Here is a 550,189-nt window from a genome sequence, read left to right as displayed (position 1 = left end):
CAGGCAGATAGTTTGGGCCCAGGAGTTCAAGACTAGCCTGAGCAACAGTGAGACCTCGTCTGTACCAAAAAAAAAAAAAAAAATACAGAAATTAGTTGGGTGTGGTGGTGTGCACCTGTAGTCTCAACTACTAGGGAAGTTGAGGTGGGAGGATGACTTGAGCTTGGGAAGCAGAGGTTGCAGTGAGCTGAGATCATGCCACTGCCCCCCAGCCTGGGTGACAGAGGGTGATCCTTTCTCAAAAAAAGAAAAAGTGAATTATGGGGATACATAATAATCTATTCATTCTACAATGGATTAGGTGGCTTCTGTCTGGTACACTCACAGTACTGCTATGTACCTTGCATTCTGGTGAACATAGGTAGGCATTTCTGTTGGATATATACCTAGAAGTGTCATTGCTGGGTCCCAGGGTGTATACATGTGTGCAAATGTTCATCTTTTTTTTGAGATGGGCCAGGCTGGTTTTCAATTCCTGACCTCAAGTGATCTGCCTGCTTCAGCGTCCCAAAGTGCTGGGATTACAGGCATGAGCCACCGTGCCTGGCCTCATGTTCATCTTTAATAGACACTGCCAATCAGTTTTCCTGACTAATTTCTCCATTTATACACCCTCCAGCAGTCTCTGAGAATTTCAGTTGCTCGCCAACACTTGGTATTGTTAGCCCTTTCAATTTTAGCAGTTCTGGTGGGAGTGCAGCAGTATTTTATTATGGTTTTAATCTACCCTTCCCCATGCCTAATGAAATTGAACACCTTTCCAAATATTGAGCCACATGAATATGCTATTTTGTGAAATGTCAATTCACATCATGTGTCCATTTCTCTATTGGATTTTCTGCCTTTTTCTGAAAAACAGGTTAGTAGGAGTTTTTATATATTCTCCTGAGGCCTTTGTTAGAAAAAAATATTCTCCTCCTACTCTCTGGCTTGTCTTTTCTTTCTCCTAATGGTGTTTTTTGATGAACATACATTCCTATTTTAATATAGTCCAATTTATCAACATTTTTCTTTATAGTTAAGGCTTGCTTGTTTCTTGTTTAAGAAGTATATTTTGGCCAGGCACAATGGCTCATGCCTGTAATCACAGCACTGTGGGAGGCTGAGGCAGGAGGATCACAACAGCCCAGGAGTTTGAGACCAACCTGGGCAACATAGCGAGACCCTATCTCTATTAAAACAGACAAGTAATAAAACAAATGTTTTCTCACCCTAAAGGTTCTGAAGATATTCTACAATATTTTCTTCTAGAGGTTTTATTATTTAAGTTTAATCGTTTAGCCCTACAACACATGTGGAATCAATTCTTGTGTACTGTGTGAGGAAGGGGTCATGTGGCTATCAGCTGGCTCAGCCCTATTTATTCAAAAAAATAATTTTTTGCTTCTTGCTGCACTGCAATGGTGCTTTTGTCATAAACCAACTTTACGTTTCTGTATTTTGACTTCCCTCTCAGGCAGAATCTCTTTCCTCATAATGGCAAACAGGGCCCACAGCAGCTCGAAGCTTCCATCCTATCATTTTAACAGCCTGTCAGAAAAGGGCTACTGCCTTCCTGAATGATAATACCAAGGTCTCAAGGTTAGCTCTCATCGGCCCAACTTGGTTTCATGTCCATCTCTGTAGCGCCCATGTGTTTTAGTCCACGTTGTCTTGCTATAAAGGAAAACTTGAGGCTGGCTAACTTTTTTTTTTTTTTGAGACAGAGTCTTGCTCTGTTGCCCAGGCTGGAGTGCAGTGGTACAATCTAAGCTCACTACAACCCCCACCTCCCAGGTTCAAGTGATTCTTCTGCCTCAGCCTCTGGTGTAGCTGGTATTACAGGTGCCCGCCACCACACCTGGCTAATTTTTTGTATTTTTAGTAGAGACAGGGTTTCACCATGTTGGCCAGGCTGGTGTCGAATTTCTGACCTCAAGTGACCCACAAGGCTGGGTAATTTATAATGAGAAAAGGTGTATTTGGCTTATGATTCTGCTGACCGGAAGATTGGGCATTTAGGGAAAGTCTCAGACTGCTTCCACTCTTGGTGGGAGGAGAAGGGAAGCAAGGGTCACATGGCAATGGAGGAGGTAAGAGAGACAAGTGTCAGCCTTTTTTTTTTTTTTTTTTTTTTTTTTGAGACACAGTCTCATTCTGTCGCCAGGCAGGAATGCAATGGTATGATCTTTGCTCGCTGCAACTTCCGCCTCCCAGGTTCAAGAGAATCTCCTGTCTCAGCCTCCCAAGTAGGTGGGACTACAGGTGCACCCCGCCAGGCCCAGCTACATTTGTATTTTTAGTAGAGACGGGGGTTTCACCATGTTGGCCAGGATGGTCTCCTGACCTCACGATTGGCCCGCCTCGGCCTCCCAAAGCGCCGGGGCTGCAGACATGAGCCACCATGCCTGGCCACGTCGGCCTCTTTTTAACAACCAGCTCTCATGGGAATTAATGGAGGGAGAATTCACTCACCCATACTCCTAGGGAGGGGATTCATCTATTTGTGAGGGGTCCATGCCTGTGACGCAAACACCTCTCATTAGACACCCATCTCCAATACTGGAGAGCAAATTTCAACAGTAAAATTTGGATGGCAGCCTGGCCAACATGGGGAAACCCCGTCTCTACTAAAAATACAAAAATGAGCCAGCGTGGCACATGCCTGTAATCCCAGCTACTCAGGAGGCTGAGGCAGGAGAATTGCCTGAACCCAGGAGGTGGAGGTCACACTGAGCTAAGATGTGCGACTTTGCACTCAAGTCTGTTTGACAAAGCAAGACTCTGTCTCAAAAAAAAAAAAAGGATGGGACAAACATCCCAACTATGGCACATGGCACCAGGAGAGGAAGCCCTCAGACTGGCCAGGTCTGACTCCTGTTCTCACACTTATACCCCTGGCAGGGTCCACTCAATGAAAATATATTTTGCATAGGGAGGAGTAATGGAAAATCAGACATTTAAGAGAATAAAAAGATAAGCAACAGACTGTGAGAAAATATTTTCAAAACATCTATCAGATAAAAAGCTGGTATCCAGGCCAGTCATGGTGGTTCATGCCTGTAATTCCAGCACTTTGGGAGGCCAAGGTTGGCAGATCACCTGAGGTCAGGAGTTCAAGACCAGCCTGGCCAACATGGCAAAACTCTGTCTCTACTAAAAATACAAACATTAGCTGGACGTGGTGGTGGGCGCCTGTAATCCCAGCTACTCGGGAGGCTGAGGCAGAATTGCTTGAATCTGGGAGGCAGAGGTTGCAGTGAGCCAAGATCAAGCCACTGCACTCCAGCCTGGGCAACAGAGTGAGATTCTGTCCCCCACCCCCCCCCCAAATACCCTCAAATTAAAAACTATTAGAAAGCTGAAAATCCAAATCACTAATAACACCAAATGCTGGTGAGGAGAAGGAACATCAGGAACTCTTACTCCTTGCTGGCAGTCATGGAGATTGGTACAGGTACATTAGAAGACAGTTTGGCAGCTTCTTACGAAACTAAACACTCCCACCATATATCACAGCACCATGTTCCTTGGTATTTACTCAGATGAGATGAAAACTTACATCCACACAAAAACCTGAAGACAAACATTCATACCGGCTCTGTACATAATTGCCAGAATTTAGAAGCAATCAAGATGTCCTTCAGGAGATGAGCAAACTGCGATCGAGCCATACAATGGAATATTTTTCAGCTATAAAAAGAGATAGGCTCTCAAGCCATGAAAAGATGTAGAGGAAGCGAAAATGCATATTGCTAAGTTGAAGAAGCCAATATAAAATGCCTACATAAGGTATGATTCCAACCATATGACATTGTGGAAAAGGAAAAACTATAGAGACAGTTAAAAAAATCAGTGGGTTTTTAGGGGTTTGGGAGAGGGAAGACTGAATCAGCAGAGTTCACCGCACTCTGCATAATACTATAAACGTAGTTATATGTCATTATACAAATTTGTCTAAACCCACAGACTATACAACACTAAGAGATGTAAACTAGGAACTTTCCTCTATTTGCTGTAAATTAAAACTGCTCTTAAAACAAAGGCCTATTTTAAAAAACAAACAAACAAAACCACTGTAGAATGTACAGAGTCTCACACAAAGAGTGGATCTTAATGTAAACTACGGGTTTCAGCTGATAATCATGTATCAGTATTGGCTTATTAACTGTAAAACTGTGGCACAGTGACAGAATGTTAACAGGGGAGATGGGGGGCGACGGAGGGGGATATAGAAACTTTCCATACTTTTCATTTGACTTTTTTCTGTAAACCTAAGACTACTCCAGAAAAAAAATATATTAATGAAGAAGAATATCAGAGATCACAGATGTCATTCAGGCAGAAACAATAGTTTTACATGATACAGATCCAAGCTGCCCTAGGTGTTCACTCTAATAGCAGTTTGCACGTTGGAGCATAATTATGGAGTATACAAGAGATAAAGGCGCCAGCTGCAGCGGCTCACACCTGTAATCCCAGGGCCTTGGGAGGCTGAGGCGGGCAGATCACCTGAGGTCAGGAGTTTGAGACAAGCCTGGTCAACATGGTGGAACCCCGTCTCTACTAAAAGAAACTAGCCGGGCATGGTGGTGCGTGCTTGTAATCCCAGCTTCTCAGGTGGCTGAGACAGGAGTCTTGTTTGAACCAAGTGGGTGGAGGTGACAGTGAGCTGAGATCACAGCAATGAACTCCAGCCTGGGCAACAGAGCAAGACTCCATCTCAAAAAAAGAAAAAAAAAAAAGATACAACATACTGAAGTAATTTAAACACAGTATTGGTAACACGGAACATTTTTGTTTTTGTTTTTCTTTTTTAACGAATGAGAGGTTCTTACGTTGCCCAGGTTGGTTGGCCTCGAAGGCATAGCCTCGCCTCCTCAAGCGCCAGGACAACTGGCATAAGCCACCGCAGCCCCGGGATACGGTCTATCCTTGCATCCTTTTATTCTAACATAGACAGATGTATCGAATAACCAGAGGCTTACTCCTGACGTCACCAGTCCTCAAGGCCACAAAGGGCGCTGCGTTCCATGACGCCCCATGGCGGGAGCAAATTAATCTCTATCTAAGAGGGAGCAGCCAGTGGGGTCAGCTGACTCCAGCAGGGCTCCCATGTCATGTTCAACACCCCCCACTCCCAGATGGCGACTCAAATCACTTTCCATCTCGACATCCGCAGTGCTTGTGAAAGAAATCCGGCTGAGAGAAATGCGAACGGTAAGGAAGATCCAAATTCCGTGGCATCCAACTGTATACAATCCTTGACCCGCCAGGCATCGAGAGTAGTGGGTTCAACAAAGTGGCGCAGGTATCCAGTAAGGTAGGGCAGGGTTGCCGTGAGGACACATGGGGAGTCTCTGCAGAATTCCCAGGACCCCGGAGCTCTAGCGCTGAGCGAACCGTGGCGCTGGGCAAGCGGTGGCCATCTACTCCAGCGAGCTCACACTGGTCGAAGGCAGCCAGTGGGGCTTCGTGAGGTCACTAGTTGGCGAGCAGGACGCCGGAGCGTGTGACCTCGCGCGTGTGTTCGCGTGGGCCCCCGCGAGCCCGCAGGCGGGACCAAGCACCTGTTCCACAGTGGTGATTCGTGCGCATGCGCCGATGCTTCCGAAATCGGTGTCTTTTGAAAGGGAGAGATGAAAACGGGAAAGGGCCTAAGGCGAGGCGCCGCGAGAGGCCAGAGGCTCTAAAAAAAGGGTCAGATTGACCGACGGACCTCGAGGTGTCCGCTCTGTCCCAGGACGTAAATAAAAGAAAATGCGACCCCCTAGGAAACATCCAGAGACTGAGAGAAGGAAACTGAGCTATGATGATGACTACCCACCAACCTTCCGAGGGGAAGAGCCCCCAACACTCTCAGACCCAGAGGGGCAGGAGACCGTTTGCAGATGGAAAGGAAGACGCTGGGAAAAAGCCGGGGGTGACAGGAAGAGAAGGAGACAAACCCTGAGGAAAAAGCCTGAGGCGATAAAGATGAGGCCTCTGACCAGGAGCCACAATAGGGGCTGTGACAGAGACGCAGGTGACAGGAAAAGAGCCCACGGTCACAGGCACAGCGCTAAACGGCGCGGGCAGAGGCAGGAGGTGGGTGCAGAGACGCGACAGGGAAAAGACAGCCGCAAGGACAATGCAGATGTGGGATCAACAGCAAAGGATAGTCTGACAAAGAGAAGAAAGGACCAGCGAGAGAAGACAGTGAATCACATAGGAGCGAACCGCAGAGGGGACGGAGACAAAGAACCCAGGGACCAGGATGCAGACCAAAGGGTATAGGCGAGGTAGAGGGAGGGCCGGGCTCAGTGGATCATGCCTGTAATCCCAACACTTTGGGAGGCCAAGGCGTGAGAATCACCTGAGCCAGGGAGGTCAAGGATGCAGTGAGCTACGATGATGTGACTACCCACCAACCTGTGAAACTAAGAAAGTCCTGACCCCAGAAAAATTTGTTTAATTAGCCACAAATGGTGGTGGCGGCACATGTCGGTTTTCTTATCTACCCAGGAAGCTGAGATGGGAGGATTGCTAGAGCCTGATATTTAAAGGCTGCAGTGAGTGGCGTTCATGCTACTGGACTCCAGTCTCATCCGGGCAACAGAGTGAGACTGCATCTAAGAAAAAAAAAAAAAGAAAGAAAAAAAACAAAACCGAAGAGAGAAGTGGAACAGAAGTCGAGAGGACAGAGACAGTTAGAAGGTAGAAGGCAGAGAAAGAGACCATGACAGAAATAAAGGAGACAGAAGCCGAGAAAGGGACAGAGATACAAGATTCAGAGTGAAAGGAGACAGAGCCAGAGAGAACGGCAGCAGAATACACAGACTCTGAGCGGAGGGCAGTCGGGGTGATGCTACCAGGATGAGTGGAAGAGAGCCCATTCGATGACACAGACAGAGGTGAAGTCATGGAGGCAGAGAATGTAGTCTCAGGCGGAAGGGATGGTAATATAAAAAGGGGGTGATGGAGAAAGGAAGGCATTAATGCAAGATGAGGGGTACGTGGAAGGTGCCTTGCCAGCCGTTTGGCAGTGAGAGATTAGGGGTGTGGGCAGACTTGGAAACAGAATTGTATCTTACAGGGGAGGAGAGTGATGGGGAGTACGTGACCGAGACCCACCAGAGAAAGATAAGGACACAGAAACAGGGACTGAGTCACAGAAAGGGCAAAGAGAAAGGAAATGAGAGGGTCAGAGCTGTCTGAGAATTCGTAAGGGGTGAGGACGACAGGCAAAAGCAAAGATAGGAAATCGAGTAAAGACCCAGAGAGAGTGAGAGGGACCCACAAACCCGTGGGTACCTGAGACCTGCCACTCATCCCAGTACCTAAACCTAAAATGAAATGAAACCTAGAATGTTTGAGGCTGTTTTTCTTAATTTCAGTTTGGTTAAGTTATGACCTTGACTTGCAATTGTGATTTGAAAGATCTCAACACCGATGCTACATTTGTGACCAAGTTTCTGAACCCTCCAGTCCTCTTTCACTGGCCCACGGTAGTCGCGGCACAAAGCAGTATGCAAAATCACTCTTTTTTCATTCATTTACTAAACAACTACTAAGTATTCACTCTATAGCAGGCATCATTCTGGGTACCGGGGAGGCCACAGCAGAAAACAAAATCCATACAACCCACGCAGATTTCAACCTAGTCAGTGGACAACTAAATATATAATGTCAAGTAGTGTGAAGTGCTAAGAAGAGAAAGGAAGCAACGCTGAGAAAAAAGAGGAGTTGAGGTTGCTGATAATGGCAGACTTGGTAATTCGGACGAACGTTTCCAGTAAAAAGAACTAAGATGGCAAGACTTTGGTTTTCTTTATTCGTCCTGCAAGTATTGGCCTGGCACAGTAGCCTGCGACTGTGGTCCCGGCTACCTAGAAGTCTAGGTTGTTAAGGCAACAATGTTTCCTTAACATTTAAGGAGTATTAAGGAAAAAAAAAATTTTTTTTTTTTTTGCCAATCAGTTTGAGCTTATGAGGTTGCTCAGGTTAGCCTTTAACTGATGACCTCGCCTTCGCGAGCGCCATGAGCTCCGGCGGGAGCCACTTTGGACCCCGGTCTGGGGCCCATCCTTTTGTCCCTCTGACTGCATAGTAACTGATGTAGCCAATCACGAGAGGCTTAGTGCTGACGTCACCAGTCTTCAAGTCCAGGTAGGGTCCCGCGTTCTTTGGCGCCCCCTGGCGGGAGAAGGGGGACTTGCATCTGACAGGGAGCAGCCAGTGGGGTCAGCTGACTCCAGCAGGGTGCCGGTCGGTGCCAGGCCCGACACCCCTCACTCCCCCACGGCGACTCAAGTCACTTTCCGTCTCCACGCCCCAAGTGCTTGGGGAACAAATCAAGGTGAGAGACAGAAATGCAAAAGGTAAGGAAGATCCAAAGTCCCTGGCATCCAATTCTATACAATCCTTGACCCGCCAGGCATCCAGAGTAGTGGGTCCAATGAAGTGGTGCAGGTATCCAATGAGGTAGGGCAGGCTTGCCGTGAGGACACGAGTCTCTGCAGGGCTCCCAGGATGCGGAAGCTCTAGCGCTGAGCTCACCGTGGTGCTTGGCGAGGCGTGGCCATCTACTCCAGCGAGCCCGCGCTGGGCGAAGGCTGCCAGTGAGGCTTTCCGAGGTCACTAGTTGCCGAGCACGACGTTGGAGTGCGTGAGCTTTCCCTGGAGTTTGCGTGAGCCATCGCGAGCCTGCAGGGTGGATGCGCGCACCTGTTTCAGTATTGTGACTGGTGGGCATGCGCTGATGCTTAGGGCAGCAGTGTCTTATGAAAGGGAGAGATTAAGTATGGGAAATCGCCTGAGGCCAGGCCAGGGGAGTTGACACTAGAGGCCAGAGGCTCTAAGAAGAGCGTCAGCCTGACCGATGGACCTCGAGGTGTCCGTTTCGCCCCAGGACATACCTTGAAGAGGATGCAACCGCCTAGGAAACATCCAGAGACTGAGATGAGAAAACAGTTCCGAATGGCAGAGCCCTTCAGATGCTCAGACCCAGAGGGGCAGGGGACGGGTCGCAGATTAAAGGAAAGATGCTGGGAAGGAGCCCGGGTTGACAGGAAGAGAAGGAGACGGACCCCTGAGTAAGGACCCTGAGGCGATAGCGATGGGGTCTCTGACCAGGAGGGACAACAGGGGCTGTGACAGAGACGGAGGGGACAGGAAAAGAGCCCACAGTCACAGGCAGATTGCTGTAAGGCACAGGGGCTGAGGCGGAAGATATTGGCCGAGACAGGACAGGTTGAAGACAGCAGCGAGGACATTGCAGAAATGGGATCAATGGCGATGAAGAGGATAGAGTCTGATGCAAAGGGGAGAGGATCAGCGAGAGAAGACAGTGAATCAGATGAGAGTGAACTGCACAGGGGACGGAGACAAAGACCCCAGGGGCCAGGATGGAGACCAAGGGGTATAAGCAAGATGGAGGGAGGGCCAGGCTCAGTGGCTCATGCCTGTAATCTTAACACTTTGGGTGGCCAAGGCGGGAGGATCACTTGAGGCCAGAAGTTCGAGATCAGCCTTGCCAAACATGATGTAACCTCGTTTCTACTAAATATAAAAAAATTAGCTAGGTGTGGTCACACATTCGTGTAATCCTAGCTACTGGGGAGGCTGAGGCAGGAGAGTCGCTTTAACCTTAGAGGCTGAGGTTGCAGTGAGCCGCCAAAGTTGTGCCACTCCAGTTTGGGTGACAAGAGTGAGACTTCATCTAAGAAAAAAGAGACAGAGGGAGGGACAGAGGAAAGAAGGGAGCAAGGTAGGAAGGCAGGGAGGAAGGGAGGAAGGAGGGAAGGGAATATGGCACCGTTTGAACCCTGGAAGTGGAGGTTGCAGTGAGTTGAGATCATGCCATCTAGCCTGGGAGACAGAGTGAGACTTCATCAAAAGAAAGAGAGATAGAGAGAAAAGGAAAGAAAGAAAGAGAGAAAGAAGGGAGGGAGAGAAAGAGAGGGAGGGAGGAAGGAAGGAAAGGGAGAGAAAGAAAACGAAACCACTTTCTTTCCTCATCCATAAGGAGCAACTCCTCATGTGTTCAAATTTTATTAGGAGATTGCCACAATTCAGTCAATTCAGAAGTAGGATCTTCACGCTCTACTTCAAATTCGAGGTCCCTTGCTTTTTCCACCACATCTGATATGACTTCTTCCACTAAGGTCTTGAATTTCTCTCAAAGTCATCGTGAGTGCTGGAATCAACTTTTTCCAAACTCCTGTTAATGTTGATTTTGGACCTCCTCCCATGAATCACAGATGTTCTTAATGGCATCTAAGAATGGTGAATCCTTTCCAGAAGGTTGTCAATGTACTTTGCCCAGATCCATCAGGGAAATCACTATGGCAGCTGTGCCCTTAGTAAATGTATTTCTGAAATAACAAGACCTGAAAATTAAAATTACTTCTTGATCCATGGGCTGCAAAATGGATGTTGTGTTAGCGGGCATGAAAATGATGCTAATCTTGTTCCTCTCCATCAGAGCACTTGGGTGACCTGGTATATTGTTAATGAGCAGTAGTATTTTCAAAGAAATATACTTTTTTCTGAGCAGTAGATCTCAACAATGGGCTTAAAATATTCAGTAAACTGGGAAGTAAACAGATGTGCTGTTATTCAGGCTTTGTTTTTCTATTTCTTGAACACAGGCCTAGTAGATTTTGCATAATTCTTAAGGGCCCTAGAATTTTCAGAATGGCAAATGAGCACTGGCTTCAATTAAAGTCACCAGTTGCATGAACCCCTAACAAAAGAGTCAGCCTATCCTTTGAAACTTTGAAGCCAAATATGGAATTTTCCTCTCTAGCTATGAAAGCCCTAGATGGCATGTTCTTTTCATAGAAGGCTGTTTTATCACATTGAAAATCTGCTGTTTAGTATAGCTGCTTTTCATCGATTATCTCACGCCTTCTGGATAACTTGCTGCAGCTTCTTCATCGGCATTTGCTGCTTCACCTTGCACTTCTTCACCCCACCCCCACCCCGCCCCCCAGATGGAGTCTCACTCTATCACCCAGGGTAGAGTACAGTGGCAAGATCTTGGCTCACTGCAGTCTCCACCACCCAGGTTCAAGCAATTATCCTGCCACAGCCTGTCGAGTAGCTGTATTTTTAGTAGAGGTGGGGTTTCTCCATGTTGGCGAGGCTGGTCTTGAACTCCTGACCTTGTGATCCGCCCACCTTGGCCTCCCAAAGTGCTGGGATTACAGATGTGAGCTACTGTGCCTGGCCTCACCTTGCACTTCTGTGTTATAGAGATAGCTTCTTTCCTTAAACCTCATGAACCAATCTTTGCTGGCTTCCAACGTTTCTTCTGCGGCTTCCTTACCTCTCAGCCTTCATGTAATTGAAGAGCATTAAGGCCTTACTCTGAATTAGGCTTTGACTTAGGTGAAAACTGACTAGTTTGATCTTCCATTCAGACCCTGAAAGCGTTCTTCAAATCAGCAATAAGGCTGTCTTGCTTTCTTACTGTTCATGCATTCACTGAAGTAGCGCTTTTCATTTCCTTCAAGAACTTTTCCTTTGCATTTACAGCTTGGCTAATCGGTGCAAGAGGCCTTTCCTTTGGCCTAGCAGAGCTTCTAACGTGCCTTCCTCACTGAACTGAATCACATTTAGTTTTTTATTTAAAGTGAAAGGCATGTGACTCTTCCTTTCACTTAAATGCTTAGAGGCCACTGTAGAGTTGTCAGCTGGCCATTTTTTTTTTCAAGATTCTGTCACCCAGGCTGGAGTGCAGTAGTGCAATCTCGGCTCACTGCAACCTCTGCCTCCCAGGTTCAAGCAATCCTCCTGCCTCAGTCTCCTGAGTAACTGGGATTACAGGTACGTACCACCACATCCAGATATTTTTGTATTCTTCATAGAGACGGGGTTTCACCATGTTGGTCAGGATCGTCTCAATCTCCTGACCTCATGATCTGCTTGCCTTGGCCTCCCAACATGCTGGGATTACAGGCATGAACCACCGTGCCTGGACGAAAATGGCCTAATTTTAATACTGTTGTATCTCAGGGAATGAGGAGGCCCCAGGAGAGGGAGAAAGACAGGGGAAAGGCCTGTTGGTAGAAAAGTCACAACACACACAACATTTATAGATTAAGTTTGCCATCCCATATGAATGTGGTTCATGGCATCCCTAAACAGTTACAATAGCCACATCAGAGATGACTGATCACACATCACCGTAACAGACAGAATGATAATAAAAAGCCCAAAGTATTGGAGAATTACCAAAATGTAAACAGAGACATTAAGGGAGCACATGCTGTTGCTAGAATGGTGCTGATAGACCGGCTCAGCGTGGGATTACCACAGCAGACCTTCAATTTGCTCACAAAAAAACCTGCAAAGTGCAATAAAGTAAGGAGCAATAAAATGAGGTACACACGCAGTGACACATTTCAGATGTTTGAAATAATACAGAATACATATGGTCATTAGCATAGGAAGATTGTTGTAAGTTAATAAAGAGATAACTTTAGGCTGGCTGTGGTGGCTCGCACCTGTAATCCCAGCACTTTGGGAGGCCAAGGCAGGTGGATCACTTGAGGTCAAGAGTTTGAGAACAGCCTGGCCAACGTGATGAAACCTGTCTCTACTAAAAATACAAAAAATTAGCCAGGCATAGTGGTGGGCGCCTGTAATCCCAGTTACCCTGGAGGCTGAGGCAAGAGAATTGCTTAAGCCCGGGAGGCGGAGGTTGCAGTGAGCTGAGATCACCATTCCACTCCAGCCTGGATGACAGAGTGAGACTCTGTCTCAATTTTTAAAAATTAAAATAAAAAATAATAACAACTTTTAAAATTCTCAAGTCCTGGGTGTGGTCATGCCTGTAATGCCAGCCTTTGGAAGGCTGAGGTGGGAGGATCACTTTAACTTGGGAACTTGAGATCAACATGGGGAAACCCTGTCTCTACAAAAAGTTCAAAATTAGCCAGGCATGGTGGCACACACCTGTAGTCCCACCTACTCAGAAGGTTGAGGTGGGAGGATCACTTGAGCCCAGGGAGGCAGAGGTTGCATTGAGCAGAGATTGTGCCACTGCACTCCAACCTGGGTGATAGAGTGAGATCTCATCTAAAAAAAAAAAAATCTCATAATTCCTGGGTCAATGAAGAAATCCTAATGGAAACTGTAAAACAGTTTTAACTGTATGGTTAAAAAAAAATACTATATATTTTTAAATGTGAATGCATGAAGCAGAACTTCAAGGAAAATTCATGGCACTAAATACATCTATTTAGTTATTAAAAGAATCAAATACATCCAAAAAAGGAAATGGAAAAGATAATAACAAAAAAAATCACATAGAAAGCAAACATAGAGTTGGTATAATCAACTACACCAAAGTTGGTTACTTGAAAAGCCTAGTAAGATAGTCAGACCTCCAGTGATGTTGATTAAAAAGAGAAAGAAAAAGCACAAATATCCAGTATCCGGAATTTTTTAAGGGGGAAGGGGGACATTACTACATGGGCTCCAGAGAGTGGAGTAAACTTTTATGTTAAGAACAACTTGCCAGGTGCTGCGGCTCAAGCCTGTAATCCCAGCACTTTGGGAGGCCGAGGCGGGTGGATCCCGAGGACAAGAGATCGAGACCATCCCGGTCAACATGGTGAAACCCCATCTCTACTAAAAATACAAAAAATTAGCTGGGCATGGTGGTGCGTGCCTGTAATCCTAGCTATTCAGGAGGCTGAGGCAGGAGAATTGCCTGAACCCAGGAGGCGGAGGTTGCGGTGAGCCGAGATCACGCCATTGCACTCCAGCCTGGGTAACAAGAGCGAAACTCCATCTCAAAAAAAAAAAAAAAAACAAAACAAAACTTTACAATAACAAATTTAAAAATACAGCTGAAATGGACAAATTCCTAGAAAGCTGTAACTTACCAAAAATGACTCAAGATAAAATGTAGCATCCAGTTAGTCCAAAACCATGAAACAAATCAAATGAATAATTTTTAAAAGATTAACTACAAAGAAAATTCTGGTCCAGACAGCATCACTGGCACTAAATGTTGCTAAACATTTAAAAAGTAGAGATTTTTCTGAAGATGGCCGACCACTAACAGCTCAGGATTGTAGCTCCCAGTGAAAGCTCAGAGAAGGAGACAAAGCCACACTTTTAGACGAATTTTCGTCACTCACGGATCAGCCGATTCCCAGTGGAGGAGCCCCACAGGTCGCCAGCATGACTCTTGTGGCCGCCGCAGCGGTTTTGCCGGCGTCTCGGCGCAGCAGCTCTTCATGCAGAGCCAACGGGACCGCTTCCCCTACTGACCGGAGTTTGGAGCTCCGGGAAGTCAGAGCCGCTTGTTGCAGACTCAAGAGGGAAGCCAGACCAGAGATTCCCGGGCAGAAGAGCACCATCAGTCTTATCGCTGCTATTTAGGCCGCCACAGTGGGTTGCTCGGATCCCAGCACTGGGAATCAATAAGTCGGACGTCGACTCAGAAACCTAATTAGAAAGGCGGTTCATCTACAATGAAGGGAAAAAACAGCCTAAGAAGGCCGAGTATACTCAAAATCAGAACCCATCAGCAACGGAACAAGCCCTGATGGAAAAGGATTCATCAGCAACCGAACAAGCCCAGATGGAAAAGGACTCATCAGTAACGGAACAAGCCCTGATGGAAAAGGACTGTGTTCCATTATCTGAAGTAGGCTTTAAAAGGTGGATGATAAGAAACTTCTGGGAGTTAAAGGAACTTGTTCTAACCCAATGTAAAGAAACTAAGAACTTGGAAAAAAGGTTAGATGAAATGTTGAAAAGAATAGACAATATAGAGAGGAATACAAATGAACTTATGGAGTTGAAAAATACAACACGAGAACTTAGTGAAATATGTACAAGCTTAAACAGCCGAATGGATCAAGCAGAAGAAAGGGTATCAGAGGTCGAAGACCAACTTAATGAAACAAAACGACAAGACAAGAATAGAGAAAAAAGGATAAAAAGGAATGAGCAAAGTCTCCAAGCAATATGGGACTATGTGAAAAGACCTAATATACGCTTGATTGGTGTACCTGAATGTGACGGAGAGAATGAATTCAAGCTGGAAAATACTCTCCAGGACATTATCCAGGAAAATTGTCCTAATTTAGCAAAGCAGGACACTATTCAACCCCAGGCAATACAGAGAACACCACAAAGATATTCCTCAAGAAGACCAACCCCAAGGCACATAATCGTTAGATTCACCAGGATCGAAACGAAGGAGAAAATAGTAAGGGCAGCCAGAGGGAAAGATCAGGTTACCCATAAAGGGAAGCCTATCAGGCTTACAGCAGATCTCTCAGCAGAAACCCTACAAGCTAGAAGAGAGTGGGGGCCAATATTCAACATACTTCATCAACAGAACTTTCAACCCAGAATTTCGTATCCTGCCAATTTAAGCTTTACATTTGAAGGAAAAATAAAATCTTTTAGGAAAAAGCAAGTACTCAGAGATTTTATTACCACCAGGCCTGCTTTACAAGAACTTCTAAAAGAAGCATTATACACAGAAAGGAACAACCAGTATGACCCTTTCTAAAAATACACCAAAAAGTATAGAGCATTAACATAAAGAAGAATTTTTATCAACGAAAGGACAAAATAGCCAGTTAATATCAAATGGCAGCAACCCTAAATTTAAATCGACCAAATCTCCCAATCAAAAGATACAGACAAAATCTAACGGTATATCCAAAGATATACATAGACTCAAAATAAAGGGTTGGAAAAAAAAAACGTACCAACCAAATGGAGAGCAAAAATAAATAAATAAAAAGCAGGAGTTGCAATTTTCACATTTGACAAAATAGATTTCAAAGCTACAAGGATACAAGGGTAAAAGGATTAATGTAATAATAAGAGATCTTAACACCCAGATACATAAGACCCATAGTGAGATTTAGATTCAACGAGACAGAAAATTGATAACGATATCCGGGACTGGAACTAAGATCCAGAACAAATAAACTCAATAGAGCTCTCCATTTTAAACACACAAAATATACATTATCCACAAAATCTAACCATATATCTAAAGATATACAAAGACTCAAAACAAGGGGATGGAAAAAAACTCACCAACCAAATGGAGAGCAAAAATAAATAAATAAAAAGCAGGAGTTGCAATTCTCACACTTAATAAAATAGATTTCAAAACTACAAGGATGCAAGGGTAAAAGGATTAATGCAACAATAAGAGATCTTAACACCCAGATACATAAGACACATAATGAGATTTAGATTCAATGAGACAACAAATTGATAATGATATCCAGGACTTGAACTCAGAGCCAGAACAAATAAACACAATAGAGGTCTCCATTTTAAACACATAAAATATGCATTAACCACTTTAAACACTCAAAATATTGATCGGCCATTATTGAAACCCATTTTAGGAATGAAGTAATGTTCCTTTTTCCCTCTTTTTCTTTTTTTCCCCTTCTTTTTCTCTTTTTCCCTCAAAAAATAAAATAAAATAAAAAGTAAATAATTCCAGGCCAGGTAGAGTGGTTCACACCTGTAATCCCAGCACTCTGGGAGGTAGGAAGATCACTTGAGGTCAGGAGTTCAAGACCAGCCTGGCCAACATGGCAAAACCCTGTCTTTACTCAAAATACAAAAATTAGCCAGGTCTGGTACTCTTGCCTGTGATCCTAGCTACACTGGATAAGGCACAAGAATTGCTTGATTCAGGGAGGCAGAGGTTGCAGTGGGCTGAGATCGCACTACTGCATTCCAGCCTGGGCGACAGAGTGAGACTCTGTTTTGAAGAAAGGAGGGAGGGAGGAAGGAAGGAAGGAAGGAAGGAAGGAAGGAAGGAAGGAAGGAAGGAAGGAAGGAAGGAGGGAGGGAGGGAGGGAGGGAGGGAGGGAGGGAGGGAGGGAGGGAGGGAGGGAGGGAAGGAAGGAAGGAAGCTAATTTTTTTTTTGTAGAGATGAGGTCTCATTAAAGGAAGGAAGGAAGGAAAGAAGGAAGGAAGCTAGCTAGCTAATTTCTTTGTTTTGTAGAGATGAGGTCTCGTTATGTTGCCCAGGCTGGTATTGAACTTCTGGACTCAAGCAATCCCCCTGCCTCGGCCTCCCAAAGTGCTGGGATTACAGGTGTGAGCCACTGCCTAGCTGATGGTCTGCTGTGAATATGGACCCTTCACACCTCCACTGCCACATGCTACAGTGAACTAAAGAGACCACCACCAGGGACAGGTAGGGGGTGACCACCTTGAGACCTCTGGTTAGAAATAACATGGGTGGGGCCAGGTGCCGTGGCTCATGCCTGTAATCCCAGCACTTTGGGAGGCTGAGGTGGGTGGATCATGAGGCCAGGAATCGAGACCATCCTGGCCAACATTATGAAACCCTGTCTCTACTAAAATACAAAAAAAATTAGCCGGGCATGGTGGTGTGTGCCTGTAATCTCATCTACTCAGGAGACTGAGCCAGGGGATTCACTTGAACTCAGGAGGCAGAGGCTGCAGTGAGCTGAGATCTCAAGCCACTGCACTCCAGCCTAGCAACAGAGCGAGACTCCATCTCAAAAACAAAAAAAGCTGGCCAGGTAGAGAACTCATCTGCATAATTAAAGATTAGGGTGGGGCAGCCAGCTCCTTCACAGCTATGCAAATGACACACGGGGTCCCACCAATCTGTCATCCCCTATGTAAATAAGACACCGCCTCCTCAAGCTCACCTATAAAACCCCCAGTCATTTCATGATGGAACCAAAGACCCACTTGGGAACTCCCCCTCTCTCTCTGCAGAAGAGAGAGCTTTTCTCTTCCTTTCATCTATTAAACCTCCACTCTTAACCTCAAAGAAAATTTAAAAAAAAGAAAAGAAAAAAAGAAAAAGAAAGACCTTACTAAAAAGGCCAGAATTCAAAACCTCCTTCAGATCTTTGCCGTGTATCTTGGGGACCCACTGTCGCTCTAATCTTGAGTTCTCCCAAGTGTGGAAAGAGGGAAAAGAGAGAAATATAATCCAGGAAGGAGATCCAAAAGAGGCTGAAATCTTCCCCATCTTGTAGCCCCTGCTCGGTAGATTCCAAAAGTAGAGCTGCGAGATGCTCTCTGAGAGGCCAAGTGAAGTGATCACAGAGTCTTTCTACGCTTCCCACAGAGAGCCCCCACCTTTAATTCCTTGATCCAGTGTTTTATGACCTATATCAAAACTCCTCTTCAGGATCGGAGGGAGGGGCTGAGCATCCCAGACTCCCTGAAGATACTCTCTCTCTTCTGTCCTTTTGGATGCCTTGTTGGCAATACAGCTTGGAACACAGCAGGACTTCGTAACCTGGGGCCTGACTTCAGGGGTCAAAAGATTCCCCGAAATTGTATATAAAGGTTCGTCTGCATGTGTTTTTCTCAAGGGAAAAAGAAATGTATGGCTGTCATCAGATTCTCAAAGGATTATTCCACTTGCAAAGGACAGACCCCAATTCAAATTGGCTGAATTTTAAAAATGGAATACATGGCCAGCCATGGTGGCTCACACCTGTAATCCCAGCACTTCAGGAGGCTGAAGTGAGCAGATCACTGGAGGTCGGGAGTTCGAGACCAGCCTGGCCAACATGGTGAAAACCCATCTTTCCTGAAAATACAAAAAATTAACCAGGAGTGGTGATGTGTGTGTGTAATCCCAGCTACTCTGGAGGCTGAGGCAGGAGAATGGCTTGAACCTCGGAGGCAGAGGTTGCAGTAAACTGAGATCATGCCACTGCACTCCAACCTGGGCGACAGCGTGAGACTGTCTCAAAAAAAAATTGTGCGGGATTCATAGAATGTATTGCTTCATGTAACTGAAAAGCAATGGCTAGCCTGGAGCCTCAGGCAGGACTAGATCCAGGCACTCAGATGATGTTGTGGGGAATGTGCCTCTTTGCATCTCTGAGTCCTCGTTTCCTCTGATTGGCTTCATCTTCACATAGGCTGTCCCCTCGTGCTGAAAATACAGCCATCAGCATCATTAGGCTCACATCCAACCGCCTTAGCAACTCCGGCTTAATTCTGTGCTTGGGCCCAGTGTTGCTCACATGACCGCCCCTGAACCAATCAGTATGGCTGGAGATTGTAAATTCTTTCATTAACCAAGCCTGGGTCCTCTGTCTGATTCTCAGGGGAGAGGACCTGGTGTATCCAAAGAGAGATATACAGGAAGGTCACATGGGCTATTTGGAGAGAAAGGTGATTCTGTAACCAAAACTAGAGATGCTTTGTAGGAATCGAAAGCTGCATTGGGCCGGGCGCGGTGGCTCACCCCTGTGATCCTAGCACTTTGGGAGGCTGAGGGGGGCGGATCACTTGAGCCCAGGAGTTGGAGACCAGCTTGGGCAACATGGCGAAACCTCATCTCTACAAAAAATACAAAAATTAGCTGGGCATGGTAGTGTGTGTCTGTGGTCCCAGTTACTTGGGAGGCTGAGGTGGGAGGATTGCTTGAGCCAGGGAGGCAGAGGCTGCAGTAAGCTGAGATGGCACCACTGCACTCCAGCTTGGGTGACAGAATTGAGACCCTGTCTCTCTCTCTCTCTCTCTCTCTCTCTCTCTCTCTCTCTCACACACACACACACACACACACACACACACACACACAAGTTGCGGTGTTTTTTGTTACTTCCATAGCAAATTACCACAAACAGTGACTTAAAACAATGCAGGTTTTTGTTTTTTTGAGATGGAGTTTCACTCTTGTTACCCAGGCTGGAGTGCAATGGCACAATCTCGGCTCACCGCAACCTCCGCCTCCTGGGTTCAGGCAATTCTCCTGCCTCAGCCTCCTAAGTAGCTGGAATTACAGGCCCCCACCACCATGCCCAGATAATTTTTTGTATTTTTAGTAGAGATAGGGTTTCACCACGTTGGCCAGGCTGGTCTCGAACTCCTGATCTCACCTCCACCTCCCAAAGTGCTGGGATTATAGGCATGTGCCACCATGCCTAGCCATCTGGTGCAAATGTATTTTCTTACAGTTCTGTCGTTCAGAAGTCCAACATGGGCCTCACTGGGCTAAAATCAAGATGGCAGCAGGGCCGCATTTCTTTCTGGAGGCTCCAGGGGCAAATCTGTTTCACTGTCCTTTCCGGCTTCTAAAGGCTATCTTGGCTGATGGCACCTTCCATTTTCAAAGTCAGCAGCGTAGCATTTTTCTAACCCTGCTTCCATTGTCCCACGCGTTTTTCTGATTCTTTCCTTCTGGCCTCCCTCCTCCACTTGGAAGGACTCTGACTGCAATGGGCATGCCTGCGTGCTGCAGCAGACTTTCCCTATCTTAACGTCAGCTAATTAAGATTAGCAATCTTAATCCTGCCAGCTGCCCTACTTCATCTCTGCCGTGTAATCAAACATAGTCACAGGTTCTGGGGATGACAACATCTTTGGGTAGCCATTATTCTGCCTACCCTAGGGAATATAAGTGCCAAAAAAGCACCTACCAAATAGTCACCACAGCGTGACTCATGGCTCAGGAGCCAGGTTAGGGTTAACAGAAACTGGAAGTGGAAGGGAAGGGAATTCATATTTAATTGAACACACACTAGTTGTCAGACACTGCTTTTGGAACTTTTTTTTTTTTTTTTTGAGACAGAGTCTCACTCTGTGGCCCAGACTGGAGTGCAGTGGTGTGATCTTGGCTCGCTGCAACCTCCCCCTCCTGGGTTCAGGTGATTCTCCTGCGTCAGCCTCTTGAGTAGCTGGGATTACAGGTGCCCACCACACCCAGTGACTTTTTGTATTTTTAGTAGAGAGCAGGTTTCACCACGTTGCCCAGGCTGATCTTGAACTCCTGGCCTCAGGTGATCCACTTGACTCGGCCTCCCAAAGTGTCGGCATTGCAGACGTGAGCCACCATACCAGGCCTACAAACATTATCCTTTATTTGGATGACAACCCTATTAAATATAAATGAGTAACCCCATTTTACATATGAGGAAAGAGAAGTTCCAGGTGGAAGAATGACTTGTCTAGTGACACACAGTTAGATGGTGGCAGTGGCAGGATTTGAATTTGGTCCTGTCTGCCACAAAGGACATTTAAAATAGGGCCTTATGTTTATATTCATAGTATGCATGGATGTATATATTCATATATATTTCTTCCTTTTAGAAAATTATTTTTAAGCTGGGTGCGGTAGCTCACACCCGTAATCCCAGCACACTGGAGACTGAGGTGGGAGGATCACTTGAGCCCAGAAGTCCGAGACTGACCTGGGCAACACAGCAAGACCCCATCTCTAAAACAAACAAACAAAAAAGCAAAAATCAACTTGGCATGGTGGTGCGCATCTGTAGTCCCAGCTTCTGGGGAGACTGAGGTAGGAGAATCACTTGAGCCCAGGAGTCTCAGGCTACAGTGAGCTGTGATCACATCACAGCACTCCAGCCTGGGTGGCAGAGCAAGACCCCCCTCTCAAAAAAAAAAAGAAAAAGGAAAACTTCTTATTATTGAGATGGAGTTTCCCTCTTGTTCCCAGGCTGGAGTGCAATGGCACTATCTCTGTTCACTGCAACCTCCGCCTCCCAGGTTCAAGCGATTCTCCTGCCTCAGCCTTCCAAGTAGCTAGGATTACAGACATGCACCACCACACCTGGATAATTTTGTATTTTTAGTAGAGACAGGGTTTCTCCATGTTGGTCAGGCTGGTCTCGAACTCCTTACCTCAGGTGATCGCTTGACTCAGCCTCCCAAAGTGCTGGGATTACAGGCGTGAGCCACCGCTCCCAGCCAGGAAAATTATTTTTAAATTGCACAAATAATATACGGATAGACTTTTCTTACTTGTTAAAAAAAAAAGCGTTACAGACAAAGCTAAGATTCCCTTTGGTCACCCATCTCTCATCTAGATCTCTTCCCTGGAAACAGCTGTTATTATCAGTTCACGTTGATCCTTCCAGATCTTTGTCTAAAAGTGAGTGTGTGCATGTGTGTGCATCTGTGTGTGTGTACCTGTGTGTGCATGCATGTGTGCATATGTGTGTGCATGCATGTGTGTGAATGTGTGTGGACATGTGTGCATATGTGTGCATGAATGTGTCCATGTGTGCATGTGGGTGTGTGTGTGTGCATGTGTGTGTACATGTGGGCTCGCATGTGTGTATGTGTGTGTGCACATGTGTGTGCGTGTGTGTGCACATGTGGTACTATAGTATATGCATAGTATTGTATAGTAAATGAGTAGTATTGTTTTGAGCAAGCATATGAGAGTCTTTTAACATAAATGGGATCCTACTGTACATATTGTTCTGCAGCTTGCTTTTTTAACTCAACAATATGTCTTGGAAATGTATCCAGATTTATTTAAAGAGCTTGTCCTCTTCCCTCTAAAAGCTGCAGTAGTATTCCACAGAACTCGGGGTTTCTTTGTCCATTCTCCTTATGCCGGACATTTCGGTTATTCTTGGTTTCTTTGCTCTTTTGAACATTGTTGCTATGAACATCTTTACAGGAGTTTCCTTGGAGACATGTCTAATAAGGAGAGTTAGAATTATCAGATTATGTGACTATATTCATTTTAATTTTAATAAACAATTTCTGGAACTGTCAAGTATTTCTACATAACAAAGACCAAAAACTCAGCAACCTCTCACGTGTTCTTGATCTAGTCAGACTATGTTTTTCTTTGAGATGGAGTCTCACTCTGTTGCCCAGGCTGGAGTGCAATGGCATGACCTCAGCTTACTGCAACCTCCACCTCCGAGTTCAAGCAATTCTCCTGCCTCAGCCTCCCAAGTAGCTGGGACTACAGGTGTGCACCACCACACCTGGCTAATTTCTGTATTTTTAGTAGAGGCAGGGTTTCACTCTATCTTAGCCAGGCTGGTCTTGAACTCCTGACCTCAAGTGATCCGCCTGCCTCAGCCTCCCAAAGGGTTGGGATTACAGATGTGAACCACTGCACCTGGCCTAGCCTGACTTTTCTAGGGCTGCTCTGCTTGAAGCTGCAGGTTTGGCTGGCTCAGGTCTGCTCCAAGCATCTCATTCTGGAGCCCAGGCTGAGGGAAGGTCAGCTGCCAGGGAGAGCATCGCATGGTGATGGTCGGGGCACAAGCGGACTAGAGGCAGATGCAAGGCTTCTGAAAGCCTAGACTCAGACGCTGGTGCCTCCACCCACATGCCATTGGCTAAAGCAAGTCACGTGAGCCTGTGCAGAGTTAAAAGGCAAGGAGGCACCCTGCACACATGATGAGGTCATGGCAAGGGTGTGGAAGCATTGGTAGACATACTGATTTCCACCTTTTTTTTTTTTTTTTTTTTGAGACAGGGTCTCGCTCTGTCACCCAGGGAGTGCAATAGCATAATCATGGCTCACTGCAGCGTCCGCCTCTCAGGTTCAAGCAATTCTCCTGCCTCAGCCTCCCAAGTAGCTGGGAATACAGGCATGCACCACCATGCCCAGCTAATTTAGTATTTTTAGTAGAGATGGGATTTCACCATGTTGGTCGGGCTGGTCTCCAACTCCTGACCTTGGGTGATCCCAACACTTTGGGAGGCTGAGGCAGCCTCAGATTCCAGGTGTGAGCCACTGCGCCCAGCCTGATTTTCACTTCTGCTGGTAGTGGGACAGAGAACCGGCTTCCCTACGTTCTCATCAATGCTTTTTTTTTTTGAAGCAGAGCCTCTCTCTGTTGCCCAGGATGGAATGCAACGATGCAATCTCAGCTCACCACAACCTCTTCCTCCCGGATTCAAGCAATTCTACACCTCAGCCTCCCAAGTAGCTGGGATTACAAGCACCTGCCACTCCTGACCTCAAGTGATCTGCCTGCCTCGGCCTCCCGCAGTGCTGGGATTACAGGCATGAGCAACTGCACCTGGCTGGTTCATCTTTTTAATTTTAGCGATTCTCATTCATGTAAACGGCATTTTATTATGCCACTTCATTTGCATTCTGTGATGACTAAAGATGTTGACTATTTTTTCGTGTTTATGGTGTGTAGTAGCTCATTCTCACGCTGCTGTAAAGAAGTACTTGAGACTGGGTGATCTACACAGAAAAGGGGTTTATCCACTCTCCGGTCCATGCCTCCAAGATGACAAAGAGAAGAAGGAACAACCGCCATGCCAAAAAGGGCCGCGGCCACGTGCAGCCTATTTGCTGCACGAACTGTGACCAATGCATGCCCAAGGACAAGGCCCTTAAGAAATTCGTCATTGGAAACAGTGGAGGCTGCAGCAGTCAGGGACATTTCTGAAGCAAGCATCTTAGATGCCTATGTGCTTCCCAAGCTGTATGTGAAGCCACATCACTGTGTGAGTTGTACAATTCACAGCAAAGTAGTCATGAATCGATCTCATGAAGCCCTCAAGGACTGAACACCCCCACCCCGATTTCAGGTGCTGCCCCACGCCCCCCACCAAAGCCCATGTGAGGAGCTGAGTCCTTAAAGACTGAAGACGAACTATTCTCTGGAGAAAAACAAAATGGAAATTGTACTTCAAAAAAAAAAAAAAAAGAGGCCAGGCAAGGCGGCTCACGCCTGTAATCCCAGCGCTTCAGGAGGCTGAGGCATACAGATCACAAGGTCAGGAGATCAAGACCATCCTGGCTAACATGGTGAAACCGTGTCTCTACTAAAAATACAAAAATTAGCCGGGTGTGGTGGTGCATGCCAGTAATCCCAGCTACTTGGAAGGCTGAGGCAGGAGAATTGCTTGAACCTGAGAGGCGGAGGTAGCAGTGAGCCAAGATTGCACCATTGCACTCCAGCCTGGGCAACAGAGCAAGACTCCATCTCACAAAAAAAAAAGAAAGAAAGAAAAAGGGTTTAATTTGCTCATGATTCCACAAGCTGTCCAGGTAGCATGGCTGGGGAGGCCTCAGGAAACTGTCAATCACGGTGGAACGCAGAGGAGAAGCAGGCACGTCTTACATGGCTGGAGCAGGGGGAAGAGAAGGAAGGGGAGGCACTACACGCCTTTCAACAACCAGATCTGGCGAGAACTCTCATCACAAGAACTGCAAGGGGGAAGCCCAGCCCCCTGATCCAATCACCCCCCACCACGCCTCTTCTCCAACATTGGGGATCACAGCTCCACATGAGATTTGGGTGGGGACACACATCCAAACCATATCATTGCCTAATTTTACATTTTCCTTTGTAAAGCATTTGTTCTAGTATTTTGCACTTATTTTTTGTTTGTTCAACTTTTATTATTGACCTTTAGAAGTTCTTTATTTCTTTATCACATATATAGTATACAATATATAGTAAAAAGCATATGTGTTACATATTACTATATATAGTAGTACATCATTATATATCATATATTGTATATAGTAGTATGCTATATTATATAGTAATACTATATACTACTATATATAGTATAGTATACTATGTATGTGCTATATATAGTAAATATCTCCAGTATATATATATATATACACACTATATATAGTAAATATTATCTCCAGTATATATATATAGACACACACCATATATATAGTAAATATTATTTCCAGTATATATATATAGACATAGTAAATATTATCTCCAGTATATATATAGAGAGAGACACACACACTATATATATATAGTAAATTTTATCTCCACGTCTCTGGGTTGCCTTTTCATTTACCTAATGATGTTTTCTGATAAGCAGAAGTTTTAAATTTGATTCAGTGTAATTTGTCACATTTTGATGATTATTACTTTCTGTGTCCCGTCTAAGGGATCTTGGCCTCTTTCAAGGTTGCAAAACTCTCCTCCTGTATTTTCTTCCTAATGCTTTATAGTTTTAGCTTCGGTATTTAGATTCATAATCTGTTTTGAATTTGTGAATGGTATGAGGTAGTGATTGACATTAGTGATTTTCGGCCAGGTGCAGTGGCTCACACCTATAATCTCAGTACTTTGGGAGGCCGAGGCAGGTGGATCACCTGAGGTCAGGAATTCAAGACCAGCCTGGCCAACATGGGGAAACCCTGTCTCTACTAAAAATACAAAAATTAGCTGGGCATGGTGGCGCGCACCTGTACTCCCAGCTACTCCAGAGGCCGAGGTAGGAGAACCTTGAGCCCAGGAGGCAGACGAAGTGAGCCAAGACCATGCCACTGCACTCCAGCCTGGTGACAGAGTGAGACTGTCTCAAAAGAAAAAAAAAAAGTCTTGCACATCTTTTGCTGAAGTTATTCCTGTGCATTTTATGTGTTTTATGCTGTATTGAGCAGAATCTTAAAATTTCACTTTGCACCAGTAAATAAAAATATAATTTAAATTTTTCTGTATTGACCTTTTATTTGTCAAAATAGCTAAATCACATATTTGTTGTAGACGTTGTTTATTTCTAAGGGCTTTTTTTTTTTTTTTTTTACCAATATGGTGTTGTCTTGAAAAAAGATAGTTTTAAAGATTTTTTCTGCCTCAACTGAGATAATCCTATGACTTTTTTCCTTTATTGTGTTATGTGCTAAAGTATATTCACTGCTTTTTGAATGTTAAACAAATCTTGCTTTCCTGGTCTAAGTCTCATTTGCTTATGATGTATTAACCTTTTCATATATTACTATTTTGATTTTCCAGTATTTTATCAAGGGCTTTTCCATCTGTGTTCATAAGGGATATTGGTCTGTAATTTTCTTTTCTTATAATGTCAGGTTTTGATAGCAGGGTTATGCTGCCTTGTGAAATGACTTTGGAAGTGTTTCTTCCACTTCTGTTTTCTCAGAGAGTTGGTGTAAGGTCTAGAATTTCTCTCTGATTTTTTTTTTTAGACAGATTTCGCGCTCTTTCACCCAGGTTGGAGTGCAGTGGTGTGATCTCGGCTCACTGCGACCTCTGCCTCCCAGGTCCAGCACTTCTCCTGCCTCAGCCTCCCGAGTAGCTGGGACCACAGGCATGTGTCACCACACCCAGCTAATTTTTGTATTTTTTTGTAGACAGGGTTTCACCATGTTAGCCAGGCTAGTCTCAAACTCCAGACTTCAAGAGATGTGCCTGCCTCGGCCTCCCAACGTCCTGGGATTAGAGGCATGAGCCACCCTACCCAGCCGTACCTCTGATTCTTTTTATTTTTATTTTCATTTATTTTTCCTTTTTTTGAGACAGGGTCTTGGCTCTATCAACCAGGCTAGAGAGCACTGGCGCGATCTCGGCTCACTGCGACCTCTGCCTCCCAGGTTCAAGCAATTCTCCTGCCTCAGCCTCCCGAGTAGCTGGGTCTACAGGCATGCGCCACCACAACTAATTTTTGTATTTTTAGTTGAGACAGGGGTTTGCCTGTTGGCCAGGCTGGTCTTGAACTCCGAGCACAATGGCTCATGCCTGTAATCCCAGCACTTTGGAAGGCCGAGGTGGGTGGATGACTTGACCTCTGATTCTTTGCACAGTTTCTGCATCTCTGCTGAGATTTTCCTTCTCTCCCTCACTGTGCATCTTTTCCTGTAAGATGCTGAACACGTTTGTAATAGCTGTTTTAAAATTCAGTTTCAACATCTGTGTTACCTTGAGGTCTGTTTCTGTTGGCTGCTTGTTCTTTGGCTTTAGTTTAGGACACATTTTTCTGTTCCTTTGCCCGTTTTGTGTTTTTTAGCTGAATGTTGATCATTATGGATGGTGCCTAGTGTGGCCCTTAGATGATGCTGTCTTCCTTTGAAAAGTGTTGAGTTTTTGTTCTGAAAGGCAGTTACTGGAAGATCCCATGAGGCTTGGGTTTTGGGGCTTTGTTTTTTGCTTGTTTTTCTTTCTTTTCTTTTCTTTGCGGCATGATCTCTGCTAAAAATACAGGCCTGGCGCGGTGGCTCACACCTGTAATCCCAGCACTTTGGGAGGCCGAGGAGGGCGGATTATGAGGTCAGGAGTTCGAGACCAGCCTGACCAACATGGTGAAACCCCATCTCTTCTAAAAATACAAAAATTAGCCAAGCGAAGTGGCACAGGCCTGTAATCCCAGCTACTCGGGAGGCTGAGGCAGGAGAATCGCTTGAACCCAGGAGGCAGAGGTTGCATTTGAGCCAAGATCGCGCCACTGCACTCCAGCCTGAGCAACAGCGAGACTCAGTCTCCAAAAAAAGAAGAAATGCACTGCTTTAGCCCCGTATCTCTGTGCTGTGGTAGAGACAGGGCTCCCAGTGAGGAGCCTGGGCTCACCCTCGGCATCACCCCCTCCCAAAGATGGCAGTCCCCTTTCTACTGTTCACCGCCTGAAAACGGTGGCCCTCCTATATTTTGTCCAGTTTCATAGCTGTTTTTCGCAGGAGGGCACGTCTGGTGCCAGTGACTCATCCCAGCCGTACGCAGGAGCTCCCGATGTGTTACATTTGTAATGGGAAAAAAAATCCTCATGATTCAATTTTGTCCCAAACATTATGGCAGAGTAGAAAGAACACGTGCTCCGGAGTGCAGTAGAGCAGGTCTGGGCTGGGCGCAGCAGCTCGCGCCTGTAATCCCAGCATTTGAGAGGCCAGGATGGGTGGATCATGAGGTCAGGCATACAAGTGCAGCCTGGCCAAGATGGTGAAAAACCCTGTCTTTACTAAAAATACAAAAAGTTAGCCAGATGTGGTGGTGGGCACCTGTAATCCCAGCTACTTGGGAGGTTGAGGCAGAGAATTGCTTGAACCCAGGAGGCGGAGGTTAATCACCCATGTAATCCCAGCACTTTGGGAGGCCGAGGTAGGCAAATCACGAGGTCAAGAGATTGAGACCATCCTGGCCAACATGGTGAAACCCCGTCCCTACTAAAAATACAAAAATTAGCTGGGCATGGTGGCGCGTGCCTGTAGTCCCAGCTACTCGGGAGGCTGAGGCAGGAGAATTGCTTGAACCCAGGGAGGCGGAGGTTGCAGTGAGCTGAGATTACACCACTGCCCTCCAGCCTAGCAACAGAGTGAGACTCTGTCTCAAAAAAAAAAAAAAAAAACAGAGCAGGTCTGGATTTCACACTCATGCTGCGGTGGGCTTGTCTAAGCACCTCAGCTCTTTGCACCTGAGTCTTCTCAGTAAAATGGAGAGGATGATATTCACAGCGCCTTCCTTGCTGGATTGTTGGTGGGGTCAGAGGTGACCCAGGCACTTATCGCATGCACAGTAGACCCACAAGAACAATTAAAGTTTCGTTATGAGGAGGGATGATTCCGTTTCAAGAAAGGTATTTGAAGTGCACGGCTCGTACGTTATATTTCACAAATTCTGTGAAAATACTCAGTTCGCCTGGCATTTTCCAGACACTGGGAGTGTAGTCATCACTGAAAATAGACCAGGTCTTTGTTCTCATGGAGTTTGCCTTCAAGTGAGGGAAGACAGTGAGTAGTAAGGAAACGAGCGAATAAGAACATTTCAGACTGAGCGCTGTGGCTCATGCCTGTAATCCCAGCACTCTGGGAGGCGGAGGAGGGCAGAGCACTTGACCACAGGCACTCACCAGCACAACCAGCTGTTAAGTGGAGGTCAGGAGTTCTTGACCAGCCTGGCTAACATGGTGAAACTCTGTCTCTACTAAAAATACAAAAATTAGGCCAGGCACTATGGCTCACGCCTGTAATTCCAGCACTTTGGGAGGCTGAGGCCAGCGGATCACTTGAGGTCGGGAGTTCGAGAGCAGCGTGGCCAACATGGTAAAACCCGGTCTCCACTAAAAATACAAAAATTAGGTGTGGTGGTGCATGCCTATCGTCCCAGCTACTCAGGAGGCTGAGGCAGGAGAATTGCTTGAACCCAGGAGGTGGAGGTTGCAGCAAGCCGAGATCTTGCCACTGCCTGGGTGACTCCATCTCAGAAAAAAATTAGCCTGGCATGGTGGCACACGCCTGTGATCTCAGCTATTCAGGAGGCTGAGGCACAAGAATTGCTTGACCCTGGGAGGCAGAGGTTGCAGTGAGCCAGGATCACACCACAAAACTCCAGCCCGGGCTACAGAGGGAGACTCTGTCTCCATTAAAGAAAAAAATGGAAAATTTCATTTATCAATGACAGCTGTGAAGAAAATAGAACACAGTCATGTGGCAAAGAGTGACCAGGGACGGGTAGGAGGATGTCTCTAAACCAGTGGGACAAGGAAGGCCCCTCTGAGACGGTGATATTTGAACGGAGACCTGAAAATCAGAAGCCAGCATGTGATGGTCTGGGAAAAGAGCAATCTGGTGGGGAGGAGCAGGTGCCACGGCCCTGCAGCAGGAATGAGCGTGCTGTCCTGGAGAAGCTGGAGCCGGGAGAGGTGGGAGGTGAGGATGGGGCAGGTGCCACGGCCCTGCAGTGGGAATGAGCGTGCTGTCCTGGAGAAGCTGGAGCCGGGAGAGGCGGGAGGTGAGGATGGGGCAGCATCAGGGCCTAGACCTCTCGGGGCCTTGGCAGCAACAACCAAAAAAAAAGCAGTAAGACCAGGGAGGAGGCCTTCAGTGGCCACGGGAGAGAGGATGGTGGCTTTGGCTAACGTGGTGCCAGAAGGGATAGAAAAAGGGGATGCTTGGAAATGTATTTTAAAGGTAGAGGCACTGGATGATGGATGGGACAGAAGGAGTGAGGAAGAGGTGCCGTCAAGAAGGATTTCTACGTCTATAAGTCAACAACCGAGTGGAAGATGGTTCGGTTTACTGAGATAAGAAAGATTGGAAGCAAAGCAAGTGTGTGGGGGCAGGGGCCGGGATGCAGGAGCCCGACTTTGGCTGTTAGATTTGAGAAGAGACGTCAAGGAGCTGTTTGTCCACCTGCTGGAGCTCGGGGCAGAGCACGGCATTGAACCCCATACTGGGAGTCATCAGCTGCCTGAGTTTTTTGTTTTGTTTTTTGAGACAGGGTCTCACTCTGTCACCCAGGCTGGAGTGCAGTGGCTCGATCTTGGCTCATTGCAACCAACACCTCCCAGGTTCAAGTGATCCTCCCGCCTCAGCTGCCCGAGGAGCTGGGATTACAGGCACCTGCCAGCACACCTGGGTAATTTTTGTATTTATAGTAGAGATGTGGTTTCACCATGTTGGCCAGGCTGGTCTCGAACACCCTACTGCATGATCTGCCCACCTCGGCTTCCCAAAGTGCTGGGATTACAGGCACGAGCCACCGCGTCTGGCCCAGCTGTCTGGGCTTAAAGCCACCGAACTGGGTCGCTTAGGGGGAGAGAACAGAGTACAATGAAGGCTGGGACCCAGTGGCTTTCCTTCCACATCTAGGGGCCAAGCCAAGGATGGGAACTGGCAGATGAGTCCCAGAGGGCAGAGCCAGGTGAGAGAGGAGGACAGTAAGGAGGGTTTGAAGCCACAGGAAGATATTGGTTTCCAGGAGGTCCTGTGGCCAGAGCTGCCAAGTAGAGGAGTGGGATGAGAGGAGAGAAGGGCCATTGCATGTGTGGCGTGGAGGCCATCAGTGGCCTTGCACAAGGACAGCTTGGTCGGGGGTGGGAGGAAGAAGCGCAGCTGGTGTTTGGAGAGGAACTAGGACAGGAAGGAGAGGAAGCCTTTGTGAAGTGCTGCTGAGAAGAGCAAGAGAAAGGGGTGGTCACTGCAGGGAAATGTGTCGGAGGAGAGCATGACGGAGTGGTTCCTCTTCAAGATGGGAGATACTGGGGAAATCTTTTTTTCTTTTTTTTTTTTTGAGACAGAGTTTCACTCCTGTTGCCCAGGCTGGAGTGCAATGGTGCGATCTTGGCTCACTGCAACCTCTGCCTCCAGGGTTCAGGCAATTCTCCTGCCTCAGCTTCCCAAGTAGCTGGGATTACAGGCGTGTGCCACCACTCCCAGCTAATTTTATATTTTTAGTAGAGACGGGGTTTCTCCACGTTGGTCAAGCTGGTCTCCAACTCCCGACCTCAGATGATCTACCCACCTCAGCTTCCCAAAGTGCTGGGATTACATGGGTGAGCCACTGTGCCTGGCCCTATAATGGGGAAATCTTAAATGCTGGTGAAGACAGGGAGAAGCACTTAAGCAGGAGAGGAGGGGTTAATTGCAAGCAAAAACCTGCCCTAAATGTGACTTCTCTCAATGAATCGCCCTCAAATTTTTCACGAAAAATAGCATATATCTTGCAAGTTGAAAAAAACATTGTGCATCCGTATGCCACCATTTTGATTCAATCATTGTTAATATTTGAGATGCTGAATGATTTGAGAGGAGGTTGCAGACGCAGATGCTTCCGTATGAATCTCCTAAGAGAAGAATATTCTAGGCCAGGCGTGGGGGCTCATGCCCGTGATCCCAGCACTTTGGGAGGCTGAAGCAGGCAGATTGCTTGAGGCCAGGAGTTTGAGACCTGCCCAGGCAATGTAGAGAAAAATGGGGAAACTCTACAAAAATTACAAAAATCAGCCCAGGGTGGTGCTGTGCACCTGCAGTCCCGGCTTCTCTGAAAAGAGAAGATGAAAAGAGAAGATGGCTTGAACCTGGGAGGCAGAGGTTGCACCCAGCCAATATTGTGCCACTGCACTCAAACCTGGGCAACAAAGTGAGACCTTGTCTCAAAAACAAAGAACAGGCCAGGCGCAGTGGCTCACGCCTGTAATCCCAACACTTTGAGAGGCCGAGGCAGGTGGATCACCTGAGGTCAGGAGTTCAAGACCAGCCTGACCAATATGGTGAAACCCCGCCTCTATTAAAAATACAAAAATTACCTGGACATGGTGGCAGGTGCCTGTGACCCCAGCTACTTGGGAGGCTGAGACAGGAGAACTGCTTGAAACCGGGAGGCAGAGGTTGCAGTGATTCAAGGTCAGAGTGAGATTCCCTCTCCGGAAATAAGAAAAGAATAAGAGCATTCTCCTACATAACTACAATATTACATCATATCACACCCAAGAAAATTAACCTTAATTCCCTAGTGCTTTTAAGATCGAGTCCAAATTCACATTATCCCACTTGTTCATAGATTGTCCTTTAGGACTTTTAAAAAATACTATGGGCTAGGCACAGTGGCTCAATCCTGTAATCCCAGCGCTTTGAGAGGCCAAGGAGAAGGATCACTTGAGGTCAGGAGATGAAGACCAGCCTGGGCAACACAGCAAGACTCCATCTCTTAAAAAAAAAAAAAAAAGTTTAAGAATGAGCCAGGTGCAGTGGCTGACTCTTGTAATCACACTTTGGGGGGTTGAGACCAGCAGATCATTTGAGGTCAGGCATTTAGGATCAGCCTGAGCAATATGGTGAAACCTCATCTCTACTAAAAATACAAAAGGAAAAAAATTAGCCAGACATGGTGGTGTGCACCTGTAGTCCCGGCTACTGGGGAGACAGAGGGAGGAGAACAGCTTGAGCCTGGAAGGCGGAGTTTGCAGTGAACTGAGATCGTGCCAGTGCACTCCAGCCTGGGCAATAGAGCAAGACCCCATCTCAAAAAAAAAAAAAAAAAAGAATTAACCAGATGTGGTGGCACCTGCCTGTAGTCCCCGGTACTCAGGAGGCTGTGGCAGGAGGATCAGTTGAGCCCAGGAGTTAGAGGCTGCAGTGAGCTATGACTGTGCCACTGCACTCCAGCCTAAGCAAAAAAGTAAGACCCTCATCTCCAAAAAAAGGAAAGAAATATTGCAAATCAGAATCCAAGCAAGGCTCGTGCATTGCATGTGGTGGTTTTGGCTCCTTAATCTCTCAATCTAGAGCAACCAACCACTCCAGCCACTTTCTATCCCCATCATGGGGACTTTTAGCAAGGCCTAGGCTGTTTGTCACCTAGGATGTCCCACATTCTGGATTCGCCTCATTTTTCCTTCACAGTGTCTTCCAGTTTGTCTCTCTCTCCTAGTTGCTGTAGATGGAAATGAGGGCTGATGCAGAGGCTCCCCCGCATTCTCAGTTCACAGCACTTCAGCACCTCAGTCATTTTTTCTTGGTGTCCCTAGGCCAAAAAGAAACACTTGGTGGTTCCATTATTAAGTAGCTATGTTCATACAACTTAAGAGGTATTTTGTGGGGCCAGGCATGGTCGCTCACACCTGTAATCCCAGCACTTTGGGAGGCCAAGACAAGCGGATAACCTGAGGTCAAGAGTTTGAAACCGGCCTGACCAACATGGAGAACCCCTGTCTCTACTAAAAATATGAAATTAGCCAGGCGTGGTGGCGCGTGCCTGTAATTACAGCTACTCGGAAGCCGAGGCAGGAGAATTGCTTGAACCCTGGAGGCGGAGGTTGCTGTGAGCCGAGATCTCGCCATTCTACTCCAGCATGGGTAACAAGAGCAAAACTCCATCTCAAAAAAAAAAAAAAAAAAAGGCACATTATGTTCTAGCAACTTGGCACCAGTTGAAAAGTAATGCACACAAATTGAAAGAAAGAAAAATATTTTATTTTATCCTTTTTTAAAAAATTGATACAGAGTCTCACTCTGTTGCCCAGGCTGGAGTGCAGTGGCACGATCTCAGCTCACTGTAACCTCTGCCTCTGGGGTTCAGTGATCCTCCTGCCTCAGCCACCAGAGTAGCTGAGACTGCAGGTGTGCACCACCACGCCCGGCTGATTTTTGTATTTTCAGTAGAGACGGAGTTTCGCCAACAGGTGTTGCCACGTTGGCCAGGCTGGTCTCAAATTTCTAGGCCTCAAATGATCTGCCCGCCTTGGCCTCCCAAAGTGCTGGAATTATAGGCATGAACCACCATGCCTGGCCCTTATTTCACTCTTAAATGGCACTGATTACTTACTAACGGGATATATGCACCTGTTGGACGCTACACAACCTCTCAAACCTTAGAACCGGACTGGACACCACTACCCTTATTTCCCATTCCACAAACAGGTAAGTGCTGGCTTTTGATCGGCAAACTGCCAAAAACTCAGCTTCACAGAGATAATATCATCCCCCAGCTGTAGTATAACCTAATGTTGAACCTGTGGACTGTCCCAAGCCGTGAAGCCCTGGTGGTGTCTGAGACATACCAACCATCACTGTGTTTCACTTGAAAAGTTAACCAGTTGTGTGCTGGAGCCATCATGTGCTGCTTTCCAAACAGAAGCAAAAACAGTACATCGCTTCTCTACTGGATGCTGAGAACCGGCTGTTAAATGTTTACCAGCAAATGCAGTGAGAAGTCCTCCAAGTGTTTTAAGTGCAACGACAACAAGAAGCAGTAAGGCCAGGGAGGAGGCCTTCAGCTGGCCACGGGAGAGAGGATGGTGGCTTCGGCTAACATGGTGCCAGAAAGGATGGAAAGAGGGGATGCTTGGAAATGTATTTGAAAGGTAGAGGCATTGGATGATGGATGGGACAGAGAGAGTGAGGAAGGAGTGCCGTCAAGAACAATTTCTGTGTCTTTAAGTTAACAGCTGAGTGGAGGATGGTACAGTTTACTGAGGTAAGGAAGACTGGAAGCAAAGCAAGGGTGTGTGCAGGGGCCAAGCAGCTGGGATTACAGGCTCCCATCACCACACCCGGCTAGTTTTTGTGTTTTTAGTAGAGACGGGGTTTCACTGTGTTGGCCAGGCTGCTCTTGAACTCCTGGCCTCAAGTGATCCATCCGCCTTGGCCTCCCAAAGTGCTGGCATTGCAGGCATAATACCAGGGAACCTGCTGTGGCCTGCTATGAATTTGCTGTAGTCCCCCCAGGGTGTCTTAGCTTCTAGTTTGGGAACCACGAGTCTTGCAGCTTTATTAGATTTAATTTAAATGCTCTTGGCAAGAAAACGTCATAAGTGATGCTCTGTTTTTGGTTTTTTTTTTTCCAAGACGGAGTCTTGCTCTGTCACCCAGGCTGGAGTGCAGTGGCACGATCTTGGTTCACTGCAACCTCTGCCTCCCAGGTTCAAGAGATTCTCCTGCCTCAGACTCCCAAGTAGCTGGGATTACAGGCATTCCCCACCACACACTGAGCTAATTTTTGTATTTTTGGTAGAGACGGGGTTTTGCCATGTTGGTCAGGCTGGTCTTGAACTCCTGGCCTCAGGTGATCTGCCTGCTTTGGCTTCGGATTACAGGCATGAGCCATCGCACCAGTTAAATTTACATTTTAATTGCCCTACCCCAAACCTGGAAGCAGCCATCTTCCCAATGAGTCTGCTTCCTTTTAGTGAAGAATGGCATCTAGAAACTGAGACTGGGTTGGGTGCACATGTTCATTTCAGCCAGACTTTGAACTGCATCTGAAGCAGGTGTTTGAGACGGTCCTATCTGGTGAAGAACTCGAGTGTTCTGTGTTACTGACTGTTGCAGGTATCTACTGCTGTGTAACAAATCACCCCCAATACTTAGTGGCTGAAAACAACCAAATCCTGTTATTACCTCTTAAGTTTCTGTGAGTTAAGAATTGGGGAGGGGCTCAGGGTGGCAGTTCTGGCTCTGGGTCTCTGCAGTAGGTGCAGTGAGGCAGTGGTAAGGATTATCACAAAGCAAGACTGGGGCCGGGCACAGGGGCTCACACCTGTCATCCCAGCACTTTGGGAGGCCGAGGCGGGTGGATCACAAGGTCAAGAGATCAAGACCATCCTGGTCAACATGGTGAAACCCTGTCTCTACTAAAAATACAAAAATTAGCTGGGCATGGTGGCGCATGCCTGTAATCCCAGCTACTCGGGAGGCTGAGGCAGGAGAATTGCCTGAACCCAGGAGGCAGAGGTTGCGGTGAGCCGAGATCGTGCCATTGCACTCCAGCCTGGGTAACAAGAGCAAAACTCCATCTCAAAAAAAAAAAAAAAAAAAAAGGAAACATGGCACCACATACTACTCTGGTCAGTACCTAAGGAAGCTTTTGTTTTATTGAGACAGAGTCTCGCTCTGTCACCCAGGCTGGAGTGCAATGGCATGATCTCAGCTCACTGCAACCACTACCTGCCAAGTAGCTGGAACTACAGGCACACGCTACCACACCCAACTAATTTTTGTATTTTTGGAAGAGATGGGGTTTCACCATGTTGGCCAGGCTAGTCCGGAGCTCCTGACCTCAGGTGATCCGCCCGCCTCGGCCCCCCAAAGTGCTGGGATTCCAGGCATAAACCACTATACCCGGCCAGGAAGCTTTCAACCATAGAAGAGCATGAAAGGGGAGGGGAAGCAGGCATGTCACACGGTGAGAGAAGGGAGATGCCAGGCTCTTTTCAACAACTGGATCTCAGTAAACTGATGGAGCAAGAACTCATTGGTTGCTGCAGGGATGGCACCAAGACATTCATAAGGGGTCTGCCTCTGTAACCCAAACACCTCCCCCCAGGCCCCACCTCCCACATTGGGGATCATGTTTCAAAATGAGATTTGGAAGGGACAAGTATCTAAACTTGGCCAGGTGTGGTGGCTCATGCCTGCAATGCCAGCACTTTGAGAGGCCAAGGCAGGAGAACAGCTTGAGCCCAGGAATTTCTTTTTTTTTTTTTGAGACGGAGTTTCGCTCTCGTTACCCAGGCTGGAGTACAATGGCGCGATCTCGGCTCACTGCAACCTCCGCCTCCTGGGTTCAAGCAATTCTCCTGCCTCAGCCTCCTGAGTAGCTGGGACTACAGGCACGCGCCACTATGCCCAGCTAATTTTTGTATTTTTAGTAGAGACAGGGTTTCACCATGTTGACCGGGATGGTCTCGATCTCTTGACTTTGTGATCCACCCGCCTCAGCCTCCCAAAGTGCTGGGATTACAGGCGTGAGCCACCGCACCTGGCCGAGCCCAGGAATTTGAGACCAGCCTAGGCAACATAGTGGGACCCCATCTCTACAAAACCTTACAAATTAGCCATGCATGGTGGCACATGCCTATAGTGCCAGCTACTTGGGAGGCGTAGGTGGGAGGATCACTTGAATTCCTTGTGACAAGGCTGCGGTAAGGCGCAACGGCACCACTGCACTGCAGCCCGGGTGACAGAGCGAGACCCTGTCTCAAAAAATAAATAAATAAATACCTAATTAGATCAGGTTAGTCTGAGCCTCCTCACAGCATAGCTACCTCAGGGCAGTCGTTTGGCTCATGAAGCTGCCAAAGGCTGGAGTTAATATTTTAGCAAATAAAGCAGAAGCTACATCTCTTCGGCGGCCACAGGCCATTGGTTGAAAAAGTCACAAAAGCCCTCCCAGTTTCAGGGGCTTTTATTTATCAGAGGTGCACGTCACTGCCAATCAGCACTTCTGATGGGGCGAGACATGGCGAAGTGTCAGTCTCGCCGTCCGTCATAAGAAGGGCCTGAGGGACGGGGCGATGATCACAGCCATCTTCAGGAAATGTAGTCTGTCACCCTGATTCAGGACAAATACAGACGTTCTGGAAAGCGGACAAGCAGGCAATGGGGACGGTACCCTGCTGTGAGGATGGAGCATCCAGCTCTGTGCTTCTGTTTCAGTGGCCACCCAGCTCTCCCAACAGTGAGGTTTAGGGTTTGGATTAGAGGCATACATAGTGTCTTCATTCACTGGGGCTGCTACAGAAAAATATCTTAGATTGGGTAATTTTTTTCTTTTCTTTTCTTTTTTTTTTTTTTTTTTTTTGAGACAGAGTCTCACTCTGTCACCAGGCTGGAGTACAGTGGTGCAATCTTGGCTCAGGGCAACCTCCGCCTTCCCGGTTCAAGAGATTCTCCTGCCTCAGCCTCCCAAGCAGCTGGTTTCACAAGCACCTGCCACCACATCCAGCTAATTATTGTATTTTTAGTAGAGACGGGGTTTTACCATGTTAGCCAGGATGCTCTCCATCTCTTGACCATGTGATCTACCAGCCTCGGCCTCCCAAAGTGCTGGGATTACAGGTGTGAGCCACCTGTAATCTTTTTTTTGTTTTTTTAGAGGGAATTGTGCTCTGTAGCCCAGGCTGGAGTGCAGTGGCACACTCTTGGCTCACTTCGACCTCCAGACCTCTTGGGCTCAAGCAATTCTCCTCCCTCGGCCTCCTGAGTAGCTAGGATTGCAGGTGCCCATCACCACACCCAGCCAATTTTTGTAGTTTTAGTAGAGACATGTGGGGTTTCACCATGTTAGCCAGGCTGCTCTTGAACTCCTGACCTCAAGTGATCTGCCCACCTTGACCTCCCAAACTGCTGAGATTAAAGGTGTGAACGACCTTGCCCACCTTAGATTGCGTAATTTATAAACAACGGGAATTTTCTCTTCTGATTCTGAAGGCTGGAAGTCCAAGATCAAGGCGCCAGTAGATTCAGTGTCTGGGGAAGCCTGTTCTTCGTAGATGGCCTTCTTGCCATTTCTCAACATAGCAAAAGGGACTCACTCAGACCTCCGGGGTTTTTTGTTTGTTTTTTGAGACAGGGTCTCATTCTATCCCCCAGGCTGGAATGCAGTGGCAAGATGCAGCTCACCGCAACCTTCAACTCCAGGTTGGAGCAATCCTCCCGTCTCAGCCTCCTGAGTAGCTGGGACTACAGGCACATGCCACTACAGAGGCTAATTTTTTGTATTTTTAATGGGCTTTGTATTTTGTATGGGTTTTGCCATGTTACCCACACTGCTCTGAAACGCTTGGGCTCAAATGATCCTCCTACCTCAGCCTCCCAAATTGCTGGGATTACAGGTCTGAGCCGCTGTGTCTGGCCCAACCGCTGTTATATAGTCACTAATGCGGCTGAGCGTGGTGGCTCATGGTTGTAATCACAGCACTTTGGGAGGCTGATTCGGGTGGACTGCCTGAGCAGTCGGGAGTTTGAGACACCCTAGGCCACATGGTGAAACCCCATCTCTACCCCATCTCAACTAAAATACCAAAAAATAGCCAGGCTTGGTGGCAGGAGCCTGTAGTCCCGGCTACTTGGGAGGCGGAGGCATGGGAACTGCTTGGGTCTGGGAGGCAGAGGTCACAATGAGCCTCACGAAGGCTCCACCTGTTCATACTGTCACACTGCCAATTAAGTTTCAACACAGACATTTCGGGGGGACGTTCTCAGATCATAGCACTTAGTGACGGTCAGAATTGAGGTAAGAGGCCAGGTGCAGCAGCTCACGCCTGTAAACCCAGCACTTTGGGAGGCCGAGGCGGGGGGGGGGGGGGGAATCACCTGAGATTAGGAGTTCAAGACCAGCCTGGCCAACATGGTGAAAACCCGTCTCTACTAAAAATACAAAATTTAGCCAGGCATGGTGGCGGGCACCTGTAATCCCAGCTACTTGGAGACTGAGGCACAAGAATAGCTTGAACCCAGGATGGGGGGCGTGCGGTGACCCGAGATCATACCACTGCACTCTAGCCTGGGCAACAAAGTGAGACCCTGTCTCAAAAAACAAAAACTTGGGCGTAAGGCACAGGGCCTAGCAGCTTAGCACCCATGCTGGTGTGAGCCACCTTCCTGCAGCTTCCCACTGTGGGTGGCGGTTTTGCATATTCCGCCCAGGTGAAAGGCGCGTGGTGTTGACCCGTGCAATTGTGTGGAGCTGAATACAGGAACACCAGAGTGGCTGTGACTCCTTTTGCCACTGACCCCCAGAGTCCCACTTTGAGAGACTTTTCTCAGCAAACCAAACTACATTAAGCGAGGAGTTCATTCATTTGCCCATATTTTATTGATCAAAGGTATACCACACTGCCAGTCAGAACTTCTGATTGGGGTGAGACAGGCAATGAACACACTAAGTGGATAATTTTTTTTTTTTACAGCCCGAAGCAAAGAAATTTGAAATTTAACCTCTGAAATCCCATCCTGAAGGAAATGTACAACTTCTACTTGGTGTTTTTTTTTTTAATGGTGAAAATATCTCTGAGCATTCGTCGCTGTGGAGGGTCACTGCCCCCGTCTCTTACCTAATATTATTTCTGGGGCATCAGAGGCCCCAGTCCATGTTGGAAACGTGAATGAAAAATGAGGATTAGGATTCAGGCCGCTCAGGACTGTCACCTGAGTGAAATTAGAGTTAAGCCTTAGGGCACGGTTTTGCAGACCGCGGGGAGCTTTAAGGTTTGATTTTGTGTTTGGGCCAGACCTGGGACTCCATCCTCATCTTTTTCCACTCTGCTTCTCTTCTTCCTCCACGACACACCTGTCTCGCTCCCATCTCTCACACGGGCCTGGCTTGCTGCCATCAGGTGCCTCTGCCCCAGGTGCTTGCTCCTGCACACACAATCAGCTGTCTACTTTTGGCCTCTGCCCAAAAGACACCTCCTCCAGGAGGCCTCCCCTGATCACCTCAAGTCTGCCCTCCTGACCTCCCACCAAATTCTTTCCTCCCTAATTGTTCTCTTATTTTCTTCATTGCTCACACTGCTCTGAGTTACCCTCTCTGCTGGAGGGTCAGCTCTGCGGGACAGAAGGTGCTGTCTCCTTCTGTTCTCTGGCTGGCCCTCTGGGCCCTCAACAGTGCCCAGTGCTGAACAGGCCCTTAAGGAGCTCTGGGTGCTGCTGGCAAATCATTTCTCCTTCAGTAAAACAGGGGCAGTTGCACCCTCTCGGCAGGGCCGAGATCCAGGCTGCATGGACCTAGAGGGTTCACTGGTTGTTAAAATATTGGGATACTACCCTGCTTCTCTAAGGGCCACACTGACATGCCTTGGCCTCTCACCTGCGACCCGTGTGTGTGTGTGTGTGTGTGTGTGTGTGTGTGTGACTGAGTTTCACTCTGTCACCCAGGCTGGAGCACAATGCTGTGAACTCAGCTCACTACAGCCTCCACCTCCCAGGTTCAAGCGATTCTCATACCTCAGCCTCCCAAGTAGCTGTAATTACAGGTGCCCACCACCATGCCCTGCTAATTATTTTTTTTTCTTTCTTTTTTTTTTTTTTTTTGAGACGAAGTCTCACTCTGCCGCCAGGTTGGAGTGCAATGTGTGATCTCGGCTCACTGCAACCTCGGCCTCCCGGGTTCAGGCAATTCTCCTGCCTCAGCCTCCCAAGTAGCTGGGATTACAGGCACGTGCCACCACACTCGGCTAATTTTTGTATTTTTAGTAGAGATGGGGTTTCATCATGTTGGCCAGGATGGTCTTAATCTCTTAACCTCGTGATCTGCCCACCTCAGACTCTCAAAGTGCTGGGATTACAGGCGTGAGTCACTGCACCTGGCCTAATTTTGTATTTTCAGTAGAGACAGGGTTTCACCATGTTGGCCAGGCTGGTCTCAAACTCCCAAAGTCAAGTGATCCGCCCACCTCAGCCTCCCAAAGTGCTGGGAATTACAAGCATGAGCTACCTTGCCCCACCAAGACCCTCTTGTAAGAAAGGGTTAACTCAGGGCTCAGCAGGGGCCTGCTCTCACCTTTGCCCACCAGGGCCCCCATCCCTAGGAGCTGGTACGATGCCATGCTTGTCAGCTGCTGGATGCGGCATCTGGCCCGTGGCAGACCAGCAGGAACCGCAGCTGCCATCATGTGACTCTGCTGGGGTCGCCACTGGTCCTGGCCTACTCTGTGCTGGACGCGGATGCACACACGTGTTCACTGGTCCAGTCTCGCAAACCCGAAGGGCCACAGCACCACCTGCCACTTTGTGGCCATCGTCTGGCCTCTTCTCAGTTTCCCCACTCGGCAGCTTTCAGGGCTCAGCGCCCACCAGCGCCCACCCGAAGCCGCCTCTTCCCAACCCTTGCTTCTCTCTGGATCTCTGGCTCATTATAGATGTGTCTGGCCCACTTTCCTTCCAGCTTCCAACCCCGACCCTCCCCAGACTCTGCCTACAGGAGCAGGGCCCCCCATTTCCTCCCTGGGGCTCTCCAAGGAGAATGGGGAAGAGGGAGAGTCTGCCTGGGAGTCCCTGGTGCTGAAGGAAGGAACCTTCATCTTCCTTCTCTCTCCTGAGTCCTCAGTTATTAGTCAGTGTTTTGGGGGATAACAAGGAAGGGGTGAAACTTCTGTGCTAATTTTAACATCTGGAAGGCGCTTTAGTGCCCTGGACAGGGGCTGCCGCCTCTCCTTCTTGGTTCTCTGCCCCTAATTCCCGATGTCTCCCTTTCTCGGGGCCCAAAGTTTTGGGGTAGTGGAGGGGGGAAGCGGGAGAGATACAGTGACCTCCCAGAGGCCTCTGCATCCGCCTTCCCCCTCCCTGCACCCAAGATGTAGCTCAGCTTCACAGCTCTAAATTCATCCCCAGCACCTGCTGCCAGCACCTGGGGGAGGTGAGAGGAGAGTGGGCAGAGAGTTTCAGGCTGTGCTCTCTGCCCTTCCCAGGTGCCTCCACCTGCCAGGACTGGACCAGGTCCTGCAAGTTAGGACCCAACCTATTCTCCATCTCTCTGAGGGTGACGCCAGCCCAGGACTCTGCATTCAAACCCCATCCTGGCTCCTCTGAGAGCCTCAATGGTCTCTTCTGGAAAATAGGTTTGAGAGTCTTTCTCTTCATGAGGTGGGGAGGCTGATGAAGTGGGCACACAGGGGGGTCCAAGACAGGCCCTCTGTCTCCTCCCGCGCCCCATCTGCTCCCTGGGCTCTTGCCACCCAGCCTTGGGCCCTCACAGCTCCAGCTCCCCAGCCTCCCTTCCCCCCGACCCCCCGAGCTATGGGTCCTTCCATCTTCTGTCCTCTCATCTCTGTCCAACTTAGTTCCTCCCTGCTCTTCCTGACAGCACCCACCGCACCCCCCATTCTTCTCCCCACAGCCCTCCCAGGCCCTCTGTTTCCTGCAGCCCTCAAAGCTGGGCCTTCCCTCCTTTCCCCTCACTTCCTGGCCCCTGGGCCTCTCCTGCCCATTTCTCTACCCATTTCTCCCTCCTTTCCTCTTCCTCTGCCCTCTCCCCCACCCCAACCCCGCTCCCCCAGCCCTCCCCTCCCCTCCATCCAGGACCTTATTGCAGGAGTCACCCCACCACCCCTCCCCACCCACACTCTCTCCCCTTTCCCTCCTCTCTCCCCTGCTCCCTCCCCTTTTTCTCCCCCTCTTCTTTCCTCCACCCTCTTCCCTCTTCCTTCCTTCTTCCCTTCCCCTTCCCTCCCTCTCCCATCCTCTCTGGTTCTTCCCCCCTCTTTCCTTCCTCCTTCTCCTCGCGTCCTCCCTCCCCTCCCTCTCTCCCCCCTCCGCTCCTCCCGGGCCTCCCTCCTGCTCCCTCCCTCCGCCCGCCCGCTCCCACCATCATCAGTATTCCGCTCCCGTCTCCGCCGCTCTCGGCTGCTCTCGGTCGCTGCCGCACCGTCCGAGGCGGGGGCCGGGGCCGGGGCCGGGGCCTGGGGGGGGGTGGGGTGGGGGGAGAGCGGCGCCGGCGGGCCCGAGGAGGGAGGAAGGAAGGAAGGCTGGAAGGAAGGAAGCCAGGAAAGAAAGAAGGAAAGAAAGGAAGGCAAGAAGGAAGGCGGGCGGCGGGCGAGGGCGCCCGGCCGGACGGCGGGCGGGCGCGAGGCGAGGAGGCAGAGCGGCCCCCCCAGCCCCGCCGCCGCCGCTGCGGAAGCCCCCTCCCCACCCAGGAGCCGGGGAGGGGGGAGAGCGCGAGAGAGGCTCCCGGCCCGGCCGCAGCCCCGCCCCCCGCGCCTCCCCGCAGCGGGCCTTGCACCCCAAATTCCTGAGCCTCATTGGGGGGGTCCTCCCCCCACGGGCCGGGCATGCTGCCCCCTGGAAGGAGTCCCTCTCCTCGCTGTGAGTAGCCTCTGAGGGGCAAGGGTCAGGGGCGGGGGCCGGAGGCGGAACCGCGGGGGGTAGGTGGGGGGCATTCGCTAATTGGGGGACAGTGGTCTTAGGCCTCCTCCGGGATGGGGTGGGGGATGGCAGAGGACAAGGGGCGGGGCCTGACGGAGGCAGAAGCCGGTGGGGGAGGCGGCTAGGTGGGGGTTCTCCGGGGCGGGCGAGTTCTGTGCTGGGGGGGGTCGCCGCTGCCTGGGGACAGGTTGTGGCGGGTGCGTCCGGCGGTCGCTGCGTATCCAGCTGTGGGGTTGAGGAAGTAGACTTAGGGTGGGGGGCTCGCCGGGCGTAGGTCCGGGCCCCCCTTTCTGGGGCGGGAGTCCAGGTTCTTCCTCTCCCCATGGCCCCTCCCACCCTCCACACCGCTGCTGCTTGGGGTGGGGGGGGCACGCCAGTGATGGGGAGGGGGGAGAGGCGGGCACGGGGTTTCCTTGGTGACCGCGCCTGGCAAGAGCGGTTGCCGTGGCAACCGGGGAGAACCGGGGAGTTTGGGAAGTGAAAATGGGAAAGACGGAGGGGGTGATTGGGGAGTGAGACAACCCCCTCCCCAGTCTTAAGCCCTCCTGTCTCTGGGGTCACCCCGCCTCTCCTGGTGGGAGACTCACCCCTGCCCCTCCCTCTCCCCAAGACCCCGTTCCTTGACCCCACTCGGCCTTGGGGCCTTGTATCCTTGGGCACGTGTCTCTCCAGGACCACGGCCTCTCCCACCTCCCTCTGCCCTCCCCTCCTGGAAGCCTCCCCTCCTGCGGACCCCGGACCCCCATTTGCTGCCTCCTCCCCAGGCTTCCGACCCTCACACCTGCTCTTCTAGGATCTCCTAAGGCACAACACCTGCCCCTTAGGATCCTCTCACCCCCATCCCAGGCCCTCCCCCAGATATCCCTCACCAGACCCTCTGTCCAGGAGACCCGCCCCCCTTCAGCTGCCCTCTCCTCCCGCTCTCCCCTCCCCCTCCCTCCCCGCTTCTCTTCCGGCCTTACACCCCAGCGTCTCCGCTTTCTCCCCAGCACCCCAGCTGCCTTCTCAGCCCAGCACTCTCTGAAACCTCCTCCTATGACCTTTCTTCACCCAGAGACCCCCCATCCTGTCTCCTCACCCCATAGTACCCCCAATCTCAGACCCCCACAATCCTAGATCTCTGGTTTTGGGAACCTCTCCTTCCAACTCACCATCAATCCCGGGACCCGGCTCTCAAGGTTCCCCCCCATCTCCATGCCCTGCCTCCCTGGGGTCCCATCGGGCCAGGGGCCCAGCCCGTCTCTCCCCAGGGCTCGAGTCCGCAGAGCCCAGGATGGCCTCTTGCCCACGCCCCACCCCCTCCCCTCCTCTCTGCACCCATATCTTCTTCCCCAGACCCCCTCACCTCTGCTCTCCTCCTAGGCGCCCTCCCCTCTTCCCTGCCCCCTCGCTGCAGCCGCTGGCGACTTTCTCTCGGGGTGGGGAATTCCCCTGGGGAGAGCCCAGCTGGGAAGGGGAGGGGGAAGGGAGCCTCGGGGCTGCCCCTCGGCCCCCTCCCCACCCCCCTCTCCAGCTGGGAGCTGCAGTGGCGCCTCCGCAGCGCCCCATTGCTATGCACCTCACATCCCAAGTCCCGGCCGCGCAGCCGCCAGACAGGAACTCGGGCTCCAGGCAGCTGGGAGTAGCCGGAGCCGGCTTCCCTCCTGGTCCAGGAGCCTAAAAAGTCCCGCCCCACCAACCCCGGACCGTGGCCAGGACGGCCCCTCCCTCTTCCTGTAGCATCTGCAGCCTCTGCCTTCTAACCTGCCTTTCTGCAGCCTCCACTTCCCCTTCCCACCTTCCTCCTCCATCTCCTCTTCCTCCTCTTCCTCCTCCTCCTCCCCCTCCCCCTCCCCTCCTTCCTGGGGCTCCTCTCCTCCTGGCCACCCAGTGGTCCAAACGCACTCAGAGAAAAGAGGGACAGAGACTGAAGCAGCGGAAAGGCGGGAGAGAGACCCAAGGAAGGGAAGAGTGGGAGCCAGGGAGGGAGGCCCAGAGAGAGAGAGGGGACCCAGCCTCTGAAACAGACAGACAGACAATTTGGGCATCAGCATCCAGAGTGGAGTTACTCACTTAATTTCCCAAAGAAAGAAAGAGTCGGGGAACCAGGGACACACGCCACTCCCAACCAGAGAGCAGACACATGGGTGAGGCAGAGACGCAGGGAGCCACAAACTCAGGGAGTGGGACAGACCCACAGGGCACCTGCCTGGGCCAACAGGGAGCTGGGGGACACAGGCCACCAGAGCCCTGGGGGATTAGAGGCCGCTTCTGACTTGTCAGAGAGACCCCAAGTCATCGACAGAGCGTGGGAGCGTGTGAGGAAGACACAGGGACATGGAGGTAGAGATGCCCTAGCTTGTACACTGGCACACACAGTCATTCACTGGCAGCCAGAGACCCCATTTGCAACCGCATTGTCCCAGCTGCCGACATAGACCCCACGCTCAGCAGGAGGTCAGGAGAAAGAGGGAGCAGTCCTCAGACCTGTAGTCCTGTGTCACACACAGTCCTTCATACAGGGACCGGGAGGGAGAGACAAAGGCGGGAGGCCCTTGCCTCGTGGTCCTGTGGCCTCGTGGCTTCACGTGTGCAGAGAGACGCACATCGAAAGGCAGGGAGGTGTGGGAAGGCTGCCAGGGCATCGAGCACACACCGTTCTCCAGGTGCCGCTAAGACAGTCCCGGAGCTGCACACATGCCAGACCCAGTGCCAGCCCGGGGGGGTGCGAGCGCATGTGCATTGCAGGGAGGGCCAGCCCTGTTGGGCTCCAGCAGTCACCCTTAATCCATTCAGGGACAGTCCAGAGAGTGCTTCCCATGCCACTAGGCTCCTTAGAGACCTCCTCGCCGTCCGAGAGGTCAGCAGAATTAAGACATCAGACATCACAGGGCGCTGACATCTCTCTCACAAGCAGAACCTGTGCACACAGGCACCCTCGCACACCATCGGGGCCCATGCTGAGGTGCTGGGGGTTGGGGGTCGGGGGTGGCCACTGAATCCTCAGTCCCTTCCGGAACCCTGGCCCTGCTTTCTTGCCAGGGTCCCCACCCCCTTGATCACCTGTCTTACCTGCTAGGACACCTGCTGTGTAGCTCACACTGGCTCCATCCTGTCTCCCTGTTTCATTCCTCCCTATCCCGTGCTTTCTGGCTGGGTGTCTGTCATGGGGTGTCACCTGGACCTCCTGTCTCTGTCAAGCTGTCTCACCTCTCCATCTCCCATAGTCTTTCCCGAGACTGACCCTTTGCCCCCCGCTAAGCCTGGCCCAACCGTGGAGTCCCTGGACTCATCCATCAGTCTTTCCCTCTCCCACCCCATCTGCTGTGAAACCTGCCTCTATTTCTGTCTCTGCTCAATACCCGCTCTCAGTGCCTCTCTTTGTCCCTCTGTGTCACTCGCCCTCACCTCTGCCGCTATTCCTGCCATCCTGTCTGCCCCCTGCTTCCCCGAAGCTCCCTCTCCCCACACCCATGAGGACTCACTTAGGCTGGGATCCTCCCAGCGCCCGAGAGCATTATTTTCCTGGTGCTTTCAACATGTTTAATTTGTTGCCAACATTTTTTAAATTAGAGATTTCTCATAAAAATCTAGACTGCCAGCTTTTGGAATCTTCTTCCCCCCGGGTAACCGTGGGCTGTGCTCGGGTGCCCAGGGCCACCGCGCCCCACTCTCGCCTCTAACCAGTGTCCTGATTGGTCTTCCCTGCTGGGCAGGGAAGTTTGCAACCCCTGCTGTTTGCTCCTCCTCCTCTCTGCTCTGTCTCTTTGTGCACTGTCACCCTGTCCACTCTCCATCCCTTGGTTTCCCTGGCCAGGTCCTCTCTGTGGCTCCTCCATCATCCCCCATCAGTTAGTCCTAACTCCAAGCCTCACTTTGACTGGGCCCTGTTTCCGCTTAAATGGCCTCTTTCCCGTGCTAAGAGCAGGAGAGTCCTATCCTTATCTGGGAGAAGTGGTTCTTCAGGCTGCCAGGGCACTGAGCACACACCCGTTCTCCAGGGCCAGGGTCTGCTGTGAAACTGCCACTCCTCCCAATGCTGGAGAGTCAGCGTTGTGTGAAGCCACCATGTCGCAGCCTGCGCTTCTCAGCTGGCTGATGGCTAGGGCGGACCACAGACCCTACGCTCTTGTCCCCAGCATGTGGCATCACGGCCCGTAGACAGGGGGTGGGCTTCCTCCCTGAGCTCCAGGCTGCACATGTGGTCCCAGAGCAGGCGGAGATGGAGGGCTGCCTGCCATAGAGGACCTGGCCTGTGGACCCTGTTTCCAGAGGAGGAAGGCCTCACCTCCAGATAGGGGTGCAGAGGACAGGGCTCCCCTTTGAGCCTGCAGCGCTCAGGCCCAGCAGCAGCCCCTCCACCACCCTTGCTGGGTGTAGGGACACATCTTGCTGTCCTCTCTTGTGAGGTATGGGAAACCTCGATAACTCTGAGTTTCGGGACCCACTCCCCACTGGAGAGAACGCCCCCTTCCTTCTAGTCCCAGTTACTGAAACTGGGCTGGCTCTGCTAGACAGGGGGTGGCAGGAGAGTAAGAAGAGAGGCAGGATGCCCCTTGTTGCTTGGAAACCCATGCGCAACTGTTGTCACGGCAGGCAGAGGTAAGGTGCTGCCTCTGAGGCCCACAAGATGGGCTGGAGGGGGCTGGCCGCTGGGGAGCAGACAGGAGCCCACAGGGGACTGCTGGTTCCCCAGTAGGGCTTCTGAGAGTGAGGATGGGGCGGGTGTCTGGTAGTATCTGGGATCCTAGTGGGAGGTTGAAAAGTGAGTATAAGAACTAGACAGACACAGGCTGGGCGCCGTGGCTCACACCTGTAATCCCAGCACTTTGGGAGGCTGAGGAGGGTGGATCACCTGAGGTCAGGAGTTCAAGACCAGCCTGGCCAACATGGTGAAACCCCGTGTCTACTAAAAATACAAAATTAGCCAGGCGTGGTGATGTGAGCCTATAATCCCTGCTACTTGGGAGGCTGAAGCAGGAGAATCACTTGAACCCGGGAAGTGGAGGTTGCAATGAGCTGAGATCATGCCATTGCACTCCAGCCTAGGTGACAAGAGCGAAACTCCGTCAAAAAAAAAAAAAAAAAAAAAGAAAGCTAGATGGAGAGGAGGAAGGGAGTGAGGCAGGGCAGTGAGCGGGAGCGGTCAGCAGCCACTCCCAGGCTCACCATGCCCCCAGAAGCAGCACCGGCTGGGGACTTAGCTTAGACCCCAGGGCTCTTGTTCAAACACAGTGACAAAGATCAGAAGGCCACAGCTCCACTGGAGAGGCCATCCTCAGGTGGTAAACGCAGAGGAGACTGGCCTTCCCCTTGCCTGGAACCGTCTCATCCAGAGCCTGAGATGATCATGGTTGCAGCTGACGGTGATTGAGAGCTCGCCACGCGCCAGGCTCAATGCTCAGCCTCTTATGTGGGTTTTTCCCATGTATTCCTGTGGCGACCCTGCAGGGAGGCACGGTCATCATCCCCAGTTCGACAGATGGGGAAACTGAGGCCCAGAGGGGTGGGGTCGTTGCCCAGAATTATACACCTAGAAGTGGCGGAGCAGGGACTGCAGACCTGTATGTGGGCTGTCCTGCAGGTTGCCTCTGCTTTACAGAGGGGGAAATTGAGGCCCAGAGAGGAGAATACAGTGGTCCATTGGGCCATCCAAGTGGAAATTAGACATTTTTTTTTGAGGCAGGGTCTCGCTCTGTCGCCCAGGCTGGAGAGCAGTAGTGCGATTCTTGGCTCACTGCAACCTCCGTCTCCCAGGTTCAAGCAGTTCTCCTGCCTCAGCCTCCCAAGTAACTGTGACTACAGGCACACATCGCTATACCCGGGTAATTATTTTATTTTATTTTATGATAGAGACAGGGTTTCACTGTATTGACCAGGCTGGTTGTAAACTCCTGACCTCAAGTGATGCACCTGCCTCAGCCTCCCAAAGTGCTGGGATTACAGGTGTGAGCCACCGCACCTGGCCATAAGATTAATAATCACAATAATTAGGTTGTTCATAACAATAGACCCGTAAAAGGTTAGACTTTTGTAGTTGGAGGAGGACAGGGTCTTGCTCTATTACCCATGCTGAAGTGCAATGGCACAATCACAGCTCACCACAGCCTTGACCTCCTGGGTTCAAGTGATCCTCCCACCTCAGCCTCCTGAGTAGCTGGGATTACAGGTGTGCACCACCACACCCAGCTAATTGGTGTATATTTTGTAGAGAGGGGGTTTTTCACTATGTTGCCCAGGCTGGGGAACTCCTGAGCTCATTCGATCTTCTTGCCTTGGCTTCCCGAAGTGCTGGGATTACAGGCATGTGCCACCACGGCCATCAAGATGAGACTTTAAAGGCACTGGAGCTCCTGTAACTCAGGGGCTGTCAGGTTCTCGGTCTGGTTTATGCCTCTAAACCACCAGGAAGGAAAAGGACTCTCCACGTGGATTCTCACAGTAGAGAATCGGTCCTCACCAACGCGGGGGTTGTAGGACCTTGTTTCGGGAAGGGCAAGGACCCCAGATAGGGTTCCATGGGCCCCCGCTCCTTGACAAATGAATGGTTTCGATCCAGCCAGAAATGCTGGATTTACAATAGCAGAGGGGGACGGCCTGAGTCACAGAATGGGGAAATGGTTTGTTCTTCTGACCCGTAAGAATAAATGACTTTTTCTTTTTTAAAAGATGGAGTCTCTCTCTATCGCTCAGGCTGGAGTGCAGTGGCATGATCTTGGCTTACTGCAACCTCCACCTCCCAGGTTCAAGCGATTCGCCTGTCTGAACCTCCCGAGTAGCTGGGATTACAGGCATGCACCACCTCGCCAGCTAATTTTTCATATTTGTAGTAGAGATGGGGTTTCACCATGTGGCCTCCCAAAGTGCTGGGATTAGAGGTATGAGCCACTGTGCTGTCATTTAAGAGTCAAGCACTGCACATGGTCACCATGAGCCCCAACAAACTATTCTTAGGTGTCATTATCTACACAGACTGCAAGGCAGAGCCTGGGGTAGGGGACACAGGGAGAAACTGGCCAGCCAGAGTTTAAACCCAGTTTTCCTCCACACCGACATTCTTTCCACCTCTCCATCCTTCCTTCTCACAGGACGGTGTGATGAGGAGGAGGATCTTCTGGACCCTGGAACAAGTTCATTGAGCATTTTCTTCTTATGCTGCAGGCATTTCCCTAAACTCATCACAGAGAACAGACATTCCTCACCTACAGATGAGCCGATCAAGGCCCTGAGGGGTGATGTTCCCTCTGCAAGGCTACATGGCCAGTAACTGTTGCAGCTGAGGTCCAAACCCAGGTCTAATTGATTCCAAGGCCCACCTTTGAGCTACACCCCTATACAGAGCTCGGGGAGGGAGGAGAGGGCTTCATTCTCCATCATGAAGTGGAATATAGGAGTGAGATGGGCACTTAGAGACCCCTTAGCCCCTTGCTCCGAGACCAGCATCCCCTGGGAAGCAATTACAGCCTCACCCTAGATACACCGATGCAGAATCTGTGTGTTTTGGGTTATCATTATTATTTATTTAATTTATTTATTTTTGAGATGGAGTCTCTCTCTGTTGCCCAGGCTGGAATTCAGTGGCGTGATCGCGGCTCACTGCAACCTCTGCCTGCTGGGTTCAAGTGATTCTCTTGCCTCAGCTTCCCAAGTAGCTGGGGTTACAGGTGCATGCCATCATGCTCAGCTAGTTTTTTGTATTTTTAGGATAGACAGAGTTTCACTGTGTTAGCCAGGATGGTCTCAATCTCCTGACCTCATGATCCACCTGCCTCAGCCTCCCATAGTGCTGGGATTACAGGCGTGAGCCACCTCGCCCAGCCTATTATTATTTTTATTTTTTGAGACAGAGTCTCACTCTGTCACCAAGGCTGGAGTGCAACGATGCGATCTCAGCTCACTGCAGCCTCCACCTCCCAGGTTCAAGCGATTCTCCTGCCTCAGCCTCCCAAGTAGCTAGGACCACAGACACATGCCTCCAGGCCCAGCTGATGTTTGCATTTTTAGTAGAGACAGGCGTTCACCATGCTGGTCAGGCTGGTCTCAAACTCCTGACCTCAAGTGATCTGATCGCCTCAGCCTCCCAGAGTGCTGGGACTACAGGCGTGAGCCACTGCGACCGGCCACAATCTGCCTCTTAACAAGATTCCCAGGCAGCTGGACACACATTCGTGTCTGAGAAGCGTTGCTCCAGTTCACATAGTTTTCAGCTTTTTATGACTTTTAGTAGCAGCCTTGTGTTGTAAACGAAGTAGGTGTGCACAACGCTGTGAGAGAAAACAGATCGCAACAGCGTCCTTCCCAGGAGAGCCCCTGTGGGTGGAGCCGACTGGGGCCACGCCCCTCCCACCTGCAGGCTCACTCTCACACCCCACTGCCCGAGCCTTGACAACGAATACTGTTGTAAAAACCACCAGTGCCACGTCAGATCCCAGTTCTCTTCCGGGCAAATTCAGTTCAGGGGCGTTAAGCTGCCCCATCCCAGCACAGAATCACATTCCAGGAGTCTGGAAGTTCAGTTTCTTTTTCTTTTTTCTCTCTCTTTTTTTTTTTTTTTGAGACAAGAGTCTTGCTCTGTTGCCCGGGCTGGAGTGCAATGGCACGGTTTTGGCTCACTGCAACCTCCACCGCCCAGGTTCAAGTGATTCTCCTTTCTCAGCCTCCTGAGTAGCTGGGATTACAGATGCCTGCCACCACGCATGGCTAATTTTGTATTTTTAGTAGAGATAGGGTTTCACCATCTTGGTCAGGCTGGTCTCGAACTTCTGACCTCAGACGATCTGCCCACCTCAGCCTTCCAAAGTGCTGGGATTACAGGCGTGAGACACCGTGCCTGGCCCTCTTTTTTTCCTTTCATTTTTGGAAGTTCAGTTGGTATCAGAAAGCCTGCCCAAATCTGGCTCTCCATAGGTATGGCAGTGACCTCACCGTGCCTCAGCATGCCCTTCCATAAAATGGGCTGCAGCAGCTCTCACCGTGGGCCCCTGGCAGGGACTCAATGAGCTCTTGCAGGCAGCTCCCACAGCGCAGGCCTGGCACAGGCAACCGAGGCAGAGCTGGCCAGGCACTTGGGCCTCACACTCTCAGTAATGCTCTGTTTCTCTGGCTGTGACCTCCCTGGCTTCTACATGTGTCCTGTAAGAGCCCTTGAGGTTGCTGGGCAAGAAGCAGACAGAGCAGCACTTCGGGACTCAGGCAGAAGCAGCTCCAAGCAGGATCAGGGGTTAGATCCACGCTGTCCCATACAGTAGCCACTGCAGCCACCACCACGCATGAGCACCGATGGTCACGTCAAGCCAAATGGAGAATTCAGCCCCTGTTCATGCTTGGCTCATGTCACATGCTCCATAGCCTCATGTGGCCGGTGGCTGCCAATGTTGGACAGCATAGATAGAACATTCACATCATTGCAGAGAGTTCTGTTGGATGGTGATGCACTGAAATGTGGAAATACAGCTGGGTGCTGTGGCTCACGCTTAGAATCCAGCACGTTGGGAGGCTGAGACAGGAGGATTATTTGAGCCTGGGCAACATGGCAAAAGCCCATCTCCACAAAAATACAAAAAGATTGGCCGGGCGTGGTGGCTCACGCCTGTAATCCCAGCACTTTGGGAGGCTGAGGAGGGCAGATCACAAGGTCAAGAGATTGAGACCATCCTGGCCAACATGGTGAAACCCTGTCTCTACTAAAAATATAAAAATGAGCTGGCTGTGGTGGTGCGTGCCTGTGGTCCCAGCTACTCAGGCTGAGACCGGAGAATCACTTGAACCTCGGGAAGCGGAGGCTGCAGTGAGCCGAGATTGCACCACGGCATTCCAGTCTGGTGACAGAGCGAGACTCCATCTCAAAAGAAAAAAGAAAGAAATTAGCCAGGTGTAGTGGTGCACGCCTGTAGTTGGCTACTCAGGAGGCTGAGGTGGGAGGATCACGTGGACCTGGAAGGTTGAGGCTGTAGTGAGCTGAGATCACGCCACTGCACTCCAGTAGAAATTTATGTATGTGTGTGTGCACATATCTATGTATACAGTTGCCCCTTGGCCAACTTGGGGTCAGGAGCACCGGCCCCCTGTGCAGTTGAAAATCTGCATATAAATTTTGACTCCTCAAAAACGTAACTACTAATAGTGTGCTGTTGACTGGACACCCTACGTAAACAGTCAGTTAACACATTTTGTATGTTAAATGTATTCTAGCCTGAATTCTTACAATAAAGTGAGCTAGAGAAAAGAAAATGCTATTAAGAAAATGCTGAGGAAGAGAAAGTACATTTACTATCCACTAAGTGGAGTAGATCATCGTAAAGGGCTCCCCCGATCGTCTTCACATTGAATGGGCTGTGAGGAGGAGTGCGGGGGGAGTGGGGCGTTGTCTTGCTGTCTCAGGAGTAGCAGAGGTGGGAGAAAGTCCACGTATAAGTGGACCACATGGTTCAAACCCCTGTCATTCAAGGGTCAACTGTAGTCCTCCATTGGCTGGGAAATAAATAGCCCACCTCAACCCTTCCTGGGTCCCCCCACCCCCAGTCCTCCCAGCCCTCTGTCTTCTGGAACCTGCTGTTAATTCCCATTTCTCCGACAAGGAAACTTCTGGGACCAGGAAACAAGTGACCGCAGGGTATTGCTCCTAGCAGAAAATTGGCAGCACCAGGGGGTCGGAGCCCCGGTTTCTCCTTTTCCCAGTGGCCAGCCAGGCTCCGAGTCCCACATCTCACTTGTTGGTCACTGGCTGTGTGCCAGGCCCTACTTGGTCCCCCTTGCCACAGCCCTGTGCAGCGTCATCAGAGAGGGAGCAGCTCACTCACCCAAGGTCGCACAGCCGGGAACTGGACGGGAGCCAGGTGGGCCCTGCTCCCCTGGGCACTGTGGGTGTGACCAGAGTGGAGACTGGGGCTGGGGGCATATGGCAGGGACCGTTGCATTCTCTTCTCCCCCTAACAGCTTCCGTCCTCTTCTGGTTTTTGGAATTTGACCCCAGATCCCTAAGAAGGGCCTGGCTCCTCCCTCTCCCTCACCTCCTACACCGCCCCCAGGTTCTGCCACTTTTACAAATTTGCTTTATCTGTTCACTCATTCCTTCCTCTTCATCTCTGTGGCTCCAGCCATGGCCTCATCCTCTACCCTCGGATCCCTGGCCCGGCTCCTCCCTGGCCTCCAGCCGCCTCCCTCCAGTCCACTCAGAGGGGCCCTTCACCCCCCAGAGCTGAGCCTGCCCCTCGGTTGTCACAGCCCGGTGTGGGAGGAAGGAGGCCCCCGGGCCCATCGCCATGGCCTCTGTCACAGCTTGACATCGCCTCCTCCGGGCTTCCCTCCTGGACATTCTGGGGCCCACCCTCTCACTTAGGCGGCTCACCCCCACCCCCACACCTGCCTCCCTAGAGACAACCTCTTTGCATCGGGTGCCAGCAGAGGACCTGCCGGTAGGGGGAGCTGGCTCGCTCGTTCCTGCTGCAAATACTGAGGCTTGGAGGGGCCGGCACGGTGGCAGGCCCTGGGGATGCAGCCGTGAACACCCCGGCGAAGCCCTCAGCAGCTCCCCTCCTAGCAGGAAGCCAGGCAATGAATGCAGGAACAAAGCACCCAGCATCAGGTGCTGGGTGGCTGTGGCGAGCTGTGAAGAAGTGCAAGGGATAGGGATGGCAGGGGGAGCTCAAAGATGTCCTGGAGGTGTCTTGGGAACGCTGCGCCTCCCAGACCCCAGGAAGAGCACCCCTGGCAGACTGCACAGCAGGGACAAAGTCCCCTCGAGGGTCAGGGGCTTGGTGTGGGTGGGAGGAGCCTGGGTGGGAGGTGCCTGGTGGGTGGGTGGAGCCTGGGGGAGGCCGGAGTGGCTGCAAGGGAAAGAACAGTCCCTCCTCTCCCCCTCCAAATAAGTCACCACTTCTCCTCCTCCCGTGGCACCTCACTCCCACCCCAACTCCACCCCCACTTCACTGGCCGATCCCAAGCCCCCAGCCCTGCTTCCTCAGGGACCTGGACTGCCCTTTCCCTAAGGTTCTCCTATCTGAAAACTTAAGGGCCTGACAATTCTTGGGGCTGTGGGGCTGCTTTCATTTTCAAAGCATTCAGGACATGGATTGGCTCAGAGAAACACATGCCGGAAGTCTCATCCATCCTTGACGCCCGAGCTGCCTGTCGCCTCCCCCTGAACCCAGGTCTCTCATATAGAACCAGGAACTTCTTTCAGAGACAGAAGTGCCCATCCCTCCCCGGGTTCAATGCCTCTCCACCCCCTGGGCTCCAGGTTCCACTTCCGCCCCAGCCCCTCACAGTCGGGAAGTTCTTCTCTAGCTCTAACCTCCATGCTGTTTGCTGCAATGGTAGTATTTGCTATCTTCCCTCTGGCCTTCTGAATTTACCCCCCAAAAAACTGAATGTGCCTGACAGGAACGTTCCCTGCCTCCCATTTCTCCTCACCCCGCCTCCCCTGGGTCCCCGAGTTTCCGATCTGCCATCTGCCTGAATCCTCCCAGGCACACTGCCCGAGATCTCGAAGAGCTGGGACTGGGGAGGATGGCGAGGCGATGCCGGTGAGGACTCAGCCTCATACCTCGAGTGCTCAAGCCCTCCCAGCCTCTGCTTCCCCAGGATCTCAGCTCCATCTCGGGGCCTCCTGTCCTGCCCCTCTCATGCCCCCTTGTATGCTTGTGACTCTGCCAGTCTCTGCTCCTCTTCTCCTCTTTGGGGGCCTCCTGTGTCTGCATCTCTGGTTTGTTCCTTGTACCAGGTTAGGGAGAACAGGTGTACCTTTGTGATGGGTCCCGGCTCCCCGGGGCACCTGGGGTGGAAGACGCAGCCATGGTGACCTGGCCAAGTTCTGGGCTTGGGGTTCCAATCTGGCCGTGCTGCTTGAGGGCCATGTAACCTTCAGCAAGTGCTGCCCGCCTCCGAATCTCCTTCTGCATCTGTAAAATGGGCACAAGAACCATCCGTCCCTCCCAGGGCCATGGGGAGAAGCCAGCAGCTTGAGGAGTGGAGAACATGGCACCCACGTGTAATCAGTATTTCCCATCACTACTAGGGGTGCATGGGGGCAGGGGACAGGCCATGGAGTTCCCACTAACAGGGCGTGAAGCCATGGTGGGGTGTCAGGCGTGCCATGTCCTGTGCAGTGCGGGTGACTGCAGGGGTGGAGGAACGATGGCTGTTCAGCTGCTGTGGCCTTGCCTGTGCCCACCCCGCACACAGGCAACCTCTGTGGGAATTGTGGCTGTCATCAGGCCAATCTTGGGGGTCTTTGGGGCCCCTGGATTCTGGTGAGGCTGACCTGGGAGGAGCCACTTCCTAGCTGTGTGCTTCGCCTTCATCAACTAACAGTACCTCTGCGCGCCTCAGCTTTCCTAGAGGTGAAATGGGTGGAATAGCGCTCTTCTCTCAGAGGGTTGATGGGCAAACTGTGGGCTTAATGCAAGTAAAGCTCCCAGGACAGTACCAGTCTGTGCCAGGTGTGCGCTGGACATTACCACCTTTGGTGGTGTCATTATTCGCTGAGTTCACACGAGTCAGATGCATGCGGCATGCCTGGCTGTGGGAATGAGGTTAGCCGGCATTCCTGTTATCCAGGTCAGAGAGCTCTATCTGGGGACGGCTGGGGCCAGGTGCCCCTCGGTGTGTGGCTGTATCCAGGAGCGTAGTTCACACAAGTGGGTATCTAAGGCTTGGGCAAAGTGGTAGCTTTCCTCTGGGTGCACAGAGCTGTGCTGGGGACCTCCTGTTTGGAACCTGAGGTGTAGTATCTAGGACTTAGCCATCCAGGTGCTGCTGGGGCATGGAGGGTGACCTGGGACACTGGTGTCCAGCTGACGACAGCTGCATCACGGCATGTAGATGTGCTTCCTCGGCCAGGTGTGGTGGCTCCCGTCTGTCATCCCAGCACTTTGGGAGGCCGAGGCAGTCGGATCACTGGAGGTCAGGAGTTCGAGACCAGCCTGGACAACACGGTGAAACCCCGTCTCTACCAAACATACAAAAACTAGCCAGGCCCGATGGTGCACACCCATAATCCCAGCACTTTAGGAGGCCGAGGCAGGCAGATCACTGAAGGTTAGGAGTTCAAGACCAGACTGGCCCACATGGTGAAACCCCGTCTCTACTAAAAAATATAAAAATTGGCCGGGCATGGTGGTGGGCACCTGTAGACCCAGCTACTCAAGAGGCTGAGGCAGGGGAATTGCTTGAACCCAGGAGGCAGAGGTTGCAGTGAGCTGAGATTGTGCCACTGCACTCCAGCCTGGGCAACAGAGTGAGACTCTGTCTCAAAAAAAAAAAAAAGCTATGCCGCCTCCGCCAGCAGCCCTCCTAGGTTGGAAGGGGAGCTGGGGACCAAGGGTGTCCAGGGCTGGGAGCCTGAATGTGCAGCTATTGCAGTGTGGCCTGGGCTGAGTGGGGGTGTTGTGTGAGCGTGGGAGGAAATAGACCCCCAGCGATGATAACACACCCATCCATCCTGCACCCAGTGTTCTGTGAGCAACTGCCATGTGCCCGGCACTGTTGTGGGTCCTGGGAATCCATAACAAAGTGACTGGCCTTAGGAAACTCACATCCAAGCACATGGGCATATAAAAGCTCACACACTGATAAATGTCACGGAGAAACATAAGACAGAGAAGGTTCTGGAGGGGGGATGGGGGTGCTGTCTGATGCGGGGTGGTCAGGACAACCTCACTGAGAAGATAACATTGGAGCACAGACCTGATAGAGAACAGGGTGAGAGCCTGTGGATGACCAGCGAAGAGGCTTCAGGCAGAGGGAAGAGCAGGTGCAAAGGCCCTGGGGCCGGGGTGTGCACGGCCTGTTCTGGAAACAGACTAGCAGGGGAGGAGGCAGGCAATGAGGTCAGAGATGATGCTGGGCTGGGGAGTGGGGGCCTGATAACTGAGTTGAAGTCCTCACCTCTGCTCTGAGTGGGATAGGAGCCATGGGGGACTGTGGAGCAGAGGCAGGGCAGGGTCGGTGGGATGTTGACAGGGTCCCTCTTGCTGCCTGCTACCCGTGGGGAATGGACAGGGAGTGGGGGTGAGGGTAGAAGTGGGGAGATGGGGGAGGATCCGGGAGAGGGGGATGGGAGCCAGGCCAGGGAATTACCCTGGGGGTGGAGAGAAAGATCCTCTGATTCCAGGGTCTGATTCCGCATATGTTGTGAAGACAGAACGCTTTACAAGGATTTGGCGATTTAATCCCCCCAGCGGCCCTAGGAGGCAGAGACTCTCAGTATCCCTGTTTCACAGCGGAGGGAACTGCAGCCACTGGCCTGAGGGTACCCGGGAAGTGGCAGCAGAGTCAGGACTCCAACCCAGGCCTCACGGCGCTCAGCAGTGTGCACCACTCTCGGGATGTGCCTTTTGTGGCCCCTGGGGGTCCTGGGCCAGTGTCTGGCACATAGCAGAGACTGGGTAGACATTTGTTGGCTGGACGGACGGATGGACAGATGGATGGGTGGATGGATGGATGGTGGACAGATGGATGGGTGGATGGATGGACACATCGAATGAATGAAGGTGGCTGCCCTGACGATTTTGTAGAAGTGTGTCGGGGGTGAGGATCTGGCTAAGGTCCAAAGAAGAGGGGTGCCTCTGGGGGTGGGAGTCTTTGTGGTATGAAGAGGGTCTGGCCCTGAGCTGCGGGACAGGCTGACGGTGCTGGTATATCAGGTGTGGGGGTTGGAGTAAAGGCTTTGAGGCGTGGTGGGGGTTCGAGGGAGTTCCTGGGGTATGGGGCATCTGCATGAAAATCCTGGGCAAGATTGTGTGCCTAGGCCCGATGGGGGTGCGATGCACGAGGGGTTGTTTTGGCTGTTGGTGGGGGCAGGGGGTCAGTGGTGGCTGGGCCTGGTCATGCATCCGAGGAGGCAGTCTGTGTGCCACGAGGCTCCAGCTTGGCACGGCCCAACCACCCCCCTTCCTTGGGCAGCCCAGCCGGCAACCTTCCTCCCCCGCTTCCCCCGACCTTCCTCGGCTGCCTTCTCGGCTGCCCAGAACCAATGGGTTAATTAGATAACGGAGCCTTTGATTAGCGGGGGAGGGGGAGGCCTCCCCCCTGACAGTGCAGGGAAGGGAGGCCAAGGAGGAGGGAGGAGAGGTGCCCTCCCCGTTCAGAAGGAGAGAAAGAAGGAGGGAGGGCTGGGGAGGGAGGGAGCTGAGGCACAGCTTGGCTCTGCACTGCCGTGTGACTAGAAATTGTAATCGCGGAGAAAGAGAGAGACAGACAGAGCGGGGAGAAAGGGACCAAGACAGACGGATGGACAGACACCCTGACTGAGACAGGCTCGGGGCCGATGAGAGGGCGACAAGGAGAGAGCAAGAGGGAGGAATAGATGGAGGAGAAGGAGAGAAGGGGCCTGGGGGTCCCGAGGGAGGCGAGATTGTGAGGGGGGAGGCTCCTGAGGGGGTTGAGGCCAAAGGAGGTGGACAGGGACCAGAAGTGGAAGGGGAGGACTGAGAGGGGCAGGGAGAGAGAAGAGGGGGCTGGGGGGGCTGGGGTCGGTGGGTGGAGAGAAAGGAGGCTGCCGGTGGGGGGAGAGTCGAGGTAGAGGTGGGAGAGGGGGTGGAAGGAGATCGGAGGAGGCGAGCGGGGAGGGGAGGAGAGGACTGCTGCAGTGGCCAAAGGACAGCCTCCCCCCAGGGGTGGGAAGGGCGGCAGGCCAGTGGGGGGGCGCAGGGAGACCCAAGAAGCCCCTGCGCCCCCCCAACACCATCTCAACGGGAAGCCCTGGAGAACTGGGGAGGCAGAGACCCCGGCTGGCTGGAGGCATGTGGAGGGGGGGGCCTGGGCGCAGGGAGAGGCCCAACGGAAGCCAAGCCACCAGGGTGAGTGTCTCCCACCATGGGGTGGGGGGGAGACAAGGACGGGCGATGGCGGAGGGCGAGGGGGGAAAGAGGAGGGAAGCTGAGTCGCTGCAGAAGCCGAGATGGGGGTGGGGGGATGCGGGCTGGCAGCGGGAGAACTGGGGACAGATGCGGAGGTAGACTCAGCGGAGGCAGGCCTGGAGGCCAGGGTGGGTGCCGTGGGTTCCCACGGGCCTGGTGGGGGCCCTAGCCTCAAATCCTGGCCCCACACCTTGGGCCAGTCCCTTGGCTAAGAGCGTGTGGACTGGGTGGTCATAGGGTCTTAAGAGGTGGGGGCCTCAGACCCAGGATAAAGACTGGCCTCAACCTCCCATTCAGGAGAACGAAGACCCTCACCACACTCACAGTCAGACACAGATCACAGATCATGTCCCCAGCCCTCCAATAGAAAAACTAGCGGCGGGGGGGAGGCAGGGAGGCACGGGGGAAAGACACAGAATCAACCTTCCTCTCTTCCCTCTTCTTTCTCTCCCTGACCCCTCTTCCCCCTCTCTCTGCCTCTGTCTCTGTGTCTCTCTGTCTCTGTGTCTCTCTCTCTCTGTGTCTTTCTGTCTCTCTGTCTCTGCCTCTGTCTCTGTGTGTCTCTGTCTGTCTCTGTGTCTCTGTCTAGCCTTTGCTCTCACACACGCACTCAGATACACAGACGTATGCACACACATTTTTATCTGGGTTAAAATGGTCTTGGAAACTGCAGAAGGAGGGAGTGACTGTGTGTGTGCACACAGCCATGTGCCTGGGGGTTGGCCTGTGGGGGTGGGGGCTGAGAGGCCACCGTGAGAGGGCGTGCCCTGTCCATGCCGAGTGTGTGAGCCAGTTGGTGTGCCTGTTTGTGTGACCTGCTCCCCCCCAGGCCTCTGGGGGACAGTTTGGGGTTTGCCTATGCTGGGGCAGAGCCCACTGGCGTGGGTGTATTTGTGTGTACTCAGAGATGCTGCATGCAAGGGAGGGTTGGGAGCTGGAGGGTAGACCCAGGGCCAGAGTATCCCCTCTGCACCCTCCCGGCCGGCCTGCTCTGTGTCCTTGCATAGGCCATCTTCCCTCGCAGTGCCTCAGTGTCCCCATCTGCAAATTGGGTATCCTAACAGCTCCCTCCCACAGTCATTGTGAGGCTTCGGTGAGACAATCATAGAGTTTGCTGCATTGTGGGGCTCACCCGGTATTCTGGCGCGAGTATTATTACTGGTATTGCTGCTGCTGTGACTGGCTCATCTCCTTTCCTTCTCTGGTTCTATGGAAATGGGGGGGCAGGAAAGATTGGGGAGGTGCAGCGTGACTTCCCAGAGGACCCGACTCCCCACAGTCCACTCCACCCCCAGAACCCGCTTAGATTCCTAGACCCACTTCCCTTCCCCATCCCCTCCCCGAGAGCCAATCTCCATCCTGCGGCACCAGCTGGCACGAGTCCCACTGGGGCTGCCTCTGCCTGGAGCACCCACAGTCTCCGGGCAAAAGAGGGAGTGCAGCTGGTGGCCTCTCAGTTTGTGCCACCCCCTAGGTCCCCAGCCACCCTCACCCACAAGCTCCAGTCTCCTCCCTCCTCAGCCTGCTGCCTCCCAGCCCGCCCTCACCTGCCTGTACCTGTCACCTCCATGGCTGCCTCGGCTGCCACCTCAGCTCTCTGTCCCTCAGGTTCTCCCTGAGTCTGACTCAAGTCTCTGAAGCTGCTGTGAGGCCCCCACAGGACCTGGACGGGGTGGGCAGTGACAGGAGGGTGTGCAGCGGAGGGTCTGTCAGGCTAGCTGAGGGCGCAGCCGGTGGGGGAACATGGCTCTCCATTGACATTCCTGGGAGGGGGAGAAGGAGAAGGTGGGGGAGTGAAAGGGAGAGGAGGCTGGGACCCACCTCCCAGGATGTCATGCAGGTGGCGAGGGGACCAGGTGGGTGTTGGGATGGGAGCAAGGTCCTCTCGGCCTGGCTCGCTCTCCCCATTTCTGCCCCCTTGCCTTGTCTGTCTCTCTCTTACTCGACTGATGTATCTGCCCTTTTGAAATCATGCAAAGAGCCAGGTTTTGAATCTGGACGACTTCTGCACTTCCTGGCCAAGTGACCTTGGGCAGGCACTTACTCTCCCCCAGCCTCAGTTTCCCCTGCTGCAAAATGGGTGTAGAGTCTTGTCAGCATGGAGTAATGAGCCAGTGCAGGGCAGGACGGGCAGCGCTTCCCTGAGCCTGCCCCAGCCTGTTGGGTGGGTCCCTCCACGGCTGTCTGCCTCCCTACCCCTTCGGTCCTGGGCAATGGGGCAGGGAGGTGGCGCTGGGGCTGCCCGTGTGTTGGCCAGCACCCAGGCCGCATGGGCTCCTGTCCCTCACCGAGTCTCTCCCCTCTCTCCCCTGCCCACAGCCCCCCAGTGTCCACGCGGAGCATGAACATTGAGGATGGCGCGTGCCCGCGGCTCCCCGTGCCCCCCGCTGCCGCCTGGTAGGATGTCCTGGCCCCACAGGGCACTGCTCTTCCTCTGGCTCTTCTCCCCACCCCTGGGGGCCGGTGGAGGTGGAGTGGCCGTGACGTCTGCCGCCGCAGGGGGCTCCCCACCAGCCACCTCCTGCCCTGAGGCCTGCTCCTGCAGCAACCAGGCCAGTCGGGTTATCTGCACACGGAGAGAGCTGGCTGAGGTCCCGGCCAGCATCCCAGTCAACACGCGGTACCTGAACCTGCAGGAGAACGGCATCCAGGTACTCAGGGCCAGCGGGTGGAGGGGGACCAAGTGGGGGGGGCAGACTGGGGATGTGCGCAGATGTAGCCCATCATGTCCCTTCTGGGCCTGCCACACCGGCTCATCCCCTTCTCCGACACCTGTGGATGTGGTCTGCAGGTCAGCATCTTCTCCATCCCGAGGGCCGGGGGAGGCTGTCTGGGCTTTGTGGGCACGGTCCTCCCTGTCTCCCAGCCACTGTGTTGGGGCCCAAGTGCAGGCCACCTGCCCAGGCCCCCAGCACGGAACAGGCAGGTCGGCCTAGGCAAAACCCTGGAGTCACTGATCTGTGGAGAACAACCCTTCCACGGGCACCTCTGTGCCCTCTGCACCACCACACCCTCGCGCGGCCTTGGGAAGGTGAAGGCATGATTCTGAGCCTCAGTTTCTTCATCTGAAACACAGGGGCGATGCAAGCCCCTGCATTGAGGCGTTGCTGTGAGGGCTGATGGGTCTTGTACTTGTCAGGGCTTTAGCCTGGGTGCCGGCACCCGGCGAGCAGTCAGAGGACAGGAGGCGTTTCCGTGGTCGTTGAGCAGGCAGTGCGGGTTTGCATCCCCGCTGGTGTCATGGAGCTGGTGTGAGAATTGGAGAGCAGAGAGGCTGAGAACGCTCTGGTGCCTGGCGTCATGGCAGCCTGTGGCTGGTGCTCAGGATGCAGCAGCTGCCATGTGATTAATGATGACTGTGGTTATGATAGGCTGTAAGCGAGGGCTGGGGGACACAGCTGTGCTATTAGGAAGCGGGGCTTCCCAACCTCTGCCCTATGGACACTTGGGGCCGGATCATCCTTTGCGGGGCAGGGTGGGGGACTCTGTCCTGTGCGCTGTAGGATGTTTCGCAGCATTTCTGGCCACTAGATGCCAGTAGCACCCCACGCCCAGTTCCAAAAATGTCTCCAGGCATTGCCAGTGATTCCCAGGGGGGATCATCACCCCAGGTTGATTTGGTCCAACCCTTGCCTCCAAGCAAGCCTCCTGCTGCCCCAGCTCTAAAGCTGGGAGAGAAGAGGATGCCCGTGCCAGAGGTCCCAGCCCCGCCAGATCTAATCCTCCAGATCCAACTGCTCCTCTAAGAAGGCCGGCTGTGACGACACGGTGGCTCACACCTGTAATCCCAGCACTTTGGGAGGCCGAGGTGGGCAGATCACCTGAGGTCGGGAGTTTGAGACCAGCCTGACCAACATGGAGAAACCTCATCTCTACTAAAAAACAAAAATTAGCCAGGTATGGTGGCACATGTCTGTAATCCCAGCTACTTGGGAGGCTGAGGCAGGAGAATTGCTTTAACCCAGGAAGCAGAGGTTGCAGTGAGCCAAGATTGCACCATTGCACTCTAGCCTGGGCGAAACTCTGTCTCAGAAAAAAAAGAAGGGCGGCTGCTCTTCTTCCTGGTCTGTCCCTAGAAAGGGGTGAGAGGACTTGGCCACTCCCAAATGACCATCCTGAGAGCCAGATTCCTGGGTGGCTGTGGGGCAAGGGCCAGTGAAGGGGTCCAGAAACACCAGAGGCCTGGTCGCATCACTGCCCCCTGCTCCTGCAGGGCCTTTTCCTTCGTCCAGGCCCACCTCTCACAGGCTCCCATTTCTGCTAGTGTGCTTGGAGTCTGCCTTGCATCTCCCCAGCTGCAGCCCCCACTGATCCGTACACGTCCCCCTTAAGCAGGTGACGTTCTGCACTGGGCAGCTGCCATGCACCTACCCACTTCCCTGTGCTCCATCCTTCACCCACTTACATATGTGATGTTCAACAGACACCAGCAGCACTGGCTCTGTGCCAAGCCCTGTCCTGGGTGGTGTCCCAGCCAGGCAAAGCCCAGCCCTGGCCCCGGGCAGCTCACATCCTCGTGGGCAAGAAACGAGGAGAAGGAGCAAATGGATGGGATGTCACGCCAGGGAAATGTGTCTTAGAGACATGGCCAGGGAGAGGCTGCAGTGAGCAGCAACCATTTACATAGACACAGGAATGTCAGGGAGGTGCCCACACCGCTCGCCAGCAGCCCCAGGCCGGGGCAACGTCCCCGTCATAAAACCTGGACCCGTTTCTCTCCGGGGAGCTCAGTACCACACAAACGTGTGCTGAACGCCACCAGCAGATGTGCATTCATTTATGATAAGTCATGCACAGGCCGGCTCCCTGTGTATATCATGCACATGGTAAAGCACACACCAGGGTGGGTGCCATCAAAGGGTCAAAAGCATCTTCCATTTCTCATCGCCCCCACCGGGGGTTCTTGCACCCTCTCCAGAGAGGAGGGTGGAGGGTGTGTTCGTTCAGTCCAGGAGAGTGGATGCTTGTGAGTGTTCGCTTAGTAGCCTTGACCTCCCTCAGCGGACACATCCCACACAGCAAGAGGTGTGGACCACATCGAGGGGAATCCCAGGCTCTTCATGATTTTGTTTATTTATTTATTTTTGAGGCAGAGTCTCACTGTGTCTCCCAAGCTGGAGTGCAGTGGCACGATCATGGCCCATTGCAACCTCCGCCTCCCAGGCTCAAGCCATTCTCCCGCCTCAGCCTCCCAAGTAGCTGGGATTACAGGCATCCACCACCAGGCCCAGCCAATTTTTATATTTTTAGTAGAGATGGAGTTTCACCATGTTGGCCAGGCTGGTCTTGAACTCCTGACCTCATGTGATCCACCCACCTCAGCCTCCCAAAGTTCTGGGATCACAGGCGTTAGACACCACGCCCGGCCCAGAGGCTCTTTAAAAAGTAATCACTTTTAGCCTGGCACAGTGACTCATGCCTGTAATCCCATGATTTGGGAGACTGAGGCAGGTAAATTGCTTGAGCCCAGGAGTTTGAGACCAGCCTGAGTCACTCGGCGAATCCGCATCTCCACTAAAAATACAACAATTAGCCAGGTGTGGTGGCATGCACCTGTGGTCCCAGCTTCTCAGAGGGCTGAGGTGCGAGAAGCGCTTGAGTCTGGGAGGCAGAGGTTGCAGTGAGCTGAGATTTTGCCACTGCACTCTATCCTGGGCAACAGAGTGACCTTGTCTCAGAAAAACAAAAAGAAAGTAATAACTTTTTAGTTATCCAAATTAAAAAATGAAAAAATCACCCTCGTCCATCACCAGATGTAAATAACTACTATTCACATTTTGTTTTAACACCTTCCTGGCTCTTTCCTGTGTCTGTGTAAATGGTTTCATTCTTAGAGACAGGGTCTCACTCTGTCACTCAGGCTGAAGTGCAGTGGGGCGATCATGGCTCACTGCAGCCTCAACCTCCCGGGCTCAAGTGATCCTCCTGCCTCAGCCTCCAGAGTAGCTGGGACTACCGGGGGACTCCACCACACCCAGCCAATTTTTTTTTTTTTTGTTATGAAGACAGAGTCTCACTATGTTTCCCAGGCTGGTCTTGAAATCCTGGACCCAAAGCAATTTGCCCATTTTGGCCTCCCAAAGTGCTGGGATTACAGGTATAACCAACCGCACACAGCCATAAGTGTATTTTTAATTACTTCTTACAGAATAAATACAAATTAATTGAGAGAAACTAGAAAATACACCTAAGTAAAAAACAGGAGGACAGAACCCAGCTATGACCCACAGCCACACGTGGCTCCCCTTTGCTTCAGTGTCTCTGCATTCAGACACCCTCCCCACCACATTGCACAATTGCTGCTGATTTGTAAATGGATTTTTTGCTTTTTTAAATTTTTTTTAGACAGGGTTTTGTTGTTGTTGCCCAAGCTGGAGTGCAGTGGTGCAATCTTGGCTCAATGCAACCTCCACCTCCCGGGTTTAAGCGATTCTCCTGCCTCAGCCGCCCAAGTAGCTGGGATTACAGGCGCGTGCCACCACACCTGACTAATTTTTTATATTTTTAGCAGAAACGGGGTTTCACCATGTTAGCCAGGCTAGTCTGGAACTCCTGACCTCAGGTGATCTGCCCACCTTGGCCTCCCAAAGTGCTGCTGGGATTACTGGTGTGAGCCACCATGCCTGGCTTCTTTTCTTTTTGACCAAATCTTGCTCTGTCCCCCTGGCTGGAGTACAGTGGTGCGATCTTGGCTCACTGCAACCTCTGCCTCCCGGGTTCAAGCGATTTTCCTGCTTCAGCCTTCTGAGTACCTGGGATTATAGGTGCCCACCAGCACGCCCAACTAATTTTTGTATTTTTTAGTAGAGACAGGATTTCACCATATTGGCCTGGCTGGTCTTGAACTCCTGGCCTCAAGGGATCCGCCCACCTCAGCCTCCCAAAGTGCTGGGATTACAGGCGTGAGCGACAGCACGTGGCCTCCTTATTCCCAGTTTCTGAGTTGATATGAACAACGCTGGGGGACATCCGTTGGCTCATCCTTTCTAATGTTCTGGACTCAGCCCTTGGGATAAATTCCTAGAAGCAGAGTTTCCAGGTCTGAGGGAGAGAAGCAAGGCTCTGAGTTCTGCATGGCTCCCTTATGTGCGTGAAGTTCTCCCTTACACACACACACACACACACACACACACACGTCAGGGCCTGGTACTGAAGGATGATGAAGAAGCATGGCCTGAGTTCTGCGTGGCTTCCTCGTGTGCGTGAACTCCGCCCTTACCCCCTCCCCCACACACACACGTCAGGGGCTGGCACTAAAGCACCGATAGCGACAGGCTGCATTCTGGAGATTCGAGAGCCTCCCGTGTGGCCCACCACCTTGGTTGTCATCTGCCCCCCCGCTGCACTGTCACCTGCATGAAGCAGGGACTTCGCACTGTTCCCTCCCAGACCCCCAGCACCTAGGACCAGCCGAGCCTGGTGCGCAGGAGGTGCCCAGCAGCTGCTGCCTGTGAATGGGAGGCCAGCTCCCGAGCTCCTGCTCTCGTCCCTGGCAGAGGCCCTGTCAGTGGGAGCTGATGCCAATCCCTGCTGTAATCTCTGCGGAGTGGCTCAGAGACTTCTGTCACCTGTTCTCACATGCCCCCGGCCTGGGCACAGCGCAGGCAGCAAGAACCTCACAGGGACTTTGAGGGACTCTTAAAAGTGCACGGGGTGATGGTGCTGGCCTCTCTCCGGGAGGCTAGAACGTTGCCGTCCATCTTTGGCGAGAGGGTTAAAATGTCCTTCTGCCACATGATGGGGACAGGAGGTGGTCCCCATAGGAAGACAGAGGATGTTTGTTTTTTGAAAAAGTCATGGCCGGGCGTGGGGGCTACACCTGTAATCCCAGTACTGTGGGAGGCTGAGGTGAGTGATCACCTGAGGTCAGGAGTTTGAGACCAGCCTGACCAACATGGTGAAACCCCGTCACTAAAAATACAAAAATTAGCTGGGCGTAGTGGCACATGCCTGTAGTCCCAGCTACTTGGGAGGCTGAGGCAGGAGAATGGCTTAAACTTGGGAGGCGGAGGCTGCGGTGAGCTAAGATTACACCAATGCACCCCAGCCTGAGTGACACAGCGAGATTCCATCTCAAAAAAAAAAAAATCAGCAATCTTCCAAAGCCCTCCCCCCACCCTACCACTGTTCTCTGAGATTGGTGGGGCCTGTAAGCCCAGAGCCTCTGGAGATGTCTTCTAAGGCAGAGGCCTGGAGACTGCCTCTCCCCAGCTCACATGCCCTGGCCCCCTGGGAGAAGACCAGGTGCAGGCCTGCTCCTCAGCCTCCTCAGGGCCCGGGGGGACAGCTGCACCACCTCGGCTGGGCCCGGCCTGTCCACTCCCGGCTCCTCCTCAGTCAGGCATGTGGTCCTCACCGGACTGGCTCCTTCTTCCTTCCCTCCCTTTTATCCAGTTCCCCCGCCTTCCCTTCTCCCCATAGCCCATCCTCGTAATGTGTTTACTGTGGATTTGTGTGTGTGTGTATGCTTGCAAAATGTGTATTGTTGCTTTGTGTGCATGTACAAAATTAATTTCTGCAGATGAAGCTGCGTTAGAGATCGCTGTCTTTGTCTCACTGTTTTCACTCGGCCTGTTTCCAAGAGTGGTTCACGTTGCTGCGTGTGTGTGTGTGTGCGCGCGTGTGCATGTGTGTGTGTCTACTCCGTGGCTGTAACCGCTGAAGGACTGATGGGCACCCGCCCCACTCCACCTGCCAAGTCCCCCACTGCCAACTGATGAGATTGGACGTCCCAGAGGGGTCTAGCTGCCCCAATGCAAATCCTCCCTGGGGACTCCTCTGGGGCTGCATGCTCATTTCTGTGGAATATATACCCAGAGGGAATTGCCAGGCCATAGGATACGCATGTACTTAATTTAGCAAAGCACCACTGAATCCACCCAAGGCCTTTAGCGGACGGCCCCGGGTCTCTCCTGGGGCCCGCCATGAGGTTGTATGGCAAGGAAGTGTGGTTCCAGCTTACAGAGCAAACCAGTCCATCCTAAGAAAACCTTTAGAGGGGCTCCAAGAGCTGTGCTTAAGGATGGCCCGACAGCCAACATTTACAAGTAGCCACAACTCCTGCTGACAAGGGGCTGCTTAGGTCAGGGGCCCCCAACCTTGTTGCCACCAGGGACCGGTTTCATGGAAGACAATTTTTCCACGGACTGGGGTGCCAGGGGGATTCAGCTGTGTTTCACTTACGGTGTGTTTCATTTCTATCACTATCATTATATCACCATATATAATAAAATAATTACGCTACTCACCATAACGTAGAATCAGTGGGAGCTCTGAGCTTGTTTTCCTGCAACTAGATGGTCCCACCTGGGGGTAAGGGGAGATCATTGGGATTAGATTCTCATAGGGAGCACGCAACCTAAACCCCCCACCTGCACAGTTCACGATAGGGTGCATGCTCCTATGAGAATCTAATGCTGCCTGGGCGTGGTGGCTTACGCCTGTAACCCCAGCATTTTGGGAGGCTGAGGTGGGTGGATCACCTGAGGTCAGGAGTTCAAGACCAGCCTGGCCAACATGGCAAAACCCCGTCTCTACTAAAAATACAAAGATCAGCCAGACATGGTGGCAGATGCCTGTAATCCCAGCTACTCAGGAGGCCGAGGCAGGAGAATCGCTTGAACCCAGGAGGCAGAGGTTGCAGTGAGCCAAGATCGCACCACTGTGCTCCAGCCTGGGCGACAGAGCAAGACTCTTGTCTCAAAATAATTTTTTTTGTAATTTAAATAAAAGAGAATCTAATGCCGCCACTGATCTGACAAGAGAAAGAGCTCAGGCAGGAACGCTTACCCGCTGCTCACCTCCTTCTGTGCTGCCCGTTCCCAGCAGGCCACCCACCAGTGCCACTCTGTGGCCCAGGGATTGGGGACCCCTGGGTTAAATGAATCACTGTGCCCCTTATTATGTAGCTACTTAAAACAGAGTTTCAAAGAATAGTGGGCGACAGGGAGAAACGCTCAAATCATAATACTGAGCTTTCCGATCCACTTTTAAAACTCAAGTCATAGATTTTAAAAGACCAAGAAACACACAGGAATGTCAACAGGGTCTTTCTCTTTGCATCAGTTTTACGGGGCATATTTAATTTCCTCTTTATGTTTTCTTTATTCTCTAGAGTTTCTTCAGTGACATTTTGTAACTTTTATAATCAGAACAAATTAAACTTTAAAAATACTAAGTATTGGCCAGGCACAGTGGCTTATGCCTGTCATCCCAGCACTTTGGGAGGCCGAGGCAGGCGGATCACAAGGTCAGGAGTGTGAGAGCAGCCTGGCCAACACCATGAAACTTCATCTCTACTAAAAATACAAAAATTAGCTGGGCGTGGTGGCAGGCGCCTGTAATCCCAGCCAGTCAGGAGGCTGGAGAATCATTTGAACCCGGGAGGCGGAGGTTGCAGTGAGATGAGATCCTACCATTGCACTCCAGCCTGGGCTATAGGGTGAGACTCCATCTCAAAAAAAAAAGAGAGAAAACCCCTAAAAATACTAAGTATAAAATGCTAGGCAAGCTGGAAAGAAAAAAAAACATCTATACTGGAATTTGCTCACCTTTTCCTAAATGAGGAAAAAGAAACTAAAATTTCAAAGCATTTACCTGGAGTGGGGAAGGGACAGTTCGTCCAACAGCGTCCCATTTATTCCCATGAGAGCGGGATGACTCCTCCCATCTTATGGATGTGGAAATGGAGGCACAGGTGGCTCTGAGTGACTTGTCCAAGGTCGCCCAGCAAGCTGTGGCCCCCATAAGCTTGCTCTGTACCTTAGAAGGTAGATGTCTGCCCCAGCCTTTGAGTCAGCATAGAGAAGCCAGGCCCAGCCAGCCACAGTGGGGCAGCTACAGGATGGTAGTTCTGTTGCAAAAACAACACACACAAACCCTGCAACAGTGGCTCATGCCTGGAATCCCAGCACTTTGGGAGGCCAAGGCGGGCAGATCCCTTGAGCTCAGGAGTTTGAAACCAGCCTGGGCAACACAGCGAGACCCCATTTCTACTAAAAATACAAAAACTAGCCAGGTGTGGTGGTGCCCACCTGTAGTCCCAGATGCCGGAGAGGCTGAGGTGGGAAGGTGGCTTGAGTCCAGGAGGCAGAGGCTGCAGTGGAAGGCGACTGTGCCACTGTACTCCAGCCTAGGGGACAGAGCGAGACCCTGTCTCAACAAAACCCAAATCGAACAAACCAAAACCCTGCTATCATGCATTACCAAGGTGAATACCAGGAATGGCTTTTAAATTACTCACTAGCTTGCATTTTCCAGACGGCTGATTCCTCCAGGGGTATGAAACATTGAGCTTTGGATTGGACAGACTCTACCCAGTTAGAGCCCTCTAAGGAAGAAAATGGTGGGAGCGCCGGGCGCGGTCGCTCGCGCCTGTAATCCCAGCATTTTGGGAGGCCTAGGCGGGTGGATCAGGGTGAAACCCTATCCAACCCAAAATACAAAAATTAGCTGGGAGTGGTGGTGGGCGCCTGCAGTACCAGCTACTCAGGAGGCTCAGACAGGAGAATCACTTGAACCCGGGAGGCAGAGGTTGCAGTGAGCGGAGATTGTGTCACTGCACTCCAGCCTGTGCAACACAGAGATTTCATCAAAAGAGAGAAAGAGGGAAAGAGAAAGGGAAGAAGGGAGGGAGGGAAAGGAGGGAGGGAAGGGAGGGAGGGAGGGAAGGGAAAGAGGGAGGGAGGGAAGGAAGGTTGGAAGGTTGGAAGGAAGGAAGGAAAATGGTGAGAGGAAGGATCTGGGGCAGATCTAGAAGCTGACCTCTCTTGAGGTCAACTAGGACAGCCCCCGTCATGGGCCTGGGACCAGCAGCCAGGAAGTCCTCTGGGTAGGAGGGAGCAGTGCGCCCTCTGCTGTCCGTTCCCAGGCTGCTGCTCCTTCGTGTCTGTGGCCTCTCCGGCTGTCATTCCAGCTGCATTGTCGTCCTCATTCCCTCAGCAGCGCCATCTTGAGGCCCAGGCAATCCTTGTCATTGCTCGGAGTCTCAGTTTCTACCCTTTTCCGATAGGATTTTCCATTTGTTGTCAGTTTCTTCTTAACTTTTTCTCGTGATGATGCACCGCACACTTACAGAAAAGAACAGTTGGCGGGCTCAGTGGTTCACGCCTGTAATCCCGGCACTTTGGGAGGCCAGGGCAGGGGGAACACCGGAGGTCAGGAGTTCGAGACCAGCCTGGACAACCTGATGAAACCCCATCTTTACTAAAAAATACAAAAAAAATTAGCCCGGCATGGTGGCGAGCACCTGTAATCCCAGCTACTCGGGAGGCTGAGGCAGGAGAATCGCTTGTACCCAGGAGGCACAGGTTGCAGTGAGCCAAGATCCTGCCACTGCACTGTAGCCTGGGCAACCGCGAGACTCCATCTCAGGAAAAAAAAAAAAAAAAAGTCTAGGCCCGGTGGCTCATGCCTACATTCCCAGCACTTTGGGAGGCTGAGGCGGGCAGATCACCTGAGGTCAGGAGTTCGAGACCAGCCTGGACAACCTGATGAAACCCCTTCTCTACTAAAAATACAAAAAAATTAGCCGGGCATAGTGGCACACACCTGTAATCCCAGCTACTCAGGAAGCTAGGCGGGATAATTGCTTGTACCTGGGACGTGGAGGTTGCAGTGAGCCGAGATCACACCACTGCACTGCAGCCCGGGTGACAGAGCATGACTCCAACTCAAAAACAAAAAAAGAAAAAGAACACCGTCTATAAGAGCCCAGCGCAAAAGACTGTCAGAGAGAACAACCATGTCAGTACCACCCGGGGCAGGAGGTGGAAGCTAGGGAGCCTTCCTCTTCTCCCTTCTCCCAGAGGCACCTGCTCCGACTCCTGACTGCAAGGGGCGGTTTCCTGCTGGTGCAGTCAGAGCCACGTGCTGCCTCTCGTTGTGTGGCTTCTTTCACTCTGCAGTGTTGCTGAGAGTCACGTCCATGCTCCGAGCAGCCTCGGCTTCTCTCCTTTTCTGTCATTGTATAATATTCTGTCAGATGAAGCTACCACAGTTTTTTTTACCCATTTCCTACTGGTGGGCATTTGGATTCTTTCCAGTTTGGGGCTCTTACCCTGCTTGATTTTAGATTCAAAATCTTTTTGTGCTGGAGAAGACAGGCCGAGCATCTCTCCACTTAGCCGGTGGATGAAAGTCCCGAGGTGGAAGAGGCAGAGCGGCTCCATGGTGCTGTGGTCTGAAGCTTGAGTTGGCACCTGGTGGTGGCCTCAGATGCAGGCACTTTTTTTTTTTTTTTTTTTTTTGAGACAGAATCTTGCTCTCTCGCCAGGCTCCAGTCTGGAGTGCAGTGGGTCAATCACAGCTCACTGCAACCTCCGCCTCCTGGGTTCAAGCAATTCTCCTGCCTCAGCCTCCCGAGTAGCTGGGACTACAGGCACGCGCCACCATGCCCAGCTAATTTTGTATTTTAGCAGAGATGGGATCTCACCATGTTGGCCAGGATGGTCTTGATCTCATGATCTTGTGATCTACCTGCCTCGGCCTCCCAAAGTGCTGGGATTACAGGCTTGAGCCACCGCGCCCAGCCTCTTTCTTTTTTTTCTTTGAGATTTGGCTCAAGAAGGGACAGGACCACACACACCATGTGCCACTGCCTAGAGCTCATCCTCTTTTTTTTTCTTTTGAGACTGAGTCTGGCTCTGTCACCCAGGCTGGAGGGCAAAGGCATGATCCCAGCTCACTGCAACCTCCACTTCTCGGATTCAAGCAATTCTCCTCCCTCAGCCTCCTGAGTAGCTGGGACTACAGGCACCTGCCACCACACCCGGCTAATTTTTGGTATTTTTAGTAGAAACGGGATTTCACTGTGTTAGCCAGGATGGTCCCAATCTCCTGACCTCATGATCTGCCCCCTTTGGCCTCCCAAAGTGCTGGGATTACAGGCGTGAGCCACCATGCACAGCCTAATTTTTAATTTCTTAGAAGTGGGATCTTGCTTTGTTGTCCAGGCTGGGTTGCAATGGTACAGTCATGGCTCACTGCAGCCACATCTTCTAGGCTCAAGCAATTCTTCTGCCTCAGCCTCCCAAGTAGCTGGCACTACAGGCATGTGCCACCACACCTGGCTAATCTTTACATTTTTGGTAGAAACAGGGTCATGCTATGTTACTCAGGCTGGTCTTGAACTGAGCTCAAGCTGTTCTCCCACCTCAGTGCCCCAAAGTACTGACATTACAGGCATGAGCCACCGCACCCGGCCCCCAATTTGTTGATGTCATTGTGCTTGTCTGTCTTGATTGCTGCCGGCCCCAGCACACCACACAACATGTAGGTGCCCAAAATGCAACCATTAAATTGATGAGCGCATAGAATTGCTTGGCGTCCTGCAAAGCCACGTGGCCCCTGAGCCTCGGGACAGGCCCGGAACAAGGTGGGTGGGAGTAGCAGTCCCACGTCTCTGTCGAGCAGCCTGAGAGGCCCAGAGAGACACAAGAGCCAGTTCTCCCCTCCAGGAATGACTCGAAGGCCTTTGAGTCACCTCTCTGAGCCTGCCTCCTCTTCCAGAAAATAGACCAATCGTTTGTATAGCTCGGGGAAGGTGGGCGGGAGAACGTCAGCCAGGCCCCGGCACTGCTCCAAGCCCTTTACGTGGTCCGAAAACTTCAGCCTCACAACAGCCCCCTGAGGAGGTCCCATTCCTCTCATGTCACAGATGAGGAAACTGAGGCAGAGGAGAGTAAGACACATGCACACGGTCCCAGTCCCATGGTTAGTAACGAAGCTGGGACTCAGCCCAGGCAGGCTGGCTCCTAAATTTACTTTTTCTTTTCTGTTTTTCTTCTTTTTGGAGATGTAGTCTTGCTCTGTCACCCAGGCTGGAGTGCAGTGGTGCAATCTCGGCTCACTGCAACGTCTGCCTCCCAGGTTCAAGCGATTCTCCTGCCTCAGCCTCCTGAGTAGCTGAGACTACAGGCACATGCCACCATGCCCGGCTAATTTTTTGTATTTTTAGTAGACACAGGGTTTCACCATGTTGGCCAGGATGGTCTTGATCTCTTGACCTCATGATCCGCCTGCCTCGGCTTCCCAAAGTGCTGGGATTACAGGCTGAGCCACTGCACCCAGCAAGAACTTGGTTTTTTCAATGCAATTCCTAACGCTTCCTAATTTGTATCGCTGGCGCTGCACCCTGGTGACTCAGCTTCAGAACTGCCACTGAGTCCCAGTCTGCACCCCACAGCCCAGCCCAGCTCATCCGGAAACCCCAGTTTTTTCCTATCCTCCCAGCTGTAGCCTGTAACCCCCACAACCCCGCCACCACATCCAGCTGAAGTCACCATGCCATCTCCTCCTAGGGGAAACCTTTCTGCAAGCTACCCTTGCAAGCTACCCTGTCCCCATCTCAGATCAGGATGAGTATGCCCGGCGCTCCCAGCTACACAAAGCTCAGGGCCACCCTCCACCCAGCCCCTTCCTTCACACCCTTCCAGAAACTTGCCCTACCTTTAAATAGTCACAGACACTGGGCGCGGTGGGTCACGCCTGTAATCTCAGCACTCTTGGAGGCCGAGACAGGCAGATCACCTGAGGTCGGGAGTTTGAGACCAGCCTGACCAACATGGAGAAATCCCATCTCTACTAAAAATACAAAATTAGCCAGGCATGGTGGGGCATACCTGTAATCCCAGCTACTCGGGAGGCTGAGGCAGGAGAATCGCCTGAACCCGGGAGGCAGAGGTTTTGCTGAGCATAAGGCAGGAGGGGTGGGAGTGAGGGGAGGCCAGGGAATGCTGCCCAGGAAGCAGTGCTGGACCGTGGCCTGAGCCTTGGCTTAACCCCACTCTCCCACCCAACCCACAGGTGCCTTAGGCAAAGTCGTCCTGCCTCGCTTGGCCTCACACGTCCCTTTGATATAGCACTCATCACCGTGTTGTTAACACCCAGGTTCAAATGCTTCTCTGGACTCCTGGTGATTGGGGGGGCAGGTGGTGGGGTACACATCCAGCCAGGTCTTGCACCCATGCCAGGGCCTGGTCCCACACGGGCTCAGGAGGCCACTCCTAGGAGGATGAATGGGAGGAGGGAGACAGGGAACCCTAGGCCTGAGCGGGGTCAGGATGAGAGTCAGGAGCCCACAATAGCCCTCGAAATGCTGCCAGCCACACCGTCAGGGCACTCCCTAAAGTCCCTTGTCTCAGGGACAAGGAAGAAATAGGAGAAGTCATCATAAAGACTGTGGATGTGACAAGCATTCATTTTTAAAATCTGAGTGTAAAAAAATTAACATACACACAACAGTAAGCTTGCTAAACTTTTGTTATTGCTCATTAGATTCAAAACATAAAAACAGGCTGGGTGCGGTGGCTCACGCCTGTAATCCCAGCACTTTGGGAAGCTGAGGCAGACAGATAACCTGAGGTCAGGAGTTTGAGACCAGGCTGGCCAACTGGGCGAAACTCTGTCTCTACTAAACTACAAAAATTATCCGGGTGTGGTGGTTCACACCTGTAATCCCAGCTACTTGGGAGGCTGAGGTGGAAGAATCACTTGAACCCAGGAGGCGGAGGCTGCAGTGAGTTGAGATCACGCCAGCCTGCGCAATAGAGCGAGATCCAGTCTTTCAATAAATAAATAAATCAGCCAGGCAAGGTGGCTCACTCCTGGAATCCCAGCATTTTGGGAGGCTAGGGCAGTTGGATCACCTGAGGTTGGGTGTGCGAGACCCGCCTAACCAACATGGAGAAACCCTGCCCCTACTAAAAATAGAAAATTAGCCAGGTGTGGTGGCACCTGCCTGTAATCCCAGCTCCTCAGGAGGCTGAGGTGGAAGAATCACTTGAACCCAGGAGGTGGAGGTTGCAGTGAGCTGAGATCGTGCCACTGCATTCCAGCCTGGGCAATAACAGTGAAACTCCATCTCAAAAAAGAAAGAGAGAGAAAGAAAAAAATAAATCAAAACAATTGCTAGTGTTAGGATGAACGGTTGATCATTTCCTTACCACAGTTACATTTTTAATAAGGAATTTCTTGACAATTTATTTTCTTAAAAACCCCAGCAGATCTCAGAGGGGTCGTTTACAGCTTTGGCAATATTTACCTACCACAGCTGAAGTGAGAAGTCCCCTCCACAGGTGAGGTTGCAGGATAAAAGAAAAGTCCCCGTTGGGGTGAGGAGGCAGCCACTGATGGGGCCACGTCCCTTTGCCTGATTCACGTCTGCATCCTTGAGACCTGGCTCAGAGCCCGGCCTGGGTGAAGGCGGGCTCAGCAGACGGGGGCTGAAGAGCGAGGGAACTTGGAAGTGTGGGCAGCTAGGTGCTGTCAGAGGTGGCCCCAGGCTCAGGTCCTCTACTGTATTACAAAATATCAGCATCTTCATCAGACCAAAGATGTCAGGGTGAGGGACAGGGGATTTACCTGCTCTGAGAACCAGTCCCCACCTTGCCCATCCCACTCTGCGTCGGTGGCTCTAAGGGTGATGCCATCCCAACTTCAGAGATAATCTAGTCTAGGATGTTTCAAACCGGGCCTTGGAGGGGCCCCAGGCCTGCCTCCTGCTACAGCCAGGGCAGCCTTCATGACCTGTTTCTACCATTGCTGGTTAAATTATTATTTCCATAATTTTTTTTTTTTTTTTTTTGAGATGAAGTCTCACTCTGTCTCTCAGGCTGGAGTGCAGTGACGCGTTCTTGGCTCGCTGCAACCTCCGCCTCCCAGGTTCAAGCGATTCTCCTGCCTCAGCCTCCCGAGTAGCTGGGATTACAGACACGTGCCACCACACCCAGCTAATTTTTGTATTTTTAGTAGAGATGAGGTTTCACCACGTTGGACAGGCCGGTGTCAAACTCCTGACCTCAGGCGATCCGTCCGCCCAGCTTCCCTGTGAGACTGAGGACAAGTGACTTTACTCCTCTGAACCTTCATTTTCTCAGCTATAAACCAACAGACATGAGGGGAGCAGGGGTATGTGCTTGATAACCCCCACGTGGCAGAATTTCCACAAAGATTAATTGAGATCATACCTCAGAGCATTGAGCACAGTTCTGGCAATAATCAGCACTTAACAAATTATGGTTACCCCCTTTTTACCTTATTGGGAAGCTGACCAGGATGTCCCTTTATGTTTGAGTCAGAGATGGGACGAGCTTTCTATTATTTGGGAGCAGAAAAGAAGAATGAACTGGCTTTGGTATTTGAGCATGCATGTTAAACTTTAAGGGTGACCACTAAATGAAGAGAAAATATGTAAATTCTAAAACAGTAGAGAGGAGAAACGGAATCGGAAGAAATTCAGTCAATACAAAGAAGACAGGAAAGGGAAAGAATAGGCTACAAAAATCAGGACAATTAAAAAGCATGAAATAACATTATAGGAAGAATTCCAAATATATTAGTAATTACAGTAAATGTAAATGAACTAAACTTGCAGTTAAAAGACAGAGATTTCAGGGCAGGCACGGTGGCTCACGCCTGTAATCCCAGCATTTTGGGAGGCCAAGCCGAGTTGATCACGAGGTCAAGAGATCAAGACCATCCTGGCCAACGTGGTGAAAGCCAGTCTCTACTAACAATAGAAAAATTAGCTGGGCCTGGTGGCATGCACCTGTAGTCTCAGCTACTCAGGAGGCTGGGGCAGGAGAATCATTTGAACCTAGGAGGCAGAGGTTGCAGTGAGCCAAGATTGCACCACTGCACTCCAGCCTGGTGACAGTGAGACTCTGTCTCACACACACACACAAAAAGACAGAGTTGTTTTGTCTGCTACAAAAGGGAATGTAGCTTTAGCGATCTCAGACATGTAGACATTAAGGTAAAAAGCAGAATAGGTTGGAATCAGAACATCAGTGCTTTTCAGCTCCCAAGTTCTGTCATACTGGTGTCAACATGATTTTGACACGTTGGCATTATCACCCAGGCCAAAAAGTACGCAGGTCAACAGGGACCAGCACAACCAGGTCTTCTCCAGTAAGAGTCTGATGCACTCTAGTCTGTGTACTCAGCAGACCTTGCCCAAGTCTGTCACGAACCAGACCTTGCACAGGGCGCTGGGAATGCAGAAACCGTCCCAACTGTCTCTACTCATACTGACCCAAGAAGACAGACGTGTGAAACCGACGGTCACTGTGATAGAGCTCTAATAAGACAGTGTGTGTGACTGGTGACGGGGCAGGGGCCAAAGAGGGCTTTTCCAAGGAAGGCAATTGGAATTTGCCAGAGAACAAAGAAGGGGCAGAGCTGTGCAAAGGCAGAGAGACTGGACAGACCGTGGCAAGCAGAGGGAACCCCATGCATCCCTCTACTCCCTACTGTGGCTGGAATCAAGGAGAGGGCAGCAGGGCAGCTTCTGAAGAGCCTCTGACACTTTGTAGAGGGTGACAGCCATGGGCGGGCTGGGCGCAGGGATGTGGCAAGGTCTAAAGTGCATTTGAGGTCATTCTGACAGCCAGTGCAGAGGAAAGATGCTGAGGGAGAAACTGGAAGCCCAGAGGTAGGACCAAGGGTTTCTGTTTTGTTGATTTTTAGGACAGAGTCTTGCTTTGTCATCCAGGCTGGAGTGCAGTGGCGCAATTGTGGCTCACCGCAACCTCCGCCTCCTGGGTTCAAGTGATTCTCCTGTCTCAGCCTCCCAAGTAGCTGGGACTATAGAAGTGTGCCACCACACCAAGCTAAATTTTGGTGTTTTTTGTTTGTTTTTTGGGTTTTTTTTGAGACGGAGTTTTGCTCTTGTTGCCCAGGCTGGAGTGCAATGGTGCAATCTCGGCTCACCGCAACCTCTGCCTCCTGGGTTCAAGCAATTCTCCTGCCTCATCCTGCTGAGTAGCTGGGATTACAGGCATGCACCACCACACCCATCTAAGTTTGTATTTTTAGTAGAGATGGGGTTTCTCCATGTTGGTCAGGCTGGTCTCAAATTCCTAACCTCAGGTGATCTGCCCACCTCAGCCTCCCAAAGTGCTGGGATTACAGGCGTGAGCCACTGCACTCAGCCAGGACCAATGTTAATGATCATTATCAGCTGAATTAACAACGAAAAAATATATATTTCATGCTTGCCATGTCCCACACATTTGTTATCTCATCCCAAGCACTCACTGTCTTGTCCAAGCATCACGATAACTCCATGGGACCTGTGAGGAAAATGGGCTCAGAGAGGTTAGGACACTTGCCCAAGGCCACACCACTGGTCAGCAGCAAAGCCAGGATTCAAACCAAGCCTCAACCATCCCCCACGAGGCTGCTCAGCAAGCATTCTGCAGAGAAGAGGAGAAAGAATAGATGAATTCTGTTCAAAATAAAGAGACTCCCTATTTAAAGCAGGCCTATGCCACATGTTTCAACAAAAGCAGGCTTCCCTTCACAGCAACGCCCCCATCCCACTTCGTTCTCAAGAGCATTATTAAAGTGATTGGCGGGGGGACCCCACCCCCTCCCTCTGGGAGTGCCCCTTCATCTCCCTTTACACCCCCTTCCCTCTGCAGCTGGGTCACTGTGTGCTGAGCACCCAGCGGCCTCAGGCTGTCATCTCCATCCTCTGTCCAGAGTCATCAGGGAGACTTGGAAAAGAGACGCTGTGGCCGGAGCCCTAGCTGCCCGCCTCCTGGGGCCGGCGACCCTGCTGAGTCACTTGACTTCACTGAGACCTGGTCTCCTGTCTCTGAAATGGTGTGTGAAGCTCACCTCCGGAGCTGCCGGGGGAGTCAACAGGCGCCTGCTGTGCTGCAGAGGAGCAGGGAGTCGCAGGGAGGAGGCGGGCGTGGAGGGTGCCGAGACCTGAGTTCAAACCCTGGCTCTGCCACTTCCTTGTGTGGCCTTGCTCAGCCATCTTCCTTCTCAGAAAAGTGAGCCTTTCATGCCTGTAATCAGCACTGTGGGAGGCTGAGGCTGGTGGATCACCCGAGGTCAGGAGTTGGAGACCAGCCTGGCCAACATGGAGAAACCCCATCTCTACTAAAAATACAAAATTAGCCAGGCGTGGTGGTGCACGCCTGTAATCCCAGCTACTCAGGAGGCTGAGGCAGGAGAATTGCTTGAACCTGGAAGGCGGAGGTTGTGGTGAGCCGAGATGGCACCACTGCACTCCAGCTTGGGTAACAAGAGCGAAACTCTGTCTCAAAAAAAAAAAAACAAAAAAGTGAGCCTAACAACCCCTGCCCTGCAGGGGATCATCACCTGTGCCCTGCGCTTGCCTCCAGGTGCCAGTCCCCAATCCCTGAGCTGAGTGAATCTCACCTCAGCCTTCAGAGCAAGGCTGACCTTGTGATGTCCTTTCACAGACGACGGCCCCTCTCCACGTGTGCGTCTGCAGGCCTGCTTTATCGCCGTTCAATCAGTAAGCAGTGGAGGAATGAATGGAGGCCTTTGGGCTGGGTTCAAGAGGGCGAGCAGGAGCTTTCCAGGTGGAAGAAAGGGAAGGGCATCCTGAGCATAGGGAACAGCATGTGCAAAAGTGGAGTGCCTGGCAAGAGGGTCCTAGGACTGACTGTGGCTCTGAGTGAGGGCTGTGAGTGAAGGATCATGCAGTGGTGGGGAGAGGAGGGCAGAAGCCAGGCGGGACTTCCAATGCAGGCACTGGGGAGACCTGGAGGCATCTAGAGGAGGGCAGGTCCAAATGATAGCATTTTGGATATGCTGAGTTAAATAAACGTAGTAAAGTTGATTTCACCTGCTTGGGTTTTTTGTTTGTTTGTTTTTTGATACGGAGTCTCATTCTGTCACCCAGGCTGGAGTGCAGTGCCGAGATCTCTGCTCACTGAAACCTCCACCTCCTGGGTTCAAGCAATTTTCCTGCCTCAGCCTCTCAATTAGCTGGGATTACAGGCACTCTCCACCACACCCAGCTAAATTTTTGTATTTTTGGTAGAGACAGGGTTTCACCATATTGGCCAGGCTGGTCTTGAACTCCTGACCTCATGATCCACCTGCCTCGGCCTCCCAAAGTGTTGGGATTACAGGCGTGAGCCATTGCATCTGGCTGAGGTTTTTTTATGTGGCTTCTAGGAAATTTAAAATTACACATGTGGGCAGGGTGTGGTGGCTCACACCTGTAATCCCTGGGTAACATAGGAAGACCCTGTCTCTACAAAAGATTAAACTAAAAAAATTAGCCAGGGGTGCTGGCATGGGCCTGTAGTCCCAGCTACTCAGGAGGCTGAGGCAGGCGGATCACTTGAGCCCAGAAGGTCGAGGTTGCAGTGAGCCGAGATTGCGCCACTGCAGTCCAGCCTGGGGGACACAGCAAGACTCCATCTTAAAGCAACACAAACAAACAACGACAAATCACACCTGTGGTTCACGTTCTATCTATTGGACAGCGCCAACATAAATTATTATCATTTTATGACGACGCCTAAGCCACCGCGCCTGGCCTCTTGCTCTTTTTTCTCTTGGCGCATATACTCTGAAACCTGACTCTTCAGCTTCTCTGCGATGACACAAAATGCTGCCTGGGGTTCTCGGTTTCCACCCTTCATACTGCAACACGGCATCCCCAGCATCTGTCCCCTTCACCCTGGCACACATCACTATCTGGGCTTCACAAATGTGATCTGATGGCTGTGTGGCCTTCTGGGCCTCAGTGCACCCGGCGTGGTGATCGGGAGTGAGGACTCCGTGAGATCCTTCCTCCCATGCCCTGGGCCAGCACTGCCCCTCCTGTGGACCCTAGCCCCAGCCCTGATGGGTGGCAGCTGGCATCAGATGTCAAGAGCCAGGACTCTGGCACGGGAGGGCCTGGATCCAATCCCAACTCTACTGTCCACGTCTGTGTGACCTTGGGCAAGTCACTGTCCCTCCCTGGGCCTAATTCATAATCGTTCATGTGAAACCCTTGAGGCCTGATGTGTTTTGGCATTCTGATATTAGGAACGTAATAACAGCGTAGGTTTTATAACATTTTAGTGGTCTTGAAACATGGGAATTTCTAGAATGAAATGTTTGGATAGTCACGGGTGGGATCAATAAAAGCTTTAAATAGTTTCACGTTGGGAGCGGTGGCTCACGCCAGAAATCCCAGCACCGTGGAAGGCCAAGGTGGGTAGATCACCTTGGTCAGGAGTTCGAGACCAGCCTGGCCAACATGACGAAACTCCGTCTCTACTGAAAATACAAAAAATTAGCCAGGCGTGGTGATGCGTGCCTATAATCCCAGCTACTCAGGAGGTTGAGGCAGAAAAGTCGCTTGAACCTGGGAGGCAGAGGCTGCAGTGAGCCAAGATCACGCCTCTGCACTCCAGCCTGGGCAACAGAGTGAGACTCCGCCTCAAAATAAAGAAATAGCTTCACTTGAGTTCTGATTGGGTTTCGCCGCCAAGTGGGATTTGGTATCAAAATTTGGAAAAATCTGGTTGTTGGCGCCTTATGAATTTTGGAATTGCAGGTATTAAATAAGGATGGGTAGTAGGCCTATGTCACAGGGCAGTTTGGAGGATTCACTGAGTTATTGCCCACGAAGCCCTCAGAACACTGTCTGGCACCAGAGATGTGTTCAGTGTGCATTCGTTGCTAGTATTCGTATTTTTATTTTTTTAATCTATTTATTTATTTTGGGGATGGGGTCCCCCTCTGTCATACAGGCTGGAGTGCAGTGGCTCGATCACAGTTCACTGCGGCCTTGACCTCCTGGGCTCAAGCGATCTTTCACCTCAGCCCCCTGAGCAGCTGGGAACACAGGTGCACACCAGCACACGGAGCTAATTTTTGTATTTGTTTGTAGAGATGGGGGTCTTGCATTGTTGACCTTCAACTCCTGGGCTCAAGCGATCCTCCCACCTCAGGCTTCCAAAGTGCTGGGATTACAGGTGTGAGCCACTGTGCCCAGCCTTTTTTTTTTTTCATTTTTAAAACTATAGTGGCTGGTGAGGTGGCTCATACCTGTAATATCCCAGCATTTTGGGAGGCCAAGGCAGGTGGATCACAAGGTCAGGGGTTCAAGACCAGCCTGGTCAACATGGTGAAACCCTGTCTCTACTAAATACAAAATACAAAATTAGCCAGGCATGGTGGCACGTACCTGTAATCCCAGCTTCTTGGGAGACTGAGGCAGGAGAATCGCTGGAACCCGGGACGCAGAGGTTGCAATGAGCTGAGATCATGCCACTGCACTCCAGCCTGGGATAGTTACAGAGCAGGACTCTGTCTCTAAAATAAAATAAAACAATGTATCACTGGCTTGGAATGAAATATTCCCATTCTAAATGTAGTCTGGGGAGCCCTGACAGTCACTTTCTGTCATGTAACTACCACCCCAATGTGGCACGTCAGTCACCCCAGAAAGCTCTCTCACGCCCTTCCCCATCTGCCCCAGACGCACCACCCACCCACACACTCAGAGATGTCCACTTAGAACACCAGAGTACGGTGTGGACGGATCCACGGCACCTGCTCCTTGGTGTTCGGCTTCTTTGCTCAGATTAACCCCCAAGAGATTCATCCAGGGGGTCATCAGTAGCCAGGTCCCTTTAGTGGCTGAGGCGCAGCGTCCATTGCGCGGCCACCTCTGGCAGTGTTTGCCCATTCACCTGCTCATGAGCATTTGGGCCGTCTCCAGCTTAGGCAGTCCCAAGGGAGAACTGCTGTGGAACACCCACGTGGAAGCTGTTGCATGGACATCTGCCTTCATTCTCTTGAGGAAATATCCAGGAATGGAAGAGCCGGGTCAGACAGCAACTCCAGTTTTAACTTTTTCTTTCAAGATTTTTTCCCCCTCAATCCCAAAATTATTGTTTTTATATTTCTTTTTAAATTATTTTTTGTAGAGACAAGGTCTCACAATGTCGCCCAGACTGGCCTCAAGCTCCTGGGCTCAAGTGATCCTCTCACCTCGCTCTCTCAAAGTACTGGGATTACAGACATGAGCCACCGTGCCTGGCCCCTAAAATTCTTTTCTTTTCTTTTCTTTTTTTTCTTTTGAGACAGAGTCTCATTCTGTCACCCAGACTGGAGTGCAGTGTCACAATGTTAGCTCACTGCAACGTCCGCCTCCTGGGTTCAAGTGATTCTCCTGCCTCAGCCTCCTGAGTAGCTGAGACTACAGGCACACACCACCACGCCTGGCTAATTTTTGTATTTTTAGTACAGACAGGGTTTCACCATGTTGGCCAGGATGGTCTCCGACTCCTGACCTCATGATCCGCCCGCCTCGGCCTCCCAAAGTGCTGGCCTTACAGGTGTAAACCACCACGCTTGGCCACCCCAAAATTGTTGAATCTAGTTTTCATTTATTTATTTATTTATTTGAGATCGGGGTCTTGCTCTGTCGCCCAGGCTGGAGTGCAGTGCCGCAGTCTCGGCTCACTGCAACCTCCACCTCTTCAGTTCAAGCAATTCTCCTGCCTCAGCCTCCCAAGCGGCTGGGACTACAGGCATCCGCCACCACACCAGGCTAATTTTTGTATTTTTAGTACGAACAGGGTTTCATCATGTTGGCCAGGATGGTCTCAAACTCCTGACCTCATGATCTATCCGCCTTGGCCTCCCAAAGTGCTGGGATTACAGGCGTGAGACACCGCACCTGGCCTTGAATTCAGTTTTTGCTTTATAAGAGACTATCTCTTTCCCTTGTTTTTTCTTTTTTTAAGACAGAGTTTTACTTCATTGACCACCCAGGCTGGAGTGCAGTGGCATGATCCGGGCTCACTGCAGCCTTCACTTTCCAGGCTCCCGCAGTCCTCCCACCTCAGCCTCCCTAGTAGCTGGGACAGCAGGCACGTGTCACTGCACCTGGCTAATTTGTGCATGTGTGTGTGTGTGTGTAGATAAGGTCTATGCTATGTTACCCAGGCTGATCTTGATTTCCTGGGCTCCGGTGATCTACTCACCTCAGCCTTGCAAAGTGGGAGGGGACTACAGGCATGAGCCACCCCCGTACCCAGTCCCCCAAAATTCTTGAATCCAGTTTTTTTGTTTGTTTTTACACAGTCTTGCTCTGTTGCCCAGGCTGGAGTGAAGTGACACTATCTCGGTTAACTACAGCCTCCAGTATTACAGGCATGCGCCACCACACCTGGCTCATTTTTATGTTTTTAGTAGAGACAGGGTTTCACCATATTGGTCAGCCTGGTATTGAACTCCTGACCTCAGGTGATCCACCTGCCTCGGCCTCCCAAAGTGCTGGGATCACAGGCGTGAGCCACCACGCCCAGCCTTGACTCCAGCTTTCGCTTTATAAGAAACTCATCAAACCATGTTGCAATGTGGTCACACCGTCTCCTGCTCCCACCAACACAGCACAGGAGATCCAGCCACCTGACCCCACCTGTGCCTGGGACCTTGGTGATCCCCCTACGGCCACCGTCAGTGTCTCCGTGACTGATCTGTGTCTCCCTCTCCCCAGGTGATCCGGACGGACACGTTCAAGCACCTGCGGCACCTGGAGATTCTGCAGCTGAGCAAGAACCTGGTGCGCAAGATCGAGGTGGGCGCCTTCAACGGGCTGCCCAGCCTCAACACGCTGGAGCTGTTTGACAACCGGCTGACCACGGTGCCCACGCAGGCCTTTGAGTACCTGTCCAAGCTGCGGGAGCTCTGGCTACGCAACAACCCCATCGAGAGCATCCCCTCTTACGCCTTCAACCGCGTGCCCTCACTGCGGCGCCTGGACCTGGGCGAGCTCAAGCGTCTGGAGTACATCTCTGAGGCGGCCTTCGAGGGGCTGGTCAACCTGCGCTACCTCAACCTGGGCATGTGCAACCTCAAGGACATTCCCAACCTGACGGCCCTGGTGCGCCTGGAGGAGCTGGAGCTGTCGGGCAACCGGCTGGACCTGATCCGCCCAGGCTCCTTCCAGGGTCTCACCAGTCTGCGAAAGCTGTGGCTTATGCACGCCCAGGTGGCCACCATAGAGCGCAACGCCTTCGACGACCTCAAGTCGCTGGAGGAGCTCAACCTGTCCCACAACAACCTAATGTCGCTGCCCCACGACCTCTTCACGCCCCTGCACCGCCTCGAGCGCGTGCACCTCAACCACAACCCCTGGCACTGCAACTGCGACGTGCTCTGGCTGAGCTGGTGGCTCAAGGAGACGGTGCCCAGCAATACCACGTGCTGTGCACGCTGCCACGCACCCGCTGGCCTCAAGGGCCGCTACATCGGGGAGCTGGACCAGTCGCACTTCACCTGCTACGCGCCTGTCATCGTGGAGCCACCCACGGACCTCAACGTCACCGAGGGCATGGCCGCCGAGCTCAAATGCCGCACGGGCACCTCCATGACCTCGGTCAACTGGCTGACGCCCAATGGCACCCTCATGACCCACGGCTCCTACCGCGTGCGCATCTCCGTCCTGCATGACGGCACTCTCAATTTTACCAACGTCACCGTGCAGGACACGGGCCAGTACACGTGCATGGTGACGAACTCAGCCGGCAACACCACCGCCTCGGCCACGCTCAACGTCTCGGCCGTGGACCCCATGGCGGCCGGGGGCACCGGCGGGGGCGGCCCTGGGGGTGGTGGTGGTGTTGGAGGGGGCAGTGGCGGCTACACCTACTTCACCACGGTGACCGTGGAGACCCTGGAGACGCAGCCCGGAGAGGAGGCCCTGCAGCCGCGGGGAACCGAGAAGGAACCGCCGGGGCCCACGACAGACGGTGTCTGGGGTGGGGGCCGGCCCGGGGACGTGGCGGGCCCGGCCTCGTCGTCCACCACGGCACCGGCCCCGCGCTCCTCGCGGCCCACGGAGAAGGCGTTCACGGTGCCCATCACAGATGTGACGGAGAACGCCCTCAAGGACCTGGACGACGTCATGAAGACCACCAAGATCATCATCGGCTGCTTCGTGGCCATCACATTCATGGCCGCGGTGATGCTCGTGGCCTTCTACAAGCTGCGCAAGCAGCACCAGCTCCACAAGCACCACGGGCCCACGCGCACCGTGGAGATCATCAACGTGGAGGACGAGCTGCCCGCCGCCTCGGCTGTGTCCGTGGCCGCTGCGGCCGCCGTGGCTGGTGGGGGTGGCGTGGGCGGGGACAGCCACCTGGCCCTGCCCGCCCTGGAGCGAGACCACCTCAACCACCACCACTATGTGGCTGCCGCCTTCAAGGCGCACTACAGCAGCAACCCCAGCGGCGGGGGCTGCGGGGGGAAGGGCCCGCCCGGCCTCAACTCCATCCACGAACCTCTGCTCTTCAAGAGCGGCTCCAAGGAGAACGTGCAAGAGACGCAGATCTGAGGCTGCGGGGCCGTGGGCGAGGGGCGCGGAGCCCCCCCACCCTGGTCCCAGCCCCACCGGGACCCCTCCTTCCCACAGCCCAGCCCACCTTCTGGGACCACGCAGGGAATTGGGAGAGGTGGCTTCCTGCCCCATCTGGGGCGCAGACCCCCAGTGAGGACAGGGTGGGGCTCCAGAAGCGGAGTCTCCAGGGGTCCTCACCTCACCCCCACTGATCCCTGGTGACGGGAGGGGACATGGGATCCAGAAGTGGCCCGAGTTCTCCTCACTTCGTCCTCGCTCTCCCGACTGTTCCCAGCCCGCCGCCTTCCAGGGGAGAGAGGAGATTTTTCCAGGGGTGCCCTTTCCCCTCAGCCCCAGACACCCTCCTTTTAAGGTTCAGTTTTTGCAGTTTGACGCCCGTCCCTCCCTCCCACTCCTCCGCCCTTCGAAACTGAAGAGACGGACGGACGTGTCGCCAGAGCTCCTGCACCCTGGCCCGTCCCTCCTGGCCGGCAGTCCCTGTCGTCGGCGGGGTGGGGGTGGCAGCCTCCACCCGCCCCAGCCCCACCTGCCCCACAGACATTTTTGATACTGAAGGGAGGTTTGCGTCAACGACTACCTGCTCTGTAATTACTTTAAAAAAAAAAAAAAAAACATGGAAAAAGTAAAAAAATATTTTTTTTGGTCATGAAAGCACCGAGGAGAGAAAGCAAAGTGAATGTGGGTGGGGGCGGGGGAGCGGCTGGAGATGCACCCGAGGACCCGCTAGAGGGTGGATGCGGGGCACCTCCTGGTGGTCTTAGGCCCCTAAGGCTTCACCCTGGAGACCCCAGGGACGGCCTGATTCCTTCCCCTCACCCCTAGCACTGCCACACCACAGCCAAATCTAAGGCAGGGGCTTAGAACAAAGGAAATCTGCCATCCCACAGTCCTGGAGGCTGGAAGGGATCCAGGGGCCAGGAGGGCCACGCTCTCTCTGAAACCTTCGGGCCTCTGGTTGGGGTGGGGGAGAGCTGCTGGTGGCCCCAGGCTGTCCCGGCTGGTGGCTGAATCACATCACCCCAGTTTTCCAGGCCTGTCCTTGTAGCCTTCCAGCTCTTCCCTCTCTGTATGCGACTGTGTCCAACTCCCCCTGGTTTTTTTTTTGTTTTTTTGTTGTTTTGTTTTTTTTTGAGACAGTCTTGCTCTGTGGCGCAGGCTAGTGCAGCAATACGATCTCGGCTCACTACAACTTCTGCCTCCCAGGTTCAAGTGAATCTTCTGCCTCAGCCTCCCAAGTAGCTGGGATTACAGGTGCCCACCACCATGCCTGGCTAATTTTTGTATTTTTAGTAGAGACAGGGTTTCGCCATGTTGGCCAGGCTGGTCTCAAACTCCTGACCTCAAGTGATCCACTTGCCTTGGCCTCCCGAAGTGCTGGCATTACAGGCCACCACTGCCTCCCTAACTTCCCCTTTTAGTAAAGGACAGAGATCAGACTGGACCAGGCGCCCACACCTTCAGTATAACCTCCGCTCCATCCTTAGCAAAAACTCAAATTGCCAAATAAGGTCCTGTTCTGAGGTCAGGATTTCTGCACTTGCCTTTCGGGGTGACAGTTCAGCTCATGACAGGGCCTAATCCAGAGCATGTGTCTCCATTGCGGACCCCCTCAGGGCTCTGGAGGAGGGGGTGGTGAAGGGGAGGGAGGCTGGGGCTGTGGCCTCTGGGGCACAGGGGCTGTATTTATGGCTTGTTTAGTGGGAGGATGGAGGGACGGATCAGGTGGGCCTGGGGAGGCAGGGGCATCACAGTGCCGCCCAGAAAGTAAGGGACAGAGCCCTCAGAGGGCAGGGAGCAAACGGTGGGTGGAGTGGGGGGCTGCCGGCACAGTGGGCAGCTGTTGGGTGGGTGGGGGGACAGGTTGATAATGTCCCTGTGGGGGGGTCGAAGTGCCTGAGTTGCAGCCTCAGGAGGCTGGGGATGGCCAGAGCTGCCATCTCACACCACTGAGGGAGGCAGCGGGAGTGCCAGACCCACACTGTGCCTTTCCACGCTGAGGGGGTCTTGGGGACACACAGCCCTGTGCTCAGCCCCTTTCTCCCCTCACGGGGGCCCAACCTGTACCCTGTACATGGCAGCTGTGGGCACTGCGGGACACTCAGGCCCCAGGAGGAGTTGGAAGGTGGGGATGGTGGAGACTTCCACTCATGAGGCCCCCAGCCCCTGCCCCCTTCCTGGCTTTCTACACCTAGCCATCTTATCTCCCCACACCCGGGGCTCCTGGCTCTGAAAGCCAATTCCTCCCTTATCAGCGGCGGCAGCCTCTGGGCGCCGCGTCGGGGGCCTGGGTCCTCTCTGTCTGCGCCTGTCTCCTCTCTCCGCTTGTCAGCTTGGGGCTCTCGCCACCCAGTGCCCACCCCCCACCCCATGATCCCTTTCACGCTCTCTTTCTCTCCAGCCTCCTTCCAGCGCCAGTCCTGGTTGCTATGGAAACACTGCAGCGGGTACCAGGTGGTGGCTGGGGGCAGGGAGCCTGCACTGCCGCAGCCTGCGCCATTTCCGATGCCAGGCACCCTCGAGGCACAGTGGCAGGGGCTCACGGTGGGGGCGCTTGGCTTCTCCAGGCCTCACAGGCTTCTCCTGGGCTGATGGGAGCTGGGGAGAGAGAGGGATGGACGTGGGAGTGAGAATGTCACATGGAAGGCAGCTGGTGGCACGATGGGGGACAGAGTGAAAGGTGGCAAGTCAAGGTGAACTGAAGGGTGATCAGAACCGAGGGAGGCTGCGGACGGGGGTGGAGGCTTTGGGAAGGGGACCCGTGCTGCAGGGCTAAGGAGGCTGGGCCTGCTGAGGCAAGGGCACCTCGAGGAGAAGCCGCAACCGGGGCTTCCGCTGCCTGCGAGAGGGCTGGGGGTGCGGCAAGGCTGAAGCTTCCCTCAGACCTTGGCCACTTGAGGACAAAAAGGGGAGCTGAGCACAAGGGGACAGACAGAGCCCAGATCCCTGTCACCATCTCTTCTCCCCACCCAAAGCAAGATGCAGTTTCCATGACAACCTGGCCAGCCAGAGATGGGGGCAGGGGACTGCAGAGGAAATTTTCCACATCAGCAGAGAGCAAGGAGGGTGTGCTTCGGAGAAGGGGCACGCAGGACTCCCAGAACCCCTAGTCACCATGCTCACCGCGCCAGGCCCGGGAAAGTGGTCAGAGCGCAGAGAAGGATTCCTGCCTCCACTCCAGCAGACCCACACCCCCACCCTGGGTCTGCAGGGAAGGGAGAGGGCTGAGCCCAGAGGCTCAAGGGTCAGATGTCCAAAGAGCAGCAGCTGCCCAGCCTCGTGCGGGGGCGGTGAGCAGTCCAGGGAGCCCAGCCTCGTGCGGGGGGCGGTGAGCAGTCCAGGGAGCTCAGGCCACAGACCACCACACTCAGGGCCATGGCCGACAGGGGCCCATGGAGGGTGGGCGTGGTGGGCTACGGCCGCCTCGGTGAGTCCCTGACCATCTTGGGCCTCCTTCCTAAAGCTCCCAAGGCTCTCTGCCCTCCATAAACACAACTTCTCTATGTCTCTGTCTGCCCCTGGCTGTGTCTCTGGGTCTATCCACCACACCCCACCTTGGGTCTCTGTCTTTTTCTCCATCTGTCCCCTTCTCTCTGGCCCTCTGTCTACCCCACTGGGTCTCTGCCCCTGCCTCTGTCTCTATCTCCCCGATCTCTGGGTCTCTGTCCCCACCTACTCTCTCTCTCCAGGTATCTGGTCCCCACTTCCCCTCCCCACCCCCCCGCCTCTCTCTCTCTCTCTGGGTCTCTTTCCTCCCTTCCTCTCCCTCTGGGTCTCTGTCCACTTCTCATTGGGTCTGTCTCCCTCTCTCTCTCTAGGTCTCTGTCCCCTCCTCTCTGGGTCTCTGTCCCCCTCTCTCTGAGTCTCTGTTACCCCCCCGCTGCCGGGTCTCTGTCCCCTTCTCTTTGAGTCTCTGTCCCCGCCTCCTTTCTCTCTGGGCCTCTGTGACCCTCTCTCTGGGGCTCTGTCCCCTTCTCTCTGAGTCTCTAGTCCTCTCCTTTCCCTCTCCCCAGGACAGTCCCTCGTCTCCCAACTGTTGGCTCAGGGACCAGAACTTGGCTTAGAACTTGTTTTCGTCTGGAATCGTGACCCAGGACAAATGGCAGGGAGTGTGCCCCCTTCCCTGCAGCTCCAGAACCTTGCTGCCCTTGGGGAAAGGTCAGTGACCTTGCCATGGGAGAGTGGAGCTCCCTGAAGCTCCTGTCCAGTCCCCCTCAGCCGCTGTGTGATTGATCTCAGGGACTCCCTGAACCTCTGGACCTTGGTCCATGCAAATGTGAAACGGATGAGCCCATTCATCGCATTTTGCCTCCCAGGCCAGGGAGAAGAGGGCAACCCTCAGTAGACTAAGAGAGAATCTTGGGGAGAAGAGGCCTAATACCTCTCCAAGACCCTCTGCCCTCTTTCCCCTCTCTCAGGCACCCTGATCTGGTTGTGGAAGTGGCCCATCCCAAAATAATCCATGAATCTGGGGCACAAATCCTGCGCCATGCCAATCTCCTGGTAAGCCCCGCCCCAACCATTCACGCAGAGCCCTTCCCCTTGTGTCTTAGTCTTACCCTACCCTAAAGTAGAGATCCTTCTCTGACCTCAACCCTCCCTCCTTCGTGCACCCCAGGTGGGGTCCCCCTCAGCCCTAGGTGACCAGACCACAGAGCGGCAGCTCTTGGAGGCCTCGAACCACTGGAACCATGCCGTGTTTGTGGCCCGAGGGGCTCTGTGGGGCACTGAGGACATCAGGAGATTGGATGCAGCTGGGGGCCTCCAGGTTCGGGTCTGCTGGGCTCCCGAGGAACCGGAGGGGGCCTGCCAAGACCCTACACCCCCTGACCCGGGCTCTTGCTTCCAGAGCCTGCGTGTCACCATGGCCACACACCCCGATGGCTTCCGGCTGGAGGGACCCCTGGCTGCAGCCCACAGCACCGGGCATCGCACTGTGCTCTATGAAGGCCCTGTCCGTGGGCTCTGCCCCTTTGCCCCCCGAAACTCCAACACCATGGCGGCCGCTGCCCTGGCTGCCCCCAGCCTGGGCTTCGATGGGGTGATTGGGGTGCTTGTGGCTGATCTCAGGTGAGCAGAGCTGAGCAGGGGGTTGGGCCAAGTCCAGGGTAACCAGACTGACCGCCCTGCTTGCCCCAGCCTCACGGACATGCACGTGGTGGACGTGGAGCTGAGCGGACCCCCGGGCCCCACGGGCCGAAGCTTTGCTGTGCACACCCGCAGAGAGAACCCTGCAGAGCGAGGCGCGGTCACCGGCTCTGCCACCGTCACGGCCTTCTGGTGGAGCCTCCTGGGTGCGGCCAGGCTCCGCTCCCCCAGCCCTGGGCTCCTGTGTCTGCAGAGGGTGGGGTCCCAGGCCCTGGCTAGTTCTGCAGTTCTGGTTCTGTCCTTGTTGACCTTTACTTCCGACCTTTATTTCCTTAACCCTCTCTCTCCACGACTTTGAATCCTGGCACTGTAGATGTCTCCATCTCTGTCCGTGTCTCCTCTCTTGAGTCTCTGTGCCCGCCTCTGTCTGGTACTGTGTGTGTGTATGTGTGTGTGTGTGTGTGTGTGTGTCTCTGTCCACCCCCAGGGCTCTGTCTTGCTTTCTTGGGGGTCTTCCTCCACCGCCGCCCTGGCCTGTCCCTTTCTCTCACCACTGCCTCTCATCTCTCCTCTCTCAGTAGCTCATTCCCCTCTCTCCCCGCAGCCTGCTGCCAGCTCCCCTCCAGGCCGGGGATCCATCTCTGCTGAGAAGCCTCTCCCTCCCGAGACGAGATCATCTGACTGGCCTCCCTCTCCTGCCCTGCTCCACTTCCCCAGGATCTCCCTTCTAACTCAGTAAAGATCACAGATGCCCGCAGCTCCGCCGCCTGGCGTCTCTGGTCCTGTTTCCCTTGTGTGACGTCACGCTGCGTCTACGCACCGCGCAGGACGCCATCACAAGGGGCGAGCACCCGCGACAGCGCGGAGCCAGGAAGCTATCGCGAGAGCCTACCCACTATATTTCCCAGAATCTCTGCGCGGCAGTGGGCGCGGCCGTACGCGAGGGAATGGCCTCTGAGGCGCACTTCCGGGACTTGCCGCGGGGCCCGACCAAAGTTGTAGTGCGGCGTTTTCTGGGCCCGACAGCGGACCTCAGGGCTACGCGCCCTGGGCGTTCCTTGTGGAGCAAGCGTCCCGCGGGGACCCACGGGAGTAGCAGTCCGGCGTGCGGGGACCGCCGGGAGCTGTAGTCCGTCCCTCCTGCCCAGTCAGCGCAGCGCTGCCCGCCCCGCACTGGGAGCCCAGATCCGCCGCCCAGGAGGGGGATGCGGAAGCCCCTGGCTCGGTGGAGTGGAGAGGCTGGCGGGGTGAGGGGCGTTGCCAGGCAAAGGGCGAGCGCCGTGGTTGGGCTGCGGGTCGGTGAAGGGCTCCATTCCTTGGTGTCCGGGGACGGGGCCTGGTTGCCGGGAGATGGGAAGAGGTACTCCTGTTGCTTAGTGACTGGGGAGAGGGCCCCCCCCCCGTTGCCAAGTGACAAGAGCAGAGAGCCTGGCTGCTTCCTGACCAGGGAAGGGAGTCTTCTGTTGCTAGGAGACCAGAGGGGACCCTATCACCTAGAGACAGAGGAGGAGGACCCTCTATTGCTAGGTGCTCGGAGGACAGACTGTTACCTAGTGCGGTGGGACGGGGGCTGTGTTGCTAGGTAACCACAGAGCGCCCCGGTTACCTAGGGACAGGGGAGGAGGGTTCCTCTGTTGCTAGGTGAGCATGTTAGGGACCCTGTTACTTAGAGACGTGGTGGGGGTGGTTCTCTGTTGCTAAGGGAGCTGAAGAGACAGCCTTTTTCGTAGGAATAGGAATAGGGGATGGAGGAACGTGTACTGCCAGGAGACTGCCAGGGAGCAGGATCAGGGGCCCGGGGTCCTCCCGGACTGTCCCGAGCCCCAGCTCAATCAATGGCGATGCCCCAAAGGCCTGCTGGGAGGTTGAACCTCTAGATACCAGGCCCCTGAGGACCTTCTCCCCCTCCCAACCCCCAGCAGGAGCCAAGGACGGCATGTCCCAGGCCCCGGGAGCACAGCCGAGTCCGCCCTCTGTGTACCACGAACGGCAGCGCCTGGAGCTGTGTGCCGTCCACGCCCTCAACAACGTTCTGCAGCAGCAGCTCTTTAGCCAGGAGGCTGCCGATGAGATCTGCAAGAGGTGACCGTCACCCACCCCAGCCCCTGGAGCAGCAGGCAGGCGCGCTGAGCCTGGGGGCCTTTCTTCTGCCCCCACCCTGCTCACTTGCCTAAGCTAGACACTGGGGAGATGTTGCCTCCTGTGCCTGTCTGTCCCTGTGGCTTCAGCCCCAGCCAGGCCTCAATCCGGTGGTTCTTTCGTTTTTTTAGAGACAGTCTTGCTGTGCTGCTCGGCTGGCCTCGAGCTCCCAAGCTTAAGTGATCCTCCCACCTCAGCCTCCCCAGGAGCTGTGATTACAGGCTCACCCAGCTTCAGGGTCTCTTATCTGGGCCCTGTCACAGCTCTCCAGTCCATCCTAAACATGCCCCGCCCTGCTCAGGGCCCTCCTCGTAGCAGAGGCTGAGCCTGCCTCTGCAGCTTCAGCCATCAGACCCCCTCAAACCAGACTTCACTCCACTCCCCTGGAGGCCCCACTGTGTGGCCTCTGGGCCTCCAAGTACTTCTTTCTGCCTGGCGTGGCTGCCTTCCCTGCCAGCCTGGAATGTTCCTCTTCACTATTCACCATGTCAAACATCACTCCTTAGCCAGGCATGGTGGCTCACTCCTGGAATCCCAGCACTTTGGGAGGCCAAGGTGGGTGGATCACTTAAGGTCAGGAGTTTGAGACCGCCCTGGCCAACAGGGTGAAACCCTATCTCTACTAAAAAAATTTAAAAAACATTAGCTGGGCATGGTGGTACACACCTGTAGTCCCAGCTACTCTGGAGAATTGCTTGAACCTGGGAGACAGAGGTTTCAGTGAGCCAGGCAACAGAGCAAGACCCTGTCTCAAACAAACATATGCCTTTATCATCTCACTCCCTCCTCTCTGTCCCCATGTCCTTGGCCCTAGCTCAGGCCTGACCCTCTCCTGCCCAGCCTGCCTGTGACCGCCAGTCTGTCCCCTCCCTCAGTCCCCACATGACACTAGAGGGTCTTTCTACACCCAGAGATAGCCCTGCCTCCTCTGCGCCTTGCTCGAAGCCTCCTTCGGCTCCCGGATAGCCTGAGTCTCAGACTGATTATTATGGGGTATATTCATCTCTGTCATTCAGAACAAGGACCCATCAGCTCTTTCATGCCAAAGCCATGCTGGAGACCCTGAGATGACTGATACACGAGTGCTGGCCTGAGGGAGGCGAGGGAAACACACACACAGGAGCTTTTTCGTCCCGTGCCCTGCTCTCCCAGGGCCCAGATAGGGAACAGATGTGCAGCGGTTCAGAGGCAGGGCCCAAAGATGCAAGTGTTGGCTGGCAGAAGAGCCTTCTTGGGCGGGGCGTGCCCTACAGGGGATGTGGGTGGGGACAGGGCCAGGAAGAAGGGGGCTAAGGCTCTGAGGTAAGGCCACCAGGTCCAGACCACGCAGGACCTCGTGGGAGTCTGTCCTGGGGGAAGTGAGGCAGCAGAGTGGGCTGTGACCAGGGGAAGGGCAGGGCTGCCCCGTGGGAGGAGCAGGCAGTGTTCAGTCAGGGTGATCCGGGCAGCTGTCATCATTGAGGTGCTCAGTTCACTGGGGCAGCCCAGAGAGGGCCTTGACTCAGCCTGGAGGTCAGGAGGCTCCTCTCAGAGGATGTGACATCTGAGGTGGGTCTTGACAGACAGAGGAAGGGACTGGCCAAGGGATGGGGACTTTGTCCAGGGGCGCTGGGGAGCCATGGGAGGCCTGTGAGCAGGGGAGGCTCAGGGCCTCAGGGAAATGGACTAGAGTGAGAGACTGGGGGACAAAGACTTTCTGGGGCCTTGTGGACAGGGCAGAGTCAGGGCTGGAGACACAGGACTTGAGGGTGGATGAGTTGTGGGGTCTGAAGCGGGGAGAGTCAAAGACTGAGGCAGCTTGAGGCATTTTGTGGGGTGGCCTTTCCAGGGGTTCCCCAACTCAGCTCTGGACACCCCCACTACCAGGTTGGCCCCAGACTCCCGACTGAACCCTCATCGCAGCCTCCTGGGCACTGGCAACTATGACGTCAACGTGATCATGGCTGCTCTGCAGGGGCTGGGCCTGGCTGCCGTGTGGTGGGACAGGCGGAGGTAGGCCCCAGAGCAGCACACCACGTGCCGGGCACCAAGGGTGCCCTGTAGTGTAAGCCTGTCGGGTGGAGAGGCAAGGAGGGAAATGCGGCTGGGGGAGGGGGCATGGATGTGGGAAGACTGGTGCTGGCTGGTTGGTGGGGGAGATCAGGTGGTCAATGGGCTGAGATGCTGGGTGAATGCTGTGTGGGTGGTTGGATGTGTTGGATGAGGGGGTATGAAGGGATGGGTGTTCGTGGCCAGTGGCTGGTGGATCGGGGTAGACCGATGGCAGAGGGTGAGGAGTAGGGGCCATGGTGGGCTTCTGTTGGGAGGTGGCTGGCTACATGGGTGGGGAGCAGTAGATGGCTAGCTGGATGGTGATGATGGTGGGTGGCTGGCGGGGAGGTGGGGTGGGTGTGTGTGAGGGATGGAAAGTGGATGCATAGATGGGGGTGAGTGTGTGAATTGTCGTTGGGAAGTTGGCTGGTGGCTGGGATCGGTGGAGTGGGCGGATCGTGGGTGGATCCTGGGTGGCTGTGTGAGGAGTGAAGTTGGTGGGTGGGTGGCTGGACAGATGGGGTGATGGTGGTTGGTGAAGGGAAGATGTGAGTTGGGTGGGCGGTGGGTGGATGGGAGGTCTGGTTGGGAGTCTGCATGGGTGGGAGGTTTGTTTGAGTGGGCGGTGAACAGATGAGTGTCAGGAATCAGGGTGACTGATTAAGGAACACCCCTGGCTGGGCTCAGGAGGCCCCCCCACCGCCACCAGCCTGGGCCCCACATGCTCCCCAACATTTCACCAGCAGGTGGGCAGAGCAGGCCCTGATGGCGGTGTCCCCCCCTGCCCACACAGGCCCCTGTCCCAGCTGGCCCTGCCCCAGGTGCTGGGGCTGATCCTGAACCTGCCCTCGCCCGTGTCACTGGGGCTGCTGTCGCTGCCACTGCGGCGGCGGCACTGGGTGGCCCTGCGCCAGGTGGACGGCGTCTACTACAACCTGGACTCCAAGCTTCGGGCGCCCGAGGCCCTAGGGGACGAGGATGGAGTCAGGTGAGCCCCTCACAGGCGATTCCAAGACCATGGGCTCCATCCCGAAACCCCACTCCCTGGAGGGAATGCTGTGGCTGGCCAAGCCTCAGTCTCCCCATTTCTCCCACCCAGGGCCTTCCTGGCGGCTGCGCTGGCCCAGGGCCTGTGTGAGGTGCTGCTGGTGGTGACCAAGGAGGTGGAGGAGAAGGGCTGCTGGCTGCGGACAGACTGACCACAGCTGACCGTCGTGCCCATTGGCACGGTTCCTGCGCTTCTTCCTCCTGTGTACACTGCGTGCCTGGGAAAGGCCTGCATCCATGGACCCGGGGTAGGCCCATACCCTCCCACATCCCTGCTCCCCACTGCCACTGCTGCCTCAATAAATCTGCTGATTTGCCGCTGGCCTGGCCTATGTCTGACTGCCCTGCCCTTCTGGAGCCCTTCCACTCAGTGACTCCCACTTATCTGAGAGGCCACCCTGGTGGGTGGGGTGAGAGCCCAGGACTCCTCCTGGTTCTCTGCCACCTCATGCCAGTTTCTCACTACTGGGCCTCAGTTTCCTTATCAGGGACACAGCAGAAAACAACACAAGTCCGTGCCCCCTGGGGCTGACACCCCTCCCCTTTGGGAGAGAGGCCAGCAGCAAACAGATGAGTTCCATCTCCTGGTTCCACAGGGGTGACTGCTAAGGAGAAAGGGCTTACTTCTTTATTTGATGGATGGATGGATTGATTGAGGCAGGGTCTCACTCTGTCACCCAGGCTGGAGTGCAGTGGGTCAGTTACAGCTCACTGCAGCCTTGAACTCCTGGGCTCAAGTGATCCTCTCCCCTCAACCTCCAAAGTAGTTGGGACCACCACACCTGGCTGCTTTCTTCACGTTTTTTTGTAGATATGGGATCTCACTCTGTTGTCCAGGCTGGTCTTGAACTCCTAACCTCAAACAGTCCGCCTGTCTCACCTTCCCAAAGTGCTGGGATTATAGGTGTGAGCCACCATGCCCAAGTTGACTTCTGGACTCTCGATTCTATTCCACTGATTGGTAGATGGGAGAACAGTGGCCCCAAAGCTGTGCACACCCTGGCCAGATGTGGTGGCTGTGCCTGTAAGTGAAGTGCTTTGGGAGGCTGAGGCCCATAAGTATGAGACCAGCCTGGGCAACACAGCAAGACCCTGTCTCTACAAAAAAATTAAAAATAAGTGGGATGTGAGGCCGGTGGCTTACATCTGTAACCCCAGCACTCTGGGAGGCTAAGGCAGGTGGATCACCTGAGGTCAAGAGTTCAAGACCAGCCTGGCCAACATGGTAAAACTCCATCTCTACTAAAAATACAAAAATTAGCCCGGTGTGGTGGTGAGCATCTGTAATCCCACCTACTTGGGAGGCTGAGGCAGGAGAATCACTAGAACCCAGGAAGCGGAGGCTGCAGTGAGCCAAGATCAAGCCACTGCACTCCAGCCTGGGTGACAGCGAGATTCTGTCTCCAAATAATAATAATAAATATAATTTTTGAATGCCCTGTCCTAGTCCCCAGAGCCTGTGAACATGCTGTGTTACACAGTCAAGGGGAAGTGAGGGTGCAGGTGGGATTGAGGCTGCCAGCCAGCTGACTTTGAGACCGGGAGAGTGTCCTGGATCCCCCGTGGGCCCCGTGTCATCACAAGGGTCCCCACAGCAGAGGAGGGACACCTGTGCAGACGGGCAGAGTCCGTCCACCATCCCAGCTTCCACCCAGTGGGAAGACCCAAGAGGACACCAAGCATTCCTATCCCAGCTGTGGGGCTTGTACGGGGTCCCCACGGGGCACTCCAGGGACCAGAGGACAGAGAAGGAACTCCGGGACAAGCAGGTTGCATAAAATGGGCGAGAGACAAGACCAGCCATGGAAGACTGCAGAGGGCTTTGCAGAGGCTGGCAGCGCAGGGGAGGGCGCTCCAGAATGGGAAGTCACCCTGTGAGACCTGGAATGCTGTGGCTGTTTATCACCGGGAGTTATTTGGGGAGGTGACAAAGGAGGAGGGTGGGTCCTGGCCGGGAATCCAACCAGGCAAGACCTCTGAGGGCAGGCTGGAGCTGCGAGTAGGGAGGGGCAGGGCAGCTCTGGATGCAGAGACCCCTCTGGGGCTGCAGGGACAGAATGGAGGGGGGACTAGAGGCCAGGAGGCCCACAGGGAGGCTAGGAGGGGTCTAAATGGTGAGGTAGGGCTGGAGCCAAGCCCCTGAGGGCGATGGAGAGGAGGGTCTGAGCCTGGGGGGCCCTGGGAGGTGAGGAGGCAGGAGTGAGTGGAAGGTGGCCAGGGGCCTGGCTAAACCCGGTGACACCCACTAGGCACCCGCAGAAGTGGGGGACTCAGGTGCAGGGAGGCAGGGGTTCCCCCACTTGGGGTGTCTCCCCTCTAGGAGCAAGCCCGTGTGCCCCGGCGGGCAGTTCAGACTGCCTGCGACACCCCAGCAAGGTGGAGCTGACAGCCCGTAGGACGCACTCACAAAAGCCCTGGCCACGCAGGGAGCAGGGTGTGGCACACTGGTCTGCAAGTTCTCCCAAGGTCAGAGGGCAGGCCATAAGGTGAAAAGCCTGCAGTGGAGGGGAGGCTGCCGGGGGTTGTGGACACCCCAACTCCAGGGTGGCTGTAGGTTTGTCATATACAGCTTTTATCATTTTATGACACGTTCTGTCAATACCTAGTTGATTGAGAGTTTTTAGCATGAAGCGCTGTTGAATTTTATCGAAGGCCTTCTCTGCCTCTCTTGAGATAATGGTGCTTTTTGTCTTTGGTTCGTTTACGTGACGGGTTACGTTTATGGATTTGCGTCTGCTGAACCAGCCTTGCATCCCCGGGATGAAGCCTGTTTGGTCGTGATGAATACGCTTCTTGATGTGCTGCTGCAATCCGTTTGCATTTTATTGAAGATTTCTGCGTCGATGTTCATCATGGACATTGGCCTGAAGTTTTCTTTGTTAGTTGTGTCTCTGCCTGGTTTTGGTATCAGGATGACGTTGGTCTCATGACTTAGGGAGGATTCCCTCGTTTTGTATTGTTTGATACAGTTTCAGAAGGAATGGAACCAGCTCCTCTTTGTACGTCTGGTACAATTCGGCTGTGAACCCGTCTGACCTGGGCTTTCTTTGGTTGGTGGGCTACTGATTGCTGCCTCTACGTCAGCCCTTGTTATTGGTGTATTCAGGGTTTCGGCTTCCTCCTGGTTTAGTCTTGGTAGAGTACAGGTGTCTAGGAATGTATCCATTTCTTCCTGGTTTACTGGTTTATGTGAGTAGAGCTGTTCCCAGGAGTCTCCGATGGTGTTTGTGTTTCTGTGGGGTCAGTGGTGATCCCCGATGGTGTGTGTTTCTGTGGGGTCAGTGGTGATCCCTGATGGTGTGTGTTTCTGTGGGGTCAGTGGTGATCCCCGATGGTGTGTGTGTTTCTGTGGGGTCAGTGGTGATCCCCGATGGTGTGTGTTTCTGTGGGGTCAGTGGTGATCCCCGATGGTGTGTGTTTCTGTGGGGTCAGTGGTGATCCCTGATGGTGTGTGTTTCTGTGGGGTCAGTGGTGATCCCCGATGGTGTGTGTGTTTCTGTGGGGTCAGTGGTGATCCCCGATGGTGTGTGTTTCTGTGGGGTCGGTGGTGATCCCCGATGGTGTGTGTTTCTGTGGGGTCGGTGGTGATCCCCGATGGTGTGTGTTTCTGTGGGGTCAGTGGTGATCCCCGATGGTGTGTGTTTCTGTGGGGTCGGTGGTGATCCCCGATGGTGTGTGTTTCTGTGGGGTCGGTGGTGATCCCCGATGGTGTGTGTGTTTCTGTGGGGTCGGTGGTGATCCCCGATGGTGTGTGTGTTTCTGTGGGGTCGGTGGTGATCCCCGATGGTGTGTGTTTCTGTGGGGTCGGTGGTGATCCCCGATGGTGTGTGTTTCTGTGGGGTCGGTGGTGATCCCCGATGGTGTGTGTGTTTCTGTGGGGTCGGTGGTGATCCCCGATGGTGTGTGTTTCTGTGGGGTCGGTGGTGATCCCCGATGGTGTGTGTTTCTGTGGGGTCGGTGGTGATCCCCGATGGTGTGTGTTTCTGTGGGGTCGGTGGTGATCCCCGATGGTGTGTGTGTTTCTGTGGGGTCGGTGGTGATCCCCGATGGTGTGTGTTTCTGTGGGGTCGGTGGTGATCCCCGATGGTGTGTGTTTCTGTGGGGTCGGTGGTGATCCCCGATGGTGTGTGTTTCTGTGGGGTCGGTGGTGATCCCCGATGGTGTGTGTTTCTGTGGGGTCGGTGGTGATCCCCGATGGTGTGTGTTTCTGTGGGGTCGGTGGTGATCCCCGATGGTGTGTGTTTCTGTGGGGTCGGTGGTGATCCCCGATGGTGTGTGTTTCTGTGGGGTCGGTGGTGATCCCTGATGGTGTGTGTTTCTGTGGGGTCAGTGGTGATCCCTGATGGTGTGTGTTTCTGTGGGGTCAGTGGTGACGTCCCCGATGGTGTGTGTTTCTGTGGGGTCAGTGGTGACGTCCCCTTCATCGTTTTTTACTGCATCTGTTTGATTCTTCTCCCTTCTCATTTTTATTAATCTGGCTAGCGGTCTGTCTCTCTCAAGGTCTCTCTCAGTCTCTCCTCAGCTCACAGTCTCTCCCCACTATCTCTCTGTGTCTCTCCCCTTCTCCCTGGCCCCTCCCTGCCACCCCATGCCTGTCGCCTGTCCCATCACAGGTCCCAGACAGCCTGGCAGGGGCCTGAGTGTTGCTATTCTTGGCCTGAGTGGCAAGCAGGGCTGTGGCCCCCAGGTGCGTGCTGGGTTATGGCCAAATAAGGTCCGGAGTGAGGAGCCCAGGGAGGGGGAGTGGGGGGGGAGAGGGGCCGCTAACCTCCTCCTGCTCCCACTCCCTCCTGCCCTAACCCCCACATTCTGGCAGGTGAGAGGGGGCAGGACAACCAGGTCATTACACCAACTAAGCACTTACTATCTGCCCCTCAGTGCAGAGCCCCATGCCCCCTCCACTGGGACCCCTCTTCTCATAGGAGCGCCTCGGGACTCAGAGGACCCCAGGGTGCCCAGCCAGGCCCATCCCACAGCTGAGGGGTCTGTGTGCCCCATGTAGATGCCAGTGGCCTCTCAGCCACCCCAGGCTGCAGGAGGGGAGAGGGAGGGGCTGTGGTCATGAGGCAGGTGCTGGGCAGGTGCGGGGGAGGGGACAGCTGTTCCGCACCCCCTGGTGGTGACAGCTGCTGCCCGATTTAGCTCACAGAGCTGGGTCTGGCCAGATATGGTGGTGGTGGGGCGGGGGGGGGGGGGGGGGGGGGGGGGGCGGTCTCACCCCCAGGGCACCTCTTAAATAGCATGGTCGGGCCCAGGGTTCAGCCGCCACCGACGCCAGGTGAGAGGGGCTGCTCCTTCCTCGACCTCCCCACCGCAAGGCTCTGCGCGTCTTCTCCCTCTCTGTCTCCCTCTGTCTCCCCTCTATCTGTCTCTCTCTCCCCGCCTTTCTCTCTGTCTCTCTCTCCCTTTTCCTCTGTCCCTCTCCTCAGCTCTCTCCTCTCTCCTCCTCGACTCCCTTCCTCTTACTGTCTCTGTCTCTCCTTCTCCCTATCGCTCTCTCCATCTCTCTCCTCCACCTTCTCCATCTCTCCGTGTCTCTCATCTGTCTCATCTCTCTCTTCCTTGCACCCCTTCTCTGTGTCTCTGTCTCCTTACGCCAACTTTCAGTCTCCCTCAGCAATCCCTTTCTCTTTCTTACTCTCCCTTTTCTCCCCATCTCTCTCTGTCTTTCCCTGGCTTGGTATCACTGTGTCTCTGTCTTCTCTCTATCTCTATCTCTGTCTCTCCCCCACTTCTCTCTGTCTGTGCCTCTCCCTCACTTCTCTCTCTGTCTCTCCCCCACTTCTCTCTGCCTCTGTCTCTACCCCACTTCTCTCTGTCTCTGTCTCCCTTTTCTCTCTCCCATTTCTGTCTGTCTTTCCCCACTTCTTTCTGCCTGTCTCTCCCCCACTTCTCTCTGCCTCTGTCTCTCCCCCACTTCTCTCTGTCTCTGCCTCTCCCCCACTTCTCTCTATCTGTGTCTCTCCCCCACTTCTATCTCTGCCTCTCCCCCACTTCTCTCTATCTCTGTCTGTCTCCCACTTTTCTGTCTCTCCCATTTCTGTCTGTCTTCCCCCATTTCTGTCTCTGTCTTCCCCCACTTCTCTCTGCCTCTGTCTCTCCCCCACTTCTCTCTGCCTCTGTCTCTCCCCCACTTCTCTCTGCCTCTGTCTCTCCCCCACTTCTCTCTGCCTCTGTCTCTCCCCCACTTCTCTCTGCCTCTGTCTCTCCCCCACTTCTCTCTGCCTCTGCCTCTCCCCCACTTCTCTCTGTCTCTGCCTCTCCCACACTTCTCTCTGCCTCTGTCTCTCCCCCACTTCTCTCTGCCTCTGCCTCTCCCCCACTTCTCTCTGCCTCTGCCTCTCCCCCACTTCTCTCTGCCTCTGTCTCTCCCCCACTTCTCTCTGCCTCTGTCTCTCCCCCACTTCTCTCTGCCTCTGTCTCTCCCCCACTTCTCTCTGCCTCTCCCCCACTTCTCTCTATCTCTCCTCCACTTCTCTCTCTCTCCCCCACTTCTCTGTCTCTCCCCCACTTCTACCTCTCCCCCACTTCTCTCTGTCTCTCCCCCACTTCTCTGTCTCTCCCCCACTTCTGTCTCTCCCCCACTTCTATCTGTACCTCTCCCCCACTTCTCTGTCTCTCCCCCACTTCTCTCTGTCTCTGTCTCTCCCCCACTTCTATATCTGCCTCTCCCCCACTTCTATCTGTCTCTCCCCCACTTCTCTCTCTCTCCCCCACTTCTCTCTATCTCTGCCTCTCCCCCACTTCTCCCTATCTCTGCCTCTCTCCCACTTCTCTGTCTCTCCCCCACTTCTGTCTCTGCCTCTCCCCCACTTCTCTCTGTGTCTCTCCCCCACTTCTCTCTGTGTCTCTCCCCCACTTCTCTCTATCTCTGTCTCTCCCCCACTCCTCTCTGTGTCTCTCCCCCACTTCTCTCTGCCTCTCTTCCACTTCTATCTGTGTCTCTCCCCCTCTTCTCTCTGTCTCTGTCTCTCCCCCACTTCTATCTCTGTCTCTGTCTCTCCCCCACTTCTATCTCTACCTCTCCCCCACTTCTCTGTGTCTCTCCCCCACTTCTCTCTGTCTCTCCCCCACTTCTCTCTGTCTCTGTCCCCCACTTCTATCTCTGTCTCTACCCCACTTCTCTGTCTCTCCCCCATTTCTCTGTCTCTCCCCCCATTTCTCTGTCTCTGCCTCTCCCCCATTTCTCTGTCTCTGCCTCTCCCCCATTTCTCTGTCTCTGCCTCTCCCCATTTCTCTGTCTCTGCCTCTCCCCCATTTCTCTGTCTCTGTCTCTCCCCCCATTTCTCTGTCTGTGCCTCTCCCCCCATTTCTCTGTCTCTGCCTCTCCCCCCATTTCTCTGTCTCTGCCTCTCCCCCATTTCTCTGTCTCTGTCTCTCCCCCATTTCTCTGTCTCTGCCTCTCCCCCCATTTCTGTCTCTGCCTCTCCCCCCATTTCTCTGTCTCTGCCTCTCCCCCCATTTCTCTGTCTCTTCCTCTCCCATTTCTGTCTCTGCCTCTCCCCCCATTTCTCTGTCTCTGCCTCTCCCCCCATTTCTGTCTCTCCCCCCATTTCTCTGTCTCTGTCTCTCCCCCCATTTCTCTGTCTCTGCCTCTCCCCCCATTTCTCTGTCTCTGTCTCTCCCCCATTTCTCTCTCTGTCTCTCCCCCCATTTCTGTCTCTGTCTCTCCCCCATTTCTCTGTCTCTGCCTCTCCCCCACTTCTGTCTCTGCCTCTCCCCCCATTTCTGTCTCTGTCTCTCCCCCCATTTCTCTGTCTCTGCCTCTCCCCCACTTCTCTGTCTCTGCCTCTCCCCCCATTTCTGTCTGTCCCCCACTTCTCTCTGCCTGTCTCCCCCATTTCTCTGTCTCTGTCTCTCCCCCCATTTCTGTCTCTGCCTCTCCCCCACTTCTCTGTCTCTGCCTCTCCCCCCATTTCTGTCTCTGTCTCTCCCCCACTTCTCTCTGCCTCTGTCCCCCATTTCTCTGTCTCTGTCTCTCCCCCTATTTCTCTGCCTCTGTCTCTCCCCCACTTCTCTCTGCCTCTGTCTGTCTCTCCTGTCTCTCTCTGAGTCCTCCTCTCTCCCCAGCTCTCCAGATGAAGTCCTCCTGGGCCTCTGCGGTCCCTGCTGAATAAAGCTGTTTCTGTCCTCACCTCTCTCCCTTCTGCGCCTCCTTCTTTCCTTCCTCACTCCTCTGCCTCTCAGCTCGGCCCCCAGCCCTGATCCTGGGTCTAGGGGGTGGGAATCCCAGAGCTGGGTGTGGGGGCTTCTCCCTCCCAGAGACAGAGATGGATGCAGAGAGAACCAGAGACAGGCACGGAGAGAGACAGAACAAGAAACCGAGCGAGACAGAGATGAAATGGGGCCGTAAGCTCCAAGAGGAGATATGGCAGGTCAGAGATACAGCTCGTGAGAGACAGGGAGACAGAGACTCAGAGACCCAGAGACAAGAGAGACCAGGCAGCGCCCTTGCCCCAGTACACACAAACACAGGGGACAAGGGCTGGGCAGCCTCCCCTCCCGCTTCAGGCCAGGCCAGGCAGTGCCAGGCCCAGGACAATGGCCCCTTGTCAGGGCTCCGGAGGAGCTGGCCAGCTGGGAAGGCCTGTGGGCTGGGCCATGGAGGAGGGGCGGCCACAGATGCCGAGTTGGTGGGCTGCACCTCCGGGGGGCCTGGCCCAGAGCCTCCACCCTCAGACTCCCTTCCTCCCCTGGCCTCCCTTCCTGGGGTCCTCACCTGCTCCCAGCCTGCTTTCTCTGCTCTGCCTGGGGAAGGGAACAGGCATTTATGGAGCGCCTGCTGTATGCATCCACAGTGCCTCCCTGCCTCTCCTCACACTTCCGCCTCCCACCTCCCTGTCCCGTCCTGGGTACCTGCTGCTTGTTCCTCCTGTGAAATGGGCAATTATTAAGCACCTGAAGCTTGGCAGACAATTCCCGTAACCCATCTGCACCTTCCATCCTTCTGGCTTTCCTGTCCCTTCCACCCAGTTCCTTTCTCTTTCTGATTTGCTTGGTCTCTCCTGGGAAGGCAACGGGCATCTATTGAGCATCTACTGTGTGCCAAGAAGTTTAGGAACACTGGCTCCTCTCTTCCTACATCCTTTTCTCCCCACCCCCCCCCTTTCTTTCCTCTCTCTTTTTTTTTCTTCTTCTTTTTTGTTTTTGAGACAAGGTCTCACTCTGTCTCCCAGGCTGGATCGCAGTCACACAATCAAGGCTCACTGCAGCCTCAACCTCCTGCGCTCAAGCGATCTCTACCCCGGCCTCCCAAGTGGCTGGAACTCCAGGCACCACCATGTCTGGCTAATTTTTGTATTATTATTATTCTTGTTTGAGGCGGAGTTTTGCTCTTGTCACCCAGGCTGGAGGGCAATGATGCGATCTCAGCTCACTTCAGCATCCACCTCCTGGATTCAAGTAATTCTCCTGCCTCAGCTTCCTGAGTAGCTGGGACTACAGGCACACGCCACTACCCCCGGCTAATTTTTTGTATTTTTAACAGAGATGGGGTTTCACCATGTTGGTCAGGCTGGTCTTGAACTCCTGACCTCAGGTGATTAACCCACCTCAGCCTCCCAAACTGCTGGGATTACCGGCGTGAGCCACCGCGCCCGGCCTAATTTTTGTATTTTATATACAGACAAATATGTTGGCCAGGCCGGTCTCGAACTCCTGGGCTCAAGCCATCCTCCCACCTCTGCCCTTCAAAGCACTGGGATTACCGTCATGAGCCGCCTCACCCGGGCCTTTTCTTCCCTCTTGGTTTCTTCTCCTTTCTGACTTTCTGCTCTCTCCTGGCAGAGGGGTGGACACATGTGGGCACTTCCTGTGTGCCAGGCACTTTACGTACCTCTCTCCTCACCCTCTTCCTACCCAGTTCCTCTTCTGTCCTCTCCTTGTGTTTCTGTGCTCTCTGCCCTCTTCCAGGGCAAGGACTACATTCATTGAGCACTTCTGGTATGCACACAGTTGTGTCCTTTCTCTACTCTCCTCTTGCCCTTCAGTCTCCACCGACTCCCCCAGTCTCTGCTGCTTTCTGTACTCTGCCAGGGAAGAAAATGGGCATTTATTGATCACCTATTGTGTGCCAGACCGTTTCGTACTCTCCCCTAACCCTTCCACTTCTCCTTCCCTTATCCCTAACTTCTTTCTGTTCCATCAACTCTTTCTCGGGGATGAAAATAAGCAATTATGGGTCACCTGCTGTATGCCAGGCAATTAACATCCCACTTCATCCCTTCTTGCCTCTTTCTTGCCACCCCTCTTGCTCTACTCGCTTCTTCCTTTGCTCTGCTCTCTGGGGAAGAGTACAGGTGTTGACTGAGCACCTCCTGTGTCCCCTGTGGCTCACCCACACCGCTCCTTCTCACACATCCTCTCCTCCGCCTCTCCTCCCTCTGTCCCTCCACCCCCATGGAGGCCTCCTGGGCCAACACTTTTCCTCTTGTTCCTGTCTGTGCCTTCATTTCCATCTTGTTCTCCTGCCCCTTCAGGGAAGACAATGTGCATTTATTGAGTGCCTCCTGTGTGCCCACCACTCACCAGAGCACTTGTTCTCATTTCCTCTTCTCTCTACCTCCTCTCCTCCAGCATCTTCCCTTCCTCTCTGCCCTGCCAGCTCTTTCCTGGGGGAGGAAATAAGCATGACTGAGTGCCTGCTGTATGCTGCCCCTTCATCTACACCGTCTGCCTGCCTCACAGGCTCTGTTCTCCCTTCTCTCCTTCTCTCTGCTTGCTCCCTTCCTCCTGGCTGCTTGCTCTGTGTTTACTGCCAGGAAGGAGAATGGGCATTTATTAGGCACCTACTGTATATTAATCACTTTACGTATATTGTCTCCTTCCCACGCGACAGTCTCTTCTGTTCTCTCTGCTGGAGTTTCTTCCCCCCCTCCCCCCTTCTCCCCTCCTCCTCTCCCTCCTCCCCCTCCTCCTCCTCTCCCTCTTCTCCCTTCTCCTCCTCTCCTCACTCCTTCTTTACTTTCTCCTGTCTCTTGGGGAAAAGAAACAACACTTCACAAACACCTACTGTCTGCGTCACACTTTCCACCCATGTCCCTCTCTCTATTTTTTTAGTCAGAGTCTCGCTCTGTTGCCCAGGCTGAAGTGCAGTGGCACGATCTCGTCTCACTTCAACCTCCGCCTCCCAAGTTGAAGCGGAGATTATGGGCACCCGCCACCACGGGTGCCTCAGCCTCCCAAGTAGCTAGGATTACAGGCGTGCACCACCATGTTCCGGTAATACTTTTGAAACGGGGTTTCACTGTGTTACCCAGGCTGGTCTGGAACTCCTGACCTCAGGTAATTCACCCGCCTCGGCCTCCCAGAGTGCTGGGATTACAGGCGTGAGCCACCGAGCCTGGCTCCATGCCCCTCTCTTTAGGCTGCCTATCCTCCTGCTTTTCCCCTGCGGGAGTTTCTCCTCCTCTTTCATGTGGTCCTGGAGGGAATGTGCATTTATTGAGCACCGACTGTGTGCCAGGCTTTTTATATGCACAGCCTCCCCTTCTCTCCCTCTCTTCCCCCTTTCCCTTCCTCTCTCTGCCTTCGTGCTCTCTGTGCCTTCCCCTCGGAAAGGGAAAGGACACCAATTGAGCACCAACTGTGTACCTGGCGACTCTCTCTAGACCCTTCTTTCCTCTGCCCTCTTTTTTTTCCTTCTCAGCAGTAGAAGCTCCAGACCGTTCAGGTGGCAGGGGCTTAGGTTTCCCCAGGGGTTTCAGCCGCCACAGCCTAGAAGGGGCGGCTACACCGCCCGGCAGCACATAGGAAACAGGGAGGGAGGATTTGGGCTACAGCCTGATTTCTCCCTTGGAAAACTAGGTGGATGACAATGGCCACTCCCTCCCAGGACAGGGCGGGGTGGGGAGGCTGAAGGAGGCCTTGAGGGAATCTAGGAAGGAATGCCCTAGAATCTGACCTGAGAGGTGGCCCGTACACACGGAGGGGACGCTTCTGCTACACCTGTCACCACACTGGATTCAAGCCCGACCCTCCTTCCGCTGCCTCCCTCCCCCACCTCCGCAGCCTCCCTGCCTTGCAGGTGCTTGGAGGGTGGTCCCTGGACTCCTCACCACCTGGGGGGGGAGCAGATGAGGAAACTGAGGTCCAGGTGGGGAAGAAGATTTGCCCCTCCTCCATCTCTCCTTCTGCCTCTCCTCTGTGACCCCTTCCTCTGTCTCTCTTGCCCTCGCCTCTCTCCCATTCTCTGAATGTCTCCCCCCACTGCTACCCCCCACTCTGTTCCGGTCTACATGCCCCCAACTCCCCAACTTTTTTTTTTTTTTTTTTTTTGAGACGGGCTCACTCTGTCACCCAGGCTGGAATGCAATGGAGCAATCTCAGCTCATTGCAACCTCCACCTCCCAGGTGCAAGTGATTCTCCTGCCTTGGCCTCCCAAAGTGCTGGGATTACAGGCGCCCGCCACCATGCCTGGCTAATTTTTGTATTTTTAGTAGGAACAGGGTCTCGTTATGTTGGCCAGGCTGGTCTTGAACTCCTGACCTCAAATGATCCACCCACCTCAGCTTCCAATGCCGGGATTACAGGCATCAGCCACCGCACCCAGCCCCAGCTTATCTTTGACACACACTAAGTTCCCTCCCACTACAGGCCAGCAGGGTCCTTCACTCCCACCTTCTTCATCACCTCTTCTTTCTTTTCACATACCTTCATGCAGCTGCCCCTCCTCCTTCCTTCTCCTCCCTTCTCCTCCTTCCTCCTCCTCCCTCCTCCCCTCCTCCTCCCTCCTCCCTCCTTTCTCCTTCCTCCTCCCTCCTCCTCCTTCCTTCTCCTTCCTCTTCCTCCTCCTCCCTTCTCTCTCCCCTTCCTCTTCCTCCTCCTTTCCTCTTCCTCTTTTTCCTCCTCCTTCCTGTCCTCCTCTTCACTCCTCCTCCTTCCTCCTCCTCTCTCCTTCCTCCTCTTCCCTCCTCCTCCCTTCTCCTTCCTCCTCTTGCCTCCCCTCCTTCCTCCTCCTTTTCCTCCCCCTTCTTCCCTCCCCTTCCTCCTCTTCCCTCCCTCCTCTTCCCTCCTCCTCCTTCCTCCTCCTCCTCCCCTCTCTCCATAGTACGCACACACACACACACACACACACACACACGCTGTCCCTGTCCCTTCTTTCACTGGGCCCTCTGCGTTTTCTCCTCTCTAGGTCTCACACACTCCTGCTCCTCCCTTGGGTGATGTTCTAGTACTCTACCTGCTTCCACCCAGCCCCACTTTTTCCTGATTGCCCAACTTGTGACTCTCAGCCTTTCTGGAATCTTCTCCCTTGTCCTCCAGACTGCCAACCCCCAGGGTCCTCTGCCTTCTCCCCTCTCCCTGTGCTGGATCCTCCCCCTCGTCTTCACCCTTTCATTTCCTCATTGTCTATACTTGACCCCCAGAGGATGAGCTGATGGGGCCCCAGTCTGACTGCGCCCACCTGTCCGTCCACAGCACTGGACTGTGTCAGAAGGGGACAAGCAGGCCAGGGACAAGGGGCGGCACTGCGGGGACAAGAGGCAGCACTGCGGGGCCAAGAGGCAGCACTGCGGGGACAAGGGGCGTCACTGTGGGGACAAGGGGCGGCACTGTGGGGACAAAGGGCAGCACTGCGGGGACAAGGGGCGGCACTGCAGGTGGGGCCTGTGCCCTTGGTCTTCCTGCCTCCCTCTGCTTCCTTCCAGTTTCTGCCCCTTGGATTTGCCTCTCTCCTTTCCTCCGACCTCCCCCTCCCCTTCCTCTGGGCACCTTCAGTGAGCCCCACCCGTGGCTTCTGTATGGTGCCTCAGTCCAGCTCGCTGTCTCTCATTTCCTCATCTCTCTCTTTTCTCTCTCTCTCTCTCTCTCTGGCTGTCTCTCACTGTATCTTTCTCCTTCACTGTCTTTTGGTGTCTGTCTCACTCTTTCTCTCTCACTGTCTTTCTCTTCCTCTCATCTCTCTCTCGCTGTCTCTGTCTTCCTCTCATCTCTCTCTCGCTGTCTCTCTCTTCCTCTCATCTCTCTCTCGCTGTCTCTCTCCTCCTCTCATCTCTCTCGCTGTCTCTCTCCTCCTCTCATCTCTCTCTCGCTGTCTCTCTCCTCCTCTCATCTCTCGCTGTCTCTCTCCTCCTCTCATCTCTCGCTGTCTCTCTCCTCCTCTCATCTCTCTCGCTGTCTCTCTCCTCCTCTCATCTCTCTCTCGCTGTCTCTCTCCTCCTCTCATCTCTCGCTGTCTCTCTCCTCCTCTCATCTCTCTCGCTGTCTGTCTTCCTCTCATCTCTCTCTCGCTGTCTCTCTCCTCCTCTCATCTCTCTCTCGCTGTCTCTCTCCTCCTCTCATCTCTCTCTCGCTGTCTCTGTCCTCCTCTCATCTCTCTCGCTGTCTCTCTCTTCCTCTCATCTCTCTCACTGTCTCTGTCTTCCTCTCATCTCTCTCTCGCTGTCTCTTCCTCTCATTTCTCTCTCGCTGTCTCTGTCTTCCTCTCATCTCTCTCTCGCTGTCTCTGTCTTCCTCTCATCTCTCTCTCGCTGTCTCTGTCTTCCTCTCATCTCTCTCTCGCTGTCTCTCTCCTCCTCTCATCTCTCTCTCGCTGCCTCTCTCCTCCTCTCATCTCTCTCTCGCTGTCTCTCTCCTCCTCTCATCTCTCTCTCGCTGTCTCTGTCCTCCTCTCATCTCTCTCTCGCTGTCTCTCTCTTCCTCTCATCTCTCTCGCTGTCTCTCTCTTCCTCTCATCTCTCTCTCGCTGTCTCTCTCTTCCTCTCATCTCTCTCGCTGTCTCTGTCTTCCTCTCATCTCTCTCTCGCTGTCTCTGTCTTCCTCTCATCTCTCTCGCTGTCTCTGTCTTCCTCTCATCTCTCTCTCGCTGTCTCTCTCTTCCTCTCATCTCTCTCTCGCTGTCTCTCTCTTCCTCTCATCTCTCTCTCGCTGTCTCTCTCTTCCTCTCATCTCTCTCTCGCTGTCTCTCGCTTCCTCTCATCTCTCTCTCGCTGTCTCTCTCTTCCTCTCATCTCTCTCTCGCTGTCTCTCTCTTCCTCTCATCTCTCTCTCGCTGTCTCTGTCTTCCTCTCGTCTCTCTCTCGCTGTCTCTCTCTTCCTCTCATCTCTCTCTCGCTGTCTCTCTCTTCCTCTCATCTCTCTCTTGCTGTCTCTCTTACCATCTTTCTCGATGTCACTGTCTCTCTCTCGCTTTTTCTCTCCCTCTCTGCCTCTGATACACAGTTTCTCCTATTCTCGCCTCTGTGGGGCTCTCCTGTTTCCTTTCCATCCCCACCTTCACTGGCCTTCCTGGCCTTCTCTCCATCACCCCGCAAGCTCTCTCCTATCGCCTCCAGACCCCCAAGTCCTTCCCAGCTCTGCCTCTCCACGCCTGCTCCCTCCTTTCCAGACAGTTTCTCTGCCTGTTGTCGCCCTTCTCTCTCCTCTCTGCTCCCACCAGCTCCTGGGTTCTGACAGCCCTACCCGCACCCCACCCCACCCCACCCCACCACTCCTGCTGTCCCCTCACCTCCTGGTCCCGGTCCCTGTCCCCCTCCTGCGTCCTGTCCTCTTATTGACTCCAACAGCTGCAGCTGCAGAGGCGGGACAGGGAGGGCTCCTCCTCTGCTGGGATATTTTTACCCTGCCTTGGACCATCAGAACAATTGGTCCTGCAATGTTTCACCCTTTGGGAAACTCATTTCACGTCCTGCCAGGTCCCGGGACCATCCGCTCGCGTGTCTCCACAGCTGCACATTCCCGTCCGTCTGCAGCTAACTGTCTGGGCCACGGGGTGTTAACCATGACTTGGAAGGATATGCCGTCACACGGGAGTCACAAAGTGGACAGCAGGAAACCCAGCCTGCCCTCTTCTGCCTTCCTCATCTCTCTGTCTACTCTGTTCTTGTTAATATCAGTGCTTCCATGAGTCTGGTCTTTGCCTTGTTTTACTAACACAGTGAGCACAGGCGCTCATAGTCTGCGTCTGATTTTCCAGCAGCGGAGGCCTCTGCAGTCCGCCCCGCCGTCCCGCTGGCTCTTGCTCACTGTCTCTCCCTTCCCTGCTAGCCTGGTCGCTTGCGCCCTGCTCTGCGTGTTGGATCTGAAAAGGAAGTAAGGGACCAGGTGGAGGGCATGTTTCTCTGATCCCACCCACCCCAGGTAGCCCAGGTGAGGGACCTGGGTCCCTCTGTCACCCAGGCTGTCCACACAGAAGTCCAGATGGCCCAGACCAAGAGATCCCTGGAACCAAGGACATGAAACTCCCGCTTCACCAATATGGGCTCCAGCGTCCCTGCGCGCTGACCCACGTCTTCCTTACGGCCTTGTTTGCAGTTTGATGCTATGAAGATTGCTAAGAACATTTTATCCAGGTTCCTACTTGTTTTCGGCTATGGGGCTGGGGCAGGAGTGACAACCTGTCTCGGTGTTAGTGGATGAGAAGTCGGGTGTGGCTTTGCTTTTTGCGCCTTTTATCTTGCCATTGGCTCTCCCGCCCCATCACACACACCCCTACTCTGACACTTCTGCCTCTCGGGCAAACTTCTCTCCAGTTCCCTTCCACTCCCCCTTCACTTCTCTCTGCTCCTCTTCCCCCAGGTCAGAGCTCAGCAATTCCTCGCTCTTTATGTTCTCCTGACCTCTCGGGCAGCTGCCTCTGTCCTGTTCTGTCTCCTGCTCTCCCTCCCCCCAGCTCCTTCCCTTCCTCCTCTGTCGCCCCTTCCACAGCTGCTCTTTCCTCCCCCTCCCCATCCTCTCTCCCCCTGGGTCACAGAGACGGCCTGGGGTGGCTGCGCCCCATTGAGGCAGGGAGTGTCTCTGACGCTGGTGGACATTTCTGCTGCGTGGCCCAGTTCCCAGCCTGGACTTGCTGGGTCTGGCTGCCTGGCCCTCTCCCTGCCTCGCACCACCTCCTCACCTGCTTCACGTTCCTGCTTCCTGCCCCGGTCTCTAGGCTGACGCTGTTCTAGGGGTGCCACCCTCAGCTGGAGGGGCACTGTCCTCTGTCCCCAACCATTTCCAACCACCCATCTCCCTTCTCTCTCTTGCTCTCCCACACTCACACACCTCTTCTGTCCTCTCTGTTTCTTTCTTGCTCACTCACCCAGGCTGGAGTGCAGTGGTACAGCCTCAACGTCCCAGGCTCCAGTGGTCCTCCCACCTCAGCCTCCCAAGTGTTGGGACCACAGGTGTGAGCCACTGCACACCTATTCTCTGCCCTTTTTAGTATTTTTTCCTTTGTCCCTTCAGTCTCCCTTCCCTCCCAGTGTCTGTCTCTCTCACCCTCTCTCCTCTCCAGCCCTCTCCTACCCTCCTGTCCTCCCCTCTCCCCGCTGTCCCCCTCCATCAGCTCTGCTGTCTCTGCCCCCCTCCAACAGCTCCGCTGTCTCTGCCCTGCTTCCATCAGCTCCGCTGTCTCTGCCCGCCCCTCCATCAGCTCCGCTGTCTCTGCCTCCCTCCATCAGCTCCGCTGTCTCTGCCCTGCTTCCATCAGCTCCGCTGTCTCTGCCCGCCCCTCCATCAGCTCCGCTGTCTCTGCCTCCCTCCATCAGCTCCGCTGTCTCTGCCCTGCTTCCATCAGCTCCGCTGTCTCTGCCCGCCCCTCCATCAGCTGCGCTGTCTCTGCCCCCCACTCCATAGCTCCACTGGCTGCCCCCCCATCAGCTCCACTATCTCTAACCCCCCCATCAGCTCCGCTGTCTCTGCCCCCGCTCCATCAGCTCCACTGTCTCTAACCCCCACTCCATCAGCTCTGCTGTCTCTGCCCCCACCTCCATCAGCTCCACTGTCTCTAACCCCCCCTCTATCAGCTTCACTGTCTCTGCCTCTCCCGTTTGTTTCCTCTCTTCCTGTTCTTTTTTCTCACTGTCCTCTCTGCTGCCACCCTCCTCTTTCTCACTTCTCTCCCTGTCCAGTTCTCTTCTCTCCTGTGCCCCTTCTAGCACATTCTCTGGCTTTTCTTCTCCTCTCCCTCTGTCCTCCTCCCTCCTCCTCTCCATCCTTTCTCTCCTCCCTGCCACTCTCCTCTCTGTGCCCTTTTCTATTCTGTCTCACAGTCCCCTAGCTTTCTTTTCCTTCCTGTTCCTGGCTCTCTCCTTTTTCTCTCCTCTTGCTGGAGCTTCCCGCTCTTCCCTCCCTCCCTCCCTCCCTCCCTCTCCCTGGGCAGTCGGCCCCTCTCCCTCATGTCCATCTCCCTGGGCTGCTCCCTCCTTCACCCATTTCTCTGCCTCCCTCTTCTCAGAGCTCACCAGCCGTGGCTCCTACCCTCTCCCTGTCTCCTTCCTGTCCCTTTTTTCACTCCATCTTTCTTTCCCCTTCTGCCTTTTCTTCTCTTTCCACTTCTGGCCCCCACTCTTGTCTCCTTTCTCCGTCTTCCTCTTTCCTCTCCCCCTCTGGCTGTCCCTTCTTTCCTTTTTTTTTCTTTTTAAAGAGACGGGTCTCATTATGTTGCCCAGGCTGGAGTGCAGTGGTTATTCACAGGCTCAATCCCACTGCTCATCAGCACGGGAGTTTTGACCTGCTCTGTTTCCAACCTGGGCTGGTTCACCCTCCTTAGGCAACCTGGTGGTCCCCTACTCCTGGGAGGTCACCATATTTTTTTAAAAAAATTTATTAAATTTATTGTACTTTAGGTGCATACTATACCTGGCATTTCTCCCCATGTTATCCCTCCTCTCCTTCCCCACCTCCCAATGTCTCACCTAGCCCCCTGCAACTGCCCACAGTGTGTGATGCTCCTGTCCCTGAGTCCATGTGTTCTCATTGTTCAACACCCACTAGGAGTGAGAACATTCGGTGTTTGGCTTTCTGTTCTTGTGTCAGTTTGCTGAGAATGATGGTTTCCAGATTCATCCAAGTCCCTACAAAGGACATGAACTCATCGTTTTTTATGGCTGCATAGTATTCTGTAGTGTGTATGTACCACATTTTCTTTGTCCAGTCTATCATTGATGGGCATTTGGGTTGGCTCCAGGTCTTTGCTATTGTACACAGGGCTGCAATGAACATATGTGTGCATGTGTCTTTATAATAGAATGATTTATAGTTTTGGGGTATATACCCAGTAATGGGATTGCTGGGTCAAATGGAATTTCTATTTCTAGATCCTTGAGAAGTCGCCACACTGTTGACAAACATTGTCTTCCACAATGTCTGAACTAACTTACGCTCACTCCTACCAACTGTGTAACAGTGTTCCTATTTCTCCACATCCTCTCCAGCATCTGTTTCCAGATTTTTTTTTTTTTTTTTTTTGAGACGGAGTTTCGCTCTTGTTACCCAGGCTGGAGTGCAATGGCACAATCTCCGCTCATCGCAATCTCTGCCTCCTGGGCTCAGGCAATTCTCCTGCTTCAGCCTCCTGAGTAGCTGAGATTACAGGCACACGCCACCATGCCCAGCTAATTTTTTGTATTTTTAGTAGAGACGGGGTTTCACCATGTTGACCACGATGGTCTTGATCTCTTGACCTCGTGATCCACCCGCCTCAGCCTCCCAGAGTGCTGGGATAACAGGCATGAGCCACCGTGTTTCCAGATTTTTTTAATGCCATTCTAACTGGCGTGAGATATCTCAATGTGGTTTTGATTTGCATTTCTCTAATGACCAGTGAAGATGAGCATTTTTTCATGATTTTTGGCCTCATATATGTCTTCTTCTGAAAAGTGTCTGTTCGCCGGGCGCGGTGACTCACTCCTGTAATGCCAGCACTTTGGGAGGCCGAGGCGGGTGGATCACGAGGTCAAGAGATTGAGACCATCCTGGTCAACATAGTGAAACCCCGTCTCTACTAAAAATACAAAAAAATTAGCTGGGCATGGTGGCATGTGCCTGTAGTCCCAGCTACTCAGGAGGCTGAGGCAGGAGAATTGCCTGAACCCAGGAGGCAGAGGTTGCGGTGAGCCAAGATCACGCCATTGCACTCCAGCCTGGGTAACGAGAGAAACTCCATCTCAAAAAGAAAAGAAAAGTGTCTGTTCATATCCTTCGCCCACTTTTGAATGGGGTTGTTTTCTTCTTGTAAATCTGTTTCAATTCCTTGTAGATTCTGGTTATTAGCCCTTTGTCAGATGGGTAGATTGCAAAAATTTTTTCCTGTTCTGCTGGTTGCCAATTCGCTCTAATGATGGTTTCTTTTGCTGTACAGAAGCTCTGGAGTTTAATTGATCCCATTTGTCTATCTTGGCTTTTATTGCCATTGCTTTTGGTGTTTTAGTCATGAAATCCTTGCCTATGCCTATGTCCTCGATGGTTTTGCCTACGTTTTCTTCTACTGTTTTTATGGGGTTAGGTTTTATTTAAATCTTTGATCCATCTGGAGTTAATTTTAGTGTCAGGTGACAGGTAGGGGTCCAGTTTCTGCTTTTTGCACATTGCTAGCCAGTTTTCTCAACACTATTTATTAAACATGAGTCCTTTCCCCATTGCTTGTTTTGCCAGGTTTGTCAAAGATCAGATGGTTGTAGATGTGTGGTGTTTCTTCTGGGGTCTCTGTTCTGTTCCATTGGTCTGTGTCTCTGTTTTGGTACCATGCTGTTTTGATTACTGTAGCCTTGTAGTATAGTTTGAAGTCTGGCAGTGTGATACCTCCAGCTTTGTTCTTTTTGCTTAGGATTGTCTTGGCTATGCGGAGTCTTTTGTGATTCCACATGAAGTTTTAAGTGTTTTTTTCCAGTTCTGTGAAGAAGGCAATTGGTAGCTTGATGGGGATAGCATTGAATCTATAATTACTTTGGGCAGTATGGCCATTTTCATGATATTGATTCTTCCTAACCATGAGCATGGAATGTTTCTCCATCTGTTCATGTCCTCTCTTATTTTGTTGAGCAGTGGTCTGTAGTTCTCCTTGAAGAGGTCCTTCACATCCTTTGTTAGTTGTATTCCTAGGTATTTTATTCTCTTTGTAGCAATTGTGAATGGGAGTTTGCTCTTGATATGGCTGTTTGTCTGTTATTGGTATATAGGAATGCTTGTGATTTCTGCACATTTATTTTATATCCTGAGTCTTTGCTGAAGTTGCTTATCAGCTTGAGATTTTGGGCTGAGATGACGGGGTCTTCTAGATATACAATCATGTCACCTGCAAATAGAGACTGTTTGACTTCCTCCTTTTCTAATTGAATACCCTTTATTTCTTTTTCTTGCCTGATTGCTCTAGCTATAACTTCCAGTACTATGTTGAATAGGAGTGGTGAGAGGGCATCCTTGTCTATTGCCCGATTTCAATGGGAATTCTTCCAGCTTTTGCCCATTCAGTATATTGGCTGTAGGTTTGTCATATATAGCTTTTATCATTTTATGATACGTTCCGTCAATACCTAGTTTACTGAGAGTTTTTAGCATGAAGCACTGTTGAATTTTATCGAAGGCCTTCTCTGCATCTATTGAGATAATCGTGCTTTTTGTCTTTGGTTCCGTTTATGTTATGGATTACATTTATGGATTTGCGTATGTTGAACCAGCTTTGCATCCCCAGGATGAAGCCTATTTGGTCATGATGAATAGGTCGCTTCTTGATGTGCTACTGCAATCTGTTTGTCAGTAGTTTATTGAAGATTTTTGCGTCAATGTCCATCATGGACATTGGCCTGAAGTTTTCTTTTTTAGTTGTGTCTCTGCCTGGTTTTGGTATCAGGATGATGTTGGTCTCATAAAATGACTTAGGGAGGATTCCCTCATTTTGTATTGTTTGATACAGTTTCAGAAGGTATGGAACCAGCTCTTCTTTGTACGTCTGGTAGAATTTGGCTGTGAACCTGTCTGGACCTGGGCTTTCTTTGGTTGGTAGGCTATCGATTGCTGCCTCTACGTCAGCCCTTGTTATTGGTCTATTCAGGATTTCAGCTTCCTCCTGGTTTAGTCTTGGTAGAGTACAGGTGTCTAGGAATTTATCCATTTCTTCTTGGTTTACTGGTTTATGTGAGTAGAGCTGTTTGTAATAATCCCTGATGGTAGTTTGTATTTCTGTGGGATCAGTGGTGATATCCCCTTTATCATTTTTTATTGCATCTATTTGATTCTTCTCCCTTTTCTTTTTTATTAATCTGGCTAGCAGTGATCTTTGAAGGGTTTTTTGTCTCTATCTTCAGTTCTGCTCTGATCTTAGTTATTTCTTGTCTTCTGCTAGCTTTTGAGTTTTTTTATCTTGCTCCCCAAGCTCTTTCAATTTTGATGATAGGGTACTGATTTTAGAACTTTCCTCTCTTCTCTGGTGAGCATTTATTGCTATAATTTCCCTCTCAGCACTGCTTTAAAGGTGTCCCAGAGATTCTGGTAAGTTGTGTCTTCATTCTGGTTGGTTTCGAATAACATCTTTATTTCTGCCTTCAGTTCATTGTTTATCCAGTCAACATTCAGAAGCAAGTTGTTCAGTTTCCAAGTGGCTGTGCGGGTTTGAGTGTGTTTCTTCATCCTGAGTTCTAGTCTGATTGTGCTGTGGTCTGAAAGATTGTTATTCCTGTTCTTTTGCATTTGCCGAGGAGTGATTTGCTTCCAATGATGTGATCAATTTTATAGTAAGTGCAATGTGGTGCTGAGGAAAATGTATATTCTGTGGATTTGGGGTGGAGCATTCTGTATATGTCTATTAGGTCCACTTGGTCCAGCTCTGTATTCAAGTCCTGGATGTCCTTGTTAATTTTCTGGCTCGTTGATCTAATATTGACAGTGGAGTATTGAATTCTCCCACTATTATTGTGTGGGAGTCTAAATCTCACTTTTGGTCATTAAAAGCTTGCTTTACGTATCTGCATGCTCCTGTGCTGGGGGTGTATATATTTAGGATAGTTAGCTCTTCCTGTTGGATTGATCCTTTTACCATTATGTAGTGTCCTTCTCTATTGATCTTTGTTGAAGTCCATTTTATCAGAGACTAGGATTGCAACCCCTGCTGTTTTTTGTTCTCCATTTGCTTGGTAAATCTTCTTCCATCCCTTTGAGTCTATGTGTGTCTTTGTATGTGAGATGGGTTTCCTGAATACAGCACACCAATGGGTTGTGACTTTTTATCCAGTTTGCCAGTCTGTGTCTTTTGATTGGGGTGTTTAGGCCATTTACATTCAATGTTAATATTGTTATGTGTGAATCTGATCCTGCCATTTTGTTACTGGCTGGTTTTCTTTCCCATTAGTTGACTCATTTTCTTCATTGCATTTTTGGTCTTTGCCAATTGGTTTGCTTTTGGAGTGACTGGTACTTGTTCCTTTCCATGCTTAGTGTTTCTTTCAGGAGCTCTTGTAGGGCAGGTCTGGTGGTGACAAAATCTCTCAATAATTGCTTGTCCTTAAAGGATTTTATTTCTCCTTCACTTACAAAGCTTAGTTTGGCTGGATATGAGATTATGGGTTTAAAGTTCCTTTTTAAGGATGTTGGATATTGGCCCCCACTCTCTTCTGGCTCGTAGGGTTTCTGCCAAGAAATCTGCTGTGAGTCTGACTGGCTTCCCTCTGTAGGGGACCTGACCTTTCTCTCTGGCTTCCCTTAGCATTTTTTCCTTCATTTCAACCTGGTGAATTTGATGATTATGTGACTTGGTGTTGCTCTTCTTGAGGAATATCTTGGTGGAGATCTCTGTATTTCTTGAATTTAAATGTTGGGCTGCCTTGCTATGCTTGGGAAGTTCTCCTGGATACTATCCTGAGCATGTTTTCCAGCTTGGATTCATTCTCCCCATCAAATTCAGGTACACCAATCAAGCGTAGATTAGGTCTTTTCACGTAATTCCATATTTCCTGGAAGCTTTATTTCTTTTCACTCTTTTGTCTCGTCTTGCCTTCTCTTTTTATTTCATTGAGTTGATCTTCAATCTCTGATATCCTTTCTTCTGCTTGATCGATTCAGCTATTAAAACTGGTGTTTGCGCCGGGCGCAGTGGCTCACGTCTGTAATCCCAGCACTTTGGGAGGCCGAGGCAGGCAGATCACGAGGTCAAGAGATGAGACCATCCCGGTCAACATGGTGAAACCCCGTCTCTACTAAAAATACAAAAAATTAGCTGGGCATGGTGGCACGTGCCTGTAATCCCAGCTACTCAGGAGGCTGAGGCAGGAGAATTGCCTGAACCCAGGAGGCAAAGGTTGCAGTGAGCCGAGATCACACCATTGCACTCCAGCCTGGGTAACAAGAGCGAAACTCTGTCTAAAAAAAATAAAATAAAACTTGTGTTTGCTTCAGGTAGTTCTCGTGCTGTTTTTTCAACTCCATCAAGTTGTTTATGTTCTTCTCTAGGCTGGTGGTTCTAGTTAGCATTCTGTCTAACCTTTTTTCAAGGTTTTCGGTTTCTTTGAGTTGGAACATGTTCCTTTAGCTCTGAAAAGTTACTATCCACCTTCTGAATCCTGTTTCTGTCAATTCTTCACACTCCTTTTTGGTCAAGTTGTGATCCTGTGTTGTTGAGTTGTGATCCCTGGAAGGAGAAGAGGTATTCTGCTCTTTGATGGTTTCACCTTTTTTGCACTGGTTTTTTCTCATCTTTGTGGATTTACCTGGCTGTGGTGTCAGAGAGCAGCTTGATGATGTCGCTTGTTTGCCTGTGGAGGCACTACTGGGTTTCTAGGGACTCCATCAGGTTACTAGGGAAGGTTCCTGTGTCTTGTTTATACTGGGAGATCAGGCCCACCTCTTCTGCTGACCTGTACGCACTGCTAGGTTGTCAAGAACACTGTCCCTTTGCTACATAGGCTTCCTGTGTATTTTGTTAAAACGTAACCCAGTCCCTTCCTCCACTGGGCTGGATCATTCAGGGTTCATCTCAGACTGTGGCACTGGCTGCACAACTGACTAGAGTTAGGGCTTCAGGCCTCTGGGGTTTGTTGGTGAGGGTAGGGACCCCCCCTAGCCACACCCAGCTGTCTCCCCCTTTCAGCTTCCTCTCTCTCCGGTCATGGGGTAGGGGCCTACCCAGTTACTCCCACTTGCAGCTCCCTCCCTCTCTGGCCAGTGGGGGGGGGCAGCGGCGATAGCTCAATATGCAGGCTCTTACTCAACTCCGTGCGTGTAATTCCCAGCGCTTAACTAGCAAAGATCCCCTGTTCCATGTATTGCTGAGGCTTTAGGGGAAGTGCTGTATCTGGACCGGAGGGCCAGAGGGGGAGCCTCCAACTCACTGGTCAGATGTACTTTCTGGGTGAAGCAGCACCCCTCCCCGCCCCGGTCTGCCCTAAGTGGGCTTTGCTCACCATTGGACCAGACCCATTGAAATGCACCTGGTACCTCAGTTGGAGCTAGGAGATCTCTGGATTTCTGCATCTCTTGCTGGTTGTTGTGTCTAATCGGCCATCTTGGATCTTCCTGAGGTCACCATATTGATGCCAAACTTAGTGCGGACACCCGACTGGCATAGCGCACTACAGCTCAGAACTCCTGGGCTCAAGCGATCCTCCCACCTCAGCCTCCTGAGTAGCTGGGACTCAGGCTCATGCCACCAACTCCTCCTGCTTTTTTCCTGAACTTTCGCCTCCCTCCTTTCCTCCCTGTTTCTCCAGTTTCATCTCCACCTCTTTCTCTCCTCTCCTCTGACTCTGTCTTTTCCTCTTCTCTGGACCTGTCTCCTCTCCTTGCTCCTGTCTCCTCCAGAGCTACCACTCCCACTGGCCTCCCTCCTCGGCGCCTCCTCTCCATCTCCAGGTGGCCCCTGCATCCCTGCCCGGTGGGCCTTTGCCTCCCTCTCCCATTCCTGCCTTGGCTGCTCCTAGGTTTCCAGGTACTGACCAGGAGGCAGGAGTCCACACTGAGGCCCAAACAGGCTAGCCCTGAGCAGGCCCCAAGCCTGAGGCCCAGGAGTGGACACACACCTTTGTGACTCCCATTCTATTTCTCTTTTCCATCTGTCTGGAACTCTGGACACTGCCTGGAGGAATCAGGCCTGCTCTAGGCCCAGGAAGGTGGAAACAAAGAAAATGCTCGGAGACAGGAAGCAACTTGCCTAAAGATACACAGCATGTAAGGAGCAGGGCAGGACTGGGTGGGGCCCCTGGGGTTGCCCAGGAATGGGCTCCTGAACCTGCTGATTCCTGGCCTCTTGTCTGAGCTCAGTGAGCAGGGGATGACACCTTTTTCTGCTCCATTCCACTCCCTCCCCAACTCTTCCTCTGGAAGCACCTCAGCCCTAGCGGGGGTACCTCACCTGAATTCCATTTCACAGATAAGAAAACGGTGCCCAGTGTTTCTGAAGAGCAGCAACTGCCAGGACAGGGACTTGGAAGGAACCTGACAATACCTGAGGGACCAACAGCGCCCCCTGAAGGACATGGAGAGAAGCCACAGGAGCCAACCTGAGGCATTCTGAGTGCGTGGAATCCTCTCTCATCACCTACTACTGGCAAAGAATGGAACTGCAACCCAGCTGTATGAGACACTGAGAATAATCCCAACCAAAAGGAACAGTGACCAGAATGCCTGGGGAAGGAACAGGGAATACTGGGTGCAAGGAGGGGGGAGGGAGAATTTGTAACATTTTGTAAAAATGAACATTTTTTACTCCTAATCAATACATAAACATCATGCTCAGCAAACTGGTATGAAACTCCTGAACTTCTTGCACATTTTCAGGTCATTCTGTGGGTGGGTGGATTGGCTCCCATGGAAATGCAAGTAGGGGTGTCTATGGCAAACAAAGGAAAATGGACATTTGTTCACACAAACCTGTCTGGGGAGACTGCATTACAGGAAATGGACCAAACTGAGTTTGTTTCCTTTGTAACAACACTGCTGTGCCTTGCTGACTGGAAGGCGAGTACAAGCAGAGGAGGATGGACTGACAGCTGAAAGGGCGCCAGTAATTAGCCCCGATCCTTACCAGGTAGTCTCTCTGATGGGTTAAAGAAACCTATAGAGGCCAGGCGTGGTCATTCACACCTGTAATCCCAGCATTTTAGGGGGCCAAGGCAGGTGTATCACTTGAGGTCAGGAATTCAAGACCAGCCTGGTCAACATGGTGAGTAGCAATCTCTACTAAAAATACAAAAGTTAGGGAACCAAAAGAGAGCCCACATAGCCAAATCAATTCTAAGCAAAAAGAACAAAGCTGGAGGCATCACACTACCTGACTTCAAAATGTTACTGGTACCAAAGCAGATATAGACCAATGGAACAGAACAGAGGCCTCGGAGGAAACACCACACGGCTACAACCATCTGATCTCTCACAAACCTGACAAAAACAAGCAATGAGGAAAGGATTCCCTGTTTAATAAATGGTGCTGGGAAAACTGGCTAGCCATGTGCAGAAAGCAGAAACTGGACCCCTTCCTGACATTTTACACTAAAATTAACTCTAGATGGATTAAAAACTTAAACATAAGACCTAACACCATAAAAACCCTATAAGAAAACCTAGCCATTCAGGACATAGGCATAGGCAAGGACTTCATGACCAAAACACCAAAAGCATTGGCAACGAAAGCCAAAACAGACAAATGGGACCTAATCAAACTCCACAGTTTCTGCACAGCAAAAGAAACAGTCATTAGAGTGAATCAGCAACCAACAGAATGGACAAAAATATTTGCAATCTATCCATCTGACAAAGAGCTGATATCCAGAATCTACAAAGAACTAAAACAGATTTACAAGAAAAAACAAAAAGGCCATTCAAAAGTGGGTGAAGGATATGGACAGACACTTTACAAAAGAAGACATACATGAAACCAACAAACATGAAAAAATGCTCATCACTGGTTATTAGAGAAATGCAAATCAAAACTACATTGAGATACCATCTCACGCCAGTTAGAATGTTGATCATTAAAAAATATGAGCCAGGCACGGTGGCTCACACCTGTAATCCCAGCACTTTGGGAGGCCGAGGCAGGTGGATCATGAGGTCCAGAGATCGAGACCATCCTGGTCAACATGGTGAAACCCCGTCTCTACTAAAAATACAAAAATTAGCTGGGCATGGTGGCACGTGCCTGTAATCCCAGCTACTCAGGAGACTGAGGCAGGAGAATTGCCTGAACCCAGGAGGCGGAGGTTGCAGTGAGCTGAGATCGTGCCATTGCACTCCAGCCTGGGTAACAAGAGCAAAACTCCATCTCAAAAAAAAAAAAAAAAAAAAAATCTGGAGACAACAGATGCTGGAGAGGATGTGGAGAAATAGGAACACTTTTACACTGTTGCTGGGAATGTAAATTAGTTCATCCATTGTGGAAGACAGTGTGGCAATTCCTCAAGGACCTAGAAATAGAAATTCCATTTGACCCAGCAATCCCATTACTGGGTATATATCCAAAGGATTATATATCATTCTATTATAAAGACACATGCACACATATGTTCACTGTGGCACTCTTTACAATAGCAAAGACCTGGAACCAACACAAATGCCCATCGATGATAGACTGGACAGGGAAAATGTGGCACATATACACCATGGAATACTATGCAGCCATAAAAAAACGATGAGTTCATGTTCTTTGTAGGGACATGGATGAACCTGGAAACCATCATTCTCAGCAAACTGACACAAGAACAGAAATCAACCACCACGTGTTCTCACTCATAGGCAGGTGTTGAACAATGAGAACACATGGACACAGGGAGGGGAGCATCACACACTGGGGTCTGTCAGGGGAATAGGGGAGGGACAGCGGGGGGTGGCGAGTTGGGGAGAGACAGCATGGGGAGTAATGCTAGATATAGGTGAAGGGGAGGAAGGCAGCGAATCACACTGCCATGTGTGTATCTATGCAACAATCTTGCATGTTCTTATGTACCCCAGAACCTAAAATGCAATAAATATATATATATATTTAAAAGATTTTTTTTTAAATACAAAAATTAGGAGTGGTGGCATACACGTGTAGTCCCAGCTACTCGGGAGGCTGAGGCAGAAGAATTGCTTGAACCTGGGAGGCAGAGGTTGCAGTGAGCCAAGATCGAGCCACTGCACTTCAGCCTGGGTGACAAGTTAAACTCCATCCCACCCCCCACTTCCCCCAAATAAGGAGCCCATAGTTTCCAGTAGACAATTTGGCGGTAGTAAAGAATTTTACAAAATACCAACGGTAGTCTTGTATGTTTTAGGATTGCTTGCCATGCAGTCTAAATGCATTTAGGAGCATTCAAATCCCCCAGAGGGAGACTCTCTCCAAAACAAAAGATACAGTGGGCTCCACGGTGACAAACTATGCTCACCCCGGACTCTGGCACCCACTTCCCTTCCCTGGAGGTGGCCTTAGTTTTCTGTCCCCTGATATTCTGCAGCTATTATCCACATAAAGCAGCAGGTGCACATGTAAATAGTTTCGCAAGTGCTGCTCTTTTCCCACCTTCTATTGACATAGCTGGGCGGTTTCCATGTCTGGTATAAGGTGCACCTCATTCCATGGCACGGACGCCTTGGAGTGTGTCGCTACCGATAAATAAATAAAGAAAAGCCTGTAAAAAGATAATCCCTCCGCCGAGCACGGTGGTTCACACCTGTAATTCCAACACTTCGGGAGGCCAAGGTAAGAGGACACTTGAGTCCAGGGGCTTGAGCCTGCAGTGAACTATGTGCCACTGCACTCCAGCCTGGGTGGCAGAACGAGACCCTTCTCAGGGAGGGGCAAGTACTACACATTACTTACGATCTGATTGGGCTAGCACAGACACCTCAGGAGGGAAAATAAAACATGAAATAGGAGTGATGAGAGAAGAGTAGCCGAGAGAGCTCAGCGGGTGTCAGACCGAAGAGGGGATGAGAGAAGCCAGCATGGTGGCTCATACCTGTAATCCCAGCATGTTGGGAAGTAGAGGAAGGTGAATCACTGTGTACAGTTCAAAACCAGCCTGGGCAACATGGTGAAACCCCATCTCTACAAAAAATACAAAAACTAGCTGGGCGTGGTGCACGCCTGTCACCCCAGCTACTTCAGAGGCTGAGGGAGGAGCCCTGAGCCTGGGAGGTGGAGGTTTCAGTGAGCCAAGGTCTTGCCACTTGCTCTCCAGCTTGGGCGACAGAGCAAAACCCTGTCTCAAAAACAGAAAGAAGTGACGGGAGGGAATGCAACTTCCGCCCATGCGCCACGCCCGGGTCCTGACAGTCAACCCCAGTGAACGCACTCCCGTTAACAAGCGCATTTCCGATCTGCCACCGGGATCCATTTTAGTCATACATCCCGAGATCGTTCTCCCCACACCCAGCAGACTGGACCAGGGCATTCACCGGGGCGCCATTTATAACCACACAATACAGGAGGCGAGCTTGAGGGTCCAACATTCGAGGGCCAGTTTAATAGACCGTCACAAGACACAGCTGAGCTTCACACAGCCTCAGTGAGGTCGGGGACAGCCATTCCTTGGGTTTCTGAATAACATATCAAGTGAGCAGTCAATTGCAGTCAAGCCTGTACTCAGGACCGTCTTGTTGCTTCTGGCTCTGGAAGCTGTGACTCTTCAGAACATTCACACATTTCAGCGCATCGTGGATGTTTTTAAATAGACTTCGGGTGTGCACAGCAAAGGTCGGGGCAGGACGCTGGGCGGTGGGGAGGAGGGTGGAGGGGTTCTATTTACAGTGTCTCGCCTTTGACTCCACTAACTGTTGGTTTTGTTTTCTTTTTTACCTTAAACCTTTCCCTTCAAGTCTGGAGGCCTGTCACTCTACAGGCAAGGACTCCTTGTCTGCACTAGGCAGATGTCAAACCTGGACACCAGGGACGGTGCTAGGAGTGGGGCACAGGAGTCTCTGGCCATCCAGCCTTGGCTCTTGCACACCTCTGCCCCTAAGGAGGGGAGCCAGGGTGCCCCCAAGGGGGCACAGAAGGGAGGCTGTGTCCCAGTCCAGTATCAGAACGAGGGGGTTGCTGCAGGAGCCTGGATGGGACCACCTAGCCCAGCCAGGGGCAGGAGGGTGAGACCACCAGGAACAAAGGCACAGAGGCTGGAGAGAAGGCGGCATGTTCCCAGACTGCACGGCTCGGGGTAGAGGGAGAGGGGTCAGAGCTGGAACAGTGGCCAGGATCTCGGGCTCTATTCCATGGGCACTGAAGCCCCTGGGGCTGCAAGGGGTGACGGGGGAGGCAGGCGCAGGAGACGCAGGCGCAGGAGACACTGGCACCTGTGCCAAAGCCCCAATCCAGCCACTCCTCTGCCAGCAGGAAGGCAGAGGACAAGTGGCTGGCCCAAGTTCCTTGTGGGACAGGGGAAAACGAGGGGCCAGCAAACCCTTCTTGAGATGGCTGAGGACATGGAGGACTCCAGCAGAAAGGGAGGCCCCTGGGTGTGCAGGACGGGAAGCTGACCAGCCTGGGCCCTCACCGGCCACTGCCCCCACCCCCGCCCCCACCCCCACCCCCACCCTGGCCCCCAGTGTCCGGTGCTCCTGACATCATGAGGAACAGGACGACGGGAATGATGTACATCCACTGCGGCCAGACGGAAGGACAGACAGACACAGAGAGAGAGAGAGGGGGAAGGAGGTGAGTGTGGGCAGCACCCACTCAGGGGATGGGGGAAGGTGGGGCCCGGTGTGAGGAGAGGCCAAGTGAGGGGGGGCGCCCAGATCCCCTACATCACTACAGGTTGGGGAGGGCCGGTGGGGTGCAGGGAAGGGCAGGGGCAGGGGTCTCGGTCCTCACTCAGGCCTCCTGCGGTGGTGGTGCGGGCCCTGGCGCAGCAGGACGCAGGGCTGTAAGCAACACGGCCCCCCCCAGGATGAGGTGCCACTGGGGAGGGAGGAAGCGCAGGTCAGGGATAGCGGGCAGCTGTGGGGACCTAGGGCCAGCGAGGAGCAGGAGGGTGCTCAAGTGGGAAGCAGGGCAGGGCCCAGCAGGCAAGGGCTAAGCCTCCAGGCCTCAGTTTCCCTGCAGCTCAGGGGCTGGACTATCTGGGAGGAGTGGGTGAGGCCCTCGGGCAGGGCGCTCAGCATGGCAGGGCTCAGCCATGCCAGCCTCAGCATCCTCCTCGCCTCCCTTGGGCCGCGCCGGCCTCCTTGCTGGCCCTATCCTGCATGGGGTCCTATGCCCCAACCTAATCCCAGTCTCCACACTCAGGGAACAGAGACCTGGGCGGAAGCCACCTATTCCATGAGCAGGGAAGCCTCCCATCCCCAGCATCCCCGCCCTGTGCCTCAGCCTCCAAGCTCCCCAGACTCAGACCTGCTGCTGGCAGCACAGGCCCCTCCCTCCTTGGCTCCAGGCAGCCTCCTGGGCACCCTGCTGCCCCCATGCCCCTCCCCGGGCCACATCCCTCCTAGACCCACTCCTCTCTCCTTCCTGTACAACCCCCGGGGAACCAATCGCCCTCCTTTCCAAGCCTCCCTGGTTCCTCTGAAATCTCCACTGGACCCTTCTTTTCCAGCCTCACAGCTCCAGCCTGGCTCAGGCCGAGACCTCCCCCAGGACCCTGTGCCCTAGAGCTGGCTGACCTCCCCTGACCACACCTCCTCGCCCTCCTCCTGCAAACAAGCCTTGACAGCTCCCAGCCCAGGTACCAGGAGGACACACAGGAGGCCCAGAGCACGAGGGGTTCCCACACAGGAGGTCGGGAGGATGTGGGGCCCACACGCAGGAGGCCCAGAGGATGAGGAGCAGGCCTGAACACCATGGGCAGGAGCAGGGAGGGCCTGGCCAGACACCGGCACTGTCAGGAAGGGAATGCGAAGGCAGGAGAGCCCCACTCACATATTTGGCGAAGAAGGACTTCTGCTCCTGGGGGTTCTTGGCCTTCTGGGCCTGCTCCATCTCTAGTCGCTCAATGAAGGCTGCCGTCTCAGGGCTGGCGGGAGGGGAGAGAAGGGTGAGGCCCAGAAAGGGCCGGGGCAGGCGGCAAGGGCGTCGAAAAGGCAGCAGACGCGAGCTCACCCTGGGGCTGTGGCAGGCGGCTGCAGCTGCACTGATGTGTTGAACAGCTCCAGGTCCACATCTTCCACCTCGTGGCCCCGGCAGCCCCCAGGGTATGTCACCACCGACACGCCCACCACATTGCCAGCCACGTCCACGTGCAGGGTCAGCAGGTCCGAGAGGTGCGACTCCACCAGGGAGCACTGCAGGGGGAGTGGGGTCAGGAGAGGTGCGGAGCCTGCCGCCTGGGCTCCACTCTAACCCCCGCCGGCCACAGGCCACGGCTCCGTCACCCTCAGGCACAAGCCCAAGCCCAACCACCCCCACCCCAGAGTCCTCACAATGCTGTCCCCATGAAAGCACTCGCCACCTGGACCAACCCCTCCAGACCAGGAGGCCCTGGAGCGCAAGGCCAGGTCTGAGTCTCCCAGGCCTCTGAAGGATCTAGAAACACTGGGGTTCAAATGGTGGAAGCAGGACCAGGGTAGGGGGTAGGGAGGAAGAGGAAGAAGGGGCTTATCCTCAACACCAACTCACCGCAGGGACAAAGGAGGAGACGTAGCCACCAGCTTCCACGCCATCCAGGGCCCCAGGTCGCCTCGGGACCCGGACCCGGTACAGGCCATTCAGGGCTGCCACATCCTGGGAACCGGAAAAGAGGGTGCTGGTCAGAGGGATGGTGCCAGCCCTGGACAGACTGTGATGCCCACCAGGACTCCACAAAGGTCCCTCTCCTGCCCCACCCACCTCACAGCCCACACTCCCCAGACTGGCCGACCTGAGTCTGCCTGGGACTCTTCCTGCTGGGGTGGTCTAGCTGGTGGGTGAAGCCAGCAACAGCTGGGGCTGCCCCACCTAGGGGAGAAGCCATCACAAAAAGAAACAGAGCCCAGCCCAACGATGGAGTGGGTCCTGAGGACACCATCCCTGTGCCTGTATCCAGCTGCACCTGGCGTCCACCCGACGCATGGATGCACCAGTTACACACACAATAAATTCTCCTTGGAGGCAGCTGTGACAGAGAATCACGTGGGCACCATGCACGAAGGCAGCTCACGCACACCTCACCACGTGGCCTCCAGAATCAAGCCTGTGCTCCCCAGCCTTCCCCAGCCTGGCCTGTGGGTGGAAGTGGGCTGTGCCAGCTTTTGCAAGCTTCCTCTCAACACTGCTGCTCCTTCTGTCCCTGTTTCTCCCCCTCTATCCTGCTGCCTGGAGCCCTGGTGCCTCTGTGCACGACCCCTAGGAGGACTGAGCCGGGCCTTAGAGGCTGCCACAGCGCAGGGCGGCAGGAGCGGGCTCCTGTCCAACCATGACTATTCTGAGGATCTCTTTTTCCTCACAAACAAATCTCCTCTAAGTGGACATGAAACAGCTCAGCTGAATCTGGAAGAGGAGAGGGGCTGATTGTGTGAAACCTGTGGGGGAAGAGGGTATGCAGGGAGAGGGAGCAGTGTGGGTGGGGACCTCCAGGCAGGACATCATGCCTGGTGGAGCTAGGACAAAGTGTGGCACCATTCCACCAGGAGTGGTCAACCGAGGACAGAGAGCAAGGGTGGCAGGAGGTACTGGAGGCCCACCTGGGCCTGGAGGGAAGGCTGCCGGGCACCAGCATGGGGCAGCTGAAGAGACAGCTGGATACCCTCTATCCCCATCCACACCCAGCCCTGAGTGTCCCGCCTCACCCGGAGTCGACCCCGCTCCTCCTCACTGAGCTGCCGCTGTGACAGGGACAAGGTACCATCCTGCTGGTTCCAGAGCAGAGAGCCTCGCTTCCGGAAGTTGGCACTGTCGTCTGTGAAGAGCTCAGGCTCAGAGACGCGCCCTCCCCACCCCACATCCTTCAACCCAGGCAGGACCAGGAGGCCCAGCTTCAAATTTTGGCCTGACCTCCACCCAAGTGACCAGGTTCCCTCCCCATCTTGGCCCCTATTTTCCTATCTGCAAAGTGGGGACACCCCCACCATGTCCCACCTCACAAGGCAACCCACAGCATACGCATGAACACCACAGCTCCCAAATCCTGCCTCTGCCTCGCCAGGTGACCCGGGGACAGCCACATAACCTCTCTGAGCCTCAGCTTCCCCAGCTGCAAAATATGGAAGCTGGGGAGTCCAGGAGTTCCCAAATGCCTGGCTGTGTCAGAATCAGGGAGCTATTCACTGAGCAGATGCCAGGGTCCAGGAGGGGCACCAGCTTCAGGGTTTGTGCCCTTGGGTTCGGGGCTTCAGACTCCATGGGCAGCACTGGGGATCGGCTCTGGGAACATGGATGCCTGCGTCATGGCGGTTTCAGTTTGCCTTTGAAGCTGGCCTCAGCTCTGCCACTTACTCACAAGGAGACGGTGTGTGGCGCCTTACTCTGAGCCTGTTTCCTCTTCTGGAAAATGAGACTGACACGATGACCTACCACCCCACGCAGCTGCTGTGAATGAGCTGATACTTGCAAAGTGTGGAAGCAGGCACTTGGCACTGATGAGGCTCTGAAATTACTGCTCTGCTGACCTTTTAAAAACTGAGATTTGGGCCGGGCGCGACAGCTCAAGCCTCTAATCCCAGCACTTTGGGAGGCTGAGGCAGGTGGATCACGAGGTCAAGATCGAGACCATCTTGGTCAACATGGTGAAACCCCGTCTCTACTAAAAATATTTTAAAAATTAGCTGGGCATGGTCGCACATGCCTGTAATCCCAGCTACTCGGGAGGCTGAGGCAGGAGAATTGCCTGAACCCAGGAGGCGGAGGTTGCGGTGAGCCGAGATCGCGCCATTGCACTCCACCCTGGGTAATGAGTGAAACTCTGTCTCAAAAAAAAAAAACAACCACCTGAGATTTGTCTTACAGGCAAGGGAGTATTTAAAGACAGTGTTTCTCTTCTTTCATGTCCTGCTTTTCCCAGCCTGGGGCGAAGCTGTTAGTAAATGGAAGTTAGTGAATGTAATGGACGGGAGGTGCCCGGGCGCCAACTCTTGACTTCTCAGGGCACCAACGTTAAATGTCTAGGAGAGGATGTGGCCTGACTCACCAATCTCAAATGAGTGCTCCAGCAGCAGCCCCACCGTACCGCAGGCCTCGCCCTCTCGGCCTTCCACCCCAGCCTGCAGAAGACACAGAAGGCCCCAGGTGAGAACCACCCAAGCCGTCAGCATGGCAGTCACCCACAGAGCCAAGGACAGATTGACTGGTGGGCTGAGGGTGGAGCCTTATCATTGCTGCTTGCCTCTATTTCACTTGGAACCACCCACTTCATGAATATTCATAATCTTGACACACACACACACACACACACACACACACCCCACCCCCAGAAAACCTGACCCTATAAACATGCCCAACCTCATTGCCAAAGCAACTATCCCAAGGTCACTTCCAAGGACTGCACCACAAATAATCATGAGCTCAAGGCCACCCTCTCCCAAGGCTTCCTTTTCATGCTAAGACCTCATTATCACCTGACAACCCCAATAGCCAAGATCCAGCCTGAGTTCAGTCCCTACTAAGCACATTCAAGATTCATGCTTTCTTTTCTCCAATCTCCAAACTTGCATATTCACGCATATTCAGGAGGCAAAACTCCTCTCCAATTCCTCAAGAGTGCCCTTCCCATGCCTTAATTTCTTTTTCCAAGACAGCGTCTCGCTGGCACCCAGGTGGTGATCTCAGCTCACTGCAACCTCTGCCTTTAGGGTTCAAGCCAATCTCCTGCCTCAGCCTCCCGAGTAGCCGGGATTACAGACACCTGCCACCACACCCAGCTAACTTTTGTATTTTTAGTAGTTACGGTGTTTCACCATGTTGAGCAGGCTGGTCTCGAACTCCTGACCTCGAGCGATCCTCCCGCCTTGGCCTCCCTAAGCGCTGGGATAACAGATGAGCCACAGGCCCTGGGTTCCCCACGCCTCTTTCATTTTAACCGCCCCGACTTCTGACTGGCCAAGATTCCAGCACACCCGCCCCGCCCCCTCATACATATTCCAGAGCTAGAGCCTTGCGACAGGTGCTCCAGTTCTCCGTCCCAGTCGCTGCAACCTGGTGCACTGCCGAGGACCCTCCTGGGCGTGCGTGACTGAACCTGTTTCCAGGGCTCTCCCACCTCTTCCCTATTGGCCCTGCGCAGCCTCCTTCCCGCTGTAACCCACCTACAGACCCCAAGACCCGAGACGTCCGTAGGCCGCGCCGGCTATGCAGAGCTAACGAGCACTCACCCCCCGCGCACCGGCCCCGACCCGGCAGCCGCTGCCCCGGGCTCGACTGGGCGCTGCTACCGCCATCAGCAAGAGCAGGAGCAGCCGGGTCGCCCCAGCACTGGCCGCCGCCATTTCGGCTCCTTCCCCCGCGCCAAGGGACGGATGCTAGCCAAGAGCCGCGGAGCACGCCGGGAGAAACAGGCCCCATCCTGACGTCCGTGCGCTTGCGCTAGGCTCCAGCGCCTGCGCACTGGCGCCCGTCCGCACCTGGGGCCCGACGTCACCAGGATGAGACCGCCTCTTTATCCCGAGGTCCAGGAGCCGCCCCTCCAGTGACGTCATCACAACCTCGGGCTCCCGCTTCTATGTGACGTCATCAAACCCACTCCACTTTGTGACGTCACAGTACCTGTAGCCCCACACCCTCGCTTTGTCCCTCGGCTCCTCCCTCCGCTCCAGTCAAGGTGCGGGGACATTGCGATGAAGAGGGAGCGAGGGCCTAAGCCCGCTTTTGGTGGAGCTGGGGAGGCGGAACTAGGTGGGATGGCAGGTGAGAGTGGGAGCCAGACCTGGAGAGGTTGGACCTGGTGAGGGAACCAAGTAAGGGATGGGGCTGGCAATTTGGGGAGTGTAAATTAGTTCAACCATTGTGGAAGGCAGTGTGGCGATTCCTCGTGGATGTAGAAATAGAAATACCGTTTGACCCAGCAATCCCATTACTGGGTATATAGCAAAGGATTATAAATCATTCTTTTATAAAGACACACGTTTATTGTGGCACTGTTCACAATAGCAAAGACTTGGAATCAACCCAAATGCCCATCCATGATAGACTGCATAAAGAAAATTTGGCACATATACACCATGGAATACTATGCAGCCATAAAAAAGGGTGAGTTCATGTCCTTTGCCGGGACATGGATGAAGCTGGAAACCATTATTCTCAGCAAACTGACACAAGAACAGAAAACCAAACACCACATGTTCTCACTCATAAGTGGATGGTGAACAATGAGAACACATGGACACTGGGAGGGGAACATTACACACTGGGGCCTGTTGGGGGTTGGGGGGCTAGGGGAGGGATAGCATTAGGAGAAATAATGTAGATGACGGAGTGATGGATGCAGCAAACTACCATGGCACGTATGTAACTATGTAACAAACCTGCATGTTCTGCACATGTACCCTAGGAATTAAAGTATAATAAAAATTGGTGGGCATCCGATACCCTGTCTTCTGTGCGGGGCTGTGCTGGACCATCCCCAGCTGGGGAGCCAGGCCCAGCTTTCTGGGTTCGACCCCCGGACATCACCCCCCTAGAATGCCTCCTGGTTCCAGCCTCTCCCACAGGCCTCCCCAGAGGGCTCCAGCGCCACCTCCTGAGCGGTGAGTTCGACCAGTTGCGGGACTTTCCCATCTTTGAGAGCAACTTTGTGCAGGTGGGGAGCCCCAGAACCCCCTCAGCCCAAGCTTTGGCCTGCCCCTCGACCTCCTCCTCACTTGGAAAGCCCCTGCCCCCACATAACGTCCATCTCGTGGGATTCCTGACTTCCAACTCCGTGTGACTTCTGGTGCCCCATACCTCTAGCTCTTTAGATTCTCTGTGAACCCTAGCCTCTAACTCCCTTGCTCCAGCCTGATTTTCAACTCACCTGGTTCATGACCTTTTCCCCTGTCAGGATCCCTAACCTCTGATCCCTCCCCAGTTCCGCCCCCACATCCATCCTGCCCCTAACCTCTCACCTCTGGCCCCAGGTGACTCGGTTGGGAGAAGTTGCCAACAAGGTCACCATGGGGGTGGCAGCCTCCAGTCCAGCCCTGGAGCTCCCGGACCTCTTGCTGCTGGCCGGTCCTGCCAAGGAGAACGGACACCTGCAACTCTTCGGGTGACTGCCCCCACCGCAGCTGAGACCCCCTCCTCCCTCAGCTCCTGGCACCTCCCCTCCGGGCACCACCCGGGGGCCAGGACCCCCGGGGTGCTACCAGCCCTCCCAGAGCTGCCATTTACCTGGGAGAACAGGGACAGAGGAATCCTCCAGGGGCCAGAAATCAGGGACTAGACAGACCTGAAGAGGACAGTCCTCAGCCACGCCCCAGCAGGGCTCAGGAGAATGACCATGTCCGCAGCGCCTGCTCATGCCAGATGCCCCTGGGCCATGCATGTGATCTCACCTCTGACCTCATATCCTCACATGGTGGGGTCCCTTAGTCCCATCCTTCAAAGAGCTAAACTGAGGCTGAGAGAGCTGGGAGCCAGTTGCCCAGGGTCCCACTGTGGCTCCGGAGTGGGCAGGGATTGGAACGCCAAGTTTGTCATGATCTCACTGTTCTTGAACCCACCTGTGCCTCACTCCACACTGCCCATGCCTGTAATCCCAGCACTTTGGGAGACCGAAGCGGGCAGGTGTTCGAGACCAGCCTGGCCAACATGGCGAAACCCTGTCTCTACCAGAAATACAAAGATTAGCCTGGCATGGTGGTGGGCGCCTGTAATCCCAGCTACTTGGGAGGCTGAGGCAGGAGAATCGCTTGAACTTGGGTGATGGAGGTTGCAGTGAGCCAAGATCACGCTACTGCACTCCAGCCTGGGTGACAGAGTGAGTGAGATTTTGTTTCAAAAAAGAAAAGAGAGAAGGGAGAGACAGGAGAAAAGAACAACAGTAATGCAAACACGAGAAAACAAGCACAAAACAGACAGCACCAGCTGCTCCTTTCTCTCACCAGAGGCTCCTGCCCAACTCCAGCTGTGAACACCGAAACGTTACGTGTTTATAATATATTCACAGAAACATTCTGCCAGTGGCTTTCACTTTATTATTTTTTTGAGACAGTCTCACTCTGTCGCCAAGGCTAGTGTGCAGTGGCGCGATCTTGGTTCACTGCAACTTCCACCTTCCAGGTTCAAGCGATCCTCCTGCCTCAGCCTCCCGAGTAGCTGGGATTACAGGTGCCCTCCACCACACCCAGCCAATTTTCTATTTTTAGTAGAGACAAGGTTTCACCATGTTGGCCAGGCTGGTCTTGAACTCCTGACCTCATGATCTGCCCACCTGAGCCTCCCAAACTGTTGGAATTACAGGTGTGAGACACCGTGCCCAGCCTGCGCAATTGGACTCCCTTTGATGACTGCATAAGCTCCCCTGTTGTAGACACCAAGTTGTGTCCAGCCTCCTGGTGTTAAGGTGATAGGCAACATCCTTAAACAAATGCCTGCCCTTAGACGACTTGGGTTCAAATCCTGGCTTCAGTTCATCACTGGCTTTGGCCAAGCTTCCCCTCCCTGCCTGTGCCTCAGATTTCTCATTTGGTTGATGAGGATAAGAGGTTTGTCGGGGGGAGGGGGGAAACTGAGTAAATATAATAGTACCTGGGTCAGAGTAAGTTCCCTATAATGTCAGCTGTTACTCTTCTATTTGGGGAACAATAATCAAGCCGCCCACTGAGGGACGCTGAGGTTTTGTCCAGAATCTCGGTTACAGGCAGTGTGGCAGGGGACATCCATGCATATGTGTCTGTGCGCAGGTGTGAGAGTGTCTGTGTGATCCATTCCTGGCAGCGATATTGCTGGGCCAGAGAGGCCACCTGGCTATCCAGTGTTGTGGCTGAGAACACTGGACCTGGACTCCAATACCAGCTGTGTGACCTGAGCCAAGATCCCCACTCTTTCCTGACTGCTTCCTGCTCTGCCCTGTTGGACCTTGAAACAGGCCAGGGGCCTGAGCAATCGATTTACCCAGATGCTCAACAAGCACCCACTGAGCACCTGGCATGTGTTAGCCATGGGCACCAGGGAAACACCACTGGACAAAACAAGCCAAATCCCTGCCCTCCGGGAGCTCGCACTCTACCAGGCAGGCAGAGGGAACAGGTGGCCATTTGTCAGATGGGCAAGGCCTGTGGGGCTACATCAGACAGGGAAGGACTATGAGTGAGTCTCACAGGGTGGATGCGGTTGAAATAGGCCAGGGGTGACCAGGTACAGTGGCTTGTGCCTGTAATCCCAGCTCTTTGGGAGGCCAAGGTGGGCAGATCACTTGAGGTCAGAAGTTCCAGACCAGCCTGGCCAACATTGTGAAACCCCATCTCTAGTAAAAATGCAAAAATTAGCCCGGCATGGTGGCGGGTGCCTGTGATCCCAGCTATTCAGGAGGCTGAGACAAGAGAATCACTTGAACCCGGGAGGCTGAGGTGGCAGTGAGCTGAAATTAAACCACTGTACTCCAGCCTGGGCAATAGAGCAAAACTCTTATCTCAAAAAGTAAAATAAAGAAATAGGCCAAGGGAGAACTCCCTGAGAACATGCCTCCTGAGAAAAACAGAGGGGGTGAGTCGTGGCTGGAGGAAAAGCTTTTCAGGTGGAGGGAACCATACGTGCAAAGGTCCTGGGGTTGGACTTAGCCTGGGTGTTCATGAAACAGCAGGGAGGCCAGTGTGGCTGGAGGTGCAGGAGGTGAGGGCAGAGAAGGAACCAGAGGCTCTGCAGGCCTATGGACCACGGTGAGGACTTTGTTTACACTCCCGTCTTGCTGAGCCACCGGAGGGCTCTGAGCAGAGGGACCCGAGCTGCCCAAGGTGTTGGCCTGCGCCCTCTGGTGGACTCGTGGGGAACTGACTGGAGGGGCTGAGGGCTGAGGCAGGTGGCAGGCAAAGTGAGGTGACTCATGCCTCTAACCCCATCACTTTGAGAGACCGAGACAAGAGGATCACTTGAGCCCAGGAGTTGGAGACCAGCCTGGCCAACATGGTGAAACCCCGTCTCTACTATATAAAAATGAAAAAATCAGCCAGGCGCGGTGGCACACCTATAGTCCCAGCTGCTCTGGAGGCTGAGGCAAGAGGATTGCTTGAACCCAGGAGGTTGAGCCAGGAGAGTCTCGCTCTGTCGCCCAGGCTGGAGTGCAGTGGTGCAATCTCGGCTCACTGCAACCTCTACATCCCAGGTTCAAGCAATTTTCCTGCCTCAGCCTCCGGAGTAGCTGGGATTGTAGGCGCCCGCTATCATGCCTGGCTCGTTTTTTGCACATTTAGTAGAGACAGTCTGCCATGTTGGCCAGGCTGGTCTCGAACTCCCGACCTCTCGGTCTCCTAAAGTGCTGGGAGTACAGGTGTGAGCCACCGCACCCAGCCCCACGTGGCAATTTCAAGTAGGCAGTTGCATATTGGAGTCTGGAGTTCAGGGGAAAGGACTAGTGGGAGACAAAAAGGAGACGTGTGGCTGGAAGAAAGATGGAAATGGACTCACATTCAAGAGGCGATGGAAGTGGAAAAGGATTTCTAGGCCAGAGGGAGGGGTGGCGAGGTGGGGACCCCTGACCCTGACAGTGCGGGATGACCTGACGGGGTCAGAACCTGAGGCGGCCCCTTCCTCCCACCCAGGCTGTTCCCTTTGCAGTTCGTCCAGCTCTTTGTCCACGACGAAAGCCGCTGGCAGCTCAAGGTCAAGCTGAGCAACCACCGAACCTTCTACTTACAGCTGCAAGCCCCGCCCAAGACCCGAGAGCGGGAGTTCGGCCAGTGGGTGCGGCTGCTCTACCGCTTGCACTTCCAGTCAGCTCCTGCCGTGCCCTTCACACAGGAGTACCAGGTGCTGAAGGATGGAGATGGGAAGGGCGATGATGATGAAGAGGAGGCCCAGCTGGAGTGGGAGGAGGTGAGGGGAGAGGGGAAGCTCTGTGGGGCTGAAGAGGGGAGGCATCTGAGGACTCCCGGATCTAAGAGAGGAGGGACTGGGGGTCTGGACTCCTGGGTCTGAGGGAGGAGGGGCTGGGGGTCTGGACTCCTGGGTCTGAGGGAGGAGGGGCTGGGGGTCTGGACTCCTGGGTCTGAGGGAGGAGGGACTGTGGCCTGGACTCCTGGGTCTGAGGGAGGAGGGGCTGGGGGTCTGGACTCCTGGGTCTGAGGGAGGAGGGGCTGGGGGTGTGGACTCCTGGGTCTGAGGGAGGAGGGACTGGGGCCTGGACTCCTGGGTCTGAGGGAGGAGGAGCTGTGGCCTGGACTCCTGGGTCTGAGGGAGGAGGGCTGGGGGTGTGGACTCCTGGGTCTGAGGGAGGAGGGGCTGGGGCCCTGGACTCCTGGGTCTGAGGGAGGAGGGGCTGGGGCCCTGGACTCCTGGGTCTGGAGGCAGAGGTGACCCAGGGTTATGGGGTCTGTGGGTAGAAGCCAGCAGGCTCTATAGGGCCTTGGCGGTCCTAATCAAGGGGGCTGTCGTGTCCTACTTGGGAACACACACAGCCACCCACACCTCTGCCTGTGACATACCGCAGTAGGGCCTGGAGAGGGACACCCTGAGTTCTGAAGGAGTGAGGTCAGCCAGACCCAATGTCCAGTTCTCTGTAGGGCCTTGGAGGTCAAGGTAGGGCAGGGGGTGATGCCAGTTTTAGAAGCTGGGGCGCTGGAATCTGTGTCCCTCTTGAGACGTCTGGCTCTCCCTGCCATTCCAGTCAGTGCAGAGTCCCTCCCCACCCCCCACTCCCTAACTGCAGGCCAAGGCCTCTGAAATGAACTCTCTCCCCCCAGCTTCAAGCCTCAGAAGCCAGACTTGAGCCCCAGACCTCTGAACTTTGGGGCCTCTGAGTCTTCTAACATCCTTCGAGGTCACCAAAGGGCCAGAGATCAAAGGACCTTGCCTCAGGACGAGGCAGATGAGATATTAAAGTTAATAAAGATCAGCTCCTTAAGAGCCAACAAGCACAAGAAATGACACCGTCGCCAGGTCAGCTCGGCGGCCTCCCTCTTTGGTTCACCACCTCTGGCTCTTTGGGCCACCGCTGAGGCCTAGAGGCCACCACGCCACCACAGCTGCCTCCATAGAGCAGCCTTCTGGGTGTGGCCTGGGTGCGTCTTTGACTCTCTGCCACCGTCATTGCCACCCAGCCTGTGCCCTCCCTCCTTCCCAGCAGCATCTGTGGGGCCGGCCTCCACGTGGGCTTGGGTTCACCTTTTTTTTTTTTTGAGACAGAGTCTCGCTCTGTCCCCAGGTTGGAGTGCAGTGACGCCACCTTGGCTCACTGCAACCTCTGCTTCCCGGGTTCCAGTGATTCTCCTGCCTCAGCCCCTTGAGTAGCTGGGACTATAGGTGCCTGCCGCCGTGCTGGGCTCATTTTTTTTATTTTTTAGTAGAGACAGGGTTTCACCATATTCGTCAGGTTGGTGGTGATCTCCTGACCTCATGATCTGCCCGCCTCGGCCTCCCAAAGTGCTAGGATTACAGGCTTGAGCCACCGCACCCAGCTTGGGTTCACCTTTCACGTTCTGTGGTTGCTGTGACAGTGGCTGCCTCACTAAAGAAGCTCTTCCAAGAGGCCACCTCACCGTGGCCCATGTCACGTCGGCTGCTCCCATTGCCAAATCCAGGGTGACCAACCCCCCGCAGGAGGAAGACGGAGCTACAGAGTCAAGGACAGACACTCCTGGGTCAACAACACTGTTTTCTTAGCGAAAACTCCACAAAGAACATAGTCCCAGGAGGCTGGGGATTGGGGTCAGGACTCCGCCACAGACTGTCTTGGCAGGTAGGGGACGGGGACAGGTCTCACTGCGGCACTGCGGGAAAACAAGAAATCGGGTGAGGCAGGGCCAGGCGCACCTCCTTCTGAAGCCCCAGGCCCACCCAAGTCCCCTTCGGCTGCTGCGTCCACGTGACCCGCAGGGGAGTGGAATGACGGTCACCATCCTGCCCCATCCCCGGTCACCGTGGCTGGACCACCCGTCGTCACAGTGCCCCTGATTACTGCTATTCTGGACCCCAGATGGGGACGTTCGGAGCCGCTGGCTGCACACTGGAATCCCAAGGCCAGGATTTTTCTGAGCTTATTCAACCATTGATCAGGGAGACAGCAGAATATCAGACATTGGGTTGGTTTGGAAAGGCAATGATCTGGGTGTTTTTGAGACAGAGTCTCACTCTGTTGTACCAGGTCGGAGTGCAGTGGCAAGATCTCAGCTCACTGCAGCCTCAACCTCCCTGGTTCAAGTGATCCTCCTGCCTCAGCCCCCTCCCGACCAGGTAGCTGGGATGACAGGCACACGCCACCATGCCCAGATCATTTTTTTTGGTATTTTCAGTAGAGACAGGGTCTCGCCATGTTGCCCAGGCTGGTCTCAAACTCCTGGGCTCAAGCAAACCTCCTGCCTTGGCCTCCCACTGTGCTGGGATTACAGGTATGAGCCACCGTGCTTGGCTAGAAGCTGTCCTCTCTGAGCCTTTGTTAAGGGTCCCCAGCTGCTCTGTCTGCTGGGCCATCCTCAGAGCCAGGGAAGTCTGAGTGGTCAGAGGTCAGCATCCGGGGGGGACTCTAGAAGTCCACATTGATGTCATCTTGCTCTAAGGGACAGCTAGTGGCCTCCTTGCTGAGACTGGACTGGCAGGTGTCTGATGGGCCAGAGTGCAGGGTGAAGGAGCGGGGGAAGCATGTTCCGGGAAGAGGGAAGAGCATATGCGAAGTCCCTGTGGCAGGAAAGCCTAGCCAGTGTAACTGCCAACAGCCTGGTGTGGCTGGGACGTCATGGGGGAAGAACTGGGGTGGGTGAGCGCCGGGGCAGATCCAGCACCAAGAGCACCAGGCGGAGGGGTGCTGGGGCCATGGGGAGCCCCCAGTGGGCTGGGAGCAGGGCTGGGGCAGAGCAGGTCTGGATAAAGAAGGACTCCTGGGGCCAGTCTAGGGTCAGGGTGGCCAGCAGGAGGGAGAGACTGGAGACAGGGAAGCGGCTGGAAATGGAATCCAGGAGGAAGAGAATGTGGCTTGAGCTGGGGCCGGAGCTGTCGGACTGAGACCAGGGGACAGGGCAGGGAGAGGCAGGGGCTAGGGGGTCGGAGCTTGGGGACGGGCTGTGGAGGGGAGGCGCCTCTGGGAGCTCCCACGGCCCCTAGTCATCCGTGTTATCCATGTTTGCTCTAACTCCGTCAACCCATCTGCCTACGGGGACCCAGGCAAACTGGAGGCCTTGGGGACGTTTGCTAAGCCCTTCTCGCTCAGCCTCCCTCTCCTTTTTTAATTTTTATTTATTTATTTATTTATTTATTTTGAGACGGAGTCTCGCTTTGTCGCCCAGGCTAGAGTGCAGTGGTGCGATCTTGGCTCACTGCAACCTCCACAAGCAATTCTCTACCTCAGTCTCCTGAGCAGCTGGGATTACAGGTGCGTGCTACCATGCCTGGCTAATTTGTTTTGTATTTTTAGTAGAAACGGGGTTTCACCATCTTGGCCAGGCTAGTCTTGAACTCCTGACCTTGTGATCCACCCACCTTGGCCTCCCAAGGTGCCGGGATTACAGGCGTGAGCCACCGCGCCCGGCCCAGCCTCCCTCTCCTTTGTCCTCCAACTCCTTGGAAAAATCTGACTCCTCCTGCCCAAGCTGGGTCGGGGCTGCCCTGTCCCAACTTCTACGACGCCCCGCACTGCCTTCAGGACAGCAGCTTCCCAATCCTCCCCTAGAGGGCGGGTCTCACTCATATCCAGAGCTCAGCAGTTCTTAGCCTGGGGCCTTGGGCCAGGATGGCACGGGGCCCGAGCAAGGGTCAGCCAGAGTTGGGGACGGCCACGCCCTCACCTCGGACCTCCAGCTTGCACTCAGCCAGTGCCTCGCCCAGCTCGTTGACGGCCCGGCAGCTGTAAGTCCCAGCGTCGAAGGGTGAGGGTCGGCGGATGTTCAGCGTCAGGACCCCCTGGTAGTTGGTCATCAGGAACTTGGGATCTTCGCGGATTTCCATCTTATTCTTCATCCAGACCACTTTCGGCTGTTGAGAGTCAAGGGAGAGGAGGCCAACTTAGCGACGGCCCCTGGGCAATGCCACAGTGGGGCTTGGGAAGCAGATCTGGGCTCTGGGCTCTGCCACCCTCTTGCCGGAGTCCTTGGACTAGTGACTTCTCCCTGACCCTCAGTTTCCTCTTCTGTAAAAGCAGGTTGATAATCCCTACTTCACAGGGTAACGGTGGGGTCTTCCCATTGCTCTCAGGACAAAGAGCTCACTGCTTGCAGCGGCCCCCCAGGGCCCCACAGTCTTTGACCCCCATTACTCCTCTGCTCCAGCCAAACAGGCAGCCTCTGTCCTTCAAACGGACTACACAGACGCAGATCTCAGGGCCCTGACGCTGGCCGTTCCCTCTTCCATACTGCTTTTCCTTCCCTCCTTTTTTTTTTTTTTTTTTTAACCAATCCTTTAGGTCTCAGTTGACATGTCCCCTTGTGGTCCCTAGACTGGAACAAGAATACCTGTGTTTATATTCTGCCTCCCTTTATACATTTTTTTTTAGGTGGAGTCTTGCTCTGTAGCCCAGGCTGGAGTGCAGTGGTGCGATCTCGGCTCACTGCAACCTCCACCTCCCGGGTCCCAGTTCAAGCAATTCTCCTGCCTCAGCCTCCTGAGTAGCTGGGATTACAGGCACGCACCACCATGTCCAGCTAATTTTTGCATTTTTAGTAGAGATGTTGTTTCACCATATTTGCCAGGATGGTCTCGAACTCCTGACCTTGTGATCCACCCGCCTTGGCCTCCCAAAGTGCTGGGATTACAGGCGTGAGCCACCGCACCCCACCAATTACGTTTTTTTTGTTGTTTTTTTGGTTTGTTTCACATAGAGATGGGTTTTGCCATATTGCCCAGGCTGGCAAACTCCTGGCCTGAAGCCAACCTCTTGCCATGGCTTCCCAAAGTGCTGGGATTCCAGGAGTGAGCCACTGTGTCCCACCAGCCCCTGCTCTTTTGGGGGGTGGGGATGGAGTCTCACTTTGTCATCCAGGCTGGAGTGCAGTGGCATGATCTCGGCTCACTGCAACCTCCATCTCCTGGGTTCAAGCAATTCTCCTGCCTCAGCCTCCTGAGTAGCTGGGATTACAAGCACACCATCATGCCTGACTAATTTTTGTATTTTTAGTAGAGACAAGGTTTCATCATGTTGACCAGCCTGGTCTCGAACTCCTGACCTCAGGTGATATGCCTGCCTCAGCCTCCCAAAGTGCTGGGATTACAGGCATGAGCCACCGTGCCTGGCCCAACCCTTTATAATTTTATTTTATGTGTGACTCTGGGTGAATGTCAGTCTCCCCCAACATACAGGAAGTTTCTTGTTCAAATCACTCAGGTCATTGAGAGCCTCTGAAAATGTTTGTTGAAAGAATAAATGGAGTGCATAAATGAATGAGTGCTGTACAAGCCAATGGAGTGAATGAATGAACTGAGGAAATGGACGGATTGGTAGGTGGATAAATGAGCGGAATGAATGACATGAATGAATGGACTCCGTGAATGAAGTACAGAGATGGAGATGGTGAACTAACAAATCCGTGGTAGGCCTTAAGGAGGCTGAAGCGAAGAATCTACAGCCCAGACCAGAAGCCGGCAAACTGTTCCTATAACGGGCCAGATGGTAAATATTTGGGGCTTTTTGAGCCCTGCCGTCTCTGGACCCGGAACACAAGCCATGTACATTTATTTATGTTTTGTCTGCAGCACTGTAAACAAAACATAAACAAAGGTGCATGGCCCATGTTCCAATAAAACTTTATTGAGAGAAACCAGTGATGGGTGGATCTGACCCATGGGCAATGGTTCGCCAACCCCTGGTCTAAATGAGCTCAAGGTTGCAAGTATCCATATTCCCAAACAGCAGTCGGGAAACAGCTGTATAGGAAGACCCTGGGGAGGCGTGGCGGTTGAGGCTGCCCCTGCCCCCGAGGTTTCTTTTTCCACGGGACTGGCATTTATCCTTGGACAGAGAAAGAGAGACTAATAGTCCTCTCCTCAAGCTGCCAAGACAAGCTGTTACCTGGCAGTTGGGAAAGGGTGCAGGGGAGCAAGGAAAAAGGCAGGAGGAGGCCAGGAGCAGTGCCTCACGCCTGTAATTCCAGCACTTTGGGAGGCTGAGGCAGTGAGGTCAGTGAAACCCTGTATCTACTAAAAATACAAAAATTAGCCAGGCTTGGTGGCACATGCCTGTAATCCTAGCTACCTAGGAGGCTGAGGCAGGAGAATCGCTTAAAACCCAGGAGATGGAGGTTGCAGTGAGCCAAGATGGTGCCAGTGCACTCCAGCCTGGGCGAGAGAGTGAGATTCTGTCTCAGAAAAAAAAAAGAAGACGAAGGAAGAAGGAAAAAGGCATGAAGCCAAAAGCAAGGTGTCACTGATTGTCTGAGACTTGGGCTCTGGTCAGAGGAGTTAACAGGAAGTGGGTGAACAGTGCCCAAGTCCAGTGTGGGCGCAGTGGCTCATGCCTGTGATCCCAGCACTTTGGGAGGTCAAGGTGGGAGAATCACTTGAGCCTGGGAGTCCAAGACCAGTCTGGACAACATAGCAAGACCCCATCTCTATAAATAATAAAATTAGCTGGGCATGGTGGTGCATGCTTGTGGTCCCAGCTACTTGGGAGGATGAGGTGGGAGGATCGCTTGAGCCCAGGAGGTCAAAGTCGCAGCAACCTGTGATCACGCCGCTGCACTCTAGCCTGGGTGACAGAGCAAGACCCTGTCTCAAAAAAAAAAGAATCAATTAAAAATATTTGGTTTTTTTTTTTACACCGGGCGCAGTGGCTCACGCCTGTAATCCCAACTCTTTGGGAGGCCGAGGCTGGCAGATCACGGGGTCAGGAGATCGAGACCATCCTGGCTAACACGGTGAAACCCGGTCTCTACCAAATATACAAAAAATTAGCCGGGCGTGGGGCTCACGCCTGTAGTCCCAGCTGCTCGGAAGGCAGAGGCAGGAGAATTGCTTGAACCCAGGAGGCAGATGTTGCAGTGAGCCAAGATTGTGCCATTGCACTCCAGCCTGGGCAACAGAGCAAGACTCTGTCTCAGAAAAAAAAAAAAAAAAAAAAAGTTTTTTTTTTAAGTGACTCAATCCCTTGAGACCGAGAACTTGGGGAAGAAGAATGTTATGATGGGGAGTGGGGGCTTTGTTGTGTGGAAGATTCCCCACAAGGCAACACACATGCAGATCCGGGTCCCTGCCCTGGCACCTTTGGGTGGCCTCTGACAGCGCAATTGAGAGCCGCCGAGTACCCAGCCACGATCACCCGGTCTATGAGAGGCGTCAGGAACTTGGGAGGCATCCGGAAGTCATGCTCTTTATACTCGAACGGTTTGAAGGTGATTCCTGAGGAGAGAAGATGCACCCATCAGGCGACCCATCCAGATGGTCCCCTGACCCCAGCCAGGGAACAAACCGAACTCCCCTCTGCCACATGGCCAGGTGCTGTCAACCCCAGTGGGGAGGGGAGGGCGGGAGAGCAGTGGGGGTGGGTCTGGGCCGTGGAGCGGGCTGGCTGTACCTGTCTTGAGGATTCGAGCCGTGTTCTTGGAGACACCAGGTGTGTCACTGAGCCCACAGATGTTCTCAGCGTAAACTCGGAAATAGTATTCGTTGCCCACGATGAGGTCGGATATGGTGCAGCTAGTGGACCGGTTGCGTTCATAGACGTTGAACCACTCCTAGCGTGGGGAAAAAGGGGGGACCAGGCGGGTCAGGGCCAGAGGGTCACACACAAGACACAGATGCAAGAAGGGCCAGGCATGAGAAAAGCACATCCAGTGTTTATAAAACTTGTCACACCGGGCATGGTGGCTCATCCCTGTAATCCCAGCACTTTGAGAGGCCGAGGTAGGTGGATGACCTGAGATTGGGAGTTCAAGAACAGACTGACCAACATGGAGAAACCCCGTCTCTACTAAAAATACAAAATTAGCCAGGCGTGGTGGCGCATGCCTGTAATCCCAGCTACTCGGGAGGCTGAGGCAGGAGAATTGTTTGAACCCAGGAGGCGGAGGTTGCGGTGAGCCAAGGTAACTCCATTGCACTCCAGCCCGGGCAACAAGAGCAAAACTCCATGTCAAAAAAAACAAAAAAACAAAAAAAACTTGTCACTCATGGCGCACTACTCACAGTGGCCAACAGGTGGAACCAACCCAGTGCCTATCAGCGCTGGGATGGACGAATGAAACGGTCTGCCCAGACAAGGAAGCATCATTCCGAATACCCTAAGACTGGGTCAGGCACCGTGGCTCACGCCTGTAATCCCAGCTCTTTGGGAGGCTGAGGTGGGAGGCTCACTTGAGCCCAGGAGTTTGAGACCAGCATGGGGAATGTGGTGAGACCCTGTCTCTTCAAAAAATCAAAAAATTTAGCCAGGCCTGGCAGCCAGCACCTATAGTCCCAGCTACTCTGGAGGCTGAGGGAGGAGGACTGCCTGAGCCTGGGAGTTTGAAGCTGCAGTGAGCCATGATCATGCCACTGCATGCCAGCCTGGGTGACAGAGCAAGACCCTGTCTCGAAAATTAAAAAAAAAAAATGAGACCCAGTGCAGTGGAGCACGCTTGTAATCCCAATACTTTGGGAAGTTGAGGCAGGCAGATCACAAGGTCAAGAGATCAAGACCATCCCGGCCAACATGGTGAAACTCCATCTCTATTAAAAATACAAAAAAATTAGCTGGGCATGGTGGTGTGTGCCTGTAGTCCCAGCTACTCGGGAGGCTGAGGCAGGAGAATCGATTGAGCCCAGGAGGTGACAGTGAGCCAAGATCAAGCTATTGCACTCCAGTCTGGTGACAGAGCAAGACTTCTTCTCAAAAAATAAGAAAGCAAAAAGAAATTAAGGCCAGGTGCAGTGGCTCACACCTGGAATCCCAACACTTTGGGAGGCTGAGGTGGGAGGATGACTTGAGCCCAGGAGTTCAAGACCAGACTGGACAACATAGTGAGACCCTGTCTCTATAAACATTAGCAGGGCATGGTGGTGTGTGCCTGTATTTCCAGCTACTTGGGAGGCTGGGGTGGGGGGATCACCTGACCTCAGAGGCAGAGGTCGCAGTGAGCTGTGATTGAGACACTGCACTCCAGCCTGGGTGACAGAATTCTAAAAGCAGGATTGCCCCACAGACACGCCGGGCACGCTGCAGCATGGGTGAACCTGTGCGGAGCTAACAAAGCCACACGCAAAGGTCACGTAGTTAGGGTTCTGTGTGTAGGAAACGTTGGGAGTAGGTAAATCCATGGAGCCAGAAAGCAAATTGGTGGCTGCCAGGGGCTGGGGCAGGGGCTGGGGGACGCCAGGGGGTGGCGCTCATGGGTACAGGGCTTCTCTGGGGGATGAAAGTGGATGGGGTAGAGGCAGTGGCCCCACAACCCTGCAAATGTCCGAAGTGCTGCAGAATTGTTCTCTTTAGAGCGGCGAATGGCTAATTCCATTATGTGAAGTTGACCTCAGTGAAAAAAGAAAATGAAAACCCATCATGCACCAAGTCTCAGCTAAAAGAGACTTCCCTCCCAGCCCGGCCTGTCCTCCAGGCCCTTCCAGCTGTGACATGGGGACATCTGCACCTGCTCTGACGCCCACCCCTCTTCCCCGTCACCCCCCTGATCTCTCACCATGGTCTTCTTGTCTGCTTTCTGGACCAAATACCCCATGATCTCACTGTTCCCATCGTCCTTGGGGGCCTGCCACTCCACCAGCGCGTTCGTGCCCCACACCTCCTTCACCATCACATTTATGGGGGGCCCAGCCTTTTCTGGAAGGGGGAAAGTGTGACAAGTCAGTCCTCAGCCCCTCCCCTTCCCTCTCCACAACCCTACCTCCTCTCCTGATTCTAACCTCTCTTATGCTCCATTCCCACCTTACGGCCTCCCCCATGCCAGTCTCACTTCACGTCTTCCCGTCCTGGGCCATCCTCATCCCTCCTCACCCCCGTGTCTCCCCACTTCCTCTCTCCACCCAATCTCTCTCTCAGGGGCTTCCCCATCTTCATCTCTCTTCTACTCCGAGCCCGGGTACTTGCCTTGCTCCTTACCTCCTCTCCCACCCCTCATCTCCCCACCTCTTCTCCCACCCCTCATCTCCCCACCTCCTGCGACCCCTCTTCTCACCCTCTCCCCCATCACTCCCTATCCCCGCCCCTCCTGGCCCCCCATAGGCCCTGCCCAGCGCGCGCACCCACAACGCGGATGCGGATGGTAGCAGTGTCCTTCATGTTCTCGATCTGCACGCTCAGCTCGTACTCCCCGGAGTCGGAGCGGGCCGCCTGGCGCACGAAGAACACGGTGTCGAAGTCGCTGGTCCGCACGTGCACGCGGGAGGTGTCCAGCGGGGCTCCGCCCTTGGTCCACACCACCTGGGGCCGGGGCTTTCCCTGCGAGGAGAGGGCGGGGCGGGTCAGTGGGGCTCCACCCGCACACAGGGGGGCTTGCGCAGGAGCCGACCCCCGCCCCGGTCCCGCTCCCCTGACCTGGAAGGGAACCACAAGGTTGAGGTGCTCTCCCACTTTGCGGACGTAGGTCTGGCGGAGGTGGCGGGGGAGCCGGATCTTGGGTGGCTCTGAGGGCGCAAACACAGGGAGGGGACTCAACGGGGGGTCGGGGCATGTTCCGGGGGCCAACGGCGATGAGGCTGTCTGGGGTGGTGTGGCCGATGACACGGAAAGGGCCGCCGGAATGACGCCAGCTGGGTCTTTCGGGGCGCAGGGTCAGGGTCCACGCACCCGCAATCTCCCTAATGGTGACTGGCTGGACCAGGGTGGCCGGCTCGCTGCGCCCCGCGATGTTGACCCCGACGACTCGGAAGAGGATTCTGGCTCCGGTGGGGAGATTCTTGACAGTGAAGCCACAGCGCTCCACGGGCTCAGTGTTGGCGGGGACCCATTCCTCGGCTGCAGAGAGACGCCCCGCTGGCTGGTGGATCTCACACTCTCCTCCCAGCCTCCGCTCCCGTTTCTCCCGGGGACTTGGGACTTGAGCCAGCACTGGTCAAGTTCCCAGCAGCAGTGGTGGCAGTGGCAAAGGCGGCTGGTTAGTTAAGCATCCATCATGGCCAGGTTCTGAGGGTGGCACCTCTGTTCGCTCATTAATTCTTACCTCAACCCTGTGCTATCCCCATGTTAGGGATGAGAAAACGTCTCTAACATGTCAGCATGAGGGCCAGAGAGGTTAAAGAACTTTCAGCCAGGCATGGTGTCACGCCTGTAATCCCAGCACTTTGGGAGGCTGAGGTGGGCACATCACTTGAGTCCAGGAGTTCAAGACCAGCCTGGCCAAGATGGCAAAACCCTGTCTTTACTAAAAACACAAAAATTAGCCGGGCATGATGGCAGGCACCTGTAATCCCAGCTACTCGAGAGGCTGAAGCAGGAGAATTGCTTGAACCTGGGAGGCAGAGGTTGCAATGAGCCAAGATGGCACCACTGAACTCCAGCCTGGGTGACAGAGCAAGACTCAATCTCAAAAAAAAAAAAAAAAAAACTTTCCCTGGGCGCAATAGCTCATGCCTGTAATCCCAGCAATTTGGGAGGCCAAGGCAGGAAGATCTCTCAAGCCCAGGAGTTCGAGATCAGCCTGGACACACAGCTCAGGCTGGGTGGACTAGGATGTTAAACCCATGTCTGTCTGACTCCAGCACACTCTCAAGCTCTGCTCTCCTGCAAGGCTGGCACAGAGGAGCAGAGGTCCTGGCACTGTCTGAGGCACAGTCGGAGGGGGTGTCCAGGAGGGCGGGCTGAGGGCAGGGTCAGAGCTCTTCAGATTGCCTGCTTTTTGTTACACGCTTTTCTGTCTTGGGTTTATGGCCATGGGTTGGGGAACTCAGGACTGCTGGCTCAGAACAGCAATCAACAGAGTGAACTCTAACAAGCTGGGTTCTGAAACGTCAGATTGGGAGCAGCCAACCAGGGAAGGAATGGGGTAAAGGGCATGAAAGAGAGAAGGAGGGAGGAAGCTGATGAGGGTTGAACCATCCCTCCCTTCCATGCATTCTCAAGTGCATCGTCACTATACCCTGTCAAGATGATAACTGTCTTCGCCATTGTTAGATGAAGATACTGAGGCTCAGAGACTTGCCCAAGGACACACAGTCAGACAGTGGAGGGGAAGGGTTGGAACCCACATCCGTCTGACTTTAAGGCCTGGGATGTTGTGTCGAGGTGATCATGTCCGTCCTCCCAGAGAGATGGCTGTGTCTGAGACATCTCCATAGCCATGGAGCTGGGCCAGGCACTCAGTCAGTGTTCAGTAAATGTTTGGTGGAGGATGGAGGGTGAATATATGGAGGTACAGATGATCGATGGCTAGTTAGGTGGACAGATGGTTGGATGGCCATATAGGTAGAAAAAATGAAGGAAGCAAAGATGGTGGTGAAGAGACAGATATATGGATGAAAAAATGTTACTGAATGGATGGCTGGAAGATTCAAATGACTTTCAGATGGATAGAAGTATGGATGGATGACTGGGTAGACAAGTGAATGGCAGGCAGGAGAAAAGGAAGGGAGGGAGGACAGAGAAAAAGGGCAAAAGGGAGAAATAAAAGGGAAAAAGGGCTGGGCATGGTGGCTCACACTTGTAATCCCAGCACTTTGGGAAGCTAAGGTGGACAGATGGCTTGAGTCCAGGAGTTTGAGACCAGCCTGGGCAACATTGTGAGACCTTGTCTCTACAAAAAATCAAAAAATTAGCCAGGCATGTTGGCACATGCCTATAGCCCCAGCTACTTGAGAAGCTGAGGTGAGAAGATCACTTGAGTCCAGGAGGTCGAGGCGGAAGTGAGCTATGATTGTGCCATTGCACTCCAGCCTGGGTGATAGTGATACCCTGTCTCAAAAATTTAAAAAGAGAGAGAAAGGAAGGAAGGAAATAAGGATGGATGGATGAATGGATGGATAGATGGACAGATGGATAAATAAAGGAATGGGGTGGATGGACGGAAATATAGATGGGTGGGTGGGTGGATGAATGGATTGATGGATGGATGATGGATGGGTGGACAGAGGGACAAATGGAGGGATAGATGGATGAAAATATGGATGGGTGTGTGGGTGGGAATATGGATGATGGATGGATGGATGGATGGATGGATGGATGGATGGATGGAAATATGGATGGGTGGGTAGATGGATGGATGGATGGGAATATGGATGGGTGGGTGGGTGGATGAATGAATAGATGGACGGATAGATGGATGGATGAATGGACAGACAGATGGACAGATGGATGGATGGGTGGATGTTAAGATGGATGAATGAAATATTGGTTAGATAGATAAATGAATAGAGGGACGAAAGAAGGCATAGAAGTAAAAAAAAATGAGTGGATGGATGGATAGATGGAATGGACAGAAAGTCACTGCTGTATGGAGGACGGATGTAGAAAGAAAGAAGGGAGAGAAAACACACTAGTCACTGGGGGTCTCATCCCAGCGACTCATGACGGCACAGACACAAAACACAAGCAGGCCGCTGCACCCATCTCTCTTCATGCACGGTCCTGCTTTCAGGTCCCTGGACTGGATACCCCCAGGGGGATCTGTGCTGGACACCACCCCCACCAGGCCTGCCAGGGTCACTCACAGCCTTCCAGGCAGTACTCCACCAGGTACCCATCGATGCCACCTGCCCCGATCCTGTTCGGAGGCCTCCACTTGAGTGTGGTGGTGGTGTCTGTCACATCCTCCACCACCAGGTGCAGGGGTTCACTTGTGGGTGCTGGAAGCATCCAGAAAAAGAGGATATGATAGGGAATGAGGAGTCAGGGGTCAGCAGGAACGGACAGGGGTCAGAGGTAGAATGAGTGGTCAGAAGGCCAGGGTGTAGGGTCAGAGATTGATGACAGGCAGAAGATGGGTCAGAGGTGGACGGGGGATGATGGGTCAGAGTGCAGGGGACATTACCAATAGGCATAAAAGGCTTGGTGTTCATGCTGGGCTGGGAGACGCCTATGGCATTGACAGCAAAGACGCGCATCTCGTAGAGGACGCCCTCGATCATCTTGGTGGACTCATACGTGGTCTCCGTGAAGACCTCAAAGTTCAGCTTCATCCAGCGCTGAGAGCCCTTCTTCTTCCGCTCCAGGAGGTACCCTGGAGGCTCCAAGCAGAGAGGAGAAGAGGGGACGGGAGGACATGGGGCACAGGTCAGCTGGTGGAGTGAGGGTCACATCCAGAGGATCACATGACCCAGGGCGGTCTGAGGCCATGAATCTTAGGTGGATCTCAGGGGCCACAGAGCATCCGGAGGCCACCAGTCCTGGAGTCAGTAATCAAGAGGGGTCACAGCTTATGAACCAGCGGGCCGGGAGTCATAGGAAAACCCAGGCTATGGGTCAAAGTGAGAATTCCGAGGTCACCAGTGAGTAAAGGAAGGGGGAAGACCAAAGGGATTGTGAGATGGCAAAATGAAAAATCAGGGGTCAGATGTCAGTCACTGAGGGCTCTGGGAGGTAAAGGAGAAGGCGGAGGCTGGCACGGTGGCTCACGCCTGTAATCCCAGCACTTTGGAAGGCCAAGGTGGGCAGATCATTTGAGGTCAGGAGTTCAAAACCAGCCTGGCCAACATGGTGAAACCCCATCTCTACTATAAATACAAAAATTAGCTGGGCGTAGTGGCGGGTGCCTGTAAACCCAGTTACTTGGGAGGCTGAGGTAGGAGAATTGCTTGTACCCAGGAGGCAGAGGTTGCAGTGAGCCAGAACCAAGCTACTACACTCCAGCCTGGGTGACAGAATGAGACTCTGTCTCAAAAAAAAACAATGAGAGAAGGCAGAAGGACAGAAGGAGGGGTCAGGGGTCATGAGGACAGAGGCACTCACCGGTGACGGGCTGCCCCCCGTCATACTTGGGTGGCTCCCAGACAAGGATGGCCCAATCCTCTCCAACCGAGGTGACGCGCACGGCTTCCGGGGGGTCTGGGACATCTGCAGGGGGCAGGAGAGTCAGGTGGCCCCTCAGGGCCTCAGGGAGCCACCCCTCGGCCAGACCACCTTGGCTTTCTCTACTCACCCACCACCCGCAGGAAGATGGAGGCCACGTCCTCGCCGACAGGGTTGGTGACCTTGATGGTGTAGCGGCCCTCATCCGCCCGCTCCGCGCTCTCAATCACAAAGCTGCTGCAGTCTACCCGCTTCTCGATGCGGACTCTGCCCTCAGTGGACGTGAATACCTGGACACAGCCACCAGATGGCCTTGCAGCCCATCGTGTCCCCAAGCAAACCCAGGCCTGCCTCTGCCACTGCCCTGCTCAGGATCCTCCCATGGTTTCCCATCGACACACAGGGTCCTCGCGCTCCGCTGCCGTCCTCCACCTCCAAATGCCGTCCTTCATTAAAAACACCGAACTGTCTTGTCCCAGAGATTTTGCAAGGCTGGTCCCTGTACATGCAACACTAGGCTCTTACTCATCCTTCAGGACACACTCAGAAGACACCTCTTCCAGGAAGCCTTCCTGGATGCCCTCAGCTGGAAGTGCTGGCTCCAACCCCTGGGTTCTCATAGCTTCTAGAACCTCCCTTTATCTCAGTCAGAGCACTCTGGACCATGGCTGCTTGGGCAGGTGTTAATTAGCCTCTCCACAAGAGTGAAGGCTCCTGAGCAGGGCGCAGTGGCTCACGCCGGTAATCCCAGCACTTTGGGAGGCTGAGGCAGGAGGATCGCTCAAGCCCAGGAGTTCAAGGCCAGTGTGGGCAACAGGTGGGCAAATTTTAAAATAAATAAATACATTTTAAATAAAATGAAGGCTCCTGGAGGGCAGGAGCTGCATCCAGCTCATGGCTGCATCCTCAGTCCCTGGTGCAAAGGAAGCCTTCCGGGATGCCTGCTGAGTGAGTGAATGCAAGAATGTCGAGCCAACTCTGTCCATTTGACAGAAGAGGAAACTGAGGCACAGGGAGAAATGAAAAACTGAGCTGTCCTAGGGCCTGGGGCATGCAAGGTTCAAATATTTGTTGGACGGATGGATATAGGAATCTGTAGATATGGCTGGGCATGTTGGCTCATGCCTGTAATCCTAGCACTCTGGGAGGCCAAGGTGGGAGGATCGCTTGAGCTCAGGAGACCAGCTTGGGCAACATGGTGAAACCCTGTCTCTACAAAAATACAAAAAATTAGCCAGGCATGCTGGCATACTCCTGTGATCCCAGCTACTCTGGAGGCTGAAGTGGGAGGATCACTTGAGCCTGGGAGGCAGAGGTTGCAGTGAGCCAAGACCACTCCACTGCACTCCAGCCTGGGTGACAGAGTGCAACCCCCCCTCAAAAAATTAGATAGATAGATAGATAGATGATAGATAGATAGATAGAAGATAGATAGATGATAGATAGATAGATGATAGATAGATAGATAGATAGATAGATAGATAGATAGATAGACAGATGGATAGATAGATAGCCAGGTACAGTGGCTCATGCCTGTAATCCCAGTACTTTGGGAGGTTGAGGTGGGTGGAACACAAGGTCAGGAGTTCAAGACTAGCCTAGCCAAGATGGTGACATCCCATTGCTACAAAAAAACTACAAAAATTAGCCAGGCATAGTGGCAAGCGCCTGTTATCCCAGCTACTAGGGAGGCTGAAGAAGGAGTCACTCCTTGAACCCTGGAAGCAGGGGTCACAGTGAGCCGAGATCGCACCAGTGCACTCCAGCCTGGGTGAGAGAGTGAGGCTCCATCTCTCTCTCCCTCTCTCCCTCTCTCTCTCTCTCTCTCTCTCTCTCTCTCTCTCTCTCTATATATATATATATATATATATATATATATATATATATGTGTGTGTGTGTGTGTGTGTGTGTGTATATACATATATATATTTTACACACACATAGATGTATATACATATTTTTTAAATAATAAAAAATATAGCTAGATAAATGGGTAGATATGTTTCTGGATAAATGGATAACTGGATTGGTTGATGAATAAATGGACAAATGGATTAATTACTGGATGAGTGGATGGCTGGGTGAATTAATCAACTCGTTGATGAAAAAATCATCAGTGGATGGGCGGCTGAGTTACAGATGGCTGGCAGGCTAAACTGGTCGATCGCCTGATTAATTAACTGAAAGGTGAAAGGATGAATGGATGGAGCGTCCACCATGTGCTAGGCCCGTACCTGTGACGGACAAACATAATCTCCAATCTTCAAAACAATCCTGTGAAGAAGGAGTCACCACCCTCATTTTATAGAGGATGAAACTGAGGCTCAGGGGGAAAGAAGCGACTTCCCTAAAGGGAAAGGAAGTCAGGACGGAGGGGAGGCCCCGACCCACCTCATCTCCCATCAGCCAGGTGGCAACGGGAGGGGGCTCCCCTGTGATGGCCACATCCAGCCTCAGCTTGTTTCCAGCCACAACCACAATCGAATTATCTGAGGTCTTCCCCGAGCAGTCCAAGTGGATCTTTGGTGGCTCTGGTGGCACAGAAGAGATATGGGAACCCTGGGGATGGGTGGCCATTCCCGACGAGAGGATCTCCAAGATCCTCTCCCTGGGTTCCAACAGTGACAGAGACCTGGGGGTCCAGGCCCCCAACCCCTCCTCCCTCAGATCCTACAGTCCAGGCCCCCAGCTCCTCCTCCCTCAGACCCAGGGATCCAGGCCCCCAACACCTCCTCCCTCAAGACCCCAGTGCCTCGGTCTCTGCTGACCACCCCATCTATCTGCTGCCCCCTGCCCCTCCTCCCTCACCCCGCCCCTCCTCTCTCGCCCTGCCCCTCCTTCCTCACCCTGCCCCCTCTCCCTCGGCCCCTCCCTTCCTCCCTGGCTGGCTCCCAGAGCAGTCCCCGGTGCTCACCTTGCTTGGGAACATACTCCACCTTGATTTCTGGAAGACAAAGACTGGACGGTTAGATCTAAACCCAGCAGGCCCCTCGCCCTGCCTTCACAGCCCAGAGGAAGAGGGGAGGGTCTGGCAGTCTCCCTGGGAACTGGAGTGCTGGGGACAGGTTCAGGCCCAGGAGCCACCTCTCCTCCCAGGCAGCAGTCAGCGGGGAGTTCAGCGCTCTCCCTCTGTCTTCTGACTCCAGCCATGAGCGGGACAGACCCCTGCTGTCGTCCTCATTCGCACTCAGGGAACCTTAATCCTGGAGGGGGACATCCTGGGCCCTGGGTCTGGGAGGATGGGTTGTACAGCCCACAGGGAAGGAGGAAGGGCATCCTCACCCAGGAAGTTGAGCTTGGCCGAGAGTGACAGGGCGTAGCCATCAGGCACAAACATGTAGTCTCCTTCATCCTCCGGGCGGACGTCATCGATCACCAGCTTGTGGAACCTAAGAAGTAGGGGAGCAGGGTAGAGCTGGGGCCAGATTGCCCTGGGAACCACCATGGGGCTGCACCCCCACATTGGCTTCCCTCAGTGCAATTCACATGCCTGCATTCTTATCCAGGGCTTTGGAGTGCTGTGGCCTAGGTTCAAATCGGTGGCTGTGTGACCTTGGGCAAGTTACTTAACCTCTCTGTGCCTCTGTTTCTTCATCTATAAAATAGGGGTAATGATGCCAATCTACATCAAGGTTGTTGTAAAGCATGGAGAAGGGTACAGTGGCTCACATCTGTAATCCCAGCACTTTGGGAGGCTGAGCATCGAGAATCGCTTGAGCCCAGGAGTTGGAGATCACCCAGGGCAACACGGGGAAACCCTATCTCTATAATAAATAAATAAACAGGTGGATACAGTCCTTTGGCTGGGCATGGTGGCTCACGCCTGTAATCTCAGCATCTGGGGAGGCTGGGTGATGAGTTGCTCCAGCCTAGAACAAGGCTTCAGTGAGCTGTGACTGCACCGCTGCACTCCAGGCTGGGTGACAGATTGAGACCCTGTCTCAAAAAAAACAAGGCATCTAGAGAAGTACCTGGCACTTATAGGTGCCCTGTAAGTGTCAGGACGTGTTATCATTATGTGTGCGTTGGGGTGGGTTGTTTTTTTTTTTTTTGAGATGGATTCTCACCCTGTCACTAGGCCAGAGTACAGTGGCACAGTCTTGGCTCACTGCAACTTCTGCCTCCTGGGTTCAAGTGATTCTCCCGCCCCAGCCTCCTGAGTATCTGGGACTACAGGCATGCTCCACCACACGCAGATAATTTTTATATTTTTAGTAGAGACGGCGTTTCACCATGTTGGCCAGCCAGGCTGCTCTCAAACTCCTGAACTCAACTGATCCTCCCAACTTGGCCTCCCAAAGTGCTGGGATTACAGGCATGAGCCACTGCACCTGGCCATTACCATCATTATTGAGACCACCAGCCAGCATGGTTCCCTACACAGTACACAGTGGGAACCCTACATCCCACTAAGAGCTACTGCCAGGAAGCCCTGGATGGCACGATGCTTTCCGGCCATCATGGTGGCTCTCCGCATGCTGTAGATAATGAGGTGTTTGTCTTAGGTGTCCACGTGCCACCTGTTGAATTCCAGCTTCTTATTTTCTGAGCTGGAGCCATGCTGACTGTGCAAACATGGCCGGAGGCTTGCCCCTGCCCGTGCCCACACCCTCGCAACGCAACCTTGCAGCATCCCCATCAAGTGCTGGAATCTGTTTCCCAGCCCTTGACTCAGAGCTGGCCTCTGACTTTCTGTGCCTAATAGAAAATAGCGGAAGTGCCAGGCGTGGTGGCTCACACCTATAATCCCAGCACTTTGGGAGGCCAAGACAGGCAGATCACGAGGTCAGGAGTTTGAGACCAGCCTGACCAACATGGTGAAACCCCATCTCTAATAAAAATACAAAAATTAGCCAGGCGTGGTGGCACGTGCCTGTAACCCCAGCTTCTCAGGAGGCTGAGGCAGGAGAATTGGTTGAACCCTGGAGGTGGAGGTGGAGGTGAGCCGAGATCGCACCATTGCACTCCAGCCTGGGCAACAGAGCAAGACTCCATCTCAAAAAGAAAAAGAAAAACAAGAATATGGCGGAAGTGGCATTGGGCTCATTTGCAGCCTGGGCCACAGAGGCCTCGTCTGCTCCCATGCTCTCTCAGGACCTCTGCCTCTGCCTCATGAACATGCTAGGCTGAGCCCACTGGAGGAGGAGGAGGAGGAGGTGCTATGGGGAGCAGTGTGCTGGCTGCCCAGCTGTCCCAGCTGAGGTCCTGATAGCCCCACACAAAGTCAGCAGAGCCCAGATTCTGCCACCACAGAGGCAAGAAGGAGGCCATCCTGGATCAGCCGGCCCCCAATCAACCTGCAGGCTCAAGATGAAATGAATCCTGATTTATTTATTTAGAAAGAGTATCTCACTGTGTTGCCCAGGCTGGTCTTGAACTCCTGTGCTCCAGAAATCCTCCTGCCTTGGCCTCCAAAAGTGCTGATATTACAGGTATGAGTCACTGCACAGAGCCCAATCTTCATCCTTTTAAACCACTAAGTTTGCGGATGGGACAGGCACCGTGGCTCACGCCTTAATCCCAGCTCTTTTAAAGGCCTAGGTGGGTGGATCACCTGAGGTCAGGAGTTTGAGACCAGCCTAGCCAATATAGCAAAACCCCATCTCAACTAAAAATATAAAAATGAGCCGGGCATGGTGGCACACCTGTAGTCCCAGCTAGTCAGGAGGCCAAGGCAGAAGAATTGCTTGAACCTCAGAGGTGGAGGTTACAGTGAGCCTAGATTATACCACTGCACTCTAGCCTGGGCAACAGAGTGAGACTCCATCTCCAAAAAAAATGGAATTAAATTAAATTTAAAAATTTGGCTGGGTGTGGTGGCTCATACCTGTAATCCCAGCACTTTGGAAAGCTGAGGCAGGTGGATCACTTGAGGTCAGGAGTTTGAGACCAGCCTGACTAACACGGTGAAACCCCATCTCTGCTAAATACAAAAAATTAGCCAGCCATGGTGGTGCATCCCAGCTACTTGGGAGGCTGAGGCAGAAGAATCGCTTGAACCTGTGAGGCAGAGGTTGCAGTGAGCTGAGATCGTGCCACTGCACTCCAGAGTGGTCAATGAGAGCAAAACTCTGTCTCAAAAAAAAAAAAAATGGGGGACAGCTTGTTATACAGCTAAAGCTAACTGCTCCACATGCCCTGCCCCCAGCCACTTCTGCAGCCCACTCTCACCGGCCTGTATGGGATATGGTGATCCTCTTGCTGGGCCGCACCTCGATTCCGTTCTTATACCACTTGCCTGTCACTTTCTCGTCAGACACCTCACATTTGAACACAGCCTGTTCTGAGGCCTTCACTGTCAGATCCGCGATGTCCTGCAAGACCTCCAGCTGTTTCTCTGGTCAGGGAGACAAAGACAGGGAGCCGTCACTACTCCAGTGGGTGCACAGACACTTGTGAGTACCTGCTGCATGCCAGGTGCTGGTCTAGGCGCTGGGGATACAGCCACGGACAACCTGGAAACAACCTGCTGGCCTTGGGAAGCTCACGTGCTAGTAGGAGACAGTGAAGAAACAGAAGAGGGAGCGAGGAGGCCTGAGGGAGGCAGGGAGGAATCCCCAGAGGATGAAGAAGAGCCTAGCAGGCAGAGGGACTGGTACGTGGAAAGGCCCCGAGGTGACAGGGCACAGGGGCTCACGCCTGTCATCCCAGCACTTTGTGAAGCTGAGGGGGAAGGCACTTTGTGAGTTTCTGTGGGAACAAGCAGGTGTCGGGTTGAGGACACAGGAGGTTGGTGTAGGTGAGGGAAGCGGACATGGTAGGAGTGAAATGGACAGAGACGATGGACCCAGATTCCGGGTGTCAGAGCCCATGGAGTGGACTCTGCTCCGGCTCTCAGCAAAATGAGAGCCACTGGAGGGTGTTGGGAAGAAGGATGGGACCTCACATTCAAATGTATGTTCATGTTTTTGTGGCTCACGCCTGTACTCCCAGCATTTTGGGGAGCGGAGGCAGGCGGATCACTTGAGGTCAGGAGTTAGAAACCAGCCTAGCCAACATGGTGAAACCCTGTCTCTACCATAAATACAAAAATTAGCCAGACATGGTGGCACGCCTGTAATCCTGGCTACTCCGGAGGCTGAGACAGGACAATCACTTGAACCCAGAGGCAGAGGTTGCAGTGAACCGAGATCACACCATTCTACTCCAGCCTGGGCGACAGAGAAAGACTCTGTCTCAAAAAAAGGGGACAAAAATCTCCCTTCCACCCATCCACCTCCAGTCATTTTTTTTTTCTTGTGTCTAGATACTGCATAGAGAGCCTTTTTTTTTTTTTTTTTTTTAAAGAGATGGGGTGTTGCTATGTTGCCCAGGCACATCTCAAACTCCTGGGCTCAAGTGATCCTCCCCTCTGGGCCTCCGGAAGTGCTGGGATTTACAGGCATGCGCCATCACACCCATCCTCCTCTGGGTCCCCTCCCCTAAGGCAACACTCATGTAGTCTAGGGCTATAAAACCAATATGTCCATGCCTGTCCGAACATGTCCTCCTCCCTCCCTCCCTCCTGCCTTCCTTCCTTCTCACTTCCCTCCTATACAAAGCATATTTGCTTTGTCATCTAAGAATATATTTTGGAAATCTTCCCAAATCAGTACATTCAAAACTCCCCACGCTCCTTTTTATTTTAGAGACAGGGTCTCACGCTGTCACCCAGGTTGGAGTGCAGTGCTGCAATCATAGCTCATTTCAGCCTCGACCTCCCGGGCTCAAACGATTCTTCCTCCTCAGCATCTCAGGTAGCTGGGACTACAGATGCACCACCACACCGAGCTAAGTTTTGATTTTTTTTTTACTTTATTTATTTATTTATTTTTGAGACAGAGTTTTGCTCGTCACCCAGACTGGAGTGCAGTGGCGCGATCTCCGTTCACTGCAACCTCCCGGGTTCAAGTGAACCTCTTGTCTCAGCCTCCCGAGTAGCTGGGATTACAGGTATGTGCCACCATGCCTGGCTAATTTTTGTTTTTTTAGTAGAGATGGGGTTTCACCATGTTGACCAGGCTGGTCTTGAACTCCTAACCTCTGGTGATCCACTTACCCCAGCCTCCCAAAGTGCTGGGATTACAGGCATGAACCACCGAGCCTGGCCCGAGCCACTACACTCAGTCTAATTTTTTTACACAGACCTGTCTTGCCATGTTCCCCAGGCCAGCCTTGAACTTCTAGACCCCACCTCGGCCTCACAAAGAGTTGGGATGACAGGTGTGGTTGCTACCCCCAGGCTAAAACATTCTCTTTTTTTTTTTTATGACCACATATGGAAATGCCATCATTTGTTTGGCCCATGAATGACTTGAGTTCGTTTGGTTTTTACTTGTTTTCACAGCATTATAGACTCCAGGAGTTTGCAAAAATAGCACATAGAGTCCCATGCGCTCTTTACCTAACGTCCCCCACTGGCGGCATCGTACATAACGGGAGTCCCGCATCCAAACCAGGATGCTAGAACGGACCCAGCACTGTTAACCGGACCGCAGACCTCTTCGACTTTCACCATCGGACTTAAGTTTTATGAGGCTCAGTCTGGCAGGTGCTGGGGAGGTGGAGGTCAGGGGACAGATATAGACATGGAGTGGCAGAGAGAAGACAACTACCCCAGTCCAGGCATGAGGTGAGGAAGGCCTGGGCCAGGCAGGGGCAGCAACAGTAGGGCTTGTGGTTGGATTCAGATTTTTTTTTTTTTTTTTTTGAGATGAAGTTTCGCTCTTGTTACCCAGGCTGGAGTGCAATGGCACGATCTCGGCTCACAGCAACCTCCGCCTCCTGGGTTCAAGCAATTCTCCTTCCTCAGCCTCCTGAGTAGCTAGGATTATAGGTGCCCACCACCACACCCAGCTAATTTTTGTATTTTGAGTAGAGACGGGGTTTCACCATGTTGGCCAGGATGGTCTCAAACTCCCGAGCTCAAGTGATCCACCCACCTTGGCCTCCCAAAGTGCTGGGATTACAAGCGTGAGCCACCACAACCAACTGGATTCAAAATGTACTTTGAAGCTGGAGCCACCAGGACTCGCTGATGGGTTGAACATAGCGTGTGTGGGAAAGAAAGGAGTCAGGAACAACTTCCAGACTGGGGACCTGAGCAACCTCAAGCTGCGTGGAGAAGCATACGTACTCCAGCCCCACCTGGAGGCCCGTACCTTCCACAATCAGCTCGGCCTCACACTGGCCACCATTGGTTATGACCTGATAACGACCCCTGTCCTCCAGGGCCACGTCCGAGAAGATGAGGATATGGCGCTTCCCGTCCTTCTTGAAGCGGTACCGGGCCTTGAAGGAATCCTCCCGAGTCAGTTCCACACCATCTTTCATCCTAGGTGGGTAAGGCACAGAGCGGGACATGAGGAGACAGCACAGCCCTCGGTCTGGGTCTTGGATAGTCGGCTGGGGACCCACGCAGAGGGGTCAGAAGGGAGGTCCCAGGAGGGAGGAGACATAAACAATGGCGGAGGCATCTTGAGTGGCGGATGGGTCACAGGTCAGGTGAAGGGGAGAGAGAGGGCCAGGTATGGTGGCTCACGCCTGTAATTCCAGCACTTCGGGAGGCCAAAGTGGGTGGATCACCTAAGGTCAGGAGTTCAAGACCAGCCTGGCCAACATGGTGAAACCCCATCTCTAATGAAAACATAAAAAATTAGCCAGGCATGGTGGCAAGCACCTGTAATCCCAGCTTCTCAGGAAGTTGAGGCAGAAGAATTGCTTGAACCCAGGAGGCGGAGATTGCAGTGAGCCAAGATCACACCATTGCACTCCAGCCTGCATGACAGAGTGAGACTTCATCTCAAAACAAAACAAAACAAAAAAAATGGTGGGTTGGGGGAAAGGGAAAGAGAGGAGGAGGAGGTCACAGGCCACACTAGTTAATTGCCTCAAGGTACTGGCTGGAAGTCAGGGGACACAAAAAGATATCATGGGGAGAGTTCAGCAGAGAGGAAGCCTTGGGCATCAGAGGAACGTCAAATGTCCAAATGTTGTGGCCTCTGTCAATGGTTCTCCCTTTCCAGGGCACTTTCCCCTCTTCTCTTCACCACACCTTTGTGTCATTCAGATGTCAGCTCAACTGTCATCTCCTCCAGGAAGTCTTCCCTGACCTCCTGAGTGCCTTTCTCCTAGGGAGCTGTTACAGCATCCATTACAGCTCCTTTCAAACCAGTCTCAAAGGCGGGGCGCAGTGACTCACACCTGTAATCCCAGCACTTTGAGAGGTTGAGGCGGGCGGATCATGAGGTCAAGAGATCGAGACCATCCTGTCCAAGAAGGTGAAACTTGTTTTTTTGAGACTCTGTCTCAAAAAAAAAAAAAAGGCCGGGCACAGTGGCTCACACCTGTAATCCCAGCACTTTGGGAGGCCGAGGCAGGCTGATCACGAGGTCAAGAGATCAAGACCATGGTAAAACCCCATCTCTAAAAAAAAAACCAGTCTCAAAATGGAACTTTAAAGTGTATTTATGTGATGACTTGACTAATGCCTATCTCTGCCTCCTGTGTACACACCACCACCACCACCAAATTATCATATTATAGATGCCATGAAGGCAGGTACCATGTTGACATTTTTGTCTCCCCATTATATCTCTGATATGTAGAAGAGTGCCACCACACAACAGGGGCTTGATAAACATTTGCTGGATGGGTGAATAGGTACATAGATGATGAATGGATGGGTAGATGGTGGGCAAGTAGGCAGGTGAGTGAGTGAGTGGATGGATAGATCTCTGGACTGATACGTTGATGGATGTTCCATTAAATATTGATTCATTTGACCAATCATGAATCTTCCATTTAGATGGCGACCTAAATGGAAGAGTAGATAGATGAATGAGTAGATGGATGAATGGGTTAATGGGACGGATGGACCGATGGATAGATGGATGGATGAGTGGATGGATGGATGAGTGGATTGATGGATGGTTAAGTAGATGGATGAATGGTTAAGTGGATGGATGGATGGATAGACTGATGGATGGATGGATGGACTGATGGATGGATGAATGGTTAAGTGGATGCATGGATGGATGGATGGATAGATGAATGGATGAGTAGATAGATGAATGGATGGATGGATAGTTAAGTGGATGGATGGATGAATGGATGGATGAGTGGATGGATGGATAGATGAATGGATGAGTAGGATGGATGGATGGATGGATGGATGGATGGATGGATGGATGGATGGATGGTTAAGTAGATGGATGGATGAATGGATGGATGAGTGGATGGATGGATAGATGGTTAAGTAGATGGATGGATGAATGGATGAGTGGATGGATGGATGGATGGATGGATGGATGGATGGATGGATGGATGGTTAAGTGGATGGATGGATGAATGGATGGATGAGTGGATGGATGGATAAATGGATGAGTAGATGGATGGATGCATGGATGGATGGATGGTTAAGTATATGGATGGATGGATGGATGAATGGATAAGTGGATACATGGATAGGTGGAACAAGGGACAGATGATGGGTCAAATGAACCAATATTTAATGGAACAGAAGAAATCAGGAAAAGGACCTTGAAGAGGACAGGATGGGTAGATGTCCGAAATTCTAGAAAGAATTTTAGGTGAAGGTAAGGATTTATAGAGAAAAGCTGAGATATCCTGGGGGTGACTACTGAGTAAAGGTCAGAAATCTCCAAGAGAGGTCACAGGAGGTCCCATAAAGATCAGGGCAGAGGCAAAGAAGCTGTATGCTTCTGTGTGGAGGTCAGGGATCAAGGGTCACTTACCACATCACCTGGGCACCCTCTTCTGACACCTCCACTGCCATTTCCACCCGGTCACCCACAAACACCTGCTGGTCCTCAAGAGGTGTGACAATCAGGACTGGAGGTTCTATGGGGCAGCGGGAGAGGAGACCCGTCGTTTCAGGACCCCCTCCGGAGTTCCGGTCCCTCTCCACACTCAGGCCTGAATGCCAGCCTCACCTTTGACGAAGAGCTCAGTGAAGCACTTCTCATCCTTGACGGCGACTTCATAGGCTGCGTCATCCGCCAATGTGCACTTGTTGATGGTGAGAATTCGCTTCTTACCAACGTTCTCAAACACGTACCTGATGCAAAAGTCTCACATCGAACCAAGGCACAGAGCATCCACCTAGTCCTGGGGTAGCTCTGCTCACCTGTCCACAAGGTAAGTCTCTCTCTCTCTCTCTGAGACAAATTGTGTGGGAAGAAATTGAGGGCCCAGTTTCAATTATCTACTTATTTTTGTTTATTTTTGAGACAGGGTCTCTCTCTGTCACCCAGGCTAGAGTACAGTGGCGAAATCTTAGTTCACTGCAACCTAGACTTCCTGGGCTCAAGCGATCCTCCCACCTCAGCCCCGGAGTAGCTGGGATCACAGGTGCACACCACCATACCCAGCTAATTATGATCCTGATGGGAAATGTAGAAAACACAGCCAAGGCTGGGCACAGTGGCTCACACCTGTGATCCCAGCACTTTGGAAGGCCAAGGCGGGAGGATCACTTGAGGTCAGGAGTTTGAGACCAGAGGGCCAACATGATCAACTAAAAATACAAAAACATTAGTCTGGTGTTTGCCCTGGCAAATATCCTTGTAGCTAAAAATGCTTGGTCACGATAACTGCTCCCAATACATACCTAGGATGGCACAACCTGAAGGCTTTTTAATACACCGCCCTTAGGAGACTTGCCAATTTACATTCCCACCAGCCACATTTGTGCTATTCTTCTCCAACACTGGGTTTTAGAATTTCAAAAGGTTTTGCCAGTTTGGAGAGCAGAGACACTTTTGTTCCCATTTTCTTTTTTCTTTTTTTTGAGACAGGGTCTCGCTCTGTTGCCCAGGCTGGAGTGCTGTCACATGATCTAGGTTCACTGCAACCTCTGCCTCCCAGGTTCTAGCAATTCTCCTGTCTCAGCCTCCCGAGTAGCCAGGATTACAGGTACATGCCACCACACCCAGCTAATTTTTTTTGTATTTTAATACAGATGGGGTTTCACCGTGTTGCCCAGGCTGGTCTCAAACTCCTGAGCTCAGGCAATCCACCCTCTTTGGCCTCCCAAAGTGCTTGGATTACAGGCATGAGCCACCACGGCCAGCCTTAATTTTGTTTATTTTTTGTAGAGGTGTGGTTTTGTTACATTGTCCAGGCTGGTCTTGAACTGGGGTCAAGCAGTCTTCCCACCTCAGCTTCCCAGAGTGTTGGGATTACAGACGTGAGCCACCACACCTGGCCTAGTCTATTTTTCTAGTGAGGTATTTGTACTTTTCCTATAGGGGTGAGAGTGCCCTCTCTGGTTAAGAGTGATGGGCCTTGTCTCCGGGCACTTTCTCTGGACTGGGATGTCCCGGTGCAGGGTCGCCTGACCCACACATACTTGCTGCTCGGTTTGATCTCCTGGCCGTTCTTGTACCACTTGAGGGGCAGGTCTGGGTCGCTGATCTCTACCACCAGCTTGATCTTGTTGCCTCTGTCCACTTGGTAGGCTGGATCCAGTTTCTTTGTGAATGCTGGAAATGGAGGCACGCAGAGGGGATGGCAGCCAGTGGTCCTCACTGCCCTGATCATCCCCAGAGGCACCACATCTCCTTCCCAGGCCAAGGGCTCTCCAAGGTCAAAGTGAGGAAGTCAGGAGGCCTCCTATGAACTTAGAGGTCCCTGAGAATTCCCTTGGTGGTGATACAGGGCAGGGGACCCCACAGTGGGGCTTAACCTGCAAGGGCTCTTGGCCTCACCCAGGAAAGAAGTCAAGGGCAAGCCAGTGGAAGGTAGAGAAAAACAGCTTTCTTTCTTTCTTTATTTTTTGAGACAGAGTCTCGCTCTGTCCCCCAGCTGGAGTGCCATGAAACAATCGCAGCTCACTGCAACCTCTGCCTCCCGGGTTCAAGCGATTCTCCTGCCACAGCCTCCCGAGTAGCTGTGATTACAGGTATATGCCACCACGCTCGGCTGATTTTTGTATTTTTAGTAGAGATGGGGCTTTCACCATGTTGGCCAGGCTGGTCTCGAACTGCTGACCTCAGGGGATGTGCCCACCTCAGCCTCCCAAAGTGCTGGGATTACAGGTGTGAGCCACGGCGCCCGGCCCAGAAACAGTGTTATTAAAGCGGCAGTGTGATGGTACCCCAGCTGCGCCTGCAGAACAGGGTTACCCCACAGACAGAGAGCAAGCGCTCCAGGCAGTTCCGCAGTCAGATTGTTACCCACTTTTAATTACCCGTAGATTAACGAGTGGGTCATACAGAAACTGCTAGGAAAAGGGTGGTAACTTTTGGGCAGTCTGTTCGTTGCCAGGGAAAGGGGCAGTAACTCCCAGCTGTTGCTATAGCCCTGGTTAACTGACATGGTACACTGGTGGGCGTGTCTCATGGAAAGCTGCTGCCACCCTGTCCCTGTTTTAGCTAGTCCTCAATTTGGTCCAGTGTCCAAGGCCCACCTCTGGAGTTGGGTCTTGCCTCCTACCTCACTGGGACCTCGAAAAGATAGGTCTGGGGGCGGCCCAACCATTAGATACCCAAGAGGCTGGGGGTCCCTGGGTGCAGGGCCCAGATCCCCCCAGACCAGGGCTGACCTGCACTCTTTTTGACCTCGACCTTGGCCTTCTTCAGCCGCTTCAGCATGCCCCGGAGGTCGGTGATGCCATACTGGAAGGCGATTTTCTCGTACTCGCTCTTCTTTGCCCCTTTCAGGAGCTCCCAAATCTCCGGGGGGATGCCTAGGTCATCGTCATCTTTCTTTTTCTTCTTCTCCTCCTCAACCACCTCCCTGGGGGGTGGGGGAACATACAGGGGCCATCAGGGAGTGAGGAGGGGAGGATGTCCCTCTGCCTTCTTCACTCACTTGCTCCGTGACTCACTCAAGTACCCTTCCCTTTAGGGGCCTTATTCTCTCCTGCCTGGTCAATTGCCCCAGCCTCCTCCTGGGGTCTCCTGGCCTCTTCCCGGCATGGTCCCCACTGGGTATTTCTTTTTCGTTGCTGTTTCTTTTTGAGACAGAGTCTCCCTCTGTTGCCCAGGCTGCAGTGCAGTGGCTCAATGCAACCTCCACCTCCTGAGTTCAAGCGATTCTCCTGCCTCAGCCTTCCAAGTAACTGGGATTACAGGTGCCCGCCATCACTTCTGGCTGACTTTTGTATTTTTACTAGAGATGGGGTTTTGCCATGTTGGCCAGGCTGGTCTCAGTCTTCCGACCTCAAGTGATCTGCCCGCCTCGGCCTCCCAAAGTGCTGGGATTACAGGCATGAGCCACCGCACCCAGTCCATGGGGTATTTCTTATCATTATTTTTTTTCAGATTTTCTTATTTCCATAGGTTATTGGGAAAATGACTGCACAGTTGGGTGAATACGTTGATGGGAGGTAGCCAAGGGAGTGGCTGGCTGGCTGGAGACAGAATGATGAATCCATCAGTAAATGGAATTTCAGGGCTTTGGTTATGGGGATTCATGGGCAAGTGAAGGGTGGGTAAGTGCGCCAGCAGATAATGCATATGAGATTGCCAATATTTAGTTTTTTTTGCAGAGTCACGGTCTCCCTATGTGGCCCAGGTTAGTCTTAAACTCCTGGGCTCAAGCTTTCCTCCCGCATCAGTCTCCCAAAGTGCTGGGATTATAGGTGTGAGCCACTGCACCCAGGCTTTCAATCACTTTTTGCCTACAGAACATCAATTTCACATAGCTCAGTCTAACAGGGGGCTACCTGTGTGGATGGGTGTGTCAACTGCTCACCTGTTCACTGGTGAAATCAGTTGCCTATTCACAAACCCATCCATTCATCCTCCACCCACCCTCTCCATCCATCCACTTCCCTGCCTATTGAGGCACCCATCTTCCCACCTCTCCATCACCCATTCATCCGTACCATCCACCCACCTTCCCACCTGTCTATCCATCTGCACCTGCATCTCCCAATGAAATCTAACATCCCACTCACCCGTTACTCATCCACCTACCTACGTAGCCAGGCTGACTGTAAACAGGCAGGTAAACAGGCGGGAAGATGGTGGTTAATGGATGGATGTGTGGGTAGACAGATTAGCAGCTGGACAGGTAGGCGAATGAATTAGTAGATGGATAAATAGGCAAATGATTGGATGAATGGGTGAGCGGATGGACTGGTAGGTGGACAAGTGGATGGATGGATGGATGGATGGATGGATGGATGGGAGGGTGAGTAGGTGGAGGCATAGGTGAACTAGAGCCTGAGGGACCTGAGAGTGGGTGTGAGAATGGTGGGTTAAGGGCGAGGAGGTGGGGGAACTCGTGGCAGATGGTGACTGGGTGGGGTGTGGGTAGGGGTCTAGGTGAATGGGTAGATTGGTGGATGAACAGGCAGCCTCGTGGGTTGGTGTGTTAGATGCTGGGTGGGCAGGGAGTGAAGAGATGGAGGTGGTAGAGGGATAAGCAGTGGGCTTAGGAGGAAACAAGGGGCCATGGAGCTTCACCCACCACCTCTTCCCCTTTAGCCCCCGCTCCCCTCTCTGTCCCAGGTCCGGGGCTCACCTCTTCTTCAACAGGCCACTGAAATCCAGCTCACCTGCGGTATCCGACTTCCCTTCACCCCTGTGGCCATTGAGAGGGGGTATAAGTCTTGACGCCTCAGATTCACCCCAGGATCCCCACTCCTTGCCTTCCCAAGTCCTCCCTTTTCCCTCCCAAGGGAGAGTCTCCCATGATCCTTGGGACCCTGGTAAGGGCCTGGAGTCACTTACGAACGCTTGAAGGTTTCTAGACTCTGCCCAGAGGCATCCTGACGGGGTGCTAGAAGGGGTGATGGGAGAAGGGAAGATGAGTTGGAGGCCAGGGCTGATCTGAGACTGAGAGCCGGTCCCCAGGCCCGAACAATCTCTTCCAGGCCCCCTTCTTCCATCTTTTGAACCAGCACACCCTCACTAAGGCCTGGGCATCCTCTAGTTCTAGAAGAGCTCACACTCGTTTCCCTGGCTGCCACGTTCCACCCTCTCTCAGCAGCCTACACCCCCACACCTGGACCACCATGTCTTTCTCCGTAGGCCTGGACAATCTCATTTCCTGTGCACCCCACATTTAAGCCCTCACACATTCTGGGCTGCAGACCCCCAGAGCCCAGACACACTCAGGGGCCCATATATGTGCCCTCGAATCCATGTAATGGCCTGTTAATCCGTACACCTTCGCCCTAAACCCACACGCCCTTATTCTCTAACCCTGGATACGCTCACTTCCCAAGCCTTTACGCCTACTATCTCAAACCCGGGATGTGCATGACTCACCTCCTAAGCCTTTGCATGTGCATCCCAAAACCCTGAATACGTTCACCCCCAAATCCAGACCTCCTCCCATGCTAAGCTAAGTCTCCCCGAGTTTGAATATTCTGACCCCTGAATCTGCACTCCCTCCTCCAAAACCCTATGCCTGTGCGCTCTGCAGACACCTGGCTGGTGCACCTGGCTTCCACCCCCAGACGCAGAAGCCTTTGCTTTCCCGCACCAGCATACCCTCCACATCAATGTTGAAGCCACAGCTGTCACAGGCGTCCTTGGCTTTGACCTCGAGGCGGTAATCCCCACGATCCCCCAGTACCACCTTCGCGATGCGCAGCTCCACGGTGTACACCTGTGTCCAGGACGGAGGGTGTGGGTGCACGGGACCACCCTCTAGAGCCACCCCATATTCCCCAGAGTCCATTCATAGTCTATCTCCAAGTCTTCACCCCCACCCCACGGGGGGAGGGGCAATGGAGACCTAGAGGGGCTCAGCACCTGGTGACCAGCTCTGTCTCCTCACATCTGACCCTTCAGGACTTCTGGGGCCCATGTCCCTGGCTCCCTCGGGCCTTGCTGGGAATACACATAACCAAGCCCAGGCACATCCTGCCCCACGCCAGGCACCCTCCCCTCTGCCCTGCACAATCTCTCTCCAGCAGCCCCGCACAACCTCCATCCCCAGAGGGCCCACTCCCCATCCCCCGGCTCCAGGCCCACAGGGACGTCTCAGACAATAGGGCTTCTGAGAAACACGTCCTGCACAGCCTCCAGTCCCGCCCACCGGCCCTCGGTCCCAGGGTGTCCTCACATTGCTGGCAGAGTCGTGGGACTCCTTGAAGGAAAAGCGGGTGCCACTCTTGATGCCCAGTTCCAGCCACTTCCCCTTGAACCACTTAATGGTTGGTTTGCCCGGGAGCTCCTTCCCATTCACCTTGGCCACAACCATCACGTCCTGCCCTACATAGGATGAGGAACAGGGTAGAGTGAGAGGAGGCCCAGGCAGGAACCTAAGGCTCTCCAGAGGGAGACTGAGGGTGAGAGACCCCCGTCCTCCCTCCTACCCAGGAGTCCTGGCCTCAGCTCCCTCCTCCCTCAGACTCAGAGGTCCAGGCCCCCAGATCCTCCTCCCTCAGACCCAGGAGTCCAGGCCTTCAGTCCCTCCTCCCTCAGACCCAGGACTCCAGGCCCCCAGCCCCTCCTCCCTCAGATCCAGGACTCCAGGCCCCCAGCCCCTCCTCCCTCAGACCCAGGAGTCCAGATTCCAGGCCCTCCTCCCTCAGACCCAGGAGTCCAGATCCCAGCCCCTCTTCCCTCAGACCCAGGGGTCCAGGCCTCCAGCCCCTCCTCCCCAGGGTTCCCCTCACCATTCTCCACTGAGACGGAGTCTGGCTTTTTCAGGAAAATTCCAGTAGGCTCCTCTGCAGTTGGGGACTGATCCTCAGGTGGAGCTTCTGCTCAGGGGACAGGATTAGGATGAGGAGGTCTGAGATGGGCTGGGGAGGGGACAGTGGGCCGCTTTGGGGAAGGGACTTAGAGACAGGGAGGGACGCTCTGCTCAGAAATCAAACATCATGGGGGTGAAATGGCTTTTCCTGGCCTGGGAAAGGCCACTGGTCACCCTTGTGGTTGTGTGACCTTGGCCAGACTCCCCCACCCCTTTGAGCCTCCGTTTCCTCATCTGGAGGTCACTCAATGGACCTTTGGGGTGGGAGAGGTTTAGAGATTGGGGCAGAACTTGGTGGTCAATCAGCCAGTTGACAGGAGCTGAAGCCAGCCAAGGTGCTGGGCTATGCGTGGCGGTGCCAGGGAGCCCGGGAAGGCTGGGAGCATGGGAGGCGTGGGTCAGCCCTGGGGCTATGTGGGGACAGATTCAAGGACAGAGGTTGGGGGAAGGCCGAGGGGAGGTGCATTGGGAGGATGGAGATGAGAGGCCAGGCCAGCTGAGCCCAGGGGATGCCTCCTTACCTTTGGGGGCCTCTGTAGGCGCCTCCTTAGGGGGAACCTCCTTGGGGGCTTCTTTGGGGGCATCTTTGCCTTTGGGGGCCTTTTTGGCCACTGTAAGGTAGGGAACATTCACCGTTGAGCATGCAGTCAGAACACTCCTCCCTCTGACCCAAGAGTCCTGGCCCGGCCCCTCCTCCCTCAGACCCAGGAGTCCAGACCCCAGCCCCTCCTCCCTCAGACCCAGGAGTCCAGACCCCAGTCCCTCCTCCCTCAGACCTAAAGGTCCAGGCCCCCATCCCCTCCTCCCTCAGACTCAGGAGTCCAGGCCCCCACCCTAGGTATAAATTTATCTGAGAGTCTGTGGGATCGGGTTTCCCTTACCCCCAGAAGGCCCTGCCTCATCCGCCCAGGCCACCAGGCCCTGACCTTTTGGGTCCAGGGGTATAATTAGCTCTCCCTCCGGGCTGGAAACTGGACACCTGGTGCTGACCACAGCATCCTTCCCTGCCCTGCCCGCTGTTCCTTACTGGCTGGATCTGTAGCTACAGCAGGGGCCGGACCCATCCCACAGCCTGCTTGGCCTGATGCCAATGGACCACACATCCCAGGAGGGGGGCCACCCAGCGATGCGTGTCTCCTGCGGTGAGTTCCTCATAGAGAGAAAGCCTCATCTCCATAGAGAGTGTTCCCCAGTCCCAATCAAAGGTCCCCAAACCCCACAGAAAGGAACCCATCCCCTATATGAAGAAAGCCCCGTAATTCCTACACAGGGAAACCTCAGTGCCCAGAAAAATGAGGCTCCCCTACCCTTAATCCAGAGAATTCTCCTGTGACTCCATGCAGATGGGAACCATCAATCTTTTTTTCCTTTTTTTTTTTTTTTTTTTTTGAGATGGAGTCTTGTTCTGTCACCCAGGCTGGAGTACAATGATGCAATCTCAGCTCACTGTAACCTCCGCCTCCCCGATTAAAGCAATTCTCCTGCCTCAGCCTCTTGAGTAGCTGGGATTACAGGCATGCACCACCACGCAGGCTAATTTTTGTATTTTTAGTAGAGACAGGGTTTCACTATGTTGGTCAGGCTGGTCTCGAACCCCTGACCTTGTGATTCGCCCACCTCGGCCTCCCAAAATGCTGAGATTACAGGCGTGAGCCACCGTGCCTAGCCAGAACCACTCATCTTTATGCCCACAATCACCCATATCCTACAAAGAAGGTGCCTCAGAGTCTATTCATTTGTTTTCCCCAAGCAGTGTCTCGCTCTGCCTCCTAGGCTAGAGTGCATTGGCAAGATCTAGGCTTACTGCAACCTCCGCCTCCCGGGCTCAAGTGATCCTCCCGCCTCAGACTCCTGAGTAGCTGGAACTACAGGCCCACACCCACAAGCCCAGCTAGGTTTGTGTTTTTTGTAGAGACGGGGTTTCACCATGTTGGCCAGGCTGGGCTAAAACTCCCGGGCTCAGGCGATCCACCAACCTTGGGCACCCAAGGTGCCAAGACTACACAGATGTGAGCCACTGAACCAGGAAATTTTTATTGTTGTTTTTGAAACAGGGTCTCTCTCTGTCACCCAGGCTGGAGTGCAGTGGCATGATCATAGCTCACTGCAGCCTCAACTGCCCAGGCTCAAACGATCCTCTTGTCTCAGCCTCCCAAGTAGCTGGGACTACAGGCATGCACCACCACACCTGGTTAATTTTTAACTGTAGAGACAAGGTCTCTGCATGTGGCCCAGGCTGGTCTTGAACTCCTGTTCTCAAGCAGTCCTCCTGCCTCAGCCTCCCAAAGTGCTGGGATGACAGGTGTGAGGCACTGCACCTGGCCCCCTCTGAGTCTTCGCTCCAAGAAGTGGCCCAGACCCTGCCGGGAGGATGCCATCCCTGAATGTGGAGAACCCAATCACGTGAAAAGGCTCCCCAGTCTGGGCAGACTCGGTGGCTCACACCTGTCATCCAGCACTTTGGGAGGCCGAGGCGTGTGGATCACCTGAGGTCAGGAGTTCGAGACCAGCCTGGCCAACGTGGAAAAACCCAGTTTCTACTAAAAACACAAAAATTAGCCAGGCATAGTGGTGCACACCTGTAATCCCAGCTACCTGAGGCAGGAGAATTGCTTGAACCCGGGAGGTGGAGGTTGCAGTGAGCCGAGATTGCACTACTGCAGTCCAGCCTGGGCGACAGAGCAAAACTCCATCTTAAAAAAAAAAAAAAAAAACACCTCCCCAGTCTACACACACAGGACCCCCATCCTCATCAAGCAAAAGGAATCCAATTTACAAACCCATCTCCATCAGAGATGGGTCCCCCAATCACTTACAAGTAATCACTTACCTGCAGAGTGAAAGGGATCCCTCATCCCACACAGATATGAGACCACCCCCATTTCATACAAGGAAGGAAAATCCTGTCACAAAGGGAAGGGGACCCTCTTCCCCATGCAGAGCCGAGACCTTCACCCTACACACACGGGAACCCCCATCCCACACAGAGAAGACCCCTCCTCCTCCCAATCTTACAAATCCCAAATACCCATTCAGAAAAGAGCCCCATCCATCCCCACACAGGGAGGGGGTCCTGGAGCCACCTGGTTTTGCCTCAGGCATGTCGGAGGACCTCCTCCACCTCTTCTGACTGCAGCTGCAACCCGCTAAGCCCTAGGGAGGACAGGTGGGCCCCCAGGGGGAGCCTTTTAAGGAGTCCTGAGACTCCCAGAAGGCTCCAGGAGGCATCAGACCTTGGGGCCGCCCCACATTCCGCCCGCATGTTCTAAAGGGCGAGAAATAACAGCTGGACCAAGAGAGATGGCTGAGAGCCAGGTCCCCAGGGAGGAAGGGCTGGGGCTCGGACACCTGGGTCTGAGAGAGGAGGGGGCTGGGACTAGGACTCCAGGGTCTCAGGGAGGAGGGGGCTGGGTGCCTGGATCCCCGAGTCTGGGAGCAGAAGCAACCGGGGTCCCAGATTCTTGGGTTTTCTAGAAAGGAACGCCTGGACGCCGGGCTCCCAGGAGGAGGAAGAGGAAGAGATCGAGAGTCTCAAGGGGGCAAGGGCTGTGGGCCAGAGCTCTGGCATGAAGTAGGGCGGGGAGGAACAGGGTCTAGGAAGCCATTCTTAGCATCTGCAAGTCAGGAGTTTTCGGGAAACCGGAGCCGGGAGGGAGGGTCCGGTTTCCCAGCGTAGGCAGGACGGCGGAGGGGGGAGGAGGTCCCTGTGCCTCCGGGAAGGGCGTCGGGGTTCTGGGACTCCGGAGTCTCGCGCCCCGGCCTAGGCAAACCCGAAGGCCTGGGCCCCGGCCACCTGGGACGCGGACTGGCCGCCGCCCCTCCTGGGACCGCTCCCCGCGACTCTTCCCGGAGCGGGCACCGGACGCGAGTAGCGGGCAGGCGTCCCCGGCGGGGGCGGGCGGGAGGCTGGGAAGGCCCTGGAGGGCTGCCCGGACGTTGGCGCCCTTCCCGGCAGGGAGACCTGCGACTTTCTGAATGGGGAGGCGCTGGATGCGGCGGGCGCCGAGGGGGCGGGGCCTGGGGAGGGCGGGGCTTGGGGACACCAGGTGTTGCGGGGACGAAGGAGGGAGAGGGTGCTGAGGACTTAGGGTTAAGGCGAGGGACCACGTGGCTAGTAACGCGGCGCGAGTATCGCGGACCCGGTGTGAGAAAAAACAAGCCCCTTCTCTCTTTCTTCCTACTCATCTTCCCACCCCTCCTCTTCCAAAACCCCCTACGAGCCGGAAAGTTCTACGCCTCCAGGGAGCATCAGCCAATCCGACGTCAGCCCCGTGTGATGTCACGGATTGCCAGGCAGACTGCTGCGGCGCTCCGGTGAGCCCCGCGAAGCTGGGGAGGGGCTGGGGCCTGGAGTGGGGCGGCCACCTGGAGCCCCTCCCCCCGCCCCCCGCCCCACCCCCGGGCCGCCAGGCCGAGGGCTCACTTCGGAGTGCAGGGGGCAGAGATCCAGAAGGAAGGGGAAGCGGGGAGGAGGTGGAGAACTTCAGTTGGCAGGAAGAGAGAAAGACATAAAACAAACGGAACACTCTGTGCCTGCACGTCGAGCCTCGTATTTCTCGGCATTCAAGTTTCAGACAGGTTTTGCTGTATGATCTCTTTGGGTTTCTTGTTTGTTTTTGAGACAGGGTCTCGCTCTGTCGCCCAGGCTGGAGGGCAGTGGCAGGATCACCGCTCACTGCAGCCTCGACTTGCTGTGCTCAAGTGATCCTCCCACCTCAGAAGTTCAGAGTAGCTGGAACTACAGGCATACGTCACCACGCCCGGCTAATTTTGTATTTTTTGTAGACGGGTGGGCGGGGGGGGGTGTTGGGGGGTGCTCACTGTCTTGCCCAGGCTGGTTTCGAACTCCTGGACTCAAGCTATCCTTCTGCCTCGCCCCCCCCACAAAGTGTTGGGATTAGTGTTGGGATTATGGAGCCACCCACCGCGCCAGCGTGTAATTGTCTCTGAACTCCTCTCTCATCATCACCCGTGACGGTTCTCTGACAGCCTGCAGTCCCAGTGGAAAGGCAGGATTGCAGTCCCTCACAAAAGGTCCCAGGAGGTTTGTCTACCTCAATTTGTCTTATTTTATTCTACATTTAGGGTGACAATGATAGCTTTTATGAAAAGTACCTTCTTTGTTGCAGGGGGCCCTCGGGAGGACGTTTTGCCCGCCCTTCCTCCCTCTGCCTCCCCATTCCTCTTGAGGGCAGGTCCCAGCCTCCGCTCTGCCACCAGCCACTGTGTGCCTCCACATGGAAGTCTGGTGTCTCTGGGTCACTAGTATTCCCTCCTCCTCCTCCCGGGAGTGAGGTGGATTTCAGGTGATGTGTCAAAGGCTCAACAGGTCTGCAAAGGCTTTTTTTGGAGAAGGAGTTTCGTTTTTGTTGCTCAGACCAGAGTGTAGGGTGAGATCTCGGCTCACTGCAACCTCCGCCTCCCGGGTTCAAGCGATTCTCCTGCGTCAGCCTCCCAAGTAGCTGGGATTACAGGCATGCGCCACCACGCCTGGCTAATTTTGTATTTTTGGTAGAGACAGGGGTTTCACCATGTTGGTCAGGCTGGTCTTGAACTCCCGACCTCAGGTGATCCACCTGCATCGGCTACTCCAATGGGCCATGAGGGCTTTTTAAGATCTTCTGCCTTCTCTCCCTTTTTCACAGAAGGGACAAACTGAGGGAAGGAACGAGTCATTCACCCTAGATCCACCTACTCCCCCCCACTCCTCCCCCACCCCCACCCCGGGCTCACCTACTCCCCCCCACTCCTCCCCCCACCCCACCCTATGGCCTCTTGGCTGACAGCCTTTGTCTCCCTGGGGGTCCCAACCAGCACTCCCACAGCCCATTCAGGCTTCATGTTCTAAAACAAACAGGCCTGAGAAGCTGCTGGGGTAAGACAGCCAGGGATGGCAGCCCTGGAGTAGATTGGAGAACAAATACTCCATTAAGACAGGCTACTGGCCTGTTCCAACTCCCCTCCCCTCACGGAAAACTATCCCACTCTCTCCAGATCATCCAAAGTTTTAAGTGAAGGCAGAAATCTGCGTTATGCAAAGTCTCCCTATTTTGAATGGTCTGCTGTTTGTTTTTTGTTTTTAAGACAGCGTCTGGCTCTGTCACTCAGGCCAAGGTCAGTGGCACAATTACAGCTCACCACAGCCTCAACTTCCTGGGCTCAAGTGATCCTCCCACCTCAGCCTCCTGAGCAGCTGAGACCACAGGTGTGCACCACCATGCCCAGCTAATTTTTTTTGTTTTGTAGAGAAAAGGTCTCATTATGTTGCCCAGGCTGGTCTTGAACTCCTGAGTTCAAGCGATCCCTGCCTCGGCCTCCCAAAGTGCTGGGATTACAGGTGTGAGCCGGTGCCTAGCTGATGGTCTGCTGTGAATATGGACCCTTCATACCTCCAGTGCCACATGCTACAGTGAACTAAAGAGACCACCACCAGGGACAGGGTAGGGGGTGACCACCTTTAGACCTCTGGTTAGAAATAACATGGGTGGGGCTGGATGCAGTGGCTCACGCCTGTAATCCCAGCACTTTGGGAGGCCAAGGCAGGCAGATCAGGAGGTCAGAAGATCGAGACCATCCTGGCTAACATGGTGAAACCCCATCTCTACTAAAAATACAAAAAAAAATTAGCCAGGCGTGGTGGCATGCGCCTGTAATCCCAGCTACTTGGGGGCTGAGGCAGGAGAATCACTTGAACCCAGGAGGCAGAGGTTGCAGTGAGCCGAGATTGTGCCACTGCACTCCAGCCAAGACTCCATCTCAAAAAAGAAAAAGAAAAAGAAATAAGATAGGTGGGGAGCTGCCATGATCACCCGGAAATCAGTCTCATGGCCAAAGAGGTCCTCAGCATGGCCACAGGGAGGAGGGCCACCAGGAAGGGTGGGGTCCCTGAAGGGCATATCAGATGGAGATCCTAGGAGGTCAGATGTGATTGGAGGATCCCAGATATAACAAGGGTGTCCATGACAGGGCCCAGACCGGACACATTTCACTGACTCCCCCATCCCCCACCCCAGACTGCTCAAGAGTGATTTCAGACATGACAAAAGGATCTCGGAAGAGCCCTAGATGTGATTGGGGAACTCCAGACACATAAAAAAGGGACAGCAGAATAGTTCCAGAGAATTAGGGGATCTCAAAGATGAGGGGGACAGATGTGACAACACAGCCATAGATGGGCAAAGAGATCTGAGACAATAATGGCTCTCTCAGACATAACTAGGAGATCTCAGATCTGACAAGAGGGACCCCTGGACAGGGCTCAGGGCTGCCTGCAGGGCGCCTACCCCAGATGAGACTGAGGGTTTACAGACACACAGGGATCTTAAAAAGGTCCCAGGTCTCCTCGCTGGGTTATCAGATATCACAAGAAAATCCCAGGGAAGCTCCTGGGATTCCAGAAGAACTGCCACCCTGCTTCCCCTCGTAATAGTGGTCCATAGGTCCTGTCACCCAAAACATGAGGATCCGGGGAGTCCGTACATAATAAATCCCAGAGGGACCCCAGGCACAAGTGAGGAATCCCCGACGGCCCGGGCTGGGCTTGGGAACTGTGGCAGGGCAGCGCTCTCCGCACCCCAACACGTGTGACGCGTAAGTCCTATCACCTAGGCTGTGGGGACGCCCTTTTTCTTCCGAGGGGGTCCTGGCTGGGATGCGAGGTACCCCAGCGGCTTGGCAGGTGGAGCCTCGGTGCGCTCAGGCCCGGCGGGCTGCGGGCAGCAGCGCGCTGTCGAACTGGTAGGTGAGCTTGCGCTTGACCTTGCGGATCTCACCGGTCTTGGCGTAGTTGCGGAGGGCACGCGCCAGCTTCTGGTAGGTCATGCGCTTGCGGTTCCCCTTCTGCTGGCCCCAGCGGCGCGCCAGGAGCTCCTTGTGCTTGGAGGAGAACTGGAAGACGCCGGCGCCCGGCTCCACCCACCACACACACTCACGCATGTCCCCGCGCGTCAGCAGCCCCAGCAGGAACTGGTACAGGCGCAGCTTCTTGCGGGTGCCTGCGGTGGGGTCGGGGGCATGCGTTAGGTGAGGGGTCCCTAAGGCCTCGCCTTCCCCACCCAGCCTCCTCCGCGACTCCCACCCAGACTCCATCTGGATCTGAGAAGTGGGGTGAGGGAGGTGGCTGTTACAGACACCCAGCTCTGCACCCCTCACCACGGGGAGGGGGGGCAAGTCACTCCCCCCCACCCGAAGCTGTCAGCCCCAGGCCCCCTCCATGTTCTGTGCTTTAATTTTCGGGATTTATGTCTGTCCTGCCTTCCGCCCTGCGGCTAGCACGTAATATTACGTATGTGTTGAGCCGGTGGATGAAAGAATCTGTGAAATGGGTTGACGGCTGCTCAAAGGCCTATAAGAGAGAAGCAAACAAATCTGCAGGCAGTTTGCATTGGCCTGGCCATCTCTCCAGCTCCTGGTCTCCAGCCTCTCAGCCCAAAGAGGAACAGGGTCCCCGGAGAGGCCAGGGCACCTGACTCCTGGGCTCCTAGGTTTCTTTTCTTTTCTTTTTTTTTTTGAGACAGAGTCTTGTTCTGCCGCCCAGGCTGGAGTTCAGTGGTGTGATCTTGGCTCACTACAGCTGCCTCCTCCTGGTTTCAAGAAATTCTCCTGCCTCAGCCTCCCCAGCAGCTGGTACTACAGACACGCGCCACCACTCCCAGCTTATTTTTAGTAGAGATGGGATTTCTCCATGTTGGCCAGGCTGGTCTCAAACTCCTGGCCTCAGGTGATCCACCCACCTCGGCCTCCCAAAGTGCTGGGACTACAGGCGTGAGCCACCGAACCCGGCCAATAACTGGGAGTTTTCAAAGCAGGGCACTGGCTACAAGAATCCCATCTCTGCTGTTTCACAGCAGTGTGACCTTGGGATGGTGACATAGTGACATCTTAATTTTTTTTCAAGGCAGGGTCTTGTTCTGCCACCCAGGATGGAATGCAGTGGAGCAATCACAGTTCACTGCAACCTTGACCTCCTGGGCCTAAGTGATCCTCCTGCCCCAGCCTCCCCAACAGCTGGGACTACAACTATGCACCACCATGCCTGGCTAATTGTTTTATTTTTTGTAGAGATGAGGTCTTGCCATGTTGCTCAGGCTGGTCTTGAATTCTTGGGCTCAAGCGATCCTCCCACCTCAGCCTTCCAAAATGCTGGGATTGCAGATGTGAGCCACTGCACCCAGCTTGAATTCTTATAATTTTAGGCTGCCTCAGCATTCATGTAAAATATTAAGTTGGAGGCTGGGCACGGTGGCTCTCGCCTCTAATCAGCACTTTAGGAGGCCAAGGTGGGCGGATCACCTGAGGTCGGGAGTTCGAGACCAGCCTGGCCAACAGGATGAAACCCCGTCTCTACTAAAAATACAAAAATTAGCTAAGTGTGGTAGCTGATGACTATAATCCCAGCTACTTGGGAGGCTGAGGCAGGAGAATTGCTTGAGCCCAGGAGGCGGAGGTTGCTGCAACCTGGGCCCCAAGAGTTAAACTCCATCTCAAAACAATAAAAAAATAAAACAAAAATTGGACTTTCTCATGCTGGAAGCAGGGCCATCCCCCTTGGCGGTTTCCAGTTCTAGATCTGCCTCCCCCAGTTCCTCAGTGTGGGTGACCCAGACATCTCCTTTATGCAGCTGCCTCCTGCTGACCACCTCCCTGTGGGACAGCCACGGACAGCCTACTTGATGGCCATGCATGGACTGGGCAGATGCCTCAGTGACTGCCTCTCAGGCACAGCGTGACCTCCTGGAACTTGATCCTGCTTGCTTTCAACCCACCAAATATGGTCTTTATTTGTTTGTTTGTTTGTTTTTGAGATGGAGTCTTGCTCTGTTGCCCAGCCTGGAGTGCAGTGGCATGATCTTGGCTCACTGCAAACTCCACCTCCTGGATTCATGAGATTCTCCTGCTTAGGCCTCCTGAGTAGCAGGGGTTATAGGTGCCCACCACCATGCCTGGCTAATTTTTATATTTTTAGTAGAGATGGGGTTTCACCATGTTGGCCAGGCTGGTCTTGAACTCCTGATGTTAGGTGATCCACCAGCCTCAGCCTCCCAAATGCTGGGATTATAGGCATGAGCCACCATTCCTGGCCTGAACCACCAATTAAAACCCCCCACAGGAAACCTGTTTGGCTGATGCCTTGGATCCAATAAAGGCGTCAGTCCACTGGTCCCTGTCTCTCCCTCCCTGCCCCCTGTGTGTGCAGCCTCCAGGCGTGCCATGTATGCCCCAGGACCTATAAGCAATAAAATATTTATTTCCGGCTGGGTGAGGTGGCTCATGACTGTAACTTCAGCAATTTGGGAGGCTGAGGTGGGAGGATCACGTAGGCTCAGGAGTTGGAGATCAGCCTGGGCAATGTATCGAGACCTAACCTCTACAAAAATTTAACAAATTAGTCAGATGTGGTGGTGCACGCCTGTGGTCCCAGCTACTCATGAGGCTGAGGCAGGAGGATCGATTGAGCCCAGGAGTTCAAGGCAGTAGTGAGCCAAGATTGCGCCATGCACTTCAGTCTGGGTGACAGATGGAGACCTTGTCTCAAATAAATAAAATATGTATTTCCAGCTTGTGTGTTTCCTAGTCATTGCAGAGGTCCTCTCCATCTTAAATATCCTAAGTTAAAACAGCTGACTTAACTTCTCTGAGCCAAAGCCTCCTCAGGCACAAATGAGGCTGTGTAGTCGGGCACAGTAGCTCATGTCTGTAATCCCAGCACTTTGTGAGCCCAGGACTGGTGGATCACCTGAGGTCAGGAGTTCGAGACCAGCCTGGCCAACATGGCGAAACCCCATCTCTACTAAAAATACAAAAATTAGCTGGGCGTGGTATGGGTGCCTATGATCCCAGCTACTTTGGAGGCTGAGGCAGGAGAATTGCTTGAACCCGGGAGGTGGAGGTTGCAGTGAGCCGAGATCGCACCACTGCACTCCAGCCTGGGTGACAGAGCAAGACTCTGTCTCAAAAAAAAAGAGAGAGAGGAAAAAAAAGAAACCTAGGAGCCCAGGAGTCAGGTGCCCTGGCCTCTCCCGAACCCTATCCACTTTGGGCTGAGAGGCTGGGAGACCAGGAGCTGGAGAGATGGCCAACTTATGAGGCTGAAATTTTTTTTTTTTTTTTTTTTTGAGACAAGTCCTGCTCTGTCACCTGGGCTGGAGTGCAGTGGTGTGATCTCAGCTCATTGCAACCTTTGCATCCTGGGTTCAGCCAATTCTCCCGCCTCAGCCTCCGAAGTAGCTGGGACTACAGGCATGCACCACCACACCCGACTGTTTTATTTTTTTATTTATTTTGAGATGAAGTCTCGCTCTGTTGCCAGGCTGGAGTGCAGTGACTCGATCTCAGCTCACTGCAACCTTTGCCTTCTAGATTCAAGAGATTCTCCCGCCTCAGCCTCCTGAGTATCTGGAATTAAAGGCATGTACCACCACGCTCCGATAATTTATTTTTTTTTTTGATATGGAGTTTTGCTCTTGTTGCCCAGGCTGGAGTGCAATGGCATGATCTTGGCTCACTGCAACCTCTGCCTCCTGGGTTCAATCGATTCTCCTGCCTCAGCCTCCTGAGTAGCTGGGATTACAGGCACCTGCCACCATGCTCAGCTAATTTTTTTGTATTTTTAGTAGAGATGGGGTTTCACCATCTTGGCCAGGCTGGTCTTGAACTCCTGACCTTGTGATCCACCGGCCTTGGCCTCTCAAAGTGCTGGGATTACAAGCATGAGCCAATGTGCCTGGCCTAATTTTTATATTTTTAGTAGAGACAGGGTTTTGCTATGTTGGCCAGGATGGTCTCGATCTCTTGAGGTTGTGATCTGCCCACCTTGGCCTCCCAAAGTGCTGAGATTACAGGCATGAGCCACCACACCCAGCCTAATTTTTGTGTTTTTAGTAGAGACGGGATTTTGCCATGTTTGGCCAGGCTGGTCTCGAACCCCTGCCCTCAGGTGATCCGCCCACCCCGGCCTCCCAAAGTGCTGGGATTACGGGTGTGAGCCACCACACCCAACCTGTGTGTTGATTTTTACAGTCCATTGTAGAGCAGGTAGTGCCAGGTGCTGGGCAAGGCGCTTTACAATGATGAGCTCACTCAATCTCCATCATAACCCGTGAGACAGGGATGATGACAATGAGACTCATTTTCCAGATGAGAAACTGAGGCCCAGACACAGAAAGTACCGACTGATCCCAGCTCCCCTGGGGTTGAGCATAAAGGATGTGGGGCACTCCGGCAGGGCAGGGTCGAGCCGCTGGGGTTGACAGCGTGCTTGTTTCTGTTGCTGTGGTGTTGGGAGTGCCGGCGAAGGGCCGACCCACTGAGAAACTCACTCTGCCTGGCACTGCTGTCCTATCTCCACATATTTTCTCCTTTCATCCTCCCAGCGACCTCATGAGGGTAGACACTATCACCTCCATCCCTATTGTACAGAGAGGAAACCTGGGCACAGAGAGGTAGAGGCACTTACCCAAAGTCACACAGCCAGCAGGTGGTGCGGATCTGGGAGCTGCTCTAAGCGATGGAGTACATGTAGGGGCCCAGGAAGCCACGGTGCTTTCAGCCCCCTCCCCCGCCTCCAGCATCTCTCCCCCACCCCAGCCACTCCCGCCTACCTGCCTGGGATCCCTTCCCCTCAGGGCCAGCCACGAGGGCCTCATCCGACTCGCTGTCCGAGACCTCCAGGGCTGGGCTGTCCAACAGTAAGTCTTCCTCCTCTGACAGCACAGGGCTGGGGTACGGGGCATATGCCGGGGGACCCAGGGTCTGCGGAAGGTCAGCGTCACTGAGGAAGGTCAGAGCCCCCTTCTCTCCCTCCACTCCGCGCTCTCAGGCCCGTGAGGTGGCCCTCCTGGCTCTGGTCTCCATCTTTGCTGAGAGCCTGGACTTTGACCTTTGTTTGGAGCACCATGCCGTGGCCAGAGGACACCTGAGGTTCCTCCTTAGAGCAGGCCCAACACCGCTAAAGCCAGTCCGCCCTGTCCCTGGCTTCCTGCACTACCTCTCTTGACTCACTCGTGCAGTGGGGCAGAAGTGGAACGTAACCTGGGAGGCAGCTGCAGGGGTTACACTATGTGCAGTCTCAGTGCACTGCCTAGCACCCAGCAAACCTCAACCAAAGACCAAGATTGAGTTTTCTTTTTTTTTTTTGAGACAGAGTTTCGCTCTTTTTGCCCCGTCTGGAGTGCAGTGGCACAATCTCGGCTCACTACACCATCCACCCCCCGGGATTCAAGCGATTCTCCTGCCTCGGCCTCCCGAGTAGCTGGGATTACAGGCATGCGCCACCAGACCCAGCTAATTTTGTATTTTTAGTAGAGATGGGGTTTCTCCATGTTGGTCAAGCTGGTCTCGAACTCTCGACCTCAGGTGATCTGCCCTCCTTGGCCTCCCAAAGTGCTAGGATTACAGGCGTGAGCCACTGTGCCCGGCCCTTCTTTTCTTTTCTTTTTTTTTTTTGACACAGGGTCTTGCTCTGTTTGCCCAGGCTGGAGTGCAGTGGCGTGATCCCAGCTCACCACAGCCTCACCCTCTAGAACTCAAGCAATCCTCCTCCCACCTCAGCCTCCCAAGTAGCTGGGATCACAGGTGTGCACCACCCTGCCTGGCTCGGGCTTCATTTTAACTGTCCCCTTACCACTCACCTGGCTGGAGAAGTCCTCCATGGGATATGCGTGGAGGCCAGGCCCTGGGCCCTCCAGGCTGGGGGCCAGTTCAAGGCTGCCTGCAGGGCTGTAGGTGGAGGGTCCATAGCAGAGCTGGGCAGCCTGGGGGTGGCTAAAAGAACCTGCTGCAGGGTCGAAGGCTTCATAGGGGGCAGCTGGGACAGGTGGGGCCACAGTCCAGTCCCACAGGGAGTCTGGGGGAAGGGCACTGGGTCAGGAGCTGGGAGGTCTGACCGAGGCCGCCTCCCAGTCTAAGCCCCCAGCACAGAGAGGCCATTGTAAGCTGTGCAAATCTTTGACCCCGGGATTTGCATAGGGGAGTGGATGGGTGGGAAAGGAAAGGGAGGATGCCTATAGGCCTGGGCCACCTTTATCCTGTTGTGCTAGGCGATGACCTCCCCTGGGCCTCAGCTCCCCCATCTGTGAAATGGGCCTCAAGGCAGGAAGGGCACTGGGCTGGGGTCACTCACCGGGGGCCCCCTCTGAGTCAGGGTAGCTGGAATGCTTGCAGCTGTCCAGATCATAGAAGACGCCGTCTGGGTACTAATACAGGGTGCAGGGGGGAAGAGGGGTCATCCCATGCCTTGGGGAGTCCCCACCCCCACCCTGGACCCTTGGGGAGACACAGACAGGGGAGAGAAGAGGGGAACCTGGAGTGATCAGAGACAGACCAACAGAGAGACACAGAGACTAGGCATCAAAGACAGGGACAAAGAGCCAGAGATACAGAGAGTAGAGACACAACCCAAGAGGGACATATAGAGGCCAGGTCCTGCTAAGACGGTGGGCTCCCAAGACACCCCAGCCCCTCACTGGCACACAGTCTGCACATCAGAGCACCTGGAGAAAGGGCAGAAGTACTCTCCCAGCCTTGTCTGCCTGGGGTCTCCGGAGGCAAAGGGCAAGGGGAAATGGAAGTTTTTCACTTCACAGAGGCAGAGGTTCAGTGCTTTTAAAACAAACCTCCAGGCCAGGCGCATGTGGCTCACGCCTGTCATCCCAACACTTTGGGAGGCCGAGGCAGGCCGATCACCCGAGGTCAGGAGTTGGAGGCCAGCCTGCTCAACATGGTGAAACCCCCGTCTCTACTAAAAACAAAAAATTAGCTGCGTCTGGTGGCAGGTGCCTGTAATCCCAATTACTTGGGAGACCAAGGCAGGAGAATCGCTTGAACCTGGGAGGTGGAGGTTGTAGTGAGCTATCATGCCAATGCACTCCAGCCTGGGTGACAGAGCAAGACTCCGTCTCAAATAAATAAACAAACCTCCATATGTTGATTCGCCCGACGAATCATGTGTTGCTGCTTCAAGAACTCACGTCTAGGAAAAGCTAAAGCTAGACCCACGTCATGCCTAGGCCCTGGTGGTCTCACGCCTCTGCATTTAATCAAGAGAATTGAAAATGCATGTGCACCAAATAGCCTTGTTTCAGAATCATCCCAGCAGCTTTATTCCGAGTCTCCAACTGGAAACAGCTCCGGTGTCATCCACAGGTGAAGGGATAAACAAACCGTGGTATGGGCTAATCATGGAGTACTATACAGCAAAGAAAAAGGACAAACACCTGACACACACTTCATGTGGAGTGAGAGAAGCCAGGCCCCAAAAGCGACATGCTGCACGACTCACTTTATATGAAGTTCAAAACCAGGCAGCCGGACACGGTGGCTCACACCTGTAATCTTTGCACTTCGGGAAGCTGAGGCAGGTGGATCACTTGAGGTCAGGAGTTTGAAACCAGCCTGGCTAACATGGTGAAACACTGTCTCTACTAACAACACAAAAATTAACTGGGCGTGGTGTTGCACACCTGTAATCCCAGCTACTTGGGAGGCTGAGGCAGAATTGCTTGAACCTGGGAGACGGAGGTTGCAATGAGACAAGACCATGCCACTGCATTCCAGCCTGGGCGACAGAGTGAGACTCCGTCTCAAAAAAAAAAAAAGGCAAATTACAAATTGGTGTGGAAATATCAGAGAAACGTATTGACTGAGAAGAGACAGGAAGGAATGTTCAAGAGCGATGGAAACATTCTGTACCTTGATCTGCCATGTGGCTACAAGGTATATATATATATATATATATATATATATAGTGCAAAAACTCACTGATGTGTCCACAAGATTTGTCACATTACTGACTTGTAAGTTACACTTCAATTAAAAAAAAAAAAAAAACATGGATGGGGTGTGAATGTGGAGGGGCATAAACAAGGGTTTCTTTCAACCACATCAGTAAGATGTGATTTCTCAGCCTGCGTTGTGGGTTCAAGAGTTGGGTATAGTATTCCATGTCTGAACTATTACGGAATAAAATATTTAAAAATACGGAAGAAAAAAGAAGGAAAGGAACACATAAACACGTTTGCTGAATGTGAGATGGGCAGAGAGAGACATGAAATCACAAGGAAGTGGGTTCAAGCCTGAGAGGGGAGAGAGACACGGGAGATATGGATGGGGGTGGCGGGAGATACCGAGGGGGAGTTCAGAAACAAAGTGGCAGGAAGAGGCGGGAGGGGAAACTGAGGCAGGAAGCAACTGACTTCTCCGAGGGAAGTCACCTCGGGCCACCCCTCCCTGGCCCCCAGGGTCCCCAACTCACCAGACAGCTGAAGTGTGGCCCATCAAGCCTGGAGAGGGGGAGACACAGTGGCATGTCAAGGCTGCCTCCAGCCACCTGAGTCTCAAAGTGGTTGGGGACTGATGGGGAGGAGGCAGCAGCTGTGACCACCGCAGCCCTGTGTGAGGGACCAGCCCCACCACATTCACCCGACTCCCCCACTACCCACTGCTGGGACAGGAAGTGGGGGGGTAGGGAGCAGGCAAATGTCCCCCTCCTACCTAGAATTTGCATAGACATCCTGGTGGGGAGAAGCAGGGAAAGTGAGGGAGAGAAAGTTCCCGGAAAGGAGGTGTGGGATGGAGAGGGGGCCTGGGCCAAGTGGGGCCTTGGTGGCAAGTCAGTTAAATGGGTCCAGCTTGGACCAGAGGTGAGGGATGCAGAGATGTCTGGGTGGAGAGGGGGAAACCCAGAGGAGACTGATGAGGAGGCGCGAGGAGAGGTTAGATGGGGAGAAAGGTGTGCAAATTCACACACAGAGGCAGGGAGGATTCCTGGAGCCCCAACTGGACGCACTGGCAGTGAGGGTGAGGCAGAAGGAAATGAAAAGGCAGAGAAAACTGGAGACAGAGACACAGAGACAGGCAGAGACAGAGAGCAAGAGGCAGAACTCGGAGAGCCAGGAGATGCCAGATACAGAGGGAGCAGACACGGGGAGACCCAGGGAGATGGGAGTTGCAGACGGACAGGGCGAGCCCAGGAGGATACCTGCAGGAGAGCACGCTAGCAAGTGTCCTGAGGACATGAGATCTTCGGGGACCAGGAAGAACAGGGAGCCGGGGGATGGAGGAGAGTCCCAGTGAGAGCACACTAGCAAGTGTCCCGAGGACATGAGATCTTTGGGGACCAGGAAAGAAAGGCACTGGGGGGATGGAGAGTCCAAAATGAAGAGGGAACAGAACCCGCAGGGGCAGGAGAAAGGGCAGACCCCTTCCCTCCTCTCCCATGCACCTGCCCTGAGGAGCTGAGAGACTGCTGCCCACAGGTGAGGCCCCACAGAGGGGCAGTACAGGTGGGGACCCCGAGTGCAGGTTTGGGGGCCCTCACTTACTGTGCAGCCTCCAGGGCGAGCATGGTGGTGCCGGGCGGGCTGTGTGCAGCCCGCTGCAGCCGCCACCCCTATTTATATCTTGGCCCAGCCCCTGCCAGGGGGAGGAGGGTGCCCGCTGGCCACAAGCTCGGCCCTCCTCGAAAATCCCCTCAGGGAGGGGGTCAGGGGAGGGGGCTGGATTGCACAACGCCTTTGTCACGTGGCAAGGAGGGCAGGCCAGGGGCTGTCTGGATTTGGGGATCCCCGTGGGCTGGGGTTGGGGGGCTGACCTTGAGAGGTAGAGATGGGACAGAAGCTGGATTTGGTCCCACCCTGAAAAAGTCAAGGGCTGGGGTTTGCTGAAGAGGGGAATCAGGAAAGGGAGGATCCAGACCCAGAAGTTGAATTCCAGCAGGGGCAGGCTGGAGGCAGAGGGCAAGAAGGCTCTGTCCCCCAGGGGATGTGTGAGGTGACTGATGGTGTCTGAGGGCAGTCAGAGGCCGCAGGGATAGAGATGGGAGTCTCGTGGGGGGGAAACCCAGACCCGAAGCCCATTGCCAGGACGTGGAAAGGAAACATCGTGGGTGTGTGACCCGGTGGGGGGGTCCTCTTGGCCGTGCATAGGAATGGAAGCCTGGGGCCTGGGGCTGCCCCAAGGCCTGGAGGAAACAGGTCAGCACCTGGAAGGTGGGGCAGCCACCAGGGTCCCCAGGGTCAACCCCAGGGAGGGCTGGGCCAGGGCCAGACACCTGGGGGCCCTAAGCAGGGCAGAGAAGCACTGGTGCCAGTGTTCATTCAGGGCCAGAGAGGAAACTGAGGCAGGCTTGGCCCACACGAACCAGGCAACACAGGTGGGAACTCGGGGGGGCTTCTGAGGATGAGGTGCGGTGGGGCCTCAGGAGGGTCCCAGCCAGGCCCAGGGCTTATGAAACCAGGCCTTGTGCCCCCAGAGACCACAAAGTGCCATGTAGCAAAAGTCCAGAACTTTATTCATTCTCACTGGCCCCGCCCCGGCCCCACCTCGTGGGATGCTTGCAAGGTCACCAGGCCTCGGGGCCAGGGGGCCCAAAGCGCCGCAGCAGCTGCTCCTGGTCCTCCAGGTCCTTCCGCACCTTCTTGCGCATGTAGAATATGGGGCAGTCCCGGCTGCAGGCGGGGCGGGAGCAGGGTCAGGGCCAAGGCCCAGTGCCCAGCCTGGGAGAGGGGTGGGGGCTGTTCCCAGGACTTTGGCCCCTGCCTGCTGCCCAGCCCACCTGCCCCCTCCTGCAGCGGGCTGTTTGCTCAGCGGGCATGGGGGAGGTGATAACAGCGGGTGCCCGGCAGTGTGCAGGCCAGGGCTGGCAGTATATCACCTGTCACCTGGCGTGGGAACCCACCCCGCCTACCCGTTCCCTGGGGAAAGCCCGGCCCCGCCCTGGGGAGGGGGCCAGGAAGGGCGGGTGTGTCAGGAGGCAACACTGGGTGGATGCCGGGCCCTGCCTCCCTAAGCACCCACCCCCTCTGAGGGGCTGGGATGGGTCCATTTTGCGGGCAAGGACACTGAGGCTCAGGAGACCTCACAGCTGGAAGGGGATGGGCAGGGAGGATGCTTGAGAGGTCTTGGAGTAGAAGGCTGTGTCCATAACCCACAGGCCTGGGAACTGGGAAGGGCGGGGCAGGCGGGGGTCAGCCTTGGTGCAAACCTGGTGCAGATGACGTCCTCATGCAGGCTGCCCTGGCAGCGCTGGCACTGTGTCCAGAGACGCGAGAAGCGCTCCTCCAGGGCATTCAGATGGGACACCTGGGGACGGCAGCGGCTGAACAGGGTGCCCCGGCCTCCCCACCTGCCCGCTCCTCACCTCCCGGCCCTCTCACCTCCTTCTGATACAGCTCGGACTCTCGGGGCTGGCAGAACTCACACACAGCTCCTACAGGGAAGGCGGGTCAGCACCAAGTGCTGGGGCTGAGCCAGGGCCTGGGCCACCTCATCCCTGCCCCTTCCCTGCCCGCTGCCAATCCCAGCTTCTGAAACTCCCCGGAGGCTGGAGAACAACGGGGCGAGTGTGCCGGGAAAACTCCCCTGGGGAACTCCCGGGGTGGGGGCTGAGGACCCTCCGTGGGGGGTGGGCAGAGAGGAGCCACTGCCCAGGGGCCCGGGGGCTGCTGGGTGGCAGTGCCAGCCCGTGTGGTGGGTGTCTAGGAGCGGGGGTGCTGGCAGAGGCAGGCCGAGGGTCAGTGGTCAGGGCTGCTCACCCTGGTGGCTGAGCACAGTGCGGCAGCCGATGCAGCAGTTGCGGCGTTTGGCAAAGGCCAGGAGGCCGCCCACCTTGCCTGTGAGCACCGTTTTGCAGCGTGTGTGGTCCCCCCCTGCAAGAAGGAGGCAGGAGAGGCGGGTGGTGAGCTAGTGCCCTCTCCTGCCCCTGGGGTATCCCCAGCCCCCCACTCCTGGCGCCCCCCATACTCAGCAGCACGGCCTCAGCACGGCCCTCGCCCAGGATGGGCTCGAAGATGCGCAGGAGGGGCTTGGCCAGCTGCTGCTCCAGGTAGTACTGCGTGTCAATGGGCAGGCTGTGCTCGAGCACAAACAGCGGGTCCTGCGGCCACATGGCAGTCACGCCCGGGCCACGCCCGGGAAGGGTGCCAGGGTGGACACGGGACAGTGGCCTGGGGGTGATCACAGGGTCTGGACTCTTGCATCTAAGGGAGGAGGGGGCTGGGGGCCCAGACCCCTGGGTCTGAGGGAGGAGGGGGCTGTGACATGGGGGATCCTAGGTCTGGGATGGGGTCAGAGGTCATGAAAGAGTCTCTGGGCCACAAAGTCTGTGGGGCCCTCAGGTCACCACAGAAGGGTCAGAGTTCACAAGGAGAAGCAAGGATGAGGAAGGGGTTAGGAGGTCAGAGGTCATGGGCTAAGATGTGGGTAACTGCGGGTAGGGGTAGAGTGGGAGGATTATGAATCCAAGGGAACCCCCTTCCATAGGGGAGCAAGGGAGGCATCAAAATAGAGGGGGGCCTCCAGAGGGGGCCGAGGCCACGCCCAGGCTGCCACGGGGTGGTAGAGGGGCGGTTCTCAGGGCCCCACAGGGCACGGGAGGCCCCGCCCTTCCCGCAGGCCCGCCCATCTTTGAAAGCAGAAGTGAGAGTGAGGGGGCTGGGCCGGAGCAAGCAGCCAGGTGGGCCTGACCTCGGACTTCATGTAGGCGGCCACGCCCTTGGCAGCGCTGATGATCACGTAGGGGACGCGGTCACCCAGGCTGGGCGCACTCCCGGGGTCCCGCTTCCTCATCCTGCGTGGAGACGGGCGGTGGGTGGGTGAGGGCAGGTGGGTGGCGGGGGCGGGGGCGGGGGGGGTAGGAAGTGGTGGGCCCAGCTGGCAGGAAAGAGGGGGCTATTTCTGGCCGGGCCGCCCGCCCCGAGGCAGGACCTCTCGGCCAGCTCCACGTGGGCCTGCTTGCCGGCGTAGTCGGAGGCCGCGCGGGTCAGCTCCTTGGTAATGACCAGCTGGGAAATGTCAATGCGGTTGCACAGCAGGTCGGAGATGACGTCCTGCGCGTGGGCCACCGCACCCTCCGGGTCTCTGTGGGAGAATGGACCGCACGGGCCAATGTCACCAAAAGGCGCCGAGTGCCAGGCTGGCGCTCAGGGCTGGGGACCAGGATGAGCTCTCAGGGCTAAGGCTCAGGGCAGGGAGGGGCTCTTCCTACCACAGGCTGCAGAGTGGCAGAGGCAGGGCCTGAACCCACAGCTGCCCAAGGTGACTCTTTCCACTGCTTCACCACCGAGCAAGAGCTGGGCCTGACACCTGTGTTCCCAGGGGAGGAAGGGGCATGGGGGTCTAAACCCTTAGGTCTGAGGGAGGAGGGGGCATGGGGGTCTGGACTCCTAGATCTGAGGATGGAGGGGGCATGGGGGTCTGGACTCCTAGGTCAGAGGGAGGAGGGGGCATGGGGGTCTGGACTCCTAGGTCAGAGGGAGGAGGGGGCATGGGGGTCTGGACTCCTAGGTCAGAGGGAGGAGGGGGCATGGGGGTCTGGACTCCTAGGTCAGAGGGAGGAGGCGGCATGGGGGTCTGGACCCCTAGGTCAGAGGGAGGAGGGGGCATGGGGGTCTGGACCCCTAGGTCTGAGGGAGGAGGGGGCATGGGGGTCTGGACCCCTAGGTCTGAGGGTGGAGGGGGCATGGGGGTCTAGACCCCTAGGTCTGAGGGAGGAGGGGGCATGGGGGTCTGGACCCCTAGGTCTGAGGGTGGAGGGGGCATGGGGGTCTGGACCCCTAGGTCTGAGGGTGGAGGGGGCATGGGGGTCTGGACCCCTAGGTCTGAGGGTGGAGGGGGCATGGGGGTCTGGACCCCTAGGTCTGAGGATGGAGGGGGCATGGGGGTCTGGACCCCTAGGTCTGAGGGAGGAGGGGGCATGGGGGTCTGGACCCCTAGGTCTGAGGATGGAGGGGGCATGGGGGTCTGGACCCCTAGGTCTGAGGATGGAGGGGGCATGGGGGTCTGGACCCCTAGGTCTGAGGATGGAGGGGGCATGGGGGTCTGGACCCATAGGTCTGAGGATGGAGGGGGCATGGGGTCTGGACCCCTGGGCCTGTGAGAGGAGGGGCTGGGGGGTCTGGATTCTTGCATCTAAGGAAGGAGGGGGCTAGGGGTCTGGACTCCTGGGTCTGAGGGACGAGGGGCTGGGGCCTGGAGCCCTGGGTCTGAGGGAGGAGGGTCTGAGGGAGGAGGGTCTGAGGGAGGAGGGGCTGGGGCCTGGACCCCTGGGTCTGAGGAAGGAGGGGCTGGGGCCTGGAACCCTGGGTCTGAGGGAGGAGGGGCTGGGACCTGGAACCCTGGGTCTGAGGGAGGAGGGGCTGGGGCCTGGAACCCTGGGTCTGAGGGAGGAGGGGCTGGGGCCTGGAACCCTGGGTCTGAGGGAGGAGGGGCTGGGCCCTGGAACCCTGGGTCTGAGGGAGGAGGGGCTGGGGCCTGGAACCCTGGGTCTGAGGGAGGAGGGGCTGGGCCCTGGAACCCTGGGTCTGAGGGAGGAGGTCCAACATACCGGTCAATAAGCAGGCGGCGCAGCGAGGCGGTGACCAGGTTGGCCACCAGGGGACAGTTGTCCCTGCGCACTGCCTCCAGGCCCTTGCAGTCCATGCGGTCGTGGGCGTCGGGCCGAGAGGAAAAGAGCAGGCCTGCATAGCGCTTCTTGCTGATGAGCAGGTACGGGAAGTAGACCTGGGAGGGAGCCGTGGCTGAGACCCCTGAGCCTGCGGGGGCTGAGCCCCAGTCCCTACACTCTCCCAGAAACTCAAGGCAGACAGGGTCCCAGATACAGGAGGAGGACATGGGAGCCACGCCCTGAACCTGGTGGGATGGACCCTGAGACCCTGAGTGTGGCTAGAAGTGGCTCCTGAGGCCCCTTGCCATGCCAGGGCCCCCCCCCACCGGGGACCCCAATCTGAAACAGACTGAGATAAACCCAGAGATAGTCCCTAAAACATGAGAGCCCAACTGGGGAGACAATGAGGCATCCCCGGAAGGGGAGGAGAGACTAAGGCTGGGTGAGCCCTGAGGCAGAGACCTCCCCAGCCTTCCAGGCTCCAAGTTCAAGGGCTGGCACAAGAGCTCATTAAACCACAGGGAAAAAGTACAGTGTAAGGACCAGGAGGGTGGCTCAGGAGGCCAAGGCAGGATTCCCAGAGCCCAGGAGTTTAAGGCTGCAGTGAGCTGTAAACTCCCCACTGCACTTCAGCCTGGGCAACAACAGGGCGAGACCCAGTCTGGGCCAGGTACAGTGGCTCAAAACTGTAATCCCAGCACTTTGGGAGGCCAAGGCAGGTGGATCACCTGAGGTCGGGAGTTTGAGACCAGCCTGACCAACATGGAGAAACCCCGTCTCTACTAAACATACAAAATTAGCTGGGCATGGTGGCACATGCCTGTAATCCCAGCTGCTCGGGAGGCTGAGGCAGGAGAATCGCTTGAACCTGGGAGGTGGAGGTTGCCGTGAGCCGAGATCTGGCCATTGCACTCCCTCTCAAAAAGAAAAGAAAACATGGCGCAAGGTTTGTTGGGACCGGGTGTACCGTATCCCAAGGGCTGCGGCCCTGGGCACCGGTGCACACATCCAAGATGCACCCCCATCTGGGTTCCCATGTGGAGGGCAGCTCCGCATCTGACAGATACTAGGAAACCTCACAAGCAGGGACACTGTGACAGGGTTTTCAAAGAACAGCTGCCACCCAGCATATCAAAGGCCAAGGTTGTGGAGGCTTCGGAAACCAAGGCCCCACCCTCAGAAGGATCTAGGCAACAAAATACCTTCACACTGTGGCTTACGTGAGCCGGAAGAATGATGGGACACCGAGTCCCCTGATGAGGGCACCCTAAATGGAGAGCCCCTGATGGAGCCACACACCTTCTCAAACTCCAGCCGGATGGGGGACGGGAAGTGACCAGACACCCAGTCTGCGGCCTCCCGCCCCAGGGCCATCGCCTCGGCCACTGAGGACACACCAAATCGGCACATGACGGAGTCGGTGTCACCATACACCACCTGTGGGGGTAGGGGGTTAGGGGGTAGGTGTGTGTGTGAGAAGCAGGGTCCATTCTGTCAACTTCTGCAGTGGGTGGGGGGAGTGGCGGGTGGCTAATGCTAACGGGAACCCAAGGACACAACAGGAGAGCGGGCAGGGTGTGACCAGGAGGCACAGGGACATGGGGGCCAGGCTCTGCTTCCATCCCGCCACCTGCCCTGGGCCCATCTCAGGGCAGCCCCCGACCTTGGCGCTGGTGCTGTAGCCGTTCTCCACTGTGTACTTGGACTCCACCAATTGCTTGGTTTTCTCAATCATCTGGCGTCCGAACCCCGTAACACTCTGTCAGGGAGAGAATCAGGCCGAGTGAAGCCCTGGGGGCCATCTGCCATGAATATGGGCGATGGATGGTGGCTGGGGAGGGGTCCTGCCTCTGCCATTGCCCAGTGGCATGGGCTTATGCACAAGCCACTCTGCCCCTCCTGGGCCTCAGTTGCCAAATCTGCAAAATGGGACTACGAGTCTGCTCATCAATGGTCAGGTGGAAACAAACGGGTTCCCACACGGGAGCTCTGGGTACACATGAGGAACTGAGTACATCAAATGCATGCTGGAAAGGCTGCGCCTAAAGAGGCCACTGGCTCGTTGTTTCCCCGACACTGTGACATTCTGGGCAGGTCTCTGTGGTACAGAACCACTGACAGAGCTGGCCCCTCCCTGGAAGCCAGCAGTGCCACGGCCATCCCTGTGCAACCAGCACTGGCCCTACCTACACAAATGCCCCACAGGGCAGGGGATGGTACCCCCTTGACTAAAAAAATCATTGAGAAACCCACTGTTGAATTTTAGAATTAAGAAAACTGAGGCCAGGCACGGTGGCCCACGCCTGTAATCCCAGCACTTTGGGAGGCCAAGGCGGGTAGATCACTTGAGGTCAGGAATTGGAGACCAGCTGGCTAACATGGTAAACCCTCATCTCTACTAAAAATACAAAAATTAGCCAGGCGTGGTGGTGCGTGCCTGTAATTCCCGTTACTTGGGAAGCTGAGGCAGGAAAATCGCTTGATATATATACACACGTATATATACACACACATATATATACATACACACACATATACATATACACACACGTATATATACATACACACACATATACATATACACATACACATATATACATACACACACATATACATACACACGTATATATACATACAGTATATATACATATACACACACGTATATATACATACACACACATATACATATACACACACACATATATACATACACACATATATACATACACACGTATATATACATACAGTATATATACATATACACACACGTATATATACATACACACATATATACATATACACACATGTATATACACACATATACACATACACACACATATATATACATATACACACACGTATATATACATACACACACATATACATACACACGTATATATACATACACACACAGTATATATATATACAGTATATATACATACACACACGTATATATACATACACACACATATACATACACACGTATATATACATACACACACAGTATATATATATACACAGTATATATACATACACACACGTATATATACACACACACATATATACATATACACACACGTATATATACATACACACATATACACATACACACATATATATACATATACACACATATTTATACATATATACACACACATATACACACATATTTATACATATACACACATATATACACACACGTTTATATACACATACCTATATATACATATACACACATATATACATATACACACATATTTATACATATACACACATATACACACATATACATATACACACATATATACACACACGTTTATATACACATACCTATATATACATATACACACATATATACATATACACACATATTTATACATATACACATATACATATACACGCATATATACACATATACACACATATATACACATATACACGCATACACATATATACATATACACACATATATACATATACAGATATATACATACACACATATATATACATACACACATATATATACATATACACATCTATACATACACACATATATACATATACACACATATCTATACATATACACATATATACACACACATATATACAAATATACACATACATAGATATACATATACACACATATATACATATACACACATACATACACACATATATACATACATATACACACACATATACATATATATACATATACACATATACACACATACACATATACATATACACACATACATACGTATACACATATATACACATATACATATTCACACATATACATATACACACACATACATATACACACACACATATATATGCCTTTTTTTTTTTTAAGAAACAGGAAACCAGGCACCATGACTCACACCTGTAATCCCAGAACTTGAGGTGGATGGATCACCTGAGGTCAGGAGTTCAAGACCAATCTGACCAACATGGTAAAACACGGTCTCGGCCGGGCGCGGTGGCTCAAGCCTGTAATCCCAGCACTTGGGAGGCCGAGGCGGGTGGATCACGAGGTCAAGAGATCGAGACCATCCTGGTCAACATGGTGAAACCCCGTCTCTACTAAAAATAGAAAAAATTAGCTGGGCATGGTGGTGCGTGCCTGTAATCCCAGCTACTCAGGAGGCTGAGGCAGGAGAATTGCCTGAACCCAGGAGGCGGAGGTTGCGGTGAGCCAAGATTGCGCCATTGCACTCCAGCCTGGGTAACAAGAGTGAAACTCCGTCTCAAAAAAAAAAAAAAAAGAAAAGAAAAAAAAAAAACACGGTCTCTACTAAAAATACAAAAATTAGGCAGGCGTGGTGGTGAGTGCCTGTAATCCAGATATTCAGGAGGCTGAGGCAGGAGAATCACTTGAACCCGGGAGGTAGAGGTTGCAGTGAGCCGAGATTACGCCACTGCACTCCAGCCTGGGTGACAGGGTGAGACTCCATCTCAAATCAGACCAGGTGTGATGGCTTACGCCTGTAATCCCAGCACTTTGAGAGGCTGAGGAGGGCAGATAACTTGGTCAAGAGATTGAGACCATCCTGGCCACCATGGTGAAACCCTGTCTCTACTAAAAATACAAAAATTAGCTGGGCGTGGTGGTACACACCTGTAGCCCCAGATATGGGAGGCTGGGGCAGAATTGCTTGAACCTGGGAGGTAGAACTTGCAGTGAACCAAGATCGCGCCACTGCACACCAGTCTGGGCGACAGAGTGAGACCTTGTCTCAAAACAAACCAAACAAACAAAAACTAAGAGACAGGTTCTCAAATCCGTCACCCAGAATGGAGTGCAGTGATGCCATCACAGCTCACTGTAACTCAATCTGTTGGGTTCAAGCGATCTTCCTGTCTCAGCCTCTGAGCAGGCGCTGATGCCTGAGACTACAGGCACGAGCTGCCACCACGCCTAGCTAGCTTGGTTGCATTTTTGTAGACAGGGTTTCCTGTGCTGCCCAGGCTGGTCTCGAACCCTTGGCCTCAGGTGGTCCTTGCTCCTCAGTGTCACAGGGTGTTGGGACTATAGGTGTGAGCCACTGTGCCTGGTTCAATACCTTTTATTATTCCACGCCTTGCTCCGAAGCTTGAGAGACAGAAATAAGGGAAGAGGTCAAGAGACAGAAACGGAACAGAATGACAGAGGAGTGGCTGAGAGAGAAAAGACAGAGGCACAGGGTCGGTGAGAGGCGGCCCCAGGGGAGGGCCATGTGGTGCTCTTTTGGCGTGGCCTCTGCTTTGGGGCTGGAATCTCATGTCCACACAGCCACCCCTTTCCACCAAGGAGGCTGGGGAGGCAGCTGGTGCCTGCAGAGGGGAGTTGGGGGCATGCATCGAGTGACTCACTTTGTTGCAAAGAAAGGTCTGGCTCTTGCCTGGCTCCTGGGAGGCCCGCTAAGTCCCTAGAATATCCCGCCTGATAACAGTGTCTCTGTTCCAGCCTGGGCAACATGGCGAGACCCCATCTCTATAAAAAATAAGAAAAATAGGTGGCGTGTGCCTGCGGTCCCAGCTACTGGGGAGGCTAAGGTGGGAAGCTCACTTGAGTCCGGGACGTTGAGGCTACAGTGAGCCATGATTGTGCCACTGCACTCCAGTCTGGGAGACAGAGTAAGACCCTGTCTCAAAAAAAAAAAGGTGTCCACGTATCTGAGACTTTGAACCACACCGGGCGGTTTATACTCATATGATTTACAGCGGGCCATGCAGTATCAGTTGGGCCTCTAGGGTTGGTCACTGAGGGGCCTGAGGATGGAGACACTAAGGCCAGTCATAGGGCACTTCATGCCTACAGGACTGACACCCAAGTAAAACCCTGGACCCCAGAGCATGGGTGGGAGCCTCTGGTTGGCAATGCTGCATGTGCGGCCATGTATCAACACCGGGAGAAAGGAGGGCCATCCTGGCAACTCTACTGGGAGAGGACACCTGGAAGACACACCTGGTCCCTCCTAGACCCTGCCCTAAGAACCATTTCCTTTGCTGAGTTTAATCTGTGTCCTTTTGCTGTACTGAATCATAACCATGAGAACCAGCTCTTCCGAGCTCTCTGAGTACTTCTAGTGAAGCACTGAACCTGAGTGGGCTTTGGGGCACCAGAAGTTTGGGTGGGGGTGTGTGTGCACAGGCTCCACCCATTGGGAATTCATCCGGCCTTCTGCCCAGAGCCCTGTGAAAACTGGCGCAGCACCCAGGCAGGGAGGGAGCTCCCCGTGGCTAGAGGTAACCAAGCAGAGGGGCACAACTACTGGCCTGGAACGGGCCAAGACCCAAGTCCCAGGGGAGAAGGCTGGACAGGAAGACCCTTTCGAGGCCCTCATGGACCGGGAGCTGGGGCACTCACCCCAGCTTGGCAAAATCTGGGAAACTCAGGCCCTCTGTGGTTTCAGAGTCTGTTTTTCTGTCCAAGCTGCAGAGCTGCCATGGGTAAGCAGGCTGGGATGCTGCTGTGAGGACAGCGAACGGCTTCCCGCCCCACGTCCCTTCTGAGGGTGGTGGGTCCTGCCCAGCCCTCTCACTCCCTGACATCCGTCTGCAGAGCTCTTAGTGCCACGTGTGTCCCACGCGTTTACCACGGACCTGTGAGTGTTCCCACTGAGCTGCGAGCCGAATGGGGACAGGAACTCTCATCCCATTTGCCCCACTCTGTACCCCAGGGCACAGAGTGAGCCCTGACCACAGTTCATGCTCAGCAGGCGTTTGCTGAGTGAATAAATGGACCAATCGCTCAAGCCATGTTGGCATCCTCTCTCTAGAAGGCCAGCGAGTCAGGGCGCCCAGTCCTCTGGATACAAGTCCCCAACATGGAGCCCTGGTCTCCTACACAGGGGGCCCACCTGCCCCCAATTACCTGCCAGAGGCCCGAGGGCTCACCTGTGAGATCTCCAGACACGGCAACTTGCCCACCTGGGCGCCAGTGAAGCCATATACGGAGTTGGCGCTCACCTTCAGTGCCAGCTGCCGCCCATCCAGGACCTGGCGCCGCAGGGGGTCTGTCTCCCTGGCCAGCTCGGCCTTGGCCCTGCGAGGTAACACAGATAAAGCACAATTAGACGGCACCCCGGGCATTGGTCAGGGCTCCTTTCTGGAAGTGGGTGCAATGTACAGTTGGGCGTGCTGTGCACTGCACAAGGCTTCTGGTCAAGGGGGCGAAGGGAAGCTGCCAAGAGGTGTGCTTGGTGTTATTTCATTCACAGCTTCGAGCACTGTGGCCAGGTAGCCCTGGGGTGTCCCAGTGAGGAACAGGGATTGCCCAGAGACCCCAGCAAGTCTGAGTTCTGAGCAGGGGATCTCAAGGCCTCACCTCTTCCGGGCGCTGAGCAGGTTCTCCAGGATCTGGGGCAGCAGCCCCTTCCGCACCGAGGTCTTCACAAACTCGTCCCCGGTGGGCGTCTTGATGAACTGATCCTCCGTCAGGCTAGGGTGGAAGACGGCAGGGTGACTGCCAGCAACCCTCTTCCTCTAGCTCCACCTCTGACCTGCGGTCCTGGCCCTGTGCCTGTCTCCCCCCACCAAACTGAGCACCCCAAGGGAGGGCCCCAATGGCTTCGGGGGACACTTGCTGAACTGGACACCATACCCCAGTTTCTGGGCAGCCCCGGGCCGCAGGAGCGTGGTGTAGCACAGGTTGTGGGCCATCATGATGGACGGGTACAGCGAGGAGAAGTCCAGGGTGGCGATGGGGACGTCGTAGTAGCTGGGAGGGGAGCAACCGCAGTGGGGAGTCAGGACTAGGAGTTCCCATGCTGCCCCCTGCCCTGCCTTGTGGCCTCACCCTTAAAAAAAATGATCATTTATTGGCTGGGAGCAGTGCTGACGCCTGTAATCCCAGCACTCTGGGAGGCTGAGGCAGGAGGATTGCTTGAACTCAGGAGTTCCAGACCAGCCTGGGCAACATGGTGAAACATCATCTCTCCAAAAAATTTTTAAAAATTAGCCAGGTGTGGTGGTGCATGCCTGTGGTCTCAGCTACTCAGGGGCCTGAGGCAGGAGGATGGCTTGAGCCTGGGAGATCTCGGAGTAAGCCAAGATCACGCCACGGTGCTCCACCCTGGGTGACAGAAGAAGACCCTGCCTCAAAAAACAAAATCATTAATTATTTTATTTCGAGAGGGAGTCTTGCTCTGTTGCCCAGGCTGGAGTGCGGCAGCGTGATCTCAGCTCATTGCAACCTCTGCCTCCCTGGTTCAAGCGATTCTCCTGCCTCAGGCTCCCGAGTAGCTGGGACGACTACAGGCGCATGCCACCGTGCCTGGCTAATTTTTTGTATTTTTTGTAGAGATGGGTTTCACCATGTTAGCCAGGATGCTCTCGATCTCCTGACCTCGTGATCTGTCCCCCTTGGCCTCCCAAACTGCTGGGATTACAGGTGTTAGCCACCATGCCCAGCCTATTAAAGTATTTTAGAGCTGGGGTCTTGCCCTGTCACCCAGGCTGGAGTGCAGTGGTGCAATCATTGCTCACTGCAGCCTCCACCTCCCCGGCTCAGGTCATCCTCCCATCTCAGCCTCCTGAGTAGCTGGGATTACAGGCGTGCACCACCATACCTGGCTAATTTTAAAAAACTTTGTAGAGCAGCGGTCTCGCTATGTTGCCCTGTCTGGTCTGGAACTCCTGAGCTCAAGAGATCCTCCCTGCCTTGGCCTCCCAGAGATACAGTAACAAGCTACACCCAGCCTGGGCCTCACCCTTTGAGGGGCTCGATGACAGTGGCTCCCGTGTAGTCCTCGCCACCCTCCGACCTCACCACGGGCATCAGCAGCCCCTCCTGCTTGGCCTGGGAAGGGAGAAGGTGGAAAATGGAGTGGGTACAGGTGGGGCTGTGAGGATTGGGAGCGGGGAGACAAAGTGCATCCGGGACGCCATCGCCTGGAGGGGCCAGAGACGTGCCTGGTGGCGCCCCTTGCTGGGGAGTGGTGAGGACAGGTCTCGGCTACTGACCTGCCGCAACAACTGGGACACGACCTTGACCTGCTGGCCACGGCTGAGCAGGTAGCTGAGGGGCACGCCAGTGACCCGAGCCATCTCCACGGCGTTCACCAGCACCATGAGCCGCTCCAGCAGCCGCAGCGGCAGGTAGGCATCCTTCAGGCAGTACACGGCCAGGCGGCGTCGGGTCTGGTCATTCCCATTCTGGGGATGGGCACAGACGGGGTCAGGGCCCAGGGGCTGGGGGTGCGAGGCAGAGCAGCAGGAGGAAGTGGAAACAGGGCGAGGTGGCCTGGGGAGGGCCTGAGAGGTGAGGCGGGCAGGGGCGGCTTCCAAGCGATCAGAGTCTGGGTGGAGATGGATGTAGGATCGGGGGGCCAGGGAGTCCAGAGTGAGGTCAGAGGTGGGGGTATGCAGCCAAAGTGAGAGGCCAGGGAAAAGGCTGAGGTCAGAGGTTGGGGTGAGAGGTCAGGGGGCGGCGGGCACCTGCAGGTCGGTGATAATGCTGTGCTGCACGTCCTCCTTCTGCTCGCCCAGGAAGTGGAAGCTCACAGCATTGAGCGTGTACGAGCGGAGCTTGTACTCACGCAGCAGCACCTGGGTGGGTGGGCAGGTGAGTTGGCTGCAGGCCTGGGCAATGGCCTCCCGAGGACAGGGACACTCCCGGCACCTGCCCGGCGCAGCTGTACCTGCAGCATGTCCATCTGCACGCGGCCCACCATGCTGACCACCTTGGTGTCCCGCCGGCCCGTCTGCTTGGACTGGAATGATGAGTCCCGGATGTTGGAGCGAAGGCCGGCCACACGGCCCAGGAAAGGGAATGTATGTACCTGGCGGGGAGAGGCAGGGTGTGCGGCAGGCTGGGAGTCCCCAGTGTCACATCAGCCAGAGGAACGGAGATCCAGACCAACCATGACATCCCTATAGCAACCCTGGGGGCAAAAAGATGGGCAGGGCTGGGTGTGGGGAGCTGGATGCTGGGGAAGGAGTCCAGAGGGAGGATGAAGCTGCAGCTGGGGCTGGGACAGGGAGAGGTGGGGTCCGGATGGACTGGGAGCGGACAGAGCCCAGTGGCTGCGGGCTGCACCTAGGCAGGGAACAGGAAGAGATTTGGGGACGCTGTGAGCAGGCAGCAGCATAGAGTTAGGCTGAGACAGGGGGCTGAAGATGCTGGAGAGCACCTGGGTGGAGGGGACCTTGCAGGGTGCTGGAGCCCAGCCTGGGGGAGACTGAAACCAGGAGAAACCTGGGCTGGGCCCAGGGCAGAGGGTGAGGGGCGCCCAGGGAAGGGGAGGAGGAGTGCACTGGCCCAGGCATCAGCGCCACGCTGTGGAGTGGACAGCTGGAGCCACTGGGGGTCCTAAGAGTTTGCTCTGTATTTCAGAATAGATTTTTTCTTTTTTTCTGTTTAATAGAGACAGGGTCTTGATATGTTGCCCTGGCTGGTCTTAAACTCGATTCAATCAATCCTCACGCCTCATCCTCCCAAAGTGCTGGGATTACAGGCGTGAGCCACCATGCCCGGCCTGTTTTGGTTTTCCATTACCAAGCTGGCCAGACAGAGAGAAAAGCAGGAAAATAAGGCAATATATCCCATTAAGGGCTGAACCATGTTCTCCCAAAAGATGCTTAAGTCCTAACCCCCAGCACCTCAGAATGTGACCTCATTTGGAAATACGTCTTTGCAGGGGATCAAGTGACAATGAGGTCACTAGGGTGGGCCCTCATCCCATGATGGTATCCCTATACAAAGGGGACATCTGGGCTGGGCGCAGTGGCTCATGCCTGTAATCCCAGCACTTCGGGAGGCCGAGGTGGGCAGATCACCTGAGGTCAGGAGTTTAAGACCAGGATGACCAACATGGAGAAATCCTGTCTCTGCTAAAAAAAATAAAATTAGCCGGGTGTGGTGGTAAATGCCTGTAATCCCAGCTACTCCGGAGGCTGAAGCAGGAGAATCACTTGAACCCAGAAGGTTGAGGTTGCAAGTGAGTCGAAATTGCTCCACTGCACTCCGGCCTGGGCAACACAGCGAAACTCCATCTCAAAAAGGAAGACATCTGGAAACAGACACACACAGAGGGAAGGCAGCGTCAAGAGGCACAGGGCGGGAGACGACCACGTGAAGAGGCACAGGGGGAAAGGCGGTGTGTAGAGGCACGTGGTGGGGAGGCGGCGTGGAGAGGCACAGTGAGGGGGAAGGCGGCGTGAAGTCACAGGGGGAAGACAGCCATCTGCAAGCCAAGGAGAGAGGCTGGCCCGGAACAGATCCTTCCTCATAGCCCCGAAGGCAGTGGCCCAGCTGACACCCTGGTCGTGGACGCTCCAGCCTTCAGGTCGGTGAGACCATGACCCGCTGTTTTCAGACACCTGGTCTGTGGCTCTTTGATACAGCGCCCAGGCAGAGGAATCCACCTTTACACACACCCAGACTCAACAAGCATCTGGAACTTGCCCTGTCCGTCCTCACACTCCCCCTCTCCTCCTTCTTGACGATTATTCTTTTCCTTACTCGGATATAACCCAAAGCAAGGCCTGGATTCAGTGGCTGCTTCGGTGGCTTGTGGAACCCCTGCAAGCTTCAGCCCGAGCTCTGAACATGCGGCCCTCTCACTCCACTCTAACGCCCTCCTTGCCTCTTGACAAAGGCCGCAGTAACTTTTCAGACTTGGAGCAGGGCAGGGCCAGGCTCAGGCAACGGGCTGAGGCACACGGAGCAAGGCGCACCAAGCCGTGGGGAGGAGGCCCCGGGCCCGGAGGCCACTCCTGGAGCGTCTGAGAGAAGCCCCCACCTGCACAGCCCTCACCTTGAGGGTCTGGGCCCGAGAGATGAGGAAGGGAAGGTCGAAGTTCTGGATGTTGTAGCCGGTGATGACATCAGGGTCCATGATGCGGACGAAGGTGGCCCAGGCCTGGGATGGGAGCACACTGGGTCACCCTGGTGGTCGCCCTGCCTCGGATTCCCCTACTTCCAGAATGTTCCAAAAGCCCAGCCACCCCTGAAAACCCTGCAGAAGCCAGAGTGGGAATGCTCAAGCCTCAGCACGGCACGCACAGACCCACGGATAGAGGCATCGCAGCACCAGAGGCTGGCCCAGGATGGCTCAGGACATGGAGGCTGGCAGGGTCCCCGGGAAGTGGTGTGGGGCGCAGAGCGAGAGCCACCTGCAGCAGGTCCTCCTCCTTCTCGTAGCTCTGCACCTTGGCGCCCAGGATGGGGGCGCAGGGCCGCAGTGTGAGCGCCAGGCGTAGGAAGGGCTCCTGCTCCCCCCAGCGCAGGCCCAGCGAGCAGATCTGGATCACGGGGTCCCGCTCGGGCTCAGGGAAGATGCCTGTGAGGGAGGGGAGAAGGGGGATGCATGGACCTGACTCCTGCCCCTCCCTCCCCACACAGCAGGGAGGCGGCACCTCCCATCTCCCCAGGGCTGTCCCCACTGCCTACCTGCCTGCTGGCTGGCCCTGAGTAACCCACCCTGACTCCAGCTCTGCCTCACCTCCAGTCCGTCTCCACCCCTCCCCACCCCATCCCGCCACACAGTCTGGGGTGGTCCCACCTCCAGGACCTGGGGACTTGCCTGCCCACCCCCACCTGGCACATCAAGGAGGTGAGCAGGAGCCTGGGTCCAGGGACAGACCTTTGCGGCCGGCACACTCGATGTCGAAGCTGAGCACGCGCAGGGGCGCGATGCGCTGCCATGGCCCTTCAGGTGGGTGACTGACCACATCGGACCACAGCACATCCGCCTCCAGCTGGCACTGTGTAGCCTGCAGGCATGAGTGGGTCAGTGGTGGCAGCAGGGTACCAGCTCCCCACCCCGCCTTGCCCCGCCCTGCCCTGGACCACCCTGCACCTTCTCCTTCAGCCTCAGGGCGTATTTCCCGGCAGGGAGCTCCAGCCAGTTGCAGCCGACGATGTCCGTGTCCACCATGAACCTGGAGGGGACTGGTGGTCAGTGGACAGGGGCTGCCCAGGGTGGGGACAGAGGCTGGAGAAGTGAGGCCGAGACCATACCGGATCTCAAAGTCAACGTTGGCCTCATAGGGCGCAAAGCTGGGGGTGCCCAGGCCTGCCACACGGATGCCCTGCTCCAGGAGACGGCGGGCGGGGGCCACGAGGCGCGGCAGCGCCAGGGTGATGCGCAGGAATGGGGAAGGCCCGTGCCCGTGGTACCCAAATATGCCTGCGGACAGAAGAGGCTGGGATCAGCCAGCAGCCTCCCCAGGGAACCCCCACCTGCTGATCCCTGGGGAGTACTCACTCTCTCGGGAGCACAGCTCCACGGCCAGCACGGCCGGCCCGGTCAGCTCCTTCCCACCACGATTGTCCCGGCTGATGGCCAAGTTCAGCTCCCGCTGCAGGTCCCCCAGGTGCTCGGGCCCGAAACCTGGGGTGGGAGGGGTGGTCAGAGGTACAGGGGGCTCCAGGGGCTCCAAGGGCCAGGGCTGGGCCTGGGTGGGGGCCACTCACCAGGGGGTGCTGGGGTGTAGAAGTAGGGGGCAAAGCCGTGGACATGGCAGCAGACAGAGACTCCCTCGTCAGTGACCCCAAAGGCGCGGAGCACGGGCACAGAGCCTCGGGACAGTGGGGGCCCGCCAGGCACAGACTGTGCTGGGCCTGTGGGGTCACAGGGTAAGAGAGGGGACACCTCTCTCAGGTTCCTTGGAGGAGTGCCTTCCCAGACCCCCACAGCCTCCAAATACCTTGGGGCCTACAGCCAGGGGTGCTCCTGCCCCTCTACCGTTCCCTCTGTCCATTTCAGCCTCCACCCTGGTTCCCATCTTCACCCTTGTCCCCCTAGGATCCATTCTCCACAGCACAGCTACAGGGAGGCCCCTCTTTTTTATTACAAGATAAAAACAACTGGCCATGCACAGTGGCCCAAAACTGTGATTCCAGTGCATTGTGAGGCCAAGGTGGGAGGATCACTTCACTTGAGCCCAGGACTTTGAGACCAGCCTGGGCAACAGAGCGAGACCCTCTCTCAAGAAAACAAAACAAATACATTTTATGCATATATTCTGTTGCCCAGGCTGGAGTGCAGTGGCGCAAACTCCACCTTCCAGGTTGAAGGGATTTTTGTGCCCCAGCCACCTGAATAGCTGAGATTACATGCCTGTGCCACCACACCCAGGTAATTTTTCTATTTTTAGTTCAGATGGGGTTTCACCATGTTGGCCAGGCTGGTCTTGAACTCCTGACCTCAAGTGATCTGCCTGCCTCAGCCTCCCAAAGTGCTGGGATTACAGGCTTAAGCCACCACGACTGGCCCAAAAGTATATTTTTAAAAGTTAGCCAGGCATTGTGGTGCACACCTATAGTCCTAGTGACTTCAAGGCTGAGGTGGGAGGACCACTTGAGCCCAGAAGGTTGAGGTTACTGGTGCCACTGTACTCCAGCCTGGGTGAAAGAGGGAGATGCTGTCTCAAAAAGAATACCAAAAGAAAAAAATTGGTGGGGCGCAGTTGCTCACACCTGTAATTCCAGCACTTTGGGAGGCTAAGGTGGGCAGATCACCTGAGGTCAGGAGTTCAAAACCAGCCTGGGCAACATGGCGAAACCCCGTCTCTACTAAAAATAGAAAAATCAACAGGGCATGATGTCGGGCACCTGTAATCCCAGCTACTTGGGAGGCTGAGGTAGAATTACTTGAAGCCAGGAGACAGAGGTTGCAGTGAGCGGAGATTGTGCCACTGCACTCTAGACTTGGTGACAGAGCAAGACTCCATCTCAGAAAAAAAAAAAAAGTCAAGTTGACTTTTGGTGTACGTGCCTAGTGTTATGAGTCTTAAGGCACAGGGGTCCTTACAGCCACTGGGTACCAAAATCAGGATGCAAAACAGCTCACTGCACTGAGCACCTCCCCCGAGCTGACCCTGTGTCACCTCTGCTTCACTCCACAACTCCTGGCACCCACTGGTCTGTTCTGTCACTTCAGCTCTATGAACACCAGAGGGGCAGAGCCAGAGGGGCTGACCTGGCCCAGCCTCGCCCCAGAAGCCCGGGGCCCCGGCACCCACCTGGAACCCCCAAACTCACCCACATAATGGTCAATCTCCAACTGTTGGAAGATGAGGGGCTCTGTCTGGGGGTCCAGGGGGGCTGGCGTGGGCCGAAGCCAGCGAGGATCTATGGCGGATAGTGGGATCTGCCCTGGTGGGGGAAGGGAAGAAAGTGGGGTACATGGAAGCATGTCCTCTCCATCCAGGACGACATCTGACTCTGAAAGGAGCCAGGCAGAGGTGGTGGTCTGGGTCAGGCAGGAAACTTGGAAGAGAATGGGGGTCAAGGGTCAGGGCCAGAATCACTGCAGGCCACACAAGCTGCATGGCGGGGGTAAGGTCAGTCCTTTGTAGGATTCACAGTCAGCCACGGCAGGGTCACAGCTCAGCTTTGCAGCTGACTCTTGGACGAAAGGTAAGACCAGGGGCGATGGGTTCGGCAGCAGGGGTTTCCAGCTCCAAGCCTTACCGTCTGCAGCCCCCTCCAGGGCTGACTGCAGCTCCTCCTCCTCCTGCTCCTGCAGCCTGTGCTCTGCCTCCATCTCCTCCATCAGTGCCAGCTCCTCCTCGAACTGGGATGGCTGAGGTATGTCATCTTCATCCCAGAATCCCCCACGGGCCCGCTTTGGGGGCACCCCAGGCCCTGGGCCTGGCCGCCGCTTGCCATCCATCCTGCCAGGCAAGTTGGAGCTTAGTGGAGGTTCTGACCAGAGACACCCTTTACCCTGTTGTCTTCTCCATGGCCTCCCAGGCACCCACCATGACTGTGAGCCTTTTCCTGCTCTCTCGAATGGCTGGAGTAACACAGCTCTGCACCCTGCAGGCAGCGGGTGGGAGCACATTCCAGACGCTCAATTGTTAGCTATTGCAGCGGCAGCCCCTTTGACTCCCTGACACCAGATCCTTAGGACATCCTTTATTTTTTTTTTTTTGAGATGGAGTCTCAATCTTGTTGCCCAGGCTGGAGTGCAATGGCGTGATCTCAGCTCACCATAACCTCTGCCTCCTGAGTTCATGTGATTCTCCTGCCTCAGCGCCCCATGTAGCTGGGATTACAGGCATGTGCCACCAAGCCCGGCTAATTTTATATTTTTAGTAGAGATGGGGTTTCTCCATGTTGGTCAGGCTGGTCTTGAACTCCTGACCTCAGGTGATCCGCCTGCCTTGGCCTCCCAAAGTGCTGGGATTACAGGTGTGAGCCATGGCACCTGGCCCTTTTTTCTTTTTTTGAGATGGAGTTTTGCTCTTGTCACCCAGGCTGGAGTGCAGTGGCATGATCTCAGCTCACTGCAACCTCCACCTCCCAGGTCCAAGCTATTCTCCCCTTAGCCTTCCGAGCAGCTAAGATTACAGAGGCAGCTGACTCTTGGACCAAAGGCAAGACTAGGGGCGATGGTCAAGTTCAGCTCCCGCTGAGAGGCACCCGCCACCATGCCAAGTACATTTTAAAATTTTTAATAGAGATTGGGTTTCACCACATTGGCCATGCTGGTTTCAAACTCCTGACCTCAAGTGATCCACCCACCTCAGCCTCCCAAAGTGCTGGGATTACAGGTGTGCGTGGCCATGCTCAGCCATAGCACATCTCTTTATTTCCCATAAACCTCTGTCTCCGATGCCCTCACCGACCACCCATCTGCCCAGGCCATCTGCAACTGAAATGGCAAAAACCACAATTGCTTTTGCACTGGCCTAAATACTTTGAAATAATCTCAGGCCGGGCGCAGTGGCTCATGCCTGAAATCCCAGTACTTTGGGAGGCCAAGGAGGGTGGATCACAAGGTCAGGAGATCGAGACCATCTCAGCCAACATGGTGAAACCCCATCTCTACTAAAAAAAATACAAAAATTAGCTGGGCGTGGTGGCGTACGCCTGTGTTCCCAGCTACTAGGAAGGCTGAAGCAGGAGAATTGCTTGAACCTGGGAGGCGGAGGTGGCAGTAAGCCAAGACTGTGCCACTGCACTCCAGCCTGGCGCCTGGTGACAGAGCAAGACTGTCTCAGAAAGAAAAGAAAGGAAGAAAGGAAGAAAGGAAGAAAGAAAGAAAGAAAGAAAGAAAGAAAGAAAGAAAGAAAGAAAGAAAGAAAAGAAAAGAAAAGAAAAGAAAAGAAAAGAAAAGAAAAGAAAAGAAAAGAAAAGAAAAGAAAAGAAAAGAAAAGAAAAGAATCGCAAATGCCAAGAACTCCTGGATGTCCTTCCCTAGGCTCCCCAGTGGTCAGCGTGCTGAGCCTGTGCTTCCTCCCCACCTCTCTCTGCCCTCCTACCTGTGTGGGGTGCACATGATCTGATAACTTTTTTTTTTTTTTTTTTGAGATAGAGTGTCACTCTTGTCACCCAGCCTGGAATGCAGTGGTGCAATCTCAGTTCACCGCAACCTCCACCTCCCAGGTTCAAGTGATTCTCCTGCCTCAGCCTCCAAGTAGCTAGGATTATAGGCACCCAACACCACACCCAGCCAAGTTTTCTACTTTTAGTAGAGATGGGGTTTCGCCATGTTGGCCAGGCTGGTCTGAAACTCTTGACCTCAGGTGATTGGCCCACCTCAGCCCCCTAAAGTGCTGGGGTTACAGGTGTGAGTCACTGCACCCGGCCTATTGCTTCTCTTCCTATTTTGAGAATGCCTTGCAGATCCCACACCCCTCCACACTGTAGCACGTACTGTCTAAAAATAAGGAACTCCCTTCCCTGAGCACAGCACAACGAAATCTAGGATGTTTAACACCCACTCGAGGATGACGTGAAATAAATAAGGGTACGTACATTTCCTGATTTCTCCAATCGGCTCCAAAATCCCGTTTATAGCAACCCGCCTTATCTTCCAATCCAGGACACACAGTAGCAAAACCATAACACACACCACACACAGACTGCTACTTATATAGATTTCTGGGCTTTTCTTTTTTGAGATGGAGTCTCACTCTTGTCGCCCAGGCTGGAGTGCAATGGCGCGGTGTTGGCTCACTGCAACCTTTGCCTCCCAGGTTCAATTGACTCTCCTGCCTCAGCCTCCTGAGTAGCTGCACCCACCACCATGCCCAGCTACTTTTTGTGTTTTTAGTAGAGACAGGGTTTCACCATGTTGGCCAGGCTAGTCTCAAATTCCTGACCTCAGGTGATCCTCCCACCTCGGCCTCCCAAAGTGCTGGGATTACAGGCACGAGCCACTGCACCCAGCCTATTTTTTTTTTGAGACAGAGTGTCGCTCTGTCACCCAAGCTAGAGTGCAGTGGCGCCATCTCGGCTCACTGCAACTTCTGCCTCCCGGGTTCAAGAGATTCTCCTGCCTCAGCCTCCTGAGTAGCTGGGATCACAGACGCCCACCGTCATGCCAGGCTAATTTTTATATTTTAGTAGAGAGAGGGTTTCACCATATTGGCCAGCCTAGTCTCAAACTCCTGACCTCAGGCGATCCTCCCAAGCCTTACAGTCAGCCTTGGCCTCCCAAAGTGCTAGGAGTGCAAGAGTTAGCCACCACGCCCAGCTTGTGTTTTCTTAATTACAACCTATAAAAGACTATTTTGGGGGTATATTTTGACAAGACATATTGATATAAAAGTTGGCTGGGACCAAGCACAGCGGCCCACGGCTGTACACTCCCGGCACTTTAGGAAGCTGAGGTGGGTGGATCACCTGAGGTCAGGAGTTTGAGACTAGCCTGGCCAACATGGTGAAACCACATCTCAACTAAAAATACAAAAAAATTAGCTGGGCGTGGTGGTGGGCATCTGCAATTCCAGCTACTTGGGAGGCTGAGGCAGGAAAATCACTTGAACCCAGGAAGTAGAAGTTGCAGTAAGCTGAGATCACGTGACGGTACTCCAGCCTGGGCAACAGAGCAAGATTCTGTCTTAAAAGAAAAACAAAAACAAAATTGCCACCACTGATAGCAAATAAAACCCAAACCAAGAAAAAACAAAAGAACCACAACGGAAAAGTTGACTAGGCACAGTGGCTCGTGCCTGTCATCTCAGCACGTCGGGAGGCCAAGGCGGGAAGATCACTTGAGCCCAGGAGTCTGAGACCAGACAGGACAACATGGTAAAAGACCTTGTCTCAAAAAAAGAGAAAAGTATATATCCTCTGGTTGATTAGACAAGATTATATTCAGGTTAAACTTACGTGGATAACTTTCCTGTGGTTCAATAAGAATATTCTTAGGAGATATACACTCAAGTATTTTGGAGTAAATGGCCATAATGTCTGCAAGATATTCAAGATGATTTGTAAAAAGTGCGTGTACGTATACAGAGAGACAGGAGATAAGAAACACATGCCAGTCATAAACAGGGCGGAGTGTTGAAACAGGTGACCGGGGCCAAGGGTGTGTGCAGGTGTTCTTTACACTTTTATTCTTTCAACCTTCCTGTTCATTTGAATATCAGAGAAAGAAATTTTTAAAAGGTGCCTACTGCTGGCCGGGCATGGTGGCTCACATCTATAATCCCAGCACTTTGGGAGGCCGAGGCGCGTGGATCAGTTGAGGTCAGGCATTTGAGACCGGCCTGACCAACATGGTGAAATCCTGTCTCTACTAAAAAAATACAAAATTAGCTGGGCATGGTGGCACACGCCTGTAATCCCAGCTACTTGGGAGGCTGAGGCAGGAGAATCGCTTGAACCCAGGAGGTACAGGTTGCAGTGAGCCAATATGGCGCCACTGTACTCCAGCCTGGGCAATAAGAGTGAAACCCCAGCTCAGAAGAAAAAGAAAGTACTTGTCTCCTAGGGTCTGGGCTGAGAGGGGGATGACTGGAACCTAGGGCAGATCCCAGACACGGCTGGGAAGAGGGAGGTGAGCAGGGCAGCTGTCCTAGGTTCAAGCGAACACCCCTGAATCTCATAATGATTGCCCCATATCCAGTCCTCACTTCACCTTTTTAACAAATTGATTGATTTTTTTTTAGATGGGAGTCTCACTGTCACCCAAGTTGGAGTGCAGTGGCTGATCTCAGCTGACTGTAACCTTCACCTTCTACATTCAAGTGATTCTCCTGCCTCAGCCTCCAGAATAGCTGGGATTACAGGTGCATGCCACCATGCCCTGCCAATTTTTTGTATTTTTAGTAGAGACAGTGTTTCACCACGTTGGTCAGGCTGGTCTCAAACTCCTGACCTCAGGTGATTCGTCTGCCTTGATCTCCCAAAGTGCTGGGATTATAGGTGTGAGCCACGGCACCCAGCCTTGCTTTGCTTTTTTGCAACAAAACACACCTTTCTGACCCTGCATCTCCAGAGCAGCCCCAGGTTGCCAAGCCGAAGACTACATTTCCCAGTGTGCACTGCCAGCATGGTCATGTGACCAAGTTCTCCCTCCAGGAATGAGAGTGATCCTGAGCTAGGCAGCTACTGGGACATCCACTTCACAATGGCTGGAACGTGGATGTAGTGGGGAGTCAACCACAAGGGTGGGGACAACACTGAGCTCCCCAACAACCTTCCAGAGCAAAGCTGTCTGCTAACCCTGCACACTTGTCAAAGTATGTGTAGAAATCAATTTGTCTCTTTCTTGGGCCACTGTGTTTTGGGGGCTCCTTGGTACAACAGCTTAGGCCTGAAAAAATCATGGAGAAATTCTGAACTGACTGGGTATATGTGATAAATGCTCAGGGAGATTCATAACAGACGCTCAGCATTAGAAAGGGGTCAGCAGGGACAGGCGCGTGGCTTACGCCTATAATCCCAGCACTTTGGGAGGCCAAGGTGGGAAGATTACAAGGTCAGCAGTTCAAGACCAGCCTGGCCAACATGGTGAAGCCCTGTCTCTACTAAAATTACAAAAAGTAGCTGGGCATGGTGGCAGGCACCTGTAATCCCAGCTACTCTGGAGGCTGAGGCAGGAGAATCACTCGAACCTGGGAGGTGGAGATTGCAGTGAGCTGGGATTGCGCCACTGCACTCTAGTTTGAGCGACAGAGCAGCGCTCTGTCAAAAGAAAAGAAAGAAAGAAAGAAAAGGAAAAGAAAAGAAAGAAAGAAAGAAAGAAAGAGCCAGCTACTGACAGACATGCACCAAAGATGAATCTCGAAACAGGCTGTGGGAAACCCAGACACAAAGCACATACTAGGGGAATGAGGAGTGACTGGTTACGGAGTATGGGCTTTCTTTTGGGGTGATGAAATGTTTTGAAACTAGACAGAGGTAATGGGTGTACAACACTGTAAATGTACCACCTGAATTCTTTGCTTTATTATTTTCTCTCTTTATTGAAAGAAAATAATAATACCACCCACCTTGGCCTCCTGGGCAGGTAGGAAAACAGGTACATGCCACCATGCCACCATTGTTTGCTTTAAAATGGCTAATTTTCTCTCTTTATTGAGAGAAAATTTTTTTTTCTCTTTATTGAGAAAATAATAATTTTTCTGTCTTTATTATTTTCTCTTTATTCACTGTTGCCCAGACTAGAGTACAGTAGTGTGATCTCAGCTCACTACAGCCTTGACCCCCCCCAGGGCTCGGGTGATCCTCCCACCTTGGCCTCCTGGGTAGCTAGGAAGACAGGTGCATGCCACCATGCCCGGCTAATTTTCTTTTTTGGAGAGACAGGGTATTGCCATGTTGCTCAAGCAGGTCTCAAACCCCTGGGCTCAAGTGATCTGCCCACCTCGGCTTCCCCGATTTGCTGGGATTACAGATGTGAGCCACTGCGCCCAGCCATTGTTTGCTTTAAAATAGCTAATTTTACCTCCATAAAAAAGGTTTATATTGTATGATACCATCTAGACAAAGTTGTAGAATAGACTAAAATTATCTACAGTGCTAGAAATCAGACTAGCGGCTGCTCCTAGGGTGGGAGAGACTGGGAAGGGTGTGAGGGCGTTTCTGGGCTGATAAAACACACTATACAGCCAACTGCACACTGAAGACTTGGGCATGGCATGCCATGTAAATGACACCTCAATTACAAACATAAAAGTTTGGAGGCTGCAAGTCCACATCTAGGCTCGTATGCTGCAGATACATTATCACATAAGAAAAACTGCATTTATAAGGTTATTTCCGGCAGCACTGTTTGAAATCCCCAAAGACTGGAAACCACCTAACTGTCCTTCCCTAGGGGGCTGTTTAAATAAGTTATGTTAAGTCCGTTCCATGGAATACTATGCAGCTGTGTAAAGAAATGAGGAAGCTCCTTGTGTACTGATAGGGAAGGTTCTCAAAGAGGCACTGTTCAGTAGCTAAAGCAAGGTGCACAAAGGTGCACTCAGAGTTTTATCTTTTGGGTTGAAAAAAAGGTCTAAGAAAATGTTTACCCTGATTCTAGTCATTAGGAAACGAATCACTGGGGCACAGTGGCTCATACCTGTAATCCCAGCACTTTGGGAGGCTGAGGCAGGCAGAGCACTTGAGGTCTGGAGTTTGAGACCAGCCTGACCAACATGGTGAAACCCCGTCTCCAGTAAAATACAAAAATTAGCTGTGCATGGTGGTGGGCAGCTGTAAGCCCAGCTACTCGGGAGGCTGAGGCAGGAGAATCGCCTGAACCTGGGAGGTGGAGGTTGCAGTGAGCCAAGATCATGCTACTGCACTCCAGCCTGGGTGACAGAGCAAGACTCTGTCACAAAAAAAAACCAAACAACAACAGTCAAAAAAAAAAAACAAGCAACAAAAACAAAGAAACAAACCAATCCAAAGTGCAGGGTGACAATACTGCGCTGAAACCTTTAAGACTGTCACTGTCATGAAGAAGAAAGTCGCCTGGGCTAGGGGCTCACATCTGTAATCCCAGCACTTTGGGAGGCTGAGGTGGGATGGTCACTCGAGGCCAGGAGTTAGAAACTAGCCCAAGCAACATGGTAAGACCCAATTTCTACAAAAAATTTAAAAATTAGTTAAGCATGGTGGTGCATATGTATAGTTCCAGCTACTCGGACGCTGAGGTGGGAGGATCACTTGAGCCTGGGAGGTGAAGGCTGCAGTGAGCCGTGATTGCACCACTGTACTGGTGAATGATAGAGCAAGACCCTGTCTCAAAAAGAGGAAAGAAAAAGTTGCTGTGACAGCTAAATGTGTGTGATCCTAGGTTAGAACTTGGATTAAAAAAAAAAAAGAAATTATGGGCTGGGTGCGGTGGCTCATGCTTGTAATCTCAGCACTTTGGGAGGCTGAGGCAGGCGGATCACCTGAGGTCAGGAGTTCGAGACTAGCCTGGCCAACACGAAACCCCGTCTCTACTAAAAATACAAAAAAAAAAGTAGCCGGGCTTGGTTGTGTGTGCCTATAGTCCCAGCTACTCAGGAGGCTGAGGCAGAATTGCTTGAACCCGGGAGGCAGAGGTTGCAGCAAGCGGAAATCGTGCCGCTGCACTCCGGCCTGGACAACAGAGTGAGACACAGTCTCAAAAAAAAAGAAATTATTAATAGCTTTGAAGACTATTACAGGAACACGGGGCAGATCTAAATAAAGACTGTCTATTGGATGACGTCACCGTGTCACGTTAAACTGCGTGACGATGACGACACTGTAGTTGTGCGGTTGGACATCTTGTTCTTAAGAGCTGACTGCTGGAGGCCAGGCACGGTGGCTCTCGGCTGTAATCCCAGGACATTTGGAGGCCGAGGAGGGGATTGCTCGAGCCCAGGAGTTTCAGATTAGCCTAGGCAACACGGTGAAACCCTGTCTCTATAAAAGAATACAGAAATTAGCAGGGTGCAGTGGCATTCACCTTTAGTCCCAGATACTTGGGAGGCTGAGGATCAGCTGAGCCTGGGGAGGTCAAGGCTGCAGTGAGCTGTGACCACACCACTGCATTACAGCCTGCATGACAGAGTGAGTTCTTGTACCAAAAAAGGTGTCAACTGCTAGATCTTTCAGAGGTGACGTATCACGATGACCACAGCTTTCAGTAGTTCAGCCAAGAAAAGGACAGAAGGGGCTGGGTGCGGTGGCTCACGCCTGTAATCCCAGCACTTTGGGAAGTCAAAGCAGGTGGATCACAAGGTCAGGAGATCCAGACCATCCTGGCCAACATGGTGAAACCCCGTCTCTACTAAAAACACAAAGATTAGCCGGGTGCGGTGGCACACACCTGTAATCACAACTACTCGGGAGGCTGAGGCAGGAGAATTGCTTGAACCCAGGAGGCAGAGGTTGCAGTGAGCCGAGATTGTGCCACTGCACTGCAGCCTGGGCGAGACAGCGAGACTCCATCTCAAAAAAGGACAAAAGCACAAGTCTATGTGTGTGCTTGGATAAAGCAAAGGAGGTGTCGCGCCGACAGCCTGTTCACTGTGCTTAATCTGTACCTTCTCTGCAGGTTTCAAACTTTTCAAAATATTAAGAGGGAAATATATAAAATGGAAATAGTAACAATTTGACAAGGTGGGCAGAAGAGTACGTATAAATCATTTTGCTTTTAACGCAGAGACTAGGTATAAATCAGTTTGCTTTGAATGCATTGTTCTGCAAGGAGAGCTAAGAAACTGGTTTCCAGGGGACGGGGTGGAAGAAGCCTCCATTTGGTAACTGCTTTTCTGAGCTGTGATTCGCATACTATACAATTCACCCCTTTAAAGTAAGTATATATAGTTCAATGGTATTTAGTATGTTCAGTTAGGCAGTCGTCACCACAATCAATTTTAGGACTCTTTCATCACCCCGAAAACCCTACCTCCGTTAGCTCCCCCGATTCAGCCCATCTGCCCCCACCCCTGGCAACCACCCATCTTACTTTCTGTCTCCATGGATTGGCCTATTCTGGGCATTTCCTATAAATGGGATCTTGGAATCTGCAGCCTTTGGTGTCTGGCTGCTTTCTCTGAATGCGTTCATCGTTCATGCGCGTGGTGGCCTGGAAGCAGAGCTGCGTTCCTTTTTTGCTGAGTACTTTTCCACCGTATGGCCAGAACACGTTTTACGTATCCGCTCATCGGCAGATGGACATCAGGGTGGCTTGTTTCCACTGTTCGTGAGTGGAGCACCCGTGAATGTGTGCGGGGGGTTTCGTATGAGGAAGACTTGAACTGACTCCGCGTTTGCGTTCTTCGGGTGACAACTGTGTACATGAGTGACTTATCTCACAGGAAGAAGCAAGCTCAGTTAGTGGCCCTTGCTCCGGCTGTGTAAGCAGCCAGAGACGGACAGGGAGTGATGACCTGCAGGGAGAGACCCGGCTGGGACAGAGGAAGTGCAGGGGCTTGTGGGAGCCCAGAGTCACTGCCGGACCCGGAGGAAGGAAGGGGCTGACTGGCTGCCCGAGGTCAGTTGGCTGTGGCTACAGGGGTGTGGTAGGAGGGACGGTGTCAGCAGGCGCAAAACCCAGGCTCTTGTTGGTACAGACTGGAAGGAGAGCAGTATTAGGAAGGAAAGGCCCCCGTGTACCCCCTCTCATGTGCCCTGGCACAGGATGAGAGCTTGGCAAACACTGGCCTCTGCCCTCTCTCACGAGCAAGCACTTAACAGAGAGTCAGCAATAAAACGACACTACATGCTCACTGCAGGCCAGATGCTGGTTTTCTTGATGAGCAAGACACTCGCTCATTCCCTCGATGACCTCTTCCAATCTCGCCCAATCTCACAGCTTTGTTTTTATTCATATATATATTTTTTGAGATGGAGTTTTCCTCTTGTTGCTCAGGCTGGAGTGCAATGGCCTGATGTTGGCTCACTGCAACCTCGACCTCCCAGGTTCAAGTAACTCTCAGGCCTCAGCCTCCAGAGTAGCTGGGATTACAGGTGCACACCACCATCCCTGGCTAATTTTGTATTTTTAGTAAAATCGGGGCTTCTCCATATTGGTCAGGCTAGTCTTGAACTCCTGACCTCAGGTGATCCACCTGCCTCAGCCTCCCAAAGTGCTGGGATTACAGGCATGAGCCACCGCACCCGACCTGTATGTTTTTTTGAGATAGGGTCTTGCTCTGTTGTGCAGGCTGGAGTGCAGCAGCATGAACACAGCTCACTGCAGCTTCCATCTCCCGGGCTCAAATGATCCTTCCACTTCAGCCTCCCAAGTAATTGGACAATGCAAGTAATCAATGCAGCCTCCCAAGTAATTGGAACCATTAGCAAGCCGTCATGCCTTGCTAATGTTTTAATTTTTGTAGAGACAGGATTTCACGATGTTGGCTAGGTTGGTCTCAAAACTCCTGGGCTCAAATGTTCCTCCCACCTCAGCCTCCCAAAGTGCTGTGATTACAGGAGTGAGAAACCACACCTGGCCTCCACTCTATTTTTTGTTTTTTTGAGATGGAATCTCATTCTGTCACCCAGGCTGGAGTGCATGGCGTGATCTCGGCTCACTGCAACCTCCAAGTCCCGAGTTCAAGTGATTCTCCTGCCTCAGTCTCCTGAATGGCTGGGACTACAGGCGCGCACCACCGCACCTGGCTAATTTTCATATTTTCAGTAGAGACGGGGTTTCACCACGTTGGCCAGGATGGTCTCAATCTCCTGACCTCGTGATCCACCCGCCTCGGCCTCCTGAAGTGCTGGAATGACAGGCGTTAGCCACTGCACCTGGCCAGTTTGTGTATTTTTTGTAGAGATGGGGTCTTGCTATGTTGCCCAGGCTCACCTCCACACTTTTGGCCTTGTCCTTCCCCCAGGCCCCTGCGACTGTTGCCCTTGGACTATCTGGGTGTATGTCTGCCTCCCTTACTGGCCAGGGGCCTCTAGATGGCAGAGCAAGGCCTGACTCTCACCTAGGACCCTACCATCACCCAGCACAGGGCCAGAACCCCCAGGAGGCCTTGAGCAGTGTTTGCTGCATGAAACTCCACTGCATCTGGAGACTCAGCTCAGGCTTAGCTCCACCAGGTTGACCAGCTGCCCTTCAAGGTTCCTGCAATGCCGTGTACTACTTTCTTTATTGCACGTGTGCAAGCAGAGCTCAGATCCTTTCAGCCTGTGAGCTCCTCAAGAACAGAAGTCAGCGTCTTGCCCAAGTCAGGGTCTCCAGCATCACCATGCACAGTGTCTGGTCACTTCAACTCATGTGAGTTTAGGCCAAGCGTGGTGGCTCACATGTGTAATCCCAGCACTTTGGGAGGCCAAGGCAGGTGGATCACTTGAGGTCAGGGATTCGGGACCAGTGTGGGCAACACAGCAAAACCCCGTCTCTACTAAAAATACAAATATTAGCACACACCTGTAATCCCAGCTACACAGGAGGCTGAGGCAGGAGAATCGCTTGCACCTGGGAGGTGGATGTTACTCAGTGAGCTGAGATCATGCCACTGCACTCCAGCCTGGGCAACAGGCAAGACCCTGTCACAAAAAACAAAAAAAAAACCCACACACATGTGAGTTGAAACTCCCTGTGAGTATCACCCACTCTGGTGAGTCTTCCCTGAGCACCAGGTTCTTCTCTTAGCTCCCAAAGACTTTCACTGCTCCACCATAGCCCAGCGCACTCTGGACTGAGATCTCCTGTCCTCCTCCTACTAAAATGGATGATTACTGGCTCCCCAGTGCTCAGCAGAGGGCCCGTCCAAAGAGCAGCTGTCAGAAGGACTTAAGAGAGGGAAGAGCATTTCAGGAGAGGGAAGAAACCTCTCTAGGGGTAAGAGACACCTGGGTGGGGAAGTGCAGGAAGGAGAGAGAGGTAGCCAGGCGCGGTGGCAAATCTCAGCACTCTGGGAGGCTGAGATGAGTGGATCACCTGAGGTCAAGAGTTCGAGACCAGCCTGGCCAACATGGCGAAACCCTGTCTCTACTAAAAATACTAAAATTAGCCAGGCATGGCGACACGCCTGTAATCCCAGTTACTCAGTAGGCTGAGGCAGGAGAATCACTTGAACCCAGGAGGCAGGGGTTGCAATGAGCTAGGTTCGCACCACTGCATTCCAGCCTGGGCGACAGAGCGAGACTCCATTTCTAAAGGGAAAAAAAAGGAGAGAGAGACAAGGCAACAAACCCTGCCCACTCACTCCCCACCCTATGCTCTACCTTCGAGCGGCACTCCCAACCTGCGTCTCCGCTAGCCCTCTCCATCCGGCCTGCTGCACAAATCACAAAACTTAGAGTCATCCTGGACTCTTCCCCCCCGCCCCACGCCCAGTCCATCAGCCAGCCCCCTGGCTCCACCCATAAAGGTAACCTGAGCCTGATTCTCTCTGCCTGCAGGACGCTCTCCCTCCTTCCACTCTTATTCCTGCTACAGTACAATTTCCACCCAGAGGCCAACGGAGCGAATACATGTTGTTTCCACGCTCAAACCCTCCCAGAGCTCCCCAATGAACCTTGAATAAAAGCCAAATTTCATATCAAGGTTTACAGGGTCCTACAGGACCTAGTTCCCCATCACAACTCCGACCTCATCTGTATTTCTCTCTTGTCCCATCGGCTCCTGCTACAAATACATCGAGCTCCTTCCACCTCTGGGCCTTTGCATTTAGGGTGCCAGAGCGGCCACTCCAGCTAAAGAAGCAGGCTCTTCTCTATGATCACATTGCGTTAGTTTCCTTCTGAGAGTATCTCAGAGCCCAAGAGCACTGCTTTACTGCTACTATTAACACTCTTCACTTGTCCACCGTCTGTCTTCCCGAAGCAGGGACCTTCTGACTTGTTCTTGCTTCCAGAGCAGCGCCTGGGACAGAGCACTCAAACACCTACCGAATCAAGGATGACACCAAGCCCGCACGTGCACCACCCAGACCCCCCCCCACCCCCGCCTCCCGGGCCAGGTCCCACCCCCGGCGCCCGGCTCGTGCGCCCCCTGCCCGAGGAGGAATTCCACCTTCACCCCGGCCTTGTCCTGCGCGTCCCCGCGCCCTCGCCCCGGAGACCCCTGGCCCCTGCCCCCTCCTGCGCGACCCCGGGCCAAGGGGTGTCCTCGCAACCCTCTCTTGTGTCTATGTGCCCTGGCTGCTCAAGCCCCCTTCCCTGTCAGGTCCAGTGCCCCGAACTCCCCTTCTTCCCTCTACTCACCCGCTTCAAACAGCGTTTCCCGCCACAGCCTACGCCGCCGTGACCTCTGACTCCGGCGCGCGCAAGCCCAGAGCCGCGGCGCGCCGAGACGGGCCACGCCCCCGCCTGACCGAAGGCGGGCGAGACCACGCCCAACCGGGCAGCGAGCCACGCCCCACTCGTTCATCTGCAGGGCAGGCCTTGCCCCCTCCCTCTGCCGGCGAAGTGGCCTCGCCCCCTTGCTGAAAAACTATCTAACTCCGCCTCCCATGACGTAATCCCGAAGCCACACCCCGCTGGGCGACTGCGTTCAGGATCTCGTGCTGTCCGCGCGCGCCGCGGCTGTGTTCTCTCCCCGACAACCTCGGGTGCTGCGCGCGCATCTCCCACGCCCCCCACCCGACGCTGCCCACCAGCCCAGCCGGTGACTTGATGCCAGAGGTCCCCGCAGAGGCTGACCGATACATGGTGGAGTCCTGGCCTTTTCTCCTTCATCGTGGCCTCAGTTTCCCCATATGTAGACTAGACTCAACGCACGGTGGTGACACTTGGGCGCTTGGTACACTACTCCTGGAATAAGGTGATCGTTTGTAACCACTCTCATTTCCGCTGTTCCCCGCCCCAAACAAATGTACCTTTAAGTTGCATCCCTCCATGCAACCCCCACTTTCGCCATTGATTGGAACTGCCCATCCAGCTCCTTGAGCTGGCACAGCGGGACGAAGAATTGGAGGAACTTCTCGGCTTGCTCTCATTGCAAACTCGCTGGATCTCTCCTCACCTTCCTGTTTCCTCAACTTGGAGACTCAGCCCTCGGGTTCTTGTTTTAGGTCCAAGCGATCACCTTTGTTGTGATGCCTAATTTCCTCTAGCCCCGCCAGTGCCGCCCTCATTAAAGCCCCTATGCCCTCACATTCTGCCCGTGCCCTTTCCCCCAGTATGGTAGGAGGGTCTATTCTTGTTCACGGATGTTTCCAGTGCCTAGAATTGTGCCTGACGTATCGTAAATGCTCCGGAAACATTTGCTAGGTGAATGATGTCTCCATCTCTAGAATGGCCAACCCAGTATCTGGCCCATAGGAGGCCTCAGCAAACACTTGTTGGGACAAAAGTCCAGGTCCCCTCATCCACTTACATCCTGTTTATCCTTCAAGTGTGGGTTCTGATTCACCATGTCCAGGGAGGTGACCCTGAGGCTGAGGTCCCTGTCCTGTATCTCCACAGCAGCCATCACAACACCCAGCTCTGGAACCGTATGTGCCACACCCAGTCCCACCTGCTGAATCAGGTTTAGGGACCTGGTGTCACTGAGGACCCTAGAAGCCCACCCCCTCTCTATCTCACACTCCAGCTCTGGGCTGGCTTGTATTCATATTTTATTTTCCTGTTTTTGTTTTTAGATTTTATTAAATAAAAGGAGCAGAGAAAGAGGGGAGCCCCTGGTCTCCCAGGCTGTGGGGGAAAACCATGGGCCCTCTCCTCCCTCTGTTCAAGGTGCACTGCGTGCTGGGCTTGAGGTGTAAGCTAGGGAGGGATGAGGGGGGAAGGGTCAGCGGTCGGGACCTGTAACCCTTTCCCCTTCTGGAAGACTCAGTGGGCAAGAAGGGAGCCTCCTGGACCCGGACTGGGGCTCACCCCAAGGGCCGAGGGCTGGCGGGACTCAGGCCCTGCCTGGGGCCCCTTCCATCCCAGGAGGAGAAAGGAGTGCCGGCGTCTATCTGCTGGAGGGTGGTCAGGCAAGGCTGTGGGGCGGTGGCTGGCCCCTCACTCGTGGACATCCCAGATCTCGGACAGCAGAGGCGGCAGCTTCTTGTCTTGTAGCCGCAGAGCAAAGACCTGCTCCGAGTGCACGGAGCTCAGCGTGCGCAGGCTCACCAGCTTCATGAGCATGCGCGGGAAGCGCAGCTGGTCCTGCGGGAAGCAGGTGGGCGCCGGCTGAGACCCTGCCAGGCCAGCCCACCGCAACCAAAAGGAGGGCCCCTCCCTGACCAGGCATGGAAGCCAGTTTAGGGCCCGCCCCTGTGCTTGGACTAGACCTGGCTCCCCGTCCGGAGGGCGGGGCCTGAAGACAGACTCTGCCTAGGGGATGGCAGCGCGGTGCCAGAACCCAGCCTGAATGGATCTCGGGACCGAGTCGGCTCTGCGGCCCCCTACCTGCGGCCTCTTGATGCGCGTGTAGGACAGTAGTGCCTCCACGTAGGGCTGCTGCAGCGCCTCCACGCGGCCCGGCTCCTGCACATTGGGCCGGTCGGCCGAGAAGATGTTGATGGCGATGAGCAGGGCGTACTCAGCATCGTCCAAACCCAGCCGCCGCATGGCCCGTGAGAACTCGAAGATGGGGTTGATGAACTCCACCTGCAGGCCTGTGGGGCGAGTGGCCGTCGGTGACTCCCTCAGCCCGAAACCAGACCCCACACCCTGGCCCCTGGCGCCGCCCACAGTCACTGGGGCCGGGAACACAGCAGTAATTACAGAGTTCTTGTCATTTCTGTCCACCTGTGCCCCGGTGCCCATAAGAGTGCTGGCACATAGGTGTGCCACACATCCCGCCCAGGGAGGGGATGAATAATGAGAGTGTACTTGATCCTATCACCACCCTCCCTCCCCACCTGGGCGGTGGCTGCAGCTTCTGCTGTCCTATCCTTGCCCGCTTCACAAAGGCAGAGGGAAGCTTTTAAAACCTAGGTCACGCCGTGTCAGTCCCTCTGCTGGCTTCCACTGCTCAAGCTAAAGCCCCAACTCATTCCCAAAACTGACTTGTTCCTTCATCAAACGTCACTGAGTACCTGCCACGGGCCAGGCCCCAGCACTGACATTTGAGGGCAGAGCGGACAAACACATCAGTAAGAGGCCCACCTGTCAGAGGGCTCTGAGTTCAATGGAACAGAACAGTGCACGGAAGGGTGAAGGCCCCGCTGAGAGCCATGGTTCTATTTAACACAGGGCGGGAAGGGAAGGCTGTGTGTGGGTAACGCTGGAGCAGTGATCAACCCGAAGGTGGTGAGGGATTGAGGCTCCATGAGGGTGACCAACTGTCTGCTGTTCCCAAGACTTGGGACAGGGGGCTGCCCAAGCCATGAGACTCAGTGTTAAACTGAGAAGGTCCTGGGCAAACCAGTTGGTTCCCCTAGTAGACAGGCCCTTGGCTGGAGTATGCTGGATGAGTTCCAGTAAGAGGCCAGGGTACTAGAGGAGGAGGAGCGGGCAGGAGCTGAGAGCAGAGAGGGAGCGATGCCAGGCCCTAAAGGGTTCTGTGGGCCACAGAGGACTCTAGCTCTTCTCCCAGTGAGACGTGAGCCATGGAAGGTTCTGAGCAGAGGAGGCACGTGAGCAACCTCAAGTGCTGATGGGACCCTTCTGCCCAACTGTGAACAGCACAATCAGGTGGGTGGAGGCAGGGGGTTCCTCGAGGGGACCCTAGCAGTGTTCCAGGGAGCAATGACTGAAGCCAGGGTGGTAGCATAGCAGGGGCTGGGAGGTGGTAGGGTGGGATTCCCAACCTCTCCACCCCATCTCCCTGGGCTCCAGCTGCCTAAGCCTCTCTGCAGTTCCTCCAAACCACCGGTTCTCCCCTACCTCAGAGCTTTAGCAATCGCCAATACCCCCTGCCAGAAAGCTTCCCCACAGCCCTGCCCTGCAAAGCTCATACTAAAATAAAAGGGTTACTGGGACCGTCTAGGGTGGTGAAAGGGCCGGGGTTGGAGGAAGGGGAGAAGGTGGGGTTCAGACAGATGTTGAGAAATGCAGAGAGGTCCCAGGCAGATTGTGGGACGACGAGGGAGCGAGGCCCTGGCGCATGCTCTGCAGCGCTGCCAATGCTGCTCCACTCTTTTCCTGGGCAGTGCCTCTCACTGCCCAGGTCTTCTTCCAGAAGCCCACCTGCCCAGGTGCCATGCCCAAGTCAGTGCTTTTGGAGAGCAGGAAGCAGTGCTGCCCTAGACAGCGGGGAAGGCTGCCTGCTTCACAATAGAACGAACTCCAGCCTGCCTCCCTCGGGTGAGACCAGGTTCTGGGGTGGGACAATGCTCTTCCTAATGCCCACCAAGACACCAAGATGGCTGATGTGATAACAGGGGCCCCTCTGTCTCAGCTTCCACCGCAACCCACCATACAGAGTCGGCACTCAATACATTCTTTTTCTTTCTTTAAAGAGAGACATAGTCTTCTCTGTCGCCAGGCTGGAGTGCAGTGGCACAATCACGGCTCATAGCAGCCTCCAACTTCTGGCCTCAAGCCATTTTCCCACTTCAGCCTCCTGAGTGGCTGGGACTACAGGCGCGCACCACCACACACGGCACATGCTCTCTTCTCACTCTCATGTTGGCTCAACCCTCATCCCGACTTTGGAGATAAAGAAACAGACTACGACAGGGATGAGACGGCCCCAGGTCTTCCAGCCAGCAGGGGCGCCAGCCCTCCCGGAAGCCTCCCCAGGCCTACCTGCGCGGTGGAAGTCGTCCTTGCTGTAGGTGAAGTCCTTCAGGAAGGTGATACACTCCGTCTCATGGTTGTAGCGTCTGGCCGTCTCCAGCAGCATGATCTGAGGGTGGCAGGGGGAGGGGGCTCAAGCCCTGTGACCCTTCAGATGCTAGTTCCCCAGCTTCTGGCCCAAATGGTGGTCTAATCTCACAAGGATTATCCCTCAACCCCATCCCTGCTGCTCTCTCAGCCACACCAGCGTGCAGCCAGCACGTGAGACAGCCGAGCTTTCTCCACTCCGCACACGCGGCACACCCCTCTCCTTAGGATACTCTTTCCCCAGGCACAACGCATAGGGGCAGGAGGTTTGATCTTTGTTTTCTGCCATATGCCGACACTAGGAATGGAGTCTGGCAAACAGCAGCTGCTCAATACTTATATGTTATCCCTAACTTGACTCAAATGGCAACTCCTCTGAAAAGACTTTTAGGCAACTTTTCTTTAAAATAGCCCCTCCAGCCTGATCCTCAATTTTCTCGGCCTTGGCCCCTTTTTCCTTTCTCTTCTTGGCTCATAGGAGACTCTATTCCTCATGGAATGTCATCCTGTAAGGGCAAGGACTGGTCTTGCTTAACTCTGCCTCCAGCATCTGTCCTGGAGCTATCTCTGGGATTCCTGGTGGGCAGATGGGCCATTACCTCGATGGTGGATGCCTTCAGGAGGGCGATCTGGTCCTCCCGGCCCAGCTGCAGGAAACCAGGCACTTGCTTGGCGAAGTCCACGATCTCCTGGACTGAGATGATGGCCAACTCCGTGAAGTGGGCGAAGCGCTGCTGGCGGGCATCTCGGGACTGGGGGTCTGCGCCCAGGGGCCAGGGCTAGGACACAGGAGACCAGGGTCACTCCCAGGGGTTTGTGAGCCTACGTCCGGGAAGCCACCTTGAGGCCACACCTGCACCCTGAGGGACCCTCCTCCCAAAGCCCCTGCCCTCTGGAGCCTCATTCTCCCACACCCTGGGTGATGGCCCAGCCAGCTCTGCCCCGCTGGGATCATCACACTTAAGGCTGTGGAGGGGTCAGTACCGTGACTTTGGGCTGGTCGGAGAAGGAGCGTTTGTTGCACTGCAGCTGGGCTGCCACCAACTGCTGGATCATTAGTTCCTGAGCCGCTGTTAACTGGACGCCTTCGCCTTCCCCGGAGACCTGGCTGCCCGCCTCAGATCCCCCAGGGGATGCCCCAGGCCCAGAGACTGAGCTACTGCTGCCCTGTGGTCCCACAGGCGACGGCGACTGTGACTGCTGCTGCTGCTGCTTCCGAATCTTCTTCTTCCGGATCTGTTCTTCAGAGAGGACGCCTGAAGGGAGATGCAGGCCTCAGCAGAACCCCAGGGGTGGGCGGGGCCAGGCCAGCACCACCCCCTCCCGCCGCACTCACACTGCTCCCTCATCCCTGCCTCCTTGCACTTGCGCAGCCGGCACTGCTGGCACTTGCGCCGCATGAAAGCGTCCATCTGGCAGGTTCCACCGCCCCGGCAGGCATAACGCCTGGCCCCGCCACGGACCACACTGCGCCGGAAGAAGCCCTTGCAGCCTTCGCAGCTGAGCACGTTGTAGTGGAAGCCAGAGGCCTTGTCCCCGCATACACGGCAAAGCTCGTGGCCCAGCATCTTCGGGGCTGGGCCCTTCTTTCGCTTGCGTTCTGGCTCCTCCTCCGGGTCTGGGATGACTGGGGTGGGTAGGCAAAGGCCATGAGAGAGCCACAAGGAGACACGGGAGCCAGAGGCATGGGCCCAGAGGAGATCCCCGGGCAACGCACCAGAGGATGGAGGGAGAGAGGAGGTGCCGCTCACACTCAGGGAAATTGCAATTCAGAAAAATGTGTATGTCAGTGGACCCCAAAGGATGAAGCAGAGGACGAAATGTCAAGGAGAAAGCAAGAACAAAAACCAAGGATCAGGGGCTTCCCATTCCCATCTCCGTTTCTTTCTCCCTTCCTAAATCCCTCCCCAAACCTCCACATCAACTCCAGAACCCTATCCCTTGGCCCTGTCTCACCCCAGTCCGCGCTGCAGGCTGAGCTGGCCTCATCAGTGCCTGGGACATCAGGGTCTGGACCCCCAGGCCACGGCTCCGGACCCTCCTCCTTTACAGTGGGTGAAGAAGAGGGGGCGCCGGGCTGAGGGGGGCCATTTCCTGGAAGAGGGTGGGATCCAGGAGAAGTACAGTGAGCTTCTGCTAGTGTGTAATAAGGGCTGGGTAGGGAGGGGAAGAGACTCACTCACCAGGCAGGGGGGCATCCAGGGAACTCGTGGTGGGAGAGGACATGGTGGGGTCACGGAGCAGCCTGTAGAATACAGGGGACTGAGAGTCTTGCGGGGCTAAGAAGGGTTGGGTCAGGTCTGTTACAGGTCCTGAGAGGGCTTCCCCTCTTTCTTCCATCTCTGAGACCCTACCCCCAGCCACAATCCTGGTTCCTTCCAGCCTACAAACCCTCCCCATCCTTCTAACAGGGCCCACCCCGTTCTGTTCTAGGCCAGCCTTCAGCTTGGTCTTAATCCCCAGCCCTGCTCTAGGACCCACCCCTCAGGGCCCATCCACCTGCTCTTTCTATGTAGGGTCCATTCTCCTTCAATCATGCTCTGCCCTGACAGCCTCCCATCTAGTTTCCCCCAACCTCCTCTTCATAAGACTCCACCTCACTTCTGCCCCAACCACCCCTATTTCTCATTCTGAGCCCACCTCCTCCCATTATGCTCCGCCCCCATCCTTCCTGGTCAGCCCCCATCATGGGCCTTCCAACATCCACATCCTTCCCCTCAAGCCTCACCCCACAACCTCGCTCCAGGTCCCACCCCATCTCCTCCCATCATGCCTCGCCCCACCTCCTCCCTTGATGTTCCGCCCCCACAACCTAGTTTCAGGCCCCGCCCCATCTCCGCCCAGCATGCCCGCCCCAACCCCGCCTCCTCCCTCATGCCCCGCCCCCGACCCGCGCTTCAGGTCCCGCCCCATCTTTGCCCATCATGCCCCACCCCGCCTCCTCCATTCATGCTCCGCCCCCGCACCTCACTCCAGGTCCCGCCCCTCTCCGAGCACCAGCGGGGGGCGGGGCTCATGGCTGCGCGCGGGGGTCTCCTGGACGGCCTCTCGCGGAGTGAACTACTCCTGTTGCCCTGGAAACAGCCGCGGGAGGCGCGAGTTACGGTGGGAAGGGAATGGAAGGAGAGAAAGGGGCTGAGCAGAGCATGCGGGGGGCGCCGAGAAGCCCCGGGTTCGGGGCTCCTCCCGCGTCTCCCCACTCTCGGCTGCACCTGCCTCTCCCTTTGCTCTGCTTCTCTTCGTCCTCCTCTTTAGCCCCTGACACACCGCCGCTACTCGAGTCCCCTCAAAAGTAACTTCGCCACTTCTTCCGGCAACCCCGCCCGTGCGTCACGTCCGGAAGGGGGCGGAGCGTAAAAGTTGACGAACTTCCCGTCCGCTTAGGACCAGCCGAAGTGGCTGCCCCGCACGGAAGTTGGATATTCGCCGGAAGTTTACTTTACCGGGTAGATCCGCTGGGACTTGACACAAGAGTTCCGGACCCATTTCCTCGCGGCTTGGCTAGGCAGGGAACCTCAGAGCCAAACCAGACCCGCCCTTTGTGGCTTTAATTCATTCAGACATTTCTCTGAGCCCGCGGCAAAACCCAAGCTATAGTTGCTTGTCGTACATGACTGATTTCAGGCACGTTTGCATTTTTTTGGTCCTTACAAGTTTTCTGATTTTGGGGTTCTGCTGCTTGTTGGTTTGATTTGTTTTTATTTGTTTTTTTTTGGAGACTGAATCTCACTCTGTTACCCCAGGCTGGAGTGCAGTGATGTGATCTTAGCTCACTGCAACCTCCGCCTCCTGGGTTCAAGAGATTCTCGTGCCTCAGCCTCCTGAGTAGCTGGGATTACAGGCACCTGCCACCACGCCCAGCTTTTTTTTTTTTTTTTTTTTTTTTTGTTTTGTATTTTAAGTAGAGACAGGGTTTCACCATGTTGGTCAGGCTGGTCTCAAACATCTCAATCAAGAGATTTAGAGACCAGCCTGGCCAATACCTCTGCTAAAAATAGGTGGGCATGGTGGCACATGCCTGTAATCCCAGCTACTTGGGAGGCTGAGGCAGGACAAGCACTTGAACCCGGGAGGCAGAGGTTGCAGTGAGCTGAGATCGCGACTACAGTCCATCCTAGGCAACCACAGCGAAACTTCGTCTCAAAAAAAAAAAAAGGAAAGGAAAGGAAAATGTGTATTTTATTTTTTTTCTTCCCTGCTTTTGAAGTATGTATTTTAAAACATAATGGCCAAATGGGTTCTTCTTGCCTGCTGCCCAGATAGAGCTTGTCTGTCAAGAGGAGGGAACTGCAATAGAGTTTAATATATGTAGAGCGGGCTGAATGGGAGACGAGTTTTGTTTCTTAAATCAGCTTTCCCCAGAATTCAGAGACGAGAGTCTTTGAAGGATAGATTGCTGGACCAAGGGCTAGGGGAATGGGTGCTGCGGACTGGTTGAGGATGCAATCATAGGAGTGTGGAAAAGGGTCCTTCTGTTGTCACCCATAGAGGGTGTCCAGGTTCTTGGTGTCTTCAGCAAAGAATTGGACAAAACGCGAAAACAAAGCAAGGAAGGAATGATGGGATTTATTGGAAATGAAAGTACACTCCACAGTGTGGGAGCAGGTGGAGCATAGGGGCTCAAGGGCCAGTTACAGAGTATTTGGAAATTTAAATACCCTCTAGAGGATTCCATTGGTTACTTGGGGTATGCCCAATGTAAATGAAGAGGATGAAGTAAAGTTACAAAGTTATTTATTTCCTTGGCCTATGCCCCCTGGAGAGGATATTTCCTGTCATAGCTGAAGGAAATTGTGAATTGGCCTTATGTTCCCTGCCTCCAGACCCCGTGTTCCTGCCTCACTGTGCTGAGTCGGCTTCCGCGTGGGGGCCACAGGACAAACTGAGTCATGGTTCTAGGTTTTCCAGGAAAAGGGTGGACAATTCTCAGAACTGAGGGTCCCTCCTCCTTTTAGACCATATAGGGGAACTTCCTGATGTTGCCATGGCATCTGTGAACTGCTGTAGTGCTGGTGGATGTGACTTGTAGCATGCTAATCTATTATAATCAGTGTATAATGAGCCATGAGGACGACTAGAGGTTACTCTCTTCGCCATCTTGGTTTTGGTGGGATTGGCTGGCTTCTTTACTGCATATGGTGTTTTATCAGCAAGCTCTTTGTAACCTGTATCTTGTGCCAACCTCTTATCTCATCCTGTGACTAAGAATGCCTTAACCTCCTGGGAATGCAGCCCAGTAGGTCTCAGCCTTATTTTGCCAAGCTCCTATTCAAGACAGAATTGCTGTGGTTGGAATGCCGCTGACATATGTGCATGCCTTTAAAAAAAAATGGGAATATGTGATCCATGTTCTTTTGTAACTTATTTTGTCCACTCAGGCCCATCCTTTGAGACTGTGGACTTTTCCACCCAGGGATGTTAGAAGCGAAATGAGTGGTTAACATGAGCATTGGAGATGGCAGAACCTGGCATCTCTATCCCTTCCTGTGTAACACTGAGCCAAGTTCCCTAACCTCCCTACGCCTCAGTTTCCTTGCCTGGAAATTACAAACAAGAGTGAGACAGGAGGTTGGGTGCGGTGGCTCACGCCTGTCATCCCAGCACTTTGGGAGACTTAGGCGGATGGATCACTTGAGGTCAGGCGTTCAAGACCAGCTTGGCCAACATAGTGAAACCCTGTCTCTTCTAAGAACACAAAAATTAGCCAGGCGTGGTGGTACATGTCTGTGATCCCAGCTACTCAGGAGGCTGAGGCAGGAGAATCACTTGACGGGAGGCAGAAGTTGCAGTGAGCTGAGATTGTGCCACTACACTCCAGCCTGGGTGACAGAGTGAGACTGTGTCTCCAAAAAAAAAGAAAAAAGAAAAAGTGAAACAGGAATAATAAAGGGTGGTCACAAGAGAATAGAAAATTCCAGGCCGCAGTTTCACATGAATAGCAAAAGGAAATTGTTGAAATAGTTGCTGCAGGTAGGAGCTGATAAGACTCTGGAAAACCCTAGGTGTGGACCAAGCTGGCTAAGAACCAATGGACCCAACAAGGCCTTACATCCGACCTAGGTCTCACCCAGAACCTCATTATATTTTCATTAACACACACCCACCCGCGCCAGGACAATTCAGGAAGATCCACATTTGGTGTAAAACTGAGTGGCACCACAGTTCTCAAAAATCTCCTCTATCGGCCGGCCGCGGTGGCTCATGCCTGTAATCCCAGCACTTTGGGAGGCTGAGATGGGCGGATCACCTGAGGTCGGGAGTTGAGACCAGCCTGACCAACACGGTGAAACCCCGTCTCTACTAAACATACAAAAATTAGCCAGGTGTGGTGGCCAGTGCCTGCAATTCCAAGTGTGGGCAATCCCAGCTACTCAGGAGGCAGAGGCAGGAGAATCACTTGAACCTGCACCACGGAGGTTGCACTGAGCTGAGATCATGCCAGTGTACTCCAGCCTGGGCAACAAGAGCAAAACTCCATCTCAAAAAGAAAAAAAAAATCTTCTTGTTTTTCCCCCCCAAGACGAGGTTTCACCATGTTGGTCAGGCTGGTCTTGAACTCCCGACCTCAGGTGATCCACCTACCTTGGCCTCCAAAGTGCTTGGATTACAGGCGTGAGCCACCACGCCCAGCCAAAAAATCTCCTCTTTTGTAGGAATCTTCACGAAGATTCCACTCCTTGATTAAAGGCAGCAGCCCCAATCCCCCCCGCCCCGCGAGACTCTCTTTTTTTTTTCCTTAGCAGCATGAAGACGGAAGGACTCTCGAGTCCACCCGCACTTCTCTTTGTTGAGTGTGTACTTTTCACTTTGCAATACCTCTTTGTACTTTCAGCATTTTCACACCCCATCTGTCCTTGAGTTCCTTCCCGAAATGGTGTCAAGAGCTTGGACGGTGGTTGGGTGGACGTCCCACATGAGGGTTTCAGGGCTTCCCCTCGCCCACCAGTATCAAGAGTGCCGACCTTGTTGCCTTGCTCTTATGACTAAATGAGGTAAAAGCATAAAAATGAGGGGCTGGATATGGTGGAACTATATTTATACTCTCCTTTTTCTTTTGAGATAAGGTCTCACTCTGTTGTCCAGGCTGGAGTGCAGTGGTGTCATCTTGGCTCATTGCAGCCTTGACCTCCAGGGCTCAGGTGATCCTCCCACCTCAGCCTTGAGAGTATCTGCAACTGCAGGCATGAGCCACCACACCTGGCTAAGTTTTTGTATTTTTGGTAGAGATGGGGTTTTGTCATGTTGCCTAGGCTGTTCTTGAACTCACGGACTCAAGTGACCTGCCCACCTTGGCCTCCCACAGTGCTGGAATTATAGGCATGAGCCCTGAAATAGGCCGAACAGGAGTTACGACCCTTCAGGGGCAAGTCACATTGCACTCAGGCTCAGCTGACCTGCTGGTAAAACAGAAGAAATCGTTCTTTTTTTTCTTCTTTTTTTCAGCAATAGAAATCTTTTTTTTTTTTCCTTTTGAGTTTTGCTCTTGTCACCTAGGCTGGAGTGCAATGGCACGATCTCAGCTCACTGCAATCTCCACCTCCTGGGTTCAAGCGATTCTCCTGCCTCAGCCTCCTAAGTAGCTGGGATCACAGGCATGTGCCACTATGCCCAGCGATTTTTTTGTATTTTCAGTAGAGATGGGGTTTCACCATGTTAGCCAGGATGGTTTTGATCTCCTGACCTCATGATCTGCTCGCCTCAGCCTCCCAAAGTGCTAGGATTATAGGCATGAACCACCAGGCCCAGCCTAATTTTTGTATATTTAGTAGAGATGGAGTTTCACCATGTTGGCCAGGCTGGTCTCAAACTCCTGACCTCAGGTGATCCACCCACCGAGGCCTCCCGAAGTGCTGGGATTACAGGTGTGAACCACCGCACCCGGCTGCTACACCACCTTTTACTTACCCATTCATCAGTCAGTGGACAGGTGGGATGTTTCTATTCTTGGCTGCAATGCTGCTATGAACATTCTTGTACAAGTTTTTGTGTAGACATATGTTCTCATTTGAACTTCGAGTGGGAATGCTGGGTCATGCAGGAACTCTGTGTTTAACTTTTTGCTTTGTTTTGTTTTGTGTTGAGACAAGGTCTCACTCTGTCACTCGGGCTGGAGCGGGGTGGCATGGTCACAGATCACTAGAGCCTTGACCTCCTGGGCTCAAGCGATCTTCCCACGTCAGTCTCTGGAGTAGCTGGGTCTACAGTGTGCACTAGCAGGCCCGGCTAATTCTTTTGTAGAGACAGAGATTGACTGTGTTGCTCAGGCTGGTCTGGAACTCCCGGGCTCAAGCAATCCTCCCACCTCAGCCTGCCAACGTGCTGGGATGCCATTCATGAGCCACCATGCCCGGCTTGTATTTAACCTTTTGAGTTGGCTGGGCGCGGGGGCTCACACCTGTAATCCCAGTACACTGGGAGGCTGAGGAGGGCAGATCATCTGATGTCAGGAGTTCGAGACCAGTATGGCCAATGTGGTGAAACCCCATCTCCATTAAAAATACAAAAAAAATTAGCCGGGCATGGTTGTGCGCTGGAGTTCCAGGTACTCGGGAGGCTGAGGCAGAATTACTCGAACCTAGGAGGTGGAGGCTGCAGTGAGCGGAGATCATGCCACTGCACTCCACCTTGGGCAACAGAGAAAGACTCTGTCTCAGAAAAAAAAAAAAAAAGAAAGAAAGATAAAAAATTTTGAGGCCAGTAGTGGTGGCTCACGCCTGTAATCCCAGCACTTTGGGAGGCCAAGGCGGGCGGATCACCTGAGGTCAGAAGTTCAAGACCAGTCTGACCAACATGGAGAAACTCCATCTCTACTACAGATACAAAGTTAGCCGGGTGTGGTGGTGCGTGCCTGTAATCCCAGCCTACTCAGGAGGCTGAGGCAGGAGAATTGATTGAACCCGGGAGGCGGAGGTTGCGGTGAGCAGAGATTGAGCCATTGCACTCCAGCCTGGGCAACAAGAGCTAAACTGTCTCAAAAATAATTTTTTTTCTTTTAATAACTACCACACTGCGAGACTGCGTGCATTATCCCCACTACCAGGGCTTCAGTTTCTCCACATCCACACCAACATTTGTTTTTATCTGTCTTTTTTCCCTATTTCTCCTCCTCCTCCTTTATGTTTTCTTTCTTCTTTCTCTTTCTTCTCCTCCTCTCCTTCCTTCCCTCCTTCCTTCTTTCCCTCCTTCCATCTTTCTTTCTTCTCCTCCTCTTCTCCTTCCTTCCTTCCCTTTTCTCCCTCCCTCCCTCTCTCCCTCTCCATCTCTTTCTTTCTTTCTTTTCTTCACAAAGTCTCGCTCTGTCACCCAGGCTGGAGTGTGAGCCACCATGCCTAGCCCTTTCTGCCTCCCTTCCTCCCTTCCTTCCTTTTTTTTTTTTTTTTTTTTTGAGACAGGGTATCACTTTCTCACCCAGCCTAGAGTGCAGTGGTGCAGTCTTGGCTCACTGAAGCCTTGACCTTGCTAGCTCAAGAGATCCTCCCACCTCAGCGCTGCCCCCAACCCCCACCCCAAGCAACTGGGACTATGGGTGCACACCACCATACCTGGCTGATTTTTTTTTTTTTTTTTTTTTTTGAGACAGAGTTTAGCTCTTGTTACCCAGGCTGGAGTGCAATGGCGCGATCTCAGCTCACCACAACCTCCGCCTCCTGGGTTCAGGCAGTTCTCCTGCCTCGGTCTCCTGAGTAGCTGGGATTACAGGCACGCACCACCATGCCCAGCTAATTTGTTGTATTTTTAGTAGAGACGGGGTTTCACCATGTTGACCAGGATGGTCTCGATCTCTTGACCTTGTGATCCGCCCGCCTCGGCCTCCCAAAGTGCTGGGATTACAGGCTTGAGCCACCGCGCCCAGCTAATTTTTGTATTTTTAGTAGAGATAGGATTTTGCCATGTTGGCTGGCTGGTCTTGAACTCCTGACTTCAAGTGATCTGCCTGCTTCAGCCTTCCAAAGTGCTGGGATTACAGGCTTGAGCCACCGCGCCCAGCTAATTTTTGTATTTTTAGTAGAGATAGGATTTTGCCATGTTGGCTGGCTGGTCTTGAACTCCTGACTTCAAGTGATCTGCCTGCTTCAGCCTTCCAAAGTGCTGGGATTACAGGTGTGAGCCCCCGTGCCTGGCCTATATTTGCAAATTTATGCCAAGGATATTAGGCTGAAATCTGGTAAATGACAGCATCTACTATTAGGTTTGTCCAAAAGTAATTGCAATTTTTCCCATTAAAATTAATGTGAGGGCAGGGCACAGTGGCTCACACTTGTAATCGCAACACTTTGGGAGGTCAAGGTGGGCAGATCACCTGAGGTTAGGAGTTCAAGACCACTGTGGCCAACATGGCAACACCATATCTCTACTAAAAATATAAAAATTGGCAGGAGAATTGCTTGAACCTGGGAAGACAAGGTTGCAGTGGGCTGAGATCACCGCCATTGCCCTCCAGCCTGGACGACAGAGCAAGACTCCACTTCAAAAAAACAAAAACAAAAAAACTAATGCAAGACCACGGGAAGGTGCAATATAAGATCATAGAGGAAAGGTGGGTCCGAATTTGATGCCCTGTGGGGTCAGATGTGGCCCACAGTGGCTGAGTCACCCAAAGACATTGCGTTTGGACACACAACTGGACTACATTTCCCAGTCGTCCTTGCAGCCAGGAGCAACCACGTGACAGATTCCCGCCAATGGAACGGGAGCAAAAGTAATCCGGGCAAAGACAATGCAAGGCATCTGGGTAGATTACTTCCTGTCTGGAGCTTCAAGAACCAGGTTCAGTTGCCTTCCAAGTACACCTGGACTGCCTCCTCTTGACCCCCACCTGCACCGCAGCACCCGCCCCCCAACCCCGTAAAGTGGGCGATAATTCTTACCAGGTTATTTTAGTAAATAAAGTGACGGGTTTAAAAATCTCGCAATGCTTTACCTAATGACATCCGGAGGCTTCAGGAGAGATTGTGTTGGGCGACTCTGGAGATGGTGCTCCTCTGATGGTGGAGGCCGACCTGGTCACATCCCTATGAGAGATAAGATGGGGAGATCCAGGTCCCACTGGCAGGGCCATATTCAGCAGAAGACCTCCCAGTAAGCCCGGGCAGGGGAGTTAAGGAGGAAGCTCTGTTCTGCTCCTTTCCCATAGGGTGCAGAAAGCGAGCAAGTCGGCATTCCAGGCGGTAGGAACCGCTAGGGCGGAAGCCTGGAATGGGAAGCTGGAAAGAGCATGGTGTTACAGTAGTCCAGCTCTAGAAATAGAGGTGGCGGCTGGGGAATGTTGGCTGGGAAAACAGGCCCACAGCACCACCGTGTGGCCACGTGTGAATTTGCAGGCGCGGCCTCTCAGAAACTAGGGGCGCTTGCGTGGAGTTGGATGAGGTGCTGCCGCCGGAAAGAGTCGGGGGGCGAATTGAAGGGCCCTAAATCGAGTGCTCTGACTGAGAAAACAAAGCGGGGGGTGGTAAGAGTTATCAGAGACACAGTCAGCTGTTTCAGGAAAATCCCCCAGGGCAAGGAATTCACAAAGTGAGTCTTTACCATTACTTATGTATTTATTTCTACTGATACAGTGTCTCACTCTGTCGCTCGGGATGGAGTGCAGAGTGTCATGCTCACGGCTCACTGCAGCCTCAGCCTCCTGGGCTCAAGTGATCCTCCTGCCTCACGTTCCCCAGTAGCTGGGTCTACAGGAGTGTGCCACTACGCCCAATTTAAAACATTTTTGTACAGACAGTGTCTCCCTTTGTTGCCCAGACTGGTCTCCAACTCCCAGCCTCAAGCGATCCTCCTGTCTCAGCCTCCCAAAGGGCTAGGATGACACCCCCAGCCTCCCAAATACACCCCACTTCACCTAGCCTTTTCTTTCTTTTTTTTTTTTTTTTTCTTTTCGAGACGGAGTCTCCCTCTGTTCCCCAGGCTGGAGTGTGGAAGCGCAATCTTGGTTCACTGCAAGCTCCGCCTCCCGGGTTCAAGTGATTATCCTGCCTCAGCCTTCCGAGTTGCTGGGATTACAGGCACCTGTCACCACACCCAGCTAATTTTTTTTTTTTTTTTTTTTTTTAGTAGAGACGGGGTTTCACCATGTTGGCCAGGGTGGTTTTGAACTCCCGACTTCAGGTGAGAACAAGAGTCTCTGCCTGGTAATCCAGATAATTCTTCTGGATCCTTTATCCAGCAGTACCTCTATGAGTTTGCAAGAACCACAGCATTCATGGGCTTGGGGTGCCCCCTAATGCAGACATGGCTGAGATCACAACATCCAAGTACCTTTGAAGCCTCCCCAAGAAGGACAGGTACAGAGAAGCCTTGTCTGCAGACTACAGTAAACACCGAACATGCCCAGGTGCAGTGGCTCATGTCTGTAATGTGTCAGCACTTTGGGAGGCTGAGTTGGGAGAATCATCTGAGGTTAGGAGTAGGAAACCAGCCTAACCAACATGATGAAACCCCGTCTCTACCAAAAATACAAAAATTAGCCAGGCATGGTGGCAGGTGCCTGTAGTCCCAGCTACTGGGGAGGATGAGGCAGGAGAATCGCTTGCACCTGGGAGGCAGAAGGTGCAGTGAGCTGTGATTGTGCCATTCCACTCCAGCTGGGCAACAAAAGCAAAACTCCATCTCACTAAATTAATTAAATAAATAAATAGCTAACTCATCAGTGCCCAGCCACCAATGAACATCTATAAGCATCAAGACCATCCAGGAATAAATGACCTTACCAAACGAACCAAATAAACCACTAAGGACCAATCCTTGAGAAACAGAGATATGTGACCTTTCGACAGAGAATTTAAAATAGCTGGCCGGATGCAGTAGCTCACGCCTGTAATCCCAGCACTTTGGGAGGCTGAGGCAGGTGGATCACAAGGTCAGGAGTTCAAGACCAGCCAGGCCAAGATGGTGAAACCTCATCTCTACTAAAAACACAAAAATGAGCCAGGCGAGGTGGCAGATGCCTGTAATCCCAGCTACTCGGGAGTCTGAGGCAGGAGAATCACTTGAATTCGGGGTGTGGAGGTTGCAGTGAGCCAAGATCATGCCACTGCACTCCAACCTGGGTGACAGAGTGAGACTCCATCTCAAAAAAAAAAATAAATAAAAATAATAAAATGGCCATTTTGAGGAAACTCAAATAAATTCAAGATAACACAGAGAAGGAATTCAGATTCCATCAAATAAATTTAACAAAGAGATTAAAATAATTAAAAAGAATCAAGCAGAAATTCTAGAGTTGAAAAATGTGGCCAGATGTGGTGGCTCATGCCTGTTGGGATGAGCCACCTTGGGAGGCCGAGGCGGATGGATCACATGAGGTCAGGAGTTCGAGGCCAGCCTGGCCAAAATGGTGAAACCCCATGTCTACTATAAATACAAAAGTTAGCTGAGCGTGGTGGCACAAGTCTATAATCTCAGCTACTTGGGAGGCTGAGGCAAGAGAATCCCTTGAACCCAGGAGGTGGAAGTTGCAGTCAGACTCAGTCAGCTGAGATTGCACCACTGCACTCCAGCCTGGGTGACAGAGTGAGACTCTGTCTCAAAAAAAAAAAAAAGAAGGAAGGGAGGGAGGGAGGGAAAAATGTAATTGGCATCCTGAAGACTTCATCAAAGCCTTTTCAATAGCAGAATGAATCAAGCAGAAGCAAGACTCAATGAGCCTGAAGACAGACAAGACACACAGTCAGAGGAAACAGAGAGAAGAATAGGCCAGGTTCAGCGACTGGCGCCTGTAATACCAGCACTTTGGGAGGCCAAGGCGGTGGGACCGCTTGAGGCTAGGAGTTTGAGATTAGCCTGGACAACATGGGGACACCCTGTCTCTACTAAAATCCAAGAAAATAGTCAGATGTGGTGGTGCACACCTGTAATCCCAGCTACTTGGGAGGCTGAGGCACTAGAATTGCTTGAACCCAGGAGGTGGAGGTTGCTGTAAGCTGAGATCATGCCACTGCACTCCAGCCTGGGTAACAGAGCAAGACTCTGTCTCCAAAAATTTTTTTTTTATTAAAATAAAAAACAATGAAGCCTGGCCTACAAGAGCTAGAAAATAGCCTTTAAAAAAGCAAAAATCTGAGCGTTATTGGCCTTAAAGAGGAGGTAGAGATTGTACAAAATTCCTACAAACGGCAAGAGAAAAGAAACAACATACAACGGACCTCCAGTACATCTGGCAGCAGACATTTCCGCGGAGACCTCACAGGTAGGAGAGGACGGCAGGACATATTTAAGGTGCTGAAGGAATAAACCTTTTACCCCAGAAGAGCATATCCAGCAAAAATATCCCTTAAGTAGGAAGGAAAAATAAAGACTTTCCCAGAAAAACGAAGCTGAGGAATTCAATCAACGCCAGACCTATCCTGCAAGAAATGCTAAAGGCAGTACTTGCATCAGAAGGAAACGCACGTTAATGGGTGAGAAAACGTTATCTGAAGGTGCAGAACTCACTGACAGCACACAGAAAAACAGGGGAACAGTGTCAACGTGGTGTGTGAACGAATCTCAGTAGAAAAACTAAAGGATGAACCAATCAAAAATAACTACAACTGTTTAAGACACAGATAGTACAATAGATATAAATACAAACAGCTAAAAGTTCAAAATGAAAAGACAAAATTAAGGTGTAGACTTTTAATAAATTCCTCCTCCTCCTCCCTTTCTTCCCTCCTTCCTTCCTTCCTTCTTCCTTCCTTCTTTCCTTCCCTCCCTCCTTCCTTCCTTCTTTCCTTCCTTCCTTCCCTCCTTCCTTCCTTCTTTCCTTCCCTCCCTCCTTCCTTTCCTTCCTTCCTTCCCTCCCTCCTTCCTTCCTTCTTTCCTTCCTTCCTTCACTCCTTCCTTCATTCCTTCCCTCCTTCCTTCCCTCCCTCCTTCCTTCCCTCCCTCCTTCCTTCCTTCTTTCCTTCCTTCCCTCCTTCCTTCCTTCCCTCCCTCCTTCCTTCCTTCCCTCCTTCCTTCCCTCCCTCCTTCCTTCCTTCCCTCCTTCCTTCCCTCCTTCTTTCCCTCCCTCCTTCCTTCCCTCCTTCCTTCCCTCCTTCCTTCCTTCCTTCCTTCCCTCCTTCCTTCCTTCCCTCCTTCTTTCCCTCCCTCCTTCCTTCCTTCTTTCCTTCCTTCCCTCCTTCTTTCCTTCCTTCCCTCCTTCCTTCCTTCCTTCCCTCCTTCCTTCCTTCCTTCCCTCCTTCTTTCCCTCCCTCCTTCCTTCCTTCTTTCCTTCCTTCCCTCCTTCCTTCCCTCCCTCCTTCCTTCCTTCCTTCCTTCCCTCCTTCCTTCCCTCCTTCCTTCCCTCCCTCCTTCCTTCCTTCCTTCCCTCCTTCCTTCCTTCCCTCCTTCCTTCCCTCCCTCCTTCCTTCCTTCCTTCCCCCTTCCTTCCTTCCCTCCTTCCTTCCCTCCCTCCTTCCTTCCTTCCTTCTTTCCTTTCTTCCCTCCTTCCTTCCTTCCTTCCCTCCTTCCTTCCTTCCCTCCCTCCCTCCTTGCTTCCTTCTTTCCTTCCTTCCCTCCCTCCTTCCTTCCTTTCCTTCCCTCCTTCCTTCCTTCCCTCCCTCCCTCCTTCCTTCCCTCCCTCCTTCCTTCCTTCTTTTTTCTCTTTCTCTCTCTCTCTGTTGTTGCTGTTGAGAGAGTCTTGCTCTGTTGCCCAGGCTGCAGTGCAGTGGCACAGCCTCGGCTCACTGCAACCTCCACCTCTCGGGTTCAAGTGGCACCATCTCAGCTTACTGCAAGCTCTGCCTCCCGGGTTCAAGCGATTCTCTTGCCTCAACCTCCTGCCTCAGGCTCTCCAGGAGTTAGTTAGGATTACAGGTGTGTAAATTTCTGGCTAATTTTTGTATTTTCAGTAGACACAGGGTTTCACCGTGTTGGCCAGGCTGGTCTGGAATTCCTGACCTCAGGTGATCCGCCCGCCTCAGCTTCCCCAAGTGTTGGGATTACAAGTGTGAGCCACCACGCCCAGATTTAGTAATTTTCTTATTGCTCATTTGTTGATTTCTTTATGCAAACAGTGTTGTTTATCAGCTTAAAACAATGAGTTATAAGGTAGTATCTGCAAGCTTTCAAATCAAAAAACCTAATGGATACAAAACAGAAAATAAAAAGCAAGAAATTAAACCACACCACCAGGGAAAATCACCTTCACTAAAGAGAAGACAGGGAGGAAGGAGAGAAGAGAGAGAATAACGCAAACCAACCAAAAACGTAGCAAAACGGAAGGAGGAGTCCTTGTCAAGAATAACACCAAATATAAATGAACTGAACTCTCCAATAAAACAATACAGAGTGGTTAGGCTGGGCGAGGTGGCTAATCCCAGCACTCTGGGAGGCTGAGGCAGGTGGATTTCCTGACTGGGAGGCCGAGGTGGGGGAACTGCCTAAGCCCAGGAGTTCAGGACCAGCCCGGGCAACATGGTAAAACACTGTCTCTATAAAAAATACAAAAAAATTACCAGGGCAGGGTGGTGCGAGCCTGCTACTTGTGGGGCTAAGGTGGGGTTGAGGCTGCAGTTGCAGTGAGCCGGGATGACAACACTGCACCCAGCTTGGGTGACGGGGAGACCCTTTCTCCAAAATACAGATATTGATATAGATACATAGCTAGACAGGTACAGATGACATAGATACAGACAGTGGCTGAAGGGGTAAGAAGCCAAGACCCAAGGATGTCTACAAGAAACATACAGATGAAACAGTAAGAGTCTGGGTCCTGAAATGCTGGCAGTCCCACGTCGTATGGGAGGGCAGGTGTCTAATCATTTCCTTTCTCCCTCACCCCAGGCCCTTCACAGGTACCTGCTGATCTCTCCCACTAGGCCAAAGAAACACTTGTGGTTAATAAGTCTCAGAAGAGTTATGTGAAAGTTAAAAGTAAAACTGACAGCAACTAAAAGATGGAGGGCGGGAGGTGGCCACAGTGGAGGAGACCCCACCGCACTGCCACCCAAGCAGGGAGTCAGGAGCTCCAGGAGCGCAGGATGCTACTTGTGCCGACCCTCCAAAAATACTCACACAAATCTTCCAAAACATCCTTGTCCCACTGCGTCACCTGCTGACAGATTTCATGTCCTGGTCTTCCAAACCTGGAGGTGGGGCATGAACAGGGCGGAGTCGCAGGGGAAAGAAAAGGAGGCCCCAGGACACCTGGGCTCACTCCCAGGTCCCCAGCAATGTCTCCACCACCGCTGCTGCTACCCCTGCTGCTGCTGCCGCCTCTGCTGAACGTGGAGCCTGCTGGGGCCACCCTGATCCGGTATGGTGACCCCATCTACCACCCCCAAACCTGGGAGGGATTCTCTGCCCTTTGTCCTTTAAGTCTAGGACCCTGAGTTCAGTGATTCCCAGACTTGGCACCCAGGATCCCTCGCGTTTCTTTCTTAGCTTCCCAGATCTGTAAACCAGGCTGTTGCCCCTAAGGGCTCCACTCTGACATCTCTTGAGACCAGAGTCCTTTTTGAGACAGAGTCTCACTCTGGAGTGCAGTGGCACCATCTCAGCTCACTGCCAGCTCTGCCTCCTGGGTTCAAGTAATTCTCTTGCCTCAACCTCCCAAATAGCTGGGATTACAGGCTCATGCCACCACGCCCAGCTAATTTTTGTGTTTTTAGTAGAGATGGGGTTTCATCATGTTGGCCAGGCCAGTCTTGAACTCCTGACCTTGTGGTCCACCCACCTTGGCCTTCCAAAATGCTGGGATTACATGTGAGCCACTGTGACTGGCCAACCAGAACCCTTTTATTATTATTATTATTTGAGACGGAGTCTCATTCTGTCACCAGGGTGGAGTGCAGTGGCACGATCTTGGCTCACTACAACCTCTGCTTCCTGGGTTCAAGTGATTCTCCTGCCTCAGCCTCCTCAGTAGCTTCGACTACAGGTGTGTGCCACCACACCCAGCTAGTTTTTGTATTTTTATTAGAGACAAGGTACTGCCATGCTGGTCAGGCTGGTCTCGAACTCCTGACCTTATGATCCATCCGCCTCAGCCTCCCAAAGGGCTGAGATTACAGGCGCGAGCCACCGCACTTATCCAGGTTTTTGCGAGGTCTCTGCAGACCCCACTAAAGCTGTCATGACTAGGTACTGTGGTTTCCAGACATGTGGCACACTCCCTCCATGTTAGAGACCTGGATATGTGACATTTAAACCGAGACTCTCCACATTCACACCCATTAAACTGTTTGGTCTGAAGAATCATGTTTTGGGGCCAGAGCAGTGGCTCACACCGGTAACCCAGCACTTTTAAGGCCAAGTTGGGAAGATCACTTGAGTCCAAGAGTCTGAAGACCAGTCTGGGCAACGTGGCCAGACCCCCATCTCCACAAAAAATACAAAAATTAGCTCAGTGTGATGGTGCATGCCTATGGTCCCAGCTACTCCGGAGGCTGAGGGAGGAGGATTGCTTGAGCCCAGGAGTTTGAGGGGCAGTGAGCTATATAATTCTGCTACTGCACTCCAGGCTGGGCAACAGGGTGACACCTTGTCTAAAACAACAAAAAAAGCTGGGCTTAGTGGCTCACACCTGGAATCCCAACACTTCGGGAGGCCAAGGTGGGCAGATCCCCTGAGGTTGTGAGTTTGAGACTAGCCTCACCAATAGGGTGAAACCCTGTCTCTACTAAAAATACCAAAATTAGCTGGGTATGGTGGCAGGTGCCTGTAATCCCAGCTACTGGAGGCTGAGGCAGGAGAATCACTTGAACCCAGGAGGCGAAGGCTGCAGTGAGCCAAGATCACACCACTGCACTCCAGCCTGGGCAGCAAGCTAAACTCCATCTCAAAAAAACGTGGTGGTGTGCCTATAGTCCGCTACCCCAGAGGCTGAGGTGGGAGCATCACTTTTGAGCCCTGGAGATCAAGCCTACAGTGAGCCCTGATTGCACCACTGCACTCCAGTCTGGGTGACAGAGGGAGACCCCATTTCGAATAAAAAGCTTATAAAAAGAAGAAGAAATCCAATTTTGGAACCTCATGCAAGAAGTCCTCCCACTACCTGACCTCTGATGCTGCCCCCAATCTCTCCCTTTTGAAAACTCCCTTCTCATGCCCTGGAACTCTTGGTGGGGGAGGGGTGTACACTTCAGGAAGTTTTCCCCACTTCACATTCTTGTGCCTCTCAAAGACTGACTTGTGGTGGGTCGGGGGGAAGGTGTGAGGGAGGGGACAACTGCTTCAAGGAGTGACTAAAAGCAGGAAGAAAGATATTACTGCACGTGATGCTTGTTAACCTGCTTTTTGAACCTCATGTATCATGGCCATTTTCTAAGTCAATGCAAAGAAAAGTGAGTCTCCAAATGTATCAACAGTATCATCGTGACCTGCGAACTTTTTAGAAATCCAAATTCTTGGGCCTCATCCCAGACCTACTTAAACAGAAACTAAGATATCTGAATTTTAATTGCACAAACACTCAACTTAAGGGCCACATCCAGTGTGCCACCTGCTTTTGGGGCCACATCCAGTATGCCACCTGCTTTCGCAAATACCGTTTAAGGGAGCCCAGGCAGGGCACGTTGGCTGTCCTCTGTAATCTCAGCACTTTGGGAGATTGAGGCCGGGAGTTTGAGATCAGCATGGGCAACCCAGCAAGACAATTAAGATTTGATGCTGGCTGGGCACAGTGGCTCACTGCTGGAGTCACAGCACTTTGGGAGGCCGAGGTGGGTGGATCACGAGGTCAGGAGTTCAAGACCAGCCTGGCCAACATAGTGAAACCCCATCTCTACTAAAAACACAAAAATTAGCCAGGCATGATGGCAGGCGCCTGTAATCCCAGCTGTTTGGGAGCCTGAGGCAGGAGAATTGCTTGAGCCTGGAGGTGGAGGTTGTAGTGAACTGAGATTGTGCCATTGCACTCCAGTCTGGCAACAGAGCAAGATTCCATCTAAAAAAAAAAGATTTGATGCTTACATTTTTCTCCCCAAGGGTGGGGAAAATAGTCCCTAACAGCATGAACTGAAGCATGCAGGGGCCACCCTCCAAGGGCTTTTGCAAAGTTTTATGTTAGGGTCTTGAGAAACCTTTGAGAATGTCAATTTCCGGGGAATGGCTTATTTTAAGGGATTCGGCCATGGCAAGGTCTTTGGGAAGGTTTGCTCTTGTTAAGTCTTTGGGGATATCTGTCATCATGGTATCTTTGATAGGGTTTCCTGGAGGTGGTTACTGTAGGGTTTCTGGTTCTGACTCCTATTGCAGCGCCTCGGAGATGTTGAACCTGTCATCCTGTTTGGGTAAGTCTATTATACAGGGTCTCCAGGAAGGGCAGCTTCCTGTCAATATCCTCTTTCCCTGCAGCATCCCTCTTCGACGAGTCCCACCTGAACGCAGGACCCTGAACCAACTGAGGGGGTGGAGAGAACCAGCAAAGCTCCCCAAGTCGGGGGCCCCATCCCCTGGGGACAAGCCCGCCTTGGTGCCTCTCTCCAACTACAGGGATGTGAGTCACAGCCCCCACGGCCCTCGCCCCTGTGCCCTCAAGCCAAACGCTTCATTCACTCTGCTCTTTTGCCATCAGGTCCAGTACTTTGGGGAAATTGGGCTGGGAACGCCTCCACAAAACCTCACCGTCGTCTTTGACACGGGCTCCTCCAACCTCTGGGTCCCGTCCAGGAGATGCCACTTCTTCAGTGTGCCCTGCTGTGAGCTTCTATGAGGGAGAATAAGGCTGAATGGGGGTGAAGGGAGAAGGCGGGGCTGGACATCAGCTTCTCAGAGGGTTTTCAGGAACTGTTTTTTATAATGCCCTCACAGGTCAGAAAGTCAAAGGGGCAGGAGGCATTGGGGAGATTTCCTCCCCCAGTGACACCTTTCTGATCTCTAACCTAGGGTTACACCACCGATTTGATCCCAAAGCCTCCAGCTCCTTCCAGCCCAATGGGACCAAGTTTGCCATTCAATATGGATCTGGGCGGGTAGATGGAATCCTGAGTGAAGACAAGCTGACTGTGAGTGACCTCTGAGTTTCAGAGTCTTGAGCCTGGGAGAACCCCATTGTCTAAGATCATCTGGCTTAGGGAGGTGCTTGAGGAGGAAGAGCTTCCCAAGCCAATGGATGGGGCTCTGCAAGTGGGGAATGAAGTGATGGGGCTTCACAAGGACAGGGAGGGGCTTCCTGGGTGAAGAGGTGGGGCTTCTCAGGCAGGGGGAGGAGATTCCTGGGTGAAGGGGTGGGGCTTCTCCGGCAGTGGGAGGAGATTCCTGGGTGAAGAGGTGGGGCTTCTCAGGTAGGGGAGGAGCTTCCTGGGTGAAGAGGTGGGCTTCTCAGGTGGGGTGAGGAGCTTCCTGGGTGAAGAGGTGGGCTTCTCAGGTGGGGGGAGGAGCTTCCTGGGTGAAGAGGTGGGGCTTCTCAAGAGGCAGTTTCCTAGGAAGTTGGGGCTTGCATCCAGATGTTCCCAGACCTAGGATTCATGCCTTGGTTTGGAAGATCAAAGACATGTATTATCCTCCCAAAAGTAACTGATCACATCTCAATCTACCCCTAGATTGGTGGAATCAAGGGTGCATCAGTGGTTTTCGGGGAGGCTCTCTGGGAGCCCAGCCTGGTCTTCACTTTTGCCCATTTTGATGGGATATTGGGCCTTGGTTTTCCCATTCTGGCTGTGGAAGGAGTTCGGCCCCCGCTGGATGTACTGGTGGAGCAGGGGCTACTGGATAAGCCTGTCTTCTCCTTTTACTTCAACAGGTACTGGGGAGGGTGCACCTATCTATGAGGCCTATCCCCAAGAAGGAAGTGAGGCTTCCTTCAGGAAGTGTCTTACTCCATACAGGAAGTCCCACGCTCCACTCAGGAACTCACTGATCCAATGCAGGAAGTCTCACTCTCAGAGTCACCCACTTACACTCTCCATTAAGGAAGTCAGCCATCTAATACAGGAAGTTGCATCCTCCATGCAGGAAGTCACCTACCCTGTAAAGCAACACCTCAACTCTATCAGAAGTCCCAGACCTTAAATGACAACTTAAGACATAATAGGTCAGGCGCGGTGGCTCATGCCTGTAATGCCAGCACTTTGGGAAGTCAATGCAGGGGTGGATCATGAGGTCAGGAGTTTAAGACCAGCCAGGCCAACATGGTGAAACCCTGTCCCTACTAAAAATACAAAAATTAGCCGGGCATGGTGGCAAACACCTGTAGTCCAAGCTGCTCAGGAGGCTGAGGCAGGAGAATCACTCGAACCCAGGAGGTAAAGATTGCAGTGAGCTGAGATCACACCACTGCATTCCTGCCTGAGTGTCAGAGTGAGACTTCATCTCAAAACAAAACAAAAACCAAAACACTAAAGAAAGTCACCATCAGTTCAAAATGTTCCATGTTTCAGAATCAAACCAGAAAATTCCATGCCCCTTACAAAGAAAGCTTTTAACCCATTTGAGAACACTGACCAGAAGTCAGGAATTGCCCGATTTAATCAGGAAGCCCTACTCACCTGCTAGGAAGTTCAATGTTATGCTCAGAAGTCCCACCCAACATCCAAGAAGTTTCCAAGAAGTCTCCACTTTCCCTCCCAGAGGCCCACCACACGCAGGCAGGAAATCCTGTGCCCAGTCACCCTGACATCCATCCCCCTCGAGCAGTTCTACCTACCGCTTAGTAGATCCTGCTCTCCTCCGCCTTCCAGGAAGTCTTCATCCCCATTCCCATCGCTCTCAACCAACTCAGGAAGTCTAACACCTCTCTAGATACCGCAACAGGCAATTCAGAAATTCTCTCCTACCCAGGAAGCCGCCCCACCCCTGCACAAGTTACACCTTCGAGAGCCAGTTCCGAAACTCCACTGCTCTAATTGGTTACTATGATATTCAGCTCAGAAAATTGCCCCAAAACTCTACCTTCCACAGCCAAATGAAGAACTCTCTTCACTTCAGGAAGTCCCCAACAGCCTAAGATTCTAACTTCCATCAAGAAAAGCACCATGCTTCCAGTCTCAACAACTAGGTCCTTCCTGCATCCCACTAACCTGCTAGAACCCCAGAAACAACCCAATTGGTGGGAGTGCCATCCCTGGCCATACCTAGGGCTGGCAGGGGGAGGGCCAGTGACGCTGACCTCTACACTCTCCACACTCTACCCCTGCAGGGACCCCGAAAAGCCTGATGGAGGAGAGCTGGTCCTGGGGGGCTCAGACCCGGCACACTACATCCCACCCCTTACCTTCATGCCAGTCACAGTCCCTGCCTACTGGCAGATCCACATGGAGCGGTGAGGGACTTGGTCTGTCTCCTGGGTCTGGAGCTGGAGGCTGGGGGCCTGGACTCCTAGGAGCCTGCCTCTAATGACTGCCTCCTTCCCCCTCAGTGTGAAGGTGGGCTCAGGGCTGACTCTCTGTGCCCGGGGCTGTGCTGCCATCCTGGATACAGGAACATCCCTTATCACAGGACCCACTGAGGAGATCCAGGCCCTGAATGCAGCCATTAGGGGATTTCCCCTGCTGGCTGGGGAGGTGAGGTCCCAATCTCTGGTGGGTATGGGCTGGGGAGGCTGATGGCAGTCTGATACTGAACATGAAAAGACCTGAGAGTGGGAAGCAGGTATTTAAGGGGCATTCCAGGGCAGCGGGCACTGGACTTCATGATAGATAGTCTGGAGGGTGGTGGGAGGAATTGAGGACACTTTCCAAGCATCTCTGCTGTGACTTTGTGGACGACGGTGAAGTGGAGGAAGAGGATAATGCAGGTTTGCTTGGGACTGGAGAAGCCTAGGCAGCAAGGCCTCTGCACACAGGGCGTTGAACACCCAGGTCCTCAATACGGAAATTACCCTACAGCACTGGGAGCCACGGAAGGGACTGAGCAGAGCAGGACTCTCTCATCTTCACTAGTTCCTCTTCTCCCCCAGTACATCATCCTGTGCTCGGAAATCCCAAAGCTCCCCGCAGTCTCCTTCCTTCTTGGCGGGGTCTGGTTTAACCTCACGGCTCAGGATTACGTCATCCAGGTAGGTGACCGTCACCGTGACGCCAGAGGGACGTAATATGACGGTTTGAGAGGATAGAGCTGAGAGACGTCACCAGGACGGGACGGGGCCGCAGAAACAAATCTTGTCCCTGTGATGGCAGTTTCTTGGCGAATACAAAAAGCCCGAGGGTGGGGGAGGGGGCGGGGAGAGCACGGGGTCCCAGGGAAATGGCCGTCCCTGTGGTCGCGACACCCATGTGCCGTCCTGTCGCCTTGCAGACTACTCGAAATGGCGTCAGCCTCTGCTTGTCGGGGTTCCAGGCCTTGGACGTCCCTCCGCCTGCAGGGCCTTTCTGGATCCTCGGCGACGTCTTCTTGGGGACCTATGTAGCCGTCTTCGACCGCGGGGACCGGAAGAGCAGCGCCAGAGTGGGCCTGGCGCGTGCTCACACTGGCGGAGCGGACCTGGGATGAGGCGAGACCGCGCAGGCGCAGTTCCCTGGGTGACGCCCAAGTGAAGCGCATGCGCAGCGGGTGGGTGGAGGTACCGATACCCAGTAAAAATCAACGATTTCCATCGAGCGAACCTGCCTGGGTTGCTTCTTTTCAAAGCGTGCTTTTAAAGAGAGAAATTTGTGGCCGGGCGCGGTGGCTCACGCCTGTAATCCCAGCACTTTGGGAGGCCGAGGCTGGTGGATCATCTTTGGTCAGGAGTTCGAGATCAACCTGGCCAAAATGGTGAAACCCCCGTCTCTACTAAAAAAAATTAGCTGGGTGCGGTGGCGCGCACCTGTTATCCCAGCTATCCCGGAGGCTGAGGCAGAAGAATCGCTTGAATCCGGGAGGCGGAGGTTGCAGCGAACCGAGACTGCGCCACCGCACTCCAGCCGTGCAACAAGAACAAAACTCCGTCTCAAAAATAAATAAAAAGAAAACTTTGTGCCTGTACACACGGAGTTGAGGAAGAGAGGGAGGCGAAGAGTATTACTCTTTTTCTCCAGGGTGCACCCTGGTGAGGGGTTTTGTACTACGAGTCCCATGAAGCACCTCGCCTAGTCTGCCTTTCGTCAAAGGCTCCCGACACCGCGGAGCATCACGGTCGTTGTAGTCCACGCCGTGGTCACGCCCTGACGGGGGCGGGCGCAGCCACAACATGCGTGGGAGGCGACGGGTCGCGACAGCAGCGACAGGTGGCAGTGGGGGAGGTGGGGTTAATTGGTAAGGGTTTAGCAGTTCCTGTTAAGGGGCGGGGATACCATTCCCTCGGACCTCATCTTGTGTTTCTTCTCTCTCTGTCCGTATTCCGAGACCCCTGGGGAGCTCGGAGACCCCGAGTTGGGGAAGCGGTGCTGCCTCTCCCGCGGCGTTGACGTCATTCCCCCTCCTCAGCCTCTTGCTGCCTAGAGCTAAAGGATTCGAAAAAATGATCGGTGGAAAACTCTGGCAATCCTTTAATCGCATCCTGAGGCTTCTGGAAGAATTGTGTTGGGCGATTCCGGGGACCCCGAAAAGAGTCAGGACTGAGCCCCATCTCGAGAGTGTGCTGCTCTGATAGTGGAGGCCGACCTGGTCACAACGCCCTGATCGACAAGATAGGGGGAGATCCAGGTCCCACTGGCAGGGCCGTGTTAGGCAGGAGATCTCCCAGTAAGCTTGGGCAGGGGAGTCAGGGAGGTAGCCTCTGTTCTGCTCCTTTTCCCGTGGGGTGCAGAGAGGGGGCAAGTCGAAATTCCAGGCTGTGGGAACTGCTAGGGCGGAAGCAGGGAAGCTGGAAAGCGCATGGTGTTCCAGGAGTCCAGCTCTAAAAATAGGGGTGGCGGTTGAGGAATATTGGCTGGGAAAACAGGCCCACAGCACCACCGTGTGACCAACTGGGAATTCGCAGGCGCGGCCTCTCAGAAACTACTTACCAGCGCTTGGGTGAAGCTGGATGGGGTGCTGCGGACGGAAAGCGTGGGGGGCGAGTTGAAGGCACCCAGGCCGAGTGCTCTGACTAGAAAACAAAGGTGGGGGGTGGTGACACTTATCATAGAGACACTGTCCGCTGTTTCGGAAAAATTCCGCAGAGCAAGGAGTTCATAAAGTGGATCTTTACTATTTATTATTATTTTATTGTTATTATTATTGAGACAAGGGTTCACTGGGTTCAAGCGATTCTCCTGCCTCAGCCTCCCAAGTAGCTGGGATTACAGGTGTGCGCCACCACGCCTGGTTGATTTTTGTATTTTTAGTAGGGATGGGGCTTCTCCATGTTGGTCAGGCTGGTCTCGGCTGGCAGAGATGGGGTTTTACCGTGTGGCCTGATTCACCATGTGCCAGGCTCTGTCCTGGGTGCTGGGGACACAGTGGAAAATTAAACAGATGAAGATCTTTGCCCTCATAGGAAATAGACTCAAATGGGGAAACAGGCATTAAGACAGGAAGTAAATTATCAACATTGTGGGCTGAAGAGTGGCCCCCAAAAGATATTCACACCCCAGTCCCTGGGACTGTGAATACTACCTTATATGAGAAAAGGGATTTACCTGGTGTGATCAAGTGAAGGAGTTTGAGAACAGAGATTATTCTGGATCATCCAGATGGACCCTAAGTGTCATCACAAGGGTCCTCATAAGAGGGAGGCCAAGGGAGATTGATTCAGAAGTTCGTATGAAGACAGAAGCAGCAAGACACCAGGACGCTGGCTTTGAAGAGGTAAGGGGCCCCTATGGACTTCCTCTAGAAGCTGGGGAGGGCAAGGACATAGATTCTCCTCTGGAACCTCCTGACGGGACACAGCACTGCAAACATGGCAGTTTCAGCACTGAAATCTTTCTGGACTTCTGACTTCCATAACTGTAGGACAGTGATTGACTTTGTTGCCCAGTCTGGAGTGCAGTGGCACAGTCATGCCTCAATACAACCTCAAACTCCCAGGCTCAAGCAATCCTCCTGCCTCAGCTTCCCAAGTACCTGGGACCACAGGCATGCACCGCTACACCCAGATAATTAAAAATTTTTGTGTGTGGGACAGGGGGTGGGTGTGGTGGCTCATGCTGTAATCCCTGCCCTTTGGGAGGTCGAGGCGGGTGGATCACAAGATCAGGAGTTTGAGACCAGCCTGGCCAATGTTGTGAAACCCTGTGTCCATTAAAAATACAGAAATGAGCTGGGCATGATGGCACTTGCCTGTAGTCCTAGCTACTCAGGAGGCTGAGGCAGGAGAATTGCTTGAACCCGGGAGTCGGAGGTTGCAGTGAACAAGATCACACCACTGCACTCCAGCCTGGGCGACAAAGTGAGACTCTGTCTCAAAATATTTTTTTTTTTTTTCTGGAGACAGTCTTTCTTTGTTGCCCAGGCTGGTCTCCAACTCCTGGGCTGAAGCAATCCACCTGCCTCAGCCTCCTGAAATGCTGGAATTACAGGCATGAAGCACCACCTGGCCTTTTCTTTATAAATTACCGAGCCTCAGGTATTCCTTCATCACAATGCAAAATGGACTAATCGGATGACATGGAACCGACGCACATAAAGTATCTGTAAGGACTGTGATGGTTAATACCGAGTGTCAATTTGATTGGATTGAAGGATACAAAGTATTCATCCTGGGTCTGCCCTGAGGGTGTTGCCCAAAGAGTTTAACATTTGAGGAGGGGAACATAGAAAACCGGGGCCTTTCAGGGGTGAGGGGCAAGTAGGGGGAGAGCATTAGGACAAATACCTAATGCATGTGGGGGTTAAAACCTAAGGACAGGATGATGGGTGCAGCAAACCACGGTACACGTTTACGTAACAAACCTGCGCATTCTGCACATGTATCCCAGAACTTAAAGGAAAATAAAATAAACAAAAAATTTGAGTCCGTGGGCTGGAAAAGGGAGACGCACCCTTGATCTGGGTGGGCCCCACCTAATCAGCTGCCATAATGGCCAGAATATAGGCAGGCAGAAAAATGTGAAAAGAGAGACTGGCTTAGCCTCCCAGCTCACGTCTTTCTCCCGTGCCGGATGCTTCCTGCCCTCGAACATCAGACTCCAAGTTCTTTACTTCTGGAACTCGGACTGGCTCTCCTTGCTCCTCCCTGTGCAGATGACCTGTGTGGGACCTCTGTGATCGTGTGAGTTAATACTTAATAAACACTCTTTATATATATATATACCTTTTCCATTAGTCTGTCCCTCTAGAGAACCCTAATACAAGGGCGTTACTGAATATTACATTGAAAAGGGGAAGCAATCTATGTAGAGAATCTGTTCTGGAAGTAGTGTTACATTTGCATTCTGAAATACTATGTCGCTGTTTAAAAGCATGGGTGTGTGAAGTACATGCACTGAGGAATACTGTTGTCTGCAACTTATTTTGAAATCAAGAACATGAGATGGGCTGAGGAATGAATAGAACAAGGATGCTCAACCTTGACACTATTGACATTTGGGAACCAGATTACTACTTTATTTTTGGCTCGGTCACTCAGGCTGAAGTGCAGTGGCACAATCACTGCTAACTGCATCCACAACCTTCTGGGTTCAAGCAGCCCTCCCAGCTCAGCCTACAGAGTAGCTGAGACCACAGGTGCATGCCACCATGCCTGGCGAAGTTTTGCTTTTGTTTTGTTTTGTATTTTTGAGATAACGTTTCTTGGCATGTTGCTCAGACTGGAGTGCAGTGCATGATCTCAGCATACTGCAACCTCTGCCTCCCAGATTCAAGTGTTTCTCCTGCCTCAGCCTCCTCCCAGCAGCTGGGATGACAGGCGCGCACCAACACACTCAGTTAATTTTTGTATTTTTGTAGAGATGGAGTTTCACCATGTTGGCCAGGCTGGTCTTGAACTACCGACCTCAGGTGATCCACCCACCTTGACCTCCCAAAGTGCTGGGATTACAGGCATGAGCCACTGCACCTGGCCTCAAGCAACATCAAGAAAAACATTGAATGTAAATGGACTAAACTCTTGAATAAAAAGATGTAGAATGGATAAATGGATGAAAAAATCAAGACCCAATGTTCTGTTGCTTACAAGAAATATACTTCACCTATAAATAAAATAATAAGAGTCTGGGTCCTGAGACTCAGGCAGTCCCACTTCATATGGGCGGGCAGGCTTAGAATCAGTTCCTCTCTCCCTTCCCCAGGCCCTTCACAAACACCTGCTGTTCCACTTGGCCAAGGAAACACTTGTGGTTAATGAGTCTCAGAAAAGTGATGTGAAAGTGAGAAGTAAAAGTGACAGAGGCTGAAGGATGTGGGTGGGAGGCAGTCCCAGCAAAGGAGACCCCTCCAAAGTAGGGAGTGAGGAGCACCCGGGCCACAGCATACAACTCTGGCTGACACTACACAAACACTCTGCCCAAATCTTTAAAAACATCCTTGTCCCCCTGCATCGCCTGCTGAGGGATCTTGGGTCCCGATCACCTCCTAAACCTGGAGGTGGGGCACGAGCAGGGCAGAGTCACAGGGGAAAGGAAACTAGGATGCCTGGGTCCACACCCAGGTCTGCAGCTATGTCTCCACCACCGCTGCTGCTACCCCTGCTGCTGCTGCTGCCTCTGCTGAACGTGGAGCCTGCTGAGGCCACCCTGATACGGTATGGTGACCCCATCTGCCACCCCCAAACCTGGGAGGGATTCTCTGCCCTTTGTCCTTTAAGTCTGGGGCTCCTGGTTCAGTGATTCCCAAACCTGGCACCCAGGACCTTTGACTCTTCTTTCTTGGCATCCCAGGTCTCTAGAGTGGGCTCTCACCCGAGGGCTCCACTCTCACATCTCTTAAGATCAGAGCTCCCTTTTAAAATGTTTGCTTTTTTTTTCTGAGACGGAGTCTCGCTCTGTCACCCAGGCGGGAGTGCAATGGTGCGATCTCAGCTCACTGCAGCCTCTGCCTCCCAGGTTTACACAGTTCGTTGCCTCAGCCTCCTGAGTGGCTGGCATGACAGCCAATTTGGTTTCTTTTTTTGGTAGAGATGGGATTTCACCATCTTGGCCAAGGTGGTCTTGAACTTCTAACCTCATGATCCATCCGCCTCAGCCTCCAAGAGTGCTGGGATTACAGGCGTGAGCCACTGAGCCTGGCTTTAAAATAATTCTTAAATTTTTATTTATTTATTTTTGGAGATTGGGTCTTGCTTTGTCACCCAGGCTGGAGCGCACTACTGCAATCGTGGTTCACTGCAGCCTCAAACTCCTAGTGTTAAGCCATTCTCCCACCTCAGCCTCCCAAGTAGCTGGGATGTGCCCAAGTACAGGCATGTGTCACCATGCTCAGCTAATTTTTAAAACTTTTATAAAGAGGAGGGCATCTCTATGTTTCCCAAGCTGGTCTCCGCCTCCTGGGCTCAAGCAATGCTCCCACCTCAGCTTCCCAAAGTGCTGGGATTACAGACATGAACTACCATGTCCAGCCCAGAGCCCTTTTAACTTCCAGATCCTCCAACACTGAGATTGTTGAGCGAGAAACCCTCCCCCTCTTCTCTGGATATGATTTTTGGGAGGCCTCTGTAGATCCCACTCTGAACTCTGATGTTCAGGTACGGGGGTCTCCAGACATGTGACACATTCCCTCCATCTTGGAGACCAAGGCATGTGATATTTAAACTAAGACTCCCCCACATTCACACCCTCCAAATTGTTTAGGCCTCAAGAAGTCTATTTTTTGTCTGGCGGATCACGAGGTCAGGAGATAGAGACCATCTTGGTTAACACAGTGAAACGCTGTCTCTACTAAAAAGTACAAAAAATTAGCCAGGCATGGTGGCGGGCACCTGCATTCCCAGCTACTCAGGAGGCTGGGGCAGAAGAATCACTTGAACCTGGGAAGTGGAGGTTGCAGTGAGCTGAGATCACACCACTGCACTCCAGCCTGGATGACAGAGTGAGACTCCTCCTCGAAAAAAAATAAATAAGAGATTTGAATTTGAACTAGCCCTCTGAGTCTGGGCTTGGCAAACAGTGAGCCTGCAGGTCAAATCCTGCCTGCTATTTCCCTTTTACAAATAAGCTCAAGGGAACCGAGGCCAGATGTAGTGGCTCATGCCTGTAACCCCAACACAGACCAAGGCAGGAGGATTGCTTGGGGCCAAGAATTTGAGACCAGCCTGGGCAACTTAGCAAGAACCTATCTCTACTAAAAATGAAAAAAAAAAAATAGCTGGATGTGGTAGCACATGCCTGTGGTCCCCGCTACTTGGCAGGCTGAGGCGAGATGATTTTTTTTTTTTTTTTTTAAATGTTCTCTTGCTCTGTTGCCTGGGCTGGAGTGCAGTGGCGCGGTCTCAGCTCATTGCAACCTCTGCCTCCCAGGTTGAAGCAATTCTCCAGCCTTGAGAGAATCCTCCTCCTGAGTAGCTGGGATTACAGGCACACGCCACCACACCTGGCTAATTTCTTATGGTTTCAGTAGAGACAGGGTTTCACCATGTTGGCCAGGCTGATGTTGAACTCCTGACCACGTGATCTGCCCCCCATCAGCCTCCCAAAGAGCGGGATTACAAGTGTGAGCCACCGTGCCCATCCCTTCAAGACAATCTTTGAACTCCGTAGTCTGAGACTGCAGTAAGCCACAATCGTGCCTTTGCTCTCCAGCCTGGGCAACAAAGTGACACCCTGTCTCTAAAAAAACTAGAGTCAGCATACTCACTCATTTCTGTATTGTTTGTCCTCTGTGGCTGCTTTCACGCTATCTTGACAGAGTTGAGTAGTTACACAAACTGTGAGGCCTGCAAAACCTCTACACAAAGATTTGCCCAACACCACTGCTGTAGGTGATTCTGAGTCATGCTAAAGTTTGCGAATGACTGGAATAGACAGCTACTCCCTCCTTTTTTTTTTTTTTTTTTTTAGACGGAGTCTCACTCTGTCACCAGGCTGGAGTACAGTGGCACCATCTCGGCTCACTGCAAACCCCACTTCCTGGATTCTTCTGCCTCAGCCTCTTGAGTAGCTGGGACTACAGACGCATGCCACCATGCCTAATTTTTATATTTTTAGTAGAGAAGGAGTGTCACCATCTCAGCCAGGCTCGTCTTAAACTCCTGACATCGTAACTCCCCACCTCAGCCTCCCAAAGTGCTGCGATTACAGGCATGAGCCACCATGCCTGGCAGCTACTTCCTCCTTAGAGGTCCAGTGGGATTCCATTCTACGTACATTCCAAAGCAGAACTCAGCTGTACCCATTCCTGGCCATTGTAACTGCCCAACGTGTTTTTTTTTTTTTTTTTTTTTGCCTGCTGCCCAGATGCAGCCAATTTATTAAGATAGGAAAATTGCAATAGAGAAAGAGCTTTATTCATGCAGATCCGTTGGCTGAACAGGAGACCAGGGTTTTGTTATTACTCAAATCAGAGCTGGGCGTGGTGGCTCACACCTGTAATCCCAGCACTCTGGGAGGTTGAGGCAGGCAGATCACCTGAGGTTAGGAGTTTGAGACCAGCCTGGCCAACATGGTGAAACCCCATCTCTACTAAAAATACAAAAATTAGCCGGGCACCTGTAATCCCAGCTATCTGGGAGGCTGAGGCAGGAGAATCACTTGAACCCAGGAGGTGGAGGTGGCAGTGAGCCGAGACCATGTCACTGCACTCCAGCCTGGGCGACAGAGCAAGACTCTGTCTCAAAAAGAAAACCAGTACATATTCTCAGTTCTTTGTCAGTCTGAGTGGTGAAACAAGGTTTCTCACTTCTGCCATTTGTATTTCTCTGGTGACTCTTGATGACGTCTTTCCATGTATTTAGAACTTATTTGTACTTGGTTTGCAAATTCTGTCCTTTGTTTATTTTCCTAATAGCTGTCAAGAACTGGGACGTTAGTTTGCCGTAGTTTCATGGCTGCTCATAGAAGACCCGAGACTCCCGAGTCAGAGATGAAGGGCAGCTTATTACTCCCAGCAATAGAGTAGCAAGAGTATTAGTATTTGTGCCAGTTTTCTCTTTCTTTTTTTTTTTTTTTTTTTTTTTTTGGTGTCTTTTTTGAGACAGGGTCTTGCTCTGTTGCTCAGGCTGGAGTGCAGTGGCATGATTATAGCTCATTGTAACATTGAATTCCTGGGCCTCCCAAGTAGCTTGGATTACAGACGTGTGCCATCAGACCTGGCTAACTTCCTTATCCTTTGTGAGACAGGGTCTCACTATGTTGTCCAGGCTGGTCTCAAACTCCTGGCCTCAAGCAGTCCTCCCACCTCAGCCTCTCAAGGTGCTGGGATTACAGGCATGAGCCACCACACCTGGCCCCTTTTTCTAAGCCCGTTTCCACAGGGTGAAATGAAGAAGGCCAGATGATACCTACACCTGCACTGCAGTGCATGATATTAATAGAACAACCCTGAGCAGAGGGAGCTTAAATCTTTTATAATGCATCATAGTTCTGCCTACCCTTTGCTCCAGAAGGAGATGCTTGCATGCTCTCTCTCTCTCTTTTTTCTGAGACAAAGTGTTGCCCCATCACCCAGGCTGGAGTGCAATGGCATGATCTTGACTCACTGCAACCTCTGCCTCCCGGGTTCAAGCAATTCTCCTGCCTCAGCCTCCTGACTAGGTGGGGTTACAGGCACGCACAACCATGCTCAGCTAATTTTTTGTATTTTTAGTAGAGATGGGGTTTTACCATGCTAGCCAGCCTGGTCTTGAACTCCTGACCTCATGATCCGCCCACTTTGGCCTCCCAAAGTGCTGGGATTACAGGTGTGAGCCACCGCGCCGGGCCAGGAAACACTATCTCTCTTCTAAGACCATTCACTAAACAAAATCCTTCAAAAGACAAGTCTGGACAAAGGCAGGCAGTGCTCTGCAGTCACATGAGACACCCATGAAAAACTATCTCCCAGGCCGGGCGCGGTGGCTCATACTTGTAATGCCAGCACTTTGGGAGGCCGAGGTGGGTGGATCACGAGGTCAAGAGATCGAGACCATCCTGGTCAACATGGTGAAACCCCGTCTCTACTAAAAATACAAAAAATTAGCTGGGCATGGTGGCGCGTGCCTGTAATCCCAGCTACTCGGGAGGCTGAGGCAGGAGAATTGCCTGAACCCAGGAGGCGGAGGTTGCAGTGAGCCGAGATTGCGCCATGGCACTCCAGCCTGGGTAACAAGAGCGAAACTCCGTCTCAAAAAAGAAAAAGAAAAACTATCTCCCAAGATCAGGTTGTTTATATTATTGTTATTTATTTATAGAAGCTCTTTGCATATTAGCAATATTGACTCTTGATATACAATTTATAATTATTTCCCCCAGAGTTTTTGTCCTTGCCTTTATTTACAGCTTTGTGTGTATATGTAGAGGGGAAGTACAAAGGTTTAAAATTAATTTAATTAATTCATTTTTTTTTAGATACAGGGTCTTGCTTTGTCCCCTAGGCTGGAGTGCAGTGGCAAAATCATAGCTCACTGTAGCCTTGGACTCCTGGGCTCAACCAATCCTCCCGCTTCAGCCTCCCAAGAAGCTGGGACTACAGGTGTGCACCACCATGCATAGCTAATTGTTAAAACCTTTTTTTCCTTTCTTTTTTTTTTCTTTGTAACAGAGTTTCACTCTTGTTACCCAGGCTGGAGGGCAGTGGTGTGATCTTCGCTCACTGCAACCTCCACCTCTGGGGTTCAAGCAATTCTCCTGCCTCAGCCTCCTGCGTAGCTGGGATACAGACATTTACCACCACACCGACTAATTTTTGTATTTTTAGTAGAGATGGGGTTTCACCATGTTGGCCAGGCTGGTTTCGAACTCTCAGCTCAAGCAATCTGTTGCCTCGGTCTCCCAAAGTGCTCTTAAAATTTTACTTTTCCCATTAAGTGTTTGATATCTCAGATGTATTTTAGTGTAAGGAGTGAAATTAAGATTTGATGCTTACATTTTTTCCCCCAAGGGTGGGGAAAGTAGTCTCCAACCTCATAAACTGAAGCATGCAGGGGCCACCATTGTGGGGTTTGCAAAGGTTAGGTTTTATGTTAGGGTCTCAGGAAAGCTTTGAGAATGTCAATTCCAGCTGGGTGAGGTGGCGGACACCTGTAATCCCAGCACGTTAGGAGGCTGAAGCAGGTGGATCATCTGAGGTCAGGAGTTTAGGACCAGCCTGACCAACACGGAGAAACCCTGTCTCTGATAAAAATACAAAATTAGCCAGGTGTGGTGGTGCATGCCTGTAATCACCACTACTTGGGAGGCTGAGGCAAGAGAATTGCTTGAACCCAGGATAACAACAGTGAAACTCCATTTCAAAAAAAAAAAAAAGAGAGAATGTCAGTTCCCTGGGAATGGCTTATTTGTAGGACTTGGATACTGTTGAGAAGTTCTGTTTGGGATAGTTTGCTCCTTAAAGGCTTTGGGGATCTGTGGTAGGTAGGAAAGTTTCGTGGCATCTTTGCTAGGGTTTCCTGGAGGTGGTTATTGCAGGGTTTCCGGTACTGACTCCCATTGTGGCGTCTCGGAGATGCTGAACTTGTCATCATGTCCTGTTTGGGTAGGTCTATTATAGAGGGTCTCCAGGAAGGGCAGCCTCCTAAATCTCAGTATCTTCTCACCCTACAGCATCCCTCTTCGTCGAGTCCACTCTGGACGCAGGACCCTGAACCTACTGAGGGGATGGGGAAAAGCAGCAAAACTCCCCAGTTTGGGGGCCCCATCCCCTGGGGACAAGCCAGGCTTCGTGCCTCTCTCCAAACTCCTAGATGTGAGTCACAGCCCCACACAGCCCCCACCCCAGTGCCCTCAAGTCAAACTCTTCATTGACTCTGTCTCCTCTTTTTCATCAGGCCCAGTATTTTGGGGAAATTGGGCTTGGAACACCTCCACAAAACTTCACTGTCACCTTTGACACTGGCTCCTCCAACCTCTGGGTCCCATCCAAGAGATGCCACTTATCCAGTGTGCCCTGCTGTGAGCTTCTATGAGAGAGAATAAGGCTGAATGGGGGTGAAGGGAGGAGGTGGGGCTGGACCTCAGCTTTCCACGGGTTTTTGAGAAATTGTTCTTTTCTGACACCCTCAAAGGTCAGGTCAAAGGGGAAGAAGGCATTGGGAAGACTCCCCTCCCCCAGTGACACCTCTCTGACTTCTACCTAGGGGTCCACCACCGCTTCAATCCCAATGCCTCCAGCTCCTTCCAGCCCAATGGGACCAAGTTTACCATTGAATATGGAGCTGGGTGGGTAGATGGAATCCTGAGTGAGGACAAGCTGACTGTACGTGATCTTTGACTCCAGGAAGCCTTGAGCCTGGGTGAACCCCATTGTCTAAGATCATCTGGCTTAGGGAGGGACTTGAGGTGGAGGGGCTTCCAGAGCAGATGGATGGGGCTTCTCAAGGAGGGGGAGGAGTTCCTGGGTGAAGGGGTAGGAATTCTCTCAAGTCCAGAGGCAAAGCTTGCCAAGCAGGAGGGTTTGGGTCCAGGTGTCCCCAGACCTGGAATTCATGCCTTGGTTTGAAAGACCTCAGGACATGTGGGTTATTGTCCTCCCAAAAGTAACTGACCCTAAATTCAACCTACCCCTAGATTGGTGGAATCAATGGTGCATCAGTGACTTTTGGGGAAGCTCTGTGGGAATCCAGCCTGGTCTTCACTGTGTCCCGCCCCGATGGGATACTGGGCCTCGGTTTTCCCATTCTGGCTGAGGAAGGAGTTCAGCCCCCGCTGGATGTACTGGTGGAGCAGGGGCTACTGGATAAACCTGTCTTCTCCTTTTACCTCAACAGGTACTGGGGAGGGTGCACCTATCTTTGAGTCCTTTCCCCAAGAAGGAAGTGAGGTTTCCTTCAGGAAGTGTCTTACTCCATAGAGAAAGCCGCAGTTTGGGAGCGGTGGCTCATGTCTGTAATCCCAGCACTTTGGGAGGCCGAGGCAGATAGATCACCTGAGGTCAGGAGTTCCAGACCAGCCTGGCCAACATGGTGAAACCCCGTCTCTACTAAAGATATGAAAATTAGTCAGGTGTGGTGGCATGCACCTGTAATTCCAGCTACTCTGGAGGCTAAGGCAGGAGAATCACTTGAATCTGGGAGGTGGAGGCTGCAGTGAGCCAAGATTGCACCACTGCTCTCCAGCCTGAGTGACAGAGTCTGTCTCAAAAAAAAAAAAAAAAAAAAAAAAATTGCAACCTTTATTCAGGAAGTAGTCACCTAACAGAAGAAACACCTCAACCCTCTTCATAAGTCCCAGAGCTTACGTGACAATTTAAGATGTACTAAAGAAACTCACCATCAGTTCAGTATACTGTTTCAAAATCAAACTAGAATTTTTTTTCTTTTTCAAAGGTGTCTCACTCTGTCAACCAGGCAGGAGTGCAATGGTGTGGTCTCAGCTCACTGCAACCTCTGCCTCCCGGGTACAATTAATTCTCCCTCCTCAGCCTCTTGAGGAGCTGGGACTACAGGTGCTCACCACCACGTCTGGCTAATTTTTGTGTTTTTAGTAGAAATGAGGTTTCATTCTGTTGACCAGGCTGGTCTTAAACTCCTGACCTCATGATCCACCCATCTCAGCCTCCCAAAATGCTGAGATTACAGGCATGAGCCACTGCGCCTGACCAAACTAGGAAATTCTATGTACCACCAACCAAATACTCAGCAACCTTCTCTTCACTATAAAGAGAACTCATATCCCATTTGAGAACACTGACCAGAAGTCAGGAATTGCCTGATTTAATTCAGGAAGCCCCACCCACCTGGGAGGAAGTTCAATCTTATGCTCAGAAGTCCCACCCACCATCCAAGAAGTCTTCACTTTCCTTCCCAGAGGGCCGACACACACAGTCTTATGCCCACTGGGTTACCCTTACATCCAACCCACTCAAGAAGTCCCATCTAGCACTTGGTAGATCTCACAAACATATCTTCCAGGAAGTTCCCATCCCCATTTCCCATCATTCTCAGCCAGCACAGGAAGTGTAACACATCTCTAGATAGTGTTAGATGCACACTCTGAATGAAGAGACCACCTAAACAGGCTTTGTATGAGCAACATGGCTGTTTACCCACCCAGGTGTGGGCAGGTTGAGTCCGAAAAGACAGTCAGTGGAGGGTGGTGGGATAGGAGTTGGTTTTATAGGTTTGGGGTAGGCAGTGGAAAGTTACAGAAGTTACAGTTCAGGGCGGTTTTTGCAAGCTGGGAGGGGGTCGTAGGGTCTGGAGTCATGAGATTGACCAAAGTTGGTTACAAAGTCCAATTGCCTTATCAGTTGAGGTGGAAATAAGGAACAATAGAAGAATGTCTCAAAGTCAATTAGGCCTGGCAGAGTTACTCACTCTTTTTGTGGTGTTCCTTTTACTTCAGACTTTCTAGTTCCAGGAACTCATCTGGAGTGTATGTGCAGGTCACAGAGGTTACCATGCCATCCATGGCACAGTCAGTCAGCCTAAAATACCTTACAGATACCACAACAGGCAATCCAGAAAGTCTCTCTGCCTTCCCAGGAAGCCACCCCACTCCTGCACAAGTCACATCTTCAAGAGCCAATTCTAAGACTTCTTCCCTGGTCTGCTTGGTTACTACAATATTCAGCTCAGGAAATTCCCCCAAAAGCTCTACCTTCCACAGCCAAATGAAGTCTCTTCTCCATTTCAGGCAGTACCCATCATCCTAAAGTCCTAACTTCAATCAAGACAAGCACCATCTCCCTTCATTTCTTGTTTCCAGTCTCAACATCTAGGCCCTGCTTGTATTCCCCTCCCCCACCCAGAACCCCTAAACTGACCCAATTGGCAGGAAGTCCCATCTCTGGCCACTGCTAGGGCTGGCAGGGGGAGGGCCAGTGACACTGACCTCTAACCTCTGCCCCTGCAGGGACCCTGAAGTGGCTGATGGAGGAGAGCTGGTCCTGGGGGGCTCCGACCAGGCACACTACATCCCACCCCTCACCTTTGTGCCAGTCGAAGTCCCTGCCTACTGGCAGATCCACATGGAGCAGTAAGGGACTTAGTCTCCTGGGTCTGGAGCAGGAGGCTGGGGACCTGGACTCCTAGGAGCCTGCCTCTACTGACTGCCTCCTCCCCTCTCAGTGTGAAGGTGGGGCTCAGAGCTGACTCTCTGTGCCCAGGGCTGTAGTGCCATCCTGGATACGGGCACACCTGTCATCATAGGACCTGCTGAGGAGATCCGGGCCCTACATAAAGCCATTGGGGGAATCCCCTTGCTGGCAGGGGTGGTGAGATTACAGTTTCTGGTGGGTGTGTCCTGGGGAAGATGGTGGCAATTTGGTGGCGAACACTGGGGCCTGAGGGTGGGAAGCAGGTAGCTAGGGTGTATCCAGGACAGAGGGGACTGGGCTCCTTCTTTTTTTTTGAGACAGAGTTTTGCTTTTGCTGCCCAGGCTGAAGTGCAATGGCATGATCTTGACTCACTGCAGCCTTTGCCTCCAGGTTTGAAGCGATTCTCCTGGCTCAGCCTCCCAAGTAGCTGGGATTACAGGTGCTCACCACCACGTCCAGCTAATTATTTTTGTGTTTTTAGTAGAGACAGGTTTTCACCGTATCGGCCAAGCTGGCCTCGAACTCCTGACCTCAGGTGATCCACCCACCTCGGCCTCCCAAAGTGCTGGGATTACAGTCATGAGCCGCCGCGCCCTGCGAAGGGACTGGGCTTCTTAAGTGACATGCTGGAGAGTGGTGGGAAGAAACAAAGATACTTCCCAAGTGTCTATGCTGAGTGGCTCAGTGGATGGGGAAGCAGAGGTGGGAGTGGGGGTGGGTGGAAGATGATAATGCAGTTTTGTTTGGGACTAGATGAGAAGCCTAGGCAACAGAGTTGTCCACACACGGTGCTGAACGCCCAGGTGCTCCATACGTACATTACAGACAGGATTTGAGCAGGGCAGGAATCTCTCATCTTAACTTGTTCCTCTTCTTTCCCAGTACATCATCCGGTGCTCAAAAATCCCACAGCTCCCCGCAGTCTCCCTCTTCCTTGGGGGGGTCTGGTTTAATCTCACGGCCCAGGATTACGTCATTCAGGTAGGTGTCCGTCACCATGACGCCGCAGTGATGTAATATGACTGGGATTGAGACGGTGGAGCTGGGAGTTAGTCATCACTAGGACAGGAAGGGGCCACAGAATCATCTCTTGTCCCCGGGGTTGGGGGCGGAGGGAACACAGACTCCCAGGGAAATGGTGGTCCCTGAGGCCGCGACACCCAGTTGCCGCCTTGCCGCCATCCAGTTTGTTCAGGATGACTTCCGCTTCTGCTTGTCCGGCTTCCGGGGTTTGGACATCCCTTCGCCTCAAGGACCCATGTGGATCCTCGGCGACGTCTTCTTGGGGGCGTATGTGGCCGTCTTCGACCGCGGGGACCTGAAGAGCGGCGCCCGAGTGGGCCTGGCGCGCGCGCGCGCGCACTCGCGGAGCTGACCTGCTCGGCTCAGGCTGAGACAGCTCAGGCGCAGTTCCACGGGTGACGCCCAGGCATTGCGCATGCGCAGCGGGTAGCAACGCTAACGCTACTCAGTAAAATCCAGTATTTCCATTGAACAAACCTGCCTAGGTTGCTTCTTTTCCGAGCGCACTTTTTGAGGAGAAACTTTGTGCAAGGACCCACGGAGTTGAGGAAGAGAGAGAGGCCAAGGGTATCACCCCTTTTCTCCAGGGCCCACCCTGGTGAGGGGTCTTGTACTACGAGTCCCATGAAGCCCCCTCGTCTACGCTGCCTTTCGTCAAAGGCTCCCGGCGCTGCGGAGCATCACGGTCGTTGTAGTCCATGCTGTGGTTACGCCCTGACGGGGGCGGGCGCAGCCACAACATGCGTGGGAGGCGACAGGTCGCGACGGCAGCGACAGGTGGCAGTGGGGGGTGGCTGTAATCGGTACGGGTTTACCAGTTCCTGTTCTAAGGGGCGGGGATAGCATTCCCTCGGACCTCATCTCCTGGTTCTCCTCTCTCCCTTGGGATTTAAGGACCCCAGGGTCCGCCATAAAGGCGGAGCTTGAAGCCCCTGGGCTGGGGGAGCGGTGCTGCCCCTCCTCCGGCGGTGATGTCACTCCCCCCTCCGCAGCCTCTTGCTGCCCAGAGCTGCCGGGGCTGGGTCACCCCTCCCCCTATCTCGAGTCCCGGATTCCCCCATCCCCGCCTCGCCTCGACTTGGGGTGAGTACGGGGGAGGGGGCGAAGGCTCTGGGTCCGGGGGTGGTAAGACAGCCCGAATCCTAGTTTTGGAGGCGGGGGACTTCGGATCCGGGGACCTAAAGATTGTAGCGGAGAGATTCCCCTCGACTCTGGGCTTTTGGGGGCCAAGGAACTTGCAGCGTCTTGGGGGAGGAAGGATCGTAGGCAGGGAGTCCTCACATTTTCAGCCTTGGTGTCCTGAGACCAAGGCTCCGAATGGAACCGGCGGAGGAATAAGGAAGGGGTCCTAGAAGTCAGGGAGGGGAAGACTCTTCCCCACTTCCAGGGCCTGGGGTAGAGATGGTTGTCAGGGGACGCCGAGGATGACGGGAGATGGGAGTTGGAGCTTTCAGGAATTTTGTGCTTCGAGGGCCTGGGAACGAATGGATTGGGGAGGAGCAGGGGTGGGAAAAGGAACTGAAAACGCGGACAGACGTTGGCCTCTCCCCTCCTGGTGTCCCTAGTCAAGAGTCGAGGCTACTTCCCCCTGGTCTGCGAATATAGCTGAGTGTCCAGTATGTGGAGCCCTCATGCTTCCAGAAGCCCCCTCCTCTCTAATGGGTGGGTGGAGACTCCAGGCTCACACATCCTCCACAAGAGGGAATGTCGGTATCCCAAGTTTCCCAGGGCCTGATGGAGTGTGGACCAGCCTGCTATCCCAGCCCGCTGCCTCTTCCCCTCCCAGGGCCTCTAATCCTGAGTCGCATCGCACATTGCTCCTTATTCCAGTCCCTTTCCCCCACAGCCCCTGCCTTCTCCCATACCTTCTGACCTCTGCAAAAAAACGCTGATTTGGTCACTTGATCCTGTGCCTGGCTTCTGTCTAAAGCAGAAAGGAAAAGCAGGGTTGAGGGGAGAACGTGGAGAAGGAAAGCTGACGAGGTCCTTATCTGGCCTCTAGTACATACCCAGCCCCTGCTCTCGCCCCCACCATCCCACCCCCAATTACCCAGGAGCCTCACCCAGCCCCAGCTCAGTCCATCACCTCAGGATTCGATGCTTCTGCCTGGTGGTGCACCAGAATTCGGGGCGGGAAGTACCTATGTCTTTTCTCTGCCCTCTTGGGTCCCATCGGAAGCTGGAGGACATGGTGGATTGGTGCAGTGGAGAGCCCTGGGTCTGGGGAGTGAGGGCAACGACCTTCCTGGGCTGCAGGACAGGCCCCACTTCTGCAACTCTCTCTGCAGTGACGCAGTCCTAGCCAGGACGGGGGTTAGAGGGGGTGATGGGGGAGCTGAAAGAGATGGAGACCCAAAGAGAAGGGGACAGGGTCCCCAAGAAGTAGAGACAGAGACCTAGAACAAGAGAGCAAGAGACCCAGAAGAAGGTGAAACAGGAATAGAGACCCAGGGAGGAGACAGAACGTGAAGGGGCAGAGACTTGGAGAGAGAAGGACAGAGAGCCAGCAAGAGAAAGAGCAGAGACAGAGGGGGAAAAAGGGACATAAGAGGGGGAAATACACCAGAGACGGGGAGAGGGAAGGGAAGGGGAAAGAGGCTGTCAGAGAACAAGGAAACAGACTTAGGTGAAAGGGCAGAGACCCAGAGAGGAGGCAGGACAGAGCGGGGTGGGGTGGGGGGAATAGAGAACAGGGACACAAAAAGAGGGACAAAGACCTAGGAAGTGGGGTACAGAGCCCCAGACAGAGAGACACGCCCCTGAGAAAATGGCACAAAGACCAAGAGAAAGAGACTCGGGGGAGCTGGGGTGGGGGCGGGGACTGAGACACCGGGGAGGAGAGAGTCCTAGAGAGAAGAGGGTCAAAGACTCAGAAGGAGGGGGACGGAATCAGAGACGCAGAAGGAGGGCCGACTTACAAACAAGGGGCTGGGGACTCAGAGGGGTGGGGACAGAGACGACGGCACAAACACTCAGAGAAGGGAGAAAAAGAGACACCAAGAGACCCAGAAACGGGAGTGGGGGCGGGGCGGGGTGGGGAGGGGAGACGATACGAACCGGCCGCCGCAACTGCAGCGGGAGGCGGAGGGCCAGGAACTGCGCTGCCCGAGGGCGCCCGCAGCCCTCTGACCCGCCCTCTTCATCCCGCAGGCGCCGCCTCCTCCCTCCGCAGCCCCAGCCGCAGCCGCTGGCCCCGCCCCAGCCCCCTGCGCCTGCGCCCTGCTTCCCGGAGCTTAGGACCGCCCAAGGGGCGGGCCCTGCCTGCTCCGAGGCGGTCCCTTTTCCTGGCCACCCGCCCCTAATTCGCCACCCGCTTCCCCGGACCTGGCCTCTCAGACTCCTAGCCCACCTCATTTTTTACCGGTCCTGCCTATTGCCTCAGTCTTGACGGTTCTTCCTAGCGCTTTTGCCTATCCCCTCTCCCGTCCTCTCTGCCTACTTGCATCCTCACCAGTCCTCATCTACCCCCGGTCCTCCAATCTGCAGTACTCCGCGGTGTAGCCTACGTTGGAAGTTCTCGCCCCGCCCTTTGAGGATCCCGTGACCTTTAGGCAGTGCCCTCTCCCAGGTCCTCTGATCCCCAAGACTCCCCGTTCCCGGTCCCTCTCTTCCATCCAGCCCAGTAGCTTTGTACTCCTTGCAGTCCCACTGTTCCTCTGGGACCCACCTATCCTGTTCCTCTACCCTCCCTTAGCTCTGCCCTGCCCTCGCCTGCCCTGGTTGCTTTAAGCCCCTCACAGCCCCGCTCCTCCCTTAGTCTCTCCTTCCTACCGCCCATTCAAGTCTTTATCTTTTTATTTTTTGAGACAGAGTGTCTCTCTGTCGTCCAGACTGGAGGGTAGTGGTGCAATCTCGACTCACTGCAACCTCTGCCTCCTGGGTTCAAGCGATTTCTCCTGCCTCAGCCTCCCGAGTAGCTGGGACTACAGGCACCCACTAGCACTCCCGGCTAAGTTTTGTATTTTTAGTGGAGGCGGGATTTCACCATTTTGACCAGGCTGGTCTCGAACTCCCGACCTCAAATGATCTACCCACCTCGGCCTCCCAAAGTGCCGGGATTACAGGTGTGAGCCACCGCGTCCGGCCTCAAAACGTTTTCCGTTTGTCGACCCCCACTCACCTTCCTCAGTCCCACCGATCCAACGGGACACTCATCCTCCGGACCCAGCCCCGACTAACCAGACCCACCTTGCACCCTCAGCCCCGCCCCTCTTTACTCGCCCCCTCCTTCAGGCCTATCCAGACGCTCTCGGGTTTTCAGGCCTCTCTCAAGTCTCCACGCCTTCTCACCGAGTCTGTCTTTGATCTCCTCCCCCGTCCCCTTTCAGTCCAGCCTGGTCCCCTTTCAGTCCAGCCTGTTCCCCTTGCGCGGGAAAGTCCTCCGTCTCTAGTTCCCGCCCCAGAGCAGTCACATCTACACTATTACTACTTTCTGAGGCTCTGCCCCTTCCAAGCAATGCTCCTCCCCATCATGTCCTGCCCAGCGGTGTTTTAGGTGAGGGCGGGCCATCTCTTTTGTTTCTCTCCGCCCCTTCCTCAGTCCAATCAGGACCGCCGCTCTCATGGTGGCCCCGCCCCTCCAGGCCAGTCGGGCTCTTTTAAATAACTTTGACTTGTCCCCACCTCCTTCTGCCCCACCTGCACTTTTTCAGTTCAATCAGGTCTCTCTCTCTGGTATCTAGCCCCGCCTTCCCCCTGCTCCCAGGGCCCCCGAACACAATTAGTAGTAACCGGTCCCGCCTCCTTCGACGCCCCGCCCCGCCCCTCCGCCCTTTCTCTCTCGGAAAGAGCCAATCGCTGTGTCTCACTGGCGGCCCCACCTAGTCCAGCTGGGTCGCATTAGAGTCCCCGCCCCGTTCCTCCCGGCCACAGCCCCGCCCCACCTCCCCCAGCCCAATCAGTTGGGGTTCTCTCCAAGAAGCCACGCCCCCACCACTTCGCTCGTCCTCCCACCCAATCCCGCGGGTCTCTCTCCCTGCGTCCCCGCCCCCTGCATCCCCGCCCCTCCTGCCCCGCCCACCGTCCAATGCTGAGCTCAGTCTGCGTCTCATCCTTCCGCCGGCGCCAGGGGGCCAGCAAGCAGCAGCCGGCGCCAACGCCGCAGCCGCCAGAGTCCCCGCCGCCGCCACCGCTGCCGCCGCAGCAGCAGCAGCCTGCGCAGCCCGGCCCCGCCGCGTCCCCGGCGGGCCCCCCGGCACCCCGCGGGCCCGGGGGCCGGCGCGCCGAGCCATGCCCCGGGCTGCCGGCGGCGGCCATGGGGCGGCACGGCGGCGGCGGTGGCGACAGCGGCAAGATCGTGATCAACGTGGGCGGCGTGCGCCATGAGACGTACCGCTCGACGCTGCGCACCCTGCCGGGGACGCGGCTGGCCGGCCTGACGGAGCCCGAGGCGGCGGCGCGCTTCGACTACGACCCGGGCGCCGACGAGTTCTTCTTCGACCGGCACCCGGGAGTCTTCGCCTACGTGCTCAACTACTACCGCACCGGCAAGCTGCACTGCCCGGCCGACGTGTGCGGGCCCCTGTTTGAGGAGGAGCTCGGCTTCTGGGGCATCGACGAGACCGACGTGGAGGCCTGCTGCTGGATGACCTACCGGCAGCACCGCGACGCCGAGGAGGCGCTCGACTCCTTCGAGGCGCCAGACCCCGCGGGCGCCGCCAACGCCGCCAACGCCGCGGGCGCCCACGACGGAGGCCTGGACGACGAGGCGGGCGCGGGCGGCGGCGGCCTGGACGGAGCGGGCGGCGAACTCAAGCGCCTCTGCTTCCAGGACGCGGGCGGCGGCGCCGGGGGGCCGCCAGGGGGCGCGGGCGGCGCGGGCGGCACGTGGTGGCGCCGCTGGCAGCCCCGCGTGTGGGCGCTCTTCGAGGACCCCTACTCGTCGCGGGCTGCCAGGGTGAGCGCGCTCTCGGGTCCCCTATTCACCCCACTCCCGTCTCCGGGCGCCCCCAGACTCCCAGGAGCGACCCAGCCCCACCCCTCCGGGTCTCTTTAGGCTTCTCAGTCTCCTAGAAGCTTCTTCCCCAATCCTGAGACTCCTGGGCTCCTCCGAACACACCCCCCTCTCACAGTCATCCCCCGGATACTCCAAAGACCAATCTCCAACCTTCAGGCTCTTTCACACCCCTCCAAACCTCACCCCGGCTCTCCAGGCCACCCTAGACCCTTAGACACGACCTGCAGACCGTGAGTCTCTCTGCTTCAGGGGGTGCTTCTCTGAACAACCCCATCCCCACCTTTCCTGGGCCCCTCTGAGACCCTCCCCAACCCTCACCTCTCCTGGGCCCCTCCAAACCTCTTCTGACTACTCTTGGCCACCGTCCAGCCCTTGGTTTCTTGGACCTTCCCCAAGCCCTCAGAAGACATCTCATCTCAGCCCTCAAAGTGTCCTAGGCCCTGTGAACACTGTCCCCCACTTTCCTCGCTTTCTGCAGGCTCTCCGGGGCCCCCTCTTCAACTCTCAGTCTCTCCCAGTATCTCCCTGATTCACCCCGTGGCCCCTCTCCCAGAACACCTCGCTCTCCAAGTTTGAATCTCCTGATTATTTTTTCCACCCCTCTTCTGCTCTCAAAGTCTCATCAAGCCCCCCACCCCACCCCAACCTCATAGCCTTCTGACCTCTCTGAACCTCCACTTGCTCTTGCCTGGACATTTTCACCTCCCCCTCGCTTCAGCACTGAGTCTGCTGGAACCTCTGGGCCCCCTCTGCACTCTGTGTTCAACACTCATCTTGCACCACGCCAACTCCCATCCCAAGGACTTTCCCCATAAAGCTCCAGACATCCCCCAAGCCTTTCACACTCCTCCTCGGTGTCTCCAGAAGCATCCCATGCCCCCATCATATGCCTTTCATCTCCAGAACCCTCATATGTCCTGCAGAATTGCTCTTCCTTTTCCATAGATCCTTACAGCTTCTCCCTTCCATCATTTTATCTGCACAGCCCACTCTCTACCCCTGGGACTCCCCCCACTCCAAAGCCCCCACAGCCCCTTTCCTAGCCTAAGTGACTTGCCTCCCTGCTCTAGAACTTTTTCTAACCTCAAACCCTGGGACACCCCTCAAGTCATCAGCCCCAAAACTTTCATCTCAGAATAGCTTCCAATTATTTCTACCTTGCCTTGGTATTCCTTCCACCTTCCCTCTTCTTTTCTAGAACCCCCACTGTGCAAAACACAGAACCCAGCCTCTCAGCCTGTCCCCCTCCATCAAAGTGAACTAAAGAGCCTTCTCTCTCTCCAAATTCCAGATTTTCCCCAAAGCTCTCTCCATAGTTCCCAGGAAACTTTCCTCAAGCATCCATAACTTCCTAGGCTAAATGACTACCCTCCCCCTGGGTTCTCTCCTGAACCTCTTCCTCCTACCAACTTCCTCCCTGTCCCGGAGACCCCGGAGGGAGAATGTGGTGGAAAAGAAAGGGGCAGTGCAAAATGGGGGCAATCGGAAATGGGGAAAATAAGAACGATACCAGGACCCCTACCTAGGCTCCTGGGGACCCAAACACCCAGGGGAGCAGGTCTTGGCTCCCTCCCCCCACCGTGCCGCGTCCTGAGCCGGGAAGGACGCGGAACCGCAGTGCCGCATTCGCGCCGGGGGAGGGAGGGGGGGCGCCTGGAACCACCGCATAAAGTTTGGTCCCCAGAAAGCGCTGAGTTGGCGAGATTTAGGGTTTGATGGGGGGAGGTGGGGAAGAGGAGGTGCGGAAGGCACATGGCCCTAGATGCCGCCCCCAGACAATGAGAGGCTCCTTCCCCCATGGCCTGGGGCGCCCTTCTTTCCTGTGACTCCACTGAAGGGTGCTGAGGTGAGAGGCGGAATGAAGGTAGAGTTCTTCGGTGATGATCAAGGTTCGGGACAGCTACGCAGGTCATTCATTTACTCTACAAATGTGTTTTGGGTGTTCACGGTGTGCCGAGCCCTTTCCAGTCTACCAGTGAGATGGCTTGAGAGAGTTGGGAGCTGAGGCCAAAGCAAACTGGAGGGTCGGATCCTACAGCCCCCTGCCCCCGCCCCTTCCCCGTAATCACTCCTTTCCTTCTTACAGGGACTCCAAGCCCTCCTACCACTTCTGCTTTTGAGCCACCTTGGGGTAAGGGGTTAAACCAGCCCGACGCCGTCCAGCCTCTGCAGCTGCGCACTGCGGCGGGTGCCCACCTTTCCTTGTGCCCTGGGAGGGAAGGAGTTAATCAGGCTTCTGGCCCGAGGCCTCCCGCCGGAAAGCAGCCACACTGCGGCTGCGTGTTGAATACTAGGCACTGGCCCGGAAGGGGTTAAGACGGCCCCGAGCCGCTGCGGCTGCGCACTGCGGCGGGGGAGCTGTCCGCGGTGCTGGCCGTCCTGCGCCCCGCCCCCCGGCCCGGCCGGCCCGCCCCCATTGCGGTGCCGCAGCAACGCCGCGCGCCCAGCTCGGAGGGGGCGGGGAGGAACTAGGCATGCGCTCTGCGGAGGCCTCTGGCCTCTTAAACCACTGCAGAGAAGTGAAGGTGGGGGTAGGGGGAGTGCAGAGAGGACCTGCGCTGGCCCCCAGCCCACCCCAAAGTCCAGGGTCCTCTCTGTGGCCCTGAAACTCCCCAACCCCTACTTCCTAGCTCTGCACCTCAGTAAAGTCAAGCCCAGAGCCCATGCCCCAACCCCTGTGGAGGAAGGTGGGTGCACAGACCCACCACAAAGTCCAAGGCCCTCTCTTGTGGTCCGACAGTGGCCTCTCTGTGCTCTGCACCCCTGATTAGATGCAGAGCTCCCCATGCCTTCCCCTCCTGCACTACTCACAGGATTAAATCCCTCTCTTTACTATAACACCTGTCTTCCTTCCCTCTCCAACGCACTCCTCTCCCCTCCACCCCTCTGCGTATCTGATAAAGCCCATGACATCTCTAGGGGCCTGGCTCATTGCTTTCCTTCCCCAAGACCCTGACCCCGCTCCATCCTCTTCTAGGCCCTCATCAAAACCCACATCACTGTGTGGCAGGACTCTGGTCATCCCCCATCTTGAAATGGCTCAGGACCCTTCACCCTTCATCCTCTGCACCTTTGGCAAATGCCCAAACCTCTCTTTGGCCCTGCCTCTGCCCTCTCCCACAAGGTCCAGACCAGTGACTCTCCCTTCCTCTGCAGGGCCCTAAACCCTGCCTGACTCTCCTCTTCCCTTTTTGCAGGCTTAACCCTTCAACCCCTTCTCCCCTTAGGAGCCCTGACCCCCGGCTCCCCTCTGTGGCACCACCCTGTCCTCTCTGGGTGAGGCCTTGACCTTACCCTCCAACTAACTGCTGTCTCCATACCCACAGCTCAGATCTTCGAACTGTGTTCCAGGCACTGCTCCAAGCACTGTGTTTGGAGCCAAGTCCTTCTTACGCTCATCTAATTTAATCCTCACAACAGTCCCACTAAAAACTTCTGGTTCACAAAGCTCAATCTCTTTGCCCAATTTTGACAGGTTAAAAGCCAGATTCAAACCCAGGCATTCAAACCCAGGCTCTCTGACTCTTAACCACCTCATGATTCTGCCTCCCTGCCCACCTTCTCCCTTTCCCCTCCACTCAACTCCAAGCTGAGCCCCAAAGCCTCTGGGACACACAGGGTGTGTGATCTTAGATCCCGTAGCTCCCATCCTATAGAACCTGTGGACCCTGCTGGGGAGCCCTGAAATAGGACACAGGAAACAGGAGGTTGGGGGGAGGTGGTCTAGGAAACAGCAAGGGGCCAGAAATGTTTCCAAGGAAAGAAGCTGCCCATCTGTTGTGTCTGCTGGGGCCAGCTCTTTTCCAACTGCCTCTGTTCCTTTCTCTTCCCTTTTGCTAGTTTTAGAGGGGAGATTCTAGATCTAAAATCTCGAGATCTAGATGGGATTCTGGAATTCATGGAGCATAGGTGGGACACCTGGATTTTACCGAGTTTGGGCGCAGGAGGCTGGGGAAGGGGGCATGGGAAGGGTCTTCTGGAGGTTATGGTCAACCCGATGCCTAGATCACCTCTCCCCCCTCTCCCTCCCTGCCCTGCAGTATGTGGCCTTTGCCTCCCTCTTCTTCATCCTCATCTCCATCACCACCTTCTGCCTGGAAACCCATGAGGGCTTCATCCATATCAGCAACAAGACGGTGACCCAGGCTTCCCCGATCCCCGGAGCGCCGCCAGAGAACATCACCAACGTGGAGGTGGAGACGGAGCCATTCCTGACCTACGTGGAGGGAGTGTGCGTGGTCTGGTTCACCTTTGAGTTCCTCATGCGCATCACCTTCTGCCCGGACAAGGTGGAGTTTCTTAAAAGCAGCCTGAACATCATCGACTGTGTGGCCATCCTGCCCTTCTATCTCGAGGTGGGCCTCTCAGGCCTCAGCTCCAAGGCCGCCAAAGACGTGCTGGGCTTTCTGCGGGTGGTCCGCTTCGTCCGCATCCTGCGCATCTTCAAGCTGACCCGGCACTTCGTGGGGCTGCGCGTGCTGGGACACACGCTCCGTGCCAGCACCAACGAGTTTCTGCTGCTCATCATCTTCCTGGCCTTGGGGGTGCTCATCTTCGCCACCATGATTTACTACGCGGAGCGCATTGGCGCTGACCCCGATGATATCCTGGGCTCCAACCACACCTACTTCAAGAACATCCCCATTGGCTTCTGGTGGGCCGTGGTCACCATGACAACCCTGGGCTATGGAGACATGTACCCCAAGACGTGGTCGGGGATGCTGGTCGGGGCGCTGTGTGCCCTGGCGGGGGTGCTGACCATTGCCATGCCCGTGCCCGTCATTGTCAACAACTTTGGCATGTACTATTCGCTGGCCATGGCCAAGCAGAAGCTGCCCAAGAAGAAGAACAAACATATCCCCCGCCCCCCGCAGCCGGGCTCACCCAACTACTGCAAGCCTGACCCACCCCCGCCACCCCCGCCCCACCCGAACCACGGCAGCGGGGGCATCAGCCCGCCGCCACCCATCACCCCGCCCTCCATGGGGGTGACTGTGGCCGGGGCCTACCCAGCAGGGCCCCACACACACCCCGGGCTGCTCAGGGGGGGAGCGGGTGGGCTGGGGATCACGGGGCTGCCTCCTCTGCCAGCCCCTGGCGAGCCTTGCCCGTTGGCTCAGGAGGAGGTGATTGAGATCAACCGGGCAGGTGAGCCTGGGCGTCGGGTGGGGGGCACCCATGGAGACCCGGGGAGGAGTGGGGAGGTAGCTGCCGAGGTTAAGAGAGCCTTGAGTGGTCAGCATCGAAGACACGAGGGAGCGTAAAACCATTAGCAGGAGCTCAGGCCAAGAAGGAGGCACAGATAGTCACACAGAGACATAGGTTTCGCGGGAAGGAGTTTTGGGGAGAAACAGATTTGCAAGGTATTCAGAGGGGCCAGTGAGGCAGAGGCAGCATCATCAGCTGTACAGTGAGAGGGACCTGGAGAAGGAGAGTGGGGCTCAGAGAGAGACACACAGAGAGGGTCTCCCACAAATCACAGGCAGACCCGACACAGAGCCCCAGGGACGGTGCTGAGCATCCGGCGACAGCCCTGAGGGAAGAGAGACTGAAGACGATAGGGTCTGCGGCGGGAGTCAGAAACCCGAGAGATGTCATGGAGACCAGAGGAAGAGATGGGATGCAGATTTTTGATGTGGATGGGAGCCGTCAGTGGCACAGTTTGGGTTCTAATGACAGCGAGCCTGAGGTGAACAGACTTCAGAATAGAGAGTCAGGCCAGGGCAGAGCCCCCAGGGCAGAATGGAAAGCAGGGCCCGGTCAGTGGGCTTTGCTGCAGGCAGCTTGGGAAGGTCCTGGAGAGAGATCCGGAGAGGTGTTGCTCAGAGGAAGACAGGGAGAGAGACGAGGAGAGAAGAAAGCTGCCTGTGCCTCTGTGTGTGTTCAGCGCCTCAGAGGCAGTGGCCTGGGAGTCTGAGAGGAGGGAGAGGCTGGTGGCCCCCCTGCATCACCCTGCCTTAAGTAGGTCAAGAAAGGGAGCTGGGCCACCTGGCCCCCATCTTGCTCCCTCAGCCGCTGACCCAGTTTCACACCAATTAAAAATAGCTGGAGTCAGAGCCTAGGGGACCCCCACCTCCCATCTCTCACCTTCCCAAGCCCTTCCCCATAGTGCCCTTCCCAGAGCCCAGCACTCCTCCCTAAACAGCCACTTCCTAGCCTGCCACTCCTCCCCAGCCATCCCTCCACCTCCTACCCCTACCCCAGCCAAGTTCCCCAAAGTTTGCTCCAGCCAACCACCCCGCAACACGGCCTTGCCCTCTTCCCAGCACCCAACTTGCTTCATCCCCAACCATCTCTTTTATTTCCTTCCCCACCCCCAGGGATGGAGTCTCGCTCTTCTCCCAGGCTGGAGTGCAGTGGCACCGTCTCGGCTCACTGCAGCCCCTGCCTCCCAGGTTCAAGCAGTCCTCCTACCTCAGCCTCCCAAGTAGCTGGGACTACAGGTGCACGCCACCACGCCTGGCTAATTTTTGTATTTTTGGTAGAGACAGGGTTTCACCATGTCAGTCAGGCTGGTCTCGAACTCCTGAGCTCAAGTGATCCAGCGGCCTCAATCTTCCCAAGCGGTTGGATTGCAGGCACAAGCCACCCCATCCAGCATCTTTATTCTTTTTCTTTTTTTTTTTTTAGACAGGGTCTCACTCTATCACCTAGGCTGGAGCTGTGGTGCCGCCATGACTCACTGCAGGCTGACCTCCCAGGTTTAAGTGATCTTCCTGCCTCAGTCTCCAGAGTAGCCAAGACTACAGGCGTGCACTACTGTACCCGGCTAATATTTCTACCTTTTGTAGAGACGGGATTTTTTTTTTTTCTTTTTTCCTGTCAACTTCCTCAGGTTGAAATAGAGACGGGATTTCGTTGCCAGAGCTGGTCTCGAACTCATGGCCTCAAGCAGTCCTCCCACTTCAGCCTCCCAAAGTGCTGGGATTACACTCATGAGCAACTATGCTGAGCTCCAGATAATATCTTTAAACAGCACCACACCCCAATCCTGCTCTTCCTGGTACCCCACATCTGGCACCACCACCACATCCCAGCTCTCAGCACCTCCCCGCACCACCTGTCTCTGTCCACCTCCCTGTCCAGACCACCCTTCCCGACTACAGTCGACCTTCCCAGCACTCAACACCCTCGCCTATGATGACCCTCCAGCCAAGCCCCCTTGATACCCTCTCCCAGCTGTGCCCCACCCCCGCCACCGTCCTGGCCGCTCCTTCCCATCACCCTGCCCCTGAATCTCCACTTCCAGCACTGAACATCCTCCAGCACTCCCAGCATCAGCTCCTTGCAGACCATCTTGCCCCTCCACATATTCACTGCACCTCACTCTCGCCTTTGTCTCTGTTTGACACCCTTGGGAGCAGATCCTCGCCCCAATGGGGATCCGGCAGCAGCTGCGCTTGCCCACGAGGACTGTCCAGCCATTGACCAGCCCGCCATGTCCCCAGAGGACAAGAGCCCCATCACGCCTGGAAGCCGTGGCCGCTACAGCCGGGACCGAGCCTGCTTCCTCCTTACCGACTATGCCCCTTCCCCTGATGGCTCCATCCGAAAAGGTGAGATGTCCCCCCACTGGCCCCCTGGGACCCTCCCTCTCTCTCCCCTGCCCAGAGGAGGGAGGAGAGGGTGATGGGGAAGGAGGCGCTGGACTTCCCTTCCCCCCCTCCCTTGGCCCCAAACCACCTCCCTCCCAGATCTTCCCCGTACCCCCGCCCCAAGTTTCCTCACCACTGACCCTTCACCTGTCTTTATTCCATGTCCATTCCTCCGAACCCTCTGGCCTCTTCCCCCACCCCCAGCCACTGGTGCTCCCCCACTGCCCCCCCAAGAGTGGCGTAAGCCAGGCCCCCCAAGCTTCTTGCCCGATCTCAACGCCAACGCCGCGGCCTGGATATCCCCCTAGTGGATGAACCCCCTCCCCCGGGGTAAGTAGCCCCCCTCCTCTGATCCCCCCACTCCCAGACTCCCCACTCCTGCCTGACTAACGCCTCTGAGAACATGCAGCCCCCACTGACCAAGACTCCGGCCCCCTCACTGCAAACAGCTGTACCCACTTAACCTCCAGCTCTTGACACTGACCCCACACCCACCTACCCAGGACTCACCCTGCTCCTCACTAACCCCCGAACTAACCCAACCCTGCCTCCCACACTGTGCCTGCCCTCACGACTGACCCCATCCTCACTCCCATCAGCATCTCTGCCTCCCTCCTTGGCCCTAGGGTTTTAAAAATTCAACAAGGAAAGCAGAGGGCATGCCCAGAACACTTCTGGGTGCAGGATAGGAAGAGAAAGGTTCAGCCGCCCATCCATTCCCCTGTGAATTCAGCCAGTGCTTAGACAGCACCCACGAGCCCCAGGTGCTGGCCATGGGGAGTTCAACTGTGAACAAAATCCAAGCCCCCAGGAGCTTCCACTTTGGAGCAGGAGGCAGACAGGGACCTAGAAAGTCATTGTTTGAGGAGATATATGCTAAAACGGAGGGAGAACAGGCAGTGAGAGGACCACTAGAAACTCCCAGGGGAGGGGGGTGAGCATCAGGAAAGAGTCGGTATCTGCAGTGGGACCCTAAGGTTGACCAGGAGTCCTGGCCACATGCAGAGGAAGTGATCCCATTCAGGAATGGCTGGAGGGAACTGCAGGACAGCGCCTCGGAGACTAGACCCTGGAGGGAGAGGGATTCTCGGGTGAGGTGAAGCCGTGGCCAGGCTGAGAGGCTGCAGCCTTGTCTAGGGGGCTGGGGAGGAGGCAGGTAAGCTGGGAGGGGCAGCTCTGGGGTCTTGTGAGGATGGACTGGAGGTGAGAGGCTGGAAGTCAGGAGGCTGGAGAAGAGGCTGAGGTGACAGGTGGAAGCCTGAGCTGAGGCCAGGGATGTGGGGATGGAGAGGAAGGGGTGAGGCAGAGAGAGTCAGGGGTCAGGGAAGAGGAGGGACAGGCCGGGGGATGCCGGCCATGCAGCAGTGAGGGAGTGCTAGTTAGATGAATCATTCAGCAAACATCACTAAGTACTTACACCACATGCTAGGAATGTAACAACCCGAGCCAACTCCTAGCTTCTTTCATTCATGTATTCAATCCATTCATTCACTGTTTTGGCAACTGATTCTTTTCCTTTTTTTGAGACAGAGCCTTGCTGTGTCACCCAGGCAGGAGTGCAATGGCACAATCTCAGCTCACTGCAACCTCCACCTCCTGGGTTCAAGCGATGGGGTCTTGCTATGTTGGCCAGGTTGGTCTTGAACTCCTGGGCTCAAGTGATCCTCCTGCCTTGGCCTTCCAAAGTGCTAGGATTACAGACATGAGCCACTACCCCTGGCCACAACTGATTCTTGAGAACATAGTTCCAGGCACTGTAGATTTGGGATAACAAATTATGAATCTGCCATTAGGGTTTACAGTCTAGGGCAGGGATCAGCAAACTAACTGATCCTTCAGCCATCTGGTTTTGTAAATAAAGCTTTACTGGAACACAACCATGTTGAGCCACAACAGCAGAGTGGAATAATTGGGTCAGAGACTATACAGCCCCCATAGCCAAAGAGATTTACTATCTGTCCTTTTGCAGGAAAAGTTTCCAGTCCCCCATAGGAGGAAGCGGAAAATAAGCAATTGAGGCTGGGTGCAGTGGCTCATGCCTGTAATCTCAGCCCTTTGGGAGGTTGAGGAGGGCAGATCACTTGAGATCAGGAGTTTTGAGACCAGCCTGGCCAACATGGTGAAAACCCATCGCTACTAAAAATACAAAAATTAGCTGGGCGTGGTGGTGGGCACCTGTAGTCCCAGCTACTCAGGAGGCTGAGGCAGGAGAATCGCTTGAACCCAGGAGGCAGAAGAAATTGCAGTGAGCCGAGATTGTGCCACTGCACTCCAGCCTGGGCGACAGACAGTGAGAGTCCCCTCAAAAAAAAAAAAAAAGAACAAGAAGAAAAGAAGGAAGGAAGGGCAAAAGCAATTAAGATAAAGGTAAAAGAACAAGATTATTAGTCTGGCCACTTCAGTTAAAGAGGTCTGGCTGGGCACAGTGGCTTCCACCTATAACTCCAGCACTTTGGGAGGCCAAATTGGGAGTCACCTAGGAATTTGAGACCAGCCTGGGCAACTTAGCAATACCTATTTCCTCCAAAAAAAACCCTTTGGTGTGGTGGTGCATGCCTGTAGACCCAGCGATGGGAGGCCGCACTGAGCCGTTATTGTGCCACGGTGCTCCAGCCTGGGGGACAGAGTGGGACCCTGCCTCTGGGGAAGCGGAGTTCTGCCAAGGACTTTTTGAGGAGGTGACACAGAACCTGAAGGGTGGAAAGGGCCAGGCAGGGGGAAGGAATGGAAGGAATGGCAGGTGGACAGGCCCTGAGCTGCCTGGGGTAAAGGGACAGCAAGGAGTGCTGTGAGGCTGTTCCCAGTGGCCAAGGGGAGAGGGCTGCCGAAGTCTCGGAGAAAGATCAGGGTGGGTTCTGTGGCCATAGTGAGGAGGCAGGACTTTATTTTAAATGTGAAGGGAAGCCACATGAAGGTACGTGGTCCACGCTTTCATTCAACAACCGTCTGTGGAATCGTTTCTAGAAATGTAGACGCATCCTCAAGAATGCCTGCCCACAGCTTAAGGAGATGCCGTGGGGGAACTTGGGGAGCTTCCAGGGATGGCATCATCTAAACCCCTGTGTTTCACAGCAGTTCAGGGAGGGCCGTGACCACCCCACGACCCCAGGCCACAGAGCACCCTGGGAGAGCCCAGGCTTCCCAGCTCCTAGTCCAGAGCGGGGATTGTCTGGCTCCTCTTGCTTCCATCCCCACCTCTCCTTTTTACAACCCCCTTCATTGTCCATTTCCATCTCATCCCCCCACTCCCCTCCCCATTCCTATCTAACCCCTCCCCCCCCCCCCCCCCCCCCGCCGCTTGCACCCACTCCCAGTCCTTTACCTTCCTCTGTTCTCCACCCCCAGGTCTGGAGGGGCCCCTGTGGGATTGAGGGGAAGAGGGCGTGGGGAGGGCATAGGCCTAAGGGTGAAGGAGGATTGGGGTTGGGGTGGCTGGGTGGGGGAGGTCCCTGCTTCTCTTGCCTATGATGCCAGAATCCATTCATTGAACTCAAATCATGGCTGGAGCTGATGGGGTTGGCTGAAGTGTGCCCTGGGTCCTTCCCCCTCCATCCCTCCCAAGCCTCTTCCTTGCTCTTCCACAACCCCCTTCCCACAAGACCCCTTTGGCCTATTGTCCCCATGCTCCTTCCCCCAAGTCTCTCCCACCTCGACCTTCCCTTCCCAATGGTTTTGGTTTTGAGATGGGGTCTTGCTCTATCGCCCAGGCTGGAGTGCAGTAGCGCGATCTCGGATCACGGCAGCCTCTGCCTCCTGGGTTCAAGCGATTCTCCTGCCTCAGCCTCCTGAATGGCTAGAATTACACATGCTTGCCACCATGCCCTGCTAATTTTTGTATTTTTAGTAGAGACAGGGGTTTTACCATCTTGGCCAGACTGGTCTTGAACTCCTGGATTCAAGTGCTCCCCCTGCCTCGGCCCCCCAGAGTGCTGGGATTACAGGTGTGAGCCACCGTGCCCATCTTCTTCCCTCTCTAATTGTCCCCTATGGTCCTCCCAAGACCCTCCTTATCTCTAGGCCTGTCCTCCACCCATGCTCCTCCCTCCTACATCTGCCCTCACCTGATCACTGGCTCCCACTCCTCCCCAGCACTCTCTCCCCTCTCCCTCCCTTAGCCACCCCGGAAGCTCCCTCCATATTTGATGTCTCAGCTCTCAGCTGCCCCCCATTTCACTGCTCCCCTCCCCCGGAAAACACCTGAGAGGAGGAAGAGATGCTGGTGGAGTTTCTCCATCCCCCCAACAGTGAGGCTGTGTTGGGGGGTTTCCCCTGACCATCCTCCCTCCCCGCCATGACTCTGTGTATTTCTGTCCCCAGCTCTTGTCACCGCCTGAGACCTCGCAGGACCCTCGGTCCCCCCCTGCCCCTTCCCCCCAGGTTAGCAATTGGGAATGGCTGGGTGGGGGTGTTCCCAAAACACTGGGCTTCATATCTCCCCCCAAGCCCTCTCTCCTCCGATCAAGATACCTTCATCCAGACAGTCCCCTTAGTGTGGCCTGGAAAAGCCACAAAACTCCCTGTGGGGGCTGCAGAACCGTGCCGGCAGCGCTGAGCTTTGTAGAAAACACACACACTGCTGCTGGATCTTGAGTCCCATTAGCTACAAGATACTGTGAGCGCTTTCCCGCACCCATCAGAAGCTCAGAGCCTTCTGGGACCCTTTAAAGTGGTCTCTCACCAGACCTCCCCCGTCCTTCCCCCCTCCCCGCCTCCTTAGAATCTTCCAGAGGAGCCTCCCTTCCCCCAACTCCCCCACTGCTCTTGGAATTCTCATCTGATTCCCCAAGGGCACTGCCAGCTTCACTCCACTCAGCCCCCTGACAGACCCCACCCCCTGCCTGCCCTCTTTCCCTAAAACTAGGTCAACCCCCAGCCCCGCCTCGGTTGCACCATTCCCTGCCCTCTCCACTGGCTGCTCCCACATGCATTCCACCCAGCCCATTCCCACGCCCCTGCCGCCCACCATCCCGCCCTGCTGCCCCCCGGACCTTTTGCCTCAGATGAGGGGACCAGTGGAGGAGGGAAGTGGGGCGGACTGCGGTGGGGACGGGGCGGGGGAGGCTCGGTGGGCACCAACCTGCCTCCTAATCCAGAGTCTCTCCCCCTCCCCGATGTTTCCCCCTTTCTCGTCGATGTTGACTGACTCCCCGATTTGTTCACTTTCTCTCTCTATCTCCTTGATCCACCTCTATCCATCTTTGTCTCTTGTCATCTGTCCTCTTGTGTCTCTGCCTGTCTCTCTGTCTCTTACCCTCTCTCTCTTGCCTTGTCTCTGGGTCTCTCTTGCCTTGTCTCTGGGTCTCTCTTGTCCTCTCCATCCCTTTCTTTGTCTGTCTCTTTCTCCCTGCCTTGGGTCTCTCTGTCGGACCTTTCCCTGCACCCCCATCTTTGTGCTTCCCCCCTATTCCTCACACCTCCCCACCCCCCAGGTTACGAGAAATCCCGCAGCCTGAGCAGCATCGCGGGCCTGAGCGGGGTGTCCCTGCGTCTTGCGCCCCTTGCCACCCCCCCTGGCTCTCCCCGGGCCGCCCGCCGCGCGCCCCCGACCCTGCCCTCCATCCTCTAGCGCTCCCCTCCCCCCTGTGGGGGGACTCGGGGGTGACTGGGAAGAAGGTCAAAGGAGCTGGGGGCGGGGGGTGGGGAAAAGGGTTTTTTAAAAAAAATCAAAAAGTCATTAATAATATGCAACCGAGATGACGATGCCAGCAGACACCCCCGGGCCCCTCACCCCCAACCTGGGCCCCACCAGGATGGACAGAGGGGCCACAGCCTGTCCCCCCCGACTCTTCCCCCCCAAAATAAGCCTTCTCAGGTCTCCATGAGCCATAGGACATACCCCTCCCATCAACTAGTGTAAATAGGTCCAAATTAAGCCAGTTACATCTTGGGGCCCCTCCCCTGCACACTGCATGCCTTCCCTAACCTGGAGCCCCCACTCCAAGTCCACCTCAGCAATAAGCCGCCAGGGGCTGCATGTGTGGGTTCGAGGGGCAGGCACTCTGGGAAGGGGGCTGGCACCTCCCGGGGGTCCGGATGGCCTTTTGGGTCTCCAGCCTTCCCATCCTTCACCCCAGGAGGACCACCAATCCTGTGTGTTGATTAGGGGAAAACAAACCAAAAACTAGAACCAACAGAGGGGAAGGAGGAACAGTTACCCAAGCCCCAAATCGGAGTTGAGCTCAGATGGAGGGAGGCGGGTCAGGCTTCGGACCTGCTGGCTCAGCCTTTAGGACGATTCCTCTGGTGAATTTCACCCTCTCATCTGCCCCTCCCCCAGGACCTGCTCGCCTCTATTCTTGCTGCATGGACTCAGAACTCCTATCCCAGGATTCCTGGGATGATCTGGCCCTAGCACACGAAATTCCTCAACTATCCCCCTCCATTCCCAGGACATGAGACCTGCACCCAGAATTCTGAGACCGACCCTGGCACCCCACATTCCCCAAACCCCACACGGTCCTGTGACCCTCTGCACACAGAGGCTCCCCCAGTTGCCCTCCCCCCACAGCCCACCACCTCAAACCCTCACAAATTCCTGAGCTGCATCCCAGCACTTCTCAAACCTCCAAGACTTGACCCAGCTCTTTTCAGCTCAAATTCAGCCTTTGGGATGCTCCAAAATCTTCCCACAACTGACATTTCCTGGACACCCCCAAATCCTCAGGCCTGCTCCCGCCCCCTACATCCCCAAAGCCCTAATAGACTTGTCCAGCCCAGGTTCCCTTGACGCTAGAACTTCCAAGATAGGCCAGCCTGTCTGCAATTCCAGGGAACCAGACCCTCCCCAGGCACTCTGTCTTACGCCTGACCCTGAGTCCCTTCCCTGAGACGGTACCCTCTTCACAGACACCAGTGTTTCCCAGAGGGTCGTGTTTGTACCCTTGGTGGTATGCTAACGTTTTAGGCAGTTCAAGGACAAACACTTGTTTTAAAAGTTTTGTCTCTAATGCGCACATTTTGTACAGAAGCCGGTGAGTGCAGGCATCGCTGCCTGGCTCGGACACGTTTTATTTAGGTTAAGAGTGTTTCCATTTAAAGTAGTCCACAAATGATCACCGAGGCTGTTCCCGAAGGGAAATACACTGGAATATCAGAAGACTGGGAACCGACAACATACTCAACTCGGCTGGGATCCCAGCCCCCCTTCCCCAGCGGTCCTCGCCGCGTCGCGCTCGCGGGTGGAAAACCATTTCCCACCTCCCATCCTGGCTCAAGGATGCGCTACCTCCCCCAAGCCCAGAGACCACATCGGTCCCAGACTCTTAGCGGATCTCCCTTTTGGAGCCGGGGGCCCTTGAATTAGCAACTTCCCTCCCTCTGCTCCCACGGCCTCAGGAACCCCCCACCCGAGGGTGGATGGGGGGCGTCACTGAGCACGATTCTCGATGCAACGATTCCTATGCAAGGGGCATTTTGAGTCCCCCCCATCCTTCCCTCGGACCCTAAACCCTGGTGAATCAGGGGTGAGGGGTGGGGCGGGTTTTGGTGGGGGCGGGGCAAAGGGCTAGGGGCTCCAGACACCAGGGTACGGGGTGGGGACTGATAATATTGCCAAAGGGTTCAACTTCTTTAACAAGCCCCCCCTCCGTTTCCCTGACCTTCATGAAAGCCGAAGGGGGCGGGGAAAGGGGGTGAGGGTCTTTTCCAAAGGGTACTGACCTCTTCCCAACGTCTCCCCCTGCTCGCCAATCCGCCAGACGTACCCAGCTTTTTAGTTCAGCTTTTCGAAATAACCACAATCATGATAAACTACAAAACGTGATTCTCCTCCCCTCCCACCCCATCCCCCAAGACAACAGTGTGGGATTCGGGGAGGGAGAGCGAGCGAGCTAAAGGGACTCTTTCCAAGTCCGGCTCTCCCTTTTCCCCCCCGGCCGCCAGGGTGCCTGCACCTACACGCATGCGCTGCATGACGCGCCCCCCACACGCATGTCGCACCCCTCCTGCGCTCCGGGAACGCACGGACACGGGCCAGGGGGCGGGGCGATTGGGGAGGAATGAATGGCGGGGGGGGGGTCTTCCTGAGCTCCGAGCTCCGCGGCTCACCCTCCCCAACATACACACACAGCAATAAGTTTCTCTCACTCAAATGTGGGCGGGGCGGGCCTAGCCTGTCGCTGGGTGGGGGGAGTGGCGAGGGGGCGCTCTCAGGGATGGGGGCGGGGTTCGGAGTCAGTGTGGGGAGGGGAGGTCTGCAAAACGTCCAACTTTGGTGCTAATGGCGGGTCTTCTCAGCCCACCTGCAGGGCAGGGAGGGAGGGGTCGGCACGGCCCCTTCCCCAAGCCTCCCCCACGCCCACCCTGGGTGCATGAACCGCCCAATGCAGAAGCTGCCGCATGTCACCCCCCTCTCCCCAAAGAAAAAGTGTCATGCCCCCTTCCCACCCACCCTCACTCCCCACCAAAATAAAAGTTCCTTTTCATTTAAAAATTTCCTCCCGTGTGCCTGCTGGGAAAGTGTCCCGATTGCGGCTGGGGTGCACAGAGGGATTGGGACTTAGAGTGGGGCCCTGTTGCTGGGCACGGTGGCTCAGGCCAGTAATCCCAGCATTTTGGGAGGCCAAGGATGCAGGAAGATTGCTTGAGGCCAGGAGTTCAAGACCAGCCTGGACAACAGAGAGAGACCCTGTCTTTACAAAAAATAAGATAAAATTAGCGAAGTGTGGTGACATCTGTAGTCCCAGCTACTCAGGAGGCTGAGGTGAGAGAATCGCTTGAGCCTGGGAGGTTGAGGCTGTCGTGAACCATGACTGTGCCACTGCACTCCAGCCTGGGTGACAGAGTGAGACCCTATCTCAGTTTTTTAAAAAAGGGGAGGATGGGCTTTGGTGGTCCTGCTATCCTCTCAATAACTTGCACCTTATTTAGGGCAAGCACCTGCTTCAGTTTCCCTGATGGTAAAAATGGAGATCAACACGTCTAACTGAAAAGTCACTGAGGGCTGGGCGTGGTGGCTCAAGCCTGTAATCCCAGCACTCTGGGAGGCTGAGGAGGGCGGATCACCTGAGGTCAGGAGTTCATAGACCAGCCTGGCCAACAAGGTGAAACCCTGACTCCACTAAAAATACAGAAATTAGCTGGACACGGTGGCAGGTGCCTGTAATCCCAGCTATTTGGGAGGCTGAGGCAGGAGAATCACCTGAATCCGGGAAGCAGAGGTTGCAGTGAGCCGAGATGGTGCCACTGCACTCCAGCCTGGGGACAGAGTGAGGGTCCATCTCAAAAAAAAAAAGTCACTGAGGGCTCAGTCTGAGTAACATGAGCCCCTACACGAGGGTGTCTAGTTCCCGGGGTGGGGATGGGGATAGACCTGGGTCCCCACAGTGGGGTCAAGGGCTGAGGGCTCAGGCTCCATATGTGCTGACTCTGAGGCCAGACTGTCCAGGTTCAAACTGTTTCAACTTCTTATCAGCTGTGTGTCCCTGGGTGAGTCAGTCAGCCTCTCTGAGCCGATTTCCACCACTCTAAGACTGGGAGGGGCGTCACTTAGTCATTCAGCAAATACTGAATGAGTGTGCCTGCTGCGTGCTAGGCACCGGAGTGCAATGAAATCTCTACCTGCAGTGCCGTCCTGAGGGTTATGGCAAACTGCGTGCTCAACACAGCACCCGGCACGAACGACCATGGCTGTCCTTTTGTTCGGTTTTGCTTTTGAGACAGGATCTCACTCTCACCCATGCCAGAGGGCGGTGGTGCAATCATAGCTCACTGCAGCCTCCACCCCTGGGCTCAGGTGGTCCTCCCACCTCAGCCTCCCAAAGCACCGGGCGCAGGTATGAGCCACTGCAGCAAGCCTGTCACTTCTTCTGCAAACACTCGAGAGCTGGCCCAAGTTCAACGGTGCTTCTGGCAGTCCCTGGGGTGTGGCGTGTGGGATGCTGCGCTCAGACTGTCCCTCATCTGTGCAGTGGAGGGAATGTGTCCATGGTACACCGGGGTGAGGAGGAAAGGAGTTATGAAGTGCCTGGTCCACAGGAGGCCCCTGTACACCCACGCACTGTGATTGAAACCAGCGGGCTGCCTGACCTGCTGCCCCAGCAGTCTGAAGCAGCGCGTGCCCATCCTGCCCCATCAGAGGCCCCCTTCGGGAACACACACAGCCACACAGATGGTCCAGTCGGAGGTTGGAGTTTATTTCTGCCAGAGGCTGGAGGCTGGGAGGGTAAAGGACACTCCTTCAGCCCCAGAGGGAAGCTCCAAACCGTCAGAGCAACCAGAAGGGCAGGCAGAGCATGGGCAGCAGCAGAAGTGAGAGCGGTCCCCTTGTCCTGCCCCTTTGCGAGGGTTCAAGGCTGGTGGAGGGCTGGGGCTTCTGACACTCAGGAGTTCAGAAAGGGGGTAAGGAGAGTGGCTACATAGAAAGTGAGAGCGAGACTCCTAGAAAGATGCACAGAGAGACCCTCAGAGAGGCCAAGAAAGAGAGTGAGAGAGGAGGGAGGGAGAGGGAGTGAGAGAGAGAAGCAGAGGGAACGGGGAGCACTGGCTGAGGGCAGTGGAGGAGCCCTCTCGCTCCCTTCCTAATACCCATAGATCAATAACGCGGGAAGAAAGGACAGGGAGCTGATGAGAACCAGCTTGCCAACTGCACCCAGCCTCCTCCCAAGCAAGAGAGCTCCAGTCCTTGCCGCCCCACCTGCCCCGCTCCTCTGTGTTTAGGGGTCATCCTTTGATAGAGGTTGCAGGGGGCCCAGGTGGGGGTGACAAATGCCAGAGTGTGGCACTGTTTCCAAAGGACAGGAAGACAGAGGGCAGGGTTCCTGGGACAGGGGTCCCTGGGGGCCAGGGAGGAAAGGGGCTGTGCCCCATCTGTTAGTGCATCTGGGGACAGGGTAGGGTCACTGGGGGTGGGCTGATGGGGACCCCTCAGGCTCCGGGGATGGCCCAGACCCAGGCTCTGCTTCCTCCGCCTCCTCGTCGGATGCCACGCCCTCCTCTAGTCGGAAGACCTGCCGTACAGTGCGGGTGGTGAAGGTGAGGGGGCCACGTCTGTGGAGGGGAGAGACAGGGACACAGAGATGAAATGAGAGGAGAGAGAGAGAGAGAACAAAATGAGGGGGAGAGAGAGGTGAGATGAGGAGAAATGGAGGGAGATGGGCAGAAGCAATGGGGGGCAGAGAGAGATGAGGGACACAGAGAGAGGAGGAATGGACAGAAAGGTGGTGGCGCATGATGGGAAAGGAGGGCACAGAGGTGAGACAGGGAGAAACGGGTGTGGGAAGAAAGAAGTTCCCTGGATCTGGCTCTCCCCCAGCACAGCCCCTGTTCCCGCAGCCGCACGCCCCCATGGGTCCCATGTCCCCGTCTTGCCGCCCCTGGCAAGGCCTTGCCCCCCCGGGGTTTGTGCAGTGCGGCTGCTGCCCACCCGTCAGGCCCGCATCTGGGATGGCCGTACCGGAGCCGGTTCCTCAGTGTGGTCACTTCACGGTTCATGGACTCGGCTGACTCTGTGACATCTTCCAGCTCACGCTGCAGCCTCCGGCGGCCGGCCTGAGCCCGGGACGCCTCCTCTTCGGCCTCCTCCAGCTGCCGCTTCAGCTGCTTCACCCGAAGGTTTCCCTTCTCCAGCTTGGCGAGAGCAGGGGACCAGGTTCTATCTCCAGGTACTGTCATCACTCCCTCGCTCCCCAACAGCCCACGACTGCCCCATCCCTGCAGCCCCCTGACTCTCTGCCCCATGCTCTGCTCTCTGTTTAGGCCTTATTCTTTTCCCCGAAAGCCCTCATGCCAACCTCTACCTGACCTCCAGGCTCTGCCCTCTAGGTTGTCTCCTACACGGCCTCAGAGAGGTCTTTCTATACCCAGAGCTGACCCAGACCCTCCTGCTCACAATCCTTTCATGACTCCCCAGTACCCCTGGGACAAAATTCCAGCCCCTGAGCCCGGCATTCCAGGCCCTGCAGGGTCATTTTCTTGTCCATTTTCTTGTCCATTTCTCCCTTCCCATAAACCCACCGACCAGACCAACTTCACTGGGATCCTCCTCAGACCCTTCCACCTCTCTCTTCAGGGAGAGAACATACCCGATCTGACCTTATTTCTTATCATGCAGCCCCCTACCCTACATTTTCTGGAGTCGATGAGCCGCCATCACAAGAAGCAGCCTGCGGTGCTGGACTGGAAGTGAGCGCAGACCCCATCCTGCACTTGGCACATCAGCAGAGGGTTGGAATCAGTGACTTTCCAACCCTGGCATCTAGGAAGGGCCCTCATAGGGAGCTGAGGCAGCCAAGGTGAGGGAAGAAATTAAACTCGACAGAAGCTAGACCAGGACTAAATCAAAAACAGATGTTTATCTAGACCACCCGGGTCTGCTTTCTGTTCTGAACTCACCAAGCTTATTTCTGTACGTCAGGGTCTTCAGACCTGCTGCTCCCTCTGACTGGCTCTTCTGCACCCTTCAGGTATCATTTTCTTTTTTTTTTAGATGGAGTCTTGCTCTGTCGCCCAGACTAGAGTGCAGTGGCACGATGTCGGCTCACTGCAACCTCCGCCTCCCGGGTTCAAGTGATTCTTCTGCCTCAGCCTCCCAAGAAGCTGGGATTACAGGTGCCCACCACTGTGCCTGTCTAATTTTTGTATTTTTAGTAGAGATGGGATTTCACCATGTTGGCCAGGCTGGTCTCACACTCCTGACCTTGTAATCCACCCACCTCGGGCTCCCAAAGTGCTGGGATTATAGGCATGAGCCACTGTGCCTGGCCCCTTCAGGTATCGATTTAAATGTCACCTTCTCAGAGAGGTCTTCCTGATCCCCCAAGCTAAAGAAGATTCCCCATCCTCTGTGTCTTCCTCTCTCTTCACTTTTTTCTTCATAGCCCTTGTCACAATCTGTGATTATCTGCTTGTTTACAGGTTTATTATGTCTTTTCCCATGCTGAAAATGTGAGCTCTATGAGGGCAGGGACTTCCTCTGTTTCATTCACACCCACATCCCTCGTGCCTACCACAATATGTGACACATAGCCGTGCTCAATAATTATTTGTGGAATGAATGGTGAATGAAGCACAGCTGAGCTTTTAAGGGCCCTCTGTCCAGACAGACAGACCTGCGATCTGATCCAGGCTCTATCTCTGTGACTCTGAAGCAAAATATAACCTCTTTTTTTTTTTTTTTTTTAAATTGAGACGGAGTTTCGCTCTTGTTACCCAGACTGGAGTGCAATGGCACGATCTCGGCTCACCGCAACCTCTGCCTCAGCCTCCCAAGTAGCTGGGACTACAGGCGCACACCACCATGCCCAGCTAATTTTTGTATTTTTAGTAGAGACGGGGTTTCACCTTGTTGACCAGGGTGGTCTCGATCTCTTGACCTCATGATCCACCCGACTCAGCCTCCCTAAGTGCTGAGATTAAAGGCATGAGCCACTGCACCCGGCAAAATATAACCTCTTAAAGTTTCAGTTTCCTCATCTGTGAAATGGGACTAGGGAGGAAATGCAAATGTGTATTTTTGTAAAAGCAGTTGCTTGTGACACAGTAACTGCTCAGTAAGTAATCAAGAACACTCTGGGCTAGAGTGCTGAGGTCTGAATACTGACCTCGCCTCTCTTACTAGCTAAATCATTTTGAGCAAGTTACTTCACCTTTCTGTGCCTCAGTTTCCTCATATAAACAAGATGGTAATAAGAGTACCTTCCTCCTATCATCCTGATAGACATTAAGCATACTGAATGTGATGTCTTTAGCACAGTGCCTGGTACATAGAAAGCACTCCATAAACATTATCTTTGGTAATTTTAGTCCTGGTCTAGCTCTGGGTAGGGTTTAACTTCTTCCATTGCCCTGGCTGCCTCAGCTCCCTACAGGGCCTTTTCTAGACCGAAGCATTTATGAATTGCAAACTCACTGATTCCAACCCTCTGCTGACGTGCCCGACACCAAGATGGCATCTGCACTGGGTTCCAGTCCAGCCCCTGCAAGTTGCTTCTTGTGATGGGAGCTCCTTGCCTCCAAGATGGCCCGGGCGATTTCTGAGTCAGTGGTCCCACTCCCCCCTGCTTTCTAACGATGGCAGCTGCTTACCTGGTCCCGGAGCTGGTCAGCCACCCTCCGCTCCTCCTCCACCTGGAGCACCACCTCTTTCAGCCGCTTCTCGGCTCTGCGCACCAGCTTCCCAGAGAGGATGCGCTCTCTGAAGAGAGGGATAAGGAGGAGTCTTAGTAGAGGGGTTCAACCTAGGATCCTGTCCCCATGGACTCATGCAGAGGCTGTCATCTTGTTCTTGGATTGGCTTCTTCCCTCTTTCCTAACCCCTAACTGGTTCCCATTGTTTACCAAGGCCAAACACTGACACGCAGGATCCCTTCTCCCTGGAATCCATGTCCTTGGCTTCTGCTAGGACACCTGACATCCCTGTTTCCGATGATATTGTGATTTATAATAAGTATATGTTTGGTCCCGTTCCGTTTCCAAAGAGAATCATTTACAGACTACAGTCTACTCTTTGGGCCCATTCATTTCCCCCTGAAATCATTTACTACTTCTCACAATTGAAAACATCCTTGGTGCCCCTCTCCCCTATGAAGAGGATTATTTAAGCCTCAACCATCTGGCCCTGTATAAAACGTCTTATATTTTATATGGCTCCTGTGTTCAGGCACATTAATACATTTATCTGCCTTTTATTTTGCTAATCTATTTATTGTCAGTTTATTTCAGCAGGCTCGAATCCTCGGAGTGGGAGGGAACACTCTCTTTGCTCCTGTCCTCTCCTGGATGTCCATGATACCTGGGGTGACGTCCATGTGATAGGACCCCTAGCAACTGGCACTGCTTGGCAGCCACCCTGGGTACAGCAGCCCCAGACGTGCTCAGCACATGGGATAATGTACAGATGATGAATCGCAAGTCAGGCATCCTACATTAAATCCAATCTCAGCCTCAGTTTTTCTACATGTAAAACAGGATAACAGTGGTTCTTCTCTCACAAGGATTATGTGACATCATGCAGGTACGTACAGGTAGTCCAGCACCTGGCATAGAGTAACCCTCAATAAGGGATCTATTAGCATGTTGTAATTATCGTTGCTTTATAGTACTGAACAACAGGAAAATCTATTGTATTAGAAAAGTAAAAGGTATTAGGCTTAGTAATAAACATTCTATTAGTTTTATTAGCACGGCAGTTCTCAACTAGGAATGTTATGGGGGTGTTCTTGGTTGTTCCAGCAACTGGAGATGGAAACTCTTTCAGCTCCATACTACTGCTGCTTCCTGTCTCTGAACATGGATGTCTGTGGGTGTGGCACTTGGTGCAATCGCAGCCATTTTGTGACCATGAGGAAAGACTAAAGAAGCAACACAGATGTTGATCCAGAGCCCTACCATCTTTTGGCTGCCTAGCTCTAGACTTCTCATCACGTGAAAAAAGACATTCCTTTTTGTGCTAGATTGACACAACAGATGGTACCAGTTCTCACCCCTTCCTGTATCCATATCCTTGGGAATATGACTTTGCAGCTACTCCTGTCAGTCATATCCATTTCCCCATTCTTCTGCATCTGAGCTGGCTGAGTGACCTGCTTTGGTTAACAGGATGTGGCAGACGTGACATAGTACCAGCTCCAAGTGCAGGCCTCGGGGCGTCTTTGGTACTTTGCCTTGCTCTTAGAACCTTGACTCTGCCATATGAACAATACGGGACTAGCCTCCCGGAGGATGAGAGGCCACACACAGCAGAGACACGTCAGCTTAGTTGTCCTAGGCAAGGTCTTAGAGTTATGCAAGCCCAGCCATCACCATTCATGCCATTCTTGAAAATAAAAAAGTAAAAAAACCATGAAAGCCCAGTCAAGATTAGGAAATCCATCTAGCCGACCCTCAACTGAGCAGAGACGCACGAGTGAAGCCCACCAAGCCCAGACCAGCAGAGCTTACTTGCCACAGACTCATGAGCCACTAAGTGTTAGAGTGGTTTGTTATTTAGCTACAGCTAACGGACACATTATGTAAATCAGACTCTTACTGAGACTGCTTTTAGCCCAAAGCGCCCTAAAAGATACAGAAAATCAACAATCATGTAAATATTCACAAACATTTACACACATTTTTGGTTTTGCTTTTCCTTTTTGTCTTATTTAGATGGAGTCTCGCTCTGTCACCCAGGATGGAGTGCAATGGTGTGATCTCAGCTCACCGCAAACTCCATCTCCCGAGTTCAAGCGATCCTCCCACCTCAGCCTCCCCAGTAGCTGGGACTACAGGCACGAGCCACCACACCTGGCTAATTTTGGCATTTTTTGGTAGAGACGGGATTTCACCATGTTGGCCAGGCTGGTCTCAAATTCCTGCCTTCAAGTGATCTGCCTGTCTCAACCTCCCAAAGTGTTGGGGTTATAGGTGTGAGTCACTGTGCCTGGCTGCCTTTTTTTTTGAGACAAGGTCTTGCACTGTCACTCAGGCTGGAGTGCAGTGGTGTGATCACAGCTCACTACAGCCTCGAACTCCTGGGCTTAAACCATCCTCTCATCTCAGACTCTTGAGCAGCTGAGACTACAGGCACATGCTAAAACACCTAGGGTGTGTGTGTGTGTGTGTGTGTGTGTGTGCGCGTGTTTTGAGATGAGGTCTTCTTATGTTGACCAGACTAGACCTTTTTTTTGTTTTTTGAGAGACAGAGTCTCACTCTGTCACCAGGCTGGAGTGCAGTGGTGCGATTTCGGCTCATGGCAACCTCCAAATCTCTGGTTCAAGCAATTCTCCTGCCTCAGCCTCTGGAGTAGCTGAGATTATAGGCACACAACACCATGCCGAGCTAATTTTTGTATTTTTAGTAGAGACAGGGTTTCACCACGTTGGCCAGAATGGTCTCAATCTCCTGACCTCATGATCCACCCCCTCAGCCTCCCAAAGTGCTGGGATTACAGATGTGAGCCACTGCGCCTGGCCCAGACTGGTTTTAAACACCTGGCCTCAAGAGATCCTCCTGCCTTGGCCTCCCAAAGTGCTGGGATTACAGGCATAAGCCACCATGCCAGGCCAGCAGTCATTAATATTATGATGTCTTTTCAATGTTTCTAAAACAGGTGTTTGTAACACAGCCTCCTTCCCCTCACTGGCCAGGATGTGGAGGTTGCCTTGCTCCCGTGGCCCCCGCTCCCACCTACCTGCTCTCTTGCTCTAGCTGCTCTTCAGCTTGGGCCAACTTAGACTCAAGGGCAGCAATGGTCATCTTCTGGCGAGCCCGGGCCCCAGCATCCTCCTCACCCAGGCGTCCCCGGAGCTCCTGGATCTGCCGTTCCAGCTGCTGCCGCCCGCTCTCCGCCTTGGCTGAGAAACTGCGCTCGGCTGACAGCTCTGAGGTCAGTGACTCTACCTGTAGCAGGTGGGGAAGGAAGGATGTCATGGTGGAGTCTCAGAGGGAAGGTGGTAGGTAAATCCAGGCACCTCCACGAATTAGGCATGCTGATGACTGTCACACACACAGCACAGAGCCTGAGACATCCTAAATCCTCAACAAATGTTAGCTAGTCCTTTTATTACTAGTTTATTGACTTATCACCGACAGCACTGCCAGCCCTGGGTTTTAACATTTTGGATAGTTTTTTGCTTATTTTAATAAGCTGATCGCAAACTTCTTTAAAGGTTATAACTCCTCCTTCTGACTGTGAATGAGTCTATTCCAAGGGTTATCACACTTTTGTTTGCACCAGGATCATCTGGGGGAGCTTGTGAAAAAAATGCAGACGTCTGGGTCTCACCCTTCAGAGATTCTGACTCAGCAGGACCAAAGCGGAGTCCGGGAATCTGCACTTATAACAAGCATCTCATGCGATTCAGATGGGAGTGATTAGCAGCAGCATTTGGAGAAACACCGCCTCAATAAACAGTCGCTGCTAAGTGGGAAATGTGGAAACACAGCACTAATCATAGTTCATTCATTTATTCAGCTCGTACTCCAAGCGAGGCCTTCTTCCGGAGACATGGAAATGAGTCAGACCCAGTGTGATTCATACTTATGTGACCCTCACAGGGGACACAATGACTGGGTAATTCGCATATTCTCCTATATGTGTTTAAGTTAAAAAAATTTTTTTTGAGACAGAGTTTTGCTCTGTTGCCCAGGCTGGAGCCCAGCTGTTGCCCAACTGGTGAAATCTGAGCTGACTGCAGCTTCCGCCTCCCAAGCCTAAGTGATCCTTCCACCTCAGCCCCCTGAGTCGCTGACGTCACAGGCATGCACCATCTGCTGATTTTACTTTTATTTTACTTTATTTATTTGTTTTGAGACCATGTCTTGCTCTGTCACCCAGGCTGGAGTGTGGTGGCACAATCTCGGCTCACCGCAACTTCCGCTTCCTGGGTTCGAGCAATTCTCTCGCCTCAGCCTCTTGAGTAGCTGGGATTACAGGCACCCGCCACCACACCTGGCTAATTTTTGTATTTTTAGTAGAGACGGGGTTTCACCATGTTGGCCAAGCTGCTCTCAAACTCCTGACCTCAGGTGATCTGCCTGCCTCAGCCTCCCAAAGTGCTGGGATTACAGGTGTGAGCCACCACACCTGGCCTCAGACTTTTTACTGTGAAATAAAATGGTGATACAGAGAGCCAAACATTCATCAAATAAAGTCAGTTCTGCTAGTTTTATTAGCGCAGTAATTCTCAACCAAGAACATTCTAGGGGTGTTCCTGACTGTTCCAGCAGCTGGAGATGGGAAGCCTTCCGGTCCCATGCTCCTGCGGCTTCTGTCTCTGAACGTGGATGTGTCTGGGTGTCACACCGCACAGGCATCATGAGTTAACAAAAGGCAAACAGCACTGTCAGTAGCACCTTGGTCAAGAAATAGAACTCTGCCCTCCCGCCCTTTCGCTTGCTCATCCTAACGACAGCTCTTCCTTGTCCCCAAAACAGCACGTTATCCTGACTCCTCAGGTCCTCACTTCCTTGTGTGTCTTCAGAGTTTTATTACACACAGATGCAGCCCTGGATCCTACAGTTGAATCCTGCCCGTTTAAAAAGGTAGATGCAAGTTTGTTTGTTTGTTTTTGAGACAGTGTCCCACTCTGTCACCCGGGCTGGAGTGCGGTGGCGCAATCTCAGCTCACTGCAACCTCCGCCTCCTGGGTTTAAGCGATTCCCCTGCCTCAGCCTCCCAAGCAGCTGGGATTACAGGTGCCCACCATCACGCCCAGCTCTTTTTTTTTATTTTCAGTAGAGACGGGGGTTTCACCATGTTGACTAGGATGGTCTCAATCTCTTGACCTCGTGATCCGCCAGCCTCGATCTTCCAAATGCTGGGATTACAGGTGTGAGCCACTGCGCCCGGCCCTTTTGTATTTTTTTGTAGAGATGGGGTTTCATGATGTGGCCAGACTGCCCTCAGGTGATCCACCCGTTTCAGCCTCCCAAAGTGCTAGAATCACAGATGTGAGTCACTGCACCCAGCCTGTTTCTTACAATTTATGTGTTGAAGAATCTAGGCTGCTAAACTCGTAGAGTTTGGATTTTTCTGACCACACACAGTCTAATTCAGCGTTCATTTCTCCCTCCTCTGCGTTTCCTGGAAACCGGCAGCTGGGCCCAGGGCTTCATTCTTTCTTTTTTGCTTGTTTTTTGTTTTTTTGAGACAGTCTCACCCTTGTCCAAACTGGAGTGCAGCGGCACAGTCACAGCTCACTGTAGCATCAGACTCCCGGGCTCAAGCGATTCTCCTGCCTCCGCCTCCTGGTAGCTGGAACTACAGGTGCACACCATCATGCCCTGCTAATTTTGTTGTTATTGTTTTCGGTGGGGACAGGGTCTCACTTTGTTGCCCTGGCTGGTCTTGAACACTCGGCCTCAAGCAATCTACCTGCCTCAGCTTCCCAAAGTGCTGGGATTACAGGCATGAGCCACTGCACCTGATCTTTCTCTCTTATTTGTGAATTTTCAAGAGGGTCTGTACCTGTGCTATTGCTGTGTGTGTGTGTGTGTGTGTGTGTGTGTGTGTGTGTGTGTGTGTGTATGTTGTGTTGGGTTTGTCCATGGTTCCTTGCTCATGATTTTCATAGCCTTTGTTAGTGTAAATAGAACCTCTCTCTCTAATCTCCTCCTGCCCTGTTTCACTTGGACAAGGCAGAAACTCTAATCTGACTGTGGATCACAGAACCCTCATTTCAGAGGGGAAGGAATACTGCACAGAGAAGCCAGGAAGAATCTGAACAGACAGGCCTTGCTGGGTTTAGACCATAGCCTTTTGTCCACAGTTCTACATGGTCGTTAATCATGCCCATCCAGTGACGTCTCCACAAAAGGCCCAAAAGGACACAGTTTAAGAGTTTCTGGAAGGCTGAACACGTGTGGTGCCTGAAGGGCGGCACCCCCAGGAGACACAGAGGATACACAACCCCTCCCCCACACCTTGCCCCAAGCATCTTTTCATCTGTATCCTCTGTAATATCCTTTACAATAAACCAGAAAAGTAAGTATTTTCCCTGATTTCTGTGAGCTGCAAATTAATCCAAAGAGGGGGTTGTGGGAACCCAACTGGAAGCTGGTTGGTCAGCAGTTCTGGTGGCCTGGGCCCAGTGCAGGGGTTTACACCTGTAATCCCAGCACTCTGGGAGGCCAAGGCAGACGGATGGCTTGAGATCGGAAGTTCGAGACTAGCCTGACCAATATGGTGAAACCTTGTCCCTACTAAAAATCCAAAAAAAATTAGCTGGGTATGGTGACACACAGCTGCAATCCCAGCTACTTGGGAGGCTGAGGCAGGAGAATCACTTGAACCTGGGAGCCAGAGGTTCAAGTGAACTCTGGAGTTCACCAGAACTCCAGCCTGGGCTGTCACAGAGCAAGACCTCATCTCAAAAAAAGACAAGACGAGACATTCTGGTGGCCTGGACTTCGGACTGCTGCCTGGGGTCGGCGGGGAGACAGTCCTCAGTCTGTGGGGTCTGACACTGCCCCAGGTAGATGCTGTTGGAGGTGAACTGGAGGACACGCTGCTGGCATCTGCAGCAGATCCAACTGCTCACCTGCTGATGGGGAGAACCCCACTCCCTACATTTGGTCACCAACATCTTGTTCTGTGTTCATGAGTGTTGTGGCGTGAGAGCAGAAGAAAAATGGCACCGTAAGCATCATCCAAGGGTGTCTGCACTAGAGTGAACAGACTCCCATGCAAAATCCATGTCCACCCAGAATCTCGGAATGTGACCTTCGTTGGAAATACGATCTTTGTAGTTGTAATTGATTAACGTGAGGTTGCACTGGGTCAGGGTGGGTCCCAACTCTGATAAGGCTGGTGTCCTTTCAAGAGGAGATGAGGCCCAGGCACGGTGGCTCACGCCTGTAATCTCAGCACTTTGGGAGGCCGAGGCGCACAGATTACCTGAGGTCACAAGTTTGAGACCACCCTGATGAACATGGTGAAACCTTGTCTTTACTAAAAACATTTTAAAAATTAGCCAGATGTGGTGGCGGTAACCCCAGCTACTCAGGAGGTTGAGGCAGGAGAATCACTTGAACCCAGAGGTGGAGGTTGCAGTGAGTTGAGATCCAGCCATTCCACTCCAGCCTACTCAGTCTCAAAAAAAAAAAAAAAGAGAGATGAGATACAGACACAAAGATTGGAAAAGGCCTTATAAAGTTGGAGGCAGAGATTGCAATGATGCATCTACAGGTGAAGAAACACCAGGGACTGCCAGCAACCACCAGAAGCTGGGGAGAGGCACGAACAAGAGGAATTTCTTTTCTTTTCTTTCTTTCTTTTCTTTTTTTTTTTTTTTTTGAGACAGGGTCTCACTCTGTTGCCCAGGCTGGAGTGGAGTGGTGTGATCTCAGCTCACTGCAGCCTCTGCCTCCCGGGCCCAGGCAATCCTCCTACCTCAGCCCTCAGAGTAGCTGGGGCCACAGGCACGTGCTGTCACACCCGGCTAATTTTATTTTCTGTAGAGATAAGTTCTTACTATGTTGCTCAGGCTGGTCTCAAACTTCTGGGCTCAAGTAATCCTCCCACCTCAGCCTCCAGCAGAACTGGGATTACAGGTGTGAGCCACTGTGCCTGGCCAGCCCATTTCTTTTAGAGGGAAACAGCATTTCCAGATCATAACGTGGACATCGGGATACTCATTGCTACTGGGTCGGCCGTTTCTAGGCCTTTTGGGTGGTCAGAGAGACTAGATCCTATATAAACTACTCCCTGCTCTAGAGCACGTGTTGGCCCATTCATTTGATTTATAATGGACACCAGCATTATTGTGTACCCAGCACCGTTTCAAGCACTGGGGACATAGCAGGGAACAAAACTAAGACACAACAATCTTGTTCTCTAGGTGCTCACAGTCTGTTCAGGAGACAGACGATAGACGAGCAAGCAAACGCATGACATAATCTCTGATATTCGTCAGTGATGCAAAGGCAGTTAACCCAGAGAGAGAGGAAGGGATCTACGGGAGGGAGGCAGCTGTCTTACGCAGGTGGCCGGAGCTTTCCAGGAAGAGGAGACAGCAAGGGCAAAGGCTGTAAGGTAGGAACACACTTGGCAGAGTCCAGGAAAGGTGAGGAAGCTGCTGCGGCGAGAGCAGCGAGCTAGGGTGGGAGGACTGGGAGGTCTCAGGTAGCCGGGACCAGACTGTGTGGGACCTTGAGTAAGATTTTATTCTGAGTGAGACGGGGGCTGCCACATCCTAGAATGTGACTGTCTCTCCACTGGCCTGGGCTTTCCTGAAGGGCTAGGGTCTTCACCCTTCTCTGAGTCTCCAGCTATGCCAGGGTATGACCCAGGAGAGGCCTCAAGACATGACTTTAAACATCAATGAAGTAAACATCTCACATGCCCCATAAATATATACACCTATGTACCCATGGAAACTAAAAATAAAAAACTACTGGCGGGCATGGTGGCTCATGCCTGTAATCACAGCACTTTGAGAGGCCTAGGTGGGCAGATCACTTGAGGTTGGGAGTTCGAGACCATCCTGACCAACAAGGTGAAACCCCGTCTCTACTAAAAATACAAAAATTAGCCGGGCATGGTGGCACACACCTGTAGTCTCAGCTACTCGGGAGGCTGAGGCAGGAGAGTCACTTGAACCTGGGAGTCAGAGGTTGCAGTGAGCCGAGATCACACCACTGCACTCCGGCCTGGGCAACAGAGTGAGACTGCCTCAAAAATAAAAAAATTACAAAAAAATCAATGAAGAACGCAGACATTGGCCTGTCCTTGGAAGCCCCATCCCTCTGTTGTCTTCTTGGCAAACTCCTTACACTTCCTTTAAGATCTCTTAAGGCATCACCTCCACCAGGAAGCCTTCTCTGATGGCCTCTATCCTCCAGGCTAGGCGGGTGGTCCCTTCTAGCTTCCCACAGTGTCTGGGCTTCCTCCATTTTCACTTGTGACTCTGTACTGGGCTGCTCTGTTTCCTCCATTAGACTAAGATGTGTTAGAGGGCAGAGACTCGGTACTACCCAGCTCCGGATCCCCAGCATATCCCGGAATAGGATGTGGACCTTCAGAATCCTCAGAAAATATTTGTAAATAAATACACAAATGAAAGCATGCTTTTCTCCCTCTGCTGAACTCTATGCCTCAAAACTCCAGCCAAAATATCTCTTTTTCCAAATGTTTTCTTATGGCTCCTGCAGAAAGTCATTTATCTCTCTCTACTGCGCTCAGGAGACTTCCATGATCACACGTGCTGCTCTATAATGTGCCAGCATAGTCCCATGTCTGTTTCCTCCAGGGACCTTCATAGGACAGTGACCCTACACAATTCATCTTTGGATCCAGCCCTGGAGAAACTCCTCAGAAATACAAGTGAATCAATGCGTCAGGCCTCTCCACCCTGTTCAACCTTCAAACCCAACTCAAACATTCCCTTTCTACATTTGCTGAATAAGAGGACTGAAGGTTATGGTCCCAGGTGAGTGGGACTGAGGCTGGTGGGCGTGGTCAAGCCATGCTCACCTGCAGGAGCAGCTTGCGGTAGCGGTCATTGAGCAGCTCGGAGTTACTCTGCTCCTCCTCCAGCTCTTCCTCCAACTGCCCCAGGCGCCCCTCCAGCTGACGCTTCTCCTCCAGAATGGCTGCCCTAGGGAGATGGGAAGGGGTGGGGATGAGAGAACGGCATGCCAGAGGTGGGTGCCTTGTCTCACACTACAAGGCCCTGTGCTTGCCCCCCCCCACCTCCCCAGCCTCACACCCCAGGGGCCCCCAAGTTAGCCCCGCTCACCAAATTGTCCCAGAGCCCAGCCAGCTCTAGCCTAGCCCAGCTTCACCTCTTGCAGATACAGCACCTCCACCTCCAAGCCCTTGGGCCACTTACTTGCTAAGGTTGCCATTGGCCACCTCATCTGCCATCTCATCCCGGTCCTGCTGGGCCTGCCGCCGAGCACGGTCTGAGGCGGCTAGTTCCTGCGATGGCAGAGAGAGAGAGGGGCGGCCGGGAGGGGTGAGGAGAAGCAATCTGGGCGTGGGTCTCACCCGTTCCCTGTCCATCACACCCCAGGTCTCGGCTTTTTTCTCATGCTGTCCCTGGGTAACTCTGGAATGAGCTTCAATCTACAGATGTCTCCTAAATCTGTCTCCTGAGCCCCTGACATATGCCAACCCCCAAGACCCTCACCCTCTCCACCTTTTACTGCACAGATTCTCCGCTCAAACCTGCCTCTCCTCCAGGGTCCTCCAGTCACTAGGCCAGACCCCAGTGTTCTCCTCCCCTCCTCTGCCCCCCTCACCACGGTCTCCTCCCTCCTGCCCTCTGACTGCTTTCTCCATCCTCTGCATCCCCTTGGCCCTGGCTCAGGGCTCTCTCTCCCCTCCACCCTACCAGGCTTCGTGCCTCCAGTCTCCCCACTCCAGTTCAACTGCTACAGAGCTGACCCTTCCCATCCTGTGTTCTGGATCTTTCCATGGCTCCCTAGTGCCCCAGGACATAATCTCTGCCCTTAGTCCGGGATTGGAGGCCACATGGTAAGCCCCACCCACCTCCCAGGGGCCCTCTGGTTAGCCCCACCCACCTCTCCAGCCTCACACCCAAGGACACTGTGGTTAGCCCTGCCCATCTCCCCAGCCTCACATTCAGGGACCTTGTAGTTAGACCTCCACAGCCTCACACCCCAGGGCCCTGAGGTTAACCCTGCCCACCACCCAGCTTCCTGTCCCATAACCCAGCCTACCCCAGGGTACCCCAGCCTCACCTCCTGCAGCCGCAGCACCTCAGCCTCCAGCCCCTTGAGGCGCTTGTCACTTTCCCGATTCTGGGCAAAGATCTCTTCCCGGGAGCTGCGTGACTCCTCCACCTCCCGCCATAGTTCCTTCATCTGGGCCTGGGTGGAACAGAAAAGGTAGATGGGCTCAGCCTGGCCACACAGCACAGGGAACCCTTCCAACCCCTTGGCAAAGCAGTGGGGGCTCCTTAGCTCCCATGAGCAAGCAGGGAGTTCTCCCAACCCTGCAGACCGGGTCTCCTGTGTATAAAGCCGCTTGCTGTGTGACCTTGGGCCAGCCTCCCCTCTCTGGTCCTCAAGGGAGGAGGTTGACCTGGCTGAGCCTAGAAGGCAGCTGGAAGCCTGGTGGAGCCTGGCTTCAAGTTAGATAGACCTGGGTTTGAATTACAACTTGGCCATATCCTTGCTGTGTAACGGTGAGCCAGCCACTGCTCCTCTCTGAACCTCAGTTTACCTCCTGTTTATTTTATTTCTATTTTTATTTATTTTATTTGAGACGGAGTTTCGCTCTTGTTACCCAGGCTGGAGTGCAATGGCGCGATCTTGGCTCACTGCAACCTCTGCCTCCTGGGCTCAGGCAGTTCTCCTGCCTCAGCCTCCTGAGTAGCTGGGATTACAGGCATGCGCCACCATGCCCAGCTAATTTTTTGTATTTTTAGTAGAGACGGGGTTTCGCCATGTTGACCAGGATGGTCTCGATCTCTTGACCTCGTGATCCACCCGCCTCAGCCTCCCAAGATGCTGGGATTACATGCGTGAGCCACCGCGCCCGGCCGTTATTTATCTTTTTTTTTTTTGAGACAGAATCTCGCTCTGTCACCCAGGCTGGAGTGCAGTGGGGGGATCTCAACTCACTGCAACCTCTGCCTCCTGGGTTCAAGTGATTCTCCTGCCTCAGCCTCCTGAGTAGCTGGGATTACACGTGCCTGCCACCACGCCTGGCTAATTTTTGTATTTTTAGTAGAGACGGGGTTTCACCATGTCGGCCAGGCTGGTCTTGAACTCCTGACCTCAGGTGATCTGCCCACCTTGACCTCTCAAAGTGCTGGGATTACAGGCGTGAGCCACCACACCTGGCCAAAACAGCATATGGTATTTTCACTTCAAAAACAAAACCACAGAGGCAGGTGGATCACTTGAGGCCAGGGTTTTGAGACTAGCCTGGCCAGCATGGCGAAACCCCAGCTCTACTAAAAATACAAAAATTGGCGGGGCATGGTGGCTCACACCTGTAATCCCAGCACTTTGAGAGGCCGAGATGGGCAGATCACGAGGTCAGGAGATTGAGACCATCCTGGGCAACATGGTGAAACCCCATCTCTACTAAAAACGTAAAACTTAGCTGGGCATGGTGGCACATGCCAGTAATCCCAGCTACTCCGGAGGCTGAGGCAGGGAGTCGGAGGTTGCAGTGAGCCGAGATCATGCCATTACACTCCAGCCTGGTGACAGAGTGAGACTCTGTCTCAAAAACATAAAAATAAAAAACAAAAATTAGCTGGGTGTGGTGATGCGCACCTGTAATACCAGCTACTAGGGAGGCTGAGGCAGGAGAATTGCTTGAACCCAAGAGGCGGAGGTTGCAGCAAGCTGAGATCTTGTCACTGCACTCCAGCTTGGTTGACAGAGTGAGACTCGGTCTCAAAAAAAACAAAAAACAACTGAACAAAACAAACAAAAGAATATTTGATTTAAAAACGCAGCATTTTAAATACAGGAAATATAAAAGAAGAAGGAAACCAGCCTCTGGGGCACGGATGTTCATACGGGCACTGACCCACGTGGATGCTGCCTGTGGGTTGACAGGGAGGGGTCTGAGCTGGCCTCAGCCCCTGGAGTGATGGCTGCGGCTTGAAGACACCAAGGCCTCCCCTCCCTGGCACGGCTCATACCTGCCCTTACCTGCATCTTTCGAAGCTGCTTTACCGCCTCCTCCTTGCCCTGCCCGGCGGAGACCAACTGAGCCTTCAGCTCCTCCAGCTCTCCCTCCAGCTTCTTCCGGGCAGCCATGGCCAGAGTGCGCTGCTTCCGCTCCTCATCCCGCTCCACCTCCGCGTCTCTCAGCTGGAGAGGAAGTCGGGAGGGACTGGGTCAGGGACAGGAAACCCGGGCTCCCTCTGTGTGCGAGGGACGTGGATGTCTACCCCGGAGCCCCTGCCCAGGCCGCGAGCCCCGTTTCTCGCACCCCCTGACTCTCCCGGCGTGGTCCCCTCTCTATCCCCCTGCCTCAGCTCAGTCCTGCCCCCATCTCACCTAGGCCTCCTTTCTAGCTTCTCATCTCTCCCCACCAGCGCATTTGAACACATCTCCGGAGCTGACCCTGCTCATACCCCTCCCATGGTTCCCAGTGCCCCCAGGGCCACGTCTTGGACATTCAGCCATATCTAAGTCAAAGGGGCTACTAGAGGCAGAAACCCGCAAAGACCTCTGGCCTTCTCTCACCTGTTCACCCCTCTTCCCTGCCTCCCCAGCTTCTAGCACCCCCACCCCAAGCCTGTTGTCCACGTGGCTCCAGAGGGGTCTTTCTGACACCCAGAGCTGCCCCTGCCCTCACCACCTAGTAGAGGGAAGACATGGGAAGTTCCTGGATTGAACCAGTAAAGAATGAACAGCGCAGGGAGGGAGGGTGAAGAAACACAGGGAAGCGAGGAGCAATGACTGACTGGACTGGGGAGGGATGTGGATGGAGGGAGGGTGGATGAACAGTCAGCGAGGCAGCGACCGAGTGCAGGAGTCCACAGGGGGTACTGAGGGGCGGGGTTGGGTAAATAGGGGAGGGGTTGGGCTGGGGAGAGGAGGGGGGTCGGAAGAGGGTAACTGGGTGGATGGAGCAGTAGTTGGACACAGCGTTGGTTGAGTATCGGTGTTGGTTGGGGGAGCGGCTGTATGTGGGTGATTGGCATGGTTGAATAGATGGGGTGGCAGAGGGATGGATGAATGGTTTGGTGGATGGAAGATGTATGATTGGGTAAAACAACAGGCCAATGGGATATGTGTGTGGGTTAATGGGTCATGGCAGGCTAACAAGTTGGATAGGAAGATGGTTTTGTGGGAGGAAGATGGTTGGCTGCCAGGTAGAAATACTGAGTGTGGTGGATGGGGGAGACACTGAGTGGAGGGAGGGTGGGGGGGACGCTGAGTGGAGGGAGGGTGGGGGGACACTGAGTGGAGGGAAGGGGGATGCTGAGTGGAGGGAGGGCGGGGGGACACTGAGTGGAGGGAGGGTGGGGAGACGCTGAGTGGCGGGAAGGTAGGAAGATGCTGAGTGGCGGGGGGGGGAAGCTGAATGGCAGGAGGGTGGGGGGAAGCTGAGTGGCGGGAGGGTGGGGGACGCTGAGTGGCGGGAGGGTAGGGGGACGCTGAGTGGCGGGAGGATCGGGGGACACAGTGGCGGGAGGATCGGGGGACGCTGAGTGGCGGGAGGGTGGGGGGACGCTGAGTGGCGGGAGGGTAGGGGATGCTGATGGCAGGACGGTGGGGGGACGCTGATAGCGGGAGGGTGGGGGGACACTGAGTGGAGGGAGGGTGGGGGCACACTGAGTGGAGGGAGGGTGGAAGAGGGACACTGAGAGGTGGGTGGGCCAGGGAGACCCCTTGCTGCCTGAACACACCACGGCATACCCCAGCTGGACCGGCACCCTGTGGCCTTCTGCATGACAATACCTGCTTGGCCAGCTGCCTCCGCCTCTCTTCACCAGCCTCATCACGGCCCTGCAGGTCACGCTCGTGCTGAGTCTTGAGAGCCTGCACAGTCACCTCCAGACGAAGCTTGGCATCCTCGGCTGCCGTCAGCTCATCTTCCAGTTCTGTCACCTGTGCTCGCAGATCGTTGGCTGCCTGTTCTGCTACCCGGCAGGCACATTCCAGCTCATGCACCTGGTGGGGAGGGAGAGTGGGTGCTGGGCACCTGGGTCACTGAGACGGGGGAGGTTAGGAGCCTAGGTAGAGCAGGGAAGTTCTGATGGCAGACGGAGGGGGGCGGCAAGTCAGTGTGCCCATCCTAGTTTGTTCATTCTACTGAGGGCCTTCCCCTTGGGTGTCTAATTCAGCGTCATCCCCAAATGTATTTCATGCATAACTAAGGCTTAATAATTCTATTATCTGAAGCTCTTGAGAGTCCAATACAAGCATCTGTTAGGTCAGCTGACTCTTACTCATGGTGGATTATTCCCTCTGAGTTTTGTGATTTTGCATTGCGAGCTCACTCACTGGGAATTCATCTTCGGGAATTCTGTGTGAAGGCAGGTAGCTCTAGGGTCATCAGTGCTGGTGTCTGCCAGACTCCTCAGGGTGCCACCAACCCACTATCTACTTCTATACTTCTATTGGTTTTTCAGTTTGGGAGGGTCCCAGATCTTTCAGGGAGGTGTGAATTAAAACCCCAAATGCTGTGAAAATACGGCTGGGCTTATAAATTTTCAGACTCCCCCTTAGCTCCTCTCCTACTTAACCATCACTTCCTCAGGGAAGCCTCTCTGGATCCATCAGAGCCTCTCTGCTACCCATGCTCCTGGCACTGTGCCCCCTCTCATACCCAGCTCTAGTCACAGTGGTCATCTGACATTTGCTTAGATGGCTTTTTGTGCAACACCTGCCTCCCTCACTGGACTGTGAGTTCCACAGAGCAGGGCCTATGTCTGTGGATCACCACTGCCCACATGATGGTCATTAAAATTCTGACCGCTGACAGTATCTCCTTTCAGTACCTGGAATGGGCCCTCTAGCCTCCCTTTATATTTGGCACGTGCCAATTTATTTTGTTTACTTGAAGGGATAGAACTTTCTCCCATCAACATCCTGTTTCCCACAAGGGCCTTTGGAGTCACTACAAATAACTTGACATTTTTCCCAAGGGACAGACTTTAATGGCTCAAGTATGAACCGGGTTTTAGCTCCAGTATCCGTAGGACCGCAGGCCAGGTCTGTGTCGGGGGAGGGGGATTCTCTCCAGGACTGGCTAAAAGCAAAATCAGATCAACGTATAAGTGTGTGGAGAAGATAAAGCCCTCATCCATTGCACTCCTAGAAGCATATTGCTGGGAAAATAAAGAAATAAGGATGTCGAGAGGGCATCTATTCAGGAGCTCAACGAATTCTGCCAGTGCCTCCCATCATCAGTGAGGGCGGCCTGTGTCCCTGGGCGTGATCCATAAATGTATTTGGGAGGATGAACGAAGGAAGGACGGAGTGGAGGGTGTGGGGAACATTCTGACCATTCAGAAGGCTGGGACACTTGCTGGGTGAGCGGAGCCTTGGAGCAGCCTTGGGGTGCCACCCTACAGGTCCTGGAGGGATATATGAGTTGAGAGATGACAGAGGCTTGGTGGGAGAGTCTGTGTGTTCTCAGTGGGGATGCTGGCAGGCAAAGTGGGCATCCTCACACTGTGTGTGTATTATGTATGTAGGCGTGCACATACTCGTGTCTGGAGAGTGGTTATCAGGCTGTATTTTCTAGTAAATTCTCTCCATGTTCTTTCTCTGAGCATTCACACATACGTGTAGTGAGTATTTTCTCATGCACTATGTGTACATAGGCACGTGAATATGTGTATTTAATGAAAAATTCTCGGCGAGATGCAATGGCTCATGGCTGTTATCCTGACGCTTTGGAAAGCTGAGGTGGGAGGACTGCTTGAGCCTAGGAGTTCAAGACCAGCCTGGGCAATACAGCAAGACCCCATCTCCACAAAAAATTTAAAAAACAACCAGGTGTGGTTGCATGCACCTGTAGTCACTGCTGCTCAGGAGACTGAGGCAGGAGGATTGCTGGAGCCCAGGAGACGGAGGTTGCAATGTGCCATGATTACACCACTGCCCTCCAGCCTGGGCAACAGAAAAATACCCTATCTCAAAAACAAACAAAAACAAATAGAAGATTCTTCTCACATCCCATATACACAAATGTGAGCATGTGTGCTTTGTGAGTAGCTCGTGTTCTGTGTGTGAGCACACATGCTGAATGGAAGATTCTCCTCACGTTCTGTGAATGTCTATGTGAAGAACCTGTCTCTGATAAATGGCTCTCCTTACCTTCTATGCACGTGCATGAGCACATGTACTTGGTGGGAGATTCTCCTCACACTGTGTGTGTGTCTATGAATGCAAATGTTTGGTAAGCAATCCTCCTCTCGTTCTCTTTTTTAATTTGAGACAGAGTCTCACTCTGTCATCCAAACTGGAGTGCAGTGGAATGATCTCGGCTCACTGCAACCTTTGCCTCCTGGATTCAAGCAATTCTCCTGTCTTGGCCTCCCAAGTAGCTGGGATTACAGCCACATGCCACCATACCTGGGTAAGTTTTGTATTTTTAGTAGAGATGGGGTTTCACCATGTTGGCCAGGTTAGTCTTGAACTACTGACCTCAAGTGATCCACCGACCATGGCCTCCCAAAGTGCTGGGATTACAGGGGTGAGCCACCATGCCCGGCCCTCTTGCACTCTTTGTGCATGAACATATGACTCTGATGGCTGCTTGTTTTCCTGTTCTATGTGTGAAAGCATATGTGCATGTAGGTGTCTCCCCTCACCCAGCGTGTCTCAGGGAGTGGGGCCCCTGCTCACGCTCTTGCCGACGTCATCCTTGCTGCTCAGCAGTGCCTCCAGCTCAGCCCGCAGGGCCCGGTTCTGCCGCTCCAGCTCCTCACGTGCCTCCTGCTCCTCCTCCAGTGCCCGCGTCAGTGACAGGGCCCGAGCCTCACGCTCCCGGCCCTCTGCCTCAGCCCGCTCACGTTCCTCCACTGCTCGAAGGACAGCTGCCTTCTCCTCTGCCAGAAGCTTCCAGTTTGAGGGAGATGGGATGGGGGGAAATAGATTAGCTGAAAGGAGTGTACAAGGGAAGGGGGAAGAGGGAACAGCCAGGAACAGAGAAAGAGAGAGAGAAAGAGAGACAGACAAAGGCAGACACACAAGAAGGAGGTAGAGGGATGAAAGTTGCAACCATGTCCCAAACCAGCTCAACTCTTGAATGGATCAAACTGATCAGTCCCTAACTCTACATTCTCAACAGAAGAAAGGGTATTTCTTCCTCTTAAGAGTGACAGCAGAAAGACATATATACATGTATATGTATATATATATTTTTTTAATTAACTTCAACCTTTACTGTTTTTTAAGACACAGTAATTGGCAAACAAATTTATAAGACATGCAAAGAAGAAAACAGAACAGGATTCACAGTTAAAAGAAAAATCAGTCCATACAAACAGACCCACAGATGACCTACATATTAGAATGCACACACAAGGACTTCATGGTAAGTTTCAGAATGAGATGGATATAATGGATGAAGGGGTAGAGTTATTTCAGGAGGGATTTGAAACTGTAAAACAGAACCATATAGAAATGCCAGAACCGAAAATTGAAATATCTGAAATTAAAAAGTCATTGGATGAAATTAGTAGCAGACTGGACATAACAGAAGAATCAGTAAACTTGAAAACAGGTCAACAGAAATTATCCAAACAGAGCAAAGAAAGAAAGAAGATTGGAACAAAAATTAATGAAAATTTAACAACCTGAAAAAAGTACCAAGCAGTCATATATAAATGCATTTGGAGTCCTAGAAGGGTAAAGAAAAGAGTAAAAAAAGAAGTAAAACTGCCTTTGTTCACAGAAAAAAAAAATGATCATCTATGTAGAAAATTCAATGAAATACATAAAAACTCTATTAGCACTAATAAGTTTAGCCAAGATTGCAGGATATAAGATCAATATAAAAAATCTGTTGTGTTTCTACATACAAGCAATCAAAAATGGAAATGAAAGCAGCATCACTTAAAATAGCTGTCAAACCATGAAATACTTAGAAATACATCTGGCAAGAGATGTGAAAGATGTGCACTGACAGCTAAAAAACATTTCTGAGGTATTTCAATGGACATATATACCATGTTCCTCAGCGAGAAAACTCAAAATTGTTACGATGTCAATTCTTCCCAAATCGATGTATAGATTCAACCCAGAAGGCTTTTGTTTTGGGGTAGAAATTCACAAACTGATTCTAAAATACATACAGAAATGCAAAGAAACCAGAAGAGGCAAAACAAGTTCAAATAAGAAAAGGCCAGCGCAGTGGCTCATGCTTGTTATCCCAGCACTCTGGGAGGCTGAGGCAGGCAAATCACCTGAGGTCAGGAGTTTGAGACCAGCCTGGCCAACATGGTGAAACCTCATCTAAAACACAAAAATTAGCCAGGCATAGTGATGCACATCTGTAATCCCAGTTACTCAGAAGGCTGAGGCACAAGAATCACTTGAACCCAGGAGGTAGAGGTTGCAGTGAGCTGAGATCATGCCACTACACTTCAGCCTTGGTGACAGTGAGACTCTGTCTCAAAAAATAGATATATTTTTAGTAAGATAAGCCCATCCCCAAAGGGGATTTATGTGAAAATAATTTATATAAAATTCTAGAAGATGCAAAAAATTAATAAAGCCTCAATGACCTGGGGAACAGGATTATAATCAAATTTTATGTATTTGGAGTCCAAGAAGAAGGGGAAAGACAGAGTGGGAGATAAGACTATTTGAAGAAATAATGGCTGAAATTTTCCACATTTGATCAAAAAACATCAATCCATAGCTACAGGAAGTACAGAGAATCTAAAGCAGGATAAATACAAAACACCACAGCTGGGCATATCACATTCACACTGCTAAAAACCAAACATAAAGAGAGAAATCGTAAGGCAGCTCGAAAGACATATCGCACCACCTACAGGGAAACAACAATTTAAGTGACGGCTGACTTTCCATCTGAAACAATGGAGGCCAGAGATGGTGGAATCACATCTTTAAAGTGCTGAAGAAATGAAACTGTTGACCTCGAATTCTATATCCAGTGAAAATATCCTCCAAACTGAAGGCAAAATGACATGCCCACACTGCATTTTTTTTCTTTTTCTTTTTTTTTTTTTTTGAGATAGGGTCTCTCTCTGTCACCAGGCTAGAGTGCAGTGGTGCGGTCTTGGCTCACTGCAACCTCTGCCTCCTGGGTTCAAGTGATTCTCATGCCTCTGCCTCCCAAGTAAGCTGGGATTACAGGCCTGCACCACAACACCCAGCTAATTTTTGTATTTTTCAGTATAGAAGGGGTTTCACCATGTTGGCCGGGCTGCTCTCAAATTCCTGACCTCAAGTGATCCTCCTGCCTCAGCCTCCCAAAGTTCTGGGATTACAGGCATGAGTCACCATGCCCAGCCTCGCACTGTTTTCTAAATGAATAAAATGAGGCATAGGGAGATTGAGCAATTTGCCTAAGCCACACAGCCAGAGAGGCCGAGTTGGGATTTGAACCCTCATGATTGCCTGATCTTAACTCTCTAAGGTTTTGTGACTTTTATTTCATCCACAGACTGCCAGATGCTTGGTATTGTTCCGTTTCTACATGGGTGAACTGAAGCTGAGATGGAAAAAGCAACTTGCCTGAGTTACCCAGTGACTGAGCAGGAGAAGTGAGATGAGTTATTTCATTTAATTCTCATAAGCAATCTCTGGGTACTGAAGATATTTGTATATTTCATCATCCAAAAACTAGAGGAGCTTTGAAAGTAAAAGTGTCAGCCAGGCGCGGTGGCTCATGCCTGTAATCCCAGCACTTTGGGAGGCCGAGGCGGGTGAATCACAAGGTCAAGAGTTCAAGACCAGCCTGACCAACATGGAGAAACCCCATCTCTACTAAAAATACAAAAAATAGCTGGGCGTGGTGGTGCACACCTATAATTCCAGCTACTTGGGAGGCTGAGGCAGGAGAATCGCTTGAACCTGGGAGGCCGAGGTTGCAGTGAGCCGAGATCACGTTATTGTACTCCAGCCTGGGTGACAAAGCAAGACTCTATCTCAAAAAAAAAAAAAGTAAAAGTGGGTGCTACGAGGAATTACGCTGTGACAAAGGCACGAATCAGGACAGATAGATGTCCTATTTTACAGAGGCCCAAACTGAAGAAGAGTCCTGCTTCCCAGTCCACTACAACTGCCTAGTGGAGCCGTGACAGCACAGATTACGGTTCCTCACACCCACCACGGGAAGCACAGACGGACTTGCTGGTTCCCCAGCTGGGAGAACTGAGGGGCCCACCTGGTCGAACTTGCGCTGCTTCTTCTCCAGGGTGCTCACGAGTTGCCGCTGCTGCTCCAGGTCCACGGTGGCGTCATCCAGCTCCTGCTGCAGCCGGCGGCGGCCCCGCTCCAGCCGATCCACTGTCTCTGTCTTTTCTGCCAGGCGCTGGGTCAGGGCCTCGGCCTCGCGGGCTGCCCGGCGCCGTGCCTCCTCCCCCGCCTCCAGTGCTCCTGCCTCCTCCTCCTGACGCCGCCGCCACTCCGAGAGCTGAGGAGAGAGAGGGTGGTTGGTGGTCAGGGCCGTGAGTGACCCAGGTGTGAGCTGGTGGCACTCCATTTCCAGGATGAAGAGACTGAGGCCTGAAGAGGAGAAGGGGTCACTCTGCTGGGCTCTTCTGCCTCTGAGTGGTATGAGGTTGTGACTGCCATGAGCCCTAGTTCTTCCAAGGGATTCAAATTACTCCCTCCAAGGACGCAGAGATAAATGAGACCTGGAATCTTTCCTGGAGAACCCCTTGTCTGCTGGCGGTGACACAGTGTCACAGCCAGGGTGATAGAGGTTAAGATAGAAGTATGGGAGCTATGGAAGTCCACAGGGAGAGCTCAGAATCTGTTCAGAACATTCAGGAGAGACTTCCTGAAGGAGGAGCATTTGAGGTGGGTCTTGAAGTATGCATAGGAGTTTGCCAGGCATGTACCATCACTCATTCATTCAACAGGCATTTCTGAAAGCCTACAATATATCAGGCTCTATATTGGGCTGTGCCACAGACTTGAATCTAAGTCTTACGGGATTCTAGTTTGAAGGGGCTCTTAGTCTTGTGTGGAGACTCCTGGGCAGAGACAGTCCCAGCCCAAGGTGACGGGAGTTGGGATGGAGGAGAAAGAGAAGAGAGGTCAGGAAACTTCCCACAGGGGAGCCTAATGCTAAGTCTGGGAAAATAACAGGGTTTTTTCAAATGAAACAGGAAAGTAGAGACAGATGAATACAGCAAAGACAGAGGGGTCAGAGATGGCAGGACTGAGGCATGGACTTCGTCCGGGGTACTGGGGAGGCATGGGAGAGCTGTGAGCAGGCGAGGGGCAGGGGCAGAACGGCACCTGAGCCGGGGCTGAGCTGGAGCTGGGGCAAGGGATGAGGCTGAGAATCGGGGGCAGGAGGGCCAGGGCTGGGCACAGGCTGTGGCGGGGTGAGAGGGACTCAGAGATGAGAAAGGCATCCACGGCCGGGCCTGTGAGAAGGTGGGCAGTGTGGCCGCCCCTGAGCTGGGGAACCCAGGAGGAGCAGTTGGGGGGGGTGCTGTGCCGCCCTGAGGGTCTTGCGTAGGGCTGCTCACCTGGGCCTGGGCGGTCTGCAGCTCACGGCCCGCCCGCTCCCTGGCGGCTGCCTCCTCCTCCAGCTGCTCCCGAAGCCCAGCTGCCTCAGCCTCCATGGCTCGCACCCGGGACCCCAAGGCCAATTTCGCCCTGGTCTCCTCCTGCAGCAGCTCCTGTAAATGGAGGAGGTGGCGATGTCAAGTGTGGTCCAGAGGACAAGGAGGGGAGGGTGACGGTGGAGCCGAAGGGCAGGCAGGGTCACCTGGGCATCATGCAGCTGGGCGTCCATGCTGCTCAGCTCCTTGCTAAGCCGGATGGCTTTGGACTCAGCCTCGTTCAGCGCCCCAGACACATTCTCCAGTTCAGCCTGCAGGGTAGGGAGAGGAGAATGAAGTCCTCCAATCTCGGCTTCCACCCAGCGACCCCATCTGCCTCAAATCCCTACCACACTGGCAGGAACGCAAAATGGTGCAGCTGCCGTTGAAAACAGTCTGGCAGCTCCTCGGATGCTGAGACACAGGGTTTCCACGTGACTTAACAATTCCACTCCTAGGTGTAGGCCCAAGAGAAATGAAGGCTAGGTCTATGCAGAAACTCGGACGGGAATGTTCACAGCAGCATGACTTATAATCACCAAGAGGCAGGAACAGCCCCAATGTTCATCAATAAATTAATGGATAAACAAATGTGGAATATCCGTACAATGGACATTATTCAGCAATAGAAAGGTATGTGGATCTATTGCATTGTGGGTTTTTGTTTTTATAATCACCAAGAGGCAGGAACAGCCCCAATGTTCATCAATAAATTAATGGATAAACAAATGTGGAATATCCGTACAATGGACATTATTCAGCAATAGAAAGGTATGTGGATCTATTGCATTGTGGGTTTTTGTTTTTTTTTTTTTTTGAGACAAAGTTTCACTCTTGTTGTCTAGGCTGGAGTGCAATGGAGCGATCTTGGCTCACTGTAACTTCCGCCTCCTGGGTTCAAACCATTCTCCTGCCTCAGCCTCCCGAGTAGCTGGGATTACAGCCATGTGCCATCACGCCTAGGTAATTTTGTATATTTAGTAAAGACAGGGGTTCTCCATGTTGGTCAGGCTGGTCTTGAACTCCTGACCTCAGTTGATCCACCCACCTCGGCCTCCCAAAGTGCTGGGATTACAGGTGTGAGCCACTGCACCCAGCAGTGTTTTAAACATTAAAAAATAAAAAGGAATGATGCCACGAGCTGTAACACAGACGAACTGGAAACCATATGTTAAGTAAAAGAAGGCAGCCACAAAGGGCACCCACATACAGTAGGATTCCACTTACACAAGATCTCCAGAATGGGAAATCCGTAGAGACAGAAAGGAGATCAGTGGTTCCCGGGGTGGGGTGGGGAGGAGTCGGGGGCGACAGCTAAAGGGTATAGGGTTTCTTTTTGGGATGATGAAAATGGTCCAGAATTAGATTATGGTGATGGCTGCGCAGCTTTGTGCCTATGCTAAAATCCACCCAATTGTACACCTTAAATGAGCGAACCACTATTATTATTATTTGAGACTGAATTTCGCTCTTGTTGCCCAGGCTGGAGTGCAATGGTGCGATCTCGGCTCACCGCAACCTCCGCCTCTTGGGTTCAAGTGATTCTCCTGCCTCAGCCTCCTGACTAGCTGGGATTACAGGCATGCGCCACCACGCCCAGCTAATTTTGCTTTTTTTGTTTGTTTGTTTGTTTGTTTGTTTTTAGTAGAAATAGTGTTTCTCCATGTTGGCCAGGCTGGTCTTGAACTCTAGACCTCAAATAATCCAACCGCCTCGGCCTCCCAAAGTGCTGGGTATTATTATTATTATTATTATTTTGAGATAGGATCTCACTTTGCTGCCCAGGCTGGAGTGCAGTGGCACAATCATAGCTCGTTGTAGGCTTGACCTCCTCCCAGGTTCAAGGGATCCTCCTGCCTCAGTGCCCTGAGGAGCTGGGACTACACACCAACATACCTGGCTAATTTTGACATTTTTTCTAAAGATGGGGTCTCACTACATTGCCCAGGCTGGTCTCGAACTCCTGGGGTGAAGCAGCCTCCCAAAGTGCTAGAATTACAGAGTGAGGCACCGTGCCATCTCGCACATGATTATGTTGGAAGACCCAAACGAGATAACAGGCTTGATATGGACCAATCAGAAGCCCAGAGAGGGCAGGCATGTCACCAAGGTCACACAGCAGAAACCCCCGCCCTGGCCATCCCACTCACCTGGGCTCGCTGCAGCTTCTCAGCAGTCTCTGCTCGTGCCCTCTCCCCGTCACCAGCCCGGCCCTGCACCTCCTGCAGCTGTGACTCCAGGCGGCGCCTCCGCTGCTCACCCTCCTGACGCGCAGTCTGCAGGCTGCTCAGTTCCGCCCGCAGCTCGGACACCTCGGCCTCCAGGGCCAGCCGGGTCTTCTCCCATGCACCTTTGCCCTGGTGTGGAAAGGAGATGAGCAAAGGTCTACGAGGCCTTTCCAGGACCAGGCCAGGCACACTCCCCGCTCAGGGCCTTTGCATGGGCTGTTCCCTCTGCCTGGAACACACTTCTCCCGATGCCCAGATGGCTCACCCCTCACTCCCTCTTTTTTTTTTTGAGGCAGTGTCTCGCTCTTCCTGCCCAGGCTGGAGTACAATGTCTGCTCACTGCAACCTCTACCTCCTGGATTCAAGTGATTCTCCTGCCTCAGCCTTCCAAGAAGCCGGAATTACAGGCACCTGTACCATGCCCGGCTAATTTTTTTCTATTTTTAGTAGAAACGAGGTTTTGCCTTGTTGGCCAGGCTGGTCTCGAACTCCTGACCTTTGGGCACCTCCTTGGCCTCCCAAAGTGCTGGGATTATACGCATGAGCCACTGTGCCTGGCCCAGGTTGGTTGCTTTGTTTGTTTTGTTTTCTGAGACAGTCTCACTCTGTTGCCCAGGCTGGAGGGCAGTGGTACAACCTCTGCTCACTGCAATCTCTGCTTCTTGGATTCAAGTGATTATCCTGAGTAGCTGGGACTACAGGAGTGTGCCACCACGCTCGGTTCATTTTTGTATTTTTTTTTTTTTTTCAGACGGAGTTTCACTCTTGTTGCCCAGGCTGGAGTGCAGTGGCGTGATCTCGGCTCACCGCAACCTCCACCTCCTGGGTTTAAGCGATTCTCCTGCCTCAGCCTCCCCAGTGGCTGGGATTACAGGCAGGTGCCACCATGCCCAGCTAATTTTGTATTTTTAGTAGAGACGAGGTTTCACCATGTTGGTCAGGCTGGTCTCGAAATCCCGACCTCAGGTGATCGCCCGCCTCAGCCTCCCAAAGTGCTGGGATTACAGGCGTGAGCACCACAGCCGGCTTCTCCCTCAGGGTTTCACCCCGACGTCACCTTCTCACAGAATACCTCCATGGCCTCTCTACTGAAAATCTCACCCCTCTTAGAATTCTGATCCCCCATTTCCTGTTCATGCGGCCCCATAGCACTTATCACCCCGATATAGACTAAAGGTGTTTATACGGTTTACTCTCTGGCTCTCCCACCAGAAGGAAAGCACCGTAAGGGAAGGCAGTGCTGCTTGCTGGGCTCGTGGCTGAGTCCCCAGCACAGCTCCTGGAGGAGTCCGCCCTGCGTTAAGGCTTTCTGAATGAAAGATGGACGTGAATGTGTGAGGAAAGAAACCCAGGGAGATGAGCCGGCCTAGAATCAGCCAGCAGTAGCTCTGCCAATCCCACGTCCTGCGGTGCCCTCCCTGGGGCCTCCCTGCCCTGTCCCCTTGCCCCAACCCACCCTCCGGGCCTGCTCCAGCTGTTCTGCCAGCTCCCCCAGGGCCTGGCCGTGGCGCTGCCTCAGTTCCTGCACCGCCGCCTCGTGGATGCGAGTCTCCTCTTCCAGAGCCTTCTTCAGCTCCGTCACCTCCTGTTCCCTCTTGGACCTTTATTGGGGGAAGGGAGAGGGGAAGAGAATTTTAGAGCACAGGAAGGCAGGGGCTTTGGGAGAGCCGGTTGTGCCTCCTTTTCATGTTTCCTTAAAAACTGAGGGCCTCACACTACACTCCGCAAGAGATCTGGGTGGTGACGCTGTGGAAGGAGTGTGGCTTTAAGGGTAAACTCCTATTCACCCTTCAAAACCCTTATCCAAAAGCCCCTTCCTCAGGAAAGTCTTCCTGGACCTCCCATAGACTTGGTTTAGGGGTCTTCATTTATCACCCACAATGCCCCGTGTTACTCCATGAAAGCACCCCTTGTTCTGGATTGAGACTGTCTTTGCTTGAATCTGCCTCCCCTGAGACTAGAAGTTCCCAAGAATAACACTTGGGTCTGACCCATCTCTGTCCTCAGCTTGACCCAGGCCAGACCTAGAGCTGGTGGTTCATGAACAACTGTTCCATGATTAAGCTTCTGTATAGAAAGAGACGCTGCACCTAACTCCTGCCCCCGCCCTGCACATCCCAGGCTGAGACAGCAGCCTCCCACCAGGCCTCACCGGAGCTCCTGCTGTGCGTTGGTGGAGTCCAGCGTGTCCTCCAGCTCACCCCGCAGCGCCTCCAGCTCCTCGCCCAGGTCCCGGCGCTGCTTCTCTGCCTTGGTCCTGGCCACGCGCTCGGCCTCCAGGTCCTCCTGGGCCTCGGCCAGGGCTGCCTGCACCTCACGCAGAGATTTTAGCAGCTGGGCCCGGGCCCCACCCTCATCTTCTGCCCTGGGGGTGACAAGAACCGTGGAGTTGGTACAGGGGCAGGTAAGGGCGTGGCGAGGATTTCCGGGGACAGAGGGGTTGGATGTGGGCTTTAGGGTTGGCCAGTCCCAGGTTCGAATCCTATCCTGCCATCGGGCACTTGACTCCAGTACTAACTTAATTTTTTCGAGGCAGGGTGTTACTCTCTTGCCCAGGCTGGAGTGCAGTGGTGTAGTCACGGCTCTGCAGCCTCAAGCTCCTGGGCTCAAGTGATCCTCCCGTCACAGCTGGGACCACAGGTGCAGGCCACGGAGCCTCGCTCATCTTTTTTCCTTTTTTGAGATGGCGTCTCGCTCTGTCACCCAGGATGCAGTTCAGTGGCACGATCTCAGCTCACTGCAACCTCCACCTCCCAGGTTCAGGCAATTCTCCTGCCTCAGCCTACTGAGTAGCTGGGATTGCAGGCACGTGCCACCACGCCTGGTTAATTTTTGTATTTTTAGTACAGACGGGGTTTCATCATGTTGGTCAGGCTGGTCTTAAACTCCTGACCTCAGGTGATCCACCCGCTTCGGCCTCCCAAAGTGCTGGGATTACAGGAGTGAGCCACTTCACCCAGCCTGACTCATTTCGAGCCTCAGTTTTCTTAGCTGTAAAGTGGGAATGACACCCACAAGAGTTGTCGGAGACACTTGGTAAGTTGCTGCCACATGCCAGTCCTTTACATGTATCACCTCATTTAACGCTCCTGCCAAATGAGGAAACTGAGGCCCAGCATGGAGAAAGCACTTGCCGAGGTCATCCGGCCCATGAGTGGCTGGGTTGGCCTGGAGTCCCTCCTTATAACCCTGACTGGGATGTGGCTTCCTGTCCCTTCATGTGGTATCATTGCAAAGAGAAGCTGGATCCAGGGACAGCGGCTGGGACCTGGGGGTTAATGGCTCAGGGAGCCACACAGGCCTGGCTTCGCATCCTCTCCTGGGCCCCTGAAAGGGACTTAACCTTTCTGAAGGGCAGGGTCCTGGTCTGTGGGAGGACATGGCAATGAACACTCCCCTCACCAGGGTTGCTGGGGAGATGGTGGTAAAAATAACGGAAGCGCAAAAGGCCACATGTTGTATGAAATATCTAGAACAGGCAAACTCTATAGGTAGAAAGCGGATCAGAGGCTGCCGGGTTTGGGAGAAGGAGGGATGGGGAGAGGCTGCCTTTTTTTTTTCTTTGAGACAGGATCTCGTTCTGTCACCTAGACCAGAGTGCAGTGGCATGATCATAGCTCACTGCAGCCTCGACTTCCCAGTTTCAAATGATCCTCCAACCTCAGCCCTCTAAGTAGCAGGGACTACAGGCACATGCCACCATGCCTGGCTAAGTTTTTTAATTTTTTGTAGAGTCAGGGTCTCACTATATTGCCCAGGCTGGTCTTGATTTCCTGGGTTCAGGCAACCCTCCTGCCTCTTCCTCTCAGAATGCTGGATTACATACGGGATGAGTCCCTGTGCCTGGTCACGACTGCTTAATATGCACAGGGTTTCCTTCTGGGGTGATAAAAATGTTCTAGAGGCGGGCGCAGTGGCTCATGCCAGTAATCCCAGCACTTTGGGAGGCTGAGGTGGGCAGATCACTTGAGGTCAGGAGTTCGAGACCAGCCTGGCCAAAAAAGCAAAACCCCCGTCTCTACTAAAAATACAAAAATTAGCCAGGCGTGGTGGTGGGCACCTGTAGCCCCAGCTACTCAGGAGTCTGAGGAGGGAGAATCGCTTGAACCCGGAGGCGGAGGATGTAGTAAGCCAAGATCACACCACTGCATTCCGCCCTGGGAGACAGAGCAAGACTCCATCTAAAAAAAAACAAGAAAATGTTCTAGACCTAGAGATGATGGTTACACAGCATTGTCAGCGTGTAAAATCCACTGAATGGTACATTTAAAAAATGATTACTTCTATGTGAATTTCACCTCAGTAAAAAAGAAAAAAATTAACAAGAGTAATAAAAGTAGCAACAGAAACATCCAGCATTGACTGAGGGCTTCGAGCATGCCACGTGTCCACGGAGCACTTCGCATGCCACGTGTCCACGGAGCACTTCGCATGCCACGTGTCCACGGAGCACTTCACATGCCACGTGTCCAAGGGGCACTTCTGTAACCCTCACACTAACCCTAGGAGCAGTGTCTCTAATTCCCCCATCGTATAGATTAAAACACTGAGGCTAGGCTCCCCCCTCACCTGGGGGAGGTCACATGACCAGAAAGAGGGGAAGCCAGGATTTGAACCCAGAAGTCAGACTTGAAGATGTGTGTTTATGGCCGGGCACGGTGGCTCATGCCTATAATCCAAGCACTTTGGGAGGCCGAGGCGAGTGGATCACCTGAGGTCAGGAGTTTGAGACCAGCCAGGGTGAAACCGCGTCTCTACTAAAAATACAAAAATTAGCTGGGCATGCTGGCGGGGTCCTGTGATTCCAGCTACGCGGGAGGCTGAGGCACGAGAATCGCTTGAACCAGGGAGGTAGAGGTTGTAGTCGCACCATTGCACGCCAGCCTGGACAACAAAGCAGGACTCTGTTTCAAAAAAAAAAAAAAAAAGGTGTGTGTTCTTACACACACACACACACACACACACACACACACACCATGTTCCATCAACTCTAAGATGCAGTTTTTCACATGTTAACATCTCTGAAAGGGAGCGGTACTTGTAATCAAGGGCGTCTGAGATCGCATGAAGCACAGTGCATAAAAGCATGCGGGATACTAAGCACCATATCTGGCCTGGAGCAGGAGCTCAATCACTGTGAACGAGTGTAAGTTTCATTATCAAGATTCCCAACATAGCCGGGTCACTTGTCAAATCTCGGCTGATTCTGGGCTGTTTGGTGTGGGGAGACCAAGCAGGGGGAGAGGGAGAAATAGAATTTTTTTTTTTAAGACACAGTCTTGCTCTGTTGCCCAGGCTGGAGTGCAGTGGCGTGATCTTGGCTCACTGCAACCTCTGCCTCCCGGGTTCAAGAGATTCTCCTGCCTCAGCTTCCCGAGTAGCTTGGATTACTGTGCACGCCACCACACCCAGCTAGTTTTTGTATTTTTAGTAGAGGCAGGGTTTCGCCACGTTGGCCAGGCTGGTCTTGAACTCCTGACCTTAAGTGATCCACCTGCCGTGGTCCCCCAAAGTGCTGGGATTACAGGTGTGAGCCATCTCCCCCGGCCTAGAAATAGCATTTTCTTGTTGCCATTGTGATTGGGTGTTATGCAAGTCGCCAGACACATAGTCTTGTTTCACTTTTCTCTTAACCTAGTGGGCCTGGAACCCTTGCTGTCTTCATTTGCCAGAAGGGGACACTAAGGCTCAGAGGGGATGCAGCTTGTCTGTGGCTGGTGAGTGGCTCCACCGGGGTTCAGGAGCATCTGACTTGGGCACCCCGCGCTGGCGGGCCGTGCACCCGTGCTGCTTACCCCACCAAGCCCACCCCACCCTGCACCTGGCCAGGGCAGCCTGCAGCTCCTCCTCCTTGCGGCCCAGTTGCGACCGCAGATCCTCTGCCCGCTGTTGCTGCTCCACCATCTGCTCCTGCAGCTCCGAGCTCTCCCCGTCCAGCCTCCGCTTCAGCTTCTCCAGCTCCTGGCGACTCTTCTCCTCCTTCCGTAGGCGGTCTGGAGGCAGGGGCAGGGGCCGTGCATGAGGGCTCCAGGCCTGCACACCCAGCCGCTCCCACAGAGACCACCAATCCCCAGCCGCATATAAGGCTAAACTCAGCACCTCCCTCAACTCCTGCTCCTCCTCCCACCTTCCCCATCTCTCTCAGGGACTCTCTTACAATGTTGTCCTAGACCCTCAGCCAGACACTGACCTCTCCTCCTCGTCCCCACTGACAGCCCATGCCTCTTCCCTCTGACTCTCTCTGCCCTGTGTCCACAGCCCTACCTCCTCCCTGCGCCACCTCCCTTCTGTTTCTGATTCTAAGTCAACAGCAAGGGACAGGGAGTCAAAAAGGTGTCCGAGACAGTCAGACTGTGGGGCGATCAGAGGGAAAGACAGCAGGGTGACTCAGGACACCAAGCAGAGAAAGCGAGTTGGCCTTAGAGATGCATAAAGAACTCAAGGGCCGGGAGGACACACAATCCACCCTGAGCCTTCTTTCCTATCCCATTTAGCAGACACAGCCACGGAGGCCCCGTGGCACATGGGGCTTGTCTGACGCCTCCCATCAGAGCACACAGACCCCTACAGCTCCCCACTGGCTGGGCGGGAGCTCACCCTCCATGTCTGCGATTGTGGCCTCATATTTGAGCCGTAGCTTATTGAGGCTCTTGACCTTCTCCTCCTCCTCCGCTGCCTGGGATGAGAACTCAGCCAGGCGATCTTCCAGCAGCTTCCGCTCCTGAGGGGTGGGGGGTGGTCAGGAGCTGGGCCAGGAGCAGCCCTCACCTGGCCTGCAGCTTCTGATGTCGCTCTCCGGTTTCTGCTCCTCTTCACTCTTCTCTGACCTTCCTCTCCCACCCTCTCCCTCTTCTTCCCATTCCCTGCGGTCTAGAGACCCATCCCACCCCCACCAGTGCATCCCCTCCGCACTTTCCCAGCTACCCTCAGGCCCCCGACCTTGCTCAGCTTCGAGTTCTGGTCTTCCAGGAGCAGTAGGTCTTCTTCAAATTTCTTCATCTTTGCCTCTGTCGTCACCTTCTCCAGCTGCAGCTTCTGCCGCGCTCCCTCCTCCGCCTCAAGGTGGGCCTCTAGCTCCTGGAGCGGGGAGGCAGGAGGGGTGAGGGTACAAGGGCCAAGCGACAGAGTGGCATGGGGAAGGGTGGGGTGGCGAAGTTCCACAGATCCCCAGGGCTTGTGGTTCAGAGAGGTCCGCCCTGAGTGAGGCCGGGAAGGATCAAACCCTTACTGGTTTTGCCATTTCTTTTTTTTTCTTTTTTTGAGACGGAGTCTTGCTCTGTCGCCAGGCTAGAGTGCAGGGATGCAATCTCGGCTCACTGCAACCTCTGCCTCCTTGGTTCAAGCGATTCTTCCACCTCAGCCTCATGAGTAACTGGGACCAGAGGCCACCATGCCCAGCTAATTTTTGTATTTTTAGTAGAGACGGGGTTTCACCATGTTGGCTAGGCTGGTCTCGATCTCTTGACCTCGTGATCCGCAGCCTTGACCTCCTAGGCTCAGGTGATCCTCCCACATCAGCCATCAGCCTCCTGGGTAGCTGTGACTACTCTATAGATGTGTGACACCATGCCTGGCTAATTCTTGTATTTGTTTTTGTAGAGAAAGGGTTTCACCACATTGCCTAGGCTGGTCTTGACCTGGGCTTAAGAGATCCTCCCAAAGTCCTGAGATTATAGATGGAGCCACTGCGCCCAGCCAAGACTCAATTTTGTGTGCTGCCTTGACATTTGGTAAAAGCGGGAGGGCCTCAAATGGCCTAACCACAGTCCTCCTGCTCCCTCTGCTCCCACAGATAGGGTCCGCCGGCCAATTAACCCTCCTTATCCCGGAGACCAGGCACAGTGCCTGCTTATCCCTGAGAAGCACATTCCAGTTCCCTGCCAGCCCATGGAATTGCTGAAACAAACCAATCCCATTTTCCCAAGGCACCCAGGGGTCATCTCCGCCTGTTGTTGCTACAAAGCCTGTTTCCCACAGCCCCTGCGTGTTCACTCTGCTCTTGAGGGCACCGCTCACGTGCCCGTCTATGGTGTGGTGTTGGCCCCCCTCAGGCTATGAATATCATAATTCAAGAAACTGCTGTCAATCATTCTCACCTGTCTGGTGTCTGGTGCTGTGTGCTCGGCCATCCCCATAAACCTAGGGCAGGGTCCCTCCCTCACCAATGGGGTCAAGAGGAGTTAATTAAAACACTACTGGGCCAGGTGTGGTGGCTCACGCCTGTAATCTCAGCACTGTGGACGGCTGAGGCGGGTGGATCACCGGTCAGGAGTTTGAGATCGGCCTGGCCAACATACTGAAATCCCATCTCTACTAAAAAACACAAAAATAGCTGGGCGTGGTGGCACACACCTGTAGTCTCAGCTACTTGGGAGGCTGAAACAGGAGAATCACTTGAACCCAGGCAGCAGAGGTTGCAGTGAGCCAAGATCGTGCCACTGCACTCCAGGTGGGTGACAGAGGGAGACTCAGTCACACACAGAAAAAATTAGCTGGGCATGGTGGCACATGCCTATAATCCCAGATACTACTGGAGAGGATGAGAGAGAATTGCTTAAGCCTGGGAGACAGAGGTTGCAGTGAGTCGAGATGGCACTGGTACACTCCAGCCTGGGTGACAGAGCGAGACTTTGTCTCAAAAAAACATAAAAACACAACTGAGCCCTTGAAATGTGGCTGACGTGGACTGATGAACTGAATTTTCTGTTTTATTTACTTTACTTACTTTAAATTTAAAATGAGATACCCAATCACCAAAAAGCTTTTAAGCATGTTTCAAACAACCTGGGCATGTGAATCTAGTTTTTCTAAACTGTAGAAATTATGAAAGAGAAAACAGATCAAGTATTTCCAATGAGAATTTACCACCTGAATTGAGATGTGCTGTAGTGTAAAATACACGCCGGATTTTGAAGGGGAACCATGAAGGCAGCCTGCCCATGAATGAAACCAGGAGATGGAGAGAGGGGAAGTACTGATGACATTGCCTGAATGCCTGGATCCAGCCATGCGTGAAGCTGAGGACATCACTTGAACGCCTGGATCCAGCCATGCCTGAAACTGATGATATCACTTGGACGCCTGGATCCAGCCATGCCTGAAGCTAAGGAAATCGCTTGGACACCTTGATCCAGCCATGCCTGAATCCAAACATATGTGAATCTGACACATTCTAGGGTCTCCTGTTATCTGAATAAAAAATGTATTCTTTTTGTAAATTCACCTAGAACTGAGTTTTCTACAAATTCATGGCCCAAAGACATATGGTTTGGAGAAGCAAGGATGGGTGGGGGTAGACAGAGGGGTCTGGAGGGTGGCCTGCCGGGCACGCAGGGGGCCAGACCTGAATGTGCTGCTGCAGCCTCCTCTTCTCGGTTTGCAGCTGGCGGCTGCACTCCTCCTCCTCGCCCACGCGCGCCTCCAGCTCTGACACCACCAGCTCCAGCTCTTGCTTCCGGGCCGCCAGCCTCCCCCGCGTCTCCTCGGCCTCTGCACACAGTTCTGCCTCTGCTCGCAATTGCTCTGCCAGGCGGGTGCGCTCCTCTTCCAGCTGGAGAGTGAGTGGGAGGCTAGTGGTCACCAAGCAGTGCCCCCAGGGCGACCCACAATGGAGCAGCAAACTAAACAGCCCCAAACCCCGCCCAGCCTCAGTACACCTTAGTATGCTCCCATCCTCCAGACCGCCAGCCAGAAGCCCCGCCCCTCACACCTGGCTCCACCCATGGGACGCAGCCCCACCCCCAAGACACGCCCCCACGCTCTAGCCCCGCCCCCTCACCTCTGCCATGCGGCCCCGGAGCTCGCCAACTTCGCGAAGGCTCTGCTGCTGTAGCTCCTGCACTTTCTGCAGCTCCTGGGCCCGGGCCTGCAGCACCTCATCCTGCCGCGTCACCTGCAGCAGTGGCTTCACCTAGGTGGAGGTGAAATGCGGTGGAATGGCTGCCTTCCAAGGTGGGAGGCCATCTGACCCAGGGAATAAGACCTCATACTCTTAGTGGAGTCCGAGTTCATGGGTTCAAATCCTATCTCCTCCACCTGCTGTGTGTCCCCGCCTTGGCAACAGTCCCTGATCACAGGCCTAGAACAGTGACAGGTACAGGCGAGCACCACTAAATAAATATACTATTGATCTATCTAATCTATCTGGCTAAAGGATCCCTCCACACCCAAGAGACACTGGACTGCGGCCGCTGCTATATTCTGTGGAACAGTGTTTCCTTCCTTCTTTTTTTTTGATGGAGTCGCACTGTGTTGCCCAGGCTGGAGTGCTGCAGGGGTGTGAGTTTGCTCACTGCAACCCCTGCTTCCTGGATTCAAGTGATTTTTGTGCCTCAGTCCCCTGAGTAGCTGGGATGACATGTGTTTGCCACCATGCCTGGCTAATTTTTGCGTTTTCAGGAGACAGCATTTCGCTGTGTTGGCTGGGCTGGTCTCGAACTCCCAGCCTCAAGTAATTTGGCCACCTCGGCCTCCCAAAGCGTTGGGATATAGGCATGAGCCACCATGCCTGGCCAAGGGCCAGTGTTTCTTAAGCCTGTTAGCCCAAGGTCCTTAGTGAGAGATGTGCTTTGCATGGCGTGATTCAGGCTGCAGTGACACCTGTACATGCAGCACTAAAACAAAAGGTTTACAACACCTCATCCCCCTTGCTAAGTGAGACCCGCTCTGATCATTTATGTTCTATTCTTTTCTACTTCATTCTACGTAACTCTACTTGACTCTTTTTCACGCCACCCAATTTTTTTTAAATTTGTTTGAGATGGAATTTTGCTTGTCGCCCAGGCTGGAGTGCAGTGGCGCAATCTCGGCTCACCACAACCTTCACCTCCCCAGTTCAAGCAATTCTTCTGCCTCAGCCTTCCGAGTAGCTCGGATTGCAGGCACTTGCCACCATGCCCAGATAATTTTTGTTTGTTTGTTTGTTTTCTGAGACAGAGTCTCACTCTGTTGCCCAGGCTGGAATGCAGTGGTGCAATCTCAGCTGACTGCAACCTCCGCGTCCTGGGTTCAAGTGATTCTTCTGCCTCAGCTTCCCAAGTAGCTAGGATTACAGACACATGCCACCACGCCCAGCTAATTTTTGTATTTTTAGTAGGGACATGGTTTCGCCATGTTGGCCAGGCTGGTCTCAAACTCCTGACCTCAGGTGATCTGCCCACCTCGGCCTCCCAAAGTGCTGGGATTCCAGGCGTGAGCCACTGCGCCCGGCCTGCTCCACCCAATTCTGTATCCACTATCCTCTTCTGCTCCGACTCCTAGCATTTCACAGCTATCATTCAAATTTCTCAATTGATGCCAGTCAAATGCTACTTGACCTCCAACCCCAACACCTAAGGTAGGGAAACTTTCTTCAAGGGCCAGCCAGGAAGTATTTGAGACTTTACAGGCCACCCTTACTCTGGTTTTTAATTATTATTATTTTTTTTGAGACAGAGTCTCGCTCTGTCGCACAGGCTGGAGTGCAGTGGTATGATCTCGGCTCACCACAACCTTCGTCTCCCGGGTTCAAGTGATTCTCCTGCCTCACCCTCCCAAATAGCTGGGATTAGAGGCATGTGCCACCATGCCCAGCTAATTGCGTTTTTAGTAATGACAGGGTTTCATCATATTGGCCAGGCTGGGCTCTAATTCCTGACCTCAAGTGCTCTATCTGCCTCAGCCTCCTAAAGTGCTGGGATGACAGGTGTATGCCTTCATGCTCGGCCAGTCTTTGATTTTTTATTCTTATTTATTATTTTGAGACAGGATCTCACTCTTGTCACCCGAGCTGGAGTGCAGTGATGTAATCACGGCTTCCTGTAGCCTCAGACTCCTGGGCTCAAGCAATCCTTCCTCCCGAGTAGCTGGGACTACAGGTGTGCACCACTACACCCAGTTAATTACTTATTTTTTTGTAGAGATGAGCGTCTCACTTTGCTACCCAGGCTGCTCTCCAACTCTTGGGCTCAAGTGATGCTCCTGCCTCGGCCTCCCAAAGTGCTGGGATTACAGGTGTGAGCCGCCACCCTCCGTTTCTGGCTGTTTATGGACTCCACTCAGCTGCGGTAGCTCAGATGCAGCTGCAGACACCACGCTCTGCGGAAAGGGCTTTTGCAAAAACAGCCATCTGACCCACAGGCCACAGGGCAGCAACTCCCGTCCCAGGCTGTGAGCTCCACGGCGGCAGGACCTTGTCTCTTTATTCACCATTTATTCCCAGACCCTTTAAAAGTTCTGGGCACATAGTAGGCGCTCAGTTAACACTGGCCAAGAGAATGCGGGCTGATCTCTCAGACACGGCATTCAGAATTACATTACTGCCCCCAAACCTCCATCCTCCTCTGTCCTCTCCAATTTCGCATTGGGGGAACACCCAGTCCGCGAGCACCACCGCGCCTGGTGACCTGGCTTTGCGCCCTCTGCTTTGGGAAGGCATGAGATGCCAGCCTTGCTCATGTGATTGGTTCTCACTGGCTCCGGGATGGTCGCATGACTCCACCTGGGCCAATGAGCACGAAACCTGGGAATCTGGCTGGAGCTCTGTGATAGGAGAGACCAAGCAGGCCCAGGGGGTCAGGGGCAAGTCTCCATCTGCTGGTGGCCTGGGTGGGAAGCCTCTGTTGGCGATCACCACGGAGGAGAGCCACGTGAGAGATTCAGAACGCCGGATACTGACGTCACTGTTGGGACCCTTGTGCAGTAAAGGGTTAACTCAGCGCGCCTGGGCTGCCCAAACCCCGCACATTCCTAAGGGAGGTCTGGCCCTTGATGGGCTCCTGGGAGGTCACCTCTAAGTCCTTGGAATGTCCCTTACGATAAGACTGTGTTTACCTGGGGCCCAGTGGGATGTGTGGGGCCCCCTGGACCCAGGTGCAGACCTCATCGTCTTGTATCTTTGATCCATGTGGGTTCAAGTCCAATTTCTCTTGTTACTTGCTAACTAAAGAATCCCAGCTAGCAAAGGCTGGGCCGACTGGGCCCATCTTACTGATGCAGACAACTGAGGCCCACATGGAGGAAGTCACGTGTCGAGCAGACCAAGCCCCGAGGGCCCTGTCCTCTGCCTGCTGGGACCCCCTCCCCCGGCCGCCCTCACCTTGGTAAAGAGCCGCCACCACTGCCAGTGTCGCAGCTTGAGGTAGGCTGCGCAGTTCCGCTGCATCACCCTCAGGGCACTCTGCTGTTGCTGGCGCTTCTGGAAGGCCCTGGGTGGGGAGACGGGTGAGGGGCGGAGTGAGGGCTGGCTCCTCCAGGCGCCGTCCCTTTAGCAAGAGAGCCAAGCTCCTTTCTTTTCATTTCTTCTTTTTGAGACAGAGTCTTGCTCTGTCGCCCAGGCTAGAGTGCAGTGGCACGATCTCGGCTCACTGCAACCTCCGCCTCCCTGGTTCAAGCGAATCTCCTGCCTCAGCCTCCCAAGTAGCTGGGATGACAGGTGCGTGCCATAACAATCTTGGCTAATTTTTGTATTTTTAGTAGAGATGGGGTTTCGCCATGTTGGCCAGGCTGCTCTCGAATGCCTGATCTCAAGTGATCCACCTGCCTCGGCTTCCCAAAGTGCTGGGATTACAGGCTTGTGCCACTGTGCCGAGCCAAGCCAAGCTCCTTTCACTTTGCCATCATAAAAGCCTACTGTGTGCAGGTGCTGTTATTAGTTTTAGATCTCACTGTATTCTGGTTGCTCGCTCCCCTTCCCCCAACTCTCTCTTTGCTGTCCCACAGCCCCAGCCCCAGTTCAGGCCCCATCCTCCCTTGCCTGGACCCTCTGTCTAGCCTCCTTCTCCAGCCTCTCCTATCAGAGGGTCTTTTTACACCCAGAGCTGACCCACCTCTCCCTGCTCACAGCCCTCCATGGCTCCCTAGCTCCTCTGGACAAGGCCCCACTCCATGTGGTGTCTGCGTGCAGCATCCTTTCCTGCCACACTATTCTCTGAGCCAATTTTTTTTTTTTTTTGACACAGAGTCTCACTCTGCCACCCAGGCTGGAATGCAGTGGCACGAACTTGGCTCGCTGCAAACTCCGCCTCCTGGGTTAAGCCATTCCCCTGCCTCAGCCTCCTGAGTAGCTGCGATTAAGGCTAAGTTTTGTATCTTTAGTAGAGACAGGATTTCACCATGTTGACCAGGCTGGTCTCGAACTCCTGACCTCAAGTGATCCACCTGCCTCGGCTTCCCAATGTGCTGTGATTACAGGTGTGAACCACCACGCCCGGCCTCTCTGGGCCATTTCTAAGGAGGAAGGAGACTCTCCCGCAAACCCCCTCATTCCCAAAGTGTGCCAGGCTCTTGCACTGTTGTGCCTTTGCACACCCTTGCTCCTGCCCTCAGCACCTTTCCCGCTTTCCTTCCTCCACTCGGTTGTCCGGTGTGGCCTGGGGAGCTGTGGTCTGCAGCAGGGCCTCCTGGCTGCACCGCTCTGGCCCCCATCAAAGCAGGTCTCGGCTGGGCGCGGTGGCTCACGCCTGTCATCCCAGCACTTTGGGAGGCCAAGGCGGGTGGATCACCCAAAGTTAGGAGTTCAAGACCAGCCTGACCCAACATGGTGAAACCCCGTCTCTGCTAAAAATACAAAAAGTAGCTGGGCGTGGTGGCGCGTGCCTGTAATCCCAGGTATCCGGGAGGCTGAGGCAGGAGAATGGCTTGAACCTGGGAGGCAGAGGTTGCAGTGAGCTGAGATTGCACCACTGAACTCTAGCCTGAGCAACAGAACAAGACTCTGTCTCAAAAAAAAAAAAAAGAAAGAAAAGAAAGCAGGAGAGCAGACAGCTTGACCTGGATTGCCCTGGGCTGTCTCTGGAAATCCTGCACCCTGGGAAACCCAGTCCCAGGCCCGCTAGGATAGCTGATCACCCGATGGCTGAGTCCAGCCTCTGTGTTGCAGTCTTACTCTCTACAGGGCCTGCCCAACCGAGAAGCCTGGGCACCCGGCAGCTCCACCTGCCTGCTATCAGCCCTGCACCCATCCCAGAGGCCCTGATGCCTGGAGCTGTGTGGTCACCCTTCCCTGACCCAGCCTCGGCCAAAGGGACCCCGGGAGAAGCGTGGCCCCCACCCCACCTGCGAGCCAGGTAGCCCCGGGCAGCTGCCTGGAAGGACACGATGATGTCGGTGACCTTCAGGTCTCGCTCCTCTTCCAGCTGGGCCAGGACCCCAGCCCGGAAGAAGATCTTGCTCTGTCCCACACGATAGAGGTTGGGGTCCAGTTCCAGTGCCTGGATCTGTGAGGGGTGGGAGAGGGGTGATGATGGAGAGGAGATTAATGGGGGAGGGGGTTGATGGGGAAGGGGGAATGATGGGAAAGGGGGTGATGTGGAGGGGGTGATGGGGAGTAATGGGGAAGGGGAGTGATGGGGAGAGAGTGATGGGGGAGGGGAGTGATGGGGAGGGCAGGTGGGGGAGGGGGTGATGGGGGATGATGGGTAAGCGGGGGTTATAGGGAGAGGTAATGAGGAGGGGCAATGAAGGGGAGATCCCAGCCCCACTCCCCCACCACCTGGGCCCTGCACACACACACCAGGCTCTGCCCACCCACCATCTTTTCGCAGGCCTGCTTCCCATCCATGAAGCCCTTGGGGATGGCGTTGGGCGTCAGGATCTCGTACCTGCAGGGAGGGTGGGAGGAGAGAGTTACGGGAAACTCCCACCTAGTGCCTGCTGCGGTCCAGGCTCTGGGCTCAGAGTGACACACAGCAGCAACAGCGGTGACAATGACAAGAACAGTCACAAAACTCACATCTGAGCATTCATGCCACCAACGAGGACAGCAACGTCGCAGATGATTCACTGCTTCGGTGTTTTGTTTTGTTTTGAGTGGCATGACTCTGGCTCACCGCAACCTCCGCCTCCCGGGTTCAAGCGACTCTCCTGCCTCAGCCTCCCGAGGAGCTGGGATCACAGGAGTGTGCACCACGCCCGGCTAATGTTTGTATTTTCAGTAGAGACAGGTTTCACCATGTTGGTCAGGCTGGTCTCAAACTCCTGACCTGAAGTGATCCACCTGCCTCGGCCTCCCAAAGTGCTGGGATTACAGGCATGAGCCACTGTGCCTGGCCAGTACTTTGGATGTGTTGGCTTTAGTAAAATACCTTGTAAAATTAATTTCACCTTTTTTCACTTTTAAAAGTGTAGCTATTAGAACGTTTCCGATCGTGTACGAGGCTTCCCTTCTACTTCTAAGGGACAGTGCCGCTCTACACAGCGTGTGCGAAGCCCAGTTTTTAATATTTGCTGTATTACTTGCTCATTAGGCCCTGGTATTTTCTGTTCTGTCCTATTCTACTCCTTTTTTTTTTTTTTTTTTTTTGAGATGGAGTCTCACTCTGTCACCCAGGCTGGAGTGCCATGACTCAATCTTGGCTCACTGCAACCTCTGCCTCCCGAGTTCAAGTGATTCTTCTGCTTCAGCCTCCCAAGTAGCTGGGATTACAGAAGCTGACCATCACACCTGGCTAATTTTTTATATTTTTAGTAAAGACGAGGGTTCACCATGTTGACCAGGCTGGTCTCGAACTCGTGACCTCAGGTGATCCACCCGCCTCGGCCTCCCAAAGTGCTGGGATTACAGGTGTGAGCCACCACGCCTGGACTTCTGCTTCATGTTTAAAGACGTGCAGATGTGCGACACCATGCAGACATTTCACATTCACAGTCTGGGGACCACTGCCCTAAATGGCAGCAGCAATGCACCCCAGATGCCCATAGAGCTCTGTGTGCTTTCTCTCAGAAATGCATCAAATGGGGTATTGTTCTCCCATACCACAGACGAGTAAACTGAGGTTCAGCAAAGTGAGTAATCTGTCTCAACCTCCCCGGCTCAGAAGGAACAAGAGAGGTTGGAGACCTGAATGCAGGTGTGTGTTGGCTTCCAAACCCGCTTCCCACCCAGCACCCCCGCTCTGGCTCACCGCTGCCGGAACTCCTGGAAGAGGATGCGGTTGGGGAAGCCCTGGCGACAGATGCGGATGCCCTCCAGGACGCCGTTGCAGCGAAGCTGGTCCAGCACCAGCCGCGGCTCCAGCTTCCCGGCCTGTGGGGAGCGGATGGACACGCGGGGGTCAGCGGCAGCCACACGGGGGCGCCAAACGGCCAAGCTTGGCAATTTCCTATGTTTCTACCTGCAATTTACGGAGCACCTACTGGGTACCAGGCACTGTTCTGGGCCCTGGGAAGACAGCAATGCTCAACCCAGGGGGAAACGCCTGCCCTGGGGAACCAGGAGTCCAGTGGGAGAAACTGACAGTGCCGTAGGGGCAGCAGTCTCTAGTGAAGAACTACTCAGTGCTACGGAGAAAAGACCCGCAGGGAGGGAGGTGGGAGGGATTTGCCACTGGAGAGCCGCCACAAGGCCTGGGAAGCCATGTGTCCAAGGCTGCTAAGTCATCTCTCTTTTTTTTTTCTTTTTTCCTTTATTTTTTGAGACAGAGTCTCACTCTGTCGCCCACACTAGAGTGCAGTGGCACAATTCAGCTTACGGCAACCTCCACCTCCCAGGTTCAAGCGATTCTCCTGCATCGGCCTCCTGAGTAGCTGGGATTACAGGCGCCTGCCACCACGCCCGGCTAACTTTTGTATTTTACGTAAAGACGCGGTTTCGCCATGTTGGCAAAACTGGTCTCAAGCTCCTGACCTCAGGAGTTTGAGGCCTGCCTCAGCCTCCCAAAGTGCTGGATTACAGGCGTGAGCCACCGCACCTGGCCCATTTTTAGGCTCAGGTGATCCTCCCACCTCAGCTCCCATTTCACTTGGAATTCAGGCACACACGACCACGCCCAACTAATTTTTTTGTATTTGAGTTTTGGACATGGGGTTTCACCATTGCCCAGGCTGGTCTTGAACTCCTGGGCTTGAGCAGTCCTCCCACCTCAGCCTCTCAAAGTCCTGGGATTACAGGCATGAGCCACTGTGCCAGATCGCCTGTTCCCTTTCCGTTTCCCTCTTTCCCTCCCTCCCTCCCTCTTTCTCTCTCTCCCTTTCTATCTTTCTTTCTCTTATTTTTGACGGAGTTTCCCTCTTTGTTGCCTAGGCTGGAGTGCAGTAGCACAATCTCGGCTCACTGCAACCTCCACCTCCCGAGTTCAAGCGATTCTCCTGTCTCAGCCTCCCAAGTAGCTGGGGTTACAGGCGCACGCCACCACATGCGGCCAATTTTTGTATTTTTAGTAGAGATGGGGTTTCATCGTGTTGGCCAGGCTGGTCTCAAACTCCTGACTTCAGGTGATCCACCCACCTTGGCATCCCAAAGTGCTGGGATTACAGGCGTGAGACACTGTGCCCGGCCTTTCTTTTCAACAGTAATACCTAAATGGCAAAAATCTAAACAGTACAAAAATTCAAATGGCACACGCTGTCATTAAATATGCCAGCAGGAAAGGAAAACGCCTGTCAGTGAACCCGACAGGACTGACTGTAAGGTGCACATCTGATTTGAGGACTCTCTCTGACTGTCTGCGTGGCTTTGAGCAGATGGGCTTCAGAGACGCTAGAGGAGGGAACACATGCCTCAGATTTGATGAAACACGGGATCTCAGGCTGGGTGTGCCGGCTAACACCTGTAATCCCAGCACTTTCGAAAGACAAGGAGGGTGGATATCTTGAGCTCAGGAGTTCGAGGGCAGCTTGGGCAACATGGTGAACATGGTGTCGTTTTCCATTTGCATCAGCCCTTCTCTGTAGGGCCCATTCTCTGATTTTCTCAACATGAAAATCTGGCCACTGAGGCTGACCATGGTCTTGTCACACCCGTGCCACAGCCCCAGCCCTGATGGCCTTCTTCTATCCCTTGCACCTCGAATGCTCCAACCTCCCACTGGGCCTTTGTACAAACTTCTCTGCCTGGAATATGACTTATCCTTCAGGACTCAGTCATCACCTCCTCCAGGGAGCCTTCCCGGACTTCACTGACCAGATCAAGCCCTATGTGACACTTTCCACCCCTACAGATTCAACTGGACATTCATTTTGGGTGGTCAAATGAGTGTGTGACCCCTCATCAGACTATGAGCTCCCTGAGAACAGGAGTTGGCTATGCGTTTCTCTCCAATCTCCTCATTTCCAGCTCCGTTGGTGCTGAATACATTTAAGTCATATGAATGGGTGAATTTTTCCAACAGGGCCCTGAGCCTGGGAACAGAGCAATTTGCTCAAAGCCACGCAGACAGTCAGAGAGGGTCCTCAAATCAGATGTGGCTCCAGCAAAGTCCAGCAGCCAAGCTTTAACCCATGGCCACAGCCACCCCTCTGTCCCCAGGCTGAGTCACAGCCACCCCTCCATCCCCAGGCTGAGTCACTCACCCTCTTCTCGTGGTTGGGCACAATGCAGCGGACAAAACTGGGATTGGTGTTGCTGAGTGTGGCCATAAGGCGGCTCAAGGACTCCTTGTAGAGCTGTCCCACTGTCCGGAACATACCCCGACGGGGGCGGCCACCTGGGGGACCATCGCCCAGGCTGCTCACCTGTTCCAGCCCCACGATGCCCTCCACTGTCAGATGGAGATACAGAGAGAGAGAGAGAAGGAGGTCAGGGGTCAGTTTTAGGGACCTGGGCCGAAGGTCAAGGGTCCTATCATTGATCAGAACTGCACTTTACATATGAAGGACCTCACACAGCCTGTATGGTAGACATTATCCGTTCCGTTGGATAGATGGACATACTTAGGCTCTATAGGGTAGGAGAATGTGCTTAAGGTCACACAGCTGAGAAACTGAAGACCCAAGATTAGAACTCAGTCAGTAAGACTCCTCTCAAACCCTGGTCTTTGGCTCCTCTTTTCAGGGACATGATCTTTGTTTTCCTTAACAATAAATGATGACAGTAATAGCAAATGCTTATCTAGCATAGATATTCTGCCAGGTATTGCTCAAAGCAATTTACATCAATGGTTTTATAAGCCTGTAAAAATCATTCCCATTTTATAGATTTGGAAACCGAGGCACACAGGGAGAAAGCAGTGATAACCACTGCAGCTGCATTCTAGGAATCTGAAACGCATGAAAAGACGTAATAAATTCTTGCATGACGTGCAACATTTGAAACAGGGCAGACTCTCTGTGTTAACCATTTTTCCAGAAGGGCCTGATTTCATAGAGACTCTATTTTCTTGACTGGGCATGGTGGCTCCCAGCACTTTGGGCGGCCAAGGTGGGTGGATCACCTGAGGTCAGGAGTTTGAGACCAGCCCGCACAACATGGTGATATCCCGTCTCTACTAAAAATACAAAAAATTAACCAGGTGTGGTGGCAAGTGCCGGTAGTCCCAACTACTTGGGAGGCTGAGGCAGGAGAATCACTTGAACCTGGGAGGCGAATTGCGCCACTGCACTCCAGCCTGGGCTACAGAGGAAGACTCTGTCTCAAAAAAAAAAAAAAAAAAGAGAGAGAGAGAGAGATTCTATTTTCTATATTGCCACTTAGTGGTGCGACTTCGGGGAGTGAAAAATATCCACTCCTTCCATCCGTACTGTCTCAAATTCTGTTCTGTTTTCTGAGACACGGTCTTACTGTCGCCCAGGCTGGAGTACAGTGTTCAGTGCAGCCTCAACCTCCTCGGTTCAGGTGATCTTCCTACCTCAGCCTCCCAAGTAGTTGGGACTACAGGCGCACACCACCATGCCCACTAATTTTTAAATTTATTTTGTAGAGATGGGATCTTCTTGTGTTGCTCAGGCTGGTCTCAAACTCTTGGCCTCAAGCGATCCTCTCACCTCGGCCTCCCAAAGCGCTGGGATTATTGGGGCGACCCAATGCACCTGGCCCCAAATTCTATGGACTGAATCATGCCAGGTTCGTCAGGAACCCACAGCTAGGGCAGAATCTGATGTCCATCAAAACTCATCCCACTCAAGGGCCATCAGCCATCAACTAGATGATCTGTGCTTGGGACAGGGTGAGGGGCATGGCAGGGACTTAAATGTGATCTCTTCTTCCCCAGGTTCAACTGTCCCCCTACCCCATACTCCCTGTCATTTTCAAAATGACAATTATCACTTATGAAGTCCTCATAGAACAGATAAGAGCTAAAGTTCTGGAATCTGGTGTCCTGGGTTCAAATCCCAGCTCTGCCACTTACTGGCTGGGTGACCTAAGCAAGTGACTTAACCTCCCTGTGCTTTGGTTTCCGTATTGGCATGATGGGGTCATAGTGTTAGCACCTGCCTCATGATGTGCCTCATTAGTAATATTACCCCATTATACAAATGAGGTGTCCATAAATCTAAAGGGGCTTCACATGGCAAACGGCACATCCTAAGTGCTCAAGAAACACCAGCTGGTGCCATCGCACTTGTTTGTATTTTAACATGCAGTTTAGTTAGAAGAAAGGGTTCTGCTGCGACAGTCTGGAAACTTCTGAGGGAGCCAACAAGGAGGGAGAAGAACAGTGAGAGACCTCCACAGTGAGAGGAGAGGGGACGGATGTTCAAAACCAGGTCCCCAGCCCAACAGGTCCACCCTCCTGCTCCAGCGAGCCTCACCATCAACGCGCGGAGACACCCACCCCCTGGCGGAGAAACAGCAGAGCTGCACTTCCCTGCAGATCCTGGGGGCGACGGTGGGAAGGAGCCCAGGAAAGAGAACTGCTGGAGGCCCCCGTGTTCTGGGGAGTGAGGACAGGTGTGTGGGTGGATGGAGGGGAGATGGCAGAGAGATGGAGGGGAGAGATGCATGGAAAGATGGGAAGGAGAGGAGGCGGCAGGAAGAAAAAGAGGAGAGGGTTATTAGTGAACAGCACAGAGCAAAGCAAGAGGGAAGACCTGAGTGTTGGCCACAAACTTCCAAACTCCTGTTCATCTCTGTATCCACACACTGTTGGCCAAAAGGACGAGTATCCTCTGTAAGAATTCAGTGCAAGGAATAAAAAATCTCTCCCTCTACAGGTTGTTTCTGTTTTAATAGGTAGCCCTTTTTGCTCTGGCTGCCAGGAAGCTCAAGAACAAACTTGATGCTCCCAGGCCATTTGTTGTTTTTATCTCTCAGAGGAGAGCTAATCTCATTTACCTCTTTCCCTGGGCTGTCAGCATACGGGCATCCAACTCTGGGTAGAGGGAGCTATGGTAGAGACGGGGCAAAAATGCCCCCGATTCCCCACACTCCCCTGGATTCACAGCCTTTGCCTGTGACCTGCAGCTCCTTGAATCTGGGAAGACCCCGTGACTAGCTTTGCTTCGGAGGATTATGGAGGAAGCGACATAATGGCAGCTTCAAATCTAGGATTCAGGAGGTTTTGCAGCTTCCACGTTTCCTTTTGGAACCTCTAAGAGTCAGGCACAGAGTGGGACAAATGAGGGCTCACTATGGATAGTCATGTGTTTATAAAGATGGCATAAGTTTTTTTTTTTTGAGGTGGAATTTCACTCGTTACCCGGGCTGGAGTGCAATGGTGCGATCTCGGCTCACCGCAACCTCTGCCTCCTGCGTTCAAGCAGTTCTTCTGCCTCAGCCTCCCGAGTAGCTGGGATTACAGGCACCCACCACGCCTGGTTAATTTTCATATTTTTGGGAGAGATGGGGTTTCACCATGTTGGTCAGGCCGGTCTCAAACTCCTGACCTCAGGTGATCCGCCCGCCTTGGCCTCCCAAAGTGCAGGGATTACAGGCGTGAGCCACCGCGCCCAGCGACGGCACAAGTTTTTTAAAAGGGCAGCAGATTTTCAGCCTGGAGATGATTCTCATGGCATAATCTGGTTCTGTTCCTGAACACTGAACCCTGCTTTCCAATCCCTCTTGTGTAAATAGCATGTAAGACACAAAAAATCGAATCTATCTTTGTGGCATCAGCTCACGAGACCAAGGCCCTCCATGCTCCTTTGCTCTGTGGGCTTGTCTTGGGAACCACTCATCTTGCTCATTTTGTTTTCTTGCCAAACTGCATGGGCTGGCATTTCTACAGCTACCTTGTCACATCAATAAAAGATTCAGGCAAACTGACAAATGCCAGAAACGTGGGATCTGGAAAAAACCAAGATGCTAGTTCTGCCAGCTTCTAAAACTGTTTCTCAAACCTCCTCCAAGGATGGGGGCAGTGGTGGCAGAAAAAGCCTGGAAGAGGCCAGAGACCTACCACAGAGTGTTTGGCATCTCTGCCTATGCCCCCGAGAAGTGTCAATCTAAAAAGACAGTCAAACTCATGGGGCCTTTTAGGGGACAGGAAAGTCCTCCAAAACTGTATCTCAGTCTGTTTTCCTTTCCTCTTCCCGGGGGCTTGAAGGGAACTTTGTAAGAAAACAAAGAAAGCAAAGCCTAAAACTTGGCTAACCTGCAAAACATCACCGTCTCCGTTCTCTCGTTGTTATAAGTTATTTTTCAGTAGCATCTTAATTTTTTTGTGATGAAGTCTTGCTTTGTTACCCAGACTGGAGTGCAATGACACAATCTCGGCTCACTGTAACCTCCACCTCCCAGGTTCAAGCGATTCTCCTGCCTCAGCCTCCCGAGTAGCTGAGACTACAGGTATGTGCCACCACACCCAGCTAATATTTGTATTTTTAGTAAAGATGGGGTTTCACCAAGTTGGCCAGGCTAGTCTTGAACTCCTGACCTCAAATGATCTACCCACCTTGGCCTCCCAAAGTGCTGGGATTACAGGCATGAGCCATCATGCCTGGCTGAATCTCTTATTTTTTTTCCCCCCATCTGACATCCAGGAAGAATCTCTTATTTTTTTAGGGAACACAGGCCATCTACAAATAATAAGTTTGCCTCTTCCGTGTCCATATATATGTGTGTGTGTGTGTGTGTGTGTGTGTGTGTATTTTCTGGTCTGATTGCATAGGCTAGTATTGCTAAAAAACAAGGTTTAACAGCAGTGTTAGTGAGTATCTTTGTCTTGTTTCTGATGAAGGGGGAGTGTCTTATCCTTGAGAAGGATGCTGTCTTGTCAATCAAATCAGTCAGTCAATCAATTAATCTATGGATCCATCCATCACTGATTTGAAATATGATTTGTGACACTGGCTGTTCTGGGTATGAGCAGAAAACTCAGGTTCAGACCTCAGCCTCTGAAACAAAGGTGCTCACACCGTGGGTTGGGAGAACGGCTGCACAGGCCCCCAGGGCCGAGGCCGGGGAGACGGGTCCTCACCATCTTTCCAGATCTCCGCAGTCAGCCGGTCTGTGCTCTGGTGAAGCAGGGCTGCAACGTTGTCATTCAGAGGGTCCATGTTTTTCATCAGCCACTCATTGGCCTTGTAGTCAACCTGAATGAAGTCAGGAGGAGGGCGATGACGTGCAGGCTCAGACATTCTCTGGATTTCCTAAGGAGCCTTCCAGAAGCTCTGAGACTCCCAGCTCTGAAGCTCACCATGGACAAGAGAGCACTGGTGCCACCTTGTGTCCGTATTCTGAACTGTGCCCCTCTCTCCTTCCCCCTCGATGCCCCCTGCACCTCTGTGACCTTGCTGCCACCACTTGCTTCCTCTTCATTCCGCTCCAGCCACCAGGGCCTCCTCACTGTTCCTCAGACACACGAGCTTACTCCCACGTTGGGGTTTTACCCCTGTGGTTCCTGCCACCTGCGGTTCTGTCACTGTGGATTTCACACAACTGGCTCCTTCTAGGTACTCAGGGCTTTGCTTTGGGGCTACACAGAGTCATGATCTTCACCACTACAATTCTCTGCATATGTGTCCCCACCAGAAGGGGGCCCCTTGAGGGCAGGGCCCGGGTCTGACTCAGCAGAGGGCTGGGTGCAGGAGAAGTTCTGGAATATGTCTGGGGAAGAAACCAACGGCTACGCACAGAACACATGGAATCTCGGCTGGGTGTGGTGGCTCACGCCTGTAATCCCAGCACTTTGGAGGCTGAAGCGGGTGGATCACCTGAGGTCAGGAGTTCGAGACCAGCCTGACCAACATGGAGAATCCCCACCTCTACTAAAAATACAAAATTAGCCAGGCGTGGTGGGTGCCTGTAATCCCAGCTAGTTGGGAGGCTGAGGCAGGACAATAGCTTGAACCCAGGAGGCAGAGTTTGTGGTGAGCTGAGATGACGCCATTGCATTCCAGTCTGGGCAACAAGAGTGAAACTCCGGGCCGGGCGTGGTGGCTCACGCCTGTAATCCAATCACTTTGGAGGCCAAGGTGGGTGGATCACCTGAGGTCAGGAGTTCAAGACCAGCCTGACCAACATGGTGAAACCCCACCTTTTAAAAAAAAAAAAAAAAAAAAGAGTGAAACTCCATCTCAAAAAAAAAGAACGAGTGGACTCTCCTGCCTCCCAGCCATTGTGTATGTTGTTCCCTCTGCCTGGAGAGCCCTTCCCACCCTTCCTCCATCCTCTGGGGCTGCCTGGTCCACATCATCAAAACCAGTGATCAGCAAACTATGGCTCATGGGCAAAATCCAGGCTGCCACCTTGTTTTGCAAACACTTTTACTGGAATACAGTCGGGCGTGGTGGCTCACGCCTGTAATCCCAGCACTTTAGGGGGCCAAGGTGGGTAGATACCTGAGGTCAGGAGTTCGAGACCAGCCTGGCCAACATGGTGAAACCCCGTCTCTACTAAAAATACAAAATTAAAATTAGCTGGGTGTGGTGGTGGATGCCTGTAATCCCAGCTACTTGGGAGGCTGAGGCAGGAGAATTGCATGAACCCAGTAGGCAGAGGTTGCAGTGAGCCAAGCTCATGCCACTGCACTCCAGCCTGGGCAACAGAGGGAGACTCTGTCTCAAAAAAAAAAAAAAAAAAAAAAAGTTTTATTGGAATAGAACCTTCATTTATATCTCATAGCCTAACTCATGGGGGCCTTGTTGAGGCAGTAAAGCCCTCCAAAACTGTATGTCAGTCTGTTTTTCCTTTCTTCTTCCCTGGGGGCTTGAAGATACTTATGTATTATCTCTGGCTTTTTTTGTGTGACCATGACAGAATTGCATAGCTGTGGCAGAGACATCTGGCCCACAAATCTGAAACTATGTCTAAACCTTAACAGAAAATGTTTCCAGACTCTTTTTTTTTTGAGATGGAGTTTCGCTGTTGTTACCCAGACTGGAGTGCAATGGCGCGATCTCAGCTCACCACAACCTCCGCCTCCTGGGTTCAGGCAATTCTCCTGCCTCAGCCTCCTGAGTAGCTGGGATTACAGGCACGCGCCACCATGCCCAGCTAATTTTTTGTATTTTTAGTAGAGACGGGGTTTCACCATGTTGACCAGGATGGTCTCGATCTCTTGACCTTGTGATTTACCCGCCTCAGCCTCCCAAAGTGCTGGGATTACAGGCGTGAGCCACTGTGCCCGGCTGTTTGCTGACTCTTAACATGGATTTGAGATTGAGCATATTCTCTTCTGTGAAGCCTTCCCTGCTGCTTCTCTTCTGGGCTCTGATGCTACCCTTAGCGGCTTCCACTCAAACAACTATTGACCTTATATCCTCATGGTCTGTGCTTGCCACCCTCCCAGATAGGCATCTTTGTGAGGACAGAAACCACGTCTGATCTGTGTATCCAGCTTTGCTCAGCATGGAGCTGGGCACACAAATGGCCCCCACGCGTGTCTGCTGAATAAGTGAAAAAAATGCACACAGATCGCCTCTTGATGAACTCCTACTCATCCCTCAAAATCCACTGCAAATATCACCTCTTTGAGGAAGTTTTTGCTGACCCCATCGGACAGAGTCCTTGCTGCTCCCTGGGTCCTCCTGGCCCCTACTCTGTTTGTTTGGACCTCAGGAGGCCCCTGTTTTCCCTTTGCACCCTCCCCCCATCTGTAGCCAGTGGAGACCCCTTGATCCCCATTCCCACCCATATACCCCAAGGCTGGCCCCTGCCCCTACCTTGCCCGCATAGTGCAGAACGCTGAAGTCGGCCTGATCCCGCAGGTGCCTCGGCCGCTGGAACTTGGGGTGGCCGCCCTGCTCCTGGGCTACCTTCTCTACAAATGACTTATCTGTGGCCTTCGGGAACCAGCACTCCTCATCCAGCAGGGCCAGGAGTCCAGGGGGGTTGGCCTGGCCATCAACAGCAGGGGGAGAGTAAGTCAGATCCCCTAATATTGGACACTCAGTTGGCTGCTGATTTTTAGCTCTTATAAGTCACACTCAGACATAAAAACAAACATGAGAACAATAGTTACAGCGAGAGCCACATCATCAGCTGTTCATTCTAGAACAGTTTTCACGAGCTGTGCATCTAAACCGATATGGTTTGGCTGTGTCCCCACCCAAATCTCATCTTGAACAGTAGCTCCCATAATTCCCACGTGTTATAGGGGGGACCTGGTGGGAGGTAATTGAATCATGGGGGCAGTCCCCCCATACTGTTCTCATGGTAGTGAGTAAATCTCACGATCTCTGATGTTCTCATAAGGGGAAACACCTTTTGCTTGGTTCCCACTCTCTCTTGCCTGCCGCCATGTAAGATGTACCTTTCGCCTTCCACCATGATCATGAGGCCACCCCAGCCACATGGAACCGTGAGTCTGTTAAACCTCTTTTTCAAACGTGAGAACAACAGTTACAGCAAGAGCCCCGATTAACTGACTGATTCGAGCCAGGCCCTGTAGCAGGCGTGTTCTGGGTCCTCATCATCTAGGGTCACAAATGATCTAGGAAGCAGGCACTGTCACCTTCCCCACGGAATCCACGGGGCATCCTGAGGCCCAGCAGAGGAGGAGCTGGACCGTGGCCATGCAGATGCTGGGGGAGATGGATCTAAGCCCCGAGCGTGGGCTGGGAGGGGCCTGGGGCTCACCGGCCGCTCAATGAGGTCGATGCAGGGCTGCAGGTCAAGGCCAAAGTCGAGGAAGGTCCAGGGGATGCCCTCGCGCTGGTACTCCTCCTGCTCCAGCACGAACATGGTATGGTTGAAGAGCTGCTGCAGCTTCTCATTGGTGTAGTTGATGCAGAGCTGCTCGAAGGAGTTCAGCTGCGGGACACAGGACACGTGAGCTGGGAGGATGGAGGGGAACAGACACTCAGAGATGGGGACAGAGACACAGAGACAGGGGACAGAGACCCAAGACAGAGGGCAGAGACCCAGAGAGGGAGGGAGACAGAGACCCAGAGGGAGAGGGGGACAGAGACCCAGAGATAGAAGGACAGAGACCAGAGAGAGAGAGGGACAGAGACCCAGAGAGAGAGGGACAGAGACCCAGAGAGAGAGAGGGACAGAGACCCAGAGAGAGAGGGGGACAGAGACCCAGAGAGAGAGAGGGACAGAGACCCAGAGAGAGAGGGGGACAGAGACCCAGAGAGAGAGGGGGACAGAGACCCAGAGAGAGAGAGGGACAGAGACCCAGAGAGAGAGGGACAGAGACCCAGAGAGAGAGAGGGACAGAGACCCAGAGAGAGAGGGACGGAGACCCAGAGAGAGAGGGGGACAGAGACCCAGAGATAGAGGGACAGAGACCAGAGAAAGAGAGGGACAGAAACTCAGAGAGAGAGGGGGACAGAGACCCAGAGAGAGAGGGACAGAGACCCAGAGAGAGAGGGGGACAGAGACCCAGAGAGAGAGGGGGACAGAGACCCAGAGAGAGAGGGGGACAGAGACCCAGAGAGAGAGGGGGACAGAGACCCAGAGAGAGAGAGGGGGACAGAGACCCAGAGAGGGAGGGGGACAGAGACCCAGAGAGAGAGGGGGACAGAGACCCAGAGAGAGAGGGGGACAGAGACCCAGAGAGTAGGGGACAGAAACCAGAGAGCGGGGAGAGACCCAGAGCTTCAGCAAGGGCCAGGTCTGGTGTGAGGAAGTCCGCATCCCCCCTCCCAGCACAAGGGCGGACCTGGAAGATCTCAAAACCCGCGATGTCCAGGATGCCCAGGAAGGAGGCGCCTTGGCGGGGGCTGCGGTCCAAGGCCCGGTTGAGGCGCAGAACCAGCCAGCGGAAGAGGCGCTCGTAGGTGGCCTTGGCCAGGGCCTCCAGCGCGAAGTCAGCCTGCGGGGCAGGGCTCATGGTGAGGGCACAGCCTGCCCTGTTGGGGTGGACGGGGGAAGGACCCAGCTCGTCCCCCTTAAGTTCACCTCCCCAATGCTTGACTATAAATACCATCAAGAACAACCATGAACGACAGGCAGACATGACTGAAGTCCTACTGTGCGCCAGATTCTATGTGAAGGGCTTGGGTGTGTGAGCCCTGGAATCCTCCCCTCAAACCAGTTTCTACCCTCACAGTGGTTAAGAGCATGGACTCTGGAGCTGGACGACCTGGGTTTGAATCCTAGCTCTGCCACTTAGGGGCTGTGTGACCTCAGGCATGTGAATAAACCTCTCTGGGCCTCCATTTTCTCCTCTGCAAAATGGGAACTAGCAACAGTGCCCCAGCTGAGATTGAACCTGAGTCAGTGTGGGCTCCCAATCTCCTCATCTCCCCCACAGCGTCTGCGTCATCCAGGCACCTCACTGCCCAGCCTGGGGCCAGCAAAGGCCTCTGCCCAAAAGCCGGATTCCAAAACCCTCCCTGGCCTGTGTTCGCCCTCCCTGCTACCACCCTGGTGTGAGCCCCAACGAGGCCAGGACTCTGGCTGCAGCCTCCTTAGGTGTCCCTGCCTCTCCCTGCATCCCTGGGCCCAATTCTGCATGCAGCAGCCAAGGGGATCTTTCTACGAAAGACAAACTTAATCAAGTCACTCCCTAGCTTAAAACCTCACTGGCCTCCTATGTTCTTTGAATAAAACTCACCTCCTTACTGTGGCCCCTAAGGCCTTGCAAGATCTGTCCCTTACTGACATTTCTGACGGTGGATTCAACCATCCTCTCTCCCTTGCTCTTCAGCCTCACTGACCTGACCTCCTTCAATTTTTATTTTATTTTATTTTGAGACAGAGTCTTGCTCTGTCACCCAGGCTGGAGTACAGTGGCGCCAATTTAGCTCACTGCAATCTCTGCCTCCTAGGTTAGTAGGCAGTTAGTAGCCAGGATTACAGGCACATGTGCCACATACCCAGGTAATTTTTTGTATTTTAGTAGAGACAGCGTTTCACCATGTTGCCCAGGCTGGTCTTGAATTCCTGAGCTCAATCTGCCCACCTTGGCCTCCCAAAGTGCTGGGGGATTCCAGGTGTGAGCCAACGTAGCCAGCCTTCTTTTTTTTTTTCTTTTTTTGAGATAGCGCCTTACTCTGTCACCCAGGCTGGAGTGCAGTGGTGCCATCACAGCTCACTGCAGCCTCACACTCCTGGGCTCAGGCAATCCTCCCGCCCTGACCTCCCAGAGTGCTGGGATTCCCGGCCTGAGCCACACCACTCCTAGCCACGTCCTGTTTAACTTTTATTATTATCATTTCCTTACTATAACTTGAGGTCCCTGAGGGACGACTGCTTTTATTCTTGGCACCTAGACCAGGATGGGCAACAGAGTGGGCACTCGGCAAAAGTCTGTCAAGTGGTGGGAAATAACGGCGTCCACTGTCCAAAGACCCAGGGCGGGGGTGCCCGGCTCTTCCTGCGCCTGCCCGCTGCCAGCCTGCCTACCTGTTCCTTAGTCTGGGCTTTCTGCACGTAGTCTCGGCCAACTTTGATGCGAGGCGTGAGCAAGGCTCGGGAGAAATCCGTCACCCCCAGTCCCAAGAGGCGGCAGAGCTTCTGTGCAGCTGAGGGTGAGAGGCACCAAGATCCCATCAGCACTGGGAAGAGGCATTTGCTGCCCAGCAAGGGAGAGGGCACCGCTTCCCCCACTGTCGGGGGAGCAGAAGGCGGGCTCTGGCTTTCCCAGCGGAGGCATTACAAGTCCCAAAAGTGTGTACATTCTCTGCCCAACTGTTTTCTTTCCAGGCACCACACTGGCAAAATAACCCTGGATGTGGGCAAAGACTGCCCCACGAGGACGTTCATCGCAGTGTTGTTTACAATCAGAGAGAGCCCGGAAGCAACCTGAGTGTCCAGCAAGCGGGGATTGGTTGGACGGGCCCGGCTTCATCCAACAGGAAGACCGTTCTGAATGTTCTGTTTTGTTTTTTGGTTTTTTTTACAAACAGAGTTTTGCTCTTGTCGCCCAGGCTGGAGTGCAGTGGCGTGATCTCGGCTCACTGCAACCTCTGCCTCCCAGGTTCAAGCAATTCTCCTGCCTCAGTCTCCTGAGTAGCTGGGATTACAGGTGCCTGCCACAATTCCCAGTTAATTTTTGTATTTTTAGTAGGGAAGGAGTTTTGCCATGTTGGCCAGTCTGGTCTCGAACTCATGGCCTCAAGTGATCCACCCTCCTTGGCCTCCCAAAGTGCTAGGATTACAGGTGATTATGGGTTATTTTCTCTCTTCCTTTCTACTTTTCTCTCATGCCAGATTTTTCCCCCTTAAGCTTGCATTATTTTATAATAATAAAGAAATACAGCTGTTTCTATTTTGGTTTAAAGTAAGGAATACAGACTATAATTCTTTTCTTTCTTTCTTTGAGACGGAGTCTAGCTCTGTCACCAGGCTGGAGTGCAAGTGGCATGATCTCGGCTCACCGCAACCTCCACCTCCTGGGTTCAAGCAATTCTCCTGCCTCAGCCTCCTGATTAGCTGGGATTACAGGCAAGCGCCACCACACTAGCTAATTTTTGTATTTTTAGTAGAGACGGGGTTTCACCATGTTGGCCAGGCTAGTCTCGAACTCCTGACCTCAGGTGATCCACCTGCCTTGGCCTCCCAAAGTAATGGGATTACAGGCGTGAGCCACCTCGCCTGGCCAATTCTGTTCTTGAAAAGCAAAAAGAAGTGTATCTCTGCAGAGCGCAAAGGTCGGAGGAGCTATGCCAAGTGCTAACGGTGGCTCCCTCGGTGAGCGGGTCGGGGGGTGCTGGGAGGGTGGGGGGTGCTGGGGGTGGGTGCTGGGAGGGTGAAGGTTCTGGGAGGGTGGGGGGTATGGGGAGGGTGCAGGGGGGTAGGGGGTGCTGGGAGGGTGGGGGTTCTGGGAGGGTGGGGGCTATGGGGAGGGTGCAGGGGGGTAGGGGGTGCTGGGAGGGTGGGAGTGCTGGGGGTGGGTGCTGGGAGGGTGGGGGTTCTGGGAGGGTGGGGGGTATGGGGAGGGTGCAGGGGGGTAGGGGGTGCTGGGAGGGTGGGGGAGTGCTGGGAGGGTGGGGGGATGCTGGGAGGGTGGGGGAGGTGAGGGGAGGGTTGGGGGGTGCTGGGAGGGTGGGCTCCTGCCGCTCCCCTCTGTCATGCTGGTGTGGTTCACTTTCAGCAGAGCTCACACTTTTAGAATCAGGGAAAGAGTGGTTGATGTTATTTTAGCAGAGACTCAGCAGAGAGCAGGAAATCAGAGTGATCCTGGGTGGGAGACAGGTGTGGCTGCAAGGGGGACGCTCTCGACGTGGGACAAGGGTGCAGGAGGGCTGGGCGTCGCCTGGGTGTGGGCTGGGGGTCTCGGGTGGGCAGGCGGGGGCAGCACCTGTGTTGTCGGGCATGGTGGCCTGGTCGGTGTTCCGTTCTCTCTTCAGGACGACGTTGCCGAACTGGAGAACCGCTGAGACCATCCGCAGCATGGCTGGGGATGCAAGGACAGAGGTCACGTGAAAATGTTCTAAAGGTGATCATGATGACAGATGCACCACTCTGTGAATGTACAACATGCTATCGAGTCGCACAGTTTAAATAGGTGAATTGTGGGACATGTGGATTACATCTCAAACTGTTTGATTTATTTTTTATGCTGAACACAAACAAGGATCGTAAATCTCCTTAGACCTGGCATTTTATTTCATATCTTTTTTTTTTTTTTTTTTTTTTTGAGACAGAATGTCGCTCTGTCACCCAGGCTGGCGTGCAGTGGCGCAATCTCGGCTGACTGCAACCTCCACCTCCTGGGTTCAAGCAATTCTTCTGCCTCAGCCTCCCAAGTAGCTGGGACTACAGGCAGGCACCAGCATGCCTGGCTAATTTGTGTCTTCTTAGTAGAGACGGGGGTTTCATCATATTGGCCCGGCTGGTCTGAAACTCCTGAACTCGTGATCCACCCGCCTCAGCTTCCCAAAGTGCTGGGATTACAGGCCTGAGCCACTGTACCCAGCCATGAGCATTTCATTTCTGAGAATTGAACCTACAGGTCTGTTCCCACATGAGCACAGGAACCTACTTACAAGGACACTCCCAGAAGCTTTTTTCTTTCTTTTTGACCAAGGGTCTCACTTTGTCACCCAGGCTGGAGTGCAGTGTCGTGATCTCAGCTCACCACAACCTCCACCTCCTGGGTTCAGGCAATTCTCCTGCCTCAGCCTCCTGAGTAGCTGGGACTACAGGCACGCGCCACCATGCCCAGCTAATTTTTTGTATTTTTAGTAGAGACGGGGTTTCACTATGTTGACCAGGATGGTCTCGATCTCTTGACCTCGTCATCTGCCCACCTTGGCCTCCCAAAGTGCTGGGATTACAGGCGTGAGCCACCGTGCCTGGCACCCAGCTAATTTTTTCTGTTTTTTGTAGAGATGGGGTTTCATCATGTTGCCCAGGCTGGTCTCAAACTTCTGAGCTCAAGCGAGCTGTCTGCTTTGGCCTCTGAAAGTGCTGGGATCACAGGCTGAGCCACCACGCTGGCTTAGCATTTTTTTTTTTAATTGTTCCAATAGTAATGGAATGGAAACAACCTCAGGATCTGTTATTTAAACGACAAAGCCTTGTGCAGCTGCAAAAAGGACTGAGGTCCAGCTACACATCATGAAACAGAACTATGGCCGAAATGTACCCGTCAGGGGGACAGGGCAGTGGGGAGGGGTCCAGAGGAGCCTTCCATGGGAGTGATGAGCTGAGTAATTTGTTTGTTCTTGGCTTTTTTGAGATGGGGTCTCATTCTATCATCCAGCCTTGAGTACAGCAGTGCGATCATAGCTCACTGTAGCCTCCTACTCCTGGACATAAGCGATCCTCCCACCTCAGCCTCCCAAGTAGCTGAACTACAGGTATGCACCACTGTACCTCGTTAATTTTTTTAAAAATTTTTAGTAGAGACAGGGTCTCATCATATTGCCCAGGCTGGTCTCAAACTCCTGGCCTCAAGTGATTCTCCCACCTCGGCCTCCCATAGTGTTGGGATTACAGGAGTGAGCCAGTGATGAGCTGAGGTTTTTGGTTTTTTTTTTTTTCTGAGATGGAGTTTCGCTCTTGTTGCCCAGGCTGGAGTGCGGTGGTGAGATCTCAGCTCACCACAACCTCTGTCTTCTGGGTTCAAGTGATTCTCCTACCTTGGCCTCCAGAGTAGCTGGAATTACAGACATGCGTCATCACGCCTGGCTAATTTTGTATTTTTAGTAGAGATGGGGTTTCTCCATGTTGGTGAGGCTGGTCTCGAACTTCTGACCTCAAGTGATCCATCTGCCTCAGCCTCTCAAAGTGCCGGGATTACAGGTGTGAGCCACCGTGCCCGGCCGAGCTGAGTGTTTAACACTAGCATTGCCTGGCTCAGACTAAACTAGGCCAGAGTGCTGGGCCAGGCTCCGGGGGGTCCCAGTAGAAGCGTAGGGAGCTGGGGGGTGGCTGGAGCAACCGACAAACCAACATCCAGGAACTTTTTCTTCTTCTTTTTTGTTGAGACAGAGTTTCACTCTATTGCTCCGGCTGGAGTACAATGGCATGATCTTGACTCACCTCAACCCCTGCCTCCCCAGTAGCTGGAACTACAGTCATATGCCACCACACCTGGCTATTTTTTTAAATTTTTAGCAGAGACGGGGCTTCACCATTTTGGCCAGGCTGGTCTCGAACTCCTGATCTCAGATGATCTGCCCGCATCGGCCTCCTAAAGTGCTGGGATTACACGTATAAGCCATCCCGCCCGGACAGAACTTTTGAACCAATGGAGAAATTGATTCACAGTTTTTGTGAGTGCAGTGATGGTGACGGCTGAACAGCAGCCCTGGGGCTAGAGAATGCCTCCTCTTACAGGAAAATATATGTGTCTTTTCTTATGTTCCTAAAGTATTTCTAGAAGGAGACACAAGTAGCTTAACAGTGGGAAACTCGGGCCAGGGAAATGGGGGAGGCTTGGTTTTCTCAGTACGACCTTTAGCCATATTCAGCCTATGTCACTACATGCCCAGATTGCTGCAGAGTTTTTATTTCTGAATTACAAAAATCAGAGCTGCTGCCTGTGCCCGCCACGCAGGAGGGCAGCTTCCAGGAGGGTCATATGAGCTCATGGTGTCAAGAGGCCAGGCGGGACCTATGGGGACAGGCCGGGAGGCCCAGGTCCCGGCTGCAGCCACAATCTGAATGTGTGCCAGCTGCCCAGCTGTGGAGTCATGCAGGCTGTGGAATTATGCAACCACGGTTGGGAAATCCGGCGGGGTGGGGGTGGTGGGGGCCGAGACCCCGTGTCAAGAGGCCCCGAAAGGCGCGGCTTTTGCAGCCTGGGTAGACGCCAAGCTACGCTCCATTTCCAGCCCTTCCAATCCCGCCCTGGAACCAACTACAGCTCCTGGGGCCTCCCACAGCGCCAGAGACCAGAGGAGAATCAGACCCAGAGGCAGCCCCACTCGCCCCGGACACACCTAAAGGTCTTTCTTTGGAGGGCTTGGTTAAAAGAATCATAGTTCATCCAAACAATGAAACATTACGCAGCCTCTGAAAAGACTGAGGTCAGCTGGGCACGGCAGCTCACGCCTGGAATCCCAGCACTTTGGGAGGCCAAGGTGGGTGGATCACCTGAGGTCGGGAGTTTGAGACCAGCCTGATGAACATGGAGAAACCCCGTCTCTATTAAAAATACAAAATTGCCCAGGTATGGTGGCACACACCTGTAATCCCAGCTACTCGGGAGGCTGAGGCAGGAGAGTCACTTGAACCCGGGAGGTGGAGGCTGCAGTAAGCCGAGATGGCACCATTGCCCTCTAGCATGGGGAACCAGGGGGAATCGCCATTCCCCCACTGCAAAAAAAAAGACTGAGGTCCAAGTATGTACTTGTTGTGGGTTGAACTGTTTCTACAGTGCCCCCTCCTAAAAAGGTATGCTGGGAATCTAAACCCCAGGACCTCAGAATGTGACGTCTTTGGAAACAGGGTGATTACAGATGCCTCGAGTGAAGATGAGGTCACACCAGAATCGGGCAAGAGCCCAGGCGCGGTGGCTCACACCTGTAATACCAGCACTTTGGGAGGCTGAGGTGGGAGGATCAATTGAGGTCAGAAGTTCAAGACCAGCCAGGCCAACATGGTGAAATCCCATGTCTACAAAAATACAAAAAATTAGCCGGGTGTGGTGGTGGGCGCCTGTGATCTCAGCTACTAGGGAGCCTGAGGCAGGAAAATCGATCGAATCTGGGAGGTGGAAGTTGCAGTGAGCCGAGATTGTGCCACTGTACTCCAGCCTGGGCGACAGATGGAGACTCTGTCTTTTAAAAAAAAAAAAAAAGCGTGGGAAGAGTGGGGATTTTAGACACAGATGCGCACACAGGGAGCCGCCATGTGAACACAAAAGCAGAGATCGGGTGATGTGACTCTGAGCCAAGGAACACCAAAGATTCCCAGAAAACCACCAGGAGCCAGGGGAGAAGCCTGGAGCCGACTCCCCCAGGGTGATCTGCAGGCGTCCGGCCTCCAGAACCACGAGGCGATCGATAGCCCTTGTCTCAGGCACTCGGTCTGTGGTACTTTGTGAGCCTAAGCAACCTAACACCGCACTGAACAGAGCCGCTGTCGAAACATGCTGTTTGGTGAAAAATGTGGGGGCGCAGGCCAGGCGCAGCGGCTCATGCCGGGAATCCCAGCACTTTGAGAGGCCAAGGTGGCCCAATCACCTGAAGTCAGGAGTTCGAGACCAGCCTGCCAGCATGGTGAAACCCTGTCTCTACTAAGAATATGAAAATTAGCTGGGCATGGTGGCGTGCGCCTGTAATCCCAGCTACTAGGGAGGCTGAGGCAGGAGAATCGCTTCAACCTAGGAGGCGGAGGTGGCAGTGAGCTGAGATGGCACCACTGCACTCCAGCCTGGGCGACAGAGTGAGATTCCGTCTCAAAAGGAAAAAAAAAGGCGGGGCGGAGCACAGCAACCCAACATAGAGGTGATGAGCTGAGCATTGAACACCAACTAGCCAGAGCTACGCAGCGTGGGCCAACCTGAGCGGCCCTGGGCCAGCGTCGGGAGCCTTCCGTGGACCCTCAGTAGCCTCCTTCTGGTCCCAGCCTCACCCTCTCCAGCGCGCCCCTCCGTGGCCCCCAAGGGGTCTTCTTGTTCCCAGAGCTGACTTTGTCCAGAGAACTCCCCAGCACCCCAGGAAAAAGTCCCAACCTCCTAGGCTGGTGTTTGAGACTCCCAGCTCCTCTGCAGCTCTACCACCGCAAGGGTCAATCTCTCAGACATGCCATGCCTTCCCTGCCTCAGGGCCTTTGCACAGGCTCTTCCCTCTGCCAGGAAACCTCTCCCTCCACATCTCCAGTGCTCACTCCCTCACCTCTCCCTCCACATCTCCAGTGCTCACTCCCTCACCTCTCCCTCCACATCTCCAGTGCTCACTCCCTCACCTCTCCCTCCACATCTCCAGTGCTCACTCCCTCACCTCTCCCTCCACATCTCCAGTGCTCACTCCGTCACCTCCCCAGGCCTTTGCTCGAACATCCCCCTCTCAGTGCATGCGCCCACGAGCCCCTGCTTAGAGCTGGGCCACTCCCTCCCCTGTCCCCTGTCTTATCTTTCTCCATGGCACTCACAATCTTTTTTCTTTTTTCTGAGACAGAGTCTCACTGTGTCGGCCAGGCCGGAGTGCAGGGCGCAATCTTGGCTCACTGCAACCTTCACCTCCCGGTTCAAGCGATTCTCATGCCTCAGCCTTCTGAGTAGCTGGGATTACAGGCATGCGCCACCACACCCAGCTAATTTTTTTTTTTTTTTTTTTTTTTTGTATTTTTAGTAGAAACGATGTTTCACCATGTTGGCCAGGCTGGTCTTGAACTCTTCATCTCAAGTGATCCACCCGCCTCAGCCTCCCAAAGTGCTGGTATTACAGGTGTGAACCACAGTGCCCATCTGCACTCATACCTTCTAAGAGGCCATGTGATTCCTTATTGACTTGGTTGGGGGCTCTCATTTTATCAGCTTCCCTCAGGCAGAGATGTCTGTAAGTCTCATTCCCTGCTCTGGCCCAGGTACCTGCACCCAGTAGGTGCTCAATAAACACTTGAGCAAAGAGACCAGGGCACGAACAGCTAGGTCTCTGGCTGTCTCTGGCGTGCCCCACCCCTGGCCTCCCCAGGGCTCACTTACAGATGATTTCCTCGTGGGTGAATCCCAGGACCCGCAGTGACTCCAGCGTCTCCTGGAAGAGTTCCCGCTCCTGGCCGGGAGAGGATGATGGCCCGTTGGTCAGGAAGCGGTAGTGGGAGCAGGGCTCCAAGAGGAGGTCAGCTGCAGGGGCAATGAGTGGGGTCAAGGTCAAGGGCAGGCCGTGGAGTCAGACTCACATCCGGGATTCATCAGTGGCAATTCCAAGACAAGCCACATCTGTTCTGTCAAGGGGGTGGGAGCCTTTACTCACAAGTGTGGTGGGAAGAGTCAGGGGTGGAGGGGGTGTTTAGCGCCCATGAGACCACCACTCACTCTCTCTCTTTTTTTTTTAAAAGACAGGGTGTTGCTCTGTTGCCCAGGCTGGAGTGCAGTGATGCAGTCATGCCTCACTGCAGCCTCAAACTCCTGGGCTCAAGCAATCCACCCACCTTGGCCTCCCATGTAGCTGGGACTACAGGTGTATGCCACCACACCCAGCTAACTTTTATTATTTTTTTTTATAGAAACGGGGTCTTGCTATGCTGCCCAGGCTGGACTTAAATTCCTGGGCTCAAGCAATCCTCCCACCTCAGCCTCCCAAAGTACTGGGATTGCAGGCGTGAGCCATCGCCCAGCCTATACCACTCCTCTTTGCTCCCTCCACAGGGACTTTCAAGTCTCTAGAAGTGCCCAGAGCCGGCAGGGGCCACGGGTTGGCTACAGGCCCGAGTCTGCACAGATCATGGGATGCAGGGGCCTCTGTCCAGGACATGCGGTCTCAAAGGCTGCAGTGAGTGGGAACCTGGGTAAGGAGGGGCTACTTGGCCGCAGGAGCCAGGAGGCGGCCTGAGCCCCCAGGAGGAAGGAGCCAGGAGAAGAGGGAACCGCAGGGCAGTGCCAGCCACTGCAAACAGGAGCCAAGGATGCTTAGGCAGCCAGAGGGCAGGAGGAGCAGGGAGCAGGAACAGGAGAACCCGGGCAGGAGCTGTGGCCCAGGAGCCAGAGCAGAGGGGAGCACAAGGCAGCAGGAGCCAAGAAGCAACACAAACCAGCGCCGTCAGGAACCAGGAGGAGCCTCAGCAAAGCCGGAGTCAGTGAGGAACCCGCCGCAGTGAGGAGGAGCCGCGAGAGAGAAGCCCCGGAGCTTCGGAAGCGAGTATGAGCAGGAGCCACCAGGCAGGAGGGGTTGTGTGGTTGTGACAGCGGGCGCCAGCCAGTCCCGGGACAGAGCTGGAACCAGAGCGCAGCAGAACCCACCATGCGACGGAAGCCATGACGCAGTGACAGCCGGGGCTGCAAAGCCTCAGCGAAGTGGGTGCTTGACAGACATCAATGCCTGCCCCCACCGCCTGCTTCCTCCCCAAAGGGGGCCCCCACGAGAGAGAGACGTGGTGCCCACCCTCTCCAGCTGCTGGGGGGCACTGACCTTTGAGCTGCTCTCCAGCACCCCCCAGCAGCTGGTAGAAGATGTGAAAGCTGCACTCGTCCTTGGCCTGGCGGATGGCCCGCGACTTCTCCAGCAGGTCTGCACGCAGGGAGTCAAGGTGCTAGAGGGGAAGGGATGGCCCGACACTGCCCAGACATGGCAGGAGCATGCCCTGCCCATGCTGCCCCCTTCTCTCCTATGGGGCAATGGAGTCATTCACAGCCCAGGCTGGTGACTTTCCACTAACTAGATGAGCAGCCGTGCTCATGACACTGAAGCACTCATGCCTCAGTTTCCTCATATGTTCAAGGGGCTGGTAAATAACATCTTTATGAGTGAGACCCTCCTCTCTCTCTCTCTCTCTCTCTCTCTCTCTCTCGACAGGATCTTGCTCTGCTCTAAAAAACTCATTGATTCTGTAGGCGCACTATAATCCCAGCACTTTGGGAGGCTGAGGTGGGCAGATCACCTGCGGTCAGAAGTTCAAGACCAGCCTGGCCAACATGGTGAAACCTCGTCTCTACTAAAAATATTAAAATTAGCCAGGCATGATAGTGGGTGCCTGTAATCTCAGCTACTCTGGAGGCTGAGGCAGGAGAATAGTTTGAACCCGGAGGTGGAGGTTGCAGTGAGCAGAGATCGCACCACTGTACTCCAGCCGGGGCGACAGAGTAAGACTCAAAAACGATACAAAACAACAAAAAGAAAACCCTCATGAACCCTGGATGAGTTGCTGTGAGGATAAGTGACTTATTGTGCATGAAGCACCCTGGACAACGCCTGGTTCAAAGCTACCCACAGGTGAGAATGTCTCCTGCCATAAGCACTCTCCCAGCCTCAGTTTCCCCATGCTGCTACATCAGCTCCCACATCCAACTAGACTGTCACTCTGCACGCTCTCCCTTCTAAGAAAGTCACATGTTAAACTTACATATTAAAAGGTGGCAAGACTATTTTTTGGAGACGAGTCTGGCTCTGTTGCCCCAGCTGGAGCACAGTGGCACAATTACAGCTCATGGCAACCTCCGCCTCTCTGGCTTCAAGTGATACTCCCGCCTCAGCCTGTAGAGTAGCTGGGACTACAGGTGCGTGCCACCATGCCTGGCTAATTTTTTTTTTTTTAATTTTTAGACAGAGTCTCACTCTGTTACCCAGGCTGGAGTACAGTGGCACAATCTTGGCTCACTGCAACTTCCGCCTCCCAGGATCAAGTGATTCGCCTGTCAGCCTCCTGAGTAGCTGGGATTACAGGTGCACACCACCACACCCAGCTGATTTTTATATTTTTAGTAGAGATGGGGTTTCACCATGTTGGCCTGGCTGGTCTCGAACTCCTGGCCTCAAATGATCCACCTGCCTTGGCCTCCAAAAGTGCCGGGATTACAGGCGTGAGCCACGATCGCTGGCCACTAATTCAATCATTAATAGCTAATAACAATAGCTTATCCTTGAGTGCCTGCTACGTAGCAGGTGCCGCAGCCAAGCATTTCGCTCACAAAATCCTCCAAACCCACTAGGGAAGCTTCTAGGCTCCTTCTCCTTCTTAGAGGGAGAAACGGAGGCAGGGAAAGGCCAAATCAAGTGCCCAGGTCCCCAGAGTCTCAAAGTGACAGAACTGGGATTTGAACCCAAGTTGGTACAATTTCTTGGCCCATTCTCTTAATTTCCGCACTCCTCCACTGCCTGTGTTTCATCATTTAGTTTCCTCTCAACACTCACAGGCTGTTTGAGCAGAAAAGGGTGAACACAGCTGGCCTGAGATGCTCCCCTGGAAAGGTCTGCTGGTCAGGTGGGCCCCTGGGTAACATCTGGGCACCTGGATTTTGGGAGGGTCCCGGCATCCTCTAATGGGATGAGAGGGGTTCGCTGGGCTTAAATGGTTTGTGCAAACACTGGTTTACACTGATTACCTGCTTCCCTCCTGGGAGTGTGAAGTTGGGTTCCTACCTAAGGGCGTTAGCAGGGCGTGCATGCAGGGGAGGATGTGACCAGCCCCCAGTGAAACCCCTGGGTCTGAGTCTGTCTGCACTTCCCTGGGATAGCATTTCATACGTGTCATCCCTCCTGGTGTCCTGTGTGCCTCTGCTGGAGAGGGATCCAGGAGCCTGTGCCTGGGGACGTGGCCCCAGCTACCTTTTCTCTTTGCTGGCACTGCTCTATGTCATTTCACTGTCATGGGTAACCAGGAGTGCCACTGCAGGCTGAGTGCTGGGACGCCCCTTCTGCCTGAACTGGGGGGACCCGAACCCACCACCCCAAAGCCAGGTATGGATACCCAAGGTTGCAGTGAGCCGAGACTGGGCTCGTACACACCGGAAGTCCGAAGACCGGAAGTCCCGCCCTCCCCCTCCTCATGCAGACTGCCTGGGTATCGGTCCCATCTGAGCAGCAGGGTGGGGACCCTGCGGTGGGAGGGGCTGCCTATACGCAGTGCTGTCTGAGAGGCCGCCCCCTTGGCCGCCTCCCCCATGGGCTGTGAGAGGATACAGGTCTCAATGTTGGCGCCCACGATGTACCCGGCAACGTCGAAGTTGATGCGGATGAATTTGCCCTGGGAGAGACCGAGGTGGGTGGGCTTCAGCGGAGGGTCCCCTTCCTTTCCCCACTCAGACCTGAAGAGCAGCCCAGACCCCACACCCACCGCTCCCCAAACTGGGGTTGCCTCCCCACTTCCTCACTCCATCTACCTGAACCCCATCCTATGGTGAGTCCCCATTGAGGGGCTCCTTGGGAATTCAAGGTCCGGGCTCCTTTGACTTCTTTCCCCAGACCCCCAGTCCCCAGCTGCTCCTCCCTCAAACCCAGGATCCAGGCCCCTTGCCTCTCCTCCCTCAGACTCAAAAGTCCAGGCCCCCAGCCCCTCCTCCATCAGACCCAAGGGTCCAGGCCTCCAGCCCCTCCTCCCTCAGACCTAAGGGTCAGGGCCCCCAGCCCCTCCTCCTTCAGACCCAGGTGTCTGGGCCTCCAGCCCCTCCTCCCTTAGACCTAGGGGTCAGGGACCCCAGCCCCTCCTCCCTCAGACCCAGGAGTCCAGGCCCCCAGCCCCTCCTCCCTCAGACCCAGGGCTCCAGGGCCCCAGCCCCTCCTCACTCAGGCTCAAGTCCAGGTCCCCCACCCCTCCTCTCTCAACAGACCCACATGTCTTTCCCTCTGAAGCCCATCCTCCAGGTTCCCAGCTCCTGTATCCCTGACACAGTCGCACTGCCCATCCCTGGCACTCACGAATCGGGAGGAGTTGTCATTCTTCACTGTCTTGGCGTTGCCGAAGGCCTCTAGGATGGGGTTGGCCTGAAGCAGCTGCCGCTCCAGCTCACCCTGCCAGGCACAGGAGATGATGCATGAGGTCAGTGAGAACGGGGCAGGCCAGGGTAGCCCAGCTTGGGCTGTGTCTCAGCTGGTTGAGTATCTGTGTGTGAGGGGCCTTTGTGTATCTGGGTGTGTGCCCACTTCCTGTATCTGGGTTTTGCCCATCTGCCTATTGTGAGGGGAACAGGGAAGCATCTCCAAGACATATTGTTAAGTGGAAACCAAACCAAAGGAAGCCAAACAAAGAAACAAGTTGCAAAACAACCTCTACAATGTTATCCCATTCATAAAAAATGAATTAAGGAAGAAACGCCACAAAACAAGACTCTTAAATCTACAGATAGATACATGTTTGTAAACATATGGAGAAAGGTCTGCAAGGATGCACACCAAACTGTCAACAGTGTGAGTCCCTCCAAGGAAGGGGAGTGAGGGGAGGAAAGAGGAATTTCATTTCATCTGATTTGTTGCTGTTACAATGAACATGTACTCATGTGTTGCTTGTAGAATTTCTGGAGTGCAGTGGCACAATCATAACTCATGGCAGTCTCAAATTCCTGGGCTCAAGAAATCCTCCCATCTCAGCCTCCTGAGTAGCTGGGACAACAGGCACGTGCCACCATGCCCAGCTAATTTTTAGTAGAATTGGGGTCTCACTCTGTTACCCAGCCTGGTCTTGAACTGGCCTCAAGCAGTCCTCCCACTTCAGCCTTCCAAAGTGCTAGGGTTACAGGCTTGAGCCACCAAACCCAGGCTAGAATTTTTAACTAAGGCAAGAATCTGTACCACCTGTGTAAAGTGCTTCGAGCAGTCTGGCACATCATAGGCCTTTACAAAATAGTGGGTTCCTAGCCCCACCAGGCTACTCCATGGGAGGAACCCTACTCCAGACTTCCTCCAACCCCTCAGGGTCAGAGCCTGGCACATAGTAGGTGCCTCATAAATGGCAGCCTGTGTGTGTCTTCTCTCAGTCCGTGTCTTGCTTGTGTTAAGATGAAATAATCTAGCTAGGTGGATGCTTCGTCAAATAAAAAAAGATACCAAAGTGAAGGGCACATGGCTTGGCACACAGAACAACACAGGACATGCGTGTATTTCCCTGGCTGCACTGTCAGCTCTCTGTCGTGTGCATGCAGCGTCCCTGGGCTCTGGCTGGACGTGCTTAGTAGGTCAGCAGTAAGTGGTAGTTTTGTTCTCTGGATTGTTTCATATTGGTGTCTGTGGCTGTGTGCACACACTCAGCAGGGCCACCACGAATAGCAGTGAGTGGGGGCGGGGGGGTCCCTGGCGGGTGGGACCACTGCTCCCTTGGGCCCTGTCTACCAGGAAGACCATGGACTGGGTGTCTGGGAAGGCATTAGTGGTGGCAAGACTCAAGGTGATTCCCTGCTACTCACATAAGACACGGTGCTGGCGGAGGCCTGAGGAAGTCACAGGACACGAGACACGGACCAGGACACAGCACATGGAACATGGACAGACACACAGGTGAACTGGTGATCTCAGATGGTGGCGTGGGGGGTGGGGGAAGGGGGACCGGGGAAACCGGGCAAGTGGAATAGGGTGGCCTGGGGGACTACACGCCTGGCTTTGAATCCCACTCTGCCTCCTTTATTAAAAAAAAAAATTTATTGTTGAGATGGCATCTCACTGTGTTGCCCGGCTGGTCTTGAACTCCGGGGCTCAGGCAATCCTCCAGCCTCAGCCTCCCAAAGTGCTGGGATTACAGGCCTGCGCCACTGCACCCGGCCCCACTCTACCTCTTCCTGGGTACGTGACCCACAACTGACTCACCCTCCCATGCCTGGGCTCTGCATCTTCAACACCAGAAAGCAGCACCCACCCCATCCAAGGGATAAGTAAGGGAGTGTGACAGCAGGGCTTGGAACAGGCTTGTGGGGGTGGGGACCGCATAATGTTCACTTAGACAACAAAACCGGGCATCATGGCCACCTAAAATCAGGTGCTCAGAAAATAAAGCACCTACTAAGTGCCAGGAGTCATTCCAAGAGCCAGTGAGACCAAGACTGGCCCTCACATCTCTTGTGTTCCCCTGACCCTGCTTCCGGCCCCACCCCAGGCACACAGTAGGTGCTCAGATGGCATAGGCGTCCAGGAGAAGGTTCTCCATGAGGGGAAGAGGGAAAGCCCAAGATGGAAGGGGCAATGGTGTGGCCGGGCCCAGGGCGTGTCCCAAGGCTGGGCTGCTTACGGGGACGCCCGGCTCCTTTCTGCCCTTTGGTGATGATGCCACATGGGCGAGGTACTGGATGACCTTCTTGGTGTTTTCTGTCTTCCCAGCTCCAGACTCTCCACTGTCGGAACAACAAGGGGAAGCAAAGGGGGTTGGCAGTGACCTCAGGCAAGCTCCCCACCTGCCCTTCCCACTCCAAACACAGCCACACCCCACCCGGACCCCTCCTCCTCCAGGAAGTCCTTCCGGATTACTCACGTGCAGAGAATGGACTGGTCCTCACGATCTGTAGGGGACAGAGTGGGGAAATATGTCATGTGAGAGAGTCTCAAGCTGGGCCCTTTGGTCCCTCACACTCACCACTGCCTTTTTAAAAATTATTCCCAAGGCATAAGAAAAAGCTTGGGTCTTAAGGTATAACACTCCTGGAGTCCAATTCCCCACCCAGCTCGGCCCCCTGCTTGCTGTGTGGCCCATGGAAAACAGCTGTCCCTCTCGGAGCCACGGTTTCCTCACCTGTAAAATGGAGATAGACTCCCTCAATTGAACGGAATGTGATTCACTCAACAACCTGAAGGTGAGACCCTACTGTGTGTGCTGCCTCATGCTGGGCATGTGAGATTCAAAGACAGGAGCGAGGTCCTGTGATATAAGATATCTACCCCAGTGCCTGCACTGGGACTAACACAGCCATTCCACAGTTGCGTGCTGACCACCAACTGAGCACCAGGCATGAAGGGGGCGGGGAACTGGCAGGGTGTGTGCCCCTATAGAGCTTCCACTTACGACGCAGGGGACAAAAAACTACAATCAAATAGCAATTAGCACTGGGAAGAAAACTAAATCAGTAATAGAATAAAATACTGTTTTGTTTTTTGTTTTTTTTTCAAATGGAGTCTCGCTCTGTCGCCACTCTGGAGGGCAGTGGTGTGATCTCAGCTCACTGCAATCTCTGCCTCCTGGGTGCACGCCATTCTCCTGCCTCAGCCTCCCAAAGTTCTGGGATTACAGGCGTGAGCCACTGTGCCCAGCTAAAGCAGTGGTTCTTAAACGGAGGCAGTTACGTCCTCCACTCCCGACAGGGGACATCTGGCATCTGGAGACATTTTTGGCTGGTACACCAAGAGAGGGGAGTTCCATGGGCACTGAGAGGGCAGAGGCCAGGGGCGCTGTTAAATTCTAGGAATAGAATTCCCAGAACAGTCCCCCACGACGAAGAATCATCACCCCAAATGTCAATAGGGCAGGATTCCGAAACCCTGGTGTTAGATAATAAGAATTGACTTGGGGGATGAAGCCCAGAAGGCTTCTCAGAGGAGGTGGCATTTCAGGCAGAGGGCACAGCCAAGGGAAAAGCTCTAAGTTAGGGATGTTGGAGAGACAGACAGGCCAGTGAGGCTGGGGATGGGGCAGAAATGGCAAGTGCTGCAGATGGGTTTTAAAGGCATGATCAGGCCAGGCACGGTGGCTCACACTTGTAATCCCAGCATTTGGGGAGGCTGAGGCAGGCAGATCACCTGAGGTCAGGAGTTTGAAACCAGCCTGGCCAACATGGTGAAACCCTGTCTCTACTAAAAATACCAAAATTAGCCTGGCATGGTGGCACACGCCTGTAATCCCAGCTACTTGGGAGGCAGAGGTGGGAGAATTGCTTGAACCCAGGAGGCAGGGGTTGCAGTGAGCTGAGATGGCGCCACTGCATTCCAGCCTGGGTGACAGAGCAAGAGTCTGTCTCAAAAATGAATGAATGAATAAACAAATGAGAGGGTGAGCATAGAGACAGGTACAGAGACTCTAGGACCTAGCACCTCACCCACTCAGGGCTCTATTTGTGTTCCCTCCCGCCCCCTAAGAAGCCCCACAGCGGCTGAAGTCCCCAAGCTGTCATTTGACCTGACTCTGGCTTCCAGCAGCCCCAGGCTAGGCCCCAGTTGAAGAGCTGCCTCTCGGCCAACAGCCTCAACCAGCACTCACCCTGCAGCATGCTCCGATAGGCACCCTCGGTCACTGCGTACACATGGGGCGGCACCTCGTGGCGCTTCTTGCCCCGGTACATCTCCACAATGGCTTCTGTGTAGATGGGAAGCTGCTTGTATGGGTTGATGACCACACAGAAAAGGCCGGAGTATGTCTGCAGTGGGGGAGAGGGGAGAGGGTCTCAGATGCCTGCCCACAGCCTGGAAGGCATCATGGGGCGGTTGGGCAGGTTGTGCACTGCACAAGGGCATCTGTACGTGGTAGGTCTACACCATAGCAATGCAGATTTGAGTGTTTGTTATGAGCATTTTCAGGCTGATGGTAGCAAAGAATCTTTCCAAATTGCACAAAGGCACTGTCTGGGAGAAGATGTGCCCTGAGAGAGAACGAGGCCTTCGCGGCCAGCCAGACTTGGGTCACGGCCTGTGGCTGCCTGGACTCGCACACAGGAAATGGCCGTGTCCGAGGCGGCCCGCTGAGGCACTCTTTGTAGCAGCAAAAGACTGGAAGCAACCTGAATGCACCTTCATACAGTGGATTCCTACAGATCTCTTGTGTACAGACGTGGGACTATCTTCAAATCAATGTCGAGTAAAAGGAGTTGAGTTGAGGACTGTCTGTGAGGAGCTACCATTTGCATTAGAAAGGGAAGTGGCCAGGTGCATGGCTCATGCCTGTAATCCCAGCACTTTGGGAGGCTGAGGGGGTCAGATCACCCAAGGTCAGGAGTTCAAGACCAGCCTGGCTAACATGGTGAAACCCCATCTCAGTTAAAAATACAAAAAGTAAGCCGGGCATGGTTGTGTATGCCTGTAATCTCAGCTACTCAGGAGGCCGAGGCTGGAGAATCGCTTGAACCCAGGAAGCGGAGGTTGCAGTGAGCTGAGATCATGCCATTGCACTCCAGCTTGGGCGATAAGAGCAAAACTCTGTCTCAAAAAAAAGAAAGGGTGGAAGAGGACTCTTTTTATATATTCACTTGAATATGCATGGAATATCTCTGGAAGGATGTTTGTGGCATCTGCAGTAACTGAAACGCAACAGAAGCATACCTGTGGTTCCTAGTGATAAAGAACAGACACATCACAGTCTTGCTGACGTGACCGTGCCTAGTCTTTTTTCATTTTTCCTGAGACAGGGTCTTACTCTGTCGCCCAGGCTGGAGCGCAGTCATACAGTCATGACTCACTGTACCCCAACCTCTTAGACTCAAGCAATTCTCCCACCTCAGCCTCCCAAAGCGCTGGGATTACAGGCATGAGTCACCGCACCAGGCCAGCAGACATTCTTCTTGGAGGAAATGCTGTATTTCAGGTTTAAGGTGTGTGAAAGTAAAGATGTGGTGGGTTGTTTTTTTTTTTTTTTAGACAGGGTCTGGCTCTGTCGCCTAGGCTGGAGTGCAGTGGCGTGATCTCAGCTCACTGCAACATCCGCCTCCTGGACCCAAGCAATTCTCCCACCTCAGCCTCCCGGGTAGCTGGGACCACATGCGCACACCATCACACCCAGCTAATTATTTTACTTTTTGTAGAACCGGGGGTCCTTCTATGTTGCCCAGGCTGGTCTCGAACTCCTGACCTCAAGTGATCCGCCCACCTTGGCCTCCCAAAGTGCCGGGATTACAGGTGTGAATCACCGCGCCCGGCCTCAGGAGGCCTCAGGACTCTAACAGTTTAAGAAGAAGTCTAGCTCACAGGGGTATCACATAGCAAGAGGGGTTTGACAGTCACAGAGGCAGTTAGCTAGAGCTAGAGAGCTAGTTAGCCACTTAGTTAAACCAGCCAGAGCTAACTAGCCAAGCTAGCTAGAGTTCGTAGCTAAACTAGTCAGAGAATTAGCTGCTTAGTGGCTTAGCTAGTTATCTACTCTAGGCTTGTCACTCCGACTTTGAGGCCATCCAGGATTCCAATTCTGATGTGTTTTGTAACTGTGTGTGATAAAGTTGGGGACCTGCTTTGCTAGTTACCCAGCTGCTTCCTAAGCTGCTTAGCAGCAAGACTGTCTTTTTCTTTTCTTTTTTTAGAAACAGGATCTCACTCTGTCACCCAGGCTGGAGTACAGTGGCATGAACACAGCTCACTGCAGCCTCTACCTCCTGGGCTCAAGCAATCCTCCCACCTCAGCCTCCCAAGCAGATGGGACCACAGGTATGTACTACCACACCTGGCCAATTTCTTGAATTTTTACTTTTTGTAGAGATCAGGTCTCACCATGTTGCCCAGGCTGGTCTTGAACCCCTGGGCTGAAGCGATCCTCCCACCTCGGCATCTTAAACTGCTGGGATTACAGGCATAAGCCACTGCGTCTGGCCAGCAGGACTGTTTTAAGCTCCCAGGGATCTTGAACTTCTCAAGCAGAGTAGGGTGTGGCCACCACAGGCTGCCCAGTCCCAGGTGCCAACCTTCTAACGGTGGGAGGGTGGGTGGCTGGCCAGGAGCAGAACAACCGGTTTGGTGGGTGTCTGCCCTCCCTGCCTGAAGCTCCCAGCTCTCAGAGGGCGGGGCGGCCGGACCACATTCCCTGGGAGGGTATCTCATGGCTGCCGGCGCCCCGGCCCCCACTTCTGGCTGGTGGAGGAGCCCACTCCCCACGCCACCCTCCCACCCCAGTCCCTCCTGCCAGCCACACCTTGTTTCCAGGGCGACACCCTGGGAACGGAAACCTGAGCTGATCAACAAGACTGGGGGCAGAGAACAGAGGCTGGTGTACCCCAAGAGAGTGGGAGACAGCTGGGAAAGCCTGGCTGGAAGGGTCAGGAGTGGCTGCTCCAGCCCTCAGGGCTCTGAAGACAGACCTGCCCCCACCCCCCTCAGCCCGGTGACTTTCCCCATAGTGTCAGTTTCCTCCTTGGGAAACCGAGGCCGGCACTCCCTACCTCATTACAAAGGCTGTAGGCATTAGGGGAGATCATGGATAAAAACCAGCCAGGCCGAGGCGGGCCCATGCAACACATGCCAGACGAGTCTTAAGACTCTTACATTACCCATCCTACCTGGGAGCCCTGGGCTAACTCAGACTTTTTTGGCGGGGGTAGGGGTGGGACAGGGTCTGGCTCTGGCCCGGGCTGGAGTACAGTGGCGCCAACCCGGCTCGCTGCAGCCTCAAACTCCCAGGCTCATTGCTCAGACTGTGAAGCCATCCAGGGTTCAATTTCAGATGCAGCATTTTCTAGCTGTGTGTGACTTTGCAGGAAGGACTTGTCCTCTCTAAAGCTCAGTTTCCAGCCCTGGAGAATGTGGCTTTTACCCCATCACCTAGAAGTGTTGCGAGAGTGAAATCACATAATGCATCTTTCGGTGTTTCTCAGACCAGGGCGTTCTACAAAGGGGTTCCCTCCCTGCCCCAAGGGACCCAGGAAAGAGACTGAGACTCTTAGCAACTCGAAGCCAACCAGCCTGTCAGTGGCAGAAAGTGGGTTTCTGGAGCCCTGGATGTCTCACTTTCACTGGGCAACACCACCATCCCCACCATCAGTTAGTCAGTCAGCAAACATGTATTACACACAGGTATTAAACAGGACAGAGTTTGAATAACATCTCTGACATTTTCAGGCCAGGTGCCTTGAGCAAGCAACCTTTCAGGGTCCCATTGTCTTTAGCTAACGGAGATAGAAACAGTGCTTCCTACATGAGGTGGCTGGGAGCCATCCACAAGTTCATGTGGCATGCAGAAGGTTTAACATGAACCCCAGCTTTTTCTCCCAGCACTTTGGGAGGCCCAGACAAGAGGATCACTTGAGTCCAGGAGACCAGCCTGGGTAACATAGTGAAACACTGTCTCTACAACACATTAAAAAATTAGCCAGGCATGGTGGTATGTGCCTGTAGTCCCAGCTATTCAGGAGGCTGAGGCCACAGGAGGATCACTTGAGCCCAGGAGGTTGAGCTGAAGTGAATTGTGAGCATGCCACTGCACTCCAGCCTGGGTGACAGAGCAGGGCTATGTCTAAAACGAACAAACAAAATTAAAAACAGAACATGGACCTTGAAGCACTGCATGCTCAATATTTTAGCCACTGTCAGCTTCTGTTGGGCCAATGGCTTCCCCTCTCCAAGCTATGGGAAAGAGGGTGATAATCCCTACCTCACAGCCTGATGTGGATGGGGAGGTGGTCAACAAGATCATATTTGAAAGAAATTTAAAACAGCAGCCAGCAGAGAAAGCAGGTACTCACTAAGTGCTAATGATCCTTATTAAGGCCCAATTTGCTCCCTATCTGGAATTCTAGAATCTTCTCTCTCACTTTCATTTCTTAGGCCCCAACAGTCTGGCTGCCTGGCCACCACTTTAGCCCAGGCCCTACCACTTCTTCTCCCGAACTTTCTGAATAATCTTCCTAGTGCAGTGGCTAGGACCTGGGGTCTGCTGTCACAATGACCTGGGTTCAAGTCCTAGCTTAGCTGGTTCCCAGCTGTGGGGCTTATGTCCAAATCCTGTCCCCCACTCTGAGGCTCAGAGTGGGAATGACAGCAGGTACCTTAAAAGGTTGCTGAGAGGGCTCAGAGTGGCCAGACACAGTGGCTCACCCCTGTAATCCCAGCACTTTGGGAGGCTGAGGTGAGTGGATCACTTGAGTTCAGGAGTTCAAGACCAACCTGGCCAACATGGTGAAATCCATTTCTACTAAAAATACAAAAATTAGCTGGGCATGGTGGTGGGTGCCTGTAATCCCAGCTACTCAGAAGGCTGAGTTAGGAGAATCACTTGAAACCACGAGGTAGAGGATCACACTGCTGCACTCACTCCAGCCTGGTAAAAGGCCACAAGTGGACCTGTGTTTGGATGTCATCCTGATGTCTGTGGCCTCGGGTGAGATGTGGGAGAGTGGATCAGGTAGGGGCCTCTTTCCCAGGGCTAGTAAAGATGTGTGAGGATTTGGAAAGCACCAGTGCAGACTGGAGAAGACACCAACCCCACGCAGGGTCCGTTAGCCCTCGATTCAAATTCTACACCTGCCTCCTCAAGCTGAGGGGCCCTGAGCCAGCCACTGCTCATCTCAGAGCCTCAGTCTCCAAGTGGGTGTGAGACTTCATAAAAATATTCTAATCTAGCCAGGCACGGTGGCTCACGCCTGTAATCCCAGCACTTTGGGAGGCCAACGCGGGTGGATCGCAAGGTCAGGAGTTCAAGACCAGTCTGCCCAACATGGTGAAACCATGTCTCTACTAAAAACTACAAAAATTAGCTGGGCACAGTGGCAGGCATCTGTAATCCCAGCTACCCAGGAGGCTGAGGCAGGAGAATCACTTGAACCCAGGTGGCAGAGGTTGCAGTGAGCTGAGATTGCACCATTGCACTCCAGCCTGGGCAACAGAGTGAGACTCCATCTCGGGATAAAAAAAGAAATATTATTCTGCTTTGTGACCCTGAAAAGGGTGGGTGTTGGAGCAAGGCTGTGAGTCCCCACCAGTCTAAGCTGGAGCTTGGAGCATGACTCTGGAACCAGCTGCCAGGGTTCAAATCCTGGCATGATTCCTTCATGGCTGAGGGTCACTTAACATTCCTAAACATCAGGTGATACAAGCTGATAACTTACACGCCACACTTAGAACAGTGCTTGGCACGTCACGAGTGCTCCATAAATATTTGCTAGCCTCTTATTATTATTTTTCATTATTATTGTCCACATTCCTTATCAATCTCTCTAATCCGGTTTGCTCTTTTGTTCAATGAAATTAATAACCCCTGGGCTGCCCATTAGAACCTCCTGGGAAGCCTATTAAAAATACCAATGCTCCCGTCACAGCCCGAGAGAGCTTGATTTAAAGCTCTGGGGTGGGGCTCAGGCCCTGCTATTTTCTAAGAATTTCCCGGATGATTCTATCATGTGGGCGGGGGTAAGAACCATTTCCCTTCGCCATCCGTTTGCGGTAAAGATTTTTTTTAATGCAATGAATGCTCAGCCCAGACTCGAGAAGACTACTATAGTCAACCTCACTATCATCAATCCCTTCTCAGTGGGATTTTGTTTTGTTCTGTTTCGGATGGGGTCTTGATCTGTCACCCAGGCCGGAATATGGTGGCACCATCACAGCTCACTGCAGCCTCGACCTTCAGGGCTCAGGTAATTCTCCCATCTCAATCTCCCAGGTAGCTGAGACAACAAGAGTGTGCCACCATGCCCAGCTAATTCTTTTTATTTTATTTATTTATTTATTTATTTTTGCAGAGATGGGGTTTTGCCTTGCCCAGAATGGTCTTGAACTCCTGGGCTCAAGAAATCCACCCATCTCAGCCTCTCAAAGTGCTGGTGACAAGAATCACCACTCCCAGCCCCATCTCAGTCTTAAAAGGCACCACAGGCTGGGCACAGTGGTTCACATCTGTAATCCCAGCACTTTGGGAGGCCAAGATGGGCAGATCACCCGGGGTCAGGAGTTTGAGACCAGCCTGGTCAACATGGTAAAGCCCCGTCTCTACTAAAAATATAAAAATTAGCCAGGTGTGGTGGTGGATGCCTATAATCCCAACTACTTGGGAGGCCGAGGCAGGAGAATCGCTTGAAACCAGAAGGCAGAGGTTGCAGTGAGCTGAGCCAGCCTGGGAGACAGAGCAAGACTCCATCTCAAAAAAAAAAAAAAGGCACCACAACAAAGTGAGAACACCTAGGACCAGACTACCTGGATCTGCCAGGTCTAACTGTGTGACCTTGGCCTCTCTGTGCCTCAGTTTCCTTAACTACAAAATGAGGGTCAGATACTTTATAATTCTGAAACTGTATGGAGGCAATGTATTTTAGGAAGCTTGGAAGAATGCTTAGTAAACATTTAATAAATGTTCGTTTTTATTGTTATGAACTCTCTTTAAGCCTCACTTGCCTCCTGTGTAAAATGGGGACAGTAATAGACTCTACCTTGCCTATGGTGAGACCGAATGAATTAATAGGTAGGCATTTAGCAGAGAGCCTAGCATATAGCTTTTTGCTTTTTGTCTTTTTTTCAGATGGGGTCTTGCTCTGTCACCCAGGCTGGAGTGCAGTGGTACCATCATAGGTCACTGCAGACTTGACCTCCCGGGCTCCAGTGATCCTCCTGCCTCAGCCTCTCTAGAAGCTGGGACTATAAGCATAGGCCACCACCAAACCTGGCTAGTTTGCTTATTTTTTAGAGACAGGGACTCGCATTGTTGCCCAGGCTGGTCTTGAACCTCAAGCAACTTTCTCTCTCTCTCCCTCTCTCTCTTGCTCTCTCTCTTTCTGATGGAGTCTCTCTCTGTCACCCAGGCTGGAGTGCAGTGGTGAAATCTCAGCTCACTGCAACCTCCACTTCCCGGGTTCAAGCAATTCTCCCACCTCAGCCTCCCAAGTAGCTGGGATTACAGGCACCTGCCATCATGCTCAGGTAATTCTTGTATTTTTGTAGAAATGGGATTTCACCATGTTGGCCAGGCTGGTCTTGAACTCCTGACCTCAGCTGATCCATCCACCTTGGCCTCCCATAGTGCTGGGATTACAGGTGTGAGCCACCACACCCGGCCTCAAGCAACATGTTTCTCTACTCAGTGATCTGCATTAATGAGGCACAGATCTGTTTCTGTTTCTCAAAACTCGGGATCAGTTTCAGCGGAGGAATTGGAACTGTGTATATACTTTAGGAAAATAATACCATTTATCTACCATGTATATCGTGTGATGTCCCCAGCAAGGTCCGAGGCTATCCTGGTAATCCAACAATTCATAGTCTGGCAACCAAGTAAGCCTGGGAATAGTCATGGGACGTGGGATACCCATGATAAACCGTCTCAAGCTCATGCAAGCTGGGGTGTGGGCACGCGGCTCCCCACCCGGCAGCACCCCCACCCCCCAGCAGGAGGCCACTCACGTAGATGAGGCCCGAGTAGTACCGCTCTCGGAGGTTGTGCAGGACCGAGGCCTCATTGAGGCAGGTCAGCTCGGCCATGTCCTCAGCCTTGCTGAACTTGGGCGGGTTCATGCGCTGGATCTGATCCCGAGGCAGCCTCAGCCGCCTCCCGCTCTCCGCCAGCTCCACCTCCGCCTCCTCCTCACCTTCATCCCGCAGCGCCGCAGCCTCGAACCCGTGGAGCTCCGAAGGCACCCACACGAGGCGCCGGGCCGTCCACTCCACCTGCGGGGAGGTGGCAGAGCCAGGCCCGCCACCCGCGCTGGGCCCTCGGGGCGTGAACAGGAATGGCTGGGCCGCCTCGGGCACTGGGCCCGGCCTGGGGGTCGCCTTCCGCCCGGGCACCGACATGGTCACGGCTGCCATGGTCTGCAGGGGGCAGAGAAAGAGTGGGGAGGTCAGGTGGGGCTCAGTCCCCCATGCCTCCCTTCCCCACCCCTAGTTCCCCAGGCGGCCGCCTCTGCCTTCCCTCACCACTTCTTGCCACACTTCTGCAAAGTGGGTTAACAGACCTAGCTTACTCATTTCATTCATTCTCACTCTACACACCTGTTCATTCTTTTTATTATTTTAATTGCATTTTAGGTTTTGGGGTAAATGTGAAGAACATGCAAGACTGTTGCATAGGTACACACATGGCAGTGTGATGTGCTGCCTTCCTCCCCATCTTTCAGAAGCTAGGCTGTGAACCCGGCTCAGAGGCTCGGTTTTTTGTTTGTTTGTTTGTTTGTTTTGTTTTTGAGACTGGCTTATCACCCAGGCTGGAGTACAACGGCATGATCTTCGCTTGCTGCAACCTCCACATCTGAGGTTCAAGTGATTCTCCTGCCTTAGCCTCCCAAGTAGCTGAGATTACAGGTCCCGCCATACCACACCCAGCTAATTTTTGTATTTTTAGTAGAGATGGGGTTTCAACATGTTAGCTAGGCTGGTCTCGATCTCCTGACCTCAGGTAATCCACCTGTCTTGGCCTCCCAAAGTGTTGGGATTATAGGCAGGAACCACTGCACCAAACCCCAGCTACTTATATTCAATTTTGTAGAGCTGGGGATCTCACTATGTTGTCCAGGCCGTTCTTGAACTCCCGACCTCAAGTGATCTGCCCTCTTCAGCCTCCCAAAGAGCCGGGACTACAGGCGTGAGCCACCACACCCGGCCCGACTCAGTTCTAGGCACTCATAATGGAGCAATAGATGAGCTGGAAGAAGACACCTGTCTCCAAACGTTCACCTTCTAGCCCCAGGCTGCCCAGTGCAGGAGCCCCCCAACCACCAGTGCACTGCTGGACATTTGCGTCACTGAGGAAGTGCATTTTCAATTTCAGTCATTTAGATTAAATCTATTTTATTTTATTTTGAGATGGGGTCTTGCTCTGCAGCTCAGGCTGGAGTGCATTGGTGCAATCATGGCTTACCACATCCTCAACTTCCCGGCCTTGGGTGATTCATGTCTGAAATTCATTGATCAACAAATAAATGTAGGTTGGGCATGGTGGCTCACACCTGTAATCTCAGTACTTTGGGAGGCCAAGGCAGGTAGGTCACCTGAGGTCGGGAGTTTGAGACCAGCCTGATCAACATGGAGAAACTCCATCTTTATTAAAAATACAAAAAATTAGCCTGGTATGGTGGTGCACACCTGTAATCCCAGCTACTCGGGAGCCTGAGGCAGGAGAATCACTTGAATCCGGGAGGCGGAGGTTGCAGTGAGCCAAGATCGTGCCATTGCACTCCAGCCTGGGCAACAAGAGCAAAACTCCGTCACAAAAAAAAAAAGTATTAGGAGGAAGGCCACCATGCCTACTAATTTTAAAATTTCTTTTGTAGAGACAGGGTCTTCTCTGTTGCCCAGACTGGTCTCAAACTCCGGGCTCAAGAAATTCTCCTGCTTGGCTCCCCAAAGTACTGGGATTACAGTCCTGAGCCACCATGCCCTGTCTTAAAATTTAAATATAAATAGACCCATGTGGAGTTCTAAATGTAAGATACACACTGGATTTCCAAGACTTAGTACAACAAAAAGATATTTCGCTGAGACTTTAAATATTTGATGACATGTTGAAATGATAGTATTTTCAATCTACTGGGTTAAATAAAATATATCATTAAGTTAATGTTACCTGTTCCTTTTTTTATTTTAATCATTAAATGTAGCTACTAGGAAATGTTACATTACACATCTGGCTTGTATTATATTTCTATTGGACAGAGCTGCTCTAATCCCAGGAGACAGATAAAAAGATTTAAAAAGTAAATTAGATAGTATGGGTTTTGTTTTCATTTTTAAAAAATCCTCTCTCTCTGGGGCCAGGCGTGGTGGCTCATGCCTGTAATCCCAGCACTTTGGGAGGCTGAGGCGGGCAGATCACCTGTCAGGAGTTCAAAACCAGCCTGGCCAACATGGTGAAACCCTATCTCTACTAAAAATGCAAAAAAAAAAAAAAAAAAAAAATCCAGGCACGGTGGCGGGCACCTGTAATCCCAGTTACTAGAGAGGCTGAGGCAGGAGAATTGCTTGAACCCAGGAGGCGGAGGTTGGAGTGAACCAAGGTCACGCCATTGCACTGCAGCCTGGGCAATAGAGTGAGACTCTGTCTCAAAAAAAAAAACCTCTGTCTCTCTTTTTTTCATTTTCTACAAAAACCAAACATAGTATGTTAAATGGTGATAAACGCCAAGGGGAGGAATAAAGCAGGGACAGGGACGTTAGGGTGGAGGATGAAGTTTTCATTAGGGTGGCCAGGGAGGGCCTCTCTGGTGTGGCATTTAAGTAATGACCCAAGAGAGATGATAGGAACGAGCCAGGGAGGTGTTGGGAGAAAAATCCTTCCAGACAGCCAATGCAAAGGCCCTGGGGCCACAATGCACCTGTGTGGCTGTGGCACTGTGAGGTGGGCGACGTGGCCAGAGCCAAATGAGTGAGGGGTAGAGGGTGGGAGTGGATGTAAGAGAGGGGGCAAAGGGTACAACCTCACTTTTACTCTGAGATGCGAGCCCAGGGAGGGCATTGACCTGATTTTTGTCGTTCAGACTCCCTGCCCACCTCCGGTCATGCCTGCCTCATGCCTGCAGAACAGACTTGAATCTCACCGCCTCAGTGAACGGTTCCTTCCTTCTCTGGAACCTGGCTCCTTCTCCATAAAATGCGGAGACTGGCCCCATTCATTCAACTCACTGAGGACTTGCAAGTACGAGACTCCGCCCTGAGTGTGTCTGAGGACCCAGAGAGGAGTCGGCTGGGAGCCCCGCCTCAAGGAGCTCCTGGCCCAGGGTGGGTCTAGGCCTAGCTATCATGGAAGCAAGGAAGTGACCCGGTGCTGGGGGGCTAGAACGTGCTAGGTCCCTCCTGCCATCCAGGGGGCCACGGACAGCAGTGGCAATTCCAAGGCGGTGCAAGCATCCGGCAGGAAAAATAGTCTCCCTACCCTGCGTTGCCCCCTCCTGCTAAAGAAGTCTGCCCCCACTTTCTCTCTCTCTCTTTTTTTTTTTGAGACAGGTCTCGCTCTATCGCCCAGGCAGCAGTTGGAATGCAGCGGCACAAACACAGCTCACTGCAGCCTCAACTCCTGTGTTCAAGGGATTCTCCCACTTCAGCCTCCGAGTAGCTGAGACCACAGGCATGCACAAACAGTCCCAGTTATTATTATTTTTTTCTAGTAAAGACAGGCTGTCACTATGTTACCCCAGACTGGTCTCAAACTCCTGGGCTCAAGTAATCCTCCTGCCTCAGCCTCCACAGTGCTGGGATTACAGGCATGAGCCACCAGGCCCAGCCCCTACTCTCATCCACCACCTCAAACGTCCCCATCTCTGCCCCACCGCATCAGTCACAGAAACAGTGGGAGAGTTCTGTCTTCCCGACAGCAGGGCTTCACCTCTGCCCAACAGACCTAGATGCACCTGCTGTCCCCACCCCACTCCCACATGCCCCTGGAGAAGTCCTTCTGAACGCCCAGCTGCCCTGGAGGCGGCCCTGGATCCGGTCCCAACAGACTCCTGCCTTTCCCTCAAGTCTCTCCCATGTGGAATCTCAGTTCTGCTCAGAGAACCCACTTCCTCCCAGACCCTCTTCTCTCCCAAGCCCAGCAATTACAGCTTCCAGTGACTCTTGGCCCTGAGGCTCTCGGGCCTCAAACGCTGGATGCCTGCACTCCGAATGCAGCAAGGCCTCTCCACCCTGTGGCCCCCAAATCGTCAAGGCTCACCCCAGGCATCCAGTGTGACCTGGATACACCGGGGCCAAGCTCCATCCCTGGGACTTTACCCCCCCTCACCCCCCCACACCACCAACTTCCTCTCCAGCGCTGTGGCCTTTGACCAGGAAGGGTTTGGGAGTTTTTGTAATCACCCAGCCCTATGCCTCCCCTCCCTGGAGCCAAGAGTCCAGGCCCCCAGCCCTTTCCTCCCCCAGGCCAAGGAGTCCAGGCTCCCAGCCTCCTCCTCTCCCAGGATCCAGGAGCCTGAGCCCCCAGCCCCCTCTTCCTATGGATCAGGAGGTACAGGCCCCCTCACCTCACTGCAGCCGGACTAGAGGTGAGGATGCTGAGTTCCGAAGACAGTGAAGACGGACCACAGCGCTGATGGGGCAGGCAGGGCCTGCAGGCCTTGGCTCCCAAGGGCCGAGCCCTTCTGGCTGCCCCACCCTTCCTCAACCAGCAGGAACGCTCTGCCAGGGCTAATTACTGTCACCTGGGCAGGTGAAAGCACCTGCCCTGGGAGGGGCCGAGACTGCTGGGCTTGAAAAAGAAAAGCAGCCAGGGATCCGCCCTGGGGCAGAGGTTGGGGCTGTTGGCATTCGGCCCTCTGACCTGGCTTCTAGTGCTGGGATTCCGGAGTCCTGTCTCAGACCCAGGAGTTCAGGCCCCCAGCCCCTGCTGCTAGAGACCCAGGAGACCCGGCTTGCGGCCCCTCCTACCCTAAGACCCCAGACCTGCAGTTCTGGCCCCGGTTCTTTCCTCCCCTAAGACCCAGGAGTTCAGGCTCTCATCGCAGTCCCTCCTCAGACCTGGGACACCCGTACCCCAAGGCTCCTCCTTGGATCCAGGAGTCCAAGCGCCCAACACCCATTCCCTTGGACCCAAGCACCAGTGTCGTCGCCCCCTCAACCCGCAGATCCTCGGGGCTACCTGGGGGCGCCGGCCGGAGCGGGGAGATGGGGAGAGGGCAAGGGAATCCCCTTCCTCTTCAGGTGTGGCGACCTCCGCGGTCCAGCGCGGGGCGGGGCCCTGTCGCGTCACGGGGTGGGAGCCCGGCTCTGATGTCACCCAGCACCTGCCCGGCTGGGGACGGGGCGGGCCTGGCGCTTCAGGGCCTCTGACTGACAGGGGCCAGGGGAAGGCGGGGGTTGAGCCTGCTGCCAGGTGGGCGGCGGCGGCGGCGGCGGCGCCAGGGGCTCCTCCCCCTTATGGCGGGCAAAGGTCGAGGGCCCGCCGCAGAGAAGGCTGAGGATTCCCGGGATTCAAACCCTGCTCGAGCTTCCTGGGCCTCAGCTTTCCCCGCTGTGAATGGCGGCCAGTGAAATTAATAAAAAGACGTGCAGAAAGTTCCCAGCCCAGTGCTTCATCATTAATCTCCCTCAACCTCAGCTTCCCAACCGTGGGCACGGAACCACAAAATCTGTAGACGGTAAGAGTACCAAGAAGAGGACAGTGTTGTTCTGTCCTGAGCTTCAGTCTCAGGAGTGAAATAAGGAATATATGATGATAAGAGTACCTACTATGTGTCGAGTATTTTCTCTTAGAACAGCTCTTTGAGATCACAAATTTTTTTTTTTTAAGAGACAGGGTCTCTCTCTGTCGCCCAGCATGGAGTGCAGTGCCACGATCATGGCTCACTGCAGCCTTGACCTCCTGGACTCAAGCAATCCTCCCTGCTCAGCCTCCCGAGTAACTGGGACTACAGGGGCGCGCCACCACGCCCGGCTAACTTTTTTTACTTTTTATAGAGACAAGGTCGCGCTATGTTGCCCAAGCTGGTCTCGAACTCCTCAAGCGATTCCTTTGCCTCCACCTCCCCAAGTGCTAGGATTACAGGCCTGAGCCACGGCACCCGGCCTAGAATAATCTCAACAACCAATGACATAGGGACGATCAGCATGTCCGTTTCTCTGATAGGGAAACTGAGACAGGAAGAGTCAAAGTAAGGCACTCAAGGTCACACAGTATAAGAGGGAGGTCCGGGATTCAAGCCCAGACTCTTTTCTGCCATTCTAAAGGAGGGGATCTGGAAAGAACTTGTAGCAGGTCCTTAAAGACATTAATTTCTGCGTCCCCGTTGGTGATACTACCCACCTGCTTCCCCATCTACGCCACAGGACCACCACCTTCCTTAGGGGCCTCCCGCAGGATTGAAAAGGTTAAAGGACCCAGCACACAGTTGGTCTCCGGAGTGTTTTTCCCCACCGGGTCCCCCTGCAGTCACCAGTTTGGGCCAGTCTCACCCTTCCCCTCTCTGTATAATGGGTACAATATAACTCACCTCCAGTCAATACGATAAAGGAAATTATTTAGTTATTTAAAAAAAAAAAAAAAAAGCATCCAAGTACTTTGTAGGGTCTCAAATATGTCCTTTCCCCACCCCTCTGCCTCTGCCAGTCACGGCCCCTCTCTCTGGCCCCCGATTCTGACACGTGAGAACAGAGACATGTCATGCTGGGGGCGGGGGACTGGAGGCGATGACTCAGGTATTAAAGCGTCCGAGGTCCCAAAGACAGCCTCAGTTTCCCCTTCTGCGGAACAGGCCTGGGGCTGCCAGCGAGGACCCCGACCCGGCCTTGCACACAGAGGCAACTGGAGTTGGGGGAGTGTAGACGTCCCGCCCCCCCACCTCCGCCGCCGTCCCGCTGTGCGCCCAAGGTGAGCGTCCGCGTCACCTCCCCGCCTTCCCCCGCCTCCTGCGCCGGCACCCGGGCCCGGATCGCAGCCCCCAGGCTCCAGCTTCCCCGGGCCCAGACCCGTTCTGCCGCCCCCGGAGGGCTGCCAGCCCCGGGCACTCACCGGCTTCCAGGGCCGTCCCGAGGCTTCGGCCTGGGGAGAAAGAGGGGCGGGTCCGCCGGGACAGCCCCGCCCCCACTAGCGCAGCAGGGGCCAATCGGCAACCGCTGCGGCAAGCTACGGCCCCGCCCCTGGGGGAACGGGAGCCGCCAATCAAAAAGAGCGGCTGGCGGGTGGGGCCAATCAGAAGTTGTCGAAGGGTGCCAGCCGTGGGAAAAGAACGCGGCCGGAGCGCAGAGCTAGGCGGCACGGTCGAGGGTGGGAGCCGAGGCCTGACAGGCACGGGGCGCCACCAATGGCGGGGTGCGGGGGGCGGCCGGGGGAGGGAGGCCCAAGGGGCCCGGGTGAATGGGCCGCTTTGTGCGCAAGGCATGAATGGGCGCCTTTGTATGGGCCGGCGTGGGGGGGCTGCCGGAGGCCGGAATGCCTGGGTCCCCCAGGAGCCGGCGGGCAGGAGAGACAGGAGAGAGAATTCACTTTTGTCGAACGTAGACCATGTACCAGGCACCCTCCCAGGCTCTCACCCACCGAGTAGGTGTGGGCCGTGATACCATCAGAATAACAATGATCGTTTATCGAGCACCCGAAGTAGGCCGGGAGCTGTGCTCAGCACCTTACCTGCATGATCTCATTCAATCCTTACAACGAACCCCTTGAAATTGGTGCTATTAAGATCTTCATCTTCTAGGTGAGGTAAGCCCAAGCTTAGAAAGAGGGTGTTAATTGCAGAAAGTTACAGAGCTGGCTGATGGCAGAGCAAGGACTCAGATCCAACCAGAAGCTGTGCTTTTAACCTCCATGCTATGCCCAAACGTGGCAATGATTCCCAATTCACAATTTACATATGGAAAAACTGAGGCTGGGAGAGGCAGAAGACCCCAAGGTTGGCAGGGCACAGTGGCTCACACCTGTAATCCCAACACTTTGGGAGGCCAGGGCTCGAGGATCACTTGAGCCCAAGAGGTCAAGACTAGCCTGGGCAACATAAACCCCACCTCTATTTAAAAGGAAAATAAAAAGAGACAAAGTCACAGAGGAATGGCTCCACTGAACCCGAGGTGGCCTGCCAGCCTGTCTCGGCTGCTCAGCAGCTGTGTGGACTCAGGCCAGTTGCTGGACTTTTTTGAGATTCCATTTATTTCAGCACTTGTAAAATAAGAGTGATGGACTGTCTGCCGTCAACCTTGCCCTCCTTACAGTCTGCTCTGTTCAGATGGGCCTTTCCTCTGTTCAGAACCTTCCATGGCTCCCACTTCACTCAGTAAAAGTCAAAGAACTCACTATGACCCACGAGGTCCTGCAGGATGTGGCCTTTTTGCTCTCTCTGGTCTCACCCGCACGTTCCCCACTTCATACTGCTCGTGGCTTCATTTCTCAAACACTCCTGAGGCCTGGTGCTGCCCCAAGGCTTTTGCATTCTCTGTTCTGTCCAGCAAGAATACTCTTCCCAAGGTTATGCGTGACAGCCCCCCCTCCCACATCATCTACTCTGCTCCAATATCACCTCTTCCAAGAAGCCTTTCCTGGCCATCCTATAGAAGACAGTTCCACTCATCACTCTCTGCTTGACACCACTTTGCTTGTTCTCATAGTGCTGGGAGTGTTTGCTAATTTATCTGTTTATCATCTGTCTCCTCACTAGAATTGAAGTCCCGCAAGGACAAAGATCTTTATTTTGTTGAGTGCCTGGCACACAGTAGGTGTTTAATAAGTGTTTGTCGAGTAAATAATAATGAGTCCTTGTACTGAGTGGATTAAGTGAATTGGTGCATACAAAGATTTCTTTTTTTTTTTTTTTTTTTTTTTTGAGACGGAGTTTCACTCTTGTTACCCAGGCTGGAGTGCAATGGCACAATCTCATCTCACCACAACCTCCGCCTCCCAGGTTCAAGCAATTCTCCTGCCTCAGCCTCCCAAGTAGCTGGAACTACAGTCACCTACCACCATGCCCAGCTAATTTTTGTATTTTTAGTAGAGACGGGGTTTCACCATGTTGACCTGGATGGTCTTGATCTCTTGACCTCATGGTCCACCCACCTCAGCCTCCCAAAGTGCTGGGATTACAGGAATGAGCCACTGTGCCCGGCCACAAAGCTCTTAGTACTGTCACTGGGGAAAAAGCTAAATAAGAAAATACTGGCCGGGCATGGTTGCACACGCATTGGGAGTTGGATGCTGGAATCAGTGTCTGCCTTCAGCACCCAACTCCAGCTCTCTTCTCTTGTCTCTGTGTCTACCATCTCTTATCTCCCAACTTTTCCTTTGATCTTTCTCTGGCTTCTTTCTCCTATGCCAGACTTCGTATGTATATACTTTCTTTCCTGCACTCTGTTTATAGGGCAATAAATGGCAATAGTCATGATGATCAGTATTTTCTTTTTCTTTTTTTTTGAGACAGAGTTTCACTCTTGTTACCCAGGCTGGAGTGCAATGGCGCGATCTCGGCTCAGCAATGGCAAAGGTGAATCACAGGACCATCCCTGCGGTCACAGGGTCAAGATTGCCGCGGCTTTGAGATCTACTTCTTTGCAGGTGGGGAAACTATATCCAGGGGAAGAAAAGGACCTTTCTGAGAGTACCCGCAGTGATAACAGCTCATGTTTGTGACATCTCATTGTGCACTGCAAACATGACTGTCATTATGTCAATGCATCCTCATGGCCGCCCATGAGGCTGGCAGTGTCATGCCCACTTTATAGGCCAGCAACATGTCCAGGGTCTCCTGGCTGCTGCCGGTGGTGGATCTGGGCTCCAACTCCTGTGGATCAGACCCCTGAATCTGTCTTAACCAAGACAGAGCTGAGGGCTCCTGTCACTCTGGCTGGCGTGTTCTCCATAGAAACATCCTGCAATGAGGATAACGAAAGCTGCTGTGTATGGAGTGCTGACTGTGTGCTGGACATTGTGCCCTTTTACATATTAACTCATTGGATTTTCTCCACAACGCTGCAAGGGTGGTGCTATTATGATCCCCATTTGATGGACAGAAAACTGAGGTCCAGGCCAGGCGCAGTGGCTCACACCGGTGATCCCAGCATTTTGGGAGGCCAAGGTGGGAGGATCACCTGAGGCAGGAGTTTGAGACCAGCCTAGCCAACATAGTGAAACCCCATCTCTACTAAAAATACAAAAATTAACCAGGCATGGTAGCAGGCATCTGTAGTGCCAGGTACTCAGGACACTGAGACAGGAGAATTGCTTGAACCGGGAGGCGGAGGTTACAGTGAGCTGAGATGGTGCCATTGCACTCCAGCCTGGGTGACAGAGTGAGACTCCATCTAAAAAAAAAAAAAAAGAAAAAAGAAAGAACCCTAAGGTCTAGAGACATGAACGTCCTGATCGCAAGGGCGCTAGGAAAGAGTGTGGACTAGGACACAGCAGAATTTCAAACAGGAAAGAAGGCACTGGCACCCACATTTTAACTATAATCTGCCTGGTAACTGGTGATGTCATAAGCACCAGCCAGGGCTAAATCTAGCTGGCAACCTGTGATAGCATCATGCCCACCTAGGTTCTAAACTGAGCTTGTAATTGGAGATGTCATTAATTCTGTCAATCAATGGGGTCATTGATGACATCACTGAATGATAGTAATGAGCTTTCTTTTGCTGAGGGCATTCTAGGAGCTGGATGCCCATATCAGCACTTTGAAAGTTGCAGGTATTTATTGAGTGCTTACTGTGTTCCAGGCACAGTTCTAAGCCCCTTCTGTGAGTTAAATCCCATAATCCTCCTAATAACACTAAGTGGTAAGTACTAATGTCAAACCCATTGTACAGATGAGGATGCTGAGGCACAGCTGCCCCAGGTTGCAGAGTTCAAAGGTGGCACAGCCTGTGTTTCAATCTATGTAGTCTGGCTCCAGAGCTTGGGCTACAAAAAGCCAGCAGAGGGAGGCTGAGACCCAGAAAATCAAGTCCAAATGAGGCATTCCACTGCCTCTGAGCTCTCCATCTGTCCTCCATCCAGGTCTGCCAGAGAAGGTCCTCAGGATGAAGCCATTAAAATCGTGAGTCCCTGGCTGTCCAGGATTGGGTCTGATCCTCCTGTGGGCACTGAGGGTATCAGCTGCAGCAGAGAGGGAACCCAGACTATGAGGGTGGATGGAACACCAAGACAGGTGTGTGCTGGGGAAAAGGAAAAGGGAATAGGGGGTGTTCTGAGCCTCCAGGGAAGCTGGATTCCCACCAGCTGGCACAGCCCCCAGACAAGACCTCGTTATGCCGAATCTGAGTACTGAGCAGCATAAGTGTGGGGAAAAGCCAGCAAGGAGCTAAGCTGATGAAAATCAAAAGCTGTTAGCACCAAAAGACAGGGCGAGAAAAAAAGAAAAAGAAGATAAAAAGTTGGAGCTGAAAGGGGAAGAGACAGGAGAACCAAGGACAGGGCAGCTTTGTGGAAGAGAGTGTGGGGGGAGTTTTTTGAGCAAGAAAAAATTAGGGGGCAACTTCCATGACTGGTGGAGGGAGAGGGGCCTGAGTCTTAGGAAAAAATAAGGAGGGCATCTGGGCACAGTGGCTCACGCCTATAATCCCAGCACTTTGGGAAGCCAACACAGGCTGATCACCTGAGGTCAGGAGTTCGAGACCAGCCTGACCAACATGGAGAAACCCAGTCTCTACTAAAAATACAAAATTAGCCGGATGTGGTGGCGCACGCCTGTGATCCCAGATACTTGGAAGGCTGAGGCAGGAGAATCACTTGAACCCAGGATGTGGAGGTTGCGGTGAACTGAGATTGCGCCGTTGCACTCCAGCCCGGGCAAGAAGAGCAAGACTCCATCTCCAAAAAAAAACAGGAAGGAGGAAAAGGGTGCTAAGTTTTGCCATGAGTCCTGACTGCAGTCCTGCCTGGTCATTTTCTCTGCAGCAAAGACCTGAATGGTTCCAGGATTTTATTTTTGGTCTCCGGGCTGTTGTTTCCCTGCATGTGACTTGCAGCTGGAACTCGCTCTAAGACAAGAGCAAGCTGGCAGCCCCTGTGTGTCACAGATGAGTGACAGGTTCAGTTCTGCAATAAGTATGTTTTGAGCGCCTACTGTGTGTCAGGTATTGTTCTAGACTCTTGTCTAGAAGTGTGTGGTCAGCACACTTCGTGTAGAAGGCCAGACAGTAGATGGTTTCAGCTTTGCGGGTCGGAAGTCTTGGTTCTAATCATTCCACGCTGTCCTTGTAGCATGAAAGCAGCCAGAGACAATATGCAAATGAATGGGTGAGGTAGTATTCCAAGAAAACTTTATTTATACCAACAGGGAGAATTCGGCCGATGGGCTAAGGTCTGTAGTTTGCAGACCCCTGTTTTTTGTTATTGGTTGATTTTTTGTTGTTGCTTTTTTTGGAAGGATTTTTTTTTTTTTTTTTTTTTTTGAGATGATGTCTCACTGCACCCAGGCTGGAGTGCAGTGGCACAATCATGGCTCACTGCAGCCTCAACCTCCCGGGCTTGAGCAATCCTTCCAACTAAGCCTCCTGAGCAGCTGGGACTACAGACACTCAACACCATGTCCAGCTACTTCTCAAAAAAATATAGTTTGTCTTTCTTTCTTTTAAATAGAGATGGGGGCCAGGTGTGGTGGCTCATGCCTATAATCCCAGCACTTTAGGAGGCCGAGGCAGGCAGATCATCTGAAGTCAGGAGTTCGAGACCAGCCTGGCCAATATGGCGAAACCCATCTCTAATAAAAACACAAAACTTAGCTGGGCATGGTGGCAGGCACCTGTAATCTCAGCTACTTGGGAGGCTGAGGGAGGAGAACTGCTTGAACCCGGGAGGCAGAGCCAATATCATGCCACTGCACTCCAGCCCGGGTGACAGAGCAAGACTCTGTCTCAAAAAATATAATAATAATAATAATAATAATAATAATAATAAAATAAATAGATACAGGGTCTCACTATGTTGCCCAGGCTGGTCTCAAACTCCTGGCCTCCACCAATTCTCCCTCCTTGGCCTCCCAAAGTGGCAAGATTATAGGTGTGAGCCACTAGGCCCCACTGCTGGTGACACATTGATCAGAAAGGAGAAGAAGACATCAAAGCTATTTTTAAAACATTCTTTTCTTTTTGATTTAAAACAATTTAAATTACACAAAGTAGAAACAATTTAAACATGAGGGCAATATTTCCTTTGACCTGGCCCTTCTTTTTCACTCCACCTTCCAGATGTACCCCTCATAATATGTTGGTGTAATTTCTTCCAAAAATACTTACTTTTTTTTTTTTTTTTTTTGAGGCAGGGAGGGTCTCACTCTGTCACTCAGCCTAGAGTGCAGTGGCACAATCACAGCTCACTGCAGCCTAAACTTACCACCCTGGGCTTAAGCAGTTTGCCCACCTCAGCCTCTAGAGTAGCTGAGACCACAGGCACTCACCACCCTGCCTGGCTAATTTTTTAAATTGTCTTGTAGAGATGAGGTGTCACTCTGTTGCCCAGGCTGGTCTTGAACTCCTGGGCTCAAGCGATCCTCCCACGTTGGCCCCGCAAAGTGCTGGGATTACAGGCATGAGCCACTGAGCTGGATCTACCATTTACCATTTATTTACATTGGGGTCAGCAAATGCGGCCCGCAGGCCACCCTGGCCGGCTGCCTGGGTTTGTAAACACGCTCTCATTGGGACATAGCCATGCTTGCTGGTTTACTATTGTCTGTGGCTGCGGCAGCTTTCACGCTATCAGCGCACAGTTAAGCAATTGTGCCAGAGACCATATGTTCAAAGCTGAAAATATTTATCATCTGAGCCTTTACAGGAAAAGCTTGCCAACTCCTGGTTTCCATATACAGACACAGAACTAGGAAATATTATGATTTCTTGAGTTTAGGGATATAGGATGATACTTGATACAGGGAAATTTGACTTGCTGCTTCTTTTTTTTTTTTTTTTTTTTTTTTTTTGAGATGGAGTCTTGCTCTGTTGCCCAGGCTAGAGTGCAGTGGTATGATCTCAGCTGACTGCAACCTCTACCTCTCTACCTCCTGGGTTCAAGTAATTCTCATGCCTCAGCCTCCCCAGGTGCTAGGATTAAGGCGCCCACTACCACACCCAGCTAATTTCTGTATTTTTAGTGGGGACAGGGTTTCACCATGTTGGGCAGGCTGGTCTCAAACTCCTGAACTCAAGTAATCTGTGCACCTCGGCCTCCCAAAGTGCTGGGATTCCAGGTGTGAGCCACCCCACCCAGCTTGACTTTCTTTTCTTACTCGGCAAAATGTCTTGGCCAATGTTTGATGCTCTATATTTTCTTTGTTTCTTTTCTTTCCTTTTTCAAAACAGGGCCTTGCTCTGAAGCTGGGCTGGAGTGCAGTGATCATGGTTCACTGCAACCTCCACCCCCAGGCTCAAGTGATCCTCCCACCTCAGCCTCCTGAGTAGCTGGGACTATAGCCACGCACCACCATACCTGGCTAATTTTTGAATTTTGTAGAGATGGGGTTTTGCCATGTTGCCCAGGCTGGTCTGGAACTCCTGAACTGATGTGATCCTCTCACCTTGGCCTTTCAAAGCACTGGGATTACAGACGTGAGCCACCACGCCCGGCCCGTGCTCCGATGTTTAGATTCACCTGCATCTTGTCTACACCACACAGTACCCCACAGCCGGAGCCTAGCTATGGTTCCTTTGACTCCTCACCCATTGGTGGGGCTGCTGGTGGTTTTCCACATTCCACCTTTACAAACGGCGACGCAGGGGACAGCCTCCCTCCTGCTTCCTCATGCAGGAGGAGTGATATTGCTGGGTCAAAGAGTACATGCTGTTAAGATTTTCATAGACGTTGCTAAGTGGCCACCCACAACAAGACTGTTTTCCTTTTTAGGAAAAAAAAAAATGACAAATAAACCAGTGCAGTATTTATTACACGGCTGTTCCCTGAAGGGTTCCACCCCGAGGCGGCTCACCTATCATTCCCTGAACCCTGGACGTGCTGTGGACTCTCACTCCTTTGGACTCGCTGGTACTTTCTCCACCCTTCTCTGCCTGGCGACATGCTGCCAGAGCTTCCAAACCCACGTTAGATGATGGGGCAGAATTTTGCGACACTCACTGTGCATTTCTCCCGGGATCCAGCAATCCCGCTTCCAAGTAGGTACCATAGAGAAGCACGCACAGGTGACACACGAGGACGCACCCCGGGCAGCATTACAGGTGGGAATGAGGAGGTGGAGACCACCACAGGGTCTGTCCCATGGGAGCTGATAAGCAAAAGGGAGGGGATTCCTCCATGGTGTCCTAGAAGCAGTAAGTCAGTTTCACTTGATAACATGGAGAGAGCATAAAAACATAACGTTGACCGGGCGCAGTGGCTCATGCCTGGAATCCCAGCACTTTGGGAGGCTTAGGCGAGCGGTCATGAGGTCAAGAGATTAAGACCATCCTGGCCAACATGGTGAAACCCTGTCTCTACTAAAAAAAAAAAAAAATTAGCTGGGCATGGTATGAGATGCTCCTGTAGTCCCAGCTACTCAGGAGGCTGAGGCATGAGAATTGCTTGAACCCAGGAGGTGAAGGTTGCAGTGAGCTGAAATGGTACCACTGTACTCCAGCCTGGTGACAGAGACTCGTCTCAAAAAAAAAAAAAAAGCATAATGCTGGGCCAGGCATGGTGGCTCATGACTGGAAACCCAGTACTTTGGGAGGTCGAGGTGTGGAGATTGCTTGAGGCAGGGTTGAGACCAGCCTGGGCAACATGGTAAAACCCTGTCTCCACTAAAAATGTAAGAATTAGCTGGACGTGGTGGTGTCCACCTGTGATCCCAGCTACTTGGGAGGCTAAGGCATCAGCTCTGCTTCAAAAAACAAGACAAAAAAAATGTTGAATTGAAAAAGTAGGAAATAAACCAGTCTATAACACAATTTAAAAGAGCATTTATCCTTTGTGTCAATTTGGAAGATATCATTACAGGAAGCAAAGCTATCTGTTCTGTGTTTCTACATACACAAGACTGCATGAATGTGAAAGGTGTCAGGGTTTAGCCGGGCGTGGTGGCTCACGCCTGTAATCCCAGCACTTTGGGAGGCCAAGGCAGGTGGATCACAAGGTCAGGAGTTCAAGACCAGCCTGACCGAGATGGTGAAACCTTATCTCTTCTAAAAATACAAAAAATTAACTGGGTGTGGTGGCATACGCCCATAATCCCAGCTACTCGGGAGGCTGAGGCAGGAGAATTGCTTGAACCCAGGAGGTGGAGGTTGCAGTGAACAGAGATTGTGCCACTGCACTCTGGCCTGGGTTACAGAGCAAGACTCTGTCTCAAAAAAAAGAAAAAAAAAGGTATTATGGTTTGTTTATGGGGTCCCAGAGGAAGAAACAGGAGTGAGACTGGAGTCTTGAAGGAAAAAATTAAAAAGAAAGCAACATCGGGATACACACAAATGATAGAGAAACAGGAACAGAAAATATGACAGAATTCTATGCACCTAAGTCCACGCCCTGTAAGGGGATCCGTCCTGGAGGGCAATCGCTTCTCAGAAGCCTTCTGCAAATGGCATCCCCAACCCTCCATTCCTTCCCCAGCCAGAATCAGTCCCTCTCTCCTCTCATTCAATGCCTTCTGCTCAGTTACACTAGACTGACACTGTGCCCATGACCGTCTCCCCAGCCAGGGCAGGAACATTTTGAGGGAAGGAAACCAAATGTGTGCCTCAATGTTTCTGATCTGTAAGAAGAGGGATCATGATCGCACTATCTGCCGGCCCGGTGCTGTGGCTCACACCTGTAACCCCCGCACTTTGGGAGGTGGAGGTGGGCAGATCACTGGAGCCCAGGAGGTGGAGGCTGTAGTCAGCCCACTGCACACTCCAGCCTGGGCAACAGAGCAAGATCCTGTCTCTAAAACAGAAGAAAGAAAAAGAAAGAGACCGGGCGCAGCGGTTCACGTCTAATCCCGGCACTTTGGGAGGCCAAGGCAGGCAGATCACCTGAGGTCGGGAGTTCAAGGCCAGCCTGACCAAAATGGAGAAACCCTGTCTCTACTAAAAAATACAAAAATTAGCCGGATATGGTGGCGCATGCCTGTAATCCCAGCTAGTTGGGAGGCTGAGGCAGGAGAATCGCTTGACCCCGGGAGGCAGAGGTTGCAGTGAGCCGAGATCTCACCACTGCACTACAGCCTGGGTGATAGATAGATCGAGGCTCAGTCTCAAAACAGACAAAACCAAAGGAACTGGGATTACAGGTGTGAGCCACTGTGCCTGGCCAGCGGCCATGATTATTAATATCGTGATTATTATCGGGCTTGGCCTCATGACGTTGGGAAAGGCCTCGTCTCAATGTCCCCTTCTTCAGAGTGTCTTCCCTGACTGTTCCATAGGCAGCCCTGCCAGTGCCTGCGGCGCCTCCCTTCCAGCCTCTTCCCCGGGCGCGGACACTGCCTGCTTACCTGTCGGTCTCCCGCACTGGGCCGGGGAGTCCTCACAGACCGGGGCCAGCGCTGGTTTGCCTCGGGTTCCTCAGGGCCTGGCATAGCAGCCGGTGTCCCTCTGGTCTTCAGGGACATCTGTCCACCCGAATGGAATGCAGGCTGAGGGCAGATGAAGCAGGTGTATGATTAACGAATATATGGAGGGGTGTAGGTGATAATGGCCCGGTGACAAAGGTAGGACGGTGGCACTGAGTTCCCATCTGGTTTCAACCCACCTCCCGCCTCCTCCCTACCACGCCCCTGCATGCTCCCTGCACTCCGGGCTCCGGCCCAGAAACCACCCCTGTCCTGAACCTGAGTCCCGGAAAGGCCCTTTCCTTGGACTGTCCTTCCTTCCCCTTCCCTCCTCCTCACCATGGCAGGTGACACAGGCGTGCACAGGCAACACCTGCACGATTCTTAGTCTTGGTGCACATACCATAGGTCCCTCGGCAGCCGATAAAACTTGCGGACCCTTCCCCAGAATTGCCTTTTTAAAGTTGGGTTTACTAAATGTGTGTACAAATTTATAATTTTTGTGTATGTTTGCATAATTTTACACAATATATACATATATAATTTATATGTGTTTACCTACGAGGCAAAAGTCATCCTTTTTTTTTCTTTTTTTTGAGATGATGTTTCACTCTTGTTGCCCAGGCTGGAGCGCAGTGGCGCGATCTCAGCTCACTGCAACCTCCGCCTCCCAGAATCAGGAGATTCTCCTGCCTCAGCCTCCCAGGGAGCTGAGGCACTCCTGCTGAGGGACACCTGCCACCACACGTGGCTAATTTTTGTATTTTTAGTAGAGATAGGGTCTCACTAAGGGCTAAAATAAACACGATTCACAACATCGACTGCTGGTGAGGGTGTGGAGCAATTGGAATTGTTTTATGCTGATAGTGGAATGTAAAATGGTACAGTCACTGTTGAGGGGTGAATAGTGGCCCCCCAAAGATGTCTGCATCCTAATCCTTGAAGCCTGCGAATATGCTGCCTTACATGGCAAAAGGAACTTTGCAATTGTAATTAAGGATCTTTTTTGTTTCTTTCTTTTGTGTGTGTGTGTGTGTGTGTGTGTGTGTGTATGTATGTGTGAGAGACAGAATCTCACTCTGTCATCTGAGCTGGAGGGGAACGTTGCAATTAGGGCCCACTGCAACCTTGAATTTCTGAGCTCAGGTGATCCTCCTGCCTCAGCCTCCTGAGTAGCTGGGACTACAGACATGCACCTCCATGCCCAGGTAATTTAAAAAAAAAATTTTTTTTTTTTTTTGAGACAGAGTTTCTCTGTTGTTACCCAGGCTGGAGTGCAATGGCACGATCTCGGCTCACCGCAACATCCGCCTTCTTCGTTCAAGCAATTCTCCTGCCTCAGCCTCCCGAAGAGCTGGGACTACAGGCGCGAACCACCATGCCCAGCTAATTTTTTTGTATTTTTAGTAGAGACGGGGTTTCACCTTGTTGACCAGGATGGTCTCGATCTCTTGACCTCGTGATCCACCTGCCTCGGCCTCCCAAAGTGCTGGGATTATAGGCGTGAGCCACCGTGCCCGGCCTAAAAAATTTTTTTGTAGAGGTGGGGTCTCTCTGCTTGCCCAGGCTAGTCTCAAACTCCTGGCCTCAAGCAATCCTCTTGCCTCCACCTCCCAAACTGCTGGGATTCTAGGCATCAACCACCATGCCCAGCCCAGAGTTCATTTTAAACATTCCAGAGTTGATGGGTTGATGGGCATTTAGAAGGTTTCAATGTCTTGCTGTCACAGACAAGGGAATTTTTTTAAAAAAAGATCTTTTCATCCATGCCTCTTGGTGAACACAGGCCAGTTCTTTCTCCCTAGGGTAGCCACTAGTAAGCAGTACTGCTGGATCTTAGGGCGTGTGCATTTTTCCCCTAAAACTTACTGAGCATTTCAAGGATACAGAAAATTTGAGGGGGAAAAAAGTGTGCAATGAACGTCCGAGCAGCCCCCAGCCAGATTCTACAGCTGTTAATATTCTGCTGTGTTAGGCTGGGCATGATGGCTCACACCTGTAATACCAGCACTTTGGGAGGCCGAGGTGGGAGGATCACTTGAGACCAGGAGTTCAACACCAGCCTGGCCAACATAGTGAGATCTCCTCTCCGTAAAAAATTAAAAAATGAAGTGGGAGGATAGCTTGAATCCAGTACGTTGAGGATGCAATGAGCTGTGATTGTGCCACTTCACTCCTGCCTGGGTAACAGAGTGAGACTCTGTCTCCAAAAAAAAAAAAAAAAAATTGCTGTATTAGCTGTGTTGGATAAATATGTATCCATTCATTCTTCAATTTCAGCAGTTCTAAACCAAGAACAAATCTGTCCCCCCAGGGACATTGGAAATGTCTGGAAACATGTATTATTGTCAACCTGTGTGGGGGGGAGTGCTGTTGGCATTTAGTTGGTAGAGGCCAGGATGTCAACCACCTCCCACAATGCACGGGACAGTCTCCTACGACAAAGAATTCTCTAGCCCCAAATGTCAGTAGTGCTGGAGTTGAGAAGCTGCCGTTTATCCATTCATTAGAATCCTCTTCAGAAGGGGAGAAGCAAAGCAAAGCACACTGCCATGTGTGTACCTACACAACTGTCTTGCATGCTCTGCTCATGTACCCCAAAACCTAAAATCCAATAAAAAATTAAAAAAAAAAAAAAAAAGAATCCTCTGCAGACATCAGCAGGCTTCAGCCATAAAAACATCACACATGCCATTAACTCAAACTCAGTATTTGTTTAGGGTTCCCCCTTTTTTTTTAAGGTAAAATTTACAGACAGTTAAATGTACAATTCCCAAGTGAACCATTCAAAGAGTTTTGACAAGTGTATACACCCAACTATAAAAAAAAGAACATTTCCACATCCTAGAAAGTGACCTGACACTCTCCCAGCCAACTTGCACCTCCACCCACCCCCAGGCAACTAGTGTTCTGATTGTCATCGCCATAAATTAGTTTTGTCTGTTCTAGAGCTTTTTATAAATAGAATCCTATAGCAGATGATCTTTCGTGTTTCTTTCACATAAAGCTTTTGATAGTCATCCATGTTGTTGTATGAATCAGTCATTTGTCTCTTTATTTTTATTTTATTTTTTTGAGACGAACTTTCGTTCCTGTTGCCCAGGCTGGAGTGCAATGGCACCGTCTCAGCTCACTGCAACCTCCGCCTCCCGAGTTCAAGCGATTCTCCTGCCTCAGTCTCCAGAGCAGCTGGGATTCCAGGCACGCGCCACTACGACCAGCTAATTGTTGTATTTTTAGCAGAGACCGGGTTTTGCCATGTTGGCCAGGCTGGTCTTGAATTCCTGAGCTCAGGTGAGTCCACTGCCTCGTTCCCCCAAAGTGCTGGGATCACAGGCGTGAGTCATCACGCCGGGCAAGTCATTTTTTAAAAATTACTGTCTACAGGCCGGGTGTGGTGGCTCACGCCTATAATCCCAGCACTTTGGGAGGCCGAGGCAGGTAGATCACGAGGTCAAGAGATCGAGACCATCCTGGTCAACAAGGTGAAACCCCGTCTCTACTAAAAATACAAAAAAATTAGCTGGGCATGGTGGTGTGTGCCTGTAATCCCAGCTACTCGGGAGGCTGAGGCAGGAGAATTGCTTGAACCCAGGAGGCCGAGGTTGCGGTGAGCCGAGATCGCACCATTGCACTCCAGCCTGGGTAACAAGAGCGAAACTCCGTCTCAAAAAAAAAAAAAAAAATTGCTGTCTAATATTCCATCATATGGATGTGCCAGCTTGCTTGTCCATTCTCAGGTTGATGGATAGCTGGGATATTTCCAATTTGGAGTTATCGTGAATAAAGCTGGATCAATATCTTGTCTGAGTCTTTTTGTAGATATATGTTTTCATTTTTCTTGGGTAAATACCTAAGAGTGAAATTTTCGGTCACAGAGGAGGTATAGGATTGAGGTAGGAGGCAGGCAGGACTCAACGCCGCCAGATTAAAGACTAAGCCAGGAAGAGGCCCTGAAAGCACCTCTCCGGGAGACACGCCCACCTTTGCCATGACAGTTTACCACTGCCATGGCAACAGCCGGAAGTTACCGCTCATTCTCTAGCTAATTCTGAATAGCCCGCCCCCTTAATTAGCATATCATTAAAAGTGGGTATAAATATGACTGCAGCCCTGCTGCTCCCACTCAGCACGCCGCTTGTTGAGCGGCGGGTGGTCCCGGGGCTGTAAATCGGCCACCATCTCCACCACCTCAGTAAAGCTGTTTTCTTCCGCTACCGGCTCCTTGAATTCCTTCCTGGTAGAAGCCAAGCGCCTGCCCTGCATCAGGTTTACTTTTTTTTTTTTTTCCAAGACAGAGTCTCACTCTGTCATCTAGGCTGGAGTGCAGTGGTGCAATGTCGGCTCACTGCAACCTCCTGCTCCCGGGTTCAAGTGATTCTCCCGCCTCAGCCTCCAGAGTAGCTGGGATTACAGGCGTGCACCACCACACCCGGCTAATTTTTTTTTTGTATTTTGAGTAGAGATGGGGTTTCACTATGTTGGTCAGGCTGGTCTCAAACACCTGACCTCAAATGATCCACCCACCTCAGCCTCCCAAAGTGCTGGAATTCCAGGCGTAAGCCACCAAGCCTGGCCCAGGTTTACTTTTTTTAAAGTGCCAGCCTTCTCTCCAAGATGGCTGCTGTCACAAATTACCACTGTTTTTTTGTTTGTTTGGTTTGGTTTTGGTTTTTTGTTTTTGTGACGGAGTTTCGCTCTTGTTACCCAGGCTAGAGTGCAATGGCGCGATCTCGGCTCACTGCAACCTCTGCCTCCTGGGTTCAAGCAATTCTCCTGCCTCAGCCTCCTGAGTAGCAGGGATTACAGGCATGTGCCACCATGCCCAGCTAATTTTTTGTATCATTAGTAGAGACGGGGTTTCACCATGTTGTCCAGGATGGTCTCGATCTCGAAAATCCACCCGCCTCGGCCTCCCAAAGTGCTGGGATTACAGGCTTGAGCCGTGCCCGGCCTACCACTGTTTTGTTTTTTTTTTAATAAAAAATTAAAAAAATTAATAATTATTATTTTTCTTTTGAGATGGAATCTCACTCTGTCACCCAGGCTGGAGGGCAATGACCCCAATCTCAGCTCACTGAACCTTCCAGGTTCAAGTGATTCTCCTGCCTCAGTCTCCCAAGTAGCTGGGACTACAGTGCATGGCACCATACCCAGCTACTTTTTGTAGTTTTAGTAGAGACGGGGTTTCACCATATTGGCCAGGCTGGTCTTGAACTCCTGAACTGAAGTGATCCGCCCTCCCCTCTCCCTCAGCCTCCCACAATCTCAGTGCTGAGATTACAGGTGCAAACTCCCACACCTGCCCTCAGGGCAGTTTCGATTTAGCCATTTATATTTTCTCCTTCATAAAATGTTTGTTCGAATCTTTGTGTTTTAATCAGGTTATTTGTCTTTGTATGACTGAATTCCAGGAGGATGTGGGTTTTTTGTTCTCCTCGAGATGGCGTCTTGCTCCGTCATCCAGGCAGAAATGCTGTGGCACGATCTCGGGTCACTACAATTTCCGCCTCAGCCTCCCAAGTAGCTGGGGTTACAGGCACTCACCCCCAAGCCCTGCTAATTTTTGTGTTTTTGGTAGAGACAGGGTTTCACGATGTTGGCCAGGCTGGTCTCGAACTCCTGACCTTGTGATCTGCCCACCTTGGCCTCCCAAAGTGCTGGGATTACAGGCGTGAGCCACCGCCCCCTACCTTTTTTATTTTTTTGAGACAGAGTCTCGCTCTGTTGCCCAGTCTGGAGTGCAGTGCTGTGACCTTGGCTCACTGCAACTTCCACCTCCCGGGTTCATGTGATTCTCCTGCCTCAGCCTCCAGAATAGCTGAGATTACAAACATGTGCCACCACACCTGGCTAATTTTTGTATTTTAGTAGAGATGGGTTTTCACCAGGTTGGCCAGGCTGGTCTTGAACTACTGACTTCAGGTGATCCACCCAGCCCGGCCTCCCAAAGTGCTGGGATTACAGGCGTGAGCCACCCACCATGCCTGGCAATGGGATAAATTTTTATGCTTCCCAGGGAGCAGGCTCAGCTGTAGAATTGCATTGTCCCACGTGGTAACTGCGAGTTGCATGAGGTGGTTTAAGGCAAATGAGTTTAAATTAAATAAAATGAAAATCTTCAAAGCTGGGAGCTGTGGCTTGTGCTTGTAAATCTCAGTACTGGAGGAGGCCAAGGCAGGTGGATCACAAGGTCCACTTCATTCCAGGACTTTGAGACCATCTGGGCAACACAGTGAGAACCTGTGTCTACCAGAATTTTAAAATGAGCCAGGAATGGTGGTGTGGACCTGTGGCTCCAGCTACTCAGGAAGCTGAGGAGGGAGGACAGCTTGAGCCCAGGAGGTCGAGGCTGCACTGAGCTATGATTGAGCTGCTGCACTGCAGCCTGGGTGACAGAGCAAGATCTTGTCTCTAAAAAAGAAAAAAAAACAAAAACAGAAAAAAGACTGTGCCGTGGCTCATGCCTGTAATCTCAGAACTTCAGGGCAGATCTCCTGAACTCAGGAGTTCGAGACCAGCCAGACCAACATGGAAGAAATCCCATCTCTATTAAAAATACAAAAATTAGCCGGGTGTGGTGGCACACGCCTGTAATCCCAGCTACTCAGGAGGCTGAGGTAGGAGAATCGCTTGAACCCGGTAGGCAGAGGTTGCAGTGAGCTGAGATCGAACAATTGCACTCCAGCCTGGGAAACGAGCAAAACTCTGTCTCGAAAAAAAAAAAAAAAAACAGTCAGTTCCTCAGTCCCACTAGCCTCATCTTCGGTGATCAGCAGCCACATAGGTTGGCACAGGTTGGTGTCTACCCTGTTGGCAGCACACACATTCCACATTTCCAGCAGCATCACAAGTTCTATAAGTCTGCAGGGAAATCAGCCTGCCTTCCGCAGTGACGACCTCCCCCAGGATTGCACAGATGTATTATCGTGCTAGACAACTGCCTTCCCACCGGGGCTGAGAAAAGGAAGAAATCAGAGAGAATGAGAAAGACATCCAACCGTAAAAATCATAATTGTCTGGCACTTTGTAAGCCCTCATTACATTTCTTAAAAATACACACAACTACCGTCTAATAAGCATTTACCAAGTGCCAAGTACTTTCTTGACTACATTATCTGACTTATGTTTATTCCCAGAGAAATAGGAGGAGCAGGATTGAAAGACACTCACCCTAAGCCCCTTCTTTCCCAAACAGCAGAAGGATTAACTCTTTAAGTTCCACACACCTCTCGGGCCAGCCATCACGGAAGGAAATCTCTCTGAAATGTGTCATCCATTTATGTTAAAACAGGGCGAATTATCTTCCCTGCCAAACCTGCTCTAATACCTGCATTTCCCTCCTTTTTTTTGAGACGGAGTTTCACTCTTGTTACCCAGGCTGGAGTGCAATGGCGCGATCTCGGCTCACCGCAACCTCCGCCTCCTGGGTTCAGGCAATTCTCCTGCCTCAGCCTCCTGAATAGCTGGGATTACAGGCACGTGCCACCATGCCCAGCTAATATTTTGTATTTTTAGTAGAGATGGGGGTTTCACCATGTTGACCAGGATGGTCTCGATCTCTTGACCTCGTGATCCACCCACCTCGGCCTCCCAAAGTGCTGGGATTACAGGCGTGAGCCACCGCGCCTGGCTCCCCTCTTGGTCACTAATAGTTGCTCCATATCTGCAGGTGTCCAGGTTAGAAACAGAGGTGGGGAGCATCATCCCATCACTGCCTCTCTCCTCCTTGCCCACCCCCCACACTTTGGCCTCCTGCCCCTATCTCTGCCCCAAGCAGAGGTCTTCTCCATCCTCGGGGTCACAACTCCCATTCAAGCCTCTTTCTTTCCCAGCCTCCTCCCAGGCCTGCAGGTTCTTCTGTCTTCCCCACATATCCCCAGAGGATCTTTCTATACCCAGAACTGATCCTACCCATCCCCTGCTCACAGCCCTCCCATGGCTCCTCAGACTTCTGGGACCATACTCCAGCCCTCCAGTCTGGCATTGGAAATGCTCTTTCATCTCTGCACAAGCACAGCTCCTTTACTCTCCCTTCCTGGTGAACTCCTACTCATCCTTCAACACCCAACTCAAATATCCCTTCTTCCAGTTAGCCTTCCCTGACTCCTTCAGAAAGGCCAATACACAACTCTCCTTCAGTCCCCTGCAGTACTGCATGAGAGCTGGGTCACCCCTGGTTTCTCTTGGTTGTGAACTGCCTACCTGTCAGTCTTCCCTGTAAGAGTGTAAGCTCCAGGAGGGGAAAATGGTTGCCACGTCTTGGACAGGGCCTAGCACATAATAGGTGCTCAGTAAATGTATATTGGGAGAAAACCCAGCGAATAGGCAACATCAAATGAACTCTGTGTCAGACATCGTAAGTTTAGAGAGGAGAATGGAGGAAGACAGCACCTTACGCAGGTGTTCAAAGGTGAGATCACCAGTGATGGGACCTTCCAACACCAGTTTCTAACATCCAGCATCAACACGGTGATGTCCTGAACCAAGCAGGACCCAGCATCACTCCCACAGTGCTCAACCTGAATCCAATTATAAGCAAAAAAATCAGCCTGGCTCGGTGGCTGACACCTGTAATCCCAACACTCTGGGAGGCCGAGGTGGGCGGATTACCTGAGGTCGGGAGTTTGAGACCAGCTTGACCAACGTAGAGAAACCCCGTCTGTACTAAAAATACTGAATTAGCCAGGTGTGGTGGTGCACGCCTGTAATCCAGCTACTCAGGAGGCTGGGGCAGGAGAATCGCTTGAACCCGGGAGGTGGAGGTTGTCGTGAACCGAGATCACACCACTGCACTCCAGACTGGGCAACAAGAGCAAAACTCTGTCTCAGAAAAAAGAGAGAGAGAGGAAGGAAGGGAGGGAGGGAGGGAGAGAGGAAGGAAAGGAGGGAGGGAGGGAGGAAGGAAAGGAGGGAGGGAGGAAGGGAGGAAGGCAGGAAGGAAGGAAGGAAGGAAGGCAGGAAGGAAGGAAGGGAGGGAGGGAGGGAGGGAGGGAGGAAGGAAGGAAGGAAGGAAGGAAGGAAAAGAAAAAATCAGACAAACCCAAACCAAGAGATATTCCGCAAACTGAATGACCAGGACCTTTCTCTTGAAGACTTCGGTGGAAGTCTCGAGGTCATGAAAGTCAATGAAAGATGGGGCTGCTGTCACAGATTGGAGGGGACTGAGGACACATGACGAGTAAATGCTGTGTGTGACCCTAGAGGGGATCCCAGACCAGGAAAAGGACATGAGTGGGAAAATGGTGAAATGTGAGAAAGGTCTGGCTGGGCACAGTGTCTCATGCTCATAATCCCGGTACTTTGGGAAGCTGAGGCAGGAGGATTGCTTGACCCTAGGGGTTCAAGATGAGCTTGGGCAACATAGGGAGAGCCTCAGTTGCTTTTTTTTTTTTGAGATGGAGTCTCACTCTGTTACTTAGGCTGGAGTGCAGTGGTGCGATCTCGGCTCACTGCAACCTCCACCTCCCAGGTTCAAGCAATTCTCTGCCTCAACTTCCTGAGTAGCTGAGATTACAGGTGCCCGCCACCATGCTGGGTTGGTTTTTGTGTTATTAGTAGAAACAGGGTTTCACCATGTTGACCAGCCTGGTCTCAAACTCCCGACCTCAGGAGATCCACCTGCCTCGGCCTCCCACAGTGATGGGATTACAGGTGTGAGCCACCTCACCCAACCAGGAGAACCCTATCTCTACAAAATGTTTTTTAAAAATTAGCCAGACATGATGGCACACACCTGTAACAAAAGGAAACCAGTGGGTGACCCGGGTCTTGGTTCGAGGATTGCTTGAGCCCAGGAGGTCAAGCTTGCAGTGAGCTGTGATTGTACCACCACACTCATCTGGGTAACAGAGCGAGACTCTGAGGAAGGAAGGAAGGAAGGAAGGAAGAAGGAAGGAAGGAAGGAAGGAAGGAAGGAAGGAAGGAAGGAAAGAAGGAAGGAGGGAGGGAAGGAAAGAAGGAGGGAGGGAGGGAAGGAAGGAGAGAGGGAAGGAAGGAAAGAAGGAGAAAGGGAGGGAGGGAAGGAAAGAAGGAGGGAGGGAGGGAAGGAAGAAAGAAAGGAGAGAAGGAGGGAGGGAAGAAGGGAAAGAAAGGAGGGAGGAAGGAAAGGAGGGAGGAGAGGAAGGAGAAAAGAATGGGAAAGAAAAGAAAAAGATTTTTAGATTAGCCCATAGAAATGTTACCATTTGATTTCATAGTATTTCACTGTAGGGCTAAGAAAAGCTTTAACCTTTGGAGAAGCTAGGGTGAAGGATACATGAGAATTCTTTGCACTATTTTTGCAACTTTTTTGTTAAGTCTGAAATTATTTCACAATAAGAGGTTTTTTTAAAGGCAGGTATGGCAAAAACTTCATACGCATCCTATTTCTTTAACCCTTTCAACACCATTATCTCAATTTCTCCAACACAGAAACAGAGACAGATAAGTAAGGGGCAGAGTCGGGATTTGAACTCATGTGGGTCTGATTCCAGTGCTCGCAGTTTTTTTTAATTCTACACAATTTTTTAAGCACCTACCATGTTCCAGGCACTGTGCTGTGAACTGCGAATACCCCCAGGGACAAGCCAGCGTGTTTGTCCTCCTGGATCTCAACTTCTCACGGGAGAGACTATGGACGAGTGGACAACAAAATATTTGAGGTAACGTCAGGTGGTGAAGCTTTTAAAAATGCTGAACGGCCGGGCACGGGGGCTCACGCCTGTAATCCCAGCACTTTGAGAGGCTAAGGCGGGCGGACCACCTGAGGTTGAGACCAGCCTGACCAACATGGAGAAACCCCATCTCTACTAAAAAATAAAAAAATTAGCTGGGCGTGGTGGCAGGTGACTGTAATCCCAGCTACTTGGGAGGCTGAATCAGGAGAATCGTTTGAATCTGGGAGGCGGAGGTTGCGGTGAGCCGAGATCACCCCATTGCACTCCAGCCTGGGCGACAAGAGCAAAACTCCATCTTAAAAATAAAATAAAATACAAAATTAGCCAGGCATGGCGGTGCATGCCTGTAATCCCAGCTACTTGGGAGGCTGAGGCAGGAGAATTCCTTGAACACAGGAGGCCAAGATTACAGTGAGCCGAAATTGCACCATTGCACTCCAGCCTGGGCAACAAGAGCAAAACTCCATCTTAAAAATAAATAAATAAAAATATAAACGCTGAACAAGGCTGGGCGTGGTGGCTCACGCCTGTAATCCCAACACTTGGTGTGGCTGAGGCGGGAGGATCATTTGAGGTCAGGAGTTCGAGACCAGCCTGGGCAACATAGTGAGACTCCTAAAAGTTAGCAGGGCATGGTAGCACATGCCTGTAGTCCCAGCTACTCGGGAGGCTGCGGGAGGTGGGTCGCTTGAGCGATCAAGGCTACAGTGTTTGTACCAATGCACTCCAGCCTGGTACAGTGAGCCGAGATTGCATCATTGCACTCCAGCCTGGGCAACGGAGAGAGACTCTGTCTCAAAAACATACAACCAAACAAGACAACAATGGGATAGAGAGAACACAGTAAGGCGCAGAACACTGAGAATAGGAAACAGAAGTGCAGTGAAGGTAGAAGGCTTTTTTTTTTTTTTTTTTTTGAGACGGAGTTTCGCTCTTGTTACCCAGGCTGGAGTGCAATGGCGCGATCTCGGCTCACCGCAACCTCCGCCTCCTGGGTTCAGACAATTCTCCTGCCTCAGCCTCCCGAGTAGCTGGGATTACAGGCACGCGCCACCATGCCCAGCTAATTTGTTGTATTTTTAGTAGAGGCGGGGTTTCACCATGTTGACCAGGATGGTCTCGATCTCTCGACTTTGTGATCCACCCGCCTTGGCCTCCCAAAGTGCTGGGATTACAGGCTTGAGCCACCGCACCCGGCCTATAGAAGGCTTTTTTGTTTGTTTTGAGAGGGAGTCTTGCTTGTTGCCCAGGCTGGAGTGCAGTGGCACACTCTCGGCTCACCGTAACCTCTGCCTCCCAGGTTCATGCAATTCTCCTGCCTCAGCCTCTCGAGTAGCCGGGATTACAGGCGCGCAACACCACACCCAGCTATTTTTTGTATTTTTAGTAGAGACGGGATTTCACCATGTTGGCCAGGCTGGTCTCAAACTCCTGACTTCACGATTTGCCCGCCTCTGGCTTCCAAAATGCTGGGATTACAGGCATGAGCCACGGCAGCCAGCAAAGGCAGAAGTTTTCGACCTCTGCGCTTCGGCTACCTGCCTCCCTAATTTGGTGCCTCCAAGTCTGTACTCTTACCCATGAAGCTAAATTACCTCCCACAGGTGCCATAATTACTCAGCTCTTTCCTTGACTCAGGGCTGTCATTACAAGCATCGGTCGTGAAACCTGTGGTTATTAAAGCAACACCTCTAGGCCGGGGGTTCTCACAGTTTCATGTGCTCTAAAGACGTGCGTTGGTAAAAACCATCAAATGAGCTCTCTGTGAAAAACAGAGGAGAAATGGGCAGCCAGCATCGTAAGTCTATGATCAAAGTTAGCATCACCAGTCGTGGGACCTGCTGACATCAGAGACTTCTTGATGTCATGCATCAAGGACACAGCATCCCTTCCGCAGTTAATGTGAGGGATCTTCAGATTCTGATCCGGCAGGTCCAGGGTGGGGCCGAGCTTCGGTATTTTTAATAAGCTCCAAGTCATGCAGATGCTGCTACTTCACGGGCCACCATTTAAGCAGAAGCAAAGCTGGAGCTACTTAAACGTGGGTAGAGCTGAAAACCACCTCTAGGACTTGGTAAAATCCAGACTGTATGGATTGCATGGTGGCTCATGCCTGTCATCCTGGCACTTTGGGAGGCCAAGGCAGGAGAATCGCTTAAGGCCAGGAATTCAAGACCAGCCTGGGCCATGTAGCAAGACCCCAGCTCTACCAAAAAAAAAAAAATTAAATTTAACTAACCAGGCGTTGTGATAGGCACCTGTGTGGTGATGTGCACCTGTAGTTCAGCTACTCAGAAGGCTGAAGTGGGAGAATCACTTGGGCCCAGGAGTCTGAGGCTGCAGTGAACTGTGATCAAGCCACTGCACTCCAGCCTGGGTGACAGAGTGAGACCTTGTCTCTGAAAAGGTAGGTAGGTAGGTAGGCAGATAGGCTGGGCACGGTGGGTGGGCCTGCAATTCCAGCACTTTGGCCAAGGTGGGTGGATCACCTAAGGTCAGGAGTTCGAGACCAGCCTGGCCAACATGGCAAAACCCATCTCTACTAAAAATACAAAAAGTAGCCTGTTGTCATGGTTGGTGCCTGTAATCCCAGTGACTCACTTGAACCCAAGCGGTGGAGGTTGCAGTGAGCTGAGATCATGCCACTGCACTCCAGCCTGGGCAACAAGAGTGAAACTCTGTCTCAAAAAAAAAATTTTTTTAAGATAGCTAGATGATAGGTAAACAGATAGATGATATAGATAGATAATAGATGATAGACAGACAGACAGACAGATAGCTGTGCTCTCCCTACAGACTCTCTAGAAAGCTCCCCTGTGCACATTCGCTCCTCAGTTCTTCCACCCTCTGTGTGACCAATCCCCTGTATTAAATTACCTCCTGTTGAAAGACCTAAGGTGGTTTTTGTTTGCCTGGCCAGACCCTGTCGGAGACACATGTCTGGAACTGAGAAGGGAACAGTGGGCACGTGTTGAGCGTCCTTGAGATTCAGAACCCTATAATAATGCACACCACAACCCCGTGACTCCAAACTGTGCATCCCTCTCTGTGGAAGCCTAGTGGTGTCCTGGCTCCTTCCCTTTGCCCAGGCTGCTCCTTTCACCTTGAATGCCCATCCTCCCCTTCCCACATATCTGCATTTTATTCACAAGTGCCGCAAACTGTGCACCTTCAACAGCATAAATGTATCGTCTCCTAACTCCAGAGGCCAGAAATTTGCAGTGTTGCCTGAGCCGGCTCCTGCTGAAGTCCACGAGGGAGAATCTGTCCCAGCCCTCTGTCCTAGCCTCAGCCATTCCTTCCCAGATAGATGATATTCTCCCTGAGTCGTCACGCAGTCTTCCCTGTGTACATATCTGTCTGTGCACAATTTCCCCCCTTTTAGAAGACTGGGGCCCGCCATAATGACTTTATCTTAACTCCGTCATCTGCAAAGACCCTCTTTCCAAATGAGGTCACAGTCTCAGGTACTGGGGGTTAGGACTTTGTCTTTTCGGAGAACATCATTCAACCCACAACTCACACCCCATTTTCCAATAGCCCAGCTCAAATCTTGATTCCTCCGTAATGTTCCCTGGGGGCCCAATGCACTCTAATGTGTCTGTTGAATCTCCTTCACCTCCTCCTCCAGACCAGATCACATGCAGTTTTGTCTAGTTTTTTTTTTTTTTTTTTTTTTTGAGACGGAGTCTTGATCTATCACCCAGGTTGGAGTGCAGTGGTGCGATCTTAGCTCACTGCAACCTCCGCCTCCCAGGTTCAAGCCATTCTTCTGTCTCAGTCTCCTGAGTAGATGGGACTACAGGCGTGTGCCACCACACCCGGCTATCTTTTGTATTTTTAGTAGAGACAGGGTTTCACCGTGTTGGCCGGGCAGGTCTCGAACTCCTGACCTCAAGTGATCTTCCCGCCTCGGCCTCCCAAAGTGCTGGGATTAGAGGCTTGTGCCACTATGCCGGCCGGCATTATTTTTATAAAGACACCAGTCATATTGGTTTAGAGGTTCACTCTGCTCTAGGATGACCTAAACTTGACTAATTCCATCTGCAATCACCTTGTTTCCAAATGTGGTCACATTCTGAGTTACTGGGGGTTAAGATGTCAACACATTTTTTCTAGAGGGAGACACAGTTCAACTTCTCACACTCATGAATGCAAAACAGAAAGCAGAAAAGACTGCCGGGAATCGCTGGGGTGAGGGGCTGCTCCCTCAGATCAGGCGGTCTGGGAAGGCTTCTCTTCACTGGAGATGCACGAGTCACAGCATGAAGGAGGTGAGTTAGCGACGCTTTCCCCGGAGTAAAGAACATGGACTTCATCGACTGGCCTTTAGCACATTTCCCTTGGTGTCTCACAGGTATTTAAGTTTTTTTTCCCTGCTCATTTCCTGGTTTGAAAGTGGTGAGGCTAAGAGAGAGGAGAGTCACTGAGGCGTGGTTCTTGTAAGAACCTGAGAATTTTTCCGCCATGTCAAATTCACTGAATCAGTGGATCTGAGAAGCCGCAACAGCTGTGAGGCTGAGAAGCTGTCAGATCCCAAGTCCCGTGAGCGGCTGGGGGATTCTGCTGCACAGCTGCTGTGCCAGGTATCAGATTGTCACAGGCAACACCCTTGCCTGGTTTTATTTAGAATAACACGCACACAAAAAAGGTGCAAATATCGTGGATGGACAGCTCAACAAACCATCACAAAGTGAACACGCCCATGAAGCCAGCACCCAGATTTAAAAATCAGAACATCCCCAAGCCCTCTTGTCCCTCCTCTTCTCCCAAGGGTCACCACTATTCTGACTTCTTTTTTTTTGAGACAGTCTCACTCTGTCGCCTAGGCTGGTGTACAGTGGCACGATCTTGGCTCACTGCAACCTCTGCACCTCCCGAGTTCAAGCAATTCTCTTGCCTCAGCTCCCCCGAGTTGCTGGGACTACAGGTGCACGCCATCATGCCTGGCTAATTTTTCGTATTATTTTAGTAGAGACGGGGTTTCACCATGTTGCCCAGGCTGGTCTCGAACTCCTGAGCTCAGGCAATCTGCCTGCCTCCACCTCCCAAAGTGCTGGGATTACAGATGTGAGCCACCACGCCCAGCCTATTCTGACTTCTGATGCCATAGATTAGCTCTTCCTGTTCTTGAATTTTATATAAATGGAATTGTACAGTCCATACTCCTGTGGGTCTCTCTTCTTCCACTTAACATAGGTTCTATGTTGATTGCTGACTCTCATTGCTGAATAGCACAGGCTGGAAACCTACAGCCTGGGGTCAGCTCTAGACTATTGCCTGTTTGTGTAAATAAAGTTTTATTGGAATGAAGCCATGCCCATTCATTCCCTGTTGTCTATAGCTGTGTAAACTGAGCAATGGCTGCAGCAGAGACCACATGGCTCAGAAAACTAAAAATATTTACTGTCTGGTCCTTAACAGAAAATGTTTGTCAACCCCTACTGGATGGCATAACACAATCTATTTATCCATTCAGTGGTGGACGGATGGGTATTTGTGCAGTTTCCAGTTTGGGGTTCTTACAACCGGGTTTCTAAGGACATTCTTGTATGGAGTTGTGAAACTACAAAAAGCCACAGAAAAAATATTTCATTTTATTTTATTTTATTTATTTTGAGACTGGGTCTCTCTCTGTCACCCCGGTTGGAATGCAGTGGCGCGATCTCAGCTCACTGCAGCCTCCACCTCCCAGTGGGCAGATTAGTTGAGGTCAGGAGTTCCAGATCAGCCTGGGTAACATGGTGAAACCCATCTCTACTAAAAATACAAAAAATTAGCCAGATTTGGTGGCACATGCCTGTAATCCTTGCTGCTAGGGAGGCTGAAGCATGTGAATCACTTGAACCCAGGAGATGAAGTTTGCTGAGCCGAACTTGCATCACTGCACTCCAGCCTGGGCGACAGAGTAAGACTCTTGCCTCTAAAAAACAAAAAAACAAAAGTGGAGGCCAAGAATGCCACTCAACACCCTTCGACACACAGGACAGCCCCCACAGCAAAGAATTGCATGGCCCCAAATGTCAGCAGCGCCGAGGCTGAGAACCCAGCCCTAGAGACTTACTCCTGAGATGTGATCCATGGACCAGCAGCATTAGGGAAACAGAGCCCAGGAGAGCCAGAGTAATACCATTTTCAGTTCTGCTCCATCTGGGGACTAACAAGGCACACTTCTTGCCAGTCATGCACATTCCTTGCACACAGACACAGCTTAGCTTAGTATTTTTTTTTTTTTCTTTTTGAAACAGAGTCTCACTCTGCCACCCAGACTGGAATGCAATGGCACAACCTAGGCTCACTGCAACCTCTGCCTCCTGGGTTCAAGCGATTCTCCTGCCTCAGCCTCCCGAGTAGCTGGGATTGCAGGCATGCACCACCACACCTGGCTAATTTTTTTTTCTTTCTATTTTTAGTAGAGATGGAGTTTTGCCATGTTGACCAGGATGGTCTCGAACTCCTGACCTCAGGTGATCCACCCTCTCTACCTCCCAAAGTGCTGGGATTGCAGACGTGAGCCACGGCGCCCAGCCTAGTTTGGTCTTTACATAGACAAGACTCCTATATAAAAAAACCTTAAGGACAATGCATTCTTCTGCTGGCTTTCAGAGGATATCCTACTCTGCAATAAAGCAGCTTTCAATAAAATCTTTCTTAGGCCGGGCACGGTGGCTCACGCCTGTAATCCCAGCACTTTGGGAGGCCGAGGCGGGTGGATCACGAGATCAAGAGATCGAGACCATCCTGGTCAACAAGGTGAAACCCTGTCTCTACTAAAAATACAAAAAATTACTGGGCATGGTGGGGCGTGCCTGTAATCCCAGCTACTCAGGAGGCTGAGGCAGGAGAATTGCCTGAACCCGGGAGGCGGAGGTTGCGGTGAGCCGAGATCACGCCATTGCACTCCAGCCTGGGTAACGAGAGCGAAACTCTGTCTCAAAATAAAATATAAAATAAAATCTTTCTTGTCACTGCACTCTGTGACTGTCCTTGAATTCCTTCCTGCAAGAAATTTAAAAACCCTCTCTTGGGGCCTGAATCAAGATCCCTTTTTCTGGTAACAGAAGCATCATCAACTCCCGGAAGCTTTGAAAAAATGTAGAACTTTAGGTCCCCCTGTAAACCTCATATAGGGAAGCGAAGGGAAGGGAATCCACATCTCCAGGAGATCCGTGTGGCATTTGAGAAGTTTGAGAAATGTTGACCTGGATGACATAACGAAGTAGTCAGGGCTTGCACAGGCCATATCACCCTGAACAGCTGCAAACCCAGCGTGACATTAGGAGGCCAAGGTGGGAGGATTGCTGGAGGCCAGGAGTTTGAGACCAGCCTGAACAACATAGCAAGACCCCGCCTCTACAAAAAATTTAAAAATTAGCCAGGCATGGTGATATACCCCTGTATTTCCAGCCATTCTGGTGACTGAGGCAAGAGGATCCCCTGAACCTGGGAATTTGGGCTGCAGTGAGCCGAGATCATGCCACTGCACTCCAGCCTGGGCAACAGAGTGAGAACCCATCTCGAAAAATAAAACTAAAAACACAAAAACCATAACATGCAGTTTTACTGATGAACATCAAATGAAACCCTGTCCCACCAAGTGAAACAGAAACTCACAGCCCCTCAGCAGGTGCCCCAGTCCAGGCCCCCTCGTCCCTGCAGAGAAAACCTCTCCCCTCACTTTCCCATCATCGCTGTCCCCGCAGAGGCCGCAGGTCAGGCGAGCGCACAGCTGTGGTTCCATCCCCTGCCTTTGCCTGCTCTGAGCTTTCCATCGATGGAACCGAAGATCACACCGTCCTTTGTTTCTTCTTTCGCTCACCGTCATGTTTGAACAATGCCCCAGAGACGTTTGTGGGCAGCTAAATCATCATCCCACTGCCGCGCTGAATTACATCAGAGGAACACGCCACTGTGGGTTCATCTAGCGAGTCTCCTCTTGATGGACATGTGAGCTGCCTCCAGCCTGAGCTCCATATAGAGGACACCGCCAAGGGCGTTCATGTCTGCGTGCCTGGCGGATGCGTGCACCCATTCCCATGTGTGCATGTGGAGGAGGGGATGTGCACATGGCCAGCCTGCATAGATCCTGACAGTTCTCCAGTGTGGCTGTCCCTGCCTGCCCTCCCACAGCTGTGCAGGAGAACAGGTCACTGTGGCCACACACTGTGGACTAGGCTGGGGGCTGGACGTCGGAAGTGGATGGTGGGAAGACACCCCTCACCCCAGCCCGGAACGCTGGAGCCACCTCCTCTAATTCCCTCCCCTCCACTGGGCTCGAAGCCAAATCCCTCTAACCATTTCCCAGACATTCTTTTCCGCCTGCTGCACACTAAAGCCAAATCAGGCCGTTAGTGTCACTCAGCAGGGCTTTGCAGCCTGGGGGACCTCTGGCTGCCTCCCCGGCCCCGCATCTGTCTGTCTCTACCTGCGTGACCTCACACGAGTGGATGGCCTCTGCACTGCCTTCGTTTCCACTTCTGCCAAACGGGGTGTGGGCAAAATGAGATAAGGCATGCCTGCATCCTGGCATACACACATGTGCATGTACATTACTTCATGAGGTTCATGAAGCCCCCAAACCCTCTGGAAACATTAGAGCAGCAAGCACAATTTTTTACAGTCACAAACTCAGATGCGCATAAAACATATAGTCCTTTTCGGCTGGGGTTGGTAATCCTGGAACTTTGGGAGGCTGAAGTAGGCAGATCACTTGAGGTCAGGAGTTTGGGACCAGACTGGCCAACGTGGTGAAACTCCATCTCTACTTAAAACAAAAAAAATTAGCCAGGCAGCATGGTGCCACACACGTGTAGTTCCAGCTACTTGGGAGGCTGAGGCAGAATTGCTTAACTCGGGAGACAGAGGTTGTGGTGAGTTGAGATCTGCCACCACACTCCAGCCTGAGCGACAGAGCAAGACTCTGTCTCAAAACAAGCACACGTATCATTCTTTTCTTTTTCTTTTTCTTTTTCTTTTGTGAGACAGGGTCTTGCTCTGTCCCCCAGGCTGGAGTGCAGTGGCGAGATTGTGGCTCACTTCACCCTCGATTTCCAGCTGGGACTACAGGCGCGTGCCACTACAGTCAGCTATTTTTTTCCATTTTTTGTAGAGATTGGGTCTTGCTATGTTGCCTAGGCTGGTCTTGAACTCCTGGGCTCAAGAGATCCTCCCACCTTAGCCTCCCAAACTGCCAGGACTGCAGGCCTGAGCACTGCACCCAGCTATTTTGGTTTTGTATATTCAAATTTAACACCTGTCATCAATCCCAGAACTTTGGGATGCCAAGGTGGGCCAGTCACTTGAGCTCAGGAGTTTGATACCAGCCTGGGCAACATGGCCAAAAAAAATTATTATCATGGTGAGGTACATACAGCTGTAGTCTCAGCTATTTGAGAGGCTGAGGCAGGATGCTCGCTTGAGCCCAGTAGGCTGAGGCTACAGTGAGTGAGCTGAGATCATGTCACTGCGCTCCAGCCGGAGTGAGAGAGGAAGACCTTGTCTTCAAAAAAAAAAGAAAAAGAAAAGAAATTAATTTATGTCAATGGTATTGAGTGGTAGGTTTCACTGTGTTGACGGAGGGAACCCCGCAAGTGCCGTGGCAAGGCTCTGAAGCTTCATCCTGCTCCCATATAAATATTGATTTAGAAAAGAATTAGAAATATAAGCACATAGTTATTCCTTTATATAATCACGTGTAATCTTATAGTTACTTATAATCATAAAGGTATATACTCAATATAACCTTTACTAATGACTATCAGGTTATGAAGCATGGAACTGAGGTGACATTGTGAACAAGGTGAGCCTAAGATGCTCTAAGCCTCTGTCACGCCCCCATAAGGGCTGCTGGAGGGGAGGGCGCCTCGGCTGTGCAGCAGCGCCAGCTAGGGAAGGAGACGTCCAAAATGGCCGAGATATCTCCTTCCTGGGGAAATTAAGAGTAAACTCCACTCCCCAAAGCTCTTGTGGTAGGCCTGAGGGCTGTCAGGGAGACCCGCAGACATCCGGGGGCTTAACTGTCTCTATGTGATGCTGTGCTTCGGTGCTCACGTTCCACGTCTGATCTCACGTTCCGCTTCTGCACCTGGTTTCTTTATCTCAGAAGATAAGAATTACTTATAGTAAATGTCCTCGACATTTCTAACAAATATGTGAAGAACGCTGACGCATTAGGTTTTCTCCTCGTCTCAGCCACTTGAAAGTCCTGGGCCCCCTACCTTCGAGACACGTGACTTACCTGACCCTACCACGGACCACCATTACCTTACCCGACCTTCCCTGCCCCATGCTTTGTACTCAGTGAAAGAGCATCCGGGCGCTCGGGGCCACTGCAGGTCTCCACACTTTGGTTGGCAGTGGACCCCTGAGCCCACACACTTTTCTCTGTCTCTGTGCCTGCATCTTTTATTTCTAGTTTCTCGTCTCTGCACCAGCAGGGAGGGGCTCGCAGGACCCTGGAGGGCTGGACCCTACAACTGTGGGGTTTTTTGTTAGCTTTGCTTTGCTTTTTGCTGTTTTCACCTGGATCCACTCATATCACGGTGTGGACAGGCTCGTCCGTTCTTCCAGCTGCTGCCGGGTCCTGTGTCATCAGCGACCCGCCACCCCCCCACCCCCCGCCCCCGTGAGAACACCAAGCTTGCCTTTGCCTCCTACAACACCGTGATGGACATCTGTGCGCCTGGAGAATGAGCGTGGGAACTTCCTCAGCCACTTCTGCTGGGGTGTGAAATCTGATGATAGTTCACCTGACTTATTATGTCTTACCAAATTAGGATGGCTGCGCCCGAGAAACAAAACCGGTTCCGCATCCTAAACCTTCCTGCCTCACACCCGGGCCTCGGGGTTTGGGGCTTGGAATGAGCGGCCTCCCCATCCCATTCCGCCCACCCCTTCTTAGGGCAAACCACAGTCCCTTGACTCTCTGCCTGAAAGGCAGATGGTAATACGGGATGAGGAAGAGGACCACAAGTTAATATCTCAGGTTCATTTCTCAAATTATGGCCCCCACAGCATCAGGTAGACAATTGGATGATCCTAAGGAATGCAGGCGTGAGTGGCAAGGCCCCGACTCTCAGTCTGGGCGCAGAGAGAATTTCGCTTGGATGTGAGCACCTCCTTGTGGTCTAATCCCACACTTTTTTTTTTTTTTTTTTTTGCGATGGAGTCTAACTCTGTCTCCCAGGCTGGAGTGCAATGGCGCAATCTTGGCTCATTGCAACCTCCACCTCCTAGGTTCAAGCGATTCTCCCGCCTCAGCCTCCCAAGTAACTGGGATTACAGGCACGCACCACCACGCCCAGCTAATTTTTGTATTTTTAGTAGAGACAGATTTCACCACATGGGCCTGGCTGGTCTCAAACTCCTGACCTCGTGATCCACCCACCTCAGCCTCCCAAAGTACTGGGATTACAGGGGTGAGCCACTTTGCCTGGCCCTAATCCCACACTTTGTAATCCCAGCACTTTGGGAGGCTGAGGCGAGAGGATCGCTCGAGGTCAGTGAAGAAGGAAATTAAATCATAGCAATAAGAGCAAAACAAAACCTTAAAATTTGTAGTTGCTATAGAATAAAGTAAATTTTGCTGTGTTGTGTGCTGTGTAATATAATTCCCCCAGCTCTATTTAAGGCAGAATATTAAACTGCCTTCCTGCAAAACATTTATTCCTTCTCTATCCTCCCCACATTTTTAGCAAAGTTCCTGGGCATCTAAAAATTCCTGTTTTTCTTACTGACCAGCTGCAAGGTCACAGAGCAGATAGAAACTGCCAAACGTGTTTTTCAAGATGTTACTTTTCAAATGTAAAGTACGTCACAAGACATGTTACAAGTTAATTAACCGCTCTTTGTTCCGGCTTCTGTAAACTGGCTTCCGGCTTCATCATCCTGTATCTCCCAGGTGCATAAAAGGCACCCCGTTTTCTTTGTCCTATGCCCAGAATTAGGGAGCAATTCCGCTGGGCCAGTAATCACATTAAATAAAATCCTCCTGCAACCCCATCATTCTCTCCAGATCCCTAATTTCCCGCTACAGTCAGGAGATCAAGACCAGCCTGGCCTACATAGTGAAACCCTATCTCTACTAAAAATACAAAAATTAGCCAGGCGTGGTGGTGCACACCTGTAATCTCAGCTACTCAAGAGGCTGAGGCAGGAGACTCGCTTGAACCAGGGAAGTGGAAGCTGCAGTGAGCCAAGATCATGCCACTGCCCTGCCGCCTGGGTGACAAGAGCAAGACTCCACCTCAAAAATTAAAAAGGAAAAAGCGGAACCCAGAGAGTTCTCTCACCCTCTATATGCTTTTATAATCTCTCAGTTGAATCTCTATGATTAAATTGATATTTAATTCGTCTACATAGAGAGAGAGATACAGCAAATGCAAAACGTTAAGTCATATCTGAGTGTTTATTGTGTCATTCTTGCAAGTATTCTCTAGATTTTAAAACTTTCAAGATGAAAACTTCAGGGAAAAGCAAAGTGTCCTTCCCTCAGCAGCCCCCTCCCTTGTGGATTCACTGATTTGCTAAATATCTATTGAGTACCTGGTACTAAAGCAGGGACGGCGGCAAGAAACAGACCTCTCCGAACACCAAACTGGGAAGGAAGGGGTGATTTATTCGGCCGGGAGCAAGGCGGCTTAGCTGCTTAACAGCCGAGCTTGAGTTCAAAAAGAAAGCCCCTGCCCTTTTAAAGGCTTACAACTCTGGAAATTACATGTGAAAGGGTCTTGACCCATGAAGTAGGTGTGGGGTGGGGGTTTGATCCTCTTTAAATAAATCAATGCCTTCCAGAAAGATTCCTTCATACCGCGCCTATCTACAGGAGGGTGGTTAAGGTGGCGCTGGGCCAGCCAGCCTTTACTTCTCCTATTGAAAGGCAATGTCAAAGTCAAGGGGGAGGTGGTCTTAGATGCTTAGGTCTCCTTCCTCACTCCTTGCTAGGCACCAGAGAACCAGACCACACCTTCTGGCCTCAAGGAACTCTCTTTTTTTTTTTTTTTTTGAGACGGAGTTTCGCTTGTTACCCAGGCTGGAGTGCAATGGCGTAATCTCAGCTCACCGCAACCTCCGCCTCCTGGGTTCAGGCAATTCTCCTGCCTCAGCCTCCTGAGTAGCTGGGATTACAGGCACGCGCCACCACGCCCAGCTAATTTTTTGTATTTTTAGTAGAGACGGGGGTTTCACCATGTTGACCAGGATGGTCTCGATCTCTTGACCTCGTGATCCACCCGCCTCGGCCTCCCAAAGTGCTGGGATTACAGGCTTGAGCCACCGCGCCCGGCAAGGAGCTCCCTTAACCGTAACCGTATCACACTGTGCATTTGCTTCCCAGCAGGTAATGCGGTTTGTCACTATTTTATTTACTCATCTGTGTACCAGGTTTCACATTTCTCTTCCCTCCACTCCCTCCTGCTCCTGCTAGCCTGAACTCCATGAAGAGACTCTGTTCATCCTATCTCAGTCTATCTCTGGCGCCTGACACATGGTAGGTGCTCAATAAATATTTGCCGAGTTAATGAATTTAAGTACCAAAGGGCAGAGACCTCCTGTTTCTCTCAGCTCTACCTCTGGGGGCGTTGAATAGCACCTGGCACATAGTAGGAGTTCAATAAATATGTGCTGAATGTAGGCTGGGCACAGAGGCCGTAATCCCAGCATTTTGGGAGGCTGAGGTGGGTGAATCAGTTGAGGTTAAGAGTTCCAGACCAGCCTGATCAATATAACGAAACGCTGTTTCTACAAAAAATGCAAAAACTAGCTGGCTGTGGTGGTGAGCACCTGTAATCCCAGCTACTCGGGAGGCTGCGGTAGAAGAATCGCTTAAACCCGGGAGGCGGAGGTTGCAGGGAGCCGAGATCTCACCACTGCGCTCCAGCCTGTGAGACAGAGCGAGACTCCATCTCAAATTATCCAGATGTGGTGGCACACACCTGTAATCCCAGCTACGCAGTAGGCTGAGGCACGAAAATAGCTTGAACCTGGGCGGTAGAGCTTTCAGTGACCCGGGATCACACCACTGCACTCCAGACTGGGAGACAGAGCAAGACTCTGTCTCAAAACGAAAAATCCAATATGTGTTGAATGAATAAATTTAAGAGGAATTAGTAAGTTCCAAGAGGGGTAGAGGAGATGCTTTCTGTTTTTTCTTGACTCTTTCTCTCTAGGTCCTAGAACCATGCCTGGCACATAGTAGGTGCTCAGCAAACACGTGCCTGTAACACCCTGATGCTCCCTGAGCCTCCTGACCACGCCCTCACCTGGGGGGCGGAGCTGACAGGGCTCCCTCTGTGACGTCACAAGGGCCCCCGCCATGCCTCTGGCCTTGACCCTGCTGCTGCTCTCGGGCCTGGTGGCCCCCGGAGGCTGGGGCTGCCTGCAGTGCGACCCCTCGGTGCTGGAGGCCCTGAGTCACCTGCACTCCGCCCTCATCCCCAGTCGCTTCCAGTTGGAGCAGCTGCAGGCCCGCGCCGAGGCCGTGCTGCTGGGCATGGAGGGGCCTTTCTTCCGGGACTACGCGCTGAATGTGTTTGTGGGGAAACTGGGTGCGTGCTGGGAGAAGTCGGGCAGCGGGGTGGGCGAGGGATGCTGGGGACCACGCCCCAAGAGGGGAGGGGCCAGGCCTGGAGGGGGTGGGGTCACTTGGCTCTCTGAGGGCCCACTGGAGTGTCCTCTGCCCTCTCCCCCAGAGAGGAATCAACTGGACCCTGTGGCATCTTTTGTCAAGAACCAAACGCAGGACTTAATGGGTAACTCTCTGAAAGGTAGGAGAGAGGAGGGGACGCCTTCTCCAGCATCGCTCCCCTTTCCACTGCTCGGCCCCACTTCCCTTGAATATAAAAATAAGAACAAACATGCATGTCATGTAGCCTTTTTTTTTTTTTTTTTTTTTTAAGAGATGGGGTCTCACTGTTGCCCTGGCTGGAGTGCAGCGTCACCATCACAGCTCACTGCAGCCTCGACCTCCAGTCTCCAGCAATCCTCCGGCCTCAGCCTCCAGAGTAGCTGGGACCACAGGTGTGTGCCACCACACCTGGCTAATTTTCTAATTTTTTATTTTTTGTAGAGACAGGGTCTCATTATATTGCCCAGGCTGGTCTCAAACTCCTGGCCTCAATAAATCCTCCTGCCTCAGCCTACCAAAGTGCTGGGATTACAGGTGTAAACCACTGCACCTGGCCATAAACCAATATACTTTTTTTTTTTTAGATGGAGTCTCACTCTGTCACCCAGGCTGAAGTGTACTGCCGTGATCTCAGCTCACCGCAGCCTCTGCCTCCCAGGTTCAAGCAATTCTCCTGCCTCAGCCTCCTGAGTAGCTGGGATTACAGGCACTCACCACCACACCCAGCTAATTTTTGTATTTTTAGTAGAGACGGGGTTTCACCATGTTGGCCAGGCTGGTCTCAAACTCCTGACCTCAGGTGATCCTCCCACCTCAGCCTCCCAAAGTGCTAGGATTACAGGTGTGAGCCACCGTGCCCAGCCAAATCAAGAACTCTTAAGTCAGGATATTCCAAGGACACAGAGGTTACCTTCCAGAAGCCAGGCAAGAGCCAAATATATATATATATGGTTTTTTTTTATCGTGGGGGGATGTGCAGGGTTTGGACAACCCAGGCCTGCTCAGTTCATGCTTTATTGCACAATAAGGCAAATGGGGGGAAATGCTATGGAGAACAAAAATAAAGTGGGGACCACGGAATAGCGAGTGCTGTGAGTAGGGGTGGGGACTGGGGACTGCGGCTGGAGGTAGGGCATCCAAGAAAGATGTCCCTGAAAGAGGAGCAGGTGAGTAAAGACGTGAGGGGGAGGGAGGCAGCCATGAGGGGGTCTGTGGGTAGAAGGGTTCAGGCACAAAGAACAGCCGGCGGAATCCCGGAGATGGGACCATGGCATATTCACAGAACATCCAAGGAGGCCAGAGCAGAGTGAGGGGGTGACACTGTCTCTGTGGAAGATGAGATATTGGAGTTAAAGGCAGGGAATGGATGCTTTGAATATTGAACCAACAAATAGGATTTGTTGCCAGTCATGCTGATACATGGCACTGGGATATAAGAAAAAGAAAGATGTCGGCCGGGTGCAGTGGCTCATGCCTGTAATCCCAGCACTTTGGGAAGCCGAGGCCGGCCAGTGGATCACCAGGCCAGGAATTTGAGACCAGCCTGGCCAACATGGTGAAACCCCATCTCTACTAAAAATACAAAAATTAGCTGGGCGTGGTGGCATGTGCCTATAGTCCCAGCTATTCGGGAGGCTGAGGCCAGAGAATTGCTTGAGTTTGCAGTAGGCTGAGATCACGCCACTGTAATTCCAGCCTGGGCCACAGAGCGAGACTCCATTTCAAAAACGAAAAGAAAAAGAAAGGCTTCAAGGATGGCACCAAGGATTTTGAACTGATCAACTAGAATTGTGACATCCATTTACTAAGATGGAGTAGACTGGGAGGTTGGGAGTAGGTCTGGAGGAGAATAAGGGGGCTCAGTATTGGCCTCAGTGGGTTTGAGATGCCTCTTAGACATCCACGTGGAGATCCTGACCGGAGAGTTGCATATACAAATCCCACCCTCAGTGAGCCCTCTGGGCTAGTGCTATAAAGGCGGACGGCATCAGTATATAGAACAGTGCCATCCAATAGAAACAGATGTCAGCCACAAACAGGAGTCACATACGTAATTGTAAATTTTCTAGTAGCAGCTGGGACCGGTGGCTCACTCCTGTAAGGCCAGCACTTTGGGAGGCTGAGGGGGTTGGATCACCTGAGGTCAGGAGTTTGGGACTAGCCTGTCCAACATGGTAAAATCCTGTCTCTACTAAAAATACAAAAATTAGCCAGGCATGGTAGCGAGCGCCTGTAATCCCAGCTTCTCAGGAAGCTGAGGCAGGAGAATTGCTTGAACCCAGGAGGTAGAGGTTGCAGTGAGCAGAGATGGCACCATTGCACTCCAGCCTGGGTGACAAGAGTGTGATTCTGTCTCAAAAAAAAAAAAAAAAACAACTAGTAGCCACATATTTAAAAAGGTAAACAGGCCGGGCGTGGTGGCTCACACCTGTAATCCCAGCACTTTGGGAGGCTGAAGCAGGCGGATCACGAGGTCAAGAGATCGAGCCCATCCTGGTCAACAAGGTGAAACCCCGTCTCTACTAAAAATACAAAAAATTAGCTGGGCACAGTGGCGTGTGCCTGTAATCCCAGCTACTCAGGAGACTGAGGCAAGAGAATTGCCTGAACCCAGGAGGCGGAGGCTGCGGTGAGCCGAGTTAGCGCCATTGCACTCCAGCCTGGGTAACAAGAGCGAAACTCCGTCTCAAAAATAAAAATAAAAATAAAATGGTAAACAGAAGCAGGTGAAATTAATTTTGATAATATATTTTAGTTAACCCAATATATCAAAAGCACCATTTCAATATGCAATCCACATAGGAATTGTCAAGATATTTTACAGGTGTCTGCACGTCTTTAAAATGTACATTTTATACCTATAGCATGTCTCAATTCAGACTAGCCCATTTCAACCTTTCAGTAACCATGTGTGGCTAGTGGCCACCACACTGGACAGTGCAAGTCTAGGTAATATATAAAGCCATATGGATTGAAATCATGAAGGAGTGAGTGTAGACACAAAACAAAGAGGAGGCCAGGCACGGTGGCTCGTGCCTATAACCCCAGCACTTTGGGAGGCTGAGGTGAGAAGATCTCCTGAGATCAGGAGTTGGTGAAACCCCATCTTTACTAAAAAGACAAAAAATTCACTGGGCGTAGTGACATGTGCCTGTAATCCCAGCTACTCAGGAGGCTGAGGCAGTAGAATCGCTTGAACTTGGGAGGTAGAGGGTGCACAGTGAGACTGCACGTTGAAGAAAGAAAAGAGAAGAAGGAGGAGAAAGAAGGAAGGAAGGAGAAGAGAAGGAGGAGGAGGAGAAGGAGGGAAGAGAGATCAAGTCCATTTACCAGATGAGGAAAGTGAGGCCAAGGAAGGGTGGTTTTGTCTAGGCCCCACAGTGAATCAGAAGCTTGATACAGGATCTCCCTGGCCATTGATTTGCTCAGTGGACCCTTAGTCATCCTGGTCTTGGTTGCCCCTTATAAATGAAGAGGAGCTTCCTCATCTCTTCTCCTGGAAGCTGCAGGTAGCGGGGTGGGCTTTCTGGGTGCCTCCCACCCCACAGAGATCTCTTTCTCTCCGCAGATGAGCCTCTGCTGGAAGAGCTGGTGACCCTTAGGGCAAATGCGATCCAAGAACTCAAGAAAGTTTTAAGATCATATGAATTAAAAGGTGCAGCATGTCTCTCCACCAATCCCCTCTCCCCTTCTCCCTTGATCTCTTGATCCCCTTTTCCCACTTTTTCTCCCAAACTCTTTCACCTCCCCTATAGCTCAGCCTTCTTCATCTCTCCCGAATCTTCCCTTCTCTCCTTTCCAGCCTCACCCCTTACCCCATCTCCTGATCCCTTCCCAAATAAATTTCAAGTTGTCATCCCAATTTAACTCACCTCAGCTCTTTTATCTTGCAGCCTGCAACGCCAAAATTTGCCGTGAGTTCTGGACCGTCTATCTCTTCCTTCTCTATTCTCCTAACCCGCATCACCCTGTCTCCCCAAATCAAGTCCTGCTACCATTCTTTACTCTATTTGGTGGTTCCCTCACCCCAAAGCCATGGTAATAGGGAGATGTGCTTCTTTAAGGCTTGTGAAAATAACGACTACCAGCAAAACAGTATTTCGAAGGTATGTAAGTCACAATGAGCTAAGCTATGTTGTATTAACAAGTAACCCTCACATCTTAGTGGTTTAACATAACGAAGGTTTATTTTTCTCTCACCCGAATTCCATTGAAAGTTGAGTGGCACTTCCATGTGGTGACTCAGGGATCCAGGCTGCACACACATGGCAGCTTCTAAGCAAGCTTCAAACGGGAAAGCAAATGGGAATCACCCTGGGAGTTTTATAGCCAAGCCTGAAAGGGAGGCACATGATTCCGCTCACTTTCCATTGGCCAGGACCAGGTCACATGGTCTCGATTTACTGAAAGGCACCCTGGGAAATGTAGTCCTCCTGTGTACACCCGTAAAGGAGGAGGCCAGGCACCCAAAGAGGAGACGTCTCACCAGTATCTGCAAAGGAGGCTCCAAATTAGGAAAGTGCAAACTCAGAATTTTTAAATGTTTAATTAAATGTTCACAGCAGGACGTTTAATCTACTGAACGACTGCAACTGAATTTAACTCTTCAATGATTATATAAAAATTATTTTGTAAGTGAACTGTCTGTGCATTTTGCTCAGTTCCTCTGCTGTGCAGTGGGACCTATGAAATTTAGGTGAGCCAAGGAACCGCAACTCCTCGTTCTCTTCTTCCTTCCCACCCTTGCCGGTCCTCTGTTATCTGTCCTTACTGCTCCCGTTCCCCTTGCCTAGGCTTGCTAAAAGAAGAGGTGTTGGACTGTTTACATTGCCAGAGGATCAGTCCCAAGTGTATCCACGAAAAGTACTGCTTTGGTAAGCTTCTGGAGTGGGGGAAGACATGGGACAGGCATGCAAGTGGTTAAGACGGCCATGACCCACTAGATACAGGTTTCCAGGCTCCTACATGCAGCCTCGAATCCTGCCCTTACCATTTGCTTAGAGTGTGACCCAGAAGTTGCTTCTGTATTCTGAAATTCACTTTCCTCCATCTGTTACATAGAAAGACTCCTCTGGAACTTTAGAATGCCCCTAGAACCAATGGCAGATGCTAGAAGAACATTTTATTCTTAGCCGTTGCTGTACCTGGGAATTTGGAAGAATATGCTGAATTCACTCATTCATTCATTCATTCAGAAACCTAAAAAAAAAGTATATAAAAATAAATATAAATATATATAAACACATATAATATATACACACATATATAATATATATAAATATATATATACATAAAACATATGTGTGTGTGTGCATATATATATATATATATATATTTTTTTTTTTTTTTTTTTTTTTTTTTTTTGAGACAGAGTCTCACCCAGGCTGGAGTGCAATGGCGCCATCTTGGCTCACTGCAACCTCCGCCACCCAGGTTCAAGTGATTCCCCTGCTTGAGCCTCCCAAGAAGCTGGACTACAGGTGCACACCACGACGTCCGGCTAACTTTTGTTTTTGTTTCTGTTTTTCTTTTCTGAGGCAGAGTCTTGCTCTGCCACCCAGGCTGGTGTATGCAGTGGTGCAATCTCGGCTCACTGCAACCTCCACCTCCCGGGTTCAAGCGATTCTCCTGCCTCAGTCTCCCAAGTAGCTGGGATTATAGGTGCCCGCCACTGCACCTGGCTAATTTTTGTATTTTTAGTAGAGACGGGGTTTCACTATGTCAGCCAGGCTGGTCTCGAGACTCCAGACCTCGTGGTCTGCCCACCTTGGCCTCCCAAAGTGCTGGGATTACAGGTGTGAGCCACCATGCCCAGCTTAAAAAAATATATTATCATAGCAGAAAAAATAGCGCAATGAACCTACATATATCTATCCAGATTGAATAGTCATGCTGGATCTTTTCACATGCTGTTCTGTCTCTGTGTCACACTGTTCTTGTCACTCCCTCACTTCATTCGGGTCTCAAAGGTCACTTCCTCATACAGGCCTCTCTGATCATAATCTCAAAAGCAGCACTTACTATCAAATTATGGGTGTTTTTGTTCTTGTTTTTGAGATGGAGTCTGGCTCTGTCACCCAGGCTGGAGCACAATGGCATGATCTCAGTTCACTGCAACCTCCACCTCCCAGATTAAAGCGATTCTTCTGTCTCAGCCTCCCAAGTAGCTAGGATTACAGGCACTCACCACCATGCCCAGCTAACTTTTGTATTTTTAGTAGAACAGGGTTTCATCATCTTGGCCAGGCTGGTCTTGAACTCCTGACCTTGTGATCCATCCACCTCGGCCTCCCAATGTGCTGGGATTACAGGTGTGAGCCACCGCGCCCGGCCCAAATTACGTTAATGATGAACATTCTTTCATATTTACTTTGCCTATTTTATTATTTGCCACAGTATCTTAAAAGAAATCACAGCCACAGACACCATGCACCTCTAAAAATAGTGACATTTTCCCAAGTAGCCACGATGTCGTTTCCACACCCATCAAACCTCGTAATGATTCCTCAATGTCAAATAATTCCAGGTCCCACTGTCAACTTCCATAATTGTCCCCAGAATATTTTTCACAGTTGATTTGTTCAAACCAGGCAGGGTCCAATGAAAGGACTTCTTATATCATTCAATTGTTAGGGTTTTCACTTCTTTTTAAAATCTAGAGCAGTGTTTTTTTTATTTGTTTTTGTTTTTTTTTTAGAGACTGGGTCTTGCCATGTTAGTCTCAAACTCCTGGGCTCAAGTGACTTGCCCACCTCGGCCTCCCAAAGTGCTGGGATTACAGGCATGAGCTGCTGCACCCAGCCTAGAACAGTTTCTCTTATCAGTTTTTTTTATTTTCCTCCATGACATTGGCATTGAAAAAGAAGGGAGTGTGTCCTAGAGAGTGTCCCACTTTTGGATTTGCCTGTTTGCTTCCTTTAGCTGGTATTTAGGGACAACAAATATTTTGAGTGCCCTACAATGCCCCAAACTGAGCAACAGTGGAATGGGAGACAGGTGTAGTTCCTGCACTCATGGAGCCCACGTTTTCCTGGTGCCCGGGGTTAGACTGGGTTTCTCAACCTCGGCACTGTGGAGATTTGGAGCAGGATGGACTATTATTTGTTTCAGGCAGGGGCTGTCCTGGTTATTGAAGGATGTTTTAGCAGCATCTCTAGCTAAACAGGTGGGGTGGATGCAAGGCTAAGGAGGGGCGGTGACTTGGAGGTCGGGGCTGTTTCCCCACCCGCTGCAGTCGACAGACAACCCCGCGTGGCCCTGCAGTACCAGACGGATGGCAAACACCCGAGGAACCAAGCTCTGTTGGGCACCCTCATTTCTGTGTCTCTGGCTCTCTTTTTCTTCGTGGTCATCGTGGTCTCGTGAGTCATCCTTGCCTTCTCCTCAGTCCCCCATGTGACCCACTGGGCCCCTCAAAAATGGCGACTCCCAGGATGGGTCACTGTGTACTTTGGAAATCTCTTCAGTCATTTTAGTCTCTGTCTCTCTTTCTCTCTCTCTGTCTCTCTCTTCCCTCTTCTCCCTCCCGCCCCCGCCCCCCCATACCTTTCTCTCACCTGTATTTCTGTCTCTTTCTCAATTTCCCTTTTCTCCACCTCTGGGCCACATTACACCGTCCCCGGGTCCTCAGCACTTGTGCCTTTGTGGGCCTCTTCTTAATTTTGTGGATGCATCAGTAGAAAGACACATACCATCCAAGGTGGCCTCACTCACTGTGTTCTTTTTATTTTTTTTGAGACGGAGTTTCGCTCTTGTTACCCAGGGGGGAGTGCAATGGTGCGATCTTGGCTCACCGCAACCTCTGTCTCCTGGGTTCAAGCAATTCTCCTGCCTCAGCCTCCCGAGTAGCTGGGACTACAGGCGCGCACCACCATGCGCAGCTAATTTTTGTATTTTTAGTAGAGACAGGGTTTCACCTTGTTGACCAGGATGGTCTCGATCTCTTGAACTCGTGATCCACCCACCTCGGCCTCCCAAAGTGCTGGGATTATAGGCATAAGCCACCACGCCCAGCCTTTTTTTTTTTTTTTTTTTTCACTCCAGCCTGGGTGATGGAGTCTCATTCTGTCACCCAGGCTGGAGTGCAGTGGCATGATCTCGGCTCACTGCAACTTCCACCTCCCGGGTTCCAGCGATTCTCCTGCCTCAGCCTCCTGGGCCTCATTATGCTCTATTCATCATCATAATTACTGTTGTTATATTCATTTATCTTCTTCTGGCTTTCAAAGATAGTGAAAATATTTCCATGGACTCCAGGCCCTGCGCCTAAGGAAGAAGTGGCCCACATCTTCCTCTCCCCCTCTTAGCATATCTCCCTGCCTCTTTCTGCTTATGCCCCACCCTGAACTCCTTCCCCAGCCCCTCTCTTCCCCTTTCCACCTCAATTTCTATCTCTCTCTCGGCCTCCTCCAAGTGCCCCATTAACCTCCTTTCCCTGATGCCTCAGTTTCTCCCTATGCAAAAAGGGGGTAATGCCAGCACCTCCCTCTGGGGGGTGTGGTGAGCACTGAATCAGTGAAAGCTCTTTTTTTTTTTTTTTTTTTTCCTTGAGACAGAGTCTTGCTCTGTCACCCAGGCTGGAGTGAGTGACATGATCTTGCAACCTTCACTCACTGCAACCTCCGCCTCCCAGGTTCAAATGATTCTCCTGCCTCAGCCTCCTGAGTAGCTGGAAATACAGGTGCCCACCACAACGCCCAGCTAATTTTTGTATTTTCAGTAGAGACAGGGTTTCGCCATGATGGCCAGGCTGGTCTCGAACTCCTGACCTCAGGTGATCCACCCACCTAGTCCTCCCAAAGTGCTGAAATTACACGAGGGAGCCACCTCGCCCAGCCAGTGAACGCTCTTAGTAGCATTTAGCACATGGGGAGTGCTCCGTGCGGGCCAGCTCTCTTCCAACCCTGACTCTCTCCTCACTTGTCTATCGCCCTGTGTATTCACTTCCTATTGCTGCTGTAACATCACCACTAATTGAGTGACTTAAAACAAAAGCAGTGCATTCTCTGGGTTCTGAAGGCAGAAGTGTGAAATTAGGGGTGGGCAGGGTTGGTTTCTTCCAGAGCCTCTGAGAGTGAAACCACCCCATGCCTGTGTCCTAGCTGCTGGCGGCTGCTGGCAGTGCTTGGCATTCCTTGGCTTCCTTCTAATCCCTACATCTCTCTTTACGTGGCTTGGTTTCCTGTGTGTCCATCTCAAATCTCCCTCTCCTTTCTCTTCTAAGGACACCTGTCTTTAGATGTAGGGCCCATCCTAAATCTCTTATCACCTTAATTACATCTGGAAAAACCATGTTTCCAATTAAGGTCATGTTCCCAGGTACAGGGAGTTGGGACTTGGGTATATCTTTGGTGTGGGGGACACAGCAAAACCCACTCTACCCTGCTTCCTCCCTGTCTCTACCTTCTCTCTCTCCATTTTGCCTGTGTCTCCTCTTGTCTTTTTAGACTCTTTCTGTTCCCACATTTTACCATCACCCCTGGTCCCAACTTTTCTATCCCCTCTCCTCACCAACTCCTATTGGCAGAGAACCCTGAAAATCTGCCCAGACACCCACGATGTCACTTGATGAGCCAAATCAGGCCAAAGATTGGAGGGAAGTTATGGGGGGTGGGGAAGTTATGGGTCCCCTGATCTGGAGGAGCCTGAAATGATCATTGTAACCTACAGGCTTTTTCTCTCTGTACATACAGGGCTTGTACATACAGGCAAAACCGAAAACTCCTGCTGCAGTAGGACGGTGTTTGGGGTTTGTACTGAGAAAGAAAAATACATTTAATAAAATTGATGACAATCATCAATGTCTCTCTCCGTTTTCTGGGTACCCTCCCCCCAGTTGGCTCTGTTTCTCTACCTGACTGGGTTTTCCTCAAAAGCTGGGACTAGATCCCACTCATCTGTAGACGGACATTATCCTAATTCAAGGTAGAAGTGACTTGGATCTTCAAAAAGGATGGACAACACATGTAAGGGTCTGAAGGGACAACCATTTCTCCTCTAGGAAGGAAATGCATCCGAAAGGACATGAGTCAATGCAAGCCTCGAGGATGGTTAAACAGAGAAAGAGCAGAGGTCGATGTGGAAGGCACAGGGTTTCTTCTCTATCTGAACTACAATTCTTCACCCTCTGTGCACCTGAATACTAGATTCGGATATTCTTCTCTTTTTTCTTTTCTTGTATTTTTGTTTTTTGTTTTTGTTTTGAGACAGAGTCCTGCTCTGTCGCCCAGGCTGGAGTGCAGTGGCGTGATCTCAGCTCACTGCAACCTCTGCCTCCTGGGTTCATGCGATTCTCCTTCCTAATCCTCCCAAATAGCTGAGATTACAGGCCTGCGCCCCCACACCCAGCTAATCGTTGTATTTTTAGTAGAGACTGGGTTTCACCATCTTGGCCAGGACAGTCTCCAACTCCTGACCCGCCTCGGCCTCCCAAAGAGCTGGGATTCCAGGCGTCAGCCACCGTGCCCGGCCGAGCGCGACTTCTGATTGGCCGAAACCTTGACGTCTTTGTTCCAGCCCCACCCGTTGCCACGATACCAGTTTTGGCACATGCGCAGTAGGGTGTCCCTTGAATGGGCGGTTTTGAAGAGGTGGAGCACTGGCCCCTACTTCTGAAATTGATCCGGCTGCAAACGAAAAGACGCTGGGAATGGTAGTTTCCGGCCTCAGCCTGCGCAGGCGCACTGTCCTACGCGGCATTGGCGCGCAAGCACCTTATCCCAAGCTGCCTGGTGCCTCCCACAGTATCTGAAAGTCCGCGGGAACCAGGGTCCAATGTCTGGGCCCCTCTATTTCTGGGCCCCTCTATATCTGCTCCCTCCCGTCCTCTTTTTCTCGACTCCTCGCCTGCGCTGGGAGCCGGCTCCAGTCTCCCGGGGGGACGTGGCCAGACGACGGAGCTCTGGTTGCCATGGCGACTCTCCTCCTGGTGAGCGCGACGTCACCGTCATGTGTGCGCTGGCCGGGGACGTGGCTACTCCAGGTGGGTCAGAGATGCTTGACTTCACGCGCACCTCTGAAGCTGGTAGCCAGACTACAGCATCTGTGAAAAACTCAGTTTTGAGGGTCGCAAACTGGTGGCCCCCGAATGCGTTTTGCTTGGGCAGTAGTGAGCAGTGTTACGGGTTTGGTTTTACGTCTTCATGCTGCAGGTCCAGACACTTCCACAACTTCATGGAAATTTCCTGGGAGAAGTCCATGATAAACAGATAATTAAGTCGCGCATAAATTATAGTGTAACGAGAGCTCTCGGACGCGCGGACTGGAGGAGAGAGACAGTTACCAAGAATTACAACAGCGATTAGCACATAGCCCTGTAGGATCTAAGATACCGGGATGTTCCTGTGGGAACCCAAGAGAGCGAGTTGCCAGCTCCGGCTCAGCTCGGTGGAAATCGGAGACAGTTTACTGAAAGGAGAGGCTGTAATAACTTGTTCTTGCAAGAAAAGTAGGTGTTTTCCTAAAGCAGTAGTGGGGAAAAGTTAAAGAGCGAATAGAAATCACAGGTGGGAACAATTAATGCTTTTTTGTTTTGTTTTGTTTTGAGACGGATTCTCGCCCTGTTGTCAAGGCTGGAGTGCAGTGGTGCTATCTTGGCTCACTACAACCTACGCCTCCCCGGTCAAGCAATTTTCCTGCCTCAGCCTCCCAAGGTAGCTGAGATTATAGGCCCCTGCCACTACGCCCAGCTAATTTTTTTGTATTTGTAGTAGAGACAGGGTTTCACCATGTTGGTCAGGCTGGTTTTGAACTCCTGACCTCAAGTGATCCGCCTGCCTCGGCCTCCTAAAGTGCTGGGATTACAGGGTGAGCCAGTGCACCCAGCCTAACGCATTTTTAATAATAGCAGACACTTACATGGTGTTTTTTTGTCTGTCACATACTGTTCTAATGGCTTTACTTCTATCAGCCTATTTATCTCATAACCTGATGAAGAGGGTACGTATTATTGCCCCATGTACAATGAGGAAACAGACACGGAGAAGTCAATGACTTTCACAGTGTCACACTGTAAATGGGAGTAGCCATTATGCTAGGCTGCACTTGCTACAGGGTTCAGGATTTAATAAGCACTTACACATACAAAGCTCTGATAATAATCAAGGTCTTTGGAGACAGTTGTATCAGCCAGGATGACTAGTTATGCTTCAGTAACAAACACTCCTCAACCTCTGTCATGGCTCATAGCCATGAAGGCTTAGTCCTTGTCCACGTGTGTTCCATATAAGGACTGTTGATGCAAAATAACCCCCAAATGTGGAAGGAGCCAATAACCAAAAAAGAGTGCGACAAATCCAGTTTGTTGGTAAGGGGTGATTTATTTGGGGAACTTGCAAAGGGAAGCTTTGTCTTGGGTGGCAGCAAGACAGGTCGATCTCCACACATTTACTCCCTAATCCCAAGGCTTATCTAACACAGGGAAGGGGAATACTAGCTTTATCAAGACAATTAAGGGTTAAGGCAATTAACCCTCCAGAACAGGCAAGGACACTGTTTGTGTCATAGCCTACAATTTGTGTGATAACATCAAGGTTGACATGATCTTACTCTAGGGACAGAAAGTAAAGTAGGAATCAGAAGTCATTCCCAGGACTGGGGTTCATCAGAAGTCAACATGGCAGATTAGCACCCAAGATGGAGTCCCCTTTGTCTCTACAATGTGGCATGCCTATTAAAGATGAGTTGAGGCTCTGCTCCATGCCACCCTACTCCAGAGCCTCGGCTGACAGTACAACCCGTGCTTGGAGCATTTAGTTATTAGGACAAAAAGAAAAAAGAGCAAACTTGGCAGTAGTAAAATGAAGTGGTTGCAAATATGGGCTGGACCTGGGTTCAAATCTTGCTTCTGTCCTCGACTGCTCTGGGAGTTTGGGGGGAGACATAAATCCTCTATCTCAGTGTCCTTATCTGTAAAATAGGGAAAACAATGGCTTCTTCATAGGGTGGTGATGTCAGCTCAGTAAACTAGTAAAGCTCATAATGTGTTGTCAGTAAGTAACACCTATTATTTCATTCTGGCAATGGGCTATCTAGCTTTTGATCATGAGCACATATATGGTTTACACTTTTTTTTTTTTTAGACAGGGTCTTGCTCTGTTGCCCAGGCTGGCACCATCACAGCTCACTGCAGACTTACCTTCAATTGATCCTCCCACCTGAGCTTCACAGGTAGCTGGGTCCACAGGTGATCACCACCATGCTTGGCTAATTTTTGTATTTTCTGTAGAGATGGGGGTCTTGCTATGTTTCCCAGGCTGGTCTCAAACTTCTGAGTGCAAGTGATCTTCCCTCTTTAGCTTCCCTCTTTGAAATCCCAAAGTGCTGGGATTTCAGGTGTGAGCCACTGCACACAGCCTGGCAATTCTTTTAGTGTTTTACCATTAAGCCTGATATGAGGTTTTGATTATATGTACATAAATACATGCAATAAGAGGTCATCAATTCTTTAACATTGTTGCTATCATTGTTCAGTATGAATATATGCTTAATTTATTAAGCTTATCTAGAAATGACTGGTTACTGAATTATTTTTTGTAAGCTTTCTCAGCTTCTAGGATTACTTAATGTTATCAAAAGTCCTTTTGGTATCTATAGATATGGTTGCATGTGGATATATTCAGAAAGATCAATAGATGAAATGTGTAATGTCCTAATATCAAACATCCTTGCACTCCTGAACATACATCTCCCAGCTCCCAGAATAGGCTCCATTGCCTTTACTAAACTGCCCTTTAAGAAGTAATGGGTGAAACTGAGGCAAACAGGAAGGCAGATGCCCAGGGAAATTGAGTAACAGTGGCTCAATTCATTCATCATCAGTTTACAAAGGGCCAACCTTTATCTGTCCTGGAGACATCAGCCATGGTAGGAGATATTTGGATTACATGGACTATGGCATCGTCTCCTGTGAAGGAGAAAACTCTGCCTAAAACAGGGTTATTCACGGTGCCAGTGCAGTCAGGCATGTCCCAAATATCAGTTTTCCCCCAGCTGCAAAGCTGCTGTGTATATCTAAATACAGTCTTGCTCCCACCCCGCATTCTACTCCCAGACTCCATTTCCCAGCATTACCCCGCACTCAGAGCCCTTGGGCCGGGAGCATCTTGAACCTCAATGCTTTCTGGGAAATGTAGTCCGGCCGCGATGCCGAGTTTAAAGTACCTGGACTTACATTTCCGAGGCAGCGACCGCGCAGGCGCGTTCCGGGGCCCGCCGGAGGGAGGGAAGGCCTGGCTGACTCGCAGGTTCCGCCTGGACTCACGGACCTCGCTGACCCGACCGGAGCAGGTGGGTGCAGAACGGGCCAGGCAGGCTAGCAGCAGCTCAGAGGGCGAGCCCAAGTCGGACCTGGGTGGTGGTGGGGCGGGGGGCTCTGTGGGTGACGCCCCGCCCCCTCTTGTCATTCCCTGAGCCCCACCTAGCATCAGCGGAGCAGGGACCTCTCAGCGCGCAGGAACTGGGCGCTGGCTGTTTGCCTGGAGTTCGGCGGAGCCTGGGACTGCTGCAGTCTCCTAGGAAGGGGAACCTGCCTTTCCTCACTTTGCAGGTGAAGCTCAGACTCAGGGAGACTCTGCGACTTGTCTCAGGCTGGTGGAGCTGCAACCCAGATTCTGACCCCAGAGCCCGAGAGCGGCACTGCACGGGCGCATCCTCGGTCTCGGCTCCCCTTATCCTGAGCACCTGTTCTGTCTCTGGGTCTCCCATCTCTCTTTTTAATCTTCCCCTCACCTCCGCCGCCCCAGGTCCTGTCCCCCTCTCTCTGAGTCTCTGTCCCCCTCTCTCTGAGTCTCTGTCCCCCTCTCTCTGGGTCTCTGTCCCCCCTCTCGGTCTCTGTGCCCTCCTTCCACTCCCCAGCTCTCCTAGCGAATCTCTGTGTTTTCCAAAAGCAAGGTCATTTTCTTACATAACCACAGCACCACGAAATTAATACTAATGGCTAATCTGTAGACTTTGTTCAATTTTTTGATGATTCTTCCAGTAATGTCGTGTGTGTGTGTGTGTGTGTGTGTAGACAGGGTCTTGCTCTGTCACCCAGGCTGCAGTGCAGTGGCACAATCACAGCTCACTGCAGCCTCCACCTCCTGGGTTCAAGCCATCCTCCCACTGCAATCTTCTGAGTAGCTGGGATTACAAGCATATGCCACCATGCTCGGCTAATTTTTTAAATTCTTTTGTAGAAACAGGATCTCACTAGGTTGCCCAAGTTGGTCTCAAACTCCTGGGCTCAAGTGATCCTCCCACCTCAGCCTCCCAAAGAGCTGAGATTACAGGTGTGATCCCGGTGCCTGACTGCGATAATGTCCTTAATGGCAAAAGGAAATCCTAGATCACACACACTACACGTGTTGTTGGGTCTCTTTCAATCTGGAGCTGTTTTTCAGTCTTCTCTTGGAAGTTCCAAAGATTACAGCCATCAACTTGCAGAAGGTCCCTCAGTCTGGGTTTGTCTGATGCTTCTTTATAGTTAGATTTAGGTCATGTGCTTTTGGCAGGGATGTCCCAGGGATGATGCTGTCTCCTCATCCCATTGGGAACCCTGGGCTCAGCTTGTACCACCACATACTGTATCAGCTTCATTCCCATGGGTAAAGTGGCATCTGCCAAGTTTCTCCTCTCTAAAGTTACCCTGGTCCAGGCGCAGTGGCTCACACTTGTAATCCCAGTACTTTGGGAGGCCAAGGTAGGCAGATCACCTGAGGTCAGGAGTTCGAGACCAGCCTGACCAACATGGCAAAACCCTGTCTCTACCAAAAATACAAAAATTAGCTGGGCATGGTGGCGGGTGCCTGTAATCCCAGCTACTCAGGAGGCTGAGGCACAAGAATCAATATTCTGGGAGGTGGAGGTTTCAGTGAGCCAAGATCGCCTCACTATACTCCAGCCTGGGTGACAGAGCAAGACTCTGTCTCAAAAACAAAATAAGGCTAGGTATGGTGGCTCATGCCTGTAATCCCAGCACTTTGGGAGGCCAAGGTGGGTGGATCACCTGAGGTCAGGAGTTTGAGACCAGCCTGGCCAACATGGTGAAGCCTCGTCTCTACTAAAAATACAAAAAATTAAGACAGGTGTGGTGATAGATGCCTGCAATCCCAGCTACTCGAGACACTAAGGTTGGAGAATTGTGCCAACCCAGGAGGCGGAGGTTGCAGTGAGCTGAGATTGGGCCACTGTACAAGCTTGGGCAACAAGAGTGAGACTCCGTCTCCAAATAAATAAATAAATAAATAAATACAGCTACTGCACTCCAGCCTGGGCCACAAGAGCGAAACTCCATCTCCAAATAAATAAATAAATAAAAAGTAAATCAATCCATCCATCCATCCATCCATCCATCCATCCAGCTACTGCACTCCAGCCTGGGCCACAAGAGCGAAACTCCATCTCCAAATAAATAAATAAATAAAAAGTAAATCAATCAATCAATCCATCCATCCATCCAGCTACTGCACTCCAGCCTGGGCCACAAGAGCGAAACTCCATCTCTAAATAAATAAATAGCAAAACCCTGTCTCCAAATAAATAAATTAAAAAGCTACCCTGTTCTTTTTGTAATTAACAAGTGATTCATGGGGAGAAAGTTAAGACTCTCATGCTGATTTTCTCTTCAAAATCTCGTGCAGTGGTTTCAGCATTCAGGTGTGTGTGTGTTCTGGGTAGCTGAGGATGTGTGTGGCTCCTCGCCTGGGAAATAAATGTGTGAGGCGCTGAATCTTTCCATTTTGTGGGCCGTATTAGTTTCCCATGGCTGCTGTAGCAAATTGACACACACTTAAAATGACACGATTTTATTCTATTACAATTCTGGAGGCCAGAAGTTGGAAGTGGGATTCTCTGGGAAGGGATTGAGGGGTCAGCACGGCCATGCTCCCTCCAGAGGCTCACGGGAAGCATCTGTTTCACTGCCTCCTGGCCAGCTTCCAGTGAGTGACCTGCATTCCTTGGCTTGTAGCTCTTTCCTCTGTCGTTAAAGCCAGCAGCATAGTGTCCTCTCTCGGCCTCTGATGCTCTCTGCTTCTTCTGCCCTGTGTCAGATCCTCCTCTGCGCCCCCCTCACCTTTTTTTTTTTTTTTTTTAGACAGTTTCACTCTTGTTGACCAGGCTGGAGTGCAGTGGCACGATCTCGGCTCACCGAAACCTCCACCTCCTGAGTTCAAGTGATTCTCCCGCCTCAGCCTCCCGAGTAGCTGGGATTACAGGCATGCACCACCAAGCTCAGTCTGCCCCCTCTTATGAGGACACTTGTGAAGGCATTTAGGTCCCATGACGATAATCCAGGATAATCTCCCCATCTAAAGATCTTTAACTTAATCCCTTAAGTCTCTTTTCCATAGAAGGTAAGATCTGTAGGTTCCAGGGATATCTTTGGGCGCTGTTAGACAGACTGTCTAGTCCACCAGGCAAGAAGTCCCAATTTATGGAATAGAGTTTTAAGAATCTTTGCCAAGGCTGGGTGTGGTGGCTCATGCCTGTAATCCTAGCACTTTGGGAGGCCGAAGTGGGAGGACTGCTTGAGCCCAGGAGTACGAGACCAGCCTGGGCAACAGAGAGACCCTGTCTGTATTATTAAAAAATAATAAATAAAATAAATAAGAAGAACTCCTGGCCAGGCGCAGTGGCTCAGGCCTAACATCCCAGCACTTTCAGAGGCCAAGGTGGGCAGATCACCTGAGGTCAGGAGGTTGAGACCAGCCTGGTCAACATGGTGAAACCCCGTCTCTACTAAAAATGTAAACATTAGCCAGGCATGGTGGTGGATGCCTCTAGTCCCAGCTATTTGAGAAGTTGAAGGAAGAGATTCTCTTGAACCCGGGAGGCAGAAGTTGCAGTGAGCTGAGATCGTGTCACTGCACTCCAGCCTGGGTGACAGGGCGAGACTCTGTCTAAAAAAAAAAAAAATATATATATATATATATATATATAAAGGTAGCCGGGCGCGGTGGCTCAAGCCTGTAATCCCAGCACTTTCGGAGGCCGAGGCAGGTGGATCACGAGGTCAAGAGATCGAGACCATCCTGGTCAACAAGGTGAAACCCCGTCTCTACCAAAAATAGAAAAATTAGCTGGGCATGGTGGCGCGTGCCTGTAGTCCCAGCTACTCGGGAGGCTGAGGCAGGAGAATTGCTTGAACCCAGGAGGTGGAGGTTTCGGTGAGCCGAGATCGCGCCATTGCACTCCAGCCTGGGTAACAACAGCAAAACTCCATCTCAAAAAAAAAAAGAAAAGAAAAAGAAAAAAGATAAGGGGTGGCTCTGTGGCTGGGCTTCTCTGATACTTTGTGTCTCCAAGAACTTGAGCAGGTCTTGACGTCTTGTGCCTCAGTGTCCTCATGTAGCTATACCTACGTTCCTGTGTCCGAGAGCTGTGGTGTGGGGGAGGTGAGACAGCCTCAGGGTTGCTAGCTGTTGTCACGGGTATGAAAAGGGGCCCCGGTGGCCTGTCCTGAGCCTTTGCTTTGACACTTAGGGGACCATGGCCCCTTCTGTGACAGGAGTCTTTGGGGAAAGCATCTGTCTCTCTGGACCACAACCGACCCCTTTTCTGCTGTGGTCTCCTACTCCAGCTCTTCAGGCCCTGGCCTGGACCTTTTTACCGGAGGTGTACGCCCAGGACCCAGCAATGGCCAACAGGACCCTGATGGCCGCCGGCCAGGTAAGTCTGGGCTTCCTCTTCCCCAAGATGACTTTGTGGACTCCTGCGGGCCCTCTTCATCCCTGTGCATGATCTGAAGTTCTCCTGACTCTCCCAATACTGGGAAAGGGGGTATGAGGAGAGGGTAGCTGGGCAGTGCAGAAGGGCAGGGGGCAGAGGCAGAGGCAGAATGCTCTGAGCTGGGACCTCATCATGCAGTCTAAGAATTTTACATCTGCCTGGTGCAGTGGCTCACGCCTGTAATCCCAGCACTTTGGGAGGTCGAGGCGGGCAGATCACCTCAGGTGAGGTCAGGAGTTTAAGACCAGCCTGACCAACATGGCAAAACCCCATCTCTACTAAAAATACAAAATTATCCAGGCGTGGTGGCGCATGCCTGTAATCCCAGCTACTCGGGAGGCTGAGGCAAGGAGAATCACTTGAACCTGGGAGGCAGAGCCTGCGGTGAGCCGAGATCGTGCCATTGCACTCCAGCCTGGGCAACAAGAGTGAAACTCGGTCTCAAAAACAATTTTTTTCCCACCTGATACTTCAGCCTTTTGGTTACCAGGCAAAGTGGGCAGTGGACAGTTTTGCTTCACCCCTGAGCCTTATCCCTGCAGTCAGGAATGGGGGTCAGGATCAGGATGGATGGCGTCTGGGATTGAATGGGATTTAGGAACATCTCCAGCACACAGTGGCTTGAGTTTTTTCTTTAAGTATTTCTTAGGGCCATCACTTACAGGTGTACAGGCTGTGCGCTGCACAGGGTGCCTCATCCCAGGCAGGATTCACACCTTGCACCTCCTACATTGCTGTATTCATTGTGGCAATTTTCAGGTGATTGGTATGTCATACGCTAAATTAATTACAATGGCTGCCCAACAGATGGCAGTAAAGAGTCACGCGAAAGGGCTCCTGGTTCTACTCTATGCCCAGGTGTCTCTGTAGGCCGGTTTGATTCAGGCATCCTAATTCTGCACAGTCAGAATGTTCCAGCCCAGGGGGCAGTTGTAGGCTCTTGACTCCTGACACCTGTGCCCCCGAGTTCCAGCAGGACGTCCATCGAGTGAAATTGGCCCTTGCAGGAATCAGTGACCTTCAAGGATGTGGCTGTAGACTTCACCCTGGAGGAGTGGGGCTGGCTGGAGCCTGGCCAGAGGGAGCTGTACCGAGATGTGATGCTAGAGAACTACCGGAACCTCCTCTCCCTAGGTGAGGCCCCTCCCCCAGCCCTCCCCAGGGGAAGGCCTGATGCCCCCTGGTACCCTCTTTGATGCTCCTGGTGCTCCCTCTAATGAACCCTGGTGCCCTCTCTGATGCCCCTGGCACCCTCTCTGATGCCCCCCTGAGACCAGCCTGGGCAATATAGCGAGACCCCATCTCTACAAAAAATTTGAAAATTAGCCAGGCATGGTGGTGCATGACTGTAGTCCCAGCTATTCAGGAGGCTGAGATGGGAGGATCACTTGAGCCCGGGAGGTTGAGGCTGCAGTGAGCCATAATTGTGCCACAGCACTCCAGCCTGGGCAACAGAGTGAGACCCTGTCTCAAAAAAAAAAAAATAGCAAATGTTTTAACTTACATATTCAGGAGTCTTGAGATGGAAGCTTTGGGCATCAATGAACCTAAAACAGAGTTATCCATCAGAAATAAGATGCAACCCACTCAGGTTAATTTTACATTTTTTGGTGGTCACGTTAAAAAAAAATAAGAAACAAATGAAATTAATTTTAATAATGCGTTTTATTCACTGCAAGCTATCTAAAATCATATCATTTTGACACCCTGAAATCATAACCGATTAACAAATTGTTGAGATATTTTACCGTTTTTTTCTTTAGTAAATCTTCGAAACACAGAAGACAGTGTTTTTTACACTTTCACAGGGCACTTAATTGGAACAGCACAGACCCGGCGCCTTCAACAGTCTTGTCAGAGCTCAGCCTCTCTGCAGTGCGCAAAGCACGCAACCAATAAGTCTGGCGTTGGCCATTCGTGCTTCTAATCATTAGGCGCTCGACGCATGCGCCTTCCCTCCAGACCGCCCTGAGATCCTGGCACCCACTGCCAACTCTTACCTCTTTCCCCAGGAGCGGGGCTTCCTGGGTCCAAACCCGACGTGATCTCCCGTCTGGAGCGAGGGGAAGAGCCGAGGCCAGAGGAGAGAGAGGCCCAGCAAGTTACCTGTCCGGGTAGGTGAGGATGTCCAGCGGTGCAAGCCCTCTTCCTACCCCGTCTCTCATGGTCAGTGAGGTTCGCGCAGGGATGAGACAGTGGAACACATGGGTGACCACTGTGGGCTCTGGAGTCAGGTGGCGGGGGTTCAAATCCCAGCTGATTGCTTCCTAGCTGTGTGGCCTTGGCAAGTCACGTAGCCTCTCTGTGCTTGGATTTTTTCATTTGTGGAAAGGGGGAGACATGCGTATCTAGGGTTGGGAGGAATAAATGAATTAACAGATACAGAGCAGAGCCAGAGCCTGCTGCAGAGTCGGTAGTGGCTTCGATAGCTGTCATTGTTATAATTCTCACCCCACCCTCCCCTTGTCCCACCACAGCCCATCGGTCCCCAGCCTTGTCCCTCCTGCCCCTGGCCAGGCCTCAGCTTCTCTCTCCTGGACCCTCACCCCAGCCTCCTGGACCCCAGGCTTACCCCTCAGTCAACACACAGCCCCAGGTGATCCTTCCATACTGAGAGCTAACCCCCTCCCTCCCCTGCTCACACCCTCCCCTGGGCTCCCCAGCTTCCCCAAGATAAAGTCCCAGCCCCTCAGCCTGGCACTTGATGTGTAATCTAGCCCAGGCTTTCTCTGGCCTCGTCTTCGCCATCCACCCCTGGTTGTATGCCATGCCCTGATCTCGCTGAAGCGCCTGTTCATACCTGAACCTGAATGTGTGTTCCCACCTTTGGACCCTCACATGTGCTGTTCCTTCTCTCTGGAACACCCTTCCCTGCTTTTTCTGCCTGGCAAACACCTTCATGTCCTCCAACATGAAGCTTACAGGTCACCTCCGAGCAGCCTCCTTCATGTCCTCCAACATGAAGCTTACACCACTCCGAGGTGGTGCATAACTGCGCTTGTGCATGTTGTACTTAAGAGTGTGGACTCTGAATTCCAATCCCCTTTCTGCCACTGACAGGCTGCATGACTGTACACAAGTGACTTAACCTATTGGCGCCTCCATTTCCTTACCTATTAAATAGGGAGAATAATAGCACCCACGTCACTGAAATTTTTGGATGATTAGATTACTGAATACACAAAGCAAGCTCAGAACGGCGTCTGGCATGGAGGAAGCGTTTAACGAATCCTCCCTATTGCAATCATAATAATCGTTATTATCCAGCGTATCAGGACTCTTGCATATAAAGAATCAAAATAGCTTAAGAAAAATTAGATTTTTTTGACCCATATATCTAGGAAGTCTTTCAGTGCAAGGCTTTGGGCACAGATGCATCTAAGGCCTTAAATGGTATTTTTAGGGCTTACTTGTTTTCTCTTTCTCTCTCTCTTTCCTTCCCTCCCTCCCTCCCTCCTTCCTTCCTTCCTTCCTTTTCTACACGTGTTCATTCTGTTTCTAGCTTCATTCTGTCTACAGGCCTTTCCAAGTAGCAGTCAACATGGCTACCCACAGTCTCAAACTTCTATTCTGCCTAGTAATTCTGTATATTCATCTCAGGGAAGACTCTGATTGGGTCCCTTTGGATGATGAACCAATTATTTATTTATTTTTATTTTTATTTACTTATTTATTTTTTGAGACTGAGTCTTGCTCTGTCACCCAGGCTGGAGTACAGTGGCACAATCTCGGCTCACTGCAACCTTGGCCTCCAGGGTTTAAGCAATTCTCTGCCTCAGCCTCCCCAAGTAGCTGGGATCACAGACACGTGCCACCATGCCCAGCTAATTTTTATATTTTCTTAGTAAGGGTTTCACCATCTTGGCCAGGCTGGTCTTGAACCCCTGACCTCATGATTCACCCACCTCAGCCTCTCAAAGTGCTGGGATTATAAGTGTGAGCTGCTGCACCTGGCCGCTGAACCAATTATTATGGCCCGGGGAATGGGGTATTATGATTGGCTAGCCTGAGTGCCTGAGTGTGATGCCCGTTACTGAGGTGGGGGTTGTGGAGATATGTATGGCAGCCCCACCAGGATTATAGGAAAAGGGGAGCAGTAGCTGTTCAAAGACAGGGATGCTAAAGAGATTAAGTAGGATATATCCAGAAAGTCGGAGTACAAGCTTCCCCTCCCTCCTCTCTGAGGACAAGAACCAGATACCTTGTTGAGCACGAGGTCACTCCCTCACAGCACTGCGGTTGGCATACATGTAATTAATGGACATTCCATGGACGAACCTACTGGCTCAAAAAAAAAAAAAATCCATTCCTTCCATATTCCAAATGGTTTTGCTTTCTCCTCATCATGTCTTTTTATTCATTTATTTTTGTTTTTAATGTTTTTTTGAGATGGAGTCTCACTCTGTCACCTAGGCTGGAGGACAGTGGCACAATCTCAGCCCACTGCAACCTCTGCCTCCTGAATTCAAGCAATTCTCCTGCACCGTCATACCTGGCTGCTTTCTGTATTTTTAGTAGAGACAGGCTTTCACCCAGTTGGCCAGGCTGGGCTCAAACTTCTGACCTCGGTGATCCACCTGCCTCAGCCTCCCAAAGTGCTGGGATTACAGGCGTGAGCCGCCGTGCCCAGCTGTGTTCATCATTTCACTACAGCTTCCTTTCTACAGATTACAAGCTCCTGCTGCAAAAGCTTCATATCTAATTAATATGTATTGATGTTTTTCAGATCAAATAAAAGCTCTGCGTTCATCATAGAAACTTAGAAAATCTAAATAAGAATAAAGCAGGAAATGAAATGTCCCCATAATCCTGTCTCCCAAAAATTAACTTTGGGCATTTTAGTGGCCTTCTTTCAAGTGTTTTCTTTCCTTCTTCTTCTGTTTGTGTATTTTCTGATATGGGGTCTCACTCTGCCACCCAGGCTGGAGTGCCGTGGTGTGATCACATCTCATTGCAGCCTCGATGCATTGAGCTCAAGCAATCCTCCCACCTCAGCCTTCCAAGTAGCTGGGACTACAGGTGTGCACCACCACACCCACTAATTTTTTAATTTTTAATCTAAAACAATTAAAAAAAATTTTTTTTGTGGAGATGAGGTCCCCCTATGTTGCCCAGGCTGGTCTCAAACTTCTGGGATCAAGTGGTCCTCCTACCTTGGCCTCCCAAAGTGTTGAAATTACAGGGATGGGCCACTGCACTTGGTCCTCCAAGCATTTTCAACTCAATGTCTCCACTATCTTTTAATATTAGTTCCTTAAAAATCTTATGCTGCTGTAGTAGTATAGCACACCACTATAACAGTATAGCATAGTACTAAATCTAAATCACAAGAAGGAATAAAATTACCACAATTTTTTTTTTTCCAAGAAAGAGTCTTGCTCTGTCACCCAGGCTGGAGTGCAGTGGTATCATCTCGGCTCACTGCAACCTCCGCCTCCTGGATTCAAGCAATTCTCCTGCCTAAGTCTCCTGAGTAGCTGACATTACAGGCACCCGCCACCACATCTGGCTAATTTTTGTATTTTTAGTAAAGGTGGAATTTCACCATGTTGGCCAGGCTGGTCTCGAACTCCTGACCTCCTGATCTGCCCACCTCAGCCTCCCAAAGTTGTGGGAGTACAGATGTGAGCCACTGTGCCCAGCGTAGCACAATATTTTTAACAGTCATTCACACTGCAGTATGTATGAGAGCTTCATTCGTGTTAATGGCTGAATAATATTTTATCATATGAATGTGCCACAATTGGTTTATTCATCAGTTGGTAAACAGTGAGTTATTTCTTCTTTTTTTTTTTTGAGATGGAGTTTCGCTCTTGTTACCCAGGCTGGAGTGCAATGGGGCAATCTCGGCTCACCACAACCTCCGCCTCCTGGGTTCAGGCAATTCTCCTGCCTCAGCCTCCTGAGTAGCTGGGATTACAGGCACGTGCCACCATGCCCAGCTAATTTTTTGTATCTTTAGTAGAGGCGGGGTTTCACCATGTTGACCAGGATGGTCTCGATCTCTTGACCTCGTGATCCACCCGCCTCGGCCTCCCAAAGTGCTGGGATTACAGGCTTGAGCCACCGCGCCCGGCTGAGTTATTTCTTCTTTCTGGCTATTATGAATCATACTGCTGTGAACATTCACGCACAAGGTTTTGTGTGAATGCATGTTTTCCTTTCTTTCGGGTAGACACCTAGGAGTGGAATCGTTGAGTGACAGGGTAATTCCATGTTTAACCTTCTCAGGAACTGCCAGACTATTTTCAAAAGTGGCGGTACCACGTTACATCCCCCCAGCAGTGTGTAGGGACTCTGATTTCTTTACATCCTCACCAATTCTTATTATTATCTGTTTTTTTCATTATATAACTGGTGAGTGTGAAGTGGAATCTCATCTTTTTCATTTTAATTTCCTTGATGGCTAATGACGTTGAGTATCTTTTCTTGTACTTATCGGCCATTTGTCTGTCTTTAAAGAAATAACTGTTGAGATCTTTGTTCTTCTTTAATTGAGTTTTTAAAAATATTGAGTTGTAAGTATGCTTTTTATATTCTAGAAACAAGTTCTTTATCAGACATAAGATTCGAAAAAATTTTCTCCCATTCTGTTGTCTTTTCACTTCTTGTTAGTGTGTTTGAAGCACATTGGGTTTTAATTTTTTTTAATTATTATTATTTTTGAGACAGGGTCTCACTCTGTGACCCAGGCTAGAGCGCAGTGGTGCGATCCTGGCTCACTGCAGCCTCAACCTCCAGGGCTTCAGTGATCCTCCCACCTCAGCCTCCCGAGTAGCTGGGACTGCAGGCATGTGCCATCACTGCCTAATTTGTGTATTTTTGGTAGATTCGGGGTTTAGCCATATTGCCCAGGCTGTTCTTGAACTCCTGAGCTCAAGTGATCCACCCACCTTGGCCTCCCAAAGTGCTGGGATTATAGGGGTGAGCCAAGTGTGCCCGGCCTAGGTCTTTTTTTTTTTTTTTTTTTTTTGAGATGGAGTTTCGTTCGTGTTACCCAGGCTGGAGTGCAATGGCTCGATCTTGGCTCACCGCAACCTGTGCCTCCTGTGTTCAGGCAATTCTCCTGCCTCAGCCTCCCGAGTAGCTGGGATTACAGGCATGCACCACCATGCCCAGCTAATTTTTTGTATTTTTAGTAGAGACGGGATTTCACCATGTTGACCAGGATGGTCTCGATGTCTTGACCTCGTGATCCACCCGCCTCGGCCTCCCAAAGTGCTGGGACTACAGGCGTGAGCCAAGCGTGCCCGGCCAAGGTCTTGCTTTTGACAGTGTCCAGTTTATCTGTTTTGCTTGTGTCACTTTGTGGTTTTGACGTCATATCTAAGATAAGGTACCATTGCCTAATGCAATGACAAAAGGATCATTTCAAGAATCCTGCATAGCATTTCGTTGTCGTGTCTCTGTTTCGGGAGTCCCACAACCACCCACTGCTTTGGCAGTTTTCAGGAAGGAGTCGCATGACTTTGCAAGTTGTATTGACAGCCTGCAGCAAAGTATGCAGCACAAGAACAGTAGGAACTGACAAAGGCGAGAGAGGGCAGACACAGGTCCCGGCCCTCCCTGTCCCGGTGAGGGTCACGTGGGTATGCTTCTTTCTGCCAGGGCAAAACCACAGGCACATGTGTGAGGTGTCTTCACCCTGGAAAGCCCACTTTGAGTCTTACAGTCAGAGTTCTTGAAGAGAGCCGGTCCTGTATGTGCCTGCCTGCTACGTGACCATCCACAGGGAGGACCCCAATCCGGGTACCAGGTAGCTGTCATGAATCTTCGTATTTACAGTCAACAGTGCTGACAGCCTAGTACATCTTGAGCATATGAAAGAACATCTTACCCAGCACCTATGTGAATACCCCAGGAGTTTAGTTCTCAGAGACTGGCCAAGGGTCATTGCCATGTCTACAGAGACAACAAAGCCAGAGTGAGATGGACCTTCTGTTAACTCTTTTCTTGCACATTCCCGTGAAGATCGTGTGAGAGGGTCTGTGCCATGCTCCCATGACAACACGGGATATCTTTAATGTTTTCCAATCTAAAAATGGGTAAAACAGCACCCTAATGATTTGATTTTTTTTTTTTTTAGAAGAAATTTCACTCTTGTTCCCCAGGCTGGAGTGCAATGGCACAATCTCGACTCACTGCACCCTCCTACTGCTGGGCTCAAGCAATTCTCCTGCCTCAGCCTCCGGAGTAGCTGAGATTACAGGTGCCCAACACCAGGTCCAGCTAATTTTTTGTACTTTTTTTAGTAGAGACAGGGTTTCACCATGTTGGCCAGGCTTGTCTCCAACTCCTGACCTCAGGCAATCCACCCACCTCAGCCTCCCAAAGTGTTGGGATTACAGGCGTGAGCCACGGTGCCTGGCCATGATTTGATGTGTTTGTTTTTTTTTTTTGAGACGGAGTTTCGCTGTTGTTACCCAGTCTAGAGTGCATTGGCGCGATCTCGGCTCACCGCAACCTCTGCCTCCTGGGTTCAAGCAACTCTCCTGCCTCAGCCTCCTGAGTAGCTGGGACTACAGGCACACACCACCATGCCCAGCTAATTTTTGTATTTTTAGTAGAGACGGGGTTTCACCTTTTTGACCAGGATGGTCTCAATCTCTTGACCTCGTGATCCACCCACCTCGGCCTCCCAAAGTGCTGGGATTACAGGCATGAGCCACTGCGCCAGGCCATGATTTAATGTTTTTAACTATTGCTGATGTTCAGCGTCTATACATGTATTTATCCACCTCTTATTTTTCTTCCGTGAATTGTCTACTCATATTCTTGCCTCGCTATTTTCTTAGATTTTTTCCTATCATTTTTCATATTGATTTGTGAAAAACATTTATTATAGCCAGGCGCAATGGCTCACACCTGTAACCCCAGCACTTTGAAAGGCTGAGGCAGGTGGATCACGAGGTCAGGAGATTGAGCCTATCCTGGCCAACATGGTGAGACCCCGTCTCTACTAAAAAATTATCCAGGTGTGGTAGCATGTGCCTATAGTCACAGTTACCCAGGAGGCTGAGGCAAGGGGAATCATTTGAGTCCAGGAGGCAGAGATTGTAGTGAGCCAAGATCGCGCCACAGTACTCCAGCCTCGTGACAGAGCTAGACTTTGTCTCAAAATATATATATATATATATATATTTATCTGCTATCTTGGCTGGGCGTAGTGGCTCACATCTGTAATCCCAGTACTTTGGGAGACCAAGGTAGGTGGATCATGAGGTCAGGAGTTCAAGACAGCTTGACCAATATGGTGAACCCTGTGTCTACTAAAAATTTAGTAGAACCCTGTATCTACTAAAAATACAAAAATTAGCTGGGTGTGGTGGTGTGTACCTGTGATCCCAGCTACTCAGGAGGCTGAGGCAGGAGAATCTCTTGAATCTGGGAGGCAGAGGTTTCAGTGAGCCAAGATTGTGCACCACTGCACTCTAGCCTGGGCAACAGAGTAAGACTCTCTCTCTGTCTCTCTGTCTCTCTGTCTCTCTCTCTCTCTGCACTCTAGCCTGGGCAACAGAGTAAGACTCTCTCTCTGTCTCTCTGTCTTTCTCTCTCTCTACACACACACACACACACACACACACACACAGATGGCTACTCAACCTCTGTGTACATAAACTATTTGCAACTTGGTTCTCTTCATTTTTAGAGTGTATTGAGACTATTTTTCCATGTCAGAACATGAATCTATCTACATACACATGCCTTTCAAAAATAGCAGCATCAAGTTTGAAACCTTTTTCTTTTTTTTAGGTTTACACTGCCACTTCCAAGTAATCAGCTTACTTTGTCCTGGGACAGATGGTATTGGTATTTTCCATTTCTTTCAGACGTGGAGATGAGCTCTGTGACTTTTGGAAACACACCTCCAAAAAAGAGCATTTTTGAAGATTCAGCTTCCCCACCTGAAGGAACTTTAAGGGCTGTGCTTGGAGATGCTAAGTTGGGGAAACCCATGGCATGTCAGTGTCCATTGAAGGACCCAAGAAAGCAGGAGAGGCACTTGAGGTGTTTAGTTGCTACTCCCAGGGGAGATACCTCAGGGGAGAGAGGCCTTGGCTGTGACGAGCTTGGGAGAAGCCTCCGGCAGGCCTCTGCCCTCATCAGGAAGCAACGGGTGCCCCGTGGAGACAGGCCCCGGAAGTGGGGCGGGCCCTGGAGGAGCTCGAAACGCCAAAGGACCTTCGTGGAGAAGAAACCATTTAACTGCACGGAATGCGGGAAAGCTTTCATTTACCATTCCGACTATATTCTGCATCAGCGAATTCACACTGGAGAGAAGCCCTACAAGTGCCATGACTGTGGGAAGGCATTCAGCAACAGCTCATATTTCATTCAGCACCACATCATCCACACAGGTGAGAAGCCCTACACCTGCCACGAGTGCGGCAAGACCTTCACTCAGAGCTCTTCACTCACCGAGCATCAGAGGATTCACACTGGAGAGAAGCCCTACAAGTGCAAGGACTGTGGGAAGGCCTTCACGCAGAGCTCGTCCCTCATCAAACACCAGCGGTGCCACACTGGGGAGAAGCCCTACAAATGCAGCCAGTGTGGGAAGTTCTACTCACAGGTCTCCCACCTCACCCGCCACCAGAAAATCCACACGGGGGAGAAGCCCTACAAATGTGCAGAGTGCGGCAAGGCCTTCTGTCACACCTCCTCCCTGACCCAACACCAGACCATCCACACTGGGGAGAAACCCTACAAATGCAACGAGTGTGGGAAAACCTTCAGCCACAGCTCATCCCTGACCCAGCACCAGCGAGTCCACACTGGAGAGAAACCCTACGAGTGCACTGAGTGCGGCAAAGCCTTCAGCCACAGCTCGTCCCTGACCCAGCATCAGAGAATTCACACTGGTGAGAAGCCCTATGAGTGTCACGAGTGTGGGAAGGCTTACACACAGATTTCCCACCTCATGAGGCACCAGAGCACTCATGTAGGGGAAAAGCCCTACATATGTAATGAATGCGGGAAGACTTTCAGCCACACCTCATCCTTCACCCAACACCAGACCATCCACACTGGTGAGAAGCCTTACAAATGTACCGAGTGTGGGAAAACCTTCAGCCAGAACTCCTCCCTCACACGCCACCAGAGGATTCACACAGGGGAGAAGCCCTATGAATGTAAAATGTGTGGGAAAGCCTATACCCAGATCTCCCACCTCATTCAACACGAGAGGGTTCACACCGGAGAGAGGCCCTATGAGTGCAGCGAGTGTGGGAAAACCTTCAGCCGGAGCACGCACCTCATTGAGCACCAGAAGATCCACACTGGCGAGAAGCCCTATAAGTGTCAGGAGTGTGGGAAAACCTTCAGTCACAACTCATCCCTCACTCAACATCAGAGAATTCACACGGGCGAGAAGCCCTATGCCTGCAAGGAATGTGGGAAGGCCTTCAACCAGAGCATTCACTTAATCCAACACCAAAGGATTCACACTGGAGAGAAGCCCTACAAGTGTCATGACTGTGGGAAAACCTATACCCAGATCTCACACCTTCTCCAACATCAGAAGGTCCACACTGGCAGCAAACGCTATGCATGTGAGGAATATGGAGAGGGTTTCAGCTGGAGTTCACACCTGACTCAACACCGGAGGCTTCACACTGGGCAGGATGCCTATATCTGTGATGATTTTGAGAAAGCCTTTGCTTGGGGAACAGAGCTTGCTGATCATCAGAGAACGCATGCTGATTAGACAACCTGAGTGTGTCCTGCAGAAGGTCCCACCATCATCAATACTAGGAACCTCAGGAAAAATTTTGCCTTCAGGAACAGATGGATCCAGGGGCATAAATAGCCTTTAAGCCATCTGCTCTTCATCAACACTAGGGACTCCCCAGAGAAGGATGCTAGTGCCATATGTTGAGATAATTCCCTCTTCCCTAGAGGGAAGGTGGCACAGTTTTTCACTAACTGGGACAGGTTCTGATCATTCTGAAGGGTTTCCCTTTCATATTTCCTCCACTTTACCATGTCCCTAGATTGTGGTATAGTTAGGGGTTGGTCCAAAATGGATACTATTTAATCTGGTACCTTTACTAAGAACAGCTCTCTCCATGCTTTTAAAACTGATTGATCTTTCCTTAAATTGGAGCCTGAATATTTAGTGGGGGAAGACAGCTGTAAAGATTATCTCTTTAACATTTTCAGTTTCCTTTAAAACTTTAAGTTACAAAATCACAATCTGCAGTTGGCTTCAACAATAAATATGTTTCATATAAATATGACTATATATATAAATATGTTTCACATATTTATATGTGTTCTTAATGTCCTGTTGTTTCTGTTTATTATGTTTCCTGAATCTATGCTTTACAAAGCTATTCTTTTCTTTTCTTTCTTTTTTTTTTTAGACATAGTCTTGCTCTGTTATCCAGGCTGGAATGCATCTTATTTTTTACTTTCTGTTTTTTCTTTTCGTTTTTGAGACAGAGTCTTGCTCTGTTACCCAGGCTGCAGTGCAGTGATGTGATCTCAGTTCACTACAATCTCCACCTCTTGGGTTCAAGCAGTTCTCCTGCATTAGCCTCCCAAGAAGCTGGGATTACAGGCACCTGCCACCAGGCCCAGCTAATTTTTGTATTTTTAGTAGAGCTAGGGTTTCACCATGCTGGCCAGGCTGGCCTCAAACTTCTAGCCTGGTGATCCTCCTGCCTTGGCCTCCCAAAGTGTTGGGATTCCAGGTGTGACCACCATGCTTGGCCTACATAGCTATTGGTCTATTAAGTGTCATGTTCTTAAACATCCTTGTTTGTTCACGCCCAAGGGGAGATTTTTTTAAATCATATTTTTAAAATACAATATAATTTTGTATTTAATAATTATATTTTTATGACAGGAAAAATTTTAGTTAAATATATGCCCTTCATAAAGGATAATTTGGAAAGTATAAAGAAGTATGAAATAAAAGACAAATTCCCTGTAATCCTGCAGTCCAGAGAGATTTGCCAGTCATTCTTGGGTGTGTTTCTTTGTTGGGGTTTTTTGTTTCTTGTTTTTGAGACAGAGTCTCACTCTGTCACCCAGGCTGGAGTGCAGCAATGCTATCTCGGCTCACTGCAACCTCTGCTGCCTGGGTTCAAGTGATTCTCCTGCCTCAGCCTCCTGAGTAGCTTGGATTACAGGCACCTGCTACTGCACCCAGCTACTTTTTGTAGTTTTAGTAGAGACAGGGTTTCACCATCTTAGGCAGGCTGGTCTTGAACTCCTAACCTCGTGATCCACCCGCTTCAGCCTCCCCAAGTGCTGGGATTACAGGCATCAGCCACCGAGCCTGGCCTCTTTATGATTATTATTTTTTAAATCTATATCCCATATCCACAGGTTTAGTTGTCAGAAATTTGGGGTCGAAAAAACAAAAGCCATCACTGACAATTTAGCCATCCTTAGAAGTCATATTGTTATTTTTTATATTTCCTTCCAAATATTTTAAACAAATATAAGTTTATCGTCATCAAAACACAATGTAGGCACAGTTTTGCCATCATGCCGTGAGCACTGTCATTGTCCCATATACTTTTATCATTATTAAGGATAAGGATATGCTATTGACAAGGCGTAACTTACAAATCCACTTGCATTTAGATTCCTCTTTAAGCTTCTGACTCACACGAGTTGTTCACCAATTATCCCAATTAAAAATAATGTTGGATTTTTTTTTCTAAAATTGTTTATATTCTCACCTAATACACTCAGAACAAATAATGTTATAATGAAATTTCCATGCTCACTTCCTCTCTCCCTTTGAGGTGATTATCCCTCAAAGTAAAATTCCCAGAATGGCAATGATGGGAATCAAGGCTTCAGCCACTTTCCTGATTCCTCATACATATTGCTATACTGCTCTCCAAAGTGCTACACTTAACCTACCTGCCATAGCTGGGTGTGAGGACCATGGATGCGTTACGTTTTTGTTTATTTTTTTTTGTTTTTTTTTGAGACGGAGTTTCGCTCTTGTTACCCAGGCTGGAGTGCAATGGCGCGATCTCGGCTCACCGCAACCTCCGCCTCCTGGGTTCAGGCAATTCTCCTTCCTCAGCCTCCTGAGTAGCTGGGATTACAGGCACACGCCACCATGCCCAGCTAATTTTTTGCATTTTCAGTAGAGACGGGGTTTCACCAAATTGACCAGGATGGTCTCGATCTCTTGACCTCGTGATCCACCTGCCTCGGCCTCCCAAAGTGCTGGGATTACAGGCTTGAGCCACCGCGCCCAGCCGCGTTACGTTTTTATAGCAATGGGTGTCAACTATTTAACATATCATTCAGTAACTTTCAACAACCTGATGTTTTACATCTTCATGTAGTTTATGTTTATTCAGCCAACATATTATCCATTCCCTGTTGGATGTTTTGGTTGTTTCTAGCTTTTGGCTTTTACATATGTAGTATGGAACATCCCTTTGATGAAAGGGATGAGCACCTTACCATTTCCCAGGCGAAATCCTGGCAGTGAGGTCATGGGGTCACAGGGAGAGATTTCTGTGACCTCGAGCATGTTGCCAATGGGTTGCCAGAAGTTCTTTATCAGCTGGAACTTCTGTCAGTATATGGAGCTGTGTCTTACTAGCCCTCGTCTGTGCTATTATCATGTTTTAAAGTCTTTGCCTAGGGTATTTCTCTTTTGTGCCTTCTTTCATAATTGAAGTAACATTCTTTGTGAATAATTCAGATGATACAAAAATGAAGAAATCTTTTATGCTCTGTAAATCTTTGTTCCGGGCTGGGTGTGGTGGTTCATGCCTGTAATCCTAGTACTTTAGGAGGCCAAAGCGGGTGGATCACCTGACGTCAGGATTTCGAGACCAGCCTGGCCAACATGGTGAAACTCATCTCTACTAAAAATAAAAATAATTAGCCTGGGCCAGGCGCTGTGGCTCATGCCTGTAATCCCAGCACTTTGGGAGGCCAAGGTGGGTGGATCACAAGGTTAGGAATTCAAGACCAGCTTGGCCAACATGGTAAAACCCCAGCTCTACTAAAAACACAAAAATTAGCTGAGCGTGGTGGCATGCACCTGTAATCCCAGCTACTTGGGAGGCTGAGGCAGCAGAATTGCTTGAACCAGGACCCGGGAGGCAGGGATTGCAGTGAGCTGAGATCACGCCACTGCACTCCAGTCTGGGCTGCAGAATGAGACTCCATCTCAAAATAATAATAATAATAATAATAATAATTAGCCCAGTGTGGTGGGGCATGCCTTAATCTCAGCTACTTGGGAGGCTGAGGTAGGAGAATCACTTGAACCCAGGAGGCAGAGGTTGTAGTGAGTCAAGGTCGCACAATTGCACCCCAGCCTGGACAACAAAACTGAAGTCATCTCAAAAAAAAAAAACTTCATTCCAAATATAGTGTTTCTGTAAATATGAATCTCCCTTTCTGTTTTTATGAAACTGATTATATATGTGTGTATATATATATATTCACATTTGTATGGCATAATCACATGCAAACATAATTTTAAGAAGTTACTCATTTGATGGAATGTGGATACTTTCACAAATAATGCAAAATATATACATTGTACATATTACACAAAAATATATATATACACATAGGTATCTTCATTTTTCACAGCTGCATAATATTTCATGCTAGGGCTTCTTTAATTTGTTTAACCAATCCCTATTAATGGACATTTAACTTGTTTCCATTTTCTTTTCCATCATTGGATATTTATTATTTAACATACGTACAAAATGAATTCCTACAAGTATACTTGTGGGATCATAGAACATTTACATTTAAATTTTTCATGGTTATTGCTAAATAGTCCTCCAAAAGGGGTGAAACAATTTACACGACTCCTGGAAGTGTACATGAGTGCCTATTTCTCTGTTCCTTTACTTCTTTCTCCAATACTTGGTATTAGTCATTTTTTGAAGCAACTTTAATCTGATAGGTAAAAATATCCTTGGTCATAAGATTGATGATCTTATTTTGAGATTAATGATCTTTTTATGCATTAATTCATGTTTCGTATTCTGTGAATTGCCTATTTATGTATTTTGCCCATTTTTAATTGGGCAACCTTTTTATATTGAGTTATAATTGCAAGTCCTATGTGTTGTTTTGGTTTGGTTTGTTTGCAAGTCCTTATATATACCATGTATATTAACACTTTGGTATATAAGTGAGTAATATTTCGCCCAGTTATTTCTCTTTCAATTTTATGTTTGTTATATAGAGTTATTAAATTTTTAGGTATTTAAATCTGTCTGTATTTTCCTTTGTAGTTCTTGGACCTACTATCACACTAACAAAGGCTGTCCTCACCCCCAACATTATGAAAAAAAAAGTTCTGCTATATTTTATTCTAGTACTTTTATTATTTTTTTCCCAGTTAAAACTTTGATCCATCCTAATTTTTAAATAATTTCTGGTATGAGGTAGAGATTTATTTCCAGCCAAGAGTATTCTATTTGTTGAAAGAGAATTTGTTAGCCGATGTCATTGAACAGTTTTGCCTTCAGGAACAGATGGATCCAGGTGTTTAAATGACATGTCAATCATCTGGTCGGTCACTCCTTCTCTTAGCTAAGCTTTTTCAGTTAGGTTCATTTTCTGGCAGGTTCTCCCCCCCCGGTGGCAGGTTGGACACCAGCAGCTCCAGGCTTATCTCCTTTCACCTTAGAACCTCAACAGAAAGAAGGCATCTTTCTTCTACCAGTCTCTCCCATTCAGTATATCTCTCAACTCTTTCTTTAAATGCTGAACTTGACCACTTCTCACACAGCTCAAATGCAAAAGATAATTTATGGGCTTGAGTAGCTAAACGCACCAAAAGAAGGACACTCATCTTGTTTATGCTAATACGTCAGGATGCCTTCGGCTGTGAGTAAAAGAAAACCCCAGCTCAAATTGTCACAAACACCAGGAAGAAGATATGTACATTCAGGGCACATTCCAGCTGCAATTCATAGTATTTCTCTACAGTTCTCTTGAGGTTGATACTATTTATTATTTCCCATTATGTTCTCAAAGAATTATGTTTCTTGATCCCACAGTCCCTCCTTCATTCCCATCTCAGCCCCTGCCTGTTTACTTCACAGCATGCATTAATTGATTGATTGATTGATTGATTGACGGAGTCTCGTTCTCTGGCCCAGCCTGCAGTGCAGTATCACCATCTCGGCTCACTACAATCTCTGCCTCCCAGGTTCAAGTGATTCTCGTGCCTCAGCCTCCTGAATAGTTGGGATTATAGGCTCCTGACACTACACCTAGCTAATTTTTATAATTTTAGTAGAGATGGATTTCACCTGTTGGCCAGGCTGGTCTCGAACTCCTGGCCTCAAGTGATCCAGCCACCTTGGCCTCCCAAAGTGCTGGAATTATTGGTGTGTGTGAGCCACCGTGGCTGGCCTACTTCACAGCACTTCTAATTTCCAATCATATGTCTCGTGGTTACTGCCTGCCCCCTGTATGTCTTTCCCTGCTGTATTCCTAGCATCTGGCGCACTGCCCGGTATACCGTAGGTTCTCAGGAAACAGTCACCCACTTTATGACTGATTTACTTCCTTAAAGGCTGAAGACATTCCTCTCCCTACCAGCAGGGTAGGAGAATGGCAGTTTCCCCACACCCTCATTAAGACTTTAAATTTTGGCCAGATCTCTAAATTAGTGTATTTTCCCTTCTCTTCCTGGCGACCTCCTGCTCATCCCTCAAAGCCTTATTCAAAAGCCACTTCCTAGGCCCTGAGCGGTGGCGAGCACCTCTTATCCCAGCACTTTGGGAGGCCAAGACGGGTGGATCACCTGAGGTTAGGAGTTCGCGACCAGCCTGGCCAACAGGGTGAAACCCCGTCTCTACTAAAAATACAAAAAAATTAGCCAAGCATGGTGGCAGGCGCCTGTAATCCCAGCTACTCGGGAGGCTGAGGTAGGAGAATCATCTGCACCCGGGAGGCAGAGGTTGCAGTGAGCCGAGATCACGCCTGGGCTGGACTCCATCTCGAAAAAATTAAAGTAAAAAATACAAATAAATTTTTAAAGTCTCCCTTTTTTGAGAAACCTTCCCTCATATCAACTCTTTGAGTACCGCCCAGCCCTGTGCTCTAACATTCGTTTCCCATCAAGTTTTACGACCCGATCACGCTGTTTGTCCAGCACCCATACCGCTTAAAGGCTCTGGTAATGGGCGGCCCCGCCTGCGGGGTAGACAGTGGCGGTGGAGAAAGGCGTTTCCAGAGTTGACAGTTGCCTTGGAGACGAAAGCCGCCCGCACTGAAGCAGGGGGCGGGGCTTACAGAAGGTATCCTGCGATTGGCCGCTAGGAAATAGACGCGCGGGCCGCCTTCTCCACCCCGCCTATCGAGGTCAGAGGAAGCCGTGGCTTCATGCGCCCCACGCGAGGGCTGCCTGACGCCAGGGATGTTCCCGCATCTGCCATCAGAGGACCGTCACCCTAAAGAGCCCGAGCTCCCGCGGGACTCTGGGAAGGGTAGTTCATCCCGGAGTTTGACAGGCGCGGAAGCATCCGTGGGGGCTGGGGCAGCTTCGCCACCAACATAGGGATGCTGATGGGGAGCGAGCTTCGCCTGGGAGGACCGAGTCCAACGCCCCAGTTGCCAGGTACCTGGGGGCCCGACCGTCTAGTGACACTCATCACTTGCCCTCCCCATTTTGGCCTGAAGAGTGGCCCTGAGCAGTCGGGGATTTAGGCCACCGAGAGGATTAGAGGGGCTCGAGAATCTGGCGGCGGCCCTGAGGCTGCAGGGGTGCGGCTGGCTCGCAGCCAGACCGGGTAAGGGGACCGGGTTAGAGGCAGTGGGGCCGGGGCTAGGGCGTGGCCTGGAGCCAAGTCAGCGCAAGGACTGGCTGGAGTAGGCGAGAAGGGAAGTGGTTATTAGAGAATTGAGCCGGTGAAGCCGGTGTGGGCAGAAAGCGCCGATGTTCGTTTTGAGAATCCTTAAACCGAATATCATTCTTGAGTCCATTGGAGAAACTGAGGCTTAGAGGAGGCAGGGGACCCTCAGGTTCAGTAATTCATTAGAAGGGCTCTTGGTTGCATGGATTATAGCTAAAGAATAGAGATTAAAATCAGCAATGCAAAAGGTGCATAGGATGGAGTCTAGGAGAGACCAGGCCTGAGCTTCCGGGTGTCCTCTGCCAGTAGAGCACATGGAGAGTACTTAACACACCCAGCAATGATGTGTGACAACACACGAAGTACTGCCAGAGACGCTCACCCACACCTAGGTACCCAGGGTTATGAGGTTGGTTACGTATGTTGACAGGGCTGTTTACCCTGACTGACCTTAGTCTCCAGCGCTTCCACAGGACAAGCTGAAATTTAGCTGGGGTATCAGTTCTGACAAGGGGTCCCCCACCTCTGAAGTGCTGGGGTAGAGCTTGGCCCAAAGACTTTATTGCTGCTTTATACCTTGACCTCGTTTTAGCTTGTATTCCTATCAGCCTCCTAAATGCTGGGTTTTGCCATCTTAGCCTTGCTTGGTTTAGGCTCCTGTAGCTCATTTCTTTTTCCAATCACATTTTTTTCCTTTATTTGGAGACAGGGTCTTGATCTGTCACCCAAGCAAGAGTGTAGTGGTGTGATCACAGCTTACTGCAGCCTCAACCTCCCAGGCTCGTGACTCTCCCACTTCAGCCTCCCTAGCAGCTTGACTGCAGGCATGTGTCACCACACCTGGCTGTTACTATTTTTTGTACAGATGGGGTTTCACCATGCTGCTCAGGCAGGTCTCAAACTCCTGAGCTCAAGCAATCCACCCATCTCAGCTTTCCAAAGTGCTGGGATTACAGGTGTGAGCCACCACACCCAGCCTACCATACAAACTTTAAAATGTAGTAATTTATGTTTTTTAATTGTGGTAAAAACATGCAAAACATACAATTTGCCATTTTTTTTTTTTTTCTGAGATGGAGTTTTGCTCTTGCTGCCTAGGCTGGAGTGCAATGGCACGATCTCAGCTCACCACAACCTCAGCCTCCTGAGTAGCTGGGATTATAGGCATACGCCACCTCACCCGGCTAATTTTTTTTTAAATTTCTAGTAGAGACGGGGTTTCTCCGTGTTGGTCAGGCTGGTCTTGAACTCCCGACCTCAGGTGATCCACCCACCTCTGCCTCCCAAAGTGCTAGGATTACAGACATGAGCCACCATGCCCAGCCCCATTTTAATCATCTTTAAGTGATTGTTCAGTGGCCACCACCCAGCTAACTGGTGCATATTTTGTAGGGACAGGGTTTCACCATGTTACCCAAGCTGGTCTCGAACCCCTGGGCTCAAGTCATCTTCCCACCTAGGCTTCCCAAAGGGCTGGAATTACAAGCATGAGCCACACACTGGGCCCCATCAACTAACTTTATAATAAAACTTTCAATTCCTACTAAGAGCAGGAAACTAGTATCTCATCACTAAACGAAAGATGGGGAGAAAAGCAGTTATATTATTAGATGCTAATTAGAAACACCGGCCAAGCCTGAGACCTGACGTGTCTGTAAGGAGAGGATTGAACTGCAGCTGCCTGTGCACACTCCTTGTTACCCAGGCTCACACCACAGACTGAAAAGTGTTTGTTGATGCATCTGAGGATGCATCAGCTGAACTTGTGTGCCTCCTCAGTGGCCCATGCTCCACTCAGATATGGGGGAAACACTCAGCTGCTCCCTCTTACTGGGCAATGATTGCCATCAGAAGCCCTCTCCACGAAGATGTGAGGCCTGGCAGGCAGGGACTGATGCCTGGCTGCATGGCAGCAGGCTGAGAAGGAACCAATGCTTTGACTCAAAATTTTAATCAGAGAACCAACAAACCTGCACACATGGAGGGCGTTTCTACCCTGGCCCGAAGCAACAGAGGTGACTTGATTCAGAGACGCTGCCCTCAACCCCCAGTAGCTGCCAATTTTCCAGAGTCCCCTTTGTGTTCCGGTCTGCAACACTTTGTACACTCTCTTGGTATTTAACATGCCCGTCTCCTAGACGAGGCAGAGCTCCAGAGGACAGGAACCATGTACAAGTTGAAATGGTGCAGCCATTTGAAAAACAGTATATTGGGGTTAGCCAATAGGTTCCCAGTTTTAACCAAGTTTAACAAAACCAGCAGAACTCTAGGTGCAAGACTTGAAAAGCCTGAGTGTACAGAGCACTTACCCCCTAACCATTTTAAGCGCCTAAAATATGAAAGATATTCGAAGTATCAGTGCCCAGTGCTTTCCATAAGACTACTATGTTTCAGCAAATGTGTGACTGAGCCACTTAGTGGTAGGGCACAAAAGCCCCGAGCTAACAAAACTGTCAGGAGGGAACTGGCTGTGTGGTCCCATCTCACTGAACTCTCCAACAATCCCTGGTAATCCCAGAACTGTGATATGAGGGAATGTGGCATTTTTAAGATGTCACTTGTCAATTAACAGCAATCGTCTATGAAAATAGGTTCATTCATCTCCCTGATTCCAGATGGAAGCTTCAGAGCAGGAGCAGTGCCTAGTGTACTGATATTACCTGCCCCCAAGCCTGGCAAATTGCCAGGTGAGTGGCCATCTTGGATAAATGGTGAATGATGACAGCCCAGCAGTCACCTCTGCACACCACAGGCTTGACCCCCCAGCACGTCTTCCATATGGGTTGTGTTTCATAGGCGGTTAACACCTTGATCCACGCAGCTTTCCTGATGAAATCCAGCTGTGTTTTGGTGTCAACTCCCACAACAAATTGGGTGTCCTATTGCGTAACCAAGACTGTTACGTGGAGGAGGGTCATAGGAAGAGGCAGCATGTCCCCTTTGAGTGAGAGGCTTGGGAGGTTAGGAGTGGAAGGTTTTAGCCAGTTGAGGTTTGGTGTTTACATGTTCTTCTTAGCTTTCTGGGGGTTAAGAAAAAAAAACCAGGAAAGAGAGATGAAGGGACAAAAAAGTCCAGGCATTTAAGAAGAGTACGGTGCTGGAGAAAAACCTTAACAAAGGAAAACTTAAATTAAAAGCTATCAAGAACATTAACTACAGTAAACAGAGAAATTACTGCTTCCTTTCCTCCCGTAAAACGAGTCTATCTGTGCTATAGCTGACGTGTATTTGTGGCTCATACTTGGTGAGCCCTCACGGGCTGGGCATCAGTTCTAAGTGCTTCACATTTATTTATTTAATCCTCAAAAAAGCCCTCTGAGGTAGGTGATGCCCATTTTACAGATGAGGACACTGAGGCCCTGAGAGATTTTTTTCTAACTTTCTCAAGGTCACTTAGGTAGCAGATGACAGAGGTGGGATTTAACTGAGGTAGACTGGCTCCAGAGCCTACCTCTGAATCCTGACATTGTACAGCTTCTCCGTTTTTGTGTTTTCATTGTCATAATGAAACTCGTGTGCACAAACTTTTTTTTTTTTTGGTCAATCAATGAGAGCATGTAACGTTGCTCAGGTTGGCCTTGAACTCATGGTCCCACCTCCTCAAGCACCAGGACAACTGGCCAGAGCCACTGTGGCCCCTCGTGTGCACAAACTTTTTAATCAGTCTTTAGATGTATTATTTGGAGGAAAACTTGCAATGGGATGGTTTCCAACTTTCCACATCCAACGAACATGGTCTCATATTCTGGGACTCTGCTACCACCCAACGGCTACAGGCAGTATTGCTGCCTGATATGTACACGCTGATGGCGGTTGAGACTCGAGTGGCACTGAAAGGTTTTCTGGCAATGTTGACACTGATAAAGTGTCCCCTGGGTGTGAACTCTCAGGTGCTGGCTGAGATGAGCACTGAGCCCAAAAGCTTTGCCACACACGTAACAGGAGTAAGGCTTCTCCCCAGTGTGCATTCTCTGGTGCTGTGTTAGATTTGCTTTCTGGGCAAAAGTTTTCCCACATTCATCACATACATAGGGCTTCTCCCCGGTGTGAACTCTCTGGTGAATAGAAAGGCATGAGCTCTGGGTGAAGGCTTTCCCACATTCCTGACACACATAAGGCTTTTCTCCAGTGTGAATTCTCTGGTGGCGGACAAGCTCAGCATTCAGGCCAAAGGCCTTCCCACAGTAGTCACATACATAGCGCTTCTCACCTGAGTGAACTCTCTGATGCTTAGAAAGGCATGAGCTCTGATGGAACGTTTTCCCGCATTTATTACACTGGAAGGGCTTCTTTCTGCCATGAGTTCTCTCATGCTGAACAAGGTAGTTTCTCTGGCTGAAGACTCTGTCACACATGCTACATTTAAAGGGGTTCTCTCCAGTGTGAATTAACTGATGTTTTGAGAGGCGTGCACTTTGGCTGAAGATCCTTCCGCATTCATCACATTTAAAAGGGTACTCCTGGGTGAGAGAGGACTGAAGTTTGATAAGGGAGCCACTGCTGATGGCTTTCCCTTGTTCACCCCATTTAGACCGCCTCACCCTAAAGTGGATTCTTTGATGGCGAATGAGCTGAGTACTTTGGCCAAAGGCTTTCCCACACTGGTCACACTTAAAGGGCTTCACCCTGGTGTGAATCCTCTCATGCTGAGTTAGGTATTTGCTGCAGCTAAAGGATTTCTCACATTTGTTACACTTAAAGCACTTCTCTGTCTGTGCTGGGTTCTGAACCAAGATCTTCCCACTCAAAACAAACCCTTGTTTTTCTCTGGTGTGAACACTCTGGTGGCACTTCAGGGTTGAGCTGCAAATGAAGCGTTCTCCGCACTCCTGACATTCATATGGGGTTTTGACAGTGTGCATTTTCTGGTGCTGCACAAGTTGACTGTTATGGCTGAAAGTCTCCTTGCATTCAGCGCAGCTATAGGGCTTTTCTGCAGCATGAATGGCCTGATGTTGCATTAGATGTGAGGGCCGCCTGAAACTCCTGACACATTCCTGACATTTGTGGGGTCTGTAGCCTGTATGAATTCGCTGATGTTCACTAAGGTGAGTGTTCCGGCAGAAAGCTTTCCCACATTCACTGCATTTGTAAGGTTTCTCTCCACTGTGAACTCTCTGATGGATCTTTAGCGTTGAGGTATGGCTGAAGGATTTCCCACATTCATTACACTTATAAGGCTTCTCTCCAGTGTGAACAGCCCGGTGTTCAATGAGCAGCAAACTCCGCCTAAAAACCTTCCCACACTCCTGACACTCAGAGGTAGTTTTTGCAGCGTGAATTTTCTGATGTTGGACGAGGTGTTTTCTAAACTTGAAGGTCGCCTGACATTTGGCACATTCATAGCGTTTCCGAGTGTGGTTCTTCTGGTGCTGAGTAAGATGAAGGATCCGGGTGAAAGTCTTGCCACATTCGCTACAGCTGTAGGACTTACTTCCTCTGTGAGTTTTCTGATGCTCAACAGGCCGTGTGGCATGACTGGGTGGGTGGTCAGTGTCTTGACTCTTAGATGGTTCTTCTCCAGGGCGAGTTTTCTGATGCCACAGGTATGCACTCTCACTAAAAGTTGTCCCATATTCATTACACACATAGGATTTGTAGCCTGTGTGGCTTTTTGGATACACAGAAAAGGAAGCATTCTGATTGAAACCTTGCTCACACTCTTGATGCACAGTGGGTTTCTCCCTAGTATGAGTAATCCAGTGCTGGATAAGATGGTAACTCCCACTGAAGCTTTTTCCACATTCACTACATTTATATGGTTTATCCCCTTCCGGAACAGAATCCTGCTGGCTGTGTTCCAAGGAGCCAAACTCATCCCTGTGTTCCTTAGATTCAGCTGGTGTGATGCTCTTCTCAGAAACATGCATCATGTTATCTTCTCCCGTGGAAAGGGTGGACACAGGACTGAAGCCTCTCTTTAATTCCTGACTCTCACATTCTGTGGGACTTTCCCTGTTGGTAGCAAAATCAGACCTCAGAAGACCTTCTGGATCTCCTAGCAAACTATCTAACCAGCTGTCCTCTATACAGGTTTCTCCAAAATTGGAGTTCCAGAAGCCATCCTTGGAAATCATCTCTATAATCTCCTGGGAGAGTCCTTCTTCCAAGAAATCCTGCATCAGAGAGTTCGTGGTGGTCTCAGCCAAATCTGAAAGAGCAAGTGCAAATGTCTCCTGTTCACCAAGGGTGAGAACACAGACAAGAGCAAGTAGGGGTGACAGACCTTGAGTCCAGCCTGTCCATCAAGGGACCCAAAGGGGTGACCTATGTGGAACTGGCATCACAGAAAACAGAGAGAGCCCATTCCCAGGAGGATCAAGAGGGGAGCTGGGAAACCACAGGGGTTCAACGAGGAAGGAGACTCTACCATTACCCTCACACATATGTGACTGACCGAGTTCCCCAAAGTCTCCTGGACTCATCTCCTTCCACTCTCCACTCAAAAAAAATCTTCCTCCTCATATCCTGCATCCTCTATCCAGATGACACCCTGCCCCTCCACTCCACCACCCATGCAGTTCTCCATACTAGAATCCTAGGAGTCAACCTCCTCCCCACCTCTCCCTCAACTTGGCACTGTTTATTCATTTGGTCTCTATCAAAATGTCTCAACCCACTTCCTCTCCTCTCTTTATCAAGACTCCATCTGACTCCAGGCTGCTTGTTGGCCTCCTGTCTGTTTCTCTCTCTAGTCTCCCACACTAGTCCTAAAGGATCTGACTACGTCACTCCTCAGATTAAACCCTTCCATGGCTTCCTACCTATAGAAGAGAAATGAGTGTATTAGTCCAGCGTTCTTTGTGCTGACCTCATAGAACTCTTACGGTTCCCTAAATCTACAAGACTTTCTCCTCTGTGCCTTTAATGGTCCCTCATGGTGGACTGCACTTCCTGGTCTAACTCCCCTAAGTCTTTTACCACCCAGCTTGAGTATCACCCTCCTCTGAGAGGCTCCCCTGACAACCCCATCTCCATTCTGCTTTAAGTCCCTTGCCCTGTATTCTCTAAAAAACAGCTGAGCACCTACCATCCTCTACTGTAACAGGTTATGAAAGGGTCTGACCCCTGACCAGAAGGTAAGCCCTTTAAGGGGCACCTTCCACAGCTTATCCATCTACTGCCACAGAGGCAGCCATGGGAAAGGTTCACAGGACAGAGTAATTCCCTTTCAAGGCATGCTTGCTCACAGGCAGGAGTGCCTCAGGCACACTCTGTTACCCTCAACAACCCCCTGTAGGGTAGGCACATCTCTGTTTGTTTGTTTTTTTGAGACAGAGTCTTGCACTGTCACCCAGGCTGAAGTGCAGTGGCGTGATCTCAGCTCACTGGAATCTCTGCCTCCTGGGTTTGAGCTATTCTCCTGCCTCAGCCTCCTGAGTAGCTGGGACTACAGACACATGCCACCACACCCAGCTAATTCTTTTTGTATTTTTAGTAGACAGGGTTTCACCACGTTGGCCAGGATGGTCTCAATCTCCTGACCTCGTGATACACCCACCTCAGCCTCCCAAAGTGCTGGGATTACAGGCGTGAGCCACCGTGCCCAGCCACGTTTCTGCTTTCTTATACCTAAGTGAACAGCAGAGTGAGAGTTCAACCCCTCTGACTAGATCAACATGTGTTTGTGTTTGTGTGTGTGTGTGTGTGTGTGTGTGTGTGTGTGTTTTTTCTTGAGCCTGACTTTCGCTCTGTTACCCAGGCTGGAGTACAGTGGTGCGATCTCAGCTCACTGCAACCCCTGCCTCCCGTTCAAGTGATTCTTGTGCCTCAGCCTCCCGAGTAGCTGGAACTGCAGGCACCCATCACCATGCCCAGTTAGTTTTTGAATTTTTAGTAGAGACAGGGTTTTGACATGTTGGCCAGGCTGGTCTCAAACTCCTGACCTCAAGTGATTGCCTGCCTTGGCCTCCCAAAGTGGTGGGATTACAGGTATGAGCTACCACACCTGGCCCCCGTAATCTTAACTGCCAAGCTGTACACTCTCTGGGACCCTTCACACAACATGAATGTCATTGCTCTGCCATATGCCTCGTCTCCCAGTCTCTCCTCTCCTCCAGCATCACACTTTTTCCAGCCTGTCCCTTCTGCAATTCTTGGCTCACCATCTGAGTATCTATGAGACTGCTTAAAGTCTCTGCCTGGAATTAAAACTTGCAAATGAAAGCCTTCGAAAACCACATCTTGCTCTGAATTGTCACCTTTGCCTCTGCTCTTGTGTCTCCCACAGATATCTGGCTCACTCTCCTCACCACACCTGTGCTCAGCTTGTTCCCTCTGCCTGGAATGCATCAGCAGACAATAGGCACCCCTTATGTACCAAGCATGATGTCAGGAGCTGCGAATAAGGGTGAATCCGCTAAGCTCTGCTTCCTAGACAGACATGCTGTTAAAGGGGAAAGACACTTTTGTGATAACTACGCAACTCAAGTGTCACTACTAGAGGATATGGAGGCACATTTGTTAGTAAAGGCATGGCTACCTATGCTTGGAAACAGCCAATATTCTGAGGTGACAGAAACAGAAAGCAGAGGTTGTGGGAGCCTGTGCATGGCTTAGTCACCTACAAAGAACACTGATGTGCTGAAGAGGGGGCTGCAGAGGCCTCATGTTCACGAGCTTGAGGCTGGTGAGCCAGGAAGGAACTGCAGCCTGAGACTCCTGTGCTCTCTGGTTTAGGGCCCTGCTTCTCATGCAGTAAAGAAACAATAAGAGAAGCCTCCCACAGCAGGCAAGGCAGCTGCCTCTGCTTTCTCCGACTGGAGACATCTCCACCACGGGTAATGCCCCAGGAATCCTCACCACCTAACCTGATCCACCTGGAGGAACCCCAGCTTGAGAGATGGGACGGCAGATGCTCTTGGCAATATTCAGGCCTGGGCTTAAGTTACTCCCTGATGTGGCCATCTGCTGTGCCCCAGGGCTAGGAAGGAAAAATGGGCCTGCAAAAAGGGAGGTAAAAGAAGTAGAATGAGGGTCAGCACACTCAGGGGGCACAAGGCAGGAAAGCAGAGAGACCAGCTCAGAAAGTGAAGGGCATCCCCTTGTTGAGTCTTGGAAGGAAAGAGGAAGAGATGTGAAGAAGCGCCAGGATAGCCCTGTGCTGAGGGCAAGGTGGAGACACGAGAGTGAGGGTCTATAAACATGTCCTGGTCCGCGCCAGCTGCCAGGACGACAGACGGAAGCCAGCAAGTGGCTAAGTGAAGTCCTGAAGCTGAGTGCTATAATGTCTGGGTGGACGTGTTAGAGACTGGCCACAGCCCCAGGACGGCGGTCTGGAGGACAGAGGTACGCAAGGGGCCCATCTCCAGCCACTCACCAGGGCCCATTGCTTCTGGGCTTCCTCGTGCCAGAGGCTCCAGATCTTCACTGCCATCTGCGTGGGAGGTCAGGTTGGGTCTTGGGGGATCTGCAAGGAGAGAACAGCATATTCATCCAACCAGGACATGAAGGGCCGTCCACTCAGTGAACCTCCTGGCTCTCCTGACTTTTCTGTGCTTTATGCTGCACAGGGCTCCTGTGGGCCAGGTGCTGCACTGGGCAACTCTGGGGATGCCTGTCCTGTAGCTTCCCCAGTCCAGTGACAGAGAGGGAGCCAAACAGTCACAATCCAGGGTGACAGCTGGGACTGGGGACACAAAGGACTTGTGACAGCTCTTCAATGGGCAGAATCTGCCAGGTAGAGAGGCACATGCTTCCTTCGCCATTCAGGATTCACTCACTCGCCCATGGGCCACACATTGCCCAAGGCCTCCATGGGCCAGGGACAGAAGATGTCAGGGTCCCAGAGCCCAAGCAGTCCTGAGCCCCACCCTCCACAAGCTTCCCCATGGAAGGGGCCAGAGTCATCATCCAGGGGGATACAGGCTACAGTGGAGAAAACACCACTGCTAGCTGCTAGTCAAAGCAATACAGGCGACCTCCAGAAGCTGGCAATGGGCCAGGAAGGATGCTGGGCTGGAGCCTCCAGGAGGAACAGGGCCCAGCCAACACCACACTGTGGCTTACACCTGCTTTCCTTCTGGGAGTCTGGAATTTTGGTATGTGCCAGGCAGAGGCGCCCACATGATCAGCCCCCAGTAAAAACCCTGGCACTGAGTCTGTGATGAGCTTCCCTGGTGGACAGCATTCTACAATATTGCTGGGGGAGTTAAGCATGTCCCATGTGACTTCCCTGAGAAAGAATTCTGGAAGCTTGTGCCTGCTTCCTTGGACTTTGCCCGATGTACCTTCTCCCCTTGCTGACTGTGCTCTGAATCCTTTCACTGTAGTAAGTCACAGCTGTGAGTCTAACTAAAGGATGAGTCCTGGGAATCCTAGTGAATCACTGAATCTGCGGGTGGTCCTGGGGACACTGACTTAACTTGGAAGGTGACTGCCTCTCTTTTAACCTCAGTTTCAGACCAATCGGCAAAAGAGAAACAACCCAGCTTCTTCATGGGGTGACTGGAGGATTGAACGAGCAAGTCCTAAGAGCTCTACTCAATCATTCATTCATTTAGAGCTGTCGGCTGGGCCCTAGAGCAGGTACTGTTTGTTCTAAACACTGGGGACACGTCCTGTCCTCACACAGCACCCGTTCTGGATGATAAAATAGTATTTAGAATGTGATGGAACGACGTACAAGACAAGTGGGAGAGGAGGTACGGAGTTCTAACAGGGTCCCAGTTTCAACTTGGAAAAGGTGAGGAGACCCACTTAGGCAGAAGGGAGGGCAACTGGAAGACCCTGAAGTATCAGCTTGAAGAAAGACTGACTATAATGACAATTAGGACAGTGGTGAGGATGAGGCTGGGAGGCAGACAGGGGCGAGAGCAGGGTTTCCCAGGCTTAGCACTACTGCCACTGGGGTGGGCCTGTCCTTGGTTATGGGCTGTCCTGTGCATTGCAGGATGTGTGGCAGCACCCCTGGGCTCCACCGGCTACATGCTAGCCACACACTGCTGGCCCAAGGAGTAACAATCAGAACCGTCTCCACCCAGCGCCAGCTGAGAACTGCTGGGCTAGGTCATGCTGATTCTGAGGAGCCCAGGAGCCAGGATTTCACCCTGTGGGTGGTGGAGGGCACAGGTGATCACCAAGCAGGGCAGTGAGCAGGCCCCTGGGGACAGGCGACACTCACTCAGCAGGAAGAGGTTCTGGTAGTTCTCCAATGCTGTGTCCCAGAACAGGTCCCCCTGGTCTAGCCCGAACTGCTCCCAATCTTCCAAGGCAAAGTCCATGGCGACGTCCTTGAGGGTCACAAATTCCTGAAACACAATGTACTATTGGTCACTCAGGGGCCAGGGTCAGGGAGGAGTCTAACACTTCACTCAGGGCACCCCAACCCTCAATCTGCTAGGCCTTTGGCAAAAACTATCCCATCCTCAGCCTCACAAGAATCTTGAGGAGGGATTGGAAACCCCTGAATTTTGTAGGCACGGAAAAGGGGAGTCTTGACCAGGGGACGGAATGTCAACCAAAGTGAACACAGGCGGGACACAGCCCAGGTCTGCCTGATCCTAAAAGTCTGTTTATTTCACACTTTTGCTTTTTTTAGTGTTCATTCAAGATTTGGTTTTGTAAATTTTCAAACATACATACAAGTAGGGAGGTGTATGTAATTAACACAGCAGATGGGGCCTATCACCCAGGGGTCACCTGATTTCACCTGTGAATACTTCAGTATGAACAGTGACTCCCTAGTCACTGAACACCCAGACCACACTCAAAATCTGTATCCAGATTAGGCTGATGTCTCAGTGGCCTGTCTTTCTAGCTAGCTTGTCTGAATCAGAATTCAAGGGGGCCCATGCCCTGCACATAACTGATGTGGCTCTGAGGTTTTAAAATCTACAGCTGAACCCCTGTGCCTTCTTCCTCCTCCACGCTCCTGATTTGAGGTCCCACGTTCTCCCCTGTGCAGTGTCATCTGGCTGCTCCCCTGGCCCGTGCATTTCCTGTGAGCTGGTCAGGAGAGCAGAGGCCTGATTGGAGTCAGTACAGCTTCTGGGGGAAAGACCCCCTCACAGATGTACCAGGTCCACTTTAGGCCCCATGACTACCAACGGCTCCTATCTGGCTGTCCAACTTTTAGTGACATCATCTTTCCTGATTTTAAAACCTTCCTAGTTAATAAGTGTTTACTATAATTACCTGTGTGTGTATATGTTATATATATACACATATAATATATAATACATACACAGAGAGAGACAGGGAGAGAGAAACAGTGTCTCATTCTGTCTGTTGCTCAGGTTTGAGTGCAGAGTCACAATCACAGCCTCAACCTCCTGGGCTCAAGCACTCTTGCCTCAGCCTCCAAGTAGCTAGGACTACAGGCGTACGCCACCAGACCCAGCTACTTTTTTTCTTGGTAGAGTAGGAGTCTTGCTGTGTTGCCCAGCGTGGTCTTGAACTCTTGGCCTCAAGTGATCCTCCTGACCCTGCCTCCTGATGTGCTGGGATTACAGGCATGAGCCACTGTACATGGCCAATTAATGGGTGTTTAGGATAAAAGTTCAAATACTTGAGAGTACTGACCATCAAACATGAAAGCCTGCCCCCACATACCCCATCTCTAGGTGAATCTGTGCCTGGTGTGTCTCTTCCAAATCTCCATCAATGTGGGCAAAGGCACACACGCACATGCGCACACAGGCGCATTTTAAGGAAGAATGAAAACCACCTTTCTGTAGTTTGGGTTTGAGATATGGCCCTATTACCTTCACTTATGACTACTGGCAAGTAAGCCGTATGTCCCTTGTGACCCCGATTCCCACTCCACTAGTGAAATGGGACCAACGAGCCCCATCTCATCGGGGCTGCCACAAGAAGCAACTGAAATACTGCTGGGAGGTGACTGCACAGTGCTTAGCATACAGGAGAGCTCGACAAAGGGGCAATTCCACTCTGGCTCACACTGCCCGTGCCGACGCTCCAGGCATCTGACTGCAAAAGCCCTTCTTTGGCCAAGAGGTTCTGGCATGCTGACAACGGAATCGACACTTCAGGTGCAGCGAGTCCCTGAACTGCCCGACCCCTCTTTGAGGCAGGATTATCCCCAATTTACAGAAAACCAGATCGAGGCCCAAACAGTCGCCTTCTCCAAGTCACACAGTATTAGTCCGTCTTCTGATGCTATAACTGAATACTTGAGACTGGATAATGTATAAAGAAAAGAAATGTATTTCCTATAGTTCTCGAGGCTGGGAAGCCTGAGGCCAATGGACTGCCTCTGGTGAGGGTCCTCTTGCTGGCAGAGACTCTGCAGAGCCCTAAGAGGGCGCAAGGCATAACATGGCGAGGGAGCTGAAGCAATGTCAAGCTGGCTTCTACAACAGACCGACTCTCATGATAACCCACTAGTCCATAAATAAATGAATTCATTCACACAGGCAGAACCTTCATGACAATCATCTCTTAAGGACCCCACCTCTTAATACAGTTACATGAGACATTACATTTCAAGGAGCTTTGATTGGCCAGGTACGGTGGCTCACACCCATAAATCCAGCATTATGGGAGGCTGAGGCAGGCAGACTGCCCGCAATTCTCCTGCCTCAGCCTCCTGAGTAGCTGGGATTACAGGTGCACGCTACCACACCTGGCTGATTTTTTAATTTTTAGTAGAGACAGGGTTTCACTATGTTGGCCAGGATGGTCTCGATCTCCTGACCTTGTCATCGCCTGCCTCGGCCTTCCGAAGCGCTGGGATTACAGGAGACTCACTTGACCCCAGGAGGTGGAGGTTGCAGTGAGCTGAGATAGCAGCCACTGCACTCCAGCCTGGGTGACGGAGCAAGACACTGTCCAAAAAAAATCAGGTATTGGAGATGTGAGAGGGCTATGACAGAGCCCATGAGGGACTTCTGGGATGAGGGGCAAAAAAAATTCCCACTCTTGATATAGGTGGTGTTCACCTTCATTAAGTCATGCATTTGATGTGTGTGTGTTTCTGCATCTGTGATTTTGCAATAAATATTTTTTAAATTAAGCATATACTAAACAGCATTCTCCTCTTGCTGCTATGTGGGAAAAGATAGAAGGTGGGAAGGGCAGAAGCAGGGAGTCAAGGAAAAAGGCCACTTTGATAATGCAGGTGAGAAATAGTGGCAGGAATGGAGGGAGGTCAGGGAAAGCTTTCTAAAAGGGAGGTCATTCAAGTTGGATTACTGAGGATGAACAGGTATTTACCAGACAGAGAGATTGTTTCATGCATCATTCATTCATTCAACTAACACCTCATGAGGCTTCCTACGTGCCTGGCCTGTGCTGGGCCCTGGGGACCCAGAGATGAATCCCCATCAGTTCCTGTCCCCAAGGAGCATGTGGCCGAACTTGAAATTTGGGTGGGGCTGACAGAGATGGGCAGGAACATCCGTATCTAGGTGGATCTCTGCTACAGTGGAGGCAGCAGGGGGTGCTATGGAAGGCCAGAGCAGGAAAGTGCTGACTGCCTAGGGAAGAGTCGGGGAGCTCAGCAGGGTCTTAAAGGCGGTGTGAGACATCACCAGACAGAAAAGGGGCACGGGATTCCAGCAGAGGGCACAACCTGAACAAAGGCAGGGAAGCTGCTGGAAACTACAGAATAACGTTTTACTACCAGACCAAAGGGAGTACTGGTTACCTAGAGAAATGGCAGACGACAGTGCAAAGGGTGGTAGAACCCAGACCACACAGGAAGGCTGAAAAAACTGGAATTTATCCTGTAAGCAATAGGGATGCCCAGAAAAGTACAAGCAGAAAAGCACCCGGAAGCCACCATGGGACAGCATGCAAGCTTGCCTTTCAAAAGATCACCCGGAAGCCACCATGGGACAGGGAGGCCAGAACAAAGGAAGGCCATGGGGGTGACCAGTTAACACAGAGCCGTCTTCAACTCACCTCAGCCACAAAGGAAGGCCAACAACCTTCCTGCCAGGGGGCATGACCAATTCCCACAGAAGGGACTTCAACTCACCTCAGCCATAAAGGAAGGTCAGTTTCCCTGCCTTTGGGGCCAATCGGTTAAGACAGAGTGGCCTTCAACTCACCTCGGCCATGGCCAACTGGGGTTCAGTAGCCTCTCTTAAGCTCCTCCTCCTTCCCCTCTGTATTCCCGGCTGGCAAGGCTGTGGGAAGCACAAGGGAGCTGTGAGAAAGCCTCCCTTCCGCCCGTGGCTGACTTGCTGACCATGCTGAGGAGCCCCCAAAATGTCCAGGAGGAGAACAAGTCCCAGTGTGAGTCTCCCTGCAGGAATCACAACGACAACTCTATTTACTGAAACCACCCCAGCCCCACGTTTCCGCTGTGATTCAGAACCTACCGAGCAGCTTCGCCACCACTGTCGGCACTGAACGCAGTCGGTAAATACACACTTAGGAGATTTGGTGATGAAAGTCTATGGCCACGGTGGGAGCTCCTCTGTCCTGCTCACTGCCGTGCCTTAGCACCAGCATGGTACAGTATGTGCTTTCACAGCAGGTATAAACGCACTTACAGCTGTTGACAGAACAAAGGTGTCTAACAGAACCAATAGAACAATGCTTCTGGGATTTCTGATTATCATCTCTAGAATTTAAGTTCAGATCAATTGGCCTCCAAAACTGCTACTTTTTTTTTTTTTTTTTTTTTTTGAGACAAGGTCTTGCTCTGTTGCCAGGCTGGAGTAGAGTGGCACAATCATGGCTCGCTGCAGCCATGACCTCCCAGGCTTAAGCAGTCTTCCCACCTCGGCCTGTCAAGTAGCTGGAACTGCAAGCATGTGCCACCATATCCAGCTAATCTTTTTTACTTGTTGTAGGGACAGGATCTCACTTGTTGCCCAAGCTGTTCTCAGACTCCTGATCTCAAGTAATACACCCTCATCGGCCACCCAAAGTGTTGGGATTACAGGCGTGAGCCACCACACCTGGCCACTATCTCTACAACAGAAATATTTAAACTTTTGTTTTAACCATGACCCACAGTAACAACGACAATATATATTATAGGCCAGGCACAGCGGCTCACGCCTGTAATCCCAGCACTTTGGGAGGCCGGAGTGGGCGGATTACTTGAGTTCAGGAGTTCCAGACCAGGTTGGCCAACATGCTGAAACCCCGTCTGTACCAATAACATAAAAATTAGCCGGGCTTGGTGGCACCTGCCTGCAACCCCAGCTACTCGGGAGGCTGAGGCAGGAGAATCGCTTGAACCCAGGAGGCAGAGGTTGCAGTGAGCCGAGATCACTCCAGCCTGGGTGACAGAGCAAGACTCCGTCTCAAAAAAAAAAAAAAAAAAGCGGTTGATGATTTTTTTCCCACCTACTGAGTTGTTCCCCCCACCCCCGCCCCCTCTCTTTCTTTCTTTCCAGACGCAGTCTCACTCTGTTGCCCAGGCTGGACTGCAGCGGCGCGATCTCGGCTCACCGCAACCTCTGCCTCCCGGGTTCGAGCGATTCTCCTACCTGAGCCTCTCCAGTACCTGGGGTTACAATTTTTAATAGTGACGGAGTTCGAGCCACGATCGTCTCTTAACTCCTGATCTCAAGTGATCCGCCCGCCTCGGCTTCCCGAAGTGCTGGGATTACAAGGGTGAGCCACCGCGCCGGTGGCCCTTTAGCGGACTCTGAAAGGCGGTTCACGCCTCCATCCAGACAGCCGCCGCCGCCCCAGGCGACGCACGCATTGCCGAAGTCGCCCCCACTAGCATTCCGTCAACTCTCAGAAAGGATCGAGCTTGCAAAGCCCTCAGCGACCGCAACCCCAGCGTCTCTATACCTCGGGATTGTCGTCGGCCGCGTCAACAGACGCAACCTCAGCCTCGAGGAAAGGAAAGATTCAACTCCCCTCACACGCGCCTCCTCGCATCGACTTCCGGTGCGTGTTTACTTTCTTTGAGAGGCTCCACCCAGGAACCTCCGCGCCAGCGCCAGGACTCTATTTCCCAAAGGGCTGCGCGGCCGACTTCGTTCGTTTTCCCATCTCCTCCCGCTTCTTCAGCCTTAGAGACCACGCTTAGCACTCTGGGAGTAGAGTACAAATGGAATCAGAACCAAACCTGGGTTTGTAGTCCAGTTTTTTACCTTGTTAAAGAATCATTTAATTAGGCTCTTGCCTTTCCTAGAAGACTGGGAGTCTTCCCCTCTTTCGAAGAGCAAGCAGTGGCTTGCCATGGAAACGCGTTGAGACGGGATTTCTGAGAAAACGCGTGAAGGGGCGGAGTTGAGAAAGGGCTCACGGTGCATTCCGATTGGTTTCACATGGACACATGCGCAGTAGAACCAGAAAGCGTTTCAAAGCGGCTAGAACGAAGTGGGGTAGGGGGATGAGCGATGAGGGAATAATTCCCTCTCCGTGTGGAATCAGAGGGCGGGCCTGCCGCGAAGGCATCTGGGAAATGGAGTTCCTAGGTAGGTGAAGCCGGGCGCCGTCGGGAAGTCAGCGTCGCCTGCGCGGGCGCATCAGACACAGGATGCGCGCGCAGCGCTCTCCGCCCAGCGGAAGTTTTCGCGGGGCAACTGAGAAGGTGAGTACTGGTAACTGCGGGGGATTCGAGGGTCAGCCGCGGAAGCCTAGGATCCCGCTCCAGTCCCCAAGTACAGAGGTGAGGGGAAGGCGAGGCGGAGCGGCGGGAAGTCTCCCAACCTCGTAGCCGCAGCTCGGCCAGGGTGCCTATGATGTCAACCCGAACCTTTGTGGGAGGCGGGGCCCCCGCGGTCGCGGTCTGGGTTCGGGATGAGGGCGACTCCGGGACTGGGGGTTCACTGGCCTGCTCTTGAGCGGGCTTCGTGTTGGGCATGGCTACGGCGGAGATAGATGGGGCTTGAGGGAAATGTGACTGCTGCTCCGCCTGGGCAGCTCGTCGTCCCTTGGTTTCTGTAGGGGGGTGCGACCGAAGGGAGGCTCTGTCGCCTAGGCAACCGTCCCACCTGCACTGGGGTGGGGTCTGACCTTTAGCCTTTTTGCTGTGCTGTCTCCCGAAGTGTAGGAGGAACACTACACTGTAGTTGACACATAGCAACTGTTCAGTAAACATTTGTTGAATAAGTCAAATAAATGGATGGATAAAGACTGGCCTGAGGGTTGGAGCCTTCGGTTTCTGGTGATGAACTGGCCATTGCGTAGGTGACTTCAGCACTCTGAGACTCCTTTCTTTTTTGCATCTACTTTTATTGAGTATGTACTATACGGAAGGCTCCGTGCAACCGATATTGCTACGTCGGAATGCCTAGTCTAATAGGCACCGTTCAAGCCTATATTACAGTAGTGTCTAAAACAAAAACCCTGCCCCAGCTAATTCACGTTCTCATGGTGGCTGGGGATGCCAGACACTGAAAAAGAAGGGTTTAAGAATATTTGCAGGTCTGCAGTCTCTTATCTATAACTTTTAAAATCCAAAACGTTGTAAAAACTGAAAGGTCTTTTTCTGTTTGGCAGCTTACTTGGTAGCCCAGCCTCACCTGGCTTTGAACTTGTTCGCTGGCAATACTCACTCCGAACTGATGTGTGACTATGTAGAGTTTTTAAAAGTACTGTTGTATAAATCACATACTTGCTTATGGAGAGTTGCCCTGGATCCCGCCGGCGTTGTAATATGTAATAAGTTCTAAATTCCAAGAAGTTTGGCGTGGCGCCGTAGCTCCTGCCTGTAATCCCCGCCCTTAAGGAGACCGAGGCAGGAGGATCACCTGGGTTCAGGAGCTCGAGACCAGCCTGGCCAACATGGTGAAACCAGATCTCTACTAAAAATACAAAAATTGGCCAGGCATGGTGGCATGCGCCTGTAATCCCAGCTATTTGGGAGGTTGAGGCAGGAGAGTTGCTTGAACCCAGGAAGCGGAGGTTGCAGGTGAGCTGAGATTGTGCCACTGCTCTCCAGCCTGGGTGGCACAGCGAGACTCTGTCCCAAAGGAAAAGAACTTTTTTTATTTTTTTTATTGCCCACCATCACACAATATGTGGCAGAATAAGATCCAAACCCAGGCAGATTATGTCCCAAATTTATCCTCTTTTTTTTTTTTGAGACGGAGTTTCGCTCTTGTTACCCAGGCTGGAGTGCAATGGCGCAATCTCGGCTCACCGCAACCTCCGCCTCCTGGGTTCAGGCAATTCTCCCACCTCAGCCTCCTGAGTAGCTGGGATTACAGGCACGCGCCACCATGCCCAGCTAATTTTTTGTATTTTTAGTAGAGACGGGGTTTCACCATGTTGACCAGGATGGTCTCGATCTCTTGACCTTGTGATCCACCCACCTCGGCCTCCCAAAGTGCTGGGATTACAGGCATGAGCCACGGCGCCCGGCCCAATTTATCCTCTTAACCCCTATACTGATCTTCTAAGTGGCAGGTCTATTTAAGGACTGTCCAGCTAGATAATTCTGGCCCTGAGCTTGAAGTCTCCAGCTCAATGTCTAGACTTCCCCTGAAAGATGGATGTGTGCTGACACAGCTGGGGACCCCTCTGCCTTCTTGGCATGTTTTCTTCTGCAAAGAAGACAATGATTTATTCGCTCAGCAAACATAGACCCAGCATTTTCTCTGTGCCAGGCCTGTTTGAGGTTCTGGGCATATTGCAGCAAACAAGGCAGACAAAAGTCCCCGCGATCATGAAGCTTACATTCTAGTAAGTCAGAGTAAGTCAGGTGGTGACAAGTACTGTGAGGAAAAATAAAGCAAGGTAAGGAGGATAAAACATGCTATTAGTAAAATGTTGTCCAGGGCCAGGCGCAGTGGCGCGCACCTGTAATCCCAGTGCTTTGGGAGGCTGAGGCAGGCAGATCACCTGAGGTCGGGAGTCCAAGACCATCCCGGCCAACATGGTGAAACCCCGTCTCTACTAAAAATACAAAATTAGCCAGGTGTGGTGGCGGGCGCCTGTAATCCCAGCTACATGGGAGACTGAGGCAGGAGAATCGCTTGAACCTGGGAAGCGCAGGTTGCATTGAGCTGAGATTGCACTACTGCACTCCAACCTGGGCAAAAAGAGGGAAACTTCTTCTAAAAAAAAAAAAAAAAGGTGTCCAATAAGGTCTCTGAGAAGGTGACATTTGAACAGAGAGCTGAAGATGGTGATGAGGGAGTCACCTGTGTTCACTCTGGGGGGACAACATTCCAGGCAGTTGGAAGAGCAAGCGTAAAGTTCTTGGGGAAGAAATGTTCTTGTCATGACTGGGGAAAAGCACCAAAACCAGCGTGGCTGGCTCAGAGTGAGCAAGGGGAGATGGTGGGAGAGACCAGCAAGGGGACAGGGAAATGGCAGCTCATGTAGAGACTCCTGGGCCATGGTAGGAATTTTGGCTTTGATTCTGTCTAAAATGAAATCCACCATATGGTTTTGAGTAAAGGAGGGACAGGGTCTGACTTAGATTTTATTTATTTTCGAGATGGAGTCTCGGTTTGTCACCCAGGCTGGAGTGCAGTGGTGCGATCTCAGCTCATGGCAACCTCCGTCTCCTGGGTTCAAGTGAATCTCGTGCCAAAGCCTCCTGAGTAGCTGGGATTACAGGTGCCCACCACCATGTCTGGCTGATTTTCTTTTGTATTTTTTTTTTTTTTTCTTACTTGAGATGGGTTTTCACCATGTTGGCCAGGCTGGTCTGGAACTCCTGACTTCAAATGATCGGCTTGCCTTGGCCTCCCCAAGTGCTGGGATTACAGGCGTGAGCCACTGCCCAGCCCTCCATATGGTTCTGAGTAGAGGAAGGACAGGGCCAGGGTCTGATTTAGATTTTAAATGGATCCCTCTAGCTACTGGGTTGAAAATAGATTGTAGGGGCAAGTGTAGAAACCAGAAGTCTAGTTAGAAAGCCGCTGCAGTAGCCCAGGGAGAGATGGTGGCCTAGACCAGGCTAGTGGCAGGATGTCAGAACCAGGCTTGGCACATGGTTAAAACCCCTCTTGCCCTGATTCCACACCCAGCATCAGCTTCCAGATTCAAATCTGCAAGAATATTCTGACCTGCTGCCCCAGGAACACAGTCCAGGTGTGCATTTTCATTGTATAAATTGGCACCAGGTTAAGAACATGGGCGTGGCCGAGTGCAGTAACTCACACCTGTAATCCCAGCACTTTGGGAGGCAAGCGGATCACAAGGTTGGCAGTTTGAGACCAGCCTGGACAATATGGTGAAACCCCATCGTTACTAAAAAATACAAAAATTAGCTGGGCATGGTGGTATGTGCCTGTAATCCCAGCTACTCGGGAAGCAGTGGCAGGAGAATTGCTTGAAGCTGGGAGGCGGAAGTTACAGTGAGCCAAGATCGTGCCATTGCACTCCAGCTGGGCAATAAGAGTGAAACTTTGTCTCAAAAAAAAAAAAAGAATGTGGACTTTGGGGCTCAGGGCTCTGGATTTCAGCTCCGTCCCCATCGTTTTCTAGGTGAGTGGAGTCGGGTCTGGGGGAAGGAGAATGCATCATTTTGTAGCTTTCAAAGATGGGATGACCATCCCTACCTCACAAGAGTGGAGGGAAAGATTAAACAAAATCATGTGTCTGCCTTGCCTCTTTAGAGCTGTGTGACCTTGGGCAAGTCATTTTCTCTCTGAGCCTCTGCTTCTCAGAAATCACTCTTACCTTGAAGAGGGTGACTGAAGGTTCTGTAGATAATACCTCCCAGGAACTTAGCACAGTGATCCGCACATACTGAACTGTCACAAAATGAGCGCTGTCATTAAGTGAGTGACTTAACCCCAGTGCAGCCAGGACTGCCTGTTCCCTGTTCTGGTTACTAAGTTCAGAGGAGAAATTATCCCCCAATTCAGTGATGTAGAACCACCATTTGTTGTGCCCGTGGATCCTGTGTGCCAGGAATTCAGAGTGAGCACAGCGGGGTGGCCTGTTTCTGCTCCCTGATGCCTGTGGCTTAGCAGGAAGACGAAGCCTGGGGTCTAAGTGGCCTGAGGACTTGCCCACTCACATATCCAGCAGCTGACACTGGCTGTTGGCCGCAGACCTCAGTACCTCTCCTCCTGAGCCTCTCCACGTGACTTCTCTGCCTGGGCTACTTGAGGCTGCCTCATGACATGGAAACTGGGCTCCATGGGTGAGCATCCCAAGCAAGCCAGCCAGGAGCAAGTTACTTATGACCCAGCCTTGGAAGTCTTATGGCCTTACATCTGCCCGTCCTCTATCGGTAGAAGCAGTCACAGCTCTGCCCAAATCCACAGGGGGTCGAACAGACACCCTGAATCCTGGGAGCAGGGGTGACACGGTTCCAAAAAGCACACAGGACCAGAAATACTGGTGTGGCACGCTTTTGAAAATACAAATGCCACACTCTCCAGTGAAGTGGTGACAGTTCTGGAACCTGCCTCCTGGACGGTAGTATAGATGAAATAGGATAATGCATAGAAAGCTCTCTGCCTGGGGGACTCCTTCCCAGATTTTGAAGACTCGCTCCCTAGTTTCCTTTGGGTCTCTGTTCAGATGTCTCCCTCTGGGCAAGGCCCCCTTACCCACCCTGTGTGAACGATGCCCCGCCGCCCTCTGTGGCATCCTTTTTTGTCCTGTGGTGCTTTGTTGTCCTCCGTAGCACTGTCTCCATCCAGCCTGTTCAGCAGTTCCTTGCTTATTTGCTTGTTAGCTTCTCTTCTCCCACCAGAACACAAGCTTCCCGAGGGCAGGGGCTGTGTTGTTTCCTTTGCTGCTGTTTCCCCAGTGGCTGGCATAAACAGGAAACTCAGTAAATAATTATAGAATAGATGAATGAGTGAATGAATGGACAAATGGATTTGGCACGTGCTGGCCACATGGCCAGTGCTCGGTGAACATTAGCTGTTATCTTTCGTTGCTATGTGAAAGCATGAATCAGCCTCTCCACTTTTGTTCACTTACAGGTTGCTGTCAAGATGGAGTTTCCAGCCCAGTAAATCCAAGGGCCAGGCTGTGACCTCATAAAGGTATTATCCCTTGGGCACAGCCTCTCAAGGCCTTTTTCCTTTTTCCCACCAGCAGCTGTCTCCTGCTTGTCTCTCTGGGTTGCTGCTGGGTAGCTGCACTCCCAGGAGGAACATGGTCATGGGTATGGCAGAGCTCACCTGTTTAGGCACTTGCTGCATCCTGGAGGCATCTTTATCCGAGGGCAGCCAGCGTCTGGGGAGATTCCACTTAACATGAACCCGTTTAAAACCGGCACAGATTTCTGCCAGGCTCCCACCTGTAATTCCAGTACTTTGGGAGGCAAAGGCGGGTAGATCATTTGAGGTCAGGAGTTCGAAACCAGCTTGGCCAACATGGTGAAAACCCATCTCTACTAAAAATATAAAAATCAGCTAGGCGTGGTGGTGCACACCTGTAGTCCTAAAAGAATCTCTTCAACCCAGGAGGCAGAGGTCGCAGTGTGCTGAGATCACGCCACTGCACTCCAGCCTGGGCAACAAGAGCAAAACTCCATCTCCAAAAAAAAATTAGCTGGATGTGGTAGTGCGTTACCTGTAGTCCCAGCTACGCAGGACACTGAGGCAGGAAAATCCCTTGAACCTAGAAGGTGGATGTTGTAGTGAGCCAAAATCGTGCCACTACACTCCAGGCTGGGTGACAGAGCAAAACTCTGTCTCAAAATAAATAAAACCATCACAGATTTCTAAACAGATCCTTTGTTCACTTAAGAAATCTAGACCAGGCATGGTGATCCACACCTGTAATCTCAGTACTTTGGGAGGCCAAGGCAAGAATATTGCCTGAGCTCAGGAGTTCGAGACCAGCCTGGGCGACATACGGAGACCTTGTCTCTACAAAAAGTTAAAAAAAAAAAAAAAAAAAAAAAAAGCCATGGTGGCACATGCCTGTAGTCCCAACTACTTGGGAGGCTGAGGTGAGAGGGTGTCCTGAGCCCAAGAGGTCGAGTATGCAGTGAGCCATGATGGTGCCATCGCACTCCAGCCTGAGTGACAGAGTGGGAGCTGTTGCTAAAAAATACAAAAGAAGTCTAGCAAAGTCTGTCTAGGCTAGGTTTCAGTAACAAGCAACTTCCCAGTCTTAGTGGTTTAACGCAATCACACATTCTTTCTAATCCAACTCTCCAGGCACCAGCCTCTAGGCAGTTTAAAAAAATTTTTTTTGGCCAGGCACAGTAGCTCACGCCTGTAATCCCAGCACTTTGGGAGGCCGAGGCGGGTGGATCACAAGGTCAAGAGATTGAGACCATCCTGGTCAATATGGTGAAACCCCGTCTCTACTAAAAATACAAAAAATTAGCTGGGCATGGTGGCATGTGCCTGTAATCCCAGCTACTCAGGAGGCTGAGGCAGGAGAATTGCCTGAACCCAGGAGGTGGAGGTTGTGGTGAGCCGAGATCGCGCCATTGCACTCTAGCCTGGGTAACAAGAGCGAAACTCCGTCTCAAAAAAAAAGAAAAAAAAATTTTAATTTGCTAGGCCTAGTGGCTCACACCTATAATCCCAGCTCTTCTGGAGACTGAGGCGGGAGAATAGCTTGAACCCAGGAGGCAGAGGTTGCAGTGAGCCGAGATCACGCCATTGCACTCCAGCCTGGGCAACAGAAGGAGACTCCGTCTCAAAAAATAAAATTTTAATTTTTGATTTACATAGGTACATAGTAGGTATATGTATTTATTGGGTACATCTAGCCAATTTTGATCTTGTGACACCAGCGTCAACACCCAAGTTTGCCTGGGAGAAAGCGAAGAAGAGGCAGTGAGACCTCTAGCTTAACAAAAATGCTCACCAGTATTTATACCTTTGAGAAGACAGAGATGCTCTTTTACATATTATTACCAGGACAGCACATCGCTAAGTTACACAACCAGTCAGAACGACTGACTTTCTTGAGGGTAGAAGATACTTGACCGACAGGCTTTGCAGTCCAGGTGTCTTACACAACTCCTTTGTTTGAAAAAACAGAAGGGCAGATTTATGCTGCAGAGTATTTCTGCTCTTCTACAGCCTGAGAAAGGAGTCCAGGACCCTGTCTATCCTCATGTGGCTGAGATTTCTTTACCAGCTGATGGGATGGCCTGTGGTTTTGAAGGACAAGCTCTAGAATTTCAGAAGTCAGTACCTAGAGGAAATAGGCTGAGAAGCTCAGAACTTCCTATCGAAGAAGAAAGGGAAGAACAGAAATATCATGACTGGAATATAGTGACTGGGGGACAAGGCATGATATGGTCACAGCAACCACTGACGTAAAAGGCTTTCTGTGCGCCAGGCCCTGTTCTTAGCACCTCATGTAAATGTATTCATTTAGACCTCAACGGCAATTCTGTCAGATAGGTGCTGGGAGAAGCCCCATCTTATCCTGGGGTGGACTGTGGCACAGAGAGGTTAAGTAGTTTGCCCAGCATGTGGCAGATGTGGGATTCAAATCTGGCAGCCTGGAGCCAAACTGTGATCTTACGGACTCCAGTGTTTGCATTTGCATCAGAAGCCAGCCTTTACAATAAATAAAGGAAAAGGTCTCTTGCAGCCAGGATGGTAGCTCATGCCTATAATCCCAGCACTTTTGGGAGGCTGAGGCAGGAGGATTGCTGGAGGCCAGGAGTTCCAGACTAGCCTGGGCAACATAGTAAGACCCCCATCTCTACAAAAAAATAAAAATAAAAATTAGTCAGGCGTGGTGGCACACACCTGTAGTCCCAGCTACCTGGGAAGATTGCTTGAGCCCAGGAGTTTGAGGCTGCAGTGAGCCGTGATCATGCCACTGTATTCCTACCTGGTGACAGAGTGAGACCCCGTCTCTAAAAAAACTAAAGAATTTTCTCTTTCAAGGTGAAATTAAATCACAAGCACATATTTATATTAACTTCTATTTTTCTATTTCAATAGTTTCACGTTCCTTTCTTAATCTTTTTTTTTTTTTTTTTTTTGAGGTGGAGTTTTGCTCTTGTTGCCCAGGCTGGAGTGCAGTGTCACAACCTCGGCTCACCAAAACCTCTGCCCCCCGGGTTGAAGCAATTCTCCTGCCTCAGCCTCCTGAGTAGCTGGGATTACAGGCTCCCGCCACCACAACTGGCTAATTTTGTATTTTTGTAGGGACAGGGTATCTTCATGTTGGTCAGGCTGGTCTCAAACTCCTGACCTCAGGTGATCCTTCCACTTCGGCCTCCCAAAGTGCTGGGATTACAGGCGTGAGCCACTGTGCCCAACTGATAGTTTCATTTTTAATTGTTAATGTACACTAAGCCTTACACTATAAGAGCAAAGAAATGGCCCTTTTTGTTGTTGTTGCTGCGATTTGTTTTGTTTGTTTGTTTAAGACGGAATTTTCACTGTTTTTATCCAGGCTGGAATGCAGTGACGCGATCTTGGCTCACTACAACCTCTACCTCCTGAGTTGAAGTGACTTTCCTGCCTCAGCCTCCCAAGTAGCTGGGATTACAGGCGTGCACCACTACACCCGCCTAATTTTTTTGTATTTTTAGTATAGACAGGGTTTCACCATGTCAGACAGACTGGTCTCGAACTCCTGACCTTGGGTGATCTGCCCTCCTTGGCCTCCCAAAGTGCTGGGATTACAGGTGTGAGCCACTGAGCCCAGTGCGTTGCTGCTGTTTGTAAGATGCTCATTACAAATAGCGCTGCCATAATGAGGGGCAGTACAAACCGCCTGTTGTACTTCATCCCTGTTGATCTTCTCTTCACTAGCCGAGTTCTTCCATACCCTCCTTTGTCGTAGGCTCAGCATGTAATTTGGACTTTTACAAAGTATCAGGAAATAGATGCAAAGCATAAAGAGTAAAGTAGTGAACACTCATCATTCTACTAAATTAGTCAGGATAGAATAGGCTGTGCTGCTGTGACAAATTAACCCTAAAAGTTTGGCAGCTCAATACAACAGAATTGTGTTTGCTGATCACGAGGTTCCAGTGTGGACCAGGCAGCCCTCTTTCATCTCATTGCTATGTCATTTGGGAGCCATGGCCTCCAGGGCCATCCCTGCAGGTGGACGGGGAGGCAGAGGAGGTACTCTGACTCCTAACTGCCTCAGCCATGAGATGACTCTACTCATACCCCATTGGCCAGAATTAGTCATGTGGCCCCTACCTCACTGCAGGGGAACCTGGGAAGTACAGGGCAGCAGATGGATATTTGGGGAACATTGACTCTCTCTCCCATTCCCATCATATGTTTTAAGAAGTGAACATCACACACGTAGTTGAAGACCCTGGCTCTGCCTCCTGCACGCTCACCTGTGATGAAGAGCAGTTCTCCCACAGTACCTCCACTGACCTCCAGCCATCCCGCTTCACTTTGTGTTCATTCTGTTTCGTAGCATGATCTCCTTCTGTCCAGACTGTGGCAAAAATATCCAAGCAGCATTCAAATTCTGCCCCTACTGTGGACATTCTTTGCCGATAGAGGAGCATGTAGTGTCCCAGACCTTTGTCAAGCCATGTGTGTCATCCTCCCGAGGTAAGAACCAGAGCTTTGAGCCTATTCCTGCAGAGGGGATGAGGTGCCTGCACTTGTGTGTCTCGGGATGGAGGATGCCTTTGCAGCCTGCCTGACCATCTCCTGATACTGGAGAAGTTCAGGCCTCAGGACTGGACCACTCAGACTACCCTCAGTCTCTTGGCCTCTTATTGTCCTCATGGCTTTGACCACCGTCTCCGTATTAACAACTCCTTCATTTCTATCTCCTGCCAGCCTGGACTCCTTCCCTGCTTGGAGGAGACGTGTATGTGCAGCCTGCCTACTTGGCATCTGCAGGTTGAGTGTCCCTTATCCAAAATGATCAGGACCAGAAGTGTTTCAGATTTTGGAAGATTTGCATTATACTTACTGGTTGATCATCCCTAATTTAAAAATCTGAAATCTGGCCAGGCACGGTAGCTCATGCCTGTAACCCCAGCACTTTGGGAGGCTGAGGCAGGCAGATCACTTGAGGTCAGGAGTTTGAGACCAGCCTGGCCAACAAGCTGAAACCCCATCTGTACTAAATATACAAAAATTAGCTGGGTATAGTGGTGAACGCCTATAATCCCAGCAACCTGGGAGGCTGAGGCAGTAGAATCACTTGAACCCAGGAGGGAGAGGTTGCAGTGAGCCGAGATCGTGCCACTGCACTCCGGCCTGGGCAACAGAGCAAGACTCTGTCGTAAAAAAGGAAAAAAAAAAATCTGGAATCCACAGTAGCCCAGTGAAATTTCCTTTGAGCATCCTTTTGACACTCAGAAAGTTTTAGATTTTGGAGCATTTTGCGTTTCAGATTTCTAGATTTGGGATGTTCAACCTGTGTTGGATGTCCTGGGACCAACCGTGCTGGCTGAGTTAGTCAGTGTCAACTAAAAAGAAATGACATTTGTTTTTAGCAATATGGCAGACCAGATGATAATAAAAACTCCTTGTAGTTCAATGTGCCCAAATATGTTGAATAAAACATAAAAATGTCTTTTTAAAACATAGAGCTATGTGGTAGGAAACTAAGGGGAATCCATGGAGGTGAGAAACAATAGGAAAACAGAGACCACAGCGCTGCATTGGTGTTACTTGTGCTGGGGCTGTTTACTATTGGCCTGGAACCTGGGTTTTATTGGGATATGGGAGACAAATCTTAGGGCCTTAGCAGTGCAGGAGTTGCAGTTGGAAAACTCTTAAATCTGGGGCTCCTCAGTGGGCAAACTGCAGCGAAAGTAATTGTTCCACAGAGAAAATTGGTGGAGACATTTGTCAGCCTTTGGTGGTGGGTTAAAAAAAAAAAGGAGGAATGTCTTCTTTGAGATTTTTTTTTTTTTTTTTTTTTTTTTTTTTTTTTTTTTGAGACCCAGTCTCTCTCTGCCACCCAGGCTAGAGTGCAGTGGTGTGATCGTGGCTCGCTGCAACCTCCACCTCCTGAGTTCAAGCAATTCTCCTGCCTCAGCTTCCAAGTAGCTGGGATTACAGGCATCTGCCACCACACCTGGCTAATTTTTATATTTTTTTGGTAGAGACAGGATTTCATCATGTTGGCCAGCCTGGTCTCAAACTCCTGACCTCAGGTGATCCACCCGCCTCGGCCTCCCAAAGTGCTGGGATTACAGGCGTGAGCCACCACACCCAGCCTTCTTTGAGAATTCCTAACCAGGAATTCATGTTCTCACCAGTTTGGGGCCAGAAGTCACACTGATCTGTGTGGTCCCCCAAAATGCAAGCTGAACATTTAACTTAAAGTGGTGAGATGTGAGTATCCCTCCCTGCCTGATATAAACAGATCTTCTCTTGGAAAACATTCTTTAAAGACAAACCTCAGGGAATGTCCAAGGAACATGAGCACCAGTCTTTGTTGATTTCCAAGGACACCAGGAAATAAGCTAGCCTGAGAGTCAGCAGAAACAACAAATTACAGAATCAGACCTGGAAAGACCACAGACCTTAGAATTAATAGATGAGAATATTTACAAAGCACGCTTGATACATTTAAGGAAATAAAGTAGGCCAGGCACGGTTGCTCACGCCTGTAGTCCCAGCACTTTGGGAGGCCGAGGCGGCTGGATCATGAGGTCAAGAGATCGAGACTATCCTGACCAACATGGTGAAACCCCGTCTCTACTAAAAATACAAAAATTAGCTGGGCGAGGTGGCGGGTACCTGTGGTCCCAGCTACTCTGGAGGCTGAGAATTGCTTGAACCTGGGAAGCGGAGGTTGCAGTGAGCTGAGATTGTGCCATTGCACTCCAGCCTGAGTAATGAGAGCGAAGCTCCATCTCAAAAAATAAAAATAAAATAACAAATTGAAAGTACAATGAAGGAGTAAGTTAAAGTTGCAGAGGCAGATAGGAGAAGGAACGAAGTAAAACCTCTAATGATTGTGTGTGTGTATACACAATCATTGTATGTTTATGTGTATATGTGTGTGTGATATATAATCATTGTAATCAGAAACTAAATGGGTGGTTTAAACAGCAGACAAGACATAGCTAAAGGGAGAATTAGCTAACTGGAAGATAGATTTTAAGAAATTATGAGGAAGAGGCCAGACATGGTGGCTCATGCCTGAAATCCCAGCACTTTGGGAGGATGAGGTGGGCAGATCACTTGGGGTCAGGAGTTCAAGACCAGTCTGGCCAACATAGGGAAGCCTGTCTCTACTAAAAATATAAAAATTAGCTGGGTGTGTTGGTGCATGACTGTAATCCCAATGCTTAGGAGGCTGAGGCAGGAGAATTGCTTAAACCCAAGAGGCAGAGGTTGCAGTGAGCCCAGATCACACCACTGCACTCCAGCCTGAGCAACAGAGTGAGACTCCATCTCAAAAATAGATATATATAAAGAAATTTTGTGGAAGAGGACACATAGTGGCAAAATGCTAGAAGATACAAGAGAGGCTAAGACCCAGGAAGAAGAGAATAACTAAAAGGAACAGTTTGCTTAGATATTCATGTGATAGAAGAAGCAAGAATTGGTCTTGAGGGCCAAAGAGAAGAGCATAGCTGAATATAGCCTCAGGGCTCCAGGTCCTATGGTGCCTGCAAAGGGCCTTTGTAACTTCAGCCTGCATTTTGTCTGCCTTTCTTTAGGCTCAAAGAGAGAGCTGAACTCCAGTTTTGAAGTCTCTCCCAAGAAGGTGAAATGGTCCAGCTCTGTCACCTCTCCACCTCTCTTCTCAGATGGTGACAGTTCTGAGTCTGAAGATACCCCAAGTTCCTCTGAGAGATCCAAAGGTAAGCGTTAAGGTCAATCTGGCCTGACTCTAAGTGGGACCAAGTTAGATCATCTGACGATGTTTGAGACAAAACTGCCATAGCCCTGGCTCAGACATCATCCAGCCCTGCCTGACTCTCACTCACTCCAGCATCTCCCCCTCCAGTGTGCTTCTACATGGCCCCACATGGGTCTTCTGGCACCCAAAGCTGCCCCAGCCCCTCCCTGCACACAGCCCCCTGCTGTTCCTAGCACCCACAGGCCAAGCTCTTCAGCCTGGCATCTGTGTGGCCTGGTTTCTGCTTTAGCCCTCAACACAGTCTTTGTCCAGAAAACTCACTTTTGGAGATTAACCTTGGTCTTTGCTAAGCCTGTTCCCTCAGCCCAGGGCACTCTCCCCTTCCTTCTTGGCCTGGCGTACTGCCACTCAGCCGGTCTGGTCTCTAGGAAGCCTCTCTTGGGTACCATAGGCTTACATCCAGACCTCTGCATGCCCGCCAGAGCCTCTCTCCAGCTTCTCTGTCTGGTGCCCCCTGTGCCTGCTGCTGCCTTCATTGGAGCACACGTCACTCTTGGCTCCACATCCCTTTCGGCCTCACTGTCTGGACTGGGGGCCATTTGCCGGCAGGGAACAAGCACAACTCAGGTGTATGTTTACTGGGCCCCTGGATCTGAAGCCACAGCCACAGTTGCAGTATGAGGTGTCCCTTTGCTCCTCCTTAGCCTCTGGGCCCCAGAGGCATTACATGCCTTTAGGGGATGGTAGGTGGGAGGAATGGTAAGTGATGTCTTTTCCTGTGTCCAAGGCTGTCTCCCACCGTACCTGCCTCATTGTCTTGCCAGTCTAGGAGCCCTTCCAGGGCATGGCTGTGGTCTAACAAATTTCTCAGCCCTTTTCTGTATCAGGACTGAGTCCTTTTGCAGGATGTTTTTGGGTAAACATCTAGAATATCCCTTTTTCCCAGGCAAACTTCTACTCATCCAACATCCCTTCCTCCAAGAAGCCTACCCTGACTTCTCCAGTCAGGATCTCTTTCTCTTTTGATCCCTAATATCTGTCTGTACTGCCCTGTCTCAGACCAAATCTGACTGGCTGTGTCTAGAACAGACTTCCCCACTAGACTGGGCACTCCTGAGAGAAGGATGCAGGTCCGACTCCTGTCTGGCCCCCCAACATCATCACACAAAGCCTGACCCATAGAGGGTCCCAGGAAGTGTTCGCTGAATGCACGAATTCATAAAGGAATAGTATTTTGTGCTATTTCACTCTCCATCTAAGTCTTCTCTTCCGGATGACTTAGCGCTTTTGCTTTATTCTTAACATCCTCCTGCAGGCTCCCGGAGCAGACCCCCAACTCCCAAAAGCAGCCCTCAGAAGACCAGGAAGAGCCCTCAGAAGACCAGGCAGAGCCCTCAGGTGACCAGGTGCAGCCCTCAGAAGACCAGGCAGAGCCCTCAGGTGACCAAGTGCAGCCCTCAGAAGACCAGGCAGAGCCCTCAGGTGACCAAGTGCAGCCCTCAGAAGACCAGGCAGAGCCCTCAGATGCTGAAGCGGAGCCGGGTGACCACCTCACTTGAAGCTTTGCCCATAGGGACAGTGCTGACAGACAAGAGTGGGCGACAGTGGAAGCTGATGTCGCTCCAGACCAGGGGCGACCAGGGAATTCTCTATGAAGGTACACTCTGTCCCTGGACAGACAGGGGCTGGGTCATCTCAGCACTTGGACAGTGGGAGGGGGACCCGTTTCTGAGAATGGGAATGGAAGCCACATCCCTTGCTGCAGACCTGCCACTAGGCAACTTTCTCTTAGACCTAGGACTCTACACCTACCCACCTGCAGGGCCGGGCAATAGTGGGAAGAAGTGCAGCAGGCTGGGGGAAGGCAGTGGGGAGTGGTGGGGACTGCGGCCGGTCGGAAAGCATGTGCCCCATGTGACGTGTGCCCCTCCTCGCTCCACCTGCTGTTGTCACGTGGGGAGCGCAGGCCCAGGGGCTGCATGTTAAGGACAATTGTTGTGGCCAGCGTGCAGAGAGGATGGTCCCTCCACCTAAAATTTAGTTCAAACATTGAGCCTGACAATGTCACACACACACCAAGCGGATATGAGAAGTATATTGCTTACGTAACAGGGGGCCCTGTGAAGAGCAGGGCAGGCCCCCCCCACAGATCTGAAATGCCCTGAGAGTGAGGAAAGGAGACCGGCCAGGTGTTTCCATTGTGGTTGGTGGTGGGGCTGGGGTGAGGGTTCCTGTACACGGGCCAACGCCATGCATGGTTTGAGTCTCCTGGATGCAGACACCAAAGGTGGGAGCACCCAGGCTTGCTCGTCCGCTTGCCCAGGGTGGGATGGAAGGGGAGGAGGGAGGCATGAGGCTGAAAAGCCCAGACTCTGTCACATGAGGAAAATCGCTATGGCAGTAGTCGTAGTGTGACTTGTACTAAGTATTGAGTGCTTAGGCAAGGCCAGCCCTGTTCTAAGCACTTGACATGGGTTTTTCTTTCCCTTTCTTTTATTTTTGGAGCTTTTTAATTGAGATAAAACTTACATTAAAGTTATTTTTATTATTATTATTTTGAGAGGGAGTCTTGCTCTGTCACCCAGGCTGGAGTGCACTGGCGCAATCTCAGCTCATTGCAACCTCTATCTCCTGGGTTCAAGCGACTCTCTTGCTTAGCCTCCTGAGTAGCTGAGATTATAGGCACATGCCACCATACTCAGCTAAGTTTTGTTTGTTTGTTTTTGTATTTTTAGTACAGATGGGGTTTTATCATGTTGGCCAGGCTGGTCTCGAACTGCTGACCTCAAGTGATCCACCTGCCTCGGCCTCCCAAAGTACTGGGATTATAGGCATGAGCCACCACGAAAATTCTTTTAAAGGCTACAGCTGAGTGGCTTCCACAATATTCATAGTATTATGCAACCATGATCACTGTCTAATTCCAGGGCCTTTCCATCACCCCAAAAAGAAAGCCAGTACCTTTCAGCCATCACTCCCATTCCTCTGTCCTCCAATCCACTGGCAGCCACTAACCTCCTTTCTGCCTCATGGGCTTGCCCCTTCTTGGGCAAGTTCACAGAGGCAGAATCCTACACTGTGTGGCCCCCTGTGTCTGGCATTCCTCCCTCAGCAGCATGTGCCCTAGGTGCATCTGTGCCTTGATGTGTCACTGCCACACTCCTTTACGGCCGCAGGATATTCCTCTGTATGGGGATACCCCGTGTGGCTTATCTGCTTAGTGGTTATCAGGCATTTGGGTCATTTCCACTTTGGGCTGTGCTGAGTAATGCTGCCATCAATATTTGCTTACAGATTATTTGATGGACAGAGGTTTGCTAGATTCTCACCACAGCCGTAGGATGCCGGTACTCTCACCATCCCCATTTTATACGTGAGGAACATGGATCCCAGAGGTGTGAATAATTAGCTAGGCTCTGGGCTCAGTCTTCCAAGTTTTCAAGGAAGAGCTTGCAGCCTGGATTTCAATAGGAAATCTTTGATTTAGAAGTGCCCACTGGCCAGACAAGCCTGTGGGCAATTTTGAGCCTCCTGTTGGCCATCCCTGACTTGGAGTCTGGGCAGGTGGGTGGGACAGCCAGTGTCTCAGACAGCCCCGAAGCTGAGCCTGACTTGGCTCCGACACGCTGAGGGAGCCCCAACAAACAGCTCAGGCACTCTGTGCCTTGATGTCCCCCACTGGAAAAGTGAGATGACGCCTTGTCTCCTGTCTGCTGGGGCTGTTGGCTCAAATGATGACAGGAGATGGAGGCCAAGAGCTTGGAAAACTGTACACGGACCTTCCAGGCAGAGGTAGGCAGTGTTAATAATGGAGAGACAGATAGGCAGGGCCAGGAAAGGTGAGGGAGAGGGGAGAGAGTGTGACCAAGACCAGGCAGGAGCAAGAGAAAGAGGGCCATGTCTAGCACCTAGGGGGCACTCGCCTGTGCCAGTACTTTTATTTTCAAGAGATTGGGTCTTGCCCCGTCATCCAGGCTGGACTGCATTTGTGTAGTCAAGGCCCACTGCAGCCTCAACCTTCCAGGCTCCAGTGATTCTCCCACCTCAGCCTCCCAAGTAGCTTGGACTACAGGCATGTGTCACCATGCCAGGCTAATTTTTAAACTTTTTTTTTTTTTTTTTTTTAATAAAAACCGTCTTGCTGTGTTGCCCAGGCTGGTCTCAAACTGCTGGGCTCAAGCGATCCTCCCGCTTCAGCCTCTTAAAGTGCTGGGATTACAGGCAGGATCCCATGCCAGACACTTTGGGAACTCGCTGTGTCTTACCCATGTAGTGCTGCCAGCCGCACCATGAGAGAGGCCACCCGTATTACCTTGTCCTACAGCTGGGGCACAGAGAGGGGAAGCTACTTGGCCAAGGGCACACAGCCTAGAAGTGATAGAGCTGGGATTGGAACCCAGGCACTCTGGCTTCTCCCAAGAAAGACAGAGAAAGGAGAAGGAGAGGGTGGGGAGAAAGGGGAATCAGGGTGAGAAGGAATGAGAGGCTGAGGAGCACAGAGGCAGGAGAAAGAGGGATGAAAACCTACAGCGAGAAAGAGATTGCCGTGAGCAGGCAGGGAAGGAAGAGGGAGAAGGAGAGGAAAACACACGGCCGGGAGCTCCTGGGAGGAGAAACCCTGCTCACCCCCCAGAAACCCACAGTGGAAGTGCAGGAAGGGGCAACTCTGGGCCAGCGTAGTTTTGGTTTTGCCTTTTATCACTCAGGTTGTTTGATAAAAATAGCAAACCCCAGTGCCCAGCCTGCCTGAGCCATTCATTCCTTCAGCAGATCCCTTGATTGATTGATTGATTGAGACAGGGTCTCACTGTGTTGTCCAGGTTGGTCTCAAGCCATCCTCCTGCCTCGGCCTCCCACGGTGCTGGAATTACAGGTGTGAGCCACCACGCCCAGCTGCTCGGTGCATCCTTAAGCAGCACCTCCCGTGTGCCTGGCGGCGATGCCAGCACAGACACAGTGCAGGGGAAAGCGGGGCGGGCAGAGGCCCTTCGGGTGTGGAGCTTGCATTTAGGGATGCACCACCGTCAGGTGGCATCACCCCAGGGCAGATCACCTTTTTCTTCCACCAGTTTGCACCAGTCAGGAAGAGATGGTGTATGTTGTATGTCCCGTAGTTTAAAGCAGTAACAGTAAAGCAACAAGAACAAGCTGAATCTTTAGGGTTATTCGAGCAGCAGACCCTTTTATCCACTCTCTGGATAAAAGCACTTTATCAACTCTTCTGTCTGTCCAGTACTGAGTTATAGTGTCATACTCCCGGGCCTCCCCGGGGCTCTGTGGGAGAGCCACCATCCGTCGTGAGTCACGTCAATCCCTGTGGCTGCTCCCTGTGGTGCACTCAGGCTCAGGCCCACGCTGCCCTCCACAGCCTCCGCCTTCGTGGATGAAAGGTGGGGCTTGTGTTGGTTTCCTGTGGCCACTGTGACAGGTTACTGCAGTGAGTGGTTTAACACAGCACATGCTTATTTCCCTGCAGTTCTGGAGACCAGAAGTCCAAAATCACTAGGTACAAAGTGCTGGTTCCTTCTAGAGGCTGGAGGAGAAAAGTCACTCAGCATCCCCAGCAGGGCCGGGGCACCCTGGAGCTCGACGGTGGGCTGGGCTGCCTCTGCTGGCCACCTGTCACTTGACCTTTCAAATGACATCATGACCCTGTGCCTCAGTTTCCTCATCTGCAGAGGGGAGATGGTAATGCTGCTGACCTCACAGGGCCGTGGTCAGGAGAATGAAATGAGTAGCATGTTGCTGGGAAAACAGCCAGCATTCTGTACATGATGCCTGTTGTTACGGTTAGGATGGGCCCCAGAACAGGGCTCCTGCCCCAAGTTCAGTATCACTGACCTTTGGCAAGGGGAGGCCCTCACCTGCCTGCCTGCCACACCTCAGTCTCCATTTGGCACACATAGAGATTTTCCAGGTGTCAGGTTTCTGTCAAGCAGCAGCCTGCATCTGCCACCCTAGATTCCAGAGTCTAGAGACCTGGGCTTGTGGCCCGTCTCTGCAGGGGCCCTTGGCCAAGCCCCTGTTCCCTGTCTGGCCTACCTTGGTTCCCTCTACAATGCAAATTCCCCAGCTAGCTTTCCGGACTGTCGGCAGCAGGGCCAGTTAGAAAAGTGAAAGAGAAGCTTTTTATAGTCTGCAAAGCAGTGCAGGAAAATTATATCAAATGGTCAGCTTTTTCTGCCTGCCTCCAAGTGCCAAGTATGTACGCGTTGTCACTGACTTCATGGAACCTCTGAGAGACAGGTCTTGTTTCTATTCCTGGGTCCCAGAGTGGGGCGGATGCTTGGTCATGATGTCACAGCCCACTCCAGCATGATCCCCCCAAAGCTTTCCCCACAGCGGGAACGGATCCCTCTCCCACTGGGCTTAGAGCACCCTTGGCCTTGAACGTGTAGAGCCGGCTCCCAGCCCTGCTCCAGCTGGAGCTTCTTGAGGGCAAGGACGGCTTCTGGGTGACTTTGTCACCTCCCTGTCCCTTAGCTTAGCATCTTAGACGATACCGGCCTTGATAATGAAGGGAGGGTGGGCACCATGAGAGCAGAGGAAGGAGGGACACCAGCATGAGTCAGGGTGTGCGGGCAACGATGGCTCCGCTCACAGGCTTTGGGATTAGCTAGATCCAGGTGGAGCCACTGGCTGCAGGGCCCCGGTTACGGGAATATTTTAAGGCTGCTGCCTGTGGAGCAGTCCTGACGTGCCAGGCTCCGTGCTGGGCTCTGGGCTGAGTGGGTTCCCTGAGCAACGGACTTGAAGGGGGACGCATACTCTTGCTGCACACTTGGCTGCTGCTGCTCTTACTCCTGCTCCCCTGTTGAGTTCTTGCAGCCAGTCTCAGGATGGGCCTTATCACTCCCATCTTACAGACGTGCAAATGGAGGCCCAAAGTCACAGAGGGGAGGGAGGAGCTGGTATTTGAACCCTGGTCAGCCTGGCATTTCCTGGCCTCTGTCCTCTTCTTATCTGTCAGATGGGACAATGCATGTGAAGCCCACACTTAGCACAGCCCTGGAGATGGGGGTGGGTCTGTAAATGAACAACAAGGGCTCCTGGAGCAGCTCTGTTGGGGGTCAAGCATGCAGGGTGCTTATGGGGAGCTGTCTCAGGGATCAGAACCCAGGGAGCAGGTAAGGAAGCAGGTAGGGCAGACGGGGAGGTGGGGCTGGGATGTAGCCCAGTGATGGCCTCAGCCGACCCTGCAGGTCTCTGGAGCAAAAGTTATCCTTCAGCGTGGGTCCACTTCAGTCAGTCATCGGACCTGGGTCACCCTGAGATGTGGCCTTGGATGAGGTCACTCTGCCTAAGATGCAGCTATTTTCCCAAGCCACAGGCTACACCAGTACATGGGAACTGTCCACCAGGAAGCTCCTCACTCAGGGCCCAGGGCTGTCTTTGGGGAGCGGTCATGTGGCCCTCTGTCTGACATGTGTCTGCATCCCAGGTTCCCCAGAGGAAAGCAGGGGTTGCACAGAAAGCACAGTGATTGCACGAACAGTTTATACTCAGCAAGCCCCACTCATCAGCCAGGGGATTCTGGGAGCCCTCCTGGAATCCAGGTTCCCAGACCCTGCCAGGAGAGCAGTCTCGGGCCTGCTGTATTAGTGCTTTCCTTCACGGCTGGATAGTGACGGAGAGAAAAAAGAGGGAGAAGAAGCTTGTTTGAAAATAGGAGGCCGGGCGCGGTGGCTCAAGCCTGTAATCCCAGCACTTTGGGAGGCCAAGGCGGGTGGATCACGAGGTCCACAGATCGAGACCATCCTGGTCAACATGATGAAACCCCGTCTCTACTAAAAATACAAAAAATTAGCTGGGCATGGTAGTGCGCGCCTGTAATCCCAGCTACTCAGGAGGCTGAGGCGGGAGAATTGCCTGAACCCAGGAGGCAGAGGTTGCGGTGAGCTGAGATCGCGCCATTGCACTCCAGCCTGGGTAAGGAGTGAAACTCTGTCTCAAAAAAAGAAAAAGAAAATAGGAAGCAGCAGGTCATGGCATTTCTTGGCCCCTCTCCTCTTCTCATCTGTCACATGTGCCCTTCACCTTGTTGAAACTAGGAAACTAGAGCTGCTTTTCATTGCTGGGAAGTTTGGGGACAATGACCCTGACCTTCCCTGCGGTTATAACCTTGCTCACTTGTTTGTTCCCTGACAGCTGCACCCACCTCTGCCCTCGCCTATGACTCAGGACCCCAGAAGCAAAAGTTCTCACTCAAACTGGTAAGTGACCCTGCAGGTGGGGGGCAGCTCAGAGGGGAGGGACTTTCACAAACACATCCTTGACTTCTGAGCCCCTCTCTCAGCTGGGAGAGATTGGCCGGGGGCCAGGGTCCCCACCTGCAAGGAGTCCTGAGACCGTGGGCAAGGGAGATCCTCAGTGCTCCACACTCCAGGGTGTTGGAAACCCGACTTTGGATCTGCCTGAGTCTGGCTGATAATTCCCAGCTCTGTGACCTGGGCAAGCCCATCCCCCTCAGAGCTCAGTTTCCTCATCTGCCGCCTACCACTGGCCTCGTAGCATGCACATTTCGAGCACCTGCTGTGTATCACCATGCTGGGTGTGGGGTCCAACAAGAGAACCCATCAGATGGGGTCCCTGCGCTGAGGATTCATGAAATCACACACACTGGGTGCCGAGCACGAGGTTCAGCAGACAGGATGTGTGCACTTGCGGGTGGCCAAAAGGAATCAGAAGCACAGAAAGGGAGAGTGGCCATGAGGGAGAGTCACGCCTTCTGCACAGAGGAGGGCCCAATGGAAGGGCATCGGCGTGGTTCGTAGCCCCGCCATCGTCCCTGGGTGCTGGGATTACAGGCAACCTTTATTTTCTTCTTTTTATTCTAATACCGGGACAGCTGGGTTAGTTGCCCTCCCTCCGCCCTAGATGGAGGCCATGAGAGTGGGTCCCAGTGTGGGCTGTGGAGCCCGGCTCACTAATGATGGGGAGGACCTGCTTTGGGAGCCTGGTGTTGCCTGAGCCTGGCTGAGAGTTTCACAAGCACTGCTTCACTGAGTCCCCTCAGCGGGACAGCTACCGTCTCCCATTTAATGCTTCTCTGCATGGTTGAGGTGTGCCTGGCACAGTACATACCCCATCAACCTGAGCTGTTCCTGTCATTGTTTTTTCTTTTTCTTTTTTTTTTTTTTCTTAATTTTTTGAGGCAGAGTTTCACAATTGTTGCCCAGGTTGGAGTGCAATGGCACAATCTTGGCTAACTACAACCTCTGACACCTGGGTTCAAGTGATTCTTGTGCCTCAGCCTCCCAAGTAGCTGGGATTATAGGCGTGTACCACAACGCCTGGCTAATTTTTGTATTTTTAGCAGAGATGGGGTTTCGCCATGTTGGCCAGACTAGTCTAGAACTCCTGACCTCAAGCGATCTGCCTGCCTTGGCCTCCCAAAGTACTGGGATTACAGGCATGAGCCACCATACCTGATTATTTGGTGTTATTTATTTATTTATTATTTTTTTTTTTTTTTTGAGACAAAGAGTTTTGCTCTTGTTACCCAGGCTGGAGTGCAATGGTGCGATCTCGGCTCACCGCAACCTCCGCCTCCTGGGTTCAGGCAATTCTCCTGCCTCAGCCTCCCGAGTAGCTGGGATTACAGGCACGCGCCACCATGCCCAGCTAATTTTTTGTATTTCTAGTAGAGACAGGGTTTCACCATGTTGACCAGGATGGTCTCAATCTCTTGACCTCGTGATCCACCCGCCTCGGCCTCCCGAAGTGCTGGGATTACAGGCGTGAGCCACCACGCCCGGCCCTTTGGTGTTATTTTTAACAAATACCCAATATTAATAATGGCTTAAGATGATACTTTATTGCTTTTTCACTTAAAAGTCAGGGGCAGTTTTCCAGGGCTGATATGATGGTTTAATAAACAAGGGGCCCAGTTTCCTTTTACTTTTTGCACCATTTTCAACATATAACCTCCATCTCTTGGGCTGAAGTAGCTGCTTCAGCTCCCACCATCACATCTGCGTTACAGTCAACTGGAACAGAAGAGGAAAGGAAGAGCCTGTCCCAACCTTTTAAGGGCATAACCCGGACGTTGCCCACATTTCTTCTGCTCACATCCCCACGGGCCAGAACTTGGTCATGTGCTCATTCCTCACTGCAAAGGAGGCTGGGAAACATAGTTTTTAAGCTGAAGGCCACGATCTAGGGAACACTGTGGCTCTTACCATAAAAGAAAGAAGAGGAACCTGGGTACCGGGAGGTAGCTCGCTGCTGCGTGTTTTTCTTTGATGTGTGTTTCTGTGCAGCACCTGCGGAGTTTGGCTCTGATGTGGGGACTTGATGAGGAACCTGGTCATCAAGGACATTACCCTGGAGTAATAAATGGCCGGTGGGGTTTGGGGGCCCTTGTCTGAGAGTTCAGTGTGACAGCCTTCTGCCCCTCCTGTCCCCCACCAGGATGCCAAGGACGGGCGCTTGTTCAATGAGCAGAACTTCTTCCAGCGGGCCGCCAAGCCTCTGCAAGGTACCTGAACGGAACTGGGCAAGGAGGGGAGAGTGGGGGGTGCCAGCTTGATCACAGCACCTAGCTTCTACCTGTAGGTATGAGAAGGGTGGGTTCAGATTAAAGGCCCAGGTTTGCTCCCATCCGTGCTCATAACCTGACTCTTATCACCCCTCAGGCCTCAGTGTGTTGTGACTGGCTCACACCAGCTCTTGGGAGCCAAGTATTAAATTTTTAGTCTGGGCCTGGTGGTTGATGCCTATAATCCCAGCACTTTGGGTGGCTAAGGCAGGCGGATCACTTGAGCCCAGGAGTTTGAGACCAACCTAAGCAACATGACAAAACCCCATCTCTACTGAAAATAACAAAAATTAGCCAGGTATAGTGGCATGCACCTGTGATCCCAGCTACCCAAGAGGCTGAGGTGGGAGGATTGCTTGAGCCCGGAAGGCAGAGGTTGCAGTGAGCTGTTTGTGCCACCTGTACTCCAGCCTGGGCAACAGAGCCAGACCCTGTCTCAAAAAAAAAAAAATTAAATTTTCAGGAAGATGGCAAGCTGGTTGTTACCGCCAGTATTAGAGATTATACAGGCCGGGCACAGTGGCTCATGCCTGTAATCCCAGCACTTTGGTAGGCTAAGGCGGGTGGATCACCTGATGTCGGGCGTTTGAAAGTATCCTGCCCAACATGGTGAAACCCCATCTCTAATAAAAATACAGAAATTAGGCATGATGTCTTGTGCCTATCCATGTACATGTCACGTGCCTCAGCTACATGGGAGGCTGAGGCAGGAGAATCACTGAGAGGTGGAGGTTGCAGGGAGCCAAGTTTGTGCCTCTGCACTGCAGCTTGAGCAACGGAGACTCAGTCTCAAAAAAAGAAAAAAAGAAGAAACTAAAGTATATAATCTTGCAAATAAATTATATTCAAAAACAAAAGTAACGACCCCTCAGAAACTCATCGCTTTCAGATTATTTCCCTACATGTCCTTTTACCTCTGCCAGCGAGGCTGTGTGCACGGTTGTCTCTGTGGGTGAGAACGTTGCGTGACGGCCTCCCCTGTGCATCTCCCCCACCCACCTCCAGTCATGTCACGTTGGTAGCTTGGAGTTGGCCATAGCAGGAGTATTTACACTGCAGAAATTAGCAAATGTGGGCAGGTGTGGTGGTTCATGCCTGTAATCCCCGCACTTCAAGAGGCCGAGGCAGTTGATCACCTGAGGTCAGGAGTTCCAGACCAGCCTGGCCAACATGGCAAAACCTCGTCTGTACTAAAAATACCAAAAAAATTAACCAGGCATGATGGTGCACGCCTGTAATCCCAGCTGCTCGGGAGGCTGAGGCAGAAGAATCATTTAAACGCAGGAGGCAGAGGTTGCAGTGAGCTGAGACTGCGCCATTGCACTCCAACCAGGGTGACAGAGCAAAACTCAGTCTCAAAAAAAAAAAAAAAAGAATTGAGCAAATACTACCAATCAGACTGCCTTCTCTGGACAGCCAGTTGTCAAACTCCTGTCAGTTTGCCGTTGGTTCTCGTCCACTCCACTGAGATCTGGAAGACAGGCCGAGAGGCACATTCTGGTGACATCATGGCTAGGTTAGGCACGTATTGATCTCGTTAGCTCTATGTGAATTCGGAAGTGATCTTGTCATTATCCTTTCCCTGCACTCTGGATTTGTATTTGCTTCCTCCAGAGCCACCATGTTCACCCCGTCACCTGCAGACCTGGATCACAGACATTCATGGGTTACCCATGCCTGCCCCGTCACCACCTCCTTCCCACCGTCACCCACCCACAGTGTTGTCACCTCCAACAAGGAGACTCAGAGTCTGGGCACTCTGTGCTTCTGCTCTGAGAACAGGCTGTTGTTGCCATGGGCTTGGGACTGGGTGGGTTCTAACCTCGAGCCCCTGTTTTCTGCAGTCAACAAGTGGAAGAAGCTGTACTCGACCCCGCTACTGGCCATCCCCACCTGCATGGGTTTTGGTGTTCACCAGGACAAATACAGGTGAGCTGCTCCACTCACCACTTGCCTCGCCAGCCCTTTTCCTCCTCTTCCTGTTGTGTGTCCAGGCATGGTTGGGCCCCCAAAGCCGTGGGCCAGTTCTTTGCTTCCTGCCTTCTCATAGTTTTGAGCCAGTTTGCTGCCCAGCCAGTCAGAACCTTTCATCTCAGCTGGGACCAGGACCTTGCAGCCCCCGCCGCAGTCCATCCTTGGCAGTCTGTACTCCTCTCTCCCCAGCCCATCTCCCACCTCCTGGGGTGCTTGTGTCTTCCAGGTTCTTGGTGTTACCCAGCCTGGGAAGGAGCCTTCAGTCAGCCCTGGACGTCAGCCCAAAGCATATGCTGTCAGAGAGGTCTGTGCTGCAGGTGGCCTACCGGCTGGTGCGTACCCAGAAGTTGCTCAGCTCCTGTGTCAGGGAGGGTGCATGAGACCCTAGTTTGGCAGGCTGTTTAGTCATTGACACATCAGCCCCCACCTCCTTCCACTGCACACTGGGGACTGGCTCCCTGACGGACATGGCAGGTGGTTAGAGCCAGGATGATCGGTGGTTGGTCCTGTGGAGTGCCCTCGGGGGGCCATGAGTGTTGGAGAGCGGAACCCCAGCCTCAAACTGAAGGCTTAGATTGGGCTTCCTGGTAGAGGGTGTTTCTAAGTCATGACTCTCAGAATGAGTGGAAACAGCAAGGTGCTGGGTGGAAGAGGCAGGGATAGATGAGGAGAGGATGGTCCAGCCAAGGGTACAGCTGGAGTAAGGCTTGAGAGGAAGAGAGAGCATACGGCATTTGTTCATTTACTCATTCATTCATTCATCCTCATTAAATATTCATCAAACACTTATGGGTGCCAGACACTGTCCTTGGGGCCAGTTGCAGATCAGAGAGCAGCATGGTTTCTATGTGGAGCTCACAGTCTAGTGGGAGAGACCACTAGTAAATCAAACAGTTGCACAAACTATGACAAGTGTTCTGAATAGAAGCGGTGTCTGCTGTGATGGAGAATAAGAGAGTCCAGTTTACGTTGCTGGAGGGATAGACGTACCAAGGGAGCAACATGCTGAGCCCCCAAGGTCTTCACGTTCAGTATCTGCAGTATGGCACTGCAGTGGGGACAGGTGGAGTTGGTGCGGAGAGGTCAGCAGTGACCACATCACGCATGACCACATCACACATCAGGCTGAGGGGCTGAGATCTGTCTTAAGGGCACAGGAAAGTCACAGGGGGTGGGTATTAGGGGAGGACAGGTCAGCTCTGGGCACAGAACGGCCCTCAGGGACCATATGGGGAAGGACTGGAATGGGGAGCAGAATATAAGCGAGGGTCCATGTGGGAGAGGACGAGGCCATGGGGGTGGAGAGTTTGTAGAAGGAAAGCAGAATTTGGTGGACAGTTGAGCCCAGGGGTCGAAGAGGGTTGGGGATATGATCGGAATGTAGCTGACACTCGGGCAGCAGGCACAGTTGAAGAGTTTGGCCAGGCGCAGCTGCTCACATAGTAATCCTAGCACTTTGGGAGGATGAGGCAGGTGGATCACTTGAGCTCAGGAGTTCAAGAGTAGCCTGGGCAATGTGGCAAAACACCCTCTCTACTAAAAATACAAAAAATTAGCCAGGTGTGGTGGTGTGTACCTGTAGTCCCAGCTACTCGGGAGGCTGAGGTGGGAGGATCAACTGAGCTTGGGATCAACGGGGCTGCATTGAGCAGTGATTGCACCACTACACTCCAGCCTGGGCAACAGGAGTGAGACCCTGTCTCAGAAAAAAAAAACATACATACACACACATACCCCAAAACTCCGTGGGACAGCTGGAGATCATTACAAATTTACAAATGTTAAAATTTTTTTCTGCTCTCTAGGACAGGTGAGAAGAACTCTTTGATATTCACAGGCGCTGAGTCATTTTTGCAGAGAGTCATTAACCCCTCCTGAGTTTGCCATCAGCTAAGAGATACAGGAGTAGATGGGAAGCCTCGAGTTAGCTCGACTGCTGAGCTCTCTGAGAGCCTGGTTAGAGGTGTGTGCTCAGTGTGCTATCACAGCAGGCTGCTCGTGCTGCCCAGGATTTAGTCAGGTTTGACCCCAGTCACGGTGCCGGACGACCCGTTCTTAACAGTGGGGTTCCCTGACCCAGTCTGCACCAGAGCCTCTCTGTTAGGTAGTCGTACTGTTCGTGCAGATGCTGGCTTGCTTCTTCCTGCAGCTAGATGCCCTGGAGTTCCTCCATGAGAATGAGTATGTTCACGGAAATGTGACAGCTGAAAATATTTTTGTGGATCCGGAGGACCGGAGTCAGGTAAGAGCAGCTCCTACCCATTCTGGAAGGTCTCTGGGCTCAGGTTCGCATCTGTCTCCAAATCTCTATTTATTTTACAGTGCTTATTACAGACAAAGGATTGCTGTGCATCATATATAAAGAGCTCCTTCAAATAAATAAAAGATAAGCAACTGAGTAGGAAAATGGGCAAAGGCTAAGCAGTTCATAAAAAAAGAAATCCACAGGCTTAGCTAAATATACAAAAAGATACTCAGCCTCCTTAATAATCATAGACATGTAACTGAAAACAAGATGCTGTTTTTCACCCTTTAGATGAACAGAATTAACAGCGGTAATAATACCTGTTGCTGAAAAGGATTTAAGGAAGTAGGAATTCTTCATACACTGTTGGAAGCACGGATAGGGAAACGTTTTTGGAAGACGATTTGGCAGTAACAGTCAAATTTTTAGATGCACCTTTGTTTTTGTTTTGAGACACAATTTCACTCTGGTCATCCAGGCTGGAGTGCAGTAGCGCGCGTTACCTCGGCTCACCGCAACCTCCGCCTCCCAGGTTCAAGCGATTCTCTTGCCTCAGCCTCTCAAGTAGCTGGGATTACAGGCTTGCGGTACCACACCCAGCTAATTTTGTATTTTTAGTAGAGACGGGGTTTCTCCATGTTGGTCAGGCTGGTCTTGAATTCCCAACCTCAGGTGATCCACCCGCCTCAGCCTCCCAAAGCGCTAGGATTACAGGCATGAGCCACGGCACTTGGCCAAAATGCACCTGTTTTTTGAGCCACCAGTTTCTGTCTTAGGAAGGTGTCCTATCTATATATTCATAGTATTGTTGATATGTGTACAAGATGTTTCTGGCAATGTTGGTTGTAGTAGTAAAATGGGAAACACCTTAAGCAGGATACTGGTTAAATAGTATTTTAAAGTATTTAAACTTCTAATTACTCTTTACAGTTGCAGTTAGCAGAAACCCATCTTAACATGCCTTAAGCCAAAAACCAAAAGAGTGTGTGTGCAATTTATTAGTCCATGGAATGGAGAAATACGGGACTGCACTGTCTTGGGCATGGCAGGATCCAGGAGCTCAAGCCCTGTCATTGGGAAGCCAGCTCTCCCATCTCTGGGCTTCTCTTGCTTCTGCACTGCTCATTGTCAGGCAAACTTGTTCCTCGTGGTGACAAAACTGCCACCAACAAATTAGGCTTAAATCCCCAAAGGCTAGCAGCCCTGGCAGAAACAGATCTGAACAGCATGGACTGAGAATTGGGGAGAGGCAATCCCAGAGGAAAATCCTCGAACTACGTGTTAGGAATCTTCAGAGAAACAGAACCAGCGGGGGCGGGGGGGGGGGTGCATATGTGTGCGGGTGGAGAGAGAGATTAATTGTAAGGAATTGGGTGGAAGCTAGGCAGTCCTGAGATCTTCAGTTTGCAATCCTGAGATGTAGAAGAGCCAGTGGTCTAAGTTCCAGTCCAAATGCCAGCAGGCTTGAAACCCAAGAAGAGCTTTTATTTCAGTTTGAGTCCAAAAGCAGGAAAAGGCCAATGTCCTAGCTCAGGCAGTCTGGGACGAGGAGCTTTTGGTTACTTGGCTTTTTGTTCTGTTTACATCTTGAGTTGATTGAATGAGACCCATCCACATTAAGGAGAGTAATCTGCCTTACTCAGTCTACAAACCCAAATGTTCATCTCACCCAGAACACCTCATAGGCACACCCAGAATAGGGTTTGATTGCCACATCAAGATGACCATCATGGCCAGGCCCAATGGCTCACACCTATAATTCCACCACTTTCGGAGGTCAGAGTGGGAGGATCACTTGAACCCAGGAGTTTGAGACCAGCGTGGGATACATAGGGAGACCTTGTCTCTACAAAATAAAAAAATAACAACCTTTCCGGGCATAGTGGCACACACCTGTAGTTTCAGCTACTCGGGAGGCTGAGGTAGGAGTGTCACCTGAACCCAGGAGATTGAGGCTACAATGAGCTCTGATCATGCCACTACACTCCAGCGTGCGTGACTTGAGTGAGACCGTCTCAGAATGTAAAAAATAATAATAATAATAATAATAATAATTAATGTCACAAACTATGAACAGAAAAACAGAGAGCAGGGGAAGTATATAGGTCTTACACAGACAAAACCAACATCTGTCCATATCCAGATGGTGGAATAAGATGCAGCCACTGAAAAGAAGACATGGACTGGGCACAGTGGCTCACGCCTGTAATCACAGCATTTTGGGAGCCCAATGCAGTAGGATCGCTTGAGCCCAGGAGTTCAACAGGGCAAAACCCCATCTTTACACAAAATACAAAGAATTAACTGAGCATGATGGTGCGTGCCTATAGTCCCAGCTACTTGGGAGGCTGAGGTGGGAGGATCACTGGAGCCTAGGAGGCTGCAGCGAGTCGTGATCATGCCACTGCACTTCAGCCTGGGTGACAGAGTGAAACCCCATCTCAGAATAAATAAGTAAATAAATATTTTTAAAAGAAGATGTGGTTAACTTTGTGTATTAGGCAGAAAAGCACTCAATTTTTGCTTTAAACTCAGTTAAGCTTCATAAGAACCCTTTGAGGTGGGGACTCTTACTATTATCATTTTACAAATGGGGAAATCATAGCAGAGAGAAGTGGTGTAGCTCCCCAAGGTTGTAGCACCACCAGCAGGCTCAGCTGGCATTTGGACTCAGACCATCTGGCTTCAGAGTTAATACCCAGAACCACTATTAAAATGTTAAGTGCTGATGCCCAGTGGGAGGTCTGGAAAACAAGAGCCCCCGCCTCATCCACATGTTTGCCTGGTTATTTAAAGAAAACCATTTGGAATGATGCATAAGAAACTGTTACTAATGGTTATTTCTGGGCAGTGGGTTTTGGGGGCTAGGAGGAAATATGGATGGCTGGTTTGGGGTCTTTTTACTTCATCCCATTTTGACTGTGAGCATGGCTTAGTTTTGTGAGTGAAAAATGTCACCTTTGATAGAATGGTTGTTTTCAGTTGCATCTATAGTGGAAATCTCTGACTTCTGCACTCCTAACCTCCAATTTGTATGGCTTTTCCCTGTGTCCACAGGTGACCTTGGCAGGCTATGGCTTCGCCTTCCGCTATTGCCCAAGTGGAAAACACGTGGCCTACGTGGAAGGCAGCAGGAGCCCTCACGAGGGGGACCTTGAGTTCATTAGCATGGACCTGCACAGGGGATGTGGTACGAAGCCAGGGAAGGGTTTGGGACCACGGAGACCCGCTTCTCATACAAGGGTAGCTCTGGAAGTTCACAGCCAGAGGCAGCAGGTGGCCAGACAGGACAGGCACTAAGGGTGCCAGGATGGGGGATCAGAACCACGGACAGCGCCCCGGTCTCCTTGTTCAGCACCAAGGACAGCGGGTGGCTGGGCACTGGGGAGCCCTGAGTTCCGGAGGTTGGGATTCAGGATCTGGTGAGGACTTAGAAGATGAGAGTTGCCTAGGAGTCATCCAGGAGGGGCTGTTGAGGAGGTGGTTGGCAACCACGTCTGAATTGTGGGAGGGAACTTGCGCGGAGGCTCTGCAGTATCTCAGGAGTTAATCAGCCGAAGCCCTGGGAGAGGATGGGATCATCCACTGAAAGTGCAGAGAGAGGGAAGAGAACCCGTGGCAGATTTCTTGAGCCCCTCTTTCTCATATCCCTTTATATTTTGGCCATCCACATACCTGCCACATCCTCCCACCAGACTGAGCTCCCCCAGGGCAGGGATGGCACCCCTGCCTCCAGCATCAGGTGGTGGAAGGCCAGCATGGACAAGTAGTACTTGTTGAGTGCTTACACAAAGCATTGTCTAAATTATGCTAAGGAAGCATAAGGAAAATAAACTGTCAGAGTCTTCCCTGCCCTCCCCCACTGAGGCTGGGTTTGGTGCCCATCCTTCTGGGCTCTCGTGTGCTTTGTTCTGTGTCCTTTGTCACTCAGGTAGTCCCACGCTATAGCTGTCTCCCCACTAGGCTGTCATGGGCTGGGACTCAACAAGATCCTGGTTTGGGTTTTCAGAGCATGAGCTAGTGCCCAGCACACAGGCACTGAAGATTCATTGAATGAGTGCATGAATGAAAGAAGAGTGGATGAGGGTGAGCTGGTGAAAGGGGCTAAGGGGATGGTTGAGTGAGAGAGAATGAGAATGAGGAGAGTCGACTTCTGCCTACTCATGAAAGTGAATGAGCAGAAGAAACAGCCCATATGGCTGCAAGGCTGCATGTTTGAGTGAATGGTTGAGTCAGTGAGTCGGGGGAAGGAAGAGGGTGGACCCGTCGGTTAGTGGAGCATTCAGACGGAGCCACCACCTCTACCCCTCCCTCCCCAGGGCCCTCCCGCCGCAGCGACCTCCAGAGCCTGGGCTACTGCATGCTGAAGTGGCTCTATGGATTTCTGCCGTGGACAAACTGCCTTCCCAACACTGAGGACATCATGAAGCAAAAACAGAAGTGAGTCTGGGGGTCAGCAGAACCCAGTACTGGCCCAGAATCCCTGCAAATGGGCAGAAACCCAGAGCCCAACAGGGAGCAGGAGGGAAAGGGAGGTAGCATCCAACAGAGCTGAAGTCCTCTGAGCTACACAGGCCTGTGCTGCACAGGTATATACTGTCCACACAGCGGGTAAGGCAAGGGTTTCTGAGCCATGCTGCCTGGGCTCGGACTCTGGCCCTGCCACTGTGGGGTGTTAATGATGTCTGCGAGCCTCAGTGTCCTACTCTGTGAGTTGGTCTATTGGCTCCTGCCTTACAGGGCTGTGGAAGGGTTCAGGGGAGTCAGGTACACACAAAACTTAGCATAGGGCCTGGCTCGTAGAAAATGCTCATTGTGTGTGGGACACCATGACTCACTTCATCACAAACACACCGGCAACCTGAGCAGGATAGGCCCAGGCCCTGCCTCAGCAGGGGTAGTTCCAGCCACCCAGTGTCCACACTGCCAGATCAGTGCCTTCACCTCTGTGTGTAAATGACCAGGTCCTACTAGTGCTGGTTTAAACACTCAGCACCAAAGACAGTGTATATCGGAACATATGGGGAATTTCTGGGGTGAGATTGAACACTAAGGGCATTGAGCAGCTGGACACAAAGGGGGAGCACTAGGAGTGTGTGTTCAGCACTAGGGACAGCGAGCAGCTGGGCCCAAAAGGAAGGCACTAGGGTGTGTGTTTAGCACCAAGGACAGCACACAGCTGGCCCTAAAGGGAAGTGTTGGGGATGAGGGTTCAGCACCAGCGACAGCGGGTCGCTGGGCATTAAGCGGTAGCACCAGGGGTGTGGGTTCAGCACCAGGGACAGTGGGTCGCTGGGCACAAAAGGAAAGTGCTAGGCATGTGAGTTCAGCACCAAGGACAGTGGGTAGCTGGCCCTAGGCGTGCCATTCAGACATGAGTAAGAGTTGCCCAGGCTGAGCAAAGTGGGTCATGCCTGTAATCCCAACACTCTGGGAGGCTGAGGGAGGCGGACCACCTGAGGTCAGGAGTTCAAGACCAGCCTGGCCAACATGGTGAAACCCCATCTCTACTAAAAATACAAAAATTCACTGGGCATAATGGCAGGTGCCTGTAATCCCAGCTACTTGGGCGGCTGAGGCAGGAGAATTGCTTGAACCCGGGAGGTGGAGGTTGTAGTGAGCTGAGATGCCACTACATTCCAGCCTGGGTGACAGAGTAAGACTCTCAGGAGAAAAAAAAAAAAGTTGCCTGACTCATCTGGGAGGCAGCTGGCCATCTACATCTGAAGTGCAGAAATGAAGTCTAAAGGGAGACTCAGACCCCAGAAATATCTCAGGAACTGTCAGCTAAAGCCCCAGGGGAGGATGAGATTATCTGGGAAAGTGTATAGAGTGGGAGCAAGGTGATCCCTCCAATGAACAGCATCGAGTCCCTCATACTTCCCAGTCCTTAGTGTGCCTTGAAGTCCTTCCCAGTCCTTCCCACATGTGAAGACTCTCATTTAACTCCCTTGTATCTCCCAACTTCCTTCTCTCAACCATGGACAGCCTCTTAAGAACACTTACTGTGTGTTCTGCTGATGTGTGCACTTAGATGTATTTGTACTCTCAAAATTGCATGCTGGCAGTGATGCTGTGTGTGATTTGTGTAAGTGATGTTTGCTCTGCATCTCATCTGTCTCTGGCTCTCTCCAGCTTTAACCCTGTCCCTACGTGTGGATCGAGTTTACTGCTTCTGACTCCTGCTTCTAAATCAATTTTGTATAGATGTGTCTGTGTCCTTGAACTATATATGGTGGTATGTGTGTTTAATTTGTATAAATGATACTATGCTCTAAACCTCATGCTGTTTCTTGCCTTCTTTCACTCAATGCTGTTTTTAACTTTAGCTACATAGCTAGTTCACTACTTCTGAATACTCCTAAATGTTTTTATTTAGATGCATTTGTGCCCTTAAAAACTATATGATGTTCTTGGGTATGTGTTTAATTGGCATAAGTGGCACCATGCCCAGAATTTGATCCCCCAGACAAGGGGATGTATCTTATCATTTTGACTTCCTCCTAGTGACTCTTCAAAGCTAACATTTATCATATGCTTGTCTGTGCAGGGCACTGCACCCAGTGCTTCCCCTGCATCCTTTCAACTGCTTTGAGCTGCGTGCTCTCATTATCTGTGGCACAGAGAGCTTAGGTAATCAGCCCAGGTCACACAGCTACTAAGCAGGGGCTCCTGGGCTTAAGCCCAGCCATTCAACTCCAGAAACAGCTCCTGTCACCTCTGTGCTGCTTCCCTCTTGTAGGAGGCTTATGAGGGTGAATTGGTGATGCCTGGACCCACCCTACCTTCACTCAACAAATACTGAACCCTACCATGTGCTAGGCTCTATTCTAAGCCCTGGGGATATAGCAGTAAGACAGACAAAAATCCCTACCCTCAGGGAACTCACATCCTAGTAGGGGAGACAGGAGCTAAGGGGTGAAACACGGCATGTCAGAGGTCAGACTGATGGGGGTTGTGGGGCCAGGTCCTGGGTGTCCACTGGTGGGACCTTTGGGGTGGGAATGGGCAGCACACTTTCAAGTCTAATATTCGGGGCAGGTCTCACAGCGATGGTGACAGGTGAATTGCCCCCTGAAGGACCATGAAGCTTGAAACAGCGACAAGAAGGATGTCACAGTTTGATGCTGATTTGCCCCAACATCCCTGCAGAAGAGGGATAGACAGAGAGGCCTTCAGCCCCTAGACTTTCGCAGGCAGCCTCTGCATGGGAAGCCAGCCTCAGCACTCACTAGACCATTCCCTCATTTTCTTGGAGCTTATTTTTACACTTACTCTCTAGCTTTGGCAGATGGTGCTGTTTTTCTGCTCACAATAGTGAGACAAAGGTTTCTTTTGAAATGAAGCCAGGTGAAAACAATGAGTCACAGAATGAGCAGCCCACTCGAGTGAGCCCACATCCCTGTGTGAGTGAAGGTAGTGAAATGCTCCCTCACACAACCTAATGGGTTAGCTTAAGACAAGGCTGAGCTGCTCTCACAAGGAGACCCCAAAACACTGCAGCTTCCATGAGGGAGGGTTCACTTTTCTCACTAACAATCCCAAGGTAGGAGACTGAGGGTGTGGGGGGCCTCAGTTCCCTGTGATATACACATATTCTTTTCTGGATGCAACAGAGAGCACACATTTTGAGTGCCCAAGAAATAGTAGCGGATCTGGCGCAGTGGTTGATGCCTGTAACCCCATCCCTTTGGAAGCTTTCGTGGGCAGATTGCTTGAGCCCAGGAGTTTGAGACCAGCCTGGGCAACATGGCAAGACCCCATCTCTACAAAAAATTTAGCCGGGTGTGGTGGCACACGCCTGTAGTCCCAGCTACTCAGGAGGCTGAAGTGGAAGGATCACTTGAGCCCAAGGAGATTGAGGCTTCAGTGAGCTGTGATTGTGTCACTGCACTCCAGCCTGGGCAACAGAGTGAGACCCTGTCTCCATAAAAAAAAAAGGAAAGAAAAATTATAGTGGAACAAAGAACAACTAAGGAGTGTATGCGTGAGCCCGCCCAGGCTTCAGTGCGGACACAGAGGGCAGGCAGGCACAGCCTCAGTGTAGGGGGTCCAGGACTGTGAGGAGACCCAGACAGGAAGCAGGAGTTGCAGGCGAGGATGGAGGTAGCCCAGGCACTGTGGGAGCAGAGGGGAGGCACAGGACCCCACTGCTGGCTGCCGGAAACTTTCAGCTGCAAGATGGCTGGCCTGGGGGCCAAGCAGGAAGCAGACAGGACAGCACGGATCTGAACCCTCTCCACTTCATTCAGGGCCTGGGTCCTGAGGCTGGTGGCTGTGCTGGACACCCAGGTTAGAATCAGCCCACGGTGCCTCTGCACTCCACTCTTGTCAGGGAAACCGGTCCCCGAGGCTCCCCTGGGTTGAGTCTTCTCCCCGAGGCTCCCTTGGGTTGAGTCTTCTCCCCACTCCACTTCCTAACTCCTAGGAGCAGTCATATTGCCCTTTTCACACCCTCCCCCATCTAAAGAGACTTTCAATGAATGTGACTGGTTCACAGGGAAGGTCTGCACTACCAACATGGTGCGGGGTGAATAAGACAGGTCATAGTAATCATCTCAGATCAATGATATCAGCATGGATAACTAATTCCACAGCACCAGCTCCAGACCATGACTGTAGAGGGCTGGGCGCACAAAGATGCTCCCTGGAGAGTAGCTGGTGACGTTGACACTGTCCCCCAGACACCTCTTCTCACCCCCAGCCCAGCGTCTGTTGGCCCAGACAGTAACCGAGGGGACCACAGGGGGCAATGTTGCTGCCTGTTCGTTTCCTGCCTCCCCAAGGTGTCCTCTGCGAGGATGTTTTACTGATATACATGGCCTTTTACCATTCATTCCACAGATACTCATTTTTTGCACATTGTGGTTCACAATGGAAGGAATGAGTAAAAGAACGAGGAGAGGCAGTTTAAGTCCCTGAGTCTTTCTGGCATTCAAGGCCCTTTGCTGGGCAAAGCACAAATAAGAGCCAGCTTTGGTTCTGCCCTTAGGCCTTCCAGCTGGTCAGGGAGAGCCCATGGCAGTCAGCAGCAGTAGCATTGCTATGCAGTGCACAACGTCCTCATGATGGCAACTGGCCCTTCCTGTGCACATATGTTGATGGCTGCCATAGGACAGCTGGGATCTACACACAAGCCCGGGAGGGACGGTGTTCCTCTGCCTGGAGGGGTCTGGGGAAGACTTTCTAGGAGGCCAAGCCCTTGAGCTATATCTGAAAGGGAGAACAGCCACCTGCCAGAGCTCAGTGGGGAAGACCGCCCAGGCAGTGAGAGCGGTAGGCGCACAGGCAGAAGTGTGCAGGGATGTGTGGCCTGGTGGGACTAGAAGTCCTTTGGTGTGGCTGGGACATGCGGTGGGAGAAGGGAGTGGGGAGACAGAACCAGAGGGGTGGCCAGGTGGCCGTGTGTGCTGGGGAGCCGTGGAGGGAGGGTGGGCTGTGAGCAGGGAGGGGCAGGGACAGGTGTAAAGAGAACCTCTGGGACCACGTGGGGATGCACAGGAGGCCAGGGAGGACCTGAGGTCCAAGGAGAAAGGATGAAGCCTGAGTTGGGCCCGGATCCATGGGACACAGGAGGACACGGGGCAGAGAGAGTTGAGCGGGAGGTAGGGCTGGGATGGCAAAGGCACGGTCAGAGCCCAGTGACTGGGCAGATGGTGGGAGCTGACCCGACGGACCAGGCAGAATAGTGTAGGGGCTGGGCCTGGAGGGTGGAGCAAAGGCAGTGGGTGAATCAGGATCTTTCCTGAACAGCTAGAGGGGTGTGCGTGCATGCACGTCTGTGTGCATAGACAGTCCTGCTTATTCAGAGTCCATGTGTATGAGTTCTCCTACTCACTAAAAGTATTTGCAGCCCCAAATGCAGTTTTCATGAGCGCTTGCAGACACTTAATATGGAGAAAAGCTTTAATCACCTGACACACGTGTTCCCAGCCTGGGGTGGAGCCAGACAGCATTCTGCTGCCCTGTTTCAGCCCTCATACTATACGCCAGTGTTCTTTTCACTGTTTAGTTAATGCTGTATTTTTTCCTGTTTTTATGCTTTTGTCAGTGATTATGCCATTTAAAATGGCCTCAGCCAGGTGTGGTGGCTCACACCTGTAATCTCACACTTTGGGAGGCAGAGACAGGAGGATCAGAGCAGCCTGAGCAACATAGTGAGACCCCGTCTCTACAAAAAATAAAAAATGAAACAGCCACCTAGCGTAGTGCTGAAGCGCTGTCTGATATCCTGAAGCCTGAGATGGTTAATAATTCGTGCGTTTTATCAGCTTTGTTCAGGCATGAGCTACTGTGCTGTAGGCCATGAGTTTGTGGGGAACTCTTGCCATTTTCTGTTGCCTTGGCATTCATTTGAATATAAGTTGGACTTTCTCATGCCAGAAGCAGGTCTCGGTCACCCTCAGCATAGTTTCCAGTTTTCACCTCCTCCCAGTTCCTCTGTGTGGTTGACCCAGATATCTCCCTTATGCAGCCACCTCCTTGGGGACCACCTCTCTCCTTATGGGACAGCCACAGGTCGCCTACTTGACGGCCATGCTGGCCCCCATACCCCATGTGGACTGTGCAGATGCCACAGTTACCCCCTTTCAGGCACAGCGTGACCTCCTGGAACTCAAGCCTGCTTGCTTTGAACCCACCTATTAAAGTCCCCTCAAAATGTTTGGATACCACACATTGGTCCCTCATGTAGCCACGAGCTCCCTGACCAGTGTGCATGTGTGCGTGTGTGTGTGTGTGTGTGTGTGTGTCCTTTGGGTGTGCTGTGTGCCCCCAGGACCTGTACGTAATAAAATCTTTATTTCCATCTTAGATCTTCCCTCATCATTGAAGGGCTCCTCTCCGTCTTAAAGATCCCAGATTAAAATAGAGTTCAATGCTAATGAATCAAGAATACCTATTACATAAGATGTCTTTCAACAGAAACATGCACAAAACAAGTCGTGTCGATCGGCTGATGAAAATGGTGTGAGCAGAGGCTTGCAGGAAGCCAGTGCTGTTTCCCCTGGGAGCAGTGGTAGTGGATTGGTTGATTCAGTGTTCACAGCGACTTTAAGAACATAACTGATGGCAGAGTGGACTGTGTATATATCTTAGGCGATCTGTTTTAAAAGGTTACTCTTCTTTCCCTAAAAGACATTTCACATGTGCTTCTGTCTCTTCAGGTTTCTCGATAAACCGGGGCCCTTCGTGGGACCCTGCAGTACCTGGATCAGGCCCTCAGGTATGTCCTGAAGGAGGCGGGAACAGGTGGGACCTGGTGGCTCAGATCCATCTTAGGGTGGCCTCTCCTAACACCCCTTGTTTGTTTTTTAAGTTTTCCAAATTGCATTTGTAATATGTACCCATTGTAGAAAGACAAAAATCGTCAAAAAATTCACAAGTGCTTCTGAACGAGAACAAAACAGAAACACATAGCTTTTTTAAAAAAACAGGGTAATTTCTTTTTTTTTTAAGACAGGTTCTTGCTCTGTCACCCAGGCTGGAGAGCAGTGGCACAATCTCAGCTCACTGCAACCTCTGCCTCTGGTTCAAATGATTCTCGTGCCTCAGCCTCCCAAGTAGCTGGGATTAGAGGCGTGCATCACTATACCTGGCTAATTTTTTGTATTTTTAGTAGAGGTGGGGTTTCACCACAAAGTGCTGGGAATAGAAGCATGAGCCACTGCATCTGGCCTTACACACTTAATTTTTAAATATAATCGTATTATGCATCTTGGTCTCCATCTTGCTTTTTTTTTTAATTTAAGAAAAAATCGGAGATTTTCTATGTTGATGCTTGTCGAAGTTTGTCAGTATTTTTTAAATTATCTTAAAATATACATAATACCAGTTTCTGTTTCTGCTTTTGTTTTGAGACAGCTCTGACAGAGTGAGACAGTCTCACTCTGTCACCCAGGCTGGAGTACAGTGGTGCGATCTCGGCTCACTGCAACCTCGGCCTCCCAGGTTCAAGCAATTCTCCTGCTTCAGCCTCCCAAGTAGCTGGGATTAGAGGCGTGCATCACTATACCTGGCTAATTTTTTGTATTTTTAGTAGAGGTGGGGTTTCACCACAAAGTGCTGGGAATAGAAGCATGAGCCACTGCATCTGGCCTTACACACTTAATTTTTAAATATAATCGTATTATGCATCTTGGTCTCCATCTTGCTTTTTTTTTTAATTTAAGAAAAAATCGGAGATTTTCTATGTTGATGCTTGTCGAAGTTTGTCAGTATTTTTTAAATTATCTTAAAATATACATAATACCAGTTTCTGTTTCTGTTTTTGTTTTGAGACAGCTCTGACAGAGTGAGACAGTCTCACTCTGTCACCCAGGCTGGAGTACAGTGGTGCGATCTCGGCTCACTGCAACCTCGGCCTCCCAGGTTCAAGCAATTCTCCTGCTTCAGCCTCCTAAGTAGCTGGGATTATAGGCACCTGCCACCATGCCCAGCTAATTTTTTTGTACTTTTGGTAGAGATGGGGTCTCACCATGTTGGCCAGGCTGGTCTTGAACTCCTGACCTCAAGTGATTCACCCACCTTACCCTCCCAAACTGCTGGGATTACAGGCATGAGCCACCGTACCAGGCCAATATCAGTATTTTTTAAACCATGATTGTGGCTTATTAGTCAGTCATGAAAGCAGTTTACTGGATCTGGAACAGGATTTTTAAAGTTAAAAAGAACAGGTAAAAAATATGAGTGCCTTGCAGGAATTAAAGAGTTGCTTGTGATTATTGGTTTCTGAGGTACATATTTGTATGCATGTGAAAACCAGGTTTTAATGTAAAGTGTGTTTCTAATTTAGGCCTCGGTTTTCAAGGTTTGAAAATAGTTGTCTCTCTGTCTGTGGGCACAACAAGCCATCCATGCCTGTGTTCTAATTCACTTAACCACTTCCTCACTGGGAGGCATTCAGACTGCCTCCACCTTTGTGGTCTTATAAACTTCCTCCTTGTTTTCTTTATTGGGCGTCAGTCTAAGTACCAATATAACATTTGCTTCTAAAATAAACCAAACAGAAATGTGTAATAGTGAAAGTTCATTTCCCTTCCCTGCCCCTCCCACTCCCTGTTCATGTTAGTGGTGTGGTGAGTGTATGTGTCAGTTACCTGTTACTTCATAACTAACCACCCAAAACGTATGGTCAGAAATAAGCTGAACAGGCATTTCTCAAAAGAAGACATACACATGGCCAACAAATGCATGAGAAATTGATCAACATCATTCATCAGAGAAGTGCAGCTCAAAATCTCCATGAGGTGTCATCTCACCCCAGTTAGGATGACTGTTACAAAAAAGACAAAATCCCAAATCTGGGTAAGAATGCAGAAAAAAGGAAACTCTTAGACCCTGTTGAGAATGTAAACTAGTACAGTCACTGTAGAAAATAGTAGGAAGGGCCCTCAAAAAACTACAAATAGTTATATCATATGGGCCAGGTGCAGTGGCTCACACCTGTAGTCCCAGCAATTTGGGAGGCCAAGGTGGGAGGATCCATTGAGGCCAGGAGTTTGAGACCAGCCTGGCCAACATGGTGAAACCCCATCTCTACTAAAAATACAAAAATTAGCCAGGTGTGATAGTGCACACCTGTAACTCCAGCTACTTGGGAGGCTGAGGCACAAGAATCTCTTGAACCCAGGAGGTGGAAGTTGTGATGAGCTGAGATCACGCCACTGCACTCCAGCCTGGGTGACTGAGTGAGACTCTGTCTCAAAAAAAATGAAAAAATATCGTATGACCCAGCAATCCCTTCTGTGAATGTATCCAGAGGAAAGGAAATGATAAAATTGAAGAGATATCTGCACCCTCAGGTTTACTGCAGCATGATTCTCAATAGCCAAGATAGGGAATCCACCCAAATGTTCCTGAACAAATGGATAGATAAAGAAATTGTGGGGCCGGGCACATTGGCTCACACCTGTGAGCCAAAATTTCAGCTCTTTGGGAGGCTCAGGTGGAAGGATCATTTTCGCCCAGGAGTTCAAGACCAGCCTGGGCAACATGAGGAGACCCTGCCTCAATAAAAAACTAAGAAACTGTAGTATATATTCCCGGTGGAATACTATTTGGCCATAAAAAAGGAATGATGTCCTTTTACTTACAACAGCGTGGATGGAACCTGAGGTCGTTATGTTCAGTGAAGTAAGCCTGGAACAGAAAATTGAACACTCCACGCCCTCACTCATATGCAGAAACTAAAAAAAGTTGATCTCATAGAAGTGAAAATAAGAGCAGAGGTTGCTAGAGTCTGGAAAAGGGAAGGGAAGGGAGAAATAGGGAGAGATTTGTTAAGCGTTAAGGGATATAAAACTACAGCTAGATAGAAGTAAGCTCCAGTGTTCTGTAGCACTGTAGGATGACTCTTGTTGACAATGACATACATTTCCAGACAGCTAGAAGGGGGATATTTCACATTCCTAACACAAAGAAATGATAACTGTTTGAAACATTGGGTATGTTAATTACCCTGATCTGACCACTATATATTGTATGTATCAAAACGTTATTGTGTACCCCACAAATACAATTATTATATGTCACTTTTTACAAAAGCATAGTGGCCTGAAACAACCCCCATTTTATTCATTGACAATTCTTGGGGATAGCGATTTGGGCAGGGTTCAGCCAGGCAGTTGTCCTGCTTGTCTTAGTAGGCGACATTCATGCCAGTGCAGCTATCTGGTGGCTGTACTGGGGCTGGAGGGTTCAGGTGGCTCCTCATTCTCCTATGTGGTGGTTAGTACTGGCTTGCCACTGGCAGGTCTAAGAGGCCTCAGCTGCGATGGCTCATCTCTGCTCCACGGGGTCATGCAGCCTCTGGTAGGGTAGACAGCAAGGCAGCATCTTCACTTGGTATGAGGACAGCTTTTCTTTTCTTTTTTTTTTTTCTTAACATTCTTGGAGTATAAGGACAGCTTTTCAAGAGGGTAAGAATAGAAGCTGCAGAGCATGGGAATCCCAGAACATCAGCTCTGCCACATCTTCTGGATCAAAAAAAGTGACAAGGCCGGTCCAGACTCAAGAGATGGGGAAACAGACTCCCCCTCAGGAGTGGAGAAGCAAGAAAGTCCCATGGCAAAGAGTTGTTCATACAGGGATGGGAGGAGCTGTCCACCTCTGCAGACAGTCTCTACAGCCTGCTGTCAGTGCTCCTACATCCTCCCACCTTAGCCTCCCAAGCCACTGGGACTATAGACCCACACACCACTTTCTTCTCCATACAGCAGACAGGCAGATACATAGCTGTTACACTGTTGTTCTTCACAAAACTATTTTGTGTTTTTCTTGTGCTTTGTTTTGTTGTTGTTGTTTGTCTGTTTGTTTTTGAGACCCAGGCTGGAGTGCAGTGGCACGATCTCGGCTCACTGCAGCCTCTGCCTCCCAGGTTCAAGTCATTCTTGTGCCCCAGCCTCCCAAATAGCTGGGATTACAGGTGTCTGCCACCACACTCAGCTAATTTTTGTATTTTTAGTAGAAGCAGGATATCACCATATTGTCCAGGTCTCAAACTCCTAACCTCAAGTGATCCGCCCACCTCGGCCTCCCAAAGTGCTGGGTTTACAAGGCATGAGCCACTGTGCCTGGCCATTTTCATGACCAAAAAATGGGCTCACCTTAGGTATATCTCATTCTACCTCTTGCTTTTTTCACTTAACCCGGGGGCCATCCTTCATGCCCTTCCTCATAGATGCTCCACAGCTGTTACTGAGAGCTGCGCGACGTTCATGGTTTGGCTGCATCATAGCTTGTAAATCCAGGCCCTGTTACTAGATATTTGTGCTGTTTTGTTTGGGCTTGGGGGTGTCTTTTTGAAGTGCCCTTCTGAAGAGTGTTGATGCTTTTCTCCAAGCTGGAGTCAGAAATGGACAGACAGAAACAGATAGCTTGTCCCCTTGGGCTCTCTAAGGCTCAGTTTTGAATTATTAAAATCCCTGGGTGCAGATCTTGGCTCACCTGCCTGAGTGGTGCTCCCCTCCAGTTCTGTCTCTGTAAATCTTGGGCCTCTAGGATTTTAATCTGTCAATCAGAGGTTGGAGGTAGAGGTGAGGCAGGGCCCGTCCACTTTAAAGATACTTGCTAAGTAAGTATTTATATGCGGGTGGATTGCATTGCTAGCTGGGATTTGCTTTAAAACATTGCAGGCGCCAGGCGTGGTGGCTCACGCCTATAATCCCAGCACTTTGGGAGGCCAAGGCAGGTGGATCACGAGGTCAAGAGATCGAGACCATCCTGGTCAACATGGTGAAACCCAGTCTCTACTAAAAATATAAAAATTAGCTGGGCACAGTGGTGCATGCCTGTAATCCCAGCTACTCAGGAGGCTGAGGCAGGCGAATTGCCTGAACCCAGGAGGCAGAGGTTGCGGTGAGCCGAGATCGTGCCATTGCACTCCAGCCTGGGTAACAAGAGCGAAATTCCGTCTCAAAAAAAACCACTGCAGGCCAGGGGAGGGGTTTTGATGTAACTAGATTGGCTGTGACGTGGTCATTGTTGAAACTGAGTGATGAGTTCTTGGGTGTTGATGCCCTTCTACTGGTGCCTGTGTTATGATATTTTCCAAAATGGAAAAAAAGACATTTAAGTCCTCTGGCAATGCCAGGCACCAAGCAAATGGGCACTTTTGCTGAGACCCTCATCCTCCTCAGTCCCCCAGCCCTCCACCTCTGGGCGCAGAGCCCCAGGCTCAGGGTTGGGGGACACCTCTTAGGCTCTTCCTTGCTGGGGGCTGTCTTGACCACAGAGACCCTGCAGAAGTACCTGGAGGTGGTGATGGCCCTGGAGTATGACGAGAAGCCGCCCTACGCCATGCTAAGGAACAGCCTGGAAGCCCTGCTGCAGGATCTGCGTGCGTCACCGTATGACCCCATTGGCCTCCCGATGGTGCCCTAGGTGGAATCCAAGTGGGAAGAGCTTGTGAGTTTTAAGCCTTCTCACCCCTTGCCTTCTCCCAAGCCCTGCCCCAGGCTCCAGGGGACGCTTCCCAGAGGCTGTTCCACCTTCATACCAGGGCCCAGCTTCCCAGGGAGACGCTGGGTTTCTCCACAGGGTCCTTGAACTTTCCAACCTCCGGGAATAGCAAGCAGCAGAAACCCGGCTCAACTTGGCTTTAAGAAAAAGGGGGTTGATTGGCTGTTATAGCTAGAAAATTCTAAGGGGGAGCTTCAGGCATGACCGGATTCAGGGCCTCAGAAATAGCATCTGTGTCTCGCCATCTTCCTCTGTCCTTTCTTGCATCTGTGACTCCCTCTGTCCTTCCACCCGGACACCTGTCATCTCTACTTTCCTTTGGCCTGGCCCCCTAGGCCCCCCATACACAAAAGGCAGCTGCTCCATGCCTTGCGGTCTCGTTCATAGCACACACTACCCCATCATGTGGGTGACAGACACTCCTCACAGCCAGCGGCTGGGCGTTTGCTTAGTTTCCCAGATTTTTATTGAACAAACAATGCTGCCCGTGTGCACAGCCCGGCTGGTGCGCGCCATCTGTGGATGGAGCTGTCATCTCGACTGTGGTAACCAGATTGCTTTACTCCCATCAGCACTGTGTGGAAGTGTACAGGAATTTTTGCAAGGTCAAAGACAGACTAACTTTGCAGTAAATTTTGGCAAGGGTGCAGAGATGTGTCCTGGAGAGGAGCAGAAGCTCCAGGCCCCTTCTCTCTCCCAGAGTTTTCTTTTCTCTCATCAGGGTTGGCTGGAACCAAAGCTAAGTGCTTTTCTACCTGGGCACTGCCCTAGGTGGCATTTGGCAATGTCTGGAGACATTTTTGGTTATCAGGATGCGGGACAGTAGAGGCTGGGATGCTGCCTGACATCCTGCGACACAGCACCGTCCTCACCTCTGCCCCCCAGCAAAGAGTCCCCTGGCCCCAATATTCGGCCGCACCGCCACTGCGAGGTCCTGGTCTTGAATAGCATCTCCTTTTGGTGGCCTCTCTCCCTGTGCAGCCAGCTGCCTATGGGCGCTTTGATTACATGTGCTTCTTCGTTCTCGAAACCCTTCCTTACACCTGAGGCTGAAGCATGAGCTAACACGTGTATGCCGGGCACTTCACAGAGCACCTGTGCACAGCCTGAGCCGGTGTGAGGGGTGGAGGCTCTTTTTCTCTGTGGTGGAGTAGCAGGCTGTCTGCCTCAACCAGACGCCCCAAGAGTGAAGTCATGACCTTATGAGCCAGGCTCACTCCTTCCCCACCTCTCCAGCCCGATAGACAGCTCCTCCTCTGTGCACCCAGTTGTCCAGGCCAGACAGCTTGGGGTCCTCCCCAACACCCTCGCTCCTCAGCATCCTCCAAATCTTTGGTCCCAGATGAGGCTGACCATGGGGTCACTTGTCACAGTCTCCTGCTGGCAGCGGGCTCCTGGAGGGCAGGGTTGCATCTGACTCTAGCGTCTCTGCTTTTCTGGCATGGCACAGGGCAAGGGCAAAGGCTCCATCCTGTTTATCGGTGCAGCGAGCCCAGGCTTCCCGTCGGTGCTGCCCTGTCTCACAGTGCCTTTTGTCACCCAGGACAAAGGGCGTTTAGAACCTGACACCTGACGGCCCTTCCAGGATCTCCACCATCTCATACCCACACGCTCCCTGGGGGCCACTCGCTCAGCCCCTTGGTTGGGAAATGTGGAGATGGCATTTAAGGAGCCTGGTGATCTTCTAGCACCTTGAAGGTCGCCCCGCCTCAGCTCCATGGCAGCTCCTTGCCTTGGCCCAAGGCTGAGATCCCTTCCTCCCCCGGGCACAATGCGCTGGCCACACCCCCTCCCCTCAGATTCTAGACCAGGCCAAGCTGGACCCCACCCTGGGATCTCTGCCCTTACCATCCCGAGGTCTGTAAAGCCCCAGTCATCCTGGTTTTACTCACTTGCTGCTGCTGAAGACCCAAGGCCTTCCCATTCTCCGTGAGGCATCCTCACCGCCTCCCACCCACTTGCTCATCACATCACCTGTTTCCACACAGCCCTTGTTCCCATCGGAGGGAAGCCTGTGTTTACTGTGTAGTCTCCACCCTCCTCCTCTGTGTCCTAAACCCAGCAGGGGCTCCCTGCCCCATATGGTCATGATGACATCCCCAGTACCTAGAAGGTACCTGGCACAAAGTAAGAGCATAGAGGGTGTTCCTTGAATGAATGAGACTCTCACAGCCATTTTTATTGTCTTTCAGAACTTTCCATTTGCAGTGTGCAACAGAAAAAATGAAGCAATGCGACTCAAGGCCTGCTGTTAAACACAGATAAGCTTCTAGAACAAGCTCTGGAATGTGCATTCCTGCCACTGGCTTTGGGATACTCATCAGTCCTGATTAGCCTCAGGGAGGTCCCCAGTTTCCCTCCAGCAAATGTGAAGTTCCCCCTCTCGTGGCCTGCCCTCTAGCCAGTGTCCTAGCAAGGCTGGATGGGGTTGGGCTGGCCCCCAGAGGGGACCCCTCCTACTCCTGACACCTCTGTGCTTTCGTAATAAATTGTTTTAGCGGAGTTTGAGGACCCAGTGTCTGCAAAAGAAGTTCTTCTGGGGCCCAGGAGCGGTGCCTCACGCCTGTAATCTCAGCACTTTGGGAGGCCAAGACAGGAGGATCACTTAAACCAACAAGTTTGAGACCAGCCTGGGCTACAGGATGGAACCTATCTCTACAGAAAATTTAAAAATCAGCTAGTCATGGTGGTGGGTGCCTGTAGTCCCAGCTACCTGGGAGGCTGAAGCAGGAGGATCACTTGAGCCCAGCAAGTTGAGGCTGCAGTGAGCCATGATTGCACCACTATACCCTAACCTGGGAAAGAGAGTGAGACTGTGTCTCAAAAAAAAACAAAACGGAGGAGGAGAAAGAGAAGTTAAACCTGCCTCTCTGAGGTTTTGTTTTTTTTTGTTGTTGTTTTTTTTTTTTTTGAGTAGCTCTGATAATGCATTTTTAGAAACAAATTTTCAGTGCTGCAAAAGACTAGCACTTCAACGTAAATTTTCTCAGCAAGGCAAATCTGCTTCTATAGAAGGGTGTGTCTCGTGGATGGAGCAATGGTGAGAGCACATTGGATACAGGAGGGCAAGGGTTTTTAATTCCTAACACAGTTGGCCTTAGCTGCTATGTCATTCCCCTATTGGTTGGGGTCAGACCGCACAGTCTAAGCCAAACATGACTAGCTAATTTGAACAGTGCAGGGAAGAACAGTTTCAGTGGGGAAAGCTGTTACAGCAGGGAAAGGGTGGTTTCTTGGCGGGCATTCCTGAGCACAGCAGGGCCAGAGGAGCTGATATATTGGCAGGCAAGATTACTTTAGACAAAGAACAGGGAAACAAGACTTCAGGACAGCCAGTACAAGCAAGTAAAGGCCTCTGGAGAAGGACACCTTGTTTGTAACAAAGTGAAACTCTTTGAAGAAGAACTGTCTAAACTAGTTTTCCACATGCAGTGTGGAGAATCTGAGGCAGGTAGGGCAGGAAGTGGTATCAGATGCCCTGACTCTCCTGTACTGATAAATCCTGCTCAGGAGAAGCGGGTGGGACCAGGGAACCTCTTACCATCTCCTGGCTGAAAGCAGGTGTGTGTGCCCCTTTCCAGAAGGGGACATTCGCTAACAAAAGGAACCCCCCCGAACCTGTCCTGCTTAGACCCCTTGTTGCACGTGAGTCTGTGAACCCCCAAAATTTGAGACAGGTCTCCATTAATTTAGAAAGTTTATTTTGTCAAGGTTGAGGACACGGGCCAGTGAAGCAGCCTCAGGAGGTCCTGATGATGTGCTCAAGGTGGTTGGGGCACAACTTAGTTTTTGGGGGATATGAGACGTCAGTCGATACACAGAAGAAGTATTGGTTCCATTTGGAAAGGTGGGAAGACCTGAAGTGGGGAGGGGGCTTCCAGGTCACAGATAGGTGAGAGGAACAGTTACATTCTTTTGAGTTTCTGATTAGCCTTTCCAAAGGAGGCACTCAGATATCCAGCTATGTCAGTGAGCAGAGGGGTGACCTTGAATAGAATGGGAAGCAGGTTTGCCCTAAGCAGTTCCTAGCTTGACATTATTTATTTTTCTTTCACAAGTCTATAAAAGATTAGGGGCATCAGCTGCCCTTCAGCACCTGAATCAGATGAGTGGACGGGTCAGCATTACAATGTCAACACTAGCCTCCATCCTCCATACCTTGGAGCAGTGCCCAGTCAAGTGCCCCAAGGTTCCCGCAGCCTGTGTGTCCTCCTCCCCTATCTTGGCCAGCATAACCAGCCCAACCTGACCCTGGTCAGACAGTGGACAGAGCTCAGGGAAAGCCTGGGCAGTGGCCCCACTTCTCAGAGCCCAGTATCTTCTATCTCCAGGGCCCAGGTTCTGAACCCTCGTGGACTTTGGCAGCTCCTCCCCCAGGCTCTGAGAGGAGGGCATTGTCATCAGGGTTAGATAATGATCTCCCAGCATGGGGGTGGGAATGGCTCAGGTGCCACCAGGACATGGAGCTGATGCTGGCTGGAGCCCATTCCCTGTCCCCCACACCCGCACCCTGCCCTCTGCCCCAAAACGGAGCCCTGGCTTAGATTTAGTCAGATATTTGTGGTGATGGTGGTGTTCTTATGTTTTTGAGACAGTCTTGCTTGGTCGCCTAGGCTGGAGTGCAGTGGTGCGATCTTGGCTTACTTACTACAACTTCCGTCTCCCGGGTTCAAGCGATTCTCCTACCTCAGCCTCCGAGTATTTTGGGACTACAGACGCCTGCCACCACGCCCAGCTAATTTTTGTATTTTTGGTAGAAATGAGATTTTGCCATGTTGGCCAGGCTGGTCTTGAACTCCTGACCTCAAGTGATCCACCCACCCAAAGTGCTGTGATTACAGGTGTGAGCCACCTCACCTGACCCATTTTTAGCTATTATGCCATATTTTACTAAATCTTCTCTGTTTTTTACTAACGTTTTCACTGTGTTATAATTGCCTACAGCTTTCAGTACAGAAACATGCTATGCAGGTGTGTAGCCTAGGAGCAACTGGCTATACCGTATAGCCTTGACATGTGGTAGGCTGCACCACCTAGGACTGGGCAAGCACATCCAGGATGCTCACAACAGAATCACCTAAGCATGCGTTCCTCAGGGTGTATCCCCATAGCTAAGTGACACGTGGAAAGCAAGTGCCGCATGAAAGTTGCAGCAATGCGCCCCAGCAGATGAGATGTGCAGAGCCCACAGCAGCACGGCTGGCGCCATGGCAGGCTGTTCGGGGAGTTGCCTCATCTTGCGTATGTGGTGCCTGTGGTTTCTTTCTAATGCATGTTCAACGGAAGGAGGAGGAAAGAAGGTGAATGTGACCACCGCCAGCACCCTGTTAGAATGTGAGTGGAACACAGACTGCAGCTGCAAGGAATTTTATAAGAGAATCCTGCAAAAAGAAGACCCTGCTGGCTGGGCACCATGGCTTGCGCCTGTATTCCCACCGCTTTGGGAGGCCAAGGCCAGTGGATCACTTGAGGTCGGGAGTTCGAGACCAGCCTGGCTAACATGGTGAAACCCCATCCCTAACAAAAATACAAAATTTAGCCAGGTGTGGCACGCACCTGTAATCCCAGATACTCAGGAGGCTGAGACATGAGAATCACTTGAACCCAGGAGATGGAGGTTGCAGTGAGCTGAGATTGCACCACTGCACTCCAGCCTGGGTGACAGACTTTGAGACTCCGTCTCCAAAAAAAAGGACACTGCTGAACGGAACAAAATCATCAGGGAAATATAATTAATTATAGAGGTATGTGATTCAGACATTCATAATTTATTTCAGATAATGGATGATTATCTGTGTGTGGTAAAATATGGAGGTTGAGGTTCCAAGGTGCCCCGGGATCCATAAGGGCAGTGGGGGGAGTGCGAACGGCAGAGAGAGAATCAGTTGAGTTACGACACAGCCCAAGGACAGCCCCAGCCAAGGCTTCAGGGAGCTCTGAAGCTGGACCTGCCCTGCACAGGGGTTCCCATTTGGACCGGAATGGTCAGACTTTTCTTTTTAGCTGGGACTACAGGTGGATGATCAGACCTTTCTACTTCATGGGCTACCCTGGGAAGAGGCGTGACTCAGATGAGACTCTCCCCTGTTGGCTGCTTTATGTTAATTACTTCCTCATGCCCACAAGAACCCCACGAGTTAGGTTTACTGTGTCCACCACGCAGAGGAGGAAAGTGAAGAGTAAAGTAACTTGCTCAAACTATTCGTCTTGGCTGGGGCTGAAATCTGAGTCCAGTTCCAGCCATTGCACCAGCGACTCCCACATACTTGCTGGTGTCCTGTTCCCATGGAGAACTCCACTTTGGAACCTCCCTGACATCTCCCTCTCCAGCCAAAGCCCAAAGCTCAGGCTCTGATCCAGCTCCTCCCCTCACCTTGAGTCCCTTTACCCCCAGCTCCCACCTAGGAGGGGGTCTGTCCCAGCCCTGGCCCACAGCCCCCATGACCTTCCTGTGGCCACTCCTGGAGCCTGTGCTTTCCCTGTTTTCACATGCACAAAGAGCTGGTATTGCTTATAATTTCATCTCACACTTCCTCTCACCACCCGCAACAGGTAGGAATTCCTGTCCCTCCTGCTGGCCTCTCTGATGATCAGGGAACAGTCGTTAGTTTGCTGGTTCCTAAGGAGTTGGAATTGGCCCTGGGTCTCCTCCCTGACTTTTCTATTTTTTTGAGACTGAGTTTCACTCTCATTACCCAGGCTGAAGTACATGATCTCTGTTCACTGCAACCTCCACCTCCCGGGTTCAAACAATTCTCCTGCCTTAGCCTCCCGAGTAGCTGGGACTACAGGCGTGCACCACTATGCCCAGCTAATTTTTGTATTTTTAGTAGAGACGAGTTTTCACCCTGTTGACCAGGCTGGTCTTGAACTCCTGACCTCAGGTGATCCACCTGCCTTGGCTTCCCCAAAGTGTTGGAATTACAGGTGTGAGCCACTGTGCCTGGCCAAAACTTTGGATTTTGACTGCATTTTAGACTAAAGGGACCTGAGAGATGTTTGCAGAACACCCTGTCCAGCAGCTGAGGAACACAGTCTTCCCTTTGGCACGTGAAACATTCTCCAGGATACACCAAACGTTCGGGTACAAATGAAATCTGACATTTACAGATATTGAAATCCTATTAAACAACTTCTCAGACCACAGTGGAAATGGAACTAGAAGTGATTAATAAGAGGAACTTCAGAAGATGTACAAATATATGGAAATTAAACACGCTCCTGAATGACCTCTGGGTCAAGGAAGAAATTAAGAGGAATATCAAGATGTTTCTTGAGGCCGGGAGTGGTGGCTCACGCCTGTAATCCTGGCATTTTGGGAGGCAAGATGGGCAGATCACCTGAGGTCAGGCATTGGAGACTAGTCTGGCCAGCATGGTAAAACCTGTCTCTACTAAAAATACAAAAATACAAAAAAAAAAAAAAAAAAAGCCGGGCATGGTGGTGCATACCTGTAATCCCAGCTACTTGGGAGGCTGAGGCAGGAGAATCGCAGGAACCTGGAAGGTGGAGGTTGCAGTGAGCCGAGATTGCGCCACTGCACTCTAGCCTGGGCAACAGAGCGAGAGTCCGTCTCAAAACAAACAAAAAACAATGCACCCCAAGGAACAAGGAAGGAGAAAAGCCAAAATTAGTACAAGGAAGGAAGTGGCCAGGCGTGGTGGCTTGTGGCTGTCATCTCAGCATTTTGAGAGGCCAAGGTTGGAGAATCACTTGAGGCCAGGAGTTGGAGACTAGCCTGAGCAACAAAGGGGGACCCCAACTCTACAGAAAACAAAAATTACCCAGGTGCAGTGGCATGTGCCAGTGATCCCAGCTACTTGGGAGGCTGAGGCAGGAGGAGCCCTTGAGCCAGGGAAGTCAAGGCCGCAGCGATCTGTGATCACATTCCTGTGCTCCATCCAGCCTGGGAGATAGATTGAAATCCTGTCAAAAACAAACGGCAGGGCCGGGCGCGGTGGCTCAAGCCTGTAATCCCAGCACTTTGGGAGGCCGAGGCGGGTGGATCACGAGGTCTAGAGATCGAGACCAACCTGGTCAACATGGTGAAACCCCGTCTCTACTAAAATACAAAAAAATTAGCTGGGCATGGTGGCGCGTGCCTGTAATCCCGGCTACTCAGGAGGCTGAGGCAGGAGAATTGCCTGAACCCAGTGGGCGGAGGTTGCGGTGAGCCGAGATCGCGCCATTGCACTCCAGCCTGGGTAACAAGAGCGAAACTCCGTCTCAAAAAAAAAAAAACCAAACGGCAGTGCATGTCACTAAGAGCTCCCCAGGTCACCTCTGTCAAGGGTGGGGCCTCAGCTCGCCACTGAGTACTGCTTTTACCCCCTGCTTCAGCCACAGCTCTTTCTACCCAGGGACCCTCCCCTACCGACCTGAAGCCATAACTCTTCAACCCAGTGAATAAAATACTGGGGAAAAGATACATTAATTAAAAAGCGCACACCACAGTGGAATGAGGTAAGCTTCAAAAGACCTCTTCCGTTCCAACCCACAGGAGACGGTGAACTTGCTCATACGCTGAGCACATTGCTGCTGCATGCAGCGACTGAAAGCCAGCACACACAGACCCTCTAACCGAGCAACTCATAGGGAATCTTCACCCCTGAAAGCACCAAGAGCTGAATTAGGCTCCAGTAAACTATGAACACTAAACTCAGGCCTTGCACAGTGGCTCACGCCTGTAATCCCATCACTTTGGGAGGCCAAGGTGGGCAGATTACTTGAGGGCAGGAATTTGAGACCAGCCTGGCCAACATGGCAAAACCCCGTCTCTACTAAAAATACAAAAAATGAGCCAGGCCTGGTGGCATACATCCATAATCCCAGCTACCCGGGAGGTAGAGAGATTGTGGTGAGCCAAGATCACGCCACTACACTCCAGCCTGGGTAACAGAGCAAGACTCATCTCAAAAAAAAAAAAAAAGCCTGAAAGATCACAAATTGACAACCTAATGTCACATCTCAAGGAACTAGAGAAACAAGAACAAACTAAACCCAAAGCTAGCAAAAGAAGAGACCGTAAGATCAGAGAACTCAATGAAACTGAAACAAAAATACAGAAATCAATGAAACAGAAAGCTGGTTCTTGGAAAATCGAAACAAAATTGATAGACCATTAGCTAGATTAACCAAGAAAAGAAGATTCAAATGAAGTCAATTAGAAATAAAACTGGAGATGGCCGGGCACAGTTAGCTGACATTGCACCACTGCACTCCAGCCCGGCTGACAGAGTGAGACTCTGTCTCAAATAAATAAATAAATAAAAATCAACAAAAGAAAAAGGTTCATAGGGCAGGATCCAGAAGAGACCATGTGTGGGCTTCCAGGTGACCATTCCCAGTGAAGTCATACAGAAAACGCTTAATGCCTGCAGCAAGGATGAGTGACAGCATGCACCAAGTACTGCCACCCAGGCAAGCTTGCCACAGCCTTGCTGTTTGGAGTGTGTACTGGGGGTTGGTCACATGGATGTGACCGATTGCCTGTATGGCTGACTCAGTTTTTACCCTCTGTGGAGGTACAGCAATAATACATGGTACAAAGCCACCACCATAAATCAGCGTCCTTGTAGACTCCTCCAGTGTCCCACGGCCCCCTGGAGAATGAATGGGACTCTGCATTCATCACCTCACCTGCAGCCATAACTCACCTGTGTCCCCTGACAGTCCTCTCCTAACACTGCCCACCCCCGAGGCTGCCCAGGGTGGCTCCTTCCTGGTTTGGGGCAGGTCCTCATGCCCTCTGCCCTGCTGCTTTCCCTGAGAAAGGAGAAGTCGGGAGGGGATCTTTCAGGACCTTTCGGTTCCCCAGGCTCCTCCTCTGCCGATGGTCACTGTCCCTCCACCAGGCTTCCTGCTGGAGGAGTTTTCTTCCAAGCCAGGCTGGCCCAGAAGCCAGATGGTCCTGGGACAGGCCCAGCCCCAGAGTCCAGAGATGCTGCTGCTGTCCCTGCTGCTGCCCATACTGGGGGAGGGTGAGTGGGGTCGGCAGCTGGGGTTCCCTTGCAGGGGCTGGGGCTGTCGCTGAACCTCTGCATCTCCCCAGGGTTTCTGAACAAGGGTTCCAGTTACAGTCTTCAAGTGCAGAAGCTGGTGACGGTGCAGGAGGGCCTGTGTGTCTTCGTGCCTTGCAACCTCTCCTACCCCCGGGTTGGCTGGAATGAGTCTACTGCCACTCATGGCTACTGGTTCAAAGGAATGACCAGCACATATACCCGTGCTCCTGTGGCCACAAACAACCCGAATCGAGAGGTGGACGTGAGCACGCGGGACCGATTCCAGCTCATGGGGTATCCCAGCAAGGGGAGCTGCTCCTTGGTGATCAGAGACGCTCAGATGGAGGACACGGGACGGTACTTCTTTCGGGTGGAGAGAGGAAGCTATGTGAGATTCAACTTCTTGAACAGGTTCCATCTAACAGTAACAGGTATGGAATGGGGTGGGAACTCCTGCCTCTCACATCGGGGAGGGACCCTGGGCATGGGCTGAGCAGAGAGGGCTCTCAGGGACCCCTGCAGCACTAGCACCCCCCACCCTGTCTCTGTCCCAGCCCTGACTCAGAAGCCCGATGTCTACATCCCTGAGACCCTGGAGCCCGCGCGGCCGGTGACGGTCATCTGTGTGTTTAACTGGGCCTTCGAGAACTGTCCACTCCCTTCTTTCTCCTGGACGGGGGCTGCCCTCTCCTCCAGAAGAACCAGACCAAGAAGCCCCCATTTCTCAGTGCTCAGCTTCACGCCCAGACCCCAGGACCACGACACCAACCTCACCTGCCATGTGGACTTCTCCAGAACGGGTGTGAGCGCACAGAGGACCATCCAACTCCACGTGGCCTGTGAGTGTGGCCTGGGACTGTGGGGCCTGCAGGCAGACCCAGGGGGTGGGGAGGTGGAGGCCAGCAGGGTAGTGAGTGGCTCCCAGCTCAGGAGGGTCCAGGGAGAGGAAGCTGTGGGGTCCCAGGAAGCCAGCGCAGCCCCGGGAGGGGATGGGAATGGTGTCTGGTCCTCCATCCACATACGTGAGCCCCGGCACTGGCTGTCACTTGTCTTCTCCGGAGGGTCCCACTTTCTTTTCCCTGAGGGACTTTTTTCCTGGTATGAGGAACCAATTGTTCTCCCTGAAGCCAGCTCACCATCTTGTTGCAGACGCCCCCAGAGAGGTTGTTATCAGCATTTCCCGTGACAATGAGCCAGGTACCAAGGGCCATCGGGCTGGGGCAAGGCCAGTCCTCTTAATGGGAATGAAACATTTGCATGTAGGCAAGGGGATGTGCTCCTTCCTTGGCCCTTCTCTGTCTCTCTCTCTATATATATAGCCCTGAAGCTCCAGGAAAATCTCACACATCTGGAAGCCCAGAAAGGCCAGTTCCTGAGGCTCCTCTGTGCTGCTGACAGCCAGCCCCGCGCCACGCTGAGCTGGGTGCTGCAGGATAGAGTGCTCTCCTGGTCCCACCCCTGGGGCCCCAGAACCCTGGGGCTGGAGCTTCCCCAGGTGAAGGCCGGGGATTCAGGCTGCTACACCTGCCGAGCAGAGAATAGGCTTGGCTCCCAGCAGCGAGCCCTGAACCTCTCTGTGCAGTGTGAGTGCCCAGCAGGGGCCCGGAGTCCATCTGAGAGGGCAGGACGGGTGGGGACACAGGGGCTGGGCTCAGGGTCCCAGAGCTGAGCAGACCTGGAACCCCAGGCCTAGGGGACCAACCTTCTTACCTGTGTAGACTCGTGCAGTGTGTGTCTGGGACTCAGTGGGTGATTCTGCTGTGCCCATCTATCCCCCCAACTTCCGCCACCTCAGTCTCCCAGGACAGTTCCCTTTACCCAGAGGGAAGCCCCTGGCCCATCTAGAGCCAGTCCCATCTCCATTTCAGATCCTCCAGAGAACCTGAGAGTGATGGTTTCCCAAGCAAACAGGACAGGTAGCAAAGGGGACAGAGGAGCCAGCGCCTCTCAGTGCTAAACTGGGGGCCCAGGTGTCTGGAGGGTCCCCACGCAGGAGGGTCCCTGCGCCCCAAGCTGTACATCGATTCTGCCTCTTCCTTCTCTAGTCCTGGAAAACCTTGGGAACGGCACATCCCTCCCGGTCCTGGAGGGCCAAAGCCTGCGCATAACCTGTGTCACCCACAGCAGTCCCCCAGCCAGGCTGAGCTGGACCCGGGGGGGACAGACCCTGAGCCCCTTCCCACCCTCAGACCCCGCGGTCCTGGAGCTGCCTCGGGTTCAAATGGAGCACGAAGGAGAGCTCACCTGCCATGCTCAGCACCCACTGGGGTCCCAGCACGTCTCTCTCAGCCTCTCTGTGCACTGTGAGTGGGGAAAGGGGGCACCTAGGTCCCAGGAAGGGGTCCCTGCTGAGTCCTGTCCTCCCTCCCCACAGACCCCCCACAGCTGCTGGGCCCCTCCTGCTCCTGGGAGGCTGAGAGTCTGAACTGCAGCTGCTCCTCCCAAGCCAGCCCGGCCCCCTCTCTGCGCTGGTGGCTTGGAGAGGAGCTGCTGGAGGGTAACAGCAGCCAGGACTCCTTCAAAGTCACCCCCAGCTCAGCCGGACCCTGGGCCAACAGCTCCCTGAGCCTCCGAGGAGTACTCAGCTCCCACCTCAGGCTCAGCTGTGAGGCCTGGAATGTCCACGGGGCCCAAAGCAGCTCCGTCCTGCAGCTGCCACGAGGTGAGGGGGCTGTGGGGGGCCGAGGCTCAGGGAGAAAGAGACAGGATCCTAGAAAGATGAAGTTGTGGGGAGAGGGGCTGGGCGTGGTGGGAAAGGATGGGAACATGGTCCCTGCTCTGTGGCAGGTGGGGGTGGAGAATCCGAGGGCTCTATGTCTGTGGGAGGAGGGGCAAGAGGGTCTCCGGGCTGGGAGGGCATCACCCCAATCCTTACTCCTCTGCAGGGAATCAGGAGTGGAGGGGAGGACTTGGTCTGGGGGCCACTCTGGGAGCTGGCATCACTGTGCTGCTCTCTCTCTGTTTCTGCCTCATCATCTTCAGGTGAGCGTCATCTTTAGGCTGAAGGTGCAGGGCGTGGGAAGGGGGAGGGTTCTAGAATCCCAGACAGTCCCCGCTGTAGGAATCTGGGTGGGGCAGTGGGTGTGAGAGCTGCACCTTGGGCGAGAGGATCAGAGCAGGAGTCTGCTCCAGAACGGTGATCCGGGCCATCTGTGAGGGTCCCCAGATCTCACTGTGGAAGTCATCCTATGGGAGGTGGAGGTTGCCGTGAGCAGAGATCGAGCCATTGCACTCCAGCCTGGGCGACAGAGCAAGACTCCATCTCAAAATAAAAAAGAAGTCCCGTGGTGGACCTGTCCCCACCCCACCAGCCCCATAGCCTTCCAGCCTCTGCTAAGCCGTGGGCCAGCCTGGAGGCTGAAGGGCCCTGCCTCCTCCCTCAGGGTGAAGACCTGCAGGAAGGAAGCCACGCAGATGGCAGCCGCTGAGCAGGACGCGCCCTCTGCCCTGGGGCCCATCTCCCGGTTGAGAGCCCAGCCTCGGTCCTCTGGGGCCTTGGCTGTTCCCCTTTCCTGGACGGCCATGGCCACGCCTCTTGGTGACTCGCACAATCATCCTGCCCCAAATAAGGTTTTGCTCCTGGGTCCCCATCAATGCAGCCTGTGATCTGTGAGGGGCTCTCCCCACTGCTCCCACATACCCTCCCAGAGCCAAGGGCCCCCCCAGGCCTGTTCATCCCCTACCTGTGCTCAGCTCCAATGGACCCTCCACCTCCTGCTCCTCCTTTCCCCCTGGACCCCCAACTCCTTCGCCCTCCCTCCTATCTCTCCTCCTCAACACAGGATGCCAGAGAGACCTTTCCCCAAATAATAACTATTGTCTACTACAAATCTCGGGGTCCCCATCCTCACTTCTGACAGCATCTGCGGTTGTGGGGTCCTCATGAGCACTCCGAGGTTGGATAGCCTCCTAGGACTCACTGAGAGCTGAGATCCTTGTGGTGACCGTTTATATAGTGACTGATAACAGATGAAAATCGGGGATGGGGAGAGGCGCGCAGGGCAGGTCCGGGAGAGACCAAACACGCAGCTTCTGGGTGTCCTTTCCCACTGGAGCTGAGGGAACAGCACCCAATTCTTCTGGCAAGGGCGTGTGACAGAAGCTCGGAGCATCGGCGCACCGCCCACCCAGGAAGCTCCCCTGAGCCTGGGTCCCGGGTTCGCTGGGGATGGGTCACGCAGGCACCAGTTACCTGCCAATGACCTCAGTTCCTCAGCCCCCGCAGAGCCAAACTGACACCACGTAGGCCCTGCCGTAAGTCCCAGTGCTGGCGCAGACAAGTGGCTTGGCATGTGGTCCCGGGCGAACGGGGATGCCCCTACCAGCAGGATGCTGCAAGGCCCTAAGTTAGAGGTTCCCTACCCATGCCTAGGCACAAAGGGCCAAACCTTTTTCTGGGCAGGTGAATCCTTTACCTACAGTGACCTTTCTTTCCTGGGCTCCTAGCTCAGCTTCACAGCTGTGTCTGAGTAGATCCTCAGAGGTCCCTTGGGTCAGTCCAGGTCCCAGAAAATCCCTGTCTTTCTCACACCTCCTCCTTCCTGGGCATCCATTCACAATTTGCAATTAGATAGTAACTTGATTGACTATAGCTTTTTTTTTTTTTTTTAAGACGGTGTTTCACCATGTTGGTCAGGCTAGTCTTGAACTCCCAACCTCGGGTGATCCGCCTGCCTTGGCCTCTAAAGTGCTTGGATTACAGGCGTGAGCCACCATGCTTGGCAGACTATAGCTTTAATGCTTGCTTCTCCTTCCCCAATGCAAGCTGCCTGAGGTCAGGCATGGTGTCTGCCTAGTTCCCCTGGGAATATCCAGGGACTGGCACAGGGGAGCTGTTCCATAAGGCAGCGGGCGCTGGACTCAGACCTGGATGGGAATCCTGGCCTGACCACTGATTAGATGTGTGAGTTTGGGGTGTGTACTCAGCCTCCATCTCTCCGTCTGATCATGGGGATAATGGTGTCTCCCCAGTGATTGTGGTGAGGGTTTTGAGTCTGGCAGTGAATTACCGAGAGCCAGGCATTATTGTTCTCAAATATTTGCTGAATGAGTGAATGAATGAATGAGTGAATGAATGAGGGCCCAGCCAGTGTTTGTGGAGTGAAAGAGCTCAGCTTCCAGGTCCTCTCATGCATCCTCCTTGCTCTCTCTCAGCCCCCAAGGTCCTAATTTGACCCCTTTCTCCGCTGCATTCAGGGTCAACAGCATAAATGCCCAGCAGGCAGCTCCCAAGACTACCCATCCCCCGGTGCAACCACCCCCACCCCGGGGGAGGAGCAGGAGCTCCACTACGCCTCCCTCAGCTTCCAAGGTCTGAGGCCTCGGGAGCCTGCAGACCAGGAAGCCCCTAGCACCACCGAGTACTCAGAAATCAAGATCCACAAGGGACAGCCCCCGAGGGGCCCCAACTCTGGGCTTTTGTTGGAGACAAAGACGTCAGGGATGCTTCCAAAGTGAAGAGTTCTCCATGGAAACAGGACACCAGCAAGTGTGTGGGCGTCGCACTGGTATCGGCCAGAACTGGACTCAGAGTACCCAGTTCTGAGTACCCATTCCCCACAAAGAGCTTGAGTTTGAAGATTATACTTTCTGAGGCAGGGTCTCGCTCTGACTCCCAGGCTGGAGTCTAGTGGTGCGATCTGGGCTCACTGCAGCCTCAACCTGCAGGGTCAAACTGATCCTCCCATCTCAGCCTCCCGAGGAGCTAGGACTACAATTGTGCACCACAACACCCGGCTCATTTTTGTATTTTTAGTAGAGACAGGGTTTCGTCGTGTTTCCCAGGCTGGTCTGAAACTCCTGGGCTCCAGCCATCTGCCTGACTCTGCCTCCTCAAGCGCGGGGATTTCGGGCGTGAGCCACCGTGCCCGACCACAGATCATACTTTCAATTCAGAGCATGAGCTTGAAGATGACACTTCATCTTCAACGAGGCACCGTTTCTATGGTTCATCGCTACAGAAGCTTCTCTGGATGTGGAAAGCACAGGAAACCAGGCAGAGGAGGCATGGGGCGCTCTCCGGAACAAGAAGCCAGCTCCTGGAGCTGCTTTGCTGCAACTGACGTTCCCCATTGAGGACCATTCTCTTCCTTCGGAAGAGGGAGAGGGAGAGAACGAGCTCTGAGTGCTTCCCATTAACATTAAAGAAAAAAAAATGGAGCCTGAGGTTGAGCAAGTCATCTTACTCCTCAGTAAAATGGACCCAATAAGCCTAAATCAAGGGCTCTTGTGGGACAGAAAGGAAGGTCATTAAAGCGTCCAGGCCCAGCACGGTGGCACATGCCTGTAATCCCAACACTTCGGGAGGCCAGGGCAAGGGGATCACATGAGGTCAGGAGTTCGAGACCAGCCTAGCCAACGTGGTGAAACCCTGTCTCTACCAAAAATACAAAAGCCAGGTGTGGTGGTGCACACCTGTAGACCCAGCTACTCAAGAGGCTGAGGCAGGAGAATTGCTTGAACTCAGGAGGCAGAGGTTGCAGGGAGTGGAGATTGCACCACTGCACTCCAGCCTGGGCGACAGAGGGAGACTCCGTCTCAAAAATAAATAAACAAGGCCGGGCACAGTAGCTCATGCCTGTAATCCCAACACTTTGGGAGGCCAAGGCCAGTGGATCACGAGGTCAGGAGATCGAGGTCATCCTGGCCAACATGGGGAAAACCCATCTCTATGAAAAACACAAAAAAAATTATTTAGGCGTGGTGGCAGGCACCTGTAACCCCAGCTACTCAGGAGGCCGGGGCAGGAGAATCACTTGAACCTGGAGGCAGGGGTTGTGGTGAGCCGAGATCACACCATTGCACTCCAGCCTGGATGACAGAGTGAGGCTCTGTCTCTAAAATAAATAAATAAATAAGGCGTCCAACAGAGGCATTTGTGCAGTGAGTCCCTCACCTGAGTCACACCTTTTCCCAGGGCAGCCCACTAGGTATAAAGTTCTCACCATCCTGGCCGTGCTGAGGGCCTCTGCAGGGCAACTCCAGCCTCCAAAGTCTCTGAAGACTCAGCTGAGGCTGCGGTTGGTCTGTATCTCAGCTCATTTCTCCCTCTGCCCGACTTGCTTCCTTCTCCTCTACTCTAGGGGTTTTTTTTTCCCCAGATTTTTTTTTTTGAGACGGAGTCTTGCTCTGTCTCCCAGGCTCACTGAAACCTCCGCCTCCCAGGTTGAAGCAATTCTCCTGCCTCAGCCTCCCAACTAGCTGGGATTACAGGCGCCTGCAACCACGCCCAGCTAATTTTTGTAGCTTTTAGTAGAGATGGGATTTCGCCATGTTGGCCAGGCTGGTCTTGAACTCCTGACCTCAGGTGATCCACCTGCCTCGGCCTCCCAAAGTGCTGGGATTACAGGCATGAGGCACCACGCCCAGCCTTTTCCAGATTTTTGAGGCATAACTGAAAGATAGAAATTCAGTATATTTACCATGAATATCATGGTGTTCTGATACAGGTATACATTCTGAAATGATTACTACAAATCCGCTAGTCAACCTGTTCCCTCACCTCCATAGTTCTCTCTCTCTCTCTCCCCCCCTCCGTCCCTCCCTCTCTCTCTCTCTGTGAGATGGAGTCTCGCTCTGTTGCCCAGGCTGGAGTGCAGTGGCACGATCTCAGCTCACTGCAACCTCCACCTCCCATGTTTCAAGCGATTCTCCTGCCTCAGCCTCTCGAGTAGGTGGGATTACAAGCGCATGCCATCATGCCTGGCTAATTTTTGTATTTTTAGTAGAGACAGGGTTTCACCATGTTGGCCAGGCTAATCTCCCAACTCCTGGCTTCAGGTGATCTGCCATCTGCCCTTCTCGGCCTCCCAAAGTGCTGGGATTACAGGCGTGAGCCACCACGCCCAGCCATCTCCATCGTTATCTTTTTGTGTTTGTGATGGAAACACTTAAGATGTACCCTTTTTTTTTTTTGAGACGGAGTTTCGCTCTTGTTACCCAGGCTGGAGTGCAATGGTGCGATCTCGGCTCACCGCAACCTCCGCCTCCTGGGTTCAGGCAATTCTCCTGCCTCAGCCTCCCGAGTAGCTGGGATTACAGGCGCACACCACCATGCCCACCTAATTTTTTATATCTTTAGTAGAGACGGGGTTTCACCATGTTGACCAGGATGGTCTCGATCTCTTGACCTCGTGATCCACCCGCCTCGGCCTCCCCAAGTGCTGGGATTACAGGCTTGAGCCACCGCGCCCGGCCAAGATGTACCCTGTTAACAGGTTTCAGGCATGCGATGCAGTACTGTTAGCCACAGTCACCGTGCCGGCCAAGGTGTACCCTGTTAACAGATTTCAGGCATGCGATGCAGTACTGTTAGCCACAGTCACCGTGCCGGCCAAGGTGTACCCTGTTAACAGATTTCAGGCATGCGATGCAGTACTGTTAGCCACAGTCACCGTGCCGGCCAAGGTGTACCCTGTTAACAGATTTCAGGCATGCGATGCAGTACTGTTAGCCATAGTCACCGTGCCGGCCAAGGTGTACCCTGTTAACAGATTTCAGGCATGCAATGCAGTACTGTTAGCCATAGTCACCGTGCCGGCCAGCAGACTGCCAGAACTGATTGTTGTTTATGTGTTGAGACAGGGTCTCGCTCTGCTGTCCAGGCTGGAGGGCAGTGGCACAATCACAGCTCACTGCAGCCTCAATCTCCTGGGCTTAGTCGATCCTTCCACTTCAGCTTCCTAAGTAGCTAGGACCACAGGCACGTGCCATCATGCCCAGCTAATGTTTTATTTATTTATTTTTTTTTTGTAGAAATGGGATCTCACAGCAGGGCATGGTGCCTCACGCCTGTAATCACATGGTCTCTACTAAAAATACAAAAATTAGCAGGACGTGGTGGTGAGCGCCTGTAATCAGTTACTAGGGAGGCTGAGGCAGGAGAATCACTTAAACCCGGGAGGCAGTGAGTGCAGTAAGCTGAGATCATGCCATTGCACTCCAGCCTGGATGCCAAAAGCAAACTCCATCTCAAGAAAAAAAACAAAAAAAGAGGTCAGATGCAGTGGCTCATGCCTGTAATCCTAGCACTTTAGGAGGCCGAGGCAGGAGATGACTTGAGGTCAGGAGTTCGAAACCAGTTTGACCATCAGGGTGAAACCCCGTCTCCACTAAAAATACAAAAAATTAGCTGGGCATGGTGGTGTGCACCTGTAATCCTAGCTACTCAGGAGGCTGAGGGTGGGGTGTGTGTAATGAATGGTACGGGAGGGTGGGCTGTGTGTAATGAATGGTACGGGAGGGTGGGGTGTGTGTAATGAATGGTACGGGAGGGTGGACTGTGTGTCATGAATGGTACGGGAGGGTGGACTGTGTGTCATGAATGGTACGGGAGGGTGGGGTGTGTGTCATGAATGGTACGGGAGGGTGGACTGTGTGTCATGAATGGTACGGGAGGGTGGGGTGTGTGTCATGAATGGTACGGGAGGGTGGACTGTGTGTACCCCACCCTCCCGTACCATTCATGACACACACCCCACCCTCCCGTACCATTCATGACACACAGTCCACCCTCCCGTACCATTCAAGCCAGAGAATCGCTTGAACCCAGGAGGCAGAGGTTGCAGTGAGACGAGATTGTGCCACCATACTCCAACCTGGACAACAGAGTGAGACTGCATCTCAACAAAGAAAAGAAATGGAACCTCACTATGTTGCCCAGGCTGGTCTCAAAGTCCTGGCCTCAAGCAGTCCTCCCACCTTGGCCTCCAAAAGTGCTAAGATCACAGGTGTAAGCCACCATGCCACGCTGACCTGATCCTTTAACTGTACGTTTCTACCCGTTGACTGGCATCTCCCCATTTTTCTCTCCTCCCAGCCCCCAGCAACCACAGTTCTAATTCTGCTTTGTTTACATGGGTTTTGTGGCAGAAAAGTAGGGGATTAAGGGAACGGGGTTCAACAGGTGCAGCCGGTTCCTACAGACAGGAGAGCAGCAGGTGTGACGTCCAGGTCACATCTCGCTCCCATGATAACAATCCACATCAGCCTCTGATGGACGGCTGGCCAGGTCTCCACTATGGCCTCTGATTGGTCATAAGCCCAATCCTTCATAGCATGTAACCAATTGGAGGCCTCTGAGGGTTGCCTAGGGGTGTTGCAGGGTTTTTTCTAGCTTAATAAAAAGTCTAATTGGGGAGGCTTTTGAGCTTCTGGCTTAATTCCACTCTCACTCTGAACTGTTTTTGATAAATCTGTGCTTTTCTCTTCACAATAGCAAAAACATGGAATGAACCCAAGTGCCCATCAATGATAGACTGGATATAGAAAATGTGGTGCATATACACCATGGAATACTATGCAGCCATCAAAAGGAATGAGATCACGTCCTTTACAGGGACATGGTTGGAGCTGGAAGCCATTATCCTCAGCAAACTAACACAGGAACAGAAAGCCAAACACCGCATGTTTTCATGCGGTAGGAGCTGAACAATCAGAATACATGGACACAGGGAGGGGAAAACCACATAGTGGGGCCTGTCGTGGGTGGATGGGGATGGAGGGAAGGAGAGCATCAGGAAAAATGGCTAAAGCAGGGCCGAGCACCGTGGCCTACGCCTGTAATTCCAGTACTTTCGAGCCCGAGGTGGGTGGACCACCTGAGGTCAGGAGTTTGGGACCTGCCTGACCAATATGGAGAAACCCCGTCTCTACTAAAAAATACAAAAATTAGCTGGGCATGGTGGTGCATGCCTGTAATCCCAGGTGCTTGGGAGGCTGAGGCAGGAGACTCGCTTGAACCCAAGAGGAGGAGGTTTCGGTGAGCTGAGTTCAAGCCATTGCACTCCAGCCTGGCAACAAAATTGGGGGGAGAAAAAAGAAAAATAGCTAACGCATGCCGGGCTCAGTACCTAGGTGATGGGTTGGTAAGTGCAGCACGTTTACCCACGTAACAGACCTGTACGCCCTGCACGTGGACCCCACCCAGAACTTAAAAAGTTTTTTAATCTGTGCTTTTTTTACTCCGTTCTTCTGTTGTTTTTTTCCTTCCTTGCATTTTCTTTTGTTACTTGATTTGTGCATTTTATTCAATTCTTTTTTTTTTTTCTTGTTGAGACGGAGTTTAGCTCTTGTTGCCCAGGTTGGAGTGCAATGGTGCGATCCTGGCTCACCACAACCTCTGCCTCCCAGGTGCAAGCAATTCACCTGTCTAAGCCTCCTGAGTAGCTGGGATTACAGGCATGCACCACCACGCCCGGCTAATTTTGTACTTTTAATAGAGACAGGGGTTTCTCCATGTTGGTCAGGCTGGTCTTGAACTCTCAACCCCGGATGATCCACCCACCTTGGCCTCCCAAAGTGCTGGGGTTATAGACGTCAGCCACCGCACCCGGCTATGTCATTCAGTTCTTTGTTCAACACGCCAAGAACCTGGACAACCCTCCGGTGACAGTTTGACTTCTGTGGATTCCACATATACATGAGCTCACACGGTATTTGTCGACCTCTGACATGGGGTTAATTTCTGTTGCTGCAAATGGCAGGACTTCATTTTTGTATGGCTGAAGAATTTTCAACTGTATTGCGTGTTTGTGTATCTGCTGTGTACAGCTGACCCTCGAACAGCACAAGTTTACTCTGGGTTATACACAGATCTTCTTCCTCTTCTGCCGCCCCTGAGACAGCAAAATCAATCTCTTCCTCTTCCTCTTCCTCTTCAGCCCACTCAGCGTGAAAATGAGGATAAAAATTGTAATGATAGCCAGGCGTGGCGGCTCACACCTGCAATCCCAGCACTTTGGGAGGCCAAGGCAGGTGGACCACCTGGTGGTGATCTCAAGCTGGTCTCAAACTCCTGACCTTGTGATCCAACCACCTCAGCCTCCTAAACTGCTGGGATTACAGGCATGAGCCATCGTGCCTGGCAAACTGCTTTTCATTAGAAGGGAAATTATTTCTTTAGCTGCATTTTGTTGGAAGGAAAGTTCTTGCTGAGGACGGTCTGCCTTCTCTGCCTAGCTAGTTTCTTTCTACCTTATCGCTCACTGGGAATGTTTCATGTCCTCTATTCCAGCTATTTTGCAAAATACAGTCTCTTACTGTTAACTGTATTCACCCTACTCTGCTATCAATCGTTAGAACTTACTTCTTCTGGCTGGGTGCAGTGACTCACACCTGTAATCTGAGCACCTTGGGAGGCCAAGGCTGGCAGATCACCTGAAGTCAGGAATTGAAGACCAGCCTGGCCAATGTGGTGAAACTCTGTCTCTACTAAAAATACAAAAATTAGCCAGACATGGTGGCGGGCGCCTGTAATCCCAGCTACTTGGGAGGCTGAGGTGGGAGAATCACCTGAACCCAGGAGGCAGAGGTTGCAATGAGCAGAGATCATGCCATTGTATTCCAGCCTGGTGACAGAGAGAGAGAGACACCATTTCAAAAATAAAATATTTTGACTAAGATCAAGTAAAATAAAATAGGCCAGGCGTGGTGGCTCATGCCTGTAATCCCAGCACTTTGGGAGGCTGAGGTGGGAGGATCACGAGGTCAGGAGTTCAAGACTAGCCTGACCAACATGGTGAAACCCCATCTCTACTAAACATACAAAAATTATCTGGGTCTAATGGTGCACTCTGGTAATCCCAGCTACTTGGGAGGATGAGGCAGGAGAATCACTTAAACCTGAGAGCTGAAGGTTGCTGTGAGTTGAGATTATGCCATTGTACTCTAGCCTGGGAGACAGAGCAAGACTCTGTCTCAGGAAGAAGCTATTCCTCCAGCCAGGCACGGTGGCTCACATCTGTAATTCCAGCACTTTGGGAAGCCGAGACAGGTGGATCCTGAGGTCAGGAGTTTGAGACCAGCCTGGCCAAGATGGTGAAACTCCATCTCTGCTAAAAATACAAAAATTGGGGCATGGGATTAGGGGGGAAATACAAAAATTAGCTGGGCAAGGTGGCAGGCGCCTATAATCCCAGCTACTCAGGAGGCTGAGGCAGGAGAATCGCTAGAAGGAGAATTGCTAGAACCCAGGAGGCGGAGTTTGCAGGGAGCTAAGATGACTTCACTGCACTCCAGCCTGGGTGAGACAGTGAGACTCCATCTCAAAAAAAAAAGCTTCAAGGAAACCTGTTCCTTCTTTTTTTTTTTTTTTTTTTTTTTTTTGAGATGGAGTTTCGCTCTTGTTACCCAGACTGGAGTGCAATGGCGCAATCTCGGCTCACCGCAACCTCCACCTCCTGGGTTCAGGCAATTCTCCTGCCTCAGCCTCCCGAGTAGCTGGGACTACAGGCACGCACCACCGTGCCCAGCTAATTTTTTTTGTATTTTTAGTAGAGACGGGGTTTCACCATGTTGATCAGGATGGTCTCAATCTCTTGACCTCGTGATCCACCTGCCTCGGCCTCCCAAAGTGCTGGGATTACAGGTGTGAGCCACCGTGCCCAGCAACCTATTCCTTCTATCTTCCATCTAACTGTATGTTTGTACCCATTAACCAGCCTCTCTCCATCCTTCCAAAACTCTGCTAACTCTCTGTGTATTCTCCACCTCCATGACATAAACCTTTTAGCTCCCACACATAGCTAGGAACATGTGCTATTTGTTGTTTTAGGCCTGGCTTATTTCATTGAACAGAATGTCATTCCTGTTGCTGCAAATGGCAGGATCTCATTCTTTTTATGTCTAAATGATATTCCTCTGTGTGTGGGAGGGAGGGAGTGTAATGTTTTATGTATTTATTTTGACGGAGTCTCGATCTGTTGCCCAGGCTGGAGTGCCGTGGCGCAATCTCGGCTCACTGGGTTCAGGTAGTCCTCCTGCCTCAGCTTCCCAAGTAGCTGGGATTACAGGCATGCGCCACCATGCCCCGCTAATTTCTGTCTGTTTAGTAGAGCTGGCCAGGCTGGTCTTGAACTCCTGGCCTCAAGTGATCCACCCACCTCGGCCTCACAAAGTGCTGGAATTACAGGCGTGAACCATCATGCCCGGCAGTGTATGACGTTTTCTTTATCCATTCAGTCACTGATGAAGACTGAGGTTGATTCCATATCTTTACTGATGTGAATAGTGGTGTAATCAACACGGGGGTGCAGGTATCCTTTTGATATGCTGACTTCCTTTCTTTTGGATACATACCCAGTAGTGGGATTGCTGACCCGTGTGGTAGCTCTATGTTTAGCTTTTGGAGAAATCTCCCTACTCTTCTCATAATGCCTACCCTGATTTGCATTTCCACCAACAGTGTAGAAAAGTTCCCTTTTCTCTGCAGCTTTGCAGGCATGCTATTTTTTGTCTTTTTTGTAATAGCCATTCTAAGCAGGGTAAGATGACATGTCACTGTGGCTTTTATTTGCTTTTTCATATTCCTGTGGGCCATTTATATGTCTTCTTTCTTTTTTTTTTGAGACGGAGTCTCATTCTGTCGCCCAGGTTGGAGTGCAGTGGTGCGATCTCAGCTCACGGCAACCTCCACCTCCCGGGTTCAACTGCTTCCTCTGCCTCAGCCTCCCAAATAGCTGGGACTACAGGCATGCACCACCATACCCAGCTTTTTCTTTTTTTTTTTTTTTTTTTTTTTTTGTATTTTTAGTAGAGACAGGGTTTCACCACGTTGGCCAGGCTGGTCTCAAACTCCTGACCTCAAGTGATCCGCCCACCTCGGCCTCCCAAAGTGCTGGGATTACAGGCACGAGCCACCGTGCCCGGCCTAAAATGGGAACTTTTAACAATGGGTTCAACAAACATGCCCCATCCCTTCTGAGTGCTTTGCATATATTTAGTCATGCAATGCCCACAACTCAATGAAGAGGCTGCTGTTATCACTGCTATTTTATAGTGGAGGAAACTGAGGCTCAGAGAGGCCAAGCACGATTCCCAAAGTCACACAGCCAGCAGGTGGCCCAGCAAGGCTCTACCCCGTGCTGTCAGGCACCAGAAACTCGGCTTTTCAGCCCCAGGCCAGAGCCTCCCTGCACTGACAGGGTCGCCAATGGGGTTCTTGTGCGTCTTCCCTCCTGGGATACGTATTCTGGGGGGCAGGGACCTCGTCTGGCGCGGGAGGCATTTAATGAGCGCTGTGGTTGAATAGTCTTAGGAGAGCCACTTCCCTTCTTAGCCACCTGAAACCCCTTCAGGGCTCTGCTCCTTGAACTGTATTCGAAGTCAGGGCATCTATTTCCCATAAAGCGGATCCTTAGGAAGAGACGTGACCAGAAGGAAATCACCAGCTTGGACGGCCTGAGTCTGGGAAGAAGCAAAACCCACTCTCAGCAGGGTACGCACGCCACCCGGCGGCGAATTCCTGCTAAGGCAGCTCCACCCGGAGGCCAGCAATGTTTGCTTTCCGAAGCTGGTCATGGTCTGAAAATCAGTATGTAAAAACTCTATGACCATGACTCACAGTAAGAAATCATCTCGTGCCCAGCGCGGTGGGTCACACCTGTAGTCCCAGCAGTCTGGGAGGCTGAGGTGGGTGGATCACATGAGCTTAGGAGTTCAAGACCAGCCTGACCAAATGGAGAAACCCCATCTCTACTGAAAATACAAAATTAGCTGGGCGTGGTGGTGCATGCCTGTAATCCCAGATACTTGGGAGGCTGAGGCAGGAGAATCACTTGAACCCAGGAGGCAGAGTTTGTGGTGAGCTGAGTTCATGCCATTGCACTCCAGCCTGGGCAACAAGAGCGAAACTCCGTCTCAAAAAGAAAAAAAAGCATTACACCCACTTTCGGACTTCATGGAGTTGCAAGCGTTCAATGAATGTAAATACAAAATACATCGGCTGGGCGCGGTGGTTCACGCCTATAATCCCAGCACTTTGGGAGGCCGAGGCGGGTGGATCACGAGGTCAAGAGATGGAGACCATCCTGGACAATATGGTGAAACCCCGTCTCTACTAAAAATACAAAAATTAGCTGGGCATGGTGGCGCGTGCCTGTAATCCCAGCTACTCCGGAGGCTGAGGCAGGAGAATTGCCTGAACCCAGGAGGCGGAGTTTGCGGTGAGCTGAGATCGTGCCATTGCACTCCAGCCTGGATAACAACAGCAAAACTCCATCTCAAAAAAAAAAGACAAACCACAAAACACATCAAGAAGGCAGGAAAGGGAAGTAACAGCCTAACGGGCAGGGGGTTTATTTTGGAGTGATGTAAATGATGAGGACTGAGACAGAGTCGCACAGCACCGAGAATGCCACCGTATTGTGAAATCTTTCCTGTAACATGGTTAATTTTTTTGTTTTGTTTTGTTTTTTGTTTTTTCTTTTTTCTTTTTTGAGACAGAGTTTCGCTCTTGTTACCCAGGCTGGAGTGCAATGGCGCGATCTCGGCTCACCGCAACCTCCGCCTCCTGGGTTCAGGCAATGCTCCTGCCTCAGCCTCCCGAGTAGCTGGGACTACAGGCGTGCGTCACCATGCCCAGGTAATTTTTGTATTTTTAGTAGAAATGGTGTTTCACCTTGTTGACCAGGGTGGTCTCGATCTCTTGATCTCGTGATCCACCCGCCTCAGCCTCTCAAAGTGCTGGGATTATAGGCGTGAGCCACCGCGCCCGGCCAATTTTTTTTTTTTTTTGAGACAGTCTCACTGTTGCCCAGGCTGGAGTTCAGTGGCACCATCTCAGCTCACTGCAGCCTCCACCTCCTGGGTTCAAGCAATTCTCCTGCCTCAGCCTCCCGAGTAGCTGGGACTACAGGTGCATGCCACCATGCCCGGCTATTTTTTTACTTTTAGTAGAGATGGGGTTTCACTGTGTTAGCCAAGAGGGTCTCCATCTCCTGACTTCGTGATCCTCCCACCTCAGCTCTGGGATTACAGGCCTGAGCCACCTCGCCCAGCCCTGCCTGGTTAATCTCCTATTATGTAAATTTCATCTCAACAACAACAAAAAATCAGACTTGGTAAGTAGAGACTCATTTATGTAGAGACTTTATGTAGAGACTCATTCTTGCTCTGTCACCCAGGTTGGAGTGCAGTGGCACAATTACAGCTCACTGCAACCTTGTGGAGAGAGACTTTATTTGAAAGGATTTTTAAGGTGAGGGACGGACTATTTGCTATAAAGGTGAGGCTACTGCAGTAGAAAGAAGCAAAAGATTTGCATGTGAGACAAGGGTTGGGCAGGGGTTTTTTCCTTTTTTTTTTTTTTTTCTTTGAGACAGAGCCCCACTCTCACCCAGGCTGGAGTGTAGTGGCACAATCTCAGCTCACTGCAACCTCTGCCTCCTGGGTTCAAAACATTCTCCTGCCTCAGCCTCCCAAGTACCTGGAATTACAGGTGCACACCACCACACCCAGCTAATTTTTGTATTTTTAGTAGACAGGGTTTCACCATGTTGGCCAGGCTGGTCTCAAACTCTTGACCTTGAATGATATGCCCACCTCGACCTCCCAAAGTGCTGGGATTACAGGCATGAGCCACCGTGCCTAGCTCCTTTTTCTTTTTTTAAAAAAAATAGAGATAGGATCTCACTCTGTCACCCAGGCTGATGCAGTGGCTCACTGCAGGCTTGAACTTCAGGGCTCAAGGGATCCTCCTACCTCAGCCTCCAGAGTAGCTGGGACTATAAGCGCGTGCCACCATGCACAGCTAATTTTTAATTTTTTTGTAGAGATGGGGTCTCACTTTGTTGCCCAGGCTGCTCTGAAACTCCAGAACTCAAGGAATCTTCCCACCTCAGCCTCCCAAAGTGCTGGGGAGGAATAAAGAAAGCTGGAAGAACCAGCTCTGGGAAAATCAGATGAAAAGGCTGTTGTATAGGACAATAGACCAGCGAATGTTTTACTTTTCCCAGGAGAGGTGCTTAAGGAGGAGCTGTGGATGGACTGAAATTCAGAGGCTGGCAGGTAGGAGAGAGAACTAATGTAAGTCTGGTTCAAGAAATGGGAATTTGGAGGGTCTTTGTCTGCCCTTGTCTTAGGTAGACGAGGGATTCATCCTCAAGTCTCATCTACGTCACACAGGGAAGGGCGGTTCTTCTCAGTAAGCCATCTCCTGGAATACAAAAAAAGTGGAAGAATTTTTTTTTTTTTTGAGACAGAGTCTTACTCTGCCACCGAGGCTGGCGTGCAGTGGCACAATCTTGGCTCACTGCAACCTCCGCCTCCCAGGTTCAAGTGATTCTCCTGCCTCAGCCTCCCAAGTAGCTGGGACTACAGGCGTGCGCCACCACGCCCAGCTAATTTTTGTTTTATTTTTTAGTAGAAATGGGTTTCGCCAAATTGGACAGGCTGGTGGTGTTAGTTTCTTTAAAAATCTTTTTTGTAGAGACAGAGTCTCACTACGCTGCCCAGGCTGCTCTCAAGCTCCTGGTCTCATACGATCCTCGCACTTTGGCCCCCGGAAGTGATGGGATTACAGGTGTCTGCCAGAAAAGTGGAGGATTTCTGCACCGCCACTGCTTTGCAGGCACACAGGCTCCGGCAACTTTCGGCACTGTTGCGTGTGAAGATGCTTTGCCGCTGGGTGGAGGAGGAAGGAATCTACAGCTAAGGGTAAGTCAGCCCACAGGTGGAGCTTCAGCCCAAATTCACCACTCTTCTTGGTCCAAAAATCACCAGGCTTGAGATTAAATGGAAATAAATACCAACACAGCCGTTCACAAACTTTTTTTTCCCCTTTATTATTTTTGAGACAGCCTCTGTCTGTTGCCCAGGCTGGAGCGCAGACGCAATCTCCGCTCACTGCAACCTACACCTCCCAGGTTCAAGCAATTCTCCTGCTTCAGCCTGTCAAGTAGCTGGGATCACAGGTGTGCACCACCGCGGCTGGCTGATTTTTGTATTTTTAGCAGAGTCAGGGTTTCGACATGTTGGCCAGGCTGGGTTTCTTTGGTTTGTTGTTGTTGTGTTGTTGTTTTGTTTTAGACAGTCTCACTCTGTCACCCAGGCTGGAGTGCAATGGCACGACCTTAGCTCACTGCAACCTCTGTCTCCTGGGTTGATTTTCTTGCCTCAGCCTCCCAAGTAGCTGTGGCTACAGGCACGCACCACCACACCTGGCTAATTTTTTTTTGTATTTTTAGTAAAGATGGGGTTTCACCGTGTTGGCCAGGCTGGTCTTGAACTGACCTCAAGTGAGCCACCCACCTCAGCCTCCCAAAGTGCTGGGATTACAGGCCTGAGCCACTGCCCCCACCCTGCTCTCTTGTCTTTTCTAGGTTTGCTGTTGTTGTATGTTTGTTTTTCTGAGATGGGATTTTCACTCTTGTTTCCCAGGCTGGAGTGCAATGGCACGATCTTGGCTCACTGCAACCTCCATCTCCCGGGCTCAAATGAGTCTCCTGCCTTAGCC

General features: G+C 52.3%; 19 protein-coding genes, 2 long non-coding RNA genes and 1 other non-coding gene across 88 annotated transcripts; 14 read left to right on the top strand and 8 right to left on the bottom strand.

The window, feature by feature from the left end:
* Nucleotides 1–43,777: 43,777 nt before the first annotated feature.
* Nucleotides 43,778–89,954, top strand: LRRC4B (leucine rich repeat containing 4B). Of its 2 annotated transcripts, none has more exons than XM_078359521.1 (3): nt 43,778–44,267; nt 63,485–63,816; nt 87,441–89,954. In XM_078359521.1, the coding sequence occupies exons 2-3, from the start codon at nt 63,520–63,522 to the stop codon at nt 89,277–89,279; spliced, it is 2,136 nt and encodes a 711-aa protein (XP_078215647.1). In that variant the 5' UTR covers nt 43,778–44,267; nt 63,485–63,519; the 3' UTR covers nt 89,280–89,954. The 2 variants fall into 2 exon arrangements, with proteins under 2 accessions (XP_078215647.1, XP_035141809.3); XM_035285918.3 differs by lacking the exon at nt 43,778–44,267 and adding an exon at nt 60,478–61,105.
* Nucleotides 89,955–91,795: 1,841 nt separating this feature from the next.
* ASPDH (aspartate dehydrogenase domain containing) lies at nt 91,796–95,145 on the top strand. Of its 6 annotated transcripts, none has more exons than XM_002762408.7 (7): nt 92,593–92,727; nt 93,314–93,458; nt 93,719–93,803; nt 93,919–94,068; nt 94,150–94,370; nt 94,440–94,594; nt 94,993–95,145. In XM_002762408.7, the coding sequence occupies exons 1-7, from the start codon at nt 92,676–92,678 to the stop codon at nt 95,034–95,036; spliced, it is 852 nt and encodes a 283-aa protein (XP_002762454.4). In that variant the 5' UTR covers nt 92,593–92,675; the 3' UTR covers nt 95,037–95,145. The 6 variants fall into 6 exon arrangements, with proteins under 6 accessions (XP_078215651.1, XP_078215652.1, XP_002762454.4 ...); XM_008988464.5 differs by having other exon boundaries at nt 94,440–94,644; XM_078359524.1 differs by having other exon boundaries at nt 93,919–94,370.
* Nucleotides 95,146–95,317: 172 nt separating this feature from the next.
* JOSD2 (Josephin domain containing 2) lies at nt 95,318–99,927 on the top strand. 6 transcript variants are annotated; one of them, XM_008988460.4, is made up of 5 exons: nt 95,318–95,635; nt 96,311–96,470; nt 98,394–98,519; nt 99,352–99,546; nt 99,658–99,927. In XM_008988460.4, exons 2-5 carry the CDS (start codon nt 96,325–96,327, stop codon nt 99,755–99,757), a joined length of 567 nt encoding a protein of 188 aa, XP_008986708.1. In that variant the 5' UTR covers nt 95,318–95,635; nt 96,311–96,324; the 3' UTR covers nt 99,758–99,927. The 6 variants fall into 6 exon arrangements, with proteins under 6 accessions (XP_008986708.1, XP_003735688.1, XP_054106538.1 ...); XM_003735640.5 differs by having other exon boundaries at nt 96,308–96,470; XM_054250563.2 differs by having other exon boundaries at nt 95,318–95,748.
* A 19,882-nt stretch (nt 99,928–119,809) lies between these two features.
* Nucleotides 119,810–126,035, top strand: LOC103790018 (uncharacterized). The gene is made up of 2 exons (XR_616239.5): nt 119,810–125,463; nt 125,666–126,035. It is a non-coding gene; the product is annotated as an uncharacterized LOC103790018 (long non-coding RNA).
* A 3,673-nt stretch (nt 126,036–129,708) lies between these two features.
* EMC10 (ER membrane protein complex subunit 10) lies at nt 129,709–136,641 on the bottom strand. 3 transcript variants are annotated; one of them, XR_013530850.1, is made up of 8 exons: nt 136,489–136,641; nt 135,309–135,381; nt 133,972–134,081; nt 132,824–132,928; nt 132,308–132,489; nt 132,128–132,221; nt 131,084–131,219; nt 129,709–130,870 (listed from the first exon to the last, which is right to left on the bottom strand). XR_013530850.1 is itself a non-coding variant. In XM_002762405.6 (8 exons), exons 1-7 carry the CDS (start codon nt 136,600–136,602, stop codon nt 131,084–131,086), a joined length of 765 nt encoding a protein of 254 aa, XP_002762451.1. In that variant the 5' UTR covers nt 136,603–136,641; the 3' UTR covers nt 129,709–130,870. The 3 variants fall into 3 exon arrangements, 2 of the variants coding, with proteins under 2 accessions (XP_002762451.1, XP_002762450.1); XM_002762405.6 differs by having other exon boundaries at nt 131,084–131,170; XM_002762404.6 differs by lacking the exon at nt 131,084–131,219.
* Nucleotides 136,642–136,950: 309 nt separating this feature from the next.
* Nucleotides 136,951–143,141, top strand: GARIN5A (golgi associated RAB2 interactor 5A). The gene is made up of 5 exons (XM_078359610.1): nt 136,951–137,016; nt 137,664–137,912; nt 138,229–138,359; nt 141,850–142,123; nt 142,990–143,141. The coding sequence occupies exons 1-5, from the start codon at nt 136,951–136,953 to the stop codon at nt 143,044–143,046; spliced, it is 777 nt and encodes a 258-aa protein (XP_078215736.1). The 3' UTR covers nt 143,047–143,141.
* Nucleotides 143,142–143,880: 739 nt separating this feature from the next.
* On the bottom strand, nt 143,881–178,915 carry MYBPC2 (myosin binding protein C2). Its single transcript, XM_035285914.3, has 28 exons — nt 178,835–178,915; nt 176,273–176,362; nt 175,672–175,758; nt 175,116–175,264; nt 174,539–174,656; nt 173,774–173,822; nt 173,565–173,624; nt 171,637–171,830; nt 170,443–170,575; nt 169,025–169,149; nt 168,827–168,932; nt 166,232–166,404; nt 163,263–163,428; nt 160,374–160,480; nt 160,006–160,035; nt 159,483–159,622; nt 157,222–157,381; nt 157,032–157,136; nt 156,115–156,303; nt 155,795–155,929; nt 152,940–153,107; nt 152,688–152,776; nt 152,396–152,591; nt 151,834–151,973; nt 149,739–149,898; nt 149,427–149,563; nt 146,023–146,209; nt 143,881–144,015 (listed from the first exon to the last, which is right to left on the bottom strand). The coding sequence occupies exons 1-28, from the start codon at nt 178,851–178,853 to the stop codon at nt 144,005–144,007; spliced, it is 3,423 nt and encodes a 1,140-aa protein (XP_035141805.3). The 5' UTR covers nt 178,854–178,915; the 3' UTR covers nt 143,881–144,004.
* A 3,886-nt stretch (nt 178,916–182,801) lies between these two features.
* On the bottom strand, nt 182,802–193,116 carry SPIB (Spi-B transcription factor). The gene is made up of 6 exons (XM_035285913.3): nt 193,070–193,116; nt 192,001–192,028; nt 189,871–189,943; nt 189,380–189,594; nt 188,351–188,501; nt 182,802–183,745 (listed from the first exon to the last, which is right to left on the bottom strand). Exons 1-6 carry the CDS (start codon nt 193,090–193,092, stop codon nt 183,447–183,449), a joined length of 789 nt encoding a protein of 262 aa, XP_035141804.1. The 5' UTR covers nt 193,093–193,116; the 3' UTR covers nt 182,802–183,446.
* An 898-nt stretch (nt 193,117–194,014) lies between these two features.
* On the bottom strand, nt 194,015–226,990 carry POLD1 (DNA polymerase delta 1, catalytic subunit). Of its 7 annotated transcripts, XM_054250554.2 has the most exons (28): nt 226,937–226,990; nt 225,156–225,274; nt 213,536–213,738; nt 213,104–213,217; nt 211,535–211,681; nt 211,326–211,451; nt 211,079–211,247; nt 210,918–210,999; nt 210,702–210,831; nt 210,232–210,398; nt 209,874–209,978; nt 207,756–207,896; nt 207,553–207,663; nt 207,079–207,270; nt 206,826–206,914; nt 205,718–205,834; nt 205,442–205,555; nt 205,012–205,159; nt 199,793–199,888; nt 199,429–199,566; nt 198,070–198,245; nt 196,452–196,604; nt 196,212–196,314; nt 195,489–195,621; nt 195,281–195,394; nt 194,903–194,955; nt 194,731–194,828; nt 194,015–194,194 (listed from the first exon to the last, which is right to left on the bottom strand). In XM_054250554.2, the coding sequence occupies exons 3-28, from the start codon at nt 213,735–213,737 to the stop codon at nt 194,089–194,091; spliced, it is 3,324 nt and encodes a 1,107-aa protein (XP_054106529.1). In that variant the 5' UTR covers nt 213,738; nt 225,156–225,274; nt 226,937–226,990; the 3' UTR covers nt 194,015–194,088. The 7 variants fall into 7 exon arrangements, with proteins under 7 accessions (XP_054106529.1, XP_054106528.1, XP_078215642.1 ...); XM_054250553.2 differs by lacking the exon at nt 225,156–225,274; XM_078359516.1 differs by lacking the exon at nt 225,156–225,274 and having other exon boundaries at nt 205,084–205,159.
* A 1,299-nt stretch (nt 226,991–228,289) lies between these two features.
* Nucleotides 228,290–242,678, bottom strand: NR1H2 (nuclear receptor subfamily 1 group H member 2). 8 transcript variants are annotated; one of them, XM_054250560.2, is made up of 10 exons: nt 242,355–242,678; nt 234,400–234,507; nt 233,617–233,712; nt 233,390–233,527; nt 232,770–233,060; nt 232,418–232,689; nt 232,033–232,212; nt 231,356–231,455; nt 229,070–229,278; nt 228,290–228,826 (listed from the first exon to the last, which is right to left on the bottom strand). In XM_054250560.2, the coding sequence occupies exons 3-10, from the start codon at nt 233,657–233,659 to the stop codon at nt 228,680–228,682; spliced, it is 1,380 nt and encodes a 459-aa protein (XP_054106535.1). In that variant the 5' UTR covers nt 233,660–233,712; nt 234,400–234,507; nt 242,355–242,678; the 3' UTR covers nt 228,290–228,679. The 8 variants fall into 8 exon arrangements, with proteins under 8 accessions (XP_054106535.1, XP_054106531.1, XP_054106534.1 ...); XM_054250556.2 differs by having other exon boundaries at nt 233,617–233,678; XM_054250559.2 differs by lacking the exon at nt 242,355–242,678 and adding an exon at nt 234,646–234,767.
* Nucleotides 242,679–248,547: 5,869 nt separating this feature from the next.
* Nucleotides 248,548–255,870, top strand: LOC128930552 (napsin-A). The gene is made up of 9 exons (XM_054250561.2): nt 248,548–248,648; nt 251,690–251,831; nt 251,910–252,033; nt 252,221–252,339; nt 252,877–253,076; nt 254,472–254,594; nt 254,691–254,835; nt 255,231–255,329; nt 255,569–255,870. The coding sequence occupies exons 1-9, from the start codon at nt 248,566–248,568 to the stop codon at nt 255,761–255,763; spliced, it is 1,230 nt and encodes a 409-aa protein (XP_054106536.2). The 5' UTR covers nt 248,548–248,565; the 3' UTR covers nt 255,764–255,870.
* Nucleotides 255,871–260,553: 4,683 nt separating this feature from the next.
* LOC100395313 (napsin-A) lies at nt 260,554–271,720 on the top strand. Its single transcript, XM_054250551.2, is given in 10 exon segments — nt 260,554–260,858; nt 266,788–266,929; nt 267,012–267,135; nt 267,321–267,439; nt 267,751–267,950; nt 270,037–270,159; nt 270,259–270,397; nt 271,104–271,202; nt 271,408–271,582; nt 271,585–271,720. Coding segments are annotated over 10 exon segments (1,365 nt in total). The 5' UTR covers nt 260,554–260,745; the 3' UTR covers nt 271,716–271,720.
* On the bottom strand, nt 269,276–274,733 carry LOC118150265 (uncharacterized). 4 transcript variants are annotated; one of them, XR_013530848.1, is made up of 4 exons: nt 274,302–274,439; nt 273,386–273,640; nt 273,110–273,168; nt 269,276–272,718 (listed from the first exon to the last, which is right to left on the bottom strand). XR_013530848.1 is itself a non-coding variant. In XM_035286567.3 (4 exons), exons 1-4 carry the CDS (start codon nt 274,596–274,598, stop codon nt 272,600–272,602), a joined length of 687 nt encoding a protein of 228 aa, XP_035142458.2. In that variant the 5' UTR covers nt 274,599–274,733; the 3' UTR covers nt 272,456–272,599. The 4 variants fall into 4 exon arrangements, 2 of the variants coding, with proteins under 2 accessions (XP_035142458.2, XP_035142459.2); XR_013530849.1 differs by having other exon boundaries at nt 273,331–273,579; XM_035286567.3 differs by having other exon boundaries at nt 272,456–272,718; nt 273,331–273,542; nt 274,302–274,733.
* A 1,511-nt stretch (nt 274,734–276,244) lies between these two features.
* On the top strand, nt 276,245–293,226 carry KCNC3 (potassium voltage-gated channel subfamily C member 3). Of its 4 annotated transcripts, none has more exons than XM_035286566.3 (5): nt 276,245–277,140; nt 281,241–282,348; nt 284,565–284,756; nt 289,113–289,172; nt 290,225–293,226. In XM_035286566.3, the coding sequence occupies exons 1-4, from the start codon at nt 276,271–276,273 to the stop codon at nt 289,127–289,129; spliced, it is 2,187 nt and encodes a 728-aa protein (XP_035142457.1). In that variant the 5' UTR covers nt 276,245–276,270; the 3' UTR covers nt 289,130–289,172; nt 290,225–293,226. The 4 variants fall into 4 exon arrangements, with proteins under 4 accessions (XP_035142457.1, XP_035142456.1, XP_008986693.2 ...); XM_035286565.3 differs by lacking the exon at nt 289,113–289,172 and adding an exon at nt 285,000–285,125 and having other exon boundaries at nt 290,225–290,360; XM_008988445.5 differs by lacking the exon at nt 290,225–293,226 and adding an exon at nt 285,000–285,125 and having other exon boundaries at nt 289,113–289,178.
* A 1,681-nt stretch (nt 293,227–294,907) lies between these two features.
* Nucleotides 294,908–395,954, bottom strand: MYH14 (myosin heavy chain 14). 14 transcript variants are annotated; one of them, XM_035286550.3, is made up of 43 exons: nt 395,836–395,954; nt 378,431–378,838; nt 370,608–370,764; nt 368,892–368,919; nt 368,652–368,754; nt 367,837–367,860; nt 366,356–366,448; nt 365,621–365,684; nt 363,134–363,232; nt 361,708–361,848; nt 355,909–356,004; nt 354,012–354,130; nt 352,324–352,476; nt 351,294–351,467; nt 350,378–350,551; nt 347,692–347,806; nt 345,109–345,207; nt 342,908–343,095; nt 340,522–340,643; nt 339,150–339,219; nt 338,675–338,835; nt 336,717–336,825; nt 333,420–333,551; nt 332,985–333,191; nt 330,581–330,718; nt 330,239–330,362; nt 329,463–329,634; nt 325,794–326,006; nt 325,098–325,242; nt 323,564–323,770; nt 321,581–321,685; nt 321,339–321,491; nt 320,021–320,269; nt 316,507–316,719; nt 313,609–313,821; nt 311,848–312,009; nt 309,916–310,044; nt 309,042–309,130; nt 308,684–308,807; nt 301,901–302,109; nt 298,818–298,926; nt 296,188–296,360; nt 294,908–295,781 (listed from the first exon to the last, which is right to left on the bottom strand). In XM_035286550.3, the coding sequence occupies exons 1-43, from the start codon at nt 395,950–395,952 to the stop codon at nt 295,631–295,633; spliced, it is 6,231 nt and encodes a 2,076-aa protein (XP_035142441.2). In that variant the 5' UTR covers nt 395,953–395,954; the 3' UTR covers nt 294,908–295,630. The 14 variants fall into 14 exon arrangements, with proteins under 14 accessions (XP_035142441.2, XP_035142444.2, XP_035142445.2 ...); XM_035286553.3 differs by lacking the exon at nt 395,836–395,954 and adding an exon at nt 385,464–385,511; XM_035286554.3 differs by lacking the exon at nt 395,836–395,954 and adding an exon at nt 383,595–383,695.
* A 24,904-nt stretch (nt 395,955–420,858) lies between these two features.
* IZUMO2 (IZUMO family member 2) lies at nt 420,859–430,988 on the top strand. 2 transcript variants are annotated; one of them, XM_002762394.6, is made up of 7 exons: nt 420,859–421,093; nt 421,238–421,312; nt 424,742–424,828; nt 425,067–425,087; nt 425,967–426,047; nt 428,408–428,534; nt 430,866–430,988. In XM_002762394.6, the coding sequence occupies exons 1-7, from the start codon at nt 420,862–420,864 to the stop codon at nt 430,906–430,908; spliced, it is 666 nt and encodes a 221-aa protein (XP_002762440.1). In that variant the 5' UTR covers nt 420,859–420,861; the 3' UTR covers nt 430,909–430,988. The 2 variants fall into 2 exon arrangements, with proteins under 2 accessions (XP_002762440.1, XP_035142484.1); XM_035286593.3 differs by lacking the exon at nt 421,238–421,312.
* An 866-nt stretch (nt 430,989–431,854) lies between these two features.
* On the top strand, nt 431,855–452,127 carry LOC100394231 (uncharacterized). The gene is made up of 7 exons (XM_035286583.3): nt 431,855–432,154; nt 434,253–434,340; nt 435,357–435,459; nt 439,636–439,821; nt 440,889–441,015; nt 441,894–441,995; nt 449,712–452,127. Exons 1-7 carry the CDS (start codon nt 431,947–431,949, stop codon nt 451,586–451,588), a joined length of 2,691 nt encoding a protein of 896 aa, XP_035142474.3. The 5' UTR covers nt 431,855–431,946; the 3' UTR covers nt 451,589–452,127.
* An 8,510-nt stretch (nt 452,128–460,637) lies between these two features.
* ZNF473 (zinc finger protein 473) lies at nt 460,638–475,844 on the bottom strand. Of its 15 annotated transcripts, none has more exons than XM_078359504.1 (7): nt 475,730–475,844; nt 473,990–474,165; nt 473,717–473,794; nt 469,825–469,951; nt 468,022–468,111; nt 467,513–467,644; nt 460,638–464,853 (listed from the first exon to the last, which is right to left on the bottom strand). In XM_078359504.1, exons 3-7 carry the CDS (start codon nt 473,723–473,725, stop codon nt 462,473–462,475), a joined length of 2,739 nt encoding a protein of 912 aa, XP_078215630.1. In that variant the 5' UTR covers nt 473,726–473,794; nt 473,990–474,165; nt 475,730–475,844; the 3' UTR covers nt 460,638–462,472. The 15 variants fall into 15 exon arrangements, with proteins under 15 accessions (XP_078215630.1, XP_035142461.3, XP_035142464.3 ...); XM_035286570.3 differs by lacking the exon at nt 475,730–475,844 and adding an exon at nt 475,425–475,515 and having other exon boundaries at nt 473,717–473,913; XM_035286573.3 differs by lacking the exon at nt 475,730–475,844 and adding an exon at nt 475,425–475,515.
* On the top strand, nt 464,752–472,677 carry LOC144580745 (uncharacterized). Its single transcript, XR_013530847.1, has 3 exons — nt 464,752–464,891; nt 466,933–467,990; nt 469,099–472,677. It is a non-coding gene; the product is annotated as an uncharacterized LOC144580745 (long non-coding RNA).
* On the top strand, nt 475,651–523,468 carry VRK3 (VRK serine/threonine kinase 3). 4 transcript variants are annotated; one of them, XM_035286590.3, is made up of 15 exons: nt 475,651–475,708; nt 481,481–481,543; nt 485,874–486,013; nt 489,097–489,240; nt 490,555–490,896; nt 497,388–497,452; nt 499,653–499,719; nt 501,624–501,708; nt 501,980–502,085; nt 503,903–503,995; nt 507,056–507,188; nt 508,318–508,438; nt 515,164–515,222; nt 520,731–520,903; nt 523,150–523,468. In XM_035286590.3, the coding sequence occupies exons 3-14, from the start codon at nt 485,875–485,877 to the stop codon at nt 520,877–520,879; spliced, it is 1,503 nt and encodes a 500-aa protein (XP_035142481.2). In that variant the 5' UTR covers nt 475,651–475,708; nt 481,481–481,543; nt 485,874; the 3' UTR covers nt 520,880–520,903; nt 523,150–523,468. The 4 variants fall into 4 exon arrangements, with proteins under 4 accessions (XP_035142481.2, XP_035142479.2, XP_035142480.2 ...); XM_035286588.3 differs by lacking the exon at nt 475,651–475,708 and adding an exon at nt 476,143–476,172; XM_035286589.3 differs by lacking the exon at nt 475,651–475,708 and adding an exon at nt 476,143–476,250.
* A 7,265-nt stretch (nt 523,469–530,733) lies between these two features.
* On the top strand, nt 530,734–537,828 carry SIGLEC11 (sialic acid binding Ig like lectin 11). 4 transcript variants are annotated; one of them, XM_078359509.1, is made up of 11 exons: nt 530,734–530,937; nt 531,009–531,389; nt 531,513–531,797; nt 532,108–532,155; nt 532,278–532,541; nt 532,827–532,874; nt 533,004–533,261; nt 533,333–533,620; nt 533,844–533,940; nt 534,342–534,496; nt 536,155–537,828. In XM_078359509.1, exons 1-11 carry the CDS (start codon nt 530,790–530,792, stop codon nt 536,166–536,168), a joined length of 1,986 nt encoding a protein of 661 aa, XP_078215635.1. In that variant the 5' UTR covers nt 530,734–530,789; the 3' UTR covers nt 536,169–537,828. The 4 variants fall into 4 exon arrangements, with proteins under 4 accessions (XP_078215635.1, XP_008986682.3, XP_078215636.1 ...); XM_008988434.5 differs by having other exon boundaries at nt 534,342–534,528; nt 536,155–537,121; XM_078359510.1 differs by lacking the exon at nt 532,827–532,874.
* LOC118150398 (small nucleolar RNA U3) lies at nt 536,866–537,087 on the top strand. Its single transcript, XR_004738501.1, has one exon. It is a non-coding gene; the product is annotated as a small nucleolar RNA U3 (small nucleolar RNA).
* Nucleotides 537,829–550,189: the final 12,361 nt, after the last annotated feature.

The sequence above is a fragment of the Callithrix jacchus genome, chromosome 22 (genome assembly GCF_049354715.1).
Source record: "Callithrix jacchus isolate 240 chromosome 22, calJac240_pri, whole genome shotgun sequence".
NCBI lineage: Eukaryota > Metazoa > Chordata > Mammalia > Primates > Cebidae > Callithrix > Callithrix jacchus.
This window is presented reverse-complemented; position numbering and strand designations above follow the sequence as displayed.

Coding starts and splice junctions, on each gene's coding strand:
- LRRC4B (XM_078359521.1), top strand. CDS start 63,520: ATGGCGCGTGCCCGCGGCTCCCCGTGCCCCCCGCTGCCGCCTGGTAGG. Junction 63,817..87,440: donor TGCAGGAGAACGGCATCCAG/GTACTCAGGGCC, acceptor CCCTCTCCCCAG/GTGATCCGGACGGACACGTT.
- ASPDH (XM_078359522.1), top strand. CDS start 92,676: ATGGCCGACAGGGGCCCATGGAGGGTGGGCGTGGTGGGCTACGGCCGC. Junction 93,804..93,918: donor TGCGCCATGCCAATCTCCTG/GTAAGCCCCGCC, acceptor CGTGCACCCCAG/GTGGGGTCCCCCTCAGCCCT. Junction 94,645..94,992: donor GGCTCCTGTGTCTGCAGAGG/GTGGGGTCCCAG, acceptor CTCTCCCCGCAG/CCTGCTGCCAGCTCCCCTCC.
- JOSD2 (XM_008988459.5), top strand. Junction 96,471..98,393: donor GCCGATGAGATCTGCAAGAG/GTGACCGTCACC, acceptor CCCCACTACCAG/GTTGGCCCCAGACTCCCGAC. Junction 99,547..99,657: donor GGGGACGAGGATGGAGTCAG/GTGAGCCCCTCA, acceptor TCTCCCACCCAG/GGCCTTCCTGGCGGCTGCGC.
- EMC10 (XM_002762404.6), bottom strand. CDS start 136,602: ATGGCGGCGGCCAGTGCTGGGGCGACCCGGCTGCTCCTGCTCTTGCTG. Junction 134,082..135,308: donor GGAGCACTCATTTGAGATTG/GTGAGTCAGGCC, acceptor AGCTCTTCACAG/ACGACAGTGCCAACTTCCGG. Junction 132,222..132,307: donor CCGCCTGCCACAGCCCCAGG/GTGAGCTCGCGT, acceptor CCCTCCCGCCAG/CCCTGAGACGGCAGCCTTCA.
- GARIN5A (XM_078359610.1), top strand. CDS start 136,951: ATGAAGAGGGAGCGAGGGCCTAAGCCCGCTTTTGGTGGAGCTGGGGAG. Junction 138,360..141,849: donor GGACACCTGCAACTCTTCGG/GTGACTGCCCCC, acceptor CCTCCCACCCAG/GCTGTTCCCTTTGCAGTTCG. Junction 142,124..142,989: donor CCCAGCTGGAGTGGGAGGAG/GTGAGGGGAGAG, acceptor CTCTCCCCCCAG/CTTCAAGCCTCAGAAGCCAG.
- MYBPC2 (XM_035285914.3), bottom strand. Junction 175,759..176,272: donor GCCTACAGAGGCCCCCAAAG/GTAAGGAGGCAT, acceptor TCCCCTGAGCAG/AAGCTCCACCTGAGGATCAG. Junction 149,899..151,833: donor AAGCAGACAAGAAGACCATG/GTGAGAGATCAG, acceptor TCCCCACGCTAG/GAGTGGTTCAACGTCTATGA.
- SPIB (XM_035285913.3), bottom strand. CDS start 193,092: ATGCTCGCCCTGGAGGCTGCACA. Junction 192,029..193,069: donor CTCGCCCTGGAGGCTGCACA/GTAAGTGAGGGC, acceptor CCCCCTCTCCAG/GCTTGATGGGCCACACTTCA. Junction 189,944..192,000: donor GGCCACACTTCAGCTGTCTG/GTGAGTTGGGGA, acceptor ACCCTGTATTAG/TACCCAGACGGCGTCTTCTA.
- POLD1 (XM_054250552.2), bottom strand. CDS start 222,838: ATGAACGCATTCAGAGAAAGCAGCCAGACACCAAAGGCTGCAGATTCC. Junction 213,218..213,535: donor CCTGGAGGGGGCTGCAGACG/GTAAGGCTTGGA, acceptor TTCCCCCACCAG/GGCAGATCCCACTATCCGCC. Junction 195,395..195,488: donor TGCTGAGGCCGTGCTGCTGA/GTATGGGGGGCG, acceptor TCCTTCTTGCAG/GGGGGGACCACACACGCTGC.
- NR1H2 (XM_078359518.1), bottom strand. CDS start 234,309: ATGAGGGAGGAGGCGGGGTTGGGGCGGGCATGCTGGGCGGAGATGGGG. Junction 232,690..232,769: donor GGCAGGGATGAGGGAGCAGT/GTGAGTGCGGCG, acceptor ATCTCCCTTCAG/GCGTCCTCTCTGAAGAACAG. Junction 232,213..232,417: donor CCGACCAGCCCAAAGTCACG/GTACTGACCCCT, acceptor CCTGTGTCCTAG/CCCTGGCCCCTGGGCGCAGA.
- LOC128930552 (XM_054250561.2), top strand. CDS start 248,566: ATGTCTCCACCACCGCTGCTGCTACCCCTGCTGCTGCTGCCGCCTCTG. Junction 253,077..254,471: donor TTCTCCTTTTACTTCAACAG/GTACTGGGGAGG, acceptor CTACCCCTGCAG/GGACCCCGAAAAGCCTGATG. Junction 255,330..255,568: donor CTCAGGATTACGTCATCCAG/GTAGGTGACCGT, acceptor GTCGCCTTGCAG/ACTACTCGAAATGGCGTCAG.
- LOC118150265 (XM_035286567.3), bottom strand. CDS start 274,598: ATGAGGTGGGCTAGGAGTCTGAGAGGCCAGGTCCGGGGAAGCGGGTGG. Junction 273,543..274,301: donor CGCTGCAGTTGCGGCGGCCG/GTTCGTATCGTC, acceptor CGTCCTGGCTAG/GACTGCGTCACTGCAGAGAG. Junction 272,719..273,109: donor TTTTTTGCAGAGGTCAGAAG/GTATGGGAGAAG, acceptor ATTCGTTCCCAG/GCCCTCGAAGCACAAAATTC.
- KCNC3 (XM_035286564.3), top strand. CDS start 276,271: ATGCTGAGCTCAGTCTGCGTCTCATCCTTCCGCCGGCGCCAGGGGGCC. Junction 277,141..281,240: donor ACTCGTCGCGGGCTGCCAGG/GTGAGCGCGCTC, acceptor CCTGCCCTGCAG/TATGTGGCCTTTGCCTCCCT. Junction 282,349..284,564: donor GATTGAGATCAACCGGGCAG/GTGAGCCTGGGC, acceptor CCTTGGGAGCAG/ATCCTCGCCCCAATGGGGAT.
- MYH14 (XM_035286550.3), bottom strand. CDS start 395,952: ATGTCCCTGAAGACCAGAGGGACACCGGCTGCTATGCCAGGCCCTGAG. Junction 356,005..361,707: donor CACCCACGAGGAAATCATCT/GTAAGTGAGCCC, acceptor TTGCATCCCCAG/CCATGCTGCGGATGGTCTCA. Junction 325,243..325,793: donor AACGCACAGCAGGAGCTCCG/GTGAGGCCTGGT, acceptor CCCCCAATAAAG/GTCCAAGAGGGAACAGGAGG.
- IZUMO2 (XM_002762394.6), top strand. CDS start 420,862: ATGCCTCTGGCCTTGACCCTGCTGCTGCTCTCGGGCCTGGTGGCCCCC. Junction 421,094..421,237: donor TGTGTTTGTGGGGAAACTGG/GTGCGTGCTGGG, acceptor CCTCTCCCCCAG/AGAGGAATCAACTGGACCCT. Junction 428,535..430,865: donor TTCGTGGTCATCGTGGTCTC/GTGAGTCATCCT, acceptor CTGTACATACAG/GGCTTGTACATACAGGCAAA.
- LOC100394231 (XM_035286583.3), top strand. CDS start 431,947: ATGTCTGGGCCCCTCTATTTCTGGGCCCCTCTATATCTGCTCCCTCCC. Junction 434,341..435,356: donor CTCCCACCTGAGCTTCACAG/GTAGCTGGGTCC, acceptor TTTCCGAGGCAG/CGACCGCGCAGGCGCGTTCC. Junction 441,996..449,711: donor CCAGCAAGTTACCTGTCCGG/GTAGGTGAGGAT, acceptor CATTTCTTTCAG/ACGTGGAGATGAGCTCTGTG.
- ZNF473 (XM_078359504.1), bottom strand. Junction 467,645..468,021: donor CCCAGAAGCAATGGGCCCTG/GTGAGTGGCTGG, acceptor CCCTTTTTGCAG/GCCCATTTTTCCTTCCTAGC. Junction 464,854..467,512: donor GGTTCCTCCAGGTGGATCAG/GTTAGGTGGTGA, acceptor TTGCTCTTTCAG/ATTTGGCTGAGACCACCACG.
- VRK3 (XM_035286590.3), top strand. CDS start 485,875: ATGATCTCCTTCTGTCCAGACTGTGGCAAAAATATCCAAGCAGCATTC. Junction 502,086..503,902: donor TGCAGGTGGCCTACCGGCTG/GTGCGTACCCAG, acceptor TTCTTCCTGCAG/CTAGATGCCCTGGAGTTCCT. Junction 507,189..508,317: donor GGACCTGCACAGGGGATGTG/GTACGAAGCCAG, acceptor CTCCCTCCCCAG/GGCCCTCCCGCCGCAGCGAC.
- SIGLEC11 (XM_008988434.5), top strand. CDS start 530,790: ATGGTCACTGTCCCTCCACCAGGCTTCCTGCTGGAGGAGTTTTCTTCC. Junction 531,798..532,107: donor CATCCAACTCCACGTGGCCT/GTGAGTGTGGCC, acceptor ATCTTGTTGCAG/ACGCCCCCAGAGAGGTTGTT. Junction 532,156..532,277: donor TTCCCGTGACAATGAGCCAG/GTACCAAGGGCC, acceptor CTATATATATAG/CCCTGAAGCTCCAGGAAAAT.